The sequence below is a fragment of the Callospermophilus lateralis genome, chromosome 2, assembly GCF_048772815.1.
Source record: "Callospermophilus lateralis isolate mCalLat2 chromosome 2, mCalLat2.hap1, whole genome shotgun sequence".
Lineage (NCBI taxonomy): Eukaryota > Metazoa > Chordata > Mammalia > Rodentia > Sciuridae > Callospermophilus > Callospermophilus lateralis.
Window position 1 is genome coordinate 120948179 of NC_135306.1, and position 576716 is coordinate 121524894.

At 33.8% G+C, this 576716-nt stretch overlaps 4 protein-coding genes, 1 non-coding gene and 2 pseudogenes across 23 annotated transcripts; 2 read left to right on the top strand and 5 right to left on the bottom strand.

Annotated features, from left to right (window-relative positions):
- Positions 1-3649: 3649 nt before the first annotated feature.
- Aasdhppt (aminoadipate-semialdehyde dehydrogenase-phosphopantetheinyl transferase) lies at positions 3650-23730 on the bottom strand. Its single transcript, XM_076843808.2, has 6 exons — positions 23487-23730; positions 21757-21982; positions 9690-9811; positions 8952-9113; positions 5809-5880; positions 3650-3900 (listed from the first exon to the last, which is right to left on the bottom strand). Exons 1-6 carry the CDS (start codon positions 23667-23669, stop codon positions 3736-3738), a joined length of 930 nt encoding a protein of 309 aa, XP_076699923.1. The 5' UTR covers positions 23670-23730; the 3' UTR covers positions 3650-3735.
- A 50-nt stretch (positions 23731-23780) lies between these two features.
- Positions 23781-35846, bottom strand: LOC143387548 (adenylate kinase isoenzyme 6-like; annotated as a pseudogene).
- On the top strand, positions 23958-42579 carry Kbtbd3 (kelch repeat and BTB domain containing 3). 2 transcript variants are annotated; one of them, XM_076843809.2, is made up of 3 exons: positions 23958-24078; positions 37404-37648; positions 40573-42579. In XM_076843809.2, the coding sequence occupies exons 2-3, from the start codon at positions 37416-37418 to the stop codon at positions 42173-42175; spliced, it is 1836 nt and encodes a 611-aa protein (XP_076699924.2). In that variant the 5' UTR covers positions 23958-24078; positions 37404-37415; the 3' UTR covers positions 42176-42579. The 2 variants fall into 2 exon arrangements, with proteins under 2 accessions (XP_076699924.2, XP_076699925.2); XM_076843810.2 differs by lacking the exon at positions 23958-24078 and having other exon boundaries at positions 37460-37533.
- A 30791-nt stretch (positions 42580-73370) lies between these two features.
- Msantd4 (Myb/SANT DNA binding domain containing 4 with coiled-coils) lies at positions 73371-86317 on the top strand. 10 transcript variants are annotated; one of them, XM_076846458.2, is made up of 5 exons: positions 73371-73403; positions 74091-74236; positions 81485-81665; positions 83244-83865; positions 84105-86317. In XM_076846458.2, the coding sequence occupies exons 4-5, from the start codon at positions 83404-83406 to the stop codon at positions 84678-84680; spliced, it is 1038 nt and encodes a 345-aa protein (XP_076702573.1). In that variant the 5' UTR covers positions 73371-73403; positions 74091-74236; positions 81485-81665; positions 83244-83403; the 3' UTR covers positions 84681-86317. The 10 variants fall into 10 exon arrangements, with proteins under 10 accessions (XP_076702573.1, XP_076702572.1, XP_076702575.1 ...); XM_076846453.2 differs by adding an exon at positions 73725-73858 and having other exon boundaries at positions 73382-73403; positions 81485-83865; XM_076846457.2 differs by lacking the exon at positions 81485-81665.
- A 19696-nt stretch (positions 86318-106013) lies between these two features.
- On the bottom strand, positions 106014-435581 carry Gria4 (glutamate ionotropic receptor AMPA type subunit 4). 9 transcript variants are annotated; one of them, XM_076843817.2, is made up of 16 exons: positions 435414-435581; positions 434048-434206; positions 313930-314169; positions 202296-202480; positions 183943-183996; positions 175250-175408; positions 170443-170610; positions 169119-169223; positions 165072-165182; positions 158258-158464; positions 151438-151808; positions 149177-149375; positions 142907-143154; positions 113352-113466; positions 111014-111148; positions 106014-106178 (listed from the first exon to the last, which is right to left on the bottom strand). In XM_076843817.2, the coding sequence occupies exons 1-16, from the start codon at positions 435499-435501 to the stop codon at positions 106014-106016; spliced, it is 2709 nt and encodes a 902-aa protein (XP_076699932.1). In that variant the 5' UTR covers positions 435502-435581. The 9 variants fall into 9 exon arrangements, with proteins under 9 accessions (XP_076699932.1, XP_076699927.1, XP_076699928.1 ...); XM_076843812.2 differs by having other exon boundaries at positions 158279-158464; positions 435414-435501; XM_076843813.2 differs by lacking the exon at positions 113352-113466 and adding an exon at positions 118552-118666 and having other exon boundaries at positions 158279-158464; positions 435414-435501.
- LOC143393298 (small nucleolar RNA U13) lies at positions 271762-271863 on the bottom strand. Its single transcript, XR_013090592.1, has one exon. It is a non-coding gene; the product is annotated as a small nucleolar RNA U13 (small nucleolar RNA).
- A 67650-nt stretch (positions 435582-503231) lies between the features above and the next one.
- LOC143391201 (large ribosomal subunit protein eL32 pseudogene) lies at positions 503232-503636 on the bottom strand (annotated as a pseudogene).
- Between the last annotated feature and the right edge of the window lie 73080 nt (positions 503637-576716).

Genomic DNA, 576716 nt, shown 5'->3' on the forward strand with positions numbered 1-576716 from the left:
TCCACTGAACAAATGATTCTAAAAGCAAAGAATGGTGACTTAACTTTTAGGGGAAAAAAAAATTATCTTAAGCCATTTTCACTTAAAATGTAGCCAAGTTTGCATTCTCCTTACTATCTGTATTGCTTTAACTCCAAAGTTTCTTTCAACAGATTTAGATAAATCAGGTACCCACTTGCTGTCTTGTGTCTCCTAAGGGTATATATTTCACTGTTTTTGTGGCAAAAGCTACAGAGGTCCCCAGATTCCACTATCACTGTTCCACTATTGCTGGTTGTTAAATAATTTCCAGCACCCCTAAGGTTAATACAGTGATTGAACCTGGAGTGGTGGTGTGCACATCTCTTACAGTGACTTGGGAGACTGAGGCAGAAAGATTGCAAGTTCAAAGCCAGCCTCAGTACTTAACAATTTACTGAGGCCCTCTCTCAAATTAAAAAATAAAAAATGACTTGGAAAGTGGTTCAGTGGCTGTGCAACCTAGTTAAAAAAAAAAAAAAAAAGTGCTCCACTATGCAAAGGACAACATGATCTTTACTAAATTGCTCAATATTTCAGCACTTTAGTTTTCCCATCAGCAAAATGAACCAATCCCATAAGATGATTAAACAACCTAAGTATGAAACAGTTCGTGTGGAAGACAACTATTTAATATAATTAACTTGGACAAGACACTTAAGGAAGTCATTTGACATTATCTGATAAACCAGAATTTTATCCAAAGACCTTAGCCAATCCCAAATTCACACGTACTATGATGGCATTATTTTCCTCCTAAAGACGAAGTTCATCATTAGCATTCTTCATGTTCTCTTTAAGTCTTTAATAATTGGAAATATCTGTGATCAGAGATATAGGTTCTTACGTGTATGTCTAAACCTATTTGGTTCTCAAGTTTAGGTAGAAGCTGGGCATGGTGGCATACACTTATAATCCCTGCAAATTAGGGTGAGGCAGAAGGATCCCAAGTTCAAGGTCAGTCTCTTCAACTTAGATCCTATCTCAAACAGAAAAAAAAAAAAAGGCACTGGAAGGGGGACAGCGGGGAAATGGCTAAAAATGTAGCTCAGGGGTAAAGCACCTCTGGGTTTTATCCCTCAATACCACATACCAAAAAAAAAAAAAAAAAAAAAAGAAAGAAAGAAAGAAAGAAAAAAAGATTTTGAGTTTCCCCAACCTCTACACCATTTTGCAGAAGTGGACTGCCCTTCCTCCCAACCTTAAAAAATATATATCTCCCATGTCCCATCTGTTCTTAAGAAGCTACTTGAAGATACGCCCTAGCCAGAAAGGGAGGACATCTGATACAAGATCTAGGAAATAGGAAACAGAATCCAAAACAGAAGAAATAATTCCCAAGTTGACAGTAGAGAAGATTTTAGAAGACAGCTGTACACCAGCCATAGAAGGCAGACAGTTCAGACTGGACACTGCAGACTGCTTCAGGAGTGATTTTACAAAATGAATGGACCTGAAAGAATGTTATTAGGTCTGAATATAATACAGAAGTTATTCATTTAGCTGGTTGAAAGCCAAGCAAAGCCAATTATTAATTCAAGGAAATGAAAACATAGTAATGTAGTATATTATCACTTAGTAATCAGAGGTTACGTAACCTAAATAAATGTAAATATATTCTAAGTGTAACCATAGTCAAAAAGGAAACTCTGGAATACAATTATGTTGAGAGCAGAAAGGGGGATAAGTAGAGAATGCATAATGTTGAGAAGAGAGAAGGGTTATATTAGGAAGCCAAGAAACAATGCCCTAAAACTGAAAAATCAAGTAAAAGTAATATAAGCACATTATCTGGAGATATAGTTGTAAGTTACAAAAAAGTCAAAAGTTGTAGTACTTTAGGAAAAAACTTACAGATTTTTTCAAGTTGTACATGTACAACTTTGATTTAAAAAATAATAGGAAAATCAAATCTGAAAAACACAGAATCTAGCACTGTCAGGCTCATAAAAACTCCATAACGAGTATTAATTATTTTATTATCATAATGACAAGACAAATGGTTTTTCATATCACCATTACACTCATGCTAGGGATAACAATACTTTCTGTATTATAAATGCTACTTGATCTTTTTTAAACACATTACTTATTATGCTTGGAATAAATGAGCATGCTTAATAAAATAAAAAATATTATAAAACATTCCAAGATTTTTAATTAACAAAAGTACCTATTTTTATACAGTTTACATACCACTTTCAATGTTAGTAATAGAAACAATGAAATTATTTGATATTTAACAATAAGACTAACTTCCCAAGACATGCACTACAACCATATAATAGATTCTGTCATCAATATGATGGTCTTGGCATTTTAATATATTATGTTCACATTTTAAATTAAGTCCTATTAACTAAAATAAAAACAGATTGAAGACAATGAACAAGATGATCATTAAAAAAAAAGGAATACAAATAACCAGGAATGTTTATCAACCTCATTTGTAATGAAAGAAATACAAATTTTAAAAAATGACACAACATTCTTCAGGTATACTGACAAAGATTAAATGGGTGGGGGGGGATAAATATCTACAGTTGACTAGGGAGTATACAGATAGGCATGGTCACACATACACTACTAAATGGAAATGTAAATTGGATAGCTTTTCTGAAGAACAATATGCTAATACTTACCAAACCTCTAAAAATATTTAAGCCCTTTCAGTCAGTCACTCCACTTCTAAAAACTTTCTTAAAAGACATAATTAATCATGTGCCTCAAAATGTACTAGGGTATTCACTGCACCACTTACAGTAACATAATGCAGACAATCAAAATGCCTAACACAAAAGAAAATAAGTACATTATGGCACATATTTCTTACGCCAGACAGTGGGGCTTCATCTCAATGCCATAATCCCAAACCTCCTTTAGCTTTTTCTTTCCCAACAGAATCTACTTCTAACAGAGGCAAAAAATGTCAGATGCTAGCTTTCTCTATGACCAAATCTGAGTTGATGGAAAATGAGAGGAAATAATTTGGAGACTATTAGGAGAAATATTCCGCACCATAAAATAAATGTTACAGGAAAAATGGTCTTTCCTGCCTGGTAGATGCAATTTTAGGAAGATATAAAACTAAAAGTTATAGCATTATGCTGGGGAATGAGATGAGCCTAAGGCAAAACCAATAAATTGACGGGAAAAAAAAAATTCTTAATGAAACCTCTGACATTTATTATATGTTATATAATAAATATCCTTTGTTACTTAAGCCATTTGGACAATGTTACCTCTAGTCAAAAGCATCTAAACTGATATTAGTCATAGAAGAGAGTACTTTAGAACCACTAAAAGTTTATGTAACAGAGGTATTGTAAACAGTTTAAAAAACTTACAAAACAGTGTGTTCCCATTTTAAAAAAAAGTTAACATGGATTCAATGGCCAAGAAAAGTCTGGAAAGAGAACTCAGGGTTTAAAGAGTAGTTTATCTATGAAAGATGGGATCCTACTGTTTCCTTTTTCCATATTTTTTTCTACAATGAACATGTAAAATTCTTCCAGCCTTTTTCTATCAATTCAATGCAATTTCAGACAGGAAGAGGTAAACATATTGTACCAGAAGTCTGCTTTTTGAATAGTAAAAGTTTTCAGTTAAAAAAAAAAAAAGTTTTTGTGAAATAAAACTTGATCAGGCATTGATTTTTTTTTCTGCGAATATGGAAGATTACAATTTTCATTTCCCTTTATTACGTAGGGAAACATATCATGACTTTGTACCATTTCGAATTGGAATTTCTTCTGTGAAGCAAAAACAGTCCCAAAATGAAGGATCTTCAGGTGTCATGGGAACAGCAGATGATATTAAATCATTAAAGGTAAGAATAGTAAACTGCCTCTGGGTTGGTATAGAATCATCTTGGGATGAAATCTAAAAGGAAAAAAATTAGATTTTAAAATATTTAATGTTTTTAATATTTAATATTTTAAAATAATTAGATTACCTACTGTCTAAGTAATCGTTACTGTATAGTAATCTTATAAACAATTTTATAATTATAAAAATAAGGCCAAATTATATCTTCAGTAGATTACAGTATGACTGTAAAATTTTTAGAATATTTTTACTCCTTGTATTAGTACTGAAAATGTACCAAACTTAAAAAAGAGAAAACTTTTTTGTATTTAATGATAACCTGGCTGTTTAAAATTTCTTGAGCCCCGCATCCAGAAAGACTGATTCAGTAGACAGGAATTTAAAAGAATCTCAAAATCTGCAATTTTAGCAAGCAGAGTTAGGCCCAAGGCAAACTTTTGAAAGCTACTACTCTAGAGTGAGGATCTGGGATCTGATAAAACTGTTACTAAGTATACAGATGTAATGCTACTTTAGGAAATTACTATTCTGCAATACCGACTTTGTTCAGGACACAACCCAATATAGATCTTTGATGTTCTATACATTCTAGTACAGGTTGAGCATTTTTATTCTTAATTCAAAAAATTTTTAAAAAGCCAACATGTTACAAAATCTAAAACAGTGCCATTATGATACCACAAATGGAAAATTTCACATCTGACTCTCATGTGACAGGTCACAGCAATTAGAGGTACATTAAAAATATTATATATATAAAATTACCTATAGGCTATGAGGTGTATATGAAACAAATTGAATCATTATTTATTATTATTTATTATTTTAATATGTCTAAGTAAATATTCCAAAATTTAAAAAAAAATCCCAAACACTTCTGATCTCAAGCCTTTCAGATAAGGGCTACTTAATCTGTATAAATAGCATTTGGGTTTTGTAAAGTATAGTATAATTATGTATAGCTGTGCTGTAATATGGTTTTGATTTTCAACTTTATAGATAGGGAAATTGAAGCTCCTAAAGATCAAACAATTTTCTCAAGCTTACCACAAGGTTAAAATAGTAGACTTGTGTAGAACCTAGACTTTCCATTATGCCACTGCTGGACAGGCTCTAACCAGGGAAATAAGGAAAAGTAGTACTGAATATGTAGATACTATAAAAATGATAAGGCTGTATAAAAACACGATACCCACAGGGAGTTATGAAGTTGAGACTTGAGATCATTAGGACAGTTAGCCCAGGTCAATAACAGGTATTAATTTTAACATGCTATCCTTAAAAAAACCTATGTAGAATTTTAACACTTTGATTAATCTATCAAAGGCATGGTCTGTGTTCTGAGTTATTTTTCTAGAAGAGATGCTATACAGAAAATTGGTTGTTCTACATTTTCTTACCCAGATTCATTAAAAATAATGGAATGCATAAAGCTTTGATTATAACATTATCTTAAACAAATTACTTTGGCAGAACCACAACTAAGCTGCAGTTTTTAATCCTAATTTTTTCCCTCTCTCACTTACTAGGTAACAGCCTCAGAAATATATGTCTCACATGTTTGACACTGTAACTTTGGAATAATTTAGGATATTACTTTAAAAGGGGAGGAGGTTCAATGGATAATCCTATTACTTACCAACCTTCAATTCAGTACCCTTTTTATTCAACACAGCCAATTCATAAGGAAATAAATTTCTATTTATATGACCAAAATAATGATTATAGTGGATTTCTACAAAAAATATGAATGCTATGATAATACTACCAACATTTTTTCCCATAATATTTAAATATATTTGAAAATGAAGAAGCAGGTAACACACGCTTTCAAAAAGTTTCTGTGACACAGACTTACACATAATCTCAAACCTGATGTAAGGCATATTAACTATTTCCATTAAAAAGGTGGGAGGACAGATTAAACATTAATTCATACTTTGAAGAAAAAAAAAATCTTACATCCTCGTGTCTAGATCCATTGGGTTTCCTAAGAGCTACTGCAACAAAATGGTGTTCATCTATTTTGCTTTCCTGAAAAATAAAAGGGAAAGAGACACGGATTATAACATATGTAAATCTAGATATAGTTTTGTTTACATTTTAAGTATCCCATTCTTTTTATATACATAGATACACAAACACACATGTATTCCTCTAGGAACGAACTTATAGGCAAATGAGACCAAGTGTTGCATTCATTCATGTCCTCTTAGCCTTTGTCTTTTATAATAATAACATTTTAAATACAAACCCCATGGCTTCCCACTTTAAAAGAATGTTGCAAATTTTTGGTTTTATGTTTCTTAATTAGATTTAGATCAAGTACACACTAGTTATCTGCCCTTTAGTATGGGCTGGGGCTGTAGCTTATTGGCAAAGTGCTAGCCTACCATGTGTGAGGCACTGTGTTCAATCCTTAGCACCACATAAAAATAAACAAATATAATACAGGCATTCTATCCATCTATAACCACCAATTTTTTAAAAAATAAATAATAATAAAAAAAGAAATCAAGTTGCAATGCTGGTTTGTAAGCAGTTAGTTACTTATATAATAGAGCCTATGGAAAACCAATGTGGAATTTATAGGTAAGATTTAAGAAATAGGAAACTATCATCAGAAGCAATACTTGGAGACCTTTCACCTTTCATCCTCCTTCATATTTTCACACCTTAAAAATCCAAATTAGCAAAAAATAAAAATTCAACAAGAATGAAATTAAGACAATATAATTAAAGAGGAAAAATAAATAAGACTAAGAATGAGAAGATTCAGTAAATCAAACATCAAAAAATATGCTGGTTACAAAGCCTGCTTTTTCTTTACAAAAAAACTAACTTGAATGTATAGATTTAAAAATACCTAAGATTAACTTTCAGAAATTTAGCAAATGACACAGTTCTTATACAGATGGAATATTTTAATAAATAAACATCACGCTTAACATATATGTATGAAAGTTGGGCACTAAAGACTGTTACTAATTGATGTATTATTTCTAACAGTATGAGATACTAACAGAAAATATCATTCTATCATGATCCCAAGGAAAAATATTTTCCATTAAACTAAGAAATTTTAAGCTCACAATATTTACTTAAGTACTATTAAAAAATTACTCTATATATCAATAATAGCACATTATAATATACAGAAATGTTTTGGCTAGAATTACTTCGGAAAAACACTCTGGTCAGCAACTGTACTTCCTGTATGTAAGGCAAGTACCAGAGATAACTGTGGGCAATAAGCAGTTCTTATTCCACCTATTAGCCAAAATACCAAGATACCCTGCTCATTTTATCTACATAAGTTGTTACAAGCCAAAATTCAGTGAGATTAATTTCAAAATGAGGCTTCACCCTGTCTACTCAGACCTTATCAGTGCAATATAAATATAAAATATGACATATCAAAAGTAGAACAGCTGTATTATAACTGATGCCCCAGTTATCAAACTGTCATGTACCTCATTGTTACATGTGGAGTTCTAATAATGTTAGCTATTTATATACAATAAATATTAGAACGAAATTTCTATGAGGTTAGGAAATTTATATGAAATCCTTTCTGGTTGAGAAAGTGCCTTTAATAAATGTAAGATGAAAAAAGAAAAAAAAAAATTTAAAGCAGCAAGTTACCCTAGCCAGTACATTCAATGCTATAGACCATAAGACTTAAGTTTAATTTTTAAGACTTTCTAAATTTCAAGAATTCTCTTGTCATTTGATATAGCATTCTATATCTTTTTATATCTTTATATAGATATAGCATTCTAAATCTCAAATTTACTAAATTTACTGTGAACACCAAAATCCCCCTAAAATTTCCACCAAAAGAAATCTTTTCAGGAAATACTTTAACATTGGTTTAAAAGATTAATCTGCTTCAGTAAAATGATAGGTCATTTTCTTCATGTGCGTTCTCTTACAAAGTTAAAAAAAAAATTTAGCTACAACTTAAAACATTTTCATTTTACCTTTATTCCCAAAGGTAAAAGGTTGAAAAACGTATCGATAAATTCTGACACATTTCTACTTGATAAGTCCTTCCTTTGCAAAAGAATATAACCTCATCATTTCAAACATTTTGTTGTTCATTTTCCTGTAGAATGTTTGATTTTTCCAGGTATGAAGATTCAATATATTTGAATAAGTGACGTGCCTTCAGAGAGCATTAAGAAATTAAAACAATTACATAGCTATAGATTATGAGGTAAAATGTGGTATATTATAGTTAACAAATATAAAATGTATAGTCTTAAAGAAGACTTAATTTTGTTAAAGAAGGCATTAAGGTCAGGGGAGTCATGGAATTGGTATTAGCAATCAGAAAAGAAAAGGGGAGGGGACATTCAAGGAATACCAGGTTGTGATTTAGCTGTGATGACTAAAGAAGGTAGACAAAGCAAAAGTGTATTATCTTTTAAAATACAGGATCCAAAGTAAAATTTACTCTTTAACTGACAGAATCCCTATCTACTGAAGCAGTTTTTGATATAGATCTCTTTCTCAAAATACTTTTGCCCTTGGAATTCTGATACTACTTTTTTTTATATCCTACCATTTTGGCCATTTTTTCCTAGTCTATGCCACATTCCACTTTTAAATATTAGTATTCTCAGAGTTCTGTCCCAGGTTTTTCTCTTTTCTAACTTAGATATATTTCATTGCTTCAACTTGAGTTTCTCTTCCTAGATTCAATTTATAGCTACTACTTACGTAATGTCATAACTTCAACTTCATCCCATGGCTTCAAATACCCATATATTAATGATTATTGTTTGTTTGTTTTTTCTGGTCCCAGCCCTTCATTCTATTTGCCCACTTGACATTTCACTTGGATGTCTCAGTGGCATCTCAAACTTAACATTTAATTTGTTTTTATAACATTCTATATCTCAATAGGTAGTCCTCTGAAGTCAAAGCACTGCTCACATCATCTTTGATACCTCCCTTCCTTAACCACTACATACATCAATCTGATGTTACCACTCCATACAACACCTATCAAATTCTCTTGAGAAAATTCAAAAACACCTCCTATCTTATCCATTCATCACCAAACCCTGGGAACTACCCTCTGTATGTAAATTTCTTACCTCAAATGCCCATTCTTTTTCTTCCTCTCCATCCAGGAACAAACGTGTTTCTTTATAAACTTCGCCTATATCCAAGTTTAATGGAGATATATCAAATTCAAGCCGCTGCAATTCAAATCCCAGTCCAACACCAATAGCTTTTATGAAGCTTTCCTTCAGCGCCTAAGATACAAACAGGCATCCATTTCTTAAAAGAGTATTCAGAATATAAAACTTTCCATAAAATGTATAGGACCAGTACCATACGAATTTCTACTTCTATACCATGTTATTGTATGCGATTTTTAAGAAAATTTCCTTTCTAGTAGCATGGAAATAAATCATTCCTATAAACTTAAGCTAAATCACTTAAACTCTGCATCCATTCCCTCTTGCGTGAACTGTGACAACAACACTTTCACTGGTTTGTTACAAGAATTAACTTATTAAGAGCTTGAAATGGTATCTTCCAGCATGTAGTAAATATTATGGATTTGTTAAACAATAGTCATGCATATGAATTTCTTCAAGACAGAAAACATTTTAAATGGTAATGGAATACAATGAATTTTTGTTTTAAAAGTACTTCTAAATTAGTGTTAAATTTTCTCAACATAGATCATCATGTAATACTATACGTGTTAAAATCCAAAGTTCTCAAGCAATCACATATTTACTTCCAAAGGACTTTTACTCCCATTTTTAGTGATAATAGAATCATTACAGATTTCTCTTTTCAAAGTTAGAAAAAATTTATACCCAATTCCTATAAAACATATCCAGCTGAGTCCATTCATCCTTAAAGCTTCTGATTGTTTCCCATTCTTTGTTGGTAAACTTTCTTTTCATAATATGAAAGAACTCCGGAATTGAACCTCGGCCTGTGAAGTAAGAAAATACAGAATTAAAAAATTAGCTGTTCTATTAAAAAAAAAAAAAAAAAAAAAAAGCTGCTCAGTAGAGCAGCTAAAATCTGTTAAAGTCAGCATAGAAAAAGAACACTACAAGGCAACCCATCCAGTCATAGTAATCTTAAACTAAGTATCAGTCAATCAAATTGAGCTGGGAATTAAGAGAATAACATGCCATGTCAAGCAGAGCATAGCCTAGAAACTGAGGTGCAGTTAAGCAGGAATCAGTGAAATTGGAAATTATTAAATAATTAAGAATAAAAACTACATGGCTGTACCAACAGATGTTCCAAAAACTCAGAATTTTAGCATCTAGCTAAACAGGAGAAAAAAAGGAATCAATTATTTTCTTGTAATTTGCTGTAAATCAGAAAAAAAAAAACAAAAAACTAAACATTGTTCTTTTAAGTCATTACTGTGACTAGAAAATTAATACACCCTTATTTCCTTCAAAATAACTGTTTTCTCAAAATGTTTTCTAATATGACTTCTTCAAATAAAAACAGATTTTCTTGTCTTTTTGGTACTGGGGATTGAACCCAGGGGTGCTTAACCTCTGAGTCATATCCCCAGCCCTTTTTATTTTTTTATTGGGAGACAGGGTCTCGCTAAGTTGCTGAGGACCTCGTTAAATTGTTAATGCTGACTTTGAACTAGCAATCCCCCTACCTCAGCCTCCTAAGCTGCTGGGGAGGTGGGTACCACCACACCCAGCAGATTTTCTTTTCTTTTATAGATATAATGGTAAAATAAGTTCATATTAAAATCTGAAACATATCTTTAGCGCCCACATTCCAAAGACAATATACTCCATAGCATTCTAAAAATCAGTGATAATTAAAGAACACAATTCAAAGGGCTTGCTTCCTACAACTAAGGGCTAAGGTAAAAACTCTTTGAAGGAAGTCCCTCCACAAATTCTTTCAAAATAGAAATGTCTCCAAAATGTGATATTTCTGTTCCTGTTAACTACCACTCTTTAAGTGATAGCTGCTACTATATTCTCCATGAGCATCTCTTATGGAAAGAATTATGTCTGGAAAAAAGATGTTGACTCCCCCTATTAATGCATTCCTGGCATATATATCACTAATGCATCCTTTGAGAATCCAACAATTAAATTCATTATTATTATTCACTGAAAACATATGAGTTCTAGATGCTGAGAATAACATACCTTTCCCATAGTTAACTCAAGGGCAGAAAAATATTAAAAGCCAGTTCTCTCACAAAACTCTAATTCCCACACTGCTCTCAATTAAAGAGTCAAAATAATTTGCTCATTTAGCCAGGAAGTGTTTCTGATTATCCTAAAATGATAAGTAGTACTTAAATAAGACAAAGATCCTTGTTCTTTTTTCAAGCACTGAAATATTAAACTGTGAGTTTAACAGTTCTAACACAAGGGATTCTACCCTTTTAGGGCCTTGGATCATTCTTATAGTCTGATGATTACTTTTCAACACCTTATGGAGACAACTAGAAGCTCCTCAATAAAAACTGTTTTGATCAGGGCCACATCACTGGCACATGCTGGATCAACAAATAACATACTAAAGACTACCTTAAAGAAAAGAAAGCAAGCCTTCAAAATAACTGAAGTAAATCTGATTTTTAAATACTGGGAGCACATAAATGATAAATTGTTTCCTTTGAATGGTTTCTAGTATAAGTAATAACAATAGGAGAAATAGCTTAACTTGAATTTGGAAAATAACATTTATGTATTTTGAGTGGAACTATAGTTTTAATATAATATAGTAGTTTTAATATAAAACTATAGTTTTAATACGATCCAAAACTCCATAATTTAAAAAGATGTGTCCATTGTCATCTATAGTGTCATTTTGTTTGTTGGTTTCTCCAAGTTTTCATTTTATAACCTCTAAGAAACTGATTTCTAACTGTGATAAGGCAATGAAGGACAAATTTAAATATGTATGCTTATAAAAAACAATTAACATAAAAGGCAATCTAGCACAATCACTAGGAAGCAATCACAGAACTCATTACTTAAGGCTAAAAAAGTAACCAACGACTGCATTTTCATATACTTTTGAGAGCATCTTATCTAATCCACAAGAAATTTGACAGCAACAGGAAAAGGTCATTTTGTGAATATTCAGCCAAAGCACAACAGCGCCACACTGTGGTATTACGGGGGAAATATGTAATTGGTGAAGTCTGTTAATCCCATAGCTTACTTAAGAAATTGGAATTAAAAACAATCATTAGGAAATACCACTAGAAAAGTAAATTTGTTCCTTAATCTATTAGCAAAATTATTGGACAAAAGCTGACAAATCGTCCTAATAATACTATCACACATTCATGGCTATTACAATTTTCTACTTAATCATCCTATTCAATATTTAAGAATTCAGAAAGGACATACATATGTAAGAAAGACGAACAAGTGGAAACCATAGAGGTACTACTACCAATTATGTTTAGAAAACCTTGATCTTCCATCTTAGACCTTAATATTAAGCAGACAGTACTAGATATTAACTAAAATGTTCTGCAACGTTAAGCAACTAAAAGTCTTTTTTGTTTTCTTTTTTTTTTGTGGGGGGTGTCCCAGGGATTGAACTCAGGGGTGTTCAAACACTGAGCCACATCCCCAGCCCTATTTTGTATTTTATTTAGACACAGGGTTTCGCTGAGTTGCTTAGAACCTCGCTTTTGCTGAGGCTGGCTTTGAACTCATGATCCTCCTGCCTCAGTCTCCAGAGCCACCAAGATTATAGGCATACGCCACCATGCCCAGCTCTAAAAAGTTTATTTTAAACATAGTAATAACCTACAACAAATCAGTCAGTCAATACTCTTGGCTACTATTGCAAGCCTATGACAAAAATTCCTGATAGTACCAGAATCTCGAATCTCCCCTACATCATTTTCTCAAAAATTAACTCATCAATATGTATGTATAAACAGCACCTCAGTTAAAGCTCACCATTCTTCTTAAACAGACCAGCAAGATGAGTGATATCCACTTGTGTGTTTCCTTATAGCAAAATTTTGTTATAGACTACATATGAGAAATTCTAATGAGTTTCATTTTTTAAAGTATGATTACATAGGACTGGGATTGTGGATCAGTGGTAGAGCGCTTGTTTAGCACATATGAGGCACTGGGTTCGATTCTCAGCACCACATAAAAATAAATAAAATTATTATCCATCTACAACTAGAAAAAATATTTAAAAATATGATTACATATAGTCTTGCTTCTATGAGAAGTGTCAAGTGTTCTAATATGTATACACTAATGCTTCACTTACTAGCTCACCTTATCAAGTTTATTGAGATACAAAACCAAAAACAAAAAATGTGAGATGTGATTATACTTTCATAAATTCTATAAAAAAAGCCTCTTGTATGTTATTGACAAAGGATCTCTAAGTTCTCATTATGTAAAGTACAGCAGAAAAAAGACTGGACTGCAATATGATACCCTTGACTTGAGACAGTGCAATATGATATCCTTGACTTAAGACTAACACTAAGTAGCAAACTTCAGTTGCTCTTCTGTGTATTTATTTGAATGTGTATATATATTAATATATACTGGTTGGCAAGAAACAGGCCAACAAAGCTAGAACTTTGAGGCTGGGAATATTATCCTTCAACAAAGGTCTTTCATAAGCAAGGAAGAGGGCCCAGGAAAAGCAGGTGGGACCACCCTAGGAGCCTACATACAAAGTAAGCAGCTGTTATTTTCAGTTCTTGAAACATAATGGAATTTATTTTCCCTCCTGAATTTCAAACTTGCTTGCAAACCATGATCCATCCCCCTTTTCTCAACTTCTCCATTTTGAAATGGAAACTTTCTCTTATGCTTCTCCCACCATTGTATTTTAGATGACTTGTTTTCTAGTTTCACAGGCTCACAGATGGAGATGAATTCTTACCCATGATGGATCATATCTAATTTGTATGATTCAGATTATGAGATCTTCAACTTTTTGAGTTGATAAGTTAGATGAGATTTGGGATGTAGAGCTAATATGGGTTTGAGTTAAACCTAAGGGATGCTGGGAGGGGGTGAATTGATTTTGTATGTAGAACAGATATAAACTTGGGGTGGAATACGCACAGGATGAACTTTACTGGGTTGACAAGCATTTCCAAAACTTACATCCACTCAAAACTACAGAATGTGAATAGATTTGCAAAAAATTTCTGCAAATGTAATCAAAACAAGATGAGGTCATACTTGACTAAGATGAGACCTGAATCCAATGGCAGGTTACCTTAAAGGAAGACAAACTGATTATACAAAGAAGAGAAGGAAGAAGGCTACATGAAGGTGGAGACAGAAAATGGAATGAAGCACTAAAAACTAGGAAGAGACAAGGAAGGATTCTTTCCTGGAACCTATAGAGGGAGCATGGCTCTGTTGACAACCTGACTGATCTAAAGCCTTTCAGAATTGTTAATAATTTCTTATTGTTTTAAATCACTGAGTTTGTGGTACTGTGCTAGGTAGCTCTAGGAAACCAGTATACACATGTATACAATTTCAAGGATTAAGTAAACAGTCCTATGAGTTTAAGTGTTATCTCTCTGGAGTCAAATGTTCAAATATTTTCCATCATTTCTTTGTCATATTTATTTATTGTGTCTAGGGACAAAGAGTTGAATAGATTAAAGAATAAACATATAAACTACCTGGAAATGCCAAGTACTTAATAAAGATAAGTTTTAAGGTTCTTGTGGTAGCTGTTATTGCTAAATGTATATAAATGTGTGTGCACACACAAACATATTCCCTTTTGTCAACTGTTTTATCAAGTCCTTCGTGCATTCACCAAATAAGACTTATTTGGTTTTCTCATCAAAACTTAAAAGCATATTAAATATTAATATCAACCTTTGTCTGTTATATTTGCCACAAATAGATCCCTGGGTTTGTAAAGTGTGATTTATTATGAAATCACATCAGTTGACTTGTGGTTTTTTTCTTATTCTTCTAAGCTAAAAAGTCATCCTTTTTTCAGAAGTGTGATCAAATATACAATTCTTCTGTGTTCTTATAATTGTTATTAGAACATAACTTCAATTAATTTTGTTGTAAAGTGTGTGAGGCAGGCATCTATTAATGGCTTCCTGATCATCTGAGCCATCAATACAAGCAGATGAACCACAATTTTTCTTTTTGTTGGCTTTGTAAATTACAACCAATACGATGATGTTTCCCAACATTATTATGCCTAACAATCAACTGGAAAAATCGTTTAGGTATAGAGTTCTTACTTGTACTCTAAAATTCTGGCTAGGTAGATCTAGGGCACTTTCAAGGAAGCTGCATTTTCAATACACATCTTACCTGATTTTGATATACCAACAATTATGGAAGAGAAATCTGAGACTATTATTTTATTATTTGGAGACTGGTAGGGCTATTCCAACCCTGCCTCCACAACTTAATCCTGATACTGTTCTCTATGCTATTTCTTCTTTTTTTCGGAGGGGGAGGTGTAAAATATACATAATTCTGCCCATTTTTTAAGTATATAGTTCAGTAGCATTTAGTGCTTTGACAATGCTGTGGAATAATTAACACCACTTATCTCCAGAACTTTTTATTCTTTGATCTGAAACTTCACCTAATCTCAAATTTTTTCCAGTTTTCAATAAAATATATTTCATTTTCACTTCTTATCCATTTAATCTGTTATCTTCTTCAAAAATATGCATTTTCATATGCTGAAATCTCTGTGTTTAACCCTCTTTATTTCCTAATTCATTTCCTTTTAATTCTGGAAATGTTTCCCAGGTCTATCATATCTAAACAGATTCTATTTTCACCAATAACTTTTTATTGGAAGATAAAAGATTTTGCAGAGGAAAGGTTGTAGTTTTTGCTTGAATTTAGTAATGAAGACCAATTTCCTTCTAAAATTTAAAAAAAAAAAAGTTCATGGAGCTTTTATGGGAGACAGAAATATTTCTTTTAAAGTACTTTGGTCTCTGAAATTTCTTCTAACTTTCTGAGCTTTAAAAAATTATTTTAGGGCATGTGTTTTTAAGAAATAGGATATTACTATATTTTTTGTGATAAGATTTTGTAAATTAACAATACATATTATAATTCCCTTCAGATTAACAGACCTTCCCCCCCTTCACAAACTGGATACTTAACTCAGGGGCTCTTTACCACTTAGCTACATCATCAGCCCCTTTTATTTTTTATTTTCAGACAGCGTCTTGCTTACGTCATATAGGGTCTTGCTAAGTTGCTGAGGCCAGCCTCAAACTTACTTGTAATTCTCCTACCTCAGTTTCCTGAGTAACTGGGGTTACAAGTGTGTATCAACATACTAGCCTAATTCATTATTTTACATAATAGTCGTGAAATTCATGTCGCACGATTTGCTTAACCAATTTCTATTAATAGCCTTCAGATATTATTCTCATATACAAATATCATTATGTATATAGCCTGATGTATTTTTCTGTTTTTTTTGGATAGAGTATCAGAAACAAATACTAAATCAAAAGGCTTATGTATTTTTTTATATTTATTTTTTAGTGATAGGTGGACACAATATCTTTATTTTATTTTATGTGTTGCTGAGGATAAAACCCAGGGCCTCACGCATGCTAGGCAGGTGCTCTACCTCTGAGCCACAACTCCAGCCTTGCATTTTTAACTAATATTTTTCCAAAAAAGCTGTACCAATTTCTTCCATATATATATGACTATTCTTTACCAACATCCTCCATTGTACCAGGTGTTTTCTCTATAGTTTGCAAATCTTATTAGTACCTTATTCTTACTCTTCATTACTTTATTTTGTCCTAAAATTGTAACTTTATTAACATTTAATCTTTAATTCCTCCAAAATTTGTGTACACAGTATTATATTTGGATTTTAACCAATTTTACCAGCATCATTTAATAATCCTTTATCCACTAAATTAAAATATTATGCATATATAACAGGCTCTTTTCCTTAACTCTCCTAGTTGTCTATTATTTTGCTAATACCCTACTCTTTTGTTTACAAGGCCTACTATAAGATTTGTAAAAAATGGTAAGGCAAGGTCCCTATCATTGTATTTCTCGTATTGTTAGACATTAGATCTTTTGCAAGAACTTTATATTTATTTAAATTCAGTTCCACAGAATTTTTCATAATTTCATATTTGCAAATCCTTAAATAGGTATCATTAAAACTCAGATTGAGAGGTCATGTACTATAGAATGCAGGTTGAACATATGGACTTCTACTTTTTAGCTAAGTCACCTAAGTCTACCTCTAAGCCACACTCCCAGCCCTGTAAACTTTAATATTATTTAATGTTAAATCTGTAGATTTGATATTCTGAATGTGTGCTATGTACTAGACACTATGCCAGGCAATAAGTATACTGTACTGAAAATGACAAAACAAGCAGGATTTCTGAAGTCATCTAATGAGCAAGATAATAATGAAATAATTAAGTGTCTGAATCTTTTTTATAAAATAATAATAACAGTATTATGCCCTAGACTTAAGGTAAAGAAATAATACATATAAGGCATTTAACAAGTATCATACTCAATAAATACTAGTTCCACACACAATTCCTATGGACAGTAGAAAAGATTCACCCCCGTAACCTAGGGTGGGCAAAACATGCAAGTAGAAACTTGGTTTTCCAATAAGGAATTCAGAATACAAAGAGAATGTGACTCTTTACAAATCCTAAGTCTAACCTTTAAAAAAAAAAAAAGTTTTAACTAAACATATCCTGTAAAATGCAAGTTTGGAAGACTGTACATCATCCTAGAAAAAAAAATGATGATGGAATATGTTATAGTAGAAAAGAGTAGGGAGAACACAGGCAGAGGGACCAGTTCTTTTGCAATGACCCCAACATAGGAAAAAATTTATAACATTGAAAGTAAAAAAAGAGACCGGTGTTATCAGAAAAATGTCATCAAAAAGAGCAGATGAAAACTATAGAAAGGTCTGCAAATGAAGAGACAGATGAAAACAAGAAAAGAGAGTCATGTTAAAGAGCTTGGATTTTATCCTATATGCAATGAGCACCAACTTCAAAGAATTTTAAGAAAATTGATGAACGTATTTCAAATGTCTGTTTTATCCCACAGCAAGACTGTAGTGACTGGGTGAGGATGAAAGTGAAAAGGGAGAAACCAATTAGGAAATTATTTAAATAGAGCAGTAGACAGGGTATCATAGAAAGAGACAAGAAATAGGCTCTATCACCTTCCCAGTTATCATATAATACTTAATTATTCCTTCTGTAATTAAATTTATACTTATTATTTAACAGCTGCTCTAGACATAATTCCATAGGACCATCACCTCAACTTCACTTTTTTTTTTTTTTTTTTTTGGCTCAGGGGACTGAACCCTGGGCCTTGTGCATGTGAGGCAAACACTCTACCAACTGAGCTATATCCCTATCCTCCCACAGGACCATCATTTCAAATTACTGAAGTTAAAATTAGTACCGTATCCCAAAATATTTTTGTTATTTTGTCCAGTCAACTAGTAATCTGCAAAGTTTATTAAAAAACAAAAACATGAACATACAAACACAGGGAAAATAATTCTAGTTTGTTTTACAAATTTAAATAATAAATTTTATACTGTAATCTTGCCTTACTTTGTAAATATGGTAATAAAACTACACAAATCATAAAAGTCTACTTACTTTAAACTTAAATTACTAATGCCTTTAATGGTAGGGTTAAGTTACAAAACAAAGGAAAAACCTGACAAGGAAGATATCATTCTTCTCAGAGTTAAAAATGTATTGAGGGGCTGGGGTTGTGGCTCAGTGGCAGAGCACTCACCTAGCATGTGTGAGGCACTGGGTTCAATCCACAGCACCACATAAAGGTAAATAAATAAAGGTATTACATCCATCTACAACTACAAAAAAGTATTAAAAAAAATGTACCTCACTGGCAACTATATATGCTAGGGTGCCTGATCTCCTATAAACCATCATCTCTGGACATTTATTTACTGAATGGATATTTACTGAGTGTTCAGTGAGTACTAGTTACCTTTGTTATCAAGCTGCCTTGTTACCTTCTTCATTAAGGAGAGAATAAAGTTGGTTACAGTAACCTCCTTAATAGTGTGCATACCTAGAAGGAAGAAACTCAGAATTTCCTAGATCTGTCATTATATCCTTTCCAGCTCTACCAGGGCAGCAATGGCAGAATTAGGAGATGGATGGGAAAGAGCCACACATAGCAGAAATGTTTACTGGGATAAGGAAAAAGACTCCTAAATTCCTTTAGGAGGCTTACCTTCAGACACAGAAGGGTGTTAACAGAACTGGAACTTTCAATATACTAATAATGCTTCCCCTGCCAAAAACTGACTGTCTCTTCTTGATAGTTGACAGACTAGTAACAATGTCCAGTACAAAGTACAGTACTTCCCTTGTTGCTATCCTAAGTTTTTCTTTCATCACTTATCAAGACTCTTAGGAACATCTCTTGATCAATTCCCTCATTCTGATAAATAGAGCAATTGAAATGAATCTCCACTGAAGCAAACCCCTATCTACTTCCGTCCCTCTTTAAGAAATCATGCTGAATCCATTTCTACTTCAGAAACTAGTGGCATAGTAGTAACATTAGTGACAACTGGAAAATCTCTCTTCCCCTTTGTGTCTCTGGACATAGCAGCTTTTTGACAATGAAATAATCTTAAGAAAAACAAATAAAATAATAAATAATAATTGGAAACTGAATCTCCAATTTCTGTTCAACTATCTTCCAATCATCTATTAAAAGCTTGAATTAGTAATTCTTTATTTACCTAGTATTGACCATAAGCCAATCCTGCATATCAAGTCAATTAGTAATAAAAATCTGTTTCTTATAGGCATCATTTCCTGGCAGATATATCATCTCGATGGGCCAATCACCACTGTGTATTTTGCAAATCGCATTCTAAAGATTAAGGGCCTCTCCACTAATTTCTGATTTTAAGAAAAGCTCATGTAAGGACAGTTCAAAGCTATAAAAACATATGGTCTTATCCCCATTATTACTCTGAATCCTCTACAGCAGTGGTCCCTTAATAATGAACTTTCTATGCCTCTGAATACCTCAGAACTATGGAAGTGGATTTTTGCTCTTGTGGGACTGGATTGGTTATGTCAAGAGCAGGATGTTTTGAAGTAAGGGTGCTTGTGTTTTCTTCTTTTCACATGCACCCTTCCACTTTCCACCACGAATTCAAATCGCACCAGCACAAGGCCCTTGCCAGTGGCTTCTCTTATTCTTGGGTTTCCCAAGCTTTAGAACCATGAGTCAAAATAAACCTCTTTTTAAATAAACCATCTGGTCTCGGGTATTCTGTAAGAGCAACAGAAATCAAACTAAGACACTGAGAAAAACAGACATGTCCACATTCAGACAAAATGTAACTACCAATTTGAGAAGGTTTATCCCTTATGTTTCATCATGGAATCTATGTCAAGATCCTGTTTCATAATCACTAGCAGAGCCACCTGAGATTAATAAGCAGGAGAGAGTCCTGTTGGGCAATTCCAAGATAAAGATAATCAAAGCAAAATTGAGATGAAATTCACAACCATACTCTGAAGCCGAAATTACAGCACCACAGTGCTTACTTATTCATATCACAAATATTTATTGAGCACTATTATGTACTAGGCAAGGTATTAAGAAGATATGATAGTGATCAAACTCTGTTGTAGTTAATAAGGTTTCAGCTCTCATGTAGCTTAAAAGCACCAAAGGAAAGAAACTCTATCATCCTGATGAATAATTATAATAGGACAAAGAAAACATATTTTATGATTGCCTATAACAAAAGAACCTATTTGAGAGTGAAAGTTCATAAATATTTCCTTAAAGGTAAGGTTAAATCTAACCAGTAAATAAGAGTAATCTATGCAGAAATGGGGGTAAGGAATAAGGTTGATATAAGCCTTCTAGATCAAGAGAACCACATAAACAAAGATCCTAAAGTGGAGATAGTACATAGATTAGGCAATTGTACAAATATGAAATTAGGAAGTTGTGAGTTCTCCTATCAGTAATTTTCTTCTTAACCTATTATCTTCTAATGAAAATAATGGTATGTTTACCATAGGACAGTTGAGAGAATTCAGAGAATATATGTAAAGAACTTAGTGAAATGCTGCCTCACATAGTAACTACTCACTTAATATCAATGATGCTAATGATTATAGAGTAGTAGCTGAGAACTTGCACACAGTACATATTAAAAGTGCCTGAGGCTGAGCATGCCTTAATGCCAGCTGCTCAAGAGGCTGCCAGGAGGATTATGAGTTCAAAGTCAGCCTCAGCAATTTAGCAAGGCCCTAAGCAACTCAGTGAAACCCTGTCTCTAAAGTGCCTGAGTTTACTCAACCCCAGTTTACTCAGCAGCTCCTGAAGCTACTGATAACAACTTTCTAAGGCAATATACAAGAAACAAATATTTCAATAGGGCCTACTCATCATTTTTACTTATATAAATGTGCTAAACAAAGAACTGTATATATATAACACAAATATGTCATCTCTACCTAAGAACTACAATATTTTACCACTGAGACTATTCTTTTAAATAAACTAACAATTTTACTGATGAACTCTGGAAAATGCTTAGGTGAAACAGTTGATGTATAATTCAAAAAGAAAATAATTTCACTTTGCTTCTAAGCAAAGTATTACATGGATCCCCAGTAATGGAGAATGTATTCTTTTAGTAGAAGTTTGTTAACATAAAAGGAAATACATCCTTTCCATGTATATACTCTCTCTTCATGTATTAGATCCATTTTTTCCCTAAACTTAAATATCTGATACATTTCCCGGACTGCTGGATTACTCAACAATTAAGAGCTGAGACATCAAAATACTTCACTTCTATACCACAAAAATGCAACATTACCTGGAAAACTAGTCTTCATTATATCAATTCCAACTTGTAGCTCAGGTTCAGCAGCAAGCACTGCATAGTCCCCTTGATGAGAGATGTTAAAGTTGAAATTAGGGTAAGGATTCAATGAGTCCTTTGCAAGGACTGGTTTTCCTTTTGCAGTTCTTTGCAAACGGATATGATTCCAAGGGATATTCAATTTCTCTGCAACTAATTTCCTTATCATCAGACGACCAGCCTGTTAAGTACATAAAACATTTGATATGTATTGATGTCTTCTAAACATTAGGTATAAAATATACATTTTTGTGGCTTCTGAAATTTTCAAGTTTTGGAAGTATATAAATATTAAAATATGATGCACTGCTATCAAGTAATTATTACGTAGATAGAAGAATACCATTTTGCTTAGCAATTTCTTCCCTTACCCCACAAGCAACATTAACAGCAGGTATCAATCCAGACTTCTCTTTAAGTATTTAAATATATGTACTTCTACATGTTTTTGCTAACTCTTGCTATATAAACATATGAAATCATACTATGCAGTATTCTACAACTTACTAACTTTTTAAGTACTATGGATTATTTCATGTCTATCCATATCAGTCCAGTATGTAGCATACTTCATAGTATTGAGGTTCTATAGAGTATTGGCCATTCCCCTATTACTGAACATGTTAGGTTATTATGAATATTGTAGATTTGCTGTTATAAAATTCCAAACCAAGCAACCCTCCTCTATCTACATTCTTACATATATGCAAGTATTTCCAGATTCTATGCATTAATCATTCAGCTTCAAAAATTAGTAAGGCATAACCTATCTTGTTCCAGTCTCACACTTCCTTTATTAAGGAAAAAAAAAAAAATACACACACACGAGTATGACAAGGTTTAAAATATTTCTTAAAACTCCTTCAGGACTTTTTCCTTCATCAATTTCAACACTGACTGCAGGACTTTCAAATTCACTGTTTTCAGTTTCTTACAAATTATTAAAAAATATTCACCAATTTTCCCTCATAAAAGTATCAACTAACTGGCCCATATTTCAGTGTTTAAATATTGAGACATTTTCAAGAAATGAATGTCTATGAAGTGATGGTAATTAAAGGTTGCTTAAACTATGCTACACAGTAATTTATTTTGAAATCTAATTTGCCATATTTTGCTATAAAAATACAAACATAATTAACGGACGACTGGCCTAGGCCTCTTACAGTTCCATGGTATGCAAGGATACAAGCAAGCTAAGTCGTATTGTCAATACTTTCTGAGCATGTGCAAGATGCCCTTGGAACACTGGTGGGCTATGTAAAAGGCAGATTAGCATGGCCTATGAATCCAGCAAAGAAAAAAAAAAATACAATTTGCTACCACGTAAAAGATACATACAAAAACAATTCACTACAGTTAAAAAAAAAAAAACACAATTACTCTATAGGTTTTCCCTACACTTATTTTATGATTTGGTGGGGGTCTCTATTTTCAATTGCATGGGGGAGGAGCTAATTTTTACTGCGATCCAGGCCTCCCAGGAGGTTACAAAGACTTTAGAGACCAGGCCAAGAGCCTGACCGAGACCCCGCAGCGCCGACCACTCTTACCCGGGGCGGTCCACAAGTGTTCTAGAACTCAAAGATCCACGTTACGGAGGGAGGATGGTCTCCAAAGCCCAAGCCAACCCACCTCCCCCAACATCTGCTTTCTCGGCTTTAAATACCAAAGACCTGTACTACCATGGCTGCCTTAGCGTCCCGGGCAAAGACGAACTGGCCAATGCGCTCCTTCTCCTCGGGCTGGATCGATCGCACCGCCAGCAGCCATTCTGCACGGCTCGGCAGCCAAGTGCCACAGGAAAAGGCCCAACGCACGCCCTCCATGGATGGCACCAAGCAGAACCGTTTGGCTGGGAAAACCATACACTAAACACGGGTTTCACCGCCACCTCGGGCCTGATGGCGCGGACGCTAGCGTGGCCACACCCCCTTCTTCTCGGCGTCTGTGCGTAGAAGGCGGGGCGCCGTGGGGCGTCAACACGCACGTAGCTCTCCCAGAGCGCTCCCTGCCCCGCCCCAAATTCGGCGGTCTCTACTTGGAGATAGCGGTCGGGGGCGGTTACACCAACGACCTCTGCGCTTTGCGGCATCGTGTGACGTCACGTAGGCGTGACCCCGCAGGCGAGCGAAGGGAGGGACCAAGGCCAAGAGCCCTACAGTTACGCCATTCACGCGTAGGGAAATACTAACCAGACAGCGGTGCAAGCCAATCGCAATCAGCGCTCTGGAAGCAGGGAGACTTGGGTGGAGACTTCAGAGACTGCAGTTGCAGGTGGGTGAGCTCCTGGGTCTGAGGGAGGAGTGGGATGTCAGTTCCTCATTCCTGGGGTCGGGGTTACCTCGTACGACCCACAGAGAAGAGGCTTTCCTTACCTTCAGCGGCTTCTGTCGCCCCTTTATATTTTGGGGAGGGAGAGGGTTTTCTGGCTAGGAGGGATTACCTAGATATCCCTGGAGTTGTGCAACGCGGTGGCCCTGAGTTTCCTCCTTCTCTTGCCCCCCAGCCTCATCTATCAGTGGAAAACCTATCCTCACCCAGGCATTCCGTACCCCTAACAGCCGCCCACCTGAAAGCTGCCATCGAAAGCCGGGCTAAGACACTGTCCTCAGCGCTGGCGCGAGCGCGGGCCCCACCTGAATCCGAGGCTGTCAGCCAGCTGCTGGGCTAATGCTGACCCTTCATTGCGGCGCTTAGCGCCCAGGTGCTATTTTGCGATTGCCACGCCTGAGCTAGTATTATAGGGAGAAAACGGGATTCCGATGTTGAATCATCAGTGGTTTCATCTTGACAGAGGTCCTTGATCTCTCTAACAGCCACAAAAATCAAGTAAATAACTTCAGCGGCCCTTCAGGTTTACTCTGTGCCTTTGCTCACTTTTTACCCTCAGGCTTTATAAAGAGTCACATTGATATAGTCTGTTTCCATAGTTATTCCATGTAGACTGTTTATGACTTTTTTTTTTCGGTCAGTACTGGGGATTGAACGCAAACTACATCTCCAGTCATTTAAAATTTTTATTTTGTGACAAGGTCTTGCTAAATTACCCAGTCTGGCTGTGAATTGTGATCCTCCTGCTTCAGCCTCTCCAGTCACTGAGATTACAGGCATAGGCCAAGACTTTAAGCTGTTGGTAACACAGAAAAAGCCCACCTGCTCAAAGTTCTTGTGGATTTTTGTACAGGGAAAAGTTGTATCTGCAGATGAATGTAAATACCCCGCTTGATGGTAAATTAAGTGCCATACCATGGATTCAACCTATTCGCTTCTTCCTATGGCTGCCAGGAAATATCATCTATGTCCCGCAGTATTGATTACCACAGTTACCTGCCTGTTACTTCTGTTTCTTTAAACAGAATTTTATTCCTTTTTTCATCTGTACTTTTTCCCCATTAAGTTTTTGTAATATCATGAGTCCCCTCGAATCCTGTGCAAGGCAATGGGATTTTGAAAACACACACACACACACACACAGAGAGAGAGAGAGAGCGCCTCAGAGCACAGTAAGATGAATTATTGGCTTGAAATATCAATTTAGCTAATACTAAGAGATTTTGTCAGGTGCTATGCTTAAGATCTGCTTACCACTTGCAGGGAGCTTTGTCTAGTAAGGCAGATGAAGGACACACATAAAAAGCTTCAATAAGAAGATATGAAAAGTAAAAAAGTACTCTACTAAAATCTACATCAGCAACGATTATAATACAGTTTTTCATTTTCACTTTTTGTATCTAAGCATCATACATCATAAATGAAGCATCATTTCCTTTCCTATCTTTTGAACTGATTTTTATAATTTTGGTATGTTTTCTCTTTCTAAAATACATCTATGTACATTACCTTATATGTTCTGTTAATAATTATTAACGATGGAGAAACAGCTCAAAAGGAATTTGCAAAATAATTTAAGTTCAGGTTTAGGAATTCATATTCCCTTCTTTTACCACTAAACTAATTGTACAAGATTTATTTAGTGCAATATACGGACAAGTGATGTAGTGGTTATTTTTACAGTTTTTTTCTACCCATAATATAATTCTCTCTTACCAACATCACATTCCTTGTTCCTCTGTATGATTTAGGCTCAAATGTCATACAAAGATAATGTCTAGAATAGCTCATTCTCCTTACCCTCAATCCCAGCCCCAAGCCTACTACTCTAGTGAATACCCTTTGTAGGTTTATTTAATTTAATCACCCTCCTTATTTGCTTTTTAAATTTGTCCTTCAAGGCTTAGCTTAAGCCTTACCTTTTCTTAAGGCTTTCTCCAGAGTATTAAAAAAATAAAGATATTGTTTATAGAATTCATTTGCCAAATATTCAAATATTGCTTTATAACATCTCTTTTATGGTTGATATTACAGGTATTCATCACTGCCCCCAGCCTAGTAATTGACTTTTACAATAGATTTTATTATTCTCACTGGGGTAATACTGTTTTTATATAGTCTGTCTTTATCTCCTTCACTTTTTTAAAAGGAAATATAAATGCACCAGTTAGTAACTTGCCTAACTAGGTTCCATAAACCCAAAATTATATTAAAAATTGTTTATTGCATTGGTCAGGAGAAGAGGAGGATGAACATAATAGAGGCTTTGCCAGTTTATGAGTAATGGTCATTTTGCCCGATCCTGATTCATAGCTTCTTACAGGGATTCTGGGAGACATGATGTTCTCTTTCCAGTTCTACCACCAATTGTCTGTATGACTTTGGTAAATCATTCTCCCAGGTACTAATTTCAATGGAAAGGCATCAGATGAGATTTAGCTAAGATATTTGAGATCACTAGCTTTTTATTGAGTTACAAACTTTATTCTCTCTCAAACCTTTTTCTTTTTTTCCACCCAAGACTTTATTGACTAGCTCTATAATTCTGCCAGTTTCTCAAGGAACAAACCATTATTCTCCCTTTTCCTCATTCTCCATGTTCATCCCAAAGCTCTATTTTAGTTCTACTCTAAAGTAAAGCTAAATCCATCTATTTCTTTTCCCATCATTGTACAACTTGTCTTCAAAGCTAAATCTAGAAATCTATGCTCTTAATCACTGTGCAACATTGCTTCCTAATTAGATTGACAAGGACAGAGTGTTGTGGCACAAAACTAATATTCCTGAAAGGTTAGATGCGGAGAGACATGAGAATTCAACTTTGAGATGATAGTGTGGTGACATTGAGAAGGGCAGTTTAAGTAGGGTAAAAGGAAGGAACTTGATTGTAGTGGAATGAGAAGGTAACTTGAGGCTATGCTACCACAAAGTTAGTCCTTAAAGAAGTTTTTCTACTTGAAAAAATATAAAAATAGGATGGTAGCTAGAGGAGAATAAGAAGTCAAAAGATATTTTTTGTTTGGTATTTGTTTACAGATGGAGATACTAAAAATTTGTATTCTGTGGAAAATGTATAGTAGAGAAAGAGAAATTTTTACTATTGCAAGGGAGGTTAGTTGTGTGTGTGTGTGTGTGTGTGTGTGTGTGTGTTTTCACCACTTTAATGTGTACTCCGGAGTAGAGGACCTTGTCTGTATTGTTTTTAGCTATATCTTCTGTATTTAGAACAGAGCCTGCTATAATAATAACTATTCCTCTAACTTTTTAACAATTGCTGAATGACATGGACTCTGCTTCTTTTACTCTTTTTTCAATTTATTTTTCACATGTTTTCTGGAAAGATATTTTTAAAACACAAATCAGATTAAGTACCTAGTTTAAAATTAGTTGTTCCTATTGTACTTCAAATCGAATTGTAGCTCCTTGCACCTGCTTTCTGCAGTCCTGTTTCCTGACATTATTGCTCCCACTAACTGTACTGCAGGTACACCAGCTGCCTTTAAATTTCTTAAAAACTGAAGGACTACTTTCTCATTTTAGGACTTTATCTAGTAATTCTCCCACCAATACCTTACCTTCTCACCAGTCAAGTTTCAAATTACACCTTCTTAGAAAGGGATCTGAGTCACACCCCATGTCCCCACTTACTTACTATTTGACCTTGGGAAAATTACTCAAAAATCTCATGTTTTTCTGTCTAGAAAATGGAGATGATACTGTTAATCTGCTTTGTATAATTGGTTTGAAGATTAAGAGCATGTATAAAGCATGAAGTACAGAGCCAGGCACAGAGTGAGCACTGTGTTAACTGTAACCATTTTATTATCTGAAGTAGACTGTTCCTGCTTTTCTTTTTTCTTTTTTTTTTTTTTGTGTGTAATTTATTATCATCAGCAGGAACCATGTCAGCCATATGCTCCAAGATATTTAGTTCCTAATTCATATATAGTTAACATATGCAATAAATATTGAATAGTATAAGCCAGAAATCATGCTCCATTTTGGAACATCAGTATCAAACTAATAAGTGAATGACTCAATGAAATCAAAGCCCAGGTCAATTAGGACACAGCTTTAATTTCAAATTTTATCAATTTGCATATGCCTTTCCATCACTACTTTGCATCAAAGACTTGGTTCTTAGGTTTGACCCTTGTACTTTTATTGATTCAATTATGTAAATCACCTTTTAATGGAGGACATTAAAAGAAAGAATAATTTGTTTTGAAAATTGATTCAGTCTTTATTAAACAGAAAAGTGTTTCATTGAAGCTGAGATGCAATTGATGAAATACACTATTATTTTATGTGCTACTAAGAAAAAAGATATGCCAGTTTAATTATTGTACAATTTTTTATCATTTGGAATTTTTCATTCTGAAAAAATGAGCCATATGTGCATGTGCTCCTGTGTATATATGTATATATATATACACACACACAAACAGATATCCCTTATACATACATTGAAAGAAAAATTGGCTGAGTTGCTCCTAAAACAACTTAACATTCAATCTCTATTTAGGCTCACTTTCAATTCATGCTCAATGTCTGTGTTATATCCATATAATATCATTATTTGTTTATAGCATTAGTGATTCATCATCTCTTATAGAAGCATCTGTTATTATCGCCAGGGTTTTCTTCCAAGTTGATAATATCCATTTTTCATATTTAAAATTCATGCATTGACTAATGTGACTGCTGTGCAAGCAATGTGGTTATAAGATGCCTGTTCACTTCAAATACTATTGTGAAAAAATTGCCTTAATAAACTACCATAATTGAATTTGAAAAATATTTGGAAAAAATAATTAACTTACAAATCTTCTGCCAAGAATTAAGAATAGTTTAACAATTAACAATATTACATATTTTAATTATTAATACTTATATACACTTGACAATATTAATTCATCATTTATGATATCATTAAAGTATTACAACACTCCAGTGAGTTGGTGTGTCTACTTTGCAGATAAGGAAACAAAAGCTTCACCAATCCTGAGCTGTAGTCACCAGTAAATGATGGACTATTTGGAACTATCTTCCTCTTGCTCCAAATCCCATTTTCTTTGTTATTTGCAAAATATACAAATAGAGATTTATTCAAACCAAATTTAAGAAATGGAAACTTTTCACTGCTTGGATTTGTTATTCTATGTAGAATATACATGGCAGGGGGATTTATTTTTTTACTTTATAAAACCAAATAAATGTGATTGATCTTAAAGTTTTATTTTAGTACACTTAAAATTTTCTAGTAAACTCTGCTTTGTTCCTGTTCATAGAAATAAAAATTCCTTTATGTTATGTCATTGGGTTCTATTCTTATTCATGAACTACAATCCTAAATAATTACCTCAATCCAACATAAGACCTAAATTGCATATTTCTAATGATAATGAAATTGATTAAGAAGTATTTTGGTTGGATTTTTAAAAAATTGATATTCTTAATACCTATGCCAATATGCACATAGTTTTATCTTTTTGAAGGTTTCTGAATTTGATACATTTTTGCAGTTTCATTTTTTAGTTATTTTTAAAAATATTGAAAAACCACTTTGTACTCAAAATGATGTTTTCTTTGTATTTCCTAAGTGTTTTGAATAAGACTAAAACTGGAATTGCAAAGTAGTTTCTTGAATTGATATATTTTTTTTTTATTTTGAACTAATTACATGTAGATATTTAGTTATAAGGATAGTGGAGAGAGTTCTCCTGTACCCCTCACCCAGTTTTTGCTAGTGGTTAATATGTAACACAAAATTGAAACCACAGATTTAACAGTATAATGTGTGATTTAGTTCCATGTCATTTCTCATATATGTCATATGTTATTATAACTTTCACAACAATCTCTATACAGATTATAGGGCTGCAGAGGTAGCTCAGTGGTAAAGTGTTTATCCGGCATGCTCAAAGCCCTAGGTTCCCAGCAACACACACACAGGCACAAATGTGAGCAAGAGCTTACTATAGATCACTACAAATGTCTCTCTTGTGTGCAAAACTACCCTTTCAACCACTCTCCACCATCATCCACTGCTGGCAACCCCTAGTCTCTTTTCCAGGTCTGTAATTATGCCATTTCAAGACCTATATATAAATGGAATTATACTATGTGTGACCTTTTGAGATTGGCTTCTTAGTAACTCATCATAATGCCCTTGAAATCCATCTATGTTGTTATGCATATCAATAGTTTATTCATTTTTAATGGTGAGTAGTATTCCATGGTATGAATATGCCAGATTGTTTATTCATTCACCTATTTAGCAGCATTTTGGTTGTTTTCTCTGTTTGAGTATACTAACAAAATCTTTGTAAAGCAGCAAATACAAATTTTTGTGCACATTTAAGTTTTTATTTCTCTGAGATAAAATGCCCATGAGTATCATTGTTGAATAACATGGTAGGTATATATGTAGTTTTTTTCTGATTTTTTTTACTTGTTATTTTAATAGATCATCTGCATTTTCTTCAATAATGACCATAAAAGGTACCTCTTTGGTCAGATTTACTTATTATTTAGCAACTAAAGCATTAAATGATAGTTTTTACTCTCAATCTTTAATAATATTGTATTCATTATATTTGAGATTGTTTAGCTTTCTCATGGAGAAAAAGAAACTCAGGCATAAACCTTCACATTATGCACTTTCTGGGCCTGCAACACAGTTTTAACTAATATTTTTAACTGAGACGTGGGAAATTTCTATAAAGTAGGCAGATATCAACAAGAATGATTTAAATGAGACATCATTACCCTAGGTACATGTATGATTGCATGAATGGTGTGACCCTACTTTGGGTACAAAACTAGAGAAGTCAAAAATTATGTTCCATTTGTGTATAATGATTCAAAGAACATTCTGCAGTCATGTATAACTGACTAGAACAAATAAATAAATTTAAAAAAGAGAATGATTGTAAAGTGGCCAGTAAAGAGTTATGATCTTGGATCCATTACTCAATCCATTTCAAGGTCTCATTTACATTATGTTCTAATTCTTCTGGTTCTTTGCTTGGCAGCTGATGCACAATTACTCCTTTGTAGGATGCTACAGCTTCTTCATAAAGAACTTGAAAAATATCAGATTGAGTATTATCTTTTAATTTCTTCTCTCTATAATCTCTTGTTTCAGGTCTTTTCCACAATACACTGTTATATGTTCTCAACACAAAAACTATATGAAACCAGCATTCAGGGAGGAAATAAAAACTGTGGTGATCAACAGTGAACCCCACCTTTTCTCATTTGTTTTTCTGATCTATCAACTATTCTACCTAAAATGGGATATTATACCATCATGTAACTGGCCTTCTAGAGCTAATCACCCACCCACCTTAATGTATTTCAGTTATTATCTTGATGTAAGTTTCTTGCCTAGTATGGTTTTCCCAACCCCTGGGGTACTGGCGAAGGTCAGAGGCAACACCACCACAGAAGGAGGGCCTCCACTCACCTGCCAGCTACACTACCATATGTTTAGTTTTTTTAAGAAACTGGCAAACTATTTCTACCAAATATGTGTGTGTGATCCAGTGTCTCTATATCCTCTTATGCCTTTGATATTGTCACTAAGTTTTTTTTATTTTAGCCACTCAAATAAATGGGTAGTGACTTTTCATCATGGTCTTAATTTGTATCTCCATAAAGACTAATGATGTTGAACATCTTGTCATGTGTTTATTTACCATCTGTATATTCATTTTAGTGAAACATTTCTTCATACCTTTTGCCCATTTTTTAATTAGATTGATTTGGATTTTTTGCTGGTGAATTTTGAGAGTTCCTCATGTGTTCTTTAATAGATTTGATTTTGCAGATATAGTCTTCTGGTTCAAAGCTTGTCCATTTATCACATTCATCTTTTTTTTTTTTTTTTTTTTTTTGGTACCGGGAATTGAACAACCAAGGGGCACTTGCCCACTAAGCCACATCTCAGCCCTATTTTATATTTTATTTAGAGACAGGATCTCACTGAGTTGCTTAGTGCCCTGCTTTTGCTGAGGCTGGCTTTGAACTTATGATCCCCTGTCTCAGCCTCCCAGCTGCTGGGATTAAAGGTGTGCACCACTTCACTGGCTGCTCATCATCTTAACAAGGTATTTCACGAGAAAAAAAATTAATTTTGATGAAATCCAATTTATTAAAATATTTTTTCATTTACAGATTATGCTTTTGAAGTCATGTCTAAGAATTCATTGACTAACCCCTAGTCACAAAGACTTTATCCCATATTTTCTCCTAAAATTTTCTCTCAAGTGAATTAATCTGTAATGGGATTAATTGAGCAGTAATAACTGAAGACGTGGGGTGTGGCTTGAGGATGTTGTAGGTTTGTTGGGGGTGTGGCTATGGATATATATTTGAATCTGTCAAGTGGAGGCTCTCTCTCTGCTACCTGATCATCATATGAACTGGTTCCCTCTACCACACTTCCACCATGATGTTCTGCTTCACCTCAAACTGTGAGAAATGGAGCCAGCTGTCTGTGGACTGAGACCTCAGAAACCATGAGCCCTCATGTAAACTTTCTTCCCTAAAATTATTCTGGTCAAATCTTTTAGTTACAGGACTGAAAAAGCTGACTAAACACACTTTGAGTTAAATTTTATGTAAAGTATGGTGTTTAAGTCAAGGTTTATTTATCAACTTGTGAATATCTATCCTCTTAAGCACTATTTGTTGAAAAGACTATTTTTCTTCCATTGGATTGCTTTTGAACTTTTGTCAAAAATGACTTGACTGGCTGGGGGCCAGGGCATGGCGACACATGCCTGTAATCCCTGCTACTTTGGTAAACTGAAGCAGGAGCATGAGGAGTTGGAGGCCAGTCTAGGCAACAAAGCCATACCCTGTCCCCCCCCACCCAAAAAAAAGACTATACTTCTGTGAGGCTGTTCCTCTAGTCTATATTTTGTTCACTGATCTGTGTGTCTATCCTTTCACCAATGTCACAAGGTCTTGATTACTGCATCTATAATGTCTTGAAATTAGAATGATCGTTGTCATATTATTACTTTTTCAAAATTGTATTAGTCTAGTTTTTTTATCATTTCATATAACTTTTATAATAATCTCAATAGTATCTATAAAACATATCTTGCTTAGATTTTGATATATAGGTTTGGTTAAACCTGTATATCAGGGTTTTTTGGGGGGTAGCGATTAATTTTGTGAGTATGTTGAATTTTTCAATTCACAGATATGACATGTTTTTCCTCTTTGATTTCTTTTGTTAGTATTTTAGAGTTTTCAGCAAATATGTATGTATTTTATTATATTTATATTTGGGTATTTATTTCCCTTCTTTTTTCAGCTATTATATTTTTAATTTTGGTAGTCATATACTTGTTACTAATATATAGAAATATAAATGATTTCTGTGTGTTGATCTTGTATTTTGTGTTGTTGCTGAGCTCACTTATTAATTTTATTTGTTTTTTAGGGAGGTTAGATTCCTTGGGATTTTTTGTGTACACTATCTTGGTATATGCAAATAGAGACAATATTGTGGGGATTTTTTGCAAATATATATGCCTTTTATTGAATTTCCTTGCTTTAGTGTGCTGGCTAGAGCTTCTAGTGCTATGATGAATAGCAGTGGTAAGAGTAGACATCCTTGCTGTTTTCCTCATAAGGAAGAGATTTGGTCTCTATATTAATAATACTATTTAGTATAATGTTAGCTATAACTATTGTTTTCAGTAGATATTCTCTAGCAAGTTGAGGGGGGAACTTTCTCCTGAGTTTTTCTAAGTAATGGGTTTTGGGTTGTGTCAAATGTTTTTTGTATGAATTGATATGATTATGTAATTTTTCCTTATGTAGCTTGTTAATATGGTGGATTACATTGATTGATATTCAGATATTTAATCAGTCTTAAATCCCTGAATAAACTTGCTTAGTCATTATATAATTCCTTTTATAGTTTGATGAATTCTTTTTACTAATATTTTGTTAAGAATTTTTGCATCTGGATTTGTGAGGGATATGGGTCTGTGGTTATGAAGTAAGTGTGTGTGTTTGTTTGTGTGTGTGTGTGTGTGTATTGTCTTTGTCTAGAGAACAGCAGCAATGCTGGTTCAGTTCAAGATCAGTTGTGGCTCCATCCATTGGGCCTAAGGTGAAGCAGAGCATCATACAGGGAGGGTGTGGCAAAGCAAAGCCTGCTGACCTTCATGGCAGCCAGGAAGCAGAGACAGAGAAGAGAAGGTGGCAGGGGCAGGATATATCTTTCACAGGTACATCCCCAGTGATCTACTTCTGCCTTCTGTGGACTATAACCTGTGAATTCATCAGTGGAACTAATGCACTGATGAGATTAGCACCCTTATGATACAATCATGTCCCAAAAGTTCCACCTCTGAATGTTGGGGAACTAGCCCTCAACACGTGAGCCTTTGAGGGACATTCAGATCCAAACCATAACCCTGATCTATGGATTATTTAGAAGTGTGTTATTTATATTCTATGTCCTTGTGTATTTTCACATCTTTTGTAAAATTAATTTTTAGTTCGATTTCATTGTGGTCATATAGGATGATATGTATAATTTCAACTCTTTTTAAATCATTTGAGGTTTGCATTGTGGAGCAGGGTATGGTCAATGTAGGCATATGTTCCATGGGCACTTAAAAAGAACACTTAAAGTCTTCTGTAGAGGTTGATTAGATTCTGTTGATTGATGGTGGTGTTTAATTCTTTTATATAACCTTGATGATTTTTTGAGTAGTTTTAGAGAGGTGAGTATTTAGATCTCCATCTATAACAGTGGACTTGTTATTTTACTTTCCTCTTGCATCAGTTTCCACTTCATATATTCTAGAACTCTTTTGTTTATGCATATACATTTAGGATTGCTAGTCTTCATGGTGGATTGACATTATGTAATATTTCTCTCTATCCCTGGAAATTTTTATCTCCAAAGTTTACTTTATCTTGTATTAGTATTTCCATACCTACTTTCATTTAATTAAGGCTTGTATATCATATTTTTTCTCTCCTTTTATTTTTATCTACTTACACCATCATACTTGAAGTGAGTTATTTATAAGAAATTATAGTTATGGAAGTTATAGGAAGGTAACTCTTTATCTACTCTGGTAATTTCTGTGTTTTAATTGGCTTGTATAAACCATTTTTATTTAGTACAATGATTATGTTAGTACTTAGTCTATTTATCTTTTGTTTATTCTCCCTAATTTTCATTCCTCTATTTCATTTTCTATGTCTTTCTGTGGATTATTTGAGACTTTTTAGAATTCCATTTTAATTTAGTTATAATGACCATAAGTATTATCTCTTTGCATACATTTTTTGTTGTTGTTCAGCCTTCTCTGACATCATTCTAGTAGGGAAACAGGAGGAGAAAGGTTGAGTCTCTGATGGCAACCTAGCATGTGCAGAATTCTAGGCTTCTCATTGCTCTTTTATAAATGTGGGTAGGTGAAGAACCACAATTCTTCTATTATATTCAGCTAGGGTCATTGTCTAAAACCTTTTTGGTTTGCCAGGTTGCTCCTTTCTTAGTCCCGAGACTAAACATAACAAGTTTTTCTTGAGGCTCTTTCTGTGTGTGTGTGTGTGTGTGTGTGTGTGTGTGTGTATGTGCGTGCGCGTGCGTGCACGCCAAGATTCTTCTTCAGTATCCAGATTATATTAGGGAAAAAAAAAAAACACAAGGAACTCACCACCATCTTGCTCCTTAGGTCCCAAGTTCACTAGGCACTCTGTTTTCTTCTCTCCACTTTTTTCACAGTCTTCATATGTTTGAAATTCTGAGTGTATATGTGTGTGTTCAGGGGAGGTTGTTGTACTTAGCAGGAAAAACAGGGGGAGCAGAAGTTTCTTTTTTATAGGGAATATAATTATAAGAATTAAATACCATGTAAAACCCGTGGGCCAGTGCCTGGCACAACTTACTGGCTCAGCAGATATTATCTGTTGTTATCATATATGTCCTCGTTATCAAGACTGATCTTAAACTGATGTAACTTTTAACCAGTTCATTATGATGGGATCTTAAGAATGCTACATTTTCTTTCTAGATTTCCACTTGATGTTGAAATTGAGGGTCATGAAGAGTATGGGCTTTGAGTGAAACAAACATGTTTCTATGAATTTTGTGTTCTTAGGCATATTATTTAATCTGAGCCTCAATCTGTTCGAAAAAGGCATTACCAATACCAACCTAAGGAGATTATTATGAACATTGACTATAATAATTATATAAATTACTATAAATCCTGGTACCTTCAGTCTTGTTATATCACTATAAATTATGAAAGTTCAGAGTCTCTAACTATACAGTTGCCTATCAATGTTTATTGTTAACAGAAATAGATGTTTTACATGTAGTATTATTCTCCAGCTTTTGGGTTTAAAGGTCCAAATATTCTGCTTCATTATATGGATATAGATGCTGAATTTAGATGGTTGTGATTGTCAAAATTTCCCTCTATACCTAACCTTTGTCCTCAGTGTATTAACATGATCAAATTTCTTCTATCTAAAACAAAACAACACTTTGTTTCACAATCCCTTGCTTTTGGTGGTAAAAATTTTATGCTGGGAGCTGAAATAACAGTTTGGGTAATTCATGATTTTCTGGCCTTCAACTCTCTTGGATAGCTGACCTCATGTTTAGAAAGTCTTTTTAAAATAAAGTTACATGTTCTTTTCCTTCCTTCTTTCAAATAAGTAAACTTGGATCAATATTTGCCTTTGTCTTCCTCAGTAAAGGTCATAACTAGTTTAGTGCAATCAACCACTCTGATCTTTTAAACTAATTATCTTGTAAAAGTAACCTTGAATGCTCCAATGTTAACATTTTAATGCCTACTTTGCAACCATAAGAAAATGGATGGGAGGGAAGAGGGATGTGCTAGGTACATACTCAAATTATTATTACTACAGAAAGAATGCTGCTTATTGTAACAATAAGGTTAGTCATGAAGTGAGATCCTAGATAAGCTATGTATTTTTACAAGGTGTAAGTTTGGTATTTAACACAATTGTATAGCATGAATGTTATGCCTCATAATATATTGTTTAATTCCAGTGAGCTCAACATTTATGAAAATTCAACAGGAATTTATTATTAAATGTTATTAAAGCAAATATTTAGAACAAGATTTATTGCCGTGTGATTGCTGTTAGCATGTTTGTAAAACTGACATTAAGAAGGTAGATTTTGAGGTCTGAAATTTTCATTAGATCTCTACTTAATTGGTGATTTTTTTTTTTCATTCTAGTTCCAAATACAGATGGAATTGGCTATGGATAATTCATACGATTTCAACATACGAAGCTCATGTAATGGAATTCCATCTGAGAAGAAAAACAACTTCCTTGTGTCTGAAGATCATGGACAAAAAATCTTAAGTATACTGCAGAATTTTAGAGAGCAAAATGTCTTTTATGATTTCAAAATAATTATGAAAGATGAGATAATCCCATGTCATCGTTGTGTGTTAGCAGCATGTAGTGACTTTTTCAGGTACTTTACCTTGTCTATGTCTCAAATTTTATGATATGGATAATGAAGTTTAGGATATGATTAGCTCAGTTTTCCCCCCTCAGTTATTTGCACAGGAATATGCAAAATAATTTTTAGTTCTTAAAGAAAAACTAGATAAAACTAAGATTAACAAGTGATTTTTGAACAGGAGAACTTAAAACTACCTTTTCAAAACTTGGGCCTTCCCAAGTCTATATTTCCCAAAGTTCTAGGGAATCTTAGTCTCTTGAAATGTTCTGGGAAGTAAATTTTTTTTTCATATAAAATCAGTTTTATTTAGGAGATCCCTGCACTATATTATTTTATAAAAAGATGAAATGATAAGTTGAACAAACATGAAAACAATTCAAAGAATATGAGTTAGGAAAATAAACTTTGGTTGTGTATTTGATCGGGTAGGGGCACTAACTCAGAGAACTTAAAAATTTCTCCCCTCTTTGGCAAAGATATTCCTGTAGGAGGGAAAAGTAATTCTTAGCAAAGCATTTCTCTGTAGTACATAAATTGTTCTGATTATAAATATAATATAAATGTAATTTGGTTTCCCGTGAGGTCACCCTACAGGGATTCTCCTAGCCATGACATTACAAGAATCCTGTGATGACAGTGGGTTGCTGATTCTACAAGGTTAAGGATCAGACACATTGCCCTCTTATCTGATAGTTGTCTCAAGGTAATATTGTCCTGTGGAGCCTTCATGGACAAGTCTGTTTTGGTAATAACATAACCTTCAGCCTTCCTAGTTACACTGCAATAACTTAAAATCCTAATTACAGTGTTGTTCATTATGCTCAATTTTGGAAGCTAAGTACATAGTGTTTAAATCCCTAATAAACACATTTGATAAAAACAAAATAAAATTTAAAATACCAAAACAGCATGGAATTTATACTATTTGAATCTTAATTTAACCCCTATTTTCTAATAAGATCTCACCCTTATTTTCTTCAGAGTAAATCTTAGGTGGACATTTAGCAAACATTTTTTGATGTCTGCTACTTGATAAACACTCTGTAGGGGTTTTTACTTTGAATTTGGGAACTGTGGCTTAGTACTGCACTGTTTACTGGGGACCAGGAAGCTACAGTTATTGAACTAGCTGTTTGCCTAATTATAAGTCTTCATCTATTTCTCTCATTTCTCACTTTCGGTATTCTGAGTTATTCCTTGAACTCCATTGTGGCTTTAAGTGTTCTTATATCCTGCCACTCTCGGGTTCCACCAATGTCTTCCCTCCTCTCTTCTAATACAGCTTTTCTTCCATGTAACTCTTGTGCTCCTTTATCCTTCATATCACCTCTTATTTAAAGGAAACTGTATAGTATAATGATTAAATACTTGGTCTCTTAATACATATGCCCTAATATAAACCCCAGTACTGCTGTTTGTTAGACATGTGACCTTAGGCAAATTAGGTAATCTCTTCAGTTGTAAGTTTCCTCATTTGTCAGAAATTAGGATCATAAAAATAGGACCTAACTCATAGGATCATTATAAGGGTTAACTGAAATAATGTATAATAATCAGCAGAGTGCCCACTATATTTAACTAATATTAGCTGATATGATTATTATTTCTAAACCTAGCAAAAATGGAAATAATCTGATTTGGACATACAGCTTGATTTCCCTATATTTTCATCCAAATAAAGTAAGAGGTTTATGTAAGCATTTGAATTTCAGTCCTCTACTCTTCTTGTTGACATTATTTTTCAATTAAATGTTTATGTCCATAGTACTTTTTTTAGCTTACACCTTATTTTTTATAGGACTGCTTTTCATTTTTAAAATTACTATTAGACTAATATAGGTTTCTAATTTTCTGCCTGTTTTAAATAACACAAATGACAGATCCTTTTATTAAATGAATATTTAATATAGTTCTCATTAAAAAATATAGATAGAAATTTGATCATTTACACTCTTGTACAAAAAAGCTACCAATTCATAATGTGTGTATTATGATTAAATGTACTCACTGCAATGTTGGAAGGAAAATATAATATTAAAATGTCAAAAAATGTGCATAATGCATGATAAATACCCTTTATAATGTTTTTTGGACAATGGAAATTATGATTAACATGTAAAGTCATTTGGAATAAGAAATTGAAAAGAAATCACATATTTTATAGTAACCACTTTATGAAAACAGGATAAATATAAGATAAATATTGTCCAGTACTTTAAATATGAGTAAATAAAGTATAGAAATATGATCTTACTTCTGTCTTATGAAAAGAAATGTGGAAACTGATAATAAATCAAAAACACATTCAATCTTATAGAAAAAGCATTTGCTTTCTTTAAATGATAACACTAATAGCTAATAGTTTGAATTGATTAACTTATTCCTCTCAAAAACCCAATGAAGTAGATAGTATCAGTATCCCCATCTTCAGATGAAGAATTTGAAGCAGAGGAACGTTGTCACCTCCCCAGGGTCATACAACTAATAAGTGGCAGAGGCTAGAAAACCTACTCAGGCAGCTGGCTCTAGAGGCCATGCTCTTAATTTTACCCTAAAGTAACTATAGAGATTTTAATAATTAATATAATTATCATTATAGATTAATATCTCTTAATTGATATACATTATTTAAAACTCTTACATAATATGTAATATGGATATACTAACTTTTATCACTATTTTCATTTGGTTTCATATTAAGAAGTATTGAGTAGCTAGTAGATTCATATTAAAAAGTATTGATGTAGGAAGTAGCTTTATCATTCTCCTTTTTCCTAAGTTGTATTCTTAGTTTTTAGCATTCATTAGAATTCTATCAAGTAAATGTATTTTAAATCACCGTAAGTATAAAGGAAACCTCCTTCGGGTATATTGAAAATTACAGAGCAAAATATTCCTGTTTACTTGTTCTTTTGTGTTCTTTATTTTTGCAGGGCTATGTTTGAAGTAAACATGAAAGAAAGAGATGATGGAAGTGTTACCATTACTAATTTGTCCTCCAAAGCAGTAAAAGCATTTCTTGATTATGCCTATACTGGAAAGACAAAAATTACAGATGATAATGTGGAAATGTTCTTCCAGTTGTCATCATTTCTTCAAGTTTCCTTCCTATCCAAAGCTTGCAGTGACTTTTTAATAAAAAGCATTAATCTCGTCAATTGTTTACATTTATTATCTATATCAGATAGCTATGGTTCAACCCGTTTGTTTGATCATGCATTATACTTTGTACAACATCACTTTTCTCTGTTATTTAAATCCAATGATTTCTTAGAGATGAATTTTGGAATACTGCAAAAATGTCTGGAATCAGATGAATTAAATGTTCCTGAAGAAGAAACAGTACTGAAGGTCGTCCTTAATTGGACAAAACATAACTTAGAATCAAGGCAAAAGCATCTGCCTCATTTGATTAAGAAAGTAAGATTACATCAGTTATCCGAGGACACACTTCAAGACTGTCTTCTCAATGAAGAGTGTTTACTCAAAAGCACAAACTGTTTTGACATAATCGTGGATGCAATTAAATGTGTACAAGGTTCTAGTGGACTTTTTCCTGATGCTCGACCATCCACAACTGAAAAATATATATTTATTCATAAAACTGAGGAAAATGGAGAAAATCAATATACATTTTGCTATAATATTAAAACTGACTCATGGAAAATATTACCACAATCACACCTGATTGATTTGCCAGGGTCTAGTCTGTCTAGCTATGGAGAGAAAATATTCTTGACTGGTGGTTGCAAAGGGAAGTGTTGTAGAAAGGTTCGACTTCATATTGCTGAGTCTTACCATGATGCCACCGATCAAACCTGGTGCTACTGCCCAGTCAAAAATGATTTCTTCTTGGTATCAAATATGAAAACACCAAGAACCATGCATACATCAGTTATGGCTCTCAACAGATTATTTGTTATAGGTGGAAAGACTAGGGGATCTCAGGACATTAAAAGTCTCCTGGATGTTGAGTCATATGATCCTCTTTCTAAAGAATGGATATCTGTTAGCCCATTACCTAGAGGCATATATTATCCAGAAGCAAGTGCATGCCAGAATGTAATTTATGTTCTTGGATCAGAGGTAGAAATTACAGATGCCTTTAACCCATCACTTGATTGCTTTTTTAAATATAATGCTACAACTGATCAGTGGTCTGAACTAGTAGCAGAGTTTGGGCAATTTTTTCATGCTACACTAATTAAAGCTGTCCCTGTAAATTGCACACTGTATATATGTGACCTTTCCACCTATAAGGTTTATAGTTTTTGTCCAGATACTTGTGTTTGGAAGGGTGAAGGGTCTTTTGAATGTGCAGGTTTTAATGCAGGTGCAATTGGAATTGAAGATAAGATTTATATATTAGGTGGTGATTATGCACCAGATGAAATCACAGATGAAGTACAAGTCTACCACAGCAGCAAGTCAGAGTGGGAAGAAGTTTCACCAATGCCAAGAGCCTTAACTGAATTTTACTGCCAGGTGATTCAGTTCAATAAATACAGGGACCCATGGTTTTCTAATCATTTCTAAAAGAAGTATGTGCTTGGACATTCTAAAACTACTCCATTCTTGTAACATGGTAAATCTGTTTGCCATAATGATTGGTAGAAAGGTCTTTACATCTTACTAAAATAAAATGTTCCTTCTATTATAGGACTACTATGTATGTATGCTAGCTATGAATATACAGTTCCCAGAAATTTATAATACACAATACACTTACCAAAAATTATGTTGAATGTAATTTAATCTTGGAGAATACAGAATAATTAATATTTTCATTAAAAGTCATAGGCTTTGATGCTTTGATTTTTTTAAGTACTTCTCCTATGAAAGATTAGTTAAAAGAAAGTTCACAGATTTGTACTATGTAGATGGGTAAATCTCTTGAGATAGTAAAAATGAATTATACACACTACATTATGGGACATGAAAGAAATTATAAATAGGTGAGAATCCTAGCTTGATACTGTCAGCCTAAGAGTTATTGAATTCCTGTTCTTTCTGATCTTAGGTTAACTTTTTTAAATATTTCTTTCTTTTACTGTTTTTTTTTGCCAGAATTTTTCTAAAATGAAACATATTTCCCCATCATTCTAAACAGTAAACCTACATTAGTTTTTTTAGTAATTCAGCTTAATAAAAGCATGTTGTACCAATATAGAATACCATGCTATTGACAGTTACTTAAATCTTTTAAAACTGATTATTTTTGTTGTTAGTTTAAATTCTTTAACAGTATACCTTTCATCATATTTTTTGGCTCATTAGTAAATTAACACTCCTTATTAGTGGTTCTAAGTTATACCTAGACTGAGTTTATCTTAACATGTAACACATGTAGTGATATTCTTAGATTCTAGGATGGTAGTCTTAAAATATTTTTTTTCTGTATCAATGTCAGGTTCCAACATAATTGAGGATATAGAAAATTTGACCTCTAGATAAGTGGATCTTATTCCATTTCTTAAACTTTATTCAAATTTCAGCTACAGTAAGAAATTTTAGGTTTTATTTGTCACCACATCAGTTTTCTGCAATAACATATACAACCTTTAAAGCACCATTCTGGTTTACTCCTACAGTAAATTACTCATAGTAAATTAATTTCTAATTTAAAAAGATGACTAGGCTTTTTGGTATTGATAATAGTATTCACTACCTGTTTAAGTGTTTAATTTTCAACTCAAGTAAAAAGAATATTGGTCTTGTTTTCAATAGATGGTTCTGCCTTGCAAGGAAATGTTTCTTTACTCAGTATAAAAGACATTTTACATTTTAAGATTCCTGGTTTATATCTCAGGTAATGTGTAGATTATATTTCTCTGGAATCACATGTAGTTTCATATACTTAGTAGTAACTTTTAATCTGTAGTAAATATAAAGTGGAAATGCATTTAAATGAAGTTTCTTTTATTCTACCACATAAAATTACGAAAATAAGTTTCAAATATATTTTTCAATATCAAAGAGAATTTAGAGTACAAACAGGGACTGTCTCCAATGAGGTAACAGTTACATAAAGAAAATTCTGTAGAATTGGTGGCCTTCCTATCTAAGCACATGATTAGTTGGCTCTGCCCTTTCCTCTAGGTGTGTGTTTAAGAAAGAAAATTTAATGGAGGCTTCTCTATATTTGTGTGCCTTTGAAAACACATTATTTGAGAAAGACTATAACAGTAAATGACCTATATTTGGATTTACTGAACCATTAATTTAAGCATATATTAATAGAGTATGTTTAAATATTGTTGTTATCACTGACTTTAGGAATTGTTCATCGCTTCCAGAAAGGAGAACTAAAGCAAAACCAAATCCTTTTCTGTTTCATTATTTTATCATCTTGATTTCTATCATTCTTCTCATTGGCCATTGCTTTATGGTAATGTTTCTAGAAATATCCTTCTTATCAAGATGTAGGTGGTTCCCCATGAATTTTGTTTTTTTACCTTTTTCTAATGCAGATTTTCTGCCTTAGTTGCTATAGGGGCTGTGGGTTATTTCTTGATCATTTTCATGCATTGCCATTCCTTTATAGCACACCTTTCAGCTCTTCTTCAGTTATCACTGTGAAGAAAATACTATGTCTAGTTATAAGACCCCAAACTCTTCCTGTATTCACTATTTTTTCTCATTGCCTGTGGGCTTTGCACTACTAACTGATCTAATGGAATCTCGTTGTCATTGTCCTTTCATTTGATCTATATTCCTTAAAAATGATTCTGTCTTTAGATTCCTCAAGGAATCCATCTACACAGGTTCAGTGCTGGGTATATGCTGTAGTCTTGCCAATCATGGCTTCACTGTCTAAGAACAAAATGTATCATTCTGATCTCATCATTCTGGATTTCTGACATGCAAATCTCAGCAATTTCTCAAGTCTATTAACAGTACCTCCAGAAGGGGCCATCTTTTCTGTTTGTAAATTTAGGTAAGAAAAAATAACATTCTTTTATGAACTCTTCCCTTAGTCATTATTTTCAAAATCTGTCTTCCTTTCATTTTATCTTTCAGCCAGTGCTACAGCATAAGAGACAATTGTGCTCATTTTCCAGATTGTTGTCATTCCTGTGGAGAAATTCTGCTTAACATTTCTAAATTCATTATTGTTTGTCTGTTAGACTCCATTTATATTATGCATGAAAAATTATTTGAATATTGTGCTATCTTTAAAATTTAAAGGTATATGTCAATAAGTATAAAAAGATTAACGTATGACATAAAAATAAATATTCCTAGAGTGACCTCTGGATTTGGGCTAAAATCTAATGTAACTTTTGTTCATCTGCACACTTTGAGATAAATAATATGAAGAATATTTGCACAATCAAAATTAACTGAATTTCCATAATATTCAACTCTGATACTGGAAAAGAAAGAGTTCTTACATTGGAAGTTAGATTATTTGAGAGTGACTTTATACTGCAATATGATTCCATTTTCTCAGAGGAACAACTGAGTATGTATTGAGTGTGCTTAGCTCAAGGTACATCACTTGAAAATCAGAATTACACAGAGAAATGCATTTGTTTATATTTTGATATTTGAAAGCAAAAAATACTGTGATGTAATGAATAAATAGTTAAATGTATAATATTACTTTGAGATTTTAATTGGAGCTAGTACTCTGGAAATTATCTATATTTAGAATTGAAGTATAATATCCCAAAATGTTTTTCCAGAAGGCAGCTCTGGAAGAACTCCTAAACACAAGGGCTGAAATTTATAGGAAACCATATTTATGTCTAAGAAACAACTTTACTCCATGAAGTTCTCTTTATGAAGTCCTACTTTAGAATGCGACTATTTACAAAGGACTCTAATGTTTGACAAATTGTTAGCTCAGTGATTTCCTGCACAGGAGCGCATGACCAAAGATTTTTGCATTCTATTTATACATTTTGATTTCAATCATTTTCCTTATATGGACTAATTGCTTCTTCCTCCAATTTAGTTAGCAATTTAGATATCTTGATTTCAATGGTTGTGCATACTCAAGATTTTTCAATAGGACCTGAGACTTTAAACTGTTTCATTTGAGGAGCATTTTGGTTAAAGGGGATTTTTTTTTTCTTTTAGTCACTCAGGAAAAGTCAGTAAGTGGTGCTGACATTTATAGTGAAATGTTGCCTGGGATTTTCCCTTATACTTACCATAGATGCATGTTTGTCTTATAGTGAATAAAAACTAAAAGCCAATTTCTCTGAGCTTTGTTCTTATTTTCATGGAAATGTATTTATACAACCAAAGGTAGTGATTTCCATTGATATTATTTAATTTTGAACTCTAAAAAATTATGTTTATAAATTATATTTGATGACTGATGCTTAAGTAAAATTTAATAACAAAATAAGAAATTTAATCATTAGATACTATTATACATTTATCAAAAGATAAGTCTTCTAAATCATAGACTTCAAATTTGAAAATAACCTTGAAATCTAATACAGTTTCCAATCTGGAGTAGAAATTCCCTCTAAATTTGAAAACCTGGACATGTGATTTTTTTTTTCATTTTCTCAGTGCTTTAAGAGGTAAAGAATCACTATCTTCATTTTTGAATTGTTCTATTAGAAACATTGGAAAAAGCTCTGAATTGCTATAAAACTTCCAGCGGTTGATCAGAGGTTTCTGACTCTGTCTGCAAGTCATTCAAGTGTTTGAAACAGTACCATGTCTCTCATCCTTCCAAAACAGGCTCTCATTTTCATCTCCCACAAAGGCTGGATTACATACCTGTTCCTTATACAGTTGCCTCAGAGAATCTATCCCTTGCTTTTTTCTTTTCTTTTCTTTTTTTTTTTTTTTTTTGGTGGATTGAGCCTGACTAGCATTGCAGAATCTATTTCACATTTGGATAGTGCCTCACTGTCTATTCCCAGTGTACTTAAAAATTAAGACCTCTCATTCTCTCATCTATCTCTTTAGCTTTTGTAAATCCCACCAATGCTAGAGTCTTGCTTTCTCACATAATCATAAACATTTTCTGAGTGAGGAATTCTAAAGCAAACTTTAATGTCAATCTTTTGTTATTTTATGTAGTTTTCAAATTTTTAAAAATACTCTACAAAAGATTTTAAAACGTAAACCAAAACTAGTAACCAAAGCAGTTATATAATAAGAAATAGTTAATAAGAGGACAATTTTCTTAGCAATTAATAGAGACCAACCTATGATGGTAACTATTTAAATCTGGAGATGCATTTGTGGTGTTAGTTGAATAGAGAATGATATTTTCATGAAACAGGGTCATAAATAGCTTATGAGCAGGGAGCTTTTTTCATCTCATTACCATTGACAACATTTCCAACCATAATATCTAACTAGCTCAACAAATTAAGCTATTGGGTTCAAATGTAACAAGGTTACTGAAAATAACTCAGAGTACAGTCTTCTGGTAGTGAGCATCCCATTGTATAAATATTTTATAAATGTCTGTCTTCCTCAAATAACTAGAAGCTCTTACGGATAGGGACATAGCTTCATCATTTCAGAATCCAGCAACTAGCACACTGCCCATCCTAATAAGGCATCCAAGAAACTGATATTTTATTGAGCAATAGGTGAAGCAAAATATATTTATCATAGGTATAGTGTAATTGAATGGAGCTGATATATCTGTAGTCTGTTTTCATGTACAAAGGAAATTATTTTATGTTTAGAGTTTACATTTTAGAATGGTACCACATTGTACTTCAGTTATCTATCGATGTATGTGTTAATTCTTTTTATAATGCCTAATGATTGCTTATGTTTAAAGTATGAGAAAATTGGTTTAGGTCAGTTTCTATGACTTCAACTTCTGTTTACTTTGTTTACTACACAGAAAGGTTAATCAGAAGCATTTTTTGAGAGTAAAATCACATTATTCACTATACTGCCGACCTTTGAAGAGCATGTATAGCTGATTGTATAGTTGTGTATGTATAATTAGTTCTTGAAGGTGAGATTACAGATTTAAAGTCATTTATTCACCTAATTCTTTAGTGCTTGTAGATTGTTTTGTTTTCATGAATTTTAACTATAATACCTTCACTCAAAGGCAATAATGGATAAGTCAATGACTGCAAGTTTCTTTAATACATATGCAAGCCCCATTTTTCCTATAAGAGCATGATAGCTTCAGTGATCTTTCTCCCACTTGGGTTGGGGGAGGATAGTGCTCAAAGCTACTTGCACTGCATACACGGGTAACTTACTACATTTCTTTATTAGTGGAATGTGGGCTTTTGGATATGCTATGAGAAATAAAATCAGCATTTTTGCAGGTCCATATTGAACATACTAACATATAGTAAAACTTTTCAATTCTATAAAGTAATTATTAGTTTATTAAAATGTATCTCAGAAAAAATATATTGTCTGTATGTATTATTACTAGAAATAAAAGAGGTAGAGAAAGGCAATGCAAGGGCTCTCATTTTCTTGCCTCTCTCCAGTGTCCTAAATTCCTGAATGACTCTTACGGGTCTCAGAATTACTGAGAACTATCTGGGATGGGAGGTATTGTCAGAAGGGGCTTCATAGTTGGGATATGTGCAACCATGTAGACTTCAAGATGGACGACCTAGTCTGACATGAACAGAGTAATAGTCTCCAGGTGAGTCATAAACCTCAGACCCTGACAGAGTTAAGAGAGAACAGATTAAATGTCCATGAACCACAGGTAACAACCACAAAAGCTAATCAAATGCTCATGGTCTGGAAATGGTTAACCCTGACTCACTGGATGCTAGGCATACAAGAATAGGTCAGCTGCCAGGGTGCAAGCCTTTCTACCTCATACACCCAGATATTCATGGCAAGGAGTTACAGAAGGGGCCAAAGTCTGAAGTGTAAGTGATATTGTGAAGAGATTTCTAAGTATTTGCATTAGACAGAAACTCTCTTTTAAATTTATTCTTCCCTTTTACTTTATTGTTTTGTTTTGATGTTTCCTTTCACTTGTTTATTGATTGATTGGTTTTGATTGGTGCTTTATAGGTCATAAAGGTAGAATTCACCATGGTAATTCATGTCCTGTAATTTTCCTCCATTCTGGACAGGGCCATTTTCTAATCTGTTTTTGTTTTTCCTACATGATGAACTAAACTAGAAGTTTACTAACTGACCTTATCTCCCAGGTCCTTTTACCAAACTGTGGCCCAAATGGAAACAGTTCCTCCTTGGAAATCCAACTCTTAAAAAAAATGAGTCTTCTCTGAAGCTCTCTGATGCTATTACTAAAGCGTGATCCCAGCTTATTGCTCTGGACTTTTCCCCTTATTTCCTCTAATTCCTTCATATGCCCCCAGTTTTCTGTAGTTCTCTTTGCCTTCAAACATTGACTCAATGCCCTCTTTTTAAAATAGAAGCCTCTAACACAGTTTATTCAAAATGTAAGACTATGTAGGTAATTGGCCTACCACTAGGTTGTTATGGATGCTCCCCTTAAACCAGAGGTCTCTTTTAGTCAACATTTGAATACTTGCAATCCCCAAGCAAGTGAAGCTTTCATCTTAAGTCATTAAACATACTAGTTAATTATTACAGTCTGATGTTGGCTTTTGGACTTCTTTTCCTAAGTTCTAAACCAGGCTGAATTATCCCCCCTTTTCTCTAATTAAAGACAGAAGTGCTTCAGTGCCAAATTTCAAAAATCTCCTTTCTTACAGAAAATGAATTGTAAAAATCATATATAATATCAGTTTGTCAGCTTTCCAATCACTAAGAATCACATAATATGAAACTACGAGATTTTATGCATTTGTAATATAAATTATAAAATTTTTGCTAAAAAAACTATTTGTAGCAATTTAGTCATTCTACTGATTTTAATTTGTTTACATGTATATTTTCTAGAGAAAGCAACAAATATAAGTTTCACTTTTCACTAGGGACCCAAAAAAATCCCAAAATGTTTGGTGTTGGGGGCTGGGGTTGTAGCTCAGTGATAGAGCGCTTGCCTAGCACTGTGTTTAGTCCTCAGCACCACATAAAAATAAATAAATAAAATAAAGGTATGGTATATCCATCTACAATTAAAAATTTTTTTTAAATGTTTAGTGTTTGAGGTTTTCAGAACTAACATAAAAATTACTGGATTTTGAGGCAATGTGGCACTTGACCAGCCTACATAAGGAACATCAACTATTTAAAACTGCAGACATTGTTATTAAATACTTCTTAGAAAATCCATGTTTCCAGGATAAAATCATTCTGTAGATATAAATGTTGTGGTTTTAAACTTTTAACTTAATAAGCCCTAACCTAAGACAGTGAACTAAATAATATTTATAAAAATCTTAAAATAGCTGTGGGAGCTATCTTAAAATAGATTTTAGACATAAATATTAAACAGATCATACTAGTATCTATAGTGTTAAGTTCCACAGTACCTGATAAATATTTTTGCATTTCTTCCAAGGTCAGGGCTTGCTTAACCTGATATTGCTCCACCGGTAATTAGTGAATCTTCCATGGGAAGTTAATTACCCTTCCATAACCCTGACCAAAATGTGTGCTGTAAAATGAATTTAAATTTTTTAATCAAGAAAAGCCTGTCCCTGTGGGTTTTTCAGATTTAAAAAATCCAATTAGCTTTAACATTTTTCCTTTTAGAGATTAACCAGCCTTTTCTACTATGAAACATTGATTGGAATTCAAACTATTTATAGATCTTTTTTAAACAACCTTTTAACAACTCCGTAAATTTTTCATTTCTTTCACAAATAGTATTCATCTCATATCTACTCCATAATATTCTTCTATTTAAATATAGTTCACAATTGTTTTGCAAGCCCATATTAATGTGCACTCCTGCTTCTAAGAATTTTTGCAAAGAAAATTCTTCAATAGTTTAAAATAAAGCATCTACATTTCTTTCTCTGCTAAGTGCAATGGAATTTCTGCCATTAATGTACAGTGTCATACAATGTTCCAAAATTTGAGTGTTCCTCAAATTTGCTTTAAAAAATTAAATAATCATCTGAGGAATGCCTATTAAAGCCATATCCAGGACCTTGATTTTGGAGATTTCTATTGAGTAAATTCTAGATTCAGGTTCTGGGAACCCACATTTTTACAAGCACAGCAAATAATTATTATTGGTGAGCAAGTTGGGAAACAAATGGAAATAGAGTTTGAGAATCCATATATGAAATCAGACACGCCTGGGTTTGAATCTTGTTTCTATTGTAGAGAATGATGTATATGCTATAGAAGCTTGAACAAGGTCCTTAAACATTCTGTGGCCCAGTTTTCTTATCAGTAAAATTGGTATAATTGTTATATCTCCCACAAAAAGTTGCTGTGAGAATTAAATCATGCAAGTGACATGCTTGACACAGTGTTTAGATACCAGGAAATCTTCAATAAATGTCTCTGCCTCCTCCTTTTCTTTTTCTTTGTTTGATTTCATCAGATACCAGCTTTCCTCTAACTCTAAAATGCTACCACAGTCTGTCAATTAGACATAAAATATTAAGTCTGAAAATACCCAAGGCTACCTTAGCAAAGGGAATTCACATGAAAAAGCTAAACTTTGACTAATGTACAGTTGAGTTTTGACTTGCCCTAAACATTCCCTCTTATGATCAACCATGAGTTTCTTATTTATTATTCATTGAACATCCATTTTTTTTAACTCTTTCAGAGTGTTATCACTATACTACACTTGAGGATATAATGGCAAGAACACCAACTCTGTTTCCTGTTCTCCTTGAATCATTGAGAACCTTGCTGCTTTGGTGAATCTGTTTATTTTGCCTGTTATCTTCTATTACTGACACTTGCAATTCGGTCCCATTTTTGTTTTCCATGTTTCCTTGGGTTCTTGAGTCTAGAAAGTCCTAAGCTTTCACATCTTCTCTGTTCAGATGGGTTCTCTAATTTGCACCTTTATCCACAGTTCTCAAGTTCAACAAAGACTCCTGTGAATGATGCCAGATTAACAGAGCCCAGCTTGCCTACTCACCCATGTCCAAAAGACTCGGCCAGGCAGAGCTCTAAAACAGTCTAAAAAGGGGCAGGGATTTTAGCAGCCTATGAGGAATTTTTAGTCTATTGGATAATTTAACTTTACAAACTCAAATGCAGAAGAATGTATAAGTTTTGATGGAACCAAATTCATTTTTTTCTTACTAATCTCCTACCCTGGTATTTGGCCCTTTATAATATGTTTTGTTGGCAAGTCTTAAATGTCATGAGAGTACTCTCTTAACATTTTTAATTTAATGAGAATACTATTTTTTTTATAAGTTCTCCCATCATATATCCTCACCAAAATAATGCAGATTTGAAAAATGTGTAGAGGGGTCAGCTCACTGATATTTAAAAACACCAAATGAGGATGGCAAGTCATGAAAAAGCCTATTTACATACAATGAGCCCTTCCATTAATAAGAGTCCTCCTTACTCTTGCACAGGTAATTAATGCAACATCAAAGGAGTAAAAGCAAGTAATATACCTTCCATGTCATCAAGAATATTGAGGAAATTTAGGGCTGGGATTGTGGCTCAGTGGCAGAGCACATGCTTAGCATGTGTGAGGCACTGAGTTCCATCCTTAGCACCACATAATAATACATAGAGTTTGTCCATCCCTCCCATACTCCCCTCCCTTCCCCACTATGAATCCTTATATCAGATATGGATTATAGTTATGGATATATGCCTCCTTATATCAGAGAAAACATTTGGCATTTGTTTTTTGGGGGGGATTGGCTAATTTCACTTAGCAGTATCTTCTAGGGCAGAGGGGTGGGAGGGGAAGGGAGGGGGCAGGGGGTTAGCAAGGATGGTGGAATGTGATGGACATCATTATCTAAAGTACATGTATGAAGACACGAATTGGTGTGAACATATTTTATATACAACCAGAGATATGAAAAATTGTGATGTATATGTGTAATAAGAATTGTAATGCATTCCTCTGTCATTTATTTTTAAAAAATCAATTTAAAAAGTTTATAAACAAATAAATAAATAAACAAAGGTATTGGGTCCATCTACAACTAAAAAAAATTAAATAAAAGAGAATATTGAGGAAATTTATACGATGCAAAGTCAGAACCTTAGTTAAAACAAGGCAGTTGAAGGATCAAACTCACAGAGAAGTTACATCAATAACTGCAGTAGACTCAGCCCTGTTCTTCTCTGCCAACATCTCTAGTCTTACATAAGGCCATGAGTTACAACCATCTATGTCTTTTAAAAGCAAAAGGCAGGGAGCTATATTAAAGGAAGTAGAAAGAAGAGACACTCAAATTCAGTGGCTAGGTCTCAAACTTCCTGTTATAAACTTCCATTCTCATTATGTTGATCTCTTTTTGAAAAATGTGAGAAGGCTACATATGAAGGCCCTGAGGTTTAAAAAGTGAAAATGGGTTTTATTTCTTGCATCTTCTACTTCAAGCACTTTAAACCATTAAGTCCCAAATTTTCAATTCTGCAAATATCAATGAAATTGACATGGATACATTAAAATTCGTTGAAAATTTTAATCTAGAACTTACACATCATATATATATATATATATATATATATATATATATATATATATATATAAAATGTATATGTATATTTGCAAACACTTTAATTATTCACTTGTTTTCTCAGAAGAATAGAACTCTAAAAACAATATTTATTTCAAAAGTTACAATAAGTGGTACAAATATTACTTGATATAAGTTTTTATAGGTGTCCCACATCTGGGACAATGAGACTTAATGAGTTAGTTTCCTAAGCTGGGGTCTAGATGCAGTCTACATTTCTGTAGAATAATAGTATCACAGTTTGAATGGACACCTGGCAGCTAGGTGTCCTTTGGAACAGACCAGTTAGCTACCCAAGATAGTTTTCCATAAGATGGAAGGACATTCTTGTATCACCAAGTCTATGTCCATTACCTATGGCCACATAACTACCTCAAATTTAATGGCTTAAAACAATCTCATTGTTCATGATTCTATAGGTCAGGGATTTCAGCATGAATCAGCAAGGACAATTATCTTTGCTCAACTTGGTGTTGGCTAGATGGATTCAACCATGGCCGGAAGGCTCAGATATCTAATAACTCAGATATCCAATAACTCCCTAGATATCTGGGAGTTTTGTGGGACACTTTAGTCTTCATCCATGTGGCCTCTCTCTTCATGCAAATCTCTTTCTATAGGGATGCCCTCATCAATATGGTAAGTACTAGCTTATGGCTAATAGTCACAATTGATTGAATTAATTAATCAGAATTAAAGTTTAAAATTTAGTTTCTCAGTCACAAGTCACATTTCAAGTGATCAATAGCCACACATGGAAAACAGAGTATTTCCATCATAGCAGAAATTTTTGTTGGAAAGCACTGTTCAAGATCCTTTCTCCTAAGCAGAACAGTGTGGACTTCATTCCATAGTGGTTGACTTCCTTCTGAGCAAAAGGAGAATTACAGGGCCTCAAGGCCAGGGCTTGAAGTCTTATACCACTGCTATTCATTCTATTGCTCAAAGCAGTTCACAAAACAGCATAGACTTCAAGGGGAGGGAAAATAGACTCTAGAAAATAGCAAACACATATTTTAAAGGGTGCAGAGGAAAGAGAAATATGCTTTATTGAGCCATTTTTTAACAACCTACCAACACATCAAGTTCAATTGTATTCTCTATAGGGAGTAAAACTCTGGGGGACACACTCACACTTTAGAATCTGGTTTCTTTCTGTCTTTTCATGATCTTGCGTTATCCTTGTTTGGCAGCCCCATTCCCTTATGACCTCTTTCTTTATATCCTCTCTTCATTTCTTTCAAAGCTAAATTCCCTTGTCAAACTTTGTGATCACTCCCATGCTTACACACTCAAATCCATTGTCTCTTTGTTGCATACTTACTTATCAATTAAAATTGTTCTGATTGGAACTTCTATACATGCCCACCACCAACCACATCTACCTCCCTACCAGCATCTTTATCCACATACTCTGTCTTCCCCTCTACCTCCCACTTATAAGTGGATCACATTCCTTCTGATTCCCTCCTCTATCTTTAGCATTCATTTCTCCACTTTCATAGATTATTTTCATCAATTATTTTACAAACAAGATGATGTCATATCTCATTCAGAAACTGATGTTTCTCATTTGTATACATTTTTTCCCACCAAAAAAATATTTTTTCAATACCATCAATACCCTGTTAGCATTTCTCTTTGCTATCAGTAGCTTTTACTCAGTTTATGATTGACTTTACCTGGATATATGTTTCTAAGTAACTTCAGAAATTCACCCTCTTCTGGTTTGCTATCTGCCTCACACTATCTCAATCCCTTATTCTGATTCTTTCTCTTTTCTCTGAACTCATGTTACAGTAACCCAGGCATCAGCCTTGGGCGTATCATCTTCTTCATCTATAATTATTCCTTGGTTGATATCCAGACTCAAGGGCTTAGATGTCATCTATTTGTTGGTGGCTCACACGTGTATGATTCTAATCCACACTTCTTCTGAATTCATATACCAAAAACCCTACACAATATCTCCTGTTAAATGTTTGCTATTTAAAAACATAAGATTTCCACAGGCATGAAACCACCATATGACACAACTACACCACTCCTCAGTATTTTCCTAGAGAACTGAAGTCATCATACTATAGCACTACATGCATGCCCATGTCCATAGCAGCACAATTCACAATAACTATGGAATCAGCCTAGGTATTCGTCAATGAGTGAATGGATTAAAAATGTGGTATAGATACACAATGGAATTTTTATTTACTCATAAGTAAAAATGGAATTAAGTCATTTGCAGGAAAATGGATAGAACTAGAGACCATTATGTTAAGCAAAATAAGCCAAACTCTAAAGATCAAGGGTTATCGCAAGGCAGCCAGCACCTTGCCAGGGTAATTTTTACTGTTCAGGAGGGGATAAGCCACCGGAGAAAATAGAGTCTGAAATAATTAGTAAAGAAATAAAAGACAGAGTCAAAGAATAGGTTTAAAAGCAGAGCACCTGATAGGTCCAGCTCACACAGGAGCTAGAACTGAACAATTAGAAAATGACTCCAGTGGTTTTATTTAAGGGGGTACGTCAAAGTCAGGGATAAGGTTTCAGGGGTGGAGTCTTGATTTATGGTGTCTTGCACAATAAGTTGATTGGCATCTTGTTAGGCTACACCCATCTCTGAGAGACTGTATGGCTAGGTGGCTGCAGTGGGTCACCCCCTCTCCGGTGCTGTGTGGGACCTTTTTGGCAGAACTGAATGGGAGATCACATGAGTATAGGAGGTCTTAAACAGTAGGATTTCCACTGGAAGTTCCCAGATACCAGATTTTCCTATTCACTGGGCTTCCATGCCAATTTGTTCCACACATAGTCCATGGATGGCTCTCGACAAAGTATCATATGTTTTTTCTCATATGTGGAAACTAGAGAGAGAAAAGGGGGGAACATGGTGGGCAGGCATCTTATGAAAATCAAAGGGAGATCACTAGAGGGAAGGAACCAGGGTGTCGAAGGTGAGGATGAAGTGGGGAGCACTCAGGAGTGATACTGGTCGAATTGTATTGATATATTATGCGCATATTCGAGTATGTAACAACAAATCCCATCATTACTTACAACTCTAAGAAAAATGTGGAAAGAGAGGAAATAAAGCAAGATTTCCAAAACTAAACTTACGCTTTGACGACCAAGATATTCAGTAATGAGTTCACCATATTGCCAATTTCTCAGGCCAAAGGTTTTGTAGACATTGTTTGCTCATACCCTACTATGTCCATCCTTTAAGAAAATCTGTAGATTTCCCCTTTGTAGAATAACCACAATCACCATGTCCTTTTCCTCAATCTTATACAGAACATCTTCTCTTTTACAGAAGACTTGTTCTATTAGCCTCTTACCTAGTCTCATTACTACACTTACACTCCTACACAAGTAACACCAGTAAGATATATGTAGATCAGATCATGCCTCTTGTTGGCTCAAAGCCTTCTCATGTCTTCAAATTTTTCTAAGAAAACCATCAATGAAGTGTACCCATTCCCTTTTTTCTTTCTGACTTTCTTTCTTTGACTCTCACCCTCATTCAGCATAAGCATTTCTTCCCAAGGGCTTTGGCACTAGCTATTCTGTTTGAAATAATATTTCCCCAGCTATTTGCGTGGCTAAATCCATCCCCCTATTCAAAGCTAATCTCAAATATCACCTTTCAGTGATACTTAACTCAGGATCATTCTACTTAAAGCTACAACTATCCCCTTCCTGTAGCCCATCACACTCTGCTCTTCCTTTAGTTATCTCAGGGCACTGCTCATCTTCCACGATACTATGCGATCCATCCCTTATTCATGGCTACATCTGATAGACTTTAAGTTTGGCTAAGTCAGAAATTTTTGTCAGTTTTGTTTCACAGATACATCTCCAGCCTCTAGTTTACCCAGTATGTCTTAGGTACTAATATAATAAATATTATATAATCTAATATTCAATAAATATTTGTTGAATGACTGAGGCTTTAGATACTTGCATATTTTATCTTTCCCAACATCAGGACCAATGACAAAACTAATTTAAATACAATATGAAGTAGTTTGACAGCCAACATTAATTGTTCCAGGTGATGAAGTTTTCTTCTGTCTAGTAACCTTAAAAGTAAATCAAATTTTAAGATGTTTCAGGACAAATTTTCAAGAAAATGAAGTGGGCCTTTGTAGATTTCATCAATTACTCTTTTTTCCCCTCTGCTAATCTTTCCTTCTCATTTTTCTGACCAACATTACTTCTCTAAAGAAATCTAATACATAAACTAATTCCTTTTAACATATTAGTCCATAATAACATAGTAGGTACTTCATCAGGAAAATGCCTATAAGAAAAAGACTATTTTCAAAACTGTTCTTGAAACTAATGTTTTCTGTACTATACTGTCCTTTGTGAATATTTGAGAAATTTAAAAATCAATTTTACAATGTAAAATTATTTTTATTTGAACAAGTCATTACTCTTTTGCTATTCATTCCCTTTAGTAGTAATTTGGTATAGGAAGCCAGACAGCTCTACACTACATTGTTTACCACATTAGTGACTCAAGTTTCTTTCTCTGAAAAATGAAAATAATCCTAGCATATTTGTTATAGGATCACTGTGAGAATCCATTGTGTTAGCATAAAAAGAACCTCTCCAACAGTGCCAGGCTCATAATGGAACCACACAAAGGTGAGGTTTTTATTATTGATTTTGTTCTAATTTTGACATTTAAAATTTTCTTTTCAAATATAATTACATGGCTTTTCAACTTAGGATTCATATCTGTAGATACAGAGAACAGTTTGAAATAACAATTTTTACATAGTAGTTTTGCTCAATGATCTAACAAATTTTATACTTAATATTAAATAAATTAATATTTATACTATATCTATTATTTACCTCCTTGTTTCTTTATTTCATTTTGAACTTCCTGAGGACCAGATCTGCTCTAACTAAAATTACTGGAGTCCCAAACTACCTAATAAAGTGTGTTCCATTCTGTAGCTGCTCAATGAATGTTAAATGGTAATATTTCAGCATTACTGAAACACTAGTTAATATTTTGTTCTTGAATATTTGGTAAATTGCATTTTTTACTATTTATTTTTGGCAGTAGAGGCTGGATATACACATAGTATTTGCAAGGTTAAATCTATTTAAAACCAAGGGCTCATTCAGCCTTTCCTCTGAATATTTTATCCCTTGATAATTAAATGTATGCATTAAAAACAACATAGAGTTCTAGCTCTGCTCTTTCATAGCTTAATGGAATTTTGTTTGATTACTGTATTGATTTAATTTTTAAACATGCAAATATGTGTGACCTAGTTGCTAAAATGTATTTTAGTAAAAGGAATATAATTTAGGACACCCCCCCTTTTTTGTCCTGGCTTATTTAACCACATTATAAATGCAAATCAAAAGTTAAACATTTTATACCTAGGCCGAGACTGAATAGCTGTGTGATATTCTCAAGGCAAGCCTAGCCAAAGATCTTGATGCAGTAGACAACTTCATAGATACCAGCAGGTTCAAAAAGACAGTTTCGTAGAAAATGTCTCCAAGCAATTAGAATCTTTAGATGTGATGTCCCAAAAAAAAAAAAAAAGCTTCAAAAGGGAGCTCACGCCTACTGGAAAGTCCAATATGAGGAGGTCTAGGTCATTAGGAATCCTGGTCAAATCCAGCTACAGATGTGGAAACTCTCAAGTAAGAGATACTAAAATTAAGAGTCTCAAAGAAGTGTCTTGTGTATTGTGTGTTTGTCACATGGGGTAGAGGAAAGAACATTACTGATCTAACTTCTAGTACTGGGATCTGTGCTAACAGGTGGGTGGTAGAGGTAGATTGGGGTTAGGATTCCAGTTTCCACATACTAAGCTTCAAGGAGGCTTATCTAGAAGAGGAAGCTATTTGAAAATCTAAAATGTGAGGTTATACTTTCAGCAACCTTAAGTGAAGAGAAGGTCTGTCTCTGACCTAACAGGAGCAATAGTAAATAGTGGGGGAGTATCAATGATAAAGGTAATTTTACAAGTAACAAGGTTGATGTCAGAGACTCAGGTAGCAAGATGGCCAGTCCTGCCTCCAAGATAGATACTGAAGCAACAAACTCCATTAAAATTCTGAAATATAAAGCAAAATGATAGGTATTTTTTACATTAATCATTTAATCATAATAATAGTAAAATCTCTATTTTATCAGTTTACAAATAAGTAAATTGTTGCTTTATGGTTATATACTTTGGCCAAGGACACACAACTACTTAAGAGGATAAAGTTGGAGAAGAACCTTGTACTATTGTCTTGAAACCATACTGACTCTCGATGAAAAGTTTGTTAACTAGAGTATTGAACTGACTAGAACACTCAATTCCCAGAAACCATATTTAGAAGTAGCAATTTGGAAAGTTTATTTGGTCCATGTTTTCTATTTTATTATTAGAAGAAATACACATTTAGCCTTTGTTCAACATCATAAAGCAATTATTCATGGGAATTATTATTGAAAAGTGAGTTCTCCTTCATTAATTAGAATGTTTTAAAGTTTGAGAATGATTGAACTGCACTATTCACCATTTCTACAGATTGAATATCTCAGCTGACTATAAATGAAAATATGCTTGCTCTACAGAAATAAAAACAAACAGCCTATATAATTTTACTGCTTTTTTGATTTCTCCTTCACTCTCCTATTATTTAGAGAAATAGAATTGATTTTTATTTCCTCTTTCAAATTACTTTAGTCAAGAAACAATGAGCCATAGAAATCCTTTAAGGCTTTGTGATTTATCCAAATGATTGAAAAAATCATTTTGATAATTTAAAAAATATAGGAAAGCTTCCTCATCACATTGGAATAAAATGTAAAATATATTTGGAAAGAAAAATACTAGAAATTGCTTAAAAGATTATAATTAGAATAACACAACAGGGTCATTTCTCATTTTAATAAAAGGCATTCAACCTAAATTGAAAGCTTCCTCAGAGTCTACAAAAGAAACATAATGACCTCATCTCAAATATCCATACTTATATGGGAAAGAACAATCATAAGGTAATGAAAACATATATAATGGGCATATACAAATCAGTATTACAAACAGGACACATTTTTTCAAGGAGCAATAATAGCATCTTGCCTCCATCACAGTTTCTCCTATTTATCATTTTTTAATATTGCAAGTATAGGAGGTAGATAGGCAAGGAACAGCAAACATGGTTTATAGAGGTGGATGTAGGATGTTTTTAGTCACCAAATTATCATGCAATAGAAACTGAAAAAAAAACCCTTATTTTGTTTATCTATTACTATTTAACAAAGTACCCTAAAATTTAGTTGTTTAAAATCAATACTCTATCTCCCCCTCTTCATTTTGTGGATCAAGAATTCCAGAAGGAGTTGAACATGGTGGCACATGCCTTTAACCCCAGTGATTGGGAAGCTGAGGCAGGAGGATCAGTGAGTTCAAAGCCAGCCTCAGCAAAAGTGAGGCACTAAGCAACTCAGTGAGACCCTGTCTCTAAATAAAATACAAAATAGGGCTGGGGATGTGGCTCAGTGTACAGTGCCCGGAGTTCAATCCCTGGACCCTGCTCCCCCCCCCCCCCAAAAAAAAGGGATTCCAGAAGTTCCAGAAGGCTTTGGCTATGTGGTTTGTTTCTGATTAATGAAGCTTCAGTTGGGGCAGATCTTGAGGATTCATCTCCCAAGATGGTTTCTTCACTTACTTGTCTGCCAACTCTTTCAAGTGCTTCTTGGAATCTTTTCTTCTCCATGTTAAGTCTTTTCCTTTAGGACCTCTCCATAGAATGTGGGCTTCTCACAGCTTGGTAGTATTCAGGTGGTCACACTTCTGTTATGGAGGCTGAAAAGAAAGCTGTCATTTCCAGGTTAGGGCTATGTCTAGAACTGGCATAACATCACTTCTGCTAGTTTGTTATTATTGTAACTGGGTTGATTTTAGTTGTTTGTTTGCTTTTCTTTTGATTTGGTCAGGATAGTCACAAGACCTGTCCAGCTACAAGAAAGAGAAATAGACTTCTCTTAATCCAGAGGTGGTAAGGTCACGGTGAAGAAGAACCCTAGGGAGGTTGGGAGAAACTCTTGCAGTCATCTTTGCAGAATATAATCTGAAACAAACTCAAATCTCCTTTAATCTATATTCAGTGATGTTTAGACTATAATGAACTGCTCTAAGAACTACACCACAAATTAATCAATCAGTGCATATGATTTTAAACATGAATATTAATGGTTAAAATATATCCCTCTGATTAAATTCTAGAACACAATGATTAGATAGATCTTGACTGCTTTTCCTAAACCAGCTGAATTAAGTATGCTTAGAGAAATTGTCCAACATAGTACACCTCTTTTTTTTTTAAGATTTTTTGTAGTTATAGATGGATAGCACGCATTTATTGTATTTGTTTATTTTTAAGTGGTGCTGAGGATCTAACCCAGTACCTCACATGGGCTAGACAAGTGCTCTACCACTGAGCTACAGTCCCAGCCCATAGCATATTTCCTTAACACAGCCTCTTAAAAATTCCTGTGTTGCTGCAATTCTGATACCTTTGTATAACTAACTAGCCCAACTTACTACCCACCAGATCTCCATCTCTGCCTGTTCTTCCTTCACTATTTCCCACATAAACCCCTTCCTGTGATATCCTGAAGTTTATTTGTTTTGCCAGTTAGGCAGTGTCTCCACTGTTCTTTCCATTGTTCTCACCAATGTCCAATACTTTGTCCCAGATACTGTACCACCTCTTTCTGCCAAAGAAACTGGAGCCAACCCATTCATTAGAATGTGTCACAGCCTAAGATCTCCTCTGGGTTCTTTCCTAAGTAAATAATACAAAGAGACGAAAATCCCACAAGAATTAAAACCTTCATAAAAGGTATAGGTAAGAGCTTAGTTGGTGGCAAGAAAATTTGGAAATTATCTTGTGAAGACTCAGCAGTTCTGAGATTCTACGTAGGGTATGGAAGAGAACAGGAATCGGTATAAGAAATGCTTGAGGAAGAGCATGACAAGGTGGATCTAGCTTCAAACTACGAAATCTTGGCAACAGAAATCAAGACATATTGGAGCAATGAGATTATTTGGGGGAATTGCTCTTTCCTATAGGCAAAGATGAGAACCTGAACACAGAAGAGATGGGGTTGAACAGTTTTAAAAAACACTGAAGAAAGAAAATCAAAAAGATTGGGTAGATTTGGGGTGAGGGAGAAATATAACCAGTCATATCAGAACTTTGAATAGGCCCTTGCTTTTGTCAAACTGGGAGAAACTTCCTATGGACTAATATATGTTGAATTGAATGACCTCAGGTGTACCTATCCTTGCAAAAGTAGTGTCTCATGAAAAGTGGCTTAAAATTACAGTTATTACTTTAGACGGTAATGCTGCAAAATCATTTGTTCTCCACATAAAACAAAAATATGTTCAGCTTTCTTTATGGCATAATTTATAATGTCCCACGCATGAATGGAAACAAGTGTAATCAAATAGCCAACAGAGAAGTCAGAGTGATGTGCTTCTTAATAAATATCTTCTTAATAAATATCTCAGTGGTGTTCTACTGTCGTTGAGCAATTAATTATAAAGCAATACTGGTATTCCTTCACTTGTACATAATTCCATCTTCCTTTCATTATTCATAAAGTGCTGAAGTTATGTCTTTGTTTAGGCTTGTTTTTTATTATTGTTTTGTAGGGCATATAAACCTGCTTATTTTTATTTGTTGTTGTGGTTTTCTGTAAGGACAGGAAATAGTTTTGAGTTAAATGATAACCAATATAAAACTGCATAAAAGTATTTCCATTAAAGATTTGTGTATTTTAAAATAATGGCAACTCTTACACATAATAAACAAAATATTTTAAAATGCCTTAAGAACAGAGCAGAAGTAGGTACCATACAGACAAGAGCTCATGGGTGGTATAAAGCTGGCAGAACCTGGCTGAGAAGTAGATTTAAAACTGAGTTCAAAATAAATTTGGGATATATACATGAATAAGTCAACAGTACAGGTCATAGAGAATAAACTCCATGAGAACAGAGAATTTTATTTGTTCTTGAATCAGGCCTTTAACCAATTTTTGTTGAATGAATAAATGTGGCAATTGAAACAAACAATAGATTGATATATAATATTAATAATATAATAGTGTCTATCTTAATCAAAGCATAATATTGAGAATAAGGAAAATATTGGTTTGATTATTCTGCCATGGGAGATTCCATTCAGAATATTGCTTTTGTATTTATAATATGGACGTCATATTTTAAAATAGAAGAGAAATATTCTGAAGGACTAAAGTGTAAAGAAGCTAAAAATTCTATTATGAGAACTAATGAAAGAATTGGGGAAATTTGACTAGAAAATTCTAGATGGTATTGAAAAGATGGGATTGAAATATTCAATTATTTGAATAGATCACCTATGAAGACTTTATATTCCTGTGAGTCAGCAGTTCCCATATTATTCTTTGGAACATTTGTTGTCATATTTCTAGGGAACTTTCAGAAAACACAGCATGTAAATCACATCATGACCACATTTAATTTCTCTGGCGGGGTAACTCTAATACCTAGATTAGGTTGCGACAATTGTTAATTGTGTAGGGTATTATAATAATATATAGTTCCTTCTTTTCTAGAGATACATTTAAAAATATTTGTAGATAAAATGAAAAACTAAAAGTTCAAACCAAGGTGTCCCCAAGTAAACAAATTAATTTACAATGGTCTACATGGTGACTGGGATTATCTCTAGAGAATCAAAATTTGAAATTCTATTTCATCTCACCATTTAAGCCTTCCTCATGGCTCTTCATCTTAAGCATGAGGGGACATTCCTTATCCAGTTTCCTCTCTGGTTTGTTATCTAAGACTTACAGGGAGAATAATTATGTACTGTTTCTCAGTTTGGTCTCCTGCTGTTCACCTTAGAGGTGTTTGAAAACTAAGGGTTGTCTTTTGGTTCATAAAAGTTTGTTTCAAAGACTCTAGTTTTTCAAATGAATAAGAGTAATTTCAAGTAACCTACCAAGTTAGTTGTTAAGAGTTAATAAAACTTGATGCTCAATAAAAGTAACATGAGTTCACTAAGAGTCCAATTTCACAAAATGCTTGACAATACTGCAAACTTCCTCTGTGTACATTCATATGCAGGTAATTGAAATCTCCAAATGTTCTAGAGGAAAAACTGTTATTTTTCAATTATCTTTGTTTGTTTGATTTGGTTGTAGTTTTATTACTATTAATTTATTCATATGTTTGTAAAATTTTATTACTGCCAATTTTTTCATTTAAAAATTATTTGCTATTTTTCATTATTACTATTATTTTGTTCCTCTTCAATATGACTGGAGTTCTTTTGCTCACAAGGAAGTCAGAACAGCTATAGTGGGTGAGCTAGGGGTTATTAACTCAAAGTTAAGTGGGCCAAAACAAAATCATTTCAGAATCACTGCTCTTTGAAAGTTCATTTTCCTACTGCTGCTATCAGAAATGAACACAAACTTGTTGGCTTAGAACAACACAAATTTACTACTTTGCATTTCTGGAGGTCAGAATTCCACCATGGGAGACCCTGGTTTAAAATTAATTTCTTACTTTTTTCAGTTTCTAGAGGCTATTCTCAATCTTTAGTTCATGGTCTTCTCAATGCCTTTTCAAAGGCAGGAATGGCTGGGTCATGTTTTCACACTGCCATCATTCTGACACTCACTCCTATCATCTCTCTTTTATTTCTAAGGACCCTTACAATTAAATTGGGCCCACCAAAACAATCCAGGAAAAATTTTCTGTCTCAATGTTCGTATTCACATGTGTAAAATCTATTCTGCCATGTAAAATAACATCTGCACATTTGGAGAACTGGGACATGGAGATCTTTGAAGGGAGTATTATCACTCCTCTTATAAAAGTATAATTGGTTTACACATTACTGGCACCTAGAAATATTTCCTGTTGCCAGCATTACCACTATTGGCTGATGGTGATAAGCTCATGCAATCCTGAAACAAATTAATTTTGAACAATTGAAATAATTTCAGTAAATGGATTGGAAGTTATGGAAGAAGTATTATTATTTATTTTTTATTTATTATTCATCAATGACAGCAGAATGCATTATAATTCTTATTACACATATAAAGCACAATTTTTCATATCTCTGGTTGTATACACAGTATATTCACACCAATTCGTGTCTTCATACCTGTACTTTGGATAATAAGGATCATCGCATTCCACTACCATCATTAATAACCACATGCCCCCTTCCTTCCCCTCCAACCCCTCTTCCCTATCTAGAATTCGTCTATTCCCCCCATGCTCCCATTTCCTATCCCACTCTGAATCAGCCTCCTTATATCAAAGAAAACGTTTGGCATTTGGTTTTTTGGAATTGACTAACTTCATTTAGCATTATCTTTTCTAACTTCATCCATTTACCTGCAAATACCATGATTTTATTCTCTTTTATTGCTGAGTAATATTCCATTGTGTATATGTGCCACATGTTTTTTATCCATTCATCCATTGAAGGGCATCTAGGTTGGTTCCACAGTTTAGATATTGTGAATTGTGCTGGTACAAACATTCATGTAGCTGTGTCCCTGTAGTGTGCTGTTTTTAAGTCCTTTAAGTATAGTCCAAGGAGAGGGATAGCTGGGTCAAATGATGGTTCCATTCCCAATTTTCCAAGAAACTTCATCCTGCTTTCCATATTGGCTGAACCAATTTGCAGTCCCACCAGCAGTAGAGTGTACCTTTTCCCCACATCCTTGCCAACACTTATTGTTGTTTGTATATATAATAGCTGTCATTCTGTCTGGAGTGAGATGAAATCTTAGAGTGTTTTTGATTTGCATTTCTCTAATTGCTTGTGATGGTGAACATTTTTTCATGTACTTGTTGATTGATTGTATATCATCTTCTGAGAAGTGTCTCTTCAGGTCCTTGGCCCATTTATTGATTGGGCTATTTATTTATTTATTTATTTATTGGTGTTTAGCTTTTTTCTTTATATACCCTAGAGATTAGTGCTCTATTTGATGTGTCAGGGGTAAATATTTGCTCCCAAGATGTAGGCTCTCTATTCACCTCACAGATTGTTTCTTTTGATGAGAAGAAGCTTTTTAGTTTGAGTCCATCCCATTTATTGACTCTTTATTTTAATTCTTGCAACACAGGAGTCTTATTAAGGATGTTGGGGCCTAATCCCACATGATGGAGATTAGGGCCTACTTTTTCTTAGTCTAGTAGACGTACTATTATTTTTATAGCCCACACACTGCTTGCATTACATCTGATAGATAAGTCAGAAATGTACCTGCCATTCAGTACATTGCTTCTGTAGAATAAACCTATCATGAGTACCCCCAAATCACTACCCCAAATGAAACTGACAATGCCAGTCATTTCTAAATCATGCTGTATTTTAGGAATCCATTAGGCTGTTGCTGTCTACACTTTACTTTCAATTTGGTGCTTTAATCATGCGGTAGAACTCAGAGAGAGTAAAACAAAGGATATTTTTTTGTGGAAGCTTATTCGACTAATATTTATTATATCCTATCATGTACCAGACCTTGTGTTAGAAACTTCATTTTTAACTGTGATCATGTCCCCTGTCCTCCTTGGGTTTAGTCTAATGGAAATAATTACAGGAAAGAGAGAGACAGGTACAAAAATCATACTGCTAATAAACTGTGAAGCTGGGAAGGTCTTGATGTGTTACTTTAATGAGAATGTTTTATTAGAAAGGGAAGGAGGGTGCTATAAGGAAAAGGAAGACAATTGGAAGGGCCAGAATGAACTATTGCCTGTTCAACTAATTTGATCTAGGACCATCACACTTGCCTGGCAAGCATGTACCCTTAAGTGTTACTGCTTTAAAAAGTAAAAGTTGTTTTTTTTTTTTTTTCATTTTAATATGGCAGAATTCCCTGTTTTCAAAAGCTCCAAGAAAATGGTTTGAAATATCGTGAAATGACAATACAGACATGCTTTAAATTCCATGTTTCAATTTCTCTGACTGCAAATAGGAAGAATACTTATTGGAACAGAAATGAGAATTTCTATTTCCCTTATAGCCTTTGTTTTTTTTTTTTTTTGGGTGGACTTTGAGGTTTTTTTTATTAAATAATGGACGGTAAAATAAATTGCTTTCATCTCTTGAAAGCCTTCTTTTTTCTTAAATAATTTTGAACTTTTTCCTCCCTTTTGAGTATTCATATAGATGAGCATATTTGAAAAAGTAACCTGAATGGAATAGTAAACATATTTTGTAAAGCAACTGATTGTTACTATGGCAACATTGACTGTGTTTGACATTTAGTCTTTCCATTATTCTCTGTTGCTATAGAAATAAAACCTCAGATTCTGACACCATTTCCAAATTCTATTAAGATACAGCCCTTCTCATCCCTCAAGCAGGAGGAAGGTCCAATACTATTAGTGTATAGGATGCATTAGAATGGTTTCTAGCTCTAAGATACAAATGAGATGAGACACACTTTGCTACACTTTAATCAAACTGAAAAGAAAAAAAAGCTAAAAAAGTAAAAAAATGGAGGACAAAACCCCAGAAAGTAGAATAAAAGTAATTGTTATTATTAGAACTCATTCTTTTGTCTTAAATATATAGAAAAACTTTAACTTATGAAATTAAATTTATTGAAATTTAAAATCCAATATTAATGCATAAAGAAAGGAGAAGCTTTTTTTTTTTTTAATATGGTGGAATAAGTCAAAAGAGAGCCCAAAAGTGGTAATGTAATTACTTGAAGTTTAGATGGGTTTTTGTGTTTAGGAAAATATTTTAAGATCTACTCAGTCACTTTCTCACTTATGACTGATAACCAGGATATTCTTACATTATTTTAAAATTATTATATGTAATCGTGTAAACATACTTTGGCTACATGTTTTAACAATGGAGAAAATAGAGATTAGAAAGTAAACCTAGGGAGAGAGTAGTAAGAATGCAATGTAGGACTAGAGATATTACAAAGGAAATTTATTGTTAGTGTAATAGAGTTGGGGTAGTATAGAAGAAAGAACAAAAACACATGAAATGATAAGCAGAAAGATCCTAAAGGAAACAAAGCCAAACATCCTGAGAAGGATGTTTTGTAAGATCAGTGGTTAAGTTGTATGGTTTGTGGGCATAAGATCAAAGTATTTGGGTTATCAAGAGCTATGTAAGTTGTCAAAGACTTGTGAAGTTCATTCAGCTCTATAGTAACTTTGAAGAAAAACTGCTTCTTGCTGAGGAGAATAGATACATAATGATTAAATAAAGCATAGGACCTGGAATCAGGCAGTTCTCTTTTAGTTCCACCACTTCCTTGCTATTTGATTTTAAGTAATCCTCCTAATGTCTGATCCTCAGTTTCTTTTTTCATAAATAGTGACATGCATTAAACTCTGCCTCAGTTTCCCTAACTATAAATCTCTTAGAAAAGATATGTGTGCAAAGTACTTAAAGGTGGCTAGAAATTATAAGATGAAAGGAATTAGTAAACTGCAAACTGGGGCCCATTTGGCTGTATACTTTTGGTCTTTTGCTTCTGAAGTCAGAAATTTTTAATAAACTGAATTATTTGATGGAGAAGAATAAGCTTTTTGAATGACAGAATAAGCTGTAGAAGTAGAATGTGATATAGTGGAGAAAAACAATTGATGCCAGACTGTCTTTGAAACTTTAAAAAAAAAAAAAACAAACTCTGCCAGCTGTAAGTAGCTAGTATCTCAACAAAATCTAAAGGAAAATAATTGGAAGAATTTCTGTGGAAAACATATTGTTTTTTCATTCAAAGAAAACTTCTTAGAATCATAAAAATTTCTGTTTAAAAGCTTTCAACATCCTTTTTATAATTTGTTATGGTTTGAAAGTCCCCACCAAATATTGAAATTTAATTCCCATTGTGAAGATAAAGAGGTGAGACCAGGTGTGACCTTCAAGTAATTAGGAGTAATTCATGGATTAATGGATTCATGGGTTAATTGGCTATCTTAAGAATGGGTTTGTTATAAAAACCAGTTTGTTTCTGTGTCTTGGATGTACCCTTTGCAGTATGATGCTTTATGTCACCTTAGGACTTTGAAGAGTACCCTCTAGCAAGAAGGCCTTCATCATTCAAGGCCTCACCTTGAATTCTCCTTCCATAATTGTATAAAATAAATTTTTTCTTCATAAATTATTTAATATTAGTATTAGGGTAGGCCCCAAAAGGCTACAGTTAGGTTCCTTCACCAAGACTTCCTGTGGGCTATTTTATGTTTTAAGTATATAACCAGAAATCGCTTGTTATTGTTAGTCAAGGCCAGAAATACTCTGATTCACTGGATATACTCAAGGTCATGCCTCCAATGATGTCACTGTTGGCTTTGTGCCCCCTTTGTTTGGCCTGTACATAAAAAGTTTTGATGGAAAAGACTTAGGGACTAATGGTGAAATGGGGGCAAAATAAAACTGGCTGGATGGTAAAGCTAGAAGTTGGAGGCTGCAGCCTAAGATCACCACTGAATAAAGTATGTCTACTATCCTAACTGCATCTTGCATCTTCTTCCACCTGCCAGGCTCCAGATCTTGTTTCCTGGGCTACAGCCCCTGCATGAGAGTTAGCATCATGAACAGGAGAGTGTAGCTCAGTGGTAAAGCACCCTGGGTTCATTCCATGGTACCGAAAAGCAAACAAACAAGCAAAAACCCAAAAAGGTATCTGCAGACTAGGAGAAAATATATTCAAAATATATATGTAATTAATAAGGAATTTATACAACTGGATAGCAGAAAAAAAGAAAAAAAAGCACCAAATAACCTAATGGTTATTTAAAATGGCCAAATGACTTTAGTAAATATTTCTTCAAAGGAAATACACCAATGGTCCATAGACATATGAAGAGATGCTACACATTATTAATTATGAGGGAAATGCAAATCAAAATCACAATATATCACTTTATGCCTGCTAGGTTTAGCTATTGTTTTTTTTTTAAAGTAAGTGTTGATAAAAGATGTAGAATAAAGGGAAATCTTGTACACTATTATAGAAATATAAATTGGTATAGCCATTATGGAAAACAATATGGCGTTTCCTCCAAAAATTCAAAATAGAACTATCATAGAATCAGCAATTAAGCAATCCTTCCTCTCAATATATAGCCAAAAAATATTGAAATCACAGTCTCAAGAATCAGGAGAATATTTGCATCCCCATGTTTACTGTAGCACTGTTCACAATTGCCAGCATATGGGGAAAAAATCTTAGTATTTATGGATGAATAAATAAATAAATAAACAAACTGTGATACCCGTACAGTAGAATATTATTCAGTCATAAAAATGAAGAAAATTCTGCAATTTGCAATAACATGGATAAATCTGGAGGACTAAGTAAAACAAGCCAGACAATGAAAGACAAATACTATAGAATCTCACCTATAAGTGGAATCTAAAAAATGTTGAACTCATAGAAGCAGAGGGTAGAACAGTAGCTGGAGGTTGGGTGGCAGAAATAGGGAAATGTTCGTGACTATAGTTAGTATTATATTGTTTACTTGAAATTTGCTAACAGAGTATACCTTCTTACTATACACATAAATGCTAATGTGACTGTGTGGTGATGAATGTGTTAATTAGCTGATTGTTGCAACCAGTTCACAATGTATATGTATATCAAATAATCATAGTGTAGACTTTGAATACATAAATTTTTGTCAATTATACCTCAATAAAATTGGAAAATACTAAAATTAATTTAAAAATACTTTTCTTTCCAACTGTGCAAGACATTATAATTTCAACTCATAATATCTTAAACAATATTACCAATGAGATATTTCACATTGTAAAATATTCTACATCATGCTAAGTCTTGATATCCTCTATATATCTTATGCTCACAGCACATCTCAATTCAGATACTATTTCTTTTATTTGGTCTGTATTTGATTTTTAAAAAATTATATTTGAAAAGTAAATTCATAAAACTCACATTTACCAAACATACTTGGAAATCCCTAATAACTGAATTTAATTGTTTTTAAATTAAAGTTAAATACAATTACAATTTACTTATTCAGTTGGACTAGCCATGTATCAAAGACTTGTTTGGTCATTACAGTTGGGTAGTGCAGTTCTAGAATAAGTGTGTAAGTTTAGGTAAAATCTCTAGCTTGAACAAAATATCAAGTTGGTAATGGCGTACTAATATTGGATATTATAGATTACCTTTAATCTCTTTCTGTTGGTTCATACCCACTCAAGAGTAGATAAAGCTAGAAGAAATAGTGAGGTTATCTAGAAAAGATCCTGTAAATAGCAAGGAGACTGAGGTTAACTGGAGGAAGATTAGACTTCATGATATGAAAGAAAAAATTTCTCAATACTTAACTCCTTCTAGACTTTATCCCTAATACTGAAGGAAATAGATTCAAATGGTGGATAGATTTTGGAAGAGGACAGAGAGAAGGCGCCTGGTCATTATGGGAGTGGATAGTTCTGTTACTTTTTCATCACGTTCAGCCAAAAAGCATCCACCACAACAAAACCCAAAATTATAAAGTAAATGTTTCTGTATTTGCTGAAAACAACAAAACTGTCTTTTGTTCTACTTAGGCAAATGTATAAACATGTTTCTTTGATAAAGTCATAAGTAAAAATCTGTAAGATTATTCACTACATTTTGAAGAGCATATTTCACAAGTGCTTCCTATTTTATGACCTAGAACTGCTCTTGCAATATCCAGAAAGGATTCTCCATTGATCAAGAATATTCCATCATTTATTTATCAAATCTTCTTTCAGTAATTATTTTCTAGGCAATTTGCTAGGCAAAGAAAGAGTTGTATGAAGAAAGGTACTGGTTGTGATGAGAGCTCTCTTGAGTAGGGTTGCTAGATTTAGTAAATAAAAGTAATTCCAAATCTTGCATGGGACATACTTATATTAAAACTTAGTTGATATTTATGTAAACTTCAAATTTAACTTAGCATCCTGTCTCACGTGGCAAACCTACATTAGATGAACAACTTGGAAGTGGAGGTACAGTGGTTGGAGAAGAAAGGAAGGCTTCCTTCAGGAAGTAATTTCTAAAGTGAAAACTGGGCATAGTAGAGAAGAGGCAGGGAAGAACCTTTTGGATAGAAATACAGAAATGCAAACTAAGCCCCAAGGCCACTGTAGTGAAGGAACTGAAAGAAGTAAAAACTGGGGTGAGGAATGCTGAGAATTTGATGCCTGAGGGAAAAATAGGAGGAGCCTTACCTTTCAGGATTTTGTAAGCCTTTTAAGGAGTTAGCACTTCAAGGTAAGATTAGTGAGATTACATATACTAACGAACTCTAAGCAACTCATTTTGGCTACCGTTTGAATGGTACCAGTTAGGAAGCTACTGAGATAATTTTGGTGAGAGTGAATTAGGGGCCTGAACAGAGGCAGTGGGAAGACAGGTTCACTAGCTCACACCTCAACTGGAGACTGCAGAGAAGGAGACAACTACAAAGAGGAATAGAGAAGAGGGTTGAAACGGAAGAAAACCAGAAGCAGCACGTATTAGGGAAAACACTGAAAAAAGAGTCGACAAGTCAGTTTTACTTATGTATTTATTTATTTATTTTTGAGTAGTCAAGAAAAAGAAGTGACTAATGGATTTTGCCAAAAGGAAGTCACCGGTGACCACTGACCTTTGGCAAAGTCAGTATCAGGGGAATGGTTGACACCAAAGGAAGTCGCAATTGTTTCAGTACATGATGCCGGCCTGGGAAGCCCGCTAGATTCAAGAATGTCAGTTCTTTGCCCTTTTAACAGTCGGTCGAGGGTGAAGGACAGGAGTAGAGTTTGGAGATGGAGCGGCCAATTCTCCAATCAGGTGGAACAGCGCGGCAAGCTGATCGCTAGGGACCAATCCTTTCCTAGAGGCCACTTGACTGACAGAGACAAGCACCAAAGACTGAGCGTAGAACGCGAGGCGACTCACAAAGGGGCGGATTCCAGGGCACTAACCCGGAACCGGTTTGGGATTCGATTCCCATTGTGAGGCTTGGCCTGAGGCGGGCTCTCGCCCAGAATGGTAGTGCCCTTCGGACCAATGGATGAACCGCATCTAATGAGCGGCATGTACTCCAGCCAATGGAGGGAGTGAGAAGTTGGTGGGCGGGGAATTAATGAAGCGTCCCTTTTTTACCACCCTTAGAGGCGATCTTGTGGAGGTGCTGCCAGGGTCGCAGGTGAGAAGTACGGTGCGGGAGGAGACAGCGAGGGTGACAGGCTCCACAGACAGTGGGTGTCCTCGCATGGGGGGAGGGTCCCGGCGGGGTCAGCGGCAGGTAGTGTCTCGCCGCTACCAGCCTCTGACCCTGGCTTTGCAGCATTAGCGGGACTACAACATTTGAAAGAAGTACCTAGCGCGGCTGTCCCTGATGGGAGAGGGTTAGAAGGGCCCAAACCCCTGAAACAAGGCTGCGGAAGTTTCTGAACACCCAAATCGGGACTCCCATTAAATATTCGGAGAAAGGAATCCTTTTCCAAGTTGCCCCGGCTCTCACCAGGTGCAGCTGCATCATGTGGCTGATTCAGGTGCGCGCCCCCTGTTCCTGGGTGGCCTCGCGGGAATCCTGTCCTCCGGTTTCTTCGTAGGGGGTGTTTACTGAGCAGTCCCGCAGGAGGCGGCAGCTTGGAGCAGGTGAATGATACTTTGGTGACTGGCGACACATTTCTAAACTCGTTTACCTACAAGTTTTAAAGAAGAACGTACTATTCGGCAGGGAAGTTAATTTCCTATGAGAACATTGGGGGGCAGGAATCATACTTTAAAGAGGATTGGGGTGGACATTGAGGGAAGTTTTGTAGGTGTATGATACTTTTCTTCTCCAATTGCTTAATGAATTTACCCTTTCATTTTTTTTTTAACGCAGATTTTACTGCCTGATTTTTCTCAGACCTCTTAATTCTGTTTTATCATGCAATATAGGAACGGAACTTCATTCTCAGTTGTTAGTTCTTGTTAAAAATTGCCTGTTATAATATTGTTTTGGTGGTGCGTCATCTGCATGAGGATTACGTAAGTGAACTTCATATTATTCCTATTTCCTGACAGTAAAGAATGATTGTGAGATGGGATTTCAGGAAAATGATTGTTCTCTGTGATTGTACATTACAGGTCTATAAGTTTTAAAGATTGCAACTATTGAATTCCCTCCTCTGAAGATGGGTGATGGCAATCAATTAAAAATGGGATGGCATTTTATGGGATGTTATATTCTGTGTCTAACACATAGTAGGAACTTAATAAATATATATATATATTTTTTGATGGCAGAAAACCCAAGCTTCCAAAATATAAAGAAGACAGAAACATATGCATTCCTGAAAACATAGCCTTTATGTGTGTTAGCAAATTTTAACAACACAATATGCACTGAGGCTGGCACTTTTTTTTTTTTTTTAACTTAGAAAATGTCAAGCTTTCATGCAAAGTTTTTTTTCACACAATAAGCCAAGACTGTCAGGAAGTCTAAGATGTGTTCCAATATTGGTTTTGATGAAATAGTTCATTAGCTCAGCATAGATCACTCATGGCTTTGCAGCGTTAGCGGGACTACAACATTTGAAAGAAGTACCTAGCGCAGCTGTCCCTGAAGGGGCACCACATTAGAAGCTAGAAGTATGGAGATAGAAATTCTTGGGAAAAATATGAAAATGGCAACAACTATTGTCAAATTTTGACAATGACTGTTGTCAAAAAATATATTGACTTGGTGGTAAAAGCACTGCTATTTCTGCTGTTCCAATAAATTTACACCAAATTGATGAAATGATCTCAGATTCTAAGAGCAATAAAACCTGATGGTGGTTATCTGCATAAATTAGGATTCTCTTGACAATTTCAGTCATTGTTTATCATATATTTGTTCTTATAGTTTGTATAGTATTATAGTAATAGTGCCTCCATATAAAAGGTAACCCTGAATTTCAAAAAAATGTGAACTTCCATAGTTATATTTGTCTTGTTCAGTACATTTTCTGATCAAAGTTCAGGGTGTTATTAAACCAACATTAAAGATTAGCTGATATTTGGCCCCGACCTAGTTTCTTAGCTTTAATTCCTGATACCTTCACCTTTTTTCGTGTCCCTCATTAGTCTATTCATGTATAAGACCCACATCAAAAGCTAATTCCTTCTCAAAACCCTTTTTGATCCCATGGACGATTTCTCCTTCTGGATATTCAGGGTATTTTGTTAGTACTTCTTTATTGTACTCTTCATATATTAGCATTAATCTTCAGTAAAGAAACAGTTGCTTACTATGTCCAGTTACTGTACTAAGAGGTAATGATAGTACATATTTCTTGTGGGCTTACTATCTTTGTCATTATAAACTTCTTAATTGCATTTTCTCTTTTAAATCTTAAAACATCATGAGTCCTATTATTATTTATAATAAGACCATTTATAGATGAGGAAACAAGTACAAAAGGTTACTTTGCTTGTCACAGAGCTATTAAATGGTGGAATTGGCATATCAGCCTATGTAGTCTGTATTCATGACCTTCACTTTGCAGATTCAGTATAATTTTTTTATGTGCATTTCATTATGCATCTATGTTTTACTAATTTCACTAGATTGTAAATTATTTGACAACAGGAGTAATATATTTAGCTTTGATTTCCTGTTGCTTTTAATGTAAAATAAGTGACTATAGTATGGTCTGATAGTAGAAGTATATGGCAAGGACATTGGACTTATGTGAATGAGAACAGAAAAGACATTTAAATTGAATTCTAAAGGATGAGTAGACATTTGCTAGACAAAAGGGCGGACACCATGGGAGTTGGGGAGATGGGCTATAGAGAACACAACTGTGATAGTCCTCAAATAAATAGGGATCATGACAGAGCTGTGGTGTCCAATGTAGTAGTCAGTATCCACACGTTGCTGTTGAGCACTTGAAATATGGCTAGATTTAAAAAGTGAAGTATAAAATACTGACTGGCATTTGAAAAGTATGTAAAATACCTCAGTAATTTTTTAAGTTGATTACATGTTGAAAGGATAACATTTAGGATATATTGCATTAACTAAAATAGAATTCATTTTTACATGTTTCTCTTTACTTTTTTAATGTGGTTACTAGAAGAGTTAAATTTATATATAGCTCTTATAATTTCTATTGGACAACACAGTTCTAGAATTTAGAGGAATGTTATAACTGGCACTGATTTCATGTGCACTGTGCCTACACGTTTGTTGGAGAAAGTGGGTTGGGGGTTGGTATTAGGGTGATGGTTAAAACTGGAAAAGGTAAATATGATGGTATGTTGGTAAGACTCCATAACGAGTTTATAACAGGAAGAGAGGAGGAGCAAGGTAAGCAAACTTAGCTCTTAAGTGCAGTAGAAAGCCTTTGAAAGGCTTTTAGGGACTCTACGTATTTGATAAATGAAGCAGTATTTCTTAATTATTCAGTCTGATAATGGATATTTCAGATTTATATTCTTAAGTTAATCATAATATTTTCTAATAAAGATATGGGTGTCTAAAGACACTGCTTATAAGAATGCTTTATTCTCAGAAGAGTAGTCTGTTTCTTAAGTCTAAATTGACTTACCTGTATTGGTTGATGTGTTTCCAATAAATAGAGGTGTGAGTTGGTTCTTATGATTCGGAGACATTCTTCTGGCTTCTGACATAACATTATGTCAGGCATTCCCCCCACCCCTCAAATAAACTGACTTTTTCTACCTTGTAAGTCTTTTGAGTAGGTGAGTTTTTCCTCAATGATCTCTGAAATTTCTTAGCAGTAATAGCATTTGTACTCCTTGCTTTTCTGTATATGTTTGAACAAGTAAGTTTTTAACACTGATTCTCTAAGCAGGATTGTTCTCAGTTTTGTCTGCCAATGAATATTACCTAGAGATCTCTTTAAATTCTTAATGCCTGCCTCTATTGTAAAAAATTGTTTTATATGGTCAGAGATAGGGATTGGTCATAGATACTTTGAAAAACTCCTTAGGTGATTGTGTGTGTGTGTGTGTGTGTGTGTGCGCGCGTGTGCGTGGGCATGTGCCGATTTGCTACTAGGTAAATGGTTGTGGCTAGTACAAAGTAAGATGTACCTGTAACTATAAAATTCATACTGGATTTTTAAAACAGTGAAAAAACAAGAATGGAAATGGAAATATTACTCAGTAATTTTGTATTGATTACATAATACAATGATAATATATTGAATATATGGTGTTAAATAAAATTTGTTAAAATCAATTGTACCTCTTTGTTTTATTTTTACTGTAGCTACTAGGAAATTTTAAAGTATATGCATGGCTCACATATTTTTATTGGTTACTATAAAGAGAGGAGGAGCAAGGTAAGCAAACTTAGCTCTTAAGTGCAAACTTAGCTCTTAACTTAGTTATTTAAGTTGTAGTCCTAGAACCAACAGTATCACATGCTATTATAAACATATATGATTTTTCTGGAAAGAATCTTAAGAAATTATTAGTTACATTGCTGGTAGGGAGACTTTAACTTCATTTTGTACCATTACTTAGACTTTTTAAACATATATGCATATTTTTACTTTTTATATCAATAAATTTGTAAGGTACATATTTGTGAGACTTAAAATATCTAATTTTCTATAATAAAAATCCCTCATAAGTAGATTTTTAACATAATTTTAATCTCCTCATAGTAAAATATGCCATGGGCTAACAAACAGTCACATGGTTAAAGCAGTGGTGACTTATACATGATCCTTAGAGCCAGTAATGGTGGTGGACAGAGTTGGTGAGCTTGCTGTCTAGCACAGCATGTTCTGTGTCTAGCACAGCATGTTTTGCCTTTGTGAATATGTGCACAAATGAACATGTATATATACATTTCCTTTCCCACTTTTGTTGACTTGTATGAACTATAGTATCCATACAGGGATGACGATATGCTAACGCTGTGTCTATAATAATCTGACATGGTACATATATTTCATCATGCAACATAGTATTTGGTTTATTCATGCAGTACCCTACTGATGAATGTTTGTACTTTTACCATGCTTTTACCTTAAAAATATAATAGTTCAAGAAACTATTTAAATGCTCTGAAACAGTCTGTATCTTTTAGAAACAAAAAGTCATTTTTCTTACCACATTTTAGATAATTTAATATGGAATTGGATGTCACTTTAGCTCTCTGTTCTATTTTTAGGACATCTAACCTCTGATCCCATTTTTCAAAATGTCTTTTATAACCTGCTTATACTCAGTAGATACCCCTAAGAAGCAAGGTAGTCTGTTAGCTGAAAAAAAAAAAATTCAGAATTTTTTTAGCCTATTAATTGTTAAATTCTTTGGCATGGTTATGAGGTGAGTAGTTTAGTACCTAATGTCTTCACTAACTGATTCTTGCCTATATTGACTTCAATTACCTTCTTCCCTTAATATTATGCTTTTTGTACCCGTGGAAATTTCAGTTTTTCTTTCTTACCTTCCTTCATTTATTTTGTTTCTTTTTCTTTTCCCATCTGCTGAGCACGTTCTTTTAATTTTATATTTTTTACATCTTCCTAATTGTTAGGCATACTATCAGGTATTGAAGATACTGTCTTTGGAGCAGGTAGACTACCCTCTTCCAGGTCCTCAGTGGTGGGACAAATGATGAAAAAAGAAAAAAGCCAAGTTTGATTTCAGTAATTCCTTTGAGTTATCTTTCAACTTAGTGTACCAAGAAGCAGCAAACTGAGGCTGGATTAGTGATGTATGTCAGTTTGCTTCATTTCTTTTATTGTGCACTATAAACATGGTACCTCATGATCATTTTTAGTCTCCTCTAGAGGAAAGCTGAATACTTACCCATCCTATTGGATAGCTTAAATTGAAAAAGGAATGTTAGGCTTGCTAGGCCTGAGTGCTAGTTAAATATGATTCTCTAAAACTATTTTCTAAAATGTTCACTAAATTTGCTTGGGATCTAATGTTAAAACATACCATTTCCATTTCTTTCATCTTATTAGTGGATATTATTTGATATGTGCAAATATTGTAGCCATAGTGTTCTAAAACTGATGTTTTGGCTGATTTTTAGCTCCCAGCATGACATCTGTGAAAGTAGAGTTGAGATGTACACATTTGGCATTTGTGAGCTTTCATGAGTAGGCTCCATAATATCACATATATATATTATAAAGCATAGTAATAAAGAACCATAGACCTCCCATTCAGCTTACCTGGAACAATACCAATATTGTGACCTCTGTTTCATTTTGTCTTTGATGTAATAAAGTTTAAAAGCTTTTAATAGTGCTTAATATATGCCAGTAACTGTTCTCCATATTTTACTAAATCTTTTTTTTTTTCTTGTATTGTCTCTGAAACAACATTATCATCATTATTTTCCAAATAAAATTGCATGCAAAGAGCTTAAAGGCCCCCCACCTAGGAAGTGGTAGATCTAAATCTAATCCCTGGATTCTGACTCCAGAATTTGTGTTTATAACAACTATACATACTGTCTTTTTTAATGATGTTTTAATTTATTAATATATTTTCTTATATTCTTTTGACAAAAGGCTTAGATTTGACTGAAAGGCAAGCATATACGTAGAATAATATTAAGCATGCTGTTACTGATTATATTCCAATTTAATGGATTTCAATTTATCAGTAAATGTCTTTGAGAAATTCTATTTCAGACATAGTTTGCTTGCAGTCCTGTTTTTGTTTTTATATACTTTGCTCTTTTTTGTATGTGTTTGTGGAATTGACAGTTGATTTTTTTGAGAGTACACTTTCTGCTGTTCAGAATTTTTCATTCTCTCTGACCTCTATTTCAACAGCAAGTGGCCATTCAGGAAATGGTTATTTCACATGAGTGAGTAGAAACAAAAAGATGGGGTGTTTGGCATATATTTGGTGATTTTTCTAGATACACACAAAGCCTGTGGAACAAAGATTACCAGAAACTAGAAAAGATAAAAAATGAATAAAAGTTTGATGAAATGGAAATAAATGCTGTTTTGGTAAAGTTTAAGAATGAGGAGTTAGCAACCACTTTTAACTGTAAAAGAGGATTCAAACAGTAAAGAAAAGATTTTTGTGTATTTTTAAAATTTAACCTTATTTGTTTATTTTTGCTTTAGTAGAAGGTACTGTTTCCATCATGAATTGGTAGAGAAATATTTTTCACATCAATAAAAATTTAAAACTGGTAGTCATGAAAGTGTTTGAGAAAAACCAGGTTAAAAGGTAAACTGAGATATAATAAAATTTTTAAAAGTTTATTTGAGGAAACAGTGATTTATAAATTGGGCAGCTCCAAACGAGGAGTGTTTCAGTGATTCTGCAGAGGAAGTGCCAGGAGAAGGCTTTTATAGAATGAATATGGAAGTAAAGCAATGAAAATATTTGATTCATTACATTTATATGGTTGCCTCCATCATTCTATAACCATAAGTTGGCTGCTTCTGATTGGTTGGCCTTAGTTTTTTTTTTTTTTTTTAAATGTGGCATTTATAAGAAGTAGCCCAAGTATTTCACTTATATTTGCAAATCAAAGGAAGGTCACTTAGGAGATCTAACTGATTACTTTGTTCAGGGATTCTTCAGGCCTTCTCTCCATTTTTATTTACTTTAATACATGACAGGGAAAACTTAACTGATTGAAGTTTGGAGTTTTTCTGCTTATATATGGAATTTATCTGGACATTCCACATAGATAGGAATCTGTTCCTTTTGAAAATCTGCTAAGTGGTATCTCAAAATTCATCAGCAACACATTTCTGATTTAGCTGTCACAAGCTGATAATTAAGTTGAAGTAGATGTGACACAGAGAACCCAAATATAAATCCTGTCATTTGAGTAGCTGTGTGCAAATTAACCTTTCAATTTTGTTTTAAAAATAGAAATAACTGGTATCTTTAATACAGTGCTGTGGTGGGGACTAAATGACAGGATTTGGAACTTTATGAGTATTTGGTATTTTTTCTTCATAATGTCAGGAAAAGTTTATAGTCAGGCAGTGAGAGAATTGGAAAGGTCTTTAGCAATCTCATTCCATCCTCTCATTATGTAGGCTGTATTCTATGGTAGTATTCGTTGAGTGAATTTGAAGTCAGAAATACAGTTTTATAAGTATTGCTTGTTCTTTACATATTGTTTTCCTTTACATACTTTTAAAAATCAAATAAGAGATTTTCTAACCTTTGTTCCTCTTTTTTTTTCAGTTAAACCAATATGTATAAAGCAGTATGTGCTGCATTATACAAGGCACTTGAACCTTTTTAATAGATGGTTTCATTTTCTGCCTCTAGGAAAAAAAGTGAATTCCTGACTCAAGTCTGAATATCTGTCCCAACCTTCTTAATGTACCTTCCCACAATGCAAAGTCTGGATAGCACAAAAACATTTCCTAGGTCCATTACAATGAGGATTTTGATTTACTTTATATTCATTCCACCAACCAATTACTCTTATATCAGTCTTGGAATCAAGGTAGGCAAGAGAGCCAGATGTGTGAAACACCCATTTTACTGATTGATATATAGGTCTTGTTCAGAGATTCTCAAACTTCAGCATGTATTGCAGTTTTCTAGAGGGCTTATTGAAACACATTTGCTGGATCCTACCCCTAGCATTCCACATTCAGTTAGTCTAATGTGGGGCTAGAAAAGTTGACCTTTTTCAGAAGTTTCAGATACTCTCTTGGATGATACTATAGCATAAACGTCATCTGGAAATTGGAGAAACATTCTGTTTTAGATCTTAAGTGCTTGAATGAGGATTCTTTTTCCTTCAGAATTTATATTGAAATTTTGCCACATGACTATTTTAAAAATTATTTCACAGAGACTAAAAGTATACCTAGTTACTTGCTAAATCACAATGTTTAACTCTACAATAAAAAGTGGCCAGAATGTTATAAAGTATTGCTGAGAAATTCTCCAGAGAAAATCAAATAATTAAAAGCATTAATTAGAAATAAATATACCATTCAACCTGGTTTTATTTCATGTTAGATATTGGAGGTGGGTTGAGGGAATGGGGAGGTCATAGTATGCATTGAGGGACAGAATTAGAGTGGTAAACTAAGAATTGTACCCTAGATCCCCAAAGATTTAGAAATTTAAATTTTTGTTTTTTCTTTTAATCAGCAATGTTGTTCTTTTTTGATTAATAGATGGGATGGCTGAGGAAAAATCTTTACCATTTTTACATTACCCCTTTAATTTGTTGTATCCTTATGTTTTCATTAAGGAAATTTTATTCTCAGTTTACAGATTCTAAAAGTGAGTTTTAATTTTTGAAGTGGTAAAATGTGGATAATTCTTATTTTTTTGAACAGACATTGTCTCAAACCAGTTTCTGAGTTTTATTCATTTTATAGCTTAGACTTTCAGTTTTCCTATTTTCAGTATTCCAAATGGCCCTTTTAACAGATCACCTTATTCATTCAGTGTATATTTGTGTTGTGCTTGCCACATGCCAGAAACTAAGGCCTGAGAAAGTGATGGTGAGCAAAAATATCCTTGTCCTCAAACTTTTGAAGTGGGAAAGAGAGTCTCTAAGCCATATTTTAGCAATAGTACAAAAGTTAAACAAAAGTAGAATAGACTTTATGCTGTTTGACTTACCAAGAAAAGCTTCAATGAAAACATGTTTAATTTGGGGGCTGAAGCATGAGGAATTGAGTAGGCCAAGAAGGAAGCAGTCCATTTTCTAGGCAGAGGGAACAGTGTGTTGACAAAGGCTTTGAAGCAGGGAAAAAACTTGAAAGGAATAGATGACTGAGAGAAGTCCTGTATAGTTGGAGACTACAGGTTGATTTAAAGAGAGAAGGAGCTAGAACAGTGGGAAGTGAGTCAAGAATGCAGCTGGTGAGCAACCATTGCAGCATTCCAGGTGAGAAGATGGCAGCTGGGATCATGGTAGTATTGGCAAAGATAGAGAAGTAGGCAATTTTAAGCCATAGAGTGTTGTAGGTTTTTGTTTCTTTTTAAATTAATGTGGCTTATTGGGGTTAACAGAAGTTGAAGTTTGATCGATTGATTTTACTTTTCTTTTTCCCTTTAGGAATTATTATCCAGCCTGCCTCTACTACTAGATGAGTAGAAAATTGAGTGATTTAAACTAAGTTGCCAACAAGGGTTTGTCCTTGATTCATGTGCTTTGCAGCACTCTTCAAGTTCTTTTCACATCTTCTGTAAAAACTCCATTTAATTAGAAAAAAAAAATGAAGCAGTTAAAAAGAAAAAGGAAAAGCAATTTTAGTGTTCAAGAAACTCAGACCCTTTTGAAAGAAATTACCAAAAGGAAAGAAGTCATCTTTTCCAAGCAGCTCAATACAACAATAAACGTGATGAAACGAATGGCTTGGGAGGAGATAGCACAGTGTGTGAATGCTGTAGGAGAAGGAGAACAGAGGACAGGGACAGAAGTGAAAAGAAGGTACCTTGACTGGCGAGCACTTATGAAGAGGAAGAGGATGAAAGCAAACATTAAGCTGGTTGGATCGGGGTTTCCACTTCCCACATCTGATTTAGATGACTCTCTTACTGAAGAGATAGATGAAAAGATTGGATTCCGAAATGATCCAAATTTTGATTGGCAAAATGTGGCAGATTTCAGGGATGCAGGTGGATCCTTAACTGAGGTCAAAGTGGAAGAAGAAGAAAGGGACCCCCAGAGTCCTGAAGTAAGTTTTAGCCTGTGACATTTTATGCCACTGTGTGTATGTGTATGTGTATGTATATATAAATATATAATTTTTGATTGTTTCAGTGATATCTAGCAATTCAATGTAAAGGGTTTTCACAATTCAAATTAAATGGTTTTATATGTTTAAACAATACAGAAGGTCTTTTAAGAGCAATTTGAACAAATTGGCAACTGTGAAGTAGAAATAACATTGAAAATCATTTTCTCTTTTCTCAGTTTGAGATTGAGGAGGAGGAGGAAATGCTGTCATCTGTCATACCAGATTCCAGGAGGGAAAATGAACTTCCTGACTTCCCCCACATTGATGAGTTCTTCACCCTTAACTCAACACCATCCAGGTCTGCATATGATGAGCCCCACTTGCTTGTAAACATAGAGAAACAGAAACTAGAGTTGGAAAAGCGGCGCCTAGATATTGAGGCGGAAAGGCTGCAGGTGGAAAAGGAGCGCCTACAGATAGAGAAGGAGAGATTGCGCCATTTAGACATGGAGCATGAGCGGCTGCAGCTGGAGAAGGAGCGACTGCAGATTGAGAGAGAGAAATTGAGGTTACAGATAGTCAATTCTGAGAAACCATCTCTGGAAAATGAACTTGGCCAAGGAGAAAAGTCCATGCTTCAGCCACAGGACATAGAAACAGAGAAGTTAAAACTTGAGCGAGAACGCTTGCAGCTGGAAAAAGATAGGCTGCAGTTTTTGAAGTTTGAATCTGAGAAGCTACAGATTGAAAAGGAACGCCTACAGGTGGAGAAAGAGAGACTTAGAATTCAGAAGGAAGGACACTTGCAGTGATTTCTTTAGGTGACCATTTAGTGACTGTTAGTAGACTAAGTTTTTCTCATACCAGGTGATATAAAGGTGATTTCTGGATTAGCTTTTTTTTTTTTTTTTTTTAATTTTCTTATCTAATGTCAGTGTTTTCAGTAGGAAAAAGATAGATGTGAGTGATCATATGCTTGAATAGTATATTATATAAAAATCTCTGTGCCCTAGTATAAACACAATAGCAAAAATTATTGTGCTAGACTCTTCACATTAGTAATATTATGTAGAGTCTTGTATTATCTGTGCACTCAGAGTTTACAATTATGTCTGTTAAATTCTAATCCAGTAGTTCTAAACTAGGGCTGATTTTGGCCCCCAGAAGACATTTGACAATGTCTGGAGACATTTTTGTCAAAACCGGTATGGGATGGCAAGTTGCTACACTGGCTAATATGTAAAGCCCAGGGATCCTGCTGAACATCTATAATGCATAAGATGCACAGTTAAGAATTTGCAAACCCAAAATGTCATTCATGCCAGGTTTAAAAAACCATATCCTAGCCCAACTAAACCCCTCTATAATGTTTTTAGAATATTAAAAACCTCAAATTATGTAGGTAGATACTTAAATTGCCAAAAACTTTGAACTATGAAACATGACTGTAGTGTATTGAATATAGGAAGTGATGAAGATTATAGGTATTTTATCTCCATGTTTTCATCTATAATAGCCTGATATTCAGAAAACCACAGGGAACTCAGAGATGGACTAAAATTGGCCACTTTGAAACAAAGTTCATTCGTCTATTGATGCTTTAGAAGCAACATACAACTTGAAAACTTTGGTTCCCTTTCCTCTTTGAATCTGTTGTCTCAGTTTGAATATAAAAATTGTCATTTTAATAATGTACTGAAGTGTTATGTAAGAGAATGATAGAAGCTAGTAAAAATGTTACCAGTGTAAAAGTGGTACCAAACAATCTGAGAGCTTGGACCCAGAACATGGTTGCTTGACAAAGACTGTTTGGGAGTAGGAAGTGGGGAGAATTTCATGTGTATCAAATAATGATGATGATGTTAAAATAATGAAATAATGATAATAGCTGAGTGTTATTGGTGGGGAAAGCACTAACACAAAATTTGACCTAACCTGTACAACGTTCGTGAGAATAGTGCTGTTATTCCTGAATCTGAGGCTCATAGAAGTCACAGTGAGTAAATGACTGGGTTTTTTTTTGTTGTTGTTGTTGTTTTCATTGTAGTATATTTTGTCTTTGCCCCTCTGCGAGAAGCAAAGTTTGTACCCTCAGTGTCTTTGCTGCTCTGAGGCCAAGAGCTTGCTTAACCTGGTAATTTGCCTTCAGTTTCCTGAAGGTGCTTTTTCCACAGTCAAGATGAGGCTGATACACACTGAAGTTGAAAATGGCTGCACAAGTTCACTTTGTGTTTTCTAATTTCCAGGGCTGATATGTAGCTTTAATACATACTCTTCTATTGGCATACTACCTTGATTGTGTGTTTGTTTCTTATTAAGAACAGCTTGAAATCATGTTGACATTGAGTATGGGTATGCAAGAGAAAAATATACTTCTGCTTACTTACCCTGATTTGAAATAGTGTTATTTTTCTATAACTATAATAAATGCTTCTACCATAGAAATAAATTTGCCTATCTATTTGTCTGAAAGTTTATCATTTCAGTGCTCATGGGTAGTGGTTAACAAGCTTGGGAGAGATCCCTATTATGGTGAATGGGGGCAAGAGCCTAACATTCATGCTAGGCTTGGAGCTATGTCACATAATTATCTCTTTGCCCCTCGAAACAACCCTTAAGCTAAGTCATGTTATCTTCATTTTTATAAGAAAAGAAGTAAACTTCCTAGATTCAATTAACTAAATGCCTAAAAAATTATATACCAATACTGTCCCAAAATTTTAGCATAAGATCTCCCAGGAGAAATAGTGAAATCATACTGTAGCTTTGCCATTTGCTATTGTGAATGTTATTTAACTTGCCCTTCCACTTGATTTGTTTGCTTTGTAAAATGAGTATAGTGCTACCTTATCTGCTAGAGCTCCATAGTTTGTTTTATTTAAAGAAAATGGTGTGTGCAAGTATATAAACCATAAAATTGTAACTAAGTGTGAGATTATATTAGTATTGGATTTGAGATCAGAAGATTTTAATTTCCTAGGGAGAATATGAATATAGGCAGTTATTTATTTTGGATGTAACATCCTAAAAGTTTCCTAACTCTGCCCAGTGCAAATGGGCTGGGTCAATCCAGTAGAAATGTTATTCCCACATTTATGAGGTGGTCAGCACACTTGTGTAAGTAGTGTTTGTTAACTATTGCTGTGCAAGAAACCAAAATTGGGTGGCTAGAAACAATAACTATTTTGCTTATGATTTTAGAGAAAACTGGAGTGAATGTAGCTGGGCCATTTGATCTTCACTGGGTTCCCCTGTCAGCTGCAAGTGAACTGAGAGTTCAGTTTCTGGGAGTTAACTGGATATTGGAACCGAGGTTTGTTGGGACTGAGCTCACCTCATGGTACTTGATCCCCTCTAGACAGGCTATCTTGGCCTTGCTCCATTGTGGGTAGTACTACTCCTGTTGTGTTCTTTTGGCCAAATTAATTATAGTCCAGAATTAAGAAGTAGGAATGGAGTTTACCTCTTGAATTGAGGAAATGTGAAGTTCCTTGAAAGATAGGGATACAGAGCTGGATGAGATATTGTGACCACTTTTGCAATCAGTCTGCCATACCTCCATTCTGGCTGACCTGGGATACTCCTGATTGTATCAGTGACCCCTGGGTCTCATTTAGCATTTGTCCTAGACAAAAATGTCCTGGTAGGTACTCTGAATTACCATCCTGGTCACAAGGAACTTCTTCCCATCCTTTTTGTGAACATGCTGATTTAGAAGAAAGAAGGGGCAATAAATTTGCAGAAAAAGAGCATTCTCTTAGGCTTTTCCTCTCAATTAAACACTGTAGTCTCTGTAATTGAAGAGAACTGCTTCACTTCTTCCATTTTCAGATTTGTCCATTTTATATTATTTTGGTTGTCTCTCACTTTTGTACCTGTTCATGCTTTGCCACTTCTATCCTGTGTATAAAAGCATATCACACTGCTTCCAGAATATTTTATTGTGAGTTAATAATTACCTTTTCCTACTTCTTTGCCCTTAACATATTTTGTTTTGAATGCAAAATGATTCTTACTATGTTATTCTGCATTTGCTTTAACAACACACTTTTTCAATAATAATCTTATTTTTAATTTTTTTTATTTTTCAGGGCTTCTTCTTATTTCACATCTGAAGTTTTAACTTCTAAAGCTCTCAGAATCCTAACAACCTGTTTTCTTTTTCAGCCTTTAACTTCTCTTTCACATGTGTTCATGCTTTTATATACACACCAGGCAGTGTTTTGCATAGTGCCTTAATTAAAATCCAGTTGAGGATTATCTGTCAACAGTATCTCTGAAAATCTCCCTTAATGCATTTCAAAAGGGATTTAGCCTATGTATAGCTGGAAGACAGCTGGAGAAGAACATATCCTCTTGGGAAAAAAATAGGCAAATTGGTTGCTTAAACCTCAGATTAATTTACCACTGCAGATAGAAGCATTGAGACTATACGTTAATGACTTTAGGATGAAATTAAGAAATGACAATGATTATAGAATTTTAAATTGTGAAATATTTTGAGAAATTTTGAAAATCTCAATGATTTTCATCAGTAAAATACCCTTTATTATTTACCACTTATTTTTCTGCTGTAAATTCTTTTTAAAAATAAGTTGGAATATGAAGTCCTCTAAAATCAATTCAGGTTTAAATCTCCATTTCCAACATTTGAACTGAACTATAAACCTGTATATCCAATTTTTACAAGCACTTCACCCTATATTTTGCTGTTTTTCCAAATATATTATGGATGTCAGAACTGAATTCATTAGCTTCTTTCTCTAATGAATCCTTTTTGCTCTGCAGTGGTGCTATTTATTTGTACCTGTTTGTTTGGAAATTTTAAAGGTTTCTTCAAATCCCTTGCTTCCTCCTTCTTCCCAAATTGTTGCTCAAATTCTTTCTTTCCTTCAAGTAATTGCTCAGATAAGCCTCCTCCAAGCTCACATGTTTTTAGTGTGGAGGCATCTTCAGCCTGTATTCCAGTAGCCTCCTCAGTTTTTTCTGATGAATCCTCTTGCATGACACTTTCAGAACAGATTTCCCAGAATATGTTTCTTTGATGTCCTGAGACTTGACAGGATATAAAGTGGTGGAAGAGAAGAAGAGCTCAGGAAATACCTTAGGCTAGTCCCAGCTCTGCTTCATCTTCTGGGTGATATTAGGCAATCAAGTCTCTGAGCCTCACTGTTCTTGTCTGTTACATATGTATTAGTTCCTTACCCAACTCTCACCATGTTTGGGATGACGATACACAAGAATATAGTTTAAAATTAATAAGCAACTTAGAATATAGTTGACTATAATTAAGAGAGGTAGATCACATCAGTATAAAATACATATAGAAATAAATACTGTTTTTATACCCTCCACTATCATAGGTGTGGAAGCATACAGAGGAAAATTTACTCCATATATTAACTCATAGGTTTTCTGTGTGTAATTTTCTAATACAAAGCCTCAAACACGCTCTCTATTTTCACCAGATATTTGTTTTAACATTGTTATGGTTTGGAAATGGGATGACCAACCTTCTCCCCAAACTCACATGTGAGACAATGTAGGATTGTTTAGAGGTGATATGATTAGATTATGAAAACTAACCTAATCAGTAGATTAACCCATTTTATGGGTTAATAATTTGAATGGATTGATGGTTGGTCACTATAGGCAGGTGTAGGGTGTGGCTGAAGGAAGTGACTAAAGAATATTGTGGGGTTTATATGTTGTCCCTTGTAAGTGGAGCTTTCTCAACTTCCTTACTGTCATGGCCTGAGTTTTTCCTCCACCAAGATGCTCACCTCATCTTCGGGCCAGAGCAATGGAGTCAGCTAACCAAACTGAACCTCTGAAACTGATCAAAAATAAACATTTCCTGTAAGTTGTTCTTGTTGAGTCTTTTGGTTACAACAACAACAAATCCTTACAAATACATTATTGAAAAGCCTAATTAATTAATTAAGCAGCTTGGAGGTATTACAAATTTATCACCCCTAAAAAATCTCTCTCATTCCATTGGGCATAAAATGTAAAATCTGTAAAAGGAACTGTAGAGGCATAGATACTCAAACTTGGAACCGAACATAAGAAATAATACATTAGAAACATGACAGCCTGGCTGGTGGCCACTGAGGAAAAGGGGAATGTAGGCACAGAATTTAAAAATGATCATTTTGGCTTGGGGGAACCTCTGTATTAGAGAGGGAAGCTGATTTGAATAAGCACAGAATTGGTAGTGGGAGGGGTTCAGTTAAACTAACCAAAAATGCCTGGGGCACAGGATTCAGTGGGAACAGATCCTGATGTGGAAATTGACCACAGTCATGGCAGTCAGCAGAGATAAATCAGGATCACATAAAGCCAGCAGTCACAGTTTATGACCTATGAAGTACACCTGAACCTGATTGAAATAGTCACAAAAAAAAAAAAAAATTATACTTGACTCAAGTGTGTGTGTGTGTGTGCTCTAGATGCACCAACAGGCTTGGAAAAATACATATACATTTATATAAATTGACCTTCACATTAATAGTTTGGATTTGACTTCAGTTGCATATAATTATATGGGAGTTCAAGTAGTTTTAATCTCGCATTTGTGGGTTTGTTTATACCTTGGTTCCTGTTCCACCTATCTCCTATTTTTTATTCTCTTTCACCACTAACAGCCACATTTTTCTGTTCCCTCTCCTCTTTTATTCATTACTTTCAGTTAATTATTTCTTCTTTACATTCAACATCTGCTACTTAACTCCTATCTCTCCTCTGATAATTTTCCAAAATATTTCAAACTCTCACCTTCCTACCTCATTTTCTCTTGCTTAAAAAATAGTAATCCCACTAAATAACAGGACCAAATAGTTTATGCAATTACTACCCCATTCATTGTGTTGTAATTATGGATACAGTGGATGACCTAGTAGACACCTGATTTGGTTCACAGTTTTTTATTCTTGGTGTTGATGCTGAATGCTAACCTTACCATTCCTATATAAATGACAATTAGTGTTAAAGTAGACATGTATATATATATATATGGATGTGTATATTAAGGTTGTACATCTGTTGCTCACATTAATGCTATCCTTGGTTCTCCCTCTAAGAGGGGATGGAAAATGATTGGAATACTTCAAGATCACAGAGTAGAGCTCGTGCTATTGAGAAATACAACTCAGCAAAACAATTGTGTGTTTCACCCCACACATGATCTAGCTCCACCTAAACCTTACCATTGCTTCAACTCTTAGAAATGGGGAGGCAAAAACCTCAAAACAACCAGGTCCCAAGGAAGAACAACCAGAGCGAGACCTCGGGTTCTACCCTTAAAATCTACTCACATATCAAAAACTGAAGTCCCATAACAAAAAAGATAACTACACACTAAAGGACATATGTATAAAAGGCAAGAGGAATCCATCTCAGTTGATAGATGTGTAAATCCAAGACCTCTAAAAACATAAGGAAAACAAATCTCCCCAAATTCACAGTCCCCTATCAAAAAATCCCATAGATATGGAAGGACATGGAATTCCAGAAAAAGATTATTTTAAAAACCTGATTATTGATATATTCAAAGAAGACCTAAGTAATTAAGTAAGCAAATACAGGAGATGAAAGACTATTTCAACAAAGAAATAAAGATATTGAAAATATACCAATCTGAATTCATGGAAATGAAAGACACAATCAAACCAAAAAAATCACTTGAAATCATCATGAAAAGAGTTGATTGTCTATAAAATAGAACTTTTGCCAACCAGGAAAAGCTCTCTCAAATTTGAGGAGGAAATAAAAACTTTCCATGACAAGGATAAACTAAAAAAATCATGCGCACTAAGCTATCATTATAAAGAATATTCAAACTACATACAGAGGAACCCAAAAACAAATCTTAAAATTCCTGTATAGAAGATCGATAGGAGAGTAATCTACTAAATGAAAATCAAGGCAGATTTAGATTCAGCAAAAAAATCAAAATGGCAGGAAACCACAACCATATATCCATATCAACACTGAATGTACATGGTCTCAACTCCCCAATTAAAAGACATAAATTATCAAAATGGATCAAAAATAAGATCCAACTATATGCTGTTTGCAAGAAACTCATTTCACAGGCAAAGGCACAGGCTGGAGGTAAAAGGATAGAAAAAAAATATTTCATGCAAATGGAGTCCAAAAACATGTAGAACTTTTTATACTCATATGTGACAAAGCAGATTTCAAAAATTAATCAGAAGAGACAAGGAAAGCCACTGCATAATGGTAAAGGGAATAATCCAAGCAGTATAACAATAGTAAGTATATATGTGCCAAATATCAGTGCACCCAATTACATACAAAAAAAGTACTCCTTGCTATTAATCTCAAATACACCCCAATACAATAATACTGGGAGATTTTAACATATCCTTATTATCAATAGACAGGTCATCAAAACATAAAATCAATAAAAAATTTCCAACTTAGAAATAGTATAAATCAAATGGACCTAATAGACATCTAAAGAATATTTCACCCCAAAACTGCCTGAATCTACCTTCTCAGCAGCTCATAGAACCTTTTACAAAATAAACTATATTCTGTGTCATAGTGTAAGTGTTAGCAAATACAAAAATTTAAATTTAATCCAATGTATCTCATTGGATCAGAATTAAATAAAACTAGAAATCAATAATAAAAAATAATAGAAACCACATAAACACATGAAGAATGAACAATAATATTCTTTGTTCTTTTTCAGATGAGGTTTTTTAGAAATGATTTTTTTATTTGTTCTTTTTAGTTATATATTACAGTAGAATGTATTTTGACATATCTTCCATACATGGAGTATAACTTTCCATTCTTGTGGTTGTACTTGATGTGGAGATACACTGGTTGTGTATTCACTTATGAATATAGAAAAGTTATGTCTGATTCATTCTAGTCTTTCCCATTCCCAACCCCCTCTTTTTCCTCCATTCCCCCTGTCCAATTTGGTGAAACTCCGCTTCTCTCTCCCCCCAGCCAAAACCTATTGAGAGTCAGCATCTGCATATCAGAGAGAACATTTGGCTATTGAGTTTTGGAGATTGGCTTATTTTACTTAACATGATGGATTCCATTCCATTTTATTTACCGCAAATGCCAAATTTCATTCTTCTTTATCGCTAATATTCAATTGTGTATATGTACCACATTTTCCTTATCCACTCATTGGTTGAGGGGCACCTAAATTGATTCCATAACTTAGCTATTGTGAATTGAGCTGCTCTGAACATTGATATGGCCACATCACTATAGTATGCTGATTTTAAGTCCTTTGGGTATAGGTGAAGGAGTGGGATAACTGGGTCAAATGGTGGTTCCATTCCAAGTTTTCTAAAGAATATCCATACTGCCTTCCAGAGTGGTTGCACCAATTTGCAGTCCCACCAGCAACATATGAGAGTATATTTTCCCCACATCCTTGCCAACATTTATTGTTACTTGTATTTTTGATAATTGCCATTCTGACTGGAGTGAACTGAAATTTAGAGTAGTTTTAATTTGCATTTCTCTAATTGCTAGTGATGTTTAACATTTTTCATATATTTTTGACCATATTTATTCTGTGATTTGTTTTGAACAATACTCTTTTATGTATAAATACACACACACACACACACACACGTGTATATGTATGTTTTTGATAGACCAATACTCTTTCAAATGAATAATGTATTAAAGAAGAAATGAGAGAAGAAATTCTTAGAAACAAACAAATAAGAAAGATACAACATATCAAAATCTCTGGGACAGTATGAAAACAGATCTAAGAAGAAATTTTATAGCATTAAATGCCTATATTAAAAGAGTAAATAAATAAATAAGCTTATGCTTCACCTTAATATTCTAGAAAATTAAAAACAAACTAATTCCAAAGTTAGTAGAAGACAGGAGATAATTAAGTTCAGAACCAAAATTAATGAAATTGAGAATTTAAAAAAAAATGATACACAGGATTAACTCAATGAAAAGTTGTTTTTTTCAAAAGATAAGTAAGATTGACAAATCCTTAGCCAAACTAACCAAAACTAAGATATAAAGGACCCAAATAAACAAAATTAGAGATGAAAAAGGGGATACCACCACAGACACTTCTGGTCATCATTAGAAACATTTTGAAAATTTATCCTCCGAAAAACTTGAAAACCTGGAGCACATGGACCAATTTATAGACACATATGACCTATGTGTCTATAAATTCAACCACCAGGAAAATATTTTAAAAAAACCTAAGCAGACAATATCAAGTAATAAAATTAAACAGCAATGAAAATCATTCCAAAAATGAAAAACCCAAGACCACATGGACTCTCAACTGAGTTTTAGCAGAACTTTAAAGAAGAACTAACACCAGTCTTTCTCAAATTATTCCATGTAATTGAAAGGGTAGGAACACTCCCAAACACATTCTATGAAGCTAGTAACCCTGATACCAAAACCAGACAAAGACACACACCCCCCAAAAAAGAAAACTATATAACAATATCCCTGATGAATATAGATGTAAAAATCTTTAAGAAGACATTGAAAAACCACCTTCAAAAACATATTAAGAAAATAGTACACCAAGATTAAGTGGATTTTATCCTAGGGATGCAAGATTGGTCTAATATAAGCAAATCAATATATGCAATTCATCACTTATATAGAATTAAGGACAAGAATCACATAATCATCTCAATAGATGCAGAAAGGTCTGTGATAAAATCCAACACTCATTCGCATTAAAAAGGCTGGAGAAGGTAGGGATCAAAGGAACTTACTTAAACATTGTAAAGAATATTTATGACAAACCCTAAGCCAACATAATATTGGAGAAGCACTAAAGTATTTTCTCTAAAATCAGAAAGAAGACAAGGATGTCCACTCACCCCATCTCTATTCAACATAGTTCTTGAAACTGTAGCTAGAGCAATCAGGCAATAGAAGGAATTTTAAGGAACACCAACAGGAAAGGAAGTCAAACCCTCTCTGTTTGCTGATGACATGATTCTATATCTAGAACACTAAAAACTCCACTTCTATAGCTGATAAATGAATATAGGAAAATAGCAGAATACATGATCAACACCCACAAATCAATAACTTTCCTATAATCAAACAGTGATTCAGTTGAGAAAGAAATCAGAAAAACCATCACATTCACAATAACTTCAAAACACACACAAACACACACACAAAAACAAAACAAAACAAAACAAAACAAAACAAAACAAAACCCTTGGGAATTAATCTAACCAAGGAGGTAAGAGATCTCTACAATTAAAATTATAGAACACTAGAATACTGAAAAGAGAAATTGAAGAAGGCCTTAGAAGATGGAAAGACCTCCCATGTTCTTGCATAGGCAGAATTAATATTGTCAAAATGACCATACTATCAAAAACAGTATACAGATTCAATGCAATCTCCTATCTAAATACCAAAAACATTCTTCACAGAAAGATGAAAATGTTCTTAAAATCATTTAAAAGAATAAGAGACCCAGAAGAGTCAAAGCAATACTGAACAAGAAAATATATGCAGGAGGCACCACAATATCTGATCTGAAATTATACTACATAGGTATATTATGAAAAACAGCCTGATATTTGCATCTAAATAGGCATGAAGACTAGTGGGATAGAAGAAACAAAGATAAATCCACATACAGCCATCTGATAGTGGAAAAGGTGCTAATATTTTTGTTGGAGAAACATAGGCTTTTTAACAAATGGTGCTGAGAAAACTGGGTAGCCACATGTAGAAGAATGAAACTAGATCCCTTTCTCTCACCCTGCACAAAGTGGACCAGAAACCTTGCAACTGCTAGAAGAAAATAGAGGATCAACACTCTATCAAATTGGTGCTTCCTAAACAAGATACCTAAAACTCAAGAAATAAAACCAAGAATAAATAAGTGAGATGCTATCAAATTAAAAATCTTCTGCACAGCAAAGGAAATAATTAAAAGCATGATGAGAGAGCCTACTAAATGGAAGAAAATCTTTGCCAGCTGCTTCTGTCATAGCTGATTAGTATCCAGAATATATAAAGAACTCAAAAAACTTAGCACCCCAAAATCAAATAACCCAATCAATAAATGGGTAAAAGAACTCAACAGATATTTCTCAAAAGAAGCATCTGTAAGGGAGTCCTGTCAGGAAAGGCAGGAAGAGTAGAAAGAAGTTGAGTCTTTGATGACATAATGTGAACTGCTGGATCAATCTCACTTGATATTGGAACTGATTCTGAATTTTCAGTTTTGCTTATTAGTAAATTTCTTCCTGATCTGTACTTTTAAATATATATTTGTTTATTTGGCATCCATTCATCATAGTGTCAATTATATTAACTATGTATTTTCTTATTTTATGTACATTATTATTGATGCTTTGGCCTTGATGATCTTTCTGACTCCAGACAGACTGTTCAGGCCTAGCTATTTTTTAGAAATAGTAAAGGAGACCAATTGCCACACATGTGCCTGGAACCAAAGCCAGGGCTAAAACTAAACCCAGGCCTCCCTCATGGAAGGAGAGAGAATTCTACCACTGGACTATTCATGTACCTAAAATAAAAACAAACATAAAAACTCTTTGACAAATAAAATAATATATGAAAAATAAAAACTATACTTATTAATATTTAGAAATCTGCAACAGTTTCAATGAAAGTTATTTAAGATCTTTGCTTAAGAGAAATTGCTGATTAATATCCAGAATATATAAAGAACTCAAAAAACTTAACACAAATACATCAATACTCTTAGTTGAAAGATATGCAAAGAGTAGATTTCAAAAATATCATCAACATATAAGGAGAGTAACTAAGAACAGAGTAGGGACGAAGAGCATGAGAAGAAGATTAACATTAAACAGGGATGAGAGGTGGGAGGGAAAGGGAGAGAGAAGGGAAATTGCATGTAAATGGAAGGAGACCCTCAGGGGTATACAAAATTACATACAAGAGGAAGTGAAGGGAAAGGAGGAAAAATATAAGGGGGAGAAATGAATTACAGTAGAGGGGGTAGAGAGAGAAGAGGAGAGGGGAGGGGGGAGGGGGGATAGTAGAGGATAGGAAAGGCAGCAGAATACAACAGTCACCAGAATGGCAATATGTAAATCAATGGTTGTGCAACTGATGTGATTCTGCAATCTGTATATGGGGTAAAAATGGGAGCTCACATCCCACTTGAATCAAAGTGTGAAATATGATATATCAAGAACTATGTAATGTTTTGAACAACCTACAATAAAAATTAATTAAAAAAATATCATCAACAAATTTAAACTTTCTTCTTCTAAAGCTAAGAAAATAAAATTATAATAAATTTTGGTTTTGATATAAATATTTAAAATTAAAATAATGTTGAGTTTTAATAGATCTCTCTTTCAAATTTTCCTTATTTTTCAACCTCTTTAATATTCTTTTTAACCATTAAACATACAAGCATGGTGGCACACACCTTCCTATCCCAGCTAGTTGGAAGGCTGAGACAAGAGGATCTCAAGTTTCATGTCAGTCTGGACAATTTAGTGAGACCCTGTTTCAAAGTAAAAATTTTTTAAAATTAGCTTCAGATATAGATCAAAGGTAGAATCCTCCTGGGTTCAGTCCCCAGTAGCATCATCCATCCATCCATTCCTGTAATTAGGGTCATATTTTTTTTTCCACTAGGGTTCCATATGGTTTGGCACAGCACTGTCTAATCTTCCCTTGATTTAAAGTTTTGTTAGTTCATCATTAATTCTATGAAAAAACAATTTCATTAAAATTGTATTTACCTAATTATTAAGCTTTTGTCTTCCTTTAAAATTTTGCTTTTGAAGCAAATGCCTCATTTGCCTCACCCAAATCCTGGCCCTGGAAAAGGAGTTAGGTTAATTTAAAAAAATACCATATTCCCAATGTTCATAGCCACTACTAATTAATTTTATGAATGGTTTAACATGATAATAATTAACTAAATCTAGCCTCATCCTGATACTAGTAATATAAACATTACATAATGACCAGGCTTATTTAAGCATAATTAAGAATTATTTATTCTTCTACAACCTATTGTATAGCAGGGGATCACAGAATTTTAGAATTTTTAAACATTAGCATAATATACTGTAAACTGTATTAATATTTTACAAGCCTTGTTTTTTTACTTCATTCATTATAACTTAGAACTTGCATGAAAATAAAATAAATATTTGAAATTTTAGGCTAAGTTTTGAAAAAAGTATATATGTATCCATGATTTTTTTCTGATTCAGAACCCATTAGTCATTTAAATTTTTCCTCAACAATTATATTTTTCTATATTTACAAATTCCATGAATTTACTTAATGATTTGAATCAAGCATTTTAATATATGTCTATTATTGTATTTGTGACTATGGTTATATTTTAAGTGGATTTCTCACAGGTAGCATATTGGTTGGGTTTCATTTTTTTCTCTACTCTGCAAATCCTTCATTTAATAGGTATATTTAGATCATTAACATTTAATATTGTTGATATGATTGTATTTAAATCTGCTCATCTTGCGAGTTGCTTTATATTTGCACTGATTTTTTTGTTCCTTTTTTAATGTTTTCTCTTGGGTTTCACTTTATGATTCTATTTGAATTCCAGTAATGACTTACTGGTTATAATTATTTTTATAAAATTTTGTAGTACTTCTCCAAGGGTTTACAATATACATCTCCTACTTATCAAATCTACACTCAAATAAAAAATACTATTGCATGTATAGTATAAAAATCTTCAAATAATGTATCTTCAGTTTTTTCCTCTCATCCTTTACACTATTCTTGTGACCCATTTCACTTTTGCATATGGTTTAAATCCTAGTTTCTTGCCACGTGGCAGTTCATAATTGATTGATTTTCTTTTAGGCCAACAGCCACACATCTCTCCAGCTTCTGTTCCAACTTCTGGATGTCCTAATCAGTCGAATTCTAAAGGATAATCTTCCTTTTGAATTCGACTGATAAGGATCCTTAATGACAATCTGAGAAAAAAAATCACTTTTCATATTCTGTTTTCTAGTTGTGCATCTATTGTGCTCTCATATCTACAAATCTCCCCCATACCCAACAAGACAATATGACAAAAGGACTCTCATCATTATGGGTCATCTTGGCATTTTGCCAAGGCTAAAGTTTAAAGCCTCTGTTTTATAGTTCCAATACCCGAATATGTGAGGTGTTCCAACACCTGAATATGGTTCTGGTTATTGTTTTATTTCCTGATAATGGAATATTTTTTTCTTTGCTTTGTGTATCTATCTTATAATCTTTTTGTGAAATACTGAACATTGTAGGTAGAAGAATTGTAGAAACTGAAGTGCGTGGCATTTACATATGAAAATGGCACCTCCCTTTATCTGCCAGGATATATATTTTTTGGAGGGGGGCTGAGTAAATCTATTTCAGAATTCACCTATATTTGGGTTTTGTAGTTGGTATCACCATCTTCAGCGCACTGACCTATCTAATAATATGCTCTTCTTGCTCTGTGCTTAATGAAGACACCGAGGTGTCAGAAAGTTTTTCTTAGTTTCTGCCTATCCTGATTTCAGTAATTAAGCCTACATTTGCCATGATGGAGGCCTCCTTATCCCTCCTAGCAGAAGACAGGGGTTGTTGGCTAATAAGTACAAGACTTGTGGAAGAAGCAAGCAAGATTTACTCTCATGCTTGTCCAATCTTCCCTTCTCTTCTTGAAGGGGTTTGTACTTCTTCGGAATTCGGTTTGCTTGGCTGCCCTGAACAGTTCTCTGATTTGCACACAAAAAGTTATGATTTTGTAAATTATTTGGTGTTTCCCCTCCTTATGAAGAAAGTGACATTTTTTTAAAAGCTTTTTATTTCCTAGGTAGAAGCAGAAGCCCAAGGCTATAAAGAGGAAATACAGTTTTATTTATTGAAATTCATGACCAGATGCTGTGATAAGTAATTTATAAACATTCATTCTCAATCTCATAACAGTATCAAATTATCAGTATTATTGTTCCCACTTTACATAGCTTTTTCTAAGGCCAGAACAAAGATTCATGCTTAGTTTTGTTTGCCTCTAATGCTCAAAATTGCTTCTGTCCCTTACTCATTGTTCCCTCTACAACTAGAGAACCTAGAGAAAGTAAAGAAGTTTATAAAAGTGATTGTATAACAATGGTATATGTGCTGCTTTTTTATTTTTTAAAAATTGCTTTTATTTTTTAAATACATGGCAGCAGAATGATATGTGCTGTTTAAAGGTAATTAGGGCATAAAGAGATGAAAAGGAGGGACCTCCAAACTGAATGTCTACCTGAGGATATAATTTCTAGAAAACTTCTTGATGGCAAAGTAGGAATTAGGCACAAAGGGTTTGTGTTTATTCGGCTCCTTTGAACATATTTCTATGTTTATTTCTCACAATATGCCTCCCTAAAATGAAAACCAGTACTCGGTTTCCCTGCCTTGTCTTTTTCTAGCTCGTAGCCTCATTAGACGCTTTCCAAAGGTTCAAATTGGTAAGAAGTGATTCAGGGAATCCCTTTCTTGAGAAGGTGATGGAACATGTTAAGAGGGATCCTCCTACTTCTGATGCAGTCCAAACAGAAATCCCAGCAGTAGTATCCCTTATTCAATGTTTTTGCTGCAAACTCTGATATATGTGTCCACTAATAGTTGGGATAGATTGGTGACATAATTTGTCCCTTGTTCTTGGCGTCTTTGCCTACAGACCTGGTTCTCTGTCTTTGCCCTGGGGAAACTATCTAATACCCATTCTGTGAACTTTGAACTTTCATTAATAAATTTACTTTTTGCTTAACCAACTTAGAATGGATTCTGTTGATTATAGTTAAGAACTCTATCTGAAATAGACAACCCAATTAGAGGAAATAATTGGAAAATTTTTGAAGGGAAAGAACATGAAGCATTCTGGAAACTGGAATGGTGAATAATTTGGTGTTGGTGTTGTAGAAAGTAGTTGAGAGAAGATGTTGAAGATGTGGAAAGCCTTCATATAATGGACACCAAATTATCTAACTACATGGTAGCAGAATTATATTAGTGATCATAAAGTTAGCTCTTGTCCTTTGGCACGAATGATTTAAATAGCATACAGGTTGGGTTGGAGTTGTAGCTCAGTGGTGGAATACCTGCCTGGCATGTGTGAGGCCCTGTGCTCAATCCTCAGCACAATATAAAAATAAATACATAAAATTAAAAATAATTAAAAAGAAATAAATAACATATTAGAAAAGATCAATGGGGAGTCAAGGAATTGTAGGCTCAGTGGTCAAATGAAGCATCTGTATTAACCTTTAAGTTGTTCAGGATGGTAATAGAACTTAGGGTGCACTGAAAGAAGAAGTAAGATTCCAAAGTCTTTGATGAATGTGCAGCAATGACAGAGAAGTCAGTAGACAAATAGATAGTTCATATTAGTAGCAGGGTTAGACAATACACTGGCAGAGGTGTCATTTTTAAGGGTTGCCATTTCTTTTCCTTCTGGGTTTGTAGTACATGGAGTGATGCTGTAAGAAAATGGGATAGTGCTCTAGGGAGAAGTTGAGGATGTTTGGAGTTTCCTTACTTTGTAACAAGGGCAATAAGAAGAATGGTGGCAACATCAGGGGAAGAGGTTAAAAGTGGAAAATGAATGTGGAGAAAAAAATGCAGAAGAATATTGGGAGAAAATGTGAACAAGACACAGAGGGATTATTGGGATGAGTTTGCTATGAGGTTGTGAACAAGAGTGGTGTGGATACAGATCTATTGAGTTGAGCCATAGGATTTTGAGCAAAACTCAAGTTAATATGTTATAGTCCTGTGCAAGTCTGAGTCCCAATGATCCTGAAGCTACCTACTCTAATGGTGATCTTAGAAACTTAATGACTCTGGCAGACTTTGTGCTTAGATTTAAAAATAGACTATTGATGGGAAATATGACTCTAGAGAAATTCCATGTGTTAGAAGTTTGAAGGTAACCAAAGGATTCACTGAATCTCTAGATGAAGCCATCAATGAACTAAAAATTTCCCAATCCCTTCTTTGTTGAAAAATGTTGAAAACATTCATATTTATGTCAAGAAATTAACTCCAAAAAACTGGCAGACATTTCTATACAGGCAATAATCACTAACTTTTTTATCATTAACCAGAACAGAGGACTTAGAATTTTCTACTTGACTCCTTCCTTCAAGATAACCATGACATCAATCTGTGCCATGTAAGAAAACTTAAACGAGGTATGCAGATCTTAGGAAGAGAAACACATCAAAATCACACACCTGGAGGTGTAAAAGCCATATGCCAAACCTTTCTGTCTCCCAAGTCCTTTTGACCGCCAGGGGAGTCTTACTGGCTTTTTACACAGGCTTTTACTTTCTTATGGTTTCCATTCTCTTTATGTTTCGTTATTCCAGATTCTTTTGCCAACTTCCCTCACTCACCCCAAGGAAAATAAAATCAGTATAAAGCAAACAAATAGTACTTTCTTATTTCAAAGGAAGCAATTTAATTCTTGTTATCTGAGATAATTATCCAGCTCTCAACTTTTTCCCATAATAATTTACCAAAATCTTAAATAGTTCTTTTTTGAAAAGACTACTCATATCAGCTGCTTGGGAAAATGTATAATTAAGCCCCCTATTATATTTGCAATTGGTTTTACAAATACTAAGACTCTAACCTGCTGGACTGTGTGAAACTAAAACTACTTTGTGAACATATATGAAAAGACATACTTTCACACAGCATCTATTAATAAATTTAAGACAGATGACTTTATCAAATTTGTCTTTTCACCAACTCTCCAGGATACCACTTTTCATTTATTTCTTACGGCTATTACCACCACATTGGTGTTGCAAATTGGGATAAGAGGTTTTCTTACAAAATTATTTGAACATTTTTCCCCTCCGCTGATACTGACTTCATATATAAAGTTGTGTTCGTGCATAGACAAATAAATGTGACACAGTTATCATGTACTATGCCTTGGGGAAAAAGAATTAATTGATCACCCTCAGGTGGGTAAACCAGGGAACTAATAACCTGAAAATATGCAGCAACCTGAAGCAAGTGCATCCTTGGTGAGACGGGCATTTCAATGAGCTGTGATTGAATTGAACCAAGTGGTTCTCTTTAGATCTTTCAACTGTGGTCATTGCGTATGTATATCCAGCTGTTAGAGCTACGTATTTGGCTTTGTCTGGTATGTTCAGAATCACTAAGTTGTGATCTTTTCTTTTTGGTAAATGAGTTTCTTTATCTTTGTAGAATCAAAAATTTTTACTTAAATGTTTTCAACTTAAACATGTTTTAAAAACACATTTCCATGTTTTAGAGCATTTGGTCAAACTAAAATTCAGAGAGGTATCCCTTTTCACCAATGTAAAACAAACAAACAAAAAAACCTCGGACTTTTCAGTAAAATTATTCTATTATTCTTTACTGTAAGAAATACAACTCTCCAACTACAACATAAATCTACTCCAAGGCTTCAATGAAAGCTATCCTTAGTAATATATCTAAAAAACAAACCAAAATTCTTGTTCTGAATTAGTTTTCTTGTGACAATTTCTCTTGCTAAACAAATTGTACCACATTTTTGTATGATTATATACAGAAACTTCTCATCGGATCAGAAAATTAACCAAACATATTCTTTTAGTTCCTTTTAAGCCATCTTTTTCAGTGACATAAGGAAATGCCATAAAATAAGCCAAACTTCAGCCTTTATTTTGACCCACTGTATACTTAGTGAACACTCCAGGGAACTTCAGTGAGGAAACAGTTGTCTTTCTGCTTTCCCTTAATTAAATTAATTCAATTCATTTTATTTTTTCGTTCAACAAATATTTATTAAGCACCTACAATATGCCAGGCACTGTGCTGGGTGCTGGGGATACAACTGTGAACAAGATAGACACAGTCCCTGCCCTCAAGGAGCTTACAGTCTAGTAGTTTACAGACAAATACACAGGCAATTACAATGCAGTATGGCAAGTGCCGTGATGGGGGAGAAACATTAAGAGTGGCACCTAACTCATAGGCAGGGGTGGTGGGCAGTCATGAAAGTCCTCCCAGGACAAGTACAATTCAATTTGAGTACTGAAGGATGAGTGTTAGTCCGGTAAGGAGGAGACAGGGAAGAGTTATAGACTGAGGAAATAATACACGCAGTGCTCCATGTGCTGCTTGGGAGGTTCATTTTCTGTCAGAGGAGTTAGATAGAACTGAGAGAAGTCCTTGAAGATACACAGCAAGGGCCTGATCACAAAGGGATTCATTTGCTCAAGAACTTGGAATATTTCTTGAAGGAACAGCGCACATGTGCATTATCAGATTTATACTTTTAAAGATTGCTCTTCCTGTGGCAGAGATTGAATGAGGGATGGTAATCTCAAGAGGTAAGGGAAGGAAATTAACCCTTCACCTTCTCCATATTATTTTGCATGATTATCACACCAGTGCTCTTGCCAGCTCACCTAGATGCATACATTCCTCAAGCAAGCCATTGACATGCATGGTGTTGGACACTGCTCATCCATAAGGCTCTGGACACCTTCTCCTCCTTTTAAAACTTGACTCATCCTTCAAGGACAGAGTTTGAAATCATCCTAACTTGTGCTTTCTGCCAAGATCCCTAAAGTATGTGATCTTTATCTGTACTAGAGTACTTATTTATTATTTCAAACGAGCCAAATCTTCCTTTGAACCTTGTTAATTTACTACATGTATAACAAATTAATTTTTATTAGTGAATATAGATATAATTTTCATTGTAATTTCCAGGTGAAAACAAGGACTAATTATTCATTTGTGGTCCACCCCAAACTATTACTAGTGCCTTCAAAGGATTTAAATAGAACAATAGGAATGGGGGAAGAAGCCCACCAAACACATAATTTTATGCAGCAAAATATAATCAAGTAAAATTTCAGCACAGGTACAGGGTATGTTGCTGTAGGACAATGATTCATTCCAGACTCAAAGACTCCATCTTTAACAATTTAACCTGCTAACGAGTCAAAGATCTGCAACAGAAGGACAGTTTAGTATGCAAAAAGAATAAGGGCTAGCTACATTTTCCAATATGGCCCACCATTTAACTTCTACAATCCTTTGTATACTCTTGTAATTTCTCAAATAATGTTTATAATGATTAAAAAAAAAACCTTTTAAGCTTTGTAGATATTGTAAGAACATCTGTTGTTTTATTCTTTTTGGTGGGTACAAAAACCACAATTTTGTACACAGAACAAGATTATAAATAAGATCGATAACATGAGTGACCCGTAGTCTCTGTTGATTCTACATTGTAGACTGATGATTTAACGTCAACATTTTCTTCATTTTGTTTTTGTTCCTGGTAGTGGAGATGGATGCAATCTGTGAACCGGCTCATGTGACAGAGTGAAGGTTACAGCAAACAAGAAGATGACCAACAACTTTTATAGAAAAAGTCTCTAAAGTTTATTACAGTGATGGCATTTATATCAATTATTGCAATGTATTGTTCCCTAAGATGGTTAGAAAAAAGAATCGTGTTGTCCTCTACTGAATTTACGTCAGTTAAAAAGCAAGCATGTTTCAGTATTTGTTTTTCTCCAAAGTAAGTGTAAATACTTCCTTTAATTTTTTTTTTTCACAGGATTTACATGTTTGTTTATTATTTTCTTATCACAGTTTAGTGATTTGTTTCCTCAGCTGGATATTCTTCCATTGAATATATGGGTGTTCTGGAGACGCAGGTTAGCATGTTCTTTGACTTCTATTATCTATTTTATCCCTTTCGGTGAAGACAAAGGCCTTTCTGAGCAAGAACTTCAGTGTAATGCGCTAACAGGCAAGTCTGATTAGTTTTTAAGTCCACTCAGTGAAATTTGTTGTTGTTAATACACCCGTCCCGGCTCCCCCCCACCCACTCCCCGAAAAAACCTAAATTGTGAGTTTTCCTGATATAAAATCTGAGTTTGGGTTTCCGAGCTGAGCTCATGCACACGTTGCTGCGGCTGATGTCCCGCGCTTTAGGACGCACTTCCCGCTCTCAGCCAAAAGATTGGTTTAGCAAAGACCCGCGCTTGCGGCGTCCCTCAGGGCTGTGTTTCCATCAGTCACCAACACAGTTTAATTAAGGCACTCAATTATTTTTTTGGTTTTTATGGTAGGTCCGATGCAATGACAGCCAATCCTGAACTTTGTCTAATTGCAGTTCCCGTGTGTACAGCCTTTGGGCAGTCGGGTGTCAAGACGCGGCCGTTTTCTCCCACGCTCCCAGTGATGGATAACCTGGCTTTGTTTCTTATGGCTTCAGAAAAGGTCAGCTGGGTTGCATGGAAAGGAAACAGAGAATGTGGTGTGTTATGATATTACTGTTTGTTCAACAAAATATGACACAACAAACACCGAAATATCAATAATTAGACATCTGCATTTTTTTTCCATATTTTTTGGTCATATGCAAACTGTTTATGAGGGAAAGAAAAGCTGAACTACCCCGAAAGAAGCAAAGCTTCGACTACACTGAGGTTTTACTCTGCAGTCTAGAGCTTGTGGTCCTACCTATTTAGAAAACCAATTCTAAAACCATAAAATTAGGTTCCATTTAGCAAATTTTGGGCAGGAAACATCTTTTAACTTGCTCTGCTCCATACCCTAGAACTTCTAGTGAAACTCAGAAGTTCTTTTAGGTTTTTAGTTTTTACAGTATTTTTTAAATCATATTATTGTTTTGTTAGAGACTGTCTTCTTCAGAGTGCATGGATTAGACTCTTCAAATTATAATAAATTGCCTAAATTACTATATGTATAAATACTGATGACAGATATTCCTCTTTCTATAACACAAACCTATGCACAGACACTTTCATTCATTCACACTCATTATAGACATGACTCAGAACAGCACAGTTACTGACAGCTGGTTCATTCTATGCCTATTATGGAGGCAAGGGTCATATTTCAAAACTAAGCTTCAAGAGGGGACAGCAAAAAGGGGCCTGCTAAATGGCCATCAATAGGAAACTTCCCAGGTTAAGGCTAAGGGGTCAGGTCTCTCAACTCCTCATTCCATTCCTATTCCCGAATTATTAGGTAGCAGATAACAGTACTCAGAGGAGAAGCAGACAATGGTATGTAAATCTAATTATTATCCATTCACAGCCTCTGAATTCTTTCTAGTAACTGACTTATAATGTTAACTCAAGATGTTCCTCAAGTTTTTTAATGACTTAGATCATAATTCTCTCACAATTCATAATGTAGTAAATTTCCTGTTGTGAATTTAAGTTTATCTAATTTTTTATGAAATTCTATCCCTGTATTTATTCTGCTCTGGACTCTAATATCAGAATAATTATACATTAAAACAAGTAAGTTAATAAGTAGGTTAAAAACTGTTCGAGTAAACAGTGTTTGAAAGTAATTTGTCCTGATAACTTCAAAAAGTTGAAATCAAATTGTTGGTAATCATATATCTATGGTAAAATCCAAGGTAAACTTCATAGTTCCGTTTTAGTGAACAGTTTAAAAAATTAATACTTATTTTCATAATCAGGACTTGGGATACATCCTTTACAGAAACATTAATGGTTTTTATATTTAGAAATTATGGAAATACAATGAAGATTTTAGGGGAAAACCGCAATGTTCCCCCTGCCTTAGCCTGAGTTCCTGGGATTGCATATTGATTTAAATTGAACAGAAGGTGAATTTTAGTATGCAAATGAGGAAATTAGAAATGAAATGATTCCATCCAATTCATATACTGATTGGATTCCTTAATCAAGGACCTCACTCATATGGCAGACTCTTACCTGAGGACTAGAGAATCTCACCAGATAACAAACATGGCTGTAATAATCTTGTTCTTTGGAGTAAGACTCTTGGGAGGTTAAGTTATTAGAGATAAATATTTTCCTACTCAATATTAGAGTGAAAATGCTTTGGGATATTTGTAAAAAAAGAGTATTATCAAAATAGTACCGTTGTATCAAGAAAACATAACAATGGAATCTTACATTTATGAAACAGACAGGGATTGCTATCATGGTTTCTGGATAACTTTCCCACGTTATCCTGTTTTTCACTGTTGTGTTAGATGAATAGTTTAGGGGTCAGAGCTAGGGTTCCTAGATGTTTGGAATACTCCAGTGCTTTTTCTATGAGCTTCTAGAAAAAAATAATTTTGGGGGCAGTTTTGGACAGCTTAGGTTAAATAAAGAAAAACAAGAAAAATGAATATCTATGTGTTTATTCCTAGCCAATGTATTAGCTCATCTTCAACATTAGGAAGCTTTGGAATCCTAAGACCACTCAGGCTTGTTTATAGAGGACTTGGTAAGTGGTTCCAGATAATTCAAGTTTTCTGCTGATACTACACTTAAATAAAACTGAGGCCAAAGTCTCAATATGTTTCTTTAGATTCCATTTCAATAAAATAGATAATTATTAAAAAGTTTAGCTTTGTTTTAATTTTTATGAAACACTAGAATATAATTAATAAAAACAGTATAATTTTTTAAAGCATTTACAGAGGCTTTTGCCATGAATCTGTTTTTGTTTTCTTTCTTTTCTTGATCAGGTTTGTGAGGAAAAGAAAACCTTCAAAGCTCTGAAAATTTCATATACTCTCAAAATAACCTCTCCTCTTTTAGATTAATGCAAATGAGTATATTAGTTAATGAATTTTTAACAACTTTCTATTATCTCTTTAAATATGCTCTGCCATTTTTACATTCTATACTTACATCACCCACTTCTTCCATAAAATGTCTTTTCTATTTCTTTTGATTGACCCTATGGAGCCTCCTCAGACTGGAAAGATGTCCTACAAGTTTATCTATGGTGTGAATTCTGTTGCATTATCATGGCTGTCACCATTATTGTGCATGTTCCCCTTAAGGGATGGTGACTTTTAAGTAGATCTTCCAATATTTCTAGAAATTTGCAAGGTTTTTTGTTTGTTTTTATTTTGGTTTTGATTCTATGACAATATTATCTAACTTATAAATCATTTATATAATTAAGTCAATAGAATTTTGAAAGGAAAAAGTCTTTTAATTTGACAGTAAAGTAAAAGCTGCTTATGCTCAAGGCTTCTCTACAGGTGCAGATCATTTCATTCACCCTAAATGCCAGTGTCTTAAAATTTCAGATCTGAGTACCTTCCTTTTATTTAAAATGTATTGACTTAAAAGTTAAAATTTAGCTTTAAAGGTAATTCATATGATGAACTTCAATGCCAGGTTCTGACTCAAAAATATTATTTAGTGTAAATCATATATGCATAACGTGGGAATTCATATCACTTTTTAGTAATTTCCCAGAACTTTGTAGTAAACTGTTATCCTTGAGTATTTCTTTCTAAAGGTTTTAAATATTCTCTTTCTTTTTCTTTGCTTTCCAACCCTTGGACCTTGCTAATGGCTAGCATGCCAAAGAAACATCAGTTTTAATGAACTAATAGCAACAAATTTTAGGCGTCTTGTAAAATTCGTCTCAGAATGCAGTCCAAGTAATTGGCTCAGCAAACTTGTCAGATACTGCTTTCTTAGTTTTGGAGAGTTTCTCCTTAGCTCTGTAAAGGTTAAGATGACAGCATTCTCCTGATGGACAAGGTTCCTTGACACCATCTCAGTTTGCTCTTTTGTTGTTTAGAAGACATGGTCAGCATGTCTTGATCTGAGGGAACTGAGGTTTAGTTCTTAATTCTTTTACACAAAACTTGAAAGAACCACCTTGGAATTATCTGTGTGCAGTTGTTCTCAGCCGTTAATTTCTAGATTGTGGATAAAAGCAATTAGATCTGGGTAAACAGGGATGACTTTGTTCTTTAACATGCCAACAAGTACTTGAATAATTTCTATATGAATAAATATCAAAATCGGGCACATTTATTTGGTATAACTTCAGATGTATGTCTTATTAAATTTATTTTGATTTTGAATTAGGGTACATCAAGAACTGAACGTCTCTTGAAGGTTCAAAGACTTATTTATCATGTAATCAGAATGAGAAGCCTATTCACTAGGCTATTATATGTCATTTTAGAAAATAGTTTTTAAAGTCCTGGTTTTAGGAAGAACAATAAAAAATCCATTCAGGTCTTACTTTAAAATCACTTCCTATCATTAGAGGAAAGAAGAAGTGGACATTTAGATTCTTATAAAAAAAAATCTCTATCTCCTGTATTTTACTGAATGTGTACAATTTTTTATTGTGACAGGATAAGAGAATGTGAATAAGGCTGACCTGGCTTGTATAAAAGCAATTGAAATAAAAAAGTATGTAATAACTCACTGCAGTTTTTTATCATTTACTGTATCACTCCTATAGAACACATATATTGCTGACATCTTTGATGGAAAAACTGCTCAATTGTCTAAAATGCCTGTTTATTTTAGTGCAACTGTGTATTGTAGTCAGAATTCTGACAAATTCTCCTCCCTAAAGGATTGACTCAAGGACTCCTGTCATACGAACAAAAATGAGGATTTATGCTTTGAAAATATAGAAAAACGACTAATGGTCAGCAAATTAGAATAGGAACTGAAATTCATTGAGTACATACTATGTGCCTTGGAGTTTTTACATGTATTGTTTCTCAGAAAACAATATGACCTTATCAAAATAAGTGACTGCCTAGGTTTCCATCATTCAAAACAGATTTTGTTTTCATTTTTTCAGCACTTATCCTAAACATGGGCTATTACAGAGAAGATTTGCCTGGTCTGTGTGCAAGGAGGCCCAGATCTAATTTCCAATTTTCCCCAAATTTCAGGAAAATAATACTGTTTAAATCATTTTGCAGAGCAATTCTGGTGCGTTTTTGTCTTTCTGAACCTTGCAATGCAGATATCTATTGACAACACAAAATTTCAAACAGTACATCTGCAGCCAAAGAAAACCGAACCACTTTGCACTGAAGTTTTCAAAAATATAAAGCTCTAATTAGAAGCAAGCAATACCACCACTGGACAGACAGGTCACAACACTGCGTTCACAGGATGCATCCCCCACTCACTGGAGTAGGCCCTAAGTCCTACCCCTAAATTTTAATACTTTCGGTTCCATATACGTTGTAACCTTCTCTATAGGTTGCTAAATTCTGGGTATTCTGCGAGGAAGTTGGGTTAAAAGTCTGTGCACTCTTTGCCACCTTCATTCTCTTCGCTTCTGCCCTGGACTTGTAACAGAACTCTATCAAAGCCACCAGCATTGCCAAGCCCAAGCCGCCAACCAGAATGTAGAAGACGCCTGCTACGTTGCTCAGGCTCAAGGCACTCGTCTTGTCCTGGGGGGATAAAGACACTTCAGTTAACTGTGGAAATGTCACCTCCAAAAGGTAAAAGAAATACATGAAATCCAAATAGCCAATTAAAGTAAATGCTTAATTTAACCTGAAATTATCTATAAGTCACTGATGTAGGTTTATAAATTTAACTATAAAGCTTATAACTCTCAGGAGAAGTGAAATTATGAAAATTATCAATATATTGTATATAATTGCATTCATTAAAATCTGTATCATTTTACCATTATGAAATATGCAATGAAAACCACTATACTTAGACATATATAAGCATTTATATATTTACACATAGGGTGCCAGAAGTGGGTTTATTATAGAGTTTGAAAATGACATATTTAAAATCCAATTGTGTGGGAAAGGGGACTTCTTTTTGGCTTTGCTTCCTTTAAAACTCAGTTTTAATGTTTGAAATTCCTCTTGAATAAATCTAACTCCATAAATCTCCTACTGAAGGAACGAGGATCTTCTAAGCTGATAGTTTCACATTTTGTTTATCATTACTTTACAAACTATATAAAAACAATATACTATGGTACATATAATTTATTCTTTCTGTTATGTCTATATGGGAAATCTCATGAAAAACATCACTTTTGCATATTGAATATTATTTAGGAATAATTATATAGGCATAATACTTGGGTAGTCTTTTTAAGATAATTTTTAAAAATACATAAGTTATCATGGTCAATTGAGAAATAATTTATTTATATATGGACAAATTTGTAATTATTTTTAATGCTTTAAAAATACAATTCCATTCCCACTTAAATATATTAGAGATTGATTAATATTTTAGACATTATTCTTTAGTTTTACTATATTACTGTCTCATAATTAATAGTCAAATATATGATTAGAAAATATTAAATTTTAAGAAAAATTCAGAATTTCCTTAATAAATTAAAAATAGTTTTATTATATAACATTATTCCTAAAGGTATTTTTTAGACAACCTGGAAGATGCTTTCTGGTCATCATTTTCTCAGCAGTATGTTTTGTTCAAAATGTGAATCAGATCCTTAAATAGTTTTATTAGGAAAGTGTTCATTTCAAAAGATGTATTTTATATGTTGTTTACTTAGTCATGATATCAACTAACTAGGCCAAAAATTTAGGGTAATTTCAGTTTTAAAATAATCTTTCATTAATTGTTTGTGTCTCTCAAACTTTACATCAGAATTTGAGATTGGTTCCTTTTCTGGCCAATCTTCTGGTTCAAATGCAGATGAAAGTGGTTAATATAGAGATCAGATCTGCAGAAGAATCAATTAACCTGACTTTCGTTCCTTCTTAAATTAACTGAAGTTTTCCAATTTAAGCCAGCTACTTGTTTAATGTCTTAGAATGACCAATAATTCATTTATTTTTTAGGAGAAGATACAGAAAAAAATGAAAGGGTATTCAAAGAACCTTCAACTATGACTTTCAGGCACTGTTAACTACTTTCTGTTAACATGTTTAAGTACTTTATTCAAAGATATACATTATATATTGTTTTCTTCAGAATAAAAATATAACTGTATTTCACAGAATTTGGCCTATAGGTTTCTGCATTGTTCTGAAAAGAATTAATAAATTAAAGGTCTTAGAACTTGAGGATATTATTTGTAAACATTGATTACTAAAATAACTTTGATTGGAGAATAGAATTGGAAAGTTCATTCTGTTTATCTGTTAGCACAGAAGTATCAAAGGGCCTCTTCAAATCAAAATGGAGTGTGTGGCAATATGATAACAAAAGATTGAACTGTGGAATAAACATTTATTTAATATTTAGCATCTTTTTTTCTGGATGACTATGGATTAATTTCCCATTCTGAGAATGTATCAGTTCTTGAAATAATTGATTTCATAATCTTTAGCTCCATAAGGAAAACCTAAACCAAAAAAAGCCACTACTTTTATTAGTGGTACGTACTTTGAGAATAACAAGGAATTTTGTTATTTTATATATATTTGCAGTTAATTTAAATTATTTAAAAACCTTAATATTGGGGAGCACGTTGTGATTCCCTGGAAAGTTAATCCCTGTGGTTGGAATTTATGATATTAGCTTCTGATTTAGGCTGTGGCTCAGTGCATAGAGAAATGTTCAGTTTTTAAGGTTTCCATATGATTTTGACAATTGCTCCCGTTTATTGTTTTGTGAACACAAGAGGAGGCCCGAACTGCAGCGACTGACCTTGCTTCCCGAGTCCTTGGGTCCACATTCACCTTTATCGTACCACCATTTGTTTTTCAGCTTGTCTAAGACGCCTGCCTCACTGAGTTTCAAAACGGCAAGGTTTACAGGAGTTCTTCACGTGGAAAATAACATAAATAACATTATATATGTTATTTTATGTTATTCAAGTAAAACTACATTAGAATCGCATGGCAAAGTGACAGAGCAGAGGCCACAGTAGGTGTTATGTCTTGTACTATAGGCCCAGGTTTAGGATCAGACATAAAACTGGGGCCTGCTCCATCGCTTTAGGTAACAGGCACATACTGCTAGGGAGGATCTTTAAATAAAATGTATGCAATTACTGTGAATCCAAAACTATTGGCCTGGGTTAGGTTTCTTGAGCATTTATAATTTCCCCACATAAATGTGAGTCTTTCAAAATCCAGAAGCTTCCTTCTTTCCCCTTTAAGACTTAATGAAAGTGTCTGCAAGTTGACAGACAGACATAAGCAGCAGGTAGACAAGACTGCTTTCACTTCTTACATGCATTATGATTCAGCTACTAGGACTTTGCTTTATGCTCTAAAATTATGTCCACAGTATCCATCAATAGATTGACTCCTTACCCACTGTATTCTAAGACCTCATTGAAAGAAGAGAGTGACTCTAGCATCACAGACCAAGAGCATCTCATAATTCATGCAAAGATCCTCATAAGTCTAATATGTGAATTATTATTTAAAAATCATAGCCCATGCTGATATTTTGCTTCTGAATTGCAGTATTTACCCTAAATAGTATCACCAAAGCCATTTTTATCTATCTTATCTTGAGTTTACTATGTTAATATACTCAAAGTACAGGTGAAGTGTTTTTAAATTAGTAATGATAGGTTAGGGGTTATTAAAATTTTTCTGACTAGAAAATGCTTCTTACTATAAAGTCATTTGAAATATGCTCTTCCATCTTTGATTCTTTCAATACCAATACTGTATAATGAGTCTGAGTGAGATGTCAGCTATCATCTAGTATCAATATCCTGAGTAATATAAAAATTAACCCAGCCTTTCATTTTCTATGTAACAATATGAAAGTCAAGAAGATGAATAGGAAGCACTATCTACTAGGATCATTTGTTGTTACTGTCTTTATGGTTGGTTGCTTTTGGTTTCTTTCTGCTGGAGGTTGGCTACATTCCTATGGATATTTTTTAGGCTGCCACAGTCATTTTGCTTATGATTCAGAACCTTACATCTGATTGAGTGCATTTGGTGAAACACAGCATGCATTTATTTGGTTACCAGAAGATTAAATCCATAAACCCAGCTACATAACTAGATGATGCATTAATAATGACAGTGATAATGATTAATGCTTACTATGCACTGACTGTGTACCAGACAATTTAAAAAATATTTTACCTCTTTAATACTGTCACTCAGATTTGCAAATGAGAAAAACAAGACACAGAGAGCTTAACTCAACTAGTTACATGGCTGAGCGATAGCTGAATCGGGATTTGTCGTAGTCTGACTTCATAGCATATGCAATTAAAAAAATGGGTTTTCTGGGTGTAATTAAATTTTTTTTTTTAAAGTTAAACTAAAATCTATTACTTTCATAATTTAGTTTTGAAAAATATTTCTAAATGCTACTTTTTCATTTTGTTTATATGTTTTTTAAGTACAACTTAAATTTTGTATCAGTGTTATAAGATCTTACTATGGCTTATGTTCACTAATCCATTGAAGAAGTAATATGCATTTGCCATGATCCCAGAGTATAGGTTGTTTTTTGGGGGCTGATATCTGACATAAGCATGATTTAACACTAAATGCTCTTTGGAGATGGGGTAGTTAATTGAAGTACTTAAGATGAACCCAGTTAATCTAGGTTTTACTAACTATACAGTGCCTCTTCCATACATACTTCAGCCCTACCTCCATTTATGAAATGATTGTTAAAAAGTCAGCACATGAGTTGATAATAAATTGGGAAGAAATGAATTAAAAAAAAAAAACTTACACCTCTAAAATTATACCTTTTCACTTGTCCTTTTTGAAAGATGTAGGACCCCTTCTTCATACCTTTTGTTAAATTTTTATGGTCAAAGATTCCTTCACTCAGAATTTCCTAGTACTGGGAATGACTACCAGGTGAGTAAGGATGCTGATTATCTCAGATTGTGGAGTGTGACACGGAAGCTGAATAGTTCAGTTGTTGGTCATATTAAGTAATAAATCCCTTGAAGGAAAGTGGTTTTCTTTTTCTCCACAGGTTCTACCATCGCCCCCACAATCAAAACAGAAGTTAGATAATTTGGTGTTGAATGGAAGGCTGGAGATATGTTCCATTCCCTCAACTCCATCCATTACAATCCTGTGAATGGTAGGGGGGGATCAATTTTCTTTGCATAGAAACCTTTCCATGTGTGGCACTTGTTTCTGTGTTTTCTCTTTTCACGAGCTGAAACACTTAGGAAAGTTAATGTTCTCCTACCAAGATTCTATATTTCAAAATCAGATCAGCCAGGACTTTAGCCGTCTTGTGCTAAGATCTCTTAGTATGCTCCCCCTACACTCAGTTGGCAGCAATTGTCTCTCCTGCTTCAGCTTCCCAATCAACAAAGGCTTTAGAATCAGCTGCATTCCTTAATTCTGTAATTTTGCTTCATATTTTACCTCTTTTGAGGGAGATCAGGTCAAAGGGGTGAAGTAAGTTTAAAAAGAAAATCAGTCACCTGAAGAAGTACAAAATGAAAATGAAAAAAACAACAAATGATGTCTGATAATTTAGTTTGATCTAAGGTAGGTCAGGCCATTTAAAATAGCACCTTTCATTACAAATTCAAAGTAGGGCATTATTATTACCATTTAGATTGCAACAACCTACTCTGTTGGTGACAAACTTTAGGTCAATGTACAACCTACTAGGTTTTTTTGTTTTGTTTTTTATGCAAACAAAATTCCTGAGGGAAAATAGAACATACTATAAATTTCATTTTAGGTGAACATTTTATGTTAATTTTTATAACATTTTGGAAAGCTACTTGTTAAGATTTGAAATAACTTTTTAAAATAAACTTTTCTGATTCATATTTGTGAAAGCAATGACTACACACTGAAAGAAGAATCAGTTTAATTTTGGAAATGATAAGGTTAGATTCACATTTATTCTTTTGGACAACAAATATTTACTGAGTGTCTAGTATATAACAAACAATGTGTTCAACAGTGTGTTGAAACTGATTAGATCTAAATTGTTTAATCATTCATTTAAATCAATTACAATTATTTTGTTACATAGATTTTTTTTCCCCAATATATGTACATTTCTGCTATATTTTTCTGTTTATTTCTAGAAGGTCTTAAGTATCCACTAAAATGGGACTTCAATATATTTTTAGAAAATTTTATCTGTTATAGCTTTGCTATACTTCTTATATTTGAGATAAAAATAAAGTAAAATTTGCAAACAAAAATTTTCTAGTGGAATAATATATCTGTTTTTATTCTTTCTGGTGTTACTATAGGACTTTTTGATCTTTCTTTACAAAGAGGAATGCTAGAATATTAGTATAAACTTGAATAATTCTCTCTCTCTCTCTCTCTCTCTCTCTCTCTATATATATATATATATATATATATATATATACTTATAGAAACTATCAGAAAAATTCTAGGTAATTTGGGGCTCCAAAATATACAACCAATTAATACTCCTTAAAATGATATTATCATGCAAATGTGATTCTTCTCCCTCAAGACTCAGATTGAGGCTTAAACTCTCAATGTAACAGTATTGTGGTGAGAATCTTTAAGACGCCTTTGGTGATGAGAGAGCTCTGTCCTCACAAATGGATTAATGCTTTTTTTTTTTTGAGACAGGGTGTTTCCTCTAGATTAGGTTTCATGGGACTGGGCCTCTGGGTCTCTTGCTTCCTCTCTTACACAAGACCTCATTCTTTCTTCTCTTTCTCTCTTTCCTGCTCCTTCACCATGAGATGCCATATGGAATTTTAAGGTGTGTCCAGGTATCCTAATCCACTCTGTTTGGACTTTCTATCCACAATAATGATGAGCCAAATAAACGTCTTTTCTTTACATATTACCCAGAGTTGGGTATTTTGTTGGAGCATTGCAGAATGGATTAAGACAGATGGTGCCTAGGATAGAGGCAAACTTTTTACTTCCTCTTTCTGAAGTAGATAGACTCCTAATGACAATTTGAAAGGCTTTTGAGAATGGGTTTGGGAAGGATTAATTGCAGCTACCCCAAAAGATACTCCCTGAAAACAGTATTGTTGTGTGAATTAGATGGCTAAGTGAGATAACATATAATCCAATGAAGCTGCAGATAAGCAGATTTGGACAAATTTCTAGATTAAAAAAAAATCTATACTCTTAAATAGATAAGTATTTTCAATATTTTTACTTATCAGTTGGAGGTAGTTATTCAGTCAGAATTTTTCCATCTGTGAATTGGTTTCTTTAAGTCTATAAACATTGATATATAGGGGACACTATGTAGTATGTTCTGCTAATTGTATTTTTATTGCCACATTATTTTATGAAGATGAAAATATGACATGGATGAAGTAATGATATATTTGTTCTTATTTTTCTGGCCTGATAATTTTGTAATTGATCCATTAATGGAAGGCAAAAAAAAAAAATGTGTACTTTACATAACTATCTTTGAGTTCTTATTTTTTCTTCAATAGAAGCCTGAGGGTTTTATGTGGAAAAAAAATTTCTAGTAGGATTTCTTAGTTCAAGGTGGAGCCACATCATTGCTGTTATTATTCACAAATAATTGGTAAAATTTCTGGCCAAGTAATGGTGAAGAAAATAAAGCAGATTTACCTTCTCTGTTCTTTGTCGTCTGTTCACTAAATTGCTCTGCTCTTATAGAAACTTGCATCTCTTCCTGTTTTTCGAAAACATGGCTCTGAGGACTATCAAAAAAATGTCTGATCCACAGCCTTTTCTAACTACAGTTTTTCAGTGAGTATTTTCATCAGATTTTTTATTGTGTCAACAAATTGATAATAGTTGCAAATATTTTTGCTTTGACAGTAATTGCATACTTAGTTTGTGAAGGGATTTGACAAGCAATTCAACTGGTATTAGTAGGTCCAAACCATATGTCTCCCAGCAGATGCACCTATTACTTTACATACTGTTTACCCGCTTTTGGTGACATTGAGGCTAACCTTGGAGTCACCTCCCCCGCTGCCACATTCTCCTTTGTCGTACCACCATTTGTTTTTCAATTTGTCCAAGAGGCCTTGTTCATTCAGTTTTAAAACTGCGAGGTTAACAGCATTTCTTGAAACGATAAAACATATTTTGTAAGAAACTGCACAGCTGTTAAGATGTTAGAAGGAATGAGGACTTAAGCTCTTTTATAAGCTTCTCCCAGACGCTAAATAAACCTCTCATTTTGCCATCCTGCAGTCCCTTCCACCAGAGTCCAAACCAAAGGCAATTGTAACCAATTTCAAATGTATTAAACATGCAGTATTTGGTGCTGTTCATTTTCACGGTTCTTTTATTGTCAAATAACTGATCTCATCAAACAAATATATGATCTTTTTTTTTTTTTTTTTGCAGAACAGTAATAAACTTGTATTTACTCTTAATTGAGAAAAAATTGTGTCTCTAATTCCTTTACCTCTAAGAATGTCAATGACCTAAGAGAGACTGGAATGAAAATTCATTCTCAGAAGGTAAAATAAAATGGCATAAACAAACCAACAAAGCAGTCATTAATTTTGTATACTGATTTTCTGACAGCAAAGATTATGGCTTAATTACTATTCCCTTTATTTATGTGGGTTTAGTTTGCTTGATTTAGTTGGTCTCAGAATCCAGGTTAGCTCAGTTTCATGGGCTGAAAAGGACAGGCTAGTCAAGAGACAGTAGTAGCAGCTCTTAGGGATAAGTTCTTACATATAAAGTTCTTGTTGCTTCTTGAAGGCATTAGATTCTATTTAGAAATTAGGATCACATATCCAATTTGACTGTTTAAATTAAGCAATTAAACCCAGGAAGCAATGCTGCATGTGATATGGACTTTATAAACAAACACTTTAGATTAGATTTTCTCTATGTTTATGGGGGAATAGGGACAGCATATTCTAATTATTCTAAGAGGATTGAAAAAAAAAAAAATGTTATGGGCTTTTGTTTCCCATGCATTTGGTTTCTTTCCTGCTTTCAAGTTACAGTTTTTAATGAACCATTAACTTTTCCAAGAGGTTTCTCCAGAATTTAGTGAAATTTCTGTTTTATCTAAGGAGTGGTTTATACACGGAGGAATTCTGGCTACAGTCTGTGCTATTTGAGAAACACTGAATTTGGTGATTACCTAATGCCAAATGAATTACCGAGCAGATGAAACAACTACAACTGTAGTGATGAATAGCATGATTTGCAAGTAAAATGTCATTTAGCTGACTAAAAAGTGTTGACTATTTTACAACTAAATAGCCTGTTAAAGTGTAAAATGTTTTCATGGTATTTCAGGTGAATAATGTACTTTTTCACTGTTGTGATGTGTTGATCCACTTGAAGAGTGGACATTTCCCATGAGCAAACCATACACTTTAGGAGCATTAACTCTCTTTAAGACTGCCATTTACTACATAGATAATTAAATGATTAGGTGTTCCCACATTCCCAAGTGTCATGTTAGTGGCATATAATAATTAATATATTTCAAAATGAACAATATCAGGTGATCAGTTTAATCACCAAAAGGACCAAATTAAAATGTAAAAATAAATAAATATTCAGTGAAGCTAGAAACATCTATTTTTTAAAAAATTCTGTTGGGAAAAAGGAATTGTTTTAATTTATTTTGTATTTATAAGAAACTACACTTGTCTTTCAATGAATTGAAACTACTAAAGTTTTCCTATTTTGGAGAAAATGATTCTTATAATTCATGTTATTTTAGCTTTAAATATTCATTTTAGGTTTTTTTTTTTTTTTTTTTTTTTTTTTTTAGTGAAGCAGTATCCAAATTATTTTATATGTTGGTTTAGACCATTCCTTTGATAAAATTAAAACCATTTCATGAGAGGGTTATTTAACAGGGTTATTAGCCATATCCAAAGACAGTTTCACAGCACAATAAAAAACAAAAAAGCAAAATAAAGGAATGGATAAGGAAAAAAAGCTTTGTGTTGATAAAATTGTTTGGAATCAAGCTATCTACAAAAATTATTCTAAAACATTGTCTTTCTAATACCATATAATAGGCCATGTAAAAACAGATTAGTTTCACACTGCTATCCATATGTGTGTACATATCCATATTTGATTTTACATTTGATTAATAAATAAGTCATTGCCCAGTTCACAGGTAATCCACATTTTCCTTCCAGAAACATGTGCTTCCTCAGTAAAGTCCACTTAATATCATCAGATATAAAATTTTCTTTTCTTTAATGATATATAGTGGAAGGCACTTATAATTAATATTTTCAGCATTTCATAATTTCTTGATAGAGCCTGTTATTTTCTGTAATTGTCAAATTAAGTATGTCATTTCCTTACATAATCAATTTAGGTCTAAAGGCCTCCTTGGATTGCTATTTATACTGTAACATAAACCACATATATCAGGACCATTTGGACATCTGTTCTATTTTATGAATGATTACTTTTTTCATGTTGTTAATATTAAGAATCATTAAATAGCTAAAAAAAGTATAAAGTTGTTTCTGTCACTTTACTACACTAGGTTAAAAAGTATTTTTTATTCAGCAAAAGTGAAAAGGGAATCCTGAAAAAATTGTAGTAAACAAGGTCAGGGCACCCTAAGCAGTCAGGTAAAGGAGGGACATAGGAAGAATTCCTTACTGAAGCACATTTAACTACTGCTTTGGAATCTCCTTGATACATCTGAGAACTTGATTTCTGGATTTTAAGGATATTTGAACTTTAGTTAATTATTAAAGAAGGTGTAATAGTGCTCTGCTAAGCAAAAGAGAGAAGAAAAATATTGTGGGTTATTTCTTACATTAATTATACCTTTTATTGTATTAAATGCAACTTTTACAGAATAAAGTCCATTAAAATGATTTTTTTTTTCCCATTTAAAAATGGGAGGGAAGGAAGAAATAGTAGCTGAACACATTCTTGCTGGATATATAAACCACACTGGAAAACCCTGGAGTGTTGACAATGGCCTTTTACAGAGTGCAATAGAACCCAGGAAATTTTCTTATTTGCCTTTGCCTTTTATGCATCATGTGAAGTCTACGTAAGAAAAAGTCTCCAATTAGTTTTTTTCCTAGTGGTGAAATGATATGGAATTTGACTATGGGATGAAAATGCTCACTTGATCAAATTCTAGGACCTCTGGAAAACCTCCAAAGGTTTTATTCCTGGAATTTCCTTCAGTTGAGCTTGAGATTATAAAATTTTACCTTACTGCCTGATTTGGGACTTAATTTTGTTAAGGATGTAGTTGAAATGTTACCTAAAACAAAACTTTTAAAGCAGGGAACTAACAGATTTACTTTTTTCATTTATTAATTTTGGGTAAATTTAAAAAGTTAGAAGTAAGACTTTTCTGGTAAAAAGCATGCTTAACACAGGCTAACACATTTGCCACTCCCTTGACTCTTCCGTAATGACTTATCACCAAATTCTGTAGAGTTGAATATGCTCGGGATTACTTTATGCCTTATGCATTATATTTACTTCTAAACTATGTGTCTTATAGTGTAATTTCCTGTTGGTGAGGTATTAAAGTGTACATTTGCTAAAACATGTATATAAATTAATGGGACAAATTTATAAAGCTTAAGTTTAGTAAAGTGTTTTTATGATTTCCTGTATTATTGTGAATAACTGATGATATAAACACTTAGAATTAGTTTCTGACCGACCACGGGATATTCAGGGCATGTGTAGTTTGTAGAATAAATAATTTGCAATAACAGGTTTAGCCTGGCTAAAACAAATTCAATTCTTTTTCACTTACTTGGACAAATACTTTAATGTTGGATGCCCATAGTATGTGGCCCCACTACAATTTATTTCTCTAACCATTGTGTGGTGTTAATGCTTTATTATCCTGTTAAAAAAGGATTCCTTAGTTTTATACATATGAAAACATCTCACTGATTTTAAGACGGCTGTTTTCACTGACATGCTATCTTTGTACTATGTTCTTTATAAAATTTAAATACCAGGTGTTATGATGTCTAAATATTTACCAAAACAAGACTGAGATTTTTTCATAGTTTCCATCCAGCACATCCTAATGTAGTTTAAAACAACTTAAAAATGATGTGAATTAACAAGAAATTGTGTAATGAAATAAGGAAATTCCTTTTGAATCATCAAAGGGCTTTGGTAGATAATTTATGCAGGAAGAAATACAAATCATATACAAGTAATTCAATCTTAGTTGGAATTAGTGAGTTAAAGTACTGTGAATTCATTTTTCTTCATTCATATTAGAAAAATAAAAGTAAACATGATGTTCAATATTGTCAAGAATTTAATATTGTGGGCAATCTCATAGATTGATGAAAGTGTTAAAAAACAGAAAAAAAAATTGCCTTGATAAAACTGAAGCTTTAACCCAATCCTTATCCTTGATCCAATAATTCCTCTTTTAGGAATCAATTCTAAGAAATTAGTCAAAGATGTTGGCAAAGTAACTTGTAATAAATCTAATGGTATACATTTTTTTGGTCTCAAAACATAGAAGACAATGTGAATGTCCCAAAGAAAGGGAGAATTAAATAATTTTCTGTTCAGACCACTATCTAGAAGCTTGATTTAAGCCTCAAAACTTACAAATACAGATGCTCAGACCTAAGCCTATTCCATCAGATTCTTCTGGATTACATGTAAATGTATGTACGTTTTTATAAAACTTTTGAGGTAGTAGTGACAAGTACCATTTATTCCTATGACATGTTTCATAACCATTAAAATTTAATGACTAGGGAAAATACTGACAGTATGATGTTAAGTGCAAAAAAAAATGAATTTGTATATTCTTTGTGATATTAGTCTGACAATAAACTATACATATATTTAATACTAATAAAAATATTGGCTAAAGATACAACAATTTTTTTTTCTGGGTAGAGGGTTTGTGATTAATTTGGATTCCATTTTGTTTTTTATGCTTCCCCACTCATTCAAAATTTTTTACAATGGGCAGTGATACTTTAGTAATTGGGAAAAAGCAAACCAAATGACTATTCTCATTTATTTTATAAATACAATGCCTTATAGAATTGTTCTCTTCAAGCCAAAATTTATACTCTACTTTGTATCAAATATAATTTGAGAAAGAAGTAAAATATAGGGGTTATTCTTCAGGATCTCAGAAAAACATTAATTGTTCTTAATTATATGATTTGCTTTGGTGCACTTGGTTTTGTGCCTCTGATCATAGGATGGAGAACATGTGCAGTACTTGACTTCTATCAAGGTTCTATTTTATTTGTGGGGCATGGGTCAGGCAGAGAAGTATGAACACTATAGGAGTTTCAGGTCTGCCCCATCAGGTAGAATCTGCAGGAGCTTAATAGAACTTTCAATGGCCCAGAGAGAAGGCTTGCCCTTTCATACTTATTTAGATAGACAAGGTGAGTCTTCTCCCTCAGGCTCCATTAAATGAAAGTGACTGAAATAGACTTGAGTCCTGGTAAGTGGGCCATTTATATTAGAAAAAAATGTATATAGATCTATTTCTAGAAAAAGAGGTTTCATGGCTAACAACTCTGTTCTTTCCCCATTAAGTGTTAGGGATCTTCAGAAAAATAATCTTTTTTTTTTTGTAGGAATTTTATAAAACACAATTTGTTTTCCATCATACTATATATTGACTATATCCCTTCCTTGAAACCAAATTTAAATTCTGAATTGGAAAACTCATCTGATTTAAAATTCATTGTATTGCAGATACACACACACAAACACATTCACCCATACATGCTAAATTTTGGGGGGAACTATTTTAATAAGAAAATAATAATTTTATGTAAAATGAATACAAATTAACTGTATATAGACTATTCATTTTGTTATTAAATGATGGCTGCAGTGTAAATATTGTTACAAGAGTTGCATGCATGAAAGCCTGTTCCATATAACAATATGAGTTAGGTAGAAGAGCAATATCTAGGTAGAAGAGCAAATATCAACTAGGATCTACTTCTGTAATTTCATTAACGATGCTTTCCCAAATAAAGGTGGATGAAGCAAGTTAGCAGAAGAACAGAGTTTATAACTAAACATCACAACTTTATATTGTCTATTAAAAACCAACTGCAAAAAATAACTTATCAATCAGGAAAATATAAAAAAATAAATAAAAATCAATAGAATGGCATATGATAAGAAGTCAAGAGCTAAATATGTCTGAACTTAAAGAAAGGCATTTGTATTCACATTTCTAAACTTTATTGGCTATTTAGGCCTGGAAGAGTAACCAGTCCTAAGCATTATCAATGCTCCACTTAGTTTTCAATTTCACTTGTAGCTGTGCTATTACTTTTCTTGGCAAATTATTCCTTTTGATAGACAAGCACAAGGCACTTTTTGCTTCATTGGATTTGTGCACTCATTTCCAAAAGCAGACTTTGGGCCAAATTGCTCCACACATATATGCAAAAATTTACAAAAAAAATGATAATATGTTTTCACTTCAGTTTGCCTTTTCAATGACAAATAAGGTTTGCTAAAGTTTTGTAGGTGAAAAGACAACTCATATCCAGCATAATTTATGAGTATTTGAAAAACAATTTGATAAATCAAGATGAATTTATGTCTTTGCATTGGATTTTATATAAGCAAGTTAGTATACAGACCTTTGTATTCATATTGATTCCTAAACAAATGAAGTAGGTACTGGCTTAGCTTCCAAAAGTTGTCTCTAAATTTCTTATTCTTTGGAATTTGCATGACTAATTCTTATTGGAGAACTGAGCCTGAAGGATGTGAATTTTTGAAGGAGCATGGTGATTTTTAGGAGATTGTCTGTCAGCAGTTATAGCCAGAGCATTAGCTAAGGATTGTGATAATTTTAATTGTGTATTTTATGTTGAGTGTTTTCAATGGTAACCCTTACATATATTTTATGCAGTTTGGTTTCATGATTTCATCAATGTGAGATCACAGAGTAAATTCTCTAACCTACTATGGGTTATGGATTTCTTTAAGAATTTAATGAAAGCTGGATACATTCTCAGAAAAATATACATAAACATATAAGAATTGACTGGCATACAATTCTGACATTCACAGACTTTGGAAAGAAAATAATGAATATGGATTTAAAAAATCTGTTCTAGATTTTAGTACACTATTTTAAAATTAACTAATAATTCCTTTTATGTAGAAGAAATTAAATGACATTTTTATCGCAACGATGTCTCCTTTCAATAGAGAAGGAGTTTTAAGACTGTCATTTTTCAGGAAGGGACTTCTAAGCTAGTGGCCTCAATCTATTATTATTCTGCAAACATATCATGTGTGAGACTCTTCACAAGACTGCATATTAAATTGACAAAATATAAAACAAAACTGTGGAAGGATACTTTTAGTTATAGTTAAATAAATTGATAGAATATCAAATATTCATTTTATATAGTGTAAATTTGATTTATGGTATCCTTGGGGTACTTTTGAGATTATGAGGGTAAAGACTTTCATCCAACTCACACTGTTGTTATTATTATCTGTGTTCGAATCATATAAAAGGGAGCTTTGTTTCCAGGTCAAATCATGCCTGCCTAGATTGTGAAGCACTTCATGTATCCTCTGAATATTATTCGCGTTTCAAGTTGTGGTTATTATTAGTCTAAAGTACAATTTCAAAAATGCGAGTGCTGGTCACTCACATTCACAGCATGTGGGTGGTTCATCAGTTCTGGGCCTTTCATGCAGATGCCTTCCCTGGACCAAGATGCGCTGTGTGGACTTGCCCCTGTGGCTGACTTGGATGCTTCATCCTCTAAACCATGTTCCTTTCTCTCTTTCAATGATAACCAAAATACAAAACCATTCTATGAACCACAGGTCATGTTTCTTTTTCTATTCTGTGCTGAGGCTAAAAAATTTCATCAACTGCTTTAAAGACTTAGAATCCTAGAATTTTTGAGTCAAAATGTAGGTTAGAGGTTATCTTCAACCTTTTCATTTTACTGATGGTCACTGGGGCCTAAAGAAAGTTAGGTGACTTGTCCATCAAAGCCCAGCTGGACGCAGGTCTTCTGCCTTCTGGTCCAGTGCTCTTTCCTAAGTACTGTGATGCTCTTTTGCTTCCTGTTGGTGCCCTTTCCTATATAGTTATGCTATTTATTCAGTCCTTCTCTGTCTTGCTATTTCTCTTTTTTCCTGAGAAGTTTCCTAGGTGTCAAAGAATTTTCCCTAATTAAGCTTTAGAATCAGACTTTCATATCCCCTTTACTAGTAAGTTGGCAACTTCTGATATCTCTGGCTAAATCCTCCTTGAGTTGAGATAAAACCTGAAAGGCAGTTAGTCTTGTTAACTAAATTGATCTTTCCTAAATACCCAAGAAGGAAGAGGAGCAGATAATTTTCTTTAAAAAGCATACCAATTAATTATATGCTGACTTGATTTAATTAGATGGTAACATTTATTTTCTCCCAAGGTTAAAATGGGGTGTCTATTTAAATACACACAAAATTCTTAATGTTCTAAATTCTAATCTTTCAGTACATATACTTTTGTATCTCCAAGCACAATATCACAAAGAAATTTTCTAATCCAATATAACAGATTAGAACATTTTTCCCCCAGAAGAAATAGAACTGTAAAAATAAATAATAAAATAACAGCCATAAAAATTCAATTGGCTACTTAAATTTTCATTTCCCTTCTTTTCCTAAAGCCATTTATCCAGTAAGAACTGTTTTTCTGAAAAGTGCCTCCCAAATTCATACTCTCATTTCTACTAGACTGGCATCATGCAGTTGAAGCCCTTCTAACCCAAGACCAATGGTTGTTTCGATCCATACTCTGCCACCCACAGTCAGAACAACCTTGCTCTTCTGCTTGTTTATAGTGCTTTGTTAAAAGCCTTCAGCAACTCATGATTACCTTTTTCTGACAGATGAGGTTTCTCAACAATTCACTTATATAAGCTTTTAAAGTATAAATTTGTTACATTTTATTGAGCCAGATCAAGTTTTCATTGAATTCTAGTAATTGAATATGATAGGTTTATTTCTATATTTTATAAATGAGCAAAGTAAAGCCTAAAAATTGCACAGCTAGTAAATGGCAAAGGTGGGATTAGAACCTGTGTCTGTCTAACATGGGAGTCTATTCTATGACACACTAAACCCCCTGCAGGCTCTCTGCCTCCAGTCATGTAGTTTTTTTCTAGTCCCAAAGGTATTTTGTTTAGAATTGATTCCACAGTCAAAAAAGAACTTTCACCAGGAATTCCTTTTTTCCTTCCCCTTGTTGTTTCTGAATTTCTTATCATTTTCAGTAATCACTCACAGACTTATTTATTTAATTAATATTTATCAGCTAATATGTCTGAAACTTACTTGAAGTTATACATTACTTTGTGATGATACATGTGCATATATTTTTTCCCTCTTGGAGGGTAGCAACTGTGTCTTATGGTACATTATACCATTCTCAGCTCCAGTGTAGAGCAAGAAATGCAGATGATATGCAAATGACAACATATGGAATTGATATAACATTGAATTAACTTGAGCTGCTATTTTGCAAGTTGCTCATTATAGCAAAAGGATAGTGTGCTGGGTGGTGACAGGCACTCCTTCAACTGTGAAACCAAACAGATTTGGGGAAGACCTGATATAAAATGTATTTCAAAATTAAGTTTAACAAGATTCTTTAAAACTACTTGTAAAATGTTGGCAAGAGGAGCATCAAAATATTATTGACACTAGATACTATTATAGCAGATAATTCGGTACATTGTGTAAACAAAATAATCTAGGAAGGTTCTTCAGTGAGATTATAGGTGGTTAAAATAAAGGGGTCACAAGTTCACTTCGTATGGCAAAATAAGAACACTAAATGGTTAAACCTATTACAATTTTGGCAGCATTATCTAGGGAAATATGATACTCCCATATAATTTAATTAAAATGAAAGTCCCAAGTAATGGTATTTTTATAAATAAATTTCAATATATTTATGTTTAATAAAACATATCACCTTTGTAAAATTCTTCTCACCTTACCAATTAGAATATTTTAGCCTATTTTAGAAATTAAAAGTATTTATCATTAACAGATACTTAATGCCAGCTGTATATTTGGGTTAACTTGATTAAGATTTACTTCACTAAATAACTCACTAAATATGTCTAGCTAATCTTTGGATTCCAAGATTTTACATTTTCTGTCTGATTCTTGAAAGTAAACAAAAATTCAATTTGAACTTTTTTCTCTCATTTAGGGTTTCAGGTTCCTCAGCAGAAGGCAAGTACTTGGGTATAACTCATCACTTCAAATATGTTTTAATTGCTCTTGTTTCACCTACTTTATGTTTTGTCTTTGCTTTTGTCTTGGTGGGATGACAGCACAAATAGAAAAAGAAGCTTGGGTGATAAATATATAGCTTTGTATAGAAAGAGGCCTTACAAATCAATGAAAGGAAGCTGTCTGCACTTCCCATTAAAAGTTCAGAACTATAGCAATTAACATAAAATCAGGTTTGCACTACACTAAACAACAAAGCCAAAGAAACGGTGTTTTCATCTCAATTTCAGGTTGTCCTAAAGAATGTCACCACCCATTCTCTCCTTGAATATTACCATAAAATATTTCATAAGAATTCAAAGCACACAACAAAGCTTCCTGACATAACTATTGTCCTTGCAGACATCAAATTCAACACATAAACAGTTTACTAAAAGTATTGTGACAATTTCCTTGTATTTTGGGGGTACAATTTCTTAAGCAGATATCCCATATATCTGGCATATGGAATCAGGAATGAATAATGTGACTCAGATACATCCTGTACTCTTTCCTAAAGGGGACAATGTGTGAGATAGTCTAACCTAGGTTTTGTGTGATGATCTGACAATAAAATGCACCATGTGCTAAAAGTCCAATGCTTAGGTTTCTGGATTTGGCAGCCATTACAGTATAATCATCTGCATGAACAGCATGCATTGATATTAAAATCATCTTCTTGTTTTATATATGTCCTTTCATTTATGTTCTCAATCACATGACTACTATTGTTCCTGATCAGAAGACAACAGTCTGTAATAAAAATACAACTTCTGAAATACTTTTCTTTCATTAAAAATCTCCAAGTCTCTTATATCAGGCTTTTAAACACATTTGTAACAAAATGGTATAATTGCATTTCTGAAAGATGACTCAATTTTCGTGCAATAAATTGATAAAATTCTTGTTCTTTGGGTATGTTTCTTTCTTACAAAGAATCCCTTCTTCTTGAGGTTCAAGTGCTTTATTTAACTGATCCTAAAATATTTCTAAAATCTGCTTTAATAATATGAGATCTAGCCTCTTTGAAGGACAATGGGAACAAAGAATTCTTGCTGAATAGCATCTAGAAGCTGGCGTCTTTTGTAAATTCCATGTGATCCATACTTGGACAATCTCAAATTCTAGTGGCTTTTTAGATCTCTCACTTGTATCTCCCCTGGGGTTCTCCCCTACGGAAGGACAATTTGAAAAAAGATGCTGAAGTCAGTGATTACCGATGATTTCCAAAGACAACACAAAGGTAGAGAGTACAGTGAAAATCACTAAAAGCAATATTAAAGAGGTCTTGGAAGAGGGTGTATCAGCACTGGGAAATAATGCTCAAGATAATACTTCCTCCCTTTCCTCTTATTTTTCTAATCATTTGAATCATTTCATTAAAAATCTCATTAAGTCTATATTACTTCAGATCAAAAGTTTTGTTTGATTATATTTCAAAATTGTTTAAATTATATCAGTGGCTTCTTTTATTAAAAACAATTTTAATAGTGATATATTTCATTGAATTTTAGTTTTAATATTTTAGTGCCTTCTTATTACTCATTATGGTTTGATTGCCAGTAACTATGCATAATTCTACATATAGAGAAATTAACAGCTGAAGAATATAAGCCTTAATGGAAGACTGGTGCTAATATTTAATGATGATGGAAAACACAAAAGTAGTAGCATATAACTGGTATGATTTGTGTGAAGATTTTTCTTTTTGCTTGCTATAACATTTGTAGGTGGATGTTCAGGTAACTATTATGCACAGGTGGCAAGCTGGTTTCCTAATGCTGGTGGGTTAAAAAATATAAATGTATAAATAAAAAGGGATTAAAAAATAGGTGGGGGAGGGGTTTCCTTCAAATGGATGGAACCCATTCTTTTGAAAGAAAACTCCCCTCTTACCTTGGTCCTGGAGCTGGTTAGTTCTCCTCTGTCCTCCTCCTAGGGGAGAAATACCCAAAGTTAAACAATAATAGAACATGGTCTTGTATTAAAGTCAAGTTCAGTTCTGGCCAACCCTTTCCTCAGGTCTCACAAGATCCTACCAACTGTCTGATATACTTGGGGCTTTCACAGAATTGAATTTAAAACCCATTTTAAGGATTAAGCCAAAGGGGAATGAACATTAGCTTTGTAAAGGGGGAAAAATGTGTCTGCTTTTCAGTCATTTTGTCTTGTCAGAGAGCTCTTGTAAATCAAAGATTGACTAAGAGCATGGAATTCAGGGAAGGGCATTGCTGGGTTAATTTTCATCAGCTGCAGTGAATAATGGAGGCTGTACCACGGGGAGCACCAAGAGTTTCCTCGGGAGCAGGAGGTGTGCTGTGGTGTTCTCTGCCAACCTCCCTGATATGCTCCTTGTCTGCTGATAATAAAATGATGGTGCTACAAGCAACACCCTGTGTATAATGGCACTTAATCTCATATGAACAATAATGATTGTAAAAATCTAAGAAATAAAGTCTTATTAGATGTAAATATTAGAAAAAAGTCTGAGAAATGGGTATTATTAGATACTAAGTGCTTTTTAATTTTTTCAAAACAGGGAATTACATATTAAATAAACATAAGATATCCCCCCCTCCCATCCAAGTATTAACCAGGCCCAGCACTGCTTAGCTTCCAAGATCAGGCAAGTTCAGGGCAGTATGGCCATTATTAGATGATTTCTTTTCCCCTTAATGTGTCTCTGGCTAACTGGGACTCCAGGTGTCATTGGAGAGAAACAGGAAGCACAGAGAAGGAAGTATGGATTTGGGAATTCAACACTAATGGCCCCAATACTATTTCTGTCACTCATCAGCTATCTGACCTGAGATTCAGTAGCAGCATTTGGCCAGATAAAGATAACGGCACCAACTTCAAGGATTTTTGGAAGTTGAGTTAGAAATACATTCATATACATATGCTTGGTATACAGTATTTAGTTATTAAATCTTGACTTTCTTTCATTTATGTAGTCTCTGACATGGTTTTATTTGAATTATCTTATCTTTTTTTGAGATTAAGCCCCAATTAACTGGGCTTAGAGTCAGTTCTTAGTTACCCTTTGGCATAATTTCAGAGAAGGTGGGTGATTGGCTCCCATATAAAATAAAATACCAGACAATCGATTGAATTCTGTGAGACGTGAAGGAGAGTGGAGACCGAGAGTGAACCTGAACCCATACAAGATCATGTGCTATTGTTATTTAACTTTGGGTAACTTATTAAAATTCTTCATCAAGTAAAATGACAGTAGGTGAGAAGATGGATGTGCTTTGGAACCTCGGTATGTCCCAGTGTATTCCAGAGACATTAAAATGAGGGATGTTGTCATCATTATTCTAATGGCCATCATGAAAATGTGCAGGGAAAAAACACTACATGACAGGTTCTATGTTACACAATGACATCTTGTATCCATATGTTACTGTCGCCATTTGTTTTGCATTAGATTAATACTATGATCTTTAGTCACCTTAAAGTTTCATGATATAATATGGTATAATAAAATTCCTATAACTATAATATACATATATTCCCTGTGTTCTTATCTGGGAACTTTAATTTCATTCATTATCTTTAATGAATGTACTAAAATTGGCTACTCTGACAAACCAATCTTTTACCCACAAAATGCTATAAAATAAAAAAAAAATGTATATATAAAGAGAATTTCCTTTTTTTCTGAAATAAATACAACCAGAAATTGTAAAGTTATGCTTACAATGGGCAAAAGAATTAAATTGTGTTTATGGAACACCTACTTCATCTACGAAAGTCAATTATATGACAGTTTTAAAGGAAATATCCTTTTATTTAGAAATAAGCTGGGAATCTATGAATAAGAACAACTATAGGTATACTGCATAGATTGAGTAAAATTACAGTGGCTGTGCAATATTCATGCTTCAGGACATAAATTGATTGCTATTCTTGATGAAGAGAAAAATGGAAAAAGGATTAAATAGTACTGAAGTTGTTAGGGTTATTATGATGTACTTAAAAATCACCTTCCCAAGCATTTTACATTGAAACGCCACAGGATACAACCTTACATCAATATCAGTTCTTATTATATCTAGATGTAGAAATATAAGCTTTGTTTTGAAAAAAATCAAAACAATTCCTTATATTCTCATGTGCCTTACTTTTGCTGTTTTATCCCCCCTCTTAAATAATCCAATGAATTTTGTCAGGTTTGAACCTTGTCAACATATAATTTTAAATGTCTGCTATATAGGAGCACAAAACCTATATCTATTTGCAGCTCTGTTGGTTTTCACAGAGAAGTGCTCTCCTTAAATATCTTTCCATTTCACAATGTAGTCTGCAATGAAAGTAGCTACTCAATAACAAAGTGATTTATTTAATTCCAAAATCAGATAAGCTTCTATCAAGGTTCTGAGATTGAATTTTCTCACAGTCTGATTAAGTGTCCACACTCCAAAGACGTATAAGAGAATTCTTAGTTTGTTCTGATAAATGTAGCCCAGGGTATACTTCAGAATTGCAATAGTCTCAAAATAGGAAGAGAATACAGTGGTCACTATCACTATCTCCTTTCTCTGAGATGTGAGAATCTTTTCTGCTTTCACTTGGACAAGTCTGATTTTGGGGGATCCTAAGCCAATTTTCTCCACATTTATTGGAACCAGTTTTAATTGTTGTAAAATCTTTCTTTGTGCTAACCTGAAATCTATCTTTGTGAAAGTTCTTCAACTCAACAAAAACATCCAATTTTTAACATAAATTTGAAATTGGGAAAATCAACCTCTATGTGGTATTTCCAATATGCCTTGAAATTGCCAGTGTTGTCAAAACTATAGGAGGGAAGAATCACAGATAGTGTTTAGTAAGTTTTAAGAGTAAACTGTATTTTATATAAGAAATACTTTTGTTGTTGTTGTTGTTGTTCTTTTTCCTATAAGAGCACTGGAGAAAGTCAGAAGATCTTAGTTCTAACCTCAGCTGACAGTGGGCAAGTCACTTAACGTTTAATTTACAGTGTCTCTATGATAAAATGACATGATAAAAGAGTTAAATGGAACAAGTTATAAAATATATGTGGAATTTGTTTGAAAAGTATAACATTATACTATTATTGTTAATGTTATATTTAAGAAATATAGTGCTATAATTTTTAGTTTTCTATATATGATATTCTCGTTGTATCATTTAGTAAAAAGTAACTTTTTTCTTTTTTTTCAGTCTATATTATTTGCTTTTTACGTGGGGAGACAATCTGAGGTCAACTGTACTTGGATCCTATTTTTGTTTACCTTCACTAGCTTCAAATTTAAGAAAGGTTAGGGTACTATCTTAGGACTCTGAAACCTGCTTACATTTTAAATTTCTCTGTGTTTTTCTGCTAAAAACATTAGCAACATAAAGGAGCTGTACTTGCTGATAATGCTTTATGAGTATTTTTTTGTGGTTCTAGTTGTAAATTCCTGGAAAGAGGAGACACTGTGGACTCGGGAGCTGAAGATGCTTTTCTTGGTTACTATTGGAACTTTTGCCTATTACCACGATTCAGAAACTGCAGATCTTTCAGCACCACATATGAAATAATCAGGATTTTATAGCAGCAGAAATCCTATAGGTGGCTCCTGACAATTTTTATATCTTCTGTGAGGTGAAGCAACAAGGAAGAGAATCTGTATATTCTTTTATTTGCTTTAAAATCACAGAACTGTTTTTGTCACATTTGTTTGTTTAACTTGAATTTAATTCTTATTGCAGTTAACTCCCACATATTTAGTGCTTAGAGAAAAGATTGAATTTTTAACATTTCTGTAAGAATGTATTCATGGGTCAGTTTCTTCTTTGAGCACTCAGAATTAAGAAGAAATGAAAGCCAAATAAAATCTAATTTATTTCAGCATGATAAGAATAAGACTTAGTATTGTCAATGGTATTTTAAAATCACAGATCTCTCCAACATTTCAGCATTGTACATACACTTAATGTTTGTGTATCTTTAATTTTTCTTTATTGTTGAGTTGGGTGACATTAAAGGATGCATTTAAAGAGTTTCACAAGCATCTTGAAAGTATATTTCATTATATATATATATATATATATATATCTTAAAAGTGAACTTTATATTTTTAGAAAGTATGAAATCTGTCCATTTAAAAGAAAATATTTTCAATTATGAAAAAGATTTTATATTAAGGAGGACAAATAATGCATTAGTTCATGGTATATATGAATTTTGTTAGTGTAATTATTGTTTATAGAATATTCAGACAATTAAAATAATTCTTTTTCTGAGCAGGTTCAGGACCCAGACTGAATAGTGATTTTCTAAGGTGTTGCTGGGGGGTATGCTGCTATATATTTGTGGCAAAGTTAATCAGATATATGTTATTTCACTGTGAAAACAGAGCTATAAGACTGATTTGTGGGTAGAACAATCTTTAAAATAAATGATCTATGGTTTCTTATTCTCAGCTAAATTAAACTTGAAAAGACATCATGAAGAGAATTATGACCATATTCTAATCCATTCTTTTAAGTGGATGTTGATTATTAGCATAAAACTTCTTTACAGCAGCACAGTATAGAATTCTACACTAAAGAGTAGATTGTATCTCCATAACAAAGTGGACTTTATAGTATTTTATAATCGGCATTTTGGAGTTTTATGGTAAACTTGATTGTCACTCCCTCCAAAGCCCTGTTTTAGTTTAGTGTGTGTGTGTGTGTGTGTGTGTGTGTGTGTGTGTACATAAAACATTGTCTATGTATCTAATTAATGAAAGCATCAAGAGCCCCTTCTACTATTCTTCAGTTTCTCCCCACTTTACCTCCACATTCTCAGCTGAGAGGTGGGAATTTACTTCAGCATGATTTGAATACTTCTCTTTTAGTCCCCATGAAACTATTCAGAGTTGTAAGAGTTATCAAAGAGTTACAATCTCTCTGAGCATCCTGTGCTGTCATCTTCCTGGCATACTTATGTTTAGGAAGGTGGTCTTGAAGAATAGAATCCTATAGAAGGGATGTGCAAACAAGAGCAACACAGAACTTGTCCCTGCACCTTTGCTCATGTTCTGAGGATAAATGAAGAACTACTCATAAAATAAATACAGATAATGGTGTAATTGTGAGTGTTTCCTAGCTATAGAAATCATGGTCCCATACCCTGAGATCCTATAGTGAAGAAAATTAACCTCAGACATTTTCTTTAGTTTTGTCTGTTTATTTTTGTTGTGTTGGGGATTGAACCCAGGCCTTTGTACATGCAGGGAAAGCTCTGTACCACTGAGCTACTTCCCCACACTTATTTTCTTTAATAATTGAATTATTATTAAAGTGGTTCATGAGTGGCTTTGTAGTAGTTATCAAACGTCATACTATGCAGAGAAAAAAATAAAACACCTTCTTTCTTGGAGGATTTAAATCTTGTTCTGGAGAATTCCAAGAATGAGGAAATGAAAAGAAATTCAATAGAAAGGGAATACTATTGAAATTTGACATATTCAAATCTACTTTGACCACTTCTAAAGGCAAACAGGAACTGCCCTCCATACATGGATCTCCTGCATTTCTTAACTCCTTACCTTTAATCTGAATGCCTGCTCATGATGACATGGCATGCCTTAGTGTCCTTTCCTGTCATGGGAGTACGTGCACACTTTGCCAATTCCTTGCCAGTTGAATCTGGGGATACTGAAAGCCTCAGATAGATAATTTCTCTGGCACAGGGCTTTTGTCCTCCAGCTAAGACTTAAATGTGAACAACAACATACCCATACAATATAAAAGCAGAAACAGTAGCTCCCACATACTGATATCTGCTGCTCTTCCTTTCTTCAAGCTTTAGGATTCCTGGTTCCATAAATTTCCCTTCCATTTCTTTCTCCTACCTCCCAATTTTTGTTAGACAATCCTTTCAGATGCTTTGCTTTGACTGACTGGATTCCTTTCTTTCTTTCTTTTCCTCATTAGGATGTCTTAGTTGTGCTTCTTTCTAGATCTTAGCATTGCCGGAAACCTCAGGGGGACTGTTTTTCCTCCATTGCTTTATAGCTTTAGTTCCAGAGAACTCATATCTGGGCTTCCACCCATCAGTAGAGAAAGGGGATCCAAATTCACTGAACGTTTCACACACTTGTTCTGTTCCCATGCCTCTTCTTAACCTGACTACTGTGTGTGTGTGTGTGTGTGTGTGTGTGTGTGCGCGCGCGCGCGGTGGAGAGGGGAGTGTGAATTGTATCTGGAGATTATTCCTTATGTGGAGATGATCTGTGATCTGTGAAGATCAGTGACATAATATGAAACCTGTATGGCTGCTTGTCATATACCAAGAAAATACTTAAATGTAATATTAATGTATGGGTAAATTCACCCAGAGAGTGTTCAGCACACTTATTATTATTAATCATATTATGAGTTTTGATTTTAGAATGATTTTGTTTCCAAAATACAGTTGGCATGTGGAGGTCCAGGCCACTTAACCTGGTGGCTACAGGTTCTGCACTCATGTCAGGTGTATGCTGCCATGTTCAATTGTATGGGATACAGATATTCTTTGTGGAGATTCTTTACAATATTTGTCTATGAGGCAACTGCATGGATCAAAAGAACACTAGTTTGAAACTCTGACTTTTCGTAGAACCATCAGAATTAAGATCTAGTCTGAGATGGCTCATCAAATCAAGTTGTCAATATTTAAATAAGCTGCTAACTTTCTTTTATAGCAGTTTAATCTTATTAAATTTATCATTGTTCAAGTGGTAGCAACTAAAATGGTGACAAACTTTCCATTTTCTCAGGAACATTGCTAAAGTAGAATTCTAAGTACAGTGGTGAAAAGAACAAGTGTTAAAAAAAAAAAAACCATAACAAGTTTAAAAAATTTTCCACCTATTGTTGCAAAACATCCCCAAAGTGAACAATTTAAAAACTACATGATAAATTATCAGCTGGAAACTAGCAACCAAATACTGAATTATTTGTCAAAAGACAGAGTGGATATCATTTCAGAATTTTAAAAAATCTAATGAGAAGGAAGGCACAAATGTACAATGCCTGGTTAGTCTAACACAATGTGGAAAAAAAGTTTGTTTCCTCTTTATGAGGAGTTATGATTTTAGTCATTTTTTAATTATAGGAAAGAAAATGAAATGAAAAAACTTGGAATTTTAAATGGTAATAGAAAGTTTTATGTTCCCTATTGTGTTCAGATTCAGAAAGGGAAGGTTGAAGTATACAGATCTTACTGTGCAATTATTTTCTCCTGGGACACATGTCCTATCAATACTTTTACCATGTGACATCTCAGTTTGTGAATGCAAAATACTTGGTGTCCACAATAAATATCAGCATCAGTAACAGCAAACTGAATAGTTATTTAACACAGTACCACAGGGAGTTTTGTGTACATTTGTGTGTATGTTGAGAGGCGCAATTGACTTTTTTTCTGTTTGTCTAATCCTTAGCCTGAGAGCCTATATTCAAAACATAATGAAATCACAAAAACAAAGTTATCTGTAGCAACTTTTAATGTGGCACTAAGAAAAATGGCATTTCTTTCCTTAATGTTAATATAAAAAATTGTGTACTAACCTACTGCAATTCCTTCCCAGAAAACATATATAAGTTTATTCATTTGAGGTCAAGAGATGTCTAGTAATATTAAATACTCAGCCTCACATTTCTATAATTTTAAGCTTTTTCCATTGTTATGGTACATACTAATAGTTGATTCATTTTTAATAACAATGAAAAAAGAATACTCTTCTCACATACACTGTCTAGCGAATTTCTTTTTTCTAAACCTTCTAAGTACTTCTGAACTTGTGACTTGGTATGTGTTACAGGTTTTATATAAGAAAGTGGTTTCTTAGGATAATACACTTTTCATACATGAATTGGAATATTAATTTTAATACATCTACTCCATAAAATGCTCCAAAGTGGAGGAAATACAATTTGTCCTACTGAGAATTCTACTCATTGTGAAGCAGATCTAGACTTGGGCCAAGTATCTGTGAGGTCAGTGATTTTGTTAAATACTGAGAGAGGTGGTATTAGACTTCCCTTTCTTAGTACTTCCTCCCCCCTGCTGTGGTATTCTGTGAGGCAGGGAGCTGCCTGTTGCATAGGAACTGTGATGGCCTGCTTTCAAAAGCTTAGCTCTTGTTGCCATGGGTGCCTGCAACTGGGCATCGCCAAGTCCAACTGGGCATCATATTCTCCAGAGCTCACCCAGTGATGCAAGTTTCATTCTAGCTATTTTCTATTGAAGCATCTATTTTTTTTTCTTTTTCCTCCCTCTTTTTTTTTTTTTTTTTGCTGACAGGATATTTGTCTTATTTTAGACCCAGTCCTACAAACATCTTTTTAGCAAGCAAATTTGTATGGGAATTATCTCTATTAAATGGTAAAACTATAGAAGACTACAGTATTTAAATTTGCTTTCAAATATAAGGGTCAAGTATATGAATTCTTATAAGAGCTAGCAGAAGTCTTCAGAGAAGATCCACTGCCTTGTTCAATGGAGACACTTCTGATTCTAAATATCGTGAATCTCTTTAAAAGGAGTATTCTCATCTAATAACTGCTTAGTCAGTAAATCTGTATTAGTCAAATTATGATTCACTCTTAACTACTTTTGTAGGTTTGTTTATTGCATAGTAAAATCAATAGTATAGTAACTAGTGTAGTGTGGTTAAAATATAGTAAAGTTGATAGTATTTTGATAATAAAGTATATATTTATTATAGCATGTATCTGTACTATAGTCAATTTATATAATAAAGTTGATAGTGTTGATAGAATTATTAATAAAGTAAAAATAAATACGATTCTTCTTTCACTTAAATTTTATGTTTCTTTATAATATCATCTGAAATGTATATTTTAAAACAACCTTTCCCAATTTCTCAGCCAGAAGAAGTCTTTCACTATTCTTTTGGGTTGTCAAGGGTACTGGAATAGGGAAGAGGAGGAAGCCAGAGTATTGATTAAAGTATAAATAGTATTGAAAAAAAAAGATTCAGGAGAAATAAAAAGATCGATATACCTGACATTGTTCTGTCATCTAAAAATGGCAGAATTTACATCAAAGTACAATAAACCAATAATTTCTGGGAATTGTCATTGACCATCTAATGGATAGGTCGATTGACTTAATTCTCAGGTACATGGCCAGGTAATGCTCGTCTGAAATAGTCTATCTGAACTCTAAAGAGCTCTGTATATCATTCTTCACCATAAAGATGTGTGATAGTCATCACTGTTGTGATATTTTTTCAGTCTAGTCACAAATATGCTGTAATGATCCTGACTGAATTTGTTTTAAAGTCTACAGTTAAGACCCAAGTCCTGATTTTCCATCTTGATTGAGTATCACATGCTTCCTTTTTCTGTGACATTTATTTTTAAGCATTTTGAACAGAAAGCAGGGATTGAAAACTTAAAACTCCCTAGACCAACGGAACTTGCTAGTCATTTGTTGGCATTTTCTGGTTAAGCTTACATAGAAGAAACAATTACTATTTTTTCTTAAAGCCTTATGTTGTCTAATGAATCAAAACAGCAGTCTGTGAAAAAGCCATCATTAATGACACTGAGATACACATGTCTGACCATATCCAGAGCAATTAACCTAAAGACCTGATTAAGAAAAGATAGATCCTATAGGAGAAAAGACCTAAGTCTCTACTGAACTGAATAAGACAGAATGCTTCAAAGACACTTGATACAGCTATGCCCTCTGGAACTTGTTCTGATGAATACAATTAATTTGAACTTGCTTCTACAAACTAAATAATTTATGCAGATGCCTGTTAGTTCATCTCTATATTAGTTTGTCTCTTTGAAACAAAACAATCCTAGTGGAATAAGAATGAGATTTAAATCTAGCAAGCCTTCTGCTTAGATGGTTGGGGATGGGGGAGTGGGAAGGTAGGGGGCAAGGTGAACGCTGGTTAGCCTTCAGTGTCCTTCTAATATTCTCAAAAATAGGGCAAAATAACTGTAGTATTGGCATGCAGGGGCCAGCTTGCTCAGGAAACTGTGGCATATATAAAACAAAGTGCATAAACAAACTCTCCATCCAGGAAGCCGAGTTTAACAATTGCCTCATTAACAAGATCCAGGCAAGGACAGGAAAAGAGGGGGAAGCCAATGGCTGATTATTAAACAGTTCTAGACAGATGAAGCCCTTCAGCATCTTCCCAAACAATCCCTGTAGTGTGGATTTGACAAAGTGGCACATTTAAGAGGGAACTCTCTTGCCATCAATGGCAGTCAGACGCTCCGGTATCTTAGGGCCAATTTTAGTCCCTGGAGCTTGACTTTATCAGTACACACAAGACAGAGGACAAGGCAGCTACATCCACAGAGAATTAATTAAGAGCAAAAGAGACATCCAGTGAATGTAATCAATAGTCTGAACACTGATCTACATATCAACCACTGTCTCTTTCACCCCTTCTATTTTTAAAAAATATTTATGTTAAGGTGCTCTTGTGACTACTATTACAACAGAAATTTATTAGCTTACTCGACCTCATTGAAATTACATATTTTTCATACTGCATCATACAAAATATATCATCAAAGGCCAACTACCCTGATGCCAGTTTAGGTTTCTGAATGATTGAAACCTTTTTTGGGTAGAATTCTATTGTGGATAATTTATTAGTTTGGTTTTCTCCCTGCACATTTTTCCAGTTTTGTATGGGATGTATGTTCAAATAAACCAGACTTCAGAATTGCCAAAGTTCACACCCAAATTTGTCTTTACTAACTTTTATCGATATTCTTTTGAAAACCATTCCTTTCATAATACACCCTAAAACCCCTATTAGTGATTACAGTGTTGCTTGCAAATACACAATATTGGTTTAATGCAACCCTTTTCAGTACTGGTATTTGTTTCTTATATCTCTCAACCCTTCCCCCACCCAATGCACATTTTAAAGTATTCTGTAGTTCCCCTTTTGAAATCAATGAAAACAATCATATGATGTTTATATTGCTTTCATTTGTGCTGGGCAATAGTATAAGTCTTATTACCTTCATTTTTGAATGGCTTACCAGAGACATCATTTTTCAAGACCAGGTTCTTGGTTAAGTCCTTTAGCAAACATTCTGATTTCCTCTTGAATCTGTGCTTTGTGTGCATCCCTCCTAAGCAGCACTGAGACCAGAGTAATCTGTCAGTCATCACTTGTGATGGGCTCTAGCCCCATCAATTCAACAGCAGCCTTTATTGCTTAAGGAAAATAGGAAATTCTGCCTCCTGGACATAAACATGTGAATTTTCTATGTCCAGGACCAAGAGGATAAAAAGGGCAGATTTAACCAATATTTCCATAAGAATGAAAGTCTCACTTTTACCCCACATGTGTAACACTTGACTCACGAAGCACATTTAAGGGGCTTCTCTATAAACATTTTTTGTATTGTCATTGGATCTAATTTCACAGATCTTACTTACACCACACTCCCTTTAAAATAGGTGGGAGTGTGACTTGAGTAAGCACCATAAAACCAGAGCCTGTTTTTCCCTGATCTTGGTTGCTTTTATAAATAGATGTGGTTTTAAACTTGGCACCAACATAATCTCAAGATAATATAAAATAGAATGACACCATAATAAATGAAACATCAAAATGGAAAAAAAAATATGGTTGGCTGGCAAGAAGCCAATTTCTTCTTAGTCAGAAACTAGAGGCCAGGCAATGTGTTTAAAAAAAAAAAATGATAAAATGTAGAGTTATTACTGACACAATGACAGTGTAGATTTGGGTGGCCAAAAAAATGTTGATGAGATTTAGAAGTATATGCTACCCCTGTTTTAGGCCCACTGGAAACAGCTAGTGTTCAACCAGTTTGGTTTTTATATGGCCTTCAAAGGTTTATATCAACTAGATTATTCTAAAATTAAGAAAAAAAATTTACCTGATTGTTGACCAAAAAATATGAAATGGAGAAAAAGAAAATAAAACAAACAAACATACCATGTTTACACACAAAACAAAATAATTCTTTCAGGGACATCAGGGAAGGTGGAATACTATAACAACACATGTTATATTGTTATACTATTCCACCCACCTTAATGAGGAACCCTTGGGCGTTGCTACTCCATAGCCTTTCGAATCCAGATTTCCTCCCACTTTCATCGTGTCACATGGCTTTCGCTGCTCAATGTATTCATTCATAGTGGACTCCAGGAGAAAGGCAAATTTGCCCTTGGATTTGCGGACACGAGCCACTCCCTCAGCTGTAGTCCTAGTGAACACTGATGGCTCTGCTGATCGCATGTAGGTCCACATCTTTTCATACACTGCTATTTTTGATCTCTGGAGGAAATTGAAATAAAATTAAATACAGGAAAGAAGGGAACAACAAGTTAAAATTGATCGAAGGAAAAAGAATGATAAAGCCCTTTAGTATCTTCCCATTGCCCTCTAATTTGCTATACCAGTAACATAATAGTAAGGTTATTCTTTCACTATTGGAAAAATATCCTTTGAAACTATTTAAGGAAATCACTGAAATGACATTCAAAAGTGATATTTTAAGAGGCCTGTACCTCCTGCCATAATAAAAAAATTACTATACTCAATTATTTTTAAATACCAACTTATTATTCGTCTTAAACATACAAGGCCATGAACAGCAATGAACATTTAAAATCATGTTTTATATCACAGTCATGATAAACTCGAAAAAGACCAGACTGATCTAGTCCTTTTATCTTGACAGAACTCCTTTTAATATTATATCTGAATTAAAACCAATAAGGATAGTTATTTTATTTTTATCTTTCTTCATACCTAAAGGAAGACATACATAAATGTATGGGTCATATCAAGTCAGTAATTGAACATCAAAGAAAGAAGAGAAATCTTCTATAGTATAAAAAGCAAATATCCACAACATATGAATCAAATTCTAGTTTTGTCAAAATATTTTTTTAGACATTGTCTGACAAAAATCTCCAGATAGAATATACATCAAACTTTAAGGAGAAGTGATTCCTGTTTTCCTACTTTGTGTTTTGATGAGTCATTCTCATATCCTGACTCCAGCCAAGAAACATTTATTTCTATAAATTACTTCTGTCTACCTGAGCTCCGGCTACTTAATTTACCCAGGTCCTTTTATTAGCATCTGCATTGACATTATATTTTTTTCCATTCACACATACATTTTTAATGTGAAATTATACCCAAATGAACTCAAATGTGTTTCAAACATACATTTAGTAAGATAGAAAGGTCTAACTCCATTTGATGTTTGATAATAGGATAATGCACATAAACTTTTATGATTACATTTTTTTCAATAACAAGTGCAAACATTTTGTATCTGGATCTAAATAAAAAAGTAATTGAGGCTTCATTTAGATTTCATGTGTGACGCATAATTCTAAATAATAAACACATTTATTTATATTAATATTCCTTTGTTTACCAAATATAGAATCCGATAAGAAGCAGTTCTTCTTGTCCTAAATACCAAATTTAGGGATACATGTATTTGGGCAAAAGCAAATTATTCAGGTGGACAAAGAAAAGACTGATAAAAGTGGATTCAAATTTTTGACTTTCTAAGATGGGAAACTAGTAGTCAATAAACCTAAATAATAAACCAAACAAGATTGACTCAAATATGTGAACCAAAGCAAAGTATATTCAAACATTGATAAATGTCAAATGGAAAATAGACATGCTGTGTTGTTCTGTGAAATAGTTTTATACTACAAACACTTGAAAATATCCCATAGTATGGTTGTGGGGTGTGTATGTGTGTGTGTGTGTGTGTGTGTGTGTGTGTGTGTGTACGTGTGTGTGTGTGTATGTGTGTGTGTATGTTTAGGTGTTTGACAGGTTAATTCTGGTGGGAAATTCTCATGATAGGAAATTCTATGTCAACATGTTAATTCAGTTGTAAATATTCTATGTGTATTCCAGATAGAGGAGTTCTGGGGTTCAAACCCAGCCATAGGATCCATTAAGCCACATTGGTAGGCCTCATTCAGCCCTTTTTTAAAACTAGAGTTCTGCTCCAGAGAATAATCTCTTTCATTTTGTAATTAATTCTGAAAAATATAAACTCCATGGATCACATAATAGAGATTGTCCTCATATATTTACTCTGATGATTTCAAAATCAGACAAATGTTGGTAAACAACATCCTTTAGACATATAATCACTTTTTTAAATATAACTTCAGAGTTTCACCTCAAAAGGTATAAGTCTCCACATATACTGTAAACCCTACTATGTATAATACATTAAAAACAGAAGAAATAAAATCAGTGAATTGTTTTAATTGAAATATTTTTTGAACATTTTAAGAAATCAGAAACCTGCCATTTATTTGGTAGTGTTCCAGTTACAGTTAAGTAGCACATTAAAGGAACAGGATAGTTAAATTAAACTAGCATAGCAAAATGGGAAAAAATATTCTTAGGGCTTAGGACTTTTAGATCACTGATAATTTTTGATAGTCCATTCTTATAATGCCAATGTGAATAAAATTACTGCTGCTTTTGTTTAAGTACATTGAATTATGTATACTTAAATGAGAAAGATTTGAACTCAAACTTTTTTTTTTCTTTGTGGTACTGGGGATTGAACCCAGTGGTGTTTTACCATTGAGCCACATCCCCAAGTCCTTTATATATTTCAAATTTTGAGACAGTGTCTTGCCAAGTTTCCCAGGCTGGCTTCAAACTTCAGATCCTACTGCCTCAGCCTCTGGAGTTACTAACATCACAGGCATGCAATACCATGCCTGGCTTGATTAGATCTCTTTAAAATCAAGAAAAGGAAGAATCTGTAGAACAGTTGTGCTAAATTTGGGAGGTTTCAGGTACAATAGAAACTGTAAAATACAGACTGTCAGTGAAAAAAAATAGGAAGCTGCAAGCAACTTTCTTTGGGTGGGGGGAACAGCCCATTTGTCACCATGTTAATATTCAGGAATTCTGATTCTGATTTAAAGGGACATGATGCAGATAAGACCAGGTACATGGTAAAAGAATGAGGGGAAATCAAGAGGCAAAGGACTGGAAATGGCATGCATCACTGCTTTTTTTGTGACTGAAAGAGAATGTTTGTTGCAGGGTTAAAGCAAGCAAATATTTATAAATTTGATGAGAAAGGCTAAGATGAGGAAATTTTTGCAGACTCAGTAAGCTCATAAATACAATGAAAATGGAACTCTTAATTTACTTAAATTTTCCACTGTAGCATGTACTTTAAGGTCAGGCATGGGGAGTAAATATGCTGTTAGGTAATAAGCAAAGATAATATGAGAGTTTTTTTTTTTTGTAATTAGGAAATTAAGCTTGGGTCTATTTGTCTCATCACTATTGTAAAAAATACTTGGGAAGCTCTCTGATTTAAAGCATTATTTTATTGTTTAAAACAATTCTTGGAGTTTAAAAAAATGTGCTATCCTTTTAATTTCTCAAAAATTAAGTGTTTTTTGTTTGGTACATTTGTAATCTCAGTGGCTTGGGAGACTGAGGCAGAAGGATTGAAAGTTCAAAGCCAGTCTCAGCAACTTATCAAGGCCCTAGCAACTGAGAGAGACCCTGTCTCAAAATAAAAAAATAAAAAGTGCTGGAGATATGGCTCAGGGATTGAGAGCCTCTGGTTTAAATCCCTGGCACAAAAATAGATAAATAAAAATATTTTTCCATACCTTATTTTAATAGAAAATATGTATAAATATAATGCATTACAGTTAATGGTCATGTTTCTATCAGGTGGATTGCTTTCCCCTTCTTGTAGCTTATGCAGCAAGACTGGTATTCTAGTGATAGCTCATCAGTAGGAATTTGATAACATTATAAACCTTGAGATAGTAATCTACCCCACTTATGCATTCATGATTGCAGAAGACAATATCTGAATTGAAATGAAAACCAGTATGCTTGAATCAGGTGTGTAATATGCAAGCGTCTAAACAGCAAAATCGCCAGTAAGCGACAAGTACAGATGTTCTTCTAACGTCTCTGTATTTGTGCTTAAAAAGGTGCAGAGAACATGAAACATATTAAGTGTCATAATGGGGCAAAACCAAGATAAGATAACATATTAATTCAATGTCATCTTGACATGGCCTAATTCTTTTTCAGTTGATTATAACTGCAACTTTCTTTGAAGTGCTTAGTATAGGTCACTGCCCAAGGCAGCTTAGTGGGGCTGATAGATATGTCATTACTGGGTTCCTAGGTGAAGATATTTTTGACAGGTACAAAAATACCCTTCACATTCCGTTTCTTCCACCCATCAGACAAATCATTTATTGAAACCAGGTCATTACAAAAAAGAAAGGAAGGAGGCAAACAAGGTAGGAAATGAATGACAATTTTACAAGAAAACTCCAATTTATGCATTCTTGAAAGTGTGCTACCCAGGGAAAATATTTTTTTGTTCCATTGGGATTCAGAGTGCTCTACAGCAATAAATACCTATGCTTATAAATTTTTTTTCCCCAATTTTAAAACTCAAGTTGTGGAGAGAGAAAGGAAACAAGGCATAGTGCTTGCCCAGCTTGCATGGAAAGACTCTGAACTTGGAAGACATGTTCTGTAGCCCCACACTTCTGATCAATATATTCTCTTGTCCACTTCCCCACTCTTGAGAATTTGAGCAATGCTTTTAAATTTTATGAAGGTTATAAATACATATTTTAACTGGGCTTGTTGTTAAAGAGCTTTATAATGTGTTATTTGTGAGAAATTTTCAGGAAATCAATGTGAAAATTATTTTTACATTATCACTCAAGGCAGAATGATGAACCCACAAATATTTTCTTTATTTAAATGACAATCAGCCATCACTTTTCAGTAAAATGCAAGTGATAGCAAAAACTTGCATTCTATTTTGATATATACACAGAATTGGTTCTAGGCAAAGCCAGTAAATTTTACCCACTTACTTTTCTGTAGAAGCAGTTTTAAACTGACAGACTTTCTGACAATTACTTGAGTTTTAGAAAAATCTACAAATACTTTTCCACTACTTTTTAAGTTATATCTATTAACAATGCTTTAAATCATTGAAAATCATGTTGTTCATTGGTTTCTTTAAAAAGATGCCCAAAGATGTGTTTGACTGAGTTTTTGAGTGATTTGTTCCTGATTTAATTTTATGTAAACATTCGTAGTATCTTTGGATATCATTATCAAATCTTTTTTGAAAAGGGCACTTAACTGAAATTCAAGTACATGAAACTTAAAACTGTCTTAAAGAATAGTTCATTTCATTTTAATTTTACAAGCTGAGTGAGAATATTTTAAATATTAATATATGAAATGAAATGTAATATGTCAAATGTTGTATATAAGCATGAATAATGAGCTATCATTAAAACTTAAAAATAATGAAATATATGTCTTCCAAACTATTAAATATTATTAAAATTCTAGTCTTTGAACAATTGATATTAAATACAAAATGTGTTCTATATTACCTAGTTCAATATTTGTGAAAATTTCAGTCTGGCTATTATTTATTTATTTTTTTGTTCTGAAGTCACACAAAAACTCTTCTTAGTGATCAGACATTATCAAGTATATCTCTGGACTTAAGTGGAACCAGAATAAAAAGAGGAAACACTGATCAAAAAATTGAACCACATAATGGACCAAATATCTACAAACAGCAACAATAATAAAACTTGGTTATACTGATAGAAAACTCAAGGAATCATATCTATACATGTAAAACAATTGTATAAGTTTGAAAAATGTTATCTGCAAGCAGAGAAATCTGCACAAACTAAACATCATACAATGTCTTACAGAAGGACCTTGAACTTAATAAGATCTTGCTATTAATATTTTGTGAGAAAATATACATTACTTTGAAACCCATTGTTACAGAATATATTACAGAATAATGAAACTCATAAAAGTTGTATAATCTGCAAATAAGGTTTTCAGGTTCAAATGCAGCAAGTTAAATGTTTCCTTTGAAAGTAAATTTGCTTTCATTTTTAGGCTCTTAGTGCAAAAATGTACAGAAATCCAATCTTTTCCAATCCAACACATTATCACAGCATTACCAACATTGGAAAGTTTTGAATAAATTATTCTATAAAGTTGCTTTAGTTACCTTTTTACTGATATGTCTTAGGGTTCCTCTTGCAATGTGAAAAAATCAATTTGGTTTTGCAAATTAAATTAATTAAAAATTCAAGAAGTATTAGCATTAAACACAGTTGTTACCATTGTGTGTGCAGACTCTATAATAACTAAATCAATAATATAATTATTAAGGGAATGCCTGAATTTCAAAATGAGGAACATGTGATTTGTCATTGTTGGTTTTTATTTTTATTTTTTTTTCTTAACTTACTCTGAAGAATTCTTTTGTTGACCCTGAATCCAGAGTTCCATAGGCAATTTCTGTTTGTTTGGCCAGGTCTTCTGCACTTTCTATTGGGGAGACCATTCGCTCAACAGTCAGAAAAGCAGCCAGGTTAGCAGTATAAGATGATATAATGATGAGTGTAAAGAACCACCAAACACCTCCAACGATTCGACCTGAGAGGGATCTAAACATGGATAAAGTAATTCATGTTTTTCTTTCTCCAACCAACATAGAAGAAACACCCTCAAGTCACTGAGCATATTTACAAATAACAATTGCAAGTATCATTTTATTTTCTGATAGTCTATTCAAGAATGATTCTAGTGTTTCTGTATAATCTTATATTTTGTATCGTAATATACAAGTGCCACTGGAAATATGGAAAAAATTTTCTATTTGTCATTTCATTGACAGAAAAGTAGAATTAATGTAGTTCCTTTAAATAAAGAAGAGAAATACATGCACAAACCCACAAATATCCTATGTCCCTTAAATTTTATCACCTCTGAAATTAGGCTAAGGTTGATGAGATAAAATATAGTATCATAGTTTATGTGGTAATGTTGTTACTCTCTTAATGGTACATAGAACAGCAATACATCTGTACAATGATGGGATCTTAGATTTGATAAATTCGTAGATACAGACCTTGTGTTTACCTTCCATCAGAGCCTGGCAAGGACGGATGGAACACAGGCTAAGGTGAGGCTAGACCAGAGGAGAGCCTAGAATTGGTCTCAAATTGATGATCATAGTTGAGGATAGCTTTTCATTTGGCATTCCAATTCTGAGCCAAGTGGAGGATAAGCCATGTCCTAAAATATCTTTCCATACTGGTATGAACATTTTCTCCCTTCACCTTTTCTCTGGTTATTAAGGATGTATAGGTGAGTGTGAATGCAGAGGAAAAGTTAAAATGGGATGAACCAGAAATCCAGGGAATATACACAACTGATTTCACTCATGGGGATCATTAAACTATTTAAAATTCTTGTGGAAAACAGTTTTTAAACATGTTTCATGTTAAACATGAAATGTGAAGTACCGTTTCATATTTTCCATGGAATTGGTAACTTTAAAGTGCTCCCTTATTACTCATGATTATAAAAATGTTGCTGGGCACCAACTGTGCATGCCTGTCATCCCAGCAACTGGGAGGCTGAGGCATGAGGATTGTAAGTTTGAAGTCATCCTAGGTGACTTAGAGAGACCCTGTCTCAAAATTAAAAATAAAAGGGACGGGGGATGTAACTCAATAGTAAAACACCCTTAGGTTGACTTCACTATGTGTGTGTGTCTGTGTGTGTGTGTATGTATGTATGTATGTGTGTATATGTATGTATATGTATGTGTGTGTGTGTATATATATATATATATATATATATATATATATATATATTTTTTTTTTACTGGTTTTTAACTTAATGTTTCCTTTACCTTGTCTTTTTAAAAACACATTATTTGATTTGCTTTAATTCTTTCTCTTTTAATTCATTGAAAGTTACTAATTTAGATTTCTATGTTACTGGAAATTAAGCATTTATAGTTTTCCTGGGTCTTAGGAATACCAATTACATTGTGGTTAAAATGCCTTTTTGAGAAATTTATATAAAAGTATGTATTTCCCTATTTCTTTCTGTTTCTCTGTGTGTGTATGTGTATAGTGCTAGTAAACAGTCAATTAAATTCATAAGATTTGTTTTTGGTGAACATAGTAACTGAGAAATGTCTAAATGTTAGAAAAAGGAAGGGTACCATAGTCCTGTGCCTAAATGGTTGTTTTTTTTCTCCTACTGCTGAGCTTATTTATGTGTTGTTATGTGAAACAATCTCTGGTACAAACTATATTGACTGAAATTTTAGGAAACTCTATGGCAGAAATTTCCATTAAACTAGTGGGGTTGAATATCAAGTGCAACATTAATTTTTTAATGATGAACAGTAAAAGCAACATTTGTTTTTGAAAAGGATACACAATGAAAAGGAGTTATATTTCAGTTTCCTTCTGTCAAAAGAGTGAGTGAAATATTGATACAAATGATTTTCAAGAGTTCCTACACGTTTCATAGTTACTTTTCTATTGGTAAACTTGATCTATGAATATATTTATATTAATTTGGGAATTGATTTTTTTTCCCTGAATTTCAAATAATGCTGTGCAGCCAGGAAAAGAACTCAGAGAGATACTCTGTACAACATTTGGAATTACTTGGAAATTAGTGGAGAATGTGAGTTTTGAAACTAACCTGGGTGAGATGTCACATCCTTGCTGCATGAAAGCACCCAGGGAAAACCAGAGGCTGTTAAAGATGCCAAACTCATTGGGAGGCTGGTCGCTGGGTCCTTCTTTTCCATCCTCTGGCTCTTCTGTGTGCCACTCATACGGACTAAATCTACTAACTAGGAACAAGACCACGCTGACACCAATGTAGGCAAAGACTATGCACATCCAAATCTCATAGGCCAGAGGATCCAAGAAGGAAAACACTCCTGGTTTAGATTTCTGAGGCTTTTTGATCATGATAGATATACCCAAACTCATGAAGGGCTTAGAGAAGTCAATGACCTCTTCTCGTACCAAAGTGATTGTCAGAGGGGCAATAGCAATCTCTGCTTTCTATAAGAGAAAAGACACATGGAAACACACAGGTTAATGAATTTCATAAAGCAATCAGCTCTGGGGTGGTTCATTCAAAGGTAACTAGTCATGCACTCATTCTAATTTCTTTCTTCTTTTTTTTTTTAATTTTTTTTTTTAGTATCAACAACAAATGATCCTAGATATAGAAATAAACATCAATAGTAATTTGTTTCCATAAGATATTACTTAAATTTCATAAAACATTTTAATTGGTGCTGGCAGTTAGATAAAAGGATGTGAAACAGAAAGAGTAAATAAGCAAAAGTAACTTGAACACCAGTTACTGCTATTAGTCTTTAAAGATCTGGGACAGTGCAGCATTAGAGAAGTAATAGTCTTTCCGTATGGCTGAATTTCGGAATTCTTGGCCAGGAATGTGCTATGCTGCTGCCTTTTCTGTTGCACTTGGAATGTTGCCACTGATTCATTCCTTGGCCAGCCCTTAAGTTTATGAATTGCAAATTTCAAATAGTCTGTTCTTATTTCTTACCAACTCTGAGAAAACCAGTCATAAAGTCTGTGTTTGTATGATAAAAAGAAAACCCATTGTTTGACAATATTTTCCAATTAAGAGCATGCACAAAAATCTGGAAACTGGCATTTATTTCTTGCTATTCACATACTTTATTTTCTACTGCCAATTAAAAAAATAATTTTGGAACAAAGTTTCAATTCTCAGATATCATGATCATAAGACACTAACTTCCTTTTCAGAGTTCTGTGATTCTGAACAAATTTTTGAGCCTGTTTCTGTGTCTCTAAAATGAGGACATTTTTTTTTTGCCTGTTTACCTTATTGGGTTTATTGTATTATATATTAAAACCATTAATAATGGCATTTAGGGCTGGGGATGTGGCTCAAGTGGTAGCGCACTTGCCTGGCATGCGTGCGGCCCGGGTTCGATCCTCAGCACCACATACAAACAAAGATGTTGTGCCCGCCGATAAGTAAAAAATAAATATTAAAAAATTCTCTCTCTCTACCTCTCTCTCTTTAAAAAAAAATGGCATTTATTAAGAGATTGTGTATCTGATGCTCATTTAAATGTTTTAAACTGCTCATTTAGACTTCCCAACAATCTTGTGTTTATTGTTTCTTGTAGATGATGGGACTAAGACTCAGCCTGAGGGTTTCACACATTATGGCAGCTCTGGGGCCCAAGCTACCTCTAAAATCAATAAAATAAAATGATCAAACAAAATTAAATCCTGCCCCCTCTAAGATCAAACTATGTGAAATATGGTGTAAAAACCAAGTTGTTACATGATCTAGCCAAAAAGCGATTTTGATTACTTCTTTTAAAAAGAAAATATCTGACGTAAAAATGGAGTCAGGAACAGCCAGACACAAGCTGCTACTTATAAGCTGCCACTCTTACATTAACTCCTGTACATTCCAGGCTCCTGGTTTGATGCAGTGACCTCAGTTCATACAAAAACCGGTGGAATATGAGGCTGGGTAAGGGACTTATAGTGATGCACTCTGCTGGGAGACCAGGAACTGGCCATATATATCTTCATGTGGGATTGAACTTCAGTCTCATCACAAATGCTCACAACTTGCAAGAGCCAGAATATTAAAGGAAGCTATCATTTTTTCTATAGTAAGATAAATGTAATTTTTCTTAAACAATTAACATATGAACTGGCTATAAAAATTAGTATATAAAAACAGATAGAAAATTAGAAAATTATCTTATTCCTATCACTCTTTTTTTTTATCTTACAATGTACCTTATTAGACTTTGCTCTATAAATATTTTTTTCTTTTTTAAAATATTTGATACTACAGAACATTATGCTTTATAATTTCTTTTCTCTTTCCAAAGAATATGACTAACACTTTTCCACTTCAGCATCCAAATTATAAATAAGTTTTAATGCTTGAAAATATTTTATTAAATGAAAATATAAAATTTTATTCAAACACTCATATCATGGAATTTATTTATTTATTTTTTACTTTTATGTAATTTAAAACAGTGACTGCAGATATGTTTAAAGGCAAATCCTCACATACATCTTACTATTTAAAATAAATTTCTATGGTTTGAGGGGTAGCACAGCAGTAAAGCACTTGCCAAGCCCTGAATTCAGTTCCCAGTACTGCAAAACCCAAAAGTAAACAAATGAACAAAAAACCAATCCAGTTTCCATAGGAAATTGTTAATCCAAACAACAATGACCTTTTTAATGCTCATGATATATTTTACTTTACTTTTCTTCAGAAAAACAATGCAGATTTCTACTGGCACCAGCACTATGTGAAAAGCACATATAGCCTTGAACATCTCTTGTTGGTCTTTAATCTTATTTATCATTATCTGTTTTCTTTGTGAAAAATTAAATTTCATTGTTCTGATTTGGATTTTTTTAATAAAAAATGGCTACTTTCACCTCTTTTATTCATTAACTATCAGAATCTGACCCCATTTTTTTCATATAGACTATTGATTTTTACTTTCCAATTTAAAAGTGGTTTTATTCTTTGTTTTTGTAGTAATGATGATTGAGCCAGGGGTGCATAACCACGGAGGCACAGCACCAGTCCTTTTTTAAAACTATTTCTCTTCATTGTAGTTGGACACAATACCTTTATTTTATTTATTTATTTATTTTTGTGATGCTAGTCGAGTGCTCTACCGCTGAGCCACAACCCCAGCCCCAGTACCAGTCCTTTTTATTTTTTATTTTGAGACAAGGTATCACTAAGTTGCTGAGGCTGGCTTTGAACTTGTGATCCTCCTGCCTTAGCCTCTCAAGTTGCTGGGATTATAGGCCTGTGTGTGTCACCACACCCAGCTATAAGTGGTTTCAAATTGATAAAATGTTAACTTTTATTTTCAATATATGTTTCTATATATTGTTTTGTTTTCACAACTTAGTTAATGGTGTTTTTCCACAATATATATGTTTTAAATTCGTTGTAGCTACATAAAATTATCTTTTTGGGTTAGCAGCCTTTGTGTCATACTTTAGAAAAATCCTTCTCATATCAATATTATTTTTTCTAGTATTTATAGTAAGTTTATAATTTATTTTGGTATATTCCATGATGAAGTGTTACAGAATTTCTAATTTTCCAATTGATTGTTCTGCTGTCCCAAAAGGAATGAAAGAATAATGTTTGCATCCATTCACTGATGTGAAATGTCACTTTAAACATACTTTGTTCAATGTAGCATCTTCTAGAATGTTTTAATTTACACATTATTACTGGCGGCACAAGAAACCTTAAAACAAAAGAAATGTAAACAGAAATCAAGGTGTTTTCAGCATACAAAAATAGATGCAACTGAAGGTGAATATTGGATGAAGGTGGTGAGAACAAATTCGAATAAAGGACATATTTTTGAAGCCTGAGATTTATGAGAGTTCTGAAAAAGATCAGTTAAGAAGACATAAATGGGCTTTCTCTAATAACATTGGGGATGTGTGTCTGCCTTGTCCTATGACCTCTCAGTGATGCCCCAAAGGTAGTCTGTAATATGTCTCTTTTAGTAGTTGGGAAGATTTGCATTCTTGAACATCTCTGGATGAGAGAGGGGTGAGGCTCATGAATCAACATTTTCATGCAGTAGTAAAATAGTAGTGAACATTTACATGCCATGGGTAATTGTGATGCTAGTGGGCCATGGTTTGTGTTTTGAGAAATATTTCCTTAGATTAAACACACACACACACACACACACACACACACACACACACATATTCACACACACACACAGTATGGCAGGGCCCAGTAGAAGGCACCCTAGGGCAGCAGCACATCACAGGAAATCTGAGTGAACTTGATATACAGGCAGGACCTAAAAATGTAAGAGAGGCTCTGAGCTCCTGGGCCTCTGTGTGGTGGGGTGTTGTGTCTCAGATGTGTGTTCACAAGCAAGAAATCTGTTCATACAGTTATAGTAGCAAAGTTGGAAAAGAGCAAGTGAAAAAAAATTGGTTTAAAGTAAATAATTCAGCAGTCTAACAGGCTTTGTCTAGAAAAAGAGAAAAGATTGAGTTTTACCTGGAACTCTGTAAAGTGGATAATCATGTTTGTGTTAGCAGTAAAAAAGAAAAAAGAAATCTGAGAAGCAAGGAAGGATTTTGTAGACACCAGAAAAGAAAGTATAACACCTGTGGAAAGTTGAAGAGACATGGAAAAAAGATTCCTTTTGGGACAACTGCGGGCAACTCAAGTGGCAAAGATTGAGGTCTTCAAACACAGGTTAGCTGAAAAAATAGGATGACATTATTAATACCTATTATGTTAAACTTTTCTCTCTCTGAGAACCGCATGACTTTGGAACTTTTTGTTAATGTAGCGTGTATTATTGATGGTTTTTTTGTTGTTAATTATGCTATTATCTTCATATTATTTGTTTTCATTATTTAAACAATTGTCCCCGAATAAAATTTGGTCAAAACACTTGCCAAGAGGTGGTCCTGTGATGCTCAGTGGCTGGGGGGACATTACAGGATAGACGTGTAACAAATGCCCTAGAAAGTAAGTCAGTTAGCTGGTGGATCCACAGTTAATTAGTAATCCAAGTATGATTTTTTTTTTAGATAAAATACTCAGTAGTGTTTTCTGAAGGAATTGATTTACTGCCCATGTTGAACATCTCTAATTTGAAAATCTATAGTCTGAAATGCTCTAAAATCCAAAATTTTTTTGATTGCCAACATAATACCACAAATGGAAAATTCTATATCTGACCTCATGTGATAGGTTAGAGTCAACATATGGTTTCACATATAGAAACTCTGTTTCATGCATAACATTATTTAAAAATATTTCATGAAATTACCCTCAAGCTATGTGTATAGGTTTATATAAACCATAAATTAATTTTGTGTTTCAGATTTGGGTCTCCAGGTATCTCACTCATTATGTGTATGTGAATATCCCTAAATCTGAAAGAAATCAAAATTTTAAAAGCCTTCTAATCACAAGTAATTCAGATAAAGGATACCACACTGTAGTTTTGGCAACTTGGATAAGGTCCTTGTCTAAAAGTTGCTTACTGTAACAAAAGTTTAAAATATTAACCAAAGAATATTTATGTTAGGAATCCATTTTCCCTGGAACTTAAAACTCAGTATGAACTGTCCAGGAATCCTGTGGTAAAATGTGTCTTGCTTTTTGTAAACTGCATTTTCTCCCTCATTTAGGACCACTTAAGCAGTCAGCAGTTCTTTTCTCATGGATATAAAACTGATTGCTTTATAATGTCAAACAATTTCCTCTTTCTGCTGAGGTTGTACCTACTGTACTGTGCTGTACAGAAAATGGTCATTGCTCCATGGTCTGAAAAGCAGGATACAGAATCATGAAACTATTGAATTGCAGTTCTGGTTGGAAAAGTGAGTCCCTCTGTGGACTTCAGTAATGTTCTAAATCTTTCTATCTTCACTCTTTTTACACTCTGTGTCATCCTTCATTTCAAAGGAGTCTTATGAGGATTAATCAGATAGAGTATACTTTGAAAATGAGATCTGTGAATTACGAATTGGCTCTTATAAAGTTTCAGAATATATTTCAAGTGTATGTTACTTTTATTGATTACTGAATGAATAGAGCGGACTGTAAGCTACAGTTTTGAATTCTGGACTTTTGAAATATCATAGCACCACTAGCATTTGATAACTGCCAGTTTGATTTTGACACTGCAGTGGTAGCCAAAGAGAGTGATCCTGATCTTGTTCATTCAGGCACGAATGTCAGCGCTGAGTTTGCCCTCAGCTATCAATGTACACTAGATGTCTGACACTCTCCGGGGAAAGGAATGGTGCACTTTGTGGGAAGCTCACTTCAGGAAAAATTCTAGCTTTTGTATTTTGCTCTGTATACTAGTGTCAAAAAAAAGATGGCATTATGTAAAGTTTAAATATACGGTGTTTCTGCAAAATTGGGAGAATCTTGCATGGTTGATGAATACTTTATAGAAAACTAAAGCAGTGTAGTGATTGCTTCATCAGTTACTTTAAAGCTACTAATGAGTAATTACAAACAACAAGGATACAAATAACTAGGTAAAATAATGACCAACTTTATATCATTGAAGAAAGTCTGCTCCTGTAATTATCAAATGACAGACTTTGAATGGATTTGCTTTGTAGGTCTAAGGTTCTCTGGTATACCAGACTCAAGCTTAAGGGTATCTTCAGGACAGATCCTGAAGCAAATGCTTTTGTTTTTTTCCCTGAATTCCCACCCCCCTTTTTTTCTGACTTTGAAGCTATCAAACATCAGTTTAATTATTTGGAAATCACATTTTTACTGAAATGGGGAAATCATTGAATAACATTATGCCTCTTGAAACATCACTCTAACCTTATAAAATAGTAATAGACGTTTAAAAATTGATATGTGCCCAAGTGAAAAGTAATTTCAGGCCATGTAAGTAAATTCTTCAATAAATTGATTTGCTTACCCCGTAAACAAGTTCTCCTACCATCCCATTCCAGATTTTTGTGTCTGCATCCCTTGCTCCATATTTTCCATCAGGGACAATGGCAATTTTATACTTGATACCAATATGTTTTGCAATTTCAGATGCCAAATCTACACAGTATCCTTCATACTTGTCATTTCCTTCAAACATTTCGTGATTTTTCTTGTACATAACATAGGGGGATTCCTATAATGAGAGAAGCGAAACTGTAAAGGAGAAATTATAAAAACATTTGAAAACCTTTATGTAATTTGCCTTTACATAATTTTCAGAATTTGACATAAATAGTATATTCAGCACTGTTACACATGTGATTTTGAGTGGTCAGAAATAAATAAATAAAACAGATGAATACATAAATATGCTTAGGATTATATTAAATTGCTTTACATTGGATAACAAAAGTAAATCTTTAAAATAGTTTCCCACAGAATTATTATTACATATCCAATACTGTGACTTTAATAGAAAAAATGTCCATTATTAATTCTCTATAGAGCAGCTTAAGTTATCTTCTTTGGCAATGAAATTATATTCCCAAAATATCTCATGAAATTAGAGACTATTGAGTAGTCAGCTTCATTCAAAGTCATGTGTCTTAATATTCTTCTGTGCTTTTTTAAGCTATATTTAGCTGTGACTTCCTTTAGAAAGAGGCCTATATAATTTGTCTTTGATTTCTAATAATTAGTAAGATAATCTTTCTTAGAGCAGGCATTTGTCATACACAAAGTAGAAATAAATCAGTAATTTAAAAAATTTTACATAGTTATTTGCATTAAATTTACTTTCCTAAAGTTGTCCAGTATTTTGGCTTTAAATGCATGTGCTCCATGCATTTTAAGTCTATTATGAAATATGTTCCTATTAAAAGTTAATAATTTTCCTTCAGTTGTGATGAACACACACTTCAAGTGGTATTTCTATTTAGTTTTATGAGTGAGTTAGAAAATAGGAGCATCCTTACAATGTGGAAGTTTACCAGTGTCTAATAATTATGGGACAGTTTTCAGTTAAAACGCATACTCCTAAACTGAAGCATTTAAAGGCCCTATCTAAAGAGACATGTTAGCAAAAGGCATTTTGTTTTTGCAAATGCCACCTAAGGCCTGGTGAACATGAGATAGGGATCTGTCCTGGTCACACTTCAGCTTTTTTTTTTTTTTTTTAATATTTTTTTAGTTGTTGATATACCTTTATTTTATTTATTTATATGTGGTGCTGAGAATCGAACCCAGTGCCTCACACATGCCAGGCAAGTGCGCTACTGCTGACCCCCAGCCTCAGCCCACACTTCAGCTTTTTTAATCATATGCAGATAAGGACTGACCACTTTTGGCCACAGATTTATTGATATAATGCATTTGTTTTTTATAAAATTTTATTATAACTTTAATTGTTCCTAAGAATCTTTTCTTTTTCCCTAGAAAATTCACAGTCAAGGAAGCTGAGCTCTGGATTAGAAGGCAATTTATTTTATATAAAATAGTAGTCCTACACTAATTCTGAATTTGCTTATAAGTACTTTGCAAATGTTGAAACCCATTTTAAAAATAATAAAATGTGTGAATTACATGATATTTTCTCATAGAGATGCCCTAAATAATTACACAGTGGGAAATTGTTCATACTATTTTATTAAATACTACCCTTGATAGGCATTATCAAGTGACCCAGAGGTCTCCTAATTCGTTGAATTTGATGAATATTCTAACTGGAATTGGGTAAAGAAAGTTTATCCACCTATAAAATTAAAGCACTCTCTCTTCTTCAAAATGAAAATTATTAGCTTACAGAAAATATTCTGAAATTTAAAGCATTTTCTAAATTATGAGTATGATTATAGAGATTGGTGAATTGCTACAAAGCATTCTAATTTCTAAAATATGGTATAAAATCTTAGTTATTATAAGCCTACTCTTTTGTTTTCTCTTTTTATGACCTAATCAAAATATGAAAGATAATGCAGAAAAAAGCAAGAGCACATATTTGTAAAATATTTTACATTCAAGTATATTCAAATACATATACTGTATAGAAGTTTTCCTGGCTAGCAAATAATCAACTTTACTAAAGTGTCTTTTTATTACATAGTGAAAATTTTGCTTAATTAAAACAGCACATTTATTATTTAATCAGACATTTATTAGACACCCATTGTATGCCAGACAATTTGCTGGGACCTAGGAATATAAAAATAAATAAAATAATAAAAATATCCCCCTCTTCTAATCAAATTACTCTAAATTCTTTGTAATAAGGGTAAAGGAGTGTAAATGGGTGAGGAGCAATAATGAAATTTAGTACTAAAAATGATAATAGTTCTTGCTTATTTAGTGCTTACTCTGTATCATATATGATCGGGTTAATTATGCTCTTTCATCAACATTTTACATTGACATTTTAAAGTAGGCATTTCTCTTTTGCAGATGGAAAAGTTAAAAGACTGAGGGAAGTTAAGCATTGTTCTGAAATAGAACTAACAAGTAACCAATGTGGGAGTTAGGCATACATTTTGAAATATCTGGAAAATTTTAAATTTATTATCATACCCATTAAAAGATGTGCAACTAAGATTTCATATGATTTAACAAGAGAGGCAACAAGACTAAAGAAAACTATTTCTGTATTTTTAGCAAATGAAGTTGTTTATTTTATATTGTCTTTTGAGAAAACTATGTAGATAAACCTTTCATTTCTCCTCATGGTGTCTGCCATATAGAACACACTCGATAAATCAGTACTTCCTAAATAAGAATTTCATTGCAAAGTAATTATAGTAGAACTTCTGATTTAGTTCTTCAAAGGGGAGGTAAAAACTGACAAGTGCTAGGTTGTGCCTTTTGAAGTAGGCATATGTACATATCAGTGAAATACTTAGTATCTTCTTTTATTTTTTTTTTAAATTTTATTTTTGAAGGGGGTGGAAGTGCTGCAGGTCTTTGTTTTCCTGCCAAACACACCAGCCAAGGCTAGAAAAACCTTCAGCTTACTGAAGATGTCGATTGTGAATTGAGCTAGATGTTTTGCATAACTAGGACCATAAATAATGACTGGGATTCAGAATGAATGATGCATATAGCTTAAAAGAAACAAGATGAGCACTCTCCAGGAGGTGGGAAGAACAAAGAGAGAAAAGCTTCTTGCACAAAGTCTACCATGTTGCTCAACTCTACCCAGTTTCTTTGAGTGTGGCTCATTTTGCTTTCCCTGCATGACAAATCCATATGAGTAGCAAGCAAATCCTCAACATTCCCAACCCTATTCGTCTTATCACTAATATGACGAGTTGTCTGCATGTTTCTCTCAGAACACTCTATCCTGAGGAAATTTATTACAATGTTTTAGGGTTACTACGGGTGAACAAAATACCAAATCTTTTCAATATAATAACAACAACAACAACAACAAAAATGAATTCTAGAAAACCCTTAAGAGGAACTTGTGAAGTATCTCTGCAAATCAATCCTATAGAGTCCCAAGTGTTCAATTTTGAATCACAATGGAAGGATCAGAGAGTGAAATGTAACTTCTTCCTTCCAAACAGTGTAACCTTCCTTCTTTATTATCAAGTACTGTGCTCTATGGAACAATAATTTCTTAGAAATTATTTTATATGAATTACCTGTTAGTGATTGTCAGTTTATTAAAACAATTTCCATAATAAATGTTGGTATTTATCTTAGTTTGCACTTGACATTTTTAAAGCTTAATTAGGAGAAACACAGTTGGATATTCTACATTTCCTTGTTTCCTTTCCTTTTCTTTTCTTTTTTTTTTAATGTGGCATAGATTTGGATTTGACCTCCTTAGGTTGTTATATAAATGATTACTTTGAAGGCAAAAAGTTAAATCAGTATCATCATCAGTTCAATAATACTACAGATTTTATAAAACTTCTAGTTAATGAGACTTAAAGATAAAAAATTATGATAGTGTCAGTTTTATTTTCTATTTAGATTTAGCTATACTATATTCAGTATGGTTATATTCAAGTAAAATAAACTCATCATTAAAATGAAGATCACATTATAGATATATAACACTATTGTAAGAAAAATAAAATTTCAGCAGTATAAAAAGTGACACCACATTTTGTTTAGGAATGAGAGATATAATAATCATGGATTATGTTTCTTATCTGCTTTTTCTTACTAGGATATAAATTCCACCGAGTGCAAGATTTTTATCCGTTTGTTTTCTGACATATCCCCGGGGTCTATAACTGTGCCTAGCACACAGCAGACGCTCAATAAATATTTGTAAATGAATAATGGGAATTTCTCAATCAGTTTTATTTACAATAGCATATATCATTACAGTGTATCAACATATAAATAACAGCATACACGAAGAAAAGACAAATGTAAAAACAGCAATATCATATCAATTTTGATCAAAATGGATGATTTCCAGTGCTCATTCTCAGACTTCTGTATCTAGAGATCTGTACTGTACATATTACAATGACCAGCCAACTCATCTGTATTGGGTATTTTCAGTTGAACTTGGGGAAGTATTACATGCAGTTATAAACATTAATCTACATGGAATCATATTTCTTTCAAAATGAATGAGGTGATAGAGTTGTCGTAAGTACTGGGCTACCATTTTCAACAAAAGCAAATAAAAAGAACACTTCCAGGGAAAGAATTCTAGTATATATTTTTGAATTACTGAAAGATTATTCAGTTGCAAATACCAGAGGTATTATTTATAGGAAGATTACAATTCATACAAAAAAGATAGATACTAGTATTACACTATTCGATAGCAAAAATAATGATGGCATCATTGTCAAACCACAGATAATTTTACAGAATATTCTTCATATAGAGAGAAAACAACTGGATTTTCAGTGACTTTTACTAATTTTTTTGAGAGCATGCTTCCTGAAAACTAGCCATGCTTGCAAAATTAATCCAATATTTTGTTTTTAAGAATTTTATATCCAACCCTTTTAATAAAAGGGATGGAAAGGAGATTCTCTACATTGTATCTATAATGCACAATAATACATTTCATTTCACAAAAAAACAAGCAAAATTTTCAAAAATCTGTAAAGAAAACAATTGCATATATTCAGAAAACAAGCACAGGAATTCAGAGATTTTTACTTTTAGAAAATCTACCCTTGGAAATAGGAGTGGTATAGTTCCATCATTTGTATACAAGGACCTCATTTCATGAGATGGGAACTGATATGTCATATCACTAAGTAATTTCTTTTTTGACATATATTTTCTTGGGAAAGATGAGGATTTATTCTTCTTTTCTTTTTCAGAAAAGTCACAGACAATTTTTTTTTAAATTGTTTTCTGGTAGTCCAGAGTTGGTCATCCAAGAAGATTCCCACATGAAAAATAAGCTTAAATTATTACACAGGAGAACAAGACTCGAGCCTTAGTTAGGAATGGTCGAACAGCGTGGAACTCTTTTCTTTCTTGATCAATTTCTTAAAATAGGATTCTTCATCAGAGGCTGAAAAGAGGAGGACTGTACTGAAGTATGACTTTCCATTACTGTGTCTTTTTTTTTGGAAAAGAAATATAAATATATATTGCTTTTCAAGTCCCATGCAAATATTACACAATTAAATTAGAAGGTTTACATAAACACTGCAGTTGGTTGGTTTGTATTCTAAAATCATAAATTTCCAATCAGGGTTTGTCAGATTACATTAAATTGCTAACTGGTGATCCAACACAGATGTAGCTAATTGAAACATGTAAACGCTTCTCTATGGAATTTTCATGCTTTGACCTCAATGTCAGTTTTAGAAAAAGCGTGACATTACTAAAAACCTAAAGCTAAAAATTAAAATTCTGTAAGCTATAAACTAAATCATATAAAATACTTCCATTTTATTAGAGTAGGGCTTCCATAAATAATTAATGATATATTTTTCCTGAAGAGACAGTAAGCTGAAGACGTTATAGCTTTAGATAGGAAAGGTCACTGATTGTTGATCTCCTTTCACCACTATCGATTCTAATGAGCATGTTTGACTTTAGAAAAGAAAAGTACATAACATATTCTATTATTTAAAAGATAATTTCATAAGAATCTCTTGGAAAGTATAGCCTTAAAATTTAGAGTATTTTTTCATTTCATGACGTGAGCAAATGAAGCAATCACATTTTTCTTAATTCCTAGAAGTCCAATAGTTCATATGTGTATTTCTCACTAGACAATGAGAAAAATAATCAGTGCAAAAAACTCTTTTCACATTAAGAATAAATGCAAAACAAAATCAATTACTAAAACATTCGTTGTATAAAACATGCCCATTAAAATCTCTACATTTACATCTTTACTGTTATAAACAGACAATGTAAATCATTATCCAATGATTAAACTACCTGAAAAATTATAATTTTAAACACTATTAACTATTATTACATTGTTGTTAAAGAAACATAATGATGATAAAAATATGGTGTTTACTCCCAGATATCTTTATGATTGGAAGTTGGCCTTTTGCATGTTCACTGTTTGGTGTTTGGGTCTCAACACTTCATACATTTCCAACTAGATTTTGACAGTCTCATTTGTATTTTTTTTTAACATCCGAGCACTTTTGCAAAAACAATAAATGCAACAAAAGATAACACAAATAACAGTACAGAAAAGACTCAAAGCTCAGGACAAACCTATTCAACAGATTTTGGTGGGTCAGAACACTCCCATCATCACTAAGATTCAATTTCTGCCCTCCCTGTTCACTTTAGTTGGGGAGTTAATATTGCCTGTGGACAAAACGGAACACCACAAAGCATACACCAAAACTTACCATGATTGTGGTCACAACCACTGTTCTGTTCTCAATGGCTGCTGTGTCATTGCCAAGAGTAGGAACATCTTGAATCAAAACTAATTTGTCCATATCATTCCAGTAACCAACCTGCCAAACAGAAAAAATACTTGAAAACATGGAGAAGTGTTGGCTCTAGCTTTCTTTGGGATAGTGAGTGCTATAAATAACTAAGCAACCCAAACAAATTTAAAATGCAAATAAAAAAGAGTGCTTGCAAGTTTTGTTAATTGATAATGAGCCGGTTTTCTTGGTTTTAAAGATACTGCCTTATTACATATTTACAACTTATTATCATGGTGTAGCCAAGATATTGGGAAGGGCTGGTTCCAAAGGGCATATGAGTTAGATGGAACACCGTTTATGGTGATTCTCTCTTCTAGTGGTATAGACTGGCATAGCCTAAAATTGATTTATATGATCTTAAAATTAAAGCTACAAGTTGTATAGTAAAGGAAATAGCCAGCCTTTTAAGCAAAAGAAAATTTCATATTTGTTTATTTGTGTATTCATTTATTTGGTACTGGGGATTGAACCCAGGGATGTTTTATCACTGAGCTACATCCCATCTCTTTCCTTCCTTCCTTCCTTCCTTCCTTCCTTCCTTCCTTCCTTCCTTCCTTCCTTCCTTCCTTCCTTCCTCCCTTCCTTCCTTCCTTCCTCCCTCCCTCCCTCCCTCCCTTCCTTTTTAAATTTTGAGATAGGTTCTCACTAAGTTGCTGAAGGTCTTGATAAGTTGTTGGAACTGTCCTTGAATGTGAGAACCTCCTGACTCAGCCTCCCAATTACAAAGTATGTGCTACTATGCTCAGCAGAAACTTGTTCATTTAAAAAAAACAACAACATAGAAATGGACTTTGTCTTGCTACAATCTAACCACTAGATAATAATAATATCATTTTGAAATGCTAACTATATCACAAATGAATATTAATGAATAATGTTTACAGTTTCAAAGCTTATATTTAAGATTATTTATTTATTTATTTATTTATTGAGAGAGAGAGAGAGAGAATTTGTTGGAGGGTCATTGGAGCCAAAGCTGAGGGATTTGTTTGTATCGAGGAAGCCCCTGTTCCTCCTGTAAGGAACCCCTGTTCTATTTAAAGGTGGTTACTTTGAGAGCAACTTGGAGCTGTCCTGAAAAATCTGGCTTATTCTCCCACCAACCCTAAAAAGAATCTTATTAGCACTGGCACTGATGTTTCATAGCAGTCAAGAGAGTAGTCTCAGGAGGTATAGCAATTTTGTTCTGGCTCCCCTTGTTTCTAGCTGACTATCCATGGGTAGGTTAGTTTCTCTGAGTCTTACTTTTTAGTAAAATGAGAAAAATATATCTTATTTCCATGTCATCATGAGGCTTAAATGTAAGAATGCACATCAATTTCCCATGACAGTGCCTGGTATATAACCTACTCTCAATAAGTGAAAGTTTCACAATTAAATCTGGTCTTGGAACACTGTCTCTGGAGCCCTGGCTTTCACTGTAATGTTAAGAAGATTCCACCGCATGTAGGGGCCTGGACTTCAGAAAGAGCTTTGTGGCTTCAGCTTAATGAGACTCTCAATCTGTTTTTCTGTTACTGAAGTCAGACAAACTGATGGGTTGACTCTCTGATCTATTTTCAAAGATTGCTCCCTGGTTGGCAAGTGTTCAATTTACAAGAACGATCACTCACTTTGCAGACAGATTGCCTGGTCTCGGCAGCATGGTGTTTCTCACTGTGGCTCATTTTTAAGTTTAATATTCTTGACAGAATGCCCAAGTTGATCATTGCCACAGGTAAAGGAAGACAGATGAATCTGCACCATTTTACACTTCACAGTTCTTTAAAGAGTCTTAGATGAATGTCAGCTGGGTGTGAAGATGTACTGTTCATTACTCTCCTGACTTACTCTAACTTTCTCCTCAAAAAAACCCTAATGCTTGTTACCATCATGGTTCAATAAACCATAAAAAAGATTCAGTAATATATAGACCACTTGATATTATTGCTCTACTTCCTGCTTCCTTTCCCCATGATTGTATCTCTTATGGAGAATGATTTGAATTTCTGTACTTACTTTACAAAAGCATAGAGTTGTCTTTTGCCTTTTGAAAAGCTTCTGCTTTATGTGAATTTTGCAAGATCTGGTGCATGATGGGAAGGTGGCCTACCTTACCTCTCCCATTCCTTGGTCAAGGGTTTTAGGGGCCTCTGGAGTGCTCTGTCTGCTCCACAGCTAGTGGAACTTTCACACTTTGCTGAAAATGAGCCTTTTCCTTTCTTGTTGCTGGTGGTGTTGTGGCAGAGTGGGTAAAGTGGTATTGATGTGGGAACCCATGACTTTCTTTTTCCTTTGCTTTGGGCAGTTTCTTGTGGAGCTTAGAGGTGGTACAGCTAGGCTCCTCACCTGTCATCCAGCTTCCACTCTATCTGACCTATAGCTCCAGCCCAATGTGTGTCAGCGGCAACCTGCACAGAAGAAGATGCATCGAGAGGCCCACAAGCTGGAGGGGTTTCCATGCCAGGTGTCTCCTCACATGGATACAGATGCAACTGAACACCATGCACTGGAGCAAAACACAACTTGGAAAGCCTTGGCCAGTTTCTATGAATGACCACAACTGCCCTGTCTCTAAGCCATTCCTCGGGTTGTTGCCTCTGTCCTGTCTGCCTACCTGAACCCTAGCTTCATGGGTAACTTGAAATTCTCCTCCTCCACTCAGCCTTCCTTCATCTCTTTCCCTCCAACTGGAAGTGGCTCTTCCTTTTAGAAATTCTACATGCCTTGTTTCTTTGTCACATGGAGCATATATCCATCTCAGTAGAAGATAAACTTCTGGAAATGAGGGTCCACACAAGACAAGGTGTGAGAAGGTTCTGGAACCAGACTCATGAGAATTAAAACTCTCTGTTTTCTCTTACAGGCTTTACATCAGCAACCATAATGTTTTTGGACATAATTTTCTTGTGTAGAAAAAGGGAGATAATAATACTCAATTTTTTGTTCTTCTTGTTGTTTTGTTCTTGTTCTTGTAAATTCTGAAAGTACCAGGTCAAGTCCTTGAGAATTAAAAGGAATTTCAAAAATTACAGGTATTATTATTATTTTATTAAAGCAGGAAAATATTATTTGGAAAGATTTTAAACAGCCAAGTATTGACCCAGAGTATTTATTTATTTACTTATTTTAGTAAATATTTTTACTAAATATTTACTTATTTTTAGACACAGGGTTTTTAGATAAGTTCAACTGAATATCTCTTCCCGTGAAATCCTAGCCAAGCCTAGAGAAAAGGAATAGTAGAAATCACATGTGTTAGCTATAAAATGCTTACAACTAATTACTGGGTACGATTGTATGGTTCCATTGTAGAAAGTACTTTTTGGATATTGGGAAAACTACTGATGTATCTTAAGATATCCAGTTACATCTTAGGACCTGCAGTTATCTTCTAAAATCCAAGACCCTGAAACCAGTACCTTCCTGAACTCAACTGGGGATTTTCTCTCCTACTCAGCCCAATAATAATCCTCATAATCTTATCTTCCACTTGCTTTCTCCTTTGCTCTTTTTCATTTGTCTACTTGCTTATTTCAACATCTAGCCTGTTCTAAATACAACCACCCATTAGAATAGTTTTTAAAACTTTGTACTCTAGTGACTTCATACAAGGTATACAGAGGTGCTATGTCTCTTTATCGAATTGTGTTCTTTCCTGCACAGTAGAGTTATGTTTTGTGGAATTTTTTTTCTGAAGCCCTTTCCCCAATATTGCTTCCCTTGTGGAAAAAAATCACATAAATAGTGCATAATAAATTAGTAGTTTTAGCTTTGCCACACCATTGAACATACGATACCAGAATTTACCACAGCACAGATTATCAAGATAGTACTATTTATAAGTATTCACATTAAAAAAAGAAAGAAAGAAAGAAAAGGTAGAATATCCAGCTGGCTTTCTCCTAATTAGGCTTTAAAAATGTCAGGTGCAAACTAAGAAACAAGATTTCCTTTTTTTGCAGTTTGATAGTGGCTTACCTTTCGAGGTCCTGTGCTCTTTAGCTCAAACACATCCATTGTGTAATTTACTCTACGTCCATAGTGGTCAAACTGAACATTCCCAGTCAGCCCTTGAATCCGAACCTATGAGAAAAAGAGAAAACCTATGCATGTATTTGTTTGCCACTTCACTACTAGACATCTCAACTTTAGTTGCTGGGCTTATGACCACACACTGTGTGGAACTATAAGCTAAAACCACTCACTGGAATGCCATTGAGCATTTGAGTTTTGGAGATAGAACCTGAAAGAGGGATATCACATTGAGGTAAAAGTGATTCTCCTTTATACCTAGAAGATGAATACACTTCATTTCTTTTTATATTGTAAAGTTTCCCTTTTAACAACAAGATTCTTCCTCAATATTGAAGTATTCTTTATAGAATAGAAATGTCATTTGTTTACAGCTAGTTTTCAATTTTATCTACATATCTACATAATATATTAGATACCCTTATTCCCATGTCAGATCATATTTTCTCCTTGATTATACCAAGATATAAGAAACTAAAAAGTTGAATGTACTTTTGAAAAAATTCAAGTACATTTGATCCCAAATTTCCTTTTCATTCACTTTTACTTATGCTTTACCATGGCATTTAAAAACTTTTAAATTATAATATTTATATATGTAACATTCTGATATAATACATAGCATTATTTGAAAAATGGTATCCATATAATTATAAAAGAACAAAATAAATTGATTACTAAATACAAAGTGACAATTTAAAGATCTTCTGAAGTAGTCATTAGCTGTGTTTGCCAAATATTTCTTGTTCTTCTACATTCTGGGCCCAAGGTAGGCTTGTACTTCCTGAGTACCTTCTGGTTAGCTAGCATTATGTAATTCTTTCTGATATATAACTTGTAAACAGATGTGATGAGCCACGTACAGCATTTACCTGCCAATTCAAAACCTGCCTGTAAGAATCTTTTTTCCTTTGCAGCAATCAAGATGACAGCTGTTTTGCCAGCCTGAGCCCCTGAGTGACTATAGTGGGCAGAGGGCCCTTGCTAATGTAGAGTGTGGCTAGTGAGCAAAGCTCCTTTGATGTTTTGAGCCACAGGGAGGGGGGGGGATTACTATATCACAACCCTGCTTGCTCTGACTATGCTGGTATGTTAAGATTAAAACATCAAAATTTTTACTCTGCATTTAGAAAAAGATAATGATCCCTTGACTTATTAAATTGGCAATCGTAAATATGCATTAATGCTCAGAAAAATTAGTCAGCTTACTTGAACATTTCACTTAAACAAGATCGTCACATGAATTAAGCTTAATAAAAGTGCGAGTTACCTGTTTGAGTGTCCTCTCCATGTCAATTCCCTGGCCCCATGGGGCAGCAGGGTTTGCCAGACAATCTCCAGCATTTCCTCTCCTTGAGATATCGATTTTCTGCCTTCTAAGGCTTCGGAATGTTTCAGCCATCACCAGGACTCCGTCATAAGTCAGGGCAGAAGTGTACTAATTGAATGGAAGTGATTATAATGGCAAATGTTAAAAAGGTTATTTAACTCTAGAAATGGTCTGTGGGCTCTGTGGGCTCAATGACAAAGCCCAGTGTCTGGAGGATGATGAGATTAATGATGACTGATTCACTCTAGCCTCAAAAATTTGTACTGTCACTTAAATACAAAGACTGTATGCCAAATCTAATCACCCTAATTAAAAAGGCAAAAACACATTCTGAAAAATGGAGGGTATTAAAAAGACCCCATCAGATGGGAGAAACAACAGCAGTGGAATAACAAAATCCTAGGTTCAGCATTCTTGGAATCTTCCTTGTCTGTTGGAGTTGGTAAGCCCCAGGAGTGCTGGGCTGTCTTATGCTATTCCTTCCCCAAAACGTCTACAGGGATTCTCTGAGATTTAATTTATCTATAATGACTTGAAGTGTGTATCTTTGTTCAGTCTTCCAGAAGAATTAATGGGATTGTTTGTTGTTATTCAAAAATATGATGCCAGAAATTACATCTCCTTGCTCAACAAATGTGTATTCACCAGTTACTACACTAAATATGAACGAGGATCGTTCAGAAGGGTTAAATAATTTCTTATAAGTTTCCATTATAATCTTGGATCAAAGTGCAGAGACAAAGCATAGACCATCTGCTTTCCAATGACCACCCCTGCTTCTTTGCAAAAAACAGTGAATTCCCCAGGAAAAATTATTAAGGTAAGAGAAGACATGACAAAAGACTCAGTAATTTGTTTAAGCTGAAAATGAAAACAATAGGGGGTTACATTTGGAAGAATTTGATTGGAGAGTTACCAAACACATGGGAAGCAGGACACATTTTTCTTGGTGCATGGCTTAGCATCAATGACTAAGCATGACAAAAACTGTCATCTCTTTCAGAAATTCCATATGGCCATTTCCATATGATGAATACCACCTCCACCTGTATGAGAGTAGATTTATGCTGTGGAAAGTGGAGGATGATTTTGATTTTTTACTTGCAAATGAAGAAATTTCAATTGTAGAAAGTAAACACAGGCACTATGACAGAGCAATCACTATTCCAGGGAAGAGAAAATCTAAATTACATATAAAAATAAGTTCTAATACAGAACCTTTCAATAGTAGAGGACCTAACCATTAGGCTTGTATTAGGATTTATTAAGATTCATGTAAATTAAAAGACTTGCTGTATATATCTCAAGGACATGATAAAAAAGAAAAGAAAAAGAAACTTAAGAATATGTACTCCCCCTCAAAACTGGGGTAGGATAGCTGAAGGACATTCAGGTGATCAGCAAGGTGATATATCAACATAAATATGGCACGACTGTCCAAACCAATGCATCTTTGAGTAGAGAAAGTCATCAAATCATCTTTCTATAGCACAAGAAAATAAAAAAGAAATAAAGTGAAACTTGCCAAAGGCATGAAGGTCAAGAGAAAAATGAATTACTACTATTTCATGATCTACAGAGAGAAAAAGAGAAATACACTGTTGCTTTTTCAGTAGGAAGAAAGAAACTAAGAAGAGATGACATCAAAAATCAAACGCGCTTGCTGTGGTTTTAAAAAGTTTATCCATTTTTGTGAAACAAGTACACTAGAAAAAGGAACGGGTATCACACAGTGTGGAGCATTAGCAAAGGAGGCAGTTAGAGCAGCAAAGACCTGGGCTTTGACAGTCATAGAACTGGTAGATAGATAGAAGCTGTAGTTCAAATAAGTTTTCCCTTTTCAAGGGAGGTAGCCCTTTTCCATGTGCCTTATTGAATTACAACCCAGGAAACCACAATTATGGGCACACAACTTCTAGATGGCACCTAGAAAATCCCCGTTAAATAAATATTTGGAAAAACTTGATCTTGGCTTAGAGTTATTTACAGCTCTAACCAATGATCAGAATGGTGGGAGGAGTGCTGTTTTCCAGGGTAAAGACAGAGATGAGCAGAATCATACTAAGTGGAAAGAATGTGGGCTTTGAAAAGAAAGAAATGAAATGAATGCTCATTCTGATACTCATGGATGGATGGAAGAAAATGTGAAACACATTTTTTTTTTCCAATTATGAAACATTAAACAGAGGAGTTAAATAAAAAAAAAGATAACAACTATATGCCATGGTCTTTTCCAGCATGAAATTTTGTATCATATTTGAGAACTCTAAAAAAGATGTACTGAAACAGTGGGTAGGAACTGGAAGAACGACAAAGGAGAGTGATAGATGGTTATTGCCCCAAAGGAGTTAATAGTTGTGAAGCAGTAAGTATGCAAAGAAATAATGTTAAATCCTTGGTGAGAATTACACACTCAAATATTATGGAGAGTACAAAGGAGAAAGAAATAGATATTTACTGGAGAAATAAGAAAAAGTTTCAAAGAGAAAGTGAAATTGAGATAAAGCTTTGGAAGATGGTTGGATCTGGACAGGCAGAAATGAAGGTGGAGGACAATGGAAACGGAATCCCAGTACTGGAGTGAGACAAGCATAGGGGCAGTTCTGATTGGAGCATTGGAAAGAGAGAAGAGGGTCATGAAATTGGAATTGTTTAGCCTGCATTGGTGGAAGATATTTATTCCAGAAGATTGTTTAAAGCAGATATGTTTTAATATCAGAAGTCATGTTGTTAATCTTGGCTGAAAAACTAAACAATTAATTACAATTAATCCTCATTATTTGCAGATTCTGTGTGTTTAAACTTGCCTACTTGCTAATATTTGTTTTGTGATCCTCAAATCAATACTGGCAATCCTTTTTTGATTATTTGTGGTCATGTATGGGGTAGTAAAAATCTGAATTCACCAAACATTGCAAATTTCCAGTTGTGATTAAACAATGAAGCACTTCCTTTCCTTGTTTCTGCTCACATATTGGAAGCAAATAGCCTTTCTGTGGTCTATTTAGTGATGTTTTTGCCAATTTTGTGCTTTTTGTTGATAATTTTACTGTTTAAAATGGACCTAAAGCATAGTGTTGAGTGCTGTCTAATATTTCTAAGTACAAGAAGGTTGTGATGTGTTTATGAAGAAAATATGAATGTTAAACAAGCTTTATTAAGGCACAAGTTATAGAGTTGCTGACCTTTAGTGATAACGAGTCAAGGACACATTAAACAGAAACACATAAACCAAGGTTATGCATTGACTGGTTGATGAAAAGGTTATATCCAGAGGCTCACAAAAGGTAACTCTATATTCCCCTAAGTGCAATGGCTTCATATTTGCAGATTCATTATTTGTAGAGACTTTATATAACTATCATAAATACTGAAAATTGATAATTGGCTTCTGAATGCATAGAATCATGGCAAGAGCTATGAAAAATTATATATATTTATATACATATATATCTGATATCTATTATATTGTGTCATAAAAGCTATGTTTGTGAAAATATTGAAAATTGGCTTAAATTTAAACAGATGTCAACAAAGTAGATTATCACAAACAAATGCCATAAACCAAGCTGTGGCCCAGACAAGTCTAGTTGGAGATTGTCAAACAGGAGACATTAAAAACGATTCTATGCTAGTATTTCATGAATTTGGTCCTCAATTTGAGGATAGCCATTTAACATATCCATTTAACTTCTTGCATGTATTAATCTGCAATATCAGAAAGTAGGAATGCAGTGCTTGGCAGAGTGAATTCCCAGTAAATGCTTTGTTTTGAAATTCCATGATTATTTTTTTTTTAAAGAGAGAGAGAGAATTTTTTGAATATTCATTTTTTAGTTTTCGGTGGACACAACATCTTTATTTTATTTTTATGTGGTTCTGAGGATTGAACCCAGCGCCCTGCGTTTGCCAGGCTACCGCTTGAGCTACATCCCCAGCCCTCCATGATTTTTATAGGCTAACCATCCAGATCCCAATATGATAGTGGGGAAGTTGACAGTAGCAGTATGAAAAATTTTATAATTAAGAAATGGAATAGCTGAGACTCTCTGCCAGTAGATCTTAGTCTGTGCTTGAATGACCAAATTGTCTCTACTGAAAAACACTGTCAGTGAGAGATTAGTAAATATTGATGGTGATGATGTCTTATTATGTGGGAGCTTACAAAACTGGAGTTGATATGTTATGCTGTTATTTAATGATGTCTTAGAAAATCAGCTGTCATTTTAGATGAGAAAAAATGTACTCATTACCAGAAATTTACCAGCTTCCTTTGAAAATATTAACAAATACAACATGTAGTGTTTGTCAGAGAAAGAGTCAATGAATATGACTTTTACAGTTATTTTTAAAAATAAATTTTGCAAAAGTTCTACATTTTGCATTTCTACCAATTTCCCAATATTTCTACTCTTTTATAAATAATCATTTTGCAGATATAGTTATTATCAAGGTAGAAAATTAATAGTGGCCATTCACATTTGAAATAGTTAGAAAACAATGATCTATCAGTAAATTGGATGCTCAAAAATAAAGTTATAATAATAGTAAACTGCTTGAGTTAATGTCTAAAAACCCTTAAATACAGAAATTTAGAAATTTTGCTTGGGCAGTGCAGTATAATATCAAAGAGTTGCTTTCCTGAGCCATGCCATATCTGATGAAATGTTGGAGAAACTGTATAATGAACTTTTTATCATAAATTTTAAAAATACTAACAGTACATGAAATAAAAACAAACAAATACCTTTGGGGGAGTCTCAGATCCTGGATACTCTCTCTGATCTAGTTTCTTCCAGCGATCCATTAATTTGGTTACCATAGGTGTATTAAAATCTACCAACTGGAATCCCGTCACATTGGCTCCACCATGTATAAACCTCTCAAGTGAAATGTCCTTGAATCCCTATAAAATCCATAGAAAAAGTTGTTAAATTTACTTCATTATGATACATTTCAATTCTTCAATAGTAGCACAAATTAATGACCAAGATATATTTTAACAGATTTCTAATAGAGCAATGGCTAGTTGTCAGCTATTGAATTATGCCACTGTAGGCATTAATCTGTCAGTCAAAATCCAATACATGAAAAAGCATATAAATATTTTCAGTTTAGCTCAACACAAATATTTCTTGAATGCCTCTATGAATGCATGAGGGTATGGGAGACAAATAAAACAACATCAAAAAGTCTCCTGTTGAGGACGTAATTGTCCTCTGATACAGATGTGTGCAAATGTGTATTATATAAAGGCAATATCAAGGTATAATGACATTCTGAGTCGCTGATGGGTGAGGTCATTTTAAGGGTTTTTGGTTTAATTGTAAAGTGGTCTAAAAGCAGAGAGAGAGAGCTGGGAATTTGAACCAGAGGATATAAAAAACTTCTACCATCCTAAGAATCCTGGGATACATTACTGCAAGAGAGGAGAGCAAGCAAGGCCATGCATGGGTTCCTGTGTTGTGGGAAAAAAGATGGTTTCCACTGGGTGGAATGAAGAAGCCTGGAGGAAAAGGGGTGTTATCTTTTTGGCATAGAAATAGTAACCTGGGTTTCAAAAATTCTAGAAAGCTATTAATTTTCTATTGATTGATCAGTTGTTTTCTGTTGTGTATCAATTATATCTCCTCCTTCCCATCTTCCCTCTCTTCCTTTCTTCCTGCTTTCCTTTCTTCCTTTCTGTTATACCTAGCCCCTTTTCTCCATTAAGAATTTAAAGTGTCTTACAAAAATATTCACTCAAAGCAGGAAGAGGGAAAATGCATATTAAGGAAGTAAATTGATGAAGCCCAAAGCATTATTAGCTCAGGGAAAGTGAACTACACACACACACACACACACACATACACGTGCACACACGTGCACACATAAACAGGCTTGGAGCATCTGTCATTGCTTTTTGCTTTATTTTCTTTTAGTGTTTTGTAAAGGATTTTTAAAAAATATATACAAGGAAATTTATTACAGGATAATTTGGAATGGCCAAGACCTAGAAACAATCTGGGTGTTCTCAATAGGAGAATAATTAACTAAAATCACCATGTTGATACTTTTTTTATTTGTTTAATTTATTTTTGTTTTTAGATGACAGTAGAGTATATTTGGACATATTATACATACATGAAGTATTAAACATGTATAATATGCCCAAATATATTCTGTGGTTGTACATGATGTGGACTTACACTGGTTGTTTATTTATATATGAACATAGGAAAGTATGTCTGATTCATTCTATCTTTCCTATTCCCATCTCCCCTCTCTTCCCTTCCATTTAGTCCCTTTTGTCTAAGCCATTGAAATACCGACTTTTCAGTTTTCATCTTATGCCCCTGTGTATTTTCTTTCTTTTCTTCTTGCTTTATTCCTTCCTTCCTTCCTTCTTTCCTTTTCTTTTTAATTTTTTTATTTTTCCTACTTAGTTGTATATGGTAGCAGAATGCATTTCAATTTATCGTACACAAATGGAGTGCAACATTTCAATTCTCTGGTTGTACATGGTATAGAGACGCACCATTCATGCAGTCACACATGTACCTAGGGTAATGATGTCCATCTCATTCCACCATCTTTCCTATCCTCATAATTCTTTTTCTTTTTGGTTTGGGAGATTGAATCCAGGGGTACTTAACCACTAAGTTACATCCCCAGGCCTTTTATTTTTTATTTTTTGACAAGGTGTCTCTGAGGTGCCAAGGCTGGTTTTGAACTTGTGATTCTTTTGCTTCAGCCTCCTAAGTCACTGGGATTACAGGCATATGTGGTTTTGCCCAGCTCTTATGCTTCTGTGCACAAAGATGTGTTTTAATTTTATTAATTATCAAAGCCCTGGCAGAGGCACCATAGTACCATCAAAAATAAAATAAAATAAGAGCCCTGCCTTTGAATCCCACCTTTGTTACTTTCTAACCTAGGCTGCAAAGTGAGAAGGATAATTCAAAAGTAACTAGCACATCTGATTTGAATTCAGTAATTGATAGCAATTATTAATTCATTCACTCAACAAATATTTATTTCATGCCTTTTTATATGCCAGCTACTTTGACAGATAATCAGTAACATTCTGATTTCATTGAGAAATAAAGTAGAGAGCAGAAAGCAAATCTATGTTTTGGAAATGGGAAAAACACTGACCATCAATCTTTAGCTACTAAAATGTCAGTTGAACATTTGTTTGCTTTTACCAGAGTATAGTGCAAACCCACAGGCAGGCAAATAATTTCAATATTTTCTAAAAAGCCACAGTAATTCAACTGTTGCATCGGTTGCTAATTGATGACAATATTATTTTCTTTCAGCCGTGGCTGAAATGGAAGGTCTGTCAAGCCTTTTATAGCATTATCCACAGCTGCAAGACACTCAGGCAAAGCTGCATCCTTCAGAAGAAAGCATCTGATGTAAAGGCTGCCTAATAAACAACAGCCTACATTTCTCTCATTCCATCCTGTTGCTACACTGAAGATAAGGGAAGAATTACCTTGTCATGATAAACTCATTTTACTTATGATTTGAATGAACGGTGGGTGGCTTAGTTAATTTTTGCTATGTCTGTTCTAGTACAGGAAATATTTCCTCTTTCATATATTTTCTTAAAATTTTATATAGAAAATGGATAGGATCTAGACAGAAAAGCAGTTTCCTTGGAAACAGTTACTTTAGTGGCCATTTAGTTTCAGTTTGTATCCATACAATATTGTGGAACTGAAAGTTCTAGGGCAACAATGTAATAAAATCATTTACTCTGTAGTTAGGGGGAAATCAGTGGGTGAGTGTCTTAAGCAAATTATGCTTAGGGCTGGGTGATCAGAAGAAAGGCTCTCTACCTGTGGAAACTGGCTACTAAGTTGCTTGTATTTCACCATGGCTAATGACCTTTCCAGATTAATTCCCATCTTAGTTTTCCTTAAACTTCCATTTGCAATTCACACATTCTCTAGGGGGAGAGGGGGTGATGTTTAAAATTATTAGCATCAGTTATCCTGCTGACCATGTAAATCTGTAGGTCCAATCACATCACCGATATTTACTAAATGCTCATCCTTTAAGTTTTATCTAATTCATGCAAATTTTCTGCATCTTTGAATTTCAGGTTCACAGGTTGACTAAATCACATCAAGAAAGTTCCGGTGCAGTTTGCAGAAGGGACATCAAACAGAATGGGGAAATTCTCTCTCCTCATCTTTTAAAAATTAGTTTGAAGGAATGGCCTTAAAGTATGTGCTTTTGATGTACATGTAGATGGTGGAGTGAGACCTGCTCCATGCAGAAAAGTTGAAACATACGAAGCAGAAAGAAAAATGTAAAACAATATTGCCAAGTTGGTAAAATCTTTAACTGGAGTCACTGGACTTGAATTGCCTGAATAAAAATGTGTTAGATTGGGAATCTGGGGCACTGTTTCTAGGCCCCATTCTGAAATAAACCATACATATAATGCAGACAAGTCACTTTGCTCTCTGTATATTTGTTTGCTTTGTAGGTGAGACATGAGTAGTATATTACATGTATGTGGCAGGTTGTGTGGGTATGTGTGTGTGTGTGTGTGTGTGTGTGTGTGTGTGTATGCATATGTGTGTGTGTGATGTGATAAGGGAGAGGTGAAGCATAGATTCAGTTAGTCTTTAATTATATACCCTAAACATGTTATACTTTTGAATTTCTTTATGTCAGAACCAGGTGTTTTCCTATATATGAAATGAATATACTTTTTAAAAATTAAAAATTCAAGTGATTGCAAGATTCTGACTTTGCCTTGCAGGTGGAACAAATGTCAAGAGCTCCTTGTTGCTGTGGATGGTCACATAACTGTGAAGGAGGAGGGAATATCAATACAGAGCAATGTCCAAAGCCAGATCCCCCTCAGGGTGATGTGGGGGATGCTTAAATGAATGGTCACTTTGTGGCATTATTGTCACTGTGTGGCATTTCCCTGGGAGTTTAAATAACTCATATGTTATTTATTAATTAGTGAATTTATTTAATTGTTGCAGGCAGACAGGCCAGAGCTTCAAATTTGCCTTTGAGACTTAATGGTCTGTGTGATATTGGGTAAATTATACTGACCCTCATTTTCCAGTCTATAAAATAAACATCTATTTTTAAGGACTAATTAAAATAATTATAGTAACAAAACAAACACAATGACCATAGCTGGGTACTGCAGGAAAAGCAGAAGTTGAACAGATAAAGAGGAGGAAAAAAGACCTGTTTCATAGACGTTGTAGGAACAACATCTCAAAGAGCCTGTGGTGTGCTAATGCCTTATTCACAGTTGTGCTACAGGCTGTTGGACAGTACTTGCTTCAAAGGCAGTTTTGAAGAAGGAGAAAGAAGCCTTCATCAACACCAATGACATACTATCAAAGGCACAAGGTGATGATGAACACAGAAAAGGGGTTATCATACTGGTATTTAAGGACTGCTTTCAAAAAGAAATAGCTGTAACAATTAATTAAGATTGGTTGGGACAAATGCTTTGAGGTAGAGACAGTGGCCAAGATAAAGCTTCCAAGAAAAGCAGGTGTCTGGGAGTCAGTTTGATTAGGAGAACAGATACACGTGGGGTGGGCTCTGCATTGAGTAGAAATAAAGTCATTTCTTGTTTTCCCTGTGGTACTGGGGAGTGTGTGTGTGTGTGCATATTGAAGCACTAAGGGTGTTTTAACACTGAGCTATATCCCCAGCCCTCCTTATTTTTTATTTTGAGACAGGGTTTTGCTAAATTGCTGAGGTTGACTTCCAACATGTGTTCCTCTTGCTTCAGACTTTCCAGTCACTGGGATTACGGGTATGCACCACCACACTTGATACGGGTGACAAAAATCTTAAAGGGCTATTTGCATTAAGTAGTACAAAGAGTTGATCCTAAAGAATTTAAGTAGAGCAATGCTTCACTTTAGAATGCTTATTCTGGTAGAAGATTGTGAAAACTGGGGCAATGACTCAGAGTTAGACAGTATGTCACTTTAGAGAAATGAAAGTCCTATGGAGAGGTGAGACAATTATTAGCAGGTAGGGCTGCAAGTCCACAGGACAGCATATCATAAAGGGGCTGATGTCTTTTACTATATTTGCAGTCTGGGACCATGGAAAAAAATTAAGCAGGGAAATGATACAATCATGCCTGTGTTTAAAAAAATAACTGGCAGATCAGTGAAAGAACTAGAAAAGAGAAACTCTAAGGACTAAGAAATTGATTTCCTTACTTCGGTCTCTGAAAAACAACAACAACAACAAAACAACAACGACCACCACCACAACAAAAAACAGACTACATGAACTAACAGATAACATATTCCTACTTCTATATCCTGGAAGAGAACACAATCTATTGAGAAACAATATTCTTTTCTAGTACCTCTAGATGGTTGGTATATTGAAATAAAGCATACATATGACCACATACAAATCATATACAGGACACAGAAAAGATAAAGAGATTCTAGCAATCTCCCTTTCCTTGTGTTACTTATTCTTAATATGCTACAGTTAATGACAGTGGCAGTGAAGGTCATCAAGAAATTTCAAGAATCAGGAAGAGCTGTACTGCTTCCTTTAGCTATCAGCATAGTTCAAGCCCATCAGATGATGTCAACTTCCTGTGGAGCTTCTTAGACCCACTACAGGCTGTGTGTGGCCTGAGTAATATGAGAAGGGATTATCATTTCTTTTAATCTGGCTAGAAATGAGATAATAGCACACTGCTGATAGTTGCAAAGGCTAGGGAGATCACTGCATGTAAAAAATGATTTCCTTTTTGTCAGGACAGACTGCTCTATGAGCTGGATGAGGATGATAGTTAATTGAGGAAGATAACTTCAACTCAGATAATGACAAGGCAGACTAAAGCAATTCGAAACAGAATTTCCAACTTACTTGCAGCCTTAGTCATAAATAAACTGAATATTATTTTATTTAAATACTTGGAATCTGTCTTCTTTTTTTCAGCCAAAGAGTTTAATGACCCTTGGGAAGTCAATATTTCTGTGACCTTCTTTACATTGATTCTTGGCTGAGAGGATTATCACCTTAAAAGACTCTAAAGGGTACTTAGATTTAAATTGTTTCTCCAGGGAGTTTAACTTGTGTAAATAAGGGATGTTCTTGGCTTTTACAAAATTCGTGTTTATAAATTGATGATACAATTGCTCTCATATTGATGTCTGCTAGTTTCATTCTTCCCTTTTTGATAGATATAGGTTGGACTTTACACTTTCTGCTTTGATTTTCAACATTGTACTTAAAATATTTGTTAGAATATTTCAAAAGAATATTTTAAATCTTCTGGAATATTTATAGCCAAAGGCAACCAGTAAGAATTGCTCTTTGAAAAATCAGTTCTTACATATTAAATCAGTCTTGAAGAGTTGGTTAATTAGCATATTATTTAAATTATGAAACCTGAATTGTAAATTTTATATGAAATTATTTTCTTCATTTATTATAGAATGCTGCTATTATGTATATTTACAATAGATTTTTGACTATTAACCTTGTATCCTGCAACCCTGCTAAACTCACTTATTGGTTTTATGATAATGTTTTGATTTCTTAGATTTTTTTTTTATAACAAAATCTTGTTCCTTTTTAATCTAGATTCCTTTTATTTATTTTCTCACTTTATTGACCTTGATGGGATCCTTGGTATGATATTCAATAGAAGTGGTGAGAAGATACCTCCTTATCTTCTTTTCAGATCTTAGGGAAATCATTCAGTCTTTCAACATTAAGTGTAATGTTAATGTAGTTTTTTATTTTGATTCTTGATTGGCTTCACATTTAAGACTCTTATGCACATAATTCTCAAAAAATAGTTATTGATTGACCAAATGAAACAAAAATCACTCTGGTCTTGTAATTAAGAGTCCTTTAGGGATAAATGAATGTCAACAGAATCTATCTGAGTACACTATATTATACAGACATGTTCATGTCAGTGATCTAATCATGTGATACAAAGATATCAACTGCATATGACAAAAACTTATTTTTAGTGAAAGTGATGGTTCTATTGCTACCACAAGCAAAAGAGTTTTCCTGCTTCATATGTTGGTATTTTGGATAGCTTAAATATGCTGCCATCTACTAGGGCTGTTTATGACAGGTTATGCTATCCATTAGAGTGCTATAAATATTAATTCTTTCCATTTTGTGCTGGTTTATTTATTTTTGTTGCCAATGTCAGCAACTCATTTCTGGAAAGATAGTTTATAACATTGATTTTTTTTCCCCTGCACTCTGTTGTTTGGAAAGAATAAATATCAAACCCCTCTATTTGCAGTAAAGTAATTAATTAGAATCTCATTATATAATGTCACTGTAGATACAGACATCCCATAATCATAGGATCTTTTATAGTGATTAATGACAGAATATATTTTCTTTAAGATTTGAGTCTTTATAAAAATAATAAAACACATCTATTGGATTATTAAAAGTAATGGAAAAGACAAGTCAAAAGTTTCCAGTATTTATATGATAATCCATTAAATTGCAAAATTATGGTTTATTCAAGAAATGCAATACAGTAATGACTCACAATCTATTGCTTCATTTCATTACCTTAGCTCCACACTGAAATCCTATTCATTAAAGACTAAAAATTTCTATCTTAACATGTGATGTTCCGCTCACTACGTGAAATGAGGGACAAAGCTGAATCTCTTTTGTATCCTTTAGTTTCTTTCCTGCTTCACTCAAAAGATACTCACCAAAGAAATGTGTCATGGGGGTAGATTAAAAAGGAGAAAGCATTCCTGACTTTTTCCAGGATAAACCACTTTGGGGATCAAGCCCTCAGGGCAGGTGGTACTTTAATAAAGCAAGAGAGAATGAACCTCTAGAGACAATTCCTGTGCACACCCCAACCCACACAGACATTGAAGGGCTAGCAAGAAGTATGTAGTGGGCCTTGTCAAGAGATCTATGAATCCTTGTCTTAGCCCTCTAAGAACTTCATTAATGTGCATGTATCCTGTTCATTAGCCATCTCTGTGTAATATGTGAATTTGATGTAGTTTTTAAAAAATGTATTACTTCCAGTCAAAAGATTCAGTTATAATTAGTATATTTTTCTTTAATTGGAGGACATAGGTTATTAGTTTAGATGATTCATGAAATACCCAAGTATTGGCAATCTTCATCCATAGAGAAGCATTTATCATTTAGACAGACAAACCAGTATTTAAATTGAAAGTAATAAACACTGCAATTATTTTTAAAGGTCTCTTTGGCAGATACCCAGCTCATCTGCATAAAAAATATTGAATTCTACATTAGAAATGTGATGATCATTGTAGTAAAATAGTCTATGAGTTAGAAAAACTTAGTAGGTAATGTTGTTTGACCATTTATTGTAGCATTATTTTAAGGCATGGTTAAAATAGTTTTGAATGCTTGAGTGATTCATATGAAAAGTAGAAAAGAAAGAGTTCTTACCAAATTTGCAATGATATAATGGTAGCCTTTAACATGCTTTCCAACACTCACAATCTGTGGAGATATAAGGAAATAAAATAAACTATTGTAACATAATTTCATGTGGAATTATGATGGGGAAAATAATATAGTTTTCCTTATAAAAGTCATTCTAATTAGAAGAACTTTATAAGCCACACTAAATACAAGTGGTTAAAATAAAAACAAACATCATTTTATTTCATTCATTCACTTTTGCTTCATTTATAACTAACCCCAATTATTTTATTGTACTTGTTTCAAAAATAGTTTAATTTCCTTAGAGAAAATGAAAAATCTAAGAACCAACAATTTATTTCTAAAGAGAAATAAACTATTTCTAAAGAGAATATATTTCTAAATGTATCTATTTCTAAAGAGACTTCACTAACATAGAAACTTAAAAATAATTTTGACCTGAAGAATTTAGATGTAGTTTATTTATTGATAACAACTTTATTTTTCCTTTGGAGATTAAAAAACTCTTATTTTTTATAAAACTGAAAATTCTTTGAGTAAGAGAAAATCTAATTGTAGTTGCTAATCAGCAGCTTTGCAACCTCTGATAGCTTAAAAAATAAAACAAGATTTTCATACTTTTTCATTATCAAGGAAAAAATTCACTTTTTTAAAGCATTTTGATATCCTCAGAAATTCTTTTTGTATTTGAATGACTTGAGTATGAAATAAAGAAAAACCCCTGTAATACCAGAACTCAATTATGTTTCATGGGTGAAATGAAACTTCTGCCCATCTTTTCATTTCAATAGCATCATAGATACTCGTTGACTTCAAATTTCTACATTTTCACTATGACTAGTTTGAATTTCTATCTTTTCATTATTCAGAGTTTGTTCTACTGCCTATGAGGATTGCCTTTCAATTCTGGAAAATTATCAGCCCAAATCCCTTAAATTATTACCACAAAGTGTTTTGAATTTGGTTCTAATATGATATTAGAATCAACAAACTGTGGCTACTTTTTGATAATTTCTCAGATTATAGATCAGTGTGTGTGTGTGTGTGTGTGTGTGTGTGTGTGTGTGTGTGTATTCAAAATATAATCTGCCTGAAGAAAAAGGCTCTGATAATTTTTGGCGAAATATTTCCCTCGCCTCACTCAGCCCAATTGAGGACAGAAAAGACATAATTGACTTCAGGTATACATGGTGGATATTTTTCTCCTCCAGCTTTATTAGATTGTTGCCTTTCAATGATTACACTTTATAAGGTGTCTAAGATCTAATTTGTTGCCTTGACTGACCCCAAAGCTCTTGTTCTTGGATGAGCACTGAATCCCAAATTGGTTACCTAATCCATTGAGTTCTCAATGGCAGCAGCCTTTAGCTCTTGGCCCCTGAAGATTTCCTTTACTTTCTTGAAATTCAGCTTTACATTTGTAACTTTATAGAGCTGTTCTACATTTTTAAAATTGCCAGATATGCCATCAAGAAAAGGACAAGCAATAAAAAGATAAAATTATAAAGAGAGTTGAATAAAGAAGCATTTTAATGAGTTGTATTGGATGATCCAAACCTGCGAGATTTAGCATGAGTGTAGCAGGTTGGAGCCATTTTATGGTTTGGGATTCTCAGATATAGCTTGTGTAAAAGGGGAAGGGTAAACTTGATAATTGGTACTTAGTTAGGAAACTGAATATAGATTCCTGCACTTTGGCCTCAGCAGGGATTGTTACATTATTTTTTTCTTTCTGATTCACTACAACTTTGTCTTGTATGATTATTTAAGGCTTCTCTGCACTCTTTTCAAGCCCCCATACCCACCCTGCTTCTTTTTATAACACTTCAACTTATGGTCTTTGCGTGACTACAGTCAAACACTTATGCCAGTTTTATAAAATATTCACTTTAAGGTATAATACAGTTGTAAATGTTAAAATATGTGGAACCACTGGAAAATTGGTACTGGGTATTTCCATAAAAATCATTACTGTCCAGCAAAGAACTTTAATCAATTAAAGCCACAAATAACTGAAAGGGACAAAAATCCTGGCAGAAAAATTCTCTCAGAACTCCATATACCTCAAGACAGGAGAACGTAGAGGTGAAGAGGCTGCATCTTTTTAATAGAAACAGATGATGCATCTAGACAAAGAATAACAATCCAGGGTCTGTTTAGAGTTCTGAAGATTAGATGAGGAAGGATACACGTTATATTGATCTCTGCTTTCAAAAGGCCCATCTTCACAAGAATTAAACACATTATTGATTAATTGAATCCTTTAATTACTTTTTGTGTTTATTTTCAGTAAATAAATAATTCTTTAGAAACATCAATGGTGTTGGCTGAATAATTTAGTTTTAAACTCAGGGTTATATATATTTATAAGTTAAATACCAGATATAAACACTATAATTGTTTTATTAACAAATTATGGCTTCATCAGTCTTTGTGAGTGTAACTTCTAAATCTTTTTTCTTTAATTAAAGTTAGAAAAAAAAAATATCCAAAGCACCATTTCTTCTTGAGTTCACCTGTCAATTCAGTTTAATTCAGTGAAGTGCCTTCTATGTTTCAGTTTTGGGGGTAGGAGATTCAAGGAGCAGGATGGTAAATCAGTCAGTGTTACTGTCACAAGAATGTTTATTATTCATAAGGGGATAAGACCCAAAGAGAAAAATCATAAATAGAAGGAAAAGTGAGGAGAGAACTATGGCTTTCAAAAAGAAAGCTATATTATTTGCTTGGGAGAACATGGCAGATTTTTTTCCCTTCTTTCCACATTTTTTTGGTGTATTGTAGTTACATATATTGATGAGATTTGTGTTACATATATGCACATGTGCACAATATTAAAATATAGTTTTGCCAATATCACTCCCCAGCACTTCACCCTTCTTCCCCAACTCCCACCCTGTCAACAAGATAGATTTTAAGACAATAGACACTAAATAAATATTGACTGAATGGTTGAATCTTAAGTTTAAGAGAATACAAATGCCACAAATATTAAAATAGTGAGGTTAACTTGAAACATGCAGAAAAATAAGTTTGGCCTTCAATACATAGACAGATCTTGTGGTAATTCTTTGTGGATCAATGGTTTATAAAGCACTCAGGAGTCCTTCTATAAGGGATAGCACATAATACCTGAAAGCATTATGAAACTGATTCTATATCAAGGAATACCTTTTGCTAAAGACATGCAGTGGCACATTCAAGTATGAATGGTTCTGTTTTTCCTTTGAGTGTGATCTTATGAGTCATCTGGAACTTCTCTCAGATGTCCCATCATGTTCCAGAGAATTCACTGACATCAAGAAAAGAGTACAATGTGTATGGTTGTGTTCAGGTCACTACCTGGTAAATGCTGGAAGCTTACTCTCGTTAATCCTCCTTTATTTTTTATTTTTTTAATTATTAGTTGTTCAAAACATTACAAAGCTCTTGACATATCATATTTCATACATTTGATTCAAGTGGGTTATGAACTCCCATTTTTACCCCGTATACAGATTGCAGAATCACATCGGTTACACATCCACGTTTTTACATATTGCCATGCTAGTGTCTGTTGTATTCTGTTGCCTTTCCTATCCTCTACGATCCCCCCTCCCCTCCCCTCCCATCTTCTTTCTCTACCCCATCTACTGTAATTCATTTTTCTCCCTTGTTTTTTTCCCTTTCCCCTCACTTCCTCTTATATGTAATTTTGTATAACAATGAGACCCTCATTGTTATACAAAAGTTAATCCTCCTTTAGATAGAGTTCCTAACTCCCACATATCCCCCCAATGTTGGTTTTTAAAGTGCTTCACTACACACACCCTTCCTTCCTTCCTTCCTTCCTTCCTTCCTTCCTTCCTTCCTTCCTTCTTTCCTTCCTTCCTTCCTCCTTTCCTCCCTTCCTTCCTTCCTTGGCACATTGAACCTTGAACCTCTGAGCCATATTCCTAGCTCTTTAGATTTTTTATTTTGAGACAGGGTCTGTCCAAATTGCTTAGGGCCTCACTAAGATGCTGAGGCTGGCTTTTAAAAACAAAAACAAAACAAAACAAAAAAACACCTTTTAGTTGTTAATGAACGTTTATTTATTTATTTATTTTTTACTTATTTATGTGTGGTGCTGAGGATCAAACCCAGGCCCTCACACGTGTGAGACAAGAACTCTCCTACTGAGCCCCAGCCCCAGTGGCTTTCACTTGGGATCCTCCTGCTGGGATGCTTCACAATATACTTCGGAAACAAAACTAAACTTTGGTTTTCACTGAAGAAAAAGGTAAGGCAAGGTGCTTTAGTAAAAAGGTTGCAGACTGAAACTACAATCTTGAAAAATAATCTCATAACTTTAGTTTCAAGGAAAGATATATAAATGAAGTGAGGAAAATAAAGGACCCCAGACCAAGAACTAAGGCTGTTAAGTAACCAGAATTTAGGGAAAGAATAGAAATGTGAGTTCTCATCTGATATTTGAAGATAAAGATATGTATGTCTATGAGTATTGCATATGCCTGCATGTATATGTGTATGTGCATATAGTTTTTATATTCTTTTATACTTGGAGAGGTTAGAGATTATAAAAGTTTCTAATTAGGAAAAATCCTTTTTTAGTGAAAGAGAAGGGTGCGAGAATTGCACATAAAAGATTGGCTGCTTCTTAATGTAGTGGCCTTTCTCTCACTGAAGTTCAGTGATTCACTCCCAGTAAAGGATGTTGGGATAAGGTTCTTCTTTGGGTATAGAGTCCTATGTATATTTGTGTCTTCATCAGGGACTATAATAGACTCTACTTACCCACCTTATCATTTCAATGCATACACACTTACATGCCCAAATTAGCACTTAAGTTTTCTTGCCTCAGAGTTTCCTCTGGTCTTTAGATCCCATTCTGCCTTAGGAAGTGGGAAGTGGTCAGAAGTGACAGTGTGTTAAAGCCCTCTTCTGCTCTTCATCCAGTGCCTGACAGGTTGCTGTGTAAATCCTCCAAATCTTTCTCCCTCACAAGAGAAATGATCCCTACCTATGTGTCCTGCACTAGCTTCCTCCAGTAATTAGTTTACACTCATTCCAAACTGGATTAAACCTTTGTCACCCACATGCTAATTTGCTTGATGAATACACCTTTGATCCACTACATTTCTCTACTCCCTTTCCAGTCTATTTTTCATCTCCCACACAGTTTGCACAAAAATTCTTGTCTTAAGGCTGGCTTCTGAGGAAAATCAAGCTATGCCAGTCTCCAAGTAAAAATCTCAGTGATATGGGAACAGAATCAGCAATGTAAGGGGTGGGGGAAGCTTACCTTTGTTGGCTTACTGTGCCATACTTTCATCTCAAGTGTAACACCTCTGTGTTATATCTAAGTCCCTAATCTGTATGCATAACCCAGGACTCAAATTGCACAAACTGCCAGACTGTTATTTGGATATCTAAAATTAGTGAAAACTATTTATTCTCTCACATATATAAACAGGAATGATTTAGTGTCATTGTTTGATAATTTCTTTGTATTCCTAACACAGGATCTCCCCCCGCCCCCATATTGTCTTATATACCCATTTTAAGCACTTATTTGTTACTGTTTCTTCTTTGCCTTTATCCAGAATGTCTCAACACATTCTTTAGTTGTTATCTTTTCCTGTAATAGAATTTGTATCAGTCTTTACCAATTTTACTAATTAGCAAATTGAACGCCCTATAAGGTATACTGCACAAAGAGGGTCTTAGAGCTACAGGGTAAAAAGCTACTGCTGAAATTCCGATGTTTAATTCCTGCTTTTGTGTGACATCCATTCATCCCTCTGTGGTATCCATAACTGACTACAGAAAGCATATTAAAGACTGTGTATATCCTTCCCTCTGCCTATTATGATGGTTCTAAAATTCTACATCCATAAAGCTTGAATAATATGATTCTCATAATGTTAACTATGAACATCCCTTAGCAGATCTTCATTTTGATTTAACAGCATTTTAATTTAGTGACTTAGATTATTTTCAAAGAAGCACCAAAGATTCTATAGCATATGTGATTATACATTTGAAGCACATATAATAGCTTGAAAGAACCAGTTAGAAACATGCTATTTTTTAATTAAAGACACATTTCGTAAGAAGCAATATAAAAGTAATTTGTATGAGATATAAATGGAAGGGGGTAAACTCTTGAAGGGGGTAAACAAACGTATTTTTTTAAAGATCAGTAAATGATGAAACTGGGTCTCCAGTTCAGGTATTTTGAATATAGTTTTTGTATTTCTTTTACTACAGTCTTTCCCTTTAGACCATAGCCATTCACAAAAATGACTAATTTTGGAGCAATGATAATATATTTTTCATGAGAGGAGAATGAATAAAACATACTTAAAAGGGTGACATGCTTTATCACATTTGATATTTGATAAATATCATACTGGTGGATGAGAAAAATCAGCTTTCTCATAATGAAGCAAATGACACAATCCTTTTCTTGTAAATATCTCTTGTTTGAACATACTTCTTATTTGAATAATATATATAAATATATATTTGAATAATATACTTCTTATTTGAACAATGTTCTTTGTTCTATTTTGTGTGAGATAGGGATAGAGACACATGGATGGAGAGCTACCAGATAGGCTTAATGCATCCAAGTGTAGATTTGCAGCTTCATCATACATCTCTAAGAAAGCTAATTAGCAGAAAAGCTTAAATAACTTAGATTTAATTTTATATGGCTTGTACTTTACTAGATCTATATTTAAAATAACAGTTTGAGTATACTCCCTAAATTTAATACTCAACTAAATCCAATAAATGATTTATCAATTACAAGTTAAGCCATGTACACTATAATTTGGTATTAAATACCTTTTATGGTGCTTTCTTTGAAAAATGGCAATTCCATAAACAGAAGTACATAGTTAACTTTTATTAATCAATAATAATAAGACTATTTCATCTCTTGAGCTGTCCCTTATTGGATATATCATCAACAAATCAAAATCCATCCCTGTGTTATTAAGAAAACTTGAGGGGACTGTTGATGATGGAAATACCAGTTATTTTTATTTATTTATTTTTTCTTTTTTGGTACCAGGGATTGAACTCCCGGGCACTCAATCACTTAGCCACATTCCCAGCCCCATTTTGTATTTTATTTAGAGACAGAGTCTCACTGAGTTGTTTAGCGACTGGCTGTTGCTGAAGTTGGCTTTGAACTTGAAATCCTTCTGTCTCAGCCTCTAGAGCCGCTAGGATGAGAGGCACGTGCCCCCGGGCCAGGTCATAAGTTATTTTTCAATGTCATATATAACCCAAACAAATATATATTTATGATAAAATATTTGCTGAATTTTAAGACCAAATATGCTCAAGATGAAACCATTTGTTCAAACATGGCTGCATAGGCTCCCTGTGAACATGGTGGTGGATGGATGACTTCTGAGACCCAGTCTCCCTGAGAGTCTGATTCTGTCACTGGTATAGAGGACTGTGTGAGCCACTAGTTCTGGGAGGCTTCTATTAATATAGCAGACTTCCACTCTATCCCCTTGATTTTATATTTCTTTCTTCATCACATTTGCACTATTATCATCTGAACATTCTTTCCTCTCTCATTTTAATGCAAGATTTCTGTAATCTTCTTGGATGAATACTAGGCAAATAAAATGTAAAGAGATGGCTGTGAAAAAATTGTTCTGTTGCCAATTTTGCATGGAACAGTAGGTTAAATAAGGCTTGAGAGGTTTCTTCTCTGTAGGAATTTTTAGAGACTTTAATATGTTAATGTACACTGAAATCTCAAGAGCCAGATAGTGTTCAGTTGTGTTGAAGTTTTAAAAGGTGGTTTAAGGACATCCTTCCTCCAGCATTGACTTTTACTTCCTTCCTTCCTTCCTTCCTTCCTTAACTTTCACATGCAAGTCACACTTTGTTACTTTAGCACAAACATAAATGTTGCTGTAGAAACATTTAAACATTTTCTTTCAGTGTTGATTACTTTTTATCCACATTAACTCAACCAGATCATTTGAAGCATATTTAAAGTAAGTTCTGTCCATAACTTTTGGTAAAGCACCTTCCTCACTCTTTAATAACTTCAGTTAATAACTTTTTGATCACAAGTTTTAAAATTTGCATATGTAGTTATATTCAATGGATGAAAATGTGATCAATTAAATATATAAGACATATGATCCTGAAGTTATTCTACTTGCATTTATTTCAGTAGGATAGTTCCTTTGCATTTGAGTTTATTTTGGGCTTTTTAATGGTACTCATCAAAAAAGTCAGGTAGTAGAGAATCAGATCCCTATATGGTAAATTCAGAGAAGAAGCAGATAAATGAGTATAAAAGTTTTACATAAACCCTTCACATTTTTTTTGAATGATTAACCCTAATATTATTTTAAAGAAAAAAAAGTCATGACTACAGAGATAAAAGCCAGGAAAAAAATACCTCTCATAAATCAGATTGACCTATGTAGTATAGGTATGTAATATTTACACCGAAAACTCTGTAATAGGCATTTTGCCAGCATTTTATATGTGTCAGTCAAAATTTAAAGGCTATTATCTATATTGACTAATGATATTGTTAAAACTGCCAAAGGGATTTTCTTTTCTTTCTTTCTTTCTTTTTTTTTTTTTTTTAAACAAAACAAAACAAAACTAGTTAGGTCAGATCAGTTGTATTTCTTAAAAGCTTAACAAAGTAATGAAAACTATTAATCCCTAAATTTAGTGTGTATCATGGTTCTTGGCAAAGTAGACATTTAGTAAACGAGTTTAGTAAATGTTATGATTTGAATGTGAGGTGTCCCAAAGCTCATGTGTGAGACAATGCAAGAAGGTTTGGAGGGGAAATGAGTGTGTTGTAACCTTAACCTAATCAGTAAATTAATCCCTGATGTGATTAACTAGTGGTGACTGGAGACAGGTGGGGTATGGCTGGAGAAAGTGGTTCACTGGGGGTGTGGCTTTTAGGTACATAATTTTTTTGTATTTGGAGAGTGGAATCTTTCACTTTCTGATCACCATGAGAACTGCTTCCCTCCACCATACTCCTCCACCATGGTGTCAGCCTCACCTTGAGTCCCAAGAAATGGAACTGGTCTTCTATGGACTAAGACCTCTGAAACTGTGAGCCCTCAAATAAACTTTTCCTCCTTTGAAATTGTCCTGGTTGGGTCTTTTAGTCCCAGCTTTTAGTGATAAAGCTGACTAAAACAGTAAATGACTTTTCATTTTCAGCTTTTGGCATGATCAGTTTGCTTGTTTGCCTTGCTCATCTCCTCTTTCCCCTGTATTTGATGCTCAGTCACACTTACAAGCTTGACCTGGATTTACAGCTTTCTGTTGCTCTGTATTCGCAGGTCATCTGCCTCAAATTCCCATTCCCTGCTTTTCTTTCTGGGGAATTCTAATTTATCTTTCAACAATTGTATTTCATTTTTTCTTCACTTTTACAGATTGTGGTAAATTATTTGTGTTCCTCTTTTTTCTATTTGGAGATTCTTCAAGAGATGAAATGAACTTACACAAAAGACTTGGAAACTTGTATGTATTAGTAAATTTGGGTAAAATAGTGACCAAAAGGATAAGCATTGCATTCATGTATAATTCAGGAAAATTATTGGATGAGATGGGCAGACACAGAAAATCTGTTTATCATGTGTTGCCTGCAATATGTTTATATTGTTATGTCATTGTATCATAAGCACAACATTATAAAAGTGAAACATCGGTTCAGGTTCTGTGCTTTTAAAGGGGAGGACAAATGGCGAGTACAGAGGTAATTGAGGATTAGACGTTAGAATATAACAATTGTTTGTTATAATTGCTCTCAGAAAAACCTTAGAAAAACAGAAAATAAATATATTATGTACCATGTTAGTCTTCTATTTTTCATTCTTCTTCTTCTTCTTCTTTTTTTTTTTTTGGTATAAGCAATACTAGTTTGATTTCCTTCCATAATCTTAAACTTGCAATGAATTATATGCAAGCTTGGAGAAAACCTACATCAGTAGAAAAGTCATGTTCAGTTATGTGATTTATTTTAAGGGGAGAGTTAAGAATGAATTTGTTTCATTACCTTTCTGATGGAATCAAAATGATTAAAAATGCATCATTTCATTTACTGGTGGCTATTATGCTTTGTTGCAAGACTGTATAAGTACTCTATGAATTACAAAAGTGTAGTTATATTTTAGATGCTTGAAAGACTCAGGACAATGTCTTCAAAGGTGCTATTGAATGTTTTGCTTCCTTTTTGTTATCCTCACCATCTTTTTAACATTTAGAGAGTAGATGTAAAATTCTATGTAAATGAATTATGAATTTTTCTTCTCTTTTCTAATTAATAAGGAGTATTACATCCTTTTTTTTTTTTTTAAAAAAAAACATAGTTAAATACTTGGGTGTAGCTTAGTCTGATTTAAGGCTGGAGAAACTAATTCATTTTAAACCTCTAAATTATCAAGGAGATTTTGCTTAATCTTTTAAAAAAGACTGAACTTTTGAATCTTCACATCCAAACAACAGAGGAAATTATTCTAAAAACTGTTCTTGTAACTAAAACAATTTAGTTGAACCTAACCTAATCCTAGAATTCTCAATTCTCCCAAGACAAAAAAAAAAATTTGCATTCTGACAATCATACTTTTCTTCTTTCTAGAAAAACTTATATCCTTTATTTTCATCATTTTAAAAACTTTATAAATGAGGTATAGCTGCAACATTGTAACAGTTGCTAGGAGACAATGAAACACACCCTGTTTCCATTTGCACTAGTCTGGCTGACATCTGTAAAGGTGTTTCTGTTTTCTCTGAGAACAATCAACTCAGTGTATTCTAATGGGATTTGTCCATTCAAACCAATTCAGACAAAAAGTAAGATTAAAGAAGTAAAATTCACTTTCTTAGAATAATTTTAAATCTTTTGAACTTCTTGTTTTGTTGCAGATCCTGATTGAGCAAAGCTTGATACGCAAAAGGAATTTTATAATGAAGCAAAAGCAGCCAGCTCTGCCAATGCTGCAGTGCGGGAAAATGCTGATATAATTTTTTTTGCTGTAGTAATTTCTTTGGGTGCTTGATTTGTTCCTGCTGCATCTCATTCATTGTTACTTTAATATATGGAAATGAAACTCTAGTGGGTTTTTTAGCCTACACAACAAATTCTAGAATGCATAGGTTTTCTTTCATTTTTGTTGGGTGAGAGTCTGAATAAGAAAGCTTTCCAGGTAATTGAAAGCTCACCTTCAGGAGCTCCAGAACTGCTGGGTGCTGTTTCCTTAAACACATAGCAGCAATGTCTCCTGCCATGTTTTCAAGTAAGGCATATTCAGATTTTCAATTATTCGACAATTAGTTTTTGAGTGATATATTTGTAAATGATAGACTCTGCTCTGATGGAAAATGCATTTAATCAGGAAAGACAATTAGCTAAACTGATGCAGTATAAGGGACCTACCCCTTTTCTCCCTCCAATCTTTACAACTTCATCCTCAATAATGTTTCATTTCAATTTCTACCTTTTCCCTTTACTCAGCTTTTATCATATAGAATACTCTTCATCTTCTGCACTTTTATTTATATTTTTTTTCTGCCCTGGTCTATTCTTGCCCCTTTTCTGTACTTGGGAAAACACAATGCAATTTTAATTGAAATACCTGTTTTCTCTCTGAAACATTCCTGATTGCAGTGGACTTTACTTGTCATCCCATCTGCTGACTTCTGGATACATTTCATAATATTTCTGTTCCTGAAGCCATCAAATGGTCTTGTAAGTAATAATTCATTCATGCTTTTTAGCTCCCAGCTTGAGTGCAAGTATTGCTTGCAGGGATCTTCTATGACACTGCAGATCCTGCCTGGAACAACATCTGGCATGTAGATGTTGTATGAACCTACAAGGTGTGGAGCACAGAGTTGTTCTTCCCACTGCTATCCAGATGTTTGCTACCTCATCCTTGTATAAATGACTTGAATGACCAAAGCCATGATCTCTAATTATCAGACAGCTTCTGGAGTGACTCCTTCTCCTCCTAACTAAGGATCTTTCTTTTCTTCTTTTTTCTTCTTTTTGTCTCTTCTGTCTCTTCAAGTTTGGTTCTGAGTTTTTTTAAAAATTAATTTTGGTATGAAAAAAGAAAAAAGATTTTATAGCCATTAGCCAGTAGCTAAAATTCCTCAACCAACTATGGGGTACAGTGGCTTTAAATCTCTAGCTTAAAAAAAAAAAATCCTTTATTTAATGTCTTTTTTGGGAAGTATAGGTGGAACATACAGAGTTTCAGATTTGGTATAATTCCTAATGTTTGAGAATTGTAAAAATTTGTAAATGCAGACTGTGGATGTACAATCTTGATCTTTCAGTCAGTGTTGTCATGTATTTGCCAATTTGCCCTAGATTCTGCCTGGGACCTGAGATCTCACTTTGGTGGTGCTAGACATGTAGATATCTCTGAGCTTAGAATAAGTTAATAGGAGCTAAGCTCATATTTCACCCTTATGCAAAATGGTCACATTTATGTTCGTGGGGGGGAAAATTTTCTTCTTTCTAATTGATCTTGCCCTGAGGTAGGATTATTGGTTTTCTTTGGTGATGCAATAAGCTTCTCAAAGGTCAATCATAGCCTATAGGAATTTTTGATTAATTTGTAAACAGAATGGGGAGGTCACTGGGTTTGCCAATTATCTGAGGTTCATGTTGTATCTCTTGGGACACTGACTTTCCCTCTCATATAGTGAAACTGGCAATACTGCTGAAAGGAGTGCCAATTAAATCTGAGATATGTCATAAAGAGACAGTTTGAGTACGCATGAGCCAAATGTAGAGCTGTTTTTTTTTTCCCCTATTCTTTTATTAAATATCAGTTTCATACTGTAAGGCCAGCCTTTACTGTCTTTTCCTGTTAAATACTAAGAATTCTTATCCAGCCATGGTATGTCCTGGGGTTGATAGAGTTCCTATTCTCTTCCTAATGCCTTTTATGTCATCATCTATTCATGAAAACTGGCATTCATAGCAGATCCCTGAGGCAGTGTGAAATTCTTGTTCTCTTTCTATGAAATATATTTCTAAAAGACAGAATATATTTTAATGGGATTTTGGCAAACAGCTTTGGTTTAAACTTTAGTTAAGTAGATAGGAATTACTAACCAAACATAAAAATTATCTGTTTAGTTTGTAATTTAGCAGAATGTAGTACCTGCATTTATGTGGATGTGTAGAGTAGATACCTGAGAAATATCTGAAGAATTAATAACTGTACAGAAAAGGCCAGGTTTTACATCATACTTCTTTTCAAAACATATTCCATGTATAAAGTTATATATTTCTTCATGATCAAACACAATACAGAAAGACTTCATTGGAAAGAGCATTATTGATTTTTAGAGCAAGCAAGGTTTTTCAAGACAATCTCAGATAAATTTTTCTTATTTAAAGTGAGAAGACAAAACATAAGTGATTCAAGAATAAAGTAATTCAATGTACTTTTTTTAAAAAAAATAAGCAATTGAAGATTTTTTATCTATCTCTCAAAGAGTGAAAATACCTCTGTTTTTAAAACACCATAGTTCAGTTTATCTGTTCCACAGTATCAGAGTTGGAGGCTCAGTAACAAAAGAAAACCAAACATCTAACTGCAGGACCCCAGGATGTTTTCACAATGAAGTGAAAGGTCTGAGCAGTCACTAGCCTTAAGTGATATTTTGCCAAAATGTATTTTGATGCCAAAAAGATAATTAAGGTCTAGTTTGTTGTTTTTTTGCTACTGGGTTAAAAATGTACATCAAAATCTAATATATTTAAATGTTCAATTGATAAGGTATAATGTAGAAACCCTAGTATGAAATTGGGGATTTAAAAGTAATAGAAATGTGTGAAAATAATAGGTAGAAGGCTCTTATTATAATCTGCTTATTTTGACATAAAAGCAGTTTATTCAATTTCAGTTATATTAACTCATTGTTTGATGTTTTTATTTCTGTGAATATTTTAACAAAATCAACACATGTGCTTTTAAGTTGGTTGGAAATCTTAATCTAGAAATTATATATATTTTATGTATATTTTCATGTATAGGAGAAATATGTTTATATTTTTTCAAAGACTTTAATCATTCACCTATTTTCTTAAATGAATAGAACTCTAAAACATTTTTTTATAAAGTTACCATAAGTGCTTTATATGTTGCTCAATTTAAATTGTCATGTGTCCCACCTCAAAGATGATGGGACTTAACAAGTTTAAGCTATTGAGAGCTATTCTAAAACCACTGATGCAAAATTACTCAAGAAAATTAGGTAAGATGAATAAAACTAGTGGTACTTTATAATAGTACTGAGGATTGAACCCTGGGGCATTTACCCATGAGCCATCTTCCCAGCGCTTTTTTTATTTTTTATTTTCAGACAGAGTCTTGCTAAGTTGCTTAGGGCCTCGCTAAATTGTTGAAGATGTCTTTGAACTTGTGATCTTCCGGCCTCAGCCTTCCAAGTTGCTGGGATTATAGGCATGTGCTGCTATTGTACTGGCTGTACTAACTTCTAGTTCAGCTAGTAGTATTAATTCAAGCACAACTAGAGCCTTTTATCAAAAATTAATCACAAATACATCCAACATTTGAAAAATATTGTAAATTTCTTTAAAAAAAATTTTCCCCCTGGAGATGGTGGACTGACTGAATGGTCCATTGAATTTAGAGAGCCAAAAATACAATTTGTTTGATTAAATTTGATACAAAGAAAGTCACAGTGAACCTAACTTTGTAGTTTCATTATATTTCTATTGCCTTAAATGGCCCAGTGGTGTTATTTACATAAATTCTTCCATTTTCTTATGTCATTTTATGAAAGGAAAAAATATCTTAAACTACACTTTCAAATATTTATTCTTGTCAAAAGATCAACATACAACTTTAAACATCTTAATTGACTTTACTTAAGATTCTAGAATTGGACAGGCCCTCAGAACTAGAGCAGGTTCAAAGATTTCCAGGGTTGTAAAGAGTCAGACAACATTTATGGACAGAAAACAGAAGTGACATAAATGACAGCTTAATTGGTTACATTTCAGTGTTTTGCCTAATTTTGAAAAAGCTGGCTGCCGTTGACTGTGCAGCTCAGCAGCTGTGGTGGATTAAGCCTCAGCTACCTGCAATAGGTTAGGTTGCACATCACACATCACTCAAGGATTCAAGGAGATAGCCTCAGGGCTAAACTTAATTTAATATTCTGATGCTTATTTTTTGAAATGTTTGAATGGGTATATGGCTAACTAACTGCAATTTTAAACAGAAGCACATTTATAAGAACTAATTAGTTCATGGCATAAAAATAAGTTAAAAAACATTTACAGAAGATGAAACGCTTCTCTATCCATTAACATATGGTTGTTGTCCATTAATATATGTTGAAAGAATATCATGTGGGATATTTCTGTTATGTTTTTGCAAATTGATACAAATTAAAGTGTCAGGGAATTGATTACTGACAGCATGCCACATAATGTAAAATGTGCTTGTCCTTCTAGAAATTTAATAATATATCCTCTTATCTTTATTTGGATTAATTTCATCATCTTCTGAGAGAAGGGCTACTTTTTCAAAAGCAATTGGCTACATTTATTTAGCATTTCACCTTTTATTTTTAAAATTTTATTAAAACAATTTTTTATTGCTGTAGTAATTGTACATCTTTATGGGTAAAAGTCTGATGTTTTGGTACATGTACGTTGTATACTGATCAACCCAGGATAGTTAGTTTATCCATCATATCAAATATATATATATATATACACACACACACACATACACACACACCAGGGATTAAAACCAGGACTACTTAACCACTGAACCACATCCCCAACCCTTTTTTTTTTTTTTGAGACAGGGACTCACTGAGTTGCTTAGGGTTCACTAATTTGCTGAGGCTGACTTTGATCCTCCTGTCTTAGCCTCCTGAGCCATTTGCATTATGGGCGTGCCCCACTGGGCCAGGCTTCAAACATTTATTTTTTTCTTTGTGTTCAGGACAAGTAAAATTCTCTTTGGATATTTTTAAATGTACAATACAACCTTGTTAACTGTAATCACCCAACTGTATAATAGGACATCAGAACTTATTTCTCCTGTCTGGTTGTGAGCTCATATTCCTTGACTAATCTCCTCCCCCCTTGCTTCCCTCCCCAGTTTCTGGTAACCACTATTTGAAAAATGGATGATTCTCTAAAATTATTTAATGGTTGATTCTCTAAAATTATTTTCTATGTTATCTTAATTTATGAAAGAATTTTAAAATACAGATGTATTGTTGAAACTCAGGGTTATGTACAAATTTCTGACAAAATTTCGATTAGTTCTGTTTGAATAAGTCAAGAGTAAAACCAAGAAATACTAGAAGTCATTTTGCCTAAAACAATGAGGAATTAAATTACGTATAATAAAAAATTATGTTCAGAATTATTTTTAAAGTTTATTTGGGGGGGAGGAGGGAAAGTTATGGGAAAATTAAGAGTGCATTACTTTCTCACAATAGAATAGGTTTGTTCTAATTTATGAGCTGTGTACCTGAGAGGCAGTTAAAGGGACAAGAGACTATTACCATTCTCATTTTTCCTATATAGTCTTGATAGAAACAAAACCTTTTAGAATTCAGCAAAAAGAATAGGCAAGGTAGGCACTCAAATTTTTACATTTCTTCAGGAAAAAAAAAAAAAAAAGAAAGAAAGTCCAGTTCTCTTAGCAGGAGCTTCTTTAAGGCTTATTCAGAGTTTATCCGAGTGTGCTGATTTTCTTCTTAGAAACCAGCTAAGCCTCTGAAACGGGTCAGTGTGCTTTGGGCACTCAGTTGCCTCCTCCAGACTGCATCTTTTAAACACAGGTGCTAAGTGGAGGGTCTTTCTGAGCCTTACTCACCCTCTGACAGGAACTTGGCAATGCAGGCAGTTCTTAGAATTGGCTGTTCTATGGGAGTCATCATGAGTTATTTACAAAGCTTCAGTTGTTCAGGTCAAACAACTCAAACTCTCAATACAGGGTCGGGAGTGAGAGGGAAAGAGAAGGGGAGTTGGAGCTCAAGTGACTACATTGCTTAAGAAAGTAGGGGAGAAAGTTTTTCTTGGATTCTATAAATACTACTTAAAAATGTTCACTTGTCTTGAATAGCTGCAAGCTTAATAATTTTTTTGGAATCCCTCAGGAATAAACCTCAGTGATATATATATAAGCTTATAACTAATATTTCCTAGAAAAACAAATATACAATTGTATATACCTTTCTTCAGTGAAGTGTTTTTGTATTTAGTTGGTGCTTTTTCTTCTATAAAGGGATAATAGGAGGTAAATACTTTGTCAACTCCTCTTACAATATGTTCTGGATTCAAGTCTTGGAAAAGCAACACACTTTTTTACCATTATTATTTTTACAAATGCTAGCATATAGTTGAGGAATAAGACATCTAGTTCAGTGCCTTTAAGTATTAAGGAGGAACCTCTGAAACAATTTTGGTTTTGATGTTTTATAATTGAGTACTAAAATTATTCTTAGAAATCAGCCTCCCAATTGCTAAGTTTACTATTACAAATCAAATCACATAATGATGCAGTAAAACAAAGTCATCAACTCCAAATCATGTTGCCTAGCCATTGTAGATAAATGAGTATGCATTTGTAAAACCACTAGAGGGCATACAGTCACTGCATTTTTGCTGAAGACTTCCACAAAGCTTTATCATGATATGCAGAATTGGGGGAAAGCAAATATTATCTATTATCGGACAATATTTTTCTATCACTTAATGTAATGGCAAAGCTCAGTTTTATCTTTTCCTGCCTCCTTTAAAGCAAATAAAAATATTTATTGAAAGCTTGATTAAAGGATTCTTCCTTTGCAAAGGAGAGTTAAAGATCATCTTTACCATAGTAGATAATGTATTTACTTATAACATCTAGTAGAAAAATTTACCACACACAGTATTTACTTTAATTTTTTATATCATTGCTTTGCCAATTTGTGTTGCTGTTTTTCATGCAGCTGATTCTCTAAAGGATAAAGGGCCCACATTTTAAAATTTTCTAATATTTTCATAGCTGTAATCTTCAAAATTATTATTTCTTAAAACAGAAAGCCAAGAAGGAGCTCATGATGGTTCACTGAGGGTACTTCTATTATTAAGAGTTAAAAACTGAGTAGAAATAGTGATCCTAAGTTCATGAGACCTAAGAACCAAAATGGACTTTGGTGATCAAGGACTATGACTTGGTCCCAGGGAAAAATCATGCAAAACTCACACTCTAAACTCGATGGTTGGGAGAAGATATTATTTGAGACAAATTGGGCAAAGGTTGCCATTACAAGAATAATAAGATAATAGGACTTACCTGTTCTAATATATTTTGAAGTCTCTCTATCTCACAGTCTATCACAAATTTCTTCTCTTGTCTTCTGTCAAGTTCTTCTAGAAGTTGTCTGTAGCTGACGTCATTAAAATTTTCCACACATATAGCGCTGACATGCCAACCATTTTGTCCTGCTTTTTCCATTATAGCTTGAAGTATTGAGTATCCTATTGGGCGGGAAAAAGAGTTACTAAAAACCTGCTTATACTCTTTTTTAATGACATATGCAGGCAGTGAGTCTCCATCAATATTTTTAAGCTCCAAAATATACACTGATTGCTTAGAAACTTAAAAATCTGAGTGGCTGTTTCAGAATCTTTTGATCTTACTTTCTGTTTTCAGGGCAAAAAAATCTCAGAAGCTATTGATTGAATGAAGTAGCAACACCGTTTCTTGTAAAAGCTCACAAAATTGCTCTATTGGAGAATATCCATTGGTCTAGACACATTTTCGATGAGAAAACTAAAAACCAAGTCGACCATCACTTGTAGTCAATATCAATTTTATGAATGCTTTTTGTTTTTTTTTGCTCACTAGACAGAATTCATTTTGAAGAAATGTTTTGACTTCCCATTGGAGCAAAGTAGTAACAGCTTTGGTTCCACCATGGAAGAGAAGACGTAAAAGAAACAGTACAATGGTATTCATAGGAGAGCCATTACCTTCGGAGCCTCGTTTGATGATATGGACAGATTTATACTGCAAAGGCTTTATGTATTAAGCTTGTCCTCTCTTTACAGGAGTGATGTGGATTGGGAGTGAGTTGAATAATCACTTGGTAAGAGACTGAGTACTCATAAGACAACAGAAGAGACAGGCATTCAAATAAACAAATGCAATGTAGTTTTTAAAAGTGCAGTGATGGAGTACTCAGGATAAAGTGTTGACCAAAGGGAAGGCTAGGCCATGTCTGCCTGGGACAAAAACAAACAAACAAATAAAAACCCACAAAGGAGAAACCACTTGCATTGGTTTTGAGGGCTGAAAAGTGCTGGAGGTGAAGTTATTTTTTATGTGAAGACAGGAAGGAATGGTTCTACCCTGTGGTAGAACCACCACACAGATCTACCTGTGGGGAAGGAAAAACACCTAGTCCAAGCATCTGGTTAAGGGAGGAATTATAAATTTATAATCATAGTACTGGAGTTATATCTTCATACTGCTTTCTCTAGCTCTCAGTTTTGAACTGTAATATTAGGGAAGAGAAAAGATCCTTCAAACCTATAAATACCTTAAACACGGATTGGTTAGGATCACAGACTTTAGTAATTTTTTCACTTTACAGCTTAGCATAAACAAAACATTCTAATCCTCTTTAAGAAAATCCAACACTTATTTGAGCTCATGCTATATCAGTTGCCTATAATTTCTCCCTCCCTAAATTCTGGAGTTAGGATAGGGAGCTGGTGGTGGTAAAAGTGAAGATTTGAAATGAATACACAGTGCTTGCAGGACAAGAGCACATTTTTTTTTTTTTTTTTTTGGTTTTCTGATTATATGTGAGTCAGATTCAGGGACTTCGATTTTGAGTTATGTTTTCCACATGTCAGAGTTTCAAACATTACGATGCTCAGGTAATATCAACAGATGGAACTGATGATGAGATCATATTTGAAATATAAATTACCTGATATCCTGCCAAATGAAATACTGCAGCAGTCAGGATTCATTTTTATCTAAATGAAAAAAAAAATCCCCAAAGAAGATAAAAGAGGGCATATTAATTACTCTGTAATTATTCTGGTGTATCTGTTGCTTTGCTTAGTCTTTCCTTTTGTAATGCAGGCCAGTAATTACCTTTTGAAATCTTCCCTAGCCCTCCCCACCTCTGTACCTTCCTGGAAACTTGGGACTCTTTATCAAAATTCCTATTCAATACATATGTAACATGATGGTATGCAGCCTTTCTTAATGCACATTTTCAAACCTCATTTCTTCTGTTGCTGGGAATTGCTCTCTGATGGAAATGAAGGCAACATTTCTTCTTTCTACTAACATTTTGACACCTATGAATGTGTTCTTGTACTTCAAAGTAATACTTTAAAAAAATGCCTATTGACATTTTCCCCCTTTTCTCCTTTGACTTATTGTCATACAAAAATAATTCTAAGATTTTTTTTGTTTGCTTGATTGTTTTAGAAATGATAAAGATGGGCCACACACAGAGAAATAGTTTTTCTACTCCCTGTGATCAATCCACATCTTAGCTTAGTTCTCCAGACATTGCTGCTATTTTTCGGCCTCGTGTGGCTGTCAGGACTCATGTCGGTACTAGGCATCCTTGTTGTTATTCTACTGCTGATGTGACTTGTACAGGATGCAGAGACACACACCTTCAGAACAAAATTTACATGTTTCTACATAGAATAATGAAAAGATTTACAATAATAAATCCATAATTCAAGTTCAGCATTTTATTATCTAATTGATTGGATTTAGAAATGATGCTAGACTTGAAATAAGGAAAAAACCCTCGGACACAATCTTTGTTAAATGTCAAAGAAAGTTGGCCACCTAAAAAGCCCCATTAATCGAAGTCAGAAATGAATGGCATCTTTTCAATGTGGTGCAAAGGACACACAGCTACAGTTTCAGAGCCCTAGCTGAAAACTTACATTCTTTTGTAAGCTATGTTTGATTTTAATATGCTCTCATATTATTCATTGCTGCTCAGATGTGTGTGTGTCTTATTTATTTGCCAAGATAGCTGGGAATAAATTGTAACTAGGAGAAAATACTGCTGTTGAATCTATGATTATGTAACTTAGTTGTTATATAAACTAGAAAGTCACATGTCAGGTCATACTATTTCTACATCTGGCTATAATTTATACCTTCTAGCTATTAAAAATGTGTAATATAATATACTGTGGTCAAAATATGAAGGCTGCAGATTTAGGTGAATTTCAAATGGTTGAAAGGAGATTTTCTGCTGTAAAGAATATTTTAAATCTTGCTTCTCCTTAAAAAGCTGTTTTAACACTTTAATGTGTACTATTTACTGAAGACCTAAACCATCCACAATTTTATAAGGTATATCTAGATAAACAAAGATGTGATTCTTGTCTAGCAAAACTGATAGTTAGGTAACTAACCAATAAGCAAAATATACAGCATTATATAAATAACTTCAAAGGAATAAAAAAAAATTTAGAATAATAGGGAGAGCATGCCATAGACATGATCACATTATCAGATTACAATAAGTAACCAAAGCCTTTTGCATAGACATCAGAGAATACTATCAACTGCACATAAAATATTCTAAAATATGTTATCATACATATAATTATATGCACAATTTTTTTTGAAATAAAATGACAGTGGGATAAGAAGTCCTAAGCTACTACATTCTTACACATCAACAATTTTTATATCATCTACAGATAATGACCTATTTTGGATGAGTAGTATCTCAGTGTTGCTGCTAACCACACAAATTCAGTTCATTTATTTGATATTCTTTTGCAAGAGTTATTTGATGCAATTGTCTGTACACAGAGCAGCAGGAAGAGAAGCCGGAGATATATATGCCAGGGAGGAAATAATTTTTAAAGGACAGGAATTGTCCATATGCCATAAAAATTTTCACTTTGGAGAGGACAGAAAAGTGGCTGTTGTATTTTCAGTGAGAAGGACATTGACATATTCAACATGATCAGGCAATGGAATGCTGGATATAGAAGTCATATTTCAGATGGGTGAGCATTGAGGAGAAAACGGGAAGAGCTGATAATATAGAAATTTTCAAGGAATATAGTCAGGATAACAAAGTCATTAGATGAAGCATATGTCATTTTGATGAACATGAGATAGAGAAACATCTAGCTTATGGGAACTAGTTTGGGAAGGAGAGGCCCAACTGTGCCATTGGGTGTCACTTAATCTGAAAAGGAGAAGTAATAAAGGGAGACAGCAGCAGTTTGTACCTACTCACATTAGAGCCGCCCTCATTGGTCTTACCAGTTGCTCTACAGGTACCTGCTACTTCATCATCACTTTATCTGGTCTGACACAGGCTAGTGGACTTCAGGAGCAAGGGGTGTGTATGTTTGGAAATCTACTTCATGTTGCATATTGACTTGAGCATAGGAGAGGAATAAAATTCTTCAATCCTCAGTGCATTTAATGTCACCAGACTGGAATTACAGAGCAGATTTAGAGACCATTTAGTTTGGACTCCAGCCAAAGCAACTTAGTCCTGAAATAATGTGTTCAAAGGCCACAGTCTGAACCTCAAGTTCTCAGTACACAGAAGGAGTAACCAACATTGTAGCTTGGTTAAAATTATCTGCAGCTGTGACTATGGCATTTACTTATGCCACAGTTCAAGAAGGGCATAATGAAATAAGCAATGATTTTCTTACTTACACACCTAGAAGCTATCTATGTAAACATGAGATAAGATGGAATTTTTTTTCTGCAAATGCAAAAATGGTAAAAAGAATAAATCTATCTTCAGAGATGGATAGAAAATGACTATTTTCAAACATGGTCATTTTAAGTCCTATATTTTCCCCAAGTATTTTTAAAAATATTTTTTAGTTGTAGATGGACACAAAACCTTTATTTAATTTCTTTATTTTTATGTGGTGCAGAGAATTGAATCTAGTGCCTCACATGTGCTAGGCAAGCGCTCTATCACTGAGCTACAAGCCTAGTCCCTCTTGTATTTTTTGACAAAAATATTTATTGTCTTGTGACCCTTATATTACAGTGCTCATACCTAGTTCAGATGACACCTTATGAAGGAATTTGACAGATTAAAATTTTAAAGCATTATAGTAGTGCTTATCTTTTTTTAAAACTATCAAATCTCTCTTTATCCAAGACAATGAGATTTCATCCTTCACCATGTAAACAGTCACAATAAATGCATTTTCTTAACTCTCGTTCAGATGGATATGGCTCTGTGACTGAGCTTTGGCCAACAGTTTTGTATAGAAGCTTCAGGAAATTCTCCTCCAAAGACCATATAAGTATGCTTTATATCTTGTCTATTTGACCCTTCCTTCACCTTGCTGCCTAAATGGGAATTTCTGCCACTTGGTCATGGACTGTGAATGAGAGAATGACCACACAGAAGGACCCTGGGTCTCTGGTGGACTACTCCTTCCTGGTCACCCATCCATATTTTCATATGATGGAAATAAATATATTATCTTGTTTTATCTGTTAATATGGCTTAAGCAAAGTTTTCTGGCAGTTACAATTAAACCTAATCTTGATTAATACAATCATGTAGCTAGTATTCTCATCTATTTGCCACAGACTCAAAGCACTAATCATCTCCTCCAAAGAATGCCCAATTTTCTCTTGTTTATCTTGATATGTTCCAAAACTGGGCCACTGGGAAACTCTTATTTCAATATTACAAATGTTTGATTCCCTTGACTCATATGTCCACTCATTTGCATAGCAACTGTATTGACTTCTGTGAACAGAAACTCTAATTATGGCATTTATTTATATAAATCCTTCAATGTTTTCATATTATTTTTATGATCCATACCAACAACTGGTCATGCTTATCCCCTATCTCTCTCTCCATGCTCATACTGGGTCACTATCCTCCTTTCTCTCTACACCACTGGCCTTCTAGAGGAACCAGAAGGCTCCACACAGTCTCAACCCAGGGTCTTTACATATACTAGTGCTCCCTTTGAAGGACTACTTCCTTCCTCTTTTGCCTTCTATTTATCCTTAAGATATCATCTAAAACATCACATACTCCCAGACTAAAACACTTTCCACTGAAATAAACTCTCATAGCTTTCTGCACATTTTCAAAGATTTTTATTATAGTTTCTAATTATACATTTAAATGATGATCAGATGGGAGTCTTGTTTCTTCTACTATGCTATAGTTTCCATGAAAGTAGAAACTATTTCTGTCCAGTACTTTTCCTGATAGCTACTCAGCAAAGTGATGTTTGGATGTATGAGTAAAGTAATGGCCAGCCTGGCATGGTGGGCATACCTGTAATCCCAGTGGCTCTGGAAGCTGAGGCACAAGGATCTCAAGTTCAAAGCCAGCCTCAGCAACTTAGCAAGACCCTGTCTCAAAATAAAAAATTCAAAAAAAAAAAAAAAAAGGGTAGGGACAGGGGATGTAGCTCAGTGGTTTAGCACCCCTGGGTTCAATCCCCAGTACACTCCCCCCCCCCAAAAAAAAAAAAAACGTAGCAGCCAGTTCACAAACAGAATCAGGGTATCAAAAGGCTCAGAGCTGAGAGGGAGCATGGCAGGTCACATGCAGGACCTAACTACTTCATTTTATCTTCTGTGTTTAACAGGACAAGGAGTGTATGTGGCATGTGAAAAAACTTCTAAGGCTGGAGAGATAAACAGACAAGTGACAAATCAGAAAACCCTTTTGTATAATCTTAAGGAATTTGGTCTTTGATTCTCAAGGACTTAAGAAGAGATACACAGTACAGAATGTGTCTTAGAGGGATACTTATAGCTGAAGTGAGGAAAATGTGATATATGTGGGTGACGCAGAAAAAAAAAAGTCACTTAAAAGACCTTACTGCAATAAGAGAGATGGAAAGTAATCGGAGTGAGATTTGGGATCATGTAGAGATAGATTCTGGATTAAAAGGGAAGAATAAATCAACCTGGTGATAAATGAAACATAAGACAAAAAGAAAAGGATTTTGAATGCCACACTATGTTCTGGTGTTCATTCTACATTCTACTTTTTATTTTCAGAGGAAAGTCAGGTCTTTCAGGGGGTATAGCTTAGTATTAGAGCACTTGCCTCATATACAGGAAATAAAAAAAAAGAAAAGAAAGAGATGGAATTCAGATCTTTTTGGATCTCCAGAAGGAACGCCTATTTTTCTATATGAATTTCAAGTGTCAATTAACTTCTGATGAAAAAAATTTATAGCCGCCTCTCTTATCACCCAAAGCAGTATGATAAATTTTGATACAAGTTGGAGACACTAATTTTTCTCTCTTGCTACAGGAATCAATTATTCCAGAGGTTTTGAGTATTCTCTACAAATGCATTAAATCTCTTCAAGTTTGCCTCCAACACATTTTTTTAAAAAATTTTGTCTCATTTCCTGTGGGCCTTTACCAAAATCTTTTTGTAATATAAGCCAAAGTTTTAAAAATAAGCCATTCTTGAAGACTGATTTTCTACTTACAATAAATATTAAACATAATTTCTATATAGTTACTGTTTTGCTTATAAAGTGAGATTTTAGCTGGGTATAGTGGCATGCCTATAATTGCAACTACTCTGGGGACTGAGGCAGAGGGATCTCAAGTCAGCCTGGACAACTTAGTGAGAACTTGTCTCATGTAAAAACAAAAGAGGTCTGAGGTTGTAGCTTAGTTGTAGAGCACTTGGCTAAAATATATGAAGCCCTGGGTTCAATCCCCAGTAATACACCCATAAAAAGTGAGATTTTTATCTGTTTTCATATCACAGAATGTAAATTCACAATTCTAATTTTATTAATTTTTATATTACACTATACAAAATTTACAACTGAAACTTTCATAAAAACACAGCCATTGTATTCTCAAAAGGGAAGTAAAACATACATTTGTGAATTGTTAAGAATCTGGTGCCTTTGTCTTCTGTTAAGCATTTAAAACCCTTAAGACAAAAATCTTCAATGTTTAACCTATTCAATATCCAGTGTTGAGGGGGGGAAAAGAAGCGTGAAGAGGAAAAAGAGGGTCAGAAGTGACTTCACAGAGGAAGAATGCTCTGGACCACCAAGTGGTCCTTAGAGAATGAGGAGGGTCTACTGAATGGAGATGGTGAGGAAGAAAGAACCACTGTACCATAAGGCCCAGACACAGATGCAGGAGGCTTGGGGAGCCCATAGTGCACATGAACAGTGGCTAGTTACTAGATTAGCTTGCCTGAGTAGAGGATTCACAAATGACATTCTGACCTAGTAGTGTTTAATAATATAATCAGAAGATCTTATCACAGCCCTATGAAGTAAGAATCATCCTGCCCTATGAAAAGGTTTACCTGATTTCTATGAAATCATAACCCCACTAAGTGGCCAAGCTGTAAACTGAACTCAAGACTTCAATTCTCATGTTGAAGGAGTTTTCATCACACTTTCTCCTGCGGATGATGAAATTAACAAGGAAGGGTGAGGCCATTTTGTGAAGGCCATTAAATAGCAGACAACATCAATTCTTCTTTCTCTCACAGTCCCAGCCCATATCATATCATATGCTGTCAGTGCTACCTTAAAAATATATCAAGAATTTCTCCTTACCTCAGCCACCTCCACTTTAGCCCAAGTTTTTGGACAGGATTATTTCTAAGTAGCTGCATGAGTTTCTGGCTCAGACTTTGTTCTGTTCTGTCAGTGCAGAAGCCAGCTTTGAGAATCAAACTTTTTAAGTAAGCCAATTCATACTACTAAAGGTCAAAACCCTCCAACTGCTTCTGTGCACCAGCCTGCAAGACTCCAGAGCTCTTGCCTCCTGTAGGGCTATCTCATGCTCAAACATCATGCTCAAACTGGCCCCAAGTTTTGCCTTGGAGCGTTGTCCCCAAAGGTGGGGGTTCACTATTTCACTTCCTTTAGGTTCTTATCCAAATGCTGTCTTTTGAGTGAGGCCATCCCAGGTTACTTGATCTAAAATTTCAGCTCCCTCATCCTGGATCTCCTATCCTGCTTCTCTGCTTTACTTTCTCCAAAGCATTTTCTGCTATCTAGTGTACTCTCCATTTTCTTCACTCATCTTGTTTACTTTCTGTTTCTTCCACAGAATGTAAGCTTATGAAGTCAAAACTTTTGTTTTGTTCATTTTGCCTTTTAGTGCCTGGCATCTAAAAGGCATACAATAAACAGTTTTAAAAAATAATTGAATACTGTAAGTTTAGAAATTCTTCCATTGATAGTAATAAAATATTGAAGCTTTGGAGGAAGGAAGAGACAGATTTTTAAATCTGCTTTTATCATGTTAGCTAGATATAGTGAAAATGATGGATGAGTGGAAAGAAGGAAGAAAAGGAATCCAAATGGGAGTTGACTAAAATTAACACAGGTATAATTCAATGACTCCTCTCATCTAGCCTGATTCTGGGGGGCATGGAATGGGAAAAAAGGAGACTGTCAGTTGCTTGTTTTATTCTAAATTATATTCTTGTTCTCTCATTCTGTACTTATCCATATATGATGAGGCCAATTTTTCTTACATCAACTGAAGCCATATGAAATTGCCATTTCTCCTGATCAAAAATAGTGAAATATCAGCAATAACTTATTGTTTGACCTAGAGATATCTTTTGAATTAATAATAAATAATACTCAGTGTTGTTAAAATGACCTAAAAACTACTTAATTTTCAGTTTACACATTAAATCCTAAAAGAAGTAGGAAAATATAAAAATTCCCAAACCTAGGAATAGGGAGGTCATGAGTTGTAGGACCCAGGAGTACTATATGGGATATCTCAAGTTTTTCCCAAATATTATTCCAGTATTTATTATTAAATATTTATAACAAACATCCTGAGTCATTAATGAAAGTTAAAATAAACTTCAAAAATTTCAGAATTAAAGTAAGTATGAAATACATTTTAAAGAGCTCCATTCTTGATTCCTTGGAAAGCTTGAAATGGCACCACTATTTGACCCAGCTATCCCTCTCCTCCGTCTATACTCAAAGGACTTAAAAGCAGCATATACAGTGACACAGCCACATTAATGTTTATAGCAGCACAATTCACAATAGCTAAACTGTGGAACCAACCTAGATGTCCCTCAGTAGATGAATGGATAAAGAAAATGTGGTATATAAACACAATGGAATATTAGTCAGCAATAAAAGATAATAAAATCATGGCATTTGCAGTTAAATAGGTGGAGTTGGAGAATATAATGCAAAGTGAGGTTAGCCAATCATAAAAAACCAAATGTCGAATGTTTTCTTTGATATAAGGATGCTGATTCATGATGGGGTTGGCTCAGGGAGCATTGGAGGATTAGATGAACACTAGGTAGGGCAAAGAGTTGGGAGCGGGAATGGGGGTAAAAAAGATGGTGGCATGAGGTCGATATCATTAATCTATAAACATGTATGAAGACACGAATGGTGCAAATATACTTTGTATAAAACCAGACACATGAAAAATTGTGCTGTATATGTGTAATATGAATTTTAATGCATTCTGCTGTCATATATAACAAATTAGAATAAAAAAAGAAAAAAAAAGAGCTCCATTCTAAATGATTAAAAACAGAAATACTTTTGGCATATAAAAACAAAAATGGAAACAATCCGGCATGGTGGCACAAGCCTGTATTCCTAGTGACTTGGGAGGCTAAGTCAGAGGGATGGCAAGTTCTAGGCCGGCCTTGGCCACTCAGTGAAACTGTCTCAAAAATAAATAAATGAATAAATAAATAAATAAATAGATAGATAGATACTGAGATGTATCTCAGTGGTAAAGCACTCCTGGATTCAATCTCCACTGCTCCAAAATACAAAACTAAAAACAAAACAAAATGATTAACTCTGAAATATCGGCTCATTGGTTGAGCAAGATAACCAGTGCTGAATTCTGGTTTTTAAAAGACCAATTAATTTATTCTATCTATTTTGAAGTTTGAGTCCAATAGATCTCATTAATTAATCATGAAAACGATCACTAGCAACAAAACACAGACATGTTACACAACATATTAAATATCAGTTTGTTATATTCACATGCCAAGCTGTGTACTGTAAATAATATTAATTTGCATCTGGCTTTTATACACAGAGCCAAAACCATTCATTTTGGTTGATTTGAAAGTGATGTTTTAAAATGTTACTTTTGTCTTTTCTTCAGCACAGGAGTAGCAGTACATAATTTTCTTGTGAAGATTCTGGTGAAAGGATTTGCATACAATTATCGAGACAATTTCTGCTCCTAGCAGGAACAAACACGGGATGAAGTAAGTATTCACAATATGATTAGCCTAATTTTCATATCCCACTGAGGCTAGCTCAATTCCAAGAAGTAATTGTAAGCTCGTGTCAGTGACTGAGAGTGAATACATTTGATTACTCACTATTAAATGTCTTTAGTGGGGAAATGGCCCTGAGCTGATCATCTAAACTCAGAGTGACTTCTTGAACGGCATGCCAGGCAACAAATGGTGGGCTCCTTGGCAGACTTAGTTACCTTCAACCATGAAAGCTGAGCTTCTTATTTTCACTCTGGTTCCAAGGCAGGTTATTTGAATTCCTTAACTTTCTACTGTTGCTTTCTATATAACAAAGATGATTAATGTTGGGTTTTTATCAGTCATGATGTTTTTCATATTTATAATTCTGGACAATCACGGTGTATACTCAATATCCCACACTTCCCTCAAAAAGAAAGACAGAAACCTATCTCTTACTCTTGGTTCCTTATTTGGTTATTAGATACTCAGACACTTTATTCAGAAACACAAGAGATAGTCTCAGACTTGTCCCTCTTCTCACCTTTATGGAAACCAGTCCTGCTCTTTCTTCCTAAACTTGATATTTAAGACATTTTGTGACAATTACCTACTTGTTTATTCTTTCATTTTCATTCACTGCTTGTTTACCAAGTGCTGACTGTATGCAAGTCCACTGCTCCAGATGTTGTAGATACAGAAATAAGCAAAGTAGTAAGAGGAATCCTCTTTACAAAGTCTACACTCTAGTGCTGAAACACACAATAAAAAAATACTAAATACATAAATGCATTTATAATATAATGACAAGAGGTGATAAGTGCTATGAAGAAAGGGATCAAACTATTGGAGTTGGTCGTAGGAGAGATGCTTATCTTCCCAAACCAAGTTCTCTCATACCAAAAAGTATAGTTCTCTGAATAAACCAGATTCACTGCTGCCTCAATGCTTTGTGAGGGCTGCTACCTGTGCTAAAATGCCTGCTTTCCCTACACTCTCTGGCAACTTCCAACCTTTCCTTCAGCTTCAGCTTCAGACCATTTTAGAAGACTCCCTTGACGTGTTCTATGTAGAGGCCTTTTTCTTTATAGTTCCCTAGCTAACTGTCTGAATGGTAATCACAGTTCATGCTATCTTGAAAATATTTATTTATTTATTTATTAAATAAGTAAATCCTATATGGTATTTTTGAAAATACTAAAGACAGTACCTGAGCCAGTCACTGATCTCAAGGATGTTCAATTACACAAAGTGTTAATTGCTGGTTTGCCTATTTAGCTCCCTTAAAGTCTAAGACTGCTTTATTCATTTTTGTTTTCCTAGTTTTTTTTCTAAATATGAAGAATGTATCAAGAAGAGTTAATCAAAGGAGACAAGTAAAACTCCTGCCTTTAAAAAACGCCCCCCCATTTGATCAAGTCTAATAATTATAAAGATAATAAAATAACACTTATGAAGGGCCTGCCTAATCCAAGAATATTGAATTAAGTGCTTTGTGGGCATAGTGTTAGTTTTATTATCTTCATTTTATCTAAAAGAAACTGGTGATAGAGAACTTAAGTTTTTGGCCAAGATCACTTAGCTTAATTGGTAGAGACTCATTCTGTCTGACATTAGGGCCTGCTTTTTATTCTTCTCTGAGATATGCTCTGTAATACAATGAAAACTTAATTCCATTCCATTTGGGTTAATTTTATTCTCCTATTAAGAATTCATTTTTGGCCAAGAAATATCCCTGACCACAAAGCACTCCTAGGTTCTGTGGGTATTTTCAAGGAGTGCTGTGGCTTCTGCTTCTCACATTGGGAATGTGCTTGCTTTTTTCCTCCAAGCTCCCAGGGAACTGATAGCCCCTCCTGACAGCCTCTGCCAGATCTGGCCTCAGTGTTACAACTGCTGCCAAGATTATAGTAACAAACAGAAGTTTCTTTTTCAGAGTAGATAGTTGATGCAGACCTGTGGTCCAGTTTGGTTAATGATGTGGCCCCTGGCACTGCTAAGGACACAACAGCAACTGCCCTCACTCTGCAGGGCATCAAACATAAATCTAGAATTAAGTCAACTTTAGTCAAAAGCTTTTGAATCATTATTTAGTTGCCCAAGTTCTTCCCTTCTAGAAACAGTCACTAAGACCCCATGGGAGTATTTCACAAGTTAAATCTGAATCACAGTGTGAAATGACTTGTTGATGCCAGGATTAATGTAGGCAAGTTTTCTGAATTGGTATTAATACAGAAAATCAAAAATGTATTTCTAATTAGGATAAAGTTTTCCTGAAAGTTGTATTATATATTATAATGGATATAGAAATGTTTGTCTATAATTTATAATTTTAACAAATTTGGAGTCAAGTTGGTATTATCAACATGAAATATGAGATCAAACTATTTTTCATCAATTATTTAATGTCAGTTAATCATGATGTCACTCCCTCTTTTGCTTTCTGAATTGATCTGTACTGTTACCACTGACATCTTGGTTGAAACTTAATAAGGTTGTCACGGCTCATTCTGATGAAAAAAGGAGACCCTATTGAATTAGTTGTGCTATTGAGTTTGATTTTATATAGATTTGGGAAAACATTGCTGGATTTTTTTCTAAAACTGGAGAATTTAGGAAAGCAATATGATATACAGAACATATAGAAAATATTAAGCAATTTATTAGGCTTGGTTCTTTGTAGAAATTTTGTTTTAAAAAATCCTGAGAACCATAAATTTGAGTGGGACATTTTAGGGTTGGTTTTTTAGGGCTAATTATAGAGTTTGATATTTCAGTGCCTATGATAGATCTTTGGTTACCAAGTTTGCAGGAGGGAAGGGATCGACATTGCTGTATGAAGTTCTATGCTTCTAAGTTTATATAGCTTGTCTCATGTGGGGCTCGTATGCTGGCTCTGACATTCCATCCACTGCCTGTCAGTGAAGTCTGCTTTGGCTGTTCTGTTGCTGCCAATCTGCTTAAACAGGTAGTCTAGCAGCACTGCCAAATTAACTACTTCAAGAGATGCCTCCATTAGCTATTCATTTCACAAAAGGTGAACTTGGGCATATTCAAAATCTGGAAATTTATCTTTAAGCTAGTTCTCTCCACCCATACTTCACACCTCAGTGTCTTCTTAGGAACTGTGCTAGGTATCCAGCACAGATCCATTTAGATCTGCTTTTCATTTACCCCATCCTGTCCTCTGTTGCTGATGGAGAAGGCTGATCCATATGGCCTGGGTCTGTGCTCTTTAACTTTCACTTGAGTGAACTAAAACAAGTGGTGGGAAGGTAGGACCACCTTAAAGGGCTGTAATGATTAAATATAACATTTTAGGAAAGAGTGAAGTCAGTGTATTTTTCCCCATGATCCCTTTCCTACCAGGTTCATGTGGGACCTAGTATATCACATAAATACTGGCCATCCTCTTTGTTATTCAGTGTTCTCTATAAAACCAGTCCTCCCCTGCCTCGTCCATTCAGACTTATGGTGGTAAAGGCTCTGTGCTGTTGCTCCCTCTGGGATAGGGGAACCACCCCTTTCCTTATTGGTGTTCCTAAACCCTGTCTGCACCTTAAGTAGTTCCATTATTTAGCATTTCCTTATCACCCCATTAGTGCACACCATTGGTTTCCCAACAGCATAGCAACTAATTGAATTAACTTTAGTGTAAAGCAGTAAATTTGGTAGAAGGAATATATAGGTATGATTTTTCCATCTATCTCTTCTTGCTTTAATGTAATTTCCAAGAATTGTATGAGACAGTTTGTAACTTTATTATGTTTTCACATCTTTCAGGAGATAAAAAAGGACAATGCTCAAGCCTTATATTCTGAGATATCACTTTTTCAAATAAACTACATTTTAATACTGTGTCAAGCATTAAGAATGCATGCACATATTGAGTCATATTACATATACATATATATAAAACAATATATATGTATACATTGAATATATACAATCTTCAATAAAAAATATATATATATTTTAAATAAGGCGGGCTGGGTTTGTGGCTCAGAGGTAGAGCACTTGCCTAGCATGCATGAGGCACTGGGTTCGATACTCAGCACCACATAAAAATAAAATAAAGGTATGTGTTCACCTACAGCTAAAAAATATATTAAAAAAATAAGGAAAACAATAGTTTTTAATTACAGAGGTTTTTAAAAAGCTACATTTCAACCCCCTTTATTTTGGGGCTATACCTTAATGATCTTGCATTCCCTTAAAATTTAGACAAAGGAAAGAAAATGTTTTCCATTGTGATCGTTATATATTATTTTTATGAACTAGATGTGTTAGGAAAAAAAAGGCTTCTGCTATCCAATTGCTGCTACAAATGATAGCTTTTATGACACAAACATGTCAAAATTAAAATTACTATTTTTGGTAGACATTATTCAAAATTAAATTGGTTAATTCTACAAAACCCTAATCAGCAAGTCTACTAATTAAATTACATGGAGTATATAGTCCAGTTTACTCAGCTGGCAGACACCTCAGATCTTTACAAGGTCTCTAATGAGGTGAGATATTTAATAGAGGCATTTATAGGGGATTGTCAGTGGTTCAAGGATCAATTTTAATATCTATTTAGTACAGTTTTCCAAATCTAAATATCTCTTCATTATGATATGAAATTATAGGGTCACAATCAAAAAAATATATAAATGTTTGATGTGCCAGATCCAAAATTTCCTTGTGGGGAAAATGCTAGCTTTGTTGACAAGTAGCTTTCCACTGGGGATGGACATTCCTTTTCTGTATGCTTTTAAGCCTGCAACATAAAACATCCTACCTTGCTACCTCATCATCTTTTTCCCAAAACATTTGATGCTGACTCAGTAGTGTTTTAGGCTCTCATTAAGCATACTCTTGAATTATCTGTTATTTTGGTATCAAATGCTGATAGAGGAAAAAAAAAGATTAGTTATGGACTGTTCCCCCTTCAGTTGCTTTTTTATTTTACATACAGCCTATATCCAAGTGAGTTATTGGATGGTATCTGGTCAGCCCCCACCACACACATGGGTCAACAAGGTAAACAGTAATGTTATACCTTCAATTTTTATTGAAGGTCTTGGCAGTTAGTGGCAGTATTTAGATAATTTCTGCATTTGTTGTAAACCTCTTTAAAGAAAATATTTGTGCTCAATGTCCTTAAAGAAAGATTTCATATTTAATCTTATTTTAGGACTTCATCATCAGGGTGATCCTTGGAAAATTGGCATACTCAACGTGTGTGTGTGTGTGTGTGTGTGTGTGTGTGTGTTAATATGAATTAAACAATCAGTAATTTTCCACTTTCCCTACTGGTTATCAAGAAGTTCAGAGCAAATGTTATGTTTAATCATAACAATTGTTTTTGCCTTTATGTTTGCAAGTAAGTTTTTCATTCTTCATGACATTGGCTCCTAATTATTTATAAATACTAGGCACATGTGAAAATGTGTATGTGTGTGATAGTCATATATATACATATTGTATATTTACATATGTCTATTGCGCACTTATAAAAGCATATATGTACATTACATAATATATATTGTGTATATATGCATTCTTTACATTATAAAACCAGCACCCACCTTTTTTGTAGAAACAAGATATAAATACATATGAAAATACTTTCTAAAGTTATTATAGTCAATACTTCACATCTTCCAAATTATAGGTAATTGTCAAAATAACTTATATATGATGGAAATTAGAAAATCAGTAATTTAAAAGTGGACTTTCTTTTCAAAAATCTAAATCCAAGTCTTTTAATTTTTAGAATAAAGAAATATTATATATGTACCAAAGAAAATAGTATATTTAGATTTCCAATGTTTAAATGTTGAGTCAGAAGCCTATTCTTACCATTAATTTACAGGTAAACAACATAAATAGTTCTTGATCAATTATTTGTCATTTTTGCTTGACAAAATGTGTTTATCTATAGTTCTTCATGAACTATAGTTAACATTACTGAGAGGTTACTATGTATTGTGATAAGAGTTTGATTTTCTTAATTTTCTGAAAATAACTGTATAGTATAGGTATTTTTATCCACATTTAATTTCAGATGAAGAAACTGGACTAGCAAATCTAATGGCAGATTGTATTTTCCAAGATAGCTACAGCAAAATCTCCTTTCTGACATGCTTCTCCTACCCTGCAACCCTGACCCTCCAAAATGTGAGAGTCAAGATTCACCTCCTTTTGAATCAAGGCAGGCCACTGACCATCAAGGAGGTGATGATACATGGCTTCCCAGATTGATCATGAGAAGCCAGTATTGTTTCTGCCTGGTTCTCTTGAGAAGGCTACTTTTGGAGTGCCAAACAGTCAGAGAAAAGGCTATCTTTGTGTCTTAACAGCTAACAATCCCAGATGAAGCTTCAGGTGACAAGTGACAGCCATGATCAACCACCATACAAGAGTGCGAGATCTTTGAGGCCACCCAGTTCCAATGACCATCTGACTGAAATTTCATGAGAGATTCCTGAGTGAGAATCACCTGGTTAAGCCCAGTCACCTCTACAACCATGTGAGTTACTAATAAAATGCTGATTGTTGTTTCAAATCATTAAATTGGAAAGCAGATTGTCCTACAGCAATAGATTACCAAAAGACTGACAAACTTCACAAACTGGGAAGCAGATCTTGGACATGGACCTTGCCAGTCCTACTTCATCATCTATACTTTCTAATACATCACTCTTCATCTTATTTACCATCATTTATAAACTGTTGAGAAACTCAGGTTTCTGTATATGGATGCATGGAGCATTGTGTGTGTGTTTGTGCACATGGGTGTGTGTGCACTAGAAGTAGCTGTATTAGCAGCAGCTGCAGCAGCAGTAATAGAGTCTGGATGGCTCTGGCAGTAGAAATAATAGTAGTCTCAGGACAGCATCAGTGTATATTCTTTTAAAATGCTAAATAAAGGAAATCATTTCACGGAATAATTTGACTTTTAGAATCTTTAGAGAAATGTCTATATTCTAAAAATATATTCCCAGTAATATAAATCCTATAAACATACACAGACTACATTATACCCTGGATGGATAGTTACTTTAAAAGCTGTTACCAAATAGTTTGTTCTTAATACGAAAGGTCTTGTTTTACAATTGCTCTGCAATTCGTTAATTTTCATTTTATTCCCTACAAGGACATTTAGAGTCTGGGTTATACATTTGTAAAATATAGCTCTCACTAGAATTATAATTTACTAGCTCTTAATACTCCATTTGAAGGGGTTCTTGGAACATGATGAGGTCAGAGGAGAATTAAAAAAGAAAACCATTTCCCATATCTAATAATAGACTATTTGTCCACAGAATAATCTGAAATGTTCTCAAGCATGACTGAAGGTGACTTGTATCTCCAATTCATTCAGATCCGTCAATTTATAGGAATTGGAAGAGGAGGTTATATACATTTAATTAAAATTTAGCTCAATGATATTAACTTTGGTGGCTTTTAATAAGTGGGTGACTCTACAATTTATCATACAGTCAGAGACATTTTCAAGAGAGAAAGTAGGCCTTTTTTTTTTTTTTTTTAAAGAGAGAGTGAGAGACAGAGAGAGAGAGTTAGAGAGAATTTTTTTTTAATATTTATTTTTTAGTTCTCGGCAGGCACAACATCTTTGTTTGTATGTGGTGCTGAGGATCAAACCCAGGCCGCACGCATGCCAGGCGAGTGCGCTACCACTTGAGCCACATCCCCAGCCCGGCCCTTTTAATATTGAAGCAGGATATTCTGGACAAACCAGGACTGTGTAGGTAAACCTCTATGCATGAACCAGTTACAAGGCTGAATTGCAGAGGAGAATAGACAAAGACACTGAAAGGAGTTCATAATCTTCAAATTGTCTCTTTGTTTTCACTGAGAGCTAGCAAAAACATTGACAGAAAAAAAGATGACCAATGTAAAAGGACATGTGAAAATCCAGAGGTCTTATCTGTGAAGATACTGTAGGTGTCCAGACAACGCTGTGCTTTTTTTTTTTTTTAATTAATTTCTCATTATGTGGATTTAGAAGAATTACATGTGATCTCTCAACATTTGTATTTTGTTATCTCAGAAAGTTATGACCATCAGCCTTTCAGCTAGCTAGAGCTGGAGGGAGGATATCTAGTGTTTGAGAACAGATAATTCTAGATCTCCAATGTTTGCAGGATGTTGAGACCAAGATTATTGGGATTGCGTTGCAATTCAATAGCAATGAAGGTTTTCTTAACTTGGGAAGGCAAGGACTTTTCAGTGCCTTCATTTCATCTTTAATGTGTTTGGGTTGAAGAATTTCATGGATTTTATTCCCCCAAAGCTTAATTGATATTTAGAGATATGAGAATGTCCAAACATAGGCTCCAACAATTTATATATTGAATTTTGTTGATTGTATTATGTACTCTATGTTTTCAAATCAGTGTAAAAGTGTTGACAAATAAATGTAATAGTAACTTTTACAAAACAACATATTCTAGTAGATTGGAAGATCAAATGACCCTATTACACAAGCAAATTCTACTTCTAGTTCTATCCATGTGGAATCAAGGCATCTTCCAGATGAGAAGAATCCTAGTGAAAATTTAATCAAACTCCTGACATGGACACAAAGGATGAGCAAGAGTTGCCACATGCCTTGCCCAAGGCAGAGTTAGTTATGGGAAAAGATAGTTGTTGGCAGATAAGAATCTTAAAACATATTCCTTTATTATGGTTCTGAAGACAGCAGTGTCCTTATCCTTGGTGAAATCAGGGTAGGGAGAAATTTAGAGAAAGTTGTGTCTTCAAGAGAATTTGAGCCATTTGCCATAGTTGATATGAACTCTTGTTATCTCTGGGCAAAAGAGAGTGAAACAAGTAAAAAGAGCAAAATAAGAATATGCCTATGGAATTTCCATTACAATAAATCCTTTAAAAAGGCACTTTAAGGGTCTGGGGTTGTGGCTCAGTGGTAAAGTTCTTGCTTAGCATGTTTGAGGCACTGGATTCAATTCTCAGCAACACGTGAATAAATGAATAAAATAAAAGCCCATCAACATCTTAAAAATATATATAAATATATGCATATATTTAAAAGACACTTTAATATGATCTTAAACTTTGGTTTTCTTTCGCTTAGCAGTATATTCTTCCAGAAATAGAGGTGCATTTAGAAATTCTTGAATCATTCAGTGATTGGCTGGTTCCAGTCTCAGCAGACTAGAAAGCCTACTGTCCTGTGTGTTTTGGGGAAGTAGTCAGCTGTCTCACATCTCATTTGAATTTAACCCTTTCATTTCATCTTTAAAATTAGTGGTTGCCTCATCATTGGAAGAGATCAAGAGGATGCTGTCTAAGAATTATTACATGATCGTCTGATGGCCTGCTCCGGAAAATTAACAGCTCAAGTATCTGCTAGAAGGTGACCTAGAAAGTGGCCAGTTACCCGTTCATGCCAGGAAAATAAACTTGTCAGTAAATCCTTCTGGATCTGTCTTCAAAATATATCTGGAAGCTTATCAACAGCTCAGCAACTACTGTCTGGGTCCAATCCTTATCACCTCTCCTCTCAGTTACTGCAATGGCCCCCAGAGAGCTATTTCTCTTTTGGCCTTGGACCCCTTTCACTCTGTCCTCAACGTGGAAGACAGACTGATGCTTTTAGATTGAGTCATATTATGTATGCTGTGCCTTGCTCAAAATCTTCCAATAGCTCTCCACATTACTTAGGTCAAAAGAAAACATTCTCACAATGTCATTTTCCCTCTGTACTTTTACATCTTGGGCTGCTTCTCTTCTCCTTGCTCCTTGATGTCTCATGTCCTAAGTAAACTGGCTTCGTTGCTGAGCCTCAGTCAGCCAAGGCACATTCCCTTCACAGGTCTTCACACATGCTCTCCCCTCTTCCAGAAAGCCACTTGGCCCTGTCATCTCTTTCAGATTTCATGCATATAGTTCCTTCTCGATAGATCTTATCTATTTTTAAAAATCAAGTTTAAAAATTTTTCAGAATTCCTATGTCCCTCATGCTTAGGACATAGTAGCCATTCAATAAAGGCTCATTCAATGAAAGAAGGACAGCTGTTTTTATAAGCTGTGCCATTCACAGTTACCAGCACTAGGGCATTTCTTCTAAAATATGTCTGGCTCCTCAAACTTGTTTAGATTTGAGGACTGCAAACCCAGAACTGGAATTAGGTCTTCCTGTGACATTGGATCCAAGGGCTCTGCAGTCTTTAGAATAGCAACAACAACAACAACAACAACAAAAATGGAGGCATCCACTTGGATTTGCCAAATTTTTTATCTTAACAAGTTAGGATGAGTTTTAAAAATGCAAAAACTTACAGCTACCCTCCATATCTGCATGGTTTACAAAAGAAAATATCTTAAAGGAAAGGTAATATTAAAATAAAGAATTTTTTTTTTTCAAAATGAAAAAATTAGCTTCAAAGAAAACTCTAACTGCAATTCCTATTTTCTTCCCACCAACTCTGAAGGTAGGTACATAGGAAAGCTGGGCATTGGACTTCAGGCCCACAATCCTGCCTTAACTGAGTCCCAACCAGTAGAAATAAGGGTGTAGTACAAAGATTTTACAACTTTTCTTGGGAAAATCTACTGTTCATCCCATTTTCAGTTCAAGTGTCTGAATGTTGACTTATTTGACTTTTCCAGTGAAAAATCACATCAGAGAGAAATGAGGGCAAAAGAGATATCATTGAAGTATACAGAAGAATGTTAATCATCTGAATTTTGTCATGGAGCAAATTGGATGCTTAAAAACATATGAAATAGAATCAAACCTGTAAGGCTCTTTAATAAACAAGTACTATTTCTACACAGGCCAACTTGTTTTCTTGCATTTGCAGCTTTCCATAAGTCATGGAGGGCAGGAGCATATTTTCTGAGGATTTAGGATGGTTGATTATGAAAAGGTCTACAAAGGTAAGGAAAGGTCAAAACCTTGTGGTTAATAATAGATGAAAAGGGAAAATTTATGAAACCACAGGCATATTCAAATGGAGGAACACTTCTGACTCTAGCTTCTATATGAGATCGTAAGTTTGTTGCTCAGTGCACAATTTTTAATCATTTGAGTTCGTGAGTTGTTTGTAGTATTTTAGGTTTAATAAAAATCAAACTTAAGGAAAAAACCTTCCAAAATTGTTCAAGGGCCTCTTTGAAGCAGTTTTGGCAGATTTTGTAATATAGTAAAGAAACTACATTATTCAAACCTTCTAAGTACATAAGTGCATGGCATCCAAACAATAATAATATACAACACCATGGGTATATTCTTAAATGCTGCACACACGCATAGACTGCAAGTATATTTGGATGTTTCTGTCAAAATAAATCATTTGGGGGTCCTGCTACCATATTATATTTATTAAATTCCATGAGTTGTACTGTCAATTTTGAGGCAGTCTTAGAGTTCCAAGCAAAATAATGTACTTAGAGAACATTTATCTATGGTTCATCTAGTGCAAAAGAATAAATATGTTTTGGTACCAATATGACCCACTTTGATGTGGACAGAAAATTGGATATTAAAAATTTTGGATAGCATCAGAGAGAAAATCTTCTCTCCAAAATTTATAATGGTGGAGAATTTTAGGGTAATTTCTCCAAAGAAAAGTTTATTGCCTAAAATTTGAATGAAAGTCCTCAGGGATTTTAATATACTATTTTAAAAAGGAAACTTTGGTTTGTGTAGTGGGGAGTGAGTGGAGGGGCGGGGTTGTGGGGATGGGAAGGACAGTAGAAAGAGACAGACATTATTATCCTATATACATGTATGATTACATTATTGGAGAGATTTTGCACCATGTACAACTAGAGGAATGAGAAGTTGCACTCCATTTGTGTACAATATGTCAAAATGCATTCTACAATAAAATAAATTAATTAACTAAAAAAATATTTTGAAAAATTCAGAGACAGAAAGGAGAATTGTGGTTGTCAAGGGCTGGAAGGAAGAGAGAATGCAGGTCACTGCTTGATGGGAGCAGTTTTACCTGGGGAGAATGAACATATTTTGGAGATGGATGGTGGTAATAGTTGTCCTACAAAGAATATATTTAATGCCAATAAACTATATGCTTAAAAACACTTGAAATGGTAAATTTTATGATAAGTATATTTTATCACAAAGAAAATAATATAAAACAGGAAAACAATTTGAAATGTTATAATATTATCTGTCAAATATTAGTCAAATTGTTTTAAAGCATACAATTTCTTTAGGTTATTTTCCAGGGTGGGATGAACTCTGTATTCAGACATTTGTCTGGGGTCCTTGAGAGTTTAAGGTATGTAACTATAAGGCAGTGGACTGGGTCTGTGCATCCCCCAGTGGAAGAAATCCCGTAACTTTATACAGAAGGAGATGGGCCTTGGTCCTATGTAGGCACACAGGCTATATTATCACGCAGAAAAAGGCTAATATGTTGCTTAATTTGTAGGAATCGGACTTCCAAGTTTTAACTTAAAACTTAAACATTTTAACTCATAAAAAGAACCATAATTATTTGATTAGATTAGAAAACAATGCTAATGTTAGATCATTCCTGAAAACTTTATCTTCTATTACTGAGCATGGTAATCAGCTTTTTATCAAACTGTAATTTATTTTAATGATCGAAACCTTAGCACAGATTTGAAAATTACTAGAAATAGGTCAATAATATTGAAACAATCCAAGTAAAGTGTCTTCAGATGAGAGGGGCTGAATGGGTTTTATCTCTCCCATCTCATTATAACTGATTGTAATAGAAAAAGAATTAATCATTCTGTCATGTTTTTTTCACCTAGCATTGCAAATCACAATAATAGTTCTTACTTCATAATTATAATGTGCCAACACTCAAATTTTCAATATTGTTGATAAAATTAAAAGATAAGGACAGTAAGTATTATATTAGAACTCAAGGAAAATGACATTCAGGGGTTTCTGATTCAAAAAAACTTCACACTTTAAGAACCTACTTCATGGTATGAAATGACCTCAATGATTTCTGATTGTTCCACCTGGTGGTTTTCTTTTCCCTTGTGATTTCAAAATCTACTCTCCTTCTGTCTGTACTAATCTCCCCTTTCGTGCTTGTCCTTGCTTTCATCCTTACTGAAAAGATGAAGGGCATCTGGATCCATTTCCTTCTGTTACCTTTAGCACAAATGAACATTTGAATCCACACTGTGCTATTATCCTTCCTTTAATAATGAAGGGACTGGGTGTACTTCCTATTCCTAATGCCAATGACTCTCTGGTGGTCTTGGTTCCAGCATGTGAAGATGCAGTGTCTTGAGGTATTTATGAGAATATCTTCAGTCCTGGGAAACATTAATTTTAAGTATGTTACTTGAATTATTCTATTGCTAATTCAAGAGTACTATAAAATTGATCAAAAAATATATGAAAAAATGTTCAGTTTCTCTAGTAATTAGAGAAATGCAAATCAAAACTATTCTAAGGAGCTGGGGTTGTGGCTCAGTGGTAGAGAGCTCGCCTAACATATGTGGGGCACTGGGTTCGATCCTCAGCACCACATATTAAAATAAAATAAAGGTATTGTGTCCACCTATAATTAAAAAAATGCTTAAAAAAACTAAGATTTCATCTCACTCCAGTTGTAATGGCAATTTTCAAGAATACAAGCAATAAATAAGTATTGGCAAGGATGTAGAGAAAAAGGTACACTCATACAATGCTGGTGGCACTGAAAATTGATGCAAACACTATGGAAAGCAGTATGAAGATTCCTTAGAAAAGTTGTAATAGAACCACCATTTGACCCAGCTATCTCTCTCCTCCATCTATACCCAAAGGACTTAAAATCAGTAGTCTATAGTGACACAGCCACATCAATGTACATAGCAGCTCAATTCATAGTAGCTAAATTGTGGAACCAACCTAGATGTCCTTCAATAGATGAATGGGTAAAAATACTGTGGTACATACACACAATGGAATATTACTCAGCTGTAAAAGAGAATAAAACTATGGCATTTGAAGGCAAATGGATGGAGTTGGAGAATATCATGGTAAGCGAAGTAAGTCAGTCCCCCAAACCAAAGGCTAAATGGTCTCTCTGATAAGTGGATGCTGATCCATAATGAGTAGTGGTGGCATGGGGAGAATGGAGGAACTCTGGGCAAAGGGGAGAGGGTTGAGGGCAGGAAAGATGGTGGAACGAGATAAACATCATTATCCTAGGTACATGTATGACTGCTCATTTGGTGCAACTCTACATCGTGTACAACCAGAGAAATGAAAAGTTGTGCTGCAGTTGTGTACAATGAATTGAAGTGCATTTCTGCTGTCATATATAACTAATTAGGAAAAAATTAAAAAAGAAAATGTTGATTGCAATATGGATTATCATACACATAAAATATAAATTCAAAGCTACCATTAGTAGAAGTAAAGTATATATTATAGTAAAGCCATCCTTGCATATTATTTAAGACTACTTCTCAATGTGTGATGTTTAGGTCATATACATCAGAATCACTACTCTGCTTTTTGAAAAGAACATCTTGGGCTGTACATTAGACCTACTGCATCAGAACCTCTCAGTGTGGGACTTAGAAGCTTCACATCTGATCATTATGGAAAATAAAGTTTGTGAATTATTGACTTAATATGATGACAAAGATAGTATCATCTCTGAGTGCTCTGAATGTAAAGTTTAAGGTAAAGAAAAAAGCATGAGTAATGAAGATCTGCCAGGCAGGGAACCAGAGTTGAGTGTGCAGATGGCCTAACAGAGAGGACAGGTACTCCATCTTCAGCTAGTCTGTGCTCTTCATGTCTCCATATTGCCTCCCAATTACTCCTAGTTGAAAGGTTAAAACCATTCAATTAAGTCACCCCCAAATAAAACATCTCAATGGACAGCATTCACATTAAAATTAAGTCAGCCCAATATACACTCCCTGTCACTCTACCACCTACTCCCCCTTCCTGCCTTATTCCAGCAAAATAAGCTGGTCAAATAGAGCAAGTCAGCAACCTTTGCTTTCTCTGGGTCTGAGGGGAGAAAAGAAAGAGGAATGCAATAAAATTGCTCCTAAAAGGGCTCCATGCTTCGATGACTATTTACTTTCCTTTTGAGGAGCTTATTTACTAGCCGAGGGGCTTAAACTCTTTACCACTGAGAAAGGCCAAAGAAGCCATTGATTCACAATACATCTTTGTTATCACTTTTATCTCCTCCATGATGTTCTGAAACTCCTTCTTTTATTGCCTCTTAGCTTCTACTCCCAAGTACATTGGAATGCTTCCATCTTGATAAACTTTGTTTTATCCTGTCCCTTTTCACCCCATCAATTGTTTTCTTATTTTTATCCCTTCTTTCTTTACCAGCTTTCTCAAATGATTAGCATATATCTTCAGGTTCATTTTCTTATAATTTACTTTATTTTTAGTCCTTCACTTTAATGAGGCTGCTCTCTCAAATATCACAGTGTCTCTACTTTCCCAAATCTAGTAACTTTTACTCTTTTTCATATTAATTAAAAACCGTAAAGAACAATGGAGTTCAATGTGTATCAGCTGGGAATTCTCCAACCAAACTGCTAATTAATTATGAGTCTTAGTATAATAATCATTTCATAAATGCCTATGGATTTGCAGATCTTTACTTGGATATACATGGATATATGTGATTGCATTTCATCAACATATGCTCACTGTTGCATTTAGAACTTAATTTATTTATTATTTCAGGCAGAGGATGAGAAAGGAAAATCATAGCGTGATATGAATTAAATATGTCACATCACATACAGCAATATTTTTATAGATTTGGACCCTTGTCTAATTTATCATATGGTACACTACAAATGTATTATTCACCATGCCAGGAAACATGTATCACTCATGCATCAATCAAATTTTACATATCTGGTCACAGGAAAATTCTCTACTAAAACATTGGCAATGTAATGAAAATTTTTGCTTTGTTTTACTCCAATTTTAAATAAGTAAGTAGAAAATGTAATAGTAAAATTACATAAAATATTAAGAGAAATTGTTAAATAAACCATAAAAAAGAGGGAAAAAAAGAATAATACATCTCAGCTCTTTTGGATTTTCTACTTAATATTATCATTCCCTTCATATATTATGACAAAATATAAGTAATTGGAAATCTTAACTATCCTCTGATAACTTACATGTACATTGATCAGAAACTCTTAAACCAAATACACTGTACTAATGAACTATAATTACTAGGATGATGTTAAAATTTGTGGAAGACTATTTGCAGCGGGTGACATTTAAACAGCCAGCCTGAATAGGTTCTCTCTTTGTCAGGACATCAACTTGCTGCCAGCATGCTCAAGGCCTGGATGTCTGCTCCAACCCAGAGGGAACTGAACTTATAGGCTCCACCACACAGCAGTATCTAAAAATGGTCTTTAGGTAGCAGGGTGGCAATACTTACATCTGAAAGTTTCTTTAAATAACTCTTTATGTTCCATTGCTTATTTCTAGGTAAAGGCCACATTTTCCATAGCTTCTTTGATTCACTTAAGACCTTTTCTATCCTCTTATCCTTAAAATGCCAGTACACTCCCCACAGAGAATATGAGCATTGTTCTCTCAAAACACACTTCATTAGTGGAGTCCAAGCATAGCTGCGTGCCACCATGTCACACCTGTTCGTGTCATCATAGTCACATAGTGTCTGGGAATATTTTAAAGTGGTCAGAGCTCTGCAATGCATGGGGCAGATGTAAGGGCTCCATCCCTATCTGTCCTCACTTACTTTTCCACTGATCTTCTATTATACTTGTACAGATAAATTTTTCCATACTAATAATTACTATCTTGAATAAAATAGTAATTTAATCTCTTGGAAGAGATTAAAGATTGATATATGGAGAAGAAAATACATTTACATATATTTACATTATACACATTTTTTTTTTAGTGTGGAGACATAAAAACAGAAACTTCTGGAACAATGTCCGCTTCTGTGTAGAGAATGTACATTTTATTTTATCTAATTATGACTTATTCTTGGCTATTCTTATTGGTAGACCATAATGATAATATGGTATCATTCCAAAATCATGGTAATTAACACACCTAATTATAACTGTCATTTACATTGACTTCCTTGACACAATCCAAATAATCAACATGAGAATTAAAAGAAAGTATTCTAGAATGGAAAGGCACAGTAAAATGATTGTTGATGGATATTGATTCCATTAAATAAACAATTGAGATTTAACCAGGAATTATGGCTACAGGAAAGCAATATGAAAGTAATAAATATTAACCATGTGAGATAATAATGTAATAACATTGGAAGATGGCTTGGACGGGTGAGAGAATATGTAATGCCTCTCTATTCTGTACCCAGAGCCAATCTTGTTTCTTAAAATAGAAACATAGCTAAGAACAATTATACTGACTTCAGCCTCTTAATATTGTTTATGGTCTTATTCTTAATTTTAAAAGAATTTCATGGGAAGCAACATCTTTTTAAAAATTTACTTGAAGTTCATTGATTGCTTAAGCTTTTCCCCTTGGTCTGTTTCTATTTATCTATTTATTTAGTAGTGGTGGAGATTGAATCCAGCATTGTGTATTTTGTAGTTGTACATTCAACTCCCTCTCTTTCTGGGGCATTAATTTCAGAGTATGGCATGAAGAAGGTTGATTGGTTATGTCTGTGTTTAGTGGTGCTGCTGAACAAAGCTTACAACTAGGAAAATGAACATGCTGCTTTTGTTGATAGACGCGTCTGCCATTCTCTTCTCAGCACCCCATGAGAAGGGGCATTGTGCATGGTAGGCAAGTGCTGTACCACTGAGCCAGATCCTTGGGCAGTGATTATTTTATGTATAAAAACAGCATTAGTGTTTGAACTCAACTTTGTAAAATTATTTCTATCCTACCAAGTTTATCTTTCTTTCTATCTATATTTTTTCATTATATTCACACAGTTTGATTTGCCAAGTTAATAATTATTATATTGGATAATTTAAATGTCATTAAAGATGGAAGAATTGAGATAGAGAATGTGTGTGTGTGTGCGTGTGTGTGTATGTGTGTGTGTGTGTATAAGAGAAAGAATGATAGCTGAAATAATGTTCACTAAATGCTAACACTGGTTACTTTTGGAAAATACCCTATTGTTACCTAAGACTCTTGCAAAATGTCTAATGTCGGTTCAGCATCCTGTATATATTTGTTGCATGAATGATGAGAAAGGACAAGTTCTGCTCAGATATATAGGGTGAAACCTCTGTAGGGGAACACTGAAAGAAGGGACTGCTGAAAGATGTGGAGACTTGAAGGAAATAGTATTGTTAGATTGCAAAAATTCATAATAATATGTTTTAATTGTATACGTTTGGGGCTGAGAAGATGAGAGATGCTTCTATCAATAAAAGCAGCATGTTCCTTTTTCTAGTTGCAAGCTTTTTTCAGTAGCACCACTAAAAGCAGAGATAACCAATTAACCTTCTTCATGTCATACTCTGAAATTAATGCCCCAGAAAGAGAGGGAGTTGAATGCACAACCACAAAAGCTCAGGGCAGGTGTCAGCCATCCTCAGATCCCAGCTCCTGTGACACCTTCTCTGCCCAGACTGATAACGGTAAGACAGAAAACTCCCAATTTAGATAACCCAGGTATCTTCATGGCCAAATGAAAAGCAAGGACTTGATCCTTAATGTAATCTAGTGGTTTGGCGGAAACAGAATTGAATTGGGAGTCAGAGAACAGTTCCATTTTGGAATAATCACTTCTCTCAACTTCAGTTTGCTCATCTGTAAAATGAAGATACTAATACTTGCCCTTCGTACTTCAGGGGGTTGTGGTAGAGAAATAATTAGATAAGGGAAAAGAACCTGGCTTGTAAACTGTAAGGCACTACATATGGCAAATTTATTATTTGAGGTCATCCTTGATGCTCTACGGCAGGAAGAAAGAGAGGAAAGAAAAATCAGCTTTCCTGTCAATTAACACCTTGTCTCTGGGAGCCCCTCAGGGAGATTGTGTAAAGACAGTGAAAGAAAGCTAATTGTCCCTAAGTAAAGATCTTTATGTTCATTCTAAGGAAATGGCTTTTACTGATCCGTCATTTTAGCAGACAGAGGTCAAGTTGCTGCAGCTTTCTGATTGTTCTTTCTCAGGATGCTTCTTCAGCTCCCACCTTTCCATCCCACCTTTCTATCTCATCATTCCAGAGCTATTGTTTCAGGCTCTTCCTCTTCTTCCCCAATTTCTTTTCCTTTAGTGACCCTGTATATCTTCTGCCTTATTCAGTTCTATATTAACATTCCTGGTCCATCACATACCTAGAAAAGGATGTTGCACAGGCCTCTCAAATAGAGCCCATTCAAAATGGAACTTATCTTTTCTACTACACTTCCCCCAGGTTTTGCATAAACAGTTACTCTGCATTTCAATTTGGAAACTATAGAACAAGGGATATGGTGGATGGTTTTGTACTGCAAAATTTTAAGAGGTAGCACTTATGCAGAAGAGTCTCTGAATGGAGCCAAAGCTATGCAGTGTACAATCTGTGTACTGAGCATGCACACCCTCACAATACCACAGCCATTTGCTTCTTTACTCAGTGGTTACTAATTCCTTGATTTTATTCAACAGAGAAAAGTCTACAGACAATTATTATCAATTTATCAGAGGTGTTCACTTAAACACTAATGGTATTTCACAATGGGTTCTATTTTTAGTTGATCAGTGCAGGGGAAATATCCTGAGTATGGGTTGTTGTGTGTGAAAATTCCAGTGCAGGAAAGTTATTTATTTATTTACTTGGTTCTGGGGATTGAATTTAGGGGCACTCGACCACTGAGCCACATCCTCAGCCTTATTTTGTATTTTGTTTAGAGACAAGGTCTCACTGAGTTGCTTAGCACCTTGCTTTTGCAGAGGCTGGCTTTGAATTTGAGATCCTCCTGCCTCAGCCTCCTTAGCAGCTGGATTACAAGCGTGCATCACTGCGCCCAGCCAGGAAGGTTTTTAATATTCATTTAAAATGCACACTTTAACAGTATATACAGGTGTGTGTGTGTGTGTGTATTTAATAGAGTCTCCAAAGGTAGCCCCCAACAATTTCCTTTCTGTACATGTTCATTCTGCTCCATGAAGCAGACATGAAGAAGTAGAGCCAATTGTTCTTCCCTTTGATCTATCTATGGTAGCTACATGCCTAGCCTTGGCCAAGGAGATGTTATCAAGAGAGTTGCGGCTGAACGTTTGCCGAGCACTTGCACACTGCAACTTGCCCTTTGAATCACTCCTTTTTTGGCACTTGGATGTCATGTTTTGAGAAAGCTGCAAAGAGGAGGGATTAAAACAAAAAGCAAAAAATGCATGTTGACAAATAGAACCAGTTGAGATTTCAACTGATTGTACCAACCTACCAGGCATGCGTATAAGTCATCTGGGATGGTCCAGTACCATCAAGTCCCTGAATAAATATGGCCCTAGCCATTATCATAGTGAGCAGAATTGCCTCACTAAGTCAATCACAGAAAGTCACTGGAAATAATAAATGCTTTTTAAAAATCACTGAATTTGGGGTGGATGATAAACCTTGTATGTTGTGTGTGTGTGTGTATGTGTGTGTGTGTGTGTGTGTGTGTGTTTATAAAACTCATGTCTTTTATGAATCTAAGATAGAGAAGATCATGAGCTAAAAATGATACGTATAGTTTTGATTAGAATCGTTTTCAAAATAATTTTCTGCAATATTCAGTGAAACTATTTGTAAAGGCAGTGGGATCAATAACAGGAATGAAGAGGGGAAGGCTCCAGAGATGAGGTAAATGAGGCACTGACCTGAGTAGAAAATGTGGGTGGCGGGTCTCCTAAAGGACTTTCTGGCAACCCTGTAATATATTACGCCTATGTCCAATTGAGTACATAGGACTTAAAGCAACTGAATATAATCTGTGGCTGAGGAGCTTGAAACACTTTTTCTACTATGAAATTCCATAATTAGAGCCCTTATCATCTTCTCACTTACCAGACCTGACAACCTGCTGAAATCTAGTACCATCATCTTGTCTAAGGGAGCTATGATCCAGCCAGCAGAAGAATCTGCCTTTTTCCTATTAAGTCCTGATTTTGTGTGGAGCCTCCAGATTTCATATGAATAGCCTCATACAAAATATTTTGTATTTGAATAAACCTGATAAATATTAGGTAGAATTTGGAAACCCAAACCCAGCAAAATTCCCATTTTCATTTTCATTATTGTAGTTCATATCCTTGTCACCTTTGAGACTAACCTGAAACACTAATTTTCTACATACCAGTCACCCTGTTTATATATAGTTCTATGTCCTTTTACCAATGTTTCACACTATTACCAGTGTTATTTTAAAAAGACAAATCTGTGACCTCACTGCTCAGTTAGAAAATTTGCAACTGAAATCCTCAACATACAAAATGGTATAATTGTCAAGAACAGCACTAGACAGTGGATGTCAGGCTAAAGAGTTGGGCTTTCTGCAGCAGGCAATAGGGAGCTGATAATGATTTTTTGTGGTGGAGAATGAAAAAAAATCAGTATTTTGCAAATATCCTTTCTATCCTCTCAATTTCAGATTCATTAATTACTATTTATTTTGACAAGGCTTACCCAACTATGTGGTTCAGCTTATAACAAAATTATGTTTTGCTGGCTTCTTTTTTATATTTTTCCAACTTTCAACTGCACATTTTCTCATGCTCTAATTAATATCATATTCATATGCTTCTCAAACTCCAGCTCTGCCTATCTCTCTTTGAGTCCATAACTTTAAGCATATATTTCATATAGTTACATATGGATAAAATATCTTCTGGTAATTTCTATCTTATACAAATTTCTATCATATGCCAAAAAGTGGAGCCATTTCTGGTGGGTGATCTGAAACTCTCCCTTTCTTTTAAGCCTCTCCCCAAACAAATATCAGCACCTCTGTTATTATATGTTAACATGATGTAAGGAACATGTCTTATAGCTGGGCCACTCTAAGGCTGTTCCCTCTGGTACTGGCACAAACTCTCTCTGTGTTGTTGATCGTGTTTCCATTTAAACTGCCTGGCAAAGTCCTTTCACTTTCCACAAACTCGATTGTGCTGGCTGTTCCTGGAAGCTAGCAATCCTGGCTGGTTTTGTCACTGGCAGATAGCAGTGGTAATTAAAATCGTTCCATAGCCATCCGCTGAAGTCTGCTCAGTTTGTGGCAGATTGACTGAGTAAGAAGATTAAACATTAGGAGGCATTTCTTTTCCTGAATCTTTATATAACTCCTGCTAAAGAGCTAGTCATTCTTCTTGTGTTGCCAGAAGTTGAGATAGATGTCAGCTCAGAAGGGGCTTGATGTTTCAGTTCCTCCTTTTAGGCATGTCTGTATCTCTTCATCCTACTGATTAGATGGTCTGCTGTGATTTACTATCTTAACAAGTCTCATTTTTCTCACCTATAAAAGAGTTACTATGTCATGTGCTAAGAATTAGAGATTATCTCTCTCTGTGTGTGCACTGCTTAATGTAATATGCAATAAATAGTAGCTATTGCTATTAGGTGATTCTTACTTTTTCACCTGTTTCAGGTCTGTCTCAGAATACTGGAAACTATCTCTCCTCCCCATTTCAAAGTCTCTAATTTCTAACATCAGCAAGTCATTCTCTGTGGGTAAGATTACAATTTTTCTCTGAACATTTGGGGTGCTTTAAGTAGCTAACTATAAGGAATTTTATGTCAAAATCATGTCTTGGTACATCACATGATGTAAAAGATAGTCCCCAAAGACATGAGTCTATGATGCTTTCTGATAAATCATTCTTCAAGTATTGTTCTCATTGTTTGAGAATTTTGTTACACCATATATTGAAAATCAGGTCATGGGGCACATAAAAATTGAAAGTCTGAAAGCTGTAGACTCTTTTTATAAAAAACACTGGGATTTGTTTCACCAGTCTTTCATCTTTTAGAACGTCTGCTGACTGGCAAAATGTCATGTTTAAATCTGTTCTCATTATGCATTTTGACTGGGAAATGCTAGCTTTCCTAAATGTGGTTTTCATCCATTTTGGTAGGCTCAGTAATATCCCACATTAGTAGTCTTAAGTAGAAACTGCCAATATGCTTAGGTAGCATTTCTAACATATGGAATTATCTGGGTACATACCACACACAGGCTCAGTGGTGGCTACTGTGCCAACCACCATTTCTCATGCATAAGAAATGTATCCTGGGCTATGTCATTTGTCCACCTTTAGAAATCCTCTAGGTTCAGCATGAGTACAGTGGCTCTTAAACAGAACAAAGTGGCTTGGGAGATTTTATTTTCCCTCTACAAAAGCCCTGAGGCTCTAGTTCAGTTAAAAAGCAAATTAAATTTTGTGGAGGAGAAACTAATATATTTGAAATATCCAGAGATGTTCCCCTTCACTTGTATTTAAAAATGGCCAAACTGATTTAGTTCATGTTTGTGATGTCAGTTGTGATACTGGAATAAGATCTTGTGGGCCTCTCTTTAATGAGTAAAAATAGAGTGGAAATCGCAGTTCAGCTGAAAAATCTGCCTTGTTCCTCTGATAGTACCTTTACAAAGCATGCTATATAAAACATGCTTGCCACATGGTCTTTTCTATTGTGCACTAAAAACCTTCCTTGTAATAGAAACATAACAAAGTGTCTGGTAGAATATGATTCCTTATTTTAGCCTTGTGCACATAAGAAAGCAAATTTAGTTAATAGCCTATTGATTTAACTAACAATTATTGATTTAAAAAAATTTATAAAGTATAATAAAATATAAGGAGATTTAATAAATACATATTTTCCTTGTTGGTAACTCAAATAATTTCCAATTAATTGATAGCTTAATCTCTATCTCTGCCCATAGTGCTGAGAAATGGAAGAAGATTTCAATAGTTTTTTGTTTTTTTTAAAGCTCTCATTGTCTTTTCCTTTTATGAAGGTGGTGGTACCAGAATAGCCAAGCCATTCTCTTCTCTATCATTCTCTAACCATAAAATATAACTGGAGGACATTTCAATAAACCTCTGAAATGAAGATTTATTTTAAGATAAGTTGCTTCAACATGAGAAATATTTTGAAGTAGAAATTCAACATTGGGTTATTTTTTCCAGTTTGATGTTCTGTTGGTTTCTTCCAAATATTTTTTTTTTATGCAGTTAAACAGTAATCTATCCGTAATACAATAACAATCACCACTATACTAATATCACTGATATTAGTAACTGGTCATATATAACACATAATCATTATTTTACTGTGGAAATATTTTCTGAATTTTTAGTTTGAATGAATAGTTTTAGAATTTGTTCAGATTCTAGGTATATACTTGGGAATTATACATGTCTGAAAACTATTTTCACATCCTGTTTTAAAGCAAGAACTAAATATTCTGCAAGGTCATTAGAAAATAATAGCTGATCTTAAGGTTCTATGTGTGTTATCTGTGGAGCTCTTAAAAGCAATGATGCTAAATGATACTCTATGCCCCATTTCTCCTATGAGAAGTTAGAGTCCTTACTGTTTTGCTTTTCCACACCTCAATAGGCTCTTTGTTTCCTCAAAAGGCTGTCATTCTATTTAAACATGGCAGACTGAATATTCAAACATGCATTTTTTTCTTCCTCCTGGAATCCAACTAGGATGACATTGTAAAGAGATAAAACTGAGGTAGAAATCTACAAGTGGAGGAAATACAACAGCACATAAGAGATGTCAACAAAATATTGAAAGCTGGAAAGCAGATGGATGAGTGATGACATATTTAGCCAATAAGGGGAAACTGAAAGCCATGTGCTATTTGTTTAGAAAGCTAGAATCAAGACAAAAATCCTGCAAAACACCAAAACATAGGAACTGGAGGAGTCAGATGCTTCTGAAGGCTAAACCCATTAACATAATGGGTTAATCCCCTTTCTTCTGAATTTTGTCAGGAGACAAGTAGCAGTTCAGGTGCTGCACTGGATAGAGGAGGTAAAGTGAATGTGTATAAGTGAAAAGGTGAAGAAGCTAGTCCTTTCCTCTAGGTCCTTTTTGAGAATTCTGGAAATCAGGGTAGCATACAACAAGTAAGAGACTGAGAATTCCTCTATGGGCATATTATCTACCCATGAAGAAAGGCTGGGTTCTTGTCCAATCGTCCACAGTGAGTGGGGCCAACCTCTTGACAAGCTCTACCTTCCTACAGTGTTTCTAGTCAGCTCATGGTGCCTCAGTCTTACCTGATACTAAATATGTTAGGAGTACCACACATTTCAAAAAAGACTGTATGATAAAAGACTGACATCAAAACAAACCAAAAAGGAACTTGAAGGTAACATGAAAATGTAGGGAACAAAATACGACTTAGGAGAAAAACCCACATTAAAAAAAAATTCTTATTATTAGAGAATTAAGAGAAAACACTATATCCATAAAACAAAAGATAATAAAATTTTGAAAAGAATCTTTTAGAAATTTTTATTAAAAAACAAAGATTTTCAGAATTAAAGATAGTGGCCATTAAAAATTTAATAACTGAAACTTGAGGAAGAGATCATTGAGGAAACATCTAAGAAGGCAGAACAAAAAGAAAAGAAGAGAAAAAAGAGAAGATACACAAAAAATTAGAAAATAACTCCAGAATACCCTACACTTAAATAATAGAAGTTTCAGAAATGGAAAATGGGGGTTGGGTTGGAGGGAGGGAGATAGATAGAGAAAAAATTACAAAAGAAACAATAAAAGATTCCCAGAAATGAAGGATATAAATTTTCACATTGAAATAATTTACTCAGCAATTAATTCAAGAACAAATATTTATCTCACAACTTCCATTGAGAGGCAGTTCTCCAAGGATTTCTCAAGTTTTGAATGTCTTGTGAGATTTGACTGCTTTTATTCCAGATTGCCTTTTCAAGGATACTTGGAGAGCAAGAAGCTTTGGAAAATAGATAAAGTAACTTCCCCTGGAGCAAAGGTAGTTTTTTGTTTTGTTTTGTTTTTGTTGTTTTTTCTTTCTTTCTTTTTTTTTTCTTTTTTCCTTTATAGTTTTGAAAGTTCGTGTACCTCCATATGGTTGCAGGGCAAGTGTGCTTACTACCCATGATAAAAGATTCAGGATCCCTAAGCTTAGGGTTCCTTTCTTTTGATGCAATCTTCTGAGTATACAGGTGTCATATGATCTTCTTAGTTTCACACTCTGGAAGGTTTCACACTTGGAACTTGGGGAACTAGTACTATAGAACAGATGATATCTAGTTATGACAGTTGTTGAGAATAATAAGTAGTCCTCTGTCTTTAAACCAGGAGTCTTATGACATCTGCCAGCAATCATGGAACTATGGAAAGGTAATTTGTCTGCTTGAAGTTTGGGTCAAACCTCAGACCCATCACAGTTGTTGACAATTTTGGCAATAATGATGAAATACATAGAGACATTGTTTTCAAGAAGAGGAAGGGTGGAGATCTTACAGGTGATTTTAAGAAATCCATAAGAATCAGTAGCAAAGATGTTGACTAAACTGTATGGTTAACAAAACAATAAATTACCCTCCAGTAGATTGTCTATTAATAAGAAGGAATTGGCATGGTAATAGCTGACCAAGTAGCAGGAGGTAGATTCAAAGACAGCTACCCCAATAGTGCTCTATTGTTCTTTACTCTACTCTGGACGGGAACTATTGCTAATTTGGTGTTAAGTCTCAAGTCTGCCCTCATGTACCAAGTATAGAATGAATTATAGTGATTTCTTCCTTTTAGAAAATAATACAAAGGTATGCTTGCTGAGTGAGAAAGGAGAGAAATATGCCTAACTGTTATGATCAGAAACTAAATTAGTTGTTGGGACTTTGTGTAATTTGCTTTAAAGATGAGAAATGCAGGTTATGCTTATTAAGGAAGATTATCAACAGCAAGAGCTTCTAGGGGCTCAGACCCTCTTGTAGAGATAGCAGTCTATCATGATAGGCCTAAATTCATTTAAAAACAATAAAAGATCTAAGAGTTTATTTGTTTTTGCAGTGGGTGTTGGCTGTTATAAGGGGGGAACTTTTGCTCTTTTAGAACTCCAGTAGGAAATCAGAAATGAGGCATTGATTAACTGTCAAACTCTTAATGCCCTGGGTTTGGCTTACAATGCTGACACAGGTGTCCTCCTGGAAAATGAGAAGATGACATAAAGAAGTCTAGAATTCTAGCAGCAGCACAGCTTGAAATGGAAATTGAAAGCAAAGCCTTGTTATTGGCTCAGTCTTTCTCTCCGAGCCCTCTCTTCTTTATCCACATCTCTCCCATCCTCCCCCAACTGCAGTTGCTATAAGGAGAGAGATGTTTAGTGGTGGCACTGAGGCCTCTGTCCTTAAAGGGAACTGAAGACTATATACATTCGTTTGAATATTTTGGGGAGGGAAAGAACTCAAACTTCTATGGTTCTGTTGTGTTCACATATCCACCATCCCATCTATCCTGCTTGGGAGAACACACACTCAAATTCACCTGATGGGGTTTGGATGGAGTTCACTGTGGGAAGGGAAGGTGAAGTGACCTTGTGAGTCAAACCCTTTGGGAGAATTCAATATACTATTCTTGTGGCTTCCACTGTGGTGTATATTAATTGCTAATGTATGTCTCTATTGTGATTGTTCATAAATGCCAGAAGGAATTTTCTCAATTGGGAAGAGCCACAAAATAGCATCTTTGATGCCTCACCATCCTCATGACCTTTTGAGCTAATTGCCTCTGTGACTGATAACTTTTCCAATTGGAGTCATCAGTTCCTCCCTGGGGTTTGGGACTCTTTCTCTTTGACACAGCTACAAGATAGGTATCTGCTTTTGTAAAGCAGCTATTAACGTGCTACTGAATTTTTATTGAAACTGAATGTCTGATGTGTTTAAGCCTTGTGACTCTTTGACCTGATATTTCTGTTTTGGAATAGGCCAGCTTCTACTCTGCCTAACAAGGTGAACAGGACCACCTTGATTGTTAGATGGACGTGGTGTATTCAAGACTATAGATGGCTTGGAACGAGTAGCATTTTAGCTTTCAGTGAAAGATGGCATTTCACTGCATGAAACCTCCAGTTCACAGTATTTCCCCTAAATGTCTCAGCCTAGTTCACTGATGGCTCAGCTAAGCTGAAATCCAATGATGTTCTTCAAATGGCCACAGCTGTATGTGCTTTGCCAGCTATGCAAAATTGAAAATAGACATAGTCACTTTGCTCAGTGGGCAGAACTCAGGGCTGCTCTCAGAGGTCTGGCCAATATTCTCCTTGATGAACCTTGTTATGTTTTTACTGACATAATGTCCCAGCTTTTTTTTGTCTGACGCTTGAAAAATTATACACTGACAATTTGTGAAACCCCTTTTCAGACCATGAATTGTGTAAACAAATTGTGACTGCTGATTGAACACTGCCGTTGCTCACTGGACTCAGTGACTAATGATAGGGAAGGGATGGTTTTCAGAGACTGTGCTTGAAGCCCATTCTCTCTGTTCTTAGAATCTAGAGCTGATCCAGCCTGTATCACCTGGATTGCTACCATCCTCTCTGATGAATCATCACATGGGCCATGGCAACACAAAATGAAGAACTTTAACTATTGAGACAATCTTCAGCTGTAGCTAAGAGAGCCTACAAATGACATCTCTCCAAAATGAGAATAACCTTGGTTTCTTGGGAAACCGTCCTTTTTTTTTTTTTTTTTTAAAAGAGAGAGAGAAAGAGAGAATTTTTTAATATTTATTTTTTAGTTTTCGGCGGACACAACATCTTTGTTTGTATGTGGTGCTGAGGATCGAACCAGGGCCACACGCATGCCAGGCGAGCGCGCTACCGCTTGAGCCACATCCCCAGCCTGGGAAACCGTCCTTGACTTCTTATTTATGCACACTTGTGAGGCAATTATAACTTCAGAGAAAACAAAATATGGAACAGATATAATCATGTTCTATATGGCTTGACTATCAATAATATTGAAATAGACATAGAAATGAAAACACCAAATATTTTGATCAAGTGCATTGTGAGACAAGAGAAATTTGCATATGGGTGTGTTTTGTAGTAGAATAAGTTTTTGAAGAGCTAAATCCCCATCTTCCACTGTAGGAAATCAAGACACTATCTAATTTAAAATTTGAGAAATGGTATAAAATGCTATTTAAGAATAAGAAAATATAGCCAGAAGAAACAACTTAAAGAGCTAAAAGTGATTGTCTTTGGGGAAATGGAATTGGGGTGAATAGGGGTAGAACAAGAAACTTTGAGTTATTTCTAAGCTTAACTAAACTGACTTTTAAAATCATATTCCCTCTATATTTGTGTGCTTGAGCTGCCACAACAAATTATCACATAATGAAAGGCTTAAATAACAGAAATATATTGTCTCATAGTTCTGGAGACTAGAAGTAAAAGGTCAAGGTGTAGGAAAGTTTCATCTCTTCTGAGGTCTTTCTCCCAGCAGGTGTCCTCACACAGTCTACTGTCTGTGTTCATGCACCACTAGTGTCTCCTTGTGTCCAAGTTTCTTCTATTAAGGACAGCAGTCAAAAAGGATTAGGGTCTACCCTAATGCTTTCATTTTAACTTAATGCCTTATTCAAAGGCTAATCTCAAATTATGTTCTGAAGAACTGAAGTTTAGGGTATCCACATATGACTGGGGAGATGAATTTCAACTCAGAACACAAGCTTTAATTAAAATTTTAAAATTTCTATCTCTAAAACATACTTCAGAAACCAGGTATGATGTTGCATGCCTATAATCCAAGCAACTTGGGATGCTGAGGCAAGAGGATTATAAATTCAAGGCCAGCCAGGACAACTTTGTAAGACCCTGTCTCAAAATGAAAAGTTAAAAGGGTTGAGGGTGTAGGTCAGTGGAAGAGCGCCCTGGGTTCAATCTAATTGCAATGTCTGTAGATATTATTATACTTTGCACATTATACCATGACTTGGAAAGTAACTTTTTTTTTTTAGATTTATTTATCACATTTCAAGGAAAACAGCAGTAACCACAATGCCACACCCACTAATTCTAGCAGTCCTTTCCTCTCAGTCCTGGAAAACAGCTGCTTTTTTGAGTTCACATCAGTTCTCCGAGCTTCTTATTCATGCTTCTCTGCTATTGTTTTTAAACCTCCTCTCTGGCTTAGGACCTAATTTTTTTCCACAAGAACCTAACTGCAGAATTTTTGCTTTTCATGTAGAAGAAATTGGGTGTTAATGACAAAAGAAAAACAGAAATCTGCCTTTCAGGTCTGTAACTAGTTACTTCTATAATTCAAGCTGTGCTGTCTAATAAGTCAAAACTAGCTATGGTTAAATCCATGGGGAGATATATGTGAATCTGCCAACAAGCATTGCAATTCAAAATGAAGTTTCGTAAGTAATGATAAGAATTCTGCTTTATCACAATGCATTTGAGAAGATCCTGACAGAAATCCTGAAGAAGATTAATGAGAAAATATGAAATGGGATTGAACTGAGGGAAAGTTAATATATTGCCTAGCAGTACTGTCATTCTAAAATAACCAAAAAACATTCGGAAGAGTCTATAAATACTGAAAAGAAATGAATGCTTAGAAACTACAGAAGAAACATTCAAAAGTATTATTTGCATTAGAGATAGCAGAAAGGAAATGGTCAGCAAAAATATATTTATTTGACATTTACATTGTATTTGGACTTTGCAAATAATTTCCAAATTTTATACATTCCCGGGGGGGGGGGGGGAAAGAAAGAAAGAAAAACTGTATTGGGAACTGTAGGTGTTGATATATCAAAAGGCTAACAAATCAACTTCACCATAGTTTTTTTTTTTTGTAACTAATTACCAAAACACATAAAATTTTAGTAAACTTATAAGAATGTAAAAAAGCACATATGCAAATTCAAGTAGAAAAGTCAGTGCTTTCCCTGAGCACTCTACAATTTGCCAGAAAGTATGTTAAATATTATAGACAGGGAAAGTATTCAAAATGTATTTCCTTCCCAAGAGTTGACAATCTACTTGATGACATCGATCTGCATAAACAAACACTTATAGTGAGTATTTAACTTTTCCTCGCTTGCACATAATTCTCTAAAATCAAACAAAAGAAAAGAGAAAGGTCAATGGACTCCAGATTCCTTTACTCAGAGACCCACCCTGCCTTCCTCTGGAGGAAGCCTCTGGCAACTCTTCTAGCAATGCCTTCTGGCTGGCATTTAAACTTTATCTTGGTTATTATTGCTTACCAGTCATGAAAGTATATTTATATTATTTGTCAAGCCTTATTACTCTTGAAGAATGAGAGATGCTACAGGAGTTAAAATAACATTATGTCTACAAAGGGATGGCCTGGATTAAAGCTAAGCATTTCAGTTCCACTTAAGCTTTAGGTATTACTCTCTCTTTGTGATGCAAATTGTTCTACAGCACAAGGATTTTCTTGGTTCTGGGAACCATCATGGGGAGCAAAGCTGAAACTAGCTCATCTGCAATCTGCAACCGTTCTGCTGCATAATGTGGATACCTCAGAGCAGCAGTGAAATCAGCCTGACTCTGTTTAATAGGATAAGTCATGGCTCAGGCCAGCCACTGGCCTAACGTGGGGTGTGTGTGTGTGTAGAATATCTTTTCAGCATAAATTTTATGGAGAAATTGTGAATAAGAAACAAAATATATAAATTCAAATTATTAAGACCCTGGTACAATTTCTTCAGAAGGAGCAATCTTACAAAAATTAAATTGCTTCAATACAATTTAGTAAAATCAGCACCACAATAAAAATAAATAAATAAAACAAAGGGTATTGTGTCCATCTACAACTAAAAAAAAAAAAAATTGGACTTTTTTCTTTGATTTTCAAGCATTTTTATGAAATTTTTTTAAAAAATATGACTTTGAGTTATAAGTTTTCATCTCACCCTTGTATTGAGACTAAGTGAGCTTTCAGCTAAATATTCAGTAAAATTTTAAATTTAGCAGAAGTTTCGTGATTAAAGAAAAAGGGTCAACCATGATATAAGGAGAAAACAATGACAACAACAACAACAAAACAAAATACTGTAAGACCAGGCCTCATATACTATCCTGAAGTCTTCCCCTCCTTCCTCTGTCCCTAACACACTACTGATCAATTTCTGGGTTGGAGAATAAGACGAAGATTGCATGCAGGATATTCAAATCATCAAAAACTACATTTCAAAATTGTTGAGTCACACAACATTTTCAGAATCTTAGTTTATTGTTCCTTAAAGGACTATTACCTTTTTCATCTTCTGTCTAAAGACAGACTGCTGTAGACTACTAATTGTGTACAAACACAATGAAAAGAAATTAGAAATAAATGGAATAAGGAGGGATGAGATACAGAAACAAATCAGAAAAAAAGAGTAATTTTGACTATGTAGATAAAAAAAATCATGAGTTTGGAGCACTGGTGTTGGCAATTAAAGGATGAGGATTTTCATTTGAGAAAATTGGTAGAAAACTCATTTCACGTTGAGAGAACATATGAAGATTGCCTGAGTGATGCCTGCTATGGAGGAGCTAGTTAATAAATAGATTTTCCTTCCTGTGATCAATAAACAAAGCATGGCAATGCCTGAATGTTTGAAGAAGGATAAGCTGAAGATCATAGCTGGAGTGACAGTGTGTGAAGGACCCATGAAAAGAGAGAAGATGCTGGAATCGAAGGAGTGGAGTCTTTGAAGCCAGAAATAGGTTTCATTACCTACTATTTGTATAATCTTGCATAAATTTCTTCCTTGCAGGCCTGAATTTCCTCATTTGAGACATAGAGATTATTTTGTTTCTTAGGGGCTATGGTAACAAAGTGCCACAACCTGAGTCATTTAATACAAAATAAATACACTGTCTCACAATTCTGGAGGCCACAAGTCTGAATCTAAGGTGTTAGTAGGGCTATGCTCCCTCTGAAGGCTGTAGGAGAATCCTTTCTTGGCTCTTCATAACTTCCGGTGTTTGTTGCAGATCTCTGATGCTTCATTTTTGCCTCGAGGTTTATAACTCTTATCTCTGCCTTCATTGTCACAAGGCTTTATCTTTATTAGTCTCTGTTTTCATGACCATCTTCTTATAAAGACATCAGTCACATTCGATTAGGGGTCTACTTAACTCTAATATGGCCTCATCTTAGCTAATTATATCTGCAGTGACCCTATCTCCAATAAAGTCAAGTTTTGAAGTACTTGAGTGTTAGGATTTTAATATTTCCTTTTTGGGAACAGTGATTCTTATGGTTTGGATCTGGAGTGTCCCACCAAAATCTCATGTGTTAGGCAATGCAGTAATGTTTAGAGGTGAAAATATTGGATTTTCAGAGCTCACAAGGGGATTAGACCATTTGATGGATTAATAATTTGTATGGGCTACTGGGCAATGTAGCTCCTCTTTCTCTGCCTCCTGGCTGCCATGAGCCAAACTTTCCTCTGCCACTTGTTTCTTCCATGATGTTCTGCTTCCTCTCAGGCCCAGAGCAAGACAGTCCCCTGATCATTTACTGAGACTATAAACCCCAAATGAAATTTCCTCTTCTAAATTGTTCTTGTCAGTTTTTTTTTTTTTTTTGGTCACAGAGATAAAAAGTTGACTAATATAGAAATAAAATTCAACTCACAGCAGGAGTAGTAATACCTTCTAATTTCATTATGTTAATGGGAGGCTTAAATATGACAATGATGATGATGTATATATGTTATACCATACAACTTATCAGGTAATTCATCTACATTTAACTTTACCTAAGAGAGTTTCATGCAGCCATCACCCCCTTAACCTACCTGCCTCATATGCCCCCTCAGAAATAAGAGAGCCTCCACAAATGTTATGTTTGAAACACTAATATGAAGTACAGTTGTTCCTCAACTGAATTTGTGGGAAATCATCAATGATACCTAATTTGATATATTTTTGTAATGGATTATGATTTCCTGATTGCTTATAAAAATGTAATTAAGAAGAGTTGAAATTAATTGAGTGCATGCTATGTGCTGAGCAAGGCTATGAATGATTTATGAAAATTAACTGTCACCCAAATAGTTACAGGAGCATTCTCATTTTAACAAATGAGGAAAGTGAGGTACAGAGATGTTAATTGCCTTGCACAAGTTCACAAAAATAGTAGAATCCAAAATCCAATGGTATGGATTTACATCACAGGTTCTAAGATTCTACCCTCTCTGTCTCATAGAGAGCAAACACATCAATAAATAAAGGAAAGAACCATTTCCATTTTTTCCCCCTTAGTTGCCCTAGTTTTTCCTGAAATCATAGGATGTTTCACCATGCCTCCAGGGACAAATTATATACTAAAATAAACTGACAGTGTCTCAACTCAAATGGCTGCTTTTTCCGTCCTTAATCCATGTTCTTTGGAAAGATGAAGGGAACAATTTCTTCCATTGTCCTGATTTCTTTATCTAAAATGCATGGTCATAAAATTTAACCTAATTCACATAGCTGGACTTCACTATACAATTATAAAAAGTAAATTAAAAACAGGGTAAGAGTTTAGGTTTAAAATGTGACTTCTAAAATCCCCATATCAAACTTGTAGCAATTTTCAAAGACCTATATTAAATGCATGTCAGCAGCACAGAGTAAAGGTTACTTATGCAGGGCTATTAGCTCAAGCCCTCCTTTGCCTGCCTTTTCTGTCCTGCTGCTTGTCCTTTGGCCATTTTGTTCCCATTATGCCCTTGCCAGTGCGCATGAAGAAAAGATATCAGTATATGAAAGTTGTGTTTGTCATGCAATTACTCTAGGCAAGCATTTTATGCTCTAGGCAATTAAAGCTTCATTCAGAGGATATGTTTGTGAACATTCTGAGATTGACATCAACCTAAACTATCTCTGTCACAGTTACTAGGTAAAATAAAATATTAATTAAATATTTGGAAAAAAATTACATAGCAAGCAAGGAAGGAAACTAGTTTTTCACGTGTAAGTATTAGTTGTTAAAATGAAAGAAATTTTCACCAACCCACATGTATGTTATTGCCACTCTCTGAACATGAAGGAAATGTAACCATGGAGTTGAATTTGACTGTCCGCTAAGTAACAGACCTGTGCTTCTAGTTCTGCAAGAGATGTTCCCACATAAGTACAGCAACAGGCAGTTCTAACTCCTTAGGTTCCAAACCAAGCATCATCTTTTCTTAGCCAACATGTGGTACTGAGACTATGCATTTGAGGGATCTCCTTGGATTGTCTTCAATACCTGCAAGATGCTATCTAATCCTTTAAAAATGTTTAGCTATTTTAATTTTGGGTCACTTTTTGTGATCCAAAGTATATTTTTGACAATGATGATTCTCTCTTGTCCTTTTAATTTTATCTTTATTTTGGGGGTTTAATTTTTTTCTTTCATTACCTTCTTGAGTTCTATTCTAGAGCATTTGTATATCTGATTTGTGACCTTGCTTCAAATAGTTGTTTACATGATGAAATTAAAATTATGAATTGAAATGCTTTCTGCTGTTATGTGTAACAAATTAGAATAAATAAATTTTAAAAAGAGAGATGAAGTTTTGCTTATGAGATTGTTAAGTTTCTTGTGTTTTCTAGGTAAAAAAATAAAATGAAATAAATACTTCCAGTGAAATAAATTTTGCACCTTGTGACATCTGATATGTGAATTAATCATTCAATCAATACATATTTATTGAGCATTTACTTTATGCTTATATATTTCCATGTCATAATAATATGTCTATCACTTAAACTTGTCTTCACTATCAGAATTTTTTTTTTATTTTGGTAATCTGCAAATTAATTAGAAGTCACAAATAGGTAAAAAATATACCATAAATGTAACTTAATAATAATTTTCTGCAATATATTTAAAATACAAATTTTCTAAGAATAAATTGTATTTTCATGAAGTATTGTAATTATTTTAAAAATAGTGTTTATTCTATTATTTAAAAACATCATTATGAGATATTTTTGTTTCTAAAAATTTCAAAGTATCCTCTTTACATGGCAATTCTTGGAAATGGATGATATACCTAATATACCTAATATCTGACTGACATTTATAGTTATAAAAGAAAAGAATAGAAAAAAATATTTTAAAAGATTTCAGTGTTTTACTCTAGACACAATACATAAATTCTGTTCAAATTACTATAGAATACAGTGTTAATCAGCAATATATAACTAGAAATACATAAATACCATGAGGGTAAAAGTCTTTGTCACTATTCTATGACATATACCCATAACAGGCGTGGGACACAGTAGATGCCTGATAATTCCTGGATTCCCTCTCAGGTCATTCTTTAAGAATGTTCCTGTGTGAGAAGGAAGCAATAGTATTGCTTTTATGATAATTCTCTATTATTTCATTATGTAAGTTTTAGGAAAATGATGATTCATCAGTATTTCACTTCACTGCCAGGGCCAATTAATGAGATAGAAGGAGTCAACATTCTTTCATTACAGATGAGAATATCTCAGCTTTGGAAGGATAAATAACTTGTCTAACAGAGTAAATCTTGTAAACATAGGAGCTGGGATTCAAACCCAGGCCACTGGGTTTCAGAGCCTGAGCTTTTTAACCACTACACTCTGCTGATAGAATCTAGTACAGTATGTAAGATCCTATTAGACATGAAACATGCACTAGTTCTAAATATGAGTAATCTTACAGGGCAAGTATTATTTTCTTGACAAGGAAACCAATGCTTAAATAAGTAAAGTGTTTGGCCCAATATCACAGACCTAGGGTGAGTGGGCAGGGACCTGGGCATTAATAACTCAAAGCCCATATGTTCTATATCACACTGTGATGCTTCTTGCCACTTGGTGCTCTCTCACATACCCAGAGTGCAAGTTGGAGTCAAAAGCATGGTATGTATCACATGGTGGGAGGGAGTGGATACTGGGCAGCAAGGAGAGGTGATGCCTTGGTCCATTCCTGGAAACTCATAGATTTACTGCCTGCATAAATATCCTGGCTCACTATTAAACCAAACCAACTTCAAAGTGATGGAGATTTTGTGAGACAATAAGATCTTAAAATCATATGCTTTGAAGCTATTTGTCTTTCTATAATATCTACTGAAAATTTAGATACAACAAAAATTATTTCCAAACTCTGCTCTATTTTAGAAGTAATGAAGAAGGTATACTCCTCTCAGGACTTATCCACACATTTCTTCTTTGGTCTTCTTTTTTTGGTCATTTCTTATTCATATAAATGCTTTAAACATAACTAACACTGTATCTAAAAGTTTTGTACTGAGTTTTTAGCAGTAACAGCTGGAGCAGTGTCAACAGCAGATGGAGCAGGAAGCAGAAAAGAGCCTAGAGAACTTTTTAAATTGGGGGTGACCTGGCATGTAAGCGAGATCAGGAGTAGGGTGAGAGGAAAGATAGATGGGAGAAGGAAGAATAGCAAGGCTCTGGGAGGGGAAATCCATTCCCATTTACTTTTCTGTAAAAAGGAAGTATTTTAATAGCAACCCTGTTCATGGCACTTGATAGTATTTCAAGTCCCTTTATCTAAAGCAGGTAAAAGATATAGTTTATGAAATAAAATTTGTGATCAAAATAGATGAATGTACTTCTAGAACTGACTATAAATTGCATTAGTCTATTAAGGAGAACTCTTTGACTTTTCATACTGGTTTATGAAAGTGGAAATGTTCAGTGGAAAGGCTAGCTTTATATATTGCTTTGGGGCCTTAAACATTGTCACCAGGACTCTGTATCTCTATCTGTCACTTAGCAAAAAGGACTAGTAGTAGCCCCTGAGTCAATTTATATATTCATCCACTCTAGAAAAGTCAGTCTTTTCTTATTGCTGTGCTATAAATGTTCCTGGATGAACTCTTTTGCTTGGGTAACATGCCTTCTTTGCACCAATCGTCATGGCTTATGAAAGAGATGTAGTTTGTCCACTTGTTAAGGGGAAGCAAGGTCTACTTTACCCTTGGTAATGGCTCTTTATATACTAATTGGTGGAGATTCCCCATAAGAAAGGAATAAGAGGAAGAACTATGCAAGAATATAAGACAAAGGATGTTTATGCTAAAAGCTTCGCATTTATTTCTGTATGTTTCATGTTCCTAAGAGTCTGAAGCTGAAAAATGTACCCAATTATGTTTTCCCTTTGTGTATCCACTTAAAATGGTAATAATGGGTAACATTTGTTATTTGCTACTATCTGCCGCTACACTAGGCATCTTATATGTTTTCTCATTTAAATCCTACAATAGCCTTATCATTATTACCATTTTGCAAATCCAGAGATTGAAGTTCAGAGAGGTTAACTTGCTCAAGGCTACACAGAAAACAACATTTGCTGCAAAATAATTTATCCTACTGGATGGTAGTTACCATGTCATTTTAATTTTGCAAATGGTCATCATGATACGACGCCATCATTAATACCCTGGGTGTGCATCAATAGTAATATAAAAAATAAAGAATAGTAAAGGTATCATTAAACAAACAAAATAGTAACAGACTAATTACTAACATTTGACCTTATATGCCAGATACAAATGGCCATTTTCTCTGTAGCAGCCACAGGAATTTTTCAAAACTATGAATCAAATCAGGTCAGCCCCTGTTTAAAAGTCTCCATTGACTCACTTTGCAGATAAAATGAAACCCAACCTTCTTATCATGGGATAAAAGGCTCTGCTTCCCTCACTACACTCAACTCACACCCCTCCCCTCCATGCTCATTTTGCAACACATCAAGTTCTTTTTCAGTTCAACACATTTGCACTTGCCGTTTTCATCCTCTGGCAAGTTTTTGCCCTTTTTGTGTGCTGCTTTTGTTATTGTTCTTTGCAGGACTGGTTCCCTCTCACATCAGATTTCAACTGAAATGCCACCTGAAGGAAAAGCTTTCCAGGGCCATCTATTAAAGCCAGTCTCTCTCTCACACATCCTTTTAGTTATTTCCTTCGTGCTGTTTATAGTCTCTTATTGTCTACCTGGGGCTGCTCATGTGTCCTTAGCACTGTGAGCACAGAGCCAGGCACATAAAAGGTATCCAGTGCTTTTTGGGGAAAAGATTATTTATAGCACCCTATGAGTTGGACATTATTGTAATCTTACTTAACTAATAATGAGATGGGGGCAGGGGTGTGTGCGTTAAAGGGCCTCAGATAAAGTGTCAAAATTTTACACAGCTAGTAAGCTGTGGAGCCTACATTCAAAGCTCATTTCCTGTCCTTATTGGCTTGGGGCTTTCCTAGATCTTAGTTAGAACTGGAACTAAATAGCATAACTGTATGCTAATACCATTTTCCCTCTAGGGAGCAATACTAGTCATTTATAAGGTATAAGGCAGGGATGTGTCTGTCTTTTAACTCCTTCTAGAAATTTTTTTTCACATTTCAGAACTATTCTTGACACATTAATGACTCATTATCAACAACATGGATTTTCTTACAACTGTTCAATTCCTGAAACCATTTCAGGCTTCACATAGCATTGTTGAATATGAAATAAATTACACTGTGGATGCAATCATCCTTATTGAAGATCTTCCGTTATGCCATCATTTAACTATGGGCAGACCAGATATACCTTTATGAGCCCTTCTTCTTTTCTCCTTCCCCTCTAGCCTTAAAAATGTCATTATTCAGACTAACTCTGTATTTATTTGCTAGCCTAGATAAGTGACCAGATAGTTATTTCTAATTTTTTTTTATAATCATCTTTTAAGTGGGAACTACTGCATTTATATCTGGCCTTCCTCTTCAAAATCTATGGAATTATCTCCATGAAGAGCAGAATAATTTGGAGAGAAGGGTAAAATAAGAAACCCAGAATTTTAGTTGGGTTATAACATTATTTGGTTGTGATTTAGCCGTGTAAGAGAGAAGAAGGGGAAACAAAGGAACACTAAGTCCCCATTCTGTGTGAGTCACTTGATATTTTTATTCTTTTTAAATTTACTCCCAAACCCAATTAGGGCACTATTATCACTATTTCAAAGATGAGAAAAAAGGTTTGTGAATTATTTTCTAAAAGGAAAAGGCAGTGCTAGGTGATAGACACAGGATTCACAGGTCGGTGTCACTGAGTTTCCAGTCTGACAAAAATCTCCACATCACACTAGAAGATGACTCCAGGTGGGGGAAAAGGGCAGATCAAAATTGGTCTGGGTCTCAGTTCTCTAGTCTGGAACATGAGATGGCTGGGAAAGAGTTTCTAAGGGTCCCATTTAAACAAACTTAGAAAAATTCTCTGTTTCCAATTATTCATAACTTATTAACAAAGCCCATTTTATCCATAAATGCTTATGAAATGAATCTGAAGAAACTCCGAATGTGACATGGGGAAAAAAGGAGAAGAATAGGCAGGCCCAGAAGGTACTGCACCAGCAAGTGGGCAATGATGCAGAGCAAACAGGAAAGCCAGCTCCCTGTACAAACTCAAAAGTTTGGGGGAATAAGTGAACAAATTCTCACTAAACAGAACTGGTTCTTGGCAAAAAAGTAAGCTAAAAGAAGTTTCGTTGGACTGTTTCATTCTCACCATTCTCCTGGCCTTGCACATGCCCTCTCTGGGCACAAAGGGGCATCTGACTCTGTAAGCAGTTCACAAGTTCCCTTCCTGATAAGCATGGGAGGGCAGAGGATGGGGAGGGAACAAATGATTGCTGGGTCTCTGTGAATCTGAGCCCACAGGAAACAATTAGCAGAGAAAGCAAGTATAAGCCCCGAATGTCATTTGCCTCTTTGTGGTTGAGCTTTGTGATACCGTCTCCATCTAGGGTTGCCAGATACAGTGAGTAAAAATGTAATGTGCTCATTTGAATTTCAGATAAATGTGAAATAATTTTTAGAATACCCCATGCAACACTTGTAACATAATTTTCCATAAAAATTATTCCTTGTTTATTTGAAATTCAAATTTAACTGAGAATCTTGTATGATTTTCAGGAAGCCCAATCTAAGTCACTTTTTAGAAATGATAAAACATTCTGGTAATGTCACTCTCTTATTCATAGGTGGGTATTAAGAAAAGTCTTTCTGGACTGAGCAATTCATCCACCTTTTGTTCACTGCCTGGCCTGGTGCTCTGAAGCTCTGGCAACCACAAGCTGCCTCTGGGGACCTGACATTTGGGACTTGGCACACCAAAAGAGTGAGGCAGAACTGGTGAGAGAAAAAAGACCCGAAGAAGTGGCTGAAATGTCTCTCTCTCCTTTGCCTTCCAGATAGACTGCGGGAAGAATTTTCATTTCTGTGCCTTTCATAGTCTAAGACTGGGGAAGGAAATTTGAAAGTCACATGTGTTGATTACTCTTCCCTCACCCTTGGCTCTGGGTTGTGCTGTTGATTCCCTGCAGCATTCCCGCCCACTGACTGTTGTGGTAGCCCCCTTGCTCCTTTGACCACCTAAAGAATTCCTGCATGGTTAATTTTATAATTTTGGAAAAAGAGGATTATACTCCAGTCAAAAGACAACTCTCTCTCTCAAATAACTCAGGCTTTTTTCTCTCCTTCCTAAATCTACAAGAGTTCATCTTGCATATAATTTGGTAAAAATTGTAGCACTGGAATCAGTATTACAGTGCATGCTAGAGAACTCCAAAATGGTACCCATATAAGAAAGTAAACAATAATCAGTAATAATTTAAGAAATGTTTATACATAGTAGCAGATATTTCATTTTCTCATAAAAATAATTCTGTAAAAAAGCAGCTTACAAATATTTAATTTTTCTTTTTGAGGGTTAATTCAAAAACACCTGTGTACTACTTTCTGTCTTCACACGTTAGGTTAAATTCTAGAAGGTTCTGGGAGGGAAATATTCTTTGACTATCCAGGAAAAATCAAATATGTATATAAAATTTCTTCTTCACAGGAAATTGCTTTGCCTTCGGAAGAAGATGGAAGTCAGGAATATTCTGGATAAGTTCCTCAGAGTTTCTTTTCCTTCTGGCCCTACTACCCATCCTCCAGGAGCTACTTGGATAGGTCATCTCTAACAGTGGACAGATGGCTAGAGAGAGCAGCTCTGACCTTTGTTCTTGGTCAGGTTGAAATCTATTTCTCCCACTCTGCCTTTTCCCCCAGAGGAAAGAATGATAGTAACGATTGGCAAGCTGTCTTCCAGAGCCAAAACTAAATTAAATGACTGCAACTGCCACCCACAACCAGGCTGTTACAACATTAATTCATCAGCCAACAGTGTAGTAACAAACAAAATTTGTTCTTTTATGTAGAACAAGTGTCTCTCTTGAATGTTTAAGTTTTTAGGACTGTATTAGTGACCAATGACACAGTGCTTCACATTGATCATTTAAATAAAGATTCTTTTAGGAAGGAATCTTTTATCCTGCAATAGTCATGATTATTGTTAACAATCCTATTGTAGGTAAAAAAATAAAAACATGGATGCTATTTGTTTAGGTTCAAAGAAGGATAGTTCTGTCTCAGAGGCCTCAAGCTAAATTCCACACTGGGCATAGGAAAACAGGAGGCACACTAAATTGAGGGCAATCCCTCTGCTTAGAGGCCAAGAGGGATGGATTGTGGAACAGAAACTGGGAAAAAGCAGAAATACTGTATTTAACCAATAATAAATCTCACCCTTTTATCCATGCAACTGCTTTAAACACTGTTAGAAATGATTACTAATTGATGTAGCCTCACTTTCATTTTGTAATCAAAATAAAAAATTTTAAATATTTTTGTTGTGTATAGATATTTACCCCAGAAGTTCATTAAATGTTATACTTGTTTATATGTCTTGAATTTAGTCACATCTATTTTTGTTACTTATTTGTATTAATGTTTTATTTTTATTAGATATTAGACTTTTAAATAAGTACTTATTTTAAATTTATAGGCTGAGCCTACATTTTACTACTCTTAAGACAGCATAGACATTGGCATTCATTCATATTTAGAGAGAAAATAAACTTTGTTCAAATTTGTCTGTTGATTTGCCATGTAACTTCTGTGACAAAGAAGTGAATTATATGCTCAAAGACCTTACCATTTCTTCGTTTCTTTTATTACTAGGAAAATGTTTTAGATCAAATAACAGTAAAGGAAAAATGATAAGGATCATTACAAGTCCTAAAAGGATTTGTAACGGATTATTTACTTGCATTTTTCTCTCAGTTTGCTTTTCAACCTTGTACTTGGGGAGAAAGGACTCTAATAGCTTGTGCCCTAAGGGAAAAGTAATTAAATGTTGCCCCTGAGGATTGAAATGGAGCAAATTATATTCCAGGAATGTGTGATTATGTAAAAAATGAACCCCACGATTTTATATAACCATAAGGCAGAGTTTAAAAGTTGCCCCAAACATTTTTTAAATGTTTTCTTTTTTTTGGTATGGTCCTAGATAGAGTAGGATTTCCTGTTTCAGTTAGTATTCTGATGGTGAGTTTTAGTCCTCCAAATTTGATTGAAATTAACAATGAAGATCAACAAATCAAAATCTTAAATGAATAAATACAAAACAATCACACTGTATCCATGGAAAAGATATTTAGTTCATGCACACAAAAGATAAACTATTCTGTAAAAGGTAGTGGAGGATCTATATTCTTAATTAGATTTAATATATTATAAAGAAAAAGATTTCAGAAATGGCTATTTTGTATTAAATAGAAACAAGATTTGATAAAAGAGGAGAATGATGAGATGAAATTGAAATGCAGGCACACATTGAATAATGATGCTTTGGTCAATGAAGGATGGCATATATATTGGAGGTCATAGAGGATTATAATGGAGTTGAAGAGTTGCTGTCGTATAGTGGCATCGTAGTCATTGTTAACACTGTAGACTGTTTGTGGTTATGTTGTTGTAAGCAGACGGACTGTATACACTTCTGGGTAATGATAATAAACGACTGTTACTGGTTCATAGATTTACTATATTTAATCAATATTTTAGAGTGCAATCTATATAGACATATGTAAAAGTTAACTATAAAACAGCCTTGGGTAGGTCATCTAGAAGTTTTCTAGAAGAAGCACTGTTAACATAGGAGGTGACATCACATATATGTCTCTTCCTCTGAAGACCTTCCAGTGGCCCAAAATGTGGACGAGGAGGACAGTGATATCAATGATTCTAATCCTGTGTGGCCTAGGCTTTTGTGCATGTTTGTGTCTTAGTTTTTAACCAAATGTTTTTTAAAAAATTAAAAATAGAAAAAAAACTTATAGAATAAGGATAAAATGAAAATTGTACAACTGTGCGTGGTATTTATATTTTAAGTTGTGTTATTACAGGAGTCAACAAGTTCATAAACTTAACAATTTATAAAGTAAAAAATGTCACAGTAAGGTAATTTTAATTTATTTTGAAGAAAGAAAAAAAATTTTAATAAATTTCACGTAGCCTAGGTATGCAGTGTTTATAAAGTCTACAGTAGTGTCCAAGAGCCTATGTCTTTCCCTTCACTCAGCCCTCATGCACTGACTTCTAGTCCTACCATCTCCAATTCTGGTTAGTGCCTGGATGAGTGTTCCATTCTTATGTTTTATATTGTATACTAGTGTACCTTATCTATAATTAGGTATGCTTATATGCACGAATTCTTACCATTGTGTTAAAATTTCCCACAGTGTTCACTATATTACACTCACATGCTATACAGCTTGCAACCCAGGAGCAATGTGCTAGACCATGTAGCCATGGTATATGACAGGCTGTGGCAGTTGGGTTAGTGTTAAGACTCTGATGTTTACATAATTTAATCACTTAATGACTCATTTCTCTAATGGTATCTCCTGTCTTTCAGCAATGCATGATTGTAGACTAGACAAATTAATATTGAAAACAGTAAAACGTAATAGACAACAGAGATTACTTGAAGCTAAGCAGAAGAGAAATCTGCGAAAGATCCAGAACATGAAGAAAGACAAGAATTCAGGGGAAAAAAATAAAACAAAGTTATCAGAGTGGAGCAAAGAAGGAGGAGACAGACCTACTTTATGAATAACCAGAGTCACTGAAGAATAATAAACATTGTGGACTCAATAATTAGTCATGCAGTAGGATGAAAAATATAGGCTAATCATGTTTTGGAAGTGGAAAGAGACTAAAACTGGATATTTATAGGACCCACTGAACATTTAAAAACCAAATAAGTAGAAATTAATATCAAAACATGCTGCTAATAAAAACAAGTCAAGGTTTTACATGAAGTTAGGCTAACAAGACAATTAGTCTTACAAGGATAGAAAGAAAAATATCTTTCTGCTCTAACTTCAATTTTCATCCCTTGGAGGTAGTCACTTGAAATCCTTAGAAGTTTTTGATGGCTTTTTACTTGATTATAAATTTCTAAATATATAAGATCTAAGTGTCATATTGCTATTACTAGACTATTTTTAGTATTAAATATTATCTATTGACTTCCTGTATGAAAGAAGGATCTAGCTGTCTTGATTCTCTTCAGCGTGATCACCTCTTACCCTCTTCCATTCTAATCCTTCTAAGAAGTTGTTACAACTTTGACTTACAGCAATATATGTTATCCTTGTATTCCCAATTCAGAATCCTATTTACTGTACTATTTTATTGCTTTATCTATAAGCAATTAGAGTCTGCTCTTTTCATGCTGTTTTTAAATTATATAATAACATGAATAAGAATCCCCCACCCCATGTATTGAACCATCTGTGAATCTGTTCAATTTGAAAATTCTTATCCTTAGGGTCTATAGATTTTTTTTTTTTTAGCTTTGCTCTGTTTTCTTTTAGGAATTCCTATCAGTTGGACATTCAGTGTCATGAATTGGTTCTCAATTTTCCTCATTTTTTCTTATATTTTTCCTTTTTTGACATTTGTTGATGCTACACTTCTTTTTTACATTTCATTTTATTTTTGTTGTCTTATTTTTAATTTTCAAGGGTTCTTTTTTGATTGGTTTATGAATATTCATTTTGTAGCCCTTTGTTCTTATTTCATACATATATAGCCTGCTCTCTTTGTCTCTCTGAACAAAAGCATTTCAACATTTTAATTTCAACATTTTCCTTCACTAAAATCTTTTCACTTCAAAATTATTTAAGCTGTTTTATTTTGCTTGGGTGAAAATTTTCCAATTAGGGGCTTTTCTCAAATTTGTCATAGAGTGTGTGCTAATATTTAGAAGTAAGGCACTAAAGACATTCACAAGGAGGAAAATTCGACACCAACAATTTCCTTTCATAGCTTGTTTTCATAATGGCACATCTTCCCTAAATTCCTCATGTCCCCAGAGTAGAATATTCTTGATTTATTCTTTTAAAAGTCACATCCAGATTTGTGTGGGATGTGAGATGGGTAAAATGCCAGGTACCTGATTTAGGAAATGGTGGAGAGTTTAAAGTTTTCAAAACAGGTTTAAACCATTATACCTGTTTCCAGCCCCAGAGGTGTTCTGTGTCCCCCACCCCAAGAACATCGATGCCTCCATTCTTGAACCTTTCTGGTGGTTTCTGTGATGTAACGTTCCTTGGTTTGTTCTACCTTCCTTCTGATGTCCGCTTATGGTGCTTTGTCAAGCCAGGTACTTGGACTGTCTGCTCTGTGGTTTCCAGTTTTGTTTTCCTATTCCTCTTGTTCACCTGGGGATGTGTCCACACTCCTCCACTTACTCATCTCTTCACTGTCAGTAGAATGATGGAGGATAGGGTGGCAAGGAAAAAAATTCAATTTATCTAATTTAAATAGAAATCTAACTATTTAAACTAAAAATAAAGAAGCCTAAAATTCTTTGGTCTAAAAGAAGCAAGGAAAAAAGAAATACAGATTACTTCTATTTGAGTAAAATATCAGGCTAGCTTTGAATTTCTCTTCCGCAATTACAAATTGCTTTGATTCGGTGCTGTTTTAAGGCCTCTCTCTAATCCTTCACTTCTCACCTTTACTGCTTAGATAATGTCAACTTTCCCCTAAATTTCTAGATTAAATAGAACTCTTCGGTCAGGCCCTTGGTTTCCAGTTAAGCCACATTTATGGGTTCCTAAGAAAGGCGCTCTGCCACAAAATAACTTTAACAGAATTTGACATTCTGCCATTTAATAATGGAATATACACTTTGTGTCTAGAAGGCTTTTAAAGTTTCACAAATCCTTATTAAAATGTAAATGTCTATGGATGGGATAACCTCCTAAGCTATTAGCAATTATTGTGGTCAAGAAAGTCCACTGCCCAAGGGAAGTGCAGCTGATCATGTATACTGACCTTTAGCATTCCAGAATTTTTTTTTTTGGTGTGTGTTTGCCCTTTCTGTTGTATTGCTTTAATTTAGTCATTTATTTTATGCAGTTCTTTGACTTTGGTTAATGCTTTTTGCTTCAATCATGCCAAATTTGGTTTCTGATATGGCTTCATCTTTTTGTAGTTGTTTTTCTTTCTTTTTGTTATTTCTTCCTCTCCATTTGAATTTTACACTTCTTGGGCATTTTGGAGATTTGATTGACGCAAGGGCTATTTTAGACTCTTAATTGTTCATGTTTTCCCTCTTAATAAGCAGTTACTGGTGAGTGGGTTGTCTTATTAGATCATGGATGACCTCTTCACTCTTTTTATTTTCCATTCCCTGATCAATCTTTTCACTGATGAGTCACATTAATTGATTAATACACATTGTTTGCAGAAACAGTACTCTGAATTCTATGTTAGCCTACTCATTACTAAAAAATATCATGTTACAAGGTAAATGTAACAGAAATGGAAAAAGAAAAGGCCAGCTTGAAATAATTGATGTAACAGTATTACTTTAAAATATTATTAGCAACCAATCTCAATTCATTATAGAACTGTTTCAAACTATAAAACTCTGTCTGAGGAGGTGGCCCTGAGATCAGTTGCTTTGGCTTATGAGGATATGGAGTCTCTAATGTGTTATTTCCTATTAGGTACTTGCACAAATCAAACCAGTTCTCCCCCGCCCCCAGCAGTCATTTTTTGTTCTCTTTGGAAAAAGGTGAACTGCTATGTTTTGGTCATTTAGTTCAATGGAAAAATTTTTTGCAATGATCTTCATATCTAATGCATTTTTTCAGTGATTTTCACATAGGAATAGGTTTCAAGTAAAGCACATTTTTAACCATTCAACAATGAAAACAGTTGAAAAACAAAGGGCATTTTTTAAAACACCAGCTATCACCATGTTTTCAGACTTAAAATTATGCATTCATCCATAAAATTTTATTCATCTTTACAATACTTTCTTCCTCATTCCAATGAACTATTATTAATTATCTTATTTAACCTCTTGACATCCTTCACAATTCTTATCAAAAGCTCCCTATGTCTACTATCATTTTTCTGTGCAAAAGTACACAACCAGATTTGTTTTTTTCTCTCTCTTTTTCAATATAATTCAGTTTCTTAAATCAGTTAAGAAGAGGATTCTGTTTTCTTTCCTTTAAATGGCTGTGTGTATGTGTGTGTGTGTCTAAGTTCATTGTATACACAGGTATGATTTACTTAAATGGAAGCAAGAACATTTGATGTTCATAAAGTTATGTTTATTTATTAAGGCAAACTGAACACAGCTTTAAATCACAATATGCCTCTAATAATCAAGTTTGTATGCTTCACAGATTAAGCAAAATCATTATAAGAGCTTATACCATGTGAATCTATTAGTAAGAATGTTTAATTAATGTTTCCTATGAGTGTAATGTGTGAGCCTATAGATCACCAATCTGCCCTTTAAATAAACATAACTTCAAGTCCAATTAGATAACAATGCAGGGTTCAAAAAAGTTTCAATCATATGTTATAAATGAACATGAATGACCTCTTCACTCTTTCTATTTTGTTAATTTTCTGTGCCCACATTCCTTATTCTTTCCATTTTCACAACTCCTTTTGGCTTTTTCAAATCTAAGAAAGGTTAAACATATGAGAGAGAGAGAGAGCTGTTCTCAATTGCAACCTTCAAGATATTAATAGCCATTGCTCTTTACTTCTTCTGGTTTGGCATCAATGAGAATTACCTGTCTATCTAACCTACCAACCATGTTGTAAGCATACTTTGGAACTGGGGCCACGTTTTCTATACCTTTGAAGCCCCAGAAAAAGCTCATTAGGGGTTCATGAAGTATTCCTTATCTGGAAGATACACAATGTGTGTTACTTAACTAGTGAAAAATGGAATTATGATGAAAATAGCATTTCAATTTATTTAACTGTTCATGAACATTGATCTAAAATACTACTCAGAAGAGGCTATTGATTTAATCACTTCAATTATGCCTTAATGCAGTTAAAACAGATAATTAACTTTTTAGCATAATTAAATTTTCACATTCACATGTATAATAAATGACCTTTGTTTCAATTTGTGAAGCATAAAGTACATAACCTATAAGACTCTCATATGTATAAAATATTGTATGTTTACATCTGTATACATGTACATTGAACATAGCTTTATTTAGATAGGTTGGCATAAATATATGATTACCTAAGGAAATATCTAGACTTCACAATGGCAAATAACCTAAAGTCTTGCAGTATGGATTAATGGAAAATTTGTAGTATGGAATGAGTAACATCTGCCTTGCCTATTGTAAGAAACTGTTAATCTTCAACAGAAATTCTGTAAATAATAATGGTCTGAGGATGAATAAAATCAAAATGTTTCAGGAAACAATCTCATTAAATGTATAAAAATAAACAATTTTCACTCAAATAATGTACTATGCAAAAGATACATTTAAACACATAGACATTAATATATTAAAATACAAATAGGCATATCTATTTTTCCTGTGACCTGACAAAAGCTACAGTTAGAAAATGGTGGTCATAGAAATTCACATAGATTATCTCTGTTTTGTAACTTTTTATTTTCCAGTGATCTTTCACTGAAAAGTCATCATTGAAAATTTCAAATGTTACTCACTGTGATGTAAGGTTAGAGATAGGTTTAAAATATCCTTAGTTAAATTCTAAATTGAATACTAATACTATGAGGTTCTAGCATGCATGTGTGTATAAGTGTGTGGTATATACAATGTTACACAATAGCTATGTTAATATTCTTAGCATAAATATAATAAACCTGATATAAGTTAATAAAACACAGCTCTTGATTAATAATATACTTTGAAAGAAGCAAATAAAAATAAATGTTGATGACTTCATAATGTACATTTGATAATTAATCAGTCTTTAAGATATTTTTTTAGTAAGAAATGCATTCAATATTCTTATAAAGAAAAAGAATTATGGTAAACAATAAAGTGATATGAAATATTTTTATTTGTAGGAATATCTGATCGAATTAACAAACAATATCTAGGAAACCTTTTAACAGATTCACTGAATTGTTGAATAGATTGAGAAATATTAATAGCTAGAAATTACCTTTTATATGTGCTCGGTTTTATACCTAATTATTTTCCTTATTTGTGCAGAGTTCAATTAGCTATTTTTTTCCACGTTTTGATGGCTGAGGTCGCTGAAGAGGTCACTGAATCCAAGTGTTTGGATTTTATTTGTTTTTAAGTTGTGCTTTCTCATCTTCATTTTGTAAGTATCTAGTTATCTCAGGTGGTTTTCCATCTAGGAGACACTGACTCAGCTCTTAAATAGGAATGCACAGCAGAAGCTGCATTTCAACATCATCTTGCCTACTGCGGTCATTCTGGCTCTGGTTTTGGTGATCTACTAGCATATGGGTTCTTGCTGTATGGTTTCTAGATTCCCTTTGGCTAATTTGTGTTTCTGTGCTCCTTCTACCACTGTCTGTTTTAGGAATACAATTACTCTGGGTTTGTGAGTTTGTTCTAGGTCACTAACTAAACTGATGAATCTCCTTGATGTGGATGCACCTGCTCGCCTGTCCACCTGGGATTTTGTTCACTCACCAATTTGCCTGCCTTGTCTTGCTTGCATTGTCATCCCAGATACTGGCCTTTGCTTCAACTTTGCCTTATGATACTACATTGTGCATGTCTTTTTCTTTGTGATGTTTCTAGTTGTCACTCTCATAGTATTATAGAGCATTTTAGTTATCAAACTTCTGGTGATAAGAAGCACAATATCCACCATGGAACTCAATTTCATTTTTGTTACACTTATTATTAAAATGTCTTTTCTTATTTTGAGTTTAAATTAGCTTACTCATTTTTTTTCTATTTTGGTCTCACTGAAAATGAACATAATGTTATTAGTACATTGTAGACTATAAATGGTAATTTATGGTACTGGTAGCTATATTTATTCCTCAAAGTTTTCAATTCACAAAGTTTTCTCCTCATGTATAATATAATAGTAGAAAGTTAAAAAAATTGTCTCCAACTTTAATGAAACTCATTATGCTCTAAAGTTAAAATTCCCTCATTTTTTGCTTTAAAGTGCATTTGGTATTTTTTTTTCATTCAAAAAATAACAGTTATTGCAGTAAAACACAATGCTTTTTAATTTTTCCTGTTAAAATGATTTTTTTCCATTCTCTGTTTATTATTGAAGTAAAACCCATATGCATTTAATCCAGTTCCTGCAAGTTTATTTTAAATTTTATTCACCTGGAGTTTGCTCTGACTTAATATTTCACACTATACTCATATGAATCACACATCCCTAAATTCTATTCATTTTAAATGTTAAAGATTTATATATTTCAACAGCTGGATGCATTTTAATAAAGTTTCTTACTCTTTTTCCCCTTTTGGTTTTTAAGAGATATGATTTTGGTTTTTCACAATCTTTATTTTATTCTTAATTTCATCTTCCAAGAATTTTATTTTTGGCATTTTATTGATTAAATAGCTAAATTTTATTAAGATTTAGTATATCTATTGTAAATAAATTACTGGGAAAAACAGATATATATTACTGTCTGTACCATGCTACACTTAGTTAATACTTGATGTTAGCTGATTTAGATTCTGGATTGAATTCATGTATAACACCTGCCTATTAATAGATGTACAGCCTATGTTTCAGTATGTTTCATGATTCTAGACTAAAATCAAGAAGCTCATTTATGAAAGCAAACTTTGTTGGTTTATTCATCTATATTTTGGAATTCATTTTTAAAAGTAAGGCATTTTAATGTGCCACAAATAATAATGTCTTAGATGAGGCTTATGAAATACAAAGTTAAAAGAACTTTGGACAGTTTGCTTGCCATGGAAATAAAGAATGAGATTTATTTTCAGCTATATTTTTTTTAATTAAAATATCTTTTCCCAATTAGTTATACATGACAATAGAATGCATTTTGACACATCATACATAAATGGAGCATAATTTTCACTCTTCTGGTTGTACATGATGTAGAATCACACAAGTCATGTAATCATATATGCACATTGGGTAATAATGTCTGATTCATTCATTTACCATCCATTTACTGCAAATGCCATAATTTTATTCTTGTTCAAGCTGAGTAATATTCCATTGTGTATATGTACCACATTTTCTTTATCCGGTCACTTATTGAAGGACATATAGGTTGGTTCTATAGTTTGGCTGTTGTGAATTGTACTGCTATAAACATTGATGTGGCTGTGTCCCTGTAGTATGCTGATTTTAAGTACTTTGAGTTTAAACCAAGGAGTGAGATAACTGGGTCAAATGGTGGTTCCATTACAAGAATGAGATTTCATAGTATATAAGTTCTTATTAATTCAGGATGTATTAATTATTTTAGCTAATTGACCATGTCTAAACTTAAATATGCTAAAAGGATTGATTTTTTAATATTTAGACTAAATTAATATTTATATTCTCTGATTTACAGCCTTTCCCCCTAATTCAGATTTTAGGTAATTTGAAGCATCCAAATTCAGTGTTTTAGGGCATATGCACCTCATCTTGTTAGTTTCAAAACTCCTCACAGCTACATTTGGAACTCGGTATTATCTTCTTCATTATAATAATTATTATTTTTTTAAATTGGTTGTTCAAAACATTACAAAGCTCTCAAAGAAGCTAAAACTCAAAAAGTGTAAGTAATTTGGCAAAAGTCACGGTTAAAAAATGGTGGTGATGAAAATCCACACAGATTATCTCAGTTTTGTAGCTTCCTCTTTTCTGATCTTGATTTCATCCTTTCACATTGGAAGCACTTACTTCCATTTGCCCTTGACAATGGCAGAAACTGTGACCGCTGTCTAATCTCAATTTCAGTCACTAGCTTTGTGAATCCCATTGCCTGTCCCTCTGACTAATTCTCTCCACAGTCATTCACCAGCAGAACCTGGACCCTGCTAGAACTCAGTGGTTCATTGGTTCTACTATTTTTGTTCTTTCCCTCATTGTCCTTAAGTGTTTTCTTACTCAAGATTTATGGGTAATCAGAGTAGTGCTTACATACAACTCCCTTTTCCTCTCTGATCTGCCTTATTTATTTGGCAAATTTAACCCAGATTAAGTCCAATTTTCATCACTCTGAACCTGTATCCTTATAGGTGAATGTGGCTGGTGAAAAACAAACAAACAAACAAAACCCAGAAAAACCACAGTCTTAGTAACTTGTCTCCTTTTAAATTCTAAATGGTTTCTGGTGATCATATTTAGTGTTTGTTTTTCATTATCATTCTTACTTGCCCAAGTACTATTTAAAATATTTTTCTTCTCTTTCCTTAACTTCTCTACATATTCAACTTCAGCACGTCATCTTGACTTCTGCTTTATCTAAATATTAAAGCCCTCAGAACAGAACCCCTAAGAACTTCTACCATTCTATCTGCCCATGTATTTATCTTGGTGGGTGAACATTCCACATAGTCTGCTGTTACTAGGGTGAACATTCTGTGCTCTAAGGTAGAACCAAGACCTTTATGTGTAGCGTAGGTCCCAACTTCTGTCACCTATTCAGGGACATCTCCAGTAATTCTCCCGACTATCTCCATTATCATTATTATTTTTTATTTCTCTGGTGATCATTTCATTAGCTTGCTTATAAAAGTTGGAACTGAACCCATTTTTCCTGCAGCTGCTGCCTCATTTTTATCCTTTTCTTTACAGAAAAATGTCTTGGAAGAGTCCCTTTTCTTGTTGTCTTCATTTTCTTTCTTTCTTTCTTGAACAGCTTCTAATTAGGTGTTTGCCCTGTTCAATGCAGTTGCTCTTGTGGAAAACACCAGTGACCTCCATGTTTTTCCCCAGCAGGCATTTCTCAGAACTCATCTCACTTGATTTACAAAGAGCATTTGACCAAATCAGTCACTCTTCCCTAGAAACCATTTTATACTTGGCATGTAAACTATCACATCACCTAGTTCTTTTTTTACTCCCCCCCCTTCCCAGTCACTCTTTCCCTAGTCTTTTCACTGATTCCCTTTTTACTCAATCATTTCTAAAGCTTAGAGTGGCTCAAGGCACAGTTTATTATTATTTGGATCTATTTTTTTCCTGTTCCAACTTTCTATCAGCTGATGATCTCTAGAGATGGCTTTCAGCATCATCTTACTACTAATAGCTCTCAAATTTATATCTTTATTCTGATCCTCTCTTTTGAATTGAGAACAACGTATCTAACTGCTAACTTGGAATTTGTTCTGGAACAAAATTAGGCTTGGAACTATGTCTACTTGGAATTCTAAGGATAAGCATTTCAAAATTAATGTTAAAACCTAACCTCTACCTGGTTTCCCACAAGTACTCTATTCTTTGTCCTCATCTCCTTAATGACAATTCTCTTTTCAGGTTCTAGAGCTCAATATCTCAGCATCATCCCGAATGCCTCCCTTCCTGTCCCACTCCACAATAGCAAACCCTGATGGCTCAACTTTTGAGTAAATTTACTAGCTTTCTATATCCTGAACTCAGCCACCTCTCATTACTCCTAGTGCTGGTCCAAGCATTCTACAATTGCCCAACTAATAATCAGTATCCAGTACCCCTTTTTAATCAGTATCCAGAGAGATGATGCAAAATGTAAGTCAGATTATATCATTCCTCTTCTCAGTCAAGTGAAATTCTTATCATATGCAAAGTCCCATGAGATACAACATACATTACCTCTCTGAGATACTTTGTCTCTGTCCTTTGTTTTCTATTTCTAACCAATTTTGTCTTTTCACTTCTCCTCACACACTCTAAGGAAGCTGAGTGTTTCTCAATCAAGTGTTTCTCATTGAATATTACTCCTGCCTGACAAACTTCCCCAGATAAGTACTGAGGACAAATTCCCCCATTTTCTTCAAGTCTTCACTGAAAGTTACCTTTTCATGCGGTTCAATCTTTCCTTTCTCAACATTGTTGTCATCTACTTTATTCTTTTCTTTGTTGATCTAAAAACGAATTTATCTTTTTTATTATCCTCTTTGCTTGAATGCCAGCTTCATGGGTATAGAAAAGTATTGTTTTGTGCATATGTGTGTGTGGGGTGGTGGTGTTGGTTGTGTGTACATGTGCTGTTATTGACTTTTTCTTATTTTTATTGTTGAATCTAGAACAGTTTCTGGAACATAGTGAGTACCCAATAAATATTTGCTGAATAAGTCAATGCACAGATGAGGTAGAATTCTAATTTGGAACTATCCTGTTCCAGAATTTCAAACAATTTTTGTTATTTAAATATTAATCAGCAATCAACTAAATAAATGCATTCAGTTCTGTGGTAGACACCCGAAGGCAAGCAGACAGAGTTTGTGTTCTTGCCAGAAAGTAGATAACATCAAGAGTAAATAGTAGACGTTAGCAGACAATTAATTTCAATGGTGTCACACTGATTCCAAGTCATACGAAGGGGAAAATGGACAAGATATAAAGGAACCCACTACAGTTTCAAAGTGGTAGGGTTATTAACTGATTTAAGTGAGAGGTGACATTTAGCCAGATTATGGAAACAAAGCATTACTTAGATTGGAAGAAAACTGGAGTCCTAACTACTGAGAATGAATTAGGGTTGGAATTAGGGAACAAATTTTAATATTGCAGATGATGTTCCAAGAAAATTGCAAGGGAATTTAGACTTTATGTAGTGGTAAATAGAGAGTCAGAATGTCCTCACAGACCCAAAAGCTCACTATGTAATCAGGCTACCTGACTATTTACATTGGTAGAATCAAACACTTTGATGTTTTCCCATTTTTAAAAATATTTGTTGTTTTTAGATATACACCACAGTAGACTATATTTTGATATACATACATGCAGTATAACTTACTCTAATTAAGATTTCATTCTTGTGGTTGTACATGATATGGCATTTCACTGGTTGTGTATTCATATATGAGCACAGGAAAGTTATGTCTTTTTCATTTTACAGTCTTTCCTATGCTCATTCCTTCCCTTTCCATCATTTACCTTTGTGTAGTCCAATGAACTTCTATTCTCCTCCTCCCCCTATTGTGTGTTAGTATCCATCTACCAAAGAAAACACTCAACCTTTGTTTTGGGGGGATTGGCTTATTTTACTTAGCATGATAAACTCCAGTTCTGTTTACTGGCAAATGCCAGTTTCATTCTTCTTTATGAGTGAATAATATTTCATTGCATATATACCACATTTTCTTTATCCATTCATCTTTTGAAGGGCACCTACGTTTTTTTCCCATAGCTTAGCTATTGTGAATTGAGCTGCTATAAACATTGATGTGGCTTTGTCATTGTAGTATTCTGATTTTAAGTCTTTTGGGTATATACCAAGGAGTGGGATAACTGGGTCAAATGGTGGTTCCATTCCATGTTTTCTGAGGAGTGTTCATGCTGCTTTCCAGAGTGGTTGCAGCAATTTGCAGTCCCACAAACAATGTGGGAGTGTGCCTTTTCCCCACATCCTTTCCAACATTTATTGTTACTTGTATTCTTGATAATTGCTATTCTGATTGGAGTAATATAAAATCTTGGTGTAGTTTTAATTTGCATTTCTCTAATTGCTAAAGATGTGAACTTTTTTTTATATATTTTTGACCATTCGTATTTCTTCTTCTAAGAAGTATATGTCCAGTTCCTTTGCTCATTTATTGATTGGGTTATTTATTTTTTTGTTATTAAGTTTTTTGAGTTCTTTGTATACCCTGGATAGTAATGCTCTATCTTAGGTGCAGATGACAAAGATTTTTTTTTTAAAGTTATACATATACCATGATTCTTTTTTAAAAGAAGTGCATCACTAATTGGACCTTTAGGCTATAACTTTATATTGTTAGTAAGCTTGATTTGTGCATTGTTCCTTACCTAGACACAACTTCTTTGGCATTTCTTATGTGTTAGTTCTTCTAATAGAGTGCCTTTTGTATCATCTCTTGGATTTATTTCAGGCTTCTTCTTATTATCAAGATAAGATGAAGACTTCATTGTAAAAAAAAGGGCGATGATAAAAACTTCTTTGTGTTCTTTCTAAGACAAAATTATCAGTAGCTTTCGGAGTATTAATCTGAAAGTTAAGTCAAAATCATATCAAAAACATTTGAAGAAAATGGATGCTCACTCACTTACAGAAGATGTTACTTTACTTTATAGTAAAAAGAACTTTTATTTCTTAATGTTATTTGCTTAGTTTTCCATGTGTTCATACTAGATAACCACCTATTACCTACTATTGACTTGTCTTCTCTTTGGTCTCAAAGAATAATGGAGGGACAGAACACTGACGGCAGTCATATCACACTCAAGGGGAAAGTAACAGCAGTACTGATACCATGCTTATTGAATTCTGGAAATGTGACTAAAATTAATATCGATATACATAAGACTATTTACAACAAAAGCTAAGTGCTTCAAGAGGTCAGCTCACATGATTTCCAAGTCTCATGCATTACTGCCAATATATACAATAAATGTCATAGTTTTCATGTTTCAATGGGTCTGGAAAGAGAAAAAAGATTTAAGATGCGATCAATTGAAAATATAAAAATAAATAAATACATGTTAGGAAAAAATAAAGCAATCTTTCCAAAAATTCTGCATTTGATTATAGGATAATGGATAAGTTGGATAGAATGAATGAAACTATTGAGTTGCATCCTGGGGAAGAGGATGTATGGACAAAAGAGGAGTTGGCTGATGGTAAAGTTGAAATAGAAGAAGATAATAAAAAATTTCATGCAAAATGATGCAGGTTCTTGAAGGCTTAGGATAATGTTAGGAAATGGACATCACTACAGGCAGCATGTGGCTGGCAAGTCTTCCTGCATGGACTGTCAGTTAAAATGCCATGTGTCATTTGCTGAAACTCCTACTTATTTCCTCACTGAACTTCAATTACTTAAGCCACCCAAAGTTACTTAAATGGTCTGTATTATTAAGCAACAGCTATAAAGTTTATTGGTTAATTATAATCAATATTAATAACAATGGTAGTAGTAATAAAGTTGAGTATAAGTGCATAATGTGTTCTAGAATCATGTCCATTTTCTTTATTTCCATATTTTTCTGAAGACAATGCAGGTTTCACACAATCTTCTTGAATTAATGCAACCATATTTCCCCTGGCTTAATGTTTACCCCTCCTCAAATTCTTTTCAAAGTGATTTTGTTTACTTTGTTTTAAAAAATGCACCAGGAACTTCTCATAATCCTTAGAATAAAGTGCAAAATCTTTTGAGTCTTACCTTACTTGTTCTAATGTGATCTTTTTTTTTCTTCTTTTTTTTTAATGAAAAATAGTCATAGGATCCTCAAAGTTCATGTCAGATGGGTAATGTGCTGATGTCATAACAAGGTTTAGAGGGAGGCACATCTCACGCTAGAGCATGAACACCCAATCATCACGCTCATGAACCAAAGGATCTAATGTGATCTTTTCAGCTTCATCTCTTGCCCCCAAGCATCTGTCTACCCACTCACAACCTCACACTCTAGTTCCTTTCCTAACACACTTCCTTTAGTTCCTCGAACGGGTGATGCTTTCCTACTGATTTTCAAGGGGAGCCACAGCATAACTTCTCTGGAAGTCTTTATAAGACCACCCGAATTTACCAGGTCACACATACCTGCACCTAAGGTAAATAAGTATTTTTCCCCTATCATGCATTCATCACATCATACATTAAATAAGAATCACTGGTTTAATTAATTTCTTTTCTCTCTCTAGCCTGCAGTTCTTAACAATTTCTGGTATCACAGACCTATTTAGCCTATTTAGCATTCTGATGAGGTCTTTAGTTCCCTTATTCAGAACAATGCTTTTAAGTGCATAAGATGAGCTTCATAGGATTACAAAAAAAGTGATTCAAAGTATTAAAAACTAAATTTATGATATCACAAACTATTTGCTTTTTATTCATGCATTAAATAATAAAATCTAATGGCATATCAATAACAAGAAACTTAAAAATCAACATGAACAAAAATGGTATTTTTAGATATGTGCAACCCTACAATGACACATGAAATTATCTGTGATTTTTTTTAATGTTTGATGAGGTTACAGGTATTGCTAAAATTTCTGTGGTTTGTGACCTATATTCACAATTGAAATTAATGCTAAATTCTAGTTACATGTTAAGAAATATAAAAGAGGTAATTAAAAGGTAATTGTTTTTCCTATATGAGTTACAACTCCCCTCACCTATTTTCGGTTAAAACCTTGGTACTAGAACATTTACACTATAAGGAGAGGTACCAGATCTGTCTTGTTTATCTTTGAGTCCCTATTTGTTACTAAATAGCCATACTAAACAAACACCTGCATCAGCTTATTCTAGATGCTGGAGGTAGAGCTATGCATAGGGCAAAACCCCATATCATGGGGCTTTGATTCTCCTGGGAAAGGAAAGTTTTCCTTAGCATATCAAAGACACCCATACTGTTTATGAACTTGAGTGCTTCTCTTCTGCTTTGTCTTCTAAGATCAGTAAGTGCCTATAAATACATACTGTCATAGTTTTTAATCAACTACGGTACGGAATTTCTGAATTAATTGGCTAACAGAGCATTTGAAAAAATGCACACTGTCATAACTGTTGGCTACATTTAGGGATCCTGGACATAAAGAGTTTAAGTCCTACATCTCTGTGCTCTGATTCACATGATTCTCCCTATTTTAAGTGCCCCTGCTCTGGTTACCTACTACCTTTTCTAGCTTCACGTATCATTTACTCTGGGGAGAGTTCTTTTGATTCTTTCCACATATCTTCACCATTCTGATTAGTATCCTTTTCTGGTGTTCAAACAGCAGGTTGATCAAATATCAGGGACACTCGACTACTGAGCCACATCCCCAGTCCTATTTTGTAGTTTTTTTATTTAGAGACATGGTCTCATTGAGTTGCTTAGTGCCTCGCCGTTGCTGAGGTTGGCTTTGAACTCGCAATCCTCCTGTCTCAGCCTCCCAAGCGGTGTGCCACTGCGCCTGGCCAAATGTCTATTTTTGAACACTTTACAGACAGGAGTTATCTGCCTATGTATTCATGTCCCCATTTTGCTTCCCCCAGACTTCATGATCCTGTGTCTGCTAAAGCTACAAGGCTCTTGACAAAGCAGAGCGATTGCTCCACCCTCTGAAAAACTGCAACCAAAATTTTACATGGAGAACAATTTCACAGGAGGCTTTCTAATTTGAGAACATTCTTTCTTGCTTTATTAAGAAAGGTTTAAAAGTCCATTTTCAGAGGGGTAGAAGAGTCCTGCATTTAATGATCTCAAAACCTTTTAAAATTGACAAAATGTGTACATTTTGAACATCCTGATGTGGGATTCTATGGGACTGTCTCTTTGATAGAATAGGAGACAGACCATCCACAATGTTTTGTCTGATCCAGGACTCCAAGGACTGGTTGCCCAGTACTCTTACCATCCCTGGGAAATAGTATAGTACCCAGCACAAGGTGGTTCTCTATAAATGTCTCCTCCACAGAACCAAGGTGTTTTTTAATAGGATAATGAAATTTATTAGCTTGCTAGCAGAAGAATCTGTTTTTCTGGTAAAATGTGTGCTTTTCCTAAATATGAGAATAAAGAAAACTTTGAGTATATGATATGACTTTACATGTATTGCTTTAAGTTTCAATAATTCAGTTTCTGAGTCAACAAGAGGGCTAATAAACAACGTATCTGTATGTTGAACAAACTCTGGTTGGCAAACTTTTATAGACCAGACAAAGGCCCAGATTGAGTATTAAATATCAATTTAGTGTCCATCTCCTGATTTAGACTATAAACCAGTTGAAGAGCAGGTCTAAACTCATTAAATGACATTTATTGATCTGAAAACTTTAGATAAAAATCTCAGTTAAAATTTAAAATTAAGCCAGTAGATGCAAGAATAATGGTTATGTATAGTGACTAAGTGCCTTTCCTTTTATATGGTAATTATTGGAAGAAATAAGAAAATATTTTCAGATATTTTATAAATATATGTTACTAATTTGAAAAACTCACATCTCCAATGTAGAGATAATGCATGCAAAACTTGTTGGGGAGATTGAACATGTATTAGGGTTATGATTAAGCACTTTCCATATGAAAAGGATCTAATTTACTCTTGTCAAGAACTTTCTAGAAGGAATGATGCTTTTTATGACATACACACCCCCAAATTGTAATTGTAAGGTGGGAAGATTTTGTTACCACTTTTAATGTCTAAAACTTATTCTCTCCCAGGAACTTTCTTGCATAAATTTATGCAAAATAAATTGCATATCTGACTAAAGCCACACCTCTTGCAAATTACTTTTTATATTTGAGCATACTTAAAATATTTCCTAAATAATTTAAGTCTTAGCTCTTGATGTTGGTTTATTTCTTGTTGCATTTTATGTCTACTTTATCATACTCTACAGCCTGGGGTTGACTTCTATCCTACAAACTTAATAGTCATATGCAGTTCAGAATTAGTTTATTTCTGCTTTTCACATGAGACTATCCAAGTATAATTGCACTCTTTCACATTCCTGAAATGTTTTCCAAATGTTTTTAACATGCAAAATTTATAAGTAATATTTAAAAAGTGTTGTTACCTAAGGGAAAGTGATGTTACTGTTTATATCTTCATTTCAGCCAACATTAAATCAGTTCTGTCTGAACTCCTGTCATGTCTTATGTAACCTCAGAATCTCTCCAGCTCTCTCCAGCTCCTATTGGTCATTCTGGGATAAATACTTAATTATTAAGTTTTAATGTTTTAGAACTGATGACATTACCCAAATGCAAATCACTTTGCCATTAAGTTTCTAATATTAAATTCAAATGAATATTTAACTGACAGCAAAATTCATACTATTATATGTCTTTGGACACCTGGATGTATCATCTTCCAGTACTGTCTATGATGACAGAATCTTCTGTGAGCTGAGCCAGGTCATTACATTTGAATAGTTGAAAGGGCCACTGAGTGATTAATATTGTGCTGAACACATTTTTTTTTTGTGCAGATATATGCTCCAAGTAGTTAAGAAGACTACATGTGACTAAATCTTGGCCCTTTGGGGCATATTCAGTAATTGGTGAAGAGAAACAATCAAGGAGAATTCAGGAGTGGAATGGAGGTAGTCTTCTCTACAGTGAATATGGAAGACCCACATGCATATGTCTAGATATTTTAACCTTTAAAATTATATTTGAAATAATTTCCATGTATTCTACATGAGGACACACTGAAATATGCAGCAAAGTATATATTAAATGCAAAATCATTGTTTTGAGAACAATGCACAATGCAGACTGCATTTGAATCTGTTAATAGTGATAGATATTCAAACACATATCAAAATTACTTCTCTTTATCACTAAGGAAATAACTTTGGTGATTATCTTTGAATCTTTTAAAGCTGCACTTTAATTCATAAATCTTTTTTTTTTTTTTTTTTTTTTTTTGCTATTTTAAGCTCTGACCAAACAGCTTCTGATATCTCCTACATTAAATGAGCCAGCTTAGGGGAAAGAAAAACAAAATAAAACAATCCTCAGACATGATCAGCAAGAAGGCCATCTGGGCTAGAAGCTCCCTCAGCACTTTCAGGGATGGATCAGTTGAGCTCATCATCCACCCAGTGGGAGGGCAACACTCAGAGCGGCCACTGGATCTGCTGACATAGACTCTATATGATGATAAATAGAGTGGAATGCTGCCAATATGAAGAAGGTTTTGCAATGGACAGCCAAGGTTCTTCAGGGCAGAAAAGCAAACAAATGATCAAGCCAGAGAAAATGTAAATGGAGGTATATATGGTTCCTCATGCAATGATCTGTTATTTAAACTTGCTTGTCCAAAACTTTGCTCTTCTCATCATCATCTTCAGATCTCAAAAAACTTTTTTTTTTTTTTTTTTGGGTACACCAAAGCATAAAATTTAAAGTGTCAATATTTACATGATAATTCTCCTACATCTTGCATACCTTTATAAGGGCTCCATGAACTGCCATATTTTTCTATTTATAGCATTGTATCTTATCCTTTTAGTTTTCTGTCTTGAGACAGAAAGGTGGAAAGTAATGGAAGAATGGTGCACAAGGGCACAGGGTTATATTAGGAATGCTTCATGTTTTGTTATTAATGCATTGTGCTTGACAGGGTAGTTTCAAAACTGGAAAGTGAGCTATAGAGGTAGCATGTCATGTTAGTAGCCTGGGAGAAAATAAGTAAGCTCATAGATCATTTGCTACTGGGGTCTGAAGTTCAGGATTGGGCAACACATGTATCTCTCCTTAGTGATTGACAGAGCAAAAGAGACTTTCAGACAAAGCTTGATAAAAAGATTTGCTTCACAGTGTTGGCACTGAATAACTGAAGCGTGACATACACCAATGTGCGTTGGCTTCTGTAAAGGTAACAGATGTCTTTCTGATAGGTTAGCTAGAGAAAACAGTTTGTATAGTAAACGGATGCAAAAAGGGGAACAAAATAAAGAAATCTGGAGAAGTTCCCACCCTGCTTGTGGTTCTTACCAATGCAGGTGGAAGGAAAGAATGAATTATCTTCTCTCTGATTTTGGTAGGCAGTTTTGCATTTGGAATAGATAAAGGCATTTCATAGCTGTGTGAGAATGATAGAAAAAAATTCTGCATTTGTTTCTTCACTTGCAGAGGCATAAAGTCCCCTTGTGTGACTCAGACTGCCTTGATCATCCATCAATGTTGCTGTCCACTCTGTTTTAAATAGGAGTGCTTCAGAAGAAGCGGCCTATTCTTCAAATTGACATTTAGGACTGTTAAGAATACCACAATGACTTCACTTAGCAATTTTTTTGTGCTGCCTCTTTTGATCAGTAAAGTCACCCTGAGCAACAATGAAATTAAAGACATTCATTTAGAGAATCTGCTTATGTAAGCTTAAATTTAGCTTCAACAGGTCAGGATATTATCTTTTGTGATTTTCTTTTAAGTAATGTCAACAGAAATAAGGCTGTAATTTCCAGCTGAAAAAAAAAAAACAAAACAACAACAACAAAAAAAAACAACAAAAACCTGATGTCTGAAGAGGTAGAACTGCTCTTGGTCAGAGGGAAAGTTCATTAATGGCCTCTTGGATCCAACACAGAGAAAGCAGATTATGTTGAAAGAACAAAGCAGAAACAGGAGGACCCACAGCCTGCCTCTGAACACTTTGAACATCTGTTTAAATATGCATTTTGGTTGGCGGACATAAGTGTTAGATTCGTATTAGGTTTTTTTTCATGTCCTAGATGAATTCAGAAAAGATAAAAGAAATGGGAACCCGAGTCATGGGAAGCTTCCTCATCAGTCTAATATCTAACACAAACCTCGAAACCACCGAAAGAGTCTTTTTCAGGGCCTTTATAGTTGCAATTCCACATCATATCAAGGAATTTACTTCTTAGTTTGTTTTTCATACCTTTTATGTCTTTTAGTCATTATCAGTTCTACCTGTAAGGCAACAAAGTTTAGAATCTGAGTTTTTAAAATATTTACTCTTTAGTTACATTTTGTCTTCAGAATGAGGGTGAGATTCATTAGATAGTTTCATATAACTATGTGTCACCAAATATCTAACTTCTACTTTTGGTTATAGACATCTTAGTCCTAAATCCTAATTCTCTTTGGCTGGCGAATTCTACTTTTAACTATTCAATTCACTTAATGTGATCTTCATGTCACTGTCTAGACTTCATATGCATATATTTTATCAACTCTCAAAGATTTTTCCTTATTTCACTACCAGTTTGTGTTTTTTTTTTTTTTTTTCATCTAATGAATGTCTTAAGTTTAGAACCATCAGGTACATTTTTTTTTTTTTTAGGTTGGGTTACATTTTTGGGGATTGGATTAAAACACATGAAAGCCATTTTGTATATAGCATGTTACAAAAAAAATGAATTTAATGGGGATGTGGCTATTCAACTTAAAACCTTGTGCTGAACATTATCTTATTGTCAACAGTTCTATTTGGTTTTAGTTTATGAATGAAGCCTGGGCTAATTCCATGCCTTCCTTTCTTTACTGTGAGGGGGAATGCTTGCTTGTAATGGATAGTAAATCCATAGCTGTTCATAAAATAGGAGCAGATTATCATGAAGACTTATTTTAGTGCTAATATTAATAAAATTAATACTGAAACCAACCAACCAACTACCCAAAGCTGAGAACACTGTCAAATCCATCTTTTTTATTGAGGAAACAAAAATATCCAAGCAACATTGTTTTAATATTAAACTTGTATGTATCAATAATCTGAAATGATGCTGCTGGCCTTCAGTTCTCTTGTTTCTGAACTTGTAGCACAGATCTATTACAAAGAACTCTTCACCACATACAGACTTTTTTGTGCTGTTTATAGAAAGCTCCCCTTGTCTTAGATTTCTCTAAACTTTCCGACTACAGGGACAATATCTGATGTTTTCTCTATGCTTCAGAGAGTCTACGGTAGCTCTACCCAAACAATGCAGCTTTATAAAATTTTAATTGATTGGGGAAAAATAATCACCATTTCTCATTTACTGAGTCTATCCAAATTTGCATTATAAAAATTCACATAGTAAGTTATTATTTACTCTGAGTGTGAATTTATCATAGAGTCAAATGCCTTTAGACCTCCAGCAAAACAGATTGTGAACAGTTCTGGAGCCAAACTGAGATCAGTGTTTAATTAACTACCTTCAGTTTACAGAGACTACTTAGTCCCCAGCCTGGAAGTTTTGTTTTATTTTCAGACCAGAGTCCTCTGCCACACACATGCGTCACCAAGTCCCCAATGAGGCCAAGAAGCATTGATCCAGTGTGAGGCGCTGAAGTGGTGCTGCATGTGGTGTTGGCATCCTTCAACCCAGATGTCAGCTCAGACAGAAAGAATCACCCAATTCCTGGAACAAACTGGGTCCCGGTGATCAATACTTGGTCAGTGTGGATTATAGCAAACTGAAAAAAAGCAGGGCAAGACTTCTAAATGAAAGGTTTCCTGTAAGACTGCATAGAACGAAAGCCTCCCAGAAGCCTTCCACACTTTTTTTCACTAACTCAGGAATATTTCTCCTTTAAAAGGAAATTATACTGATTTGTTGGAGTATCTTATACTAATAAATAAATATTTGAAACTTAAATAAAAGTCTATTTCTTGCTCTATCATGTTAGGTGGAGTCTGTCTAATCTTTTCAACAGAAAGACAGAATGACCAGCACCATGAAGCCTGAAAGGTGAGTGAAGGAAGAGGGTGCTGTCAGCTCTGTCCTGAAGAGGGAGAGCAATGCTCTGTCCTCCTGGGGTGCGTGCTGGTTTGAGGGCCATTTACGTTTGTGCTGAAGGAGATTTCTCTCTTTGCTGTGGAAGGCCATTTCTCTTTCTGAAAGCTCAAGATGCGCCATAACAGCATGTTTGCAGTCTAATTCACAGTGGAATAGCTAGAGTGGTTCAATTAAAACCGCTGTTTTGTAGATTAAAAATCCTAACATGGCTTTCCCTGCAGAGTAAGGGCAACATTACTTTTAAGCTTACCTACAAAAACCAAAACCAAACCAAACTAAACCAAAACAGAACCCCCAAATCCCATTTTAATAGAATACTTTGCCTGGGGAAAAATATTCCCCTCTCTGTACTAAATCAGAAGAGAAAGAGTAGAGTATATACTTTATTGTATTTGTCTTTCAACCTCCTGAATCTAGTACACACATAGTACAGAACCCTTATACAACTATTTTGTTTTGGTTAAATGAAGGAATGATTGATTTGTCAGTCTTAAATTCAATTTAATGAGGCACTTAACCACTGAGAAACATCCCCAGCCTTTTAAAATTTATTTTGTTTTCAAACAGGGTCTTGCTAAGTTGCTTTGAGACTCAAGTTTCTGAGGCTGGTTTTGAACTTGTGATCCTCTTGCCTCAGCCTTCTGAGCCACTGAGATTACGGGCATATGCCACTATGCCCAGTTAATTTATTACTTTTATCTTAAAAATTACAAAAGGGTAACTACGAATAATAAAGCTAAATGTTTCACAAATTAATGATATATTGAGACATAAAAATCTATATTTCTCAGTAGATTCAGTATGGAAATTTGCTATAATGAATGAACCTAAGAAGAAACAACTTACTGCCTCAACTCCATCATGACTTGAGAAAATTCTCTGTAATAAAGAATTCAACTTAATAATATATTCTTGAGAATCATAATGGGGCTTAGATATTTTATACAACATTGTCATAAATTGCTGTTCAATAGCAAATATTTCCTTCTAGGAATGGATACTCTTATACTAATCAATACATTGCAATTTATAAAGATTAAAGCAGGAGTGTTCCATTTTCCTTTGTTTTAATTATTTTATTTTAGTACCAACATAAAATATGGATAATACCAATTAAGAGGGGTTATAAAATATTATACAAATAACATTATGCTATCATATAACCCTGAAGATATGAGATGCCTTGATCCATATGTACATTTCCTATGGGAGAGACTATGATTTAAAAAATATTAGAAGTTCAAGATACATCAAAACATGTCTAATTCATGTGTTAGGTATGTGTGATGGTGATTATTAGTCATGACTCCCAAAGAAACACTTTGGGTCCTTCTGACATTTTATAGCAATCATTGAAATCAATCCTAAATTGTGTCCTATTATTTATCATTTTTCACTCCACCTTTTTATAATGTCTTGCTTATTCTTCATTTAATAATGGATAAAATAAACTGTATTGCCTTTCAAACTGATATAATCAATCAACCTAATAGCAATAACCAGTTTATGCATATTTATTTCCAGATTTAAAATACTTTCAGTATGTATTGGTGAATTTCACCTCATTTATTTCTCACTTCAAATGAATAAGTTTTGAATTTTCAAATAAGAAAACTGAAGTTAATGAAGATTACTTGCTTTCTCTGATATCTGAATCCCCATATCTATAGTATGCACCAGCAAGAACCTGGGCTTGGAAGCAGGATTCCTGGGTTTGAATTTTGGTACAGGATGAGTTGGGGGATGAATTAGTTAATTTATATAGAACCTTTAAACAGTAGATATAATATTAATTGGGTCTAATATATGTTGATTTTATTATTATTACTTCACGTTTTTCAAACCCAGTATCCAGAATCAACCCAAATGCCCAAGACTGGGGATTCCTCATAGTCACTGAATCAGAATCTCTAATTTAAGAATCATGACAGTATTCTTCCTAGTAACCGATATTGATCTTTTAAAAAAATTATTTTTTCTTTGCAAAAGATGATAGGTTCCATTTAACAATTTTTTCCCTATGACACAGGTCTTATTTATGCTAGCAAATGTTTAATAAGAAGCATAGTATGCTTAAAATTTTAAAAATAAACTATACTGAAGAATAGGAGAAAAGGTGATTTGTACAAAAAACATATGAAGTTTCAAGTAGCCCAACCCAATCCACCATTTACTAAATATTCACTAATCATTAAATAACTCTTATCCATTCGACACATGCTAACCACCTAGCTTCTAAGGCCTAGCACTGGGCTAATCACCAGAGTGACAAAGAAGACTCCTGCACTCCTGCACTCACAACATTTTAACAGTTTAATGCTCAGATTTGAAAGCATATATTGCCTTGAATATTTTAACAAATATGTATTTTGAATAGCTATTGATCAAAGCTATAGATTGTAGACATATATAAATTATAGAAATATTGAGGTGTCTACAGGAAATGCTTTTAAAAGTCTTTAATTCTGAGATCAGCAGCTTACATTGTAGTTAATTTTCTTAAACATTATAGGAATGCATTTCTGGGAAAGTTAATAAGACTAATAACAACTACCATAACTTTCACAGTGCTTATAATGACCCAAGTACTATTCTAAGCACTTTTTTTTTTTTTTTCACAGATGTACTCAATCTTCCAAAATAACCATGTGAAGAAGGGAGTATTCTTGTCTGTATTTGACCTGTGAAGCTGAGGGACCAAGAGATGAAGGAATCCAAAGCTGCACAGGTATAAAAGACAAAGTCAGGAGGAAACTGCAGGCAGGCGTGGACCCAAGTCCCTACTCTCCAACAATCCTGTTACATTTAAATGCACACTTAAGTGATTAATCTGTTCCAATGCATCTTTACGTAGTCAAATAATGTGCAAGTATATGATTGTGTGTTTTCTCACATTAATTCTTTCTGGTGATCTTAGAGTTTCAGTCATGAAATAGACTGGTAAGATTTGTACATACACCCTCACACATGTGTACACCCTCATATATAACTAGAAGCTGTTTTATTTTTTATTATTTCAAGCTGTCATTTTTTTTGAATAGCACAATTCATAAAATGTTTTAATACTATACGTAAAAAATTTCCAATATAATTTGAAATTTCAACTATGTCAGGAAGAAACATATGGATAATAAAGAGGAACTTTGCAGCATTTCTGATGAGCAGCTGCTCTGGTTGGTTGCATCCTTCCTTAGGATGACCGTTATTGAGTCTTTATACTTCTGCACTGGCATTATGCTGCTCTGAAAGGAATTCAGAATTATCCGAATGAATGGAAAGAGATCTATCTGTGTGCAATTGGATAATTCCCAGTGTAACAGCTGTGTGGGGCTAAGACTGAAAGTGACTCTGGAAATGAGATTATGTGACTTTGTGTTTCCTTCATTTTGCATTTCAACTTTCCTAAGTGTTTGGGAATTGCATACATTAAATTGTTCCTACAAGTTGAGTTCAGAATACCTTTTAGTTCACTTCAGTGGTAAAGCTAATATGTATATTTTCTTTTCTTCATTGACAGTTACATATGTAGGGACAAAAAAACATAGTACAAGATTTTTCTCCCTGGATTATTTTACTCTTGATAATATTCCAGGGCAGCATAGAATTATTAATATATGTATAAGCATATATTAATAATTTAAAGAATATATTTGGTGTTGGAAGATCTCAATTTTATATTAATCTTTTAGTAAAGTGGGCATAACCTTTATTAAACAGCTCTTGGGAGTCGGGCAGTTGATTGCATGTTGATAAAAGTTTACATTCTTTTTTTTTACTTAATCCTCAGCTCCTCCTGATATTTAGGAAGTTGAGTAAACATCTACAAAGTGCTGAAGTCAGAACCCAAACCTGAGTCATGTCTGTTCAAACCCAAAGCCCTTGAACTTCCAATAACACACTACAATTGCCCATCCTGTTCACAAACAATTATGCTGGGCTTAATCAGAGGAGGAGAAGTGGGGAGTTTCCAAGATCTACCTATAAGAGATCCAATCCCTACCCACTCCTGCTTAGTTAAGTTGCCAAGTTAAGGTAGTGCTTCCTGAACTTGAGAAATCACAGACCCCAAAGAAGATCTTTAGACTTCCAGGAGTCTATGGATACTAATGTTCAGAAACATCATCTTAAAAAGCTGAATGCTTTAACTTTGCTTTCTGTTTTAAGGAGAATAAAATCTATTAATTGACAGAAACACTGAAACTATACACTACTTGTTTACAAAGGGATCCATAATAAGCCTTTACTAATTTTCTATTGTTTGATTGGAATGAAAGCATACATTTTAAAAGTCTCAAAAAAGTTTATAATTTCTGATACGAAAACTTGGGAAAACTTAGGTTCCAAACCACAGGAAGACAAACAAATGTAATTTTGTTTCTAAGAAACTGTAAACATCAAACAGTTATCATGGCAGGTAATACATTTATTAAGAATCATCTATTTGACACTGATTAATTTGTGAGATAACTTAGTAAATGTCTAGCACAATCCTGAAAGAATGAGGCAAAGGACAGATATGAGTGAAATCTCTACTTAGCAATGGATCTTGATAAGGAAATAGATCAGAAAACTCAAACTCAGGACACCTTTATCACCCTTGAACTGATCATACAGGTCTCAGATTCAGCTAGGGAAACAGGTTGTGAGCTTTCATCTATGCTTTGGAAAAGATGAATTTTTCTGGGCATCATTTTCTGTTTCAGATTTGTTTATTTCATAGTCAACAAAGGGGTTCTGTCTCCTCTGAATCCTTAAGCAAAAGTTCCTCAATTAACTTTTGTTAATTTGTAAAATAAACAAATCTGCAGTGAAGAAATAAATGCCTCCTTTTTTTTTTGAGTGGGCGAGTGTTCTTATTTTAACTGCTCTTTCTAGGCCAGCTGGGTATGATTTACTCTTGAGTTCACCAGGACTTTAAAAGTAAGTACAAATTACAGTGCACATTCTAGCCTATCTAATTCCTGTGAGGTTTAGAAGTGATTTTTAAAAGAAGGATGACTCAAAATCCTACCTACCTATAAATTAGAAGAATATCAATAAGATAACATTTTTCCCCCTCTAAGAACTAAAATTAATTCTACATGAAAATAGTAACTTTGGCTTTCCATAGAAGCAAAATTATTAACATTACAAAATGAAATGTACCCTGGAAAGAGTGAATCAGGAAAAGGAAATAGGTAAGCAATTTATTTATCTAGAAACTTCATTTGTGGTAAAAATGAAATTTAGGTTCCAAACCACAGGAAGACAACCAGAGGAGCCCACTATGATAAAGGCAGTGGGTACCCAGGAGATTCAGAGACAATATCTCTGTTGGAGTCCCTATACACAAGAATGGAGGTGGTGGGGTTGAGGGGGTCCTGGGAGGCAATTTCAGGTTGGGGCAAGGTCCCATGGAAACTCCAGGCAAATGAAGAAGTGGCAAAAGGGGATCCCAGGGGAATATGTGCTTGATGTTTGACTAATGCCGATGTTTCCAGACGGGTTGAGGTAAATGTTAAATGGGGAGACACAAACACAATTCTTCAAGTTCCTATTATTAAATCAGTACAAATAAAGTTCAGCAGTTGTTAGCAATTTGAATGTATAGGGATCAATCTTGAAATTGACTTAAAAAATCAAATCATTTTCTCCCTTTTGGTGGAATGAAATTGACCAAATCATGCTATGTACATAAATAAATATACCATAGTGAATTTCTCCTCTGTGTATATCTAAAAATCACTAATTAAAAGAAGAAAATCCTATGATGAATAAATAGAAGGAAGTGTAGTAGCAGAGAGGAAGGGGAGCCAGGGATTAGGAGGGGAAGAAAAGGAAACACTGGGGAGTGAAGTGGAACAAACTATATTCCATGCATGTATGATTATGTCTAAATGAACCCCAATATTATATATAACGATACACTAATAAAATCATAACAAATCAAATCATGTCCTTTTTCTTCCACTGCTCGAACATGAGTCAAATCTTAATAGCAACTAATGAGATGAATTAGACAATGTTGACATGAACTAAGCGGTTGAATACCTTCAATTGTGATATGTAAGTGTATATAAAACAAAGGTTTGACAAAGTAATTTCCTGCTATTTTTGTTTTGTCACTTTAAACTGTTCATATCTGTAAAATAAGATGGTTATTTTGGAAGACAAGCAAAAAAAAAAAAAAAATGCTAGTATTTTGAGTGTGCCAAGCTCCTGAAAACTAACATGCATAAATTTTCATTGTTGATTTATGCTTATGCTTACTTTTCTTTCATTTTATCTTCTAAGCCTTGTAATGCACACCCACACATCAGTATGGAAGCAATAAGAAAGGAGAAGAACCATTACTTCTAGCAAGGCTTTGGCTTTCAACAGTAACAATATTTTTACTCTAGTTTATATCCACAAATTAAAAAATCTTAACCTTGAAACCTCTTACTTTTCTTTTTACACAATCCCTAAAATTGAAATAAACTTTAAACATATTTATGAGCAATATTTAAAGCTCAATTTGAAGTGTGAGCTAAATTTCTCTTGCAGTAGTAGAGAACCATGGAATATATCTGCATGAGCACAGATCTTATTCATTGATGACAGGTATCCTGTAGTTGGAACGTTGAATAATATTTCCATTCCTTGGTCCCTGGAATAGTTCATGCTTGTTCACATCTGCTACTTTTCGGTCTTTTTTGCTGACACCAGTGCCTAAGCCATACATCAGTTTTACCAACAGTCTGTTACTTGGCTTTTTTTGCCCCTGTTCTTGGTAAGTGGTAAACTATGAATTCTTAATAGTTACGGGGGGAAGACTAATTACAAGGAGACCAGGGGGTGTACCTGTGGCTCAGTGTGTTGCAACTTATCTTCCTAAGAATGGTCAAACCTTTGTAATTCCACTCTCCTGATATTTTGACTCTTTAAAGTGATCCTTGTAGCCAGTATAATAGGCCCCACTAAACGTAGCCATTCCACAACTTTCAGATAACTACTACTGAATGGTAATGACTAATGTTTCCTAACCCACAAAGGAGGGATAATACATATAAATGTGAACATTTCACCCTTCTATGGTTAGTTTACCACGATCATATAAATGAAGCATGAGCTAAGAGCTATACTCTGCTAGGATGGGATTTTAAATAGTGACTTCTTATGTTTAATTGGTGTTAAATAGCTCCTCTTTTACTTTGTGTTCTTCATGTTTTATTTATACTCATTTAATTAAAATGGAAAGGCAATTATCCAATATATCTTTATGGATTGTGCATAGCATACAATGGTCCCCTTTCGTGATGTGATGTTCCATTTACAAAACTGAATTCCTGAATTTATAATGATAAATGCAGCGTAACATAGGCCACGAGAACTTTAAAAGTGTGGGTGAAGATTACATGTGCATAATTTATGTCTCAAGTTGTTTGGGCAAGAGGAATTCCTTACCAAATCCATGCTAATTGAAGTCTCTTTTCTAGAAATTTAGGATAAAAAATAAAAGATCCTAATCTAGTTCAGTTTGGTTTAATTACAGCATTTAAATTATATTTTTAGAGTGACTATCTTTCAGCTTAAATATAGGGGAGAGAAAAATGAAGCAGAAGAGGGTCCTGCTGGTCCTTTCAGTTCTTGCTGTTTCCCTCCCTGAGACTTCTTGGGAGTCCTTGAACTTAAGCTTAAGCTCTGTGAGATACTCCACAGGAACTGTAGGCAGTTTGTGTTGCTTTCAACTGAAGAGTTCGAAAAAGTATCATTTTAAAAATGATTACTGTATATTTATTACTTCTATAGTTAAAATGATTAAGATACATGGTCATCACTTCTGTGAGGGAATGGATTCAGATGGAATTATAATGTTGAACTTTCTCAGGCCCTCTGCCCTGTTTTTATGAATGCAGGTTTCATTTTTTATGGCATTTGATGCTACAAAATTAAAGAAAAAAGGTATACTCTTTGAAAAATCTATTATTTTTGACATATTAAAACAACTTCAAAGACTTTCCTGAATAGTCATGTATTAACATATATAATATGTATTTTAATCAGGTGATTAAAGCTTTTATTTAAATAGACTATGACAATGTAAGGAAGGCATGACACATGGATATTGAACAGAATGTCAGACCTCTTCTGGGAATGATATCTTCTAATATTGTAATTATTGGGTAATTTCACAAATCATCCCATTTAAATAAAATTTTCTAGCTTACTGAAGCAAAAACCTAAATTAAAAAAGCATATTTTGAAGGAGTATTTTCTTAAATGTATCACATATCCCCTTGCTTCCTATTAAAACATTACTTTTTTTAAATAAAAGTAATATCTGTGCACTGAAGAAAAAAATGTACAATAAATATGAAGAAAATGTTGAAGTCACCTATAATCTCAATTCTAGAAATCAGTACCATTAATAATGATTGGAGCATGGATTTCCATTGTAACATTCTCTGTGTGTGTACATGAGAGAAAGACGGAGAGATATAGTGAGGGGAGAGAGAGCAAAAGGAGAGAGAGAGAGAGAGAGAGAGAGAGAGAGAGAGAGAGAGAGAGAGAGAGAGAGAGAGAGAGAGATTACAAGCTAGGTATTATTTGTCACTAAAACCTCCAAGATGGGGTCTCAGTGCTCTGCATAGATGAAACTGGGTTCTATGTGGCTGTAGAGCTAAGAGAACCCTCTGAAGTGTGTGGTGGTAGAAAATTTTATTGTATGTTTGTGTAAAATGCAATTTGAGACCAAATACTTTTGAGGAGGAGGTGCAGGACTTATTTTATCTTATTTTTATTTTTTTTCTTTGCAACTTTGGCATTTGTATTATTTTTTGTTTACATATTTTTTTAAGTAAATTTGCCTGTTTATACTTACAAAAAATGGACTTAAAGCCTTAACTATTTGTGGCAATTGTAAATATTTTAATTTCATTTTAGAGAAACAATTGCCTCAAATAATTTTTTTTTTCGGTTGCAAATGGAATTTTATTTTTTAATTTTTTAAAGTTTTTTAAATTTAATTTTTTTATTTGTTTTAGTTAGTTACACATTACAGTACAATAATCTTGACATATCATACATTTGAATCAGATGGGGTATAATTTCTCATTTTTCTGAGTGTACAGGTTGCAGAATCACATTGGTCATGCAGTCACATATATACACACAGTAATACTAGTGTCTATTTTATTCTGCTGTCCTTCCTTTCCCCTGCTCCCCTTCCCTCCCCTCCCATCACTCCTCTCTACCCAATCTAATGTGACACACTTTTTTCCCCCTCACATCGTCATACATGTATTCTGCGTAACGATGAGGGTCTCCTTCCATCTTTCGTGCAATTCTTCTTCTCCCTCCTTTTCCCTCCCACCTCTGTTCCCTATTAGTGGTAATCTTCTTCTCATGCTCTCCCTCTCTATCCCATTTTGAGTCACCCCCCCCACCTTATATCAGAGAAGACATTCGGCATTTGTTTTTTAAGGATTGGCTAACTTCACTTAATAATAATAAACTGCTCTAATGACATCCATTTCCCTGCAAATGCCATGATCTTGTTATTTTTTAGTGCTGAGTAATATTCCATTGTGTATAAATGCCACATTTTTTTTTTTTAAACGAGTGGTGCTTTATGTCACCTCTCATCAGCAGTAAGGGCTACACACAAATATTTGATGAGGGTCATGTTTCACATGGGTTCTCTGCCAAATGGGAAGAGATGGTAAGTTGAATGCCAGAACCAGGAAAACTATATGGCTATTCTAAAAAGAACAACAAACAAACAAAAACCTTGATCCTTGGGTCTTTTCAAACTATGGAAATGGTAGTTCAAGGTACTTTTATCTAGGTCTCAGGGATCCAGGAGGCTCAACTTGGCATCTCACATTCCTGTCTTCCTTGAGCATCACCATGGCCCTGACACTTGGTTAAACAGTTTTCAAGAATTACATCACTTAATTTCTGTAAAAATCCTAGGTGGTTAATGGTAGACCAGATATTCAAATGTAGGCTATCAGGTTTATGAGTCACTGTCTCTCCTCACTATTATCTATCTAGCCATATGAATCTCAAAGAAACTACTGTATTGGCAACTAATTTTCTCTTATTATTAATGTTAATACAAGTTTGATATTTTAAAACTTTTTGAAAATATAATTATTCATTTTTAAATTGTTCGTAAGTAAGTGCAATATGACTTTTAAATCCTGGTTATGTGCATTTAAGTATTTTTCCTCTTACAAATAATAATGTAACGAATATCCTAATATTGTATTAAGTGAGCAGCTTTTATTGTCAAACTATACAAGTCTTGAATCAATGATTCAGTTTTAATAGTCATATGATTTAGGCCAACTTTCTTAGCCTCTTTGTGTCTTCTTCTTTAAAAATAAAAATTTTATGAGAACATTGTTAAGTACTATTCACTAAATGCAGAAATGGCATATGGTATAAAAATAAATAATATTTATTTTCTTATTAAATAATTTTGAACATATTTTACATTAAATTTGTAATATTTGCCTGTATGATTTCAGATTGTCTTCTTAGGAAAGTTCTATCAAGTGAAATCCTAAGTATATGTTTGAATCTTAAATTCTTATTTTGTAAATAAAATTTGTATGATGAAATTTGTACAAATTAATGAACAGTAGTTGAGAAGTTTTATTTCCTAAACTCTTTTTAAAGCCCAGTATCATTATTAGGAAAGGTGTTTTCTGACTTGATAAGTGTGTAGTAGTTCATCGTAATTGGTTAATATGAGGTTGGAAATATTCCTTATATCTATTGGCTCTTTATATGCTTTGTATATTTTGAAATGACTATTTATGCTTTTTGTCTCATTTTATAATTGAATTTATTTCATATTGATTTGTAATTACAATTTATATTAATTTCCAGTCATATATTATAAAATAGTTTTTCTGGACTATTTGCCAATTTTGTTTTCATATAGAAATATTTTAAAATTCTCACTTTGAAAAATATATATATTTTAAAAATTGTCAATGGACCTTTACTTTATTTATTATATGTGGTGCTGACAATTGAACCCAGTGCCCCACACATGCTAGGCAAAAGCTCTACCACTGAGCCACAACCCCATCCCCAATATTGTCACTTTGTTTTCTTAAATATTTACTTATTTTTTATGTCTCCTTCAGGAAAAAAGAAAAGAGCATAGGGTTTTTCTCTCCTTTTTTTAAAAAAATTTGGTATTTAAGATTAAACCCAGGGATAATTTATCACTGAGCCATATCACCATTATCACTAAATTGTTTAGGACCTCATTAAATTGCTGAGGCTGGCCTTGAACTTGCAATCCACCTGCCTCAGTCCCCTGAGTACCTGGGATTACAGGCGTGTGCTGCTGAGCCAATTGGGTATATAGTTTCTCATGCCTTCAAATTTTACACTTACATATTTACTGTTTTGTATAACAGGTTAAATAATGGCCCCCAAAGATATCCAGATACTAATTCCTGGAACCTGTAAATATTACTTTACATGGAAAAACATTTTTTGCTGCCCTGATTAAATTAAGGATTTTGAGATGCTGAGATTATCCTGGATTATCTGAGTGACTCTAACTGTAATCATAAATATCCTAGTGAAAGGGGTGCAGGGAAAAAGATACACAGACAGGAGAAGGCAACATGAAGGTGGAGTACAGAAATTTAAAAATTTAATGCCAGTGGCCTTGAAGGTAGCTAAAGGATGCAAAGACTGTGGCTCTAGAAGCAGGGAGTACAAAAAAAATGAATTCTTCCCTACAGCCTCCAGAGGAAGCTTGGCCCTGCTAACAGGTCCAAGTTTTGGCCCAGTGAAACTCATTTCTCTTTCTGACATACAGAAGATGTACAGAACTGTGAGAGAATAAATGTGTACTGTTAAGCACTGTGTTTGTGGTAATTTATTATAGCGGTCGTGGAAAACTGCACTTGGGCAATTTATTATAGCAGCCATGGAAAACTAATATTTATTGGTAATGTGTTTTGATAGGAGATACAATGCAAGGACCTAATTTTATTTTATTTTTCAAATAGCCAAATGACCAAACACCATCTATTGTGTAGCCCAGAAGTTTCCAACTGACCTGAATTGCAAATCTCCTCTTTTATTTAATAAATTCTTAAAAAACAATTCATCTTTTAAAATTAATGTTATCTTTTATTGATATGTCCGTATTTCTGGATCAGGGAGGCATTTATTTGAATGTTTTAACCTTATAAACATTAACATCTGGTAAAGAAGCACCTGCTCCCTGCTAACCCTTGTTCTACCAGCCCATACTTGTTTACATTTTTCATTTGCCTCAAAAATTAATACTACATCCAGATGAATGTCAAACCATATTCACCTTTTTGAAGAAACAAGTTCTTGAAATTAAGATACACATTTCCCTAGTCCTTCTATTTAAGCTTATGTCTTTATTCCTTCATGTTTCTAACTTTTTAAAAGAATTCTTTTGTGCTGTTTTTATTGTGCATATAAGTAGTTCTACTTTTATCTTCTGCTGTTTAATATAGTATTTAGTCCAAATTTGCATCTCAGTATTGCTGTGATTCACTGTTTAAGTTTTTATTATTTTGATTTGGCTTTCTATTCATTATTTTTAAATAGTTTTACATTGAATTTTTATTTCTTCTTTCCTTTAAGTTACTTTTTCATTATTTTCTTTTGTAAATTTACATGAACTTTCATTTCTATTCTGTTTCTGTTATTAGCCTATACTTATTTACCCAGTATATGAGAAAATATGGTGTTATGATTTAGATAAGAAGTGTCCCCCTAATGTTCATGTGAGAGACAATGCAAGAAAGTTTAGAGGTAAAGTGATTGGGTTATGAGAGCCTTAACCTTATCAGTGCATTAATCCACTTGAATGTATTAACTGTGTGGTTAACTATGGGAGGTAAGGTATGGTTGGAAAAGGTAGGTCCCTAAGGGCATGCTTTTGGAGACCCTGGTGAGTCTCTCTGTGCTTCCTTATTGTCGTGTCCTGAGCTGTATTTTACAACTTTCCACCATGATGTTCTGCTTCACCTCTAACAGAGAGCAATGGAGTTGGCCATCTATGGACTGAGCTCTTAAACGCAGAGCTCTAAATAAACTTTTCCCTCTCTAAAATTGTTCTCCTCAAGTCTTTTGGTCACAGCAGCAAAAAAGCTGACTAAAAGATGTGGCTTCCTTATTATTTATTTTTTGATTCTAATAGTTTTTAAAGATAGTCTATTCAAACTGTATCATAAAGAATTTACTTAATAAAGAATTTATAGTCTTCCTTTATAGAGCAATTCATTTTGTATCTTAAACAGACCATATTAAATATATTATATCCCCTATATCCTTATTATTAATTATTGTATTCTGTTAAAACAGTTAAAACCTTTTTGCATTCTTAGCTTTCTGATGATGTTTATTAGATATTATGTAAGTTTATGGGTAATCATCATGGCTTTTGATATTAATTATGATTTTAATTATTATAAAGCTGGTTCATTTATTTTAAACATGTGATTTCATGCTTTATGTGAAATTAAAATACCCCTGTTATTTTTTGTTGGTTTCCTAAATAGTTGTTCTATCCCTTTTTTGAACCATTACCAATTTTCTTTTAGATTTTTCTCTTCTTCTCTTTCTGCTCTACTTTGTAGTTTCTACCTGTGAGAATGTCCAATTTCAGCAGATGAACATAGAGGACAGCACATTTAATGTATCCAGTCACTGAATTTAAAAGTAGAATGAGGAAAAGGAGAAGTAGAGGAGATGAAGGAGAGAAAAGGGGACTACTTAGCAATAAATGGATAACTTAAAATTCTCTGTGGCTTTTAAAATCATGTGTGTTCAATTCCTGCCCTTGTTTGCATTATTTAATTCCTTTTCACATGCTAAGATTTATGATGTTTCTCTCCCTTAGTATTTAGTTTCTTGGTTGAAAGCTTAGCTTATTTGTTATTTTCTTGTTTTATAATAAATGTCTTCAAAGCTATAAAAATTCTACCTCAGTAAAACTCTGGTTACATCCCACACAGTTTTATAATTTTTGCTTGGAAATAAATGTGACTTTACAGAAATTGAAAAATAAAAATAACAAGAGAAAGACCTGTGTATATACCCTTTGTACAAGTTTAATCAGGGTTAACCTTTTACATACATGCAACACATTCCATGGATACTAGATATATTTTCTCTGAATAAATATGTGTATGCCATGGTTCTTCACTCTTAATTATTTCAAGTCATAGTTCCTAGGTTTGAGCCAACTCATTATCTGTTTTATTTAAAACATTAATTATGCCTATTTAGAGGAACTTTTTGGAAAAGGGACTGAAGCATCAGCATGAGCTCACACAGACATGAGGGTTTAGGAGTCAGTAACATCAAAATCATAGTGAGAGTGATCCAAGAAAGCACTGACCCTAGAGAGAACACTGAGAGAGCAGAAGAGTGTTACTTACACTTGGGATCAGAAACACCAGGCAGAGAACATGGTATTGAAAATGATCATGGGAGTAAGACATTTAAAAGTGCAGAATGGTGTCAGATACCAAAGAGGAATTTAATAGGGTGAAGAGCAAGAGGCATTTAAGAGTGTGATGTTTCAAAATTATCTTTGGATTTGGATAGTTGAGGGTTCATTTTTGAAGAGGATGCATTCTGCCCGGTGAGAGTGGAAAGAATTCAAATAGCAAGAAAATGAAGATTGAACGTGCAGGAAAAGGGTTGGTAGAACAAGTGCTCAATGAATGTGATGAGAGAATGTGGAATGATCAGCAAATGTGATGACAGGCTTACAAGAGCACAGGTTTTAAAGGATACGTGATTCATAAGCCAGGGACGTTTGGCAATGTAGAGAGTCAGAGCTGGGGAGAGACTGAAGCTTGGAAAGGGAGTATATATAATTGAAGAGAAACAACTTTGCTTATGAGGGAAAACATGGGCTCACTTGGAGGCTCAGCCTTAGATGAAGTGAAGAATGATTTCCTGATGGAAGAAAAAAAAATATAGGAGGGAATAGATGAGCCTGCCGAGCTTTTCTATGTTGCAGAAGATAGAATGGTTCATGTTCAGGTTCTCAAAGTTGTCTGATCTGTAAAGAATTAAGACTGTAGAAAAAGTCCACTTTGATATTTGTGAAAACTGTAAAACACAAAAACAAACAAGAGAATTAAGTGTTTTTGAGAAAAGAAGTAAGGATTCAACTCAGGATTAACAGAGGAATGGCTCAGCAGGAGTGAGGGTCTTAGTCTATTTGTAATAGAATAAAGTGATAATATTTTATGTCTTTCTTCAGAACTGCTTGACATTCTGGAAACAAGAGGAAATTGGATGACTAGGTTTATTTAAAAACAAATGTTAAATTTAAGGATATTTTAAAACAAGTGCTGTGTTAGTCAGCTCCCCATCACTATGACAAATACCCAACGTACATCACCTTCTAAGGAGGAAAAGTTCATTTTCATTAGCAGCTTTAAAGATCTCAGTCCACTGAGTTGACCTACTGCTTTGTGCCTGTGGCAGCATATCATGGTAAGAGCCTATGGAAGAGCAGAGGAGATCACCTCATGGCCAGAAAGTAAAAAAGAGGGAGGGGGAAGAGATCAGGCTTCCACAATCCCTTTCAAGGACATGCTGCCTATGATGTCAAACCTCCTATCTGATCCTACCTCTGAAATTTTACACTACCTCTCAGCAATGCTAAACTGGGAACCAATTCTCTAATGCCTAGGCTTTGGGAAACTTTCCAGGTCCAAATTATCACACATGCTTGAAGTAAATTTGGGAGTTATTTTAAGTGAGTGTAGGGAAGGCTGATAAAATTTGACCAATTACCCAAACTTATTTAAATTACTCATATGAATGTAAGCAAACTAAGAGAAAAATATAAAATTTGACAAAATATGATCAGTTAGTGGAAAAAGATATTGATTGGCCCATTTCATATATTAAACAAATGGTTTAAAGAAGGAAATGATTTTTTCTTTATGAACTTGTAAAATTCTATAGAGTTAAACAACCAAATCACAAAACTCCTGCTACACTTAAAAGTCTCTCTCTAAATAGAGGACATAAGGATTGTCATGATTTAGATGTGGTGTCCCCCAAAAGCTCACATGTGAGACAACTAAAGAAGGTTGGAGGGGAAATGATTGGGTTCTAGCTTTAATTTAATCAGTGAATTAATTCCGGATGAGATTGACTGATTGGTAACTGAAGGCAGGTGGGGTGTGGCTTGAGGAAGTGGTTCATTGGGGGATTAACTTTGAGGTATATATTTTGTATCTGGAGAGCAGAGTCTCTCTCTCTGCTTTTCTGATTCATTCTTTATGAATTTTACAAGTTCATAAAGAAAAAAATTGTTTTCCTCTGCTACACTCTTCTGCCATGATGTTCAGTCTCATCTTGAGCCAAAAGGAATGGAGTCTGCTGTCTATGGATTGATATCTCTGAAGCTGTGAGCCCCCAATAAACTTTTCCTCCTCTATAACTGTTCTGGTTGGGTCCTTTTAGTCACAGCAGTGAAAAAGATGACTAAAACAAGGATGATACATGCAAAGGGTCGCTGTAGATTTAGCTCTCTCTGAATTGGGAGGTTAGATGTATTATAAAATTGTAGCAAACTAGAGCACTTTATCATCTGTATTCTATACGTGCATCATGTAAATAGACCAAAGAATTACATAAACAATGTATTATGACATAAGGAAAATATGCATATTGATATTTTTACTCATGTGTATAGTACTTATTGAAATATGTAGTGGGTGTAGGAATCCATAAGTTAAAAAAGAAACCTCATGATTTATATCTCATTTCTGTTATTTTTCAGTTAAATTAGAAGCAAAAATCTGTAAAAATAAGATCTGTCTCCAAACCAAAATGATAAACTTTGACTAAAGCCAGCCTACTCTGATGACTCATGCTCTTGACACCTTCTTAGCATTTATGGATATGTGTTTTATGATGCTCATTTTCACTGTTCATGTGTCACACTGTGACTTTTCTGTTGATTTTCTTGCCCACCAAACCTTCCATAATGGTTTAATGTTTGAAGTATAAATGTTAATCATGTCACTACTTTATCTTAAAATAATTATTGGTATCCTTTTACAATAGGTACAGAATCCAAATTTTCAGGTAAAGCATTTACAATCTGACACTACCTGTTCCCATCTGTCCCAAACAGCCAACAGCCACAGAGCTCCATTTTCCCTGCCAGAATCTCCCATCCCACACCCTTTCTTCTCAAGCAATACTGAGTTATTTACTATTTGCATAACATCATACTCTTGTACATACTGTTCTCTTTAAAAAACACCCATCTTCCTCCACTTCATCTGGAAGGCTCAGTGCATCTTTAAGATCTACACAGCTCAAATGCTATTCTTTTTTTTGTATTCAATTTTTTTATTGACTTTAAAAAATAAATGACAGTGGAATGCATTACAATTCTTTATTCTTTCTACAACTTCCCCCTGACTTTTGTGTGAACAAAATGACCTGCTTTCTCTATAACTTTGTGCCATCTTGTAGAATATGGTTTTACATTGTAGGATGTTTATCTGCAAAGGAAATAGACATTTCATTTCACCTAACATTAACCCAACAGCAATGGTAAACTAGTATGCTAGCCTCTTACCCAGGTCAGCAGAGTCAAGAGCAAGAGCTAGAACTTGTCTTGTGGCTCATAGTTTTCTTAATAGATTAACACTTCTCATTCAACTGAGCCTGTGCTGCAGAAAATGTGGGCTGCTCACCATAATGTTGACCCTTAATTTCTCTCTTTTTCTTCCCCTCTCCTCCTTCAGTTTCCCCTCCCTGGGATGCCTTCCTTCTCCTCTGGAAGCCTACCTTTACTTCTTCGTCACCAATTCAAATTCTACCCTCTACTCAGAATGTGTTGTAGCCCCAAATCTGATATGGGATCATCTTTCTATGAATTTCAACATTTTCCTTGTACTTCTTTTAGGTTGTATACCTAGGAAACATTTTATTACAGGGGTTTGAGCTCAGTTCCACTCCCCCACCCCCCACTGCCTCCGTAAAACCTGAAGTTTATACATAGATGTTTATACGTACCTAGCATGGGACACACAGCAGATACCCATGGGTGTTTATTAAATTCAATAAAATGACTCAGAGTAGGACGACTCTAGCCTATCACCTAGGCAACACTTATTCATAGTGATCCATATAAGCATTTGTTCATAGAAAGTACCAGGTGTGTGTGTGTGTGTGTGTGTGTGTGTGTGTGTGTGTGTGTCTGTGTGTCTGTGTGTTTAAAAGGTGGTGGGTGTGATTTATTTCTTCTCTTTTCTTTTGAAAAGAATTTACATGAAAACCAAAGCAATACTTTGGCATCCTAACATTGAAATACATGGATTCTGAAGGTTGTTTATGTCATCTTCATGAGATGATGTCTTGACACAACTGTCTGATTTTATCACTTCATCTTCTTGATCTTTAAGCTAAATTTTAATTGTTTAAGCCTGCCAATATCACTATTTTTATGTCAATATCATTCTATATCCATTTATAGGTGATGTTTTATAGAAAATATTGTTTTTCTTCAGTAAAAATACACTTACAAGAAAACTGGCATATGCATATATTTCACTTTCAGTATTAAACCTGACACTACCTTGTGGGGCTGGCAGTCCCCATGATGCTGCCTGTCACCCAACATTATGTGCTCTAGTTGTACAGCCAACACCTGTGGCCACACAAAGAACTGTCCATGGCAGCTGCAGGGCTCAGATGTCCATGCTGAAATACATTGCTAAAGCTGAACCATATTGGCAGCATGATGTTGTGGGTAAGAGCACAGATTTTAAGGCCAAACTGCCTGCATTTGAAACCTGGATCTGCTACTTACTTCCTGTGTGATCTGGAAGAGGCCATATAACCTCTATGGCCTCAGTTTTCTCAACTATGAAATGGAAATAATATCACCAACCTCATTGGAATGCTGTGAAGATGAAGTGAGTTCAGGTATGTAAAACTTTTAGAATTGTGCCACACATGGTAAATACTATATATAAGTGCTTATTATTATTAGGTTATAAATTCTTGAAGAATCTCATTTATGATTTAAAAGCAAATTTTCACAATATTTATGATAAGCCCTTTTACTTCTTCAGAGGTTTCCTTTTCCATTTGCAAATCTGTGGAATGATTCTTGTTCATCCAAAAAATGTACAAGGGTCATCAGTACATCTTGGTTTTATATCTAATCCTGGTGAATTTAGAACAAAATATCTATGAGTTTTTCCCTTTCTTTGAGAAATCCTTCTAAAGGCATTTAAAAATTTTTATTGATACATATTAATTATGCACAACAGTGGGTTTCATTGTGACATATTTGTGAGCCGTAATACATGGTTACCAACTATTAGGTGCTTAAAAAAAATTGCACATTTTCCTTGCTCATTTGAAGAAAACTTTGTAGGGGTCAGGGATACCAGCTACCCTGTGAATTCCACACCTGTCTTCTGTGCCAAGTGCTCCTGGTCATTCATTCCTGGGCCTTAGGAGCTACTGAACATCTTATTAATTATTAAGTGACTGTACAGGCTCAGTCCTTCATGACCCTTGTTAATTATTTTTGCCCATGTAAAAAATTGCACTTATCAAATTTTGACAAATATATGTGAAGCCCTTTCTACGTTCCAGGTAAAATTCAAGACCCTGATGATATAGCAAGTGGATAAAGATGTAAAATGCTGTGTTGTAATGGAACTTCTGTTAAATAAGCAAAATGTGTGGAATATATTTTTCTCTATAGGAGAAAAATTAAAAAAAAGGGAAAGGAGGAGGGAGAACAGAAGCCAGAGAGTCTCTCATTATGAGAAGGCAATTTGGAGCAAAGGCTTGAAGGAGAAGAGGGAGCAAGGTGTTGTTACATTTTTAGGAACAGTATTCCAGACAGAACAGAGAGCACGCGCAAAGGCTCCAGGGATGTGATGCACCTGGCATCTGTCACGAGAGCCTTGATTTTACACTGAGTGTGAAAGAGAACACACTGCAGCTGTGGCAACACTGGGTGGCTGTGGGTGGAAAGGTGAGGAGATTTGCCTATTCTAGAAGGTTCACTCTGGCTGCAGTGCTGCAAAGAAACATCAGGGTTAGGGCAGAAGCCGAAATCAGTTACGAAACTTTGATAACAATCCAGCCCAGACTTAATGGTGCCTCTACCTTTAGCCTGCTTCTTATTTTAGTGTGTAAGTCATCAAATAAAATAAGTCACACACAGAGATCCAATTAGGACACTAGAAATAATCCTAAATTCATTTTATAGTTGAAAGTGTTGTTACTACATTACAGTGATTCCAAGCTTAATTTCCAAAGTCCATATGGAAAACTTACCATAAAATACAAGGCAGAACAAAACAAAAATATTAAATATAACTTAAGATAAATGAAAACTCATTATTTTGTATAAAATTTTTCTTTAACTCTCATGTATACATAAATTGTAGAAATTACAAATGCCCAGGATTCCTTTCAGAAATAGCTTTTTTTAAAAAACATAGACACATCTCTACATAGATACAGAAAATTAAACAAACATTTGGAATTTAGCCTAGTCCTAGTTTGTGATTTTTTAAAATAGAGGCTTTGATCAGACCTGCAATTCTATGGTATCTTGAAGAATGGAACATATTGTGCATTAAAAAGAAAGACTTAAGTTCTATTTATGAACTTACAGAAAAGAATATTTCATCATTATTATGAAAGATGAAACCTAGACTTTGTTAGGGCAGGAATGTAATATATCAGGTACAAGCACCTGTGTTTGTGATATTGTGGATTTTCAGTAATGTTTCCATGGCATCCATAATTATATCTTTGCATAGATCCTGAAATAAACTTCACAAATATTTATTGAGTTGTTGCTTATGTAAAAATGTTTTAAAGGGTATTTTTGCATTATGCAAATTTGGTCTTCTTAGTGGTAGTGGTAATGAATGCAAGTACAGAAATCAATACAAACTTAAGAATCTCTTCTGTATAAGATCATTCCATTGAAATAGTCAATTTTCAATGAAAATTCTAAGTTTAAGATTGGTAGGTTTGCATAAAGGACCAGTTAGTAAATATTTTAGGCTTTGTGGGCGGTAGTCTCTTTTGCACCTCCTGGGCTCAGCCATAGTAGTGGGAAAGCAGACAGAGATGACACATAAATGAATGAACATGGCAGTCTTCTAATAAAACTTTATTTTAAAAATCTCTATTGGTCAAATTTAGCTCATAGGCTGCAGTTTGCTGACTGCTATTCTAGGGTTTAAGAAGGAAAAGTTTCAGACCTATGAAGATTTGTGGAAATCACAAATTCTCTTATCATGTTGTTATCCAAGGGCACTGGTCCTGCATATGCACTTCAGCATCTTCCAATCCATAATGGTTTTCATTTAGATACTCATCTTCTCATCATTGGTTTCTTTAGCAAGATGTTGGCTTCAGGAATTCTTCAAACTCTCTTTGATTTGTGTAATGTACAAGACTTTTCAATACTTTATCTCTTGCTAATGGTTGATACAATTTTACTGTTGCAATTTCTTAAATTATTATTTGTTGTCTTTTTAATTCAAAAATCTACTATGGAATTATAGTGCTGATTAAGAGTATATGTCTATGTTGGATCAGAAAAACCTTAACTATTTCATTATCCATTCCACTTTGCATCCTGGGTCAATCTGAACGGAGGTTAGTTGCATAATGATTTTGCCTCTTGGGCTGCTCTTTGACTCCACCTTTCAAGGTTGTACTGCTTCAGTGATTTCCTCTCTTTCTGAAGATATTATTAGCCCCCCTTTAAATATGTGCCTGAAGGTACCCCTGGTCACATGCTTCTAGGTTTGCTGAACTCCTTGGCTATGGTAACATCTGGCCCAATAGATGGTACTAGCCTCATTCTGATAATTACATGACTTTTAGGGTAAATCTACTTTATTTCAATGTTTTTAGATAAGAAACAACAATTTGCTGTCCAGGAGCTATTAAGAGGGCTATTTCTAAGAAAAAAAAGTTCCCTCTGTTTAGTTTTTCTTTCTCTTTTCTGTTCATCTCTTCAAAAAACTACCTGCCTTCCTACCTCTCAACCCCACCCCAATTAGAAACAAACAAACAAACAAACAAGAAAACAAAAACAAAGAAAGAAAACTACCTGCCTTTCCCCAGTTACAGTAACATAAAAGCAGAACATAATTCTCATGGAAGGACACAAATCATGGGAGACTTGTTATCCTAATGGCACAGCCATCTTGGCCATGTCAAACCTGGTAATTTCTTAATGTAATGTAGGTGGCTCCTGTGTAAATCAATGCAGTTATTTTGCAGAGTGTTCTTTCTAATATGAATACACTTCAAAAGGGTATTCTTTAAACTCAATAGGTGTAAGGATTCTATGGTTCTCTATATCATTTTCCCCCATGTACTTGAGTAAAACCTTAGATAATATCAATAAGGTAAAAAAATCACAAAACAAGTTAAGTAAAATGTTTCAAATAATATTCTCTTCAGATAAAAATCTTCATAGGAATTAACGTAATTTGTCAAGTTTAATAATGGATTACAGAAAATATAATATCTTAGGATATATTAGTGCCCACATAGTAGTGTTAATTTTAGATGATAGTTATTGCCTATTTCTGAATTGGCCTTTTTAAGATTGTGTTTAAGGTATTTTAAGATACTTACAAATAGAAGAGCTTTTCAAATGAGTCATAGTTCAAATCTTCTCCAAGTGAGAATTGATAGAAATGTAACTCTTACATATCCTCTTCTAAAATCCATTTTTTAAAAACATGTGGGGCTGAGGATCGAACCTAGTGCTTCACATGTGTTAGACAAGTGCTCTACCACTAAGCCACAACCCAGACCCTAAAATTCATTTAAAAAAATCTAAATGGTTCCAAATTGAGGGAGATAGAAAGTAATATGCACTCCCATAAAATACTCCAGGCAAGGTATTGATGCATCTGGCAGACATGCAGAAAGCTGAGTAAACAATTACCTCCACAAAATTCTCTCATCTACTTTTTAAATTAAAGTGACAGACTACTATAACGATGAACATTTAAGTTGCTTTTCTCCATTAAAAGATGCTTATTTGTTATAATCTTAATCTGATACCCACTGAAACATACTCTAAAATTAACTTTGAAAATAGTAAGAGAAAAAGACTTTATATGATGACGAGCACTTTCATTAGATACTAAAACAGGAAGTATACCTGTCACATAAAGGAAAATACAAAACAAAAAAGCTGTCTGGACATTGTCATCAGTTCAATAGATCTGTTCTATTCTGATGTGACTGAAGGATTCTAGCTACATCATAGACTTGCTTATGAGTTTTCAAAAGAAGCTTAAATAAAAACTCAGTGGCGTAGGGGCAAGGCATCGCGCAGTGGAATGTTAGCGGAACGTCATTATGATCACATCGCCAGCTTCAGCTTCTCCCTCCTGTAAACCCTGTGTGCCACAGATTTTAATCAAATCAGATCTTCCCATTTGTACAACTCCATGAACTAGTTTACCTCTAAGCGATAGTCTGTGCTGATTGGGGTGCTCTCTCTTCACTCCCATTTCTTCTAGAAATTTGATTTCTTTAGATGCCTTAGTTTTTCTCACAAAGATCATTATGGTCTTCTATTATTATTTTTAAAATATTCTTTAGTTGTTGATGGATCTTTATTTTATTTATTTGCATGTGGTACTGAGAATCAAACCCAGTGCCTCACAAATGCTAGGCAAGCACTTGGCCATTGAGCCACAATCCCAGCTCTGGTCTTCTATTATTTTGAAGCTGATATTTACTATGCCCTCTTTTTGTGTTGGATCTGTGCCCTTCACTCAAATTAATACACTACCAAGCACTGAAGAAGGGTCCCTAAATCTGATTCAGCAACCACTTCCCTGATGTAGATCTAAAATATTCTTTATGTCATTTGGTTTGCTATTCTACAAATTGTTAGGATGCAGTACACAGTTGAGTTGTGTGGTAACAAATGCTCACAGTATCAGTGGCAGGTACCTATTCCAAAGGAAATGAGTACAATATAGGATAGATATTTGGCTAATGTTGTGATGGATCAGGAAAATATTCTAATTATCAGCTTATCAGAGGCAAAATTCATGAAAAATAATTGTAAAAAAAGTTATTACCCTGATTTCAAACAAGAATTTATCGATTTACAGGGTTTAAATATCAAGGCTTTCCAAAAGAATACAAGTAAGAGATATGAAGGGAATCTATGTGCATGCTCACACATGTGGGTAGCACCTCTTTCTTTCTTATAATTTTGGAATTACTTCTAAAAACATAAGATAATTTTCTATTTAACACAGATTAACCTTATTAAACTACATAAAATTTAAAGCGTAGCTTCTTTATGAAAATCTGTATACATATTGAAAATATTACCCATGAGCCAAGTATATCTGGCCCACTGCCTATCTTTGTATGGCCTGTGATGTATGAATAGATTTTGCATTATTATGTTTGGAGAGGGAGCAAAAGAATAAAAAAGTTTCATGGCACATTAAAATTATTGAAAATTTAAATTTCATCATCTGCAAATAGATTTCTTTTTAAAACCCAGTTAGAGGGGTGCACAATGGTGCACACCTGTAATCCCACTGACTCAGGAGGCTGAGGCAGGAGGATCACAAGTTCAAGGCCAGCCTCAACAACTTAGTGATACCCTATCTCAAAATTAAAAATATATTAAAAAGAATAATGTAAGGGGCTGGGGATGTGCCTCATTGATCAAACACCCTTGGGTTAAATCCCCAGTACAAAAAGAACAAAAACAAAACAAAACAAAAAACAGGCATATTAATGTATGTGTATGTATGTGTAAATTTTTTGATTTTTACTTTTGTGGGGGTTGAACCCAGAACTTTATATAGGTAAGCATTATACCACAGAGCTACATTTCTAGCTCTCCCCTTTTAAAAAAAAAAATTGAAGCTGGCCTCAAACTTGTGATTTTCTTGCCTCAGCCTCCCGTTTAGTTGGGGATTTGGGCATGTACCATTATTCTCAGCTTGCATCTGTGTATATTCCTGCTTTAAACTATAACATCAGAGTTCAATAGTTGTGACACAAACCATATGGTCTTCAAGGCCTAAAATAACTACTTCACAACCCTTTGCAGAAAGTTGATGGACCCTGGAACAGATCATTTCTCTCTCATTAAGGTACAACAAACATGATGTAGGCTTCTTGAAATGCATTAGAAAATATTGGGCAAAGATTGATAGTTGATTGATAGAGGTGTTTGAGTCCAATTCTATTACTCACCACTAAGTGGCTTTGGGTAAATTATTTAAACTCTTTCAATCTTAATTTTCTTGGGAATTCAATAGAATAATACTTCTATTTACCTTTAGAGCTTTGGGAGAAATAAATATGTAACCCACAGAGTACCCAGAGCATAATGGTAGCGTGAATGTTGAAGGTGGAAAGACAGCAAAAGAGACATTTAGAATATAGGAACCAAAAGAAAGCTTGAGAAGCTATGTTAGTATTGAAAAAAATGTAGACCTTGAGACAAAAGGCATTGCAAAGGGAAGGGCTCATTACATAGTCTAAAACTATTTGTTTACTAGGAAGATACTAAAGATTCTAAAGTATTTTGCATTAAAATATATCACATGTACAGTAATGGATTTGTAGACCTACATCAAGAAATTGACAAATCTATGACCAAGGTGAAAAGATTTCCTTGGACCTTTCTCAATTCAACCAAATAGTCTGAAATGTAATAAAGATGTAGGAAATTTGAACAAACATATAATTTTTTAAAAATAGTGGATAACATAATTACCACATCATAATTTGAGCATAATTATATTTAAGTTATAAGGATGAGCAAAAAAGACCATCATACATGCAGTATATTTCAAAAAAACCCAGACAAACAGAAAACCACATTACTCAACAATATATATATATATATATATATATATATATATATATATATATACTCACTATATATATATCTTAGGTATAGTTAAAACAATCCAGAAATACAAAAGAAACCTTAGAAACTTAATGGTCTATGTTCTGTTAAGTTTATTTAGCTACATGTGGATGCAGTGCAGACTTAGTAATATAAATGAACTCTTCTCTGCATGCATGACTTAGGCGTCTGTACCTCATCAGTCACAGGACAATTTTGGAAACTGAACCTCTGCAACATGCATATAACATATAAATTATATAGAACTTTGTAGCCAAAAATTAGAAAAGAAATATTCTTTTTAAGTATGCATGAAATATTTTAAAATTTGACCATATGCTGGGATATAAAGAAATTCCCCAAAAGTTTCAAAGAATTATGGTCATAGAGACCACATTTTCTGGCCAGAAATTCACATGAATGCATTTTATGTATCTTAACAAATGTAACATAGAAAGAAAAGAAAAAAATTCATAGCCTTAAACTCATAAAAGAAATGTAAGTACTGGCGAGAAAGCCCATACAGTGCAAATGTCTAAGTCATGTTTTACTAAAATGTTGAGGAAAACTTCATTTAAACATTCATATAAACTCATGTAGGAAACTGGAATATACGCTTTATTCTGAAATATACTCTAGAAGGACAATATATCCTCACTACACAGTTTGCAAACACATTATGATATATCAAAACTATAGGTCACTGTGGAGAAGCATTCCTAGACAACATATTAGCTGGTAGCTCATCCTGCCAAGTCCAAACAAGATAGAGCTGAGCACAGTACGGGAACCAAGAAGAACAGTCAGTTGATGCAGAACACTGAAGAGGGCCTGAGCAATGGCAGCAGTAATTAGAATAGAGAATAGAGGAAGCATTTAGGTTATTTTTAGGAGATAAACATTTGGCAGGACTGATGATTGGCTGGATATAATTATGCATGCACAAGGAAGAAAAAAAGGAATAAAGACATGCCTTTCTAGCATGTATGGCAGAGTGCCACCCTGGAAGATAGAGAATGTGCTCAAAGCAGCAAGTTTAAGGGGGCAGGTGGTTGACTGACTCTTGGAATATTGTTTTGAGATACAAATGGGACATCCAGTAGTTACTATTTAACTGAGTCTGGCCCAGGGAAGAGGGCTGAGTTCCAAAAACAGACTTTGAAATCATTGCTGCACAAATGGGACTAAGATTGCATGATTTACTCCTTCATATTGATTGAGAATGGCAATATTCAGATTCATTAAAATGTGATAAGACAGTTCCTGCTGTTGAAAACCTTAAAGAATCTTATGTAAAGCATAGGATGAAACAAAGCATTTGATAGAGAAAATACCAATGCTGTGGGAGCACACAGGAGGGAGTTTCACTCATGTGAGGATACATATGTGGGAAAAGACTTCTTGAGGGAAGATCATGGGATGAATAGGAGTTACGCAGCAAAAATGTGTGCAAAAATGTTTGAGGTTACAGGAATGGCATTTTCAGTGCTGTTAAGGGAAGAGAGAGAACACAGGGTGCTCAGAATCTTTAAAAGGTCCATTTTCTCTGGGGCTTGGAGTTTCAGGATATCTGGGTTATGTGATGAGATAGGAAATGTAATCAGGAGACAGATTATGGAACATCTTTTAAGAACTGTGGACTTTATGTGAAGGATAATGAAGAGTCATGAAATGATTCTACTTAGGAATGTGACATATGTATTTTATATTTAAGAAGTTTACAGAGGAGGCAAAGTGGGTGAGACAGAACCCAGAATTAGAAGGAGTAGTCAGAGGAAGGGAAGTCTACAAAGAAGAATAAGTAAGCAAAGTTAAGCCTTCATTTGTTTCTTTATCATTTTAATATTTATAATCAATGCTCATGTTTTTTAAAGGTCCATGTTCAATAAAATATTAATGAAATGACTTTAATTCATGATTAAGAATATTAAAATGATAAATATTTCTGGAGTTTAAGCACAAATTATTATAGTAGTATACTACTTATGATGACAACAATAAAAACAGAATAATAGTTCTAATTTATATGGTGTTTACTCTATGCCAGGAACTTTATGAATATTTTATATATAATTCATAGTGGCCGGTAGACTTGATAAATAATATTATTCTTTTAGACTAGAAAACTGAAATCTAGTGGTGTTAGGGAATTTACCCAAGCTCAAACATGTAATTAATGGTAAATTTGGTATTTGAATCTATGTATTTATTTGTAGTCTTATGACTGTCCTACCCTGACAACATTCCTCTATAGAACTAAAAATTTCTCCCTGGACACACAAAATAGAAAATTTCTACTTCTATTTGGACATGCAAAAGATTGACAAATCTTTCAAGGCTTCAATCACAGGGAATTTATATATTGCATAGAAGAACTCTGTTTCCTTGCAACAAATAGTAAGTTACTGCTTTCCATAGCCCTGCTATCATACCCGTTATAATAACTAATTTATAAAGCACATTGTTGAGCAAACCTTATCTCTAACATAGGCTTTCCTCTGTAGGTATTTCAAATTTAATTGTGCATTACCATTGTACACATTTGTTTTATCTTTATAATAGAAAGAAAAATTCACCCAAGCAATCAGTCCAAGTTATATTGAAGCAATGTGTTCAATCACAGCTCTAAAAGGAAGATCTTTTTCTCCATATCTTCAGATCTTCAGAAATATCTTTTAAATGAAAAACTTGTAAGGAAAGCATGAGACATTTGCAAACTTACTACTTTAGAAATTCATGGGTCATTTGAAACACAAAACTGGAGAGCAAGCCTCTATAGCCTACTTCCCTGGACTAACGGATTCTTCAGCAACATGATCCCACTCCTTAGCGCTAAGACATGGCTGAGTAACTTAAGTGATAGGTTCAGTATATGCTCAGGCTCTAGCCAAGTGAAAAATAGTTATACAAATATAATATTTTCAATGAAACATTAAAATAGTCTAAATGAGAAAAAAATCAGAACTTTGTTGTAATCCTATATATTTATTTTTAAAATTTGCTTGTTGTAATTTTGAAATTCCATGAGTGAGGGCAGAATCACCTTTCCAGTGAGTAGGACCTCCGCTGGCCTTATCCAGATCTTCTCATGTTTCTTATTTGTGACTGAATACTGACAATGAGAAGGAAATAGGAAAGGAAGAACAGCCACTCTGAAGGTCTGTAATTTACCCAGCACAAATATCCATGGAGGAAATATTTTCTATACCAACCCTTCTGATGAACTAGTGGAAGGCTTCCTGTATCTCTACTTCATCTCCAGAATTTCTCTATTCTGTCCACACACAACTTATTTTGTTGCTACTTTTGTTGCTCTTTCTTCCTTTGACTACTTTTCTTCCTTTGACTACATTGTTCTTTGTTCAATCCCCTTGTTTGGTAGTCCTTGTTAGAATTTCAGCACTCCTTCAGGTTGAATTGCTGTATCTACGCCAGAATGCTTTGCTCTGTAACCAGGGACAGTGGTAGGTGGCAGGAAAGCATGCACCCCGCTTTTCCTTTGCCTCCTCCCACCAGAGAAAAGGGACCCTGTACATAACCCTTTTTATAAGGACATCAGCTGCTGTGTCTCCATCCCATTCACTCACCCCATAGTCCAGTGTTCCCCTAACTAACCCAAAGTGGAATAATCAATCTATGGAAGGTAGGTTGATGAAGCCAGGGAATAAATGATGCAGTGATCCAGAGGAGATGCTATGAGGGCAGTCAGGTCTGCCTGGCCTATTTCTGATAGCTACTTCTTCCTCAGTTACAAGTAAGAATCTCCACACTCATATCTTTCTTTGCTCTCCCACTTGCCTACCAGGAATCTCCAGGCTCAGAAGATAGAGTTCAGTGTTCTCTCCCTCCTGGTGGAATGGATTATCCTCATACTTGGCAACTGGCAGCAAGTAAACATTTGATTTGTCATACTGGCTATGAACTAATAGAACTTTGTAAGCAAATATATCTGGATGAGTTATAAAAATTAGACTAAATCCTGATAGGTTCACTATAGCACTGATAACAGTCTATGATTTCATGGAGATGAAGGAAAGTCCTCCTCTTTTTAGTGAGAGTTTTAGAATTTTTCTTTCTTTGGGTTGAGAAATAAGTTTACTTTTTCTGAACTAGGAAAACAAAGTTTAATATTACCAAGTATTAAAGTTAAATTATTCATCCATTCTTGGATAATACCAGTTGAGAATCTGAAAGACTCTTAATTGTCTTGACTTTATATGTCGATTGTTTTACTACCACTTTTAATTTTATTTTTAATAAGGAAAATGGGTCAGAGGAATTTTAAGTGGCACGATCAATGATAGATGTCTGTTGATGGATTATTAGCAAATGTTGTAATTAGGAATTGGAGATGGAAATAATAACAGGAAGAATGGTGGCTACAAAATGTGCTGCAGACATTGAACGCTCAAGGCAAGTTGGCAAGAGGAGTATGGCTACCCTGATCTACCCCTCTTCACTCCTATCTGAGATTTCAAAGGAGCAGATATCAGTAATTTTACTTTAGTCTGAATTGATTTCAGTATGTTATATTTCTCTGAGTTATCAACTCTGCCATCCTATCCCTCTATATCACTCATGAATTAAAGTTCAGAGGGTTCTTAGACATTTTATTAATCAGGGCTTTATAGAGAACAGAACCATTAGGAAACACACACACACACACACACACATTTATTATGAGAGATTGGCTCATATGATTATGAAGGCTAAGTAGTACCATAATCTACTCTGTGAAAGCTGGAGACCCAGTGGTATAGTATACATTCAAGCCTAAAGGCCTAAGAACCGAGAGCCAATGGCAAAAGTTTCCATCCAAGTCCTAAGGCCTAAGAATCAGGGAATGAATTGTGAGTCATGGTGTCAGTCAGAAAGCCTGAGAACCAGGAGTGCCAAAGTCTCAGCTCCAGCAGGAAGAGAAGGTGGCCCTTCCTGGACCTTTTAGTTGTATGTGGGCTCTCAATGGATTTGATGACACCCACTCACAGGAGTGAGGGTGATCTTCTTTACTCAGTCCACCAATATAGATGCTAATCTTTTCTGGACATGCTCTCATAGACATATCCAGAAATAATATTTTACTAGTTATCAGGGCATTCCTTAGCCCAGTTAAGATGATGTGTGAAATTCACCATTACCGCGCCCCTGTCTAGTAACAGAAGAGAGAAGGAATCAGATTCTTAGTGTGCCTGAAATCATGTTGCTTATGTGCTCAGTATTTAATGTTCCCAGGGAAGAAGGAGAGGAGGGAAAAGAAAAAGGAAATTTGACAGTCTAAGAAGAACCTGGAGAAGAAGAGAACTGAAGAAAAGGAAACAGGAAGGCTCTGGAGTGATTTATACAGACTTATTATTGAAGAATAAAATAAACCTAATTTAAAGGTATTTCATGCCCTTCCTCTTCATTTGTTCATTTTTAGTTACTTAGATCTTGACTTATTCCAAAACAATTTAAGGCAGCATAGAAATAAAAACGTGTGCATAAAACACAAAACATAAAAATAAAATAAACATCTCCCTTTCCAAACAAGCATACTGTCCATCTCCTCATAACCTCTTCCACTGGCTTTCCACTAGAATAGCAGCATATAGACTTTATCCCATCCAGAACATCATTTCCTAGGTTTCTGAAAACATATTATGTAATTCATAGAATATATTTTTGAAAAAAGCAACCCTAACAAGAAACAAAATAAAGGAAACTAAACAAGCCAAAACAAGTCAAAGGAAATTTTCTACTGTATGCTTTGGCAAACATCTCTCTGCTATGAACAAAATTTATATAATGTTACAATATATGATATTGGATAAAAATATTTAGCAAGTCCTGAAGTAACACCACAAGCCTTAAAAGCACTAATGCACCTAGAACATTGAGAATAAAGCATTAAAGGAAACCCGGATTAAGCAAAATATGCAATCGTTAGCCATCACAGATTCTATTAAAATTGCTGTCCATCATAACAAGTTTGGAAAATAGCAATAGTGATCATTAGAATTTAAAAATTTTAGGATTTTTTTCCTCATGATCTCTTCCTTAATAATAAATTTACCTTGTACCCAGAAGCCAGAAATGGCCAAAAACACATCATAAACATTTAAGATTCTGGAGAAACAGAAACAAGTAAAAATATATATTCCTTTGAAAAGATCTATTTCATATGAGAAAAATGGCCACTTTTCATATTATATATATTTAAATAAATGTCCTTTTTTGCTTGATAAAAAGGACATCATATTAATTAAATTTGAAGAAATGTTCAAGGTTTCCATTACCAGAAAATCAATTTAAAACCCCCAATTTTCTAAACATTTACGTTTAAATTTAAATAAGAATATTATCTTGATCAACATTATAGTCAACATTTTTCATGGTAAGAAAACACATTTAATTCATGCAACATTCTTCTAGATGATTTTTTAAAAATTTTGGCTCTCTATTAACTTCATCAAAAGTATAGCAAATTAATAAAAATGAATTATATAATCTGTTATTAGGACCTACTTATTGTCAAGCACTTCACTTGTTTAATTAGTTAATTCATTTTATGTTTATCTCATGCTTATCAGGGCATTACTATGCCAGAAATAAAAGGTAAAAGTGTAATACAATAAAATAACTGCTAGAGTTATACAATATAATAGTTATTGAAGAAACACACATTTGGGGAAGAAAAGATATGCAAGATATAACTTGCATGTTCACTAAGTTATTTTCTAACAGAAAAAATATTAAGCACGAAGAGATTTGGCAATTTCACTCATAGTGAAATATGCTATCTTGTACAATGTGTTTGCTAATATCCTTAAGATTTTTAATTACTAGAAAATAATGGCATGTGGTATGGCTAGGTTCCCTCATATCCAGAGAGAAGTAAAAGTAGGCTGCAAGCATATAGAATGATGATAGTTTTTTGAGCTTGTTTCTAAAAGAGAAAATTACCCAAAATTCTAATATAAGGAATGTACTAGGAATATCATAGGTATGACATCTTAAATGATATATTGCTTCTGTCTAATTAAATACCTAAGTTTTAGGGATAAAGATGAATTCATTTAATGAGTTCATCTCTGAGTAACAGAAATGATACTTTGGATCTTTGAAGGTGGATAACACACACAAAAGATTTATTTTGCTTTTTTATTTATTTATTTTTTTTTACAAGGGAATAAAGGCATTTATTGTCTTTACTCTTTAAATAGACAGAATTCTATTGAATGATGTTCTCAAAATATTGCCTGTTTCAACTTTTATTAAAACTTCTCATCTTCTCGTAACTTTTAAGTCTACAGGAAAAGGACTAAATACAAAACCCAATTCCTAATGTTCACTTTTAAGTATAATATTTTGTTATGATTCTAGTCAATAAATGAAAAATGAACCTGAAAAAAAAATTTATATAAACTCTGTAAGTTATGCCTGCAGGTGAATCCAACTATCAGACATTGTACAAAAATGAATGGATTGTCAATAGGGTAGTGTGTTGGTTATTTACCTTGTCTCTCCAACACAAACTCAAGACTATGTAATCAAGTTTTCATGAAAACCTACAAGAACAGGGTATGGAGAACTTCTGGATAGCTCAGCATATGGGAATTCCAGGAGAGGGGTGTGCCCAGAGAGATTATGGAAGCCCCTTGCCCCATGCACCTCTCCCATTTGATTGTTTATTTGTATTCTTTGTAATATCCTTTAAAGTAAGTGTGTAAACACAGGAAAAATGATTTGTGGAATTCTGTGTTTTCCTGGCAAAGTGACTCAACCCAAGAAGGGGTCACGGGTCACCCTGATGTGTGGCTGGCTGTCAGTCAGAAGCACAGGTAAAATAATGTGAAATTTGTGGTTGGCTTCTGAAATGGATGGGACTGAATTCTCAACCTGTTGAATCTGATGTATTTCCAGGTATATAGTATCAGATCCAAACTGAATTACAGGAAGCCCAGCTGGTGTCTGGTGGAAAATTAGTCAGAATTGTTGTTTAGTGTGTACATAAAAACCTCTGCATATTTTAGTGACCAGAGGTCACAAAGTATTCTTGTGTTGGTTATTGTGTGATTATAGGAAAAGCACCTTAGTTTATTTTTCCTATCCACATAGTTATCTTAATTTTAATAAATTTATAGATCATGGTTTCCTTATAAGTATTTTTTTTGTGTGGATTGTAAGAATATTTTTCTTTTTAGCAAAGTTAAGGATCAACACATTTTTGCTAAATCACACAAGTGATATGAGGCCATTTCACAATAAAAGTGAGTTTCCTTGAGAGAGTAAGGCATTAGGACTTACCCCTGTCTGTGTCATACAGGAAGACAAAACAGTTCCATTCATAGTGATCCAGCAGACTCAGGAGTGCTCCTCGCAATGAAGGTCTTAGCTGCAGCACAAACTGGCTCTCCCCCTCAGTAGGGAAACTTGGTGTGATGAGGGAGATGTGTAAGGCGCTACAGAACGAGGTCAAGGTATGTACTGACCTCTTATCATAGAGTCCAAAAATGGCAAATACTCCTCTAGAATACTGGGAACAGACTGGAAAAACAAAAACAAAAGCAAAAAATATTAGCATACTTTAAAATTGTTGACTTTGTATCTATATCCTACAAAATTTAAAAATCACTGAATCATTGGTATGTTAGCAATATAATACAGAGTAAAATTAAAGTGTTCAATTAATTAATTTTTTGTTCTTGTACGCAAAACCATGTATTGAATGAAGCTGATCTGATTGAAAAGTCCTCTATTAAAAAGCCCTTTTGAGGGCTGGGGTTGTGACTCAGCGGTAAAGCACTTGCCTAGCTCATGGGAGACCATGGGTTCAATCCTCAGCACCACATAAAAATGAATAAATAAAAAACCCTTTTGAATTAAAGGGAAATTTGATTAAAATGAGGTAATATATAGCCTTCTGTGATAATGTGGCAGATCCAATGGTAGATATTTTAAGTGTGATAAATCCAAATGTTTCTCTATACTTTTTCTGTTGCCTGAAAAATATAAGGAACTTTTAGAATTTTTGAGTATTAATTGAAGAAACCTTTAAATTATCTTCTTCCTAAGCTATATGCTCACCTTCTGTATTCTTGGATTGGGCAACATTTGTTGACAACTAAATTGTTATGTTTTTCTGCTTTTGTAATCAGTTTTATTTTTATCACAACCTTAGAATTGTCTTGTATCATTTTTGAAAACAGAAATTGGATGTTTGGGAAAGTCACTCTTAGGATATCTGAGTGGTTTAGTGAATCTGGGTGAATTGCATAGCTATAGAGCAAAGACAAAGCAATTCTAAAACCCATTAGACCAAGACTGCCTGAGGAAGAGAAGCAGAGGCAAAGCAGTGCACGACTTCCCCTGCCTTCCTGCACCCTCTGGTTGTTACAAGGACAATGAGGCAACATCACAGAACAACTCTGCTCTATTCCTGTCCAATATATTTCGCTCACTCTTGACATGGCTGATTTTAGGAACAAATTTGGGTGAATTTTTCTGGTTTATTTTTAAAAGGCATAGATCTAAAATAGGGGATCCCTGTTTTTGTGTTCACACAGAAAAGCAAAAATGGATTCCAAATTCTTACAATTCTCCTTGTATGGCTAACTAACACTCACATTTCTCCTCAGTTTATACAGCTAGCTTAAGAAGTATTTAGTGCTATAAAATTTTTGTGTTTGGACTTTAGTTGCTAGTTTTAATTGTTAAATTTATTATGAAGCCCAGAGAATTGGATAAGCTAAAGGTACTTATTTTAGTGGAAGTTCATTATGATATAAATAAATTGTTGTTAAAACAGGCTCTTGAAAAAATTATCTTAATAGCATTTAAATCTATTTTGTGCAGTATTTGGGTTTTAGGAAATTATGAAGCATAATTAAATGTAGATAATTTACTAAAACCTAGAGATTTTTCTTTCATTCTTATTTATTATGCCTCTTGAAATTGCAGAAAAAGTCTAAGCATTCTAATTATGACATGTACTAGAAATGTTATATATATTTTGGAAAAACTGAAGCCCACATAAAGGACCCAAGTCTATATTCAAGTGGACAAGACAAGGAAGAATTTAAGATGGAGAAGAGGAAAATTTTGCTAAGTTCAAATCCTAATATTATCACTTATAAGCCAGATGATTTGGTGTAAATTATCTTATTTGCATTAACTATGAATACATAATGTGGAAAGTATTAAATGAGAATATGTAAACTTGCTATCATGAGGTCATATGCAGCAATTAGTAAATGGCAGATTTTAGCACAAATTTCATGCATTATTATAGTTTAAGTATTTCTGTTGTTTGATAAGAAAGTAAAAGTAATTGAAGATAAATTACAACAGTTGATCTAAAGTCAAGAAAGGAGATTTCAGAGTCTATATAACAAATGTCATTTATTTTGGTATTGTAGTAGAATTTATAAAGAAGTCTATCATAACATCCAGTCTAATTCTATGAATTAGAATTTGGAACTAGAATTAGGAACTAGAATTTGATCACATGGGTGAATTGACCAATTAGGAAGGCTTGTTCTGACAGTATGACTGGCTGTAGTGTCTTGCAAGACACAAGGATCAATTATAATTTAATCATTAGGCATCTTGAGGTTTAGTGTGATTCATTCTTGTAACATAAGCAATCCAGTAAACCATTGGCAGGATCAAACTCTAACTTCACGAATACCCCACCAAGGCTTTGGGTGTATTATGCAAATGCTGTGCATATAAGTTGTAACCTGGAGTTACTAAGCTCTTTCATATTTTCTTGTTGTCTGGATTTTCATGCAAATTGTGAGTCCACTTTTAATCTCTACATGGTAAATAATCTGATTCAGTTAATTCATTTGTTCATTTGTTTTGGGGTGATAACCACTGAACCCAGAGTCTCATGCATGCTAGACTGGCATTCTATCACAGAGCTATCCTCCCAGCCCCAGGTTCAAAGGGTTTTTATTTTACTCTACTGAATAAAGTAAAGTCAAAGAGCTTTAGAATTCAAATCTAAGATTCTGGCTTTCATTTAGTAATGAAAGTACACACAATCTTTAACACTTGTTCAAGAAATTGTAAGCAAAGAGGATTCACAAGTCATGTACATTAACTTGCTCATGAATAAAAAAAACATTTGCACAATCTTGTCTGCTATGGCACTTTAAACCCATACTAGTTCCATGCTTTGTATTCCACACAGTGTTTTTCTAGGAATCCTAGGAGGTCCCCCAAAAGAATCTGTACAGCTCTCCATAGGCCCTGTTGGACAAAATAATAGCATCTATGGCCAATGCTGGACCCCCTTCCTTGGTGCCTCCCTCACCTCTAAAATACCTAACAGCAGTTCTGCTTTCATCTTTTAAAAATATTAAGCAACTGCCTATGTACAATTTTATATATAAAAAGTATTAAGTACTAAATAAAGTTCAAAAGCAACTAATATGCTATGCAAAAAAGTTCCTCTACTGCTTATTCCTATTATAGTTTTCAATCTAATCTTTATGGCTTCCCACTTTTCTGCTGCTCACTATATTACTTATTGCAGTTTACTCTTCTGGGACTCAACAAATTTAATATTTTCTGATATTTAATCACCTTTTATCTGTCTTCATTTGCATCATCATACATATCTATTTTTCTCTTTTTCATAGCTATCTGCCATTCTGCTACTATTTTTTATACTTATTTTGAAAATACACTAATGTCTCAGACTACATAACATTGCTTTTGAATGTATTCTGTCACTCACATTTTATTTTCCCTCTGCAAATTTCTAGTCATAACATCATTCTTTCAAACTTTTATTTTTGCTATTTAATCTCAATCCCAGGTTTGGCAGGTGAGGGTTATTGAGTTTTCTGTGCCTGAGAATAGGTTGTCATTCAAACATTCAGTGTTATTATCTTCATGTGATACCCTGAACAATATTTTATTTGGTCCAATAGTTTCAAATTTTAAAGTATAATTATTTCCATATTTATTATTGTAATGTAGCTTTGAAAGCACTCATAAATCAAAATTTTGTTGGACATCTCTTATGCCATCTCTGGTTGCTTAGCATGCAAGTAATTGTTCAAACAATGGAATTTATTAGACTATACAAAAGTACACATAAATTAATGAAAATAAACAAGGATAAATATGAATGTGGTCAGAATATATGAAAGGAAAACTGAATTTTAATGTTCTCACATAAAATGACAAAATAAGGCAGAATTAATGCTTAGTCACTGAGTAGATGCAATATTAGATTGATATGTATTTTGAGATACAAATGCTAATCAGGATAAAGCTTTCAATGAACTAATCCAATCATAATTTTAAGTGTCTACTCTATATTCTGCTTCACTAATGAGATCACTTGGATCATGTATTATGTAAATAAACACATAATATAAACACATGGAAAAATTCATTCATCTTTCACCTGATGGTGTCAATTAATTATGTCTTCTCATCAGATAATCACCCAGTTTCATTCCATATGCCATATTCCAGATGCTTAACTAAGTCAAATTATTATATAATTTGTGACTTGTAGCTCTATATCACATACAAATAAATTGGCACGGTCTTAGCTCGGTATGTCCCCACCTAGGGCACACAATCCCAGAGGTGTGCTGAATTCAATATGCCCACTGCAGAGTGGCACAGTGGTCAGAAAGAACACAGTCCACTTCTCCTTTATCTTCAATTTTTCTCCCCTTAATATATTTCTCTAACTCTTTATTAAACTAAATTCTTTCATGTTTTTTACAAGAATACACAAAACTTTTTAACCCTATGCTTCCTCTCTCTTATAGCCTTTGCAGTTCCTTTAATTGAAGGAATTTTATATTCAGTTTTTTTAACTCATGTGATGCCTACACTTCTCAGCCACCTAAACCACTCTCATCAACTTTGTTAATGACCCAATATATCCTAAATCTTCGATTTTTTGCTCCTATATTTCTGGGATCCTCTGCTGTGTTTGATATTTTTGGAAACTTCTTTTAAATTTTTCCTTGCCTTGGGTTTCTAGCACCACAGCTATTCATCTGATATCTGGGCATTTCTTGCTCTCTGCTCCTTTATGGTTTGTGAACCTTATAATTTTCTTTTCTCTACTCACCTCTTCTTTCTAAATACATACTTCAGTGAACTCATCTAAATTTTTGCCTTTAATTACCAAGTATGTGCTCATGATCCCTCAGGTTATACCATCTACTTCAAATCCTTCCTTTGAACTACACAGATCAGTATGTCTAATTGTCTTTCACCACTTGGGCATGATGGTTTGTGACTGCTCTATTAACACAAAACAGTATTATATGTGACTTCTGAGACTATGACTGTCCTTCTCTGGGGATACATGACCTTTGTATCTAGCTGCCATACTGTCAGGAGAACCACAGGTGATGTGAAGAGGTACATGTGTTAGGTAGTAGGAACCAAGAACATAGCAAGGTCCTGGGTTTTCTTTAAACTACTTTTAAGGAAAATGAATAATCAAATAACTTATAGAAAGATAACAGGTGCACAAACCTTGAGTATAAGCAGGTAGAAACAAAAGGAGCCAATTAAGAAACATGTCAAGAAAGAAAGATCAGTGGAACTAACTTCTGATAGGGTCTATTGGGGTCATTGTAAAGATAGGATTTGTTGTCACTGGCTTCTCAATATATTTCAGAAGAGAAATTTCTTTAGTCATGCAGGTGCACTAAGGTAAATTCTATCAGGCAACTGACCCCAATTAAATTTACACACATTAAGATAGGATTGACTTGTAGTGAAGCCTCCTTGAATAAGGTGGTTACCATGACAGTTCCAGAGAAGACCAGCTACAATCAAGACCTCCACTGCCAGAGTAAAAGAGGAGCTGAAGACCTGATTGGCAAAGGGTGCAGAAGGTTCTCAAGGTAACCCAAAACAGCAATAAATTTGGAAACAGCACTGTTTCCTCTGTGGTTCTCTACTTAGAGAAGACTCACTCTTCCATTTGAGAATGCTTTTTGCCTAAGCCTTATGTTACTTTCACTTTAATTCTAGTAATAAAATTATATTCCTTGGCTTTTCTTATTTGACTTTAACTTTCCTTTTGTCAGGACACAAAAACCGAGCTTTGTAGCTTCAGCTGTGACCTACTCTTCTGTGACACATGTAGAAAGGCACCAAGACACCTTGTCCCTCAGTCATTGCTAGGTTCTCAACTGACAGCTAGACGGATGCTAAAGTGACGGATGCTCCAGCCTCCATTAAGCAGCTCCAGCTAATGTTTTATGAAATAAAGACTAAACCTTGCCCGATATATAAAGTCATGATCAAAAGAAATTATTGAGGCTCACACTTCAGTCCCAGTGGCTCTGGAAGCTGAGGCAGGAGGATTGCAAGTTCAAAGCCAGCCTCAGAAACCTGGTGAAGATTTCAGCAATTTAGTGAGAACCTGTCTCAAAATAAAGTAAGCAAACAAATAAATAAATAAAAAGGGCTGGGCTCAATGGTAAAGTGCCCCTGAGTTTAAATCTTGGTACCAAGAAAGAAAGAAAAGAAAAGAAAAGAAAAGAAAAGAAAGAAAGAAAGAAAGAAAGAAAAGAAAGAAAGAGGGAGAGAGAGAAAGAAAAGAAAGAAAGAGGGAGAGAGAGAAAGAAAAAAAGAAAGAAAGAGAGAGAAAGAAAGAAAGGGAAAGAAAAAGAAAGAAAGAAAGATCATTGCTATTATTTTAAACCACTAAAATTGAGATTGGTTTGTTATATAAAAATACAAAAAAACAACTCTATTTGTACAGTACTTAGGAATAAGTGTAGACATAGTATACATTCAACAAATATTTTGTAGACAAATTAATGAATGTTGTTTGAAGTATGTGTAGTTTATGCTAATTCATATCTCTCCCAGTAGGACACTATCTACTGAACTGCTCAAGTTTTTAAAATTCTTCCCCCCCACTCTTTAAGAAATTCTATATTCTATACTCATTTTTAGTTATTGCTCTTGAGTGTTATATTCATACTTGATACAAAATTATAAATTTAATAATGGTGTCCACACTATCTAAATAACAAAGGACTTGTAAATATTTTAACCTCAGACTTTACTCTCTTGTTACACATTATTGTTTTTTAGTGTTACAGCTTCACATTTAATCATTTTAAACATTTTTCAGCATCTTTCAAATATTTCTATTTCTGAAATTCTTGCATCTTACTTTGCATATATCCCAATTTTTGTTCAAGGGGGGATTGCGAAGATTTGCTTTATAATTTTGAATTAGGACCCAATTTTTAATAAAGCTCTGAAAGAATTTTAAAAAGTCTGTTTTTCAGAAACAATTCTACAGAATAGTTTTTCATTTACTTCTTCTAATTGTTCTGATGTGTTTGTATGTGCTATACGTGTTTGTGCATGCACATGTGTCTGTGAATTTCTCAGTTTATGGGTTCCTAGAAAATGTACATAGTATAAATTTGAACAGAAAACTCATGTGACAGCAGATCAATATATAAAAATTATCAAAGGAAACTATCGTGTTTTCCTTGCAGAACTCAAGGCAATCCAAAAAGTTTCTGGGTTAACTTTCTAAAACAAACAATTGTAATTGCTCTTATTAAATATGTTTATGTAACAATATCAGAAACTTATGGAGCTAAAAATCTTTGCAGCCTATGTTTCGAAGGTACTGTGATCTAAGGTCAGAATTTCATTCAACTCTATATTGGCAACACCTGTGTATATGAATTATCAATTTTAGTGATCAAGAAATTTCATTTTCCAGCAAACTTCCCCCAATTTCCTAAAAATGCATTAGTGGCTCTTCCTCTTGTGTCATAATGCTCCATGAACAGGAATTTCTAAAAATCTGAATTTCCTCAACTATAGTTTTCATAATTATTTTGATGTTGTCCATCTTTAGGAATAACCATGAGTTTCTTGAGAGTCTTATTCATCTTACATTCTCAAGAGATATATTTTTTTGAATGTACAAGAAAATAAATTTCATATATTATCATTTTCTCAGAGACTCTATTACTTCATTACTATCATTATATTGTAATAAAAATCACTTTCTCGCCTTCTTACATACCAGGTTTATGCATGCTAATATGATTAGCCATTACATGTCTCATAAATATTTATAAACATTTAAACTTACTATAGCAACAATTGTTGGGCATTATTATTACCAATTCCTGTCTATTATACTGTAAGGAAGAAATGTACTAGTTTCGGATACCACTAGAAGAATGTGTTGAGTTAGCAAGCGAAACCTTGAGGAGAAACAGGCAAGTTAAGAAAGAGGAGGCTACAGAACATTTACATTCCTGAGACCATGACAGTGAGGTAAGGTGAGAACAAGGTTGAAACTAGGTTAAATAGGACAAATCTCCACATGGATTGAACTCCCTAGGTTTCCTTCCTGATTGTCATAATTCTGAGGGTTCTCCTCATATTAATGATGTTTTACTAATGCATATGAACTAGCAACTACATTTTCAAGTTACCAAAGAGGATTTTGAGATAAGTTTTTGCACCAGATAGAGGTGATCTTGTGAAGACTGTAAATTAACAGCCTGGCACTGGTATACTAGTTGGGTACTGGAGATCTGTTCTTCCCTCCTGTGGATTAGTCAGTGTAGGAAGAGTGGCTGTTCTCTGCTTATCTGCTCCCTCTCTTGCTGTGCCTTGTGGCCATAACAACATGGATAGAAACCCAAGAATTAACCCACCTCCTGCTATGATGGCTTTAGCAGGTTGACTCAATTTGTTACCATCTGATGCCTTGAATACTCTTCCTAACCCTTGTTGACACCTAAAAGTGTTAGAATAAGTGGACAGAAGGCTACAAAATAACAATGACAACATACTTCTTTTACATAGATGTTTATATTTTACAAAGGACTTTTACATATAGCCACTTATGATGATAATTATTCTGTTATCATCATCATTTATATTTTGTGAGAAAGAACTTCATTTATTTGTGAAAGAAAAGATAGGTTATGGAAATTGATACAACATTTCAAATTACTCATTTTAGAACTACTGTGCTCTTCTTAGGTAGATTATAGAAATTTTTTAAAAATTCTGGTATTAAAAGGCTTAATGACTTATTTATTCCCCTTTTTAAAAAATTCACTGTATCTATAGCAACAGAAACATGACTAGAGTCAGCAGCTGGAAAATATGTCATGATGATGGAATCAATAAAAACTAGAAGCACTCTAAGTACTATGAGAAAGTTGACCCAGAATTAGCTGTGTGACACATGATCAGTTTGTGCCTGGGAAATAGGAGGAGAAAGAATATTAGAAAAAGACAAAGGTGCCGGGCTCGGTGATGCACACCCTTAATCAGTGGGGCTCCAGAGGCTGAGGCAGGAGGATCACAAATTCGTAGCCAGTCTCAGCAAAAGAGAGGCACTAAGCAACTTAGTGAGACCCTGTCTCTAAATAAAATACAAAATAGGGGTGGGGATTTGGCTCAGTGGTTGAATACCTCTGAATTCAGTCCCTAGTACCCCCACCCCCTCCCCCACCAAAAGGCAAAGGTATTAAAAGGGGAAGGGAGGGGAGGAGGGAAGGAAGGATAGTAGAATGAAACAGACATTATTATTGCTGTGTGTATATACGTGACTGTATGACCAACAGGATTCTGCAACCCGTACACTCAGAAAAATGAGAAATTATATCCCATCTGATTCAAATGTATGATATGTCAAGGTCATTGTACTGTCATATGTAACTAATTAAAACAAATAAAAAATTTTTTAAAAACACTTTAAATTGCTTTTTGCCTTATATAATTTGTATAGTGTATATAGGGAACATTTATCTAAAAAGTGTCATTTTCTGACCTAAGATAGCAGGAGTTCCAAGTTTTTACAGTGCATCTGCAGTAGGGATCACCAGCTGGAAACCCTGACTCTAGAGAAGATGAGGAAGATGAGTTTTACTTGTTCCTCCCCGTTTTTTTGTTTGTTTGTTTGTTTTTGGTATGAACACTCAAGGTGAGGTGTTTACTATCCCTAAGCTGCAGCCCCCTTTCCCCTTTACGATCACCATGCCACCAAAGGTATTTATGATCCTGTAGATATTTTGAATTTAGACAATAAACCTTTGGAGCTTTCAACATAAAAACAATTGTTTCTTATTTGAGGGAAAACTGCATAAGGCAGTATAAAAAGTATGTTTGGCAGTGTTTCTTCCTTGCATAGTAGAAGAAATACACAGCAATTTTTTTAAAAAGGCAATATGGATTTGACATTTCCATTCATTCTCTTATTCAACTAATGCTTATATACTACCTAGTTTATTTCAGTCACTGTGCTAAGCATTTGGAAGAAAAACACATTTCATATAATATTCCTACTGAAAAGAAGTTCACAGTCTAGTGGAAAAGACTGAGATATGAACTGATATTCCAAGATGTAAATATTTAATGATAGACAGGAAATTAGGAAGCACAGAAAAAGAGTATTCACAAAAGGGGAGGCTGGCGGGAGGAAAGCATACCTGTCTATGAAGGTGGGGCTGAAGAGCAGTGATTAAAGACAGAAGTCAAAAAATAGGACACTGTAGTAAACCCAGAACAAGATAATAAAGGGGCAAATTAGAGCAAATGTGATAGACACAGAGTATAGAGGCTGAGTCTGGGAAATATTTAGGAATTAAATAAGAAGAATTTAGTAAAAAGGGCAATGTATGAGGGCAATGAATAAGGAGGAAAAGAGAGATGAAAGGTTTGGTTTTCACCTTTGGTGAATGAATGGATAGCAGTTGCTGCACATTGGGTGATAGCCAGGAAACTTGAGAAAATTTACTTGGATATTATGAGAGAAGTACGGGTTACTAGGTATTTAAAAACAATGAATTTCATTTCAGATATGAGTTTCAGGTTTCAGGTGTCTAAGAGGTAATTGCATATAATATGAAGTGGAACTAAAATAAATGAGTTAAATATGTATTTTTAAGGAAGTGGCTATAAAATTCAGTGTAAGATTCAGGAAGAATGTTCAATGAAACTCTTATCTGAGGAGGGGAATGTGGGAAAAAATAATTTCAAAATTATAGCAGAGTAGGAGGCTTGGCAGATGAAATCAAAGAAGTAGAAGTTTCCAGAGTAAAAGCTCAAAAGTATCAAATGTTATAGGGAAAATTTTGCAAATTTGCATCCAAGGATCTATTTTTTAATAAAATAAATAATATTTTTAATAAAAAATCCATGAACTCTCTGTTAAACTTATGAAGCTACCATTAACATAATGTATTTAAAAGTAGTGTACGCATATGGGATGTTGGATCACATAGATGACCACTTTGAAATAGAGAAATACTTTGGGATTTCAGTACCTGCATTTCCATTTTTTTATTAGAATCACATTTAAACAATTTAAGGGACACATGGTGTCTAGACGTATCAAAGAATAAAATTATAACAATTGTTTAAATGAAAATATGGTGGGGGGAAGATGGGGTCATCACATGGTCACCTGGTTTAGGTACAAAATAGACAAAAATCTTTCACAAAGCAGTCAATACGCCATGCACTTTTCAAACATGTATATAGATGTCCTGTCATAGTAGAAGGCAACTTTTATGAGATAATTAACAATATGAGTAATAGAAAATTCTTGTAATACATTCTTAGGTTCACTATTCCATCAATTTGATTAGATATCAACAAATTGAAGATTATGATTCAAAGGAATATAATCTTACAGAATATCCAGTTAGTATGTTTGTGTGAGTGTGTGCGTGAGTGTGCATTAGATGCACTGCTGGTATTTCACATCAGCAGGTTCTTCATTCACAGACTCAAGCAACTGTGGTGTTAATTTTTGATCAAAAATATTTGAAAAAGATTGTGTCTGTACTGAAGAGCTATAGACTATTTTTTCTTGTCATTATCACATAAAAATAGAATATAATAACTATTTACACAGCTTTACATTGTACTATGTACAGTAAATAATCTAAAGATCAATTAAAGGGTATGGGAGGATGTGTATAACTTATATGTAAGTGTGCCAGCATTTTATATAAGAAACTTGAGCACCCCAAAATTTTCATATCCACAAGGGATTTGGGAATCAATTATTGGATGCTAAGGGATAACAGAGATTTGAGCATGTTTCTAGATTAAGGGAATGGGATAGATAGGGAGATGGGATACAGAATAGGGAAGACATATTAATTAGGCAAGCTCCAAAAGGACAGAGTACACATGAGCAAGGTAGATATAAGATTGACCTTGAATGAGATATGCAGGAGTATGGGAGATGCCACATTCTAAAGACTTCATAAATCAAAAGATTAGGTAAGATGTGTGTGGGTTTATAACTTTTACAGCTGTAACAACATAAGGGGCAAAGTGGTAGCAATGAGATTTGATGTTTGAAAGTAATACACATTACAAATAGTTACAAGAGGTAGGAGAGGAAGTTGATGAATAGCACATAAAGCAGCTTTTTCCATCATAAGGATGAGGCCTATTTTATATAGAATTTTATCTAACATAACACATGCCACACAATAATTTGCATATGGTAAGAGTCCTATAAATAATTATTGAGTGAATAACAAAACAAGAAAAAGCATTTTTTTGGTATGTGTTTGTGTATGTGTTAATAGCACCTAAATTTACTCTTCTGGCACATTTTCAATGTATAATACAATATTATCAGCTATACTCGTCATGTGTACTTAGACTTATTCATACTACATAACTGCAAATTTGTACCCTTTGACTTATTTCTCTACATTGCGTCACCTTTTCTTGCCCCTAGTAACCATCATTTTTGGTTTTTGACTACTGTAATCATGTACATCTTAAACATATACAGTAAAACTAAATAAAACTAAACTAAGGTGAATGGGTGAATATTGACATGTTATAAGATTTGAGGATGTGAACTGACAGTGGCAACAGCTTAGAAATTCACGATTTTCTGCCAGCACAGTATAAGGATGGTGACCAAAGGGAATAACTGAGGAGCTGGTGTCTAGGAGTTCACCCCTTTCCTTCTTCAAGCACACTTATCTCTTGGCTTCCTCAGCAGCACATTTTCTGAGTTTCTTCTTATCTGACAGCTTATAACCAGTTTCCTTTGCTTGCATCTCCCTGTCCAACCAATCTTTAAATATTGAGATAGGACTTCCTCTGCTATACTCTTTCTTTAGGTAATCTCATCCATTTTTATATTTTTAAAAGACCTCCATAAACCAGGCATATTGGTGCACACCTCTCACCCCAGTGGCTGGGGAAACCGAGGCAGGAGGAGTGCAAGTTCCAGTTCAACTTGAGCAGTTTTGTCTCAAAATAAAAATTAATAAAGGTTGGGAGTATAACTCAGTGGAAAAGGGCCCTTGGGTTCAATCCCCAGTACTGAAAAAAGAAAAAGGCTGAGGAGGGAGGATTATATAAGCTCATGTGCTGGAGACCAGTCTGTGCAATGCAATGAGACCTCACTTCAAAAACAAAAAGCAGCTGGGTGCAATGGTGCATGCCTATAATCCCGTTAGCTCAGGAGGCTGAGGCAGGAGGATCTTGAGTTCAAAGCCAGCCTCAGCAATAGTGAGGCACTAAACAACTCAGTGAGACCCTGTCTCTAAATAAAATACAAAATAGGGCTGGGGATATGGCTCAGTGGTTGAGTGCTCCCGAGTTCAATCCCCAGAAGCCAAACAAACAAATAAAAAAGCAAACAACAACAAAAAGCCATTTTTTAAATAAAAAAATCTTTGTTTCCATGGTTAATACCTTTAGTCTTGTCTTTTTCTTTCGTATGAATTTCAGACTCAAATATCACATCTCCTCCCTTTGATTATCTATTCAGCACATAAAACCAAATGGGCTAAAGCAGAATTCTGCATCATCTGCCCCTCCCCAAGCCTCTACTTTGTTTTATCCCATTCCAATAAAAGCATGACTGTCTGCCAAATTACCCTTAATTTTTGCCTTTATTTCCTTCCCACATTTATCTCATGAGCAAACTTAAATGATTTATATTCAAAATATCTAAATCAACTTTAAATCCATTCTCTCCTCTCTAGTTCCACAGAGCTGCTTTCTTGCTTGAGTGGCTATAGCAGTCTGCTTACTATCCTTCCCATTTCCAATTTTTTCCCTCCCCAATTGCTCTCCACTGAGTTGAGGATATAAGTTTTAGGATATAAGATTGCTTTTCTACTTATAATTCCAGAGCTTTTTCCATCATATTTAGAGTAACATGGAGTAACATAGAGGAAAACACACTCTTATTTAAGCTCAGCATCTTGTCCCACTTTAGGACCTTTGCACGAGCTGCTGCTCTGTCCTGCCTGATTTCCACGTGGCTGGACTTCTCACCATACTTCTCTCAGCAAAATTTTCAAATTCAGAGAGATTCTGCATGACTCCTCCATGTAACCAGGCTCGCACACCTTCAGTCACTTTCTACCATGTGACCTTGTTTCATTTCCTTTGCCTAACTGTCTGATTTGTTTCCTTCTTGATCTATTATCTCTAGGATAATGTATGTTTCACAAGAAGAAGTAACTTGACTACCTTGTTTTCTAAACTTGGCCCTAAACTTGGCACATGGCAAGTTATTAGTATTTGTTGGATGAATGAAATCATTGTTTCTAAAAGGAATAATGAAGGAGGAGAGACGAGGAGGGTGTGGAGTGACTGGCTGGAAGCCACAGAAATCTACTCTCAGGTCCCTGAGTTGATTCTGGCAATTAAAATTTTCTGTTTTTACAGTGAGTTCAAGCAATTCATTCTTGGTCCCTATGTGTATTCTCCCTTCTCATTTGACCATGCATCAACTCACCAGCAGTTTTTAATTAAAGCTCAGTTTCTGAACATTGCCAGCTATTATGACATAGACATTTAATGATTCCTACTGAGAAAACCAATTATAATCATAACTATGTATTAATTGTTTAACAATTTAAACTCAAGTAATGAGACAATCTTATTCATAGTTGACAAAAACATGCCTTTATATTTTATGGGTTATTATTTTTTTAACCAGGGTAACATTATATTGCCATTTTCAGACACTTAATTTTCCCTGGTTGGAACTTGATGAGGTTGTCGGTGCATTGGTAGCACAGAGATTGGAGCAGAGATTGAAATGCTTTTAATTCCAGGTCTTGCAGCCTCTCTCCGCCCTCTCCCTGTAATCCCCTGGTCTTGGATGTCCTCCTGGACTGTTCTCCACTCTGTATTTATCTAACAGCTCTCTGTTGATTTTCAGAATCCTGCTATTTACATTTCTTTTAAAAGAAACCTTATTACCCACCTGGGTTTTAAAACTAATTTCTCTTAAAACACTAACATTTTATTGGAAAACTTTACAAAGTCAGGCTCTATTAAGCATTTGCCTCCTCTCTCTGATTATTTGATGTTCAAATGACGAGCTCCTCATGTTCAGATTTGAAAAGGCTCAATCAGACGGTGGATAAAGCATGCTGGGGCCAGAATTCATTAATTTATACCCTTAAGGCATTATCATAGGTTATTAATATGTAAATGCTAATTTTCTTAGAATTCTAAATGGTGGTTAGCTACAGTACATAAAGTTACTGAAGCTAATCACCATCAATGACAAGTTGAAATGCAAATTACACGAAAATATTTCACTTTAATTATATCACAATTAAGCACTTTCAGTTTCTCAGATGTCTTTTCTAAAGCTGCCCCTGGACAACACCATCGAAGATGACAATGAGATCCCATCAAGAGCTGCACTTGTACAGCCCTGCTCATGCTCCCTTCAGCTTTATGACATCTCAGCTAAAAAGCACATTGCAATTCTAAATTAAACTAATTGAGAGCTCAGTAAAAATATACAGGCTTGTTTGCACATTTCTTTCCGGAGTCAGGCCATCATAATGGAAACACATGGCTCATTTTCCTTCCAAGGCCTATAAAGGAATAAGCAGAAGGCTATTTGCAGTGCTCAGCACGAGAAGCAAGATTCCATTCAGTGCAAAGATGGCTTCCTTGGCAGTAATTTGAAAGCTGCAAAGATCACATCATTCTTTTATACTACTAATATATAACCATAAAAGCTCCAACAAGTGAGCCCTTGGAAGGAAAGAAGGTGAGAAAAGAGGAAAAAGCAATTTCTAAATGCACCTATATTAAAACAGGTGTTTTTGCTTCTTTACTGTCAACTTCCAATCATGGAGAAACAAAGTACAGTATAGAAAAAAGGCACCTAGGGATTTACTGTTTAGCACTCAATGATTGGGAATATATTTTTACCTGTAAGTGGGTGCTTAATGGAAACATTTGATTCATCATCTATATTTTATACTCTATAACTGAGTTGCCTAATTACAGTAAGATTCTTTTTATGCTAGAAAAACACTTTTTCACGGGTCTAAATAACATGTTGAAAGCTTTCCTTCATCAAAGGAGACACAGTTATCTTCCTAAAAAGCATTTAAATGCATTTTGGAAGTAGATAACATCAATTAAAAATGGAATAGAATAATATTTGGGCAGATATTTGAGTGGGTTTTGGAAACAACTGTTCTTATAAATATTACACTTCCTGAATAACTGAAGTGTCATCACTTATTGTGGATATAGAATTTTGTGACATTTGTTTAAAATTATTTGTACCTCTAGATATATCTCAGTGGTAACAAGGTCTATGATTGCTTTAATCAGCTTTTTCTCCTCGAGCATCCACCATAGGCTTGGCACATAGTTGATAGTAAGTAAATATGTGCTGAATGAATAACTGAGAACATGGAGGCAAAGAAGTGGTTATGTGTGAAAAGCACTTGAGACTCATGAAGGTATTTGACCTAATTAGTTCACTGAATGAATAATGCCTCATTGTATTTGAGATGATGTAAGCTATCAAGGTTAATTTCTGTACAACTTATTTTAAATTTACAGTTTGCACAATTTTCATGGGACTGTCTGCACTGTAATTTACCCCAAGTTTCCAAAGCTACGTCTTTAGCATGAGAGGGAACCATTCAGGCAGCTAACCAGGGAATGGAAAAGATTAGCAGTCATTATACACCTACTGTATTCCAGATTTTGTAATTTTTGCATAGTCATTTTATGTTCATTGTCTTATTAAAAATTTATGACATTCTCACAGGTAGATATCATTTTCCTTGGTTTTTCTTTTCATTTTTAAAGATAAAATTTGGTGAAGGGCTGGGATTGTGTGCCTCAGTGGTAGAGCAGTTGCCTAGCGTGGGTGAGGCACTGGGTTTGATCCTCAGCACTACATATACAAATAAATAAAAATTATTAAAAAGTGCATTTTTTTAAAAAAAGATAAAAGTTGGTGAATTTATGCTACTAATATAACTCTATATAGCTAATTGAAGAAAGAGCAATGTTTAATGTAGGTCTGCTTCCAAAGTTCATGCTTATTCCATTCCACCACTTGAAAAGAAGATCACCGGCTAAGTATGTCTTCCATCCTGCTGTACTGAAGGGATTTTGGCCATTATACCTTTATTGCTACTGGAAGAGGCACTGTAAGAATACTTACACTTCATGGAAACAGAAGTAGGTCTTAAGGGATTATGGAAAATCGGTTTCTTGTTAAGAAGCCACTTCTTAAAGCAAACTGAATTTTAGCTGTCAATTTAAAAAGGACAAACACACATATAACTCAGACTAGTAAGACTGCAGAATCCAATGTTTCAAGATCTCTTTTTTTTGTGTGTGTAATTGTGCTTTGCTAAATCCTCCTGCATAAATCCAAGTACAGAAGTTGATGCTAACCATGGCTAGATGGAAATATTAAACATTTGCATGGATTAATTTCCTCATATAAAAACAAAGGCTACACAGTTTTTGTCCTTCTAGAATGTAATGTAAGAAACATTTGTCGGATGTTAAAAAAGTATAACATGTCTGGCTCAATGTATTTAGATATATTATTTTGCCTGAATTCAAATTTCAAGACCAATTTTCAAACATTTGGGCCATACACTAAGAAGGAAGACATGAAAAAGAAATAATGAGCCATTTTAGCTCCTTTTTCTGTTAAAGATATATTTTTAAGATAATAGTGTTTTGAATCCTCAAAAACCTTCACAGAGTTTTGTGGTTAAATAAATACTAATTTATAAAGTCTTTCTCTTTGTATCTCTAAATTATTAGGATGTTACAGAGCAGAATGATATCTAACAAAATGCTATTTTATTGTATATGGTATTAAACCACAATGTATAATTGAAAGACTAATATTAATAAGTTTAATCTGACTGCACCTGTGTGTGTTTGCATGTGAAGTAAGGAAAATGTTTTGGGGCTTTGGAAAATTATAATAGGATGTGGATTAGTATAATAATCATTATAATCACAAAATTTGAAGTATACATTTTCTTCCACTTACACAACAGTATTTTTGATAAATTTTATGTCTTAGGATAATTATAACTACTCATAATCCAAAAAATCAGACATTAAATTAGAACACAGACATTTAAAAAATGGAAGATATGTACCTCTATTTCCTAGTTTAAAAAAGTGAAGGAAAGTTTAATCATTCTACCCTAAAGTTTACACAATATAAAATTTTATTATGTATACCAAGTAATTTATGTTAGATGCTGCAGAGATCAGCAGACACGTACATTATACCAAAAATTATACAAGGAGACCATAACATTTTTTTTCTAAACAACTTGATTATTTTGTATGCTATGTTAGAAAAGTAGCATCTTTCAGATTTGTAAAATAAGATCCACAGTTTTGAGAACAAATGACCACAAATATTTCAAATACAACAACTTTCTAAGTATCCCAGTGTTTCCTTAGAGAGATAAAGAATTATCGACTATTCTTTTAATATGGTTCATCAGCCTCCTAAATATCTATCCAGAGTTATCTTCCTCTAAATGAAAGCTGCAAAGTTCAGCACTCCCAGGGGCTAAGCATGTGAGCCAAGTGGGCGATCAGGCCAAGGGAACACTTGCAGGGGCTGACTGCTCTCATCTCCAGGTACTTGTTGATTGACAAGAGAGATCAAAAAATTTTTGGCCACAAATAAAATATTTATTGATTTTAAAGTGGATCAAGCTATATTTTATTTGTGGATGGTGTATTCCGTAGAACTGGTAGTTTTCTGGGGCTGTTGCTGTCTCTCTTCATTGAGGTTTGACAATCTACTGCCAAACTACAGGAGAAGATCTTCACAGCGTTGTTTTTAATCTGCTTTGAGAAGTTTGTCAGAATGAAAACGTATCCATGAGTAAGTTAGTGAGTATCTTCTAGTGCCCAGGAGAAATGATCTTGCCTGGATTATGGAACTCTGTGGCTGGAGAAGACTTGAGAGACTATTTAGATGAACTGAAACTTCTCACAAAGGAGGAATGGGAATCCCTAAGGTGTACAGTCACCTGTCTCCAGCTTTTGGACACTGACAAAGTAAGCAGATTTTCTTAGCTTACACAAAAAGCAGAGATGAAAACTCCATTCAGACAAGGAGAACAGTTCAACAGAAAGAAACTACTTATAAGTTTACAGACATGCAAAATAAATGTGTATTTCTTGTTTCTGAAAGGAGGCAACACCTGTGAACATGGAAAGTGTATACTAATCCATGTAATAATAATAATCCATGTATTATTATTAGTTATACTATCTTTTATAAATTTTTATGTTTTCTCACAGAGAATAATAAATATTTCTATAGATTTTTTGCTATGGAGTCTGAATGCATTCCAATTATTCAATTCTTTAATTGGTAATATTTGCATACTACAAAAATTATTCTTTTTCTTCTGTTGACTAAGACAAATGAAATGCCTTATTTCTCTGATTCACTTACAGACAAACAGATATAAACATCATGGTTCACTACACTGAGCCTATAGGCAGATTTTTGTGTGTTTTCTTTTTTAACTTGATTTTTCTTGAAATTATGTGCAGACTTTATAGGATGAAGTTTCTAAGCATTTAATTTTAAAGCTTATCATTTTGAATAATATTTTGTGTTTGATGTATGTTATAGTTTGAGTCTGGAATATTCCCTCATGTTTTGAAGGCTTATTCCCTAATATAGCAATGTTCAGGAAGGGGGTGCATGGGAAATGATTGAATGATGAGAGCTCAAGCTCAGCAGTGGATTATTCATAAATTGAATGGATTATTGGGGAGTAGTCTTCAAGGACCTCCTTGAAGAAAATTGTTTGCTGGTGGCACACCTAGAATGGTTTATCTTGTCCCCATTTCCTTCTCTCTCTCTCTCTCTCTATCTCCTCTCTCTGCTTCTTGGTTGTCACAGGGTGAACAGCTTTCCTCTGCTCTGCCTTGGTGATATCCCTATCTTGGAGCCAACTGACCATGGAATGAAACTTCTGAAACAATGAGTTAAAATAAATCTTTCCTCTTAAGTTGTTTCGTCAGGTGTTTTGGTCACAGCAATGAAAAGCTGATTAATATAACATAGCTATATACTAATCTAGTATATACTTAACTGATTTGCATATTATGTTTCAGGTGTTTTGAGATGTCTGAATACATAAAAACAAGAAAAACACATTTTATTATTTTGAAAATATGCAAAATTAATGTTCTATTTAATAGAATTTAATTCCATCATGGTTAGAATAACTATTCATTCTGCAATATTGAGCATCTACTCTAAGTTAGATACCATGATAAGTGTTGGGAAATACCCCCAAAAGAATTTAACTGTGATCCTCACTCTTACATTGAACTAATACTGTCAGTGCAATTAATGCTTATAAAAGAGGAGGGCAGCTGGGTTCAAGGGTGCAAGCCTGCAATCCCAGCTACTCAGAGGTTATCACAGAAGGATCACAAATTTGAGGCCAGCTTCAGCAAGATTCTGTCAAGAAAAGAAGGGATGGGGTGGTAAGAAGAAAGTAAAAGGACTAGGGAGGAATGGAGTTGTGGCTCAGTGGCAGAGTGCTTGTCTGGCATGTGTGAGAACCTGGGTTTGATCCTCAGCACCACATATAAATAAATAAAATAAAAGGTCTATTGACAACTAAAAAAACATTCAAAATTTAAAAAAGGACTGGGGATGTAGTTAAGCCTTGGGTTCAATTCCCAGTACGACAAAAAAAAAAAAAAAAAAAAAAAAGGTATTAAGGAGTGCTGCCAGGATGCAAACTTAATTGGAGTTTTATCGAGGAGTATGCCAGTCACACGTTGGTGAAACACTTTTTAGATATAAGAAAACTACAAAGAGCTTTATAGAAACTAAATTATTTTGTTTGGTATCTAAAGCAGGAGGGAAAATAGTGATTGCTATGGTTGCAGAAAAAGTACAAAGCCAGGTCTTAGAGGAAAGCATAAGAAACGTTAAGAAAGTACTTAAGAAAGTTTGGATTTGAAATTTGACCCAGTGTCAAAGGGACATCAATTTCCTATTCTGATGCAGAATAGTGAAATATCTCTTTGCGGTCTTCAGAATGCTAGCTGTTATGTGGGAAATTGATTAAACAGGTACAATAATGGTTCTTGTGAAACCTGATAGCTAGTATTGCAGCATTTCACAAAAACAACAACAACAACAAAAAACTGTTGATAGTTTAGAATTTGAAGGCTAAGAAGATGGAAAGAAATACCTGGACTTAAGGTGAATACTTAACAAGTAGAATTAACAGATTTTGGTTATCAGTCATATGTGAGCATTTGGCAAAATTCACATCTTGGTCTCTTGCTAAAACAACTGGCTGAATGCTGCTATGTTGCCCACACATAGGTATGGTAAACTGTAGGAGTTTCATTGAGCCCATTTTTGGCAACGCTTGGAGGAAAGTGAAGAAGAAAGAAATGACAACTAGATATCTACCTATATCTGTCTATAGGTGAAGATAGAAATTACTGGAGATACATACACCACACACACACACACACAGGAACACAGAATTTTTGAGGGCAGAAACAAACACTACGAAATTTTATAGAAGAGGGCATCAAAGTCCATCAAAGGAATCTTAGCAGACAAGGCATGAGAAGTAAAGTGAAAACAAGCCCAATGTGATATCATGGAATCCAACAGAAAAATGTGTTTCAAAAAGAAGGGTGCTTGGGGTTGAAGTTGCAGCTCAGTGGTAGCAACACTGCGTTTGATCTTCAGTACCCTGATAAATAAATAAATAAATAAATAAACAAATAGATAGATAAGGATATTATGTCCATCTCCAACTAAAAAAATTATTTAAAAAAAGAGGGGGGTTGGGGCGGTAGCTCAGTAGTAGGCATTGGGTTTGATCCTCAGCACCACATAAAAATAAATAAAGATGTTGTGTCCAACTACAACTAAAAAAATATTAAAAAAAGAGGTGTACTTATTAGTATCAAAAGCTGCTGGGGCAGATTTATCATGCCAGGAACAAGTGGATATCCTAAGAAATTAAAGAAACCAAAGAATGAAAACTGAAAAAAACAATTCATTAAACATTAAAAAAAAAATGTGTCACATTAGATTGTGTAGAGAGAAGTGATGGGAGGGGAGGGGAGAGGGAGGGGGGATAGGAAGGACAGCAGAATAATATAGACACTATTATTGCTGTATGTATATACGTGACTGTATGACCAATGTGATTCTGCAACTTGTATACTCAGAAAAATGAGAAATTATACCCCTTTTGATTCAAATGTATGATATGTCAAGATCATTATACTGTCATGTATAACTAATTAAATAAAAAATTTAAAAAGATAACTTAAAGAAAAAAACATGCAAAGAATATACAAATTCTATATTAGGTGGGATCCTATTAATGTCTAACTTTCAAATTAACATCATTTTCATGCCTGCATTATATATATGTCCTATTGGTTTCTACTTGTATACATATATTGATACCACACGTTGTTTTATCCAATACTGTGAACTGAAAATCTCACTGCTTATATTTATTTTCTCTGATTTTGTTAATTTTGTGCAGTTAGGTAAAATTTTATGCTTTAATGATCATGAAATATCTGACAAAGTTTCTTTGCATATGCACTTTATTATTTACTCCAAGATGTTAATTTAGGCATGGGAAAGAAGATGATATGAAACGTGAGATTTAAATAGAATACTTAAATATGAGCTCTACAATTTGGAAATCTAGACACATAAAATGAGGTAATGAATGTGAGTGTAATGTGTAAACTCTAAAGCTCTGTTCGATTAATAGCAGCAAGGGTGGTAATGTTGTTAGTCTTTCTTTCGTGCTGCCTGACATCTGAAACACTTGCCTGTGTTTAGAAAATTCACCACCCCATGGGTCTGAGAGCCTAAAAGTGCCAGATACTGTTCCCCAGCCCCTCTGGAAACTAAGCTGTGTACTTACATACCAGTTACAACTTATTTCCTCTCAGCTTCAAATCTACTTTCCCTTGTCCTTCATTGTGCAATTGGTACTGGAGCCAGTAAGCATTGTCCTTTGTCAGCTGGTAGAATACTAGGTTCTATAGAGGGCACAGGAAGGAGTTTTCTTTGGAGCTTGGTCCTCTGTTATTATTTTTCCATTCAAGAATATGGCAGCTCCCACTGAGGAATTCCAGTAGCACTTCAAACCACTCTTCTCCCTACCCAAGGCTGCTTCTAAGAATCTCCTTCCCACAGTGATCCAGCAGCACAGGGCTGCTTATCTAAACTTTCACACTCCTCTCCCATTGCTTCTGTTACTTTTTATGCTTCTGCTGGCTCACACCCTCCATTCATAGAGAGCACTTTTATGGATATACTGTGGCCCTTCCATACCCTTGTAACAAGGAGCCTTGCCAATTAAAGGTAAAAACTCCTGATAGCCACATCTTCTTCAAGGAAGTCTTAATTTCAACCTTGAGAGGGGTATTTGCTGGTCACCCATCCTCAGCCTACAGGTAATAGCTGTGCCTTTACACTTGCTAATTCTGAACATTTCAGAGTCCTCGTTTGCTTTTTTAGCACATAACATCCTTCTACTAGTTAATTATGCTTTTTCCACCCTGCAAGTGAATTGTGTGGTTTTTGATTCATGATTAGATGATAACTACTATAGGTCAAAATAAGGAATTTGCCAATCCAAACAGATATGGATAGTATGGAGAGGCAGTGACCACAGTATCTTCTGTGGCTGCAGTAAGGTTTGGCCTTACAGGTTCAGATGCAAGAGGCTGCCTGCTGTGTGCAGTACTGAAACCCAGCAATGTCACAAGGGCCACTCATTTTCGTGTTCTGAGTTTGGGCAATGTTCATGTCTCCTTCTCCTAGATCTAATCTAGTTATCCAATCTTCCTGGCAACTGTTAAAATATATATATAATATATATATATATATATATATATATATATATATATATATATATATATATATAATTTTTTTAACTGAAGTGATATATATATATATATATAATTTTTTTTTAACTGAAGTGAGCCAGACCTATGTTGCTAGTTACTAAGAACAGAATTAGAAACAGCTAATGGTGAGGACTTAACTAACTCAGGCACTATGCTAATTACTCTATATGCATTATCATGTTTAGTGGGATAATGCTAATTAATTCTCATGAAAACATAAATGGTATGAATTATCCACATTTGTAAAGCACAAAGACTTGTCCAAGATCATGGAACTAAGAAATAGAGTTGAGATTAAAATCGAGATGCTGATTTCTAAATCTCATGTTCATAATAGCACATGCAGACAACTTCTTTGTTTTTTTTTTTTGTGATAGAAGGGTGATCAAAAAATAGTATTTCATTTTCTCCAACAACATAGGAATTATATATTTTTTATCAATCTAGAAGTGAAGAATATACTGTATATTATTAATATTCGTGCCTGTAGCTAAAGTTTCATTGATCTTTAGGAAAGAACTAAATCGACTATTTCCCTGACTATCTTGTTCTGATAACTGCCTATTTTTCAGAGTTCTACAAAAAAACCTGATAAATCAGGAAGCCCAAGCAAGACAATTAGTTCTCATTAGTTCTCTGTGTAGTGAACAGTCTAGACCAGGAATGAGGAATTTGGGGTTAAGGTTAATTCCTACTTAAAATTAAGGGAAATAAATTAGTGAGGAAGTAAGAAGTTTTATCCTGCCTTCCTCAAAATCTTAATTTTTCTTCCTAGAAATCATGCACCTAAATTCTCTAATTTATCCTTCAGAACATTATCTGAAGGATAAATTAGAGACAACCTAGAGCTGTCCACGGCCATTTGTCCTCTGGGAACCAATTTCTGACCAATCATTATTTGGTATAAAAGATATAGTTATATCTTTTATTCTGGAAAAACCATAAAACTTATATTTTTATTTTAAAAGTATAATAATCTAATTCATTAAGTAATTCTTTAAGGATGTTGGTTCAAAAGACAGTTTAAGACACTAAAACGCTCAATTTCTGTACCTTTTTGGAAAAAGACATGGTTTAAACAATTTAAAGAGCCCATTATGCTCAGCTACATTTTAAAATTGCATAATTTGATTAAATTGACATTTAAATGTCAAGTACTTTTCCAGCATTTCCTTTCTCATGATTGCTCACTACTGAGACGTTTGTATGTAATTAGAAGGGGTTTCTCCCTCTCTTTTTGATCAGTTTTCTCTCTTCAGTTTTATACATTGAAAGGTTCTAGTTGTCCAGATCTCTTGCCTGGGAAGTGATTATGGGTGGTCAAAACTAACCTGTAATAGTTCTGAAAGTGTTAATATTTAATTAAGTAAAAGTTTTTTAAAAAGATTCATTTAAGGGTTGGGAATGTGGCTCAAGTGGTAGCGCGCTCGCCTGGCATGTGTGTGGCCCGAGTTCGATCCTCAGCACCACATACAAATAAAACTAAAAAATAAATATTAAAAAAATTCTCTCTCTCTCTCTCTCTTTAAAAAAAAGATTCATTTAAGTGAGTTGACTTACAGAAGTGACAAATTGTAAATGTGTGAATATAGGTTTGGTGGCAATATGACTTCATTATAGCAATGCTTTGCAAGTAAATTTGAATGAAGAGTTTAAATCTTAAATATTTATCAATTTTTTTTACTTATTTTTTGTAGACTCCAATGGACATGGACTATAGTTATAATATCTTTACAAAATACATATATTATGTATATATACCTACACATATATATCTAATTTAAAATATAGTTTCAAGGAAATGAAAGTTAAATTTGACCATTTTGACCTTTGAAATTAAAAAGATTTTAAAGACATAATATTCAATGTTGGCAAGAGTGTAATGAGAGGGGAATTTTGTGTACTATTGATAGAAACATGAATTCATACAAACTTTAAGAAACACAATTTACAACATCCTATGAGGAGTCCTAACCTTCTAAAAACTTGTACACAAAAGTACTCTCATATCAATAATGTAAGAGTAGAGGAATATTGAAAACTATGTAATTTTCTAGTATTGAAAAGTTTTGCTGTATCATAGTTGCATATTGTTGTAGTTTGGATATTAGCTCAAAATCTCATGTGTGAGACAATATAAGAAAGTTTAAAGGTAAAATGATGGAGTGAGGAGAGCCTTAACCTAATCAGTAAACTAGAATGGATTAACTGGTAACTGTAGGCAGGTAGGGAGTGGGTGGAGGAGATAAGTCATTGGGGGAGTGCCTTTGGGGTTTACATTTAGTATCTAGTGAGTGAAACACTCCCTCTGCTGCCTGGTGGTCATATCCTCAGCTGCTATTCTTTACCAACCTTTTCTGCCATAATGTATGTCACATCTTGGGTCTAGAACAATGGAGCTGGCTGTCTATGAACTGAGACCTTTGAAACCTTGGTATACCAAATCAACTTTTCCTTCTAAAATTGTTTTTGTGAGGTCTTTCAGTCACAACAGCAGAAATGCTGACTAAAATACATATACCACATGATTTCAAATTGGGGAAAAGTGTAGAGAGCATGAGTTAAGATATTAAGGAAAAGCCTCTGAGGGATAAATATATATATATTTTACATATTCTTTTAAAATTTTCAGTTTGCATCAGTACTAAAATTTATCTTCACTATCTTTATATTTGAGAAAAAATTATTATTTTGAGAGTAGAAAGAGTGTTTCTAAAGAGAGTAAAGCATCTTTTGGATGAAGACTAAAGCCTTTCCCAATATTTCTGCTGCAGTGGGCCATATAAGCTTTTCACACCCACTATCAACACCTGGGAGGATGAGAATTAGCGTCTTGTGGTATGACCCCAGGGAAAAATGGTCCAGACAGGAGAAAAAAAGTAATAATTGCAGAATTAATTTGTGTAGTTTTTCTCTTCTGTTTTGTTGTAAACCATGCCAGGGGAGGACCTTCTATAGAATTCTGTCTTCTGAATTTTGTACAGTGCTTCGCACTATTAATAAATTTTTGTAGAATCAAATGAAGCATACCCAATTATAGAGTATTCCTTAATGTGTCACTTGAGTCCAAGTACATAAATTATTTTTGTAAATAACAAAACACGTGTTCCTAGATTTTATGCTAAACTTGACATTAAGTTGTAAGAATTTTGAATCTGTTACTTTCCTTGCTTCTTTGTGAGAATAGAGGGGAGCAAGAAGGAAATGCAAATTCAAGCAGAGAACAGGAGAAGGAGGAGGGGTACTCTTGGTTCTTTGGTGCTTCTCGGAAATAAATGTGAGTCACTAATAGAAAAACTGGAATTTTGTCTTTATTTAAAACCATCCTACCTTTAGTAGTGAGCATCTTGTTATGAAATTGAAGGAGGCCACGTAATAGAGACAATTGCCTAGATGTAAAAAGCTCCTAAATATAGGCCCAAATCACAGTGTGATCAACAGGATGAAAAATGAAGAGCAGGTCTCAATTCCAGCTACAAGGCTCTGACCCAGGAGGAAAAACCAAACAACATAGATCTGTCCACGGCCGTTTGTCCTCTGGGAACCAACATCCCTTTCTATTTAAAACACTGGATGAACCTCTCATAAATGGAATAGCTCAAATCCAGGTAATCTCTAAATACACTTTATCCCAGATGTCCCTAGATGGATCAGGACACCATTCCAAAGGAGCAGCAATTGGTTGAGAGCCTGAAATCTGTGATGTTGCAAAATCCTGCAGTTTTTCTGTGACATGTCAGGTTGGAGATTTATCTACTCAATCCTTTTGGATACTTCTTATTAATGTGGATAGCCACTTGATAGTGAGTAAACCAAGACATATATTAAAGCATTAATTTAAAACATAATTCCTAAGGCATTGAGCAAGTAAAGTGTGTAAATGAAACAATTTGAATGAGTCAAGAACCAACCCATTTCCTACTGTGGTTGGTCTTTATTTCTGTTAAAAATATGAGCTTCTCCCACATGAACAGGGTCTCCTTCCTCATTAATAGTAAGAAATATACTTTTTTCATTTTTAAAAAAAAACTCATATAACTTCATAGGCCTTTTATTTTCTCAGGTTGGATATAATCACAAATACAAGAAACATTTCACTCTTAAGTCTACCATACGAAAGAACACAATTTTTACTATGATGAAGGGTGGCACGAGACTCTAGGCAAATTGAAAAGAGTGTGGCTGTCTGAGATCATTTGTTGCTATTCTGACAATGATTGCTATGTAGGCATGTGGACTCAGCAAAATGCTGCATTCTTAAACGTTCTGAGGAAAGTCAGAAATGGCATTTTACCAGAAACCTTACAATTTAAACATACTAGGCCCTAATTTTAAAATATTGTTGTAAAAAAATATTGGTCTGAATGCCATGCACTGACAAAATTTTGCTCTTTGGTGTACAAAATCGGAAGAGGTTGTTTCCACAAATGGCAGGTAAATACATTTCATATGACAGTATTTAAATTAAAAATACAATAATAGGACTGCTGAGAGATTCTAGGATGTAAGAGGTTGTGGGAAAGACTAATTGGCAGGGTTCTTTTTTTGTAGTAATGTGAGCAAATGCAATTTTAAAGGATATTAGTTGCTGAGAAAAATACAGAATAGTACAGGTAACTCTCCACATTTGTAATTTCAATTCTCATTGTTTGGAAAATTATCCATGCCGAGTAAATCTCCTTTTTTTTTTTTTTTTTTTAAGTGACTTTCCCTGTTCCACAGAGCCAAAACCTATCTGAGTCAGAGTCACTTGTAAGGAAAAAGCTAAATGCCACCTTTATGGTTTGTGCCTGTGTCCCTTTTTACTTAGGGATCTGAAAAAAAAAAAAAAAAAAAAAAAAAGTCCAATGGATGTGGAAGACTTCCTCATTAGTGTGCAGAATAGACTGAGCATACAAATTTATTAAAAAAAATATGATCTTTTATGTCTTGTTGTCTGCTTAGACATGTCCTGAGGACTAAATAAACTCTACTGCTACTCTTACGTGGCTCATAATTATACATTCATTTTTCCAGCTCATATTTTCCAATGATTAGCTGTTTCTAATACTAAGAAAATTAACAGCATTCATGTGTACAAAGAAGGATTACTATTTTGATGAGAGGAATATCCACCAATAATCAGAAATTCTAATTTCTCAAAGCATGGCAGCTCATGGAAGGACTCTATTATTACCTAATTCTTCTGATGGTTCCAAATGATAATCATAACTCAAAATTTTGTTCAATATACAATGATTGACAGGGAAAATGGAGGATACTATTTAGTCATTCCTGCCCTTTGGGTGATAACTAGAACTTTCTGCACCAATTACCAAACTCACAATTTAAACATTAAGTTCAGTTTTCTTATTTTAGAAACAACCAACATACTGTTAAATTTTAATCCTTTAACTTTCTTTAAATTAAAAAAAAAACCCAACTTTTTAAATAATAAGGGCTGCAACAGTTTTAATGCCTCAGTTCTAGAGCTCCAGGAGAGATACCTCTGATGTAAACTCATTCATGCCTAACTTCCTACCTTGTGTTCCTTGGCTGGCTCCAAACTTCTAAGTAGGCAGCTGATTGAAATTGACAAGAATTTTGCTCAAGGTGTTTCAGCAAGCACACATCTTTTCCATTTCAATACTCTAGTAGCTCAAAGGAATGAGCTGCCAAGGGAGCAATGGAATGGAAAGTCAAGTGTGCATTCCTTCTTTCACCAGATCCATGCTAGCAGTGAACCCAGGCTCCACATAGCTCCCTTTAATGATAGTATTAATTAGTGAGTACAAAAAATAACCATTACCACCACAAACACACAAACAAAATGACCCCTGTGTGTGTAAGATAATTTTTCCATCTACAGTAAACTGAAAAGAGTTTATTCATTCTTTTCTCTATATGTTATTGTGGAATAGCAATAGTTTCCTCTTGTTACTTATATTGGCTTCAAGATCTTTGAAAACTTCTCCATCTGCCTCAAACATCCATCTGTCTATCCATCCATTTATCCATCTAACCAACCAAATCAGTTGACATTTGCTTTATGCAAAGCATTACAAAACCTAAGGTACTAGATTATTGATATGGCTGCCTGGTGTCTCATACTCCAGTACAAGCATCAGCCACCTGCAAATTATATCATGTCCCTTTAAAATAATTACACTAGTACTGTACTCATGTCCCTTTAAAATAATTACACTAGTAAAAGCTTGGCAGTGCTCAACCTATTGTCCCTCAGTCATTGCTACATATGCATTTTATACACTTATGTGATGACACTGAATTTCATACATTCGTTTTATGGGTATGCATGCCCTTAAATAGTTTAAGACACAACATTTATTCTTTTTCTATACCAGGTGTATGTTTGAGGTGAACCATAGTACATAAATTCGGTTTTAATTTTACTGCACAGTTAACCAATGACCCATTTCTTTTCCAAGAGAACAAAGCCTGCAATTGAAAATATGAGTCAGGTTGACTATTTTACATCTCTTCTTTGTTGTAGATCTTTGCAAAATGGCTTGCAAGTAAGGAAAATATACTTTCACTGGGATTTGTATTTCTCTTTCCTAGAATGATTAGAATCTTTTTCAAGAAAAAGAAGCTAATTTGTAATGATGGTTTCTTAGGAATTCAGAAATGTAATGTATGACATTGGATTAATTAAAGAGAGTCTTGAGCGGAATTTTGCTTTAGGAGAGACAAAGAGGTTTATTTTTGTTTCTGTTCATTCTCTAAAGGATTATCAATAAGAATTCTCTAAGAAGATAACTGGTGGAGTGATTCAGGTAAGAGGAGAATTCCCATTTAGGTTTTTTTCCTTTTATTTTTTGTTAGGTAAATATGTCTTATTTATAGTCACAGAAAAATGATCTGTTGGGGAGCATGTTGTATTCTACAATGGAAAAATGAATTTTAAAAGGTGGCTTAAGTGACTGGACATGTTCATATTGCATTTCAGGAATTCAGTCTTTTAGTGGCTATTCTGAAAGATAATGTTAACCTCACTTTCAAAACAAGGGAAGATGTACTCACTTGTCATGGATATTTAGCAGATTAAAGAATGAATTATCTATTAAGTATTTTGCTAAAATAAACATCTATATAAAAATGAATAATATGGATTACAGAGAGTGGAAATGCAAATAGTTTCCTTTTTTATGGAGTAAAGCAAGTGCCTATCAAAAAAATGAGAACAATGTGCTCCTCTGAAAGTAAGGCATGGAAGTAATTTACATTATAATATAGTACCTTCTCTAGTTAAGGACAGAATTACAGTCCATCTGAGTGTGAATTTTTCAATCATTTTTCATTTATATATAATTTTTGCCCTCTGTTACACAGAGATATTTCTGTTGAGTTATGAAACTTCATAATAGTACATGTCTGGAGAAAGTGGTATTGATGTTAAATATCAAGTATTCTTCTCCAGGGGATTGTACTTGGGGACACTGATACGCTTATAATGATGTATAGTGCTCTCCTTCCATGGTGATGCACAATTCAGGGGTTTCTGAGAAAGTGTCTACCAGTTACTCTAACTAGAAACAGTATATCACATTTTGTAACAGTGCAGATATTTTGAGTGTGAAAAATGACTATGAAAAATTCCAATTTAAATAATCAAATGTTCTATTTTATTTTAACCATCATCATTTAAAATTATTAAAATTCAGGAAATTGAGAATTTAACTATAATTAAAACCACTAAAGTCACTTGAAATATATATATTGCAAATGAAATCTAAATAAGTTATTTTAAGTTATTTTATTTGATTATGTAGATAGGAGTTTTTTCATTGTATTCTGTGCTTTCACAAAATTAACATTTAATCTTTGCTGAAATGTATTCCGCATGATAGATTGGTTCCTGTCAATCACAATCCTTAAAAAGGTTCTGAAATCTCTGCATATGCAGTTAAAGTTCTTGCCTATGTGGAAACAGGGATATTTTAATGGACAAGAAATTTATAAATTATTGTCGCTGTCTAATTAAAAAAAATACAGCTTTTACTATACCTGACTAGTTGTATATATATATATATATATATATATATATATATATATATATATATATATATATATTTTTTTTTTTTTTTTTTTCATACCAGTAATTGAACCCAGGGGCTCTTAACCATTGAGCCACATCACTAGCCCCTTTAAAAAATATATTTTATTTAGAGACAGGGTCTCGCTGAGTTACATAGGGCCTCACTAAGACCCTCAGGCTGGCTTTGAACTCCGGATCCTCGTGCCTCAGCCTCTGGAGTCCTGAGATTACAGGTGTGCGCCACCGTGCCTGGCTGCATTTAAATTTTAATTTGTTATTTTGATATTTGTAAAGGAGACCTCTAACATCCATGATCCTCTTCTTCCTGACACTTGGTTCTGCTGAATTTTGGAGCCTCCCTTGCAGTTAGTTGCAGCTGAGTAAATCCTAACAATAAGAGCTGGGTAGAAGTGTAGTGGGCTACTCTCAGGCCTGACATATTTCACCTGCAGCAGATCCACAGGTACTTTGTATTTTTTTCTGACAGCTCCTAGGATCCTAAAGGCAAAATGAAGAGAAGCCCTTCTCTATAGACTTTAAAATCCACTGTAGAGTTACCACTGTTCCTTTATTGATGATTGAGTCTTTTTGTTACTACAGTCTGAGTTTATCTTAATTAGCGTTCTTTTCAATCTTTTATGCCTATTTACTACCAAAATATAATCGTCTCCCTTCATCCACTGCTTTGCTTTCCATGGTTTCAGTTGCACAATTAGTCTGAAAATGCTGCTATAGTGCAATGAGGAATTAATATATTGAGGTGGGGATTGTGGGGGGCAGAGAGAGAGGGAACATTGATAGAACTTTTATTTTAATTTTTACTTTTCTTTGCAGTACTGGGGATTGAACCCAGGGCTACTCTAAGAGTGAACTACAATACCAGCCCATTTTTATTTTATTTTAAGATAGGATCTTGCTAAGTTGCCGAGGTTGGCCTCAAATTTGTGCTCCTTCTACCTCAGCCTACAGAGTCACTGGGATTACAGATGTGAGTGACTGTGCCCACCTTTATCATAAATTTTTACACCACATTATTTTAATTGTTCTCTTTTTATCTTTATTACTTATTGTTTAATAATCCCACTGTGCCTAATTTGTAAATTAAAGTTTATCATATAGGAGAAAACATAGTATATATGGAATTTGGAATTATCTATAGTTCAGACACCCACTGTGGGTTTTGAAATATATCCCTGAAAAATAAATGGGTTCAAGGTATATTCTATTTTTTAAGAACTACTCAATCTAGTTGTTTCTTTGCAGCCTTTTCCTTGGTCCTTTTGTCTCAATATGAGTATTTCTTTTTGATCTGATTTCTTGTACGAATCTCTTGACAACTAATGAGACGGGAACATTCATCTAGGGCTTCTTGCTCCTCAAAACAGAAAGGGAAATAAAGACAGTTACATATTCCTATTTCCAGTTCTATCAGACTATCTGATGTAAAGACATTGTGGATAAGTCACACCAGTACCTGGGTAGAAGAGAGCTAAATTCTAAAAGATAGTTCCAATGTGAAATTTCACACAGGGAAGAGTAGTCAAATACTTGAAAATGTCTTCAATAACATTCTTAGAGCAAATGTAATTAACAGATGTAATAGTATGATAAGTCATAGCACCTTTTAATTATGACCATTGTCACAGTTGGCAATTCTGCAGAGGTCAAGGTAACATGTAGCAAACATGTAATTGCTATTTATTGACTACAATCCAAATATCAGACTTACACTGATTTGACAATATACTCAAATTCTCATAAAATATAATAGCTATTTATCATATTTTCTTAAAAAATGAGAACTGCATTGCAGTCAGTTGTGATTGTGATTGCTTTCAGATTTGGCCTCATTGACAGTGTGTACTATATTACTGGTTGAAAGTGAATCCATTACATAGGTGACCAGAAAAGCTGATGGTTTCTCTATAAACATTAAGGAACCTGATTTACTAAAAGAGTATGTATGTGAAATTGTATTACATTTCTAAATCAGATATCAAATCATAATTCAAAAAATATCTGCATCAGGCTGTCTAGTTTCAGCAATATAGGTTCTTGGTAAATCTAAACAAAGTAGTTATTTTGAAATACATCCACTAAAATGGGCTTACTATGTATGTTTATTATATATGAGTCAATTACATTTTGTAAGATAATTAATGTCATTTTGTAAGAGTCTTAGAATAATATTTAGGAAACAATTCAATATTGATTGAGGTCATGGCTAATTTGTGGTAGAATGACCATATGGCCATTTCATAATGGGACTTGTCCATCTATTTATTGTAGGGAAATCAGTCTACTAGGTTAACTAAAAAGTTCTATCAGACTATCTGATGTAAAAACATTGAAAAATTGCACCCAAAACTTTGGTCTCAACTATATGTTAATTTGAGGGTTTTTTTTTTTTTTTTTGTCTGTTTAAAATTTAAAATATTTTCTGGTTAATCTTTGTGATTTTTAGTTTAAAGATTACTGAAATAATCTTGAGATCATCAATTACTGAGAGACAAAAACTTCTTTAATTTTATATATCAATGCAGCCTCTAAATAATAATTCCAGAAAATTAAATTTGGAAGTTGTACATAAATTGCATAATTCTCATAGATAGGAAACTCTCCAAATGGTTTACAAAATTTACATCTTAAAGACTGTCTCAAGGCCTAAGTTCAGTGGTTTCTATATTACTGTGGTGACAAACAAAATGAGCTTCTAACAGATCAATTCACTGAAAGATCACACAAGGTCCAAAGCCCACTAGTGCACACATAATTCTTTCCCTGCAGCTGTTCTCTACATAGGTCCTGTAGGTCTATTGTTAATAATTTTTAAATTGTCCTTTGTTACTTCAGTGGCCTCAAGCTACTTTTAAAATTTCCATTCTGTTTCTGTTTTTGCATCTTTAAAATACACTGTTCTTAATTAGCATATATTAATTAATAAATTCTGAACTATTTCCCTGAGTAATTTAACAGTAACCTCAAATTTAAAAGCTCCTTGTACAAGGTAGCAAAGTTGAAAATTGATCAAAAGCTTTTATCCCTCTCAGATTATGCAGGAAAGAACAAAAACTTGCAGGTAAAATTGCAATGTATGATGCATTGTAGTGGGCTCCTCCAACACACAAATTGAGTGTTGCTTTTATTTATAAAAGCACTGGAGAAAAAAATGGGAAAGAACCCATAATCCTATAATTTTTATAAATTATTTTATTTTATAAATTTCCTTTTGAGTATATACCAATGTGTAATCAATTAAATGTATACTTTTAAAATTCTGTATCAAAAAAACCCTACTGTTACTTAGTAAAAGAGTTCCATTTATGGTTCTAAAGATAAGTATACCTTTTTATATTTCTTCTGTGAAATTTAGCATCTTATCATATATTAGAAAATACTGAGCAATATATAACTTTTCTGAGATATTTTTAAAAGAAATATATGGTTTTCCTTTATTAAGTATTTTTTTTTTCTTTTCTTACATGATGCTCACACTTTTTGAGCTTTCATGAGTTATGAGGAATGGACTGAGGTCAAATGTACTTTAAAATATGAGCTGCAATGATTTATTCATAGTTAATTCAAAGTTTTTCCACCGTAAACCAACAGAAGACTTATATATATATTTGTATATATGGCATTACCCCATTCAAAATAATAATAATAATAATAATAATAATAATAATAATAATAATATATTCCATATAATCAACATAGAAAATAATCAGAAGTTTAGACAAACTAAAATACAAATATGCTCTACCATATAGATAAATTATTCTTTTTCTTTTCATCATAGTTTTGTCTTTGGAACCTAAGTTTGGCCCAAATTTGGTAAGTAAATTTGAATTATACAGGTGAGAAATACATTGTGTGTATGTTTACAATAATAATGTCTAGTAATGTCTCACTATCTTAGAAATTAGGAATTATAATCTTCAAATAAATAAATTGTCCTTTGTTTAATAACTTGGATAATTAAATTTTTATTATAAGTAATTCTAAATCTCTGATGCTTATTTTACTTCTTGCTTTCAAATAAAAGCAATGGTAAAGCAAAATGAATATATGCCTATTACCTATTTAATATCAGCTAGATTTTGTCCATTTGTATCTTTTTAAAAACATGTAGAAGAGGTTCTGTACTTGATATTGAAGCTATTTCAAAGAATTCACCATGAATCTTATGAGTGAAGCCTTTAACTCCATTTTACACTCTAGAGAAACGAAGCTTAAATCATTTGTGCCAAGTGTCAATGTTCACAGGTATATATACTGTTGGTTAAGTAGGAGTCTTGAAATTTAAACCCAGACTAGTAGATCCAAAGACCATTCTATCATTCCAGATATTTTAGTATGGTGTAATGTGAAAGGTACTCTGAAGTATCTTATACGTACATAAAAAGTAATCTAAATAAAGTTGACATCATGAGTTTAGTTTTAATTATCTTGTACAGTGATGTATGATTAAATGTAAATTTTACTAGGTAAAATACAGACAGACTTGTTCATTATTTACCTCATTGTTTCATAGGCCCACATATCAAAGAATCTGATAATAATGTTTTAACTAAAACTGTACTTCTGGTTTATCTTCTGCAGTGGTGTGTGTTTGCAATTACTGTGCTTTCTTTTTATTATAAAAATAAAATCAATACAAATGGTGAATAGAAAAGATTTCCTGTAAACCCATTAAACATATCCCAAATTAAACGTTTTATCATTCATTAATTTTTCAAAATTCAAAATGATTTTCCTGAATCATTTTTATCTTTTACTACTTTTAAAAGTAGTTTTTTATTTGTGATGTATTTTAGTACAAATTACCTACTGTTGAATTTATGTAGATAATTTAGTATACTCATGCTTTTATACTTTAATGTCAGAAATATTGTATTGTTCTAGATTGTACAAAAGGTTTTTAATTTGATGCCCCATTTATTGTTTTTCCTTTATTGTTTGTGCTTTTGATATCCTATCAATGAATTCTTTGCTATGCAAGAACAAGGTCATGACACTTTTCTCTTGTTTTCTTCTATAAGTTTTATAGATTCTGGTCTTAAATATAAATGTTCAGTCCTTTTCAATTGATGTTGATGTTTATGTATAGTAGAAAAGTACAATATCACTCTTTTACATGTGAATAACCAGTTTTCCCAATAGCATTTGTTGAAAGTATTATCTTTTTCCATTGTATATTCTAGTCACTCTTCCTGAAGATTAATTGACTCTGTGTGTGTGTGGATGAATTTCCAGGATATTCATGTTTATTGATCTCTATGTCTGTCTTTATGCCAGTACTACAACAAAGGGAAGAGTTAACCAAGTGGAGGCAACCTTTGAAATTGAGAATATATATGCAAAAAAAAGTGTATCTAATATGGAGTCAATACCCAAATACACAGAGAACTCACATAACTCAATAATAAGAAAACTAATTGTTATGGTTTAGATATCAAGTGTTCCCCAAAAGCTTATGCATGAGGTAATGTAAGGATATTAGAGATGAAATGATTAAATTACAAAACCCTTAATGCCATCAATGGATTAATCTATTGGTGGATTTATCAGGTAGTAAATATAAGCAGGTGGGGTTGAATAAAGCAGGTCACTGGAGGTGTGCCTTTGGGGTTTATATTTTGTCCCTGACATGCAGAGCTCTCCCTGCCTCCTCAAACTGCTTTCCTCTGCCATGCCCTTCCTCCATGAGGTTGTGTGTACCTCACTTTGGGTACAGAGCAATTGAAGTTGGCTATCTATGGACTGAGACATATGAAACTGTGAACCAAAATAAAATTTTCCTCTTCTAATTGTTCCTGTCAAGTCTTTTAGTCACAGTGATGAAAAAGCTGATGGAAACACTAATAATCAATTAAGTTTAAAATGTGCTAAGAACTTGAACAGAAATTTCAGCAAAGAAGGGACACAAATGGCCAACAGGGACATGATAAAGCACTCATTGTTACTGTCAGAGAAATATAACCAAAGCCATAATGCAGTATCACTTCACAACTGTCAGGTTGGGTCCTATCAAAAACAAACAAATGAAAAACAAGAACCTGTTTTAATCAGCTTTTTTGCTGCTCTGACTAAAAGACCTGACCAGTAAAATTGTAGAGAAGGAAAAGTTTATTTGGGGGCTTACAGTTTCAGAGGTCTCAGGCCATAGACAGCAACATTCATTCCTTGGGGCATAAGGTGAGGCATGACATCATGGTGGAAGAGAATGTTGAAGGGATGCAGCTCACAGATGGTGATCAGAAAGCAGAGAGAGACAGACTACACTTGCCAGGTAACAAATATATACCCAAAAGTCATGTACCCCAGGGACCTACATCCTTTAGCAACACCCTACTGGCCTTCAGATACCATCAAGTTAATCCAACCAAGGGATTAATTCAGTGATTGTTTTAAGGCTCTCATAACCCAATCATCTCTCCTCTAAAACCTTCTGGCATTGTCGCACACATGAGCTTTTGAGGGACAACCACATCCAAACCATAAGGGAACCTTTGCACTTTTTTGTGCAAAGTGGGACATCAGCTATGGAAAACAGTATGCAAGTTCCTTTAAAAATGAAAAATAGAGCTGTCATATGATCTGACAACTCCACTTTGGGGTATATATTCTAAAGAATTGAAATCAGAATCATGAAGAGGCTAGCACTTCCATGTTCATTGCAGCAGTATCTATTATAGCTAATGTGTCAAAACAACATAAATGTCCATTGAAAGACGAATGGGTAAAGAAAATGTAGTGAGTACATATAACCAAAGGAATACAGTTCAACTTTTAAAAAGGAGGAAATTCTGAAATATGAGACAATGTGGATGGACCTTGAAGATATTAAGTGAAATAAACCAGATAGAAAGGCAAGAACTGTGTGATTCCACTTATAGCATGTATTTAAAATAGATAAAATCATTAAAAAAACACTTTATTAATGGTTGTTACCAGGTACTGGAAGAAGGAAGAAATTGGGAGTTATTAATCAACAGACATAAAGTGTTAATTAAATAAGATAAATAAGCTTTATAAATATGTTCATTGCACCTATAGTTAACAATAGTGTATATTAATTTAACATTTGTTAAAAGAATAGATCTCATGTATTTTGAATATTGTGTTCCTACCATACTGATATTATTTAATTTTAATTGGCTTTCTAATTTTATATCCATATATATATGTACATATATATATCTGTATATATAATATTTAATATATATAATATATGAATATATATATATACATATATTATAAATATGTATATATATAATATATATAATATTTCATGCACTATTACTCTTGTATTTTGTTTTATTGCTCTATAATCATCTCATGGCTTGGACATATAATTCCTTTTTTTAATGTATTTTTTTTACTTACATGACATCAGAATGCATTACACTTCTTATTACATATATAGAGCACAATTTTCATATCTCTGGTTGTATACATAGTATATTCACGTCAATTTGTGTCTTCATACATGTATTTTGGATAGTAATGATCATCACATTCCACCATCATTAATTACCTCATGCCCCTCCTTTCCCCTGCAACCTCTCTGCCCTATCTAGAGTTCGTCTATTCCTCCCATGCTCCTGCTCCCTATCCCACTATGAATCAGTCTCCTTATATCAAAGAAAACTTTTGGTATTTGGTTTTTGGGGGTTGGTTAACTTCACTTAGCATTATCTTCTCTAACCCCATCCATTTACCTGCAAATGCCATGACTTTATTCTCTTTTATTGCTGAGTAATATTCCATTGTGTATAAATGCCACATTTATTTTTATCCATTCATCTATTGAAGGTCTTCTAGGTTGGTTCCACAGTTTAGCTATTGTGAATTGTGCTGCTATAAACATTGATGTGGCTGTGTCCCTGTAGTATGCTGTTTTTAAGTCCTTTAGGTATAGACTAAGGAGGGGGACAGCTGAGTCAAATGGTGGTTCCATTCCCAATTTTACAAGAAATCTCCATACTGCTTTCCATATTGGCTACACCAGTTTGCAGGATCAAGGTGTTAGGAATACAACCAGAGACCCTGGGTCTAAGAAGAAAAAATAGCCCTAATCTCCATCATGTGGGCTTAGGCTCCAACTTCCTTAATAAGACTACTGTGACACAAAAATTAAAATCAAGAGTCAGTAAATGGAATGGACTCAAACTTAAAAGCTTCTTCTCAGCAAAAGAAACAACCTGTGAGGTGAAAAGAGAGCCTACATTTTGGGAGCAAATCTTTACCCCTCACACATCAGATAGAGCACTAATCACTAGGGTATATAAAGAACTCAAAAAGCTAAACACCCAAAAACCAAATAACCCAATCAATAAATGGGCCAAAGACCTGAAGAGACACTTCTCAGAAGATGATGTAAAGTCAATTAACAAATATATAAAAAAATGTTCATCATCACTAGCAATTAGAGAAATGCAAATTAAAACCACTCTTAAGATTTCATCTTACTCCAGTCAGAATGGCAGCTATTATGAAGACAAACAACAATAAGTGTTGGTGAGGATGTGGGGAAATAATTCTATTTTGACTTGTTTCATTTATATTTAATTTATTACAACTTATCATGGTATACTATGGCTTAGACCCCAAGGGAGACATGTTAACTTTTTCTCAACAAAATATCATTATAAGAGTGCAATGGCTATAGCATATGTTTCTATGATAATATATTTAATATTTAGTAAAAATATAAATCAAATCTACCTTTAAGGAAAGTTACCTTAAAATAGTATCAGGTCTAAATATGATTTATGCTTATAAGTTTGTTCTTCATTTTCTGGTGCTGTCACTTAGATCTAACAATTAGCACTTTAAAGGTGGAAGAGGCTAAGTGAAGGTGTAATCTTAATCAATGTATCCCCCATATCATTTAATTGCATTTAAGGAGATTAAAAATTATGTTTGACTCACACCTGCTGAAACTAACTGCCAATGTTAAATAAATTTCGTTTCATATTCATATGAAAACATTCTGTTCTATATTAGAATTGAATTCTTGATCATCATGAAATGGCTACACTTTGCTTTGAAATACAGTAACACTTACTTTAAAATTCTGCAGTTCATAGTCTATGAACTGTGCATAAAATGTGAACTTCCCAAGGAGATTATAAGGAGATGTGATATGGAGTCATATCCTATCCATACCATTGCCACCCATGTGGGTATACTTTTATTGCAGTCAAAGATTTATTCAACAAAGCTGAACATTTACTGTGTGCCAAGCAAAGTAAGTAAGTAATTTCAGCACCATGTGATAAATACTATGATGAAAGTAATCATACCATGATAAATGGTCAGAGATAAAAAGCCCCTAATTGAGTTTCAGGAGCAAAAGACAAATCTCTCTGGGTATAAATTTCTGGGAATGAAATTGGAGGGAGGAATAAATTGCAACAAAATGGGAGGCAAGCTTTACTTAAACATGGGGGATAAGATGGACGAAGCCCAGATTCAGGACGAGTAACTTCCCAGGAAACTCAGAGCTCAGCTAGATGGAGATTAATTGGGAAGCTGGAAAATTAGGCTACTGCATGAATGGTATTTTGAGTCAAATTAAAGAATTTCACTACATTCCAAAGATAATGGTAATCCAACATAGATTTGCATTTTTGTAAGACCATTTGAGCTCTGTGAGGTGAAGACATGGGAAAGAAACAGTGAGGAGGAAGTGCACTAGTCCATGCAAAAGTTAATGGTAGCTTGAACTAATTGTGTATCAGTGGGATATAAAAGAATAGGGTGGTTTCAAGAGAGAGCTGACTTAGCATGTTGATGCTATGTACTCTGAAGAAGAGAGGAGCCAAGGATGAAATTCCAATTTCAAGCTTAAGCATCTGGGTAAATGTAAGTCATCACTAGTGTATAGACATCTGCTGACAAATAAAGGAAAAGGAGAAGAGAGATTCAATGCAGGATTACACAAATTCATTGATAGCTTGCCAGCATCTGTCTAACTAATAGTCACATGGGATTTGAGCACTTTTGTTGGCAGTGAGGCTTAAATATGGAAGAAAGTAATTGGGCCACATGGGATTGGAACTACTAATAGGAACGATCTACTCTGGTTTAGTAAGATGTGCCTGGCATCGGCTTTCAATTGCCAAAGCAATTGTCTCTCTAATTAAAGAAGAGGAGGATGATGTGGTAGATTTTTGAAAATATTTTCACTTATCTGAGGTTTAAGTATTACACCAGAAATGAGGTGACTCATTGCCCTCTTTCTGCAGTTATATAATTAGTACATCACATATAGTCAGTGGTTACCAGAAATGTTTGTAACTGCAAGCTGTGTCACCCTCCCAGAGGGGTACTAACTGTAGCATCTGCCACAAATAGAGGCACTCTTTATGTATTAACAGTGCCATATAATAAAATATCACATCTCTCTGTTTTGCCAGGCACTATCTATTATGCATGAATTTACAACAGATATTCATTCATTCATCCCACAAATATTTATTGAATGTTCCACTAGATTCTAGGCACAGGAAATAAAATGGTGAATAAAACAGACTATGTTTATACTTTCATGGGGTTTTTAGGGAAAACAGAAGATAACTAAATAAGTATGGCAGATGGTGATAAATGTGATGAAGAATGTTAATAAATGTAAAAATAACTGGTGGGATGAGTGATGGTGGGATGGGAAGTTACAATTTTAAGTAGAGCTGCAATGGTAAGCCTCTTTATAAGGTGATGTTTGAGAAAAATAAAGGGAGAAGGGTGAGGGCCATGGGGATATCCATAGATGACTGTTTCAGGGTGCTAGCGAAGATAGGACCTTGGCATGTCTTATGCAAGGTGCAGTAAGGGAAGAAAATAAGTAATAACAAAATCCTACCCTCAGGCAACTTACACCTTAATACAGGAAATAAAAAGGTGAAAAGTCAGTAGGAATAAAAAGTATTTCTTCTGGCACAATGGACTGGTAAACAGTCTAAATTTAGCACAGGAGCAAAACCTGCCATAAATCCTTTATCCTTCTTTGAATGACAAAGTAGATTGACAGTTCCTGAAGTTATGGTAATGTTCAAATTTCCAGATGGTCATATGACACAAACTTGTTCTAAGGAGTACAACTACTTTCCTGAGGAATTCTATCAACTTTATTCACAGGTTATTTTTAAAAATTAATACAGTTAGTTTGTATCTGAAATGGTCCCCCAGGGGCTTGTGTATTGAAGGCTTGGACCCCAGTACAGCAATGTTCAGAATTACTTGGGAGTTTCCAGTTACTTGGAAAGTAACTGGATCAGAGGGGTCTGACCTCACCAGTGGATTAATAATAAGATGGCATTATTGGAGATGGTGGAACCATATGAGGTAGGGTCTAATTGGAGGAAGAAGGTCACTGTGGGCATGTACTGGAAGGGTGTATCTGGTCCCTGGCACCTTCCTCCCCTCCCCTCTCTCTGCTTGCTGGCCACCATGAGATGAGCAGCTTTGCTCCACCAAGCCCTTTCAGCTCACAAGCAATGTAGCCAGCCAAATATGGAATGAAACTTCTGAAACTGCAAACCAAAATAAATCTTTCTTCCTTTAAGTTGTTTTTCTTAAGTATTAGTCACAGGAAAAAAAGGCTGACCAACATAAATGTCACATTTGGAGCATCTGAAAAACAGGATCCTGGAAGGGTTTGTCTTCTTTCACCTCTACCTTAAGCATGTAGCACAGAAGTAAGTCCTCAAAAAAAAAAAAAAAAAAAAAAAAAAAAAAAAAAAAAAACAAAACAAAACAAAAAAAAAAACACCTTTCTGAATAAATAGATAACTGAATTAAAAGAAAAGAAATGCCCAGTATTTAAATGATATTTGCGAAAACATGATTTTGTCAGTTTCGGTATTTATAAAGAGCATAAAGGAAGACGTATACTTGGGGAAAGTTCTGTGCAACCTATCAAATGTGTTATAATGGTATGAAGTTGGGGTAACTCAGTGCAAGCAACCAGACTGACAGACACATTCAGGAACAGGGTGGCTCTTTTGTGTAAAGATTTGAGACTGACTTCAAATCTAAATGGCTGCCCAGTAAATAGCAGTATGTCTGTGAATAGCAGTTGCAGCTGCAAAATTCAGGAATCTTTAATGGCAATGTGCAGAGTAAAAATGCTCATTGTTCATAAATAAGACTTTGAGCTACATCTGCATGTGGATCATAATTAGTGTGTCTAGTGTCATCATCAATTATAACAGATAACAATGTAAACATAGTCTTATATCCTCATTTCCAAGGTGACCATGCACATTCTCTCTGGTTTTCTGATAGATTATATACAAGAAGTTTACCTCAGTTCTGTTGCAGTCTACTTGATGCCACATTGTTTCTACAGTGATTTGATCAATATCTCCCCTTGTGTCTTAAGGTGAAGCATTTCCATGTTACTAGGCAAACAGATCCAACTCTGAATGTCAATGAATGCCTGAGAGAATAAAAATGTCAACCTGGGTTCAATTGAAGCTACAAGACTACTATCTTAATTTGAGACTTCCCTGTATACATAAATAATCTCAACATAATCAAGAGATGTCACCTTTTTTCAGTAAGTTTCTGTGAAAGTATCACTTCTACTTTGGGCACTACTATGATTCCTAAAACTGTAATTGTGCAAAATTACTATACTAATTATATGTCACATTAATATTTTTCTATTACAGTCATTTATTATTAATATAATTAAATTACATTATATGATTCTAGAAGTTATTAAGGACTTCATTTGTTTGCACATAATATCAATACTAATGATAAATTAAAAATGGCTAGTGGGCATAAAATCTGTGCGGGAGTAAGCAGAAACTTCCAAATGAATTCCTTTTCATTATCTCTAACACAGCATATAGTATATGTAAGAAACAGAAGATCTGCCTGGTTTAAAATAATAACTGTTTCTCTCTGAGTTCCAAGTACAATTATTACTACACAGTGGAAGCAAATAAATGTATATTAATTGAATGGGTAAATGAATGGATGAGTGAGTGAGCATAAGTGTTTTGGTTTCAAATAATATAATCATCCTGTTGGGTAGCATCTAAAATGGGCAGGATTCCACAGAGGCTTGTACAGCACTGGGCATGATTCTTTTCTGAAACATAAGTGTTATGGCCACTTTTTTTCCAGGGTTGGGGATTGAACGCTCTAACAGGCAAGTGCTATACCACCGAGCAACATTCCCAGCTTTCTTAGCTCTTGTCCTTCTACCTTTGTCCCACCTCTCAGCAAAGCCAATGTTCCTTTCAGGTTGACTTTGCTGTAGGATTTTTTTAAACCTCTTTCTCTTGGATGAAATATGAGAGTCCTAAATTGCAGGGAAAACTGCTGAGTATATGAGCACATGGGCATTTTTCTGGAGAGAGAGAGAGAGGGAGGGAGGGAGGGAGGGAGGGAGAGAGAGAGAGGGAGAGAGAGAAAGGAGAGAAAGAGCGCACAAGAGCAAGAGAGCACACCTATAGCTTTTATTAGTTTTTCAAAGGCATGCTATTTCCCAACACAGGCTAAGAACCATCTAAGTACCTTTTTCACATTTTCAGAACCGTCACTTGCTGCTCTACTTTTAAATGCTTGGGTTTTTTTTTTTTTTTAAAGAAAAAAAAGTAACAAGTATAGAAAATATGAACAATAGCTATTTTAGAAGATAACATATGCTAGTAGGAATGTTTTTTGGGGGAGGGAGTTACTAGGGATTGAACTCAGGGGCATTTAACTCCGAATTACATTCCCAGCCATTTTTTTAAAAAATATTTTTTAGTTATACATGGACAAAATATCTTTATTTTGTTTATTTATTTATTTTTTTTTGTGGTGCTGAGGATTGAACCCACTGCCTCACCTGTGTGAAGCAAGTGCTCTGCCACTGAACCACAACCCCAGCCCCTATTCCCAGCCATTTTTTTTTTTTTTTTTTTGAGCTAAGGTCTCACTCAGTTGCCAAGGTGAACTTCTGATTTTCCTTTCTTAGCCTCCAGAATTACTGAGATTACAGGTAGGTGCTACCATGCCCAGAGGAAAAGTCTATTCTTACACTTCTTGGTTATGTACTTTGTATAGAATAAAATAAAATTCAAAAATATTTTTTCAGGACTAAACATTTCAATTAACAAAATTTTAGCAAGAAGTGGTATCTAGAAAATTGTATAGCAGTACTTATAGAATACTTATACAGAATGCTTAATATCATTAAATTTTAAATACCTTCAAGAGAGAAATGTCACTTTGATACATACTGAACACACTTAAGGAATGCACAAATATGATAAAATAATTATATACAACAAAACTTTATTTTATTTCCACATTTCAGACAAATGGTTAATTTAACCTGATCAATACTTCCTGAGACCCCCTCACACACACACTTTGTTTCTAGGTTCTATGGTGTATGTAGGACTTGACATATAAGAAGTCATCATCTTGCCTTCACGTTTATAGTCCAGTGATGGAGACAGTGGTGCACACTGCAGGGTGAGGGGTCTTACCCTCAGGGAAACAATTGTGAGCAAAGGTCAAGTGCCCACCATGCCTTTGAGGTTTAGGAGGAGCTTTGGAGAGGAAGTAAACTTCTGTGTTTTAAGCATAAATAAACCAGAGGGAGATGGGATGGGAGAATGTGGTGTGTGATCAATGAACCAGGTAGAGGGTCAATCAACATAAAAGTGCAGATATGACAGGGAGGGTGATGCCTTCAGGAAATTGGAGATTTCCTTGGGAGAGCTGAAATGCTAAAGCACTGAGTCCTTCATGCCCAATAAGAATCTGTCCCTTATCCAGAGGGAGGTGGGGAACTCTTCATAGGGGTGAATTGGACACACAAGAGAGACAAGAATGCCATGCCACATGTTACCTGAAGTGTTTAGATGTCAATAGCCGAGTGAAATTACTTCAAATACTGAAGCCTCTGAAACTTGGCTTTTGTAATCTTCACTTTTAACTAATAGCTTCTAAAGTAGGAAAAAACAAAAAAATGAGGTCCTCATTTTTCTACCAAGGAAACAGCCATTGTATAAACAAAAACATGTGACTATAAAGAATAAATGACTTTAAGATTATGCTCCAAACACTCGTAGATTAGTTCCTCATAGGTTAAGAAAGAAACATTCATTAACGTTGATTAGAAAATGCCACTTTTTCAAGTCCAATTGAGAATAGTGTGAGAAACAAGAAGGCAAGCCTGCCAATGTCCCTGTCACCCGCCCATCCTGGGTTGAAAAGCATAAAGAGCTCAGCTCAGAGGGACAAAGGCCATGCAGATGAGCAAGAGTGATATGAGCCAAGGGGCAGGGACAGGAAGACACCCTCACAGCAGGAAAGAGAGTGGAAGGGAGTAAATGATGGACCTTAAGGCTCTGTGATAGGACTGAAAAACCCTAACCCTAACCCTAACCCTAACACTAACAAACAAACAAATAAATAAAGCAAACACCAAAACCTGAGAGGACAAATACAGTGCTCTGTAAGGCTCATATACAAGTAGAGAACATGTAGTTAATTTTTTTTCTAAATTTTTTCAATTTAGTTTAACAAATAGTGCCTTAAAATGTGAAAGATGAACCAGAGTGGTTAAAGAAAAGCTATGAATTAAGGCAAAATCTGGGTCTCAACTCTTCTATTCAAAGAGCTATGTCCTTGGACAAGTTACTTTGTTAACTATAGTCCCCAGATTCTATATCTATTTAGATTTTTGTGATGAAATAAGTTGTCAGTCACAAAAATTAGTTATTAGAAAGCTTTATGAAGGCATATTAGAAATCATATAGAAAACCTATTACAAAACATACTATGTTTGAAAAACCATGAATATGTGATTTAGCTTTTTGGAGTATAAATTTTGTGAGATTTAATTCCCGTAAGAATTCAACATTCAAACTGAGACGTGTACTAAGTATAAATTACACACAATATTTTGAATATTTAGTTTTAAAAAGAATATAAAATCTTTCATAGATAGTGTTTAAGTCAGTTGTATGTTGAATAATGTCTTACATGTGAGATAACAGTATTGAGTTACAGAAAACATTATTAAAATAATGTAATCTGTTTTCTTTTTAAAATGCATTTACTTGAAAATGTATAATGTGTCCTTCTGTCTGACAATGTTGGTTTTCATATATATATATATATATATATATATATATATATATATATATATATGTATGTGTGTGTGTGTGTGTGTATATATATATATATATATATATATATATATATATATATATTAGACGTTTTAATCATTGGTTGCTTAAAACCAAATATATATATAATTTTCATTGGACTGTGTTGGTTTGCCTGTACAAAACAAGCAATTCTTCAATGCTTCAGATTTAAAAATAATTACCACTTATTAAGTCCCTGCTATGCGGTAGACCATGAATTGGCAAACTTCTTTAAAGACCCAAGAGTAAAAATTTGAGCTTTTGGGCTATAGGGTCACATTCAATAGCCTTTGTAATATGGAAATAGCCATGGAAAGTGCATCAGTGAATGAGCATGGCTGAATTCCAGGAAAACTTAACTTGCAAAAAGAGGTGGCAGGCTGGATTTGGCCTATGGGTTGTAGTTTGCTGATTTCTGTTCTAGATCTTTCTGAAGACATATTTTAAACAATATTTCTAATCATTATAACAGTGCTATCAAATGGAGCCTGTTATTCATACATAGAAAGGAAATATAAAATACTACTATCCCCTTTAGTAGAGTTTACAATTAATAAAACAAGCCAGAAATTACAGAAGAATGAAATAACATTCTACAATTATTTCCTGCCTATATAAACACACAAGAAAAAAAATCCAGTTGTTTTTTTTTTTTTAATACTGGTCATCAGGGAATGCATCTCTGTGGGAATATTTATACTATCCCTTTTAAAATCCTTGATCTTTTTTTTTTTTTTTTTTTTATAAAAAATGGGCTACTCTGTAATCAAACATTTTGGAAAGTTGCTGTATTTTCTCAGTTAAAACCACTACTTGAATTTTTTTTTTCCCCCAAATTGACTATTTTCAAAAATCCAAAATCTCAAATAGTGGTCTCTTTTCCCTTGACCAGATGTTATTTGCCAGTTTGCTGATAACCTGTTGATTAAACAGATGAAGGAATGAAGTCACAGATAAGAATTATTTTATAATTCTTATTATAAATTATTTTAAAATTAAGTATAATTATTTTATATTATAATTAACAAACTTTATTATTAGTGATGTTTTTACTCTAGTTTTTATTTATTTATGTTTTGAAGGATGATTTGACCGTGGTCCTTTATTTTATTTGTTTAGGCGTTTTAATCATTGGTTGCTTAAAAATCTAAAACCTGATTTAAAAAATGATACTTTAATGACATAAAGTCGAGAGAAGTAACTGAAGCCTTTCATTGCATACTCTCTATGAAGTTTGAGGCAGATAATGAACATGCAAGTTGATAGCATAATAAAATGAAGCCAGAGTCTAGAGAATATAGTTTTTGTACTGCTTTTGACAAACAACACATACACCAAAATGCCACAATTTTTCTTTGCATGTCCACTTATATTTCAGTAATGATAGGAGCCACATAATTTAACTTACATAAATAATATTAGAAATTAAATTAGTAATTTATATTATATTGTTTGTATTATCTTATAAATGAAAAATTATTTAATAATGAGATTGTGCTATTTTAAATGATTGAAATTCACGCATGGATGTATGAACGCAAATTGTCCACATCCAGAATTTCATATCTTTGGGAGTAGTCAAATTTAAAAGCTGAAATAATGAATTTCCAAGAAGTTACATAAAAGTATATTTGGACAAATGGCTATTTTGAACTTAGCCGTTAACCAAGTATGTTGATCTATTCTGAGTTAAGTATCAAAGGGAAGATGTTAAGATCGACTTTTTTCCAGGAAGATTTCCTATGACAGACTTGTATTTTTTCCCACTTTTCCTCTTTTCCACCCTCCCCATGATCCCCTTTCTTTTCTCTACTGGTCTTCATTCTCTCTTTTTCTTTCTTTCTTTTAATTGATGCATTATACTTATATATAAAAGTGGGATTCATTGCAATGTATTTATATATGCACCCAGCAAAATCTGGTGGATTTCACTCTGCATTTCTTCCACTTTCTTTCTCTCTCCCTCCCCCTGGACTCCTTTTTCTACTTACTGCTCCGACTTTCTAAAAGAGTACTATTCTCCATTATCGGAGTGGAGCCCTAGAGGTGTGGGACAATAGCAAATGTTTAATGGATGTTTAACTTGTCCCAGTGCCTATGATATGTCACTAACAGCACCAGTGGCCTCACTCTGAACAGTCCCAATAGAACAAATATTTCTTTCTTTCTTTCTTTTTCGTTTTTCAGGTAGGGGATGTGTACATGTAAGGTGCCCAGCATGGTTCTGACTCATGGCAGGCACTTAATAAATGAGGACTATTATCCAATCTATCAAGATCATTGCCATCACCATAAACATTATCAATTTTATACATTCTCTAAATCTTGCTCCATCCTGGAGATCATGCATCATTCAAATAGGTCAGCACCATGGAGTTCACTTTTATTCACTTCTTGTTGATTTTTAGATATTCTCTTTAATGTATGGTTTTATAATCTAGAAATGTGTATTTATTATTTAACATGTTCTTTAATTTAAAATATTTTAATAAAAATAACTAACTTAATCCTCAGAATTATTCTTTGAGGCAATTACACTGATAATGTCCTTTTATAGATGAGGAAACTGAGACATGGGTGTCTACAGCTAACTTTTATTGATGCCAAAGAAACTATTAAGTATCTAGATGACTGCATAAAATTCAAATTTTACTTTCATGAGAAAATTTAATTGTGCCTTCTGACTAAATAAAGTACAATAAAGGAAACAGTCTACAATTTTTCTAAACAATGTTTTATTTTGTATTGTTTTCATTTTCTGACTTTTATCTTCTATGTTTAAATGCTACTTTCTGGAAGCTTAATTTGTTGTTGTTTCACCAGAAACTCAGGTTTCGTCATTCTCAGGAGGAATACAGCTATCTATCCAACCAGGCTGTTGTTATTTAAAGAAGCAAGTAACACAGCATCATTCCAGTCTGTAAGTCTCAGTATCCTAGTCTTAGAGAACTATATAACTAATGAACTAAGCGTTTAATTAAGTGGTTATTGGAAACACTGAAGCCCTTCAGTGCAGGGCATAGAGGACTTTCCTCTCATCCCCAGATAGGTGCCCGATTCCTTCTTCTAGTCAGTGTAGACATCTAGGAAGCACCTGACTTTGCTTGTTCCCTCAGGATTCCACCACCACACTTCTTGGTCTCCTTCTCTCTGCTTTTGTTTGTTCAAGTGCAGTAATTTATCATGAAGGCTTGCTTCACCAAGGAAAAGTATCCATCTATTTATATTTCAGTTATTTTTATATAAGGGAAAGATAACATGATTCATCCCCCCACCTTGCACAGAGTATTATAAAAAGCTTGTTCCAACCAATCTCCTTTTAAGAGAATGGTCAAACCTCAGCATCCAGTGACAAGCCCAACCTTCTCATTCTAAAGATAAGGAAATGAAAACTGAGGTCACAGACATACATTCACACAAAGAAAAAGAAGAAAAAGACTAATAAATTATTCCATAATTTAAATACTTATTATTTTTTTAAAAAATATCATTATTTCATTTTTATCTGGTGCTGATGATCCAACCCAGGGCCTTGCACATGCTAGACAAGAACTCTACCTCTGAGCCACAATCCCAGCCCTAAATACTTATTCTTGAACTTCATTATAATACTTTAATAACTGTGCCTTGCTGGACACAGTGGTGCATGCCTGCAATCCCAGCAGTTCGGGAGGCTCAGACAGGAGGATCTCAATTTTCAAGCCAGCCTCAGGAAAAGCGAGGTACTAAGCAACTCAGTGAAACCCTGTTGCTAAATAAAATACAAAATAGGGCTGGGGATGTGCCTCAGTGGTCGAGTGCCCCCAAAATTCAATCCCCAGTTCCAAAATAAATAAATAAATAAAAACTGTGACTTTATTAAAAGTGTTATCTGAGATGTAATTTTATTCTATTTTTTAAAAATTCCTAGAAGAGGTCACATAGTTCAGTCTCCAGCCTTGGTAACATGCTATGCAGGGCTGGTGGGTGACTACTCTCTTCTCAAGGTTCTGAGAAAAGAGTGTGTGTATCTGTCCTTTAATCTCACTGATTTACGAACATCTGTTATTCAAACATCTTAATCACAGAAGTCAGGATATCATGGTGAAATAAGCCTCATCTTCATACTCGAGTTTTGTGGGAATGCTTGTTCAGAAATATCCTTTCCTTGTCAAGAGCCCCATTCAGACCCTCGTTCTCCTAGGGTTACTGAGAGTGACCCTATCCAAGATGGTTACTTTCCACTAGGGCATAAGTAACTGGTCACCACTTAAAATACTAAGTCAAACAGAGGAAATTTTATCACATATACTGTGAAGACCACTCAAATATTGTTTGTTCAAGTGCCACCAGTGCCTTAAAAATAGTTGCTTCTCTAAGGAAGTGAATACAAGCTGGGATAAGAAAAATAATGCAAACTCTATGACACAGAAGGAAAAGGTAGGGTAAACGCCTAGACAGGGGCAATGCGGGGGTCCCCATGGAAATTAAGATATTCTGCCTTCTTGATTGGCCACAAAGTTATAGGATCAAGAGTGATAAAGGCATAGAATTTCTTCTTTATCTCCCTCTCAATCTTTCTCTCTAAGTTTAAAGGGAAAAATATGTAAGTATAGGCACTAAGGGCAAATGCAATAAATGATTCTTAGGTCCTGCCAGGACTAGCAGAAGGTCACCCCAGATAAGGAAGTTAGCTAAGGTGTAAGGATAAGCATTAATTAAAAACTTGTGGCCCAGAAGCTGCTGGCAGGAACTTGATGGCTTTTCAGTAGAAATGCACTAAGCTTCAAAATAAGAAATAATCATGTTTCCCAGTATCTACCCGTCACAACCTGACAAGGTCCTACTTTGCAAAAGCCAGCTGCTAGAGAGGCCAGACGTTGAACCACAAAGTTTTTTTTCTGACTGCACAGTAGAGATTGTAGCACATGGTTTGCTGACACAAAGGAAAAGGAGAGAATAAAATCATAGTAAAGACACATCTTCATTTAAATATGGTGTATATTATGACTTACTTCTGTAAATGATAATAGCTTGCCAAATAAAATCTGTAATCTCTTTAAGAAAATAATTATGACACTGAAAAATTTTGAGGAGAAGGAGAAATTCACTGCTAGATTTAATTTGTTCAAAATTCAGTTCAATTCATATTCATGTGTTTTTACAACAGAACTGAGACTCAAAGTTCTGGGTCACCAAAGGGGTCAGAAAAGATGTACACCTCTCACCAAGCTTTCTTGCAGCATTTGCCTTCTGGTAGGACAAAAGCCTCAATTTTTGGCATCAGAGAGCAGGCAGAGGATGGTTTGGACAAATGCCATTTGAGCCATTTTGTTGTCTTTTAAATGACAGAAGTACTGTTCCCTATCCTAATGCATTTTTCCTTTTGCCTAATTAAAATTTCTCCAATTTCACCAAATCCCACTCTTCCTTGGCATACCCTTCAAATAAGCAGGGTCATGAATGATTGCTAGACCACTTAGTATCTTCATCATAAAATACATTTGTTAAATTAAAATAGCAAGTAATGTTACATTTTTTTTAATATCAAACAAAGGGGAAATCTAAACATATATTCTCTACCTGTTACACTTAACTTCTTCTTTTTCTCTTTGGCATTGCTGTTTATCTCCATTGAATGTTCTTCCTTCAGTTCACATACTGGACAAGCCACCCCAAGCTCATTTTCCCCTCATCAGAAATCCCTCTCTTGGACACCTACACTAGATCAGACACCTCTGAGGTCAACAAAGCCCAAGACTTTTTCGTCCTTGCACTACCATTTTTGCTAATGATCTATCATTTGTCTTTTATGTCTACTGTGTACTACTCTGGTAACAGAATTTCCTTTAAATAATATAGGGTGCAAGTACTATGGATTATAAGCACCATGGGGTCCTGACTATTTTATTAACTGTTTTGTCCTAGCACTTAACACATTCTCATCTCATATCAGTAGTTTAATAATATGATTAAAGTATTGATTTTTCCTGTTTCATTTTATTTTTATCCATTTTTTTCTCTTTTCTCTTTTACAGAGATCCTGAAGATTTGTGGTACGTGCTAGTTATCATATATTTGAGGGGTAGGCAATGTAGTGGGAGGGGAATTTGAATGGAAGTAAACCTTAGAGTACTGGTTAGTTTCTTGCTGGGTTACAGAATTTTGTTCTCTACTTAGGGCTGAATATGAAGTTCTTGTTTCGATGTTGATTGAAATTTCATTTCTTTAAAAAAATAACCTATCAACTGATGCTAGTGATGGAAATGAAGAGAAAGTGAAGAGAATTAAATCTTGATAAAGTGACTTTATGAACATATGTGGAAACATTAAGGATCAGTTATGTTCTCTTGTATTTTGAAATCATGTAGTACAGTGATATTAATCATGTGGAGTTTTGAGAAGGTCTAGTGTATCAAACATCTTCTAACTCTGAGCCCTCCCAGTATGCCCAGCCCCACACCTGCATCCAACTTCACATCCCTGACCACATGACCTGAAGTCATTCATCACTGCCTCTCTGAGAATAGTTGCTTTGCCTCCAAGATGTTTTCATTCTATACAGAGCAGTGCCATTCTCAGTTTGGAAATGTTTCTCTAATTACTAAATTTCTTGTACTTCATTCGTTGCTGAGTCATCCTGATGTATCCAAAGTCTACAAGTATTTGAACATCCAAATAAAAAATGAAATGATAGGCTTTACAAAGCCTATCTGGTCTGTCCCCCAGGAGAAGCTCCCAGAGCACCACGTCTCTCTTGCACCGCCTCACCTTCTGCCTTCTATGTGGAGCACACCTGGCTAGAATCAGCATGTAGGAGCACCACTCAATTTAATAATGATAACAATAAACATGGAATTACTCTTGTTGCCCTCTTCACTGACCACTAAGATCCCTGGAGAACAAATTTATATTTCACAGGACTTTACAGAGTGTATGCTCTCATAAAAGCAGAGCAACAAATGTGTTAATTCCTTAAAGTCTTTCTCATGTACCTCTCTGTCTTTCTCTTTCCTATGTCTTTTCTATGTTAACCACCTTTATTCTAGTCTTTGCTGCATTTATCTACAATAGTTTCAATTATTTTCTTAGTTTTGGTGTCTTCTATTCCTTTGCCCAAGGTCCACACAATTGCCTGTCTTTCTTTCCTTTTAAATTTGTGAAAGTTGGTGTGACTTTTATGACTTGAAAAATCTTTTAATGACATTTTCCTATCATATATTAAATTTCAGCATTAGTCACATAATTTTAAGGATGTTTAAAATTGGGCCGCTGTTGACTCTTGTTCTCTTTCCTTGCACATGTATTATCTATACCAGGCTCTCCTGAAATTTTCTACCTTAATATATTTGCCAATGTTTCTCTCTTTTTTTGCAGAACATCTTTAATCCTACATTCATTCTCAATCCAATATATCCACCTTGAAACATTTCTAATCACATATAAATCATAAATGTTGACAGGTGTCTTCCTTTTCTTATATCATTAAGAAAGCACTCTTCTATTAGTTGGAGTTACATGAAAGTGCTGATTCAACATTTTGACCCTCAAAATAGAAATTCCGTGTAATTTAACACAATATTTTGATAGTGTAAAAAAGTCAATTTGACAGTCATTTCAAGCTAAGGGAAAAGTGGGGTAAGTTTGGATACAAAATTATTTGAAATTTAAACTTTAGTTTGAAAATTAGAGTTTTGGGTGAGACTCTCACTTGGAAGACATAATCCAATTTCTGAAGAAAGACAGGCTGCAGCTTTTGGGTGTATGTCAGCCTTCTGGATGCACTTGAAGAATGAGAGTCCCCTTTTAATTTTCTGTTTCCTTTCTTCCTCCTGTTCTTCAGATCATAAGAATCCAGGTGGCAGATAATCCATAGGAGGATCTATCACCTAATTATAAATACATCACAAAGATAACCCTGGAGCATTATCCTCTTTTAGCTAAGAGACCAGTTACAGTACTTTTGACCCACAAGAGAAATCAATGTAAACAGTTATTCAAAATTTCAAATTTTCACATGACATGAAAAAATACATGTACTGAATATTGTTAGGTAATCTTTGTAAAGAGAGTTAGTGAAATAGAAGAGTTTCTGAAAATCCACTTTCCTTATAAGAACATCAGACAATGTAGTGCTTTAAAAATGTACTGCCTTAAAAATACTGATGCAATTGGTGTAACTCCATATCATTTACAACAACAAAAGTGGGAAGTTATATTTTATATATATGTGATATGTCAAAATACAGTATTCTGTCATGTATAACTAAAAAGAAAAAAGAAAAAATAAAAATACCCATGCATACATTTAAGCAATATTAGCTATTGTGAAAAAGTTAATTCTGCTTCCAAAGTGCCCTTCTTATGAATAGACAAAATTATTTAATCCAAATTATTTTTCTTTGCCACTAAAATAACAATGAAAAACACTGTTTGTATGGACATTGTTAACACTATTTATATTAAGAAAAGAAAACACTTAAATTTTTTTCAAGTGTAGTCACTCTAAATCAATATAATCTTCATATAATTTTTTTTAGCAATAGAATGAAGCCAAATTTATTCATCCAAACAAATGTCTGAAACAGAATTATATGTAGGTGTTACTGATACATGGTGTGACCACATATCGTGTACACATATTATCACTGTGATCCCCAAGTTTAATCTCATTGAGAAATTTGTAGGCTATCAACATATTGCAGACAAAACCTGTCCTCTCACATGAGTCTCCCCCTGAAATGCTTTGTTTGACATTTCCCTGCTTTTAAAGTCAAGCACAGATTACCATTTCTTATATATTTTGTGCTTTCCCCATTTTCTCTTTTTTCATTCAGTCTGTATGATTTCATTTTTCTCTGCTTTGCTTTTTTTTTAATAAAAAATTAGATATTTTATAACACACACACACACACACACACACACACACACACACACCTTGCCTGTTCCACAAATAGGCTCAAATAGTCAAGTAATGTATGGAGTGTTGTTTGCTAAAGGTGATGGTAGTCACTTAAGGTTTTACTTTAAAAAGAAACACATGTTGGGGGGGGGGTATGATTCAGTGGTAGAATGCCTGCCTAGCATCCAGCATGCATGAGGCCTTGAGTTTGATCTCCAGCAATACAGACAGACGACAGACACACACACACACACACACAAATATAAATACATATATTATACAAATATACACAAATACATACACACACATATGTATATATATATTTCAACCTTAGTAGTAGGAAATCTTGGCAAATATTCCCATGAATAACAAATGAAATGAAATATTTTATATACAATTTGATGAAAATCTTTCATAGCTGACTCATAAATTAAAACTTGAGGAAGTGTCTACTAGAAAGTTTTATATCTATCTATATCTATATCTATATCTATATCTATATATATATATAATTTTGTACTGATAAGAATTTTTTGGACTTTACAAGCTTTGATTTTAGCTTAACTTCAGCTTTAAGTAAACTCTCCTTTATTATACATTTTTCAATCAAAATACAGATTTTTAAATTTCCAAAAATACAAATTATTTGTTGCTTTAGATTAGCTTTGTAGAAGTAGACAAAAAATAGGGATGGGAGTTATTCATTGATATCACATTATTTTAAGATGAATCATATACAAGGCTTTTAAATTTATATAATGTCATGCACATTTAAAGTATAATTGTTACAAATATCCTGAAATTAAATATCTGAAGAAAACTACCACACATTTTAATGTACACAGAGAAAAAAGTATGAATTATTTGGGGGATTTTTTGTACTTACATCTTTGCTTTAACCTTAGTTTAGTGATTTAAGCCCTTAGAGTTGTAAGAATAGAAAAATCTAATCCACCACTATTATAAATAGGTTATGGACTTCAAAGTCTCTATTAATATAGAGAACACATTTTTCCTCTCTGAGTAGAATGTATTTGACCTATCAAAAATAATGAATGACTTGTGGGTTATTTTTATACAATGGGTGAAGGCTTTGTCATTGTTCACATCAGACTATGCATTATCACTTCAAGCATACGCTTTTTGCTAAGACACCTACATCTCCAGTTCAGATCATTCATTACCGTTAAGACTAATGCCATTTCCTAGAGATTAGTACTAGGGATGCAAGTTCTATTCTTTAAATTGAAGTGTTGTTTAATTAATCATCTGAACCAATGGAGGCCCTGAATTAAAATGAGAATGCAAACAGCAAAATCATAAGCATGGCTGTTTTTTTGCACAGGGCTGGATAATATAGCTGGAATTCTGAGTAAGAACAGGCCTATCCCTAACTCAATGCTAGAAGTGAGTTAGGTGTCTGCTTAAATCACTACTAAATAGTTAGACCCTAAGTATTATCTATTAACAACAAAAAAGGAATCTAGATTGAAAACTTGTCTTACCAGAACTTAAATAAGTTCTGGTTTCTCCCATCATCTTTTCTTCAGGGGCAAGGACAGAGCAATGACCTATAAGAAATGCATTTATTCAAGACTGCTTCAACAAATATTTACTGAATGTAACCAATATGCTAGACCAGCATCGTCAGATAGAAATGTAATGTGATCTGCATGTATAATGTAAAATGTTCTAATAGCAATATTAAAATAGGGGGAAAAAGAGAAATAGGTGAAATTACATTTTTTGGTGAGGAAATACCAGGGATTGAACTCAGGGGCATTCAACCACTGAGTCACATTCCCAGCCCTATTTTGTATTTAGAGACAGGGTCTCGCTGAGTTGCTTAGCACCTCATTTTTTGCCAAGGCTGGCTATGAACTCACAATCTCCCAAGCTATCTCAACCTCCTAAACTGCTGGGATTATAGGAATGAGCCTGGCTTAAAATTACATTTAATAATTTATTTAAACTGATATATCTAAAATATTGTCAATTCAACATAATCAAATAAGATCTTCTACATATGTTTTCATACTATAATCTTCAAAACATGGCATTCATTTTACGCTGCAGCACATTTCAATTCAGACTAGTCACATTTCACGTATTCAATAACCACATGTGGCTTACAGCTACCATTTTGGATTGTGCAGGGCTAAACACTTGAGATTTAATGATAAGCCAGACAAAGTACTTAGCCTCATAGAGATAATGTTTAAGAGATATAGATATTTTAATATAATGTAATACAAACATTCCTTTTGTTTGTTTGTTTGTAGTACAAAGGATTAAGCCCAGAGATCTTGCATATGCCAGGCAAGAACTCTACTACTGAGCTACTTCCCCACCTTAAAATTCACATTTTCTAGGAACTTTTAAGTGAAGCCAAATTTATTCATGACTCTCCTTAAGTAATGTATTATGGTTTAGATATGAGGTGTCTCCCCCAAACTCATGTTTCTGAAGAAAAGTTTAGAGGTGAAATGCTTGGGTTAGGAGAGTCTTAATGCAGTCAGTGCATTGATCCACTGGAAAGGATTAGCTGGGTGGTAACTCTAGGCAGGTAGGTTGTGGTTGGAGGAGGTGGGTCACTGTGGGCATGTTTTGGGGTTTATATTTTGTCCTTATTGAGCAGAGTTTTCTCTCTCTCTCTCTCTCTCTCTCTCTCTCTCTCTCTCTAGCTCTCTCTTTCTCTGTTCCCGGTGTCATGTCCTGAGTTGTTTTCTTCTTCCACTGTACTCTTCTACCATGATATTGTGCCTCAACAAGAGCCTAGAACAATGAAGCTAGCTTTCTATTGCCTGAGACCTTTGAAACTGTGAGCAACAAATACATTTTCCTCCTTGAAAATTGTTCTTGTCAAGTCTTTTGATTTCAGCAGCAAAAATGCTGACTAAAACATACTGCTTCTCAAATATTTAAAATAAAATCTGGTCAAAAACAGTGAACAACTCTGACTATTCCATTTCCTATCTCCCTCCTAGTCCCTCAGGAAATTTCTTTGAGATCTTTAATTTTAGCAGCAAGTACATGTAAAATTACCATTTTACTCCATAGCATTTCTATTTGCTTTACAAACTAGTGTTTTAAATTCCTAACTATTGAGCCAAATGATTCTCTAAGGATCATATGCTGTCTTTTCACGTCATAATGAAAAACATTTTTAAGTCTTTTGGGAGACTCCAGTCTAAGCCACATGGCTTTAGAAATAATGGTATTATAAAGTTGAACTTTTGGATACAGGGATTTAAAAATTTCTCCAGAGAGGGCTTACACAGAGGTCACAGTGGTTGAAATGAACTGTGTGGAAGAATTCGCAGTGTGATAGCAGGGTTGACCATGGATACCTTAGAGAGGATATTTACTTATAAAGAACAGGATTATTTGTAATTGGAGTATATTATGCACTCTTGAGATTGGCACTTGTAACATAAAACAAGGAGATAGAAATCACTTCCCAGAAACTCACAGAGAAGTAATATTTTCTGCTTACGAGTCAGTTGAGAGAGCTCATCAGAGAAGGAAAGAGGTTAAATCCAGAACAGAATTTGAGTCAGTCTTTAACCTCTACTGGGAAGATTTAATTTATTTACTTATTTGGTCCTGGGGATTAAGCCTAGGGCATTGCACATGCTAAGCATGTACTACCACTGAAATACATATATTCCCCATCCATGGGTAAAATTATTAAAATTGTGTTCCAAGACCCCATCAGAGACCTACTGTAATGGTTTGTTTTTACACAGCATGGTTCCTGATCAATGAATTCACTTCACAATAAATGAATGTGGCAACTAGCCTATGTTCACAGTTTTCTCTGTTCATCCCATGTTCCTTTCAATGGAATGACTCCGGTAAAATACAAGCTATGTAGCAATACCTTGCAGATCTGGAGCAAGGATTTCCAAAGTTGTGCAAGCTCTGTAACAGCATCCCAAATATGTTACTATTTCTTCTGTAACAGGTTCATGGGGCTAGTAATTAAGAGATAGAAATTAAATTGCACCACTCAAAATTCTTCGTGACCCACTAGCTAATTTTTTTATTTTGTGTCTCTATGTTCTTATGCTATGTTGCACTAGAAGACTTGTTTTCAAAAGGAGGAGTGCCATCACCAGAAAATTCCACAATGAATTTCACTGAATTATAGGTTAAGATTGCCACCCTGCCACTTTGAGCTCCCTGCATCTCTAAATCAAAAGGGAAAGAATGGAGTTATTGCACTGGATAGAATTATTGGTCCTGAATACCCAGGGGAAACTGGATTGCTATTTCTTGGTGGAGTTAATAAAAAAGTAGGTCTATAATACAAGTGATCTCTTAGGGACTCTCTTTCTATTACCATTCCTTACAATTAACATTAATGGAAAACTAAAACAGTCCAAGCAGGAAGGTTTGGGTCACCATATCCGATAAAGAATTACATGGCTGAAGTGCTTTCTAAAAGCAAAGGGAATATGCAATGGATAGTGTAATAAGGTAATTAAATATACCAGCTATGATCAGTTGACTGTAATTGTCATGAAACATTTCTTCTTTATTTTATTATAAATGTTTTTTGCATATGTGTATAGGTATGCGTGTGCAACATCTGTACTTTCTTCTTTTCTTCTCTTATGTAATGTAAAATTTATTGACAACTTTATAGCAACATTTAAATATTGCTAGGTTTACATTATAATTTTTTACATTGCACAGTATATCAAGAGGAGTAAACAGTATATCCAGAGGAGTGAAAATTAGCCAAAGATTTTGAATCTGCTTATGAGGAGAATGATTCAGTTGTATGCAGGATAACTGTATCAGGTTGGACAAAATATGGCTTTGTTATTGTCCCTATTTGGAGATTAGGTATAATTTAAGGAACTGTATATGGGTGCCAAGTTGACTTGGGTGGACTTATGATGGTTAATTTTATGTACCAACTTGGCTGGGCCAAAGTGCCCCAATATTTGGTAAATCAGTATTCTGGATGCTTCTGTGAGCAGTCTTTTGGATGAGGATATGGGAGGAGGGGTGAGGTTAAAAGAGGAATGAATGAAACATGTTGTCTTTCATAATGTGAATGGTTCTCATTAAATCAATTGAAGACCTTAATAGAATAAACACTGCTGTTCCCTAAGCAAGAAAGGATTCTGCCAGCATACTACCTTTAGACTTCAACTACAGCACCTCTTACTTAGGTTTTCAGCATCCCCAGTTGACTGAAGATCTTGGACATTCTAGCCTATATAACTATGTGAAACAATTCTTTAAATCTCCCTCCTTCTCTCTCTCACATCCTATTAGTTCTGCTTCTCTGAAGAGCCGTAATATATCCAATAAACCAAAATATCCTTAGTGGAACCTCCAAATAATTTTTACATGCTGGAAAGGCATTTTGATTCATAGTTAGAACCTCTCAAAGTGGGGAAAAAAGTACAACCTCCCTTAAGTATAACCTGTCTATCATGAAAAGCCTCAAATAATATCCTCCATGATCAAATAAGATCTTCATTTTTATTTCTGTAAATGTATGCACTTAGCTTAAAGATATGAGAAAATTACCCTGGAAAGATTTATTATGATTTTTATCTAGTCATAATTTCTTGATTTGCTCCACTGACATCAGTATGAATGGCAATTTCAATGAGAGCGTTCTGTGGAAAAACACTTGAAATTAATTTCAAAATCTGAAACTCAGGAGTAAATATTGAAGCCTACACAAAGAGCCTATTCAAGTAGCAACAGGTTATGAGAGTTGCCTAAACAAGTGTATAGTACAAATTCACTGTTGCTTACATGAAGTCTCCAAAGCCATATTACATTCACAAGGAGACAATTATGAATAAAAAACTAAAATAGAGAAGCATTAGCCTCCCTAATTAAATACAACATTAGAGTGAATAAAACAAGTAAAAATAATTTTCAGCTATTACTACTCTCTTTTATCTTCTGTAATACTGGCTTACTAACAATCAGGATAATGGAGAAAGCTTATTACAATCCTAAGTGAGAAGAGAAACATCATAATCAAAGCTGAAATGATTTAACTTAAGGCATGAGCATAATTTGCCCCCCCCATGTGAACGTTCATATATTCATTGTTACTTTCTTGTTACTACAAGTGACACAAATGGAGCTTACTCACAGGCTATGAAATGTACATAGTTATGATTTTGTAATCCATAAACTACAAATCTGAAATCTGACAGGCCCCCAAATCTGAAACTTTGTGAGTGTTCACATGATTCTACAAGTGGAAAATTCTACAATTGACTTCATAAAATGAGTTGCAGTGAAAACCTAGACAAAAACTATTTTATAAAATTATCTTCAGGTTAAGTGTATAATGGATGGGAGACTTAAATGAATTTTGTATTTACACTCAGGTCCCATTCCCAATTTTATATGCAATTTTCCAAAATCTGAAAAAGCTTCAAAATCCAAAACATTTCTGATCCCAAGCATTTTGCATAAGAGTTACTCAAATATATAATATTTACTATGTATATTTCCATAAACATTGTATGCAGAAGCACCAAATTAAATAAACCAACTTGCTCTTATACCATTTCATGCAACAAATATTTCCCTAGTGCCTACTCCATGCCAAGTAGTTTGTGGATCATCAGTGATATACTAGAAAGTACGATAGACATGTTCTGTCATACTACATCAAACATGTTTATGTGAGAAGCATACAAATAAATAGATGATTCCAATGCAATAATTCTAAATTCCTTCTCATAATCTACAAGTTCTTACACTTTGACCTGATCATTGGAGAATGTCCTCTTTTTTGTTGCACTAGCCATGTTGGATTTTGCAGATGTTTCCAAAACCTAGAATTCTTTTTTCTATAGACCTTTGTATGGCTAGTTCTTTTCCTTCATTCAGGTCTCAATCAAATATCTTCTGTTTAGATTAAAATTCTGCATGATTGTAGTAATTCTTAATTTCAAAGGGAATACTAGGTAGGAAAGAAAGAAGTATTAGAGTTTGCAGACTAATTTACATAGAAGAGGCAGTTGCAATATTCAGCACTTGTTTTCAGTTTTTGATTGAAATGTTTGCATATAAGTTATCAAATAATGTGTTTTACAAATAAAAATAAACTTTTGTCTTATTCATTCAAGTTGTTCTGCAGTATACTAATGTGTAGGAAAATAATCTATTTAGTCATTACTGACAGAAATATTTGATTTATTTCTCTATTTTGCCTGACAGAGTTTAAAATAAACTACCAAAACTGTCTCCTGGCGCTTGTGTAGGTTATTTTATAAAGAGGATACCAAATGCTGATTTCTAGGGAATCTGTATGCATATGTAACTCATTATGTATTACCAAATATATTTATGTACTTATAATAATATGTATGTCAGCACTGTATGCACAGATCTACTTTTTATTCTTTCCAACATTTATGTTCCTTATTGTATATGACCTTTTAAAAAGAACACTCTTTTATTCATTAACACATCCCCTGCATATATTTTTAAAGTTTAGAGATGCTAACTAAATACTTTTCAGATAAATTAATAGATTTAAAATGCTAGAAGACTAACATAAAAGGATCAAAGAACACTGATAATGTTTTGCATAAAATGTAATTGTACTGTTGGGATCAATATAGTCAGAAAAAGTAAAATGATTCAGTATGTCTAGAATGTGTCTACATTTCTCATTTTTATTTGGTTAATTGAAATAATATAAAAAACAGAATATATAGATTCATAGATTATATTTGCCAAAAGTATATGATCCCTATATTTAAAAAGAGGTATTTGAATTCTGAAAGAATGTAGAGTAAATAGTAAGCCATCCCTACCATCTGTTATAGGCAATCAAGCAGTACAAAGACACAGGTTTTTTAATTCAAGATTAGAGAAACACCCAGATTAATTGGGCAATGACTCTACTAATTGATTTTCTTATAGACCTCATTCTTAAGAAAACAGGCCAAAGACATTAAATTGAATTATGATTGGGGAATCATATGCCATCTGAGATAGAAAATTTTAATAGTTAAGTCATGTTACCTTGAAGTTTTCTTTTAAAATTTAAGGAAGAAATGGACTCTAAGACTGGCAATTGACTTAAATCCACTGGTCAATAAAAACCTTTGAGTCCTAAATATTTGCAGCAATTATTCTTTGACCATGTCAATAAGCAGATAATTCAAGTAATTAAATTTTTAATAAATTTAAAATGTGCATATTTCAGTTAAGAATTAAATTGGGTCACAATCACATACAATTTTCTATTTTTTTTTTCACATAAATGAATGATAGTTAACTTTTTACTAAGATAGTACCAGTACAAGGGGAGGCAGTTTTTCATAGGAATTTGTTCTACATTGCCATCAATTCATACCTAATTACTTGAAAGTAAAAATCAACTCAAAGCATGTGCCATTAATTGACTACCTTTCCTGAGTTTCAGCTATAATAAAAATCTTGAAAAGAACATGAACCCTCTGCCTGTCAGCTACTGTAAGAACATATCCCCCGAGGAGCTCTTTTACTGCTTTAAAATGGTCTCCATGCAGGGATTTCCTTTTTTACATAGGCACTTATACCTTCAATTCTTTACAAGTCTCTGAGGATTAAGATGAGAAGGTTAATACCTTCATCTGTAAGATGATGGCTTAGCACTACTGAGGTTTTGATTTTACAACTGAGCTTCTTGCTCAAATAAGCATTTGTTTTATTTTTCATGGAGTAAAAGATTTGTTTTATATTGCCAGATAGTGATACTAAAGTTATCTTCCTTTTTTTTTTTTTGCAATGCTCCTTTTTTTGAACTTGGAGAGTAGGTTTTCCTTAGCATGCACACTTTTAATTCCTAGTAGTAGCAACTATGGTAATAGAATGTGCATAGGCATCCTATGTGGCACACATATCTTAATGGAAATGCTAGAATAACTGAACTTAGAGACAATTTCAAATCTGCTGGCAAATTGGAGCCTTGTGGTCCGACTGAATAGAAATTCAGAATTTTTGCCAATAAATGTATTGAAATACAACTTATATTTGGCCACAAATGCTATCACAAATGTTCCTGCTATCTTCATAGATTGTCTGCTCCATCCTGTTCTTTTAACTAAATCACTTCAAAAATCATTCTAGACAGATGGGTTTGTAAATCTTCCAATATCCATTGTTGTAAAGACTTAACTTGACTACTGGAATAAATTTAAATTCACCACCTCCCTGAAACTCACACACATGCATCATCTATTTTGCTAAAGACATCCTTAATTTAACATTGCCAAAATTTTTGGTGAATTTGATTTATTTGCTCAACAAAATGTTAATATACCATGAAATAGTAAAGTCATCAAAATAAAAGTTACATATATTTCATAAGTATGATTGTAATAATTGGTAGGCTGTTTCATTATTAAATAGAAAAAAATAAATATTTAGAGTGCTTGCTATCCAATTCTACATATATGCAATATAATCCTTTACACATCTTTCAGGTAAATTATATACTTCAAATTCAAAATATAACATAAATTTGGTTGTAAATTCAGATGGCTGTTAAAAATTATTTTGAATCTCAGTACATTTAAAAAGCACAGGAACACATAAAAATCCAATGCATTTTTAAAATAGCAGATATCATTTTCCTATTTAAATATTTGCCTCTGAAACCATGACTGTGTACTTTGATATAGCTAATTTAAAAACAGTTTTAACAGTAATAAAATTATTAAGTATAGTAATAAGTATTTTGCACATATTTTAAATATTTCCTAATTTTTATCTAATTACAGAAATGTTAATTAAATGCTCAAACTTTATTATAAAGTAGAATAGAAACTTCAAAATAAATGTAGGAGAATTTTTGCATGTGAGATGAATGTGGAAAAATGAAAATGGTAAATTATGAGATGATATCTTATTATAATTCATGAAGTTTCTAAAAAGTAGATAAAAGTCTATCTTAAGTCCTACAATAAAAGGAGGAGTGATGAGAAAAACTGTTTCTTTTTTCATAGAGAAGAAAACACCTGTCTTCATGACATAAATTTAAGCAGGGTTTCAACTTGGGTTTTACACTTTGTCAACTTCAGTGAGAAAGTTAGTAAATAATCTGGATTTGCAAACCCTCTTTCACATATTTACAGCCTTCTATTAATGCCATGATTTAAGCATTTACCACACAGCCCTCAAATCCTTGTTCACAGGTTATTCGTTCTTTGAATATTTTGTGAGCTGCAGGAAACAGACACACCATCTCAGTCATGTCTGTACTTTCAGCACCTAGGACAGCACCTATCCAGTTGCTCTCTTGGATTCTACAACATATTTAAGGTAAGGAACATTGTCCTTAGATGTGATAGACAGATAGGTAAGATGACAGGTCATGCTGAGGTCACAAGAGCTGGTAGATTGGCCCTTTATCTGGGCCAAACAGATATAATATTCCTATTTAGATATTTGCCTTTGAAATGGTAATATATTGAAATACACCCTATTTATTTAAGAAATTAAATTTGAAACTTAAAAATAAGTAGTACATTTCCATACAAGATGTGGAAAGTTTGTGGCATAGGAAAAAAAACATGACTATTGGTTTAGAGAAGTGAAAGAGCATATGGTTTCCAGTTACTGGATTTTACTAGTTAGATGGGTAGAGGCAAGTGGTGTGCAGTGAGATCAGAGGGGTAAGTAGGAATCACATGGTATGTAATTTTTCATCTATATTGAAAAGTTTATAGATTACTCTAAGAGCATAGGGATGAATTAGAATATTTTAATAGGAGAAGATAAATTGAACCAATCAACCTGGTTTTCAGTAAGGAATGCTCAGTTTGATTATATTTAATCAAATACAAATAATCTTAAAGTAGATCTAGATTGTCAATGACTTCTTAGCTATAGTAGTCTTAGACAAACATTAATTTTCTGAACATATAATTTCTTATCTGGGAAATAAGATGATGTGGAGACTTGTCCCCTCAAATTTCTGTTCTATTAAAATGAAACAATGCATGCAAAGACAGCTGCTAAAATTCAAATGTTCTACAAATGTAAGATTCAACTGGTCCTAACTTAGAATAGTTTGAGTTAAAATTCCTCAAATTTCCAGTGATACAAAAGTTATATACATTTAGTAGAAACCCTAATTCAAATTTTTAATTTTTTAATGGCTCTAGGGATTGAACCCAGGGCCTTCTGAATGCTAAGTACACACTCTACCACTAAGTCACACCCCTAGTCCTATACATCAAATGTCAAATTTTGATCTTTTCTTAAGTGAGCAGTATTCCATACAGTTCTCTCTCTGGATGCTGGGCGGTAGCTCTGAGCCACAGTTCCCTGTCAGTCACACAATCATAAAAACAAACAACCAATATTATTCAATATATTGCATTGCTAAGCTATGATGCTTGGCAAGTTAGGTATATCATATTCATTATTTCAGGGTATTTTAAATTTAAAACATTGGGGTTTAAGTATGTAACTCCATCTTAGATCAGACACATCTAATTTAAAAATATTACAGTAAAGTGTCTATGATAATTAAGCTGCATTAAAATATGTCAACCTACAAAGGAAACAACAGAAGGATTCAATGTTCATGCTCTACTGAAATACAGAAGCACAATATATCTTAAAAGTTTTTGGTTACATTCCCAGAATCTAGAAATAAATTTACTTCAAAGTGGTATATTATAATTACTTATCTATTCTAGAGGTGTCTTAAATTCTTATTACATCTCACATTTACTATATCCATCTAATCTAAAGGGAAGAACTTGCAATGGTTTGGGAGTCTAAATTTTACAAGCACATCTTTTATTCTCTGAGTCCACATGTTATTTCTGAAGAATCATCCCACTGGGTATAGAAACACAGGTGTCCACTTAAAATAGATGCCTGTTTTACAGATGTACCTACTCAGGATCCGCTGTCTGTAGAAAACAACTTTACAAAACTTGCATCATTGGTCTCACTTAAGGGAATTCTTTAAAAGAAAAATGACTAAAACAGACAAAGAATCATGTGGTAAATGAAACACTTCAACACAGAATGTTTATTTACTCATGAAGTTAGTACCTACCTAATTTGAACAAGAAGGCTACCATGTATCTGAGATAGAAAGGATAATATACACATGTATGTGAAGTCTCTGAGGTCTCTATGTTGCTAGACTCTGCTGTTTAGGAGCAATGTAGCAAGCATGAGAGGCACTAAAAAATGACTCCAAGTTTTTGGAATCATTTGGGAATAGAACTGGGAAGAGCAACAGGTGAAACACAAAGTATGAAACATTGTGATTAGACGATCTAAACAGATTTGTGAGAATGTAGATCATTGCATGTTACAATCCATGTATATAAGGGAAACTGGTCTTGTGAAGACAGAATTATCTTTTAGACTTTGATTGAAATATTTCTGGTCAGAAAAAATCAAATGGATAAAGACAAAAAGACATGATTGTGTTTCCTGTATGGGTGAATTTGAAGATGGTAAGAAAAAAATTGGAAATTATACTAAGGAAAGGGTATTATTTTATTTTAAACAAAAGGATAAAATTATATATATATATATATATATATATATATATATATATATATATATCTCACATATATTAATCTATATATATTTTAGCTGTATGGATAGATGATAATTCAGAGAGACAAGTATAAATAGTTTTAAAAAATAGAGTTAAAATGCCATTGTAATCGTCCCAGGAGAAGATAATGGTTGAAATTAGGACAGCAGCTATAAGAGTGGAAAGAGGAGACAATGCGAGAGAAAATGTAGGGGTATCACTATAGGAAAGATCAAGATTTGGTGACTGTTTAAATGTAGCAGGTGTGGGAGGCACTAACAAATGATTTCAAGCTTTCTGCACACCTGACTGAAAAGCTCTAAGAACAACAGCAACAGATTGAGGGGTAAAAGATTTTGGACATAACACCATCTGAGACATCTATGTGGCAGTAGTAAGCAGAAAGTTAGACCCAGTCAATGGAGTGCAGAACAATAAACTAAATTTAGAACAATAAATTTGAAATTCATGTCTTATTCACCATTTTAACTACAATGACTAGCAAAAAATAAAGAATGAATGAATTATATGATTGCATCAAACTAAAAAAAATCTTCTGCACAGCAAAGGAGCTACGCATTAGATAAAAAGACAAACTTCAAAATGGGAGAAAATATATGTGAACCATATGTCTGAAAAGAGGTTAATATCCAAAACATTAGGAATTCAACTCAGTACCCAAAAGTTAATAACAGCAATATGTAAATTGATAACTTAGCAGAGTGGCTAAGGACTTAAATAAATATTACTCAAAAGAGCACATACAAGTATCCAACTGGTATATACAAAGGTGCTCAGTTTCACTAACCATGCAGGAAATTCAAAACAAAAACATAATAAAATATCACCTTATACTTGTTAGGCTGTCTGGTTCACAATGTATTGGTAAGGATGTGGAGAAAAGAAAACCTTTATAACCTGCTGATGGGAATGTAAGTTGATTCAGACATTATGGAAAACATTGTAGAGTTTCTTCAAAAAATAAATTTATGTTACCTCTGCTGAGTATATGCCCAAAGGTAATGAAACTAGCACCTCATAGCAATATCATTGCTCCCATGTTCGTTGCTACATTATTCACACTAGTCAAACTGTGTAAACTATCTAAGTGTCCACTAATGGATGATCAGATGAAGAAAATGTGACTTGTACACACAATGAACGCTGTTCAACATACAGAAGGACATACTGCCATTTGCAGTGGCAAAGATGAACCTGTAGTGTATTATGCCATGTACAGAAAGACACATACTGCATGGTATAACTTCTTTGTGGAATCTAAGATAGTCAAACTCATAGAAAAAGAGTATAAAATGGGAGTTGCCAGAGGTTGGGAGAGGGGGAAATAGGAAGATGTTGGTTGAAGGGTACAAAGTTTTAGTTATGCAAAATAATTGAGTTCTTAATATTTAATATGCAGCATGGTGACTGTAGTTAATAACACTGAATTATTGTTGTAATTTTCTGTGAGGGGAGGTCTTAACATATACACAAAGGTAACTATGTGAGGTGATTAAGATGCAAATTGGTTTCACAATAGATATATACTTATATCTAAATATCAAGTTGTATACCTAAACATATATATTTTTTTGTCAAGTATATTTCAATAAAACTGAAGAAAGAATAAGTGATAGATAGATATAAACCATTGGTTAATACACATTTTTCTGAGAAATATAGTTATTCTCAGGTTGTTCTGAACCACGCTTTACTGGAAAATTAATACAAATAGTGGAAAATTACAGAGATCACTAGAATAGGGTAGAAACTGAAGAAGACTTAGTTCTCTTAACATCTTCAGATTCTACAAAGGTTACTAGCATAATTAAAGATACAAAAAAGAAATCAAATCCCATTTCTCTCTGAGATGTTTTTCAAAACAGCCTTGCCAAGTGATAAGAATGGGTCAACTTTCAACATGTTCATTTTCATCTTCATTTCACACCACTTTGATTTCTCAGTATCCAGGGCCTTTTTATATTATCATCCCTAACTGTTTATCATTGCAGCACACATATCATGCCTTCTGATATATATAGGGTATCTTCATAAATAGTACTTTGCTATAAAGTTTTTCTTTGCTAGGTACAAATAAAATCCAACATAAAGTACACGATTCCTTTTCTTAATCATTTTCTCTAAATTAAATCACCTTTCTACAATATGTATCTTTTAAATGGCTCTGAATACACACAGTTATGTTATAGGACTTTATATATTTATGCATGTAATCAGAAATGTTAATTATAAGAACCACTTCATGCCATCCATTCATGCTTCCAAAGGAATAAATGAAAAGATCAAATGGTCTTGAGAGTATGCACAGACCATGTGCTCCAACATTCATTGAAGATGCAGGTAATTAATTTAGGAAGATGCTTAAACCTGATAGTGTAAGTATGACCATAAGAAGTAGAAATAAAAAGAAATAGGGAAAGGAGATGGTCAGAAACAAAAGCAAACAAAGGAACAAATTTAATAATGTTTTATGTAAGGCAGACAGATTATCTCATTAAGTAGTTTTAAAAGAGAGAAAGAAAGCAAGTCAGTATAGTTCAGGTAAGGTAACCACAACATTGGCTTAACTATTCTTTTATGAATGACTAATTCAAAACACATTAAGATAATTTATTGCCATACATTAATGAAATCTCTTTAGTAATTTTATTATATAATTTTAATAACACTGACAAAGAATAACATCAAACATTTATTGAGGTTTTACTTTATGCAAAGCATTGCTCCAAGTTGATAAGATGCATTGTCTCATAATTTACTTTACTATCTCATATTTTTAAAAAGGAAATGGAATTACCAAAATATCTTGCTTAAAACCAGACAATTCAGAACCATGAAGGAATCAATTCATTTTAATATGTATATGACTAAATCTTTGGAAAAATATAATTTATTTTTCTCAGGTTTCCACAGATAAGAAAAGACATACCATGTATGGATAAACATTTTAACATCAACATAATACCTGGCACATTAAAAAATGCCCAACATACATTGTTTGAATGGATTAGGGGATAATAAGGTACTATCAATATAAATTAATAAATTGCTCCTTTGATTTTATAGTCAACTAAGTTAATTTATTTCATCTTTTTCATCTGAGAAAGAGACAGTGGTGATTAATGCACGATCATGAATGTGTACATTTAGAAACTCATAGGCCAATGTTCAAAGTCATTTCAATATACAGCCTCATCTATTTTTAGCCACCACTTTGCCACTGCACAGAAAATCACTGAAATAATACAAATTCAGAAAAAAGATGAAACCTCTTGCTTTTGATGAATAACTGAATTTTACTTGACTGATATTTCCTGTCTAGGGAAATGTGGGAATGGGATCATTCTTGATCAACAGCACTGATCCATCACATATGCCTGACTTAAGAAACAAACCTTTCATAGTAGCACGAGATGGAGCTCAGAATTTCCTTGTGTAAAAATATTTAACAAGCATTAAGTTCATTATAAAAGAGTCTCACAAATAGATGTGATATATTAATGTCTCACTTATTTGAATTGCATAGGATTATTTAACACAAATATTCTCCCAATGTAAAAATTTTTAATTCCAGTGATGATTGAGAAATTAGCAGTCTTTAATACATTTTATGTATTGGCTTTGTTGAAAGAAGAAATTAATGGCTATGTATTGATATCAAATTGGGCAAAATCATCTTACACTCTGTTTCCTATTTTCTGGGCTCCTCCCACCTTTAACTCCCAGTGCCCCATTCTGGGCCCTGACTCTGTAGCATAACCCTGGTCTTGGATCTCCATGGCCAATATAACATCAGAGCAGAGTGGTGGTTAAAAACCTGAAATCAAAGCCAGATAGGGTGTGTTCAAATCTTGGTTCTGTCATTTAATGTATGCATAATTGAGACAAGTTCCTAAAGCCTTCAAAAAAACAGGTTTCTTTATGCAAAATAGAAATAAGATATATATAGCTCATAAGATAATTTGAGTGTTATTACCCTCCAAATACTTGAAGGCATGTTTGTTATGAAGGACCAAACCATTATTATTATCCCATAACTAAATATTTTATTCTTTTCATGCCACTAAGTAATTACTGGTGAAAGTGTTTTGATAAATAATGCTCATTAAGACACTTATTTGAATTGCATAGGTTACCAATTTGATGTATAAAAGAGAGTGTCTATGACACTTTCCTTAAACATTTGTAGTAGTAAACTTATTAGCTATTTGAGGCCAGAGCCCTTCCTTCTAAATACCTTCAAATTCCATGACAGAGGTCGCCACCTACTCCCTCCCTAGGCAGGCCCATGCTACTAGAATTTGATCTTTGTTTAATGTTACAACATTACTTCAGAAAAGCATCCGCTCACAGTATCCATGTATTAGAAAAAAACAGATGGCCAAGCATAGTGAGACACATTTGTAATTCCAGCAAGTTGAGAGGAGAGGGAGGCTGTTTTAGGTACTTTTGGGGGTCCTAAGCAACATAGAGAGAAAATAGAAAAAATAAAAAATAAAAATTGGGCTAGGGATGTAATTCTGTGGCAAAGTGCCCCTGAGATCAATCACCAGTACCAAAAAGAAAAATAAAAAGAAAAGAAAGGAAAAATGATTTAGAAAAAATGAAAAGAGCAGATAAAGAAAAATTTTAAAGTAGCAACAAAATCACAATTTTGTAATAATGCCTTAAGAATTGTACTTTTTGATATTGAAATAATGTTTGAGAAACAAATTGATTTGTGTTATAAATTGTCTCTCATAAAACCAAACTTGTATTTGACTGCTAACCAACTGAAGAAGGATGTTGAGAAAAATTACAAAGATTTCTTCTCATGAAAGGAAGAATATATTTTCCTTTTTAAAAAATTGCTAAAGCTAAAATATTTGGTAAATCATATCACGAGCAGGTGCTTTGTCATTATCCTAAATTAATTCTTTTGAATTATCTTCCAAAGATTGTCAAATCGTCTCCCAAATAGTGCCAGTTTGAGTTTGAATAAATTAATTGAAAGTGCTTCTGATAATTGCTTATCATTTTTGAAAGAGAATCAAATGTTTGGATCCTTGGGGCATCATTAAATGAAATGAAAATAACCCAATTGATTCTATTGTGAGCCTATTAGAAAAAGACAAAAACCCAAAATATTAGAACTAAGCTTATTTCCCAACCTGCAAAACTAATTGTATTTGAGACCCTGTGACATCTTATCTGATTTAACTCTTGGCCAACAATGATTTACCTTCTGAAGATTGCCAAGACTATTGCTGTCTTTCTCAGAGGTGTAATTAAATCATACTAGTTTAATAAAATAAGGTGATTAAAAGGTTGTTCTAGCTATCTTACATGTAAAAATGACTACTGGTTCTGCCACAGAAGAAAGTGCTAAATGACGTTACTAGCAATGTGTATTAAAGCTACAAAATACAGACAGTATAGTAGCTCCCTTGGTTCTCAACTTTGATTCCCACATTACAGTTACCAATGGTCAACTGCAGTCTGAAAATGATACTTGTCTTGACTCTCAAGGGACAGAGACCATAACACTCATGGTTTTTATTATAGTATGTTATAACTGTTCAAGTCTATTACTATTATTATTAATCTGTTACTGATCTTAATTTATAAATTAAATTGTATCATAGTTATATAGGTATAGGAAAAATATAGTATATATAGAATTTGGTACTTTCCATGGTCTTAGGCATCCACAGGGGTCTTGGCCCATATCCCGCATAGGTAAGTGGGGACTACTATATGTATGGCTGAAGTTATCTTCTTAATTTATAATAAAGAAGTTATTATATATATAATAACTTAATTTATAATTAAGAAGTTATCTTCTTAATTTATGTGTTGCTTTTCTCCCTTTATCCTAACTTGGGATAGAACTCAAAACTCCTTACTCCACTTTGTAAGGCCCCCACCCCACCCCCACCGCCAGAGCTCCTCTTGTCCTTTGCTCTCATCTGCTTGCTACACAGGTTTTCTTTTTGTTCTCAAGCTCAACAGCTCATTGTGATCATAGAGCTTTTCATTTGGACTTTTTCTTCTTATCTTCATTTCCCTGGCTTCCAGGCATTCATATATTGGCTAAAAATGTGACAATGTGAAAGACTTTTCCTAACCCTCCTCATTACTAGAATCTATACCTTGCCTTCAATCCGTGCCTACTACATGATGGACTATGTCGTTAGTGACACAAGCCCAGACTCATGTGGTATTTCTAACTCCAAAACTTATTTTTCTACCAATTTACTAAAGAGGGTTAAAAAATATAAGTGCATACTTGAGTACTCTAAATCCAAACCCCACTCTTCATATTTCAAATGTTCTGTTCAGGAAAATTTTATTATGACATAAATGTCAATGCCTTCATTCTTATTCCTTAAATGGACCTTACAGAACTTTGGAAGTCTCTCGATGCCAGTTTTTAATTTTTTTTATTAAGTTTTCAGTGTCCTTATAATGCTGCTACCTAATGCTGGAATGCTTTTCTCCCTGATGTCCATCCACCATCATAAATGACCGTTCCTCACAGATCCATCTCAAATGTTAGACCTCCTTTGCAAAGCCTTTTCCAAATTCCTTAGCAAAGCTTGTTCTCTCTCAGTTTTTACTTAAATACAATAGTATAAATATTTCTGTTGCAGTATTTATCACTTTAAAACATATTCACATGCTGATTTTCCAAATGAGAATGAGTTGCATGATAGTAATGACTGTGCCTTATATACCTGCATAACTATATAGCAGAAACTTAAATTTGCAATAAATATTTGTTGAAGAGATAGATGAATTTAAGGAATCCCATTTATTTATTGATAACTAAAATAAAATCTAGTTATTGAATTGATGTACTGTGGTGAGTTTTATAATATAATGAACTTTATTAACCAAATAATTTTTAATTAGAAATTTTATGTATCTTGAATATATAAATTTTTCCATATTAAAAGTGCTGGAATGAATAGATGAACTTGACATAAAGAATTCAGTTTTTTTTTTTAATTTTAGACAGTTTCAGTTATCATTCTGAGAGACTAAAGTTTATAGTAATTACTGGTATTCAATGATGATATTTCTTTAAAAGGGGAAAGGATATTTGGATTACTTGCCATGTAAACATTTTTATGAAGACTATTTTCATTCATTTTTACATAGTAAATTTTACGTATTTACCTCTGTGTCCTGGCTGTATTGCATCAGGCAATTTGCTGTGAGACAAAGTGTGAGGGCTGCTGCATGAATGTTGATATCTGGATTTTAAAGACCAGATGTGGCAATTTGCAATACCTCTGCAATACTGAGAAAACCTCAGAAACAGACTGGGAACTTCCTTCTATCTGCCTTTAACTATCTTTCTTTTCCTGAAGTGTTTAGCTTCCTGCCACATTATTAATTTTCCTTAATTTATCTTTTTTACAGTGGATGGCCTCTTTTTGTTATGTAACACTTTCCATCTCTGAGAATTATACTTCAGTATAAGAAAGTATGTAAAACCCATTTTCCTTCCTAAAAATTTACTACATACACATTAAAGTGACCTTTTACCCTTATGGATTCTTCCTAGTGTCTGAAGGATTCCCTGCTCTCCCCAGTGTAATTCTCCACTTTGGTCTTTTGGCTTTCTAACTTCCTACACTATTCTACTCCACCAAAGGCCCAGTGCATTTCTGAATTTAATATTTTTTTCCTATAGACATATGTGAGCATTTTTTTAAATCAAATAGTTAAAAAATAAATAATGATAAGGAAAAATCCTATAATGACAAGGAAAATCTCTCTCCTTAACCTTAATCTTTTCCTTGAGGGTCAGAAAATGTTTAAAATACTTTCTTTACCCCTATATTCTACCACCCCAATCTGATAGTTATTAAGAATTTACCATATTGCAAATATATTTCTCTTCACTTTCTTTGTCTCAGCTAGAATATTTAAAAGCAGAGTACAGATACAATGTTAATTTATCAGTTTATATATCAGCTTTTATAAAAAATAAACATGCATTTCTTTTTTTTTTCAAAGAGAGAGTGAGTGAGAGAGAGAGAGAGAGAGAATCCTAATATTTATTTTTTAGTTATTGGCGGACACAACATCCCTGTTTTGTATGTGGTGCTGAGGATCGAACCCGGGCCACACGCACGCCAGGTGAGCGCGCCACCGCTTGAGCCACATCCCCAGCCCACATGCATTTCTTTAAAAAGTATATCTTTTCATGTGCAAGATGCTGCCTTTATCTTACCTAATAAAATTAATTATTTTTTTCCTAATACAGCCATTGCTCATATTTTCTACTTATGTCAAAATTATTATTCCTCTAAATGCTGTTTGAATCAGAATTCAAACAAGGGTCACATATTGCATTTACTCATTTTGAGTAATCTCTCAATCTACAGCAGTAATCTCTCAATCTACAGCAGTAATCTCTCAATTTACAGTCCAGTCCAGGTCTGTTTTACACTACTTTCTGGCGTATTTCACCATCTTTAAGTAACATTCTTGTGCTTCTATTGCCCTATACACTGAGTGAAAGCACAGCCTGTGATAGACATAAATGTGACTCATTTTCTCTACCCACGCCCCACTCCTCCCCTCCCTAGGTCCTACCATATAGTGTTTATCTTTTACAGATAAGGATTGATCACCTATGTATCATTTAACAATATAATTAACTTTTCATGACATCACTCTAGAAAATATCTCTTAGCATTCCACTTTGAAAAATAATATCAATGCTTCTAACTTTTGCTTCAGTGTTTCTCACTCCATTTTCTAATTTTGCTCTATGATTTTTTACTTTTACTCTGACAAGGTTAACAACCTATACCTTCTCTTCAGTGAGTACAACTAGGTCTTCTTTACCTTCTCTGCAGACCCATCTACAGGCTGTTTTCTCACGAGTCTTTCTTAGAAATTTCTTGAAAATTTTTATCAAAGTCTTCAAGAAGATTTTGCTCTGTTCACACCTAAGTCCTATATTTCTATTAATTTCTTCTTGTACAGATTATGTCAAATGTCACTACCAAAATAATTTCTCTCACCTGCCAAATTTTACATAGGTCTAATTTTTCCTTCTTATTCTCATTTCTTTATGTGTGAAATCACTAATATTTGGGTTCATTTCCTCACACAAATAACCTCCTTCAATCCTGTATCTATATATTTTTCTTAAATCTAGGATAATAACTTTGTTTTCTTTTTCTAGACACACTCCAGATTTTCCTTTGTTATACAATAGATTATTTTATACATTTCAGTCAATTTTAACTACTCTGTCTAAAGCTCATTTACATGTTATTCTGAACCTGATTTTTATAGTCAAAGTTTTTAAAGATTAAAAGATTATAGGTTTAAGAAAAAGAAAAGTTATTCAGGATGAAAAATCAGTTATTTCATATTCTTTATCATATAAACTCACCAAAAATAACAGATTCATCTAAAAGAATATTTTGTATTTTAGTACTAAACATAAATTTCTATACCTATTTCAGTAATATGACTAATAATTGGAATGAGGAAAGACCAGACACAGAAACATTCTTTGAGACTACATGGTGTTTATGTTAATATTTCTCAACCCTTTGATATTCAACTCTATTTTCAAACATTCTGTTAAATTTTTTCTAAGAATAATACTTAAAATGAGAAATTTCTTCTTGATAAACATCTCTAAACAGTGAAAATTAAAAGACATAATAAAATCTAACATTATTTTTAAAAAGACTTCATTTTTATTTTTAGGGGAGTTTAAGATTCCAAGAAAAATATCATTATCATATATTTCCTTTGATACCTTTGATAAATTTGTACCTTTTATATATTTCTTTTTTGGGGAAGCATACTGGGGATTGAACTCAGAAGCCCTCAACCACTGAGCCACTGAGCCACATCCCCAGCTGTATTTTGTATTTTATTTAGAAACAGGGTCTTGCTGAGTTGCTTAGCACTTCGCCATTGCTGAGGCTGGCTTTGAACTCATGATCCTCCTGTCTCAGCCTCTTGAGGTGCTGGGATTACAGACATGTGCCACCACACCAAGCCCTTTTAAATATTTTAATTTTGACTTTCCTTTTCATATTTCATATGTTCCTGTAATTCCATACAGAGCACAAATTGCACTCCTATTAGATAGACCTCCTGGTTGAGATTCTCAAATAAATTGCTGTTTATATGGTTACTAAATAAAATGGAACACTCATGTCAAGCCTCATTCTCAAGTATACTTGTGTTCAGGTATTCAGGTGGACACTTTTGTATCTGTTGTTGGTCACGCCCATAGCATAAAAGCCACCATTTAAGCATTTATTCCATAACTGCTGCCTTTAGTTATAAGTTTTAAAAGTACATTTTCCCCCTATGGGAATAAGAGTTTTATAAAAGCAACCAATAGATTCTAATATCTCTAAAAACAAAGTGAACATTTTGTCTTCACCTTAAAATCCATTGCTTCTTACTTCTTATTAGCACCTACTTTATGGCTGTCCAGAACATATTGCAGTGTTATCATTGTGATGTGATATATATTCTCCTTCAAAATTTACCACACCTTCTAACAATAGATTTAAGAAATGAATAACTATCAAGTAATTCTACGTGATAAGATGTGAGAATTTACAAACCATAAGCAGATAAAGGTATTACATTGCTTTTCAAACATAACCATAAAACCAGTAGAGACGTGTTCAATGTTAAAAGGGGCAAAGAAAACACTCAAAAGAAATTTTTTTTCTTTTATGATGAGAAACGTTCTGTTTTGTCTGTTTGAGCAGGAAATATATTTTCCCTAGTTCTAGGTTTTCATTTTATATGGCTGTTTAGTTACTTGGGTAGCAACCCTCTATTTTTCCCACAAAAGAAAAAAAACTACTGTTGAGTGGAACCAACAGACTGATTTTCAGAATATCTGAATTACCACTTAGTGCTACCTGAATTATTGCAAATACAAGCTTATAAAGATGAACAATACTTGAAAAGTGGAAGGGAAGAATGTAACACAATTCCACTCATTCTGAAGTATCACCTTAATCATTCCAACAAGTTGTCAAGGTCACACCTAAGTTCACAATAAAAATATTGTCAAAATGATTGACAATATCACAATAAAAGTGTACTAAGTAGGTTCTCAGTAAATACAATCCATTTTTAAGGTTTTATCCTTATGAATTTTAATCTATTTATTGCTTGTTATTTGGGTAATATTATTCTAGTCTTTGGGAGGAACAACAGTGGCCTTAAACTTCAAAGTGCTCCATAAATAAGTCTTGCACTGTTCATTTAATTTTATTTCAGATTGCCACATCTTGGCAAATTTCTGAGTAGTCTATGATCATGAAGTTTGCATGCTAGGGACCATAAGAGTTTGCGTTATATTATCATGTTCAGAGGAAGATTAGGCACATTACTGTGTAGCACCAGTAGGGGCTGATGAACCTAAAAGATGGTGCAGCAATCAGAAACACTTATGAGCTAATTTTCCATAGGACTTGGAGAGACAATGTAGACTAACAATGCCTTAGCAATACTTTTCACTGAGAGTTTTATAGAGAAATCCTTGTATCTATTCTCAAGTTTTGGTGATCATTCCTAACATGAAGTTAGCAATTCTCAACCAAGAATGATGTGGGAAAATGAACAGATGACCATTTTTTTGTGTGTGAACTAGGGGGTAAAAACTTATTCATATATTTGTATAATATTTTGAATATTATATTGAGTAGCTTTTATAAAACTTGGTTGTTGCAATAAAATAAGTAAGAAAAGTGTAAACTTCCGTCAATTAACAACAATTACTTCCTTAGCATATTCTTGTTACTTCTGTAAATAAGTGCTTGAAATGACTGATAGCCATCAAAGTTATTTCCTTGATTCTCATATGTTTTCTAGGGTTTATATTAGCTTTTAGGATATCAAGAATGCACTTAATTAATTTATACTCTTTTTGTTTCCTAGAGTAATGAACCTGTCTTTATAAATGTATAGATCAAATTTACAGTTTATATTCAGAACTTTAAATTATTTCATTATGAAAATCAACAGAACTTTAATATACATTTTCTTTCTAGTTCAGTATCAAATTAATAAGTATTTATTTTTGATAGTCTTCCAACTGACAATTCATTCTAGTATCATTTTTGCCTTTTTAAATCAAAGTTGCCTTTTTATAGGATAACTATAAACTCACTTAGTAAATACAAAACCCATAATGATATTACTTTTTAAAGAAAAAAATATCAGTCAAATAAAAAATATATACTTATTTTGATAATTGACATGAGGATTCTCGAAAGCTACATGAATTAGAAATATCATGACCTTGAGGGAAATAGGTCAAACAAAAAATCTGAAAGCATTAGAGAATCTCTAAAGGATAGATGTATACAAAAAGAATGAATGGATGTAATGGCTCAAAGCCTTAGAAATACAAAAAAATAATTTCTTTGTTACAACATCATTTACATAGTTATTTCCCTTAAATGATAATATACAAAGAACCAGAAGAAGAAACCTATTGTGTTAGAATATTAATAATAATAATCATGAGTATAAAATATATTTTTTCCTTCAGCCAAGCATTATCATTTCTATCATAGCACTGAGGCTGTGTTCACCCAGGAAGATGCCTCTGGAAAACCTTTACTCCCATTCAAATGACAATGACCTAATTGATTGTTCAGTATAGCTAAATAATTTATTAGCATTATTAGTAGATATATGAATGAGCATGATCTAATACTGTTATTATAAAGAAGTCCACTTTCTTGGGGCAGAAAAGACCAGAACATCTGTGAAATGATGCAGAAAGCTCTAGTTGTAAGTTTCATATCACCTGAAGAATCAAGTTTCCTAAAACTGGTGGCTATAATATTCTCCATCTTAATCATGTTAAAAACCAATAAAGGAATGTAGTTTTAAAAAAATTCTCTGAGAGTCAAGAGTATGTGTCTGCATCTTACCTGTTAACCTGGAAGCCTATGTGAATGTAGAAACATCCTGTTAGCCCAGTCCACCTGGTGTCAGCTAGGTTACAGAACCTAAGGAGGATTTGGTGAGATTTTACTAGTTGTCAGTGTGTTCTTATTTCAGTGGGTACTAATTTTCTACTGTCCTATTTTCATTTCTTCTATTCTTCTCTACTTTAAATCAAAATGATTTAAAATCTGATCACGTTTTATATGCTCATGTGTTGATTGAAAAAAATCATTGTGTTCTCATCTTAAGACAATAAGAACACAGAGTGTTTCTCTTACAATATAAAATTTCAATCCCCTTTTATGAACATGAGATTTTTCAGTAACTATATTAAGGGCCCTTTACAGAAAAATTCTTTTTGTCTTATTAATAAGTCTAAAATATCAAGAAAGGTACCCCCCTTCTTTGCAAAAATTATAACTCTGGCATCAATATTACACAAAGACCCAAATTAAGTTAAAAGTCTGTAATATAACTCACTTTGTGCATGAGATTTGGACCTGTTTCATTAACAATACTTAATTACTATGTTGGACATGAAGTGACAGTCCCATTAATTAGCTCAGGGACTGGCATTATTCATTCTTTTGGCATTGAAGCAAATCTCATTACAGTGAAGTTGATATGGGAATGATAAATGACAACAGGCTACTACAGTTGTTACTATGTATTAAGCCAAAGTCTTGTAACCCCAAAGAGAAGTGTGCAGATGAAAATACTGTAGTGATACAGAGACAATGTGAAGCATTATCAATGTATCTGAGAAATACCCTTTGGTATCTAATGAAGCCAAAAGATAGGTCTTCATTAGGAAAGAACAGTTAAAGTGCAGCCCAGCAGGCACACCCAGAAGAGTGGTCTGCAACATAACTGATCTCAAAATTATTCCAGAGAAAGGGGAATGGAGGGGAGAGACACAGAGAGAGATTGAGATTCCTGTATCCTTTCCACCTGAAGTTTCTAAGTCCACATATCCAAGTATCTTCAACAATATCCCAGGTGCTGATGATGGAAATTGGAAATTACAGAATATTCAAGTGCGCAAATCCTTCAGTGAATCCAACGTAGTTGTATACTGCAAAGAGTCCATGCACCAAATTAAAGTGGGGAATCATTTGAAGAAAATATTATTTGAAAAGCATATTTATATTGTCATTTATAATTGTATTTTATTGACTTTATCAATTGGGCATGAAAATCACATTTTGTGGATGTCTAGATTTACCAAAGTAAAGCACAATTATTGTTTTCTATGAGCACTGAATCAGTCACTTAAAAATTGATAAGAAATACCCACAATGAGATAATGGCTTTCTAGAATTTCATTTTTAAAAATTAACTATTTTTTTAAAATTAACTATTAACTACTGAATTCAATTGATTTAATTGCAAAATATCCACTCAAATAAACACCTACTTTAACAGACTATGACAGATATAATCTTTCCAAAAGAGGGGCTAGAGATAACTTGTAAATATTCACATATTATCTATTTTTATTGAAAATATTTATCCTAGATGTTAAAGGAAAATTCAGTTTTGTTATTTGCGAGATTAAAGGCAATTTGGAAAAATTGGACCATCTGTATAAACAGCATAGGATGTTCACAAAAAATAGTAGCTTCTATGCCCTCCTAGACCAAATGAATCTGATCACCAGAGACTAAGGTCCGGGAATTCATATTTTTAAGGTGCATCCCCACCTTGACCAGATATTCTTATATACACTAAAATTCTGATTAGACTCTAAATTCTCAGGAAATTGCTTTATGTAAAAGGAAGCCTGAGGGACAGTGTTGGTTCTGGGAATTCCCAGTCTGTGGAAACAAGACACACTACCACATTTTATCTGACAGTCCTTCTCCTTTAGGGAAATACTTTCTCCTCAGAGATCTATAATCTTCAAAGCCTCTCATGAAGAGGAAAAATGGACAAGCCCTTAAAGAGAGAGGGTTCTTGTAAAGCAAAAGGAAACATTTCTGCCATTTTCAAATTATAATTTTGGGACATCTTGAACAACAGTTTACAACAGTTTAATGATGTATCATTTCTTTTCTCACTCTGTGAATATTTTCACACATCATTATCCTAAATGACTTTTCATATAATTATTTATATGGAAAAGAGCATATAATATGCATATGGTTTGGGGTCTGGATTTTTTTTTTTAACCTTAAGATATTCTCTCATAGCTATTTTCTTAAATATTTTAAATTATAAGCATAATTTCTGTAATGTTTTAAAAAGGGTAAATTTTGTGGGAAATTCATTATTTCAATAATCGCAACCCTATATTAAAAGATCTAAGTTGTGAATTAAGATAGTTTTCCATTTTAAAAGTAGTGCTGAAACCTATTTCTGAGTTGCTGAAATAGTCATTAATGTACAGGTTGAAACTTAAAAACATTTTAAAGTTCTTGAAAAATATGATAAAAAATTTGCTTTCGGGAATAATTAAGCTAATTTAAAAATCTCACTAGTTATGTGCAGGCAAGAAATTACACAAGCTTAATTTATTTCCTTTTTAAATTTTTGCTAATTTGTTGTGGAATGGGCATGTTGCCTTTGCATAGGTCGTTTTCAGTTACATAACAGGAGAAAGGGTCACATTCATGGGCCAGTGCTCATGAAGAACAAAGAGAAAGCCAGAGTCCTCGATGATTCCTATCTTAAAACCTTGTCTGTCAAACATAAGAATTATCAGACCAGTGGAATGATCAAAAAAATTATTAGGATTAAACCAAAGGCCAAGATTTGGACAAAATAATTTTAATACCATACTTATTTTTCTAAATTAATTCCAATTCTATACTAAAGTATTGAAAGACCTTATAAATGAAAATGCCGAAACATTGTTAAAGATCTCTAGTTGAGGTAAACCAAAGAATTAATGATATTTATACATATATTACAGCTTTACTTTTTAATTCTCTGATTTATTATGGTCTATTACTACTAATGCATTTCTATTGATTTCTTCCTAATATATTTTATGGTTTTTATTTTATGTACATCAATAATTCAATGTTTGGTGTCTAAAGATTTATGAGAACTCCATTGTCACTGAAAATTTATAGATCTGTACGTGGCAAGTGACCTCCCTGGTCAGATTGACTGTGTGTTTGCGCGAACATCGGCTTTGTCTAATAGCCACAATGGCAGAAGCGTGGCAGTGAACGCTGTGGGCTGTGTGCCAGGTTGCTGAGCTGGAACCCCAGGACTTCCCCTCATAAATGTGGTACCCTAGGCTAGTCAGTTTGCTTCTCTATTCTGCAGTGAGAGAAATGGCAATGATATTGGTACTGACTGAAGGTGTTATTAAAGGGCTGTGTTCATTATTAGGCCAAGGGCTTGAAGGACTAATATACCTGTGTTGGTTTTTATTATTGTGATTTTCTATGCTTTTCCCTATTTCTCGTCTACTTTCTCTTTCTCCCTCTCTCTTTTCCCCTCCTTTCCTTCCTACTTTTTGCATTGCATTTCTTGATATTTTCTTAAATATTTAATCTTTAAACCCTCTGAGGCATTTGAGTCACTTAGGTAACCCCTGGGTTACCAAGTATTTTTATATAACCATAAGGAACAATATTTTTAAAAATTGAGCCAATGAAATTTTATTTATCATTATAACATAAACATCTTATGCCTATTATTTTATTTTTTGTATTTCATTAGTACTTCATTTGAAACCTGTTGATATATGGTTTGCATATTTTTTGCCCTTTTTTGCTACTGGGTATTTGGAGGGAATATAAAAGTGTTACCTCTATAACTTATGCTTTTGTCTCAATGTATCAACTTCAGCTGTTAACAACCTCTGTTATCATACCTCTCAGCTTCTACTTTTTAAATGTTGTTTTTCTGTAACAGTGAATTGTGTTCAATTTAATATTCTTTAGAACTTATTGTTTTTATTTCAAGAATAAAAATCAGTTTATCCATTATAAAAAAGTATGAAATTTCCTCAAAAATATGCAATACATACACCATATGCTTTAGCATTTATACCAAAGGCAATGAAATCAGAGCACAAAAGAGATACCTATATACTTACAGTTATTGCAGCACTGTTTACAATAGCTAAGATATGAAATCAGTCTAGGTGTTATCAACAGATGAATGTATCAGGAAAATGTGGTACATATAAACAAGGGAATATTATTCATTCATAAAGAAGAATGAAATCCTGTCATTTACAGCAAAAAGGAGGAAATGGAGGACATTATATTAAGTGAAATAAATAAGACATAAAAAGACAAGTAGGACATAATTCTTCTCATGCATGGAAGCTAAAAATGAAAATAAAAACCAAAAAAACCAACCTTCATTTAGAATAGCGATTTATAGAGATTGGAAAACTTATATAGGGGAATGGATCAAGGGGAGGTGGATCATATCAGTGCACGCTATATATATGCATGAAAATATCACATTGAACTCCTTTAATACGTACAATTAATATGTGTTAATAAATAAAAAAGACAGAAAAAGTTAGTCTGGATCCATTTTTTTTTTTAGTAATAATGATTAAAGCTTTATAACATTAGGAAGGCCCTAAAGTTATGTAAATAATTATATTTATGTCTAGATCATTAATACCGTAAGTTTCCTATTAATAAGTTTAAGCATTATAACCAAATTTTCTATTTATTGAAATACAAATTGTTATATTTAGAAACACAATGGTAACTTATGTTCTTAATTACTATATTCTTTATACTGCTTTTAATTAAATCTTGGCTAACACTCATAGTTAATATTTTTCCCTCAGTAGCTATAGTTAATATCACATTGGCATTTCTTTGTTAATATTGGTAAAAATATGTCAGAAACAATCCTGAATTTTTTCTTAGTTTTCTATTTAGGTAACCTCCTTCATTTATGACATCTTAGATTCTTTATCGTGATTTCAACCAACTCAATAAAGTATGTCTATTAATTTTTCTTAATATAACAAGCTCAGGCTCTTTCTATATAGATCATTTTGCACAGAGATTGATCAATATAATTTAACCTTATTTGGTACTCATATAAGCCCAAGATAATGCCCAAATTTTAATTTTAGGCCATGTGGCCAAGATAAATTTGACATACCTGCTGTTTTATGGAACTTGGTAAGTAGATGAGTGGAAGACATTGTTGGTCCCAATTATCTTTTTTTCCTAAAAATTGAGAATGTTGATGGTATTATCTAATTAAGAAATGCTCCTACATGAATGTAAACATTTAGGACCCTATTTAGGAAGAAAGTTGCCTCTTAACCTTCCAGAAAGTGTTGGATGTGCCCCCCGCTGTATGGATGCAGTTTCATCATAATATTTAAGAGAGAATGTGTAACAGGTAATTTTATGAATAATCAGCTTCCCTCAGGGTTCACGGATGATTCAGTGTAATTAACTGTGGGTTCTCAGCTTGCTACTAACCAGTCAGTCCTTATTCCCTAAATGTTGATTTCTTCTGAAAGAATTCAGAAATGTTATAAGGATGTTATGGAATAAATTCTGTCTCCCTAAAATTCATATGTTGAAGTCCTAACTCCATGTAGTCAGGATATCAATGTATTTAGATATAGGGCCTTTAAAGAGATGATTAGTTCCAAATAAAGTCATCAGAGAAGGCCCTGATGTGACACAGATTGAGTCCTTATGTAAAGAGATTAGGACACAAACATACAAAGAGAAGACCATGTGAAGACACAGAGAAGATGCCCATCTATAAGCCAAGGATAGAGGGCTGAGTAGAAATCAACTGTGTGACCCCCTGATGTCAGATTTCTAGCTTCCAGGATTGTGGAAAATAAGTTTCTTTTGTCTAAGCCATCCAATCTGTGACACTTTTCTATGGCATCCTAGTAAACTAATACTAGGCAGTTTTTATTTTATGAGAAACAAGCAACCAGTAATATTGGTGATACAATATGGACTGGAGAAACATTCTCCCTAATGCAAGATAGTGAAGGATGGGGAGGTGACTAATTTTATGTGTGAGAAGTGAAATTGATGAATGACATCACTGTGGAGACTTCAGGATTCATTTACCCAAAATGGGAAGTAGCAAAGTATGTGTCACATGGGTTGTCCATGTTTGTAAGAAGTGCTCTCTCTTGTTATATTGAGTTTCTCTATAGATTAAAGAACAACAAAACAATCATACCCAATGAGAAATGTCTCACCTGGTAGATCTGCTTCCATTTAACTAACACTCTATGGGGGTTGGGGGCATAGTTCAGTGGTAGTGTGCTTGCTTAGCAGACATGAGGTCCTGGGTTCAATTCCAAGCATTTCAAAATAGCAGAGCAACAACAACAAAACACTTTCTATTCTAGTCTCAGTTCAGTTAACTAAGTCTCCTGAAGCAAAAAAGTTCTTCCAAGTAAAAATTCTGCTCAAGTAACTGCTATAAGGAGTATCATTAATCCAGAGATGAGAAACATCACGAGAAAGAATAATTGCTATGACGGGTAGGGAGCAAAAGATGAATATAACACAACCATTTAAGTTAACTACTGCTAGGATTAATTTCTGTTATTCTCAGAATAAAAGTGAACATAGCTACTAATTTCAGAATTTCATTAAACATATGAGGGTACCATTATTTTAACTAGTTAATCATTAAGTGCTAACAATTAACTATTTTAATTAGTTATTAAGTTTTAGATGTAAATGATTAATGAAAATTTTATTTTGTTTTACTTTCTTCAATATCATCATGACAAGTATTGGGTAAATAATCACCATCATAAGCATTACATGTGTTCATTAAAAGCCACAGGACAACATTCTATGATTTTAAACATAGTCATTTATCATGAAAAGATAAATAAGATAAGAATGTTATAAAACATTTGCTTGCAGCTACAAAAAGCTAACTTAGTTCAATTTATTTTTACCTGTTAAATGAATGGAAATGGAATTTTAAGAAATTAATTACAAAATAATCAAATAAAACAAAAATAATTTTGCTATAATTAGTCATCTACCTAATTAAAAATTAAATAGCAGTTAATGCTCAATGTGATAAAAAAAAGCATAACACAATCTCATGGACACATATATCCATTTAGGAAGCAATTTCATAGTATGTGTCAAGAATCTTTAAAATATGTGCACTCCTTTGTTTAATTATTCTACAAAAATATGCAAGAGAAGTATGGTCAAATTGTTTCTTAAAATTGTAAATATAGAAAAAAATGAAAAAATTAAACATATTTGCATTAATAACATTCATAAACTAAATTATAACTTGATCATAAAAGAGTATTTAAAAGATATTTAATAAAAATGCTTAAATAAAACTTTATTTCAAATAGAATAATGCATATTACAAATGATTTTAAAATAGCAAAACTATTCTTATAGTTAAATTATTTAAAATTAGGATTATTATTATTATTTGAAATTCTGGGAATAAAACCCAAGGTCTCATGCTTTCTCAGCCCTCTCCCACTAAGCTTCATCTCCAGTTCAAGTAGACTTGTGATTTTAATTGTTTCATTTGTTACAACTGTATTTTTCACTTGCCTACCACAGGTACATTAATTTTCTGGTTAAAAGTATTTGTTAAAACAAAGCACTAAGTGTAAATATATTGCTAAGGAACTCTGAGAACACAAGAAAAGATAGGATGACTTTGCTTTTTCATTTTCTTGGGTTGGAAATTCTTGTAAAATACCCAGTTTCTTAAATAAGAAAATGTATTCTCTTTACTTTCCTTCTCTGCATGACAAGGAAACATTTACACCAGACCCTTAGAAATAAATCTAGATTATATTTCAAATGATTATGTTTGTTGTAGACCTATATTCTACATTAAATTTCAAATGTAACATTATATCATATAACCTACATGTCATTATTCACTAATATAAATATTGCAATTCTGCTAGTGACTTTTAAAATCTCTATGAAAAATTAATGATTTTAGTACCATGACATTTGCTGACCAAGATGTAAGCAGTCTAAGAATATAAAAACATATTTTAGTCAAAATTGAAGTTAATTTATAAAATAAAGGAGGTATGGAAAGCAAAGTTTTTATTGCTCTCTAAACTCTATGATTCTTGCTATCCTTACATTAATAAGGCTAGTATGAAATACTAGAAGAACCTGGAACTCTAATATACATGGATTAATAGTCCCAGCTGTGTCCAAATGAGTCATGTCATTTTAACAATGTCATTTAATTTTCTTGGTAAAAGGAACTACATAATTTAATAGATACTTTCCAATTTAGCTGTTTATAATTGTTATATTTTAAATATGAAGGGTATAATGTAACATCATTATAAATTAAAATTTTGAAGTAAATATTACATTGCACAACCTTAAAGTAAAAATATTAACAATAAATATTTAAGATGACCTCAATATTATTCTAATTTAAAATTTTTTTTTCATTCAATATTATTTCTTTTACTTTCATAATACTGTAAAGTAACCAGGCATAACAGCCCATGCCTGTAATCCCAGAGATTCAGGAGGCTGAGGTAGTAGAGACATAAATTCAAGGCCAACCTCAGCAACTCTGTGAGGCCCTATGTAACTTAACAAGACTCTGTATCAAAATGAAAAGTAAAAAAGGGCCAGGCATGTAGCTCAGTGGCAAAGTATCTCTGAGTTCAATCTCCAGTATTAATTATAAATAAATTAATTAATTAAATACTGTAAAGAAATGGTTGACTCTGGCCATACACAAGATGAATTATTGTGATGCTGAGTTTTTTTTTAATCAAAAAAGAGGAACTGAGTCCTTTTTACAGTTATTCAAATATTTTCATTTATATATTGCATTCATAAAAATAATTCCATCTGCTTAAGAAAATTTTTAAAATATATTTTGCATTTACTCAGACACTTGTCCCATCCCTAAAACAATTTTTTTCTTTTTACTCTCCCTAAAAGCAAATCTGTTGCCTTAATGAATGCAGAAATGCTCAATTCAGAGTTGGAAAGAGAAGGAGTAGTAAATTAGATCTGGCATAGCATAAATATTCCCTCCTCCCTATGGAGCTAATGTGATTAAATAAGTATTCCCTTTCCAAGTCAGAGGGAGATAAGATGAATTTTCTACTTTATTCATTTGCTTTCTTGGTTGGTTTATTGTTTTAAGAGAAAATGAAGACACGTTATAAAAATACTGACTATTTAAGAAAATATTTGCTGATTGTCTACTATGTGTACTGCATTGATTTGAAAGCTGAAATTAGATAACAGAAATGGATTTTTAATAAAAATGTAAATGAGGATAGGAAAGGAGAGGAAAGATTAAATATTATTCTGAGAAAGCTAAAGAAAAGGAGAATGGATTCTGATAACTCAAGAAAAAAACGAATAAAGAATGAATCTCCAGAAGAGTAGGGATAATGTGAAAGAATAGCACTAAGCTGAGTTATCCAGTTGAGGCAACTATGTGAGAAACTGCAATGAATAAAAGTACTTTGAAATAGGGTACATAAAAAATAATGATTTCTAATAAAAATAGAGGCTAAAAATCAAAGATGTTATTTAAAAAGCAGGACCAATAATATGTTCTAATAAAGAATAGAGAAAAACCTGAGGTGCAGATTGCTTTGTTTTATTTTTATTGTTGTTGTTTTGGTACCAGGAAATGAACCCCGGGGTGCTTAACCACTGAGCAACATCCCCAGGCCTTTTTTATATTTTTATTTAGAGACAGGGTTTCATTAAGTTGTGTAGGGCCTCCCTAAATTTTTGAGACTGGCTTTGAACTTGTGATCTTCCTGCCTCAGGCCTCCTGAGCCACTGGGATCACAGGTATGTACCTGTGCACTAGGCTGAGGTGCAGATTCCTGATGAGAAAAATCTATATTTGAGCACATCACTACTTTATATTGATTATATTTTGTTAAAGTTATTGATATATTATTTATGGACTGATATAATATGATTTGGAAAATCAGGTGTTCAACAGATCCAGGGCATTGGATGCACACTCCGCCTTTTGGGTGAATGCCCTGGGCCTTGTATCCTCTAGTTAGCACAATGTTCCTGATCTGTCTCTTCCACTACATCTCTCACTGTTCATATCAGCATGATCTGACTGCTGCTTTGGTTCCACATCAATCACTGTGCATGGCTTCTATTAGTGCTCCAATGCACAGCTTCAGGATTTCTTTGGGAGACGTTATTCATAATTCCATTCTTGCAGTTCCCAGAATAAAACTACTCTAGTTCTTCCAGAAAAAAGCCACCTATATCATCTATCAGGTGACTTAGTGAAATCAGTTCAAATGTACATGATATATTGATAGCAAAAATATTCCATAAGAATTTAGAAAACATTATGTTGTACATCATAAAAGCATGCGATTTTTGTTTGCCAATATAAAAATAATTGATTTTTTAAAAAATAAAATCTTAGAATCTTAAATATCGGTGATAAACCATCTTCCTCCATGATTATTAAGAATCTTCACGTTTGAATTGCATTTTCTTTTACTTACTTTCTAAAAGACATGTCATAATGATCCTCAAATATGAGTTATTAAAATCTGTTCAGGTTTAAGATGCAGTGCCAGATTCTCCTGACTTGAAATGCTCTGTTTTTAGAAGGTACAGAGCACACTTAACACCATCAAGTTTACATGATAATTACCTATTTACGTGTCTTGTTTCTCCTACTAGGCTTCAAACTTCAGGAGGGCAGAGCATTTATATAGCTTTTCTTTGAATCTGCTGTAGTACTTAATATGGATAGGCACTTAATATTAAAGTAAATGAGACTTTGAATAAATAGTCACTTTTAACTTTCAAAGAATCTGACCTTGAACAAAATAATAAATATTGACAAATAATTATGCTAACAAAAATATTTTTCTGAAATGATTCATATTAAACAATATGAACTAAATCCAGATATTCTATTCCTCAGAGAAATTCAGTCCAATTTAAAAGAATTACTTTTAGCATAACAATGATATTACAATAAAATTCTTATCATGCTGTTGTAAGCAAAAGAATTTTTTATAACTAACAGCTATGGATTGTATTTTTAATATCATGAAATGAATTAAAACTAATTTTGTACTTCCCTTTCTAGCATTAAGAGTAATACAGCTTGTATCCATATATCATACAATTAAAATTATCTAGCTTTCTGGAGTTTTAATCTTATAAATGTTCAATCCTTTTCTTTCCTTATACTTGAGATTTTAAAAATTAACATTATCATTTTGTATTGCTGCTCATTTTGATGTACATTCCATTAAAATCAGCTGGAAAATCAAGAAACTGATTGGAGGGTAAGATTCAACACATAGGCCTGAAGGGAACTGGATGGGTTGGTGGTAGCCACAGACACTACACTAATTCCATTCTAGCCAAGCACAGTGAGAACCAAGCATTTCTGCCTCTGTACTTTATTTGCAATGATTTATTGTTGAGGGATACTGTCACTCCATGTCACTGTTTTAGGATTTCTCTTTACAAAGAACTCATGGATTAAATAAGCATCCTTTTTCCAAAGCATATGTTTACAATGACCTTGTCACACCAGTGAGGAAGCATCACCATATGGTCTCACTAAATGAGGCTAGACTTTAGACAATGGACTTCCGAAACCTGGGAACACTAGGGGAAGTGGGGGAGGGTGGCCCTCTTTTCCATTTAATCTGGTATTTATTGCTCAGGTAACTTGTTTTATTAAATCTGTGGAGAAAGGAAGAGGATGAAAATACATGATGTTTTGATTGGTATGTGTGTCCAGTGGGCTAAGGAAAGTAAATGAGACTTCGAATAAATAGTCACTTTTAACTTTCAAAGAATCTGAACTTGAACAAAATAAGAATTGTCAAAAGTACTTTAAATGATAAAATGAAAGAATTGTGAGATTTTAAGGAAAATCAAAAAAATTTATACTATCCACACTCTTGCAATTTCTGTCAGCAATTGCCTTAACGATACCTTGTCTTTAATAGACATAAAAATTTTATCCTATTAGACATCTTATTTGGGAGATCATTTAATAAAAACCAAACTTATGAAAATGAAGCCAGTATTTGTCTATTATTTACATTGCCCTGGAAGCTGTTCATTTTTTATCCCAAAACTATCAGTTTCAAGTTCCTAGATTATAAATACACTTAATAATTAAAAGCAGTGTCTTGAATTCTTGCTGCACATATGCATGAAAAGAAGATGTGAAGCAAAGCTGGCTTTGGGTTCATATGAAACACTCATCTCTCTAGGTCTTCTGGCAGACTTCCACCTGAGCAATACAGAGATCACCTTTTAGAGCTTCTTGTTTCTATATTACCTTTCATATATTTGCTTTTTACATGATTTGAGTTTATGGAAAAAAAGTTGAAATAAATAAGGTTAAGACTTTCTGGGATATTTAATTTTTTTAATTAATTTTTATTGTTGGTTGTTCAAAACATTACATAGTTCTTGATATATCATATTTCACACTTTGATTCAAGTGGGATATGAACTCCCATTTTTACCCTGTATACAGATTGCAGAATCACATCAGTTGCACATCCATTGATTTACATATTGCCATACTAGTGTCTGTGGGATATTTAAATTTTAAGTGTGAAAATTAGTTTGTATTATCTCACATTCAAGGGTCAAAGTCTGCCCTTAACTGTAACACAATTTCCAGGGCCGTGATAGTGAGGGTCACTGGAGGGGACCATTTGGCTGGATGCTCAGAGCTGGAGGCTCTGCATGGACTGATGCCACAGCCCCAGCAGGCGGGAAGGAGCAGCCTCCTTTCATGTCTCTAATGAACTGTGAAATGGCATGAATCCAGGACAAGACTCACCCCTGTGAGTCCCACTGAAAATTTAAAGTGTCCTTCATAGTATTTCCCTTGTCAAAAAATGTAATTTTCACAATTCCTATTTCAATTTTATTTAGCCATTTCTGCTATAATAAAACCAAGGAAATATATAATGTAGATTCTTATGCTTGACACTATGCGGCTGTCATTTATCAATACTAAGACAGATTTTCCTCATACTGGCTTCCCCTTTCAACCACTGGCTTTTGTTCCTCCAAGTCGCAAATGGTATATTTAAACTAGAGTTTCTTGGCATGCTTGTCATTCAAATACTAACTTTTTTTAGTTAATGATACGTAAGTCCAAGAAGATATTTTTTCAACCAGAGATAATTCCCACTGTTCTATTTTGTATTCCAAAGAAAATTAAAGATAATCTAAAAGTCTCTAGTATCCTTAAAGAATATTTAAGTATGAGACTACTGTATTTTATTGCATATGTATTTTTGATTGCAGATATTTAAGAAAGGAGACACAGATTACAGTTTTAATTTCCAATATGCTCATCTAAAACATTTTGTATCACCCAATTTCTTAGTGCCTTATTTTTGAAACACTGTAAGGTACTATGTGTGTTAATTGCATAGATAAATATACAAGGGGCTGCAGATTCCTCAAATCCCATGCCAAAATTATACACCTGAACTCTTTTAATAAAATATTATTGCAAGCTTTCAAGAATGAATGCTTTTCACAATGGATTTTGCTAAGTTTTTTTTTTTTTTCAACATTCGCCTATACTTAGAATGTAACTTGCAATTTTTTTAAAAAAAAAAATATTTTTTAGTTGTCAATGGACCTTTATTTTGCTTATTTGCATGTGGTGCTGAGAATCAAACCCAGTGCCTCACACGTGCTATGCAAGCACACTACCACTGAGCTATAATACCAGTCCATGACCTACAACCCCAGCCTTAACTTGCAATGTTTTACTTTCACAATCATGCAGCAAGTCCAGGATGTAATTTCCCATATGTTATATAATAGCTCCATATGGGCAACCTAAGAAATCTGTGGACTGTCAGAATCTGAAGTATAAAAAAGTGACAACTTTTAAGAATGTGTAGTTGTTTGTGAAAGAGGGAGAACAATTATAGACTTTGGAGTTGGAAGACCTGGATTAGAGCCTGCTTTCCAGGTGAGGGACCTCAGACGTGTGGTAGTCATAGCAAAAGTCAGACTGCCAGGAACAACAGACACAATAATAAGCATTTCTCAAGCACGATCTCCATTAAGCTCACAGCAGGCTGTAGGTTACTACTATTAGTCCTGTTTTTGCAGATTAGGACTGATACTCAGAAAGTTTAAGAACCTGAATAAAGTTACTGATGCATAAGTCCAGGAAGTGGCAGATACTGTTTTCAACCAGAGCCCTATCAGGAAAGTTCTAGGAGGGGCAGTTTGCAGTTTGCTATTTCTAGTTATCTCTCAGTTTTTTACATTATGCTTATTGATGGATACGGACAATACATCTCTATCATGTCTAATGTGACATTTTGGTACATTTGGTACATTGGTACATGTACATTTCATTTATTTGGTACATATACACTTTCAACTTGGGAAACAGTTTACTCATCATGTCAAACATTTATCATTTGTGATGAGGACATTCAAAATCCTTTTTTCTAGCTATTTTGAATTATATAACACAGTATCATTCACTATAACTACTCTTCTGTACAAGAGAACATAGGAACTTATTTCTTTTGTCTGGCTGTGACCCACCACTCGCTCCCTGTCTCCCTGTCCCTCTGATTTCCTTCTCCTCTGAATTATAACAACTATTCCACTCTCTGTGTCTCAGAACTGTGTTTATAGATTCCACATATAAGTGAAATCATGTGGTATTCGTCTTTCTGTGCCTTAGCATGGGTCATATGTTATTTGAAAGATTTTACAAATGGTCAAGTGTTTGTCATTGAAATAATTTGAAAAATGCTATTCTAGGTCTGTTATTTTGATTTTGATATTGAGCTAAACTCTTTCCACTAGCAGAATCTGGATTTTTGTGGTGCTAGAGATTTCCAAACTTGTCTTCAATTATCCTAATGAGTAATATCTAGAGACTCCTTGAAAGAAAGCATGGTCATGACAGATAAATTTGTTTTTCTTTAATGGTCTCTAAACTCCAGTGCAATTACACTTGTTCTGTGAAGTCACAGCATGAATAATAATGCAAATTTACATTCAGAAATATTTACTGAAATATTTACTGCGGGTTTACAACTATATATTAGTGTGGTATGTACTGTTCTCAGAAACTTTAATAGAAAAAACAGAAGCAGTTTTTGCCCTCAAGAATCTTATAGTCTACTCAGCAGATTTGCAATTTTCAGATATTATAAATTTACACTTCATTTGGAAGGTATAGAACACGTGCATTTTTAAAAAGGAAAGTTTTGAAATTAAAGTCATTTTCAAACAAAAATCCATAAAAATGGAATACTAACCGTCATCTCTTTAAATTGTCCTCAGCGATTAAGATCAAGTTTTATTTCTCATAAAATATGAAATATAGCACACTATGGAGTAATTGCCTTCAAGGAGTTTTTAAGTTTAAATTATAATTTTTTTTATACATTGTAAGTTTCTAGGAAGATTACTTGAGCACATATCTTTAAGGTGAAAAGTACCCCCTAACCAAAGGCACTTCAGTTCTTACTTTCCACCCTTATCTGAAGTATGTAGTAGGGTTTGTATCCTATGAAGGATTCAGAGAAACTGCCCTCTGCTTATTTGTGACTCTTTTTTTTTTTTCAAGAGTCACAAAATCAAAACCTATAGGAAAAATAAATGCAAAGTAGGTCTCATGTTTTCTAAGGCTCCACCAAGGAGAAGAGACCATATCTTACCGGGTAGGAGCTACTTACTAAAGTCCAGTCAATTGTTGCCAATAGAAAATCCTGGTGTACTGTAATAAAAATTTTCCAGAAAAAGTCACAAATGCAAATTTTCATGTAAAATATGCTGATTTTAGGTTGAAAATAAACTGATTTTTAAGTCTTGTAGACTTTGTATCTTCCTTCTCATGATATATATATATATTAAATAGAAATCTTTGTAATTTTAATGCTAACAATATTTTCAAGATCTGTCTTTCCACAGCTACTTGACTACTTGTCCACATTCAAAAGAGCTCTACCCCAAAGAATTTCTAACTCAATCAGCTTTATAATGAATCTATAAAACAGGTGAGTATGACTTCTCAGAACTGCTTGAAACCAGAGTATTTCAGATTTTTTTGGTGTATTTGCATTTGCATTTATATAATGAGATATCTTGGGAATGGGAACAAAATATGAATATGAAATCCATTTTATGTTGCATATAAACCTTATACACATAGTTCATAGGCAATTTTATACAGCATTTTTAGTGTGCCTGCTTATTACCTGTCACATGAGGTCAGGTTGAATTTTCCATTTGGGGCAACATATTGGTACTCAAAAGTTTTGGATTTGGGAGCATTTAGATTTTGGATTTTCAGCTTATGTATGCATAAATTGTTTGCTTCAGGACCTTCTATTCCATCTGCATTTCATGGCAAATACAATTATCCTCTACCATCTTCCACATGACATCCCTTTTCTAACACTCCCATCAGTCATTAAAGTCTGTATTTTGATTTGTACATATGAGGCTGAGTGACACACATGATTGTTGCAATAATTACTGTGGTTATACAATGCCTGAAATGTATTTCAATACATATCACTTTATATGTTTCTAATTAAAAACAAGGCACATCCCTCAACCCTTGATTTTACTCAAAGAGCATGATTAACTTACCAGTAATTTATATAGCTAGTAAGCAGCAAATCTTGGAACTGAACCAAGGTCTAGCTCCAGTATATATGTTCTTCTCCTATATTAGAGTGCTGGGTTAGAAAGGGTGGAAGTGTTTCTACAGATATAATGCAGCAGTGCTATAAAAACTGGTGTAAGTGTAAAAGTGCAGAATCTGGAAAGTGAAAGTGTAAATAAAGAGCTACCTATAGGTAGACGGTCTTGTGTGGAGATGAAATGAGATTTTCAATTAGAAACTGTAGATTGTAGAAACTCCAGAACAATGAGTGACAGGTGTGACTTCCAATTGTTTCATTTCACTTTCTTGAGCCAATCCTCCTTGTTCTCTAAGTTGACCCATGTTGTGGTTTGGATGTGAAGTGTCCCCAAAAGCTCATGTGTGAGACAATGCCAAAAGGTTCAGAGGAGAAATAATTGAATTGTGAGAGTCTTAAACCAATCAGTGAATTAATCCATTATGGGATTAACTGAGTGGTGACTAGAGGCAGGTGGGATGTAGTTAGAGAAAGTGGTTAATTGGGGGCATAGCTATGGGGTATATATTTGTATCTGGCAAGTGGAGTCTCTCTCTGCTTCTTGACCCCCATGATTTGAGCTGCTTCCCTCAACCACACACTCCGCCATGATGTTCTGCCTCAGCTGGAGCCTGCCTTCTCTGGACTAAGACCTCTGAAACTGTGAGCCATCAAATAAACTTTTCCTCTTCTATAATTGTGCTGGTTGGGTCTGAGTCACAGCATCAAAAAAGCAGCCTAAAACAACCCACATCCCCATATTAGAATAACAGTCCTCTGACTTTACTTTGTACCATGCCATCTCCCTCCCCAAACCTTCAGATGCCTTTTTAGGTATGTAATAAATATGAGCACTAACCAATCAGGGATAGCTGCCTCCTTCTGAAAGTAGTCATAGATTTTCAAATTAAAACTTTCCTTTTGCTGACTTCAGAGTCTTGGATTTATAATTGGTTTTGCCCTGCCTGTTTTTCCCCACTTGAGTCTAGTCTGATCCCATGAGGCATCCCCTGTGTAGCCTTTCCCTTCTCTTTGCCAGAATGTTTGCCTTCTCTCTTCAACACCTTTTTATATGCCTCCCTTTCCTCCTCATTCATTCACTATAGAATCCCACTTTATTAAGATTTAAGATTATAAAGTCTGACTCCTCTGATATTTCTTTGTTATTATTATACAATATAGAGCACCTTCTAATTTAACATAGTTATTTTCCTATCGCCTATTAAGTCAATTCTGTCTCTCTAGCAGATTATAAGTTTTTTTTAAACACTTACTTTTATTTTATTTTTATTTTTATTTTTATTCAAATCTTTTTTATTGGTTGTTGAAAACATTACAAAGCTCTTGACATATCATATTTCATATATTAGATTCAAGTGGGTTATAAACTCCCATTTTTACCCCAAATACAGATTGCAGAATCACATCGGTTACACATCCACATTTTTACATAATGCCCTATTAGTAACTGTTGTATTCTGCTACCTTTCCTATCCTCTACTATCCCCCCTCCCCTCCCCTCTCATCTTCTCTCTCTACCCCATCTACTATAATTCATTTCTCTCCTTGTTTTTTTTCCCATTCCCCTCACAACCTCTTATATGTAATTTTGTATAACAATGAGGGTCTCCTTCCATTTCCATGCAATTTCCCTTTTCTCTCCCTTTCCCTCCCACCTCATGTCTCTGTTTAATGTTAATCTTTTCCTCCTGCTCTTCCTCCCTGCTCTGTTCTTAGTTGCTCTCATTATATCAAAGAAGACATTTGGCATTTGTTTTTTAGGGATTGGCTAGCTTCACTAAGCATAATCTGCTCTAATGCCATCCATTTCCCTGCAAATTCCATGATTTTGTCATTTTTTAGTGCAGAGTAATACTCCATTGTGTATAAATGCCACATTTTTTTTTTTTTTATCCATTCATCTATTGAAGGGCATCTGGGTTGGTTCCACAGTCTAGCTATTGTGAATTGTGCTGCTATGAACATCGATGTGGCAGTATCCCTGTAGCACGCTCTTTTAAGGTCTTCAGGGAATAGTCCGAGAAGGGCAACAGCTGGGTCAAATGGTGGTTCCATTCCCAGCTTTCCCAGGAATCTCCGTACTGCTTTCCAAATTGGCTGCACCAATTTGCAGTCCCACCAGCAATGTACAAGAGTACCCTTTTCCCCACATCCTTGCCAGCACTTGTTGTTTGACTTCATAATGGCTTCCAATCTTACTGGAGTGAGATGGTATCTTAGGGTGGTTTTGATTTGCATTTCTCTGACTGCTAGAGATGGTGAGCATTTTTTCATGTACTTGTTGATTGATTGTATGTCCTCCTCTGAGAAGTGTCTGTTCAGGTCCTTGGCCCATTTGTTGATTGGGTTATTTGTTATCTTATTGTTTAATTTTTTATTTCTTTGTATACTCTGGATATTAGGGCTCTATCTGAAGTGTGAGGAGTAAAAATTTGTTCTCATGATGTAGGCTCCCTATTTACCTCTCTTATTGTTTCTCTTGTTGAGAAAAAACTTTTTAGTTTAAGTAAGTCCCATTTGTTGATTCTTGTTATTAACTCTTGTGCTATGGGTGTCCTATTAAGGAATTTGGAGCCCGACCCCACAATATGTAGATTGGAGCCAACTTTTTCTTCTATCAGACGCAGAGTCTCTGATTTGATATCAAGCCCCTTGATCCATTTTGAGCTACCTTTTGTGCATGGCGAGAGAAGGGGATTCAGTTTCATTTTGTTGCATATGGATTTCCAGTTTTCCCAGCACCATTTGTTGAAGATGCTATCCTTCCTCCATTGCATGCTTTTAGCCCCTTTATCAAATATAAGATAGTTGTAACTTTGTGGATTAGTCTCTGTGTCCTCTATTCTGTACCATTCGTCCACCCACCTGTTTTGGTACCAGTACCATGCTGTTTTTGTTACTATTGCTCTGTAATATAGTTTGAAATCTGGTATCACTATGCCACCTGATTCACACTTCCTGCTTAGAGTTGCTTTTGCTATTCTGGGTCTTTTATTTTTTCATATGAATTTCATAATTGCTTTATCTATTTCTACAAGAGATGCCATTGGGATTTTGATTGGCATTGCATTAAACCTATAGAGAACTTTTGGTAATATCGCCATTTTGGTGATGTTAGTTCTGCCTATCCATGAACAGGGTATATTTTAAAAAAATTCAATATCACAATTAACATTTCTTTCTTTCTTTCTTTCTTTCTTTCTTTCTTTCTTTAGTTGAAGATGCACACAATACTTTTATTCATTTATATGTCATGCTGAAGAATCCAACCCAGTGCTTCACACATGCTAGCCAAGGGATCTACTACTGAGCTACAGCCCCAGCCCTAACATTCTTTTTAATAAAGAATATAGCACAATAAAAAATCAAACTTTCACAAAGTGAACACTCAATTAGCAAAAGTAACAACTGAACGCTTACAAAGCTGCACGCTAATTGAGGTAGAATAACTTGGTAGCAAACTGCAATAGATGCATAAGGGATCTAGAATATAGAAGTGAAGGGGGATTTGGTATGAGGGGTTCAGATTCATAACAGTTGAGTCTGATAGAGAAATGTGGAAGGATTTCTCTCCATACAATTTCTAACATATAAACGAGTCCAATCTTACTTCATTAGTCAAGTTATTCTGGGCAAGATAGTCTTTTCTTTAATCTATTATCTTGACTTTATAAGAGAGAGTCTTTCTAGTCTCTGAGAAAAGAAAAGAGCAAATTCCTTTTAGGTATGTAATAAATATGAGCACTAACCAATCAGGAATAGCTGCCTCCTTCTGAAAGTAGTCATAGCTACTTGGGTCTTAATTAATATAATCATTTAGTGCTACTTTATCGCCAGGCATTGCACCATGAGCCAAGCATTAAGAATCACTTTAAAAACAATGGCATTCCAGTCATTCAGAAGCCCATGTTCCAGAAGGTGATGCACAATCAAACAATAACATGATATAACCAGAGTAAGTCACCAGATATTCAAGACCCATCAGTTCATTCATACAACTGTTGTGCTTCCTAGAGAATTAAAATAACATGTGCAATCAAAATTGGGGAGTTAACAGATTTCCACTGACTATGACAAAAGCTTGTAATCACCAATTTTCTTGGCTATTTTATTTATTAATTTGCTTTGTAACATTTCTTACTGTTTCTTTTTAGTTATACATAATATTAGGATTTATTTTGACATAATTTAAAAAGCATGGAATATAATTTACTCTAATCCAGTCCCTTGTATTTCCACATTTCTTCCCCTCCTCGCTCCAATTCCCTTCTACTCTACTGAACATTCTGCTATTTACTTTTAGGTTTTTGTTATTGTTGGTTTTAGTGTCCTGTGGATGTACATGATGGTGAGATTCACTGTGGTATATCCATATATATACATAGGAAATTTAGTCAGACTCATTCCACTGTTCTTCCCTTATCCCATCCTTCCCTCCCACTCAATCCTCTTAATGGAGTCCATGAGTCTGGTCTTTCTTGTCTTTTGATGGATTTCCACCCCCCTTTCCTTTCTCTCTCTTTTCCCTTTTAATTTGGAATGGCTTCAGTCAACAAATATAATGACAATATTAAAGTTATTTTCATTTTAAAATAATAAAGTTTGCAGAATTACATTGAACATGCAGTCATGTATATACCCACAACAATGATAATGTCTATTTTATTCTGCTGTCCTTCCAATGTGATTCTGCAACTTGTACACTCAGAAAAATGAGAAATTATATCCCATCTCATTTAAATGTATGATATGTCAAGATCATTGTACTGTCATGTGTAACTAATTAAAACAATAATAAAAAATAATAATAAAAAAATAAATAATAAAGTTTATAACCAAACAGATCAAATGTGAACCAAATTTTCTGACAAGACCAGACCCTGGCCAAATATCTTCAGTTTTCTCTAATTTATGTTTTCCATGTGGGAAGATCAAGACAATTTCAGTACATAATGACAACCCAGCTACATTTTCTTTTATTTACTTACTGATAATCAGTAAAAGTATAAATATATACTTTTGTCTTTGGAAATAGGTAAACAAAATCAAGGACTATGTAAATGAAAAATAGAAATACTTCAAAAAACACTAAAGAAAATATAATCACTACCACCATTTTGAAATAGTCTTTTCATTCTATTCTATATATTATGGTTCTTATGAAATTGCTATCAAAAGAGAACCAATCTTTTCCACTCATCATTACATGTTATATATTTCTCATATTGTAAACATAAATCATAACATAAACATCTAAATCATGATGTTTGATCACTATATACTATTCTGTTAAATAGCACATTACTTGCAGTCTGATAACTAAAGCACCAGACTATTACTATCCCTAAATAGAACATTTCCCTTTGAAATGAAAAAAGTATAAAGTGTAAGACATTGCTATTTTGAAAATGAAATACCACTTTAGTAATGGTTCTCTTTCAATAAAAAAATTTCACACTTAGTTTCTAATCTGTGATTTTATCACTTCTCTAAAATGAGGGTTATTTTCAAAGTTGTTTTGTAAAATGTCATCATTACTAAAACTTGTAAAAACAACAAGAATAAAATGCTACAGGTGTGCACATAATATATATATATAATATACAGATATTATATATATAAAGTTTTGATAAATGATACAGAATATAGTTATTTATAGAGTTATTCTGAACTATATGTTTGTGTATAGTATATATACATATATATATATATTCTATTTTTATTTTCAAGAAATAAATTTGAAGAATGTTGCACAAAGGTATCCACATAAAATTTTAGTTTATTATTTTGAATGGCACAAATAACCATATCTTGCAAATTATATATGATACTATCTTACTGTAGTTTTTCTGTCATTAGACTGAGTGTAAAGATAGTAACTGTACTAATTATTATTTTAGCTTTACAATTGTTCAACTCATGTACTTAAAACTACTCTTACTAATCTACAGTATGTAAGTGGCAAGTTGTAATTTTGGTATAGATTCTTATTTGTGCCAACTAAATTGAATAATTAACTTCCATAAAGAATGAAAAATAAAAACAAGGGAACAGTATGAAATTTAGTCAGGAATAGAATGTATAGTATTCTATCAGTATCTACATTATCAGTAAGGGGATTTAATTAACTTTACATATATTGTAGGCAATGTTCACCTTTTTGTTGTTGTTTTTATTTCATCACAGCAGTGCCAGCTCTTCTACAGTTTATAATATTTAAAAGATCTGGTTTGTAATTCTGAAGATACATGTTTGATATTATAAGCTAAGTATTTGTTGCTGAATATAACAGTTCTTACTGAAAAATAGTGGGCAGAACACATACAATAATGGGCTTTACAAGCAGCAGCTGAAGTAACACAATTGCATTTCTTGTCTCGCAAACAGTTTCTTAGTGTAGGATTTGGTATGAGAAAGGAGCCATGCTTTGCTATATACATGAATGATGAACAGTGCTGCTGGAAGTCTTTCTAAGACACAAATATAATTATGTTATAAACTGCTTAGAGTAATTCTTACTGTCTTCCCCCTCAGAATAAAGGACAGCACCCTTATCCTGGCCTACAGAGCAGTTAACCAGGCTCCCTACCACCTTCTCATTGCTATATGCCCCTCCTACCCTTCCTTTCTGCACCTCCCGCCAAACCTTGCCACCCTACTATGCTCTCCAGATACATACTGCTCCCCAGAGGCATCCAAACACATTTACACTTTTTTTGCTATTATGCTCTTTTTCTGCCTGGAATACTTGTATTTCTCTTCACAACATGGGCAAATTTCATGCATCTTTCAAGGCCCAAGTAGAGTCACATAATTTCTGAATCTTCTCAATACATTATGAGTTTGGGAAAATGAGAAGTCAGGATAAAGAAACAGAGAACATATTGGGACAAAAATCAACAAAAGTGATTTTTCATATAATTAGTTGACGAGATTGCCAAACATCTGTGCAAGGTATGGCGTTCCACTTCCTCCAGGACAAAGTGCCTGCTTTTATCTGGACACTAGCCAGGACAGGTGTGGAAGATCTGTGTTCCTCCAGATAATTGATACTTAGAAATCACTTAACTAGACCTATAAACTCCAGAAATCATTATGGTACTTTGAGGACATCCTTTTTCACATTTGACAAGAGCATTTTCTTCCCCTACTATGACACTGGTACTTCTGTAAGGAGTGAAAAACAAAAGAAAAAGAAAGAAAAGCAAAACCAAGATAAAATAATAAAAAGAAGCACACTCAAAGAGGCTCTGCCTACATAGAAAGAACTATTGAAATCAGAACTGTTGACACACGTCAGTTGGAGAGATTTTACAACGGACAGTCTTTCTGAATGGTCTGGTTGGGTCTTAATTAATATAATCATCTCCCAACCAAAGATTACTAAGTAATGCTTTCATGAAGAATTTCATGCTTAGAGATTTTTCCATGTTCATGGTATCAGATGATTCACAATTTGATGGCTTCTGTGTGTGGCAAACTGATTTTCAAAAATTTTAAATGCCTTAGCTAGCTTGAGTTTAAAATGCTTTCCATATTACCATCTTCAGCTTATTTATTACATAGAACTGTATCTCTCATTTTAGTTTTTTTCTCATTATTGAAGTTTATTTGTAAGATTTATTTATTTATTCTAGTATGAAGTATCTGTTTTATATCATTTGTACATTCTTTCCAATCTAAAAGGTGTGTGCATGTGCGTGTGTGTGTGTGTGTGTGTGTGTGTAAGAGAGAGAGAGAATATGTGAGTCATCCTTTATTCTATATGGCTGAAGGAGACTTTTTTCAAGATTTTCTATATTCATTTGTTTTAATATTCAGAAAGTACAAATGCAGTGAAATAGTAATCTTTATGTATAATACGAAGACATTTGATCAAATTAACTATTCTTAGGAGAATTCACATTTAACTGCCAACAGATATCCAAAAGTATTGATTCAAATGCTAGTGTCATCTAATATCTATCCTATATTCCAACCTATTTGAATTTTAATCAGCAATATAGATAATAATAAAGAGTCACATAGAATTTTAAGTAGTTTATAGCTAATTGAATTAACATTGAGGGTGGTCTTAATGTTTCCAAGCAAGGTGAAAATTAAGAATGTATATACAAAGTCTTTCATTGTATATATTTTAAAAAGCCCCATGGGAAGGGTAGTTTGTAGTGATCCATGTGTGAAAAAGAACAGAATGTGAAGTTTTAATGACCACAATCTTAACATGAAACAACAGAGTGCTAACCTTATGTGTGCAATACCTAAATAACTGAAATTCATACTCTCACCTGGACACTTCATATCAGATAATATCCATGAGTTTAAGCAACCCTGGACAGGTATAACAGGAATATGGGGGTAATCTAGGTCAGTATAATTGAGGGAAATTATGGTAAATCTAGAGGATACCTATAACTTTAAATGAAAATGATTTTAGAAACTATGTTTTATAGAAATCTATTAAGGTTAGGAAAGTAGTGAGGGGGAATGTAATATTTGCTTTTTAAAATGTGGAGGGTGTGCGTCACATAGAAAATAAACTAGTTTTATTTTTGTGCTATTAAATTCAGGTTAAGAATGAGCTGTTACCAACTTCCAATCAAGAAATATGTTGTCTCCTTTCTTTTCTTTCTCCAACAATTTTTCAGCAAACAATTATTGAGTATGGAGCATTTATGCTCCCAACACATTGGCAGACCCTCATGGTGAAAATACTAACAAGGTATCATCCTTTCAGTCAAGGAACTCACAGCCTAATGGAGTAGATTATCTATGTGTTTACCCACCATCCATTTTCTAAGAAGTATACAGGATACAGAGATTTGACCATTCAAGTAAAATCTGACCAATATCTATAATGAATGGGATCCATTTAGACTGTTTTAATTATAACTATAATACCTATGCGTTGCTTTCTGAAAATTATTTGCTTATAAGATACATATATGCATATTAATAGAAAGTATTTATGTTATATTTAATATTAGAAAAGTCAAATATGTAAAAACAAAGAAAATATTTAAAGTGATTAATAATGTTGTTACTAAATTGAAAATATGGTATTGAGCTTCCTGGATATAAGAGTAATAAAAAATATTTATTATATTAGAAAGGAGGAGGCATGCAAACTTTTTCAGAGAAAAAAAAATAATCACTTTCCCTTGATTCTAATTCTTCGGAGCAAAAAAAAAAAAAAATCTAAAATGTCTTTCAAATTTGCCCAGGTAGACTGTCTACATGGTTAAACATTAAGTAATTATCTAAAAGATAAGTTAATTTCAAACAGGAGAAGGATAAAGGGCCATGAAAGCGAATCAATAATGAAATGTGTGAGAGAAGGTACAATGAAGACAATCCTGAAGTACTGGGAATGACATTATGTATTTGACTTCCAACCCCTTTGTACAAATGTCTTCAAGTTCCATGAACTTTAAGTGCTAAGGAAGCAGTCAATGTGTGAGATGGGACTCCTGAGTGTGTTCACCACTTCACCTGGCTTCCCAACTGGGCTGTCTCTTACATTCAAAGTATTTGCTATTGGTATTCTCAAGTTTTTTTGTCAGCAGACATCAAATGTTATAAGCACATAGAACACTCCTCTACCAGACTTGAATTTATCTAAGAGCCATTTGACTAGCACCATATACATCAATCTGCATTAATGGTCCCAACTTCTTTCTTACTTATTTATCTTACAAATAGAATCTGAGAGAAACAAATGAGAAAAACAAATGCTTAAGATAAAGTATGTTACATTTCTTTTGGATGTGATTCCTCATTTTCTTTGTATCCTTTGCTTGATATCTCTAAGAGTACACATGAAAAGTGTTAGATATCTTAAGGCTGTCCCAAAACAAATAAAGGGAAAACTCATTATGCATGTATTGATATTTGCTGATTCCTGCTTTGTATCAGGCATTGAGTGACAGTACGAGGACATACCATTTAACAAATCAAACAAAGCCCTTTATTCTGAAAGCACTTATTCCAGTGGAAAATATAAATGATATATAGGTTAAAAGATAAAAATAATAATTACAGATTGCAAGAAAAGTAAAGTTAATCATTTGATTGTAGTCTCAAATAGCATACATGGGGTTTTGTTGTGGGAGGGTTTATGCTAGAAAGGTGAGCCAGGAAGGTTTTTCTTAGGTGCTGATATTTGACCTTAGCCTGAAGATTCAGAAAAATTGATCGAAGTAAGTAATTGGATCAGAGGAGTCTAGTAAAAGTGAATGAGGAAAGGCATGAAGAAAAGAAGACCAGAGTAGACTCCACTATGGTAAGAACAAGGTAAGAGTCAAATAATGCAGGACATAGAAAAGCTGGGATTTCACATTAAGGAATGAAAAGCAATCAGAAGGTTTTATGTCAGGAAGAGACAGTCTCTGACTTTTAAATTCAGTAAGGCAATCCTGGCTCAAGTATATAAAGTAGCTGGAGAAAGGTAAAGTATAGAATGAGGAGATTAATTATGAAACCACTGAAGTAGTGCCATAGACTTGTACATGAATGGAAGGGTTAGAAATGCAGAAAGTGAAAATATTTGTGGTATACTTCGGATATAGAAGCAAAAGGACTTAGTCAGATGGTGAGTGACAATCAAAAAAAAAAAAAAAAGAGAGAAGAAAAAACTAAGAAGTTTTAGGAGTAATAAACAAGCAATAAAAGTATCAAACCCAGCAATAGAACTGTCAGGAAAAGGTGGGTAGGTAAAGAACAGCAGATAGCAGAACTTTCAAAGAGATAAAACTGAAAATTTTTGTACAAGCTCAAATTCGGTCAAAAAAAAAGGCACCAGTTGTACAGAAATGCAGCAGTTCAAAGCCATTGGAAAAGATAAATAAACAGTGAAGAAAAAAATGAAGATTGATTTCTAACATACATAAGAGAATATATTCTGGAAAAGTTAATATTAGAAATATAAAATGTAAAATCATAAATATACCATAAAATGTAGGATAATCTATTGATAGCTTTAAGAATAGAATGCTTTGATATAATCTTAACACAAAACCCAGAGGTTGCAAGGAGAAAGATCCACATATTTGATTAAATACAAGTGTAAATTGTCTATATAAAAATATAACAGAAATAGAAGCCAAAGGAAAAGTAGAAGAATACATGGCAAAGAGTTAATTTCTGGAGTATGTGCAAAACTCCCACAAATGAAGACACTTTCAATGGCGAAGGAAGAACAGACAGTTCACAGAGAAGGAGGTACACAAGTCTTATGAACAGGAAAATTTTCTCAGCCTCACTATTAATCAAAACTATGCTAATTAAAGCAGCAATTAGATGTCATTTTCACCCATCAGGACAAGTGAAAATTCAAGAGACTGTTAATGGCTAGTGTTGGCAGGTCATAGAAAAACAATTATTCTCACATACTGGTGGTTGTAAATTTGAATAGCATTTTTAAAGGAGACTATATTATTTATTAAAAGCAAAAATTGAAATTTGAGATAGTAATTTCACCTTCAGCAGTTGATGCTAAAGAAATATTCACACAGGTTCACAAAGAGTTTTATTGCTGTTCTGTTTATAATATAAAAAATGTGGAAACAATCTAAATGTTGATAGAAGATAGAGTACATTAATCATATGAATTTCTCACAATTGCAACTTATGTAACCATAAAAGAAAATGAAATAGTTCTTATAAACTGAAATAATTTTATGATTAAGTGAAATATAGCATTGTAAAATATAGGTATAAAATGATACTTTTGTATCAAATACTTACATTTCTAAATATGTAAAACAGTTTATATTTATACTGCTATTTGTGTGTGTGTGTGTGTATGTGTGTGTGTTTTTTTTTACTGGATTGATCCCTGAGGCACTCTGCCACTGAGTTAGAACCCCAGATCTTTTTATTTATCATTTTGAAAAAGGACCTCTCTAAGTTGTCCAAGTTGGCCTGGATTTTGCGATCCTCCTGTCTCCACCTCCAGAGTTTCTGGGGAGTTGGGATTATAAGTGTGTCCTCATTCACCTAGTTTTATAGTACTTTTTTTTTTTTTTTGGTACTGGGTATTAAACTCAGGCATACTCAACCACTAAGCCACACCCCCAGCCCTATTTTGTATTTTATTTAGAGACAGGGTCTCACTGAGTTGCTTAGCACCTCTCCTTTGCTGAGGCTGGCTTTGAATTCGAGATTCTCCTGTCTCAGCCTCCCAAGCTGCATGTGCCACCATGACAGGTGGTTTTATACTACTCTTATCTTTCTAAGTCTTTATAGAAAAACAAAAAGAAATCCAGAAAGATCTACAACAAACTGTTTGCTCTGATTGTCTCCAAGTGGTAGGATTAAAAGTATTCTCACTTTTTATGATGTGTGAATTATTTAAAATTTCCTGAGGTATTTGTTAGCTTTAATATGAAAAATGAGAAGAGCACAAAGTATAAAAATTTTAAAGTTACTGATGAAGAATACATTATGGAATAAGTATATAATAAAAGGAAGCAAACAGCTTCTGGCATAAATTTTGCTCTATCTGGAGAAATAGATTATTGAATGATGCTATAAATCTTGACTATTTTTCGCCTTTTATTTATAATATAACATTGAAAATTGCATTCACAATATAGCATTTTTATTAAGTTGGAAATAAATGATGATGCTGCAAAGACTAGAAAAATTTTGACTTAGGCTAATATTTTTTAATTATCAACTCCATGTTCATGTGGAATCCAAAAACATGTTAAAAAAAAAAAAAACAACTGACAGCTGAGCACATCTTAGAATATTTCGCTCAGGAAAATAGTTGTGAAATCTATAGTTATTCTGAAATCAAATATTGTTCCTATAAAAAAAATTAGCTGACCAATAGGCTGGACAACTAATGAAGCATCCAACACTGTATAACAGTTGAGTGTCATTTAGTCATTTTTTACACATGGTGGTATTTATGACATGAATTTGGCAATATACAATAATGGGAGTGTTGCTATTTAGTACTCTGAAATTTTTGTGCTGTATTACAAATGACATAAAAGAATCACAAGTTTCAAAGAACAAGGTGCCATCAGCAAATCCTGCAAATATTCTAAGGCACTGAGGACTAAGAGACAACAATTGGATTTACTAATTTGTAAAGCATTCATGACCTTGAAGAACACAGTGTTCCCAGAGTGGTGATGGTGACAAAGGTAAATAGGGATAAAAATAGAAGGAGCTGAGGTAGACAATGTAGTACTTTTGATAGAAAGGGAAGGAATAAAAATCACGGATTTTCTGGAAAAATTCCTAGTTGATTTTAAGAATAAAATCCATTTTGTTTCTCAAGTGACAAAGGGAATGAAGAGCTGTTAATCTAACTTAAGTGTGGCTCTTGTGGAACTGTAGTCCTGGGCCCTTTCTGTGACTGGAGCTCACCAAGAAGCTGTTCAGGAGTTTAAATTCTCTCTCTGTAAATACATATGAATACAACACACACTACACACAAGCACACACAACTGTACCTAAAATTAGAAGACTTCATATTCCTCCCTTGATCCACCAGTGAAATAATCCTCTATGAACTGTTCATAGATCCCAGGTAAATTTACCTTCTCATAGACTTCAAAATACTTTGGACAAATACAGCTTCAGACTTAAGTAAACTGAAATGAACAGTTAACTGAGAGGTCAGAAAAGTTTCTATGAAACATCAACCATACTCATTCAAAACATAAATTGCCTTGTCAAAATATAATAGAAAATATCCCATTTATTGATTTTTAATTTTACTCTTGTGCTTTAAGAGTCTTATTAAGAAGTCAGTTCCTGAGCTGACATGTAGGAATGTTGGGCCTACATTTGTTTTTTCTAGTATGTGCAGGGTTTCTGGTCTAATTCCTAGATCTCTGATCTACTTTGAGTTGATTTTTTTGTGCAGGGTGAGAGAGAGGGATTAAATTTAATTCTACTACGTATAGATTTCTGATTTTCCCAGCACCATTTGTTGAAGAGACTACCTTTTCTCCAATGTATGTTTTTGGCACTTTTGTCAAGTATGAGATAACTGTATTTATGTGGGTTTGTCTCTCTGTCTTCTGTTCTATTCTGCTGGTCTTCGTGACTGTTTTAGTGTTAATACCATGTTGTTTCTGTTACTATAGATCTGTAGATAATATAAGTAATTTGAAATCTTAAGTTTGCTCAGGAAAAAGTATACTCCATATGAAACAGAAATAAATTAATTGAGTTCTATCTGTTTGTGGAATATTACTCACTTTTTTACTATTCATAAAATTTATATGTGGTAGGTGTGGTTTTCCTGTATTGAGATGAACAACAACAACAACAAAAAGCTCAGAATGTTAAACAACTACTCTCAGATTGAAAATTTAAACATATCAGGCTCAAAGGTCTGGAGAAGACTACCCCACCCTACCTGTAAATAATAGATGAAAGTATTCTGGACCAATATATATACAAAGGATTATATATAAATTGAATCTACATGGTCTTAATAAAGGCAACTCTTTTTTTCCTGGACAAAATACAAAAGAACACTATAAAGAGAAAACAAAGATTTATGTTCAAGATACTACACATTTCTTTGTAATTCATTATTTGAACTCTGAAGTTTCTGCCATGGTTGATTACTATTTACTTAAAATTCTGCCCCCTTCTGGGCTTTTGTATAATCACTCTTGCCTCATTTTCCTCTGAACTCTGACCCATTTTCCTTTAGTCGCTTTTGTTTTACCCTTTTCCTCTCCCAGCCCCTTAGCTATTGGTACTTCTTGGCATTTGGTCCTCCACAGTCTTTCATTGCTGCTGCTCAGTCTGGGTGATCTCATTCATTCTCGTGTCTCTAGCCATTGCCGGTCCTCTGCCCTCAGTTCAGACTAAACCCTGAGCTCCAGACATTCATGCCCAAATCTCTACTGAATATCACCCTCTAAATATCTTTTTAACACTGCAAAACCAGTGTGGTCACATGAAACTCATCTTGCACACTCAAATCGGCTTCTTCTCCTGGATATCCCTTTCTATGATTAGTACCACTAGTTAAGCATATTCACCTAGACCAGAAGTCTGAGAAACCATCATTTATTCTTACCTCATTTCTTTGCCACTTTTCCACAGAGACATCCAATCAATCACTAAGTTCTGTCAAAAGTTCTGTATTCCTGGATCTATGAGCTTTTCTCTCTTCTCGGTGCTTCTACTTTTATCCAAGCATCCATCATTTTAAATTGTATTATTTCCACACACAACTAACAGGGCTTTTTCTTTCTGCTTTGTCCTCTTCCAATTTATTCTGTCTCTTGCATCCAGCTTGTTCTTTGCAAAATATAAATCTGATCATGTCATTATCTGTTCAAATAATTTATGAGTCCCTTTTTTATTCCGAATAATCTCCTTGCCACAGCTATAGATCCTCTGTAGCTATACAAACTGCATCCCTTAGCACACCTCTCCTCCTCACACTCAATACTACACACCCAGTTTAAATGATATTCAGTAGTTCAACACCCACCTGGCTCCTATTGCCTTTTCATGTACCATTCCTTTGGCCAGGCATGACTTCCTTCCTCCCTCTTCCTCAATAACTCAACTAGAGCCTTAACACCCAGATCAGACAGCATCATCCTGTCTGGTGCCAGATCAAGTTTGTTGTAATAATCCTCCCAGTGTTCCTCTCTGTCATAGTACTCTGTTTTTCTTTCAGAGCATTTTATCTTACTGTACTATAATCAGTAACAACTGGTTTGTTTACTTTTCCCACTGAGTTATGAGCTCATTGAGGGCAGCAACTACTTTTATAAGTTTTGTATTCTCAGTTTCTAGTATAGTATCTTGAATAGAATTGTTTTTGATAAATGTTTAATGAATATAGTTGTATGCATTATCTAAAGAATGAATGGATGGCTTCATTGTGTAATATGACTTCAGCCTTCGCTATATCATTCACTATCATGTGATTAAATGAATAAATCGCCCAGAACTGTCTTGGCCTATTTTCTTTAAAATGTTGCAATTAAATTAGAGAAAAGATAAATGGAAATTCTTTTTTTTTTCTTCCTTAATTCATGCAATCTCAATATTTCTTATACCAGTATGGCCACTCAGTAGGATACTAGGATGGAAGTAAGAAGATCAGGTTTGAACTTTGGCTTTGCACTATTATTACATAGGCTTTGGCAAATTAATAACTTCCTTGAGACAAAACATGCCAAACAACAAAACACAGCCTGTCTTCCCAGATTGTCTCACTGTGAGATTCACTTAGGGTCAAATGAAATCATGTACATGAAGACAGTCTAAGAGTTGTGTGAGGTTAAGAAGTGTGTTATATGTATTCTTCATTTAAAAATTCAGAGCAATAATAATAATACTCTTCAAATTATGCAGATAGGTAGATAGATAGGTTGATTGATTTTCTAATGCCAGGGAGTAAATTATTTTTCTCTTTGGGAAATTAATAACACTGGAAAGAATACAGACTGAAAACAACAAGTATTTTTTTTCTGAAGTTTTAGGAAAGATTAATCTTGTGACAACTGTGAAATACATCATCATCTTATCATTTAAGAAAGGGATAAACCATAGAAATATGACTCATCTTGTCATTAATTTCAGGATGGAAAATTATGGAGAATGGATAAAAATTATAAAACTAAAGAACAGTTTCAAATCAACATAGGATGTTGCTCTCAATTCAAATTAAGGAAACCTAATAAGAGTCACAGTAGACTCACAGCATTATTTCCCTAAAAATAAGCAAAACAGTATATTTAATTCTAACACCTTTACTATCAATTTTGCAGAAACAGAATTTTATCTTTAGCATGTATTATGGTAACATAGTGTAAACTGTTAGTGTGCTTTTTTGGACATCCTGTTTCTGGAAGGAGAACATACAACAATATTAAGACTTGAATTAAACCTCAAATATTATATTGCTTAGTACACTTAAGTTCAGTGAGTTTTTATTACATACCTACCAAATAAGTGGAAAATCCTGCAAAATCAATTTGGTATAGTGTCACATTTTCCTAAATTAACTAAACAGCTGTATTTTACATACCAGGCTATTTTGAAAAATATCACTCTTCTGGATTATTTAGACAGGTAAATTGGTCAGAAAAAGAGAACTAATACCTAACTGTAAAAATAAGACTTTTTTTCATCATTTCTAGAATATAATATCTAGTGGATTTGTGATTGTTGCAAATGCTCAATCTATTAAACAGTTGAAAAGAAAGATTTTGACAGAAAAGGAGTATAAGATAAACACATCATTAAAAAAATCAGAGAAAAAAATATTGTTCCTTTCTGTTAAGGTTTAAAAAGTTGGAACTATTCTATATATTTTTTTCTTTTATGAAGATGACAACATGTAAGTACTTGATATATTTATTATATATTTCCAATTACCCACCTGAAATTTAAAAATATTATTTATATATTATTTTATTATTATTATTATTATTATATAGAAACAAAATATGTGTAGATTTCATTTTATAGAGACTGCCTTATTACAGAATTGATTTTTGTCAAATTTTTAATGTAGCTGGATTAAACAAATAATAGCAATGTCTCAAGTATTTTTGTCTTTTACAAAGTTTGGTGATAGACATAATTTTATATTTTAGTTATCACTTTTGGTCAAATTTAACATACATTATCCTTCAAGCCAAAATATCTGTATTCATTAACTACTGAAAAATACTTTTTAAGTTAGCCTACTTTGTCTCAAGTATTTTTGGAAAAGACATTATTATAACTGGATTGTTTGTCTGCAAAGATAGTCACTTTAATATCTATCTGAAGTACAATTGTACAATATTTTCATTAAAATAAATTTCCTATATTGAATTCACTTTTAAAATATTCTTTTTGTCACTCTGTATAAATCACAAAAAAGTATACATTTTAAAATTTGATTACAAAGAATATTTATTGTACCTATATTTTTGTTATTTAAATAGATCATAATTTTTATTAAATGTATGTCTTATAATTTCAGTTTAATCAGCAAAGTGTGACTTTCCAACAATGGAATAGCTAAGAAAGAAAAACAATATTTTAATTGTACAAAAATATCACTGAAACCGAAATAAAACAGTAAGCTAAAATTATTCCTCCAGCAATTTGGGATTTATACCTGAAATGTAAGTTTGAGTTAATTAGGTTTGGACTTCTGATTATATAAACTCTACATATAAAATAGTTTTTTGGCTACACTTTTCGCAGAGCACTAATTTAACTTTGAGTATAAAAAACAGCATTACAATATTTGTACAGTAGGTGACCAACACACTTTATTCTTCAATCTGTCTTGAGTGAGTGTACTTTCTATAAAATGTTTAAAGATAACCTGTATACTGGCCCTTATTCACAAGGAGACTACACTCTGAAGTTTTACAAGGAACAGCTATAGGAAAGTCAGCATGAAAATAAATCTAATAGGCCACTTATTCTATCTTTATGTTTAATCCAAGACAAATCTGAAAATCTAGTCTGCATCACAGTGAAGAAAAGTTCAATGTTAATTCTTCATGATAATAAATTTCAAGACTTATTTTTACTCTTTCATATCCAAAGACAGAGAGCTTGATCCATGAGGTTATCTTACACTTACTGCTTATGTTTCACCTTTAATTAGACTGGAAAATCATGAGTGTGTATGCTTTAAAGTATTCAACAAACACCAATCACCTGACCCAAACTCTCCATTGATTTTCCCAAAATTCAGCTTAGATTTGCTTTGAGGACATATAGTGTACTCATTTGTTAAAATAATTAACATTTTCTTCACTAGAAGATGTTTTCTTTTTTACCATTATTTACATTTTTAAATGTTTGTTAATCCTACACAAAATCAATGAGTTCACTGACATTGTGCTATACTTGGATTCAAAACAAATTTAAAGTTACTTGTTTTAATTTTCTCAGTGCAAATATATTAAATAATAGCATTCTCTATATTTCATGATTTTCCTCCTTTTTTAAATTCTATATACAACTTCCTATCACTTTCTCATATTTACAAGCCATTTAACAATAATATCTTACTTCATATATATTTCTGTTACACACAAAAAAAATGAAACTAGTGAAAATGGTCACAAATTAGGTTAACAAATATGGAGGAGGAAAGAATTAGCACTTCATAGTTTACCTAGCTGGAAGTCATTGTGTGAACTTCAGTATATTGAAGATCTTAATTTGCGAAAAATGAGACAAAATGAAACTAAATGATCTGCCAATTTTAAGAAAATCATTCAAAATTTAATAACAATATTTAAAAAATAGTATACTGCTGACAAAGTATCATCACATATATTTGGAATATGAATTATTTTTAAAACTAGTAACATGTATTGACATAATCTTAGGAGAGACATGAGAAAGATATCTAAATAGACAAATAATTTTCAAGTGTTAAGGAGAGTACTTGCTGAGTACTAGTTGAAATGTTGACATCCCTTTTCAACACTTGGAATATAAAACAAATAACTTGAAAACTCTATAAAACTCACTATTCACAAATATAGCTCTAATTTGTATGCATTTTAGCTTAAAAACAGTTCCCTTTTGCTATAATATTAATTTCATCACTAAATGAAACAAATTACTTTTAAGTTAAGTAGTACTCATAGGAACTATAGCATTCCTGAAAAAATAATATAATTGTGGTATTTTATAAAACTGTCAAATGCTTCAAACTCTATAAAACTAAGTTTTAAGAATCAAGGAAAAGTGCTCATATTTGTTAAATGAACCAATGAAAAATAAATGTGAATTAAGATATTTAAGTTAATAAAATAGATTTCCTCTAAACATTTTAAAACTCTTTGTTTTCAATTTCACTTGTTTCTTTGTTCAGTATACTTTCTTGTACTGATAGGATTTTTTTAATTAATATATGTCCCAACTTACTATAATAAAAATGCTCAAGAATTCTGATCAAACATTTTATGGCTACTGTGAAAGTATGCAAAATTTTATATGGAAACCATTCTTATATGTATTAATCTATAGTGATGATCTTAGTATATAGAATTCAAGCAATGGTAAATTAACATAAAACTGAGAAAACATTTTAAATATGCACTTCCTTCAAGAATGAGAAGGCAATACAATGCTATCGACTGATCACATTTCTGAGTATTTTAAATTAATGCATAGTTTATGGTATTTTTGTACATTTAGTCATATAGGATCTTGATGGGTGAGCACTGTAAAACTGTTTCCTTGTAGCATTAAGTGAGATCACCCATTTAGTTTCAATGTATGGGATAATATATCCAGCTGGGTTGATTTGTATTCAGGTGGATCAGAGACTAATTTGGTTTGGCCTCAAGGTAGGATTCATGAAGTTATCCATAGAATATATGCATTACGTGATAGTAAGAGACATTTACAACCCAGAATATAAGAGCAGGGCAGCCTCAAGTGACATCACCAGATCATCGACAGCGTCAACCAACCGACTCAAATATATATCCTCCACACCACACTCCCCTCTCTTTCTCACTATTAGCAACCTTCCATTCGCTTTACCAGTGTAAAGGAGCATGTGTCTTCTTTAAAAGCAAAGCATACACTTACTCAAGTAAAAAGCAAATAAGAAAAACCAAAGGAAATAAATAAAAAACTAGATGGAGTACAGTTTTCATTAAATTCACATTTAGATTATAGAATAACACATAAAGGAGAATTTGCCTTGGATATCCAGACAAGAAATAAAGAAGGAAGAAAGGAAGAGACAGACCAGCTGCATATCCCTAAGACCAAATCTTGTTTTTAACTCTGATTGTCTCTGAAACAAGGCAACTGTAGGAATCTTGAATTTCTTTCTATCAAACATTAATAATGATAAAGAGGAAGGGGAGTCCATTCATTCCTTTAAATTATCTTCCAATTTATCCATAACTTATCTTTTACTTACAGGCATTTGTTACAGCAAAACTGTTGGCTGTCTCAATGTTGTCCACATGAGGTACCAAATTAAAAGGAGCTTCCGACGCATTGGGGCTGGTGTTATGAAGAAAAATTGCTAATCGAAAAGCGGTGTATTCCTGATCTGTGTTTCGGATGAAGAGACCACCTATTAAAAACAGCAGGAAAAGCACATTCACTGTTTTCTCTTGTGAATGTTATACCCACCCCAAACACTGTCAAATCTGCCACTCCAAAGCACATACAATCAAGGAGCTATCTTTGCCACATCTTGGGAGACTGCCCTTTGTCGCTAAAGTGCATGCTTAGTATTTTAGTCTTTAGGACAGCTCAGCTTTTTCTTGTTCCAATTTGTCATGTTCACAATGACCTCTGAGACCATTTAGTGTGTTTTGCTTTCTCTCTCTTGCCCTCCCCAGGATTCCCAGCACACTGCTACATCAGCCAGCACAGGGCATCTCTCTTAAGAGACATGCAGATGAACGGGAAAAGAGATTTACATTAACATAGAAAAATGATGGGCTGTGGTGACATGTAGGATAGAGGGAAATCAGAAAGGGGAAATGAACTTTGTTTTTCTGCAGCTCATGGACTCAGCCTAATCTCCGTTTTGTGCACAGTCCATGAGAAATGATGCAGTGTTAAGGCTGGGCTTAGCTGGAAGAAATTCAATAGCTGCGTCCCATTAAAAGACAAGAGAGAATAGCAAGAAAAGCCAAGGATGTAGGGATGGTTGGGGGGGTCCCTGGAAATAGAGAGGAGGTAGAGGAATTAGAGCAAAAGCTTTGAGAGGAAAACAACATAAAAGAAGAGAAGGTTCCTGGAAAGGGATCTAACTTTGGAATCTGCTAAAGGGTAGCAAGAAAAGACAGGGGGTGCGAAGGAAACGCTTTTTTTTTTTTTTTTTTGCCCGGTCTCTTTCTGTAATAGCTAGAAAGCTGTGGTGTTCAGCATGTGAGGAAGAAGTGTAATTCTGAAAAAAAAAATAATAATAATAAAACAAACTCGACCTCTCTACATGCGCTTAGAGAAAGGGATGAAAAGAAATACACAAAATATAATCAACCCCCACTAAGGCTTCCCCCCCCCCCAACTTATTCCAATCCGATTTAACGACTTGAACCCAAGGTGGAAATAGGGTAAGGAAGGTCTGAGGAAAGATGGGTGTTCATATTCAAAAGGTACTTGCACCAAGAGGCAGTCTTTTTGTAAAGGAGGAGAAAAAAAGAGAAAAGCATAAGGGAAGGTAGTTGCTGGGGGTTTCCCCGAATTGCTTATCAGCAACTCATTTAACTCACTTTCGGAGGTATCTGCTACAGCCAGCTCCATGCACACCCCACCGGAACAGAGCTTACCTATTTGCACGCTGCTCGGAAAGGCTCCCATGGCGAGTCCCCAAAAGCCAGAAAATAACAAGACAATCTGTCTGCAAATAATCCTCATCTTCTTTTCTCCTCTCCCTGGCGCGCGCTCTCTTTCTCTCACACTCTTCCTAAAGGGTGTTCAGAGAGGCATTGAAGACGATGGCGCTAAAATTAAAAACAACCAAAAAGAAAGAAAAGAAGAAAGGTGTGGGCGGTTTACGATTACGACTATTTTCCTTTAGCAATCCATCGCGAGCTGCCAGATTTTTCCCGCAGTCTCCATAGCCCTGGGAGAGGTTTTCTGTCCGACTGCAAATGTTGCACATGCAAAAGATGGTGGTGGAGCGTCTAGTGGCTGCTCGCAGGGATGAGACATGCGCTCTATCTTTGCCTCACTTGCACTCGCGCTCGCCCCTTGCTTTCTCACATACACACAAACACTGGCGCCGCTGGCGCCGCACGCGCTCCCCAGCTCTCACCCGCCAACATCCCCCCAAGTCTGCACCAGCCCCGGGCATCAATGCCCTCCTGGTGTCCCCTCACCCAGCGCGCACTCGCTCTGCACGCCCCTTGCCCACCGCTCAGCTGGCTTCACTAGGTGGGTGCTCACCGGAGCGCCCCAGTCTCTCCGACGCTCCGGAGCCAGTCTGGAGAAAGGTTTTTCCTTCCCCTCTTCGCTCACTGACTCCTTTCTCTTCTCTCCTTTACCCCCGTTCGCCGAGGGACTGACTCTAGGGATGGGCACCCCCAGTTCACCCTCGGCGCCTTTGCTTCTTTGCTTCACTTGGCAGGAAACTGACCCGCGAATCCGGTCTGTAAGCCCGGATCAGGGGCTCGGGGGGTTAGTACCTCCCCATGCCCCCGGTCCCCTGCCGCATCCTGCAGGCTCGCGGGGAGGGCAGGCTGTCTCCCTCCTCTACAGTCCTCGCCTTCCCTCTCAGCCTAGCCCTCTTCTGCCACTGGGCTGCGCGCGCGGGGGACTCCGGTCCTCTCTGCAGCAAAGATTTCTCACCAGCAAACAGCCCGGGAATCTGGAGAGTCAGTGACTGGAATGGATGAGGTGAAGGGGCTCAGGGAGAGAGAAGAGAAAAGGGGCAGAGGTCAAACCTCGGGCGGGTTTAAGAGACTGAGGCCAAGGAGGAAAGAATTGGAGGACTTAAGGCTTGGGGGAAGAAGATCCAGAGAAGTTTAAATATCCTAGGAAAGAGAGAAGGAAGGAAAAGGTTAATTCAAGGCGCAAAGTTAAGGTTAATGAATAGGATGGGGGAAAGACTGAGAAATGAAAACGGGACGGGGTTTCTAACATGTTCTTTGAAAGATGTGAGGCAAAACTATGAATAAGAACTGTGTGAAGTGTAAAGGGGAAGAAGCCATTAAAAAGACTCTACTCCTTTCTTTCCAGGGGCTCCTTTAAGAGGTACCTTTCCCTCTATGCGTGGCCCACTTCAGGAGCAGGATTGCTGCCCTGCAAGGCTGATGGACAAGGCCAGTTCTTGGGGAGGTAGGCACAGATGTCTCCTGGAAAAATGGAGTGTTTTTCATGCACACCTCTCTGTGGCTGGGGCTCTAGAATGCACACTCTATTCCCTGTCACTCCAGGAACTCTTAAATACTTTATTGTTGTCAGTAATTGTTTAACTGTGTGGAAGGAAATGAAAATGGATTATCCTAGACGCTTCTAGGTCTACACTCCTCCCAGAGTCACCTTTAAGATTGTCATTTCACCTGGCTGTCATGGGTGGAAGCCCTGCCACACCCAGAGAAGGTGACTATGTTTCTGTGGTAACTGTGGTAGGAACAAATAACAAGTTTCTTATTTCCTCTGTATGTTTTGAGGTTCCTTAATGCCTAATGCCATTAAACTGACAGCCATTAAATGTACAGATTCTTTTCAAAAGAATATAGCCAGAGCCTATGTTTGCCTGATGTAATGTTTGGGAAAAGAGGAAAATAGAATGGTAAATGTGGAATTTTTCAACCCCCCCCCCAAGTCATTATGAAATATGAGTTTTGTTTATTCTTTCAAGCCTCCTTTCTTTGAGTTTTTATTTTTTAATTTTAAATTGATAAATGCAATGTTATAATTTATGAATACAATATAGAATAATTAAATCTACATAATTAGCATATTCATCAGCTCAAATACTCATCACTGTTTGCATTGAGAATGTTTGAAATTTACTCTCAGGGATTTTTTATTGACAAGAATGTAGATAAAAGGGAACCCTTTACACTATTGGTGGTAATATGTGCCAGTATAGCCATTATGGAAAACTGTATGGAGAGTCCTCTATATACCAAAAAGTAGGATTGCAGTATGATCCAGAAGTCCCACTTTGGGATATCTGCCCAAAAGATTTGAAATCAGTATGTAGAAGAAAAGCCTCCACCCATATCCATTGAGACACTATATGTATACCTCCTTTTAATTTATTTTAAATATTTTTATTTGTAGTTGGACATAATGACTTTATTTCATTTATTTGCTTTGCTTTTTTAATGTGGTGTTGAGGATGGAACTCAGGGCCTCACATGTGGTAGGCAAGCGTTCACCACTGAACCACAACTCCAGCCCATGCCTTCTTTTATTAAATGTCACCAATTATCTGTATTTATAATTTGTAGATGATGCTTAAAAATCCTTGCCAAAACTCCAGAGTGCTTTTCTATTTCCTAAATTCTGGATTTTGTTTTTAAAATAACATCTTTTTGTGTCATTTATTCATTTTCCTGTTACACTTCATCACAGATTGTTCTGACAAAAACAACCTAATTGTGAGTAATTGGAATACACAAATCATACATTTTTCATTTTAGTTTATGATGTTTTCGTCCTGCACATCAAGTGGGATTTGAAATGTTTCCCTTCTTATCATTTCTGTCAGTATGAAAACCAAAGCTGCAAATAATAGCATTCTGTTTCCTCTTATAAGAAGGTAATAAAATAGGCCACATAAAATTCAAGTTGAATTTAAATTAAATTAAAATTTCAAAACCCTCTAAACTGTTCAACTCATCACCTGCTTGGGTAACTAGTGAAGCTCTGCCTGATTCACAAATGCAACTATTAACTTTTATTATTCTCAAAATTAAAAGGTCCAGGCCCTCAAATGTTAATAACACCTTTGCTATTGATGCAGGACATGCTTTATTTTTTATCCAGATGTAGAGAAGACACCTATATTTATATGACTACACAGGACACAACTTTATTTTTTCAATAATGTGGTCTGTCTTTTTAAAATTTACCTTTGGCCAATCAATTATTACCTCTATTTTACTTTATAAATATGAATACCTCTCCTTCTCTGCCATGTAAGAGTTATATCATATATTAAGCACCTCTCATGTATTTACTGTCCAGGTACTTGAGATTAAAAAGGTGAACAAAACAAAATCTCTGCTATTTTTAGAAGATTCTCCATATTTATGAAAGCTCCATAATGTACATGTGTTCAGGTCTCACATGTACACTTACACGTTATCTGGGGAGAACTTTAGGTATCATTGTATTGATTAGAAAACTCATCTAAATTAAAATTCTTCCTTATGCTTATTTGCTAATAAATGATAAAGCCAAAAGCTAGCAATGGAAGTCAAATTTTCTAATTTCAGACACTGCGCTATCATTGTCAAAAAAAAAAATCCTACTGAATTAATGAACTTATGGTTTAGTGAAGGGTCTGGGAGCTCAAAAGAAAATTGGAAGAATTCACAACACTGAAAAAGATAATATGATCTACTCAAAAGTCTTCAGGCTTTTAGGGTAATTATCAACATCTGGCTTAAATGACAATCCCTCATGGATGTTACTTAACTTTTCTGTTCTAACAGAATACATGCAAACTTTTGCCCACTTCTGACATAGAATAAGTTATTCTTATTAAAGACTGACAGAAAAACCATGATCAAGTTTTAATAAAAGAAGGTGCAGTATGTCATGTGAGCAAAACAGTATCTTCTCTGACCTGGAGGGAATTCAGGAAGAACTTACAGGAAAAGAAAATTTAAACTGAATTTTTATGCATTTGTAAAGATTATCAGTTAGAGAAAAGTTAGGTGCAGAACATGAAATATTGTATATCTTTCTGGACACTGTTATTTCAAGTTGTATGGTAGTAAGACCAGAAAGCTGGGAAGGTTGTGAACCATCTGTCTTAGCAGTTCTGTTTTCATGTCATAGAAGGGATGCTGGGGTGGGGGAGGATAAAGATTATGAGCAAAGAAGTGAGATGATCAGATTTTTCACTTTAGACTTTAAAATCTCTATATAAGTGTGGTAAAAGTGATACAATGAATTATAATAAAACAGAAATTTGGAAACTTTAGAGTCACAGTGAGAAATGACCATGTGAACGAAACTGAGAACATAAAGATTTTGCTCTTTGACCTTGAAATCATACCTTCAGTTTTTTTCCCTAAATACATACACAAAATTACAAAAATTTTATACTCAAATATATTTTACAGCAGTGTTAAATCACAACAAAACATAAAACAACCTATATACCTTTTTGTAGGAGGCTATTTTACTAACCTATGTTCTACCTAGATGATTCCACCTAGTATAGTTTCCTATATACAGGGAAAAAGAAATACCTCTATTTACCATTACGGAATGATCTCAAGGGTATGTGGTTGCTCATACTGGTCCAAATTTGGACACTGGGAGCTATTGATGTGTCGGAATCCTTTCCTCTTTTGAATATTTTCATGCTTGTTGCTTCTACACGATGTTCCAGAATCATCCAGTATGAACTCTTATCTAAGGAGACCTGTTTCCTTTTACAAAATAAAAGGTGTGGACAAAGGGTTTGTTCAGTGTACTAGGCTGCCATTCCTTTCAGATTTTCTCACATAAGATAGTTCTAGGTAAAACACACACACACACACACACACAGAGAGAGAGAGAGAGAGAGAGAGAGAAAGATACACAGATGCATATATGTATGTATGTGAATATATATCAGTCTATGTATACATACATAATTTTTCAGCTTATTCATCTACATATATCCATTTTATATGGATATATGTAGTACAGTATTACAACATTCATTCTGGTTTTGCTTCTAGTTTATCTGCAATTTCACTCTCCAATATTAAGAAAACTTGTTCCACAATAAATTAAAATATATTTATTATGATATTAAGCCAAAATTTTCCAAAAGCAATTGAAATTTTGATACCATATTTTTGTTTTCAGTCACTGATAATGACCAAAAAGCTATGTCTATTATTGTTAATTTTCTGCCTTCCCCCAAAACATTGAATTTCATAGAAATTAATACAAATAGATGAACTTGTTCATGATATTCTGTTTTATAAAAAGTCAAGGCAATATTCAGACTGATATCAACAATTTAATAAATTTATGTATTTATTAGCTAAATCATCCTTTGCAGGGTCTGTTTTTTTTCAATGTGTATATGGTTTTGTTTTTCCTCCATTTGAGTTGATACATTTTAATTTTCATATAATTTGCTGCTGTCACTTTCCAATGATAGGAACAGTACCCTAGTGCTTCACAGAGTGCATTGCTTTACCTTTTTATCTATCTGTCAACCGTACTTGAAATCAGCACACTAATCTTGCCCTATAGCAGTTGCTTGATTAATCTTTTGTCATCTATCTACCTCACATGGTCTCTCCATGAAACTGATTGACATTGTGCGTGACTTTAATGCTGATCTCTCTTCCAGGACCACCAGAATCCTTATTACACCAAAAGATTACTTTTCTTGTTTTATGTTCCTCATTCCTTGCTGGAGTCACTGTAATTGAAAGGGGTCACTGAGTAGAACTTGGCAGTCTTCCCCTCATTCACTCATGACTTCACCATGTATTCCTAAAACATTTCCTATGGATCACAATATCGTGAGAGAATGAATGGAAAAGAGTTTTATCCATCATGGCATTGATGCCTACGTATAAAAGGAATCTAAACATAGATACAAGTATATAAACATGCATAAACATGAATACAGAAAATTATGGTGGGAACCTTGTTAATAGAAAAACAAAACCCAAACCAAAACCCTAACATGATCTCGTTTCAGGCAAGGAGATTGTTAAATTTAACATGGATCTTCTTGTACCCCAGTGCTAGTTCCTAAAATAGAGCTTCCCCCTGGCTTGTTATTAGAATATCTCCTATTAAGTCACAGGCCATTTTTCTTAACTTGGTTCACGTTAGTCAGTAGATGGAGACTTGATGACGTTATAAATGTCACAAAATACATGTTCAATCTTTTTAAGTTTAATTTTAGTTTGAACAATAAAACAGATGGCTATAATTGTCTTATATGAAGCAACTGCTGTAAGAATGTAATTTTTATTTATTAAAACAGTGCTTTGGTTTAGGTAGCATTAGTTTTATTTTAGAGATGAGAAAATTGGGGTTTAGAAAGACTAAAAATCCAGCTGTGTCATGGTTTGGATGTGAGATGTCCCCGCAAAACTCACATGTGAGACAATGTAAGAAGGTTTGGAGGAGAAATGATTGGGTTATAGACTTAACCTAATCAGTTAATTAATTCCTGATGAGATTTACTCATTGGTAACTGGAGGCAGGTGGGGTGTGGTTGGAGGAAGTGGTTCATTGCGGGGCATGGCTTTGGGATACATATTTGTATCTGGCAAGTGGAGACCTCTCTCTCTTTGCTTTCTAATCATCATGTGAGCTGCTTCTTTCTGCCACGCTCTTCTGAGCTGATGTTCAGCCTCATCTCTAGCCTGGAGGAAACCTTGAGCCCCCAAATAAACTTTACCTCCTCTCAAATTGTCTGGTCAGACAGATCCTTTAATTGCAGCAGCAGAAAAAGACTAAAAGAAGCTCCATGTCTTAAACCTAGTAACAGGACAGTGGGATTCAAAATAATGTCTTTCTGACTTAAAGCCTGTGTTCTTTAGACTATATTTCTCATATATCTTTATGAGAAAAACCAACTGTTTTTACCAGTTATCTTTGCCGTGGCTGTGACTTAAGCTGAAGTTCAAAAAAACTTTAAGATAACAAAAAATATATACATTTACATTTTAAAAGAAATTTTAGTAACCTTTGAAACACAAATGACACAATGCTATGGTAACAACATTAGAGCAATATTTACCTATTTTAGTTTAACAAATATAAATATCTGTTTTGTTAGGAAAGATTAAATATAAAGAAAGAAAATAAAGGTAGATACACTAGTTATGTGATCATCTTAATTGATTTACACTAGAGTCACTCCTTCATTCCCGAGTGTCTGTTATTAATCATATGCATCCCTGGTTGTTGGGTTTAAGTCCTATCCTAAATGTTCCCTCGCCTATTTTCTGATTCTTTTTCTCCTTCCCTTTTTAGCACCTAAGATTGAGTTGTATGTATTTAGTCACACTATCCTACAGCCTTCAGTAATGTCTTTTCTGTCAAGAAGGTCCTTCCCACAGAAATCTGTTCCTACACAGTCTTGTATAAAGTATTTTCTAAGCACAACTCTAGTCCAATATAGAGTTTGTAGATAATGTGTTAATGACAGTGTACCTCCATATAGACCATTTATATCTGGACATTATTTCTATATGTTTACTTTACTCTAGAAGAATATGAAAAAGAATTTTAATAAGAAAGTGTAAGATGGTGTGAATGAAGATAGAATTCTACTTGTAAAATCAGACGCATATGTAAAAATACATTAGTGGTTATTTGGGGAATATGGGATCATAGGTGGATTTTATTTCTTTTGCATGCTTTTATTTCAAACACTATTCAAATTAAAGTTTGGTGGTGGTGTTGCCATGGTGATGGTGGTGGTGCTGGTTTTATGTGGCCTTTAAAATCATCAAACAAGTAATGAATATAGAGTTTTTAAAAAGCCAGTATATTTTAATCTGTTGCACATGAATATTATACCAAATTACTTATAATTTATATGTAATTATTAAAAAATAGATTAATATATCTTCCTATCACATTATTTTTCTGAAATAGTAGGTGGGGCAGCTATAAAATAAGCTGACAACTATATTCCTCATAGGAATTGTATCGGCGGAGATATGTTATGCCGTATACAAATGTAATGTCATTACTTGGGAGATCCTTTTATAAAGCCACAAATAAATAAGGATAAAATATACCTTAAGAAAATAAAAATTGTGTATGTAATAAGGAGATTACTTTCACAACAAATGTAAAGGTCCATTGAGATGTGAAACTTTGTAATTGGAGGAAATAAAATGGACAAAACCAAAAGAACCAAAATGCTTCCAGAACAAGTATTAAAGCATGCAGATATAGACAAAGCAATTGATTATAGACAAAGAAGATACAAAGCATCCTGTGCATACCTGAATCTTATGAAGGACTTTAATACTACATAGAGATGACAATGCTATCTAAATTTTTTATTTCATTCTTCTTTTAGCAAAATAAAAATGAGAATCCAGACACATACACACACACACATACACACACACACACACACACACAAACACACACACAAACACACACAGGATCATTTCAATATATTAATATATTTGGATATGAAACAATATGTAAATTTGAAAGTAGAAAATAATATTTAAGTGTGTTTTATTTTGGTAAAAATAAAATATTTTCTCTAAAATACTGTTTTATAATCTGTTAACCTGATCTAATAATATTGCATGCCTTATAATACTGGATGTTTTTATTTATTGATATTTTCATGAAAACCACATGATAAAATGTGCTTCATTAGTTTTGAAATTTTGTTTTAATAATTTATCGTACAAATATCTAAAGATATGGTTATGATTTGCATTTGTTTTGGTACTGGTTTTAATGGATATCAAAGCTGAAAAATTCATCATAAAGATATGTGGATCCACATGGAACAAGTTTTGTGTTGTAGTCATCCAGTCACCATTTTTATTTTCCAGTATTCTACATTAAGTATTCAATGTTTGTATATTGACAGCTTTTATTTGATTATATTCTTATCAAAAACTCTTATTTTAATTCTAGATTAAATATATACTGGAATTGTTTATTTGAATACTATTTGCTTGAGTTTTTCAATTATGTGGGTTTGTGTTGTAAGAGATCCAGCCATTTCTCAGCAATAAAACCACATAATGATAGAAGTACTCTCAAGCACCCATTTTAAGAATGATTTTCCTATAATATGCATTGTTTTCCAAAAACTCATTTATTTTCTCAATGGATAAAGTTCCATCTATACTTTAAAGTGGAAAATAAGTGTATTTAAGTATTTGCTACAAAAATACACACTAAAAATATGCTATATCTCATTTTCTGACACCTTTTACCTAATAGATCAGCATATTTGTAATACTATATTTTTTATAAGCTTGCTGACTCTGTTCAGTAATTTTCCCTAGGTAAATAGCAGTCCTCCATCCTGAATGAAAGATTTCATAGTTAGTGTCCCACTAAGAACAATTACAAATATTGTAGGATTAAATATTTGCTTTTATAAAATTGACTATGAGAGCATTCTGTGGTTAGTAAGCTACTAAAAGAAAACATCCTTATTAACCCCTTTGAATTGTATAAATTCCAGCATTTTGTATTAAAAATATCTATATACTATGGATGGATAAATGGCTGACTAATGTATTGACAGGGTACTTACCCACAAATGTAAATCCATATATTAAAACTTTTAAAACGGTAGCTTCTAATTTTTAACTAAAGAAGTGGCACAGAGACACAGTTGGATTTCATAGATAGCTTTGGTGTGGACTTCTTGAAAACCTGGACTGAGGGAGGGCATAGGATTTAGAGATCAAGAGAAGGAAAAATGGCTGCTAGGTCTCAGCTTCCATGAGTAGGTTCATTAATAGGAGTACAATACGAGACATTGTGTAGGCACTAGGATGAAAACATTTGGGGTAAAAAATGAATTCAATTTGTGACTTGTTAAATTAACTTGAGGAACATACTTAATAGAGATGTCCAGTGGACAATAGGCTAAATGGATCCCAGTCTCAGTTGAGAGTTCTGGACCAGATAACATACATCTAGGGAAGGCCAGCCTAACTGTGGTTATTCACACCACAGAAAGGACACAAAACTCAGTTGGGCCAAGGACCTACCCTAGAGAATTGGGTTGGGCAAAGAAAAGAAGCCCATGAAGGATACAGAGAAGTCAGACTAGAGGACAACCTTGAGAAAGTGGTTGCCAGGATTTCAAGCAAAAAGGGAATATTCAGAAGAAAAAGGTGACAGCTGTGCCAAACTCTACAGGGATCAGACAAAATGTAAGATGAAAATTTGTCATTAATCATTAAAAGCTATTGGTGAAGCTCTGAAAATCAGTCATGGTTTACCAATGTGTGATAGAAACCAGTTTTAGTGGGTTGAAGGAGAATAAAAATGAAGGCATGAAAACCAGTAAAGAGGGGCATTATGTCTTGTTCCTGCTTTTGAATCTACTATTTTCTCAACCTAAAACATGGCATTTTTCTTCTCATTTCCCCATTTCACCTCATATTCACTGTTTCAATGATTCTCTAGGTAAATGCAATTGGTCAGTGCCCTGAATCTCTATAGCATCATAGTTCAAGTAGTTTAATGCTTTACTGAAGACACTTCAGTCTATGTTCATTGAACTCACGGGAGATGAAGCTCTTTTAGAGCTAGTTATGTCTGTGATTGGTCCTGTCCTGTTGAAGAAGGGCATTTCCCTTTTTGTGGAAGGGCGGGTGTAAACTGGAACAGATTTGAAGGCATCTATGTTAGGCTTGATGAAAAATCTAACCTCTATAATGTTGAGAACAATTAACCTCAAAGTAATAAGGGAAATAGTAGGTGATAAATTTATATCAAATATGAAAATATTTTTCCAGTTTTTGAGGAGAAACGAGTTTCCTGAATCTACATATTTTTTAAAAATTAAGTTGTATGCTTCGAATGGATAGATGCAGTTCTTCATGACTTTGTAGTTATGACCTCTTCTCATTTTTGTCAGTTCTTTTCAATGAGAAACTTTGACCACAGAAATTGATGATAAAAATGTCATCTATTTATTTAATAATCATTTAACAGTTTTTCAGAGTTGAAGTTATTAAATAATTTGTCTTCTTTAGTTGACCACTTGTAATTAAACACTTTTAACAATAGGTATGAATTTTGATGTAATCAAGGTGTTTCATGTTAAATCTTAAAAAATAATGACCTTTGGTTTATAGAGCCCATATACACAGTTGGAACAGTTATCCAGAGTCAATGTGAAGCCCATACAAGGTACATCAAGCACAAAGGAACAAAAGTATTCAGTGTATGTGAACAAATTTTAGAACAAGTATCTGAAGAGTCACCTGTGAAGAGTCACACCTGAACTTTCTTGCCCACTCCCAGTACCTTGGGCTGAGTGGTACGCTCCATGAGCACCCACTGGAAATTCCATAGGCTCCTCTATAATGGATAGTGTATGTTGTCTACCTGGCTGCTGAGTTAGATCACCTTGTGGTTGATCTCAATACCTTGTATATGAGCATTGAGCACTCATTATCCTTCTTCAGTGTGCTCAGTACCTACAAGAGAATGACTCCCTATCACTCAAATTTCCTTAGAGAAACCAGTGACAAATATACTTTAATCCAGTTACAAATGGGATAAAGATGCTCTGTCTCCCACCTGTTCATCACAAGGACTAGAGCTAATATTTCATGACATATTTATTTACTATAAACTTATAAACAATAAGTACAATATTTTATTTATTGAAGAAGGAAAGGTATGGAAGTGAGGAAAGGAAAAGTAGAGAACATGGGAGGACTTGGGAGCTTCTCTGCAGAGACTAGAAATTTAAGGAGTGATAACCATTGTCAATCACAGTTGAGAAGTACAAAGTTTTCCATTATTATTGAGCATGTACAATACCAAGATGCTGTGTTTTAGGGAAAGATGCCAAAATGTATGTAAATATTTGTTTGAAGACATACATGTCACAATAACTATAATACAAAATAAAGTATAGTAAACCTAATGAAGGTTAAAACTCAGTGCTATGAATTTAAGATTGACTAATCTAGACCCATAGGAATTAAGGGATCTCAAATATGTAGCCAATATATAATATGAAAAATGGTTTCAATTTTTATCATTTCTTCATATTTTACACAGAAATATCAAAGTGGTTTGCAAACTTGGAGGGACTGGGAATAGAATTTAGGGGTACTTTACCACTGAGCTGTAATATCCAGCCTTCTTAAAAATCTTTTGAAATTTTGAGACAGGATCTCACTAAATTGCTGAGTTTGACCTTGAACATGCTATCCTCCTGCCTTAGCCTCCCAAGTACCTGGGATTACAGATATAATATGCACCACTGCACCCAGCAGAATTTGTAAATTTTTAAACAGTCAACAATTTTGGTTATGAAAGATAAATGACAAAGACTAAAGAAGCAATACCTGAAAATGAAAATACTTTTGATTCAGAAAAAGTATCTTAATCATATTCACTAATTTGTTTATACTCTGGATTTAACAAGAGGCATCTAAACTATGAAATAATTATTATTTTATTGTCTTGTAAAAACATACAAAGATTAAGATTGTTCAATAATTTGGATATTCTGAAGAATTCTAAAAAAATGTACATTGTATCAGAATTGATGTATTACCTTATATTAATAAGTGTTCGCTACAATACTAAATGTTATTTTCATAGAAGGATTATACTAAGTTGTCATCTCTGCATGAAAAAATATGAACTTTACTCAAAGCTCTTCATATTTAAGTAAAGGAAAACTCAAACCACATATGCTCTTAAACTCAACTCTAAAGGAGTGTTGCAATGACATCACCATTTTCAGCAGAAGGTCACTATAGCTGGGCATGGAATAATTCTGTTACTATTATATAAAAGAGTGTGTTAACAGACTTCTTAATGACCTGTCACAAACAATAATTTGAAATGTTAGGTAATATTTTATATAGTGATTCTTGTGGATGAATACATTTTAATAGTTTACATTAAATTCTTCATACACTTTTATAGTATGATTTATTTCTGAAACTAATATTAATCTTTATAACCTTTTGTTAAGATTAGAAATAAAAGGTAAGTTAATCATACAAAAATATTTTATCAGATTACTCATTTAATTTATAATTAAATCATAAATGCTGAGAAGGAAAAGGTCTTTTGGTGTTGTTATTGGATCCATCCCAGGATTTCAGTCTTGCTAGGCAAGGACACTATCAGTGTACCACATCCTCAACTCTAGATTAAATATTTAAATTATTTCATAACAATAAACAATGCTTGAAATGTTCCAAACTATCTGCTTTTATGATTAAAGATCTGTGCTACTATTGAAAAATAAGATTTTATATATTTTGTAACTTAATTTCATTGTTTCTTAAATATGTAATGAATCTCAAATCATTTTTTGAGATTTAAAATCCATTATTATATAAGTTTCATGTATAATATTGAAAATTTTAAATACACTAAAAAATCTCATCTGTATTTTTCATGTAATTTTTATTTTAGAGTAGTTTTAGCTTTATAAAAATATTGCATAGTACAATTTTTATAAACATTATGCCCAACTTCCTCCATTATTAACTTCTTTCATTAGTACAGTGCATTGTACTCTAGCTTAGTGAATATTCATGTAAGCCAGAAAGGAATGTGTATCTACTGGTTTTGGATAGAGCATTATGAAAATATCAATTAGATCAAGTTCATCAAACCACTGGTGGATTTGTCTAATTCTCTTTGAGCTTCCATAAATGCTTGCTTCATGTATTATGTTGCTTTATTTTCCTTTGTTTGATGATTTTGTGTTTTTGTTGTTGTTTTTGAGACTTTGTCATTATATAATGCCACTTTGTTTTTGATAGCTTTTCTTGTCTTGAAGTCTGCTTTGTCTGATATTAATACATCAATTTTATTTTGATCACTTGTCACCATGTCATATCCTTCTTCACTCATTTATTTCTGAATTATCTGTGTCTTTATAATTAAAGTGTTGTCTTATAGACAGCATGTAGTTGAGTTTTGTTTTATTTATCTACTCTAACAACCTGTGCCTGTAATTGGTGTATTTAAATTAATCAGAATAAAATTTATGATGATATATTTTGTATTTTGCATTCAGGAAGAACTTTTGACTGAGACAATAAGTCTAAAAACTTAAATATAAGTGATAAATATGTCTATGCATATTTGATAGCAAAAATACTATGAACATAAGTGAGGATACATAAATGTTGAGAAAATATTTGTATCATTTAAAAAGTTGATAACTATAGTATTCAAAAAGTTTTTACAATTGATAATTCTAATGTGACCCTAGAAAAATTATATGAATAGTAAACCCCAAAACATACAGTATGGTGCTCTAGTGCCCAGAAATTGGGTGAAAAAATTAAACTAACAATGAGATATGAACTTTAACACTTTTAGCAGTTGGATAAAAATTAACAGTACTAACATTGTACTGAGACGTGGCAGTCTTACATATGAAAAATAAGTATTGGTACAATCATTTTCAACAGCAATATGACCATTGATTAAAATAAAAAGTTTACATATGATATAGCAATCCATGTTCTTTAGGAGTACCCATAGGCAAAAATGCATTAATATATCAGATTATGTGTATAGAAAGATATCCATTGCAGCACTTTTAGTATTAGAAAGGAAGCAGAAAGGAAGGAGGAAAGAATGGAAATAAAGAGGGAAGAAAGGAAGGTCCCATCAAGAGGGGAGAAAGATGGAAGGAAGAAAAGGAGAAAAATAAATGGCTTCATAAACTGTGGAACACACACTCATGACATATTATACAATTACTAGAAAAAAATATTGAAAGTTTTCTAGTCTATATTGTAAAGTGAGAAAAGCAAGATGCAGAAACACATTATTTTACTATTTCTATAACAAAAACTTTCAAAAAGTTCTGTTTTTATAAACTTTTATGCATACATTTATACACATGTGCAAATGTTGTACATGTACACTTATGTTGCATACATATATATGTGTGTGTATGCGATCGCAAGCACATTTGAAAGAGGTATAGAAGGATGTACACAGGGTTATTTATATTTGTTATCTTCAGTAGGAATTTGTGAAGGTAAAATAGAGGAGGTGGGGGGAAGGAAAGAAAGGCAAGAGAGCAAAATATAAAAATATATAGAATGATATGATATTATATTTATATGCAATTCATAAGGAGAGTTATGAAAAAATATTCACCAAAACATTGATTGTTACCTCCAAAATAGTCTAATTTTAGAAGATTTTAACCACTATTTTCTTTCATATGCTATGAAAATTATTTACAAAAAAGCATATTGTGGTTGTAATTTTTAAAAGATAATTATATTTAATTTGTATGTTATAAAAATAATTAATAAATTTAAATTCACTTTACAATTTTAAGGGCCTGTTTTTCAGGGTTTTTATTATTTGTTGATTATATGCTAATATATGTTTTGTAATGAAAAAAATAAAATAAAATTTTGGGGGGTTCTTCTGAACTTTTACTGACATTGTATCTTTCTACAATGTTTTTTTCTGCTATTAAACAGTTTCCATTTTTCATAATGCAGTAGACATTTCCATAATGTAGACTTCATACTGACCTTTCCCTCAATAATTGTGTATCACAGAAAAGATAAATTGTGAATCATGGAAAAGATAGTTAAATATTTATTCTTTTCAAAGATTGAAACCAATTGAGTGTTTTTGTTTTTGTTTTTTTCTAGCTTAGGTGCACTGCCATTGACAAATTAACTTGCCTTTTACAGTGTATTTCAATATCATACTTCTTGTTATTTCATGGAGAAAATAAGCTAAAAGACATTTTCAAATTTTGATGTCTGTAGCCAGAGTACAGGACAGTATAATGTTTCAAAAGCACTATCTTTGGGATTCAAAGTTGCACAGGAAATAATTCTTATTTTTTGTCATATTCTAGTTCTCTGCTTTAACATGTTGCATAGAGTTTTATACTAATGTACAAATGATGTCACTACAGTCATGATTCTGATTGCTAATATTTTATCTCTTTTCTTTAAAATTTTGTTCCAATGTAATCCTATTGGCAATGGTACTTCATCTATTTTAGTTGAAAAATGTTATGTAAAGGCTTAAAGTGATGGTTTCTGTATTTGGGTATCGGAAAGAATTATTATTATGACACCAGATCAGATCTATGTTGGAATATAAGGCCTGTGTTATCTCATCTAGCACTAGAATACAAAACACTGCAATATAAAAATGATTTAAAGTAATTAACTAAGTGATAGGGGTCCACAGTGTCTGTGCTGTGCCATTCGATCTTAAAATCTGACACCTTTACATGAACATGATGATGGGTTTACTGAGCTGTTTCAGTCCCACAGTGACCAAAGCTCAACCACTGGGGAGATAAATGCTTTTCAATTATTCAAGGATTCACTGGGGACCCTATGGAGCAGAGAACAATTAAGGAATAGATAAATCTAAAGCACAGAATACAGAACACTAGGCATCAAGGATAAAAATAACAGCATGTTGATAAATGCTAAGCACTAAGACCCTTTCCATTTTACCCCAGTCTGGTTATCGTTCTCACTTAAAATGAGATCTGCTAATTCCTACATGGAGACTTTGAAGTCACCAACTACAATGCTAAGTGTTCATTACTTTCATCAATTCCTTTAGGCCAGAGATATATAAACTAAATTCTCTAAACCAATGAAGCCCCTATGAATACCTAAGCAATGACAGATCAGCATGGTTATTTTATCTATGCATGCTGACCCATAGATATAATAATATTTAATCTTGGCAATGCAATGACTATTCTTATAAATAAATACTCTCACTTTTGCATATTATTTTTCAGTCTTTCTATATATTTCTGAAACTAAAATCACTTTATTCATTATCATTTAAAATATTTTGTCAGCATTTTGAATTTCTCTGGATTTTCCTTTGGGTTGGTATTGGTTACGTGAATGGACTCCAAAGAGGAACTTAAGAAAGTGGCAAAGCATCTAGAAATCAATCAGAGAAAGCCTACACTGCACACCTGAACATACCTTCTTATTCAGTTAAAGTTTCAGAACTCTAGCTTTTTTGATGTAGGTAAATGGGAAAAAATGGGACCATTTTTATAGCTAATGAAATTATTTAAGGAACTATTTTTCCCTTAAGAAATAGCTAAACATCTTGAGATCAATATTCACCCATCCATCCTGAATAACTTCTTTGCCTATTCTCATTGCTTTTCTTCAACTAATGCTACAAAAAATTATCAATTAAGTGACTATGTAAAATAAAATAGAAACAATATAATATTCATTAAGACATATGAATATAAGTGATTACTAAATTTAGTGACCTTTATGAAGGAAAGATATGTAGTGGAAGGATGTGTGTGTGTGTGTGTGTGTGTGCACGCACTTTTAATAATTTTCTAGTGTAAATTCAATTAGTCATGCTTAATATTGCCTGATATGAGTATATAGATTGTATAAATGCACTAAGAATCCAGTTTTCAAAAAACAAAAAATAAAAACTCTCTTCTTGAATAAAATGACACAAGACTCTCTTAAATCCAGAGGAAAAATATTATGTTAACACTCACTCTTCATTGGAGTGTCACTTTTTTTCCATTCTTAAAAATAAAAATGTTTCCTGAGTCCATATTTTATCTTTTCAGTGTTTTTAAAATGCCATTTTATCATAACATAATGGATTTTTAATTGACAATGGTAACAAAAAGTATAGTTTATGACTAAATTTTTATAAAATAATTTATTATTTTTATTATTGTTAACACTTCCATCTATTCTAAACACTATGTGTTATTAATACCTTTATGTCCTGTATGTCCCTTCACCATGGCAACAACAAATATATTGATCCTGATCCTTATAGGATCATTTGAAAGGAAGTTCTAACACTTTATAGTCTGTCTCCCTCAAAGCATCTTCAGAAGATTGCTTCATAAAGGCAAGGGGGAGAGGTGAAGTAGGGAGTTTAAATTATAGCACTCTAGTATAAGCAGTAGCAAAAGAAAAAAGTGTTAAATAAATTCTACTTTTATAGGATGTCAGGTTTATTTTCTTCAAGTCTCAGATCAGTTTTTGAATCCTCAACATTTTTAAGGCTACATTATTATTTTTAAAGCTCAATGTTTTATATTTGTGAAACATAAACAGGACATTTTTATTGAGCTAAGTAAGAAATAGTAAATGCAGATTATGCATTTTATCTAAGAAAAAAGAAAAGCTGTTAGATATTGTAGAGTTAAACTAATATTTCTGCAAAATTAGCATTATTTAGACTACCTAGTAAATATAATTCATTTACAGATTGTTAAAATTATCATATAAATTTTAAAAAATTCCTGATTTATGCTATGTATTATATATATATATATATATATATATATATATATCATTCATCTACATATAGATCTACATATACATGTAGATGAATTATATATATACATATATATATTTATATATATATATATGTAGATGAGTGGATACTTGCTGATGAATTACATATATATATATATATATATATATATATATATATATATATTTCATATATGTAAATGAATGGATAACTTTGTGGCATATGCTTACACGACGTGCCCCTATATAGAACTAAGTGAATATTGATTATATAATGGAAGGAAAAAAAAAGATGGTATAAAGAGTAAAAGCAGTAAGTGCAAAGAAACTGAGTTGGGAGGAAGCTTTCATCAAGTTGGGAAGGTAACTTGATGAAACTAAACCAAGGCCCATTTAGCTAAATTCACCCTAAAAAAGACCTAAGTGATCTAAGTTTGGATGCTGCATGGGTATAGACTTATCATAAAGCACTTCGTATTCCATATTAAGCTTTAATCCTTAGGTCAATAAAGGATGTCTGAAAGGCATTCATCACAATTTCAATAGAATCTAGTTTGTATTTATAAAAAGTCACTCTGACTGCAATATGGACAGCATACTAGAGCAGAGGATAATGTGGGTATAGAGAGACTATTACAATGCTATTATATTTGTGAAGGTGAAAAAAAGGATGTTTTAGGAGAGAGTAGTATTTTTGACTGATTTTTAGAAGGCAAAAACCATTGGCTGATTGCATTGCATATAGAGACTGCACCCAAGGTATCACAGGTGCTTCAGTGCCAATCTTGTCCAATTGGTTGGTACCAAACCTTGAAATTGAAAACACGTAAACCTCAATGATAGGAAATCCTGTTTTTCTGTTTCTGTTGATTGTTTCAACATTAAAGGCAAATTGTAGTAGGTGACAACAAATAAGTAACACTTGAGGGCAAACATTTTGTATACTGCCCTAATTTCTGGTTCATCTGTATTTGCAATTTCTTTTCTTTTTTTTTTTTCTTTTTTTTTTTTTTTGCTGTGGAGCATTTAAACTAGGGGCACTCCACCATTGAGCCACAGTTCCAGACCTTTTTAATATTTCATTTAGAGACAGAATCTCCCTGAGTTACTTAGGGCCTCGCTAAGTTGTTAAGTCTGGCTTTGAACTCACCATCCACTTTCCTCAGCCTCCAGAGCCCGTGGGATTGCAGACATGTGCCACCACCGTGCCTAGCTCCATATTTGCAAATTTTGATTTTACTTGTCTCGTTTTTATTAAATGTTTTCAGGAAAATATGTCTTTCTGAATGGTTGGTACTCTTGCAAGACATCTTAATTATTTTTAAAACAAAATGAAGCATGAAATATTGAAACAAATGAAATCTTAAAATTGTAATAAATTCGTTGATTTTTTTTCCAACAGGATGGTCGCAGATAAAGTAGAATATTTATTAGAATATTGGTAGATAATGGGGATAACCAAAATACTTATGAAGCAACTAGCACAACTACCACTACCCTCACCTTATGTCTATTTTAAAAAACACTCTTCCAATTAGATTGCTATTGTTGCATTATCAGGAAAGTCCAAAGCTTATTTTAATTTAAAAAACAGTTAGTAAACATTTATTCTATGACATTGGCTTCATTGACACTGATAACTTAAAAACTAATAAAATAAGGCTATATATTTTACATATATATATATATATATATATATATATATATATGTAAATATATGATATATATTGGTAAAAATTGTAAAGTTGGCTAAAAATAAGCACAATTGCTAAAACCTTAGTTCATATCATTAGTGACCCAAGGAAGTGCAAATCCAAACTTCAATGAGATATTATCTCATACTTGTTAAGATAACCATTGTCAAAAGACAAAAGATAGTAAGTATTTGTGGAGTGTGAAGGTAAAGAAACCCTTATATATTGTTAGACAAAATGCAAATTGTTCAGTTTGGCCATTGTGGAGAACAGTATGGAAGACCCTCAAAAAATTAAACAATAGATCTACCACATGAGCCAAAAATATTTTTGTTGGGTACATACCCACAGAAAACAAAATTGAAACCCCATAAAGATGTCTGTGCTCACATGTTCTTTGAAGACTTTTTTTCACAGAAAATAAGACATGTAAACAACCTAAGAGATTTTTTAACAGATAAATTTTGTGGTGTGTGTGTGTGTGTGTGTGTGTGTGTGAGTGTGTATTGGAATACTATATATGGGTGTTATGTATATAACTCAGAAGTAGCCACTGTGATATGAGTACATTATATTAAGTAAAATAAGCCAGATTCAGAAAGAAAAATACTGTAAGACTTCAAGAATACAAGAATATATATATATTAGTAAGTTGCTTATAGCCTCTTTAAGTTGCTGGGTTTGGCCTTGAACTTGCAATCCTCCTGCCTCAACCTCCTGAGCCACTAAGATTACCGGCATGTGCCACCATGTCTGGCTATGTGGAATCTTAAATATCAAAAAGAGTAAAATAAATAGAAGCATAGTGTTAGTTACCAAATATAGGCAGGAGAAGGAAATAGGCAAAGTATACAAATTTGCAAAAAGGTAGAATGGATAAATTTAGAGGTGGAATGTACAACATGAGGACTATAGTTAACAATGTTATATATTAATGAAAAATTGCTGAGAGAAGAGATTTTAGGTTCTCTACACCAAAAGGGCAACTACAGAAACTGATGGATATGTTAATTTGTCTACAGTTATTGTTTCACTAGTTATGTGTCTATCAAAACATCATATACAACTTATACGATAAAAATAAAATAGTCTTTGTGGCTACATTAAATGAATGCTGTGTTTGGTTTTGGACCCCATGTTTTGAGATGCATGTAGATAATCTAGATATGTTCAGAAGAGAGCAACTGAGATAATTATTTGTCTAGAAACAGAAACAACTGTAAAACAGATATAGACTGAGTGATGTTTAGTCTACAAAAATGATGGCTAGCAAAGAGGAGAAACAGATGATTTAAATTAGCTATCAGAAGAAAGTGAATATTTATTGAACAACCCCACTACATTCTAGGAAAAATATCAGTTTGTCAAATGCTTTAGGAAGGCAGCTTTCACTGATTATGGGAAAGTCATTTCTACTTTCAAAGCCATCCAAAGAAAACGTGTCCTGCCTTGAGGACTACAGATCCTTCAGTGACCTGAGATACTTAAAAATAGGCTGATGCTTATTTGGCATTGTTTAGTAGAATTTAAATATTAGAAGAAAGTTCTCGTATTACTCCATTTTGCTTCCTAAAATGAGACTACTTATCATTAATCTTTATAATATCTTTAAAATTTTTCTATTTTGTCTATGTGTTCTTATTAAAATTTTAACAATCTCAAGGTCAGTAAATACATTCATAATTAAAAGATCATACCTGTCTAGGACACATTATATTGCCAGATATATGTTTATTTGCATATATCATTAAAGATTTGTTTGCAAATTTACTGCCTTGAATTTTCAGTTCATCAATAAAATCAAGTAAAACAAATCAATACTGAAAAGTAGGTCCAATTTGAAAATTTCATTAATGTTAAGGCTACTTCAGAAGATTATTTACTTCAAAAAAAAAAAAAAAAAAGATTTCCTTCAAAACTATTTTACAAAGGATTAGGATCAAATGCCTCATGATATTTGACATGCTTTCTTCCAGCCTACTGTTTGTGAAGTTACTAGTGTCTGCTTTCTTGATTGTCATTTTGATTTTCAAAAGTTTTAAAACAAAGAAATTCAAGGAGTTAAACATTTATATAAATAGTTGTAGAAATAGATTAATGGTTAGAATCTTATTTTTTCTCATCCATGCTTTTCTCCTTGGTGAGCATCTTAATGAGGTCAAAGATGATAAAGATTTAGATTTACTGAATGAAGCACACAAGATGATTTCACCCATAAGGCCACAAGACAGCCCTGAATCAACTCTAAGGTAATTAATTTAAATATGCAAATTTATATTATATATGGCATTCTTCTTATGCAAATATATATTATATATGGCATTTAAAAATGTTTATTTATGTATGAGATTGTAAAAAACATAATTTAGCCTCTTTCTATTCATGGACTATGTGCTAAAATTTTCACTCAATAATAGAAACTACAGTATATTTATGTCATGCTAACACCTAGCTCCTATTATTGATGTTTTTACCTTACAGATTTTCATTTAATTCAATTTGTTGAAAAATATAACTAATAAATTAATGTTTTTAGTAGGAATATACATGCTAGTGATTTTTCACTTTCGTAATGGGATATATATATATAAGACAGTGTGACAGAGTCTGATTGTAATGATAGAATATGATTTCATTAAATCTAAAAGAGAATAATTTGTTGTTTCAATAAGTCAATCAAAATATTTATTAAGCGTCTATTATAATCAGTTCTTAAAATTCTACAATACATTTTCTGACAGTGTTATTTCACTTTGGAAACATGTTTAGGAAATATCATCATATGAATTATGGAAAATTAAAATGTTCCATATCATCAGCATAGTACAGATGAGATCAGTTTATCATATTCAAGGCAACCCTCTTAAGAAACAACTTATCTGGGATATATTTCTGTAACTGTAAGATAATAAGTTGAAATATATAAAAAGTTTTTATTGAGAATATGATCATATTATACCAATAATATATACATAATTAATACAAGTATATACAAATACATTCAAGTGTTTCACTACATCAGTAATAAAAGAAATGCAAATCAAACTTCCAATGTCTTCCTCATATAATTAGCACATATTTTAAATGTAGTGTTTGATACTGGTGATTTCATAATGAGATGAACCCATCATTAGAGAGCATATAACTATGATTACTTTGTGAAACAGGCAAATGGTTATGTTTCTTTGTATAACTCTTATTCTCCTTTATAGTAGACAAAAATAAGAAAGTTATTTAATTTATATATGGAAATGGTTTTCAGTGTTATTAGTGACAAACATACAGAAAAAAAGTCAAATGCTTAATGGTTATGGAAATTCTTGTATACCAATTCAAATAAATATTATAAAGCCTTTGAAATAACATTTACAAAAATATTTAGTTATGAGAAAATGCTTATTACATAATGTTGAGTTTTTAAAAAGAAATCAATTCTGATAAATCAAATTAAAATATAAGAGAAGGTAGATCAGAATTAAAGATGACAAAGCACTAAAAAGTTTGGCACTATGTGATAAGGTCATGGGCATATATTTTTCTGAGCCCTTAAATTTTTATGTCTTTTCCAACATTCTAAGATGAATATTATCCTATCAATCAAGAATGAAAATATAAACAGATACTTTATATTCTGGTGATAACAAGCCTGCATGAAGAACAAGGTAATTTCCAAATTCAATCTAAAGACTGAAGTGTTTGTGTTTCATTGTCTAATCCAGACAACAGGGTTTTAAAATTCATATAATGGTTCTGTGTGAAAGAAATCTTGGGAAGTACAAAAATAAACCCCTATAAATGTATCAGTTACAAATCAATTTCTGAGATATTAGATTGTTAAGAGATTGGAAGGAATCTGCATGAAATCTTGACAAACTTTATCCATCAAAAGAGGAAACATCACAATTTATTTGACACATTCCAGAAAGAAACTTTCTATTAAAATTCTAAATAATGTCATTACTTTTTAAGGTAGTAACCCAATCCTCATAATCTGTCCTGAAGAAATAAATTTAGGTAAAGGTTTAGGATTTTTTTATTTGTTTGTTTCGTTTTGTTTTTGTACTGAGGATTGAACTCAGGGACACTTAACCACTGAGGCACGCCCCCAGCCCTTTTTTTGTATTTTAGAGACAGGGTCTCACTGAGTTTCTTTGGGCCTTGCTGAGACTGGCTTTGAACTCTGCCACCCTGCCTGGCAGGTTTAGATTTTAAAGTAATAATTGTCTTCTTGAAACTAAGGAAGTTTAGGAAACTTTCTCTTGTCTGATGATATTTTAGAAAAAAATAAACTATATTACATGAGCCCAAGTCTATACTATAGTTATTTAAATTATGTTTTAGAAGCTATGCATATATTTATTAATTATGAATTATTTATTAATATATTAATAAATACTTAGAATGCAAGGTAAAATGAAGTAAAATTCCAAAACAGTAGATTCAAGATCCCAATGAGATAAAATTAATATGCTCATTTGTATATAAAAGGATGTGAAAGAAACACATGAGGATATTTCCAGTGATTATCTCTTGGTAATGAGATAATAGATTACCTTTTTCTTTACTAAGTGCAATCCACACTTTAAGGTTTTAAAACTTAATGTATCGTATCTGTTTGTTTATTTGGCAATCTGAGTGCATATTTTAATAACTTTATTCTTTTAGGACAGTTCCAAAGGTACAGAAAAATTGCAAAGTGTGCAGAAGGTCCTCATATGTCACACTGGCAGTTCCTCCTATTGTTAGTATTTCATTTGTTGCAATTAACGACCCAATGCTGGTGGTTCATTACTAACTAAGTCTGTAAATTATTCAGGTATCTTTAGATTTACCTAGTATACTTCTTCTGTTCTAGAATCCTACTCAGGACACCATATTACCTTTAGTGTTTGTGTCACTTTGGGTCCCTCATACCTATGACAGTTTCTCAAACTCACCTTGATCTGATGACCTTGACAATCTTTCAGTATTAGTCAGGAATTTTTCAGAATGCTCTCAGTTGTGACTGTCTGATTTTATTTTTGTGGTTAAACAGACATTATGGGTTTGGATGAAGAAGGCCACAGAGGGAAAGTGCTATTTTTAATCATATCATGCCAAGGGTGTGTACTAACAATATGATTTTATCACTGCTGATGTTGACCTTGATCATTTGGTGAGGTATCCTTGCTCAGGTTTCTTCACCATAAAGTTACTTCCCCCTCTTCTCTGCTTGCCTCATTATCCTCATTGGAAGAAAGACTTGTAATCTACACTGAAGCAGGGGGAGTTAAAGTCCACCTGCTTGAGGGCAGAAGATCTACATAAAGTACTAAGCACTCTTCTGCATGGAAAATTTGTTTTTTGTGTTACTAAAAATATGGAATGGAATATAACATTAATTCAGTATTTAAATAACATTAAAAAATTTTCTGAGAGAAGTATATTTTATTAAGTTCTGAAAATTGCTTGCATAAAGTGTAATTTCAAGTACAAACATTTTTATTTTCTTTTGTTGTGGTGCTGGGATCGAACCCAGGGCAAGAACTCTACCAACTGAAGTATATCCCCAGCCTCAAGTACAAACATTTAGGTTAGAATTTTCTTTCTGGGGAAAAAGAATAAAATTTACTATGAAATACATTTAAAAACTTTTTAGTGCTGGGTAAAATATACTTAGGGGAGAAAATAATTTTCCCATTTATATTTCATTTCTGAAGTTTCTTTTACAATTGATACCAATAGCTTACAAGGAATACAAATGTTGGATTTCAAAAAAGGACTGGTACATATACAATTAGAGGAGAAATTATGTGTAATAAAATATTGACACTGAATAGCTAATTTTGGTTATTCTTTATTAGATTAAAAGTAAATTTATAATTTATTCTATATCATGATTTCCACAATAAAAACTTCAGAATCTTACAATATAACCAAGTAGAAGTCAAATTATTCTATTAAATATCACACTAATCCCAAGTTACACATCACTATTATCTTAGAATTTATAACAGAAGTAAGACAATTTTAAAAAGAGGAAAACTAAAAACGTTTAGATATTAACATTCTCCTTATCCCATGCATTAGGTGGTAAAGATTTTATTTTTATACTGTCATTAATTCACATTTATTCAAAAGAGAATCATTGACAAAGAAAATTTAATGTGCAAATAAAATCTGTATATATTCTAGAGGATCTGAAAAATATTATAATATAGACGTTGGAAATCACATTATTACTAGCTTTTCTATTGATATGCAAATATTTTACCCCTCATGGAAATCTTTTCTCTTTAGGGTTTATTTACAGGAGTGCAAGTCCTGGAAGCAGGTTGTGTAGGTTGGGATCCCAGTTTCCTCCCTTAATGTGTGATCATGGGCCAATTACAGATTTCTTAACCCCATAGGGTTTCTTTTCTCTGTCATAACATGAAGATATTAGGAATACTCCTGTAATTATCTTATAATTGGGAATATATTTAAAGGGATTAAAATAGTTCCTAGCATATGTAGGAATCATTTGCCAAATGTTCCCTATTTGATTATGATTTTAATTATTCCTGTTATGGTTTAACCTATAGTCCAAAGGTGATGGATAGTGAAATGAGAAAAAAAAACTTCTTCAGAAAACTGTGGTCATATGAATGTGTATATTTTTATTATAATTGTCATGGCTTTATAATATACACATACATACATACAAGCACATAAATACATATGAACAGTTTCTATAATATAGTGTACTAATATTTTAACAAATTTATTGAGGTTTAAGTCTGGATATTTTGTATCAGTGTTTCCATAGACCTCCTTGGAGTTTTTTTTTTTTCATGATCTGAGTGATATTCTGTTATAAATATAATATCTTCTCAAAAACAGTATAAACTTTATATCTTAAAATATTTCTATAGATTTAATACACTTATCTAGATATTTATTCTTCTGGCAGTATCCAGTAAATTAAATAGCAATCCTTAAATTGATTTCAGATAGTAATTTTTAAAAACCTAGGCTTAATCAAAGAGCTATTTTATCAGTGTTTAAAATATCTCAATATATTTTCTAAGGTAACAATTGCCATATTTTATTCATTTATGATCTTCTTTTATTCTTACAGAGATTTTTCCTTTTCACATTTCTTTTGATTACATGGAAAAAGAAAATTGATTATTTTACTCCTGAGTCATTTCAAACTACTAGAAACTCATGGGCTTCTCTTTGCTTAAAATTAATTCAAGACATAAAACATGCAAATGGAAAGACAGACAATAGGCATTTCTATTAATATTTGGGTCTGTGTATGTATGTATGTATGTATCTATCTATCTATCTACCTATCTATCTATCTATTCTTCCATCCATCCATCCATCCATCCATCAATCCCTCTGTCTAGACATATTTTTATATACTATGCTATTTCAGGTAAAGATTAGTACAGTGAGAAAAAAATGGTTATGGCAAAATACTAATTTAATATAACAACACTTGCTGAAATCATTTTTTTCCTGACCCAATTTCAGTTATCTATTTTCATACACATACTCACTACCAAATATTTTTGAGCATTTAATGTGTTTCGGGCATTGCGATATATAATATTTGCATAATAGTGAGTAAGACAGACAAAATGCCTGCTCCCAAGTATCTTAAAATCTAGTAAAGCCAGGCATGGTGGTGCGTGTCTGTAATCCTAGCAGTTGGGAGGTTGAGACAGGAGGATCGTGAGTTCAAAGCCAGCCTCAGCAGAAATTTAAAAATATTGCTGAGCAAGTATCATGTTATATAATAATGTAATAAAAATACATGTATATAAATGTTATTTACATGTATTAAATATAGTAATCAATAATCATTCAGTCTTGTAAAAAAGTTCAAATATAATTAGATTCAAAAGTATTTGGGCTGAAAAGGAAATGTTGCCCCAATTTGTAAACAGAGATTATTTCTGGGTTCAAAAGTACACTTAATATACATGGATTAAAATATATTTTTTACTTAAGTGCTCCCTAATTATATCTCACTTTGGGAATTGTCTCCTCTAGTCATCCAGGAATTTCTAATAGAATATGGTTAAAATGAGAAGAAAAAATTATTCAAAATATTTAAAAAACCCTTGTGACTCCCTACTCTTGATATTAATTCAAATCAAAATATGTTAAACATTTTAAAGTTTTATTTTAAACTTACCTACCTTCCCTCATCCCAACCATTATTTTTTTTCTTTACTATTTCTGTTTTTCTAAGGAAAAATCAGGTTACTTTTAAAATATATATATTTTTTATTAATGCATTACAGATATACATAATATTGAGAGTTATTCGAACATAATTATACAAGAATGGAATGTTATTTGTTCCATCAAAGTCCCTATTACTTCCTCTTTCCTTGCCTCCACTGTTTCCTTGCCTCCCTGTTCCTGTTGTCTACTGTTATTCCTTTTATTTATTTATTTTTTTAATTGGCACTTTATAGTTATACATAGAGATGGAATTCACTGTGGGATATTTATATATGTACATGGCTTAATTTGGTCAACTTCCTACTGCAGATCTTCCCTTTTCCTATCCCTCCTTACTCCCCATCTATCCTATTGCTCTGCTCCACCCATCTAGCTTCTATTTTCATGGGAACCACATCCTCCAACTTTCCCCCCTTACTTTTGCTGTAGATTCCACATATGAGAGAAATCTTTCCATGCCTGACTTTCTGAGTCTGACGTATATCATTTAAAGTGATATTCTCCAGTTGTATCCATTTACCAGGACACACCACAATTCTAGATTATTAACTTCTATTTTTATTTTATTGTTAACAGGCAGAGGTTTCTCAAAATATTTGTAAGATTATCACAAGTATGGTAAAGGATAGTTGAAAATGGAGTTTTGGTTCTATGAGGTGAAGAAAAATTCCAACTATATTCAGTCCAGAATATTTAAAAATACTTGAATTGCAAATATCCTCTCAACACAAACTGTCTCTAAGGAGATCAGAGTGGGAGTCCATCCTACACTGCACCTACATTGAATAAAAGGGGCTGACATTTTCTCCAGTTCAGGATTTTATTGAATAAACATGAAGTCAGGAACATAGAATGTTTGGATTTCCTAAATTCTTGATCACTATAATATTTATTCCCAGTAACATCTCTAGATGTTACTAGTTTTATCCATAGTGAGCTTTCCCACAGATATGGTTAATATAAATAATGTTTGGCTCTATAAAAAAAATCTGGTCTGTATTTTGCCTTCAACAATATTAGCTTTTTAGTTCTTTACTTTTAGTCTTATTTGAAAACCTAACTACCATTCATCATATTCTTACATTAGGAAATATTTTTTTTTATGTTCCAAACATTTGATTTTTAGTTATATTTAAGGTACAAAGTTTTGGTGCAATAATTAAAGATAATCTATAATAAAACCTACTTTCCAATCACACACACACACACACACACACACACACTTTTTTGTTAAAAATATAATTAAAGATTTTATATGACCTCATAAACATATACACATTGCCATTGAGCATATTCATTACAAGAATTAAGAGACAAATGTTTTGTATATTAAAGGCCAGCATGATCAAAGTCTGATAAAAATTATTTTGCTGACATTTTAAACTTCATACACCTAAAACCTGTGTAAGACAAGAAGGGAGAACACGGAAATATTTCCCTGTTGATCATAAACTCTTAAATCAATACTCAATAACCTAAAGATCTAATTTTTAAATAAGTGTTCAAAACTTTTCCCATATGTTGTTTGTTTGTTTGTTTGATACTGGGGATTGAATTTAGGAGCACTGAAACACTAAGCCATAATCTCAGTCCTATTTTGTATTTTATTTAGAGACAGAGTCTCACTGAGTTGCTTAGCGCCTCGTTTTTGCTGAGGCTGGCTTTGAACTCATGATCCTCCTGCCTCAGCCTTGAGAGCTGCTGGGATTATAGGCATGTGCCACTGCCCCTGGGTCCCCATATTATTTTGCCTAATTAAATTTTATTTTGGGGCTGGGGTTGTGGCTCAGTGGTAGAGCACTTGCCTAGCATGTGTGAGGCCCTGGCTTTGATTCTCAGCACCACATATAAACAAAACAAACAAAAAGATTTTTTTGTTTTGTTTTTGTCATGTTATTGATTGCAAGATGGTTTTACATTATCTGAATACAACTTTTATAGTAAATATTTTGTCTGTGTCACAACTAAACATTTTCTTTTAAAGATTAGTTATTTTTAAATTTGCTGCAAGTTCTGGGTTAAATTCCACTTGTGATGTTTTTCTCATCTTATATATTTGTAGATTATATTTGCCAATATTTGTGTTACATTTATGAGGTATATTTGCAGTTTTCTCCTTACAAACTTCTATTGAAGTTTTTCTTTTCAGGGTTTTACCATCTCCCAAGATGAGTTAGGAAGATTTTCTTTCTCCTCTATTTTCTGAAACCATTTTTATAAAATTGATATAATTTCTTCTACTAGTATTTGACCAAAATCTGTTTTGTGAAACCATGTAGACTAGTCCCTGGAAACTATATAAATTGGGAATTCAATTTCATAAATACATGTAAGTTCATTCAGGTTTTCCATTTCCTCTTTTATCATTTTTAGTAGGTTGCATTTCTCGTTTTATCTAAGTGGCTGTATGCATTAGCACAAAATTAATCATAATTTTTTTTTTATTTTCCTTCTGTTGCTTCCAGTATTTGTGGTATATCTCCTTTTCATTTCTGTTGTTGGTAATTGATTTCTCTCCCTCTCTCCCTTCCTTTTTCCCTTTTATTTCTTTTTTGTCTTGCTAGATGTTTAGCAATTTTGCTCATTTTTTTCAAATAGACAATTGGCTTTCCTATTTTCCTCTATTGTTTTCTATTTCATGAATTCCAAAGTTCTCTCCTTTTCCCTTCCATTATTTCACTTCCTTTGGGTTTATTTTACTCTTTTCTTTGTAACTTCTTGAGGTGGAAATTTACATAAGAGTTTTCTGGTCTCTCTTGTTTTCTAGTGTAATTATTTTATTTAAAGACATAAATTTACTTTGAGTATTGCTTTAGATGGACTTCACAAATTACACATTGAATTTTTATTGTCATTTAATTTGCAATATTTTCTTATTTTCCTTGTGGTTTCTTATTTGACTCCAGGAATATTTAGAAGTATGTTATTTAATTTTCAAATATTTTGCATTTTCTAGGTATCTTGTTATTGCTCACAAAGTTTCATTTCAGTTAGTTGTGAAATATTCTTTAAGATTTCAATGCTTTGAACTTTATTGTCTTATTGATGGCATGGAACATAGTCTGTGTTGGTGACTGTTTCATAATGAAAATAATTAAAATCCTCAAGTGTTGTGTGTATTATTCTGTAGTTGTCAATAACAATATATTTTTCATGAGTGTTGATTTGATTTTTCAAAAAAACTATTTTATCAGTTACTGAGAGTACAATGTTAAATATCCAACAAATAATTATTGTAGATTTTTTTATATCTCATAAAATATTTCCCTTCGTTATTTTTTCATGCATTTTGAGGCTCTATTATTTATGATATATGCATTTATAATGGTTATATGTTCATATTAAATTGATTATTTAATCATTTTGTATTATCCTTTTTTACCTTTTTCTGATATTGATGCAACCATATTAGCTCTGTTATGTTATGATTGATACACAAGGTGTGTTGTGGTCACCTTTTACTTTAAATTGTCCATGTTATATTTGAAGTGCATTTCTTCTAGGCAGAATATTATTGGTCTTTACTCTCTTCTTCTTTTGACAATATGTACCTTTTAAATGTAATGTTTATCCTTTTATAATTAATATAATTATTGTTATTATTGGATTTAAATCTTCCAGTTTGTCTGTATGTTTTTGTTTTTCTCTTACAGCTCCTGCCTCTGAAAACTCAAAAAACTTTAGTTTTTCGCCTTCATTGAGAAAAGTTGAATATTTTAATCATTCTATTTTAATTTCTGTTTACTTTTTAAATAATTTTAAGCTTTCCATTTTACATTGACATGCAATTTACCACAAAATTCACCATTTCTAAGTAAAAACCTCACTGATTTGTTGTGCAGTTTTTGATTTGAGCTATCTGCATCTTAAACCAGTACAGAGCACATCCCTCAGTGCAGAAGGGCTACTGCCTGATTGTAGTTAAACCAAATTTTCTTCCACAGCAGTAGACAACCAAGGCAAATGATAGATTTCTATAGTTTCTACTTTTCTTGGGAAAGTTATGAAATCAGTATGCTATTATGACTATTGGCTTCATGATATAGTATATACCAATACATCATAGTTTATTCCTTCATCAATTGATAGACATTTAGCTCATTAACAATTTTTGTCATTCAGTAATGATTTGCTATATTATTTCATGAATAATATTGCATGCCAGTTTTGAGATAGACATATGTTTTCATCTTTATGGAGCAAGTTCATAGGGAGGAAATTGCAGGATAACACTAAATTTAATTTTGAAAAAACATTCTGGTTATACATTACATTGGGGTAAATTTTGACATAATTATACAAGTGTTGACTATAATGTGTTCCATTGCAGTCCCCATTACTTTCTCTTTCCCTCCCCTAAACTTTTTATGAAATGTATATTTAAGATTTTTTTTGGGGGGTGGGTGGTACTAGGGATTGAACTCAGGGGCACTCAACCACTGAGCCACATTCCTGGCCCTATTATGTATTTTATTTAGAGACAGGGTCTCACTGAGTTGCTTAGTGGCTTGCTGTTGCTGAGGCTGGTTTTGAACTTGCTATTCTCCTGTCTCAGCCTCCTGAGCCACTGGTATTACAGGTATGCACCACTGTGCCCAGCCTATAGGTTGATGTAGTTTTTTCAGCAACAAAATTATGTAACTAGGAGTGTTTTAAATATCCTCTGTTTTTCGAAGGTGAAGTGCCATTCTTCATTTTCTCTTGAAAAGGAAGAGTTTTCCAGTTTCTCTGTGTGCTTGCTAGTATTTGGTACTATCATCCTTTTTATTGTACCAATTAAATATCAGTCATTGCAATTTTTATTTATATTTCCTATATGACTAATGATGTTATGTTCATTTCTCTACCTATTAGTTACTTATATGTAGGATTTTTTGTAAAATAGATATTTAAATTATTTGTAAATTTTAAAATTTGTGTTGTTTTCTTCTTATTGACTTGTATCCTAGATACAAGTATTTTTAAAATATATGACTTGCAAGTGTTTTCTCCCCATCTGTTACTCACTTTTCATTTATTGAATTATGAATTTTAGGACCAAAAACTTAATTTTACTGGAAGTTCAATTAGACTTTTTAGTCATTAACAGACTGTGCTTTTTGTGTTATAATAATTATTTCTGAATCTAAAATCACAAATATTTTCTTCTGAACATTTTTATAATTTAAGCTCTTGGATGTAGGTGCATGTTCCATTTTGAGTTCAGTTTGTGAATAGTGTATGGTAATTTAAAAAGTTTGTCTGAAAATATACATTTGAGAATTTTTATAGGTGGATATATTTTTTCAGTGACAAAATTATGTAACTAGAAATTATGTAACTAGAAAAGTAATATTTATTCAAAAGTAATGTTTACATAATTTTTTGTTCAATTTTCTGAATCTACCTATTGTGTACTATTGGTGACCACCAATTATCACACACACACACAAAAAAAAGTGTAAATTTTTGAACAAATAGGTAATCACTGCCTGTAAGTATTTTATAGAAGACAACCAGAGAATCTTTGTGTGGTGGAAAACAATACACAATCAGTATTTATCTCTTTAGAAATATTTGTTAAGATTCTCCTGTGTACTTTATTGCATTAAAAATAAGTTAGAATGACTTTATAGACAATACAAATATTGAATCAAAGAGTTTTCCAGTGTTTGCATCAGAGATTGAAATGAAAAGTGCCTATAGTTCCTCTTCTCACCTTGACTATTTTTTTTTTATTTCATTTAGAGAGCTGGCCCATCAATGGAGAAAATTAAATTTTCACCATAAATTTTTTTAATTAAATAAGTAATTTGTTGTTGATTAAATATTTCCCCATAAATCTTTCTTCTTGTACTCAGAGAGGTGAAGTTAACTTATCCATGATTGATGCCCTTCATGCTGGCTTCCCTGAGGAGTTAACCTCCTGTTCAGCAGGACCATTAGTGAGCTGAAATCGTGTCCATTAAAAGACACTAACTAGTGCTTAGATAATCATTCCTAATAGAATGATGAGGTGGTGGGAACAGGGCTTGAAACCACTGGTTCATTATATAACATGTCTACATCCACAGGCTTGGGACCCTGTCTATTTACTAACCCAGGGTTGATGTATGCACACTCAACAGAGGTCTCACTGGTCTGCCTTATTATACTGCAATTAATGTATGATGGACCCTTGTCCCCGATCATTGCCAGAGGAGGGCCTGATGCTTCTCCAAACATGAATTTAATAAATTAAATTGTCTGAACACAAAGGTTCTTCTTTCAAAATCTGACATCCAGCTTTGCTAGACCCCATTCCATTACCCTAGAGTTGAATGGGCAACAAAGGGACTGTGCACCTGCCACTTCTCTTGCCTTTATGTTTTTATCTCAAAATATTGTTCTGAAACTGGTGAGTGTCATTCAGCCTGACATTCTTGGCAGGAACACACACACACACACACACACACACACACACACACACACACACATTTGTTCTTATTATATTTCATTGTTAAAGCAAACTATAGTAAATAAAATAAGTAAAGGGCTATTATAAACACCTGTGCCTTCAACCAATTGTATAGCAAAACTGCACATTGCATGGTTTTTCTAATACTTGTTTTCTGTGCCTTTAGTAATGTTTTATGTGAGATTTATTATGTTATTGGCTGAGAAAGAAAGGCATTATGTTTGCTGCTCTATTGTTTTCTACGTATTACTTCTATCATTTTTTTGCAGCAGAGAAAAAATGTAAATTATGTTTTTCTAATGGTATGTGTCTTTCAATATTAAGTAATAAACCTCAAAAGAAGACTCAAGAACTTATTATTAAGTGCATTGAAACTTTATACAACATTGGACAGAATATTATATGACTTTAAGCATGAAAAAATGTAGAGGTTTGTATTATTTTAGAGTCTATTTACTTACAGTTAATACTTCAAGTAACTAAAACTCAGGGCATACTATGCACATTTTGCATTCTTAATGACAGATGATGTGGACAATTATTTCATGCAAATATGCTAAAGTCCTACAATGCATCATCATCATCCTGTTCTGGAGCACAGCTCAGATCTTCCTTCCTGAGTTACATCTGATCTTATTCTCATTAAGGGGGAATCCTGAGAAGAATTAAGATTCTGAATTAAGATTCTCTTACAAAGAAAATGCCTAAGTGTATTCGCTTCCAAATTTTACATAAGAGAATATTAATTCCATAAGGATACGGAAGAGTTTCTTCTAATAGCAAAGGATAGTCGAAGGAATTTATGAACCCGAAGATCTCAGCCTTCTGTGTGTGCACAAATACCTCCACTTAGCTTGGAGGCCCCAATCATTCCAGCTAGTATTTTCTATTTAGTGAAAGATATCTGGCAGGATGGGGCACTGAGCTGGTATGACAATCCACAAATCTTAAAATCAGTTTTTATCTGATCTGGAGGTATGTTTACACAAATGAGTGATGACCATAGAAAGTCTCTAAAATCAATATGAATTGACCAGATAATTTCCTTCCCTTACTGGCTATGTGCCACTGTTCACATCATTTGAGAACATTGTTGACTATGATTCTTGACACCACATGTAGAACTTTGAGATCTGAAGGCCATTGGTGTTATTTTAAGTGCAATTATAACAAGTATTCACATTACTTTATTTGATTTTAAAATTTAACGTTCGGTCCAAATATATTATATCACTTAATCCTCATGGATGCTCAATGAGGAAGATATTGTTATTCTGTATTTATAGGTGAGGGAAATTCCTGTCCAAGTTCACAGAGCTCAAAGGCAGGCCCCTCTATCCAAGCTTTTGCTTTCTCATCTATTTCATAGTTGTTTAATTGCTTTTAAAGTAGGATCAAGTGATGCCTGTGCATTGTGAGACATAGATTTATATGTGTCCCTGGGAATACTGCTTCAATGACTAGAGTGATTACTTCAAATAAATGGCTGCAGAGAAGGTAAGTGTATATTCTTTAGAATAGATAAGTGATTGATATAGCAATTATTCATTTTGTTGCTGCAGCATTATGTGTAATTTTGTGTCCCAAAACAGATTATGCAAGGTATCAATGATTCAGCTTTTCTCCTGAGTTATATATTTTTTTTGTAGGTCAAGCACTTTAAGAGATGCATATACATTTTCTATTCATACACCTGTGATTTTTGTGTCTTCAATAGCATTCTATTTTATGATAGGAGTGTTCCAGAACTGACATGTCATGGAATCATAAAATAAATAATCATTGTTTTTAGGTTTTAATTGTTTAAATGAATGTATTATTACTTATTTTATCTAAAAACTAATGGAAAATTTTATATTTTATGTACAAGTGTATTTTTTCAGTTAACAAATCATTAAAACCTTATTTTTCTTTCTCTCTTCTTTTTTTTTTTCCCATGAACTTTTCCACAACAATCTTTTTAAATTCAGAGAAAGCCTTTGGGTGCAGAATTAGTCATTATATTTAAGTATGATAATTAGCTTACTTAATTTTGTTGGCAGATTTGCCTCTTAGGAAATCATTTATTTATTTGGCTAGTAGGTTTTGTAAACATCACTTAAAAAGTAAACAGCACTCAAAAAGATTGATTAATACATAATTTCAAAAGCACACATAGGTATCTCTGAAATCTAATTTTAGGATATTTATGTCCTAGTAGAATACAAAGTAAGTAATTCTAGTAGTTATTTTTTGTCTCCTTATGTGTTCCTCTTCATAAATTCTCTCCTAGGCTCAAGGAATGATGGACCCCAAAATGTATTGAGAAACAAAAGCAGATGCAAATGAACTTGCAAATGAATCTCACATTTTTTTCCTACTAAGAGTTCTTCCATTGACCGTGGAACAACCTGTAATTTTCAAAACTACAAGGAAAGATTGTTTTATGAAAAATTTTGCTGATGACCTGACTTGTCCCTCAAGTGTTAGAGACCCTGAAAGTGCAAGGAAAAGGAAGCAATTGGATTTGCACCTAGAGTTTCTCTAGGAATCTGGTGTGAATATGTAGAGATTCCCAAAGCAAGTGAAAGCATAATTAAAATCTGCTTCTTTACCTGAGTTAAATAAAATCTACAGGAGGCCATAGATTTTGGACCAAGGTCCTGAATAAAGCTACAAAGACAAAACTCAAATATAAAATGGAATCACTCATGTTGAATTACCACACCAACAAGCAGAGCCTAAGTTGTTTAACCTTCCAAGAAGTCAGGGGAAGGGGAGGGAAAAGTCAAATTCTCAACAGGCCAATATTTTTTGTTGTTAAGGACATCTCTGCTTTAGTCTTTACCAGGAGAAAGACTGGAAATGATCAATCCTTTTTGTTTTCTCTAGTCCTTTTCTGCCTATAAAGCCAAGTTCCATTGTTCAGTTAGTTGGAACACTCAATTCATAGAACAAAATGTTACCAAATTCTAAAGTTGCAAATAAAAGCCTATTAAGACCTTTAAGCTAAATTTGTTGTGATTTTGTGTTTTGACACCAGGATATTCTAAATATAACTATTGTACCTGTTTGTTCAACATGAATTACTTTCTTTGTCAAATAGATTAATTAATTCTATTTTCCCATTATCAAAAGTTCACCTGTTTCACTCAGTGAATTTCCATAAGCATGAATAAATTTTATATTTAGGAAAGCGAATGAAAGTTTTTAAATATTCCCACTGGAAAATTTATGATAGTTATACAAATAGACTTATCATAAAAGTTGGTCTTTGAGGGAAAACATTTCATGTCTTGTCCCTGCTTATATACATTTGTATTCAAAAGTCGTTTTACTCCGGAAAGTGTGTTACTTTTAAAAGAAACGGTTGTTGGAGATAAAGCAAATGCTGCTATTTGTGGACTTCTTCTCTTCTGGTAGGTAATTACTAGGCCTCTGTGCTGCATCTTTAAAATTGGGCTCATGCATAACCTGTTCTGTAGTATTTTCCATGGTCATTTTTTTTTCTTTATAATGTCCATGATTTCCAATTGCTACCCTTCAATTAATTTTAACATTGAAGGAGAAAAACCATTATATCAACCCCAAATTTAACTTGAGTGATTTTAGAAATGAGAGCTCCTCTATTCCAACCTGCACTGCTCTGCACTGGCTTCTTTTCATGTCCTTCTTTATTTATTCATTTTGAATTAAGAGAGAGCATAGTTTTAATCACCAATTAATAAAATAGGTACTATTTTATCAGTTAATTACCTCCACAGTGGATATTCAGATGTTTCCTGTGGAAGAAATAGAATATTGCATCTTTTCATGGTAGAGCATAATGATAGCCCCATGTTATTTTATATTTTTATATCAAATATCTTGACACACACATGCCTTCATGGGTAACTTTCAAGTTTTTCCTTTTAATCTAATAAGATGCTTTCATAAGGAGATAATTTTACAAAAAGATTTAAGTTGCCAATTTTGACATTCTCAAAAAATAAAATATTTAAAGCTAATAAAATGTCTTTGACCATTTTATTTTTAATATGTTTTTATGATTTAATATGGGATGATTTTAAGTTGGCCTGTGAACAAAGGTGCAGACATGAAGTATGTTTTTATAAACCTTATTAGAAAATAGGTGCTGTATTTTATGTTGAGGTTTAAGTTGCTGTAGAAAACTTGACCACTTTAAAAAGTAAGCTTTCATCAATGTACAGAGGCTGGAGGGAATAGTACACTTGTTTGATGCTGGGGATGATCTGATTTTCGATTTTCACTTGTGAAAGCTTAATTAGCAGAGAAGAGAAGAGAGAGGAGGGGACACTGGCAGAAGAAACTAGCAGATGTCCTAGTCCCTTCAATTGCCAGTATAGCCTGGGGTCACCAAAGTGATGGCATGATAACATTCCACTTTTAAAATTAAATTCAAGATATTTGCCAGTGGCTTACATCAGGCTTAAAACCTGCTAGCAATGACTTTTTCCAGCAACATGGCAGAATAAATATTCTCTTTCTCTGATTAGGTATGAAACATAATCAGGCACAATCATTCAGTGCTAGGCTCTAGAATCTGCAGGAATTGACTTAAAAAGTTTCCTGTTGTCATGGGTATAATTCTAGAATGCAGCAAAGGCAAAGGATTGAGAAGTTAAATAGAACAGTTAAATAGAACAGTAGTTTTCTAAGCATATTCTACAACATATCCCAGTTCAGGATCTTATTAATACATTTTGGAGAAAGGCTTTTATGTTACATCAGTTTGAGGGATTTTTGCTTAAATTGTTACTTAAGTATCTGTTAAGATTTTTCTGTATAGCAGGAATTTTCTTTTTCTTTTTCAATATCCTAAGGTTTACAGATTTGATTAAATTACATTTGTCTTTGAGCTGTATCTCTTGTACATTCCTATTATTTATATGAAAGATTTCTTAATTTTTGGTCATCTGGAAAACCCTCATTCAGAGAGAAATTTTCTTAGGCTGTTGCTACCCATTGTAACCACCCTGGCAATAGACTCATGTTGAAGGCACCATGTATGGTCCAGGTGGCTACTATTCCACCTAAATGCACTATTTTCCTCTGCTACTGTGAGTCCCAGACTACATTTACCAGGCTCCTTTAGTGCTTGTGGTGATGTAATTACATTCTTGTCCATGGAATATGAATGAAAAGGCAAGTGCCTCTCCAAATGCTGAGCCTTAGGCATTAAACATGCCTCCTCCATGTACTCTTGTCTTCTGGCCAGCTGGAGGATGGCCATGGCTATGACCCACTTTGATTTTACAGACAAAAACAAAGCCCTCAGAAGCAGCAAAACAGCATGAAAACAACCTAAGTGCCTGAATGTCCCAACCAGCTGAGACAACTCACCTTGGAAAAGATGTTTGAAAGAGAAGTAAATCGTATGTTCTTTTGCCACTGTGTTATTCAGTCTGTTTTCTTCAGTTCCTTTGTATTTATCTGACTACACCCACCACAGAATAACTACTACCTAGCATTTTATGAGCATTTACCCCATGCAAGGTGGAATTATCATCTTGAATAACTGCATTCTGTGTGATCTATGCACATTATTTAATTTTTAAAGTAATACATTGACCTCTGTGTGTATTTATTTTTTCTGCAGATGAAGTAACCTAGGTACAAAGAATTTAAGTAGTTCATCTGATGTCCTTCAGCAAAGAAGTAACAGATGTAGAGTTGAAATCATTTAGTTTGGCTCTAAATCTAAACACTTTATAATGTCATTCTCTTGCAATCTTTGAACAAAAATATTTTTCTCATACTAATTGAATATTTGTCAACAAATCATTTTAAACAATCATATACATATTCAAGTCATGTAATTATAAATATCTTAATATATCAATAGATGCACAAAAACATATTAATCACACTTTATTCAACATTTCAATAGCATTTGTATGAAGTTTCCAGAGTTTTTCAACTGTGAGAGATGTAGCTAACCTATTCATAGTGCTTGGAATGAAAAGAAAACCAATGATGATTGCTTTTTTCCTTTTTTTTATTATAAACAAAAATTAAAATATATTTGAAGAAGTTAATTCTCAAATAATAGAACTAACCAACTAATCATTTACAGGGATACATTACAGTTGGGCCAACACCAAAGAAAACCTGTCCAATGTAGAATTAAAAGGGAAAAATATCATTTGGAATTGTTTGGTGGAAAACTTGAGTGGCTTAAGGAAACACAAAGTCTAATATTTATTTTCCAAATAAATTTTAAAATTTGCTTGTCAGTTTATTCTCTCTCTCTCTCTCTCTCTCTCTCTCTCTCACACACACACACACACACACACACACACACAGAGTTGGCTAGGATTCTGTGACTGCATTGAATTCAGATACATTTGGAAAATAGTTTTGTGATACTGTTTGTTCCAATCAACAAATGGACTACAGAAAATTACTATTTTACAAAATAATATTATATATGTTACCATTTCTTAATTCATTTTTTGCTTTACTTTTTAGATACTTATTGCTTTTAGTGCTACAGTTAATATCAGTTTCCTATATCCTTATATATATTAAATATAATAATATATGATATATTTAATATATATTAAATATATGTTTACATATATTTATGTATGCATTTAAGATATGTATGTGTGTGTGTATATATATATGTGTGTGTGTGTGTATATATACATCTGGCATATTGAAATAGAATTTACTTTGGAAAATATTATACTTATACCTAATGAATTTGTTAAATGTGCTTATTCAATTTATTTTAATTGAAGATTATTTTTAATTTTCCAAATTTGGAATTTCTAAATGTTTGGAATCAGAATTATTAAATTTTCTAAGTTTGCAAGAAAATTGTGAATATTGATTATTTTGTTTCTTTTGTTCTTACACTTATATCTCTGCAGTGGGCAGACCACCTAGTACAATGCTGAGTACAAGCAATGATAACAGACCTTCCCATTTTCCTGGTCTGTAATGCAATATTTTATCATTGAAAGAAAGAAAGAGAGAAATACAGAGAGAGAAAGAAAATTGCTATAGGTATTTTGATGTAGTTTACTTTTAACAGAATTCTCCTAATTCTATTTTTCAAAAACCATGAAAAGTGCTGGAATTTATTTAATTCTTTTCCACATTTATTAAACATCCTCATCTTCCTTCTTCATTCTATGAATGTGGTGATTTCTCTGAGACATTTATGTAATATATTGTATTTCTGGAATCTTCCTCCCTTGAGTATGACATTGAGTATCCATTTCATGCTTTGCTGAACATGGATTGCTCTTTCTTTGTTCAGGATAATTCCCTTAGACAGGTTTTGTGAGAGAGATTGCCTGGTGATATCCCTTTTTCATAATGTTTTAGTCAGATTTTGATAAAAAATTGTAGATATTCTAAAAATAGAGGACTCTATATTTTGAAAGAATTTAGGTAATATTTTCCCTATAAGTGTTTCTTACTATAAATGTTTGAAAGAATTAATGATTATGTTATCTGGAACTTAAAAATTTTTTTATGAAGTTTAAATTGAAAATTTGCTTCTTTAAAATAATCAAAACTTCATATTTTTTAGTGCTGTCTTATTCTTTGTAATTTGTTCCCCCCAAATTGTCCATTTAATTTAAATTTTCAAATCTTTTATGAGCATGTTCTATAATATTTTTTATATACATCATAAAATTTGATCTGTACTTATGTTCTGCTTTCCTTTCCTGAAATTGACAAATTAGTCTTTCTCATTTTTTCTTTGTTACTATTATCAGGATTTTTTCAATTTTATCAATCTTTGTAAAGAATCAAATTCTGGCTTTGTTTATTTTTCTCTAACATTGGTTTCTATGTCATTAATAACTCCATATTAAATTTGCTACTCTTTCTATAAGTTCTTTCTTTGTTTCTCTAAATTCTTAAGATGGATATTTAGATAATTGATTTTTCAGGTTTTCTGCTGTTGTTTGTTTTTCCTAATATATGTTTTGAGGCAGAAAAATACACTTCCATGAACTGTTTCAACTGCATTTCACAAATTTTAGTATAGTATGGTTTCACATCATCAATACATTAAGATAATTTCTCATCTTCATTATGCACTCTTCAACCTTTGACTATTAATTGGGTTATTATCCTAATTTGTAGTCAATATAATTATTGAAGCATTTGGAGTAAATCTTCTCTCTTATTATTTGTTTTTAATTTGTCCTACATTCCTTTCTTGGTTTTGACAACTTTGTTGAAATATAATTTAATATTAAATTTCACCAATTTTATTGTCTATGATTGAGTGGTATATTTAGAATTGTGTTATGATCATGACAATGAAATTGTAGAACTTTTCACTACTCTCAAAAGAATTAGCTCACTCTAAATCCCTACATACCCAAACCTAGGCAACCATTAATATATTTTATGTCTCTGTTACCTATAACATTTCCAATAAGTGAAATAAAATAATATGTAATCATTTTTGATTACCTTATTTCACTTAGCATGTTTTTAAAGTTCATTTATATTGTAACAATTATCAGTACTTCTTTTCTACATGTGACTGCATAATATTTCATTGTGTGATTATAGCACACATTTTATTTATCCATTCCAGTTAATGGATCAGACATGAGCTTTTTCAACTTTCAACTATTATTTATCAAGTTGCTATGAAGTTTGTTGGGTGTCTATTTTCATTTCTCTCATGTATATATCTAGGTGCGGAATTGCAGTATCATGGTAATTCTGTATGTAATATTTTGAAGAGCTATAAACTTTTTCAAAGTGGCTATACCAGTTTGCACTCCTTTCAGCACTGCATGAGATTTCTAGTTTTTTCCACATCAACATGAACACTTGTCTCATTGTCGGTTTCTATTGCAGCCACTCTCCAGTATGTCATTGTGGATTTGATTTACATGTCCTAAAGTTGAATGATGTTGGCATTGTTTCTGGTGCTTACTGGTCATTTGTAGCTTCACTGGAAATCTTTTTAAATTCTTTACCCATTTCAAATTTTTTGGTTTTGCTTTTTTCAGTTGAGTTCTGAGTTTTTATATATTCTAGATATGTCACTTATGAGATCTATGATTTGCAAATATTTTATCTTACTTTTTTGCATTGTCTTTTTAGTACTTTATTATTAGCAACAAATGTTTTAAAATTTGATTTAACATTGTTTTTTTTTCATTATTTTGTCATCTGTGCATTTTGCATTAGAGCTAAGACACTATTACTTAAACTAAGGTTATGAAGAAGTCCCCCCTGTTTTCTTTTAAGAATACTGTACTTTTGACCCTTACGTTTATATCTGATATCCATTTTGAGTTCTTATATAAGGTATGAAGTATAAGTACAAATTCATTCCTTTGCATGCGGGTATCTAATTACCTTTATTCTTTTAAATGGCTTCCCTTAGTTCTTTGTTTATATTCATGAGAGCAGGTTTAAAATTTGTCTAAGGTAGTACAGTATCTCAACTTCCTCAGGGTTAGTTTTTATTTAGTCTTTTTTCTCTATATACGAATTATACTTCCCGGTTTGTGTGTCTTCTATTTTTGTTAAAAAGTGAATATTTTGGATGATTTTGCCTGGCAACTCCAGAAATCAGAAATCAGATACTTTTCTAATTTCTTGTTTGCTAAGTAAATTTTTTGGACTGATTCTATAAGAACTGTATTTTCTTCAGTGTATGTTTGGTTAGCTTAATAGTCAGCTAATGATAAGAGATTTTCTTAAATGTAATCAATAAGACTTTATCCCTTTATCCAATGGTTTTTGTATTGTTTTGGAGCACAACATCAGCACTCAGTTTAAAACTCTGCTTTAGCTTTTCTTTCCCTCTTGCATAGGGTCTCTATTGCAGGCAGTGGTGACAAAGGGGAACATTCTGGTGTCTCTGGGCATGCACAAAGCACTACACATGTTTCATTATCTTCTACATCCTGAGGAACATGTCAGAGCTTTTAAAGCCCCTAGTGGACATTTCATTCCACAAATCTCAAATCTTCCTTTTAAGGGTTCTCTTTTGTTTGAATTTATATCATAGACTTATTACATAGCTGCAATATTAATTGTTGATATTTTTTGAACAGCTGCTTTATAACAGGACATCCTTGGTGGAACAAGCTAAGTCAGCTCAAATGAAAACAAAACCTTGTGAATGGACCTTTCTCAGGGAGAAGAAATACATATCAAATAGTGACAATATTTAGGGTTGGGATCTTTTGAAAATCTCCAAAGCCAGTCTGCCCTCCCCTTAGCTGTAAGGCTGCTGCTGTTTCTCACAGTTACGGGGGTAGGATTTCAGATTACCAAAGACCTAAAAGAGGAAGATGAAAGTACATTAAATTAAGATGCCACCAATCCTGCTGGATTCACTGAAATTGAGCAGTTTTTCTTTAACTATGATACTCAAATTGTAGCTAGTATTTGGTTAATTTCTGTTATAGTTAGCTTTTGTGTCTCTGTGATCTGACAAGAACGGCTTACAGAAATAAAAACTTAAAAGTTTATGTTGGTTCACTGATTCAGAGGTTCAGCCCAGGGTTGGCTAACTCTATTGCTCTGTTGCCAAGTGGGGCAGATACCATGGTGGAAGGGTATGGTGGAGAAAAGTAGCTCAAGAGATGGCAACCAGGAAGCAGAGAGTAAGCTCCATTTACCAGGGAGAAAATATAAACCTCCAAAGCACACCCCCCATGATCTACTTCTTCCACTCACACCTTACCTATCTACAGTTACCACCCAGTTAGTCCATCTGAGAATTAATCCACGGATTAAGTTCTAGCTTATACTCTGATCTGTTTACCTCTTAAAAGTCTTGCATTGTCTCCCACATAAACTTTTGGAGGGGCACCTCAAATCTAAACCATGACAATTTCTACAGCTTGGAAAATGGATTTTCTAGTGTGTTTTCCTCACTTTTAAGGAGGAGCAATTGTATATATGGTCTCACTTCACTATTCTAGAAGTTATCTTTAGAGTTTTTTTATCATCTTTTTTTACACTAATAAAATATTTTGTTTCATGCCATTTCCACATTTGTTTATTTGTTTTAAATCCTTGTTTTTTCTTCATTTAGTAAATTCTTGAGAGTACAATATATTTAAGAATAAGGTAATTTAATACTCTTATCATTTCTCAGATAACTGAAAAATATTAGAACTTCATTTTACCTCTGCTTTAGTGTCATTTTTATCCTGAACTTAAATTCTGTATATAGACCATTGTCTTTGCAGCCAATATTTTTTAAATTTTACTCATGTTAATGATTTCCTTTGCTTTTTATATTTGATTGTTTTATTGTCTTCTGTTTTGAATCATTTTCTTACTGCTTAAGAACTATCTTGAATGTGGGTCTGTTGGTAGTAAATTTCCTTTTGTATGAATAAAATTTTTAAAAATTTCAATGATTCTGCACTGGACACAAGTTTAGGTTGACAAGGATTTTTGCTATTTTTGCTGTTTCAACTCTTTAAAATGCTCTTCAATTTTGTTCTGGATTTTATCATTTCATTGAGAAAGAAAATTCACTTTTATTCTGTTTTAATTTTTTTTGAAGGTAACATGTCCTTTTGCTCTAGAAGCTTTAAAGACTTTCTCTTTGCCTTTTATTTTCAGAAGTCTGACTATGATGTGTCTAAGCATATACATTTCTTTATATGCACTTATCTTTGGATTTGTAGAATTTCAGTAACGCTTTCAAAAATTGCCTAAACCGAACTCTCCTATTTTGTGCTTCTGGGACTTTTTTTACATATATGTTAGACTTTTTCATTAGTATTGAGTTTCTTATTTTCTTTTCTGTTATTCCTTTTTATTTTTGATAATACTTAGGGTTGAATGCAGAGCTTATGCATGTCAAGCCTGCACCTTCCTACTAAGCTATACTGCCAGCCTCTATTCATTACTATATTTCTGTTTTTTCCCCTCTGAACCTTCAGAATAGGTATTTTTTATTATTTTATTTTACCATTAATTATTTTAACTTCTATGTCCTGTATTCTGTTAGACTTTTAGATGTATTAATTTCAGCTATCGAGTATTATGGCCCCATAGTTTTGAATTTTTTTCTTTCTTGGTTTTTTTTTTCTTCTTTTTTTTTTGTACCAAGGAATGAACTCAGGAACACTTACCACTAAGCCACATTCCCAGCCTTTTTTTGTATGTTATTTAGAGACAGGGTCTCAATGAGTTGCTTAGTGCCTCACTAAGTTGCTTTGAACTCTCTGTCATTCTGTCTCAAACTCTTGAGCCACTGGGATTACAGATATGTGCCACTGTACCTGGCTGATTTTGAACTTTATTTAAATAGATTTAATTTTTCTTCTTAAATTCTTCATTTTTGTTATTTACTTTCTTGCTTTCTTGAACAAATGGATGCAGATTATTGTAAAGTCTATTTCTAGATATGTAAATGACTTTTATCACCTATAATCTGATTTATATTTTATATATTTTTTCTAGATTATTATTCATTTGGTCCTCTGTTGTATTTGGCAATTTTTTATTGGGAGCCATCTGTTTAGTATGAAAACCTGTCAATTTATCATGACTTTGTCTTGTTGATATTATCTTTATTCAGAGTGTTATATTTTTTCTCTTTGGAAGTCAGTTGAACAAAGGTCAGATCACATTAATGCATGATCAGGTTGAGGCTATTAATTTCAAGTTTGTGAGAATTAGTCTGTTTGAATTTTGTCCTATTATTGTTTGTTAATTTGCAAGGATTCCAGCTGAAAGCCTGGGGTTTTACCAAGACCTCTCCTTGGCTAGTTATAAACTCCATTTTTTCTCCTTTGCTCCACAGAATGGATTAATATTTTGCTTAGCTTCCCAGTTCTTTGGAAGCCACTTGTTTTCCCTCAGCTTTCAATTCTTGACTAAGTCTCAGTAGTGACAGCTTTCTTGATGGGCGACAGCTCTTGAAAGCTTTGGCTCATCTCTTTACATTTGCTTTTTTTCTGTGATTTTTCCTCTTAAGTTCTTTGCCTTCATAGCTCTCAAAAGTCTTGAAAATGGTGGAACATAAAATATTTTGTTGAATTTTTCTAGTTTGCCTTTTTGGAACCATTGTGCCAATCAAGCTCATCTACCATAATTATAAACAGATGTCCTCCACTATTTTTATTTTTGGAGAAAAATTAATGATTTCATAACAAAATCTATAACATATTCCTACAGCAAGATCAATAAAATGGCAGAAATCTAGGAAATTGCCATTTGATAAACAAATGAATTCATTATTGATGAGTAGTATAGAAGAGATAATGTATTCAGATGTTTAAATGATTGTTATATGTGGGAAACAATTATTCTATGTAATGTTGAATCATAAATTATGACCTAAAGTGGTAGAAGAAACATTATGTTCCATTTAAATAAAGACAATCTTGATAATTCAAATGTTTCTGAATAGAACAAGTCAGTCTATGTGTAGTACAATATTCTCTAACACAGGGAATGAATGGATAGTGGTTCATTTAATCCATTTTGAGATGTTTGTAAGAGGGTATGAAATGAGAAGAGAACCAAACTTTCAACAAGCCTTGAATAATATTTAAAATTAATGCATGATCTAGATAAAGTGAACTTTCCATACCTGAGGAAGGTCCTGATTGAATGGTGATGAAGAAGTGCAAAGTTCTTTGAGTAGAAAGCCTGAACGGAAGGGGAGCTTATAGTTGTAAATCAGAAAGCTGCCCTCTACTAGGAAGAAACTTCCACAGATGCTCTAATAAAATGCCCTTGTGCTGGCATTTTCCTACCAGATTATAAGGTCTTTACTAGAAGAGATGATGTTTGTCATATCTCTATCCCTCCCTTCAGACAACAGGGAATCTCAGGAGGTTTGGATTATGCAAAAAATAAGCTAACATGAGGATTTTGAAAATACCATTTTGAGGGTGATCCAAAGAAAGAACAGAAAACCCTAGAGGCTAGAGGCAACAGGTCTGGGTAGGAAGGTTTCTGAAGTGGAGTAGAAAAAAATAGGAAGGCATGAGAGATGAAGGAAGAAGAGGTGACATAACTCACTAGACCAATTGAGGGCTGGGGGTAATTTCCACATGACTGGGGAAAGTATTGAATTATTTGTAGAAACTGGTGAGAATCAGTTGCTCATCAGGAGATATTTTTCTCTCATAGGGTTCTGATTTTATCAACTTTCTATAATTTGTAATAATTTACAGTCATATTCTCACTTTCACAGACTTCTGTATCCCTCATTAATATCACATCCCTCTATTTACATAGCATTTATAGTCCTTGACACATCTTTGGGTAATTGCTATCTGATGAAATTTTGTTTATTACTGTTAAATGATACTATATATGCCTGCAATAAGATTATGAATTCCTGAATGCTAGGAGCTTATTGCTTAAATTCTTCCTTCTTTCATCTTTGATGTATTCTGATATTGCTGGGGATATAGCTCAGTGGTACTGTAGAGGAGAAAAAAAATTATTTGAGGGCTCATAATTTCATAGGTCTCAGTCCATAAGAGGCTGGTTCCATTCCTCTGGGCTCAAGGTGAGGCAGGAGATCATGGTGGAAGAGTGTGGCAGAGGGAAGCTGCTCACATGGTGATCAGAAAGCAGAGAGAGAGAGAGAGGTCTCCACTTGCCAGATACAAATATATGTACTTTAAAGCCATGCCCCAAATTCCCACTTTCTCCAGCAACACCCTACCACTTCAATTACCATTGTTAATTCCTATCAGGGAATTAATTCACTGATTGAGTTAAGACTCTCACAAGACAATCATTTCTCCTCTGAATCTTCTTGAATTGTCTCACATGTAAGCTTTTGGGGAACAACTCACATCCAAACTATAACAATTCCAAGGTTTTAGGAGCTCTGGTTAAGAACATGACAAAAACCAGATACATTCACGTGTCAATTTTAAGAACAGGGATAGAGAGATAGACTATGAGAAATGCATCTTTAGGTGATTTTGTTGTATGAACATCGTAAAGTGCACTTACATAAACCTAGGTGGTATAGCCTACTATACAGATAGGCTATGTGGTGTGGCCTATTGCTCCTAGGCTACAAACCCATGTAGCATGTGACTGTAGGGAATGCTGTGGGCAACTGTAACACAATGGTAAGCATTTGTGTACCTAAACATATCTGAACACGAAGAAGTAACAGTAAAGAGCAATGGAGGACGAAGACACGCCTGACCAGTGAGCAATACCGTAAGTGACTTCTTTGTGAATTTAGGTTTTGAAAACTCTTTAAGATAATGCATTATAAAAATCACATGCAAAAATCTTCCAGTTGTGTCAGCAATAATTATCTATCTATCATTTATCTATAATTATGTCTATGTATTAGTCTTCTCACCATTGTGATCCACTACAGTATTTTTTTAATGATTTTTTTAGTTGTAGTTGGACACACTATCTTTCTTTCTTTCTTTTTTTATTTATTTATATGTGGTGCTGAGGATGGAACCCAGTGCTTAACATGTGCTAGGTGAGCGCTTTACCACTGAGCCACAACCCTCTCCTCCCCACTACAGCATTTTTAGGCTTTAAGTCTAATATATGCCTTCTGCACCCAGTCTTTCCCCTCCAGTCTTCCCTGGCATTTTTGTAAAGAAGACATTCTTCAACCACAGAAAAGCTTGGGAGACCACCTGGTTGACATTAAAAGGAGCATTGTTTCTCTGTAACCATTCCACTCAGTGACCCTCATCCCCTTTGTACATAGAAAACATGCACCCTTAGGTTCACTTACTATCTCTTCTTTCTTTTATTAATATAGAACTTTTATCTTTATCTAGATAGCTTTATATTTTTTACATAAAACGAAGGCCCAATGTATATCTAGAGAAAAAAAAAAAGAACGATCTTGGAGTTAAACACATGATGAACATCTTTTCTTTTGTAGCAGCAAGTGGGTTCCTGTCTTTGTGTGTGTGTGTGTGTGTGTGTGTGTGTAGACATAGAAGATGCTTATTTAGTCTTCCTGATTTCTTTAGAAGTCAGCACCAATTTTGTGGATTGGAACTGTCCCCAGCTCATGAGACACACTGAGTACTCCTCTGGAACTCTGTGGGTTTGCATTCACTTGTAGGATCTCATCTTGTTATATGGTTTGTAATTGGTCTGCATTAGAAAACAATGTGGATTTTCATTTCATTTATGGAGAAACAAATGCAAGGCTTCATGTAGGCAGCTTCAGTTTCCACATTTGGTGTCTTGCCACAGTGAGGGTGGCTTCAGTGTGTAGCAGTGGTAGTGATAGCGAGATAGGGGCTGTTTAGAATTTACACTTACAACAGAGTTTAGAGACAAATATGGAGGGTAGCTGAGATAGTAAATGTCTAAGCATTAGAATAGCAGTCACTAGAAATTCCACCAGGTAACATTTTTCACTCACTATGAACAGCTGGATGAGAAAAGTGTAACTGGTAAGTGTTATCAAGATTGAGTAATGGGTGCTGGGGGATTAGCTCAGTGGTGGAGTGCTTGTGTAGCATGCATTAGGCCCTCGTTTTGATGCCCAAAACCTCAAGAAAAAAAAAAAAGGAAAAGATGGACTACTTATGTATATACTGATTAGCTGGTCAGCTCTGACTAAAATACTGTGAAGGGTGGGAGCATCATTGTACACACACGCTCATAAAATAATATCAGACCATGACAGTCTGTGGCAACAGGTGATCCTCTGTCATCATATGTGAGACAAAACAGTGTTACATTGTGTGAGAAAATGGCATAGACACTGTTGCTCCTGAAAACCCTAAACACATTAGCACCATCCCATGCACAAATGCCCAAGGAGGAATCAGTATAGAAAGAAAAAGAAACTGCAAGTTATATCTGCAGAGGGAATAGAAGACTTCTGAACTCAGGCAAAGAATATGCACATATAAGTTTAAAGCATGTATTTTTATTTTAAAACATCCTTTGAATCTCTTGGAATACATTTTAACAGAGAATTTAAAAATTAATTCTAATTATCAGATCAATAACTGCATACCTTCTCTCATGTTCTTAACTAGTATAGTAGCTACTATAGTAGTTCATTGAGAACTTACTTAGTCCCAACACTAAGTGAATAACGTGTATCATTCCATTAAGCTTTAAACTATCCTTAGAAATACATACTTTAGTTCTTTCCATTTTACATGTAGAAAAACCAAGGCTAAGATGGGTTAGAAGTCTTCTTTAAGATTACACAGGTTGCCAAAGATGCATACCTAGATTTTTGTTCATATCCAAAGCTGAGACACCTAAATAGTTTGCTATAAACCTCATGTAACTTAAGGAAATAATGTTAAAATTGAGTTAGATTTGTTTCCCTCAAGCACATGAACTGTTTTCTCATTCAACTCCCATGCAAATTCTCTAATAAGCTCCTAAATATCTTACATTTACATGGAATTCAGATTCAAAAGGAATGTAGTGGTCATGCTACTTGACAGCAATCTTGACAATTAAGCAGCAGTCCTAATTGGAAGAATTTTGTACTATGCATACGCATTTGCTGGGTTCTCAGTGAGCTTGCAGCTGCTGGCACAGATATCATTAGAATTTAGGAAAACAACTATTTCCAAGTGAGCATCAACATAATGCCAAACATGATATGTCAGGAAGTGAATAAATTTGAATAAAAGTTAGTGAATGGGAAAATAGATTATAATAAACCAAAGTGGAATCCTGCCTGATGCTCATGAAAAAGAGGGAGTAGGATCTTTAACAGAAAAGGATGGTCAGAAATTTTGTTTTGCATTTTATATAATAGAAGTTAGAAATATGATGCCATTTTACCTTTTTTTTAACTTTAGGAGTATTTGTGTGTACATTTATTTTAACATTTTAGTTTTCATATCTCTTTCTATTTTTTTTTCTGAATAATACAGCACTTGATAGACACTGGAAGTAAACTTTTATTTTTCTTAAAGCAAGACTATCATAATTCTTCTCTGGATGACAAGGTGGGTGATTTTATAACCTAAGGTAAGTGGAAAAGAAAACATATATTAAAAAAAACATTTTTTATTTAGCGTCCATTTAAAACTTAAATACCTCTATTTCTCCTTTTCTATATCACAAGTCCCACCCCTATTCCCTGTAGAAATTATGCAGGGACTTGGTTTTATTTAATAGAGTTTACAGTTGTAATTAATCATGGGGTAATATGTTGTTTTGTTAATATTTATTTCAACAAAGAAAACAAGCTACATCCGTGTTTTTCCTGATACTTTTCCCTCCATCCTTTCTCCTCTGTGATTTACCTAAGAAAATGCTGTCACGTTTCCTGTGATTGATAGGCAAGATCTTAAGCATTTTCTACCACTCCACTAATTGCAGATTGCAGGTATTCCCATTCACTTTTTACTCCTATCCCTGTGAACATTCATAGCCCAGTTCAGAGACCTGTCTTTAAGCTTCACCTCCATTTCCTCCTGGCTCTCTTCCAACTCTAACACAGCTTCTCTTCTAATTACTTTGCTTTCTCTCTTCTATTGTTAGCCAGGTCTTGAAGAGCAGTGGGAACTTCCATTCAGTCCTCAGCTTCCTGCAGTTTGATTTCTCTCACCCACCTTGCAGGTGAAGCTGCTCCCATAAAGCTCAACAATGGCCTCCATTCAATGGAAACCTTTCCAAATTTATACGTTCAGGTTTCCTGGACACAGTAGGCTCTATGAGCATACCTTAATTGTTGACATTTTTCATTCATTTGCCAACAATATTCCTATGACCTACTGTTACTGTCCTATGCTTCCGACCTCTCATTCTCTGTTGTCTTGGTGGGATTCTCCCCTTGGCCACATTCTGCAATTGTGTTTGTTCCTTTACTTCAATTCTTCATGTACTTCCCTGTCCACATATCCCCTTGAACAATTTTATCTGTTCTCATGTTTTATGTACCTGACATACTTGAAAACAAAACAGAAAATGTCCCATTATCCACAGTAAGGTGCATATTTGGTACCAAGAAAGTTCATATTTTTGAATACTTATTTAGATACTACATTAATCTCATTAAATTTTTGCTACAGCCATCCAAGAAAAGGTTTATTATTCCTATTTTTATAAATAAAGAAACTCAGTCTCAGGGGCTGGGGTTGTGGCTCAACAGTAGAGTGTTGGCCTAGCACATTCGAGGCACTGGGTTCAATCCTCAGCTCCACATGAAAAAATAAAAATAAAATAAATAAATAAATAAAATAAAGGTATTGTGTCCAACTACGACTAAAGAAATTAAAAACCAACAAACAAAAAAAACTGGTTAAAAAAGAAAGAAAGAAAGAAACTCAATTCAGAAAATGTAGGTAAATTTTCCAGATAACATTGCTTGTTATTATAAAGATAGGATTGAGAATTATGATCATTTTCTGGCTCCAAAATCAATAATCATTTCATTATAATATTTTATTTTCTTTGTCCTTATGCTTTAATTCTTGCTAAGCAGATGGAGCATCTAAAAATCTATCATTCAAAAACTTCTCTGAGGCATAAGCTATCTCTTCACTGAAATTTGCACAATCATGTTTATTTCAACCTTCAAATATTTGGTTGCCTGAAAATTGGTAAAGGATTATTCAGTGCCTAACAATCTTAACTCGTGTGTGTTCATCTCTACCACAAAACCTCTCTAGCTCTTCCTGCTAACATAGACCTTGTCCTCGTGATTTGAATTCTTACTATAATTTTTTTACCACTAATTCTTGAAGGCCCCATTTTGATGTTCTGCCATTTTGGAGGCTTTAATTAAGTGTTGGAGAATGAACTTCTCATAAAATTAGAAGCCTGTGATGGTTAAAGATTCTGGCTTTGCTGCAGCACCTAGAAAAGGATGAACAGAGAATCACTGCTCAATAAAAATATTGTTAATTTTATCAAATTTAAAATTGAAGTAAATTGCTTCATGACCTGCTTTAATACTGGAAAGTAGGGGAAAAGCTTAGTAATGTAAAATGAATGCTGATATGCAGGAGAAAGCAACAAATGATTGATTATGCAAGTCTGTAAGAGGAAGTATTTTTGCAGCTATTCCTAGCTCAGGAAATCAAAAATAGCTTGCCAGATGTGACTCCTGGTTTTCTATAATATTCATCATTTTCTATATACATTTAAAGAAGAAAGGAGAATTTTATATACATCATACCCCCCCCTCCAAAATTAGGCTAGCTATACAATCTCCTTTCCTTCCTTCCTTCTTGTGTATTGTTATGTTTGTGCAAAACACAGTTGAATATGGACATTGAGCTGAGTTGGGCAAGTTTTCAAATTCTGAAAAAATAGATTTCAACATTATAAGGATTTGTAAGACTGATTCTATAACAATACATGTATAATCCCAGTGAATTTTAAAGGCTCATCCAGTTCTATGATTCTGTATTTTTCTTAATATAGTGTTTTTAATAACCACATGCTAAATATTTAATAAAACCTAATTATCAAGTTGAACTTGATTGCTCTCAGAGTCAGCAAGCTCTACTTTGTGGCTGTCTTGTCTTTTCAGTTTCCCCATACTAATTAACTTTCATTCAATCCCTCTTGCTGAGACAAACCTTCACCTTGCATCTGCCATAGAAGTATATACCTCCAAAGTGGTATTTTTAGGTCAGAATCATCCATAATGTTTTCAGTTCTTTACATTTCCTTAGTTACCAGGCCATGTAAATCATGTTTTAAAATACAGTCTGTTTGCATATGTTCCCATATGTTGTCCTCTGCTAATAGAAAATTCCAAAACTTCAGTGTTTATAAGAGTCTTCTGGGCTATATGTAAAAAGACAAGTTCCTAAGCTCAACCCCAAATATTCCTGTGTAACAGTTTTAAAGAAGAACTGAGATATCTGAGTTTTTATTAACCACTCAGGGTAATTTTGATATTGATAGCTTCTAGTTTTTGTCATTTGGTTGATAAATTTTTGCATGCCATAAAGAATTTGACTCAATACTACAAAATATCAAATATCACAGTGATAGTGATAACATCAGAAACTTTCTCTGTATGTTGACATGATGCTCTCCTTAGTGCAAAGACTTCTTATCACAAAACCAAAACCTTTTATGTTAAAAATTGTATTGAGAAATCGTATTGGAGCACTCACAAATTATTTATAATCTTATATAGTATACTTTTTAATATTAAGGACTAAACTGATTCACTAAATATCATGATAATATCACATGATTACTAATTAATATGCTTATTTTTAAAATTTTTTTTGTTTTAACTAGTTATACATGACAGTAGAATGCATTCATGCATTTTGATATATCATACATAGATGGGGTATAATTTCTCACTTTTCTGATTGTACTTGTTGTATAATCACATTGGTTATGCAGTCATATAAGTCCATAAATTAATAATTTTCGTTATTAATTTCATTCTACTATCTTATCTATCCCTGTATTCTCTCTCTTCACTCCCCTCTACCTCATCTAAAGTAACTCTATTGTTCCCTAGTGTTCCCCCCTCTTATTGTGAATTAGTATCCACATATTAGAGAAAACAAATGGATCTCTCCGTGATTCTGATATCAACAAAGATGACAACATATTCTGGGCTACCACCTTAGAAGACAAATTGCCTTAAACTAAAATCCTTTGGAAATTTAGAATCTAAATAGTATTGACTGTGATCCAAGATAAAACTGCCTTAAGCCAAACACTGGTTCATAGCAAATCCAATAAAGGACATCACTGACTTACTTTAAAGCTTAAATATAGTTTTAGCTAGAACTGCTCAATATATCATAGAGCCAAGTTTTAGAAGCAATGAAACTAAAAGAGCAGGGAAATGATTAACAGTATAATAATTATAACTTCTATCAGGATGACTAGATCAACACAATCTTCAAACTAGAAATAACCTTTGTTACTATCCAGTCTCATGTGATTTTCAAAATAAGAACTTTACATTTTCAATCATTCATTTCCTAAACAGAGACAGGGGAAAATGGGAGAAAATCTTTGCCACTTTGCCACCTGCACTTCATATAACATTGACCCAAATCAGTGTTCTTACAATGTCCTTGTCTGAATTAATTATAGAATAATCCTGCTTCCTATTTTGCATGGTGGTAGGTGGAGGAGAGGTTCTGTGTAGGGCAGAATGAACTAATATTCATATTTTTTCTTCTCTACTGGATGTTTAAAATGTATTGTTTGTCTCCTCATTTGCTCTGTATTAGGAAAGTAGTCTCCCCTCCCCCTCATCTTTCTTAAGAGTTACAAAGGCTGATCCTTCAGAAGTTAAGAAACTTGCCCATGGTCATAGGTCCTAGGGATGGAAGTCAGATTGAAATCTCTATCTGCAGTCCAGTCCATGTTTTTGAACTCTGTATTTTCAACGTATTGAGAGTTGTCAATCAGCCTTTACTTCTTACACATCTCTTGTGCATCAGGCACTATGTTAAATACTGAATATATAATGCTGAATAAACAATATGGTCCCTGGTCTAAAACATTCTAGTGGGAGAAACAGACATAAACATAAATGTATAAAGTACATTAACAAGGACATGAATGTAAAGGCCAAAAATGATAGATAATAGGAACAAAACAGAGAATAAATGGGGGAAGTTTTGTTTTTTGTTTTTTTTAAAGAGAGAGAGAGAGAGAGAGAGAGAGAGAGAAAAAATTTTTAAAATATTTATTTAGTTCTCCGCGGACACAACATCTTTGTTTGTATGTGGTGCTGAGGACCGAACCCGGGCCGCACGCATGCCAGGAGAGCATGCTACCACTTGAGAAACATCCCCAGCCCAGTGGGGGAAGTTTTAACTAGGATTCTCAAGGAGTTTTCTTCTCTCTCTCTCTTTTTTTATACCCTTATTTAATTATTTTTATATGGTGCTAAGGATTGATCCCAGTGCCTCACAACAAGTGCTGTACCACTGATCTACAACTTCAGCCCTCAAGAAATTTTCTTATAGAACGTAACATCTGAGCTGAGACTTAAAAGAGAAAGTAGGAGGAAGGAGCAAGAATATCCCAGGGATAACTTTCCATCATTTTGGCTTAGGAACCGACATCCTCAATAGGACACTTAAAGTGCAAGAAGTAAAATCAAGAATTGAAAAATGGAATGTTATCAAACTAAAAATCTTCTTCACAGCAAAGGAAAAAAGAAACATAAAGAGATAACCTACAGAATGGGAGAAAATCTTTGCCACTTTGCCACCTGCACTTCATATAACATTAATGTCCAGAATATACAAAGAACTCAAAAAACTGAATATCAAAGAACAAATAACCCAATGAATAAATGGGCAAAGGAACTGAACAAGTACTTCACAGAAGAAAAAATATGAATGCTCAACAAATACATGAAAAAATGTTCAACATCTCTAGCAATTAGAGAAATGCAAATCAAAACTACACTGAGGGGCTGGGGATGTGGCTCAAGCGGTACCACACTCGCCTGGCATGCGTGGGGTGCTGGGTTCGATCCTCAGCATCACATAAAAATAAAATAAAGATGTTGTGTCCACTGAAAACTAAAAAAATAAATATTAAAAAAATTCTCTCTCTCTTTCTCTCTCTTAAAAAAAAACTACACCGAGATTCCATCTCACTCCAGTCAGAATGGGAATTATCAAGAATACAAATAACAATAAATGTTGGCAATAATGTGAGGAAAAAGGTAAATTCATACATTGCTGGTGGGACTGCACATTGGTGCAGCCACTCTGAAAAGCAATATGGCTATTTTTCGGAAAGCTTGGAAGGGAACCACATTTGACCTAGTTATCCCATTCCTTGGTTTATACCCAAAGGACTTAAAATCAGTGATACAGCCACACCAATGTTTATAGCAGCTCAATTCACAATAGCTAAGCTATATGGAAACCTAGGTGCCCTTCAACACATGAATGAATGAAAATGAAGTGAGAAAAATGTGGTATATATACACAATGGAATATTACTGAACCATAAAGAATGAGATTGTGGCATTTGCCAGTAAATGGATGAATTTGTAGATTAACATGCTAAGTTAAATAAGCCAATCTGAAGAAAACAAATGCTGAATATTCTCTGATATGTTGATGCTAATACACAAGTGGAGGAAGGAAGAATAGAAGTTTATTGGATTAGACAAATAGGGAGATGGAAATAGGAAAGACTGTAGAATGAATTGGACATTACTTTCCTATGTTCACATATGAATATACCACCAGTGAAATGCTGCATCATGTACAACCACAAGAAAAGGATCCTAATTAGAACTGTTTATACTCCATGTATGTATACTATGTCAAAATACACTCTACTATTATGTATATCTAAAAAGAAAAAATTAAAAATTTTTAAAAACACACGCAAAAATAATATTCCCCAGACAATATGGAAGATTTTTTGCCGCAGTCCGGCTGCAGTAAAATAACCGAGGGGGGGGGGTGACGAACAACTTGTGTACGTTGATACAGCAGGAGTGGGAGCCCTTTATTGTAGGACAACAGAGGTATTTATACATTCCACACAGCTTATCTTAATTAACATAAACTAGATACATCAGTCAACCAATAAGGAATCTCCACACTTAATGGCTCGCTGGAGTTACTTCACAAACCACTCCCTCTGGCATTTTGCCAGGCGCCATCCTGACTTGTTTACAGACTCTAACAATTTTTCAAAAGACCCCCAGTGTGACTGGAACAAAGAACTTACTTAACAGAACTGCCAGGGACCAAGAAATATCCCAAGTGAGCCTCCTAAATTATGCCAAGGAATTATCTACTATCTACTCTCAACCATTACTCTTCTTATATTTTTATAGTAACTATATCAAAACCCAAAATCTTGTCTTCAGTAGGTACCCTGTCTCCTTCTTCAACATGATACCATCACTGATTCTCAATACCTATTTTTTTTTCCTGTGCAACACCAATTTCAAACTTAATGAGGCTTTCAGCTTCAAAAATCATCAATCAGCTCAATCTTTTTAAAAAGTTTTTCATGAAAAATGGGGTAAATTATAGAAGTAAACATAGAGCAGAGGAGAATATTTTTTTTATTAAAATTCCAGATAAGAAAGCAAGGCTGGACTTTCTAACGCCTGAGACTGGAGATGGTTCTTGTTATACATGGTAGTCTATAAATTCTTCCCTGCATCCCAGAATTTGAGATCTAATTTGTGATTAATTTTAAAATCACTCCAACTGTGTTTGAAAAGAAAACACATTCTTTAACTTGTATAAATGATATGTATGTCCAATTATATTAAGCTCAATTTTATTACTCTAATTTTTAAAAAAATTCCTAATTTTGCACATTATATGTATCAATATTTAAAAGAGGAAAGAGATAGATTGAAATCTCTAATTCTAATTGTAAATCTGTCAATTTTCTGCTGCTTTTCTTCACTTTTGCTTTATATTATGTGGTGATATTTTATTTGTACACATATTTAAAATTGTTATACCTTTCTAGTAAGTTGAATCTACTTATTATAAATCTAATAAAAATCTTATGAAAACTTCTGAGATGAATATTCCTATGCAATTTGGTTTTGATTATTATTTTGTGTATCTTGTTATCGCTACAGTATTCTGTTTAATCTTTTCATATACTTAGTTTAGGGTATATACTTTGTAAACATTATTAGTGAAAATTAATTAATTAATTAATTAATTAATTTTGGTACTGGGGATTGAACCCAGGGATGCTTAATCCCTAAGCCACACCCTCAGCCCTTTTTATATTATTTTTAAATTTTGAGACAGAATATCACTAAGTTGATAAGGCTGGCTTTGAACTTGCAATTTTTTCTGCCTCAGCCTTTTGAACTTCTAGGATTATAGGCAACTTCCCCAGAGCCTGGTCAGTTAAATTTTTTTTTAAAATCTGATCTAAGAATGTCTATTGTAAGAATATTCAGTTTACATTGAATTTCATACTCATATATTATTTATTTCCATTGACATACCATATTAAAATGCTTTTCTGACTGCTGCCTTCTTCATTTCCTTTCCTTCTATTGCCCTCTTCCCCCGACCCCCTCCTTCTCTGTCTTTTTCTTTTGAAGTGCTGGGAAATCAAACCCAAGGTTTTATGCATGCTATATGCATTCAGCCACTGAACTACATTCCCAGCCCTCAGAAGATCATGAACTAGGTTTTACATCTCATTATAGGTATTATGGATTAAGAATGGGGAGTAAAGAGAGATACTTTGTAAGCTTTCTCTTTTGCAATGAATCCTTAACTTATACTGCTATTACGTTTAGTAACCTACTTTTAGGTTCACCTTTGTCTACTATAATGAAATGATTCATGTCTGCAAACAATTGTTACTTTTTAATTTTCTATATTTTAGTTTATGGTAAAGACAACTGTGCTGTGGGGCAAGAAAGAAAATAATAGGGATTTTGTCCTCACATAGATGTTCATATCACAATAATACTTATGTTTTCCAACAAGAGAGTTTGTAGATCAGTGTGCAATTATTACAAGGGAGTTTCTGTATTTTAACTTTTACATTTATTATTGAGGAAGTTTTACATGTTAGTACTAGGCTTTAAGATAACTGTTTGATTTCACTCATTTTACATAAATGATGATAAATTTCAGTTAATCTGTTTAAGGCAATTGTTTTGACAGTATAATGGCTGCAATCTTACCAGATAATGGACTGGCTCTTTGACATATGGCCTTGAACATGATGGGTAGACTGCTATCATGAAGGTAAGAGAGATACACAAAAAAATACAGCCTGCTATGGTTTGAATGTCCCCATCAAAACTCATGTTAAAATTTAGTCTCTATTGTGAGTATTAAGAGGCGGGACCAAGTAGAACCTTTAAAAGGTGATTAGATTATGTGGACTATATTTTCATAAATGTATTAATCCATCCATAGATTAAAGAGCTGTGGTGGATCAGTGAGTAATGGGTTATCTGGAGAGTGGATCTGTTATAAAATTTTGCTCTGTCTCTTGCGTGTGCTCCTCTCTCTATGTGATGCCCTGTTTCATCTTTATATTCTTCGGGGTGTTCCCATTAGCAAGACACTCACCATCTGAAGTACTTTGGCCTTGGATCTCTCAGCTTCCACAGCTATGAACTGAATAAAACTTTATTCTTTTAAAATTACCCAGTCTTGAGTATTTTGTCATAGCAATACATAGTAGACTAAGAAATAGGATCAGCAAATAATGATAAGAATATAGTGGAACCATAGGATTGCAAATATAAACAATATACCCACTATTGGAGTTTAGGGAGAGCTTCCTAAAAGCATTCCTAACTAGACTAAGTCTAAAGGCTAAAGGAAAAAAATTTCCAGTAAAGACTGGAAATGAAGAGCCTTCTAGGCAAGAATACTAGGATGTGTGAAGGCTTGAAAATGGGAAAACATGTGATATTCGAAGAAATAAATAGAACCTAAGTGACTGTTACAAATAAAGTGAGGAGAAGGAAATGGGAAAAGTTAAAATAGATGTGGTAGAAAAGATGGAAATCATGCAAAGTCAATGAGAAAATTTTGAAGATTTTTAAATAGAAATTATTAGTCTTTACAGGAACCTATTTTCAGAGCTGATGCAAATGTAAAGATGAAGAATCCTACTAATGCAGAGACATAGCGTCTTTGACCCAGACAGAAACATAATTGGCCTAAGGGAAGAACTATCTCACAAGCCCATGCGCAGTGAGAGATGAATAATAGCTACATCTTCCACATTGAACACTGGGGGTTCTATTTCTCTGAAAGGGACTAAATGATTCTAATGTGCATATTTAACTATATGGCTGAATAAATCCTCCTCTACATTATATCTTCAAGATATAATGCATACGTGTTTTCTCAGTCTGTGAGATGTTTGCCTTAATGAACTGCTGTACTTTCAAAATCTCTGATTTCTCAGCAATCATCTCAACAGTTGGCTTTTAAAACTCAATAATTCTCATTTCCACAGCATGTGTCTAAGAAGCAAAGCACTCTCTCACACTGCATCTTTCTAGCAACATGGTACCCGCCAACAACGCAGCCAGTACATATGTTGGACGCTTGTTTGGCAGCAGGGTACAGCATTGTCCCATACTGAACAATTGCTCGAAAGGCATGCATTTCTCAACACATCCCTCATGGCTAATGTCTTTTTGCTTGCTGTCATGTCTACTACAATAAAAGTTTTATCAATTCTTCAAGACAATGCATTTCAGAATAAGTATGAAAATCAAGGGATTGATTTTGATATGCATATTTCCATTTAAATATGACTAGAGGAAGTTATTTATTTGGAGGTAGGATTGTTGAAGATGTTATTAGTTAAGATAGTGTTGTACTAAAGTTTGTTATGCTCTTAATTCAATATGACTGATGCCTTTATAAAAAAAGGAGAAATCTGCAGATAGAATCACATATCAAGAAGAAAATGTAACAAGACAGAGAAGACAGTCACCTACAATCCAAAGAGAGAAACCTAGAACGAATCCATCTTTCCCTCAAAGCCATCAGAAGGAACCAACACGGCAGACACTTGGGTTTAGAATTTCTAGCATCCAGCTAAATACTAGAAGTAAGAAAAGAAAGTGTGAGAAAAGAAATTTCTGTTGTCACTTTGTGAAATTTGATTACACCAATACTAGCAAATTAATTAGTGGCATTGTTTCCACTCTTAAAACCATAGCCTTTTCCACAGGTGTCCAAAGGTTCATACATCTCTTATTTCAGAAAAATAATCTCTGGGCTGCTAATTTATCTAATGATTTTGTGTGGTACGTATTTTAGGAAATGTTACATTTTAGAAGTTCAGTTGGGAAGCAGTATTTTAAAAATTACCAATGCCAGTGACTATATCTTTTTGGAGAAAAAGTTTCCTTATATTCCTCGATCTATTCAAATCTCCATTTAAGGTCAATACTGAGGTTTGGGTCAGTATCTCAATTTTTGATGGAATATTTCAGAGAACATTTTGCAGGGGCAAAGCATTTTATTTTCAACACATACTTGGCATGATCATATTTACGTAGAACATGAACAGGTGGAACAGACTAGGAACAAGTTAATTCTAACCCAAAGAAATTTCAATTTGTCACTAATTGTAGAAACAATTGACAGAACAATTGTACAGCCTGCTGCTCTCATATAAACAGTGGAATAAGCCGAGTTATGGCAACCAAACAATATGAAAACAGGAATTCTAATTAGCATTTTGATATTTATGCATTATGGAAAGTCATGAGAATAATAGAATGTTTTAATACAGTCTGTTTTGAATTACCCTTATTTGAAATGATCAAATGCTATTTTTGTGTTTAATAGCTTCATTGCCACTGTCACATTAAGTTATGGGAGAATCAAAATACACATGCCTGATTAATAGCATGACACAGGATTTGGAACACATCCTTTTCTCGGCTACAGAGAGGAGGACAGGTACACTTCTGATCTACAGATAAACATCTGTTCAGATAAGGACTACACAATGGCTCTCAGTAACCAATGCTGGAGTTAATCGTTTTGAAGTGCAAGTGTCACGAATCTTTTGAATCTTATCCTACATATGTTACTTCTTCTTGTCCCTTCAGAGTGGAAATAACTGACAATTGATAACACATAATAAATACACATTGACAGAAAATCAAAAACAAAATATACAACTTTAGCCTATTTTGTGGAATAAAAAGTGAGTTCCTTGAATTAGTGCACGTGCACTGAGGACTAAGAGGTGACAGCCCTGTTCTCAGTGCTTGATTGAGAGGTGAGGAGGCAAAGCCCTTCCCCTTCTCTTGGTGGAACTCATATATTCTAGTAAGAGTGGAAGATAATATTGAAACAAATAAGTTAAAAATAACTTCAGGTAATGGCAAGTTCAGTGAAAAAATATAGCAGAATTGGGTATAGCAAAGGGATGAGGTGGGGTTGGGATGGTGAGGAGCTGAGATTTAGTTAGGATGGTTTAGAAAGGCCTCTGAGTACACATGTTAATGGCACAAAGAAACATTCAAAAAATAGTTTTAGACAAAGAATTTTCCAGGTGTGTGAATGTGTGTGTGTGTGTGTGTGTGTGTGTGTGTCTGTGTGTGTGTAAAGATTAAATGCAAAGTTTCCGAGTCAGTAAATACTTAGTTACCACAAGTTGAACCAGAAGGTCAGTGTGTGGCTGGAGAGAATAACTGAGGGGTAGGGAGGTCAAAGACAAGGTCAGAATCCAGAATCCTCACCTCATTGCAGGTTATTTGGCCTAATCACCATCTTTAATTAATAGCTAGGATAAAGTCACTTCATAAAAAATGCGTATTAAATGTTAACATTGCAATAGACAGATTCCCTGTACTCTGAATTGCTATTCATTATGATTTCATGAAACCTTCCTATGGATATAATCTGTTGTGCCTCTAAATGTATGCCAGTGAGCACTTACATATGCATGTGTCAAGTTATCTATGATTTGAAGAGAATTTGTCACATTTTTATACATCTTTTCCTGAGAATTAAATTTAGATACTTTTCCCCATAGATTGAAACAATAATACAAAATCAACAAGATACATTATAATAGGAATAAATGGAATCACAATTTTCTTTCAAATAATAAATTATCATCTCTGGGAGTTCAGAATTTCCTAAAAGTGAGTAGGATGTTGCAATTACTTTCAGGCTTTAGGAAATAAGAGGACTAAAGAGATAAAAAATATTAGAGAAGTCTAATACAATCTGATTTAAAGCTTTGAGACTCAATTTGTATCTAATTTTTCTAATTATCTAATCTGGTAAAATTTTCATGACATTGCCAAATATTTCATTCATTATATATTTCATGCTGGATCTTCATTTTTTCTTTTGAGATATAATTCACATATTATAAAATTTACCTTTATAGTGTATGAATTTCACAATTTTATTATATTTACAAGGTTGTCAATCCTTACTGCTATGTGGTCATAGAATATTTTTATCGAGACAAAAAGAAAACTTGTATCCCTTAGCAATCGGCCATCTTCCCTCACTACCCTGTCTGGGGAATCACTGATCTATGTTCTGTCTGTGTGCAGGTATCTATTCAGAACATTTCATACATACACAATCACACAATGGGATCTTTGATACTGGTGATATTTTCAAGATTTGTCCATATATCAGAATTTTTCCTATTTAGGACTTAATATTTTATTGTGTGGATGTGCCACGCTTATTATTTCTCCATTCACCTGTTGATAGACATTAGAATTATTTACACATTTTGTTTCTTATGAATAATGCTACTGTGAACATTTACCTACACATTTTCGTATAAACATAGGATTTCTAGGAGTAGATGGGTCAGATGGTAAGCCTAGGTTTAAATTTTTGAGGTAAACTACCAAACTATTTTTCAACTTAGCTGTATCATTCTACATTCCAACCAGCAGTGGATTAAGGTTCCAATCTTTCCATATCTTTGCTGACATGATAATGTAATTTTTGATTAATCAATAGACTATTCAGTAGAAGAGATAAGAAACTGAATTATTTTTCAGATCGTATGAGAAATTTAAATAAATTTTAGATAATTTAAATAAATTTTAAATAAACTGTTTTGCAAATATTCTACAATAGCTGTTTATAAAATTAGTCTCCTTTATGGTGAGTCTGAAGAATGAAAGCATATGGATTGCATTTTGGGCTCTTTTATATCTTCTACAATTAAGAGATATTTTATGTATCTGAAATTCTATGCCAGGGAAAGGAAAATTTATAGATAATGTCTATCACATCTCAGAATGAATTGATAGAACATGACTACTTAGTGACAAAAAAAGAGGAAACAGAACAGGATTGGAGCCTGTGCTAGACACCACTCAGTTTGGGCTGAGTAAGTAGGGCAGGTGTGGCTGACAGTGGATGTTACTGGGTTCCTGGAGTAGTCTAGATCCAGATTGTTTCTCATATATGTGAACAACATCAGGTAGCCAAGAAGCTTCATCTGGGGACCAATAATCTGTGAAAAGGCAATTGGAAGACTTTTCAAACTCCAGGGGTAGTTTTGGGTAAATATGAACAATAAGTAACTATCTCCCTAATTGGGAATGAGAATTTATGGTCATGGTTTATTTCCTGGAGCGTGGACCTGGCAAAAGTGCCATGGTCATAGGAGAAGTTTGCACACTAAGCAAATTTCTAGAAGAAGCATGTGGGAAAAGGAGCCCACAACAAACTCAAAGGATAATTATGGCATATTACGGATAATTATTGCACAAAGCCTCATTATCTAAATAGAAGCACAAGAATGAAAAGTGTAACCTAGATATCATTGCTCAGCCATAACTTCGCTCCAGGATCAGGGGAAGCAGATTGAATACCCTGAATCCCAGTGATGGTCTGGGGTCTGATTTCCTTGGTTGCCCTGTTGGGAGGGGCATCGGTCCAGTTAAAACAATTTGTCTGTGACCTTGGGGTTTCATTCAGCTTGCAGTCTAGTTATGTGGCAAAGAAGCCTAATCTAACCTTACCATGTGTAAGTTGCTTCATTTCCTTTCTCTAGTTTGCTCTATTCTGAAAATCGTAGAACTGTTGAAATTCTGGGTGGGTGAGTAGGGCTTGATCTTTGAGAGGTGAAAAGTAGAAGCAGGAAAAAGGAGGATAAAGTGGCTCATATATACAGGGCATCATATTTAAGAGGAAAACAAGATGAAGGTCATTATCATGATATAGTTTAACAAGATAGGACTCATCCTTGGTTGTTTTAATTGTCACACACACACATACACACACACACAGACACACACACAAAACACAGATTTATCTAGTTTGCTTATTGCTTATGTGTAAAATGGGGTTAATAAACATAATTCACCATGAGATGAATGTAAAAAAATAAATGAGATAAAATGTGAAGGACTGAGAAAGTGTCTTGCACACTTGCACACAGTGAGTATACTTAATTTGTTGTTGTTGTTGTTTTGTTATTTGCAATACAGAGGGGGTGAATTCAGGGCTTCACAAGTTAGGCAAGTACTCTCCCACTGAGCTAAATGCCTAGCCCTTTTGCTTATTTTATTTTGTGATATGGTCTGGCTAAATTTCCAAGCTAGCCTTAAACTTATGATTCTTTTGCTTTAGCCTCCAGAGGAGCTGGGATTATAGGTGTGCACCCCTATGCTTGGTACATCATTTTTTTTTTGCAGTTTTTGTGCTTTTATTTAAGCACACAAAAAATGTGCGTGCGAACTGTTCACTCATTTTCTTCATTGCTCAGCCTAGCATTGGGATTGGTGACTCTGATGGCTAGTTTGGCTGCTCTTTCAACGATGGCTTTGCAGTTATTGGAGGAAACATTGTGAGCAATGCCAGCATAGTAAGATTTGTTGCACATGAGCAGCACTTCCAGCTCCTTGATATTGTGGACCAGAAAATTCCGGAAGCCACTGGGCAGCATGTGCTTTGTTTTCTTGTTGTTTTCATAACCAAAGTTGGGCATCAAAATCTGGGCCCTTGAATATTCTCTGCACCCTGTTGTTAATACCTCTGGGTTTCCACTAGTTGAGCTTAATTTTGACATATTGGTCTGACTGGTGCCCAACTCTTTGGTACTCTTTTTGATGATTTTGGGCTTCATGTGAGGTCTGAGGGCAGCCATGATGCTGTATATGGATAGTGGCCACCTCTGTAGGCAGTGCCAAAGAAGAGATGGCGAAGATATCGTGCCCATCAACTGCTTTTGATGATGATAATGATGTTAATAATGATGATATTGATGTTGATGTGTGCCATTTGAATAAGAAGTTTGTCCTGCATTTTAGGGTTCTTTTTGAAAACTGTGAAAAGAAGAAATGGAGCTAATATGTGTTCAGTTTTCTTCTTCTCCTCTTTCTCTCCTCCTCTTCCTCCTCCACCTTCTCCTTCTTCTTCTTTTTCTTTGTTTGCTTATTCTGATTTTGGGGTTGGAACCCAGGAACATTTACCACTGAGCTACATGCCCCAGTCCATTTCTCATATATATATCTGTGTGTGTGTGTATATATATATATGTGTGTGTGTGTGTGTGTGTGTGTGTGTGTGTGTGTATTTGTTTTTTTGAGACAGATTGTTGTTGAGTTGCTGAAGGTTTTTCTAAGTTGTAGAGCCTGGCTTCAAACTTGCCAACCTCATGTCTCAGCTTCTGGAATTGCTGGGATTATAGGTATTTACCACCAGGCCTGGCAAGCTTTCTTATTTTCAGAATATTATCTTACTAAATCCATACATCCCATTTGCAGAAGAAGGAAGTTATGAATTAAGTAGGTCATAAGTTTCTCTATTTCACAGAGCTTGGAAGTGTGTACACATTAGCTGCAGGAAATCTCTTTAAGACTCTAGTATTGGTTATTTTGGATTATCTCCTGTAATTCTGATAACAACTACTTTGCATACCCAAGTATAATTTCATTTCCAAATTTTATAATCATAATTGTTAAAATATTGCCTCTGAGCACTCACAAGGACCTGATCAGGATGATTATATGACTCAAATATCAGTAATATTAAAAAAAACTTGGAAGAAACAATGAGAGTAGATATAAAGAACAACAATAACTTTCTTTAAATAGTTGGTGTGATGTAATGTGAATGATCCTATAGAACTACAAAAGGGAGAAATGAACCTACTGGGTATAAGACACAAAATATTCATATTTATAAAAATTTTAATATAATTGTACAGTATTTGACCTTTAATATAAGAAGACTTTTGCTAATTAAAAAAACATAAACAATGAAAGATTCACTTATTAGAAACCAAGGTGCCAATTCAAGGAGGTGATTTCAAAGAAATTCCTCCTAGTCCTGACAATATCTGTAATCTGGGCTAGTCCACAGTGAATAATGCTATTCATAGCATCATCAACTTCCTTTGCCTCTCTCACCATCTCATTCTGTAAAGATTTAATAATTAATTTTGTGCAAAAACAGGAAAGTATCATTTTTTTCTGTTACAATGTGGCCACAAGTTACTTTAGAAATATGAACTTGAAATTTGAAAAAATTTCCTATTTCAAGTTTTGCCATTTAGTACTTTGAGTTTTTCTAGACCTCAGTACTTTTATCTCCAGAATAGGAATACTACCCATTTCATAGCAAAATTTAATAAAGCAACATATGTAAAATGCCTACCAGATGCTGATGTCGAACAAATAAAGCTCAAATAAACAGTACTGACATGAATGACTGAAAGGGACAATTTTAATTATTTTTCAAGTTATTAAAGTCTGACATGCAAACAAGTGTACAAAGTCTAATTGATTGGTTGTATATTTTATCATCATTAAAAAAATCAAGAGACAAGTAAAACAGCATGTCCTTGAATGCCCTCTTTCTCTTCCCCAAAACATAGTCAAATTAAGGGAACAATAAGAGCAATTCTGGACCAGAAAGTCCAAATACATATTATCTTAAAGGACACTGGCTTTCTCTTATGCACGTTGGGAACCAGGCAAGTTAGTGTTGTCTGTAGAAAGCTACCTTCTTGCACATAAGCCAGGACAGTTAGTTCCTCCTTGGGATGCTGTCAGGCAATCAAACTTATCAAACCAATGCTCACAATGTTACTGTTTCTGCAGCTGAACATATGAAACCCTCTCTGAGTGGAGCAGGATCAAAAGGGAGGAAAGTATAGAAAGGATACGTGTCATGCATCCAGCCTCTGTTACTAGACAAAATTCTGTGAGGGAGAGGAGGCACTGCTTGGCAAAGCACTGTGAGGGGCTGAGATGCTATCTGTTCAGCCTGTCACTATTGAACTCTTGTGGAGAATTATCTAATTTCTTCTATGCTTTCCCCAACAAAACCATATCTCCCACGCTCTCTCTGGGCACTTTGTTTGGCTGATCTACAACCTATCCTCATGCCCTGGAACAATTGGGCTGTGGATGAGACAGATATATTTTCTTAAAATAAGTACTACTTACTTTCCCCAAAAATAAATAAGTAAATTTTATTCTGCATGTAGAAGGATAGCACCCAATTTAAGAAAGAAAATAATCACATATTATTGGACATATGTCATTAAAAGAACTGAGTTAGCATTTGTGTATACTACATTTTACACTATTTTATTATAATGATGCATACAAGTATAAATTATCAAATTCTATGTACATGTTTATGAATTTTGTCAAAGTAGACACATGGTAATCAGCATCCTAATAGAAAACTACAGCAGGAGTTCCCTTATACTTTCCCTCAATGTCTAACCACAGTATTACTCTTGGTTTAGCATAGGACAGCATTTTTTCATATATTTGCTTTGTTTTATTTTATTTTTGCATATAAATCAGTGCTTCTCAACCTAAACATACATCAAAACTTCCCTGAAGATTTGTTAAACAAATTCTTATTTGATTCTCTAAATAAGAATTTGCAGTTCTAACAAATTCCCTGTCAGCATTGATGCCCATGGCCTAGAGACACTGCTTTAAAAACTATTGATCTATAATCTTCCATTTCATAAATGTACCACTTTTGATTATCAATCATATACTTGGTGGAAAGTTATGAATAATATAAACTTGATTACTCTTATGTGCATATGGGGGAGGATATATGAATAGATATATAAGTAAAAACTACAAGGTCATGGTTTATCATATAATTTTACACAAATCATATTGTCCAAATGTTTACAAATGATATTAACCAACTTACATTTCATCCTTTAGAGATGTAATTGCTTTAGATACAGAACACCTTTGTCATTTTTCAAAATGTGTTAGACAAAATACACAGTCGAATTTTACTGTCATTTTATGATATTTATGATATTGATCATATTTTTACATATTTTGTTTTTGAATATCTTCATTTGAAGTACCTTTTCAAGACTACTTTTCTGGTTTGCATATATTGTTTGTGAATAAGTCATATATATTATTTGGATTGGGGACGTAAGGCAGATGGAGACACCAAATAGTCTCAGGGGTGTCCATGCTCCAGGGCAAAGGGCAGAGGCACCTACTAGGTCCCAGTCATCTAAGGAGAGAGAAATATGTGAAAAGATCTCCCAAATTTTAAATGAAATCTATGGAAATGAGAAGCACCATCGCTCATTCTGTCCAAGCTCAGATGGAAGGACAGGCATCTCCACAGAAACCTACAAGTATAAATGACTTGGAAGTAAAATGACAGCTTCTGCAACACTTCAGTCTTGTGTAACAATGCAAGTCTTAACCAGAGATGGAAGAAAGGGGTGACCAGCATTAAATTTTCCATACCCAGCAGCATAACCATCAAAATGGAAGTATATTTGTTATTTCCTGCTATATTGGATTTATGGATGAAAACTGTAAAGACTGTGGATGATTTCAATTTCCAAGAAAATTTAGTTTTCACAATTTTAATTTTATTTTCAAAAACTAAATTTTAATATGTCCTGTAATAGAAACCATCTCATTGATTATTTCCCAAATTATAATCTATATTTTGACTTAAATCAAATATTGATCTGGGAAAGTTGAAGTAACTAAAAACAAATGGACAATAATTTTCCATGTGTCTGTTACCACAGTTTTGACTATACATCAGTATACTGCATGGGGGTGAAAACAGGGTTTTTGAAATTAAATAAAGACATTGCACATGCATTTGACCAATACCTTTTACATATCTTTTAAGGGTGTAGCAGGAGAAGGAAAACTGTCACTTACATGGGTCCTTCTTAACCAGTATCCTCAGGACTCTACACCCTTGACATAGAAATCATACTCAGTGCCCATATAACTGATTTTCAATTAAGTGGCAAATAAAACATAGCAATGAGGATCAGAAAAGTAACTCACTAAGTGACTAAATCTTTCTCCTAGAAGAAATGACATTTGGAAGTATTTTTGATTGAATGGATTTAAATTTCTATGAAACCAAAGCAAGATTAAAATGAAAGCCACGCTCTATGACTAACCTTAGCTGACATCGTTCTTTTCATTTCCTACTAGGTTGTAATGTTCTTCAGCTCTCACAGCGATTCATGAATAAAAGAATTACAAAACAGTAAAATTAGCTAATTACTAATGTTCCAAATTAGAATTCACATTTAAGTTGCAGTTCTATTTTTTTACAATTGAAGGAATACAAAGCTTGCATTTTTTTTCATCCTATGAACCTTATCAAGAGATTCCTTATTAGATTTAATACAACTTTATTTTTTTTTAAAGAGAGAGTGAGAGAGGGAGAGAGAGAGAGAGAGAGAGAGAGAGAATTTTAATATTTTATTCAGTTATTATCGGCGGACACAACATCTTTGTTTGTATGTGGTGCTGAGAATCGAACCCGGGCCGCACGCTGCCAGGCGAGCGCGCTACCGCTTGAGCCACATCCCCAGCCCTAATACAACTTTATTAAAATAATTTCAAGTCAAGAATTATTGAACCATCTACAGGAAGTAAAACTGTATTACAGAGGATTTGCTTCTCTAGCTTTAATTATTTTGAAATAGGCTATCATTTGTTTGCTTCAAGAACATAATTTATGAAGCTGAAATATTTAAAAATCACTTTGAAACTAAAATTTTTGGCATGTTATGATTCCTTAGGTACAGACAAATGTAAGATTCTCGCCTGTGTCCTGCACAGGTAATGGAAGTGGGGTTCCCCTCAGTGGAATGGGCTGGCTGAGAAATAAAAGAAATAAAAAGTAGAATAGAATGGCGAAAAAGTCACAGGACACAGAAAAGAATTTCAAAAGTGAGGGCAGGACAGGCAAGCCGATCAGACAGATGGAGCTTCTATACTATGCCAAAATGGAGCCCTGAACCTGCTTTATTTATATCATGAAATATCAAAGGCTTTCCATAGAATATTCTTCTTCAAAAAAGATTAAAGGTGGGCTGTCCAGTTCCCAACGGGTTATGCCCATCTCTGGAGCTACCATGAGGTTATCTTCCTAGCAGAGCTGAGATATAGGTCATGTGTACTAGGCCATCTATTGCAGAGGGAAAGCCACAAATAGTTTGCAATGCCAAACCTAAATCTCCCTGGCTATCATACTGAGAGAAGACCCTGATGTAATTGACGGATGTCTTCCTGCATAAGATGAAAAGGATTTCCACCATTCTTTGGAAGTGTAGTGCTTTCTTTCTGAAACACTAAATGTTTTTTAAGAAAGTATAAAATGCATAATATAGGAGTAATATCATAAAGGTCCATGTGAGTCCAAAGCCGAGCTCTTACATTTACTTCAGATAGTTCATTTCCAAAAAAATAAAAAATAAAAATAAATAAAATAAAACAATGTAGGTGGAGTTGAAGTTTTTATTTTAAGATCACTATTTCATTTAGCCCCTCCCTGCCTCCGCTTTGGTTACCATTAGCCTGAAAAAGGTGTCTTAGCAAATTGTATTTCCCAAAAGAACTTCAAATAAGAATCCAAAACCCACTTGTGATTCTCCACACCGCCTTGTAAAGCCTGTTACAATGATTTGGGTTTATTGCTCTTTCTCCTTGAATGAAGCTAATTCCATGACTACTCTGATCAATGGCAGATATATCATTTCAGGGCAAAACCTTCAACTGGTTAGCAGTTACTGAGTCTTGACTTTTGAAAAACAGACACCATATAAAAAGCCTGAAAACATTGAGATTACCTTATTGTACAAAGCCTAAATTCCATGGATAGGCACTTAAGGATGGGCCATAAAGAAAGAAAGACCATGGAGCATTTAGGTACAGAACTTGCTAGTGACTTCAAAGAAGCTGTAATTCTTCAGTAACCTTATGAAAAATCCAGGCATAAACCATTTAAATCCAAAAATCAATAAATCATTGTTATAAGCTATTAAATTTTAGGTTGATGTGTTATATTACACTAGTAAACAGAAAGGTCTGTATGATTTATTATTTTATCCATGTTTCTACACATTTATAGGGTATCCAAAAATACAGTATTTTTGCTGATTTTTGAAATTTGTGTAAGTATCATCACATTTTACAAATTCTTTTGAAATCTTCTCTGAATTTAAATATGTTTATTCATTTGTCTCACTTATTTATTTTATTATTTAATGTTATGCCTATTAATGACATACATGTGGCATAACAATGGCAACTGTGTGGATGAATGAAAATAAAGCTTGAGTCTATTTTGTCAAGTGAATATTTCTGGAAAAATGCACTATTTTCCTCTTTGAATTCCATATGCACTTTGGCAAAAAGAATGGTAGTGTACACATCCATCTATTTCTGGATTATATTCAGTTACATTGGTCTAATTGTCTTTTTATTCCAATATCACAATTTATTTGTTCGTGTTGCTTTATATAAGACCTTGAGCTTTGTTCTTCTTTCTGAAGATGATTTGACTGCTCTATGTCTTTTGGATTCTACTTAATCAAGTAGTGTCAGTTTTGACCTAGAGCAATATGCTTGAATAAATTTTTATTGGGTTTACATTGAATTTAATGTTTCAATACTTGGCATGTATTTTATTTTAGACTGTCTAATTTCTCTTGGAAATTTTTGGGATTTCACTATATAGATCTTACACATTTCATTTAATTTGTTCAGAAATACTTTAAGTCTTTTAATATTAGGCTTTTTGGTAATTATTACTGTAAAAGTCTTACAATTCATTGAAGATATTCATAAGTATTTTATGTTTTAGCCATATTGAAAATTATATTGTTAATTTCTTTTTCTAATTGTTTCTTGCTAGTATGCAGGAGAAATTTTTTTTGTCCTTTTTTCCAAAATACCCATGCAATCCAATCAGGGAAGTAAGGCAATTTTCAAAGAAATATTGTTGAAAAATATTCAGACTTCACTATAATCATTATTATTTTTTTTTACTTTTCTGTCTGCTATCTGGGATCATCTTTCTTTAGCCCAAGGGAAATTTATTTTGTATTTCCTTTATCATTTGTATGTGAATAATATTATCAATCTTGTTTTCCTGACAGATTTCATTTCCATTTTTTCAGTGCATATGAATTTTTGTGCTGAAAATATGTCATTATCATCTTTCTTTTAGTTTTTTTCTTTCAGAAGTTAAATGTTAGGTTTTTTTTCCTTTGAAAGTAGTATGCTTAATTTATTTGATGGTTTTAAAGTTGTTTCTTCATTTTCTTTGGTTTCAGAAATTAACCTATGTTTCTCTGCTAAATTTCATTTAAAAGTTTTTCATTCTTAGGTCTTATAGGATTTGACTTATGGATTCTTCTATTCTTTGGCTTATTTTAGGAAAAGTTAAGCCACTATCTCTTTTTCAATAATACTTTTTCCTCTATACTTTTGCTCCTTTTTTGTGTGACACCATTTAGATATTCCTGTCTTTTCACCCTGATTTTTGTGCTTTTGTTTTTCATTATCATTCCAAGTGATACTTTTTGATTTATCTTCAGTATCACTAATTCTCTCTTTCACTGTGTCAGATACACTAATAAAATCATATATTGAGCTCTTAGCTTTCTAATTTTGGGTTCAATTATTTAGTTGTTTATTAAAATATAGTATATTATTTTTAATTGCTTTCAGATGTTTACAAAATTTAGAATTTTTTGTCATCTGCTTGAACACGTTAAAAAGATATTTTTAATATCTGTTATATTTTTAATATCTCTGGCCATCTTGTGCAACTTTGAGGGCCTCTTAATTATATACCAATCTTTGCTGGTTCTGTTTATATTGCCTTATCTCCTTCAGTCTTTAGTTATATGTTAAAATTTGTATTTGGAAAAAAAAGAGTAACAATAATCTGTTCTAGGATGAAGCTTTTCCAGACAAAAGTTTGTTTCCTTATCCAGGCACTTGATGGCACTAGCAATCTAGAATCACCCTAATCCAAAAATCACAGAGTAAGGATTCTTGGGAGAAAAAGGAGTTTATTTGCCCAAAGTTGAAAAAGTGTTCGTTTATATATTTACATTATCCTATTCCCAGCACGTAGCCCTTAACCCTGGAAGACTTCAATATCCTATCATATTGTCTGTACCTATATTGCAACTGTTGTTTCCAAGTTCTGAGAGACTGGCAAAAGCTCTCCCGTTGCCAAACACAGAGAGGTAAAAAATCACTAAATTCAGTATACCATCATCTCAGAATCTCAGAACTTCTTCCAGACCTCATTTACTGTGTCATAAGTACTCTGCCTTTAAACTGATTTTTTTTAAAGTAATGTAGACTGCTATGTTAGTTTTCTACAGTGGGTTTTAATAGTTCAAATTATGTTAATCCATTATTGATAGAATATGAGGACATTCCATCCACAAAGTCAGACCACCATTATCTTTCCAAGTATTAATTTTCTTTTACTCTTTCTACTTTATGTCACTGAATTGTTACAATGTCTCAATCTGTCTTCAAAGTTTCATAACCTTCCTTTTATGTTGTGGAATTTTTTTTATCTCTTCTCTCACATTTAGGCAATTTCCTGAGTTGTTTCTTATAATCATCAAAGTTTTTGTTTGATTCTGACTCATCCTCTGTTCAATCCATTAATTGAGAATGTGCTATAAGTTGTTACAATTACTTTAATATTGGAAATTTTCTATTTGTGACTTATTCAGATTAGGTGACCCTTTTCCCAGAATGTTCATTTTTTATTCATTGTGGTTTTCCTTCTATCTCTTACAGCATTTTAAACATATTTTGTCTATCATCTCTTTCATATAAATCTGTTGTTTCTAGTTCTTAATGTAGCAATTTCTTTGATAGTTATATTGTAAAACTGTCTCTCATATTGGTTTCCAACTATTTAAACATGTTTATAGAAAACTCTCCTTTAGGGTGGATTGTGTCTTGGTTGTCTTTTGCTGTAACAAGATACCTGAGACCAGTTTATTTATAAATGAAAGAGGCTTATTTTGCTTCATAATTCTGAAGGATAGGAAGCCCAAGAGCATGAGAATAAGGAGGGTTTCATGCTGCTTCAACTCATGGCAGAAAGTAGAGGACAAATAGGCCAGTGCAGATGAGACTAAACACCCCGGGGGTCAGTCTCACATTATAAAACTTGCCCTTGCTATAACAAATCTAGTTCTGGGAAAACTGCATTTATTTCTCTTAATCACCTAATCACCTCTTAAGGGCCCAACACTAAGGAAAATGAAATTTCAGTATGACATTTGGAGAAGATAATCCATATTCAAACTACATCTCTTGATTTTTAACTTTTAAAAATCACATACACCCTTGTTGTTGAATAGCCTTATATATTAATTTGAATTAATAAAATAGATAATTAAATTAATAGATAATTTTTAATGATATAGTAAGAAAGTTGTGAGAGGAATACTGAGGAGTGAACTATTAAATTTTTTGAAGCTGCATCTCATTATTTTGAAGATTATATATAAATTCATATAAATCATTCTCTGTAATTATCTCTAAGATGCATCATAGTTTCCTGAAAATATTGATATATTCAGTGCAACTAACATAGTATGTAGCCCAGAGTAAATGCTCAATAAATTTGTCTGATTTGTAGAGGGAAGGTATTGTAATAGAAAGATTTCTCCACTCCTGTATTTTAACGGTGAATAAGATTATTCAAGAGAAATAGGGAGCCACGGATGAAATCATTCTAGTAGCTCTTAAAGGATATTTTGGAGGAAAAGAGAAAGAGGAACAAGAAAATCAGTATACATGTGATACTAAAAGATTCATTTTAAACTTAGATAATATTACTTTTCTGTTCAAAACCCTCATTCCTAGTAAAATCCAAAGTTTCCAGGGATGACTTACCTGCATTCTGGCTTCATCTTCTGTTAGACTTGCTTCTTGCGCACTCCATTCTTGCCTCCTTGAAGCATCCTGCAGACATCAGGCAGATTCTCTTACTTAGATTTTCATTGCTGGCCCTTCCCCTACCTGGGATATTCTTCCTTCTGCCTGTGGGTTCTTTCTTTTGATATCTCATAGCTTATTCCTTCCTGCAATTTTGTTCAAATGCTATTGTCTGAGTAAAATTACCCTGAATGCCTCTGTAAAAATGGCATCATCGGGTACTCCTAGAGCAGGTACTCTTAATATTATTTTCCTTTTCTATTTCTACTCTTCTGTAATGGTTAATTTGAGTGGTCAACTTGATTGGATTAACAGATGCCAAGGATTAAGGAGTTTATGGGTGTGTCAGTGAGGATGTATCTAGAAATGAGTGGCATTTGAGATAGCCAATTAAAATGGAGACCCTCCCTAAGCATGAGTAGCACCATCAATAGAATAATGGCTTGGATAGAATAAATATTGGAAGAAAAAGGAAGCAGCAGCAGATGCAAGCTTGATTCTTCTTCAATGGGTTCTTGATGGTTGCTGAGATCATCTAAGGATATCTGACTCTCATTTCTTCACTCTCCCAAAGTGGACTCTGACAGTGATTCTCCAGAAGCCTTTGGTCTCAAACTAGGGTAGCACCATTGATCCCTCTTGTTTGGGGGCTTCATCCTCTGGGACTGTGCAGCTACTGGTTCTCCCAGCTCTACAGCCTGCAGATGACCATTGCAGGCTATTCAGCTTCTGTTCATGTAAGCCAACATAATAAGTCCCCTTTTTATAATTGTACTTCCTGTGCATTCTGTTCTGCTAGAGAACCCTAATACACCTCCAAAGTACTCATTACTTAATAACATACTATGGAATTTATTTACTTATCAATTTGCTATTGATCTGCTTCTTCCCTGCTGCTATAATGTAAGGGATAATGGTAAAGAGACTTATTTTATTTACAGCTGTAATACAACTTCAAAGGGACAGGATCATAGTAGATTTTCAATAAATACTTCCAAGAATGACCAATAAAGGAATGACAGAGTCTACTTGTGGAACCTGAGACACTGGAAACTGTATTGAAGTTTTTGTTGTTGCCTATACCATCATACACTTAGGTAACTGTTCTGCTTTCACACAAGGCCAGATTCAAGTATGATTATTAATTAAAGAGGAAATAGTAATCTTAAAATATCAGTGCAGATTTTACAACTAAAATGTCTTAATGTATTTTTAAAAACTATATTCCCTTTCAGCCTAATAGAGAATACATTTGCCTTGGTATTCTGTATAATTGATTTCTAGGAAATTAATATTGCTATGGTGGTATTCACATGTAAATAAGCTCTTCACAATCTGATCATCACTAACCTCTCCAAAAACTCTCACTGAACTGTCGTATCAAACTGTATCAAAGGTATGCTTCAGCTGCTCCGTGCTACACATCTTTATTGCTCCTTATTCTATCTTAACTCAAGAATTCTACATGGGCTGTTCCTTCTGCCCCTGTGTAGCTCTTGCTCTTATACCTGCCCCCTTGCCTGGCTTATCAGTACACATTTTCTGGGTTTTATTTTAGTTTCCTGGCACTGTTTCAGGGAAGTCTTCCTTGACTCTCAATATTTGGATAAGATGGCCTTTCTTACATGTTTTCATGATCTCTACATTTTCCCTATAATACCACTGTTCAACTGAAGCAGTTTATTTTCTGGATTCCATTCACTAGACCAAAATCTCCACAAGGCAGAGAACCTGCTGCTCTAGTTTGCCAAGACACACCCAGTGCCTAGCAAATATATAATACACATAGATGATTAATACATAATTTCTCTGAAATCAATAGTGCCTCCCCAAAATTCAAGTTTTGAAGACTTAGCCCCCAGTGTGATGATATGTGGAGACAGGGTCTTTAGGAAACAATTAAAGTTTAATTATCTCCTTTAAGAGATAATTAAGTTAGTTGAGTTCAAAAGGATAGAGCCCTCAGGAAGGGATTAGTACCCATATAGGAAGAGATAACAAACCTCTCTCCCTCTTTTCTTCTCCACAATATTAAGACAGAAACACTGACAGTCTGCAAGTCTGGAAGAGAGCTCTCACCAGAATTCTACCGTGCTAGCACTCTGATCTTGGACTTCAAACACAAGAACTGTGAGAAAATAAATTTCTGTTGTTTAAGCCTCTCATTACATAAAATTATGACAAACCCAACTGAAAAAATACACATTTGATTGATTAAATGAACAATTGAGTGATTATTGATAATATTTAACTTACAATTCAAAGTCACTTTGATGTCTTGGTTGACTTGGTAACTTGGAGTCTATAAATGATATATTTTGTCCCTTTTTTTGAGGATGTTTTCTTAATCAATATGGCCTTAACTTCCAGGTTATATAAACAAGATTTTGGATTTTATATTAGTGAGGTATTTCCCAAGCTTGATTCAGGAAGAACTAGTATCCGACTCTAGAAATATTGCTACTACCAAATCCAACATTTTTGACTATTTATAAACCTTTTCTATAATTATATTGATCATATTAAAATATATCTTTAAGCCAAAAAGACCCTGAAATGAGGAGATAAGAGGTACTTTGCACAGATAAATTAAAAATATGAATAAGATAGAGCATTTGCATTGCTTAAACCCAAAAAGTTCAATGTATTTGTGGGCTGGAGAACAAAGGAGGATCATGTTTTGGGGGTTTGGGAAGATGGAAACATTCTCAAGGGAAAATTCATACCATATTTCCATATATCTAGAAATAACTTCTTTAAGGAATAAGGCATCTTTACTTGGGAAATTCTGTGATGTTAAGTAAAAAGAATTTGTCTAATAAGTAGGCCTAAGTTTTGGTCAAATATTACTAAGTGGTGGTTTACTAATTCTGTTTAACTCTGTGAAGCTTTTTCCTGCTAAGGTACATATTTACCCTAGACTGTAATTTCTTTTCAGGCCACAAACACTCCTCCTATCGAAGTCTGTACCTCTGGGGTTGGCAGGTTTTGCTCCATGCTATTACTATCTTTTCTAGAATCTAGGCAGAAGGAGGTGTCAAGATTTTACTGAGGTTTTTGCTTGTTTGTTTGGTTTTGAGCTTGTAATATCATTATGCATTTAGTTTTTAAATTTATTTTAACTGACATAAAAACAAAATAATCGCATATACATATATACATGGAATAAAATGATTCTTTTTTTGGGGGGGGTACTGAAAATTGAACCCAGGGGCACTCAATCACTGAGCCACATCCCCAGCCCTTTTTTATATTTTATTCAGAAACAGGGTCTCACTGAGTTACTTAGGCCCTTGCTTAGCTTAGTTGATGAAATTGGCTTTGAACTTGCAATCCTCCTGCCTCAGCCTCTGGGATTACAGGAGTATGCCATTGCATCCAGCTGATGTGATGTTTTGATACATGTGTACATTATGAAATATTAAAATCAGGTTAGACATACCTATCTCTTAAAACACTGATCAATTTTTTTATGGTAAAAATTTCAAAATCCTCTTCACTTTTTGAAATGGATAGTAGATTATTGTTATTTGTAGTCACTCTACTGTGCAATTAGCACACCAGAACTTACTTCTGCTGGGTGGGAGAAGCTCTGGGGTGTTTCTTCTGGCAGCCTCTCTTCATATTGTCCACTGACATCCATATACTCTTTATTGACCAAGGAAAGGCAGATGGTCAAACTGAACATCCAAGGTTGTACTATACTATGCTTTGCCTACTAGGAGGGAAATTGATGGAGGCAACGATTCAACATACCGCACTACCTCATTGAGTTGTTGAGTAAATTAAATTTTTTCATTTAGTTTATTTTCATAAATGGCAATTATTTAAGCATAAATGGTAGCATTAAAAATAATAGGGAAGAACGAGGACATTATTGTGAACTTTAGCAATGGGTTGAAAAATGCCAAGAGGCAAAAAAAAAAAAAAACCTAAAAATATATGACAAATAAAACTTGATGGAATTAAAAGAATAAACATTGGAATAAGTAACATAGCTTGTAGCCATATGGTAAAGACTTAAATAAGAGAAAAAAATTTTGTCTTAAACATTATCTAGTATTGTCTAGGTTGACATAGAGTTTGATTAAAGTAATACTTGTTGTAAATTATTTCTGTACAAGAAATAGTGTGCAATATGTTCTAACAGCCTTCAGAAGAATCTTTTCTGTTGTTAAAACTTTAAATGTATGCCTTATGTTTAATATATATTTTTTTTCTTTCTGTAAAAGTAGGGAACAAGCACTGTGTAATGGTGTGCCTAGAGAGCACCACAATTCACTCTTGGGTTTCCCTGGCTCCAGCTTCTAGGTAAGTAGTGGCTGTATTGCACACGCATCCTCTAGTGCCAGGATGCTCTGAATTCTTGCAATATTGTTCTCTCCACTAATATCCATTTGCCCTCTTTTCTGTGGCTTCTTATTTGAGAACATAGAAAAGATGAAGCATGTGATATGAATAGTGGAGGGAAATGCTTCCCTCAGATCTCTGGGGTTTTTCCTACCTAATACTATGTAAAGCTTGAATGATCAATCTAGTCTTTTTTTTAGACCTCTATTCCTTCTTCAATCCATTACAGTCTTTTTCTTCCCCTGTTATTCAATTTAAATTATTAAGATGACTGCTGCTGAAGATTTCCTAATATCCAATGCGATGGAAAACTTTCAATTCTTATTTTACTTTGGCCCCTTTGATATTTGACATATTGAGACTCTCCTTTGAACATTTCCTTCATTTCACTGTAGTAACATCTACCATCACTACATCTTACACCTCAAAGACCACTCCATCTTCTTTTATAATGTAGGGTTTTTCAAAGATTCACCCTTAAATTTTTATAAATTTTATGTGCCCTCATCTACCTCCTAGATCTAATCATTACCATTCATCTGAAATGCCTAGTCTGAATCTATTTCTGAGCTCCAGACTCATTCCTCTATCTACTGGTTATCTCCACATGGTCAACATAAGCATCAACCTCATGAGTCTGATTGGATCTCAATATTGTCAACATTTCTCTCTCCTCCTTTCTTCCCCTGTATTTTATATCTCAGTAAATTATGATGTTTAGAAGTATCTCAGTCCTACACATTAAATGGAAATAGTTATGGGATAAGATTATTTTCATTCCTCCTATTTTATAGCTAATGAAAGCAGAGTTAAATAGATATAGATTTTGCTAAGTAAACATTAATTTTCTACTTGGACAATGTGCTGAAAACTTTTGTAAGAAATAATTGTGTTCACTGCTCAAAGTGGCTTCACAACTGAAAAAATGTCAGTCATATCAACATGGAAACATTCATTCCTTTAATTTATGTTTTAGCGCCTAATGCATTGCCAATTATAATAGCCACTAAAGTGAAATTTCATTACTGTTTAGCATCAATAAAATATATTTATAGTACTTTGTATTGTATAAAATACCTTCAGCCATACAGGTTTTTCTTGGACCTTAAACTATTAAATAGAATTATAACTAAAAAATACAAAAGGACAAATAAAATGAAGGGAAACAATTGGCAGTTTCCATGGCATTAATGTGGCAAAACAGACTTTCTGAAATTCAATCAGAATGGTGACAACATATGACACTGAAATTCATTGCTATGTGAATGTTGATTATTGAGATTATTGATCAATTAAATAATTTAAAAAAATAAAGGGAATAAAGAGATAAGACAGACTAAAAATGGGCAAGGACCAAAAAAAGAAGGTTCACTAAAACCTCAGAGAGCCAGAAAATTCCATATAAACCTTTATTGAACGGGAATTTTCTTAAGTATGCTAAAAAGTGAAGGGCGGCTTTTGCTTTGCTTTTTATATTAAAAATTTATTTTTAAACATGCTCTTGTGCCTACAAACATGCCACTATAGACTGAATTCTACTTCTACATAGAATAGAGAATACTAATAGATTAATTTATGCCTTGTGAAATAAATGTACTTTGGATTCTCGAGCAAAACTGATTTAGTAAAATCACTTAAAACTAGAAAATGCACCAACTGTGAGGTTTAAATGAAGAAGATTCTTGGCTTTACACATTCTCAGGCAGTAGAAAAAAATGTTTGCTTTGTACTACTTACCAGAATTATTCCTTCAGTATAGCATAGGGTGAAAGAAGAACCCATTTAGATGTAATTGTCCACTTGAAAAATATATTAGAAAGAACTCTATTAACTTTTGTCCCCAGAAATATATAGGTACTCACTTGTATCTGGAGAGGGTCATTGTTTTGTCCCCATCCCCTTCCATTGTTCTTCATCGCTGGGAAAACTGCAGCCCTGTAAAAGGCAATTAGGACTGTCACTTCTCTCCCCAGGGGGTGGATAGAAGGACCACTAGGGGCAGGAGTGCAAAAGGGTGGAATTCCTTGAACAGCTAGTTGATTTCATTACCTTCTTACCTGAGTCTCCCAGGAATTAATTTTTCAGCTTAAGAGAGTATTTTCACTTTTTTATCTTTGAATTTTAACCTGCAGATCATGTCTCAATTTAAGACAGTTGTTCACAAAAGAAAACTGAAACCTGTATGCCTTGAATAAACTGATATCATGTATATTTCTAAATGATGAGAAAGTCATTGATTTACCATGGCATTTTCCCATGTCCTATTTTCATTGTCTCCATGAAATATTTCACATGAAATACAACTTATAATAGAGAATAATAGTGTATGTTTTTAATTCTGATACTTTTCATCAGGAACAATGGTTGATAGCCCTTTATATTACCTTAGTCATATGATCTTTCTGTTGTGCTATTAAGTTCCTCCCACCTTTCACTATAGAAATAATCTATGCCTAATAAAACTGTCTTGGAGAATCAAAAAACAAAGTGAAAAAAAGTCACTCACCAAAATTAATTGATGTTTTGGTAAATTCATTTTAGTTTCTTCCTTTCTTTCTCTCTCCATATAAGTATGCACATACATATAAACACACACAACTCAGACACATGCTCATGAACACACACATCATATATTTATATCTAGATCTAGATAGGTCAGTCACTGACATAAATAACAGTATTTTTACTCTAAACATATGACATTATATCTTCTGTTTTCCACTTGATATAATAATACATTACCCATATTTTATATAAAAGAATAAGGTAGCTAATATTTCTCTGAATTGATACATCTAGATTTTTTGACAACCTACAAAAGATTGCAAATGTAAATTCTTTTCAATTATTTATGTTGAATAAATGCTTTTATTCTTAATGAGTTGTCAGAGAATATTTTTCCAAAAAAACGTTCAGTATCAGTTTGTGAATATTACATAGTTAGCAATAATATCTGATATTAGATTTTACTAGCATTATTAATATATAAAAAATCCTTTTTACTTTGCTATTAGTAGCATTGGGTATTTTCTAATGTAAATGGTTGAAACACTATATTATTAATATTTTAAATGTATAATTCTGGTATTATCAAAGAGAATGCTATATGTTCTATAATTATAATGTCATTGCATTTATTTCTATATGAATTATGAAATTGTTCCCATTATCCATTTACATATTAGAATCTTAGCATTTCTCTTAGCAGTTTGTGTGCTTTTTCTGCTTCTTCTTCTATAGATGAAGATATTAACTTTTTGGGTTGCCATAGTGGCACATTCTTGTAATGCCAGAGACTCCAGAAGCTAAGAATAGAGGATCAATTTTGCAAGACCCTCAACAATTTAGTGAGGTCCTGCCTCAAAATAAAAAAGAAATAAAAAATGTCTACAGATGTAGCCAGTGATAAAGTGCCCCTAGTATCACCCCCCAGTATCACCTCCCCAAAAAAGATATTAACAATTTCTTAACAAATTCAACTTATAAAAATTCTTATATGATAATGATAACTTTTGATATTGAATTTACTGCAAATGTATTCTTTATGTATTCATTATTTAGTTTTGTTCATTTAAAAAATTTCATGATGAGTTGTAGAAGATTTATGGGAGTTAAATATTTTAAAACTCTTTCCTGTTTTCTCTAAACTTAGAAGTTTTTCTCATTTACAAATTTCGTCAGTATCAAATGTATTTATCTATGTGTATATCCATTATTTATGTTTACGGTTTGATTTTCATGTAGTTAACTTTAATTCATCTGAGATTTATTTTAGCCATGAGTGCAAGGTATTTGGAATATTTTTTTCATTTTTAGTTTGATAAACTGTCTCAACATTTTTTGATGATTTACTTTAAATTTTATATACTGCTAAATGCTTCTTTTGTAAATTGTATTAAAGATTAGACTCTCTTGAAAAATTGTATGGGATAAAATTTCTCTATCATTTTCTATTTGTAGTGTAGTTTTTTTTTAATCTATCTCAGTTTCCTCATATGTAGAAGGGGAGCAGGGAGGATAGTAATAAATAACTCCTAAGGCAAATAGTTTTCTGAAAGATTGAATTTAGTCATGTTTGACAATTATCCCATGACCAGCCTGTTCTTGATGTTATCACTATTGCTTTCATTAAATGTTTTAGTAGGATTTTTTGGATTAATAAAATATTATAAAGATCTTTATAGCTGTCCAAATTTCTTACAAGATACTAGATATATAACAGATGTTCAATAAGTATTTATTTAAATAGTGTCAACTAAATATTAACAAATGTCAAGGATTTATTGCATGGAGATTACAGTCAATCATGAAAGTGAAGAAAACCAGTTCTGAGAGACTGAATATTCAATCACAGGTTCACAGGTAATGAATTGTTCTGATCTCACTGGTTCTCTATTTCAGTGGTACAGCCGCTCCTTTTCCTAAGAAATATCCCAACAGCGAAGAGGCCCTTGTAGGTCCCTTATTCTCTCTCTGTCTCCCTCCCACCTCCCTCCCTAATTATCTTTCATTTATCTGTACTACTTTATAAGCCTATATGACTGGATTAATCTGTTTTAATCAGGAGTGTATATTTTGCCTGAGCTGGGCCAAACTTATATGCTTTGTTCTGGGACTTAGAATTTGAAAGGTTATTATCCCTGGCTTTGAAGACAGGGAAAAGCAGAAAGAATTAGTACTAAAAGACAGTATGTATCAGTGAAACAGAAATGGCAAAGGGGCTGGCATTGTTAATGTTAGCATATTAATGGCCAAGCACTGCTCTCCAAGTTGCCAAATTAAGTGAAAGAAATTATTTCCTTGTGACAGAGAAGAAACAGAAGTCTGAACTTTGCATAAATTCAATGTGAAGAGTGAGTTACATAGTTTTGATAGTCAATTATTTCATGGCAAAATCATTTGTATGATTTGTGTGAAATAAATAAAATAGAATATAACTGTCTTTTGATGAAACTAAAACTTCCTAAATTGTCACTTCATAAAGATTTTATCCCCTACATAAATGGTACAATTATTAGTTAACAGAAAGATAAAGGTTAAAAAGGAAGATAAGAACCCCCAGTATCAAATTTAGGGAGATAATATCTGATAATCATTGTGATGCGTATTTATATGGGAAATTTTTTCAAATGTATTTTGAAAAACAACTTCAGGAAAGCTTGTTTATTATTATAACAAAAACTATACACTTGCTTTATCTTAAATTTACTTTGTTGTTAACAGTTTGGAAATACATTAAACACACTACACATTCATTAAAGCTTGAACTATTTAAAAACACTATAGCTCATTCATTAAATACTTAACATTTTAGGCAAAATATTATATGGTATATAAGTACCATGAGAATTAAGAATCTATAAGTGCTGAAGTGTTGTTTCTATTCTAATGTATGCTACTCTCTTATGTGTGTGTGTGTGTGTGTGTGTATCTTTCCTGTACATGGTTACAAATCTTTGTATCCCCATCAAACAACACACTACTTGGCTCAAATAGAGATTCAACAATTAATATATTGAATAAAACACATTCTTTGTAATTTTAAAATTTGTTTTTAACAACAAATTTAAAGATTTTTTTTCTTGTATTTTCAAATTATATCAAATTCATGCTGTCAGAACTCTTTGTTAGTTGGTAATATTTAATTCATACCTCTGAACATTAATGTGCTCTCTTATAATACATTTTATAAAACAGTATAAATCTGAAATTTTTGTCTATTTTTCTAAATTTTGTCTTTCTACAATGCTCATAAAAAATTCTTCAAATTTATGAGCACACAAATTCATAAGTTTTTACAAAACAGATGCATTTGTTACATTATTTCTTAAATTAACTGCTGTTTAGGTATATTTGATAATATTAACCCAAATTTCCTTTTCATTGATTAAGATTTAGGTCTTTTCAACTTAATTATTTAAGTCATTTTCTCCTAGTTCTGCTTTATTTTATCTTTTTAAAGTTTCCTTTGTGGGAACAAATGGCTGACTTTTAAAGGAAATAGATGAAATTTATAGAAGGAAAGCCACCCATGGGGTTCAAGGCCTCTCATGACAAGGAAGACCAGACACAGGAAAAGATGAAGGGTGGTGCAGGGGCCAGGGCCCACATGCTGGTGTGTGGTTCTTCCTCCTGTACAGCATATTCATGATCACTACCAAGTTACGGTTTTCAGGGTAGGAAGTTATGACATCCTCTATTTAAACAATTTTCCAGATATTTTAGTAATTTGAAGAGTTGATTTTAAATTTTAAAATATTTTGATCTATGATGTGTGGAGTTCTTTTATACAATTGTCACAAGTTCTGAAAGTATTAAGGGTGCATCTGAAGCAAAGAGATCAAACTTGTGGGCATGCATACAGATGTAATTATGTGTGATCTGAATCTGTTATGAGATCTTTAACAAAGATTGTATAAAATTAAATTAATCTCATATCCAGGACTTCTCTCACAGGAGTGTTATTATAGACTCTCTTCCCAGCTTATGCCATGTGTTAAAATGCAGTTAGCACTTCTTTGGAACCAAATTTTTTTTTAGAAATCCAATATATTTGCACATTCAGCATTACTTCTTCTGTTTGAAGATCTATTACAGATTTTTTAAAAATTATCTCAAAATTCAATTTCCTCTAATTAAAAGAAAAATAAAATGTTCTTCTCAAGAAAGATGACGAATTACCCTTTTGAAATACATTTTTCTCCCCAACCTTATCAGGTCAGGGCTATTGCTCTGTATTCTATATCTATCCCAAATGATATCTTCATTTATGGCAGCCTGGGGATTTTGGGAAAAAATATAATTGATTAAAGTGTCAGATAGAAATAGCCAACACTGATATGAAATCTTACCATTATTCATATCTTAATTAAGAATAGCTCCTCAAAACAGATTTAATATGCGTATAATGATTTAAATTTCTGAAACATACAATAAGATCCTTCTCCATGAACAAAATTAAAAAAAATTTGTCTAATATATTCATTAAATCACTTCTTCATATACCTTACCCTGTAATTTTAGAAACAAAGTAAATGTAACAGTAATAACAAAGGTTCATTTCAGCATATGCTTTAAGTTAAACATATTTTAATCTTCATGAAAGCCATCTTTTATAAATTAACCTAAATCATAAACTCCTGAAGGGGAATAGATATCTTGATATGGCAAAATTAATTTGTAGAACCCAGATGTAGATGGGATAAGGTACTTGAGTGCTTGCATACTTACCACAATTTTTTACCCCATCCAAGCCACAAGAAGTACACTTCTAGTCCATCTTAACATCCACACAAGAAAAATTTTCTTTTGCTATCTCCATTAACAAATATAGGAGCTTGAATAACTTTTAATAGATTAGAAACAATGGAATGTGTTTCTGTTAGACATTCCAGGAAATATATAATTGTCACATAAACTCATTAATTTGGGGTCAAATGTTAAGTAGCACTTACATTAACTGAAACAACAGGAGACACTTTCCCTGGATTTCTTTTTAATGACAGAGTCAGTGATTGACTGCTAAGGTAATATATGGATTTCTTTTTAAAATGAAAGGAAAAAAAATATAAAAGTACTCTTTAGTAACATAATTTTTATTGACTTAGGAAATAGTTATGATGTTTCTTCTCAGAATATCAAATATTTACTTAAAATATTATATTGCAGATATTAAAAACAAAGTATATTTCTAGGTAAACTTGGAAATTGATGAAAACTGAGTTTCTTAACTCATTTTATAATGAAATTTTATTTGTATTAAAAGTGCAATGTAGAAAAAAATCAAACAATTGTTAAGAAAGAAAATAGGAATGAATATTTGTTAACTCTTTGATATGAGAAGTTTTCTAGTTTAATAGTAGTTGAAATGCATGGCATCACATTGATTAGGAGCAAATTGAGATTTTTTTCATATTGAAAGAAAGAATGGAATCTACACTTAAAATTAATAAAATTTATTTGAGAAGATAGCATTATTTGTGCATCAGAAATACAAATAATTTAAATTTCCAATTATAAAATAATTCAATAAATTAAATTGTTTTTATTTAATGTACCTTAAACACAACTTCAATGCTTTAGCAGAAAAGCTTTATGGTATTAAAAATGCTAGCAGAGTTGCAAAGAATGCTGGTTTAAGTTTCAGAAGCAAAATAAAAGTTCTAAAGAAAAATTACAGTTGTTCAGTAGTATGAAAACCAAACAAAACAAAATTTGAAAATTCAAACCTAGAGAAGACTTCTAGAAGCCTATTTCTTGTGGATACTCAAGGTGATAATAATCAGTGATTTTCTCTCTCATATTTTCCCATATGAACTCTAAGTTCTGAGTATTCATTACTTTCAAAATAAAAACTAATTAAACTGTTTTAAGAAAAAAGTAGGATTTCTAATTACTATGATGCAGTGAATGCATTTGCATTTTTACTTCACGAAAATCTATTAAAATGGCTATAGAGGTTTAGCACAGGTGTACAAATTGTTTACTACTCCTTCCTTCCAATAGTGGGGATCTTTGTCTTCTTTTCTGACTCTGTGGTGACCTTGATGATTCTCTTGTAGCCAGTAAAATGAACTAGGAGTGAAGCTGGGCATTTCCAAAGATAGGTGATAAAAAACAGTACCAAAGTCTCCTGAAGCAGACTCCCAACCATTGAGTCACCCTCCTCTAGCTGCTGCTGAGTCTTCCAGCTGAGGTTTCAGATATTTTAAAGGAGAAAGAAGTCATTCTTGCTGTCTTGTCTAAATTTCTGAGCTAGACACACACACAAACACACAAAATCATAGCTTTTTATATGATAAGTGTGAGGAGTTTTTTTTTTTTTTAATGCAGTGATAATAAGCAAAATGGCAGAGAAAATTATCAGTATCTGAAAGTCAGGTACTGCCATCACAGAACCTCACACATCCAACATTGACCTTGGAACTGAGCATGGAAGAGCCAGGAGGATCTGCATGCACGTCCCTGTGTTCTTTATCTCTCTCAACAATTGCTAATTATTACCTTAAACCAAAGGAATCCAATCGTCACTATCATGAGCAATTCTGTCAAGAAGGTATCTGTTAGGAATAGACATTCTTTGGCTGGATATAGACTTTTGAATAAAAGAAACCAGGAGTACTGTGTTTGTAACTTTTCTTATGGTTTTAAACATTCTTGCTACACTGTAAAATTATGGAGGCATGTCATAGACAAAAATTCTACACAGAGATGACCAAAGACAAACTCATAGTAAGAAACTTGGTAATGAACAGAAAGACACACTGTGGCTTCCTTCCACTTTCTTCCACACCGAACTATCGTCATGCAGGAATTATTCCTGTTGGTTCTCTCTACCCATTTATATTTTGCCACTATATGGATAACTTCTCATCTACTTTTGAATTTTATTTTATTTTACTGGTACCAGGGATTAAATCAAGAAGTATTTAACCACTGAGTCATATCCCCAGAACTTCTTATTTTTATTTTGAGACCAGGCCTCACTAAGGTGCTTAGGGCCTGGTTAAATTGCTGAGGCCAGCTTTGAAATTGCAATCCTCCTGCCTCAGCTTCCTAAACCTCTGAGATTACAGGTGTGTGCCACCAGATTCAGCTCATCTACTTTTTACAAAAAAAGTCAGGAGTTTACTTTTGTTTTTACTCTACTTTTATGTGGGATTTCAGAGAAATTTAAGAAAGCAACAGATAAAAATGCAATGAATGTTCTCTATTTATAAGTAAATATGTATTCCAGTGAAACATATTTGGCATAAGAGTATGATCACATTCATAAGATCATCACCTGAACAAAATAGAGAATGTTGTCAACAATCCAGAAGCACCCGTTGTACCCTCTCCTGGTCATTTTACCACCTTCCACTATCACTGTTCTGATTTCTTTTAGCAGAACGTATTACTTTTATTTGTACCATAAGTAAGTGAAGTTATTCAGTAAGTACTCTTTAGGGTTTGGTTCTTTGTTTAGCATTATTCTTTTTTAAATACCTGTGTCGTCATGCAGTGCAGTAGTTTCTCGGCTTTTTTTTGTTGTTGTTGTTGTATACTAGTTGACTATATGAATGAATATGCCAAAATGTAACTGTGCATTTACCATTGAAAAACACTGGGGTTTTGTCCCCAGTTTTTATCCACTACAAATAGTGCTTCTACAAACATCCCTATACATGTCTTAAACATGACTATGTTTTTCTTGTAGCTATAGCATTGACTTGGAATTCTTGAGCTATAGGCAGCTACACACCCTCTGTAGCTTTATTACTTATTTGTTTTTGTACTCCAGATTAGATACAAGGGTACCTTACCACAGAGCTACAATCCCAGCTCTTTTTAAAAATTTGAGACATGGTCATCAAAAATTGCCAAGATTGGCCTTGAATTTGCAATCCTCCTGCCTTAGCCTCCCAAGTAACTGGAATTTGGGGTGTGTGCCACCAAACCTGGCCATTTGCAGCTTTAAAATTTTATTTTGTAAATTTTATCACCTGCTCTGTTACTTTCTTTTTAAATGGCATTTTTTGATGGATGGAACTTCTAAATTTAAATGAAATCCTTCATCTGTCAAGCTCATTCTGTTAATGTCTTTCTTTCTTTCTTTTTTTTCTAAAGAAAGAGTGAGAGAGAGTGAGAGATTGGGAGAGAGAGAGAATTTTAATATTTATTTTTTAGTATTTGGTGGACACAACATCTTTGTCTGTATGTGGTGCTGAGGATCGAACCCGGGTCGCATGCATGCCAGGCAAGCACGCTACCGCTTGAGCCACATCCCCAGCCCAATGTCTTTCATATACACTTTATACCTCTCCCAGCCCCCACTAAGGTCAAGAGGATATTTTCTTTTGTTTCCTACTGGAAGCTTTATTTAAGTATGCAATTCATGTGAATTTGGTTTTTGATTATGGGTCATTCACAGATAAAGATCCATTTATTTTTTTCTTGTTTTTCAAATAATTCATTATGTGATTCTCTCTTCTGTTTTTGGTTGTTGTCCATTTTCATACTAGAATATTTAAGTATGTGATAAGATGAGAAATTTGATGTATATAAAAGAAAATAATTTGAATGTGGAAAGAAATACCTATGTTCCTTCAGTGTTGCTAGTATTCATTTCCTCTCTTTCTCTCTCTGTTTCATCTGATCATTTCACCAAATTCTGTTGATTATGTTTCCATAGCTATCAAGCCTATCTTTTTCATTTCACTTCCAATATTCAGTTATTCAGTCTTCTGACTGGTCTTACTTTAATTTCCCTTCTAGTCTTAGTGATTCACTTCTGTTCACTCCTCAGTAGAATAATTTGATTCACAAGATAAGACATAAATAATTTAACAATATTACTTGGTAGCTACGGAATCTTAATTCCTAAACATTTTAATTTCTCACTTAGGATTCTTATCAAGTTTCCAATGCATATAATAAGAACCATTTGCCAATACAACCATAATTTTGTTGCTGGGATAAACATGTGCCTATTGCTTTTATTTCCTATTATTAAAAATAACTTCTTTTAAGTCTTAAAGGCCCACCTGAGTTTTAAAGGCCAAGCTACAGTCGACTTGATCTAGTTTGAATCATGCACCCACTGATGAGAAAGTACAGCAATTTGGTTTATAGTAATACAAAGATTGCAAATAATGGTTATGAAGCATTTTGATACAAAGAAAAGATCAATAATCTTAACAAAGCATGAATTCTAAGCTGATGTAAAACCAATTGGTTATTTGCAATGATGTGATCTGATTCATATTTCAAAAAGATGACTAAAACTATGTGCAGAGAATATACCATATAGGGTAAATGTGAAACATTTTGTAGTTGTCAAAGACAGGAGATTATAAAAGCTTGTTCTCAATAGAAGCTATTAAGATGATGAGAAGTAGTTACACTTGGAACATTTTCTGAATGATTAGCTGGCCAGATTTTTAGATGGTTTGGATGTGGAATGTGAGAAAAAAGAGAAAAATCAAGGAAAACATTTTGAATTGTTCTGTGCAAATAGGTGAAAGGTATTAGAATCTTTTTAAAAGAATGGTAAAAAGCAGAGTTAGATGGATAAATAAAAAAAAATTGGAGCCCTCTTTTCCATTTGTTCAGTTCAAGATGCATTTTGCATTTATGTGTCAAATAAAAATGCTGAGTGTGATTACTGATGTAAAATAGAGGCTGATTTGGGGAGTAGGTTGGAGATTACAATACAAATTTGGGAGTCACTAACCTTATTAACTGATGGGCTATGATGAGATAAAAAAGGAATGAATATAAATAAAGCAGAGGAGAAAGAGAGGGGAATCCCTTTTTTGTCATCTGTATCCATTCCTCATATTTTTTCATTAATGAAATGAGAACTACAGAGCTATTTGGAACATTAAATACAGGATAAAATATATAATCCAGTGTTTGTCCCATAAGAGGTCAATAAATGTGAGATATCATCAAACTGACATGTTTTAATTAAATTTTTATTTTAATTTTAAAATTGTAATTTAATTTTAATTTTGAAATAGTAAAGATTTAATTTTGAAATAGTCAAGATTTATAGTGCAAAAGTATAAGCCTTAAAATAATAATTATTAAAAATACATGTGGATGGCTGGGTGTGTTGGAGCATGCCTATATTCCTGTGACTTAGGAGGCTGAGGTAAGAGAAATGCAAGTTGGAGGTAAGCTTTAGCAACTTAGTGGACCCTAAGCAACTTAGGAAGACTCTGTATCAAAATAAAAAAATTGTAGGTCTGGGGACATGATTCAGTTGTTAAGCATACCTGTGTTGAATCCCCAGTACTAAATATGTAGAGATGGAATACTTATATAAATCGAAAAAAAGCATTTCACAAAGTGCAACTCATGTATGATTAAAAACTCTCATCAAACTTGGAGTAGATGGCAACTGCCACATTTTGATAAAAAGCACCTACAAAAACCTTGTAAAGAACATCAAACTTTAAAAAAAAAAGAACATCAAACTTTATAGTAAGAAAAAGGATCCTTCTCAATGCAATGTCATTAAGGCAAGAATATTCCTTCCTATTGACATTACATTCACTTAATATTGTTCTGAAAGTCATAAAGAGTTCATAAGATTTTTAAAAATGGAGATATGATATAAGATAGACACATACATTGACAGTATACATATTGAAAAGAAACAAAGAAAACTGTTTTTAATTGTGGATAACATGATTATCTATGTAGAGAATCCCAAGGCATTTTCCTTGACAAAAAGAAAAAAAAAGAGCATGTGACCATAGTAAGGATGAAGTATGTAAAGCTAATTGGAGAAGCCTATTGCTTCCCTATATACCAGAAATAAGCAGGTGGAATTGGTAATTTAAAAAATATTAGCAGCAAAGATGATATACTTAGGTACAAATTGAACAAAATATAGACCTACTATATTGTTAGAAAACTAAAGAACTCAGATTAATGGAATCTAGGAAGATCAAAATAAATGGCAACTTACTCAGTGTTTGCATATTGGAAGACTCGATTTTGTTAAGATGTCAATACTTCTTTATTTATAGTTTCAATGTAATTTTTTGAAAAATCCCAGAAAGCCATTTTGTAGATATAATAATAGTGATTCTAAATTTACATAAGAAGTATAAGTCCTAGAACAATGAATAAAATAAAAGAAAAATAAAATTGAATATTTGGTCAACCTATCAGCTTTCAAGAATCACTACGAAGTTACAACAGTCAAGACAGTATAACACTGAAACAGAACAGAGAGCCTCCAAAGACACACACAGTACAGATAAATGATGTTTGACAGACAAGTGAAGCTGGAACTGTTGCATGTCCATATGCAAAAACTTGAACCTGGCTTCAGATCTTATGTTTATCACAAAATTTGACACAAGAGAACGATAGACTTAAAAATATCCTTAATTGTAGGATGTAAAACAATGAATATTCTGGAAGAAGATATAGGAATAAGTAAACCTATTTGACCTTGTGTTTGGCGATGAATTTTATAATATCATACTAAAAGCATGATCCATGAAAGAAAACAATTGATAAACACTTAAAACTCAACAATAAGAAAATAGCCCAACTGAAATCTGGGCAAATGTTTGAACATACACTTAACCAAAGGAGATAGAGAGATATCAAGTAAGCATCTGAAAATATGATCAATATTATTTGCCATCACATAATTACCAATGAAAACAATGGGATACCATTATATTTATTAGCATGTATAAAATCCAAAAATCTTACCATCTAATTACTGGCAAAGATATGGAACAATCAGAATTCTCATTCATTACTAGTAGGAACTTGAAATGATTCAGTCACTTTTAAACAGACTGGCAGATTCTTACAAAGCTCAACACAATTTTATCTTTGAATTCAGCAATTGTGCTTCTTGATATTTGCCCAGCTGATTTAAAGTTTTATGTTCATATGAAAACCTGCACATGAATGTTTATAGTAGCTTTATTCAAATTTCCAAAATTGGAAGTAACAGTTCCTCAACTGGGGAACATGAATACAAAGGAATATATTTAGCAATATCAAGCCACAGACATATATGTAGGTCACCTGAATGCATACTGATAATTGAAGAAAGCTATACTAGAGTCTTTATAACACATTATTCCATTTAGGCATTGCTGGGAATTAAACCTATGCATGCTCACAAGTGCTCTACCACCCACCTACACTCCCAGCCAGTCTAACATATTTTTTTTGGGGGGGGGGTGGTACTAGGGCTTGAACTCAGGGGAACTTGACCACTAAGCCATATGCACAGTCCTATTTTGTATTTCATTTATAGATTCACTGAGTTGCTTTGTCCCCATATTTTGCTGGGGCTGGCTTTGAGCAAGTGATTCTTCTACCTCAGCCTCCTGAGCTGCTGGGATTACAGGCATGTGCCACTGCACCCAGCTACTAGTATAACATTCTTAAAAACGCAAACCTATGTGTTTTATGTTTGTGTGTGTGTGTGTGTGTGTGTGTGTGTGTGTGTATGTGATATATATATATAATCTGCAGCCCCTATGAATTTGTGGGGAGGAGAAGATTAAATAGTTTAAATACAGATTTTTTTCAGTGAAAACACTGTTCTGTATGATATTATATGTGAATATATGACATATATTTGTAAAATGCCACAGGACTTTTATATCACAAAAAATGATCTTAAAAATAAGCAAATTTATAAAAATTATTTGGGAATTTTGGAGAATACAAGGATAGATTGCCAAGTCTACAACAGAATCTAACTTTGTTTGTTACAAATATATGAAATTACCTCACTAAAGAAGATGGAATAATTCAGAAACTATCTTTTGGTTCTAGTCTAAAATGGATTTTAAGTGTGGGTAACACAGAATAATATACACTGTACAGAGAATTTTTTATCTTTCCAACTTTTAAAAACATGGTTACATATAACTTTATTTTCTTCATACTGAAGCAGTAATTGGTGTGACAAAATCTCTAACATTTTTTTTTTCTAAAATCAGCAGTATGAAAACAAATGAGACAAATGAGGTTTTCATAATATGGAGCACAGACAGACTTAGACACCTGCATGTTACAGAGATACAAAGAAGAATGTGGCGGGGTGGGGGGACACAAGAAATTCTTCTCTGAAAGTCCTCTATGTTGCATATATACAAGAAACCTTCCTCCCTGTAAAGTTTATCTCTTAAATGATTTTGCAGAATGGAATGTATGAATATTTACAACTTAATCAGGTAAAATTAATTTTTAAGCTGGATCAATTACTGTGCATCCATGTTCACTACGTATGTGAGCAATGAATCCAAGTTCAACTATATTTCATAGCTTTCATTAGTACTTCCCATTTCATTAACAAGATTGATAATTTCTCATATTTCTTGGCATTTTTTCTATTTGTTATTCTATTTTATGCAATTATTATGTTTCTCATTTTACTATCAAGATGTAAGTTTCTCAACTTTGAGTTGTTTATAATATAGTCTATATGCATGTAATTTGACAATTATGAATAGTAAACCATCTTCCAGTTGATGGACTATAAGTGCAACAATAATTGCTTACAATGTTGTTAATAACAACATAATAAGTTTATTGGTATTTTTCTCTGAATGACATTAAAACCTTCTCTTTCATTGTTAAAAAAAGAAGATGAAATAAAAAGTTGCTGGCATAAGTAACTTTAAAAATGCTCGAATTCTGTAAGACTAAAAGTGATTCTAAATAATCATTGTATTCTAGTTGATAAAACCATTTCTCATGGGAGTACAGGTTGAAAATTCCATGATTTCTGAATAATGAGGTGAACAGAAAACAGTGGGAGCTAGAACTCACAGTTTGATTAGAAAGTTATACAATAGCAATAGGAAGTGACTAAAGTGATCCATGTGGCAGTATATTAGGGTGGAAGATATCAGTATGATTTCACATTTGGTGTATTAAATAGAGATACAGATATTTATATACGGAGTCATTCATAGATACATTTATATACACGGGTTATTTACACACATAAAACTGATTTGTTAGCTGAGGAACTCTAGAAGCAACAATACCCCAAAGGCAATAAGCACAGATAGTACCTTATCTTCGTTTCTAATATTATTCTTCAGTAAGAGGGACCAGACTTTCTTGGAGAAATGACTCATTCTAGGACTGAAATATCCAAAAGGAAATATCCAAAGCTAAACAAATCCCATTATGATGAGGAATATAAAAAATACAGGAGGATCAAGGTGCCTGCAGGTTTGGTTACACCTGAAGTCTTCCTGCTACATGTTCTAATAGCCACCAACTTGCTGCTTCTTCATGTGGTCACTCCTTTGTATGTGCGCATCCCTGGTAGTTTCTCTAATTGAAAATTAAAACAACATTGAGTTCTTGGGACTCCAGCATGGCTGAGCCTACAGAAACTGAAACCGAGGTCTGTGAGTTTGCAGGTAGGACTATTTGGGCTGGTCTGAGCCTAGAAATCCTGTGGAGCGTCAGAAACTGGGAGCATTTCACCCCAGTGAGCACAGGTTAGAGAGGCTGGAGGAGAGAGCTGTTTGTGCTAGTTCTAACATGCATGGGGACTGAAAGAGCTTGCCACAGTGAGTTGGAAGGCTGGAAGAATGTGGTAAGGAATATTGTTTTTGGCTTGCTCAGTCAACTGGTCTGGCAACCACTGGGTTCCCAGGGCCCACTTGGGCCAACACTCGAGGGTCCCAGCAGCAGCCTGGTCCCCAACTCCCTCCCCAGTCTGGCATCCACCGCTGGATCCCCTGGTCCTGCCAGGTCTACCAACAGTCCAGCACCCACATGGCCTTCTGGCTCTCCAATCTCCAGTCTCCCAACCCCTCCCTACCCCCCAACCTCTTGCAACTATGCAGTTAGCCATCAGGTCTCATCATCTGGTCTTGATCCACCCAATACAGAAGAGTTCTGCACTACAGGGACCCAGGTACCAATGCCCAGCCCTCAGGACTACCTGGGATAGAAGTGCCTGACCGGGAACTTAAAAAGTCAAGGACAGGAGAGATTGAGTTTGGAGACTAAATCAGAGATCAAGAATTATGGGGTCCAAAGGTGATGTAAGGGGCTAAATTAAGATCAGGCTCCTACATCACACAAGTAAAACTCAAAGGAGATTCCTGGGATGCAGTCTTCCAACATAAATCGCCATACTCCACTCCAGGAGTTTCCTGTTCAGGATGAAGCCACCCACCCTACCAACTCTCACCATTCTGAGGGTAGAGCTACCATTAAACTCCAGATAACCACCCCCATCTGCTAAGATGAGAGGCTGATAAACTTTTAAATGTCAGCAGAAATAATTGTTCAATTTTTCATCAAGAATTTCTCTCTCTCTCTCTCTCTCTCTCTCATATCACTACAATTTTTGAAGACAAGCATTTTTATGCATCAGTTTATTGAGGACAGGAATGTCTGAATAGTATATTACAGTTATGTTGTATGCTCTTTTATTTTTACTTTCTTTTTCTTTGTAATTTTGTATATATATTTCCTCTCACTTAACTGTTTGCCTGGATTCTCTTTCTCTCTTTTCTCCTGCTAACAGCCAACCTATATTAATTTCTCTTTCTCTCTTTCTTTAATTTTTGACTTCCATCCTCTCTCCTCCTTCCTCGTACACATCACATCCTACACCACTTCTGTTCTCTCTTTGTGTACCTTTGAACTTGTAAACTCTTTTAGAAACTTACTGTTTATATATTGTAGACAATAATTGAACACATCATTTCTGTTTATTGCTACAAAACTGTAGATGTCTTAATAGGTGCTTTTTGGTTTAAGGCTGTATATTGTTTGCATTGGGTACTGTTAATATTAGTCTCCCTTTAAAGACAAAGTACTGGAAACCTTCAGGGACACTATAAGTCTACAGGGTAGAAATTATACTGCCTGAGATCCACACTGCCATATGGGTAGAGACACATACAACATAAAAAAAAAGGGAACAAAGCACCCCACACAAACCAAGATGCTTCAATAATCCACTGACAACACAGTAGAAGAATTAACAGAGAAAGAGTTTAGGAATATAATAGTTAAACTGACCTGTGAGGTAAAGGACAATGTAAGGGGTGAAATCAGAGATAAATTTCAAGAGGTGAAACATTGCTTCAATAAAGAGATGGAGATTATGAAAAGAAAACAAGCAGAAATTCTTGAAATGAAGGAATCAAGCCAAATTAAAAATTCAATGGGAAGTAGGATCAAGAGACTAGGCCACTTGGAAGACAAAATCTCAGGCAATTAAGACAAAATATATAGTCTTAAAAATAAATTTGACCATGCCGAGAAGATAATGAAAAACCATGAATAGAACTTCCAAGAATTATGGGATGATATTAAAAGACCAAATTCAAGGTTTATTGAGGTAGACGCAGGAGTGGACATACTAACCAAAAGAACGCACAATCTTTTCAATGAAATAATATCAGAAAATTTCTCACACCTAAGGAATGAAGTGAAAAATCAAATACAAGAGGCTTGCAGGATCTCAAATGTACAAAATTACAACAGACCTATACCAAGGCACATTATAATGAGAATGACTACATACAAGACAAGGATACACTTTTAAATGCTGAGAGAGAAAAAGGTCAAATTACATATAGGATGAAAATAATTTGTAACTAAGTTGATTTCTCAACCAGACCCACAGGGCTAGGAGGGTCTAGATTGATAATATATATCAATGTCTGAAAGAAAATGAATGTTAGCTAAGTATTTTATATCAAGCAAAATTAAGCTTCAGACTTGAAGATGAAATAAAAACCTTCCACAATCAACACAAATTAAAATAATTCCCAAAGAGAAAACATGTACTATAGAACATTCTCAGTAAAATATTCCATGAGGAGAAAATTTTAAAAGATGGTGAAAATCAGCAAGGGAGGAACTACATTCAAGGAAAAGTCAAGTAAAGGAGAAAGTAAATCAAATTAAAAAAAAAAAAAAGAAGAAAGAAATTCAAATGATGTTTCAATAATAACTCTGAATGTTAATGGCCTAAAACTCACCAAACAAAACACATAGACTGGCAGATTGGATTTAAAAACAACAACAACAACAATATGCGGTCTCCAAGAGACTCACCTCATAGGCAAAGACATCCACAGACTGACAGTGAAAGGATGTCCATCAGATAAAGCCAAAGTGAATTAGAAGTGACAAAGAAGAACATTTCATACTGCTTAAGGACATAACAGTCATGTAGATTTATGCCCCAAGCAATGGAGCATCAATGTACATCAAACAAACCCTTCTTAATTTCAAGAATCAAATAGACCACAACACAGTAGTACTGGGTGACTTTAACACATTTCTCTTACTGCTGGATAGATCTTCCAAACAAAAACTAAACAAAGAAACTATAGAATTAAACAATACAATCAATAATTTAGACTCAATGGACACATATAGAATATTTTGTCCATCCATGAATGAATACACTTTCTTCTCAGCAACACATGAAGCCTTCTCTAAAATATATCATATGCCACAAAGCAACTCTTAGAAAATACAAAAAAATAGAGAATATGCTAAGAGCCACAGCCAATTAATATGATGCATGGCATTTTTGATTGAAAGGTGATGCCAGTTAGCCATTGAGATGATATGATTATGTTAAAAATTACATTCATATGGATACCGAACTCCTGCTGTTCACCTTGGCCTGCTGCGGGACTCCTGGAGAGTTCCCATTGGTTGGGAAAGTGCAGTAGGAGGGAATTCCGGGGGAGGAACTTGCTCAGGGGTTCCGGGAGGAGACCGGCCGCGTGTGTGGACCGGCAATCTTCCCGGGCGCATATGGGGTATTGGCGGCTATTTCAAAAATAAAGTTTGTTCCTGCTTGAGTGGCTCGTGATCTTGTGCCCAGCCAGACTGCGGTAAGAATATACCTGTTTTCTATCAGATAATAATGGAATACAATTAGAAATCAATAATAAAATAAAAAAATAGAAGCTACTCTAAGGCTGGGGTTGTGGCTCAGTGGTAGAATGCTCACCTAGCATGTGCTGGGCCCTGGGTTTGATCCTTAGCACCACATAAAAATAAATAAAATAAAGGTATTGTGTCCTACTAAAACTAAAAAATAATTATTTAAAAAAATTGGAAGTTACTCTAATACCTGGAGATTAAATAATATGCTATCAAATGATGAATGCACAGAAGATATCAGGGATGAAACTTAAAAAATACTTAGAGGTAAATGAGAACAGTGATACAACATTTCACAATCTCTGGGACACTATGTAGGCAATGCTAAGAGGAAAGTTCATTGCACTGAGCTCATTCATTAAAAGAATAGAAATTAAATAAATAAATGACCTGACATTACATCTCGAAGCCCTACAAAAAAAAAAAAAAGAACAAATCAACAGCAAAGTTAGAAGACAGAAAATAATTGAAATCAGAGCTGAAAGCAATGGCATTGAAGCAAAAGAAACAGTTGAAAAACTGACAAAAATAAAAGTTGGTTCTTTAAAAAAATAAATAAAATTGATAAATCCTTAGCTATTCTAACAAAGAGAAAGATAAAAAACTCAAATTACTAAAATTCAAGATCAAAAAGAAAATATAACAATGGACACTACTGGAATACAGGAGATAATTAGAAACTACTTTGAAAATTTATACTCCAATAAAATAGAAAATCTCAAAGTCATCAAGAAATTTCTAGAGACTTATGATCAACCCAAACTGAATCAGGAGGATATACACAATTTAAACAGATTGATCTCAAGTAATGAAATACAAGACACCATAAAAATTCTACCAATCAAGAAAAGCCTAGACCCAGATAAATTATCAGCCGAGTTCTACAAGACCTTCAAAGAAGAATTAACACTAATATTCCTCAAATTATTACATTCAAAAGAAAAGGAGGGAACACATCCAAACTCATTGTATGAGGCTAGTATCACCCTGATATCAAAGCGAGGCAAAGACACATCAAGGAAAGAAAACTTCAGACCAATATCCCTGATGAACATAGATGCAAAAATTCTCAATAAAATTCTGGCAAATTGTATACAAAAACACTCAAAAGACAGTGCACCATGATTAAGTGCAGTTCATCCCAGGGATGCAAGGATAGTTCAACATATGGAAATCAATGAACATAATTTATAACATCAATAAACTTAAAGAAAACGATCATATGATTATTTCAATAGATGCAGATAAAACATTTGACCAAAAAAACAAATAAAACAAACAAACAAACAAACAACAACAACAACAACAACAAAAACACAGCACCTTTTCATACTCAAAAATCTAGAAGAACTAGGTATAGCAGGAACATACCTCAACATTTTAAGAGCTATCTATGCTAAACCTGAGGCCAATATCATTCTAAATGGAGAAAAATTGAAAGCATTCCCTGTAAGAACAGGACCAAGGCAAGGATGCCCACTTTCACCACTTTTATTCAACATCTTCCTTGAAACTCTAACCAGAGAAATAAGACAGAAGAAAGAAATTAAAGGGATATGAATAGGAAAAGAGGAACTCAAGCTATTACTATTTATCAATGACATGATTCTATATTTAGTAGACCCAAAAAATCCCACCAGAACACTTCCAGAACTAATGAATGAATTCAGCAAAGTAGTAGGATATAAAATTAACACTCATAAATCAAATTTGTACCTATACATCAGTGATGAATCCACTGAAAAAGAAATTAGGAAAATGACCCCATTCACAATAGCCTCAAAGAAAATAAAATATTTAGGAATCAATCTAACAAAAGAGGTTAAAAAGTTTCACAATGAAAACTATAGAACACTATAAAAAGAATTTGGAGAAGACCTTAAAAGATGAAGTGATCTCCCATACTGCTGGATAGGCAGAATTAATATTGTCAAAATGGCCATACTGCCAAAGCCATTATACTGATTTAATGCAATTTATATTAAAAATTCAATGTCATTCTTAATAGAACTAGAAAAAGAAATCATGAAATTCAACTGGAAAAATAAGAGACTCAGAATAGCCAACACAATCTTTAGCAAGAGGAATAAAGCAGGAGGCATTACAATACCAGACCTTAAACTGCACTACAGAGCCATACCAAAAAACCCCCAAAAAACAAACAAACAAAACAAAACAAAAAACTGCATAGTATTGGCACCAAAACAGACATATAGATGAATGGGACAGAATAGAAGACACAGAGACAAACCCACATAAATACAGTTATCTCATACTAGACAAAGAAGCCAAAAACATAGATTAGATAGAAAACAGCCTCCTCAACAAATGGTGCAGGGAACACTGGAAATCCTTATGTATCAAAATAATATTAAATATCTTTCTCTCCCCTTGCAGAAAACAACACAAAGTGGATTAAAGAGTTGGGCACTAGAACAGATACCCTGCACCTAATAGAAGAAAAAGTAGGCCCAAATCTTCATCCGGTTGGTTTAGCAACTGACTTTCTTAAGATTCGAAAAGCTCAAGAAGTAAAATCAGGAATTGATAAATGGGATGGATTCAAACTAAAAAGCTTCTCCTTAGCAAAGAAAACAATCAATAAACTGAAGAGAGAGCCTACAGAATGGGAGAAGATATTTACCATATGCATCTTAGATAGAGCATCAATTTCCTGGATATATAAAGAACTAGAAAAACACCAAATAAATAAATAAATAAATAACCCAATCAATAAATTGGCTGAAGAATTTAACACACATCACAGAATAAGAAATAAAATTGATCAACAAATATTTGAAAAAATGTTCAACATCTCTAGCAACCAGAGAAATGCAAATTAAAACTACACTGAGATTTTATCTCACTCCAGTCAGAATGGCAATTATCAAGAATAAAGCAACAAAAAATGTTGGCAAATATATGGAAAAAAATACACTTATGCATTGCTGGTTGTATTTCAAATTGGTATAACCATTATGGAAAGCAGTATAGAGGTGCCTCAAAAAACTTAGAATGGAACCACAGTTTGACCCAACTATGCCACTCCTTGGTTTATACTCAAGGAACTTAAAATCAGCGTACTACAGTCACACAGCCACATCAGTGTTTATAGCAGCTCAACTCACAATAGCTAAACTATGGGACCCAACTAGGTGCTCATCAATAGATGAATGGATAAAGAAAGTATGGAATATATACACAATGAAATATTACTCAGCATTAAAAGAGAATAAAATTATAGCATTTGCAGGTAAATGGATGGAGTTGGAGAATATCATGCTGATTGAAGTAAGCCAATCCCCCAAAACCAAAGGTCAAATGTTCTGTCTGATAAGTGGATGCTGATCCATACTGGTGGTGGGGGCAGGAAATGGGAAAAATGGAGGAAATTTGATGAGGCAAAGGGGAGGGAGGGTGTAGAGGCGGTATGGGGGTAGGGAAGGTAGTAGAATAAGATGGACATTATTACTCTAGGTACATGTATGACTGCACATATGATGTGATGCTACATTGTAAAGTTGTGTTGCAATTGTGTTCAATAAATCAAAATGCATTTTACTGTCATATATACCTAATTAAAATAAAGTAATAAAAGAAAGGGTGGTCTATATACTCAATGGAATATTACTCAGCCTTCAAGAAGAATGAAATTATGGCAATTGACATAAAAGGATGGAGCTGTAGAATATTATGCTAAGCAAAATAAGCCAATCCTCCAAAACTAAAGGCCAAATGTTTTCACTGATATGCAGGAACTAACTCACAATAAACGTGGAGTCAGGGTGGATAGGAAAGAATAGAGGTAGTTTGGATTAGGTGGAGGGTAGTGAAATGAGAGGAGGCAGCATGAGGTTAGGAAGGATTGTAGAATAAATTGGGCTTTATTACCCTATGTGCATGTATGATTACACCATCCCTGTGATTCTATATCATGTATAACTAGAAGAATGAGAAGTTATACTCCATTTATATAACATGTGTCAAAATGCATTCTACTGTCATGTGTAACTAAGTAGAACAAATAAAAAATAAAAGAAAGTAAAAAAAAAAAAGATACAAGAATCAGTTAAAAGCTTCCAGTTACAAAGCTGGAATATCAAGAACAACAAAATAATCATGGTATCATTGGATCATAACCTAAAATGCAATATAACCATCTGCGTTCATATTGATGGAAATAACATGTGTAAATAAATACACGAGAGAAAGCAGTCAAATCTCCCATGCCAACAAATTCTGCTTACATAGATGTTCTGTTTCAAAGGAGGGAGAATGGAATTCCCATTCCTTAAGTGTGATCTCTGCATATCACTGTTTTTAAACTCAGTATGGAAAGGCTGGTGGAAAGGGCAGTAACTTGACAGTGGAAAAGCCTGACAAACTACCTCAGCTGGGTGATGAGGGTCATATCAATAGTGGTACATCCTGTTGGTAGTAGGCACCCTTGATATAAAGTGATGAAATATCACTTTACCTCAGTAACTGTCCTCACTCCAACTCATCAGTGCTGTCTAACAAGGAAGAAAATATCACACTGAAGGACAAGATTGAGAGACATTATGGAATACCCTTCTTCAGTACTCTCAAAACTGTCTGGGTCTTCAGCAACAAGGAAAGTTGACAGACTTTCATAGCCAAGGGGAGCCTAAGATGATTTAAAAAGAAAAAAAAAAAAAAAAAAATATATATATATATATATATATATATATATATATATATATATATGGCATTGAGATGGAACAAAGAAATTAAGTTACAAACAAAGGAACTCTGAATAAATCCTGGCCATCATTTAGTAATTCTATATCAAATGGTTTTCTTAATTGTAATAAATAGGCCATACTGACATAGAATGCTAATTAGAGAAAACTGGGTGTGGAGCATATGGAAACTCTACTATCCAAGCAAATTTTCTATAAATCTAAAGTTGTAATGAAATTTAAAAATTTATCTAAAATATTTCTATGGACTTACTGATTATGGTAAATTCCACAGTAATACCCATTACTATAAAGCTCAATTTCTGTTTGCATTCTAAAAACTTGTATGAAATTGCTGATTATCTTATACTTAGAGCATAATTCAAAATAAGGGAAGAGGTGAGAGAAAATACAATATTTTTAAAAAAACAACTTGAATAAAAGGCTTTACATTTTATCTAGTTTTGATGTTATCTGTGTCTACATATTTTCAAACCCTCTTTCAAGCACAAATAGCAATATACTTTATATCCAATGATTTTCAATCATAGGAAAAATAGACAAAAGATTTCATTTGGGCAAAAAAGGGAGAAAGATTTATAATGAATGTGAGTGTCCTTTTATTAATTTTTGTAGAGTCTTTCTGCATGTTGGATCTCATAATTTTATGTTTGTTACCTAGAAGTTTTTATTATCCTTAAACAATTTGCTAATAAGTTGCTGAGTCTAACATACATTAGTCCTCCTTTGCCAAAGGACAGCAAGGAATAGAAATGGCCTTTTTTGTTGTTGTTCTTGTTATAGGACTCTATAATCCTTAAAAGTAATAGTCTGTGCAGCTATCAGTATGAAATGAATAACCCCTAAACTTTTATCATAGAGAATTAGTAAGAATTACCGTAATCCATGAAAGTTGTAAGATAAAAGGGATGATGTTTTTACTTCCAGGAAACAAAGCTATAATATAATCAGCAAAATATTTTTCCAGAAAATAATTGATGACAAATATAAGAGTAATTTAATTAAAGCATAAACTATTAGCAAATGATATTCTGGGAAGAATGAAACAGTATCAAAGTTATATAAATAAAAAAACTTAGTACAAAGATCTTAGAGAACCTGTATGGAAATATCGAGAAGTGGGGTGTTGGAAACATTAAAAGACCTTGAATTTGAGTTAATAGTCACCCGTGACATTCTTGGAGGAATGAAGCCTCCATGAAGTTCTTGAGAGAGTGAATTTTTTAAAATAATAATTTTCAGAGAAATTTAAGGAAAATTAGAGTTAGATAAAAGGAGTGGGGGAGTATTAATATGACAGACTAATCTAGTCAGATAATTTCCTTAAATAAATCCATCTTTCTATTGCCCTTAAGTCCACAATGTTTCACATATCTACCTGTTTGTTCATCTATTCAATTATTTAAGAAATATTTATATAGAAGGAAGACAGATGGAGAGAGAGATGAAATAATCAAATTATGTTGTCAGAAGTGTAAGGAAAGAGGCGCTGAATTGAATATCACAAATCCTGGAGCTGAGATAGTCTGAAGTTGACATTATCAAGAATTATTGTGAAAGTTAAAAGACTCTGAGATCAAAAACAGAGATTGAATTTGGAGATTGGAAAGTCTTCTAGTGATGGCTGTTTTGAGAATGTGAAGTATGAATCCTGCTCAAATGGCAAAGGAATCCGTAAAAGATAAGAAAATTGAAATGGTAGTAAAATTAAAAGGAAATAAAGTATTATTTTTCAAGAAATGGTTTTTACATGGTTATAAAAGTATTACTTTTATAGATCTTATCCAGGATACTCAATGTTCCCCATATTTCAGAATTTGTTCTTTGAGTTGGTTGAAAATAAGATTTATGCAACAAGGTTTGTATGCAAGCCTGATCAGAAGTACTATTGTGAATTCCATTGCATCCCACCTCCCAAATTCATACATCAAGTCCTGACTCCCCAGACATGGCCTTATTTGGCAACTTGGTCTTTGCAGATGTAATTAGTTAAGATGCTGGAGTAGGGCTATTGTCCCTATAAGAAGGGGATGTTTGAATGGAGATACACACATGGGGAAAATGTCATGAAAACATGAAGAAACAATTGGGGTGTTGGTCCTATAAGCTAAGAAATGCCAAAAATTGGCAACAAACCACTAGAAGTTGAGAGACCTCAAAGAGCTCTCATTAGAGCCCTCAAAAGGAGCCGGACTGCTTATACTTGGGTTTCAGATTTCTAGCTTCCAGAACTGTGAGACAATGAACTTCAGTTGTTTCATCCACCTGTACTTTGTTACAGGAACCCTCACAGTGAAAGTGCCACAGCATGAAGGACTAAACCTGAAGAAACCTAATTTGTTCTTAAATCTAAACATAAGAAAATGACACAAAGGTAGAAGACCCAGAGACTATGAAGGCATTGAACACAACAAGAAAAAGAACAGGCATTGAATTAACATTTCTTTTTTATTTTACTGAAAAAATATGAAGCTGTGCATGTATTGGCAAAACAAACAAATAAACAAACAAGCAAACAAAAAACTATGAAGACCAATGAAATAGACTAGAAAACACAGAGACAATCCACATAAATGCAGTCATCTTGTCCTTGACAAAGTTCCCAAAAACTTAAATTGGAGAAAAGATAGCCTCTTTAAGAAACGGTGCTAGGAAAACTGGACAGCCAAATATAGAAGAATGAAACTAGATTTTTACCTCTTACCTTGCACAAAAATCAACTCAAAGTGAATCAAAGGCCCAGGATTAGACCAGAAACACAGGGAAAGAACACTAACACATTGATGTTGGCACTGACTTGCTTAATAAGACTCCTAAAGCTCAAGAAATAAAATCAAGAATCAATAGTGAGATAGCAGTAAATTTAAAAAGCTTCTTTACACCATGTGAAACAATTAAGAACATGAAGAGAGAGACTACAGAATGGTAGAAAATCTTTGCCAGCTGCTCCTTAGACAGGGTATTAATAACCAGCATATATACAGAACTCAAACTCTACACTGAAAAGCTAATAACCCACTCAAGAAAAGGGAACAAGATACAGAGCCATTTTTCAAAAGAAGAAATACAAATGACCAACAAATACGTTTTAAAAAGTTCAACATCTTTAGCAATCAGGGAGGCTCAAATCAAAACTACACTGAGATTTTACCTCACCCTGATCAGACTGGCAATTACCAAGATTACAAATCATGATAACTGGCAGTGAGGTTGTGGGGAGAAAGGTATACTCATACATTGTTGGTGGAACTGTAAATTAGTACCACCACTCACATTGGAAAGCAGTATGAAGATTCCTCCAGACTAGGAATGGAACCACCATATGACCAACTTATCCCATTTCTTGGTATTTATTCTAAAGCTCTGAAATCAGCATACTATATATGCTTCCAAATATTTATAGCAGCACAATCCAGAATAACCAAGCTATGGAATCAGCATAGGTGCCCTTCAATAGATGAGTGGATAAAGAAAACAATATATATGTATATACACAACACACACACACACACACACACACACACACACACTTATACAATGGAATTTTACTCAGACACAAGGAAGAATAAAGGTATGGCATTTATTGGTAAATGGTTAGAACTAGAGGACATTATGCTAAGTGAAATAAGCCAGACTCAGAAAGTCAGGGGTCTCATGTTTTCTCTCATGTGTAGAAGTTAAAGAGAGATTAAAAAAGGAATTGAAAAAAAGAGAATCATGTGAAATATACAAAAGTCAAAAAACTCAATACTGAAAAGCTAATAACTCAATAAAAAGGCACATGATACAGAGAAGGAAGAATGGTAGAGTAGAAGCAGGGAGAAGGGTAGGCAAAGGGAAAAAAACTGAGGAATAAAGTTGAAAAAAATTATGCTGTGTGCATGCAAGGATATTTCACAATGCATTCCAAATTTACATATAACTATGCCAATTAAAATAAATAAACAAAAGAAAGACCAATAGAATAGAGGAAGGGGATCAAGCAGACCAGGGTGAAAGCAAGAGAAACATACTAGAGATTGAAATGAAGCAGACTATGTTATATGCATTTATTAATATGTCAAAATAACCCCATTATTATGTGCAACTACAATGCACTAAAAAGAAAACTTAAAACAAATATGAAGCTATAGGCTGCAAGTGAACGTGTGTGTTGTCTGTTTGAAGGCAAGGACTCAATTTCTGTAGGATTTCTGACTTTTCCTATGACTAAAACTACTTCCTATAATTACTTATGAGTCATGGGCTCCCATGTTGGACAGAATGTATTAAAATGTTCAAAGCAAAAACATGTAGTTCTAGAATCAACCTCTTTGGATGGGCCCTGGAGTTTTATGACTATTGACATATGCTTGCTTTGACTTGTTTCTTCCTTTCCAGGCTACTTCCTTCTTCTATACTTTAGCCTTCCCCCATTCCATGAAAACTAAAATTGCACAACCTCCATTACAGAGACTTGTGGTTCAGACCTCTGGCTGATCTTGTCTTCTACTAAACTTATTCTTTAGTTATCACCAGCCTAAGCTACCACACAGCTTATTTGATGCTAACTAGCTTTATTTGTCTGTACTTTATACATTTGGTATAAAAATGAGTTTAGATATTTATGCTCATACCAAACACTAGGGATTATTCTTGGTATTTCCCAACTGGAGTGAAGAATCTTGGAAAGTCCTTTCAGTACACAACATTTGTACTAAGAAATAACATAGCTGGAATACCATAGACTTTGTCCTCTAATAACTGAGTCCTCAAAGGCATGCATGTTATATGGTCTCTAATCAAATTTATTCTTTACACAAACTGTGGACTAAAAGGATAAATTTTCATTACTCAAACTTTGTAAGAAACATGTAGGTGCTGAGGTGCTAGTTTGAAATAGGCTAGTTTTTAAGAATTTGTTGATGTCTTTAGGCTACTTAAATTATTTTTTTATTATTTGCAATCTTTGCTAATAAAGGGTTGCAAAGCTACAATTTTCCCATGTTTGTAGTTTTACACTAATTACAGATATGCTGCTTTAATAATAAAGCATTACATTTTCTATAATATTCCATCATAATTAGCATGGAAAAAAAACCTTCATTACCTTTGATCATATATTTTTAACATTTTTGGCTATTATACTAAGACAGGTGTTTAGGGCAAGAACTTTCTCTTAATTTTTGCTCAGCTTTGCTTTCCCAGTAACCTTTCTGAGGCTCTTCATATATTTCTGCTCTCTATGACAATTCAGTCCACATTAATAGGCAATAAAACCCCTTATCTTTCACTACACTATAGGTGATTTTGTTTTTTCCTAATTCTATTTCAATCATAGCATTAATTATATGAATTTCTTATTCTCTTAAGTATCTTAATGTATTTCCATAAAAAAACCCATTTTTAAATATGGCTATTTAAAAATTATATTGTACGAGTAGCAAAACATAAAATGAGAGAGATGTAAATAGAAGTAAAAATAAAGGAGAAATAAAGAAGCAAGAATTGCTCTAAATTGATATCTAATTATATCCATCAGAAAAGAAATCTAGCAAGGGAGATTGAAGAAATAATGGCTTGGAAAGGTAATACTTAGCATCAACCCTTAGATTCCTACAAGAAAGGATTTTCTAGGGTAATTCTTACCTCTTCCCTATTCCCTTTTGCTCCTCACTATTAGATAAAGAATTTTGGACTGGTGAATTTTAGAAAAGCAATTCTTTCTTGTTGCTCCTTCCTATAGTGTTTTCATTGTTTCTTCCTGTTGTAAGCTTTGGAGGCAAAGCCCCTTTAGGCAAGACCTGGAGTTTTCCAGCATGGCCTATGACAAGATGGGTACATATGATTCTGAAGTACAATATTAAAAACTCCACTGTTGCCATAAATCTAAGCTGAGCTTCTCAAGTAGTCCTAATTGCTATTATGCAGGCATCTGGATCTTCATTTGGGTGACTTCTCCCTTTCTCACTTCATGATTTCTGTATTGTTTAGAAAATCGTGAAGCTACTTAGTAACCTCTTAAAACTCCATAATAATCTGTTTTTCATTGACATAACAAAGTACTTGAGGACTAACACTTATTTATAAAAAAAAAGTGTTTGATTTAGATCATAATTTTAAAGAGTAAAAGTCCAAGACCAGGCAGCTCCCTTGATTATGCCTCTGGTGAGGACTCCCTTGGCTGTGTTATATCAATGGTGGGAGTGCACAGAAGAGGAATAGATCATATGGCAAGACAGGAAGTGAAAAAGCAGGCAGAAGTCATTCTGGCTTTTTTAGCAGCACTCTCATGAGAACTAACTGGATCCCACGAAACTACATTAATTCCTCCCTAGGACAGCACCCCAGTTACCGCCGAATAAGTCCCACCTCTTAAAGATTCCATTACTTCCCTTCATCACTGCACTGAGGATCATGCTTCTAACACATGAACCCCTGAGTGACATATTAAAGCTGTATTAAAACCACAGCAAAGCCACAAGTAAATCCTGGGTGTTTTATGGGGAACAGTTGAGTTCTACCCAAATTTTCTCAGTTAAATAATAGACCTGTCATTGGAGACCACCAATGCTCTGCCGCAATAAGTGAACTGATACATTAAGCTTTGTAGAAGAGGCACAGAATCCTTTGCCATGTTGTGCATCATGTAATCTAACTCCTTGACAACACACAATTGAACTAGGTTTGTTTCTACTGTATCAGGTTTGGGATCTAGGAGAAATTGGCAGAATTCTACTACCACAGGATACCCATATAGGAAGTCCTTCACTTAACAGTAGGTTCATACATAATCAAAATGCAGTCAAATGTTTTCCTAGATTTTCAATATTTATTATTTGCTCATTGTATTAAAAGAATTGTCTATATGTATATCCTCTAGAGATAGATTATGTAGACTAAAGACACGTTTTTAGGATTGATCTAGATCTTAGAAACAGTATTGCAAACTAAGAAATATTATATTTAGAGTATTGTATTATATTTTTTACTGCATTAATGGTATTTTATAATAGGGATGCTTTTCAAAATATTGCTACCTTGTTTTTTTAAAAAAGAGACAATGTTGTAAATTTGCATTTCCTCCCACTTTAATGAAATCACCCCATATGTCACTTTTAATCTGTAAAAGCTCTTAAAAATTTGGATGTCTTTCCAATAAAGAGATGGTATTTGGCAGTAAAAGCTGTTGCTGCTGAGCAGTGTTAAAGTACAGTAAAGATGTTCACTTTTCGTATGTAATAAAACAGAGATTATAACTGTATGAAAAATATCTTTGGATACATAATGTATAGTTTATAGTTGAGCAAAAATCCAACAGAAAAAGATAGCAATTGAGCAAATTCACCAAATATTTATAAAGCAACTGATATATGCTGATCTTATGCCATAAGCTATGGGTATAGTCATGAACATGACAGATAAGGATACCACTCTTATTCTATTGGCAGAATATAGAAAAATGATAAATGTGCAACAATATCAAGCATTATCCAGTAGTATATACATATAGGCACTCAGGCATAGGAATTAACATGGTGAATAATTAATTCAAGAAAATGCTTTACTTAACCTCCAACTCTCAACTCCTTGTCTTTATTTCAAAAGCATAGTATTTAGATGGCAGCTTTAATACACTGCAATGTCAAAACCTATAGTACTTGCAGAACTCACCTCCAGCCACTCCTTTTACCTTTCTGAGTCCTGATTCAGTTAGTTATCTTGAACTATACACTTATCCTCTTACCCACTGGACTTTCTGTCTTCTGACGCCTGCTGGCTAAACTTAGCTTTGCCTCTTGACTCTGCCATGGCCATGGTTATATTTATTTACTCCTGGTTCAGTGTGGGTTGTTGTGCTCTTGATTTCTGCCTTGCTGTGTACACCATGGAGCTTGTAAATGAAAATTACTATAGAAATGTTTTTATATAACCACTATGCTACTTTATTAAGATCATTTCCTCTATTCTTTTCCCCTTTAATAAGGAATCAAGAAACATCATTTGTTTAGAGCAACATGATCTGAAATTTCTTTGTTTCATGCTAGTTTATTGGTATTTAAGCTACAATATCTTTGTGCCAACATAAAACCCCCTTGCCAATCTGAAGTTAAAGTTTAAAGCAGTGGATAGGTTGAGTGGTTATTATATATTAATGACTTCAATGGGACTGGAATTCAATTGATTAAGCACTCATAGATTCTTAAGTGTTTGTTTTAGAAAACTAGGTTCAGGAGTTAGGTATTGTTGAATTTGTTAGAGAGATTTGCTATTTAGTTTTTTTCTCCAACCCCATTTGGATTACTTAGATTTTTTCTTTTTCCCTTTTGCTCTTATTTTTCAGTTAAATTCCAGTCAGTCCTTACAAAAGGAAGTGTTGTCAATGTAATGATGAGCTGGACTAAGGCGAAAACACTGTGTCTTTTCCAAGAAGAAGGTTGCCACAAAGCTTGATACCCTAGAAAACTGAGCCTTTGTAAATGCTGTTTATGAGATTTTGTTCTTTGGGCCAAAAAATCAGATGCTGGTAAATGAGCCAGATTGTCCCCAGTGTCCAAGTCACTCTGAAAGCTCAGTACAGCCAGCTGGGTTCAGCCAGCCTTGATGCACACTGGAAGAGTCTCCTGTGGTGAGATGGAGCAGGGAATCAAAAACAAAGAAGGGAACGGCTGGCTTTGGTCTCATAAGTAAAAAATGTTCTCCTTCATAGCAATGGTGTTACCAAGGAGAAAAGGTAGGAGTCCATGGTCTAACTGCTCTTCACCAACTATAAAGGCAGGTTGACGGTAAATTAAAAAAAAAAAAAAGGGAAATAAGTAATGGTGGCCTAAATAAAACAACCAAATGGATTTTTAAAAATTTTAAATTTGAAAGGAGGAAAATAAAGCAAAAAAGAATAATTGAAAGGTAAAAATCTAAAAGATGTAGTAAAACTAAAGCTTTCCAATCGCCATATTAAAATTGGTAAGATAAAAGTAAGCAAGTCCAAATTGAATAAAACCATAAAATACCTTTATTAAGACCAGGTAAAAACTAGAATTATTCTGTTTGACTTCTTTTTCTATAAGAACATAAATATCAAAAATATCAGACAAGTTGAATATTCCCTATTTTGGTAAATAATTTTTGAGGAAAAATAGCTGAGAAAATGTTTGTGACCACAGGTGCCCATTAACATATATACAGTGTGTTACTTGGTGCTGTTGTGTGTGACTTGTTTGACAAAGGTTCAAATACTGGAAGCTCAGACTCTGGAGAGGTGATGTGAGAAGTGGTGGAACCCTTCCCACATCAGGCTTAGTGCAAGGTCATTGGGGGCACTGCCCTAAGAAGAGATTAATATAATTTTTCAGGGAACTCTGGTAGGGTGTCATAAAAAGAAGACACACCTGTACCTCTTTCCAGCCTCCTGTGTTCCCATGAGATCTCTTCTCACATGCATTCCCACCAATATGCCATCCACCAGGTTGTGAGCAGTCTTCACCAGAGACCAATCTTGGACTTTGAGCCTCCAAAAACCTATAAGGTAAATAAACCTCTTTCCTTTAGAAGTAACTAGCTACAGGTATTTTAGCAACAGAAAATGGACATTTAACAGCCCAAAGAGTTCTAAATATCCTCATTTAGTGACTATCCTTTGACAATATAATTTTCATAAAAAATAACTGTCTTCTTTGGTTTGGCAAAACATGCAGTCCATGATGAGTACAAGAAACAATTGGAAAATCTTTAGACATTTAAAGACAAGGGGATACGACATGATTCTGAGTTAAGCACACAGACATACTTGAAGTTACTGTTTTTCACAATCCAGTGAAATCTTTGTGAACAGATTAACACTAATGTCCTCACTTCTTTTTCTCAGGTTGTTTATGTGATGACGGTGTGATGGTTCGATGAAACTAATCAGTACCTTTTGATTTCATAGGTTCTCTGAAGTTTTGCCCTTGGTGGCTTTCCTCCTTCTCAGCCCCCACACTGATGGTAATGTAGCAGTTGCTAATTTTCAGTGTATGGCTCCTGGTTGATGGAGAGACTGCACTGCAATTTCTTGTGGGCATTCTCCCTCACCTCCATCCCAGAGGCCACCTTGGGAAATTCTGCAGAAATAATTTTCATATATTAGAATTTATGTGGACAGGGCATAAATATTTAATGGAAAATAAAGTGACCAAACACCTAGTGTACTGTGCATTTAAGTATTTTTCCTCTTTTTAATCGGTTCCTTTATTAGCTATCAACTGATGTAGTGGACTTTGTAGAACAGAAGATATCTTTAGAGAATAAAACTTTGTAATAAAATGAAAGAGATTTTTCATGGTCAGAGAGTTTATTTTCTAACATGGCAATGGAATGAAGATATTCAAAGGAAGCAAAAACATTCTCTTTTTGTGAGTAGTTAGTATCTTGAAGTCCTTTCCCAGTCAAGAATTTAATCACCCTTCCAGAAGGGGAGAAAAAGAGGATGAGTAAAAGTATAAGTAACAGAAGCCACATTTATGAAAGAATTCAGAGTACCTGGGGCCAAGAGAGCTACTTTTCTCTTATCATGGAGATAATGTAACAGGATAATGCTATTAATTACTCTGGAAGAAAAAGTCAGTTTGATATTATAGTTGTGCAATGTGCAACAACAAAGTCATGAGATTTTAAAAAAAAATCTCCTCACCCTTACAAAAACAGCAAACTTTTCTTCATTGAAAATTTAAAGCATCCTTTTAAAAAATTTGTTCTCTCTAGTTATACATAACAAGAGAGTATATTTTCACATATTTATACAAACATGGAATACATTTTATTCTAATTAGGATCCCAGTCTTTGAAATTCACTGTGGTGTATTTATATATGAACATAGAAAGTGATGTCAGATTCATTCTACTGTCTTTCACATTCCTTCTTACCTCTTCAGTCTCCTTTGTCTAATCCACTGAATTTTCTATTCCCCATCCTTGTTGTGAGTTAGCATCCACATATCAGAAAGAACTTTCAACCTTTGGTTTTTTGAGATTGACTTATTTTACTTATCATGAGAGTCTCCAAATCCATCTGTTTACTCACAAATTTCATAAAGTGATTCTTCTTTATGGCCAAATAATATTCCATTGTGTATATAAACCACATTTTATTGGTCTAATAATCTGTTGTTGGACACCTAAGTTGGTTCCATACCTTAGCTATTGTGAATTATGCTGCTATAAACATCAGTGTGGCTGCATCAGTGTAGTATGCTGATTTTAACTTCTTTGGATATATGCTGAGGAGTGTGATAACAGGGTCAAATGGTGGTAACATTTCTAATTTTTTGAGGAGTCTGTATACTGTAAAGCATCATTGGTAATTATGGATCATGAATGTGGAATACTATTTTAAAAAATTTGCAGTTATTCAGGTTTGCATTAATTACTACATTTATTTTTTAATTCAATTTAATTTTTCCCCTGTGCTGGTGATCAAACCTAGGGTCTTGTGCATGCTAGGCAAATGTTTTACTAAAACTCTACTTATAGTACATTTAAAAAAAGATTTAATAGTTAAAATTTTAATTTTTGTCCCTGTATTACTAAGATCACAGGGTTAATAATATGGGAGCTAATTCTTCATGGAAAAAAAACTGTACAATGTTTTACCTTTATTAAAAAAAATAAAATTCTCTGTAGTGCTCTTTAATTCAGGTTTATGCACCTTTTCCCCATGGGACCATTGAAGCCAAAACTGTTAGATAATTGCCCAAGGTAAACAGTTACTAAGTGACAAAGTAATATTTTTGTCTCAAGAGTTAAAATTCTTAGCACTGCATCATACTCCTTTCAGAGCTGTGTAATATGGTACATGCACGAAATTCAATTTGAACTTAATCTAAGTGCTTTTGATCTGGCATGGGGTATAATTATTTCATGGAGCTACCTGCTCAATTTATCTAGGTTTTCTTCTGTTTTCGTTCTAAAGTGTCTTTCCAGGCTATCTAGTTTAATCCCAGAACCCCAATCATTACTTACATACACATTATTTCTAAATGAATTGTCCAGGATGGCATCTCTTCTGAATTCAAAATATTAAATGTCTTCAAGTGACTTCAAACATATGATATCCACGTGGCTCAATTTCAAGCTATCACCCCCTACCAATTGTTCTTTAGCTGTTTTCTCATCAAATTAAATGCCTTCCAACTAAATTTTCAGGTCAAAATTTCAAGACTCCCTTACCTTTTTATCTCTCAACTATTTCCAATATTATCAATTGACTTTACTTTTTAAATATTTCTCTATTGATCTACTCTCTTAAATCTCCTTTGCCACAAGCCAGTATGAACTATCATCACCTCTCAAGATGATTGCTTTAAAACTAAATTTATTGTCTCTTATTAACTGTGATCCGTTTCCAATCCATTCAACACACTGGTGCTAGGAAAGCATTCTCAATACAAGCTTTGGCTCAAATCTCATGTAAAACAAGACCTTTCCATGGCTGCTCACTGCTTTCTATTTAGGGATGAAGCTCATTGAAGTCATCTACAAATTCCTGCATGGCTTGCCTCTCAAGCCTCCTTATATGCTACACCCAGGTCCAAGTCCATGAGGGTTTTGTGAGTGGCATACAATCCTTTTTTGGGGAGCAGGACATTTTAATCTAATAATCAGTAAACAAAATACAAGTGAAATGGCCTCCATGAAGTCAGTATGGATATCTGCAAAATGAACTAAAAGTCATTTGGAAGAGAAAGATGGAGATTCTGTAGCAATGTTGAAATCCCTACAGGATTGACTTTGCAGACATTTTGCTCTGGTTACAGAGAAAATTATTTATGTTACCCTTGACTCTTCTCTTTGGAGATAATCTTCTTCTGTGACTCTAAAATGGTCATTAGTGAGTATGACTATCTTGCAGAATGTACCCATCTTATAAGTGAAAGTACGGGAGTATTTTTAGGTCAGGCTTGTAGTTTGTTTGGCATTATAATTCTTGCACCAAACAACATAATACTTCAGTTTATGCAGGTAGAATACCCCTTATCCAACATGTTTGGGGTCAGAAGTGTTTCAGATTTTGTATTTTTCAGATCTGGTATATTTGAATATTTATAATGAGATATCTCGAAAATGGACATAAACACAGAATTCATACATCTTATACACATAGCCTGAAGGTAATTTCATACTATTGGAGGCTGTGTATGAATTATGGGTTTGTTGGAGCCATCACAAGGCATGGGTGTTGGCTTTTCTGAGAACTTCTGTTGTGAATCCACCGGATGTAGATTGCTCAGATTAAAGCTGACACCCTACCTTAGCTCACAACCCTAGGTTCAAACACAGCCCCTAGATACAGGCATAACCTTCCTAGCTCCAAACAAGTTGCTTTTCCCATCTTTATCCTGTTTTCCTCAAGAAGCCTGCCATACTGAAACCTTTTAATATATTTCCCCTTAAATAAAGGATTTGGGCTTTTTTCCTTGTTCAGTTCCAGTTCCTAACAGGGCTGGAAAATCTGCTGCATCCCAGCTTTGAATACTATGGTTCTTCCTATTGTCTTCTGTTCTTTACTGATTACTTTCAGAATTTTTATTTTTCCAGCTGGTTAATACCTCCAAGCAGGAATTAGCTCTCATGGTGCTGGTAACCCCAACATCATACAGTACTTTTAATGAACATTTATTTTGACTATCACATATCACATGAGGTCAGGTGTGGAATTTTCCCTGGTGATATGATTTTGGCAGTGAAGTAGTTTTATATTTTGGAGCATTTCATATTTTGAATTTTCAGATTAGTGTGCTTAACCTGTACCACTTTGAGTACACTCAAAAGTTTTTCTATATGTAACTATCTAGCATGATTCCCTTATTTGGGTCTTACCTCCTTGCTATCTCTGTCTCTCTCTGAAACAAATGATGGCTATCCTGAGGCTATGTGAGTTTCACCCTGTCACTCCATCCTTTCTAATCTTCAACTCCTCTCATTAAAGACTATCTTCGCTTAACTAAAAGATCTCAGGGGGCATTTTACAGTTTGGGCTCTAAAAGCAATTGGTTTTCAATACTGCACTGGTTGGTTACTAAATACTAGTTGGTTAGCTAATTGCTCTATCTATATCTGGGGTACGTCAACTATACCAATGTCCTGAAAAAAACGTGTCTAAATTTCCATATTTAAACATATGATAAGTGACAACTAGGGATTACCTCTGCAATTTAGCAGAGTTCAAAAGGAAAAAGAAAGAAAAAAGATAGCATAACACAAATACAGTTTTAATATATTAAAAACATGAATATTGTAATTTCAGTACTTCTGAAGAATACAGTTTTATAATTTACCTATGTACTTAGAATGTCAATAAGGAAATACCACCAGTACCCTATCACATATTTAAAAAGATGTTAATGGCATATTCTGTGTTTGAAAGTTTACCCTGATCCATCATCTCCTGACTGGACAGGAGAAATAAGCAGAAACAGAATTTATTAGAAGATACAGTTCAGTGTTAACCGAGCTCATGATTCTAGTCATGTAGGAAGAACAATGGAGACACATAGAGAAGGGGAGAGATTATGAGTTAGATAAAAGAGAATAAGAAAATAGCACCTTTCACCCAGTGCCACTGGTTGACAACGCCACTAAGCAAATCTGAAGAGTGTGGACTCTGCTTTGAATTCAGCCTGAGTTCCAAACTTGACAGCATATTAATAACTTATAAATGGCTGAGGAAACTATTACCTGATGTGATTTTTATTGGCACATCCTGGATTAGTTCACTAATTGTTGAGGTGGCATAATGAAGTTGCTAATTGGATATGACATTTCTATAAAATGCTATTAAAAATATTGCAGTGCCTATTGCCAGGTGAATTGGGCATACATTTCCTGTTATGCCAAATGATAAATTTAAAGGTAATAAAAAAATAACTGTGTCACCACATTCAAAATTCTTGGGGTAAAATAATTTCTCTGATAAAAATATGACATTGGAATTTTCTTATTCAACTTTTCTCAATTAATCTTAAATTTGACTAATTCCTTAATATGTACTCTTATAGAAATGTTTCCTGTGAGTGAATATGAAGGAAAATACATTTAATCTGAAGGACAACAAAGTGACTGCCTGTTCAAATGGGTATTCTTTATTACCTGCTAATTTGTTAATTGATATTATTAGAGTCATTCATTTGAATCAGGATAATGCTTTCACATGGCAGCCCTGAAAACACAATATTTGTTTTAAAGTATATTCTGTGGCCTTACAGAATCACCTAATTTTGAATTTGAAGAAAGGGAGGGAAAAACAAAAGACAGGTGAGGTTTTGTATTTGGCATTCTGATCCCCAAGGAAGAGTATTTTGAAGAACAGAATTATGTGGTCCTAATCTTTACAACTTGATACCAATATTCCATCCCACTATTATGCAAGAAATAGTTGCATTCTGTGAGCAAGAAATAGTTATTGAGTGAGGGATTTTTAAAGTCTCACAACAATCATAGGAAAAGATTTTTTTTTTTATCATTTTGGGCATCCACAATTAGAAAGATATTAAATAACTTTTCCAAGTTCAGACAACTTGTAAGTGGTTAGATTCAGGCTTACACAAAGTCCCATACACCACCATGATACCACTACAAGAGAGATGTTGAAATCTCTTTCTTTCCTCACTTAGTAATGTGGAATTTAATGATCAAAAGTGTTAAATGAAGCCAGTCGCAGTGGTGCACACCTTTAGTCACAGAGACTGGGGAGACTGAGATAGAAGGATTGTGAGTTCAAAGTCAGCCTCTGCAACAGCAAGTCACTAAGCAACTCAGTGAGACCCTGTCTCTAAATAAAATACAAAATCGGGCTGGGGCTATGGCTCAGTGGTTGAGTGCCCCTGAGTTCAATTGCTGGTACCCCCAAACCACACAAAAGGTTGTTAAATGAGCCATGGAACAGTCCAAAATACACAATGGTTTGCAAAAGCAGCCAATTCAGGTAGAACCCCTTCTTATCATGAGCAGCCCTTTCATATTATGGGTTCATAGATTCCCTTTCTGAAATATAGATGACTTCCTCATGGATTCTCAATTTCTCATCCCTTCCTCCATTCCATCTAATACATTAGTAATCTACCCCAAGATAGTGTGATCAACTGTTCAACCATAAGTTCAACAGTTTATTATTATGTCTAAAGCTACCACACAAATCCAAGCTATCTCTTTTACCTAGAATACTACTTTAAAATGTTAATGATTAGTCTTTGTGATTCTTCCTTCCTGTAAGTACCCTTCGTCCATATCTCATCACCTAGCATCAGGAATGATATTTATATAGTATAAACAGACCATAGTACTCCTCTGTTCAGAATCACCCAATGCCCCCACTCCCTGCCATGATCTTCAATGCCTATACAATCTGGCACTGATAATTTCTTGCCCATCACACATCACTCTTCTTGCTCACTCTTTTCTACTCATAGCAGCATTAGGAAAAAAAAAACACATAATAAACCTGTTCCTGCCTCAGGTACTTCTCTTATTCCCCTTCTTGTAGATTTCTCTTTTCTCAGACTTCTTTGACATCTTTGCTGAAATATCATCTCTTCCAAGCAGTGTCCTCTGGCCACTCTATCTCGATCACCATACTCACTCTGCCTCATCTATCATCCCTATTTTCAACCTTTACCCTGCTTTATTTGTCTTCAGAGATCATCTCCACCAAAATCAAGATATCTATATATTTGATTTTTGCTATCTACATGTTCACGTATTTGTTATATTATTTTTATTATGCCCACTGGAATGTAATAGTCCATGAGAAGAGTGACTTCCCCTATCTTGGTTGCTTTTGCACCCTCAGGTACACAGTGCCTGATTCAATGAAGGACTGCCCTTCATTGGGGAGAACACTGAGCAGGATCTTTAGAATAAGAATGCTTCTTTAGTCATCACACTCATGAGATAAAAGATGTAGTTAACAGAAGCATAATGGCTAAATAGAACATAATTAGGGACGGAATCAGATCTGATTTAATTTTGCAAATCATTAAACTGGGGCCCAAGATGATCAACCAATTTCCCAGTATCATATAGCTGATCAATGGCAGGGCCAAACGCAGAACTCAAACTTCTAATGTTCTTTTAACTCTTGATGAAATGTAACTAGTCTAGGATGTTAGAATAAAGATTAAAACATCCTTGGGATACTCTCCTGGTTGAAGACAATGCTATTCTTAAACATTTTTAATGGGAATGTGGAGATGGGTTCTGAGCACAGCAGAGAGGATGAATGTGTCCATAGCCAGCAGAGGTGATCCAGTCACAGTCTACACTTGCCACCTTCCCAGCCACTCACTCTTGGGACACTATCCCCCTCATCTCCAGTAAACTTGGTTTCACTATATCCTTAAAATAGTCTTCACAGTGACAAGGGATTTCTGTATTGCCAAATAAGATGTTTGACACTGAATCAATCCTCTGTATCTGTTTGGCTCAGGGGTGACCATTCAAAGTAAAGGTCCAAATTCTAGAGTGATTAGTCTTTTCATTGTCATACACCATAGCTACCAGAAACAGGCTTCTTATTCCTATATCATTGATTTGCTCTTGCAAGCTCCTGTTTGGGATGAGATGGCTTGTTCATATCAAGTATCTGAGAGCCTATAAACAGACTTCCCGATGACAGCCAAACTTCTTACCCTGCTCATTGTCTACCTATAATGACAAACTACAACAATTTATAAAGTAAGCCTAGCTTATGAGCTCCGGGCCACCGACCACTTTCCATAGATAGATTCTAAATGTCTCCCCAGCATCTGTTCAGCTCTACTGAGGGTGACAGAGAGCTGGCACCTAACCCGTTCCTTCCTTCCTTTCCCCAGTCACATTTTCCCAATCCATCTGGGTTTCCATACTAAGTTCTCTGCCATATGCCTATGGACTGAGAAAAAATACCCTGAATTAAACATGTAACAATGCCAATCCCAATTTAAAATCATACAAGTTAGCATTTATTGAGAGCTAAGTATGTGGCAAAGTGCCTAGCTCTTTATTATTATTATCTCATTTTCTCTGGAAAACTTTATGATGTAAATAAAATAACTATCCCCCATTTTCAGAGGAATAATAAGCCTAGAAAGATTGAGTGTGTGAACAAAAACAAGGAAATTGTATTTGAAATGAGTTGTTCTTTTAAATGTCAAGATCTAGAAGGGAAAACTGATCTGTAATGTCAAGGACAACAGCTGTAAAAGCATTAGAAATATCCTGCTAACAACAATAATATGATGATTACAGTTATAATAAATGGACCAGATGTTTTTTTCTAGATTTTTTTTTGCTTCTGACAAAATTCACATCCTAAACCACCCTCATCTCCCAGACTCACTCTCTATGCCCTGTATTTGCATTACTTTGCAGTCAATCTATACTAGTCAGTCATTATTTTTTTTTAATTGTGGATAAATAGTTTTGTTCTCTAGACAACTGAGCCCAGATGTCTTCTCAGGGCTTCTTCTAGCCCACAGCTCTAGACACGTGAACCCCAAGCCTCTCCCTGTCTCAAGAAACAGGTGAACCACCCAGCCTGTGGGAAATGGTTTTTGAGTGAATCTCTGATTTGTGAAACATTTATAAACTATATAGCATTTGTAACACCAATTGTTCCTTAGGAAAATCAGGTTTTCCCCATGCTCTATGCTCATAAAACTGCTAGTGGGACTACATCACAGGCCCTGGTCAAAGCCTGTATCTAAATCATGGTAGTCTGTCACTAAAGGCAGATGTTATGGTTTAGATGTGGTTTCCCCAAAAAACTCATGTGTGAGACAATGCAAGAAGGTTCAAAGGAGAAATAATTGTGTTATAGTCTTAACTCAATCACTGAATTAATCCCATGATAGGGATTAACTGAGTGGTAATTGAAGTTGTAGGGTGTGATGGGGGAGGTGAAGGCTTTGGGATATATATTTGTATCTGGAGAGTGGAGACCTCTCTCTCTCTCTCTCTCCTTTCTGATCATCATGTGAGCTTCTTTCCTCTGCCACACTCTTCTACCTTGATGTTCTGCCTTACCTTGAGCCCTGAGTAATGGAGCCAGCCTTCTATGGACTAAGACCTCTGAATCTATGAGCCCTCAAATGAAAGAAAAAAAAAAAAAGACCTTTTTTTTTTCCTCTATAATTGTGCTGGTCAGGTCTTTTAGTCACATCAGTGAAAAAGCTGTCTAAGGCAGAAATTGATACCAGAAGTGTGGTGGTTGCTGTAACTAACCTGACTATGTGGTTCAAATTTTTTCGGAACTTTTTGAAATTGGTGGGATGAATTTTGAAATGTGTAGCAGTGCAAGCTGGAAATGTCTTAGATTGTTGTAAGCAAAGCTCAATGGCTAATTCTGGCTGGAGCTCCTAAGACCAAAATGCCAAAAGGAGAGTGGACTATGAAGACAGGCCTCAAAAGAGTTTAGTAAAAGAGAACTCTGGAATTTGGATTTTGGAGTAGACCCCAATCTTGTTATATTCTGGCTAAGAAGTTGTTTGCCTTTTGCCCTTGTCCTGAGACTTTCTGTGAAGCTGATTTTAAAAGCAATGGACTTCTTAATCTGATGGATGAAATGTCTAGGCAGCATAGCATTCAGGTGGTGGCATGCATATTGGTTTTGAGCCAAATTTATTGTGATAATCAGGAGCAGAAAGCAGAGCAGAAAGATTTGAAAAATTTGGACTTAAAAAGTTGGGAGTAAAACTGGGGCTAAGGGAGTTGCAGTTAAAGACCTTACAGCCACTATTGAAATGCTGAAGACTTTGCCCAGAGACATTAAGAACTGTGTGGCAAGACCACACCCATCTCAATCTCAAGGGAGTAAAAGTGAAAATTCTCTTGAGAAGAGACTAGTGGGGCACTAGTTTTTTTCAACATGTTCAGATACCCAGGCACTCAGGGGCTGCTGCAGCCAGGGTATCTGGAGGCTTGGCTACCGCTCAAGAGGATGACAGACTTTGGTGTCAACCACATGGTGCTGGTTCTGCAGGAATGCAGGATACTGTAATTAGGGGTTCCTGGAGGCTTCCACCAAGATTTGAAAGGAAGGCCTTGAAGGCCAGGCAAAGTGCAACCCAGTCAGAATCCCTCTGGGCATCCCCTGAGAATGCTAAATATGGAGATTTGAAGAGGAAGCCAAAGTTGCAGTAGAGACTCTCAAGATTAAAAAATGCCATCATCCTAGGAAAGCTCAGGAATTGAGCAGAGACAAGCCAACAGGAAGGCCATCTGGGCTGCAACCAACAAGGCCACAGGGGCAGATCCTCACAAGCCCTTTGAAGAGAACATCAGATGTTATGTGCTCCAGATGCCAGATATGGAAGTACTGGACTTTTTTGTCCAGCTGGATTCTGGTCTTGCTTTGGTTCTATCCCTTCTTTCTATGGCCCTAATTTTGTGAATGGAAAGGTTTACTCTGTACCATTATATATTGGATACCTGTGAGTTGCTTTTAATTTTATAGGAGCTCACAACATAAAATTTGCGTTGAGCCTCAGAGATTTGGACTTTGAGCTATTTCATGGGGACCTTTGGGGATGGACTAAATGTATTTTGCATTGTCAGGCGAGTGTGAGCATTTTGGGGGCCAGGGATGGAATGTTATGGTTTAGATGTGGTGTCCCCCCAAAGCTCACATGTGTAACAATGCAAGAAGATTTGGGGGAGAAATAATTATGTTATAGCCTTAACTCAATCAGTGAATGAATTAATCCTCTGATAGTGATTAACTAAGTGGTAACTGAAATGGTAGGATGTGGCTGGGGGAGGTGAGAATTGGGCATGGCTTTGGGATATATATTTGTATCTGGCAAGTGGAGACCTCTCTCTCATTGTCTGCTTTCTGATGATTATATGAGCTGCTTCCCTTTGCCACATTATTCCACCATGATGTTCTGCTTCACCTTGAGCTCTGAGAAATGGAGCCAGCCTCTTATGGACTGAGACTTCTGAAACCATGAGTCCCCAAATAAACATTTCCTCCTCCAGAGTTGTTCTGTTTGGGTCCTTTTGTTACAGCAGAAAAGGGTGAAGAAAGAATAGTGTTAGAGGATGAGCTCCTTCTGAGAGGCCTGTCTCAGCTAGTTTTTGAGACAACTTGCCCATAGTTAGAAGCTATGGAAAAATACACATTTTAAATTGTGGAAGCAGTAACTACAAATATGAAATCTTTATTCCAGTACTTAGAATGTGAGTTTATTTGCAGGTGGCATCTTTGAGGAGATAATCAAGTCTAGATTATCAATGCTACTGACTCCTTGATCTTGGGCTTTCAACTTCCAGAACTATGAGGAAATAACTTCTGTGGTGCAAGCCACTCAGCCTGTGGTACATTTTTATGGTAACAAATGGATTAAGGTATAAGATAACTTTTGTGAAACTAATCTCTGTATAATATTACCTTATGAATGTTTAAAGAGGGGATTTCTAAGGCATTGGTGGGCAATAAAGACCCTGAGCTTCCCTCTTCTAGTCTTTAGGTTTTGGAATGTGAGAAGTCATTTAGAAAATAGTTTAAACTAATTCAATCTTTTCTTTGATTCTTCAAGTGAACATTTCTGTTTGCATGAGAAATATAATTGTCTTCCTTAAGCCCCAGAAAAACGGGCTCAGAACCAACTCTCTGTAGGAAAATACATAGGGCACCAGTCAGGAGACCCTTAGGAGGCGGTTGGCCTGAGCACACACAGTGACTACCCAAGTTCTAGCTCAGGAGCACCATTACAAGGTGAACGCAATAAGCTAAACATATAATTCTGTCCATATAGGATGCAATGCATGGCTTATATATATTAATTTTAAGAAAGTGACCTCAAAAGACAAAATGGAAGATTTTTTGTTTTTTAGAATTCGTTCTTTTTAAATATTTGTTTTAAAAGTATTTTTAAAGCCTATGGAAGAGTTCATGCATAAATTTCCACATTCATTCTTGATTGATTTTGCTATAATAAAGATATATTTTCTGACCAATATGAATATCAGAACATTGAAATTATTTTAAACATTGATTGTTTATTTTCTTGCAACAATATAGTATTCAATGTCAGAACATTGAAATTATTTTAAACATTGATTGTTTATTTTCTTGCAACAATATAGTATTCAATGTAGGATGACTGACAGTATAATATTGTCAGTTCTTTCTTTGCTCTAAAATAGGGCATTGAAAATAATGCAAAAACAGCAAATGCTTTTTTCTAGACTTATTAAGCACCAAGCTAACTAGTGTTTGTACTCACCAATTTCAAAGCTAATTATTTTACATCTAATTTGGCATTTATGTTGCAAGGTGATTTTATTACATAAAATAAGATAAAATTTTAAACATTATCAATTGTGTTTGTAAACCTATAGTGGGGTGAGTCCATGTAACTTTTTAAAAAATTTATTTATTTATTCTAATTTGTTATTCATAACAGCAGAATGCATTTCAATTCATTGTACACCTACAGAGTACATTTTTTCATTTCTCTGATTGTATACAAAGTAGAGTCACACCATTGGTGTCTTTATGCAAGTACTCAGGGTAATGATGTTCATCCCATTCCACCATTTTTCTTACCCCCATAACCCTTCCTTCCCTTTGAACTACTTAAAGATCCTTTATTCCTCCCATGCTTCCCCCCATCACCATTATGGATCAGCATCCACATATCAGAAAGAACATTAGGCATTTTTTTTTTTTTTTGGATTGGCTTACTTCACTTAGCATAATGTTCTCCAACTCCTGGAGAATAACATCATGGCATTTACCTGCAAATGCCATGATGTTATTCTCATTTAATGCTGAGTAGTGTTCCATTGTGAATATATACATATATACATTGTCATTATCCATTCATCTACTGAAGGGTATCTATATTGGTTCCACAATGTAGCTATTGTGAATTGTGCTGCTATGAACATTGATGTGGCTGCTTCATCGTAGTATGCTGTTTTTAAGTCCTTTGGGTATAGACTGAGGAGAGGGATAGCTGGGTCAAATGGTAGTTCCATCCCAAGTTTTTCAAGGAATCTCCATGCTGCTTTCCATATTGGTTGCACCAATTTGAAGTCCCACCACCAATTTATGTGTGTGCCTTTTCCACCACATCCTTGCCAACATTTATTGTTGCCTGTATTCTTGATGATTGCCATTCTGATTGGTGTGACATGAAATCTTAGAGTATTTTTTATTTGCATTTCTTTAATTTATAGAGGTGTTGAACATTTTTTCATATATTTGTTGATTGTATATCATCTTCTGAGAGGTGTCTGTCCAGTTCCTTGGCCCATTTATTGATTGAGTTATTTGTTATTTTGGTGTTAAGGTTTTTGAGTTCTTTATATACCCTAGAGATTACTGCTGTATCTGATGTGCATGTGGTAAAAATTTGCTTCCATTCTATAGGCTCTCCATTCATCTCACTGATTGTTTCTTTTGCTGAGAAGAAACTTTTTAGTTCAAAACAATCCCATTTATTGATTCTTTATTTTTATTTCTTGTGCTATGGGAGTCTTATTAAGGAAGTTGGGGCATAATCTGACATGATGAAGATTTGGGTCTACTTTTTATTCTATTAGGTCCAAGATCTATGGTTTAATTCCTAGGTCCTTGATCCATTTTGAGTTGAGTTTTGTGCATGGTGAGAGATAGGGGCTTAATTTCATTTTGCTGCATATGGATTACCAGTTTTCCCAGCACCATTTGTTGAAGAGGCTATCTTTTCTCCAGTATATGATTTTGGCACCTTTGTCTAATATGAGACAACTGTATTTATATGAATTTATCTCTGTGTCCTCTATTCTGTACCATTGGTCTACAAGTCTATTTTGGTGCAAATACCATGCTGTTTTTGTTACTATTGCTCTGTAGTATAGTTTAAGTATATTGAGGCCACCTGCTTCACTTTTCTTGCCAAGGATCTCTTTAGCTATTTTGTGTCTCTTATATTTTCCAGATGAATTTCATGACTGATTTTTCTATTTCTATGAGGAATGTCATTAGGATTTTATTAGAATTGCATTAAATCTGTATAGTGCTTTTGGTGGTATGGTCATTTTGATAATATTAATTCTGCCTATCCAAGAAAAAGGGAGATCTTTCTGTCTTCTAAGGTCTTCTTTAATTTCTTTAGCATTCTATAGTTTTCATTGGTCTTTCATCTCTTTCATTAAGTTGATTCCCAAGTATAAAATTGACTAAACAAAAAGTTGGTTCTTTGAATAAATAAATAAAATATAAACTTTTAGCCATGCTAATATCCCTGATGAAAAAGGAAATATCATGATGGACACTACAGAAATACAGAGATAATTAGAAATTATTTTGAAAATTTGTACTCCAATAAAATAGAAAATATCAAAGGGATTAACAAATTTCTAGAGTCATATGATTTTCCCAAATTGAATCAGGATGATATAGACAAGTAAAGAGATCAATTTCAAGCAATGAAATAGAAGACAACATCAGAAGCCTACCAACCCTGAAAAGCCCAGAACTAGATGGATACACAGATGAGTTCTACAAAACCTTCAAAGAAGAACTAATACCAATACTCCTCAAATTATTCCATGAAATAGAAAAAGAGGGAGCACTTTCAAACTCATTTTATGAAGCCAATATCACCCTGATTCCAAAACCAGACAAAGACACATCAAAGAAAGAAAATTTCAGACCAATATCTCTAATAAATGTAGATGCAAAAATCCTCAATAAAATTCTGGCAAATCGAATATAAAAATAACAAAAATATAGTTTACCACAATCAAATGAGGTTTATCCCAGGGATACAAGGTTGGTTCACCATACAGAAACCAGTAAATGTAATTCATCACAACAGTAGGGTTAAAGATAAGAATTATATGATCATCTCAATGGATGCAGAAAAAGCATTTGACAAAATACAGCACCACTTCATGTTCAAAACATTATAAAGACTAGGGATTACAGGAACTTATTTTAACCTTGTAAAAGCTTTCTATGCTAAGCCCTAGACCAACATCATTCTAAATGGAGAAAAAATGAAAGCATTTCCCCTAAAAACTGAAACAAGACAGGAATGCCCTCTTTCACCACTTCTATTTAACATAGTTCTTGAAAACCTAGCCAGAGCAATTAGACAGATAAAAGAAATTAAAGGAATATGGATAGGAAAAGCAGAAATCAAACTATTTGCTGATGATATGATTCTATATCTAGAAGATCTAAAAACATTTCACCAGAAAACTTCTAGAACAAATAAATGAATTCATCAAAGTAGCAGTATAAAAAAATCAACACCCATAAATCAAGGGCAATTCTGTACATTAGTGACAAATCCTCTGAAAGCAAAACTAGGAAAACTACCCCATTTACAATAGCCTCCATATAACTCTTTTACCTTCTCAAGTCTCTTTGAAATGATAGTAAAGAAGCATGAAAAATAATATACTCATAAAAATATTGGAATTAGTGGGTTGAGAGAGGAATGAGGTATGGCCAACAGTGTGCCAAAGATTAACAGAACTGTAGATTTTGTTAAAGGTGCTGAATTATATAGATGATTTAAACTGTAACAGAGCTCAGAGTGTGCACAGAAGGGAAAAAGCAAAGAAGTTATAAGAATATTAAGAAGCCTCTGTGTTCTAATTAGGTAGGCACAGAAAGCCAAGAGCCAGGAAAAAAAAAACACAAAAAAAACCCCATTTGTTTCAAAGACTGTTAAAGAGCAGTGTGAGTAACACTTACTCTTTTCTATCCACATCCCCTACCCACAGTGGAGTAATCTCCAGGATGCAGTCAGGGAGATATTGTTCAAGAAATTAAATAATCCATTTGAGATGATATCAGTTTCCAGGATGGGGATTGCATCCCTGAGTTGACCTCTATTGAAATCTCTCATACTCTTCACTTAGACATAGAATATACATCCTACCTACTACATGCCTAGGCTATCCTCAAAGAACAGATAACCTGCCACCTCATTTAGGAGAGGAAACTCAAGGGAAGAAGTGTTTGTAGAAAATCTGTTGTGTGTGCCATTCTCTGCCCTTTATAGTTGATTTCATTTAAGTTTAAACAACTATTATTATTGCTTGTTACACAGGAGACAAGTGAGACAGAGAAAATAAATGTCTTGTCACAGTTTATTCCTAATTATATGTAGAGTGGTAGAATTACTCATCAGAATTAATAAAACAACAACAATAAAAAATGAACTATGATAAAAAATAGGAGTCAAAAAACAATGGCCTAAACTGTACTTTTATATGGTTCTTAAGATAAGAGTTTCTTTTTGCTTTTTCTTTTCATTTTAAAGAAGAAGGAGGAGAGCAAGAGAAAGGGAGGGAAGGGAGGGAAAACTTATGTAACAACATATTCCCAAGCCTACAATATATACCACAATAATAAAGAAATGAAAAATGAAGAAGAGAATACAATTAACGAATTTATGAAAAAGAATTCCCAGAACTTGAAAGGATTCACTGAGGAGCCAGCAGGATGAAAAATCACACATAAGCATGTGTGTATGCTCACACACACACACACACACACACACACACACAGTCAAGTGTCCCCACATCCACTACATTTAAATGTATTATAGTAAACTATATGAATACCGATGATACAGAGACCTTGTAAATATAAGAAAAAATAAAAGAAAGAAAGAAAAGAAGGAAGAAAGGAGGGAGGGAGGGAGGAAGAAAAGGAATGAAGGAAGACATAATAATATTGGCATCAGAATTTTCATTAGCATGACTGTATTTTGAGGTCAACACTGTATTTCCATAGTGGGGAACATTGCTTGGCACATAGTAAGTGCAAAATAAATAGTTAAAGTTATTGAAGGGATAAAACTTTCAGGCTCATTAAGAACAGTACTGGAACACCTGCTTCGAATCTTACCTGATAAATGTCTGCTAAACTATGCTAACACTTCACCTCTCTGTGATTGCCTGCTTAGGTAAAAGGATACTAGGAATTATGACTCTCAAACTTCTTTTTCACTGTTTCTTTTTTATTTTTATTTTTCAATTTTAATGGATATCTTAGAAACAAATATTTCTAAGAAATCTTAAAATTCCAGGCTTTTATCTAGGTGTTTTTCTTATTGAGATGTGCACAGATGGTTGGGTGAAACATAGTGAGATGTAGAGAATTATTTTTAATTTTAATCTTTTTCCAGAGTCAGAATTACTGATCTGCATGTTCTGAAGTTGTCTATTTTTGCAAAGAAACCCTTCACAATACTGGCTATCTATCTTCCTATCTATCAATCAATCATATATATCTATATGATAAAGGTGTCAGGGTTATGGTAAATTTGTTGTATGAGCATTACTTCAGCTATTTTTCTTTTCAATTCAGAACTCCTTAATGATAATCTTTCATGTAAAGTACAATAATTGAATAATACAGGATTTCTTTTTTAAAAAATAAATCCAAATTAATTTTTATAATCTAAAAAGATTCCTTTCTTTAAATATTAGTTTAATATGATTTGTTCTCATAATTTAGGTGCAGAGAAGATATATAACTTGCCTAAGTTCACTCTGACATTAAGTGGTAAATGGGATTCTCACTACTGTGAATGAAATATGGCATCAATTATAGTAATTCAGCATTTATATGCCAGTTATTACCCTAAGACATATAAATTGAAGAAAAGCAATATACAAATTGAAGATTATGATACTTCTGAATGTTGAGGTTTTCAATATTCAATGAAAGTTGGAATAACCAGGTTATGATGCTGGGGCTCTCCATTGGACAATAGACCAGGGGAAAAACAGAAGAAAAGTTAGTGTATTTTATTTAAAAAGTTTATATATATATATATATATATATATATACATATGTGTGTGTGTGTGTGTGTGTGTGTGTGTGTGTGTGTGTGTGTATGTAACCAAACTGCATTAGTGAAGAGATGATTTCAGAAACATATAGCAAGTCAGGGTGAAACTTAGATTAGAAATTGAGAGCTACTATCTAGCTTTACTTGTGATTAATTTGCAAACCAACACCCAAGAAGAGGGATTGGCATTTGTGTTATTTCCCTTCTTCTAATATAACACCAATTACAAAACTGCAATGACAAAATATTCCTTCAAAGCCCAGTGAAATGTGAAATTTGGCCAGTGTGTTTTTATGTGCTATTTTATTCTAGTCTATAATTCATTATGCTATATTTATGGATCTATTTTTATAAGCTAAGTACTACTTTGATATTATGTTTGTGTTTTCTTCTGTAAAATAAAATATTCTTTGGTAAGTCTACTAAATAAAACATGCTGTATTTATTCTAGCGTAATGTCACCCTGGGTTAAGTTTTACAATACTTAAAAGCTTTCTGGAGTGTCTGACAATGACAGGCTGAGTGCATTTGTTTTTAGGTATAGTGCTGCATGGATATGGGTCAACAGTTTCCCTGGACTTTAAGAAATCAGAATGGTTTCAATACTCATTATACTGTGGAACAACTGCCAACATTTTAAGGATGGGAAAACTGATGGAGATTCAAATTAGAGCAGTATGTCTACAAAATTAAATGAAAACCACTCAATTCCTCCCTCTACTAATCAAAAATTCAATTGTAACTTAAGTGCCATTCTGATCATTAAAAATATATTCACAACTTTTAATAATATTAATCCTTCCAAATCATTATTAACATAATCAGCATTAAGTCTTAAAACTATTAATTTACTGTGAGTTTCATCACAGGCATAATGAGCAAACCAACCATTAACTGCTGAATTTGCGTAAATCTTTAGGGACTTAGAAGCATTGTATAAATGATGCTTGGAATTAGCACTGTTAACTAGAAAAAAGGAAACTGTACTCTCATTCTTCAGTTGAAAGTTAGCACTGGCCTATCTGTAGGTGAGTTGACAAGCTTAAAACATTAAATTATTTTATTGGTAAACTATATTGTGTGCATAAAAATAGTGCCTTTATTTTTAGTTATTGAAAATTATTAGAAACTTAATATCAAGAAACAAGGCATGACTAACTACCAATGAATTTTCATACACATGAAAACTACAATAACAACATATCATCAAGACTTTTCCTTTGACAATGCATACACAGTCTTATAAAGTAAACACATTAAGATTTTGCATAATCTGGCTTTTATTATCCACAAGATATTCACTGATTTTCATAATTTTCTTATATTTATGCTGGTGGAAACTATTTCCAGCAGTTTTGGTGAAATTTGCATTACTCAGTTTTCAGACATGGTTATTTACTTCATTAGCTTTGCTAAAGATACATTACTTAAACTTGGTGCTTATAATACCCAAATCTTTTTGATTATATTATTAAAGATTTATCACATTTTGAAACTGCACATAGTAGATTATTTTTAGCTTATTTCTAACATAGATTTTTGCTTGACTTATTTATTTAGGAACTTATCTCATAATATTTTACCTACTATTTAAATTTTTTTTTGGTTGTAGGTGGACACAAAATGTTTATTTTATTTGTATGTGGTGCTAAGGATCAAATCCAGTGTCTCATGCATGCTAGGTAAGTGCTGTATCTCTGAGCCACAACCTCAGCTCACTACCTACTATTTTAATACAATAGAAAATATTAAAATGTTTTGATAACTGTTCTGAGATATATTTTTACCTCTTTATATTAAAACAACTTATTGAGGAAGAGAATGCAGACACATCCATTTATCAATTTTTACATATTCTTTGTGCATTGAAATACTTGCTGGTTGATTGCATGAAAAAATAAATTACTGGCTGACATAATTTATTATACTTACATTTAAAACTAACATATTTTACCCTTTGATAATTTTAATGCCAAATTTGTTCATTATAAAATAATTCAAAAGAGGCTAGATATTCAGGGGAAAAATGAATGTGTGATCAATGACATATATTTATAGAAAGCTGTGTATCAATCATAAGGTTAGTATGTACATTTAATTTATTCTAAAATGTTTACTAAGATTTGTATAGGAGGATAATTGTATTAATCAATTTCTTTTGCAAAAACCTGATATACAATGTAAAATACTATATTAAAAAAAATTTAAAAATCCTATATTTACTTTAAAACTACACTTTCCATTCCACTTGTAGGGAATTAGTTCTACCAATACGATCCTCTAAGTTTTTAAATATCCTCATATTTATGCACCTTCACATATCCCATTCCTACTTCAGGACATCCTAACTTCTTACCCAGAATATTGAGACAGCCCATGCATTCTTCTCCCTTTAATCACCCTATCATAATTCAATATATCTGAATTCCATACCAGTTTGTTTTCTGAATTTATCTATTATTTGCTTGCCAAAATTGTTCATCCACATTCTGATGCCTACAGAATGATTCCTTACTTCCATAACATGATATGGAAAACTTTTATACACTTGTTCTTTCTTACATTATTCTCTGCTTTCAATAAAAATAATTTGTAGTTACCTAAGCCCTCTGTGCAATTTGATCCATCATTACTTTGACCCATTGTGTAGGATAATTTTCCTGTATGTATCTGTAAACCTATTACTCATGTTTTGAAAATCTGCTCGAGTAAGATAGAACTTCTGGAATGGGGGAATGAGGACCTCCCTAAGGCAACAGTAAAAGCCCCCTAATATCTTAAACCAACCATTTCAGAACTCAATTAGCCAAAAGTATTTTAAAAAGCTTAAAAGAATTACACAAAAGTAACTACTGAATCGTGGTACAAACTGTGGAACGTGTGGTGCTTTAACCTGCTCCTGCACAATTCTAAAAGGGCTCATTGGTCAGAAGCTACACCGGGAAGAATTTCTCAAGGGACTTTGAAAAAAAAAATTGTGGCAAATAATTGGAGAAAGTTTGTGTCTCATCTGGGGAAGATGGTGATCCTGGTTGGGAATAGGAGAAAATATGGCAAAAATTTAACAGGGATATCTAAGTAATAATGTAATGGTATGTGGCTTTGAAAAACCTCATATTGTTGGTCATCTGGAAGGCTGTGTGCTTGTTCAGGGCTGTAATCATGCACCAGGCTTGTAGCACATTTAGGAAATAACACAGGTACTTATACCTCATGGGCTATGAGACACTTTACCAAAAGAAATTGAAAGTCAAAGTACACATGTAAATTGCCTAAACTTGTATCACAAGCCTCACACTGTTTCCCTCAGCAAATGATTGAAGCTTCATTTGCCCATGATATTTACAGAAAAGTTTGGCCCAATCAATGGATGACAACTAATATATGCTTAAGAAATGGACATTAAAATAATTGTAATAACCATTAATTGTAAAAATAAAGCAGAGATTTCAGTGTTTGGAGACCGTAGGGGATACAGTTTGTATTAATTAATCTAGGCGAGTTACTAACAATTGAGCAAAACAATAATGAGAGATTTTCAGAATACACATTTGCTATAATAATTCACCTAAAATTCTGGTATTTACGTAATTTTATGAGACATACAGAGAAAACAGAAACTGTGTTCCATGTGAATTAGAAAAAAGGAATCAACAGAAACTGCCCTTGACTTTTAGTTAATTGTTAGAAATATGTTCAAACAACAAAAGGAAATACATTTAAAGAGTTCAAGGAACTCATCACATCAATGGTTCACCAAATGCATAATAATGCAAAATATGAGTAAATAAGTATAAATTTTGAAACTTGAAATTTTGAGGTTATAAAAGAACAGCTAAAGAAAAAATTCCCTAGAAATGCACAAGTGCAGATATGAATTGTCAGAAGAATCAGTGAATGTGATGATAGCCAATAGTGATAATGCAAAAAGAATAGAATGGAAAATGATTGAAGAAAAAATGAACAGATCCTGAGACATCTCTGGAGCACTATCAAATTTACTAATATATACATAGAAGGAATCCCAAAGAGAGTGGAGTGAAAGAAAGGAATAAAAATAAGAGACTCTGATCAAAGTCATCACAATTTTAAAAAGTCTTAAAATACATGTCTAAGAAGCACAATACAATTCAAGTAAAATAAATATAAGGAGACCCATATGTAGACCCATCATATTCAAATTATAGGAGTTAAAGAGAAGATTGTAGGAATTAAAGAGAAAAATGTTGAATTAAGCAAAAGGCAATGTTCTGTGATGTACAAGGGAATCTCAATAAGCAGGACAGCTGGCTTCTCATCAGAATAAATGAGGACCAGAAGGCCATGGGACTATATATTTAAAGTGCTGGGAAAATTGACAGTGAACCACAATAAGGATATTTCCAGATAGACGAATATTGAAAAAGTTAATTTTTGTTTTCTTTTGTTTGTTTTTCTAGCTTTTCTAACTTACAAGTTAGTTCACACTGATGAGAATTGGCTCAAATCAACCCGAAGAAATAAAGGACTGATAAATATGTAAATATCCATTCATACATTATAGCCTTCTATTAACTTCAGAAACAATATTTACAGCACTTAATCTGGGGAATTAAAAGATTAAAATGTAATTTGTGTTATAATAATACAAAAGAGGCAGGGAAGTGAACATATTGGAACATGGTTTCTATACACTAATTAAATTAGGTTGGTATTAATTGTAAGTAGTTTGTTTTAAGTTAGCACACATTTAGAAATTTCCAGAGCAACACCAAGAAATGTTAAGAGTCTAAGAAAATAACAAAAAACAATGGTGCATCTATGTACATAAACTAACTCTTCTCACTTTCAAGAATGAAACAGGCAAAATACAATAATCCTGGGTGAGTCAGCACACCCTTTTACTTCTAGATAGATCATCCAGACATAAACTAAGTAAAGATTCTTTAGATCTAAAAAATTATTTCAATCTAAAAACTACTATTAACCAAATGATCCTAACAGATGTATATAGAGTGTTTCATCCATCAACAACTGAATTTATCTACTCAACAGCACATGAAAAATTTTCTGAAATAGATCATATTTTATACCACAAAGAAAATCATAGCAAATACAAACAAAATACAGATAATTACTTGCATCCTCTCAGATCACAATGGAGTGAAAGTAGAAATCAACAATAAGGCAAAAACAAAAACCTCTGCAATACCTGGAAATTAAATAGAACACTTTTGAATGACAAAAATCCTTAATAAAATATTGACAAACTGCATACAAATGTACATGAAAAAGATAGTAAACTATGATCAAGTGGGGAATGCAAGGTTGGTTCAATATACACAAATCAATAAATGTAATTCACTGCATTCTTAGAGTTAAGGACAAGAAATAATGATTATCTCAGTAGATGCAGAATAGGTAGTTGACGAAATTGAGTACACATTCATGTTTCAAACACTAGAGAAACTAGGGATAGAAGAAACTGGCCTCAACGTTTTATATATGACAAACACAAGTCTAATATCATACTGAATGGAAAAAACCTGATTTCCCCTAAAAACTGGAATAAGACAAGAATGCCCACTTTCATGACTCCTATTCAACATAGCCCCCACTTCCACCCCCCATCCCTCTCCCTCAAAAAAAAAAAAAACCCTCTAGCCAGAGCAATTAGGAAAGAGAAGAAAATTAAAAGAATGCA

What these genes read in the sequence shown, in the direction of transcription:
- Gria4 (XM_076843817.2), bottom strand. Translation starts at nt 435,501, where the DNA reads ATGAGGATTATTTGCAGACAGATTGTCTTGTTATTTTCTGGCTTTTGG. An exon ending in TTTTGCTGTAACAAATGCCT is followed by an intron (nt 314,170 to 434,047) that starts GTAAGTAAAAGA and finishes TTGTTTTTCCAG; the next exon opens with TCTGTTCCCAGTATTCTAGA. An exon ending in CAACAAAAGAATTCTTCAGA is followed by an intron (nt 143,155 to 149,176) that starts GTAAGTTAAGAA and finishes AATTTCCTCCAG; the next exon opens with AGATCAAAAATAGCAGTGTA.
- Kbtbd3 (XM_076843809.2), top strand. Translation starts at nt 37,416, where the DNA reads ATGGAATTGGCTATGGATAATTCATACGATTTCAACATACGAAGCTCA. An exon ending in GCATGTAGTGACTTTTTCAG is followed by an intron (nt 37,649 to 40,572) that starts GTACTTTACCTT and finishes TTATTTTTGCAG; the next exon opens with GGCTATGTTTGAAGTAAACA.
- Msantd4 (XM_076846458.2), top strand. Translation starts at nt 83,404, where the DNA reads ATGAAGCAGTTAAAAAGAAAAAGGAAAAGCAATTTTAGTGTTCAAGAA. An exon ending in GGGACCCCCAGAGTCCTGAA is followed by an intron (nt 83,866 to 84,104) that starts GTAAGTTTTAGC and finishes CTCTTTTCTCAG; the next exon opens with TTTGAGATTGAGGAGGAGGA.
- Aasdhppt (XM_076843808.2), bottom strand. Translation starts at nt 23,669, where the DNA reads ATGGTTTTCCCAGCCAAACGGTTCTGCTTGGTGCCATCCATGGAGGGC. An exon ending in AATGAAGACTAGTTTTCCAG is followed by an intron (nt 9,812 to 21,756) that starts GTAATGTTGCAT and finishes CTTACTTCACAG; the next exon opens with GCCGAGGTTCAATTCCGGAG. An exon ending in ATATGTTTTATAGGAATTGG is followed by an intron (nt 9,114 to 9,689) that starts GTATAAATTTTT and finishes TTTGTATCTTAG; the next exon opens with GCGCTGAAGGAAAGCTTCAT.